Source organism: Hyla sarda, chromosome 4 (assembly GCF_029499605.1).
Source record: "Hyla sarda isolate aHylSar1 chromosome 4, aHylSar1.hap1, whole genome shotgun sequence".
In the NCBI taxonomy this organism is placed as follows: domain Eukaryota; kingdom Metazoa; phylum Chordata; class Amphibia; order Anura; family Hylidae; genus Hyla; species Hyla sarda.
The window spans coordinates 293,850,954-294,427,669 of record NC_079192.1 but is presented as its reverse complement, the minus strand read 5'-3'; the positions used below and the strand labels follow the sequence as shown (position 1 = coordinate 294,427,669).

The window sequence follows — 576,716 nt, the reverse complement described above, 5'->3', positions numbered from 1 at the left end:
AGGAGGGGGGGTTATAGTAGTGATGAGGAGAGGTATAGGAGGGTTATAGTAGTGATGAGGAGAGGTGCGGGGGGGGGGGGTTATAGTAGTGATGAGGAGAGGTGCGGGGGGGTTATAGTAGTGATGAGGAGAGGTGCGGGGGGGGGGGGGGGTTATAGTAGTGATGAGGAGAGGTGCGGGGGGTTATAGTAGCGATGAGGAGAGGTGCGGGGGGGTTATAGTAGTGATGAGGAGAGGTGCGGGGGGGTTATAGTAGTGATGAGGAGAGGTGCGGGGGGGGGGTTATAGTAGTGATGAGGAGAGGTGTGGAGGGTTATAGTAGTGATGAGGAGAGGTGCGGGGGGTTATAGTAGTGATGAGGAGAGGTTCGGGGGGGTTATAGTAGTGATGAGGAGAGGTGTGGGGGGTTATAGTAGTGATGAGGAGAGGTGCGAGGGGGTTATAGTAGTGATGAGGAGAGGTGTGGGGAGTTATAGTAGTGATGAGGAGAGGTGCAGGGGGGGTTATAGTAGTGATGAGGAGAGGTGTGGGGGATTATAGTAGTGATGAGGAGAGGTGCAGGGGGTTATAGTAGTGATGAGGAGAGGTGCGGGGGGTTTTAGTTGTGATGAGGAGAGGTGTGGGGGGTTATAGTAGTGATGAGGAGAGGTGCGGGGGGTTATAGTAGTGGTGAGGAGAGGTGCGGGGGGTTATAGTAGTGATGAGGAGAGGTGTGGGGGTTATAGTAGTGATGAGGAGAGGTGCGGGGTGGTTATAGTAGTGATGAGGAGAGGTGCGGGGGTTATAGTAGTGATGAGGAGAGGTGCGGGGGGGTTATAGAAGTGATGAGGAGAGGTTCGGAGGGGTTATAGTAGTGATGAGGAGAGGTATGGGGGTTATAGTAGTGATGAGGAGAGGTGTGGGGGGTTATAGTAGTGATGAGGAGAGGTGTGGGGGGGGTTATAGTAGTGATGAGGAGAGGTGCAGGGGGTTATAGTAGCAATGAGGAGAGATGCAGGGATTGTAGTGATGAGGAGAGGTGCGGGGGGTTATAGTAGTGATGAGGAGAGGTTTGGCAGGGGTTATAGTAGTGATGAGGAGAGGTGCGGGGGGTTATAGTAACGATGAGGAGAGGTGCGGGGGGTTGTAGTGATGAGGAGAGGTGCAGGGGGGTTATAGTAGTGATGAGGAGAGGTTTGGCGGGGGTTATGGGGGTGATGAGGAATGATGAGGACACAGAGGATAAGAGGTATTATATTTAGTGGGTATAGTGTGTGGCAGGATTATATTTGGTGGGTACAGTGTATAGCAGTATTATATTCAGGGTACAGTGTATAGCAGTATTATATTCAGGGTACGTGTGTGGCAGGATTATATTTAGTGGGCACAGTGTATAGCAGTATTATATTCAGGGTACAGTGTATAGCAGTATTATATTCAGGGTACAGTGTGTGGCAGTATTATATTCAGGGTACAGTGTGTGGCAGTATTATATTCAGGTTACAGGTGTGGCAGGATTATATTTAGTGGATACAGTGTATAGCAGTATTATATTTAGTGGGTAAAGTGTATAGCAGTATTATATTCAGGCTACAGTGTGTGGCAGGATTATATTTGGTGGATACAGTGTATAGCAGTATTACATTTAATGGGTACAGTGTACAGCAGTATTATATTCAAGTTACAGTGTCTGGTAGTATTATATTTAGGGTACAGTGTGGGGCAGTATTTTATTTAGGGTACAGTGTGTGGCAGTATTTTATTTAGGGTACAGTGTGGGGCAGTATTATATTTAGTGGGTACAGTGAATAGCAGTATTATATTTAGTGGGTACAGTGTATGGCAGTATTCTATTCATTGTACAGTGTGTGGCAGTATTATATTCAGGGTACAGTGTATAGCAGTATCATATTCAGGGTACAGTGTGTGGCAGTATTATATTCAGGGTACAGTGTGGGGCAGTATTTTATTTAGGGTACAGTGTGTGGCAGTATTATATTCAGGGTACAGTGTGGGGCAGTATTTTATTTAGGGTACACTTTCTGGCAAGGTTATAATGATTACTGTCTTCATGCAGAGGATAAGGATCTGCTGACAAAGTGAGGAGCCAATGATGTCTGGATGTAAGACTCTGCAGAGAAGATGGAGCTGGAGGAAGACCTGGTCTCTGGACCAGATGAAGAAGAGAAGATAACAGAGAAGATATCAAGTCAGAAGACGTCACTCAGGTCACTGATATAATTGTGTGTTCTCCTGACTGTCCCATCAGAGCTGTAGTCACTTATAAGTTCTGCAGTGATGATGGTTAAAACTATGTCCAATCTGTGTCTCTCCAGCTGTTTTAAAAACTACAACTCCCATTGCCAGAGGCTCTTCAGACATGATGTGAGTTTTAGCTTTCCAACCGCTGGAGAACCCCTTCAACCGAGGTGATCGGTGGGGGTCTCAGGCCTTGAGTTGTGTAAGGGGCCCTGAAATTTCTGATGGCAGCCCTGCCAGTGCACATATGACAGGGAAACCAGTCTTGCCCAGTCACTAAACTGCTACTTACATCTGCCCATGGGGACTTCCTGGCTGAGGTGCGTGCGGTGAGTGACGTCATTGTAAGCACCTGGACGCCGACATCCAGCGCAGAGCGTGCGATGACGTCACTTATAGCGCGCACCTCTGCCAGGAAGTCCTCTCAGGTAGATGTAAGTAGTGCAGGCCAGGTAAGAGTGTGTGAGTGAGTTTGTTTGTTGGGGTGGGGTTATGCTACACTACCTAATGTGGGGAATCTATGCTACCTAATGTGGGGAATATATGCTATGCTACCTAATGTGGGGAATCTATGCTACACTACCTAATGTGGGGAATATATGCTACGCTACCTAATGTGAGCAATCTATGCCATGCTACCTAATGTAGGGAATATATGCTATGCTACCTAATGTGGGGCTACGCTACCTACTGTAGGGAATCTATGCTACGCTACCTAATGTGGGGAATATTTTTTACGCTACCTAATGTGGGGAATATATGCTACGCTACCTAATGTGGGGAAATTATGCTACGCTACCTAATGTGGGGAATATATGCTATGCTACCTAATGTGGGGAAATTATGCTACGCTACCTAATGTGGGGAAACTATGCAATGCTACCTAATGTGGGGAATTTATGCTACATAATGTGGGGAACCTATGCTACCTAATGTGGGGAATCTATGCTACCTAATGTGGGGGAACTGCTGCCTACCTAATGCCGATTAATGTGAGTTGCAGTGCAATTTTATGGCATAGTACTTTTTTGGGGGAGAGGGGGGGGCAGGCACATTCTTTGCACAGGGGCCCACTGTTGTCTGTGTCCACCCCTGGCGGAGCCAATGGGCAGGGTCAATAGGCAGCAAAATTAACTTTCGCCTAGGGTGGCACCAGCCCTAATTGTACATTTGGCCTATGTAAAGAATTAGACCAAGCTCTCCTGGAGACTGGACCAATATCATAATATACCAAGTAGTGTTGCTCGCGAATACTCGCAATGCGAATTTTATTCGCGAATATCGCATATTCACGAATTCGCAAATATTCGCGAATATAGCACTATATATTCGTAATTACGAATATTCTTTTTTTTTTTTTTTTCACAGTACACATCACAGTGATCATCCCTCTCTGCTTCCAGCTTGTGTGGTGTAAAGAAGGCTCTAATACTACTGTGTGAGACTGGCGTGCAAATTTTCGCATATGCGAAAATGTGCATATGCTCATTTTCGCATATGCGAATTTTCGCTTATGCAAATTTTTGTATATGCTAATTTTCGTATGTGCTAATTTTCGCGTCCGCAAATTTTCGCATATGCAAAAATAAAACGCGAATATTACGAATTTGCGAATTTAGCGAATATATGACGAATATTCGTCCATATATTCGTGAAATATCGCGAATTCGAATATGGCCGATGCCGCTCAACACTAATACCAAGTTTCAGAATGGCTATTATGTATTGAAACAGGATTTATGGACAGAAAATTGACTTTCTAAGTAACTTAATAACATGTCTTAAATGGGCTGTCCACCTTGGGGAAAGAAAATGTATGTGGTATGTCCCCCTAATCTCTGGAGTACCTGACCACTGAATACACATGTAGTATGCCAGAAGCATTTCACGTTACCAATTGAAACAAATTAACAGAGGATGTAAGAGGGAGAAACCCTAATAAGCACTTGCCGAAATGCCAGCTTTGGGGTGGTGTTGCTCTAGGCGTCTTGTGACTCGTGGTAATGTCTTGACTCGTGGTAATGGGGTGTCCCGGTACCGTATTGCATACCGTACCTTTTGTAGTGGTCCCCAAAGTCAGAGTTCCTACGCTCATGTAGGTTCCCCCAGGTGGGACAGATCCTCGTCGCCTCTCCTCTTTTCGAATTCTGTGATGTTTATATGTACATGTTTAATAATAATGTGTATTTAATATAATGTATAGTATACTTACCTTGTTAGCGTTGCAGGACCTTCGGTCATGTGACCATGTTAATTCCTCTATGGTATGTTAGAGGACCTTTAGAGGTCCCTGGGTCACATGTTTACCCATAATTCTACATGAAGGTGATTGACATCAGTATTGGACCAATTAGCTCTAGTCCAGCCCCTGCCCATATAAGGGAGCTGCAGCCAATTATCGCTCTCTTGGGTTGCTGCTCTCATGGATACCAGACTAGCAGGATGGATCTGCGCAACTTTCAATGACAAGCTAGGCCAGAAGCCTGTCGGCCTCAGCCTCAACTATACCGTGAGTTCTAAACTAACCCCCGCTAAAGCTAGAGCGACTACTGGACCCCAACTAATTCCCCTAAATCCAGTGGAATAGCACATATCAGTCTAAGGACTCTAAATTGCTTAAGGTCCCAACCACTGTCAATCTCCGAGAGACTTTGCATGTACAGAGACTGTTCTTGTTATGAAGCTTGCATAAAATCTTCAGTAAAAGTTCCAACTGTTTTCAGCAAACTCTCCGGTTGTGGACATTCAATTATCCTATACCTCCCTATCGCTCTTGGGAAGGGTGGCGGTAGGACAAGCATTACAGAGGAGCCCCCACCCTGGCGTCACGAATAGTAAGGGTTAACCAGACACCCTTTGGTAACCGCACAGCTACACTGCCTACACCCAACTCTCCCAGGCTATCACATATATTATTTACATGCTGTATATCAACTATTGCTTGTGATTCTTATGTAACTATAGGTTTTATTTATACCATGTAGGGCAATTATTATGCATATACTAATAACAATTAGTGACACCTTTATGTCTTCCCCCTCCTGGGTGGAATCTCTCCTGTTTTTTAATTATAATATTTAATAAAGATTTATTTGTATTTGAAATATATATTCTTGAATGACTCCATTTTTTTCTCTAGTTGTTGTGTGTATGTATGGGAGGACATATAGCACTACAAATCAGTGGGGCATCTATAGGCATTAATCCTAAACTTGATAGTATTATACTTAAACCCTGTTGTTTAAAATACGTTCATTCATAATAGTATATGACTTCACTAGTCATAGTCCTAAGTCTTCATAGGTCTTATAAGGTGTTTGGTTGTGGGGGGTCATGTGCCTTGGGTGCAGGATACATGCGGCATGCATGCCTTTATCTACAGAACTAGGGCACTAAGCTGAATCCTTACCTAGGAGAAAGAAAACCTAGCAATTAGAGATGAGCGAACTTACAGTAAATTCGATTCGTCACCAACTTCTCGGCTCGGCGGTTGCTGACTTTTCCTGCATAAATTAGTTCAGCTTTCAGGTGCTCCCGTGGGCTGGAAAAGGTGGATACAGTCCTAGGAGACTCTTTCCTAGGACTGTATCCACCTTTTCCAGCCCACCGAAGCACCGGAAAGCTGAACTAATTTATGCAGGAAAAGTCATCAACTGCCGAGCTGAGAAGTTCGTGACGAATCGAATTTACTGTAAGTTCGCTCATCTCTACTAGCAATGATTCCCTCTGGGGCATATGGAAAGAGTCTCTCCTTGGCTGGACACACCTGCCGTACCATTAGGGTGCATTAATATGAGCATATTACTTTTCAAACTCGGAGCGTATTTTCCACTGCAAGATTAAAAGGGGGCAGGCTCTCCTTAGGATGTCCGCAGCAGATTTTCTGTTGTGGATTTGCTCTGTTGAGAAGACACCGCAGATCCTATTGACTTCAAAATGTTCCATGGACAGCTGGCTGAGAGCCTGCCCCCTTTCAAACTCGCAGCAGGCCACATGCTGCGAGTTTGAAAGGAAATACGCTCATGTGAACAAGTTCTTAGGGTATGTTCTACTGTACTTTATATGCTGTGGATCTCTTGCAGCAGACTGTCTTCTGCAGATTTTCTACTGCAAATTTTACATTGACTTACTGGCAGAAAATCTGCAGCATGTATAGTATGTGTAAACATACCCTTAGGGCCCATGCACACTGCAGAATTTTCATCACAGGAGATTTTGGAGGGAATTATGCTTGTAGCAGCCTCCCATTGTTGTTAAATGGATTCTGCAGCTCTGTGCACACTGATTCCAGGAAGCGCACTCTGCGAAAGAATAAGACTGGGTTCACATTATGGAATATCTGAATGGAATTCTGATTGAAGATTCTGTTTGAAAATTCCAGTGCAGCAGAATCCCATTGTTCACACTACGCAATTTCAGTGGCGGATATTCCTTCACTGAAATTCAGACGCCAAATCATTCTTTAGGCAGAATCCGTGTGAAAGACATTGCCGTCTATGAGGACGGCAATGTCTGCACAGTCGCACTTGGAATCTCCGGATAAAAATTCCTCAGCGTAAACCTAGCCTAAACATGTTCATTCTTTTTTGCCCTCATTGACGGACTGCATTGACGTCAATGGGGGATATGCATAAAGTGCACATGGACCAATTTTGCAGGTGCCTGATGCATGTAGAAATTCCATAGTGTGCATGGGCTCCTAGGGTATGTTCACACGTCTGCAGCAGAATTTCTGCTTGTAAGTCAGTAAGAGCAGCAAAAAATCACACATACTATATACAGTATGATGTGGAATTTATGCTGCAAATATTATGCTGCAAATTTGATGCTGAGGATTTTATGCTGCAGATTTTTAACTAATTTACCAGTAAAAAATCTGCAGCATGAAATCCTTAATATATACAGTGCATTTGAACAGACCCACAGGCTAGATATTGGTAGGATAATCAGAAAGTTGCCCATACAAGCCAATAAATAAATTAAAAAAAAAGAATCTCTTTATGTATTCCAAATAATTCGATTAAGGGAGTGTTCCATTGTGAACTAGTGGAGATCAGGGAGACCCAATACTGTTCTGGAGCTGGACCTGCATGCCGTGTGCGTTGGGTAGTAACTTTACACGTCTTGAGCAATTCACACTTGTATTATTCATTCTGAATGCTCTGCCGTATGCAAATCAATATCCCGGTGACCTTTCCTTCTACAAACATTTTTATGTTAAAACTTGCGCGCTTCAGTTTTATTTTTATCCTCGATACACCCAAGTGCAATCTGTGCAAGACCAATAAAAGAAAAGAATGAAACACGAAGGGGGACGACATGTGAGCAATGTATAGGCCCACAGCACTGTATGGGGATAACATTTCCATATTAAAGCCCTCGCCTCTGTATAGAAATGGCGCAAAGATTTGCATAGACTATAATAATGTAGGTTTCTTGTACTTTTCTGTTGGGCTATCTGGTGGCACAGCCTTGCCTAATGTAGACTTTGTTGCCACCCACTGCATCTCTTCTCCTGTAGCTGAGGTGTTTCTATACAAACTACAGCGTCCAGTTGTCATATTAATTATTACACAGGGTAATGACTGAAATAGTCAAAATAAGGAGGGGGTGGGGGGACTCAAGAGAGTCCTTTCTTGGTGCTCAAAGATTTAGAAAAGGAAGGCTTGCAACAAAGCATTAATTGGTCTGCAGAAATAGTCTGACAAGGCATGGAAGATAGGTTTCATACAGCCAGGCAATTGTGAAAGGGGAAGAGGCCAGTGAATAGACCCCACGCTTCTTTTCTAAACTCTCTTGCTGAGCAAAAAATGGACTGCATCTTGAATACAGGCCTGATCTTGAATGCTATACCCAGCAGAGAAAGAAAAAAATGCACCATTTATTGGAAGTTTCTTCCAGCTATTCATGTGTTGTGTGGAGAAAATCAGCTGGATTTGTTTACCGTGAAAGAGTCTTATTTTATTTTCTCTCCTCGTAGTAAAAAGACTCTGTCCTAGAACTCCGGCCGGTTCTACTGTAACAAAATGATGTGTAACAAATGTACAGACGTTCCTAATGGATTGTAGTTGTGTACAGATGAATGACTTTATTCTGCTACTTTAAGAAAAGGTATTTAATGTAAATGGCTCTTTAAGAAAGGAGGGGAAAAAAAACACACAGCTTATCCGTCTATATGAGACATCAAAAGGACTACAGAGAGTGGCTGCTAAGGGGGGTTCTAAGCTAATAAAATGGTGACAATTCAGGATTAAAAAGGAAAAAAGAAATCGAAAAAAAAGGATTACCCTGGTTGGTAAAATGAGGTACACTTATTGCCGTCAGTCGTACCCAACTCCTAATTTTAGAGGTCCAAAAAACAAGAATAACCATTGTGCTGCACATATTGTTCCGCTGGGAATTAAAAAAAAAAAAAAGGAACTAAAATAAAAAAATAAATAAAAAAAAGCTTACAGTAACTGAATGGAAAAAAAAAACTATAAAACTATTGCCATAATACCATTTAGTCTTTTTAAAACAGAATACACTATTTAAAAAAAAAAAATTTTTTATTCATTTACTAGTTCAGAATTAACAGAGCTTTCCGAAATAAGTTATGGCATATTACTAGGATAAGGTACTGATCTATCAGAACCCGCCACCTGGGACCCCTACTGATCACTAGAAGAAATTGGTCCAAGTAATTTACAGCCATCATGGAAGATTTCCTTCCTGTACAGCTTCCATCCCATGACATGTGCCTTTAGTGCTGGATGCCAGGGAGTGTGCCAACAAACCAGTTTGGCTTGGCAAGGCTGTTTAGAGAGGGCTAGAGCAACAAACTAAATTTTGGTCCCAGGTGAAAGAAAGCAAAGCTGCAATACTAAGGTAAACTCAATATAAGTATCATCAGAGTACCTTCTCATAAACTGGAAATAAAAATGAATGAAGCCAGCAGAGTGCCAGCCTATACACCAGTGCTTTCCACTGTCCACTCATGCTGGGATTTGTAGTTCTGCAACAGCAGGGACACACTGGTTGGAAAACACCACTATAAACAGTGCAAGCAGAGAGCCCTCCCATAAACAGTGGGGATAAACTGTAATACCAGACAAGGCCTGTGGACATGAATGGTATTATTTCTGGTTTAAAAAAATGTTACTAGACCAGACCAATATCATTGCTCACAACCCGCATGAGCCGCTCACCTCCAGCCCCCAAACTGTATTAAAGTTTAAGAATTTCTGCCATCACCACTTTAAAACCCCCCACTACTGCTTTAAGAGCCAAAGTAGTGGCTGCCGGGAGCAGATGTGCTGCGTGGAATTATGTCGCTATGATCTGTCCCTCCCTCTTCCTGCCTGAGCAGGGGAGGAAGAGAATGCACTACTGTGCCTGTGGAGCACAGGTGGTAACTAATGGGTGGTAACTACTGCTATGTAAGGCCCAACTGTTGTATAGGGGCATTATCGTAGGCTTACTGTTATATAGGGTGCCTACCGATATATGGAGGCAGCATAGGGATGTGGACCTACTGCTGCTATATGGGGCTGTATTGGAGTTTGGGCTTACTGCTATATGGGTTTTTTATGGTGGGCTTACTACTATATGGGGAATGTAATGGGATGAGGGTCAATTGTTATGTGGAGGCTGTATGGGGGTGGGGCCTACTGCTATATCGGGGTGAATGTTGTATTGGGGTGACAGTATCTGGGAGCCAACTGCTATATGGGAGCAGTACGGAAACGTGGACCTACTGCTATATGGGGGCAGTATGGGCATGTGAACCTACAGCTATATGGGGGTTTGGGCCTACTGCTTTATGGAGGCTGTATGCAGATTAGGGCCAACTAATATATTATGGCTGTATGGAGGCCTACTAATCTATGGAACAGTATTGGGGGAGGACTACTACTATATAGGGGCTGTATTGGGGTGAGTGCCTATTGCTCTATGAGGGTTGCATGAGGTTGGAGTCCTACAGCTATATAGCAGCATTATGGGCAGCTTACTGCAATACGGGGGCCTATTGCTGGGATTTATATTTTTTTCTTTGTATGTATATTTTATTATGCTTTTGCATACTACATATGAATAAATACTACTGCCTGTCTTGCTGCTCTAGGTCTTATGTTCAGAAAGTTTTTCCACCCCGATCTAGACATTTCCTTTAAATTCTAAAACTCTGATTGTCTGCAGCAGCTACAAGGGAGAACTTACTACCTAGACAGTTATACAACTGGATGAAGTGAATGGGAACAGTATAGGGCATAGAAAGAGCCAAAAACTATGCATTCAAGTTATTTGACCTCGTTACATTTTGGATTAAATGGTTGCTCCCATCACAGGCATTAAGGGCATATTCACAGACTATGCCATACATGTCTGAAAATAATTGTGTCACATTTATATCAACAGATGTTCAAATTATTAATTACCCTATAGTTTAATAGCAATCTGAGACTAGATGTCCTATGGTCACCAAAACTATACACACCAACAAAAAGACCATAATGAACCAATGAATGTGCAAATAAAAGTATACGTTTTATTGAAATACAAATACCGTATATTAAAAACATGTAAAACACATATAATAAGGTAAGAGAATACTCAGACAGATAGGAGGAGGAAGGAGGTACAAATGTGCATTAAACAGTCATGAGAAACACAAAATAGGGGGCATGCAACAAATTGTATGTAGGCACTTAAGTCCTGGAATTAATCCTGGGGTACGGAACATAAATGTGTGCCAGACATATAATTTATTTATTTATTTATATAGCGCCTACAGATACTGCAGCGCTTACAATTATGGGGTACAAACAAAGACAAGTATCAGACATAAAATTACACAATAACTATTCAAACAAGAGGTGTGGGGATATATTGAGGATATGTTGGGGATTTGTTGAGGATATGTTGAGGATATGTTGGGGATATGTTGAGGATATGTTGGGGATATGTTGAGGATATGTTGAGGATATGTTGAGGATATGTTGGGGATATGTTGAGGATATGTTGAGGCCAATTAGAGACTGATGTAGGCCTGTCTGAAGAGATGTGTTTTTGAAACTATGGATGTTGTTGTTGAGTCTGAGGGATTGAGGGATAGCATTCCAGAGAACCGGTGCAGCACGAGTGAAGTCCTGGAGACGGGAGTGAGAAGTTCGGATTATAGAAGATGTTAGTGTGAGATCATTAGCAGATTGGAGAGAACGTGTAGGATGGTAGACAGAGATGAGAGAGGAGATGTAGGGAGGTGCAGCATTGTGGAGAGCTTTGTGTGTGAGACTGAGGATTTTGTACTGGACTGAATTGGTAACCAGTGTAGTGACTGGCACAGGGAGGAGGCGTCGGTGTAGCGGCTGGAGAGGAAGATGAGTCTGGCTGCGGCATTAAGGATGGACTGGAGAGGAGAGAGTTTGGAGAAAGGAAGGCCTATTAGTAAAGAGTTACAGTAGTCAAGGCGGGAGTGAATCAAAGCAATAATGAGAGTTTTAGCAGTTTCAGTAGAGAGAAACGGGTGACAAGAACGTTAAAGGGACTGAATATGGGGAGTGAAAGACAGATCAGAGTCAAGTATAACTCCAAGACAGCGAGCCTGCTGCCTGGGAGTTATGGTAGTACCACATACCGAGATGGAAATGTCAGGGTTAGGTACAGTATCAGTTGATGGAGAAAAGACAAGAAGTTCTGTTTTAGAAAGATTTAGTTTCAGATATAAAGAGGACATGATGTCTGAGATGGCAGAGAGACAGTCACTGGTATTCTGTAGGAGTGCAGGGGTGATGTTGGCGGAGGAGGTATAGAGTTGGGTGTCATCAGCGTAGAGGTGGTACTGGAAACCAAATTTACTGATTGTTTTTCCAATGGGGGATGTGTAGAGTGAAAAGAGTAGAGGACCCAGGACTGATCCCTGGGGAACCCCGACAGCAAGGGGAAGAGGAGAAGAAGTAGAGCCAGAAAACGAGATGCTAAAGAAGCGGCCAGAGAGATAGGAGGAAAACCAGGTGAGAGCAGAGTCCTTGAGACCGATGGAGCGGAGACTACTGAGGAGGAGTTGGTGATCCACAGTGTCAAAAGCCGCAGACAGGTCCAAGAGAATCAGTAAAGAGAAATTGGCATTTGATTTGGCCGTCAGAAGATCGTTAGTGACTTTGGTTAGGGCCGTTTCTGTGGAGTGAAGGGAGCGGAAACCAGACTGTAAGGGGTCAAGGAGAGAGTTCTCGGAGAGATAGCGGATAAGGCGGGAGTAGACCAAGCGTTCCAGGAGTTTGGAATAGTTAATCCCTCAATTGTATAATATTGAAATAGGGTTGCCACATGTAAATGATAAATCATGTGGATAGCAAAATCACAGGCCAAAAGCAGCACCAAACAAGTTCAAAAGGAAAAGCAGAGTTGCTGGAAATCATGCACCCTAAAGGACAATATCTCTTACCTCCTACCCCAAACACGTTTTCGCAGTAAAGCTCCGTCAGGGGGCTGACACTTCTCAAATGTGACTATATTATACAAAACCTTATTGGCTATGTTAGTATTGACTGTGTTAAGTGTTAACCTTAAAAGATTGCACCAGTCATGGGTAGCATACAGTTATGACCCCTACCAAATCGGCATCAAAGTTAGTAAAACGCAGTGTCATGTGCCACCAAGTATTTCATCAAATATATAGTATTTTAGGAAAGATGATTTGTAAGCAATATACAGCCAGATCTGTACTAACACAAATATTTAATACCATGGGTGACATAGACCTATAGAACAATATATACAGTGCATTTGAATAAGTTTTCAGACTCTTTCACTTTGAAGCCTTTTGCTAAAATTTAAAAAAAATTTAGTTTTACCCCATCATTCTGCATTCAATACCCCATAATTACAAAGTGAAAACAGAATGTGAGAAATCTTTGCTTATTTATTGAAAAAAGGAAAAACTGAAATATTGCATTGACATAAGTATTCAGGCCCTTTACTCAGTACTTAGTTGAAGCATCTTTTGGCAGCGATCAGGGGCGGACTGACAACACTCGGGGCCCCCGGATCAAAAAAAGGCAAGGGCCCCTGCTAGGCTCTGTGGCTCTGCGCCCCTATTCCACCCAAATCCCACACAGAATAAACTAAAATTTATATATGTAAGAAACACTTTAACGTAGGTAAATTTCCATGACCATTAATACTGGTATACAAGGAGTAACAATATACCACCACACAATAACTGGATAATACCACCATACTGTACTGAATAAAACCCCTATACACAGAGTATACTACAAAGGATCTGTATACAATATAAGTGATTATATACAGGACCATATGGCGGTAGATAACAGCTGTACACAGGATCTGTATACCATATAAGTGATTACAGTTATATTTTGGGACTCACAATTACGTCTTTTCTGATCAGCGGCTTCCTCTTTCCTTCTCTTCTCCATCTAGATAAGACCGCCAAGTGGATCTCTTAACATCTGCAGGACAAACATGTCAGACTTTACATTTTTCCAGTGCCCTCCCCTCCTCTACACAATATTTCCTATAGATTCACAAACTGTAATAATGTCCTCCTTGGTGTCCTACACAGTAAAAGGGCAGGTAGGTAGGAAGACAGGTAAATAGGTAACTAGGTAGGTAGATCAGGAAGCCAGATATGTAGGTAGGGGACAAGCCAGGTAGGTAGGGGGCTAGCTAGGTAGATAGGCAGCCAGGTATGTACATAGTTAGGTAGCTTGGTGTGTAGGTAGTTAGATAGCCTGGTATGTAGGTAAGTAGTTAGGCATCCAGGTATAAAGTTAGGTAACCCCCTCTTCCCTGTAGGCATAGGCAGCAGAGTTAACCCCCCTTCCCTGTAGGTATAGACAGCAGAGTTAACCTCTTCCCTGTAGGTATAGGCAGCAGAGTTATCCCCCCTCCCCAAAGGTATAGGCAGCAGAGTTAGCCCCCCACCCTTCCCCATAGGAATAGGCAGCAGACTTAACACCCCTTCCCTATAGGTATAGGCAGCAGAGTTAAACCCCTTCTCAATAGGTATAGGAACAGAGTTAACCCCCCTTTCTCCTTAGGTATAGGCAGCAGAGTTCCCCCACCCCCTTTTCCCATAGGTATAGGCAGAGTTAAACCTTCCATTCCCCATAGGTATAGGCAGAGTTAAACCCCCTTTCCCCATAGGTATAGGCAGAGTTACCCTCCCCCCCCTTACCCATAGGTATAGGCAGAGTTACCCCCCACACACACTTTCCCCATAGGTGAAGGCAGAGTTTCCCCCCTTTCCCCATAGGTATAGGCAGAGTTACCCCCCTCTTCCCCATTGGTATAGGCAGAGTCACCCCCCTCTTCCCTATAGGTATAGCCAGAGTTACACCCAACCCTTTCCTCCCCTTTCCCCATAGGCAGAGTTACCCCCCCTCTTTCCCCATAGATATATGCAGAGTTACCCCCCCCCCTTTTTCACATAGATATATGCAGTTATCCCTCCCCTCTTTCCCATAGGTATATGCAGAGTTACACCCCCCCTCTTTCCCATAGGTATATGCAGAGTTACACCCCCCTCTTTCCCATAGGTATATGCAGAGTTACACCCCCCTCTTTCCCATAGGTATATGCAGAGTTACACCGCCCTCTTTCCCATAGGTATATGCAGAGTTACCACCCCCTCTTTCCCATAGGTATATGCAGAGTTACCCCCCTCCTTCCCATAGGTATATGCAGAGTTGCACCCCCCTCTTCCCCATAGGTATGTGCAGAGTAAAAAAAAATGATGCTCATCTGATGTCCCTGCAATCTCCTGATGGCACAGCGATCTCCTCAGCAGCAGGGCCAGCGTCTTCTCCACTCCACAGTACGGGGCACCGATGAGTGGCGTCCTTGGTGCCTGTACTGCGTGCTGCGTGGGGGAGAAGGTCCCTGTATGTGCATGTATTGCACATACCGGAGAAGGCAGCGCTGTCTGCTGGGGATCTGGGACGAGTGTCCCGGTCAGTCCGCCCCTGGCAGCGATTACATCCTCCAGTCTTCTTGGGTATGATGTCATATAAGGTTTACACACCTGGATTCTGCCATTCTTCTCTACACATCCTCTTAAGCTCTGTCAGGTTAGATGGGGACTATTTGTGGAAGTCATTTTCAGGTCTCTCCAGGGAGGTTTGATTGGGTTCAAGTCAGGGCTCTGGCTGGGCCACTCAAGGATATTCAGAGTTGTCCCTAAGCCACTTACGTGTTGTCTTGGCTGTGTGCATAGGGTCATTGTTTAGTTGGAAGGGGAACCTTCTGGCCCAGTTTGATCCACTTGGGTCAGGTTTTTGTTAATAATATGTCTGTACTTTGCTTAATTCAGTTTTCCCTTTACCTTAAGTTAACCTCTTCCCTGTAGGTATAGGCAGCAGAGTTATCCCCCCTCCCCAAAGGTATAGGCAGCAGAGTTAGCCCCCCACCCTTCCCCATAGGAATAGGCAGCAGACTTAACACCCCTTCCCTATAGGTATAGGCAGCAGAGTTAAACCCCTTCTCAATAGGTATAGGAACAGAGTTAACCCCCCTTTCTCCTTAGGTATAGGCAGCAGAGATCCCCCACCCCCTTTTCCCATAGGTATAGGCAGAGTTAAACCCCCCATTCCCCATAGGTATAGGCAGAGTTAAACCCCCTTTTCCCCATAGGTATAGGCAGAGTTACCCTCCCCCCCCTTACCCATAGGTATAGGCAGAGTTACCCCCCCACACACACTTTCCCCATAGGTGAAGGCAGAGTTTCCCCCCTTTCCCCATAGGTATAGGCAGAGTTACCCCCCTCTTCCCCATTGGTATAGGCAGAGTCACCCCCCTCTTCCCTATAGGTATAGCCAGAGTTACACCCAACCCTTTCCTCCCCTTTCCCCATAGGCAGAGTTACCCCCCCTCTTTCCCCATAGATATATGCAGAGTTACCCCCCCCCTTTTTCACATAGATATATGCAGTTATCCCTCCCCTCTTTCCCATAGGTATATGCAGAGTTACACCCCCCCTCTTTCCCATTGGTATATGCAGAGTTACACCCCCCTCTTTCCCATAGGTATATGCAGAGTTACACCCCCCTCTTTCCCATAGGTATATGCAGAGTTACACCGCCCTCTTTCCCATAGGTATATGCAGAGTTACCACCCCCTCTTTCCCATAGGTATATGCAGAGTTACCCCCCTCCTTCCCATAGGTATATGCAGAGTTGCACCCCCCTCTTCCCCATAGGTATGTGCAGAGTAAAAAAAAAATGATGCTCAACTGATGTCCCTGCAATCTCCTGATGGCACAGCGATCTCCTCAGCAGCAGGGCCCGCGTCTTCTCCACTCCACAGTACGGGGCACCGATGAGTGACGTCCTTGGTGCCTGTACTGCGTGCTGGTGGGGGAGAAGGTCCCTGTATGTGCATGTATTGCACATACCGGAGAAGGCAGCGCTGTCTGCTGGGGATCTGGGACGAGTGTCCCGGTCAGTCCGCCCCTGGCAGCGATTACATCCTCCAGTCTTCTTGGGTATGATGTCATATAAGGTTTACACACCTGGATTCTGCCATTCTTCTCTACACATCCTCTTAAGCTCTGTCAGGTTAGATGGGGACTATTTGTGGAAGTCATTTTCAGGTCTCTCCAGGGAGGTTTGATTGGGTTCAAGTCAGGGCTCTGGCTGGGCCACTCAAGGATATTCAGAGTTGTCCCTAAGCCACTTACGTGTTGTCTTGGCTGTGTGCATAGGGTCATTGTTTAGTTGGAAGGGGAACCTTCTGGCCCAGTTTGATCCACTTGGGTCAGGTTTTTGTTAATAATATGTCTGTACTTTGCTTAATTCAGTTTTCCCTTTACCTTGACCAGTCTCCGTGTCCCAATCACTAAAGCACACCCCAACATGCCACCAATGTTGTTTTGTTTATTTAAGCACAACATAACAAAATGCAAAAAATGTGAAAGGGTCTGAAAACTTTTTAAATGCATTGTATATATAGTAAATGTATGCCACATGGCATTATATAGTAAAGGTAGGGCTTAAGTCCAGGAACGCATGGGAACTGAGCTCCTGCACTTTTTTCACAGCAGGAACATCGTTCCCATTAGCAGGACCAGCCCTTAATTGGAAATCTTGGGTGAGTTCCCACAGTTTTTCTTTTCCCCAGGACTTGACCCCTGAGTAAAGGGTATTATAATTATGCAATATACATGACCAAACTTTAGCCATGGACCCGCCATTGCCTATAACAATGCTTGAAACAGTCAGAGGCAGCTTTAACCAGTATTTTTATTTTATTGATGTCCAAAGTTCACTTTGTTTCAAGTGATTTGCAAATTATCTTTACCTAGAGGTAAGAGGACAACTGCAGGCTTACTTTCTAAAGGATATTTTCAGTGAAATTACTGCCCTCAGACACAGACCTTTCCTTTGATAGTTTAACGATGTCCCAAGGGGAAAATATGTGATTAATAGAATGTTTACTATCTGCATACAGCAAAAGATAACTACAAACAAATCATCAAGTGCTGATCCATGTGCTGCAGCTACCTGGCATTGATAACTAGGAGATAAAATCAATTAAGTAGCCACGTGTAGCTCCAGTTGTATTGAATCAATCATCAATGGATTCTCTTACTCCAATGGAGTATAGTAACACGGTGCAACTATTGACATTAAGGCGGGGTTAACACTACAGTATTTCCAAGCAGAATTCTGTTTTGAAATTCCGCTCAAAAATTCTAGTTTCATTGCTGTCAATGGGATAACGCTGCACAATGCACAAGATGAAATTTCCGTGGCTGAGCTTTCAGCTCATAAATTCATAAAATTCATAAAAGAATGATCTATGATGTCTGTGTGGTTCTGAATCAGTAAGAGCTGTCCGCTCTCGGAATCTCCAGCTGGAATATTGCTGGCTGAAGATTGCATAATATGAATATAGCCCAACTCTTTAAGTTTTTATTGACAAAGGAAAAGAAATCTACAGCATTAAAACACAGACTAATAAAAAACTAATACACTGCTCAAAAAAAATAAAGGGAACACCAAGATAACACATCCTAGATCTGAATGAATGAACTAATTATATGAAATACTGGAATACATAGTTGAATGTGCTGACAACAAAATCCACAAAAATTATCAATGGAAATCAAATGTATCAACCCATGGAGGTCTGGATATGGAGTCACACTCAAAACCAAAGTGGAAAACCACACTACAGGCTGATCCAACGTTATGTAATGTCCTTAAAACAAGTCAAAATGAGGCTCAGTAGTGTGTTCTCCAATGTGCTCAGCATGAACCTGCTTTAATCTGTGAAGAGCACAGAGCGCCAGTGGCGAATTTGCTAATCTTGGTGTTCTCTGTCAAATGCCAAACGTCCTGCACAATGTTGGGCTGTAAGCACAACCCCCACCTGTGGACGTCGGGACCTCAACCACCCTCATGGAGTCTGTTTCTGACTGTTTGAGTGGACACATGCACATTTGTGGCCTGCTGGAGGTCATTTTGCAGGGCTACGACATGTTCCTCCTGCTCCTCCTTGCACAAAGGTGGAGGTAGCGTTCCTGCTGCTGGGTTGTTGCCCTCCTACGGCCTCCTTCACGTCTCCTGATGTACTGGCCTGTCTCCTGGTAGCACCTCCATGCTCTGGACACTATGCTGACAGACACAGAAAGCCTTCTTTCCACAGCTCGCATTGATGTGTCATCCTGGGTGAGATGCACTACCTGAGCCACTTGTGTGGGTTGTGGACTCTGTCTCATGCTACCACTAGAGTAAAAGCACCTCCAGTATTCAAAAGTGACCAAAACATCAGCCAGGAAGCATAGGAACTGAGAAGTGGTCTGTGGTCACCACCTGCAGAACCACTCTTTTACTGGGGGTGTCTTGCTAATTGCTAGGGATGTCCCGATACCAATACTGGTATCGGTATCGGGGCCGATACTAGCCATTTGCATGGTATCGGGGACTCGTTTAATGTCCCCGATACCATGCCCGATACCTGGTGCTGCTCTGCTGCCCCGTTCTTCCATCCTCCCGTCCGCATCATAGTCTTCCATGGAGGAGCATGTGACACACACGTCACTCCGCCTCCTCCCCTGCGCCCAGCGTAACGCTACGCAGGAAGCAGAGTGACGTGTTTGTCACATGTTCCTCCATAGGATGACACGATGCGGACCGGAGGACAGGAGAACGGGGCAGCAGAGCGGCAGCACCAGCACCCGACCCGAGGAGGTGAGCTGCCTGCAAGGAGGGGGCTGCTACTAATGTCTAAGCGGGGGGCCCTGCTGCTGTCTAAGCAGGGGGGGGGCTGCTACTAATGTCTAAGCGGGGGGGCCCTGCTGCTGTCTAAGCGGGGGGCCCTGCTGCTGTCTAAATGGGGGGGCCCTGCTGCTGTCTAAACGGGGGGGGCTGCTGCTGTCTAAGTGGGGGGCCCTGCTGTCTAAACGGGGGGGGGGGCTGCTGCTGTCTAAACGGGGGGGGGGATAGGACGGGATAGGAAGTTCATGACGAATCGAATTTACTGTAAGTTCGCTCATCTCTACCTGGTACACATATTACGGGTCGGGATAGGAGGTAAGGATACGAGGACGGGATACGAGGACGGGATACGAGGACGGCATATGAGGACGGGATATGAGGACGGGATATGAGGACGGGATAGGAGGACAGGATAGGAGGTCATGATAGGAGGTCGTGATAGGAGGTTGAGATATAAGGACGAGATATGAGCACGGGATAGGAGGTCGGGATAGGAGGTTGAGATATAAGGACGAGATAGGAGGATGGGATAGGAGGTCGAGATAGGAGGTCAGGATAGGAGGTCGAGATAGGAGGATGGGATAGGAAGTCGAGATATGAGCACGGGATAGGAGGTCGTAATAGGAGGTCGAGATAGGAGGTCGGGATAGATGGACTGGATAGGAAGACGGGATAGGAGGTCGCGATAGGAGGTCGAGATAGGAGGACGGGATAGGAGGTCGAGATAGGAGGATGGGATAGGAGGTCGAGATAGGAGGTCGAGATAGGAGGTCGAGATAGGAGGTCGAGATAGGAGGACGGGATAGGAGGTCGGGATAGGAGGTCGGGATAGGAGGTCGGGATAGGAGGTCAGGATAGGAGGAAGGGATAGGAGGTCGGAATAGGAGGTCGGGATAGATGGGATGGATAGGAGGACAGGATAGGAGGTCGGGATAGGAGGTCGAGATAGGAGGTCGAGATAGGAGGTCGAGATAGGAGGATGGGATAGGAGGACGGGATAGGATGTCGAGATAGGAGGTCGAGATAGGAGATCGAGATAAGAGGTCGAGATAGGAGGACGGGATAGGAGGTCGGGATAGGAGGACGGGATAGGAGAATGGGCTATGAGGATGGGATAAGAGGTCGGGATAGGAGGTCGGGATAGAAGGACAAGATGTGAGGATGGCATATGAGGTCGAGAAAGGATGACGGGATAGGAGGTCAGGATAGGAGGTCGGGATAAGGGGTTGGGATATGACAACAATATGAAGGACGGGATGTGAAGTCAAAAGCTTCCTCCTTTGTTTATTTTCCTCCCCAACAAGGAATAGGAAGGAAAAACCGGGCAACGCCGGGTACTGAGGTAGTCTATATATATAAATTTCAACGTGTGTATGTATGTATGTATGTGTGTATGTTCCACAAAAACTCCCAAACGGCTAAAGATATTAACATGAAACTTGGCACACATGTTACTTATATGTCAACAACAAACATAGGATAGGTGATTTGACCCTTACTCACCCCCATTTGCCTGGGGCGGAGTTTATGTTTAAAGTCCTATACAAGTCAATGGGAAATATATGTTACTGCATAACTTCCGTACGGCTGGAGATATTTCCATAATACTTGGTCACATGTTACTTATATGTCCACTTAAAATATAGGATAATTAATTTAACCCTTAACTACCCCCATTTGTGAGGGTCGGGGTTTTGATTTAAAGTCCCATGCAAATCAATGGGAAATGTATGTTCCCACATAACTTCTGTACGGCTGGAGATATTTCAATACCTGGTCACATATTACAGGTCAGGATATGAGGACGGGATGGGAGGTTGGGATAGGAGGTCGGGATAGGAGGTCGAGATAGGAGGACGGGATAGGAGGTCGGGATAGGAGGTCGGGATAGGAGGACGGGATAGGAGGATGGGATAGGAGGTGGAGATAGGAGGACGGGATAAGAGGTTGAGATAGGAGGGCGGGATAGGAGGTCGGGATAGGAGGACGGGATAGGGGGTCGGGATAAGAGGGCGGGATAGGAGGTCGGGATAGGAGGATGGCATAGGAGGACGGGATAGGAGGTCGGGATAGGATGTCGAGATAGGAGGTTGAGATAGGAGGTCGAGATAGGAGGTCGAGATATACTCAGCTAGTATATATATATATATATATATATATATATATATATATATATATAAAACTCAACGTGTGTGTGTATGTATGTGTGTATGTTCCAGCATCACGTCCAAACGGCTAAAGATATTAACATGAAACTTGGCACACATGTTATTTATATGTCTACAACCAACACAGGATAGGTGATTTAACCCTTACTCCCCCCCATTTGCAAGGGGCGGGTTTATGTTTAAAGTCCCATACAAGTCAATGGGAAATACATGTTACAGCATAACTTCCAAACAGCTGGAGATATTTTGATAATACTTGGTCACATGTTACTTATATGTCCACTTAAAATATAGGATAGTTAATTTAACCCTTAACTACCCCCATTTGTGAGGGTAGGGGTTTTTGTTTAAAGTCCCATGCAAATCAATGGGAAATGTATGTTCCCACATAACTTCCGTACGGCTGGAGATATTTCAATATCTGGTACACATATTACAGGTCAGGATAGGAGGTCGGGATAGGAGGTCATGATAGGAGGTCGTGATAGGAGGTCGAGATAGGAGGTCGAGATAGGAGGTCGGGATAGGAGGATGGGATAGGAGGACGGGATAGGGGGTCGGGATAGGAGATCGAGATAGGATGACGGGATATGGGGTTGGGATATGACAACAATATATGAGGACGGGATATGAAGTCAAAAGCTTCCTCCTTTGTTTATTTTCCTCCCCAACAAGGATTAGGAAGGAAAAACCGGGCAACGCCGGGCACTCAGCTAGTCTATCTATAAATGTGTGCCTGTCTGTCTTTCTAGCTTATCTATCCTATCTCAAAACTATTTATCTATCTATCTTACTCATATCTATATATCTTTTTATCTCATATCTATCTATCTATCTATCTATCTAAAACTTGACAAAAGCAGCAGCACACCGGAATAGGATGAATATGTGTCAGGCTTTATTCATCAGATGCCACGACGTTTCAACCGCCTACCGCGGTCTTTGTCAAGCAATTCCATTGTGCAAGTGTATACAATTTATAGGGGTGGTACATGTGCAAATTATGCATAATTAATACAATTACCATATCATAATAATATACAATGGCAGTGATCATAAAATTCTACAGCAATCCTGTGTATAAAAACCACTCTAAGACGCCATAAGGGCGATAAAATATACAGTGCCAATGTGACATATATAAAGTGCAATGCGTACAGTGCATATTAAAACATAATTACAATTCAGAGGGAGGAGCTGAGGGAGGTCTTGTTGCTGCCGACTCACCAATTCATGATTCATGCTGTAAACAAATCCCACGAGGGACGCCATGGTTGCTTCCATTCCTCTGCATAGAGACGCTGGAAGAAGTATTCCGGTCATGTGATCATCACGTGCACTCTGCAATTGCATAGGTGCGTTCTGAACATGCGCAGCCATATGCTTGAATTCAGTGCGCAAGCGCACCGTACCTCAAAGTGAGGTCAGGGCAGTCCGTAATTGGCGCATGCGTGTCACAAATACGTTCATCCACCAGCGCCATTTTTAATTGTGGAAGATTGCATGGGCTTGCACATACGTGTGCGTAAGTTCATTGCGTATCAGGGCAGTTCATAGCTGGCGCATGCATGTCACAAGTGCGATCATCCACCAGCGCCATTTTTAAATGTGGTAAATCGCATGTTTTTGCCCAAAAGGTCCAACATTCATGCAAGAAAGCCATTCACGGGCACAGCAATCTCCTTAGTCCCCAGCACAGCCGGCAGTGTTCTGGCTCCAGGAAAACTGGTTGCCAAATCACCTCTGGACATACTCAGGTATATTGTGTGGCTCCCGGACGGGAGCCGAACACATATGTCCCGAAGTGCCATGTTGGGGATCGGCCAATCGCACCTATTAGGAGAAGTGCCACCATGCATACTACTCACATACAAGCACCTGTAGTTCCAAGGAAATAATGTTGTCAATCTAGTATATGTCTCATGCAGAGAAAGTTCAGCCTCCATGTGGTGTCAGGAATTTTTCATTTTTCTTATTATTTTGGTGAGGGGGCCACCTTCCTCTCTCTGTCCATCTGGAAAAAATGAAAATACATACAAAAATTACATAATTGACAGACACAAAAATTATACTGCACATACACTGTAGTTTTGCGGACTAGTAGCCTATGTATTACATATCTTGTGAGTTATTTTGAAATCGACATTGAGTCCCTTAGGTCTCAATTAGAGATGAGCGAACTTACAGTAAATTCGATTCGTCACGAACTTCTCAGCTGGGCGGTTGCTGACTTTTCCTGCATAAATTAGTTCAGCTTTCCGGTGTTCCGGTGGGCTGGAAAAGGTGGATACATTCCTGGGAAAGAGTCTCCTAGGACTGTATCCACCTTTTCCAGCCCACGGGAGCACCTGAAAGCTGAACTAATTTATGCAGGAAAAGTCATCAACTGCCGAGCCAAGAAGTTTGTGACGAATCGAATTTACTGTAAGTTCGCTCATCTCTAGTCTCAATGTCTGCAGTTCAAAAATCCATTTGAGTTCCAGTCTCTTCAAAAGACTTATTCTATCACCTCCCCGTTACGGGTAAGGAACATAGTCTAACAGCATATATTTTAAATCCCTCTCAGTATGGTTTGCCTCAGTAAAATGTTTGGCAACAGGTAAGTCAAGCTTCTTCTTCCTGATACTATACCTGTGCTGATTGTACCTGGTTTTGAATGTACATGTAGTCTCTCCTACATATAGTAGTCCACACGGGCCTCCAAAGTATGTAGACTACATATTCCGAGGTGCAAGTCAAGTAGAATTTTAAGGGATATTCCTTTCCCGTCGTGGGGTCCCTTTTTGTGTACTATCTATCTATTTATGTGTCTGTCTAGCTTATCTATCCTATCTATCTATCTATCTAAACAGTAGAAGGTGTAGGAGAGGCGCTAGACAGTTAAAAGTCAATAAATCCTGAGCTAGCCAGATAGTCAATAGAGATGAGTGAATTTTTAAAAAATTTGATTCGGCTGATTCGCAGAATTTTCTGAAAAAATTAGGTTTGGTCCGAATTTCTGGCCTACAGAGAGCCTCAATAGGGGTGTAGAGCACTTTGCCTTGCTGTAACATGCATAGGGTGTGTGTTGGGTTAGTGAAATTATACTGTTATTCAGTATGACATGCAGATTAGAGGCGTCACTTTTTAGAATCACTGTCACAGAGTGTCACAATGACAGAGCCTGGAGGTGGCATCAGTATGAGGAGACCAAATAGTGGCTGAATGACACAGCGTGAAGGTGGCGGCAGTATAAAGAAGCCATATAGTGGCTGAATGACACAGCGTGGAAGTGGTGGCAGCATGAGGAGACCATATAGTTCCTGAATGACACAGCGTGGAGGTGGCAACAGCCTGATGAGACCAGAGGGCCTCAAAATTGAAATTATTAAAGATATTTTTTTAACATTTAAATTGAAGATTTCAAATACATGAACCTAAAAAGTTTTATTTAATGTGCCAGCAGCATGAGGAGACCACATTGTGGTACAGTGATACAGCCTGGAGGTGGCAGAAGCATGAGGAGATCATATAGTGGCTGAATGACACAGCCTGGTGGTGGCGGAAGCATGAGTAGACCATATAGTGGCTGAATGGCACAGCCTGGAGTTGGCGGCAGCAAGAGGAGACCATATAGTGGCAGAATGACACAGCATGGAGTTGGCAGCAGTACAGGGAGACCATATAGTGGCTGAATGACAAAGCCTGGAGTTGGTGGCAGCATGAGGAGACCATATAGTGGCTGAATGACACAGCCTGGAGGTGGCGGAAGTATGAGGAGAACATATAGTGGCAGAATGAGACAGCCTGCAACCCTCTTCTCCTGATGATGATGAAACCCCTTCTACACCTGGCTCCCAAGTGCGATCGGCTTCATCATCATCGAATTGTGTCTGCACATCACTGATGTCCTCCTCAGTTTTCTCAACAGTGTCTGCTTCAGGAGCCTGTACACTAGCAACACCACATCCCACGCCACTCTCCTCATCACTACTTGCCCGCCTAGTGGAAGAAGCGGCCGATGTCTCCTCCACTTCTTGGCTGGGCAATAGCTGCTGACTGTCCTCTAGTGGCTGATCGGCTTAATCATCATCAAGTTGTGTCTGCACATCACTGATGTCCTCCTCAGGTTCCTTACAGTGTTTGCCTTAGGAGCCTGAATGCTCGCAACACCACCTCCCACACCACTCTCCTCATCACTACTTGCCCGCCTAGCGGTGGAAGCAGCGGATGTCTCCTCCACTTCTTGGCTGGGTAGTAGCTGCTGACTGTCCTCTAGTAGATCATCCTCACTAAATAGTGGAGCTTAACCCACAGCATAAGATACTTCTTTGGGGGAGAGAACAGTATAGGACAGAGGCAATGGGATGACAAGGACTGCTCCTGAGCCATGCCAACTGAGGGTTGAGGAACCCACGACTGTTGACTAGGGGTGTCAGATGTCACTTGTGATGAAGGGGATGACCGTGTTAACCAATCGATGACGGCAGATGGGTTGCTGGTCGAGACACGACCGCTAGCTGATACTGGGAGCTCAGGCCTCTTGCTGCGACTACTGTAGCCACTCACCCCTAGTCTGCTGCGAACTCTGCCTGATGAATTTAGGCCTCTGCCACTCCCCTGGCACTTCTCTGCCTGACATACTTAGTGCGTATATGAGGGGAGTACAATACACTTCACTACACTTAAAACAGTATTTGTCTCCAACACCAGCAGGTGTGTACTTTTGCCTGGCCTTTCACAGTATCTAGGCCCTTAAGACTTTAACAGGAACAAAATGGTACACCACTTAGATGTGCGTACATGGTATGCACTTATGAGGGGAGGACAATGTGCTCCAGTATGCTTAAAACAGAATTTGTCTACAACACCAGCAGTTGTGTACTTTTGGCTGGCCTTTCACAGTAACTAGCCCTAAGGACTTTAACAGGAACAAAATGGTACACAACATAGATGTACGTATGTGGTATGAGGGGAGTACAATGCGCTCCACTACGCTTAATACAGTATTTGTCTACAACACCAGCAGGTGTGTACTTTTGTCTGTCCTTTCACAGTAACTAGGACTTTAAGACTTTAACAGGAACAAAATGTTACACCACTTAGATGTACATATGTGGTATGCACTCATGAGGGGAGTACAATGCGCTCCACTATGCTTAAAACAGTATTTGTCTAGAACATCAGCAGGTGTGTACTTTTGGCTGGCCTTTCACAGTAAGTAGGCCCTTAAGATTTTAACAAGAACAAAATGATACGCCTCCTATGTACGCACAGGTTACACTTAATAGAGGACAATATGCTCTGCTACTCAACCAGTATTAGGCACTTATAGCAGGTGATTTTGGCATTTAGTGCCCTGATCACCCTAACTGGCTGGCTACTATTAGCTTTTCAGTTGTTATACACTGCACTTATCTCTCAATCTCTCCCCCTTCCCTATCAGTACTTCCTCTCCCTATCAGTGCTTCCAGGCTGGATTTGGGCTTGAGGTGAATCACTGCTGTAATACTCTAACAATTGCACTTTCTCTCTCAATCTTTCTCCTTTCCCTTTCAATGCTTCTAGGCTGGATTTGGGCTTGAGGTGAATCGCTGCTGTAATGCACCAACAATTGCACTTTCTCTCTCAAGCTCTCTCCCTTCCCTATCAGTGCTTCTAGGCTGGATTTGGGATTGAGGTGAATCGCTGCTGTAAAAATGCTTTTCTGTGCAACACACTGCTCTCTGTCCCTCTTTCTCTGCAATAGAACAGTGATCTGAGTGGCCGCAAGAAGGCTGCCGATTATTAAAGGATAGCTCCCACCATCACTTTTTTTCTTTTTTCTGTCCCTGCCTATTACCCATCTATCCCTAACTCCCTCCCTGCCTTTAATTTTTTTTTTTTACATATTAAAAATGCCTTTTTGTCTGCCTGGTAGTGTGCTCACTACCAGGCAGACTTCCCCAGCAGGCACGACGTCACTGATGCCTGCTGGGGCCGACACTTCTGCCCGTAGTTCACCTATACAGGGCGCCTCCAGCTGTTTCCCCACTGCAACTCCTAGCTTGCCCTGACATCTATTGGCTTTCAGGGCATGCTGGGAGTTGTAGTGGGGAAACAACTGGAGGCACCCTGTATAGGTGAACACTGGATCTGTGATGGCCGCACATACCGCTCCCCGCCGCGCAGCCCACAACCCCCCCGGCCTCGCTGCGCTGCTCAACTCACTCCCCCTTAGTTCACCCATTCAGAGTACCCCCTCCCCGCCGCACAGCCCGCAACCCCCGGCCCTGCCGCTCCGCTCAACACACTCCCCCTCCCCACCCCCTTTAGTTCACCTATTCAGTGTCCCTCCAGCTGTTTCCCCACTTCAACTCCCAGCTTGCCCTGACATCTATTGGCTGTCAGGGCATGCTGGGAGTTGTAGTGGGGAAACTGGAGGCATACTGTATAGGCTGCATGCTGCATGTGATTCAGGGTCATCCCGCCTACCCTTGTTCCCACCTTCCCAGCATTTGTTGCCCCGTGTCCTTCATGAAATTCATAACAAATTCGGATTTGTCAGATTCGATTTGTTCATCCCTAATAGTCACCTATTAGGGTTGAGCAACAAATAATACTAAGAATTCTATTGCTCTGGGTCACGGATAACTGAGGCACACTGTGAACTGGTTTAGTTATAAATATAAGGATCATTTATTATATTAAAATAGTGAGACACTGGATGACTGGCGGGTTGCAGAGCCCTTGCTTGCCGCTTTAGTCAAACCAATAAACAGTTACAATATACGTAAAAATGAAGATTGATACATAATTAGTAAAACAAAAAAATTTTTCAAAATAATAAAACAATGGTATTAAAAATAAGGTGCTTAGGCTGTGTTCAGATTAAATGCAGTACTTCCATAGATAGCATGAGTGTGGAATTGGGAGAGATGTAGTAATAATACAGTGACCCCCCGACCTACGATGGCCCCGACATATGATGAAATCGACATACGATGGCCTCTCAGAGGCCATCGCATGTTGATGTCAGCATCGACATACGATGCTTTTTTATGTCGGGGCCATCGCATTAAGTGCTATATGGCAGCGCCAAATGCTTAAGCTGCTGCAGGATAGCAGCTTAATGTTCCCCGTGTGGTGCGGTAAGTATTACTTACCCCTCCACGATGCTCCGAGGTGCCCTCCGGGTCCAGCGCTGGTCTTTCGGTGTCTTCTCGGCCCTCTCCGATGACGTCAATACGCTGCTGCGCACGTCATCCAATAGGAATGGCGTACGCAGCGGCGTAATGACGTCGCTACGCAGGCCCAGTAAGACAGCAGAGGACCGAAGAAGACAGCGGAGAGCCCAGCGGAGGCCGGGGTCACCATCGGGAGCGGCGGGGACACCATCTCGAGCGGCGGGGACAGGTGAGTACAGCTTCCTATACTTTACATTGCACGAATACCTCAACATACGATGGATTCGACAAACGATGGCTCGTTTGGAACGAATTACCATCGTATGTTGAGGGACCACTGTACTCTCCTGTATGACCCAAGTAGAGTCAATAATGTTAAAATGCACTAACAAGTAGTGTAACGATCTGTTGCTATAGGCAACCACCTGTAGATAAGATACAGTCTTAGCAGATGATCCTGTAAGCAAAAATGTAAATTCACAAACCACTTATGGGTTATTGGTAGAGTGCACCGGAATGTAAGTATATCCTGCATTTAAAGGGGTACTCCGCTGTTCCGAATGCTGGAACCGGCGCTGGGAGCTTGTGACATCATAGCCCCGCCCCCTCATGACATCACATCCCGCCCCCTCAATGCAAGTCTATGGGAGGGGGTGTGGTGGCTGTCCCGCCCCCTCCCACAGACTTGCATTTAGGGAGCAGGGTGTGATGTCATGAGGGAGCAGGGCTATTGTGTCACGAGCTCCTGGCACCGACTCCAGCATTCAGAACAGTTTGTTCCAAATCCTGAGCAGCGGAGTACCCCTTTAAGTGCAACAAGGTCCGGGGTGACACCTTTTATTTACTGCTTAAGAAGAGACTAATGGTCTTGAAATGCGTTCAGTCTTTTCTATTAAACCTGTGTTCAAACCTACTTCCACAGATCCGCATCACATGCTTTTCCATTTCGGACTCATCATTGCAGATCCTTCAAACTTGAAAACCGCGCCTTAAATCTGCAAGGCTGCGGCATCCACATAGTGGAAACATTCCATTTGCCAGCGCCCGATCTAATCTAGCTGCTACTTCTTGCATGCTTCACCGTCAGGCAAGCGCACAGACTCTGTGACAGCTATATGCACGCCCAACTGCCCTGACCGGACTTTAGCAAAAAACAGCGAATCAGGCGGCATTCATCCTAAGCAAGCACATCTCTGGCAGACATGGCCTATTCCTAGCTCCAGCACACTGCGACCCAGTACTCACCCTACACCCAGCCAAACCAGAGCCAGGTGACTAGTGTATAGCACTGTACCCAGCCTCATGGAGGACACCAGGACAGGGGACTCCACATCTCCAGGTGAGTGGTGCGTTACACCAAACCTTTCATATAAGGAATATAAACTTTCCATAAACAAGACCGGGACCCCTGGACATTGTTGCACTTAAGTGCAGGATATACTTACATTCCAGAGCACTCTACCAATAACCCATAAGTGGTTTGTGAATTTACATTTTCACTTAGAGACTTAAAGGATCATCTGCTAAGACTGTATCTTATCTACAGGTGGTTGCCCATAGCAACAGATCGTTAAACTACTTGTTAGTGCATTTTGACATTATTGACTCTACTTGGGTCATACAGGAGAGTATTATTACTACATCTCTCCCAATTCCACCCTCATGTTATCTATGGAAGTACTGCGTTTAATCTGACCACAGCCTAAGCAACTTATTTTTAATAACAGTGTTTTATTATTTTGACATTTTTGTTTTACTAATCATGTATCAATCTTCATTTTTACATATGTTGTAACTGTTTATTGGTTTGACTTAAGCGGAGAGCAAGGGCCCTGAACCCGCCAGTCATCCAGTGTCTCATTATTTGAATATAATAAATTACCCTTTTATTTATAACGAAACCAGTTCACAGTGCGTATCAGTTATCCATGACCCAGAGCGCCAGAAATCTTAGTACTATCTATCTATCTATCTATCTATCTATTTATCTATCTATTTATCTACCTATCTATCTCATTTCTATCTATCTATTTACCTAGCAAAGTAGAAGCAGTGGCACTCCAAGTAAGTGAAAAAGTGGTGTCTTTATTCACTCCATAGTGAGCTACGTTTCGGCAGCCTCACGCTGCCATTGTCAAGCAACAAAATGGTGGAAGAGGAGGGTATTTAAGGTCACGCAGGACCACCCACAAATTAACATGACTTACATGTAAACAAACCAGTTTTACAGATATAAACAGTGGTCGGAGATGTTACAAGTTACAGAGTGTTAGCAAAAAGATATTTGCAGCAGCATAGTGCACAGTACATTTGCAAATAGGCAGTGAATCAATGTGATTGTGTAATCGTGTGATCTTTGTCACCCATTTGGAGGAGGAGGCAGTCTATGTATCTCCCCACTTCGAACATGTTTTGAAGTGGTGGAGATATATAGACGATGTCTTCCTTGATCTGGACTGGTACAGAACTCAAACTCACCAGTTTCCACATGTTTTTGAACCAAATATTTCCAGGCCTTGAATTCACACTCACATCATCCAAATCTACTTTACATTATCTGGATACTCAAATCACCATAGTCGAAAATCCCCTTGAATCTGACAACTTTATAAAACCTACAGACTGCATTTCCATGTTACGTTTTGACAGCTACCACCCACGAAGCATGATTCATTCCCTATGGATAGACCTTAAAAGACCTTAAAAGAGCAGTGCGTGACAGACAGCCCAGAAATCTCAAAGAACTGGAAGACTTTTGTAAGGATGAATGGGCAAAGATACCTCAAACAAGAATTGAAAGACTCTTGGTTGGCTACAAAAAGTGTTTACAAGCTATGATACTTGCCAAAGGGGGCAGTACAAGATATTAACTCTGCAGGGTGCCCAAACTTTTGCAGACGCCATTTTTTTGTTTTCTGTTATTTTGAAAGTATAAATGATAGAAATAAAATCTAACTTTTGTTGACATATAAGAATGTCTATTCTGTAATTTGATGCCTTTTGGAGATTTTTCCATCTTTCCTTGGCTTCTTTATGCACATTAATACAATTTTTTACCTGGGGTGCCCAAACTTTTGATCCCCACTGTATTGTATATGTAATATACAGTACATATACAGTATATCACATGAGTTCACACCCCACTTTTTGTAAATATTTTATATTTGTATGTGACAACACTGAAGAAATGACACTCTCCTACAATGTAAAGTAGTGAATGCACAGCCTGTATAACAGTGTTTAATGTTGTGTCCTCTCAAAATATTCAAACATGAATTTGGTGTTATTGCTCTAACACTCTCTAATACTGGTCACTGGAAGTTTAACATGGCACCTCATGACAAAGAATTCTCTGAGGATCTGAAGAAAAAAAAACATAATTACTGCTCTATAAAAGGATATAAAAAGTTTGTCAAGACCATAAAATTGAGCTGCAGCACCATGGGCAAGACCATACAGCACTTTCATTGGGCGGATTTCACTCAGAACAGGCCTCACCATGTTCGACCAAAGACGTTCAGTGCTGCCAACATTGCTGCAGAGGTTGAAGGAGTGGGGGTTCAGCATGTCATTGTTCAGACCATACGCCGCACATTGCATCAAATTGGTCTGCATGGCTGTTGTCCCACAAGGAAGCCGTATCTGAAGATGATGCACAAAAAAGGCTGCAAACTGTTTTCTAAAACAAAATATATTAAGGATTACTGGAACCATGTCCTGTGGTCCGATGAGACCAAGATACATTTATTTGGTTCAGATGATGACATGTAGGATAACAACCAGGTGAGGAGGACAAAGACTAGTGTGTCTTCCTAAAGTCAAGCATGGTGGTGGGAGTGTCATGGTCTGGGATTGCATGGGAGTGGAAGAGGACTCTAGTGGCAACCGGTGCACCTCTGATGAACTCCATGCCCAAGAGGCTTAAGGCAGTGCTGAAGAATAATGGTGGCCACACAAAATATTGACACTTTGGGCCAAATTTGGATATTTCCACTTAGGGGTGTACTCATTTTTGTTGCCAAGGCTTGGACATTAATGGCTGTGTGTTGAGTTATTTTGAGGGGACTCAACATTAAACACTGTTATACAGGATGTGCACTCACTACTTTACATTATATAATTTCTTAAGTGTTGTCACATGCAAAGATATTCTAAAATATTTACAAAAATGTGAGGGGTATACTGACTTATGTGACATACTGTATGTGTGGGTATGAGTGCGTGAATGTGTACTATATGTCTTTAGAAAAATCATAAGTAGATTATAAATAATTTGATTGACTGATTGATTGGCAGTATATAGGAGATATTTCATTTGATGGAAAGATAGATAAATAAATAGATATACACTAGACAGATAGATAGATAGATAGATAGATAGATAGAAGAAAGAATCTCTCCGCAGAACTCCAAAATCCAAGCAAAATTCCATAAAGAGTGTCTCACACAAAAGCGATGTTTCGACCAGCTCCTCCTAATCTTTCTCAAGCTGGGTACATGCAAGTGATTTCTACACATTTTTATATGGGTATCCATTAGATACCAAAGTGCTTCATAATGAATCAATCAAATACAAAATCACAAAATACTTACAAAAAATCCATAAGTGTTTTATAAAATTACAGTGCATACCATAATAAAGTACATTATACAAGATTATGTAAACATTAATGTGAAAAAAGTGCTTCAGTGTACAATACAAGCATAAAACCAGTTCGATGAATCTATCATGATCACCTGTGTATACTAAAAACAAGTTAAACAGCCATAAGAGAAGACCGCCCACTCACCAGATCTTTAAGGTATTAAGAAACTCCATAACCACGCCAGCGTGGTGTACATCTGTAGTGCACATGTGCTCTTCACTTCTGGAGGGCCAGGAGGAGCGGACCAAATATACATGATGGTGGCGTCTAGAGCTCACCACAGTGACCATTGTGTCTGCACACAATGGCCACTATAGTGAGCTCCAGACGCCGCTATCATGTGTATCCGGTCCGCTCCTAGATTAATGAAACTGGTTTTATGCTTGTATTGTACACTGAAGCACTTTTTTCACATTAATGTTTACATGATCTTGTATAATGCACTTTATTATGGTATGCACTGTAACACAGTAACATAGTTCATAAAGTTGAAAAAAAAAACAGAGTCCATCAAGTTCAGCCTATAATCCTAATGAGTCCCTACTGAGTTTATCCAGAGAGAGGCCAAAAAAAATCCTCAAAAATTCCTTCCCGACTCCAAATATGGCAGTAAGAATATATCCCTGGATCAACCATCTGCCCCTATAAATCTAGTATACATAACCAGCGAAGTTATTATTCTCCAAAAATGCATCCAGACCCCTTTTAAATTATTTTACAGAGTTCACCACGACCACCTCCTCAGGCAGAGAATTCCACAGTCTCACTGCTCTTACAGTAAAGAACCCCTGTTTGTGCTGGAGTAGAAACCTTCTTTCCTCTAAACGTAGATGATGCCCCCTTGCTATTGATACAGTCCTTGATATAAATAGGTCATGGGAGAGATCTCTGTACTGTCCCCTGATATATTTATACATAGTTATTAGGTCGCCCCTAAGTCCTCTTTTTTCTAAACTAAATAACCCTTATTCTGATAATCTTTCTGGGTACTGTAGTCCTCCCATTCCCCATATTACCCTGGTTGCCCGTCTTTGAACCCTCTCCAGCTCCACTATATCTTTCTTGTACACTGGTGCCCAGTACTGAACATAGTATTCTATGTGTAGTCTGACTAGTGATTTGTACAGCGGTAGAATTATTTCCTTGTCGTGGGCATCTATGCACCTATTGATGCACCCCATGATTCTATTTGCCTTGTCAGGAGCTGCACTACAGCTAAATTTACTGTTAACTAAGACTCCTAAGTCCTTTTCCACATCAGTTGTCCCAAGTGTTCTCCCATTTAATACATAATCCCAGCCTGGATGTTTCCTCCCCATGTGCATAACCTTACATTTATCAGTGTCGAACCTCATCTGCCACTTCCCAGCCCAAACCTCCAACCTATCCAGATCCATTTGTAGTAGTGACCTGTCCTCTATTGTGTTTACCGATTTACAGAGTTTAGTATCCTCTGCAAAGATTGCTACTTTACTATTCATCCCCTCTACAAAGTCATTAATGAATGTATTAAATAAAACAGGACCCAAGACTGACCCCTGTGGTACCCCACTAGTAACAGTCACCCAATCAGAATAGGTACCATTAATAACCACCCTCTGTTTCCTATCTCTTAGCCAGTTACTTACCCACTTACACACATGTAATTTTATATAACACTTATGGATTTTTTGTAAGTATTTTATGATTTTGTATTTGATTGATTAATCATGAGGCACTTTGGTATCTAACGGATACCCCTATAAAAATGTGTGGAAAACAATAGTACGTACACAGCTTGAGGAAAACCAGGAGGAGCTGGTCGAAACGTTGCTTTTGTGTGAGACACTGTTGATGGAATAAAGTTTACTTTGCTTGGATTTTGGAGTGCTGCGTAGGGATTCTTTCTTCTCTATTAAATTGGAGCCCCTAACCAAGGCTTGGGATTCTGCATGCACCAAATACATTGGACTTCTCTAAATGGGTAGTGTTTTTTTTCTTCTTTTGGCTTTAGATTGATAGATAGATGATATATAAATAGATATGTTATGCCCTGCGCTCCGGGACGCGTCCGCATGCGAATCCCAGCCCGTCACTCACCTCCGCTCTCTGCAGTCCCTTCCATCCCCTCGCAGCGCCGGCGTTCATGCCCCCGCCTCCTAGGGTGCGCTCGCCGGAGCTCTCAGATTTAAAAGGCCAGTGCGCCCGTTATTATGACATACACCATCTTTGTTTGCCTCAGTGCCCTAGAGAAAGTGTTTATAGTCTTGCATTGCCTTGCCGTGTTCCTGACCCCATTGTTCCATGACCTGACCTTGCTCCTGTGCCGCCTGCCTATTGACCTCCTGCTACGTTCCTGACTGCACTTGTGCCGCCTGCCCTGACCTTCTGCTATCCTTACTACGAGTTGCCGTATCCCTCCTATGCCTTGAATCTCCTCAGCCGCCTGTGTGGTCGAGTCGTGCCAGGGTTTGCGACCTGGGTGCCGTCTGCCGCAGCAAGTCCATCCCGCTTTGCTGCGGGCTCTGGTGAAAACCAGCAGCACCTTAGACTCTGCTCCCTGGCACGGTTTACGTCATCTAGCACATAGGTTCAGCGGATCCACTACTACCCTGAGGGCTACTGCCTACTGCCGTGAGTCTTACAAGATAGAATTATAGATAGATAGATAGATAGATAGATAAATATGAGATAGATAGATTAGATACTGTAGATAGATAATAGATAGATATGTGATAGATAGATAGATATGAGATAGATAGATGGATAGATAGATATGAGATAGAAGATAGATGATAGATAGATAGATAGATAATGTGATTGCTAGATAGATAGATATGAGATAGATAGATGATGTGATTGATAGTGTTGCTCGCGAATATTCGCAAAGCGAATTTTATTCGCGAATATCGCGAATTCGCGAATATAGCACTATATATTCGTAATTACGAATATTCATTTTTTTTTTCACAGTACACATCACAGTGATCATCCCTCTCTCCTCCTAGCTTGTGTGGTGTAAAGAAGGCTGTAATAGTACTGTGTGAAACTGGCGTGCGAATGTTCGCATATGCGAATTTTCGTTTATGTAAATTTCTATGCAGATTTTCGCATACGCGATTTTTTCGCGTATGCGAAAATAAAACGGGGATATTACGAATATGTGAATATTCGCGAATATATGACGAATATTCGTCCATATATTCGCGAATATTTGCGAATTCGAATATGGCCTATGCTGCTCAACACTAGTGATTGATAGATAGATATGAGATAGATAGATAGATGGATAGATAGATAGATAGATATGAGATAGAAGATAGATGATAGATATATAGATAGATGATAGATAGATAGATAGATAGATAGATAGATACAACCAAAGAATAAGTCCTGTATTCTCCTGTTGCTAGATAGATAGATAGATAGATAGATAGATAGATAGATAGGAGATAGATAGATAGATAGATAGATATGCGATAGATAGATAGATAGATAGATAGATAGATAGATAGATAACAAGATAGATAGATATGAGATAGATAGAAGCTAGATAGAAGATAGATGATAGATAGATAGATAGATAGATAGATAGATATTTGAAGGAAGTGCATTAAGCACAGGTGAGTGAAACATGTCCACTGAATGAGATACAGGCAGTGCAGGAGTTAACCCATAAAAAGCTGCTGTTGTATACCATGCAGCAGGGAGGGTAAGAACCCAGCTGTGACAAATCACCCATCATCACTGACAGCTCATATATATATATATATATATATATATATATATATATATATATGTCTGTTTCCCTATCAATATCTATATACATACTGCATGAAAGTTGCCTTCACATTATTAATAAATATATTATGTTAGCTAAAAACACAGAAAAATAGATGTATTTATACAAATGTACATATTACAGCAGATATCCAAAATCCTAAATTGATTGTGGATAATTTGATTGATTGACAGGGGAGATATTATCTAGATAGGGAGAGAGTATGATGTATGGATGTCCATTTAGTGCACATCAGTAAATAGACTTCATTTAGATCCTTGTCCTCTTAATGAAGTGCAGGCAGTGCAGGGGTTAACCCATCAAAGCCTCTGCTGTGTACCATGCAGCAGGGAGGGGGGACCCAGCTGTGACGTCACCCATCAGACTGACAGCTCACGGTCAGGCACGGGGTGATCTCCTGATAAGTCAGCTCCTATCTTGATGTGTTGCTCAGACTGGCGGCGCTGCCAGGGCTCGGCTCTGATCACAGATCGCTGTGTGACTAATGGGCCGGCAGCGCTTTCTACTGCCCCCTATCATCTATCTGGGCACTGTGACAGGTGCATAGGGCACCAAGTCATGTTACCTGTGCTGACCTGAGAGTATATCAACCCAAGCTAGGGACCCGGGGCTGTTTACTGCAGGAGATCACAGGGCAGTTGTGCTGGAATTTGTAGTACTACAGCGCAGTGCAATGATGAGATGTATGATGAGATGTATGATGAGATGTATGATGAGATGCATGATGAGATGCATGATGAGATGCATGATGAGATGTATGATGAGATGTATGATGAGATGCATGATGAGATGTATGATGAGATGTATGATGAGATGCATGATGAGATGCATGATGAGATGCATGATGAGATGTATGATGAGATGTATGATGAGATGTATGATGAGATGCATGATGAGATGCATGATGAGATGCATGATGAGATGTATGATGAAATGTATGATGAGATGTATGATGAGATACATGATGAGATGCATGATGAGATGCATGATGAGATGTATGATGAGATGCATAATGAGATGCATGATTAGATGTATGATGAGATGTATGATGAGATGCATGATGAGATGCATGATGAGATGTATGATGAGATGCATGATGAGATGCATGATGAGATGTATGATGAGATGTATGATGAGATGTATGATGAGATGCATGATGAGATGCATGATGAGATGTATGATGAGATGCATGATGAGATGCATGATGAGATGTATGATGAGATGCATGACGAGATGTATGATGAGATGTATGATGAGATGTATGATGAGATGCATGATGAGATACATGATGAGATGCATGATGAGATGCATGATGAGATGCATGATGAGATGCATGATGAGATGCATGATGAGATGTATGATGAGATGCATGATGAGATGCATGATGAGATGCATGATGAGATGCATGATGAGATGTATGATGAGATGCATGATGAGATGCATGATGAGATGTATGATGAGATGCATGATGAGATGCATGATGAGATGCATGATGAGATGCATGATGAGATGCATGATGAGATGCATGATGAGATGCATGATGAGATGTATGATGAGATGTATCATGAGATGCATGATGAGATGCATGATGAGATGTATCATGAGATGTATCATGAGATGCATGATGAGATGCATGATGAGATGTATGATGAGATGTATGATGAGATGTATGATGAGATGCATGATGAGATGTATGATGAGATGCATGATGAGATGCATGATGAGATGTATGATGAGATGCATGATGAGATGTATGATGAGATGCATGATGAGATGTATGATGAGATGCATGATGAGATGTATGATGAGATGCATGATGAGATGTATGATGAGATGTATGATGAGATGCATGATGAGATGTATGATGAGATGCATGATGAGATGTATGATGAGATGCATGATGAGATGTATGATGAGATGCATGATGAGATGTATGATGAGATGTATGATGAGATGCATGATGAGATGTATGATGAGATGTATGATGAGATGTATGATGAGATGCATGATGAGATGTATGATGAGATGCATGATGAGATGTATGATGAGATGTATGATGAGATGCATGATGAGATGTATGATGAGATGCATGATGAGATGTATGATGAGATGTATGATCAGGTGGATCGCAGACTCGGTGTTCTCCAGAGCTTCATTCACTACAGATGGACCATAAAATAGTTATCCCATTACCTATGTCCGTGTTTCCCAACCAGGGTGCCTCCAGCTGTGCAAAACGACAACTCCCACTACAACTACAACTCAAAGCTGAAGGCTCTCCGGACATGCTGGGAGTTGTAGTTTTGCAACAGCTGGGGGCACTCTGGTTGGGAAACCCGGACCTATGTAATACTCCTACATGCCTCCATGTGTTACTGTGTATACACTGACTATGCCTATCACACACTGGCAGCTGCTGGCAAATAGCTGGGCAAAGCAAAGTTGGAAAAGTTGGTTTTCAATTTGGTCATAAAGCTGGCACATTGCTGAGATAACATCCCTGAAGAGATCAGTAATGTCTATCAGGAAATAAGAACACTCTGACCCTTACACTAAGTGGTACTGGGCACACAGATGGGCATCACACTTGGTGTAGTTACTGGTGTTGGCAGATTAACAGCCACTAACTAATTTTTTTATGAAGAGAATGGGTGGCTGGTATTTATAGTGCACTATATACACGCTATCATGAATAAACGATATATGGCCAGGGTGAGAGGTTGGAATGACTATAGAAACGTCTGCCTGCACTCTTACATCTATGACAAGGAATGTGTGGCATGGTTTGGCACTAGTATGGCACCCATAGGTTGCTCTGCCTGGTGTGGCCATGATGATAGAGAGAGGTTGCAGCACATAGTAGGAGCACGGTACTGACAAGATGCAGTGCCTGGCACAGGAATTGTAAGGACAAGTGACTGGGCATAGTAATGTGGCATGTTGCATTCCCGGTATGTATATGGTAATATGACTGGGCATAGTAATGTGGCATGTTGCACTTGGTTGGTTGGTGACACTACAGGATGAGGACAGCTCGGTGCCCTGGCTGCAGTGAGTGGTACAGCTGGCAGTGTCGGCAGGTTATTGGGGTTCAGGTTGGTGACATTGCAGGATGAGGACAGCTCGGTGCCCTGGCTGCAGTGAGTGGTACAGCTGGCAGTGTCGGCAGGTTATTGGGGTTCAGGTTGGTGGTGACAGTGCAGGATGAGGACAGCTCGGTGCCCTGGCTGCAGTGAGTGGTACAGCTGGCAGTGTCGGCAGGTTATTGGGGTTGAGGTTGGTGGTGACAGTGCAGGATGAGGACAGCTCGGTGCCCTGGCTGCAGTGAGTGGTACAGCTGGCAGTGTCGGCAGGTTATTGGGGTTCAGGTTGGTGACACTGCAGGATGAGGACAGCTCGGTGCCCTGGCTGCAGTGAGTGGTACAGCTGGCAGTGTCGGCAGGTTATTGGGGTTCAGGTTGGTGACAGTATAGGATGAGGACAGCTCGGTGCCCTGGCTGCAGTGAGTGGTACAGCTGGCAGTGTCGGCAGGTTATTGGGGTTGAGGTTGGTGGTGACAGTGCAGGATGAGGACAGCTCGGTGCCCTGGCTGCAGTGAGTGGTACAGCTGGCAGTGTCGGCAGGTTATTGGGGTTCAGGTTGGTGGTGACAGTGCAGGATGAGGACAGCTCGGTGCCCTGGCTGCAGTGAGTGGTACAGCTGGCAGTGTCGGCAGGTTATTGGGGTTCAGGTTGGTGACACTGCAGGATGAGGACAGCTCGGTGCCCTGGCTGCAGTGAGTGGTACAGCTGGCAGTGTCGGCAGGTTATTGGGGTTCAGGTTGGTGACAGTATAGGATGAGGACAGCTCGGTGCCCTGGCTGCAGTGAGTGGTACAGCTGGCAGTGTCGGCAGGTTATTGGGGTTCAGGTTGGTGGTGACAGTGCAGGATGAGGACAGCTCGGTGCCCTGGCTGCAGTGAGTGGTACAGCTGGCAGTGTGAGCAGGTTATTGGGGTTCAGGTTGGTGGTGACAGTGCAGGATGAGGACAGCTCGGTGCCCTGGCTGCAGTGAGTGGTACAGCTGGCAGTGTCGGCAGGTTATTGGGGTTCAGGTTGGTGGTGACAGTGCAGGATGAGGACAGCTCGGTGCCCTGGCTGCAGTGAGTGGTACAGCTGGCAGTGTCGGCAGGTTATTGGGGTTCAGGTTGGTGGTGACAGTGCAGGATGAGGACAGCTCGATGCCCTGGCTGCAGTGAGTGGTACAGCTGGCAGTGTCGGCAGGTTATTGGGGTTCAGGTTTGTGGTGACAGTGCAGGATGAGGACAGCTCGGTGCCCTGGCTGCAGTGAGTGGTACAGCTGGCAGTGTCGGCAGGTTATTGGGGTTCAGGTTGGTGACAGTATAGGATGAGGACAGCTCGGTGCCCTGGCTGCAGTGAGTGGTACAGCTGGCAGTGTCGGCAGGTTATTGGGGTTCAGGTTGGTGGTGACAGTGCAGGATGAGGACAGCTCGATGCCCTGGCTGCAGTGAGTGGTACAGCTGGCAGTGTGAGCAGGTTATTGGGGTTCAGGTTGGTGGTGACAGTGCAGGATGAGGACAGCTCGGTGCCCTGGCTGCAGTGAGTGGTACAGCTGGCAGTGTCGGCAGGTTATTGGGGTTCAGGTTGGTGGTGACAGTGCAGGATGAGGACAGCTCGGTGCCCTGGCTGCAGTGAGTGGTACAGCTGGCAGTGTCGGCAGGTTATTGGGGTTCAGGTTGGTGGTGACAGTGCAGGATGAGGACAGCTCGGTGCCCTGGCTGCAGTGAGTGGTACAGCTGGCAGTGTCGGCAGGTTATTGGGGTTCAGGTTGGTGGTGACAGTGCAGGATGAGGACAGCTCGGTGCCCTGGCTGCAGTGAGTGGTACAGCTGGCAGTGTCGGCAGGTTATTGGGGTTCAGGTTGGTGGTGACAGTGCAGGATGAGGACAGCTCGGTGCCCTGGCTGCAGTGAGTGGTACAGCTGGCAGTGTCGGCAGGTTATTGGGGTTCAGGTTGGTGGTGACAGTGCAGGATGAGGACAGCTCGGTGCCCTGGCTGCAGTGAGTGGTACAGCTGGCAGTGTCGGCAGGTTATTGGGGTTCAGGTTGGTGGTGACAGTGCAGGATGAGGACAGCTCGGTGCCCTGGCTGCAGTGAGTGGTACAACTGGCAGTGTCGGCAGGTTATTGGGGTTCAGGTTGGTGGTGACAGTGCAGGATGAGGACAGCTCGGTGCCCTGGCTGCAGTGAGTGGTACAGCTGGCAGTGTCGGCAGGTTATTGGGGTTCAGGTTGGTGGTGACAGTGCAGGATGAGGACAGCTCGGTGCCCTGGCTGCAGTGAGTGGTACAGCTGGCAGTGTCGGCAGGTTATTGGGGTTCAGGTTGGTGGTGACAGTGCAGGATGAGGACAGCTCGGTGCCCTGGCTGCAGTGAGTGGTACAACTGGCAGTGTCGGCAGGTTATTGGGGTTCAGGTTGGTGGTGACAGTGCAGGATGAGGACAGCTCGGTGCCCTGGCTGCAGTGAGTGGTACAGCTGGCAGTGTCGGCAGGTTATTGGGGTTCAGGTTGGTGGTGACAGTGCAGGATGAGGACAGCTCGGTGCCCTGGCTGCAGTGAGTGGTACAGCTGGCAGTGTCGGCAGGTTATTGGGGTTCAGGTTGGTGGTGACAGTGCAGGATGAGGACAGCTCGGTGCCCTGGCTGCAGTGAGTGGTACAGCTGGCAGTGTCGGCAGGTTATTGGGGTTCAGGTTGGTGGTGACAGTGCAGGATGAGGACAGCTCGGTGCCCTGGCTGCAGTGAGTGGTACAGCTGGCAGTGTCGGCAGGTTATTGGGGTTCCGGTTGGTGGTGACAGTGCAGGATGAGGACAGCTCGGTGCCCTGGCTGCAGTGAGTGGTACAACTGGCAGTGTCGGCAGGTTATTGGGGTTCAGGTTGGTGGTGACAGTGCAGGATGAGGACAGCTCGGTGCCCTGGCTGCAGTGAGTGGTACAGCTGGCAGTGTCGGCAGGTTATTGGGGTTCAGGTTGGTGGTGACAGTGCAGGATGAGGACAGCTCGGTGCCCTGGCTGCAGTGAGTGGTACAGCTGGCAGTGTCGGCAGGTTATTGGGGTTCAGGTTGGTGGTGACAGTGCAGGATGAGGACAGCTCGGTGCCCTGGCTGCAGTGAGTGGTACAGCTGGCAGTGTCGGCAGGTTATTGGGGTTCAGGTTGGTGGTGACAGTGCAGGATGAGGACAGCTCGGTGCCCTGGCTGCAGTGAGTGGTACAGCTGGCAGTGTCGGCAGGTTATTGGGGTTCAGGTTGGTGGTGACAGTGCAGGATGAGGACAGCTCGGTGCCCTGGCTGCAGTGAGTGGTACAGCTGGCAGCGGCCGCCCCGTCCTCAGTGTCAGCGAGCTGTTATTCAGCACTCGGAGCGGCACGCGTCAGGCGCACGCACTGGAACAACAGAGCGCCGAGAATGGAGCCCGGGGAGAGGGGCGGGGCCAGCGCGCACGTCCAGCTTGTGCCCATTGAAAAGGCGGCGGCGTCCGGGCGACCCCAGCACTGAGCGCTGATCCAGGGAACGTGCGGCACGGAGCTGCCCGACACACACGCGAGTGACACGAGTCTCCCCCGCTGCCCGGACACTCACTGCCAGCCACATGGATGCCACTGCCAAGGCAGAGAGCGGCTCTAGCCAGCCCTTCCTGCAGCCAGCCTGCTACTATGCCCAGAGCTTGCCGCTCAGCCCGGGAGACATAGGGCAACCCAACTCCAAGTCACTGCCAAAGCAGGTGAAGAGACAACGCTCGTCCTCCCCGGAGCTTATGAGGTGTAAGAGGAGGCTGAACTTCACCGGCTTTGGCTACAGCCTGCCCCAACAGCAGCCAGCCGCCGTAGCCCGGAGGAACGAGCGGGAGAGGAATAGAGTCAAGCTGGTCAACCTGGGCTTTGCCACCCTACGGGAGCATGTGCCCAACGGCGCTGCCAACAAGAAGATGAGCAAAGTGGAGACCCTGCGCTCGGCGGTGGAGTACATCCGGGCGCTGCAGCAGCTGCTGGACGAACATGACGCTGTCAGCGCTGCCTTTCAGTCCGGGGTGCTGTCACCCACCATCTCACCCAACTATGGGCATGACATGAACTCTATGGCAGGGTCTCCTGTCTCTTCTTACTCCTCCGATGAAGGGTCCTATGATCCATTGAGTCCAGAGGAACAAGACCTGCTAGACTTCACTACCTGGTTCTGAGCTTTAAGGAGCAGGTGAGTTGTCTTTTCCTTTATTCCACTCCTTGCCCTTGGGTGCCCAGTGCATGCTGTGGGTTGTGTGTACTAGTAGGTCTTCACTTGGCACCACCATCACCTCTTCTAGTGTAACTTGTCCTACTCTTCCACAAGTGTCATGGTAGACTATGTCATCTTCATCTATGTCTTCTCCAAGTGTCATGGTAGACTATGTCATCTTCATCTATGTCTTCTCCAAGTGTCATGGTAGACTATGTCATCTTCATCTATGTCTTCTCCAAGTGTCATGGTAGACTATGTCATCTTCATCTATGTCTTCTCCAAGTGTCAGGGTAGACTGTGTCATCTTCATCTATGTCTTCTCCAAGTGTCATGGTAGACTATGTCATCTTCATCTATGTCTTCTCCAAGTGTCATGGTAGACTATGTCATCTTCATCTATGTCTTCTCCAAGTGTCAGGGTAGACTATGTCATCTTCATCTATGTCTTCTGCAAGTGTCAGGGTAGACACCGCCGGTGACAATAAAGGCATTAATGTGTAACCAATGCTTTGATCTTCTGTCTTGCCCTTGTCTGAATGAGTAACTGATCTCCTTCTTTGTATTTCAGGACTGTTGCTCAGATCACAAGTTAAGCTTTCTGCTCAGAAAGAGAAAGTGAAGCACATGGGAGCTTACCAGCCCTTCCAAGAACACTGAAGCACTACATTGCACTCCAGCCGGGTCTACAGGATGAACAGGGACTCAGACCCGCGGTGGGACATGGATGGTGGAGCCTACACCATCCTAACTCACACAACCAAGAGACTTTCTGGCCTGAATGATCCTAAGAACAAGCCAGGGGCTTCCCCAAAAATCAAAACTTTAAGCCCTTTAAGAGACAAACCAAGTCCTAAGTTCAAGGATGATCTTAGTTCCAGGATCTTGAATTGTGGAGTTTATTGCATACAACCTATGCTGATCTTCAAAGAACCTTTTGAGAACCTTCTACTACTATTTTTATACCACTTTCACCTGAAATGCTTCCAATCTTTTTGTGATTTTTTTTTTAATTATAAAAATCTATTTCTATGTATCCCAGATGTTTGGGGTTGTATTAAGCTATTTTTGTATATAAGAGAGAGATTTATAGAAGTTTTGTACAAATGTTATACAAATGTGTATATCTTGAAACATTATTATGTATTGCTTATTACCTCTGCATATTTAGACTTGTAGTCTATATATTTCAGTGATAGTCACCCTGTGGAGCCCTGGCCGCTGGTGAACTACATCACCACCACACGGAGTATGTAGTTCAGCATACGCTGGGGGTGCCAAGGCTGCCCGTCCCTGCTATTATTACCTTGCAACCGCCATTTTGTATGTGGTTTTGTGAAAGGACACTCCTTTAAGGTGGGGTTGGAATTCCTCCAGATGTACTTTAGCACCGATGTGTCTTACTTTATAGAAACTTTTGATAATGTATTAATTGTATTATTAAACAATGTTCACAGTGAACAAAGTTTATGCAGCTATTGTCCAAACAAGCAAAATAGTGGTCCATTGTTTCGATGCTGCCTTTTGGAACCTTACACCACTGCCTTTTCTTACTGTTTTATTATAAACTTACAAAGGTCCTGCATAACAAATGTGTTTTTTTACACAATAGTTTCATAATAAAATATTTTATACGAAAACAAAATAATCTGCCTTATGTTTTATTCTGTCCTCCAGCCCTTTGTAAAGATTCGGGATGCTTCTTAGGGATGGATGGCTAGGTTCAGGCTGATGTATCTATTTAAGACAGACACAATAAAGATGGGGAGCAATTGTTTGCCATCCCATACGTGAAAAGGCCGCTGTGCAAAAGGATTGATTAATGGGTCTATTGTCCTTAAACCAGCATCCGAGAAAGAATGACTAAATAAAGAAGGGCTGTAGAGAGGGCGCTCTATACTAACTGGTGAAAACTCAGGGCAACCCCCCTTTAAGACCCAACCGCATAATAGATAAATAAGGCTAAGTTCACATCTGTGTCGGAGCTCCGTTTGGGGTTCTCTGTCGCGGAATCCATTTTCACAGCAGGACCGGAGCGATTACAAAAAGTTGCAAGTAGTATTTTTTTGTCTTTTCAAGGCCTGCTAAATAAAAAGACCCCATTAAAGTCAGTGGGATCTGTTGGTGTTCTGTTCGTGGCGCAACAAAGTGTGTTTTTTTTTATTTTTTTTTGCAGCGAACAGACTCCAAATGGAGCCTCTGATGCAAATGTGAATAAGACCTCATCCAAACTGTGTGTGGTGGATATAATGTGCCTTAAAACTATTTAATAAAAACCTTTACTCTTAGTCTAAACTTGACCTCAATAACTTAAATGTATTATAGATATTCCCCCTTAAATAAAGGAAACTTAACTAAATCTCCTCGTGCTGTTTTCAAGAAATAGACAGCTTAAAAGGGAGGAGGAGGCAGCTAGATCAGAGACACTGATCTATAAGCATGTCATTCTATCCAAAAAGCGTGATCTGCCTGTAAAAGTGCCCAATTACTAAGATTCAAAAAGAAATTGGTGCGTTTTTTTTTTTTGTTGGCAGGGTAGCTTGTTGTCAGTTAGCAAGGACGTGACTAGAATGATAGTCCTATTCTCTTTGCCTGGATACTCACCCTCTTCATAAATTACTTGCAAATTCAGTTTGCGTGCACCAAGCCAAGCGGAAAGCAAAGCGCAAAATGCAGCTTAGAAAACCCAACAAAGGACACAGAGGCAGCATGCCCTACACAGCTCCAAATCTGTCCTGGCTCTGTTTGTACATCCATTCCTCTTATTTACATACATTTTACAGAGGCCCTCATGCATTTAGGAAGCAGGGAAGTCCACACATACACATCTAGAGACTTTAGTGTTTTCTTAAGTTTACAAATTATTAATCAGATCCGATGAGGAAGATTATTTTTTTTCTCGACTACAGACACATGTTTTTATTTATTTATTTTTATTTTTTTTATTATTATTTATTTATTTCTGAGTGTTCTATTTGGTTTGGTCCCTGTCACATCATAATGTTATTTTTTCTGGAGGGAATTTAACTTTTTCCTTTTGTCACTGTGTGTAGCGAGCAGGCAAAGAAAGTGTAACAAGTCATTTATGCCTATGAATATAACATTAGGATAATGTTTCATCCCCCACAAAAAGAAGGGGAGGGGGGGGGGTGTGGTGAGGGTTCTTCCTTGTGTAGACAGGTGTTCCCCTATTGCTGCCTCTTGAATAGTAAATATCCAGACTCATTAAACTAAAGGCAAAGTTAAGCTGTTGTTTGCAACATTGTGTAAGACACACTGAGAAATTCACAAAAACACACAATTTTACTTAAAAAAAGGAAAAGGCAAAGCAGGATTGGGGTAAATCTCATTATATCTGCTCTAATCGCTAAGCAACACAAAGCTCTTTCTTCTAGTAGCAGGGAAAGCTATTGAGGCAGCCCCTGACAGTGTGCAGTTAACATTTGTAAACTCCATAAATCAGGGGCTTCTCCTATGTGCGGTGGTGTACACTTCAACTGCTGCCGCTATTCTTCATGTGGAATATTTCTATCTCTATGCAAGACGTTTCTTAGAAACTACTTATGCACTGTAAATCTTTATTAAACATTTTTTCTCTTTTTTTCTTCCTCCCTTTCTTAGAGAAAGCTAAAGAATTACAGCACAGAGATAGAAGAGTTGTTAATAATAATAATAATAATAATAATAATAATAATTGTGTATTCTTTTTGAAGTAATGATTATAATTAGGAAAGACTAGAAACCCAGTTTATTTTAACTGCTTTATTAAGGGGAAGAAAAATAGATAATCATGGATGTTACCTGGTTATAACATTTTTGAGGGGATGTCCCGAAATCAACTCTTATTGCCCATCCATGTCAGTCCCATGGAGAATGAATAAATGGAGCAGCAGCAGCACATATTAAAAAAAAAAAAAAAAAAAAAGTTAAGATCCAGCACATTTGTTCAGGTAAAATCACTTATTTTTTATATCCTGTAATTTATTTTATATTCCATTTTATTTAAAAAAAATTAAGAGCCAGCAAAATTCCAGGAGATAAGGGAAAGGGGTACACTGGTGGAAAACAATTTATTTTAAATTAACTGGTGCCAGAAAGTTAAACAGATTTGTAAATTATTTAGAAATCTTAATCCTTCCAGTACTTATCAGCTGCTGTATGCTCCAGAGGAATTTCTTTTCTGTCTGACCACAGTGCTCCCTGCTGACACCCTCTGTCCATGTCAGGAACTGTCCAGAGCAGGAGAAAATCCCCATAGCAAACATATGCTGCTCTGGACAGTGTCTAAAATGGACAGAGGTGTCAGCAGAGAGCACTGTGGTCGTGACAGAAAAGAAATCCAAAAAGAATAGAATTTCCTGTGTAGTATACAACCGCTAATAAGTACTGGAAGGATTAAGATTATTTAATAGAAGTAATTTACAAATCTGTTTAATTTTCTGGCACCAGTTGATTTAAAAGAAAAAAAAAGTTTTTCACTGGAGTGCCCCTTTATGTCCTTTAAAAACGTAGCCATTTTTTGCAAATCTGACCACTATCATTTGAAGCATTAATAACTCTGGGATGCTTAAAAGGGTACCTCTCATCAAAAATTTTTTTGATGTATTATAGATTAATCTATGCAGAATAACTTTACAATTGCATGTTATTAAAAAATATGCTTCTTTCTATTTAATTTTCCACTTTGAAGAAATGACCACTAGGGGTCTTCCTACCAGTCCTGGCAGCAAGCATTTCAGACTCATGCTGGAGTCCTAAACACCACGAGCTGCCAGTCTGCTTTGTTCACAAAGGAGAACACTCAGAGCTGCCAGCCTGCTTTGTTCACAGCCTGTTGGGCTGTGAACAAAGCAGGCTGGCAGCTCTGAGTGTTTAGGACTCCAGCATGAGTCAGAAATGCTTTCTGACAGGACTGATCGGGAAAAATACAATAGAAAGAAGCATATTTTTCATTAACATGCTATTGGAAAGTTTATCAACATTCATTAATCTAAAATATATCAAAAGTTTATTTGATGAGAGGTACCCTTTAACTTATGAATTTGATTCTGAGATGGTTTTTTCGTGACATGTTCTACTTTATGTTAGTGGTAAATTTTTGTCGATACTTGCATAATTTCTTAGTGAAAAATTCAAAAATGTCATGAAAAATTTGAAAATTTTGCATTTTTTCAAACTTTGAAACTCTCTGCTTGTAAGGAAAGTGGACATTCCAAAAAATGTATATATTGATTCACAAATACAATATGTCTACTTTATGTTTGCATCATAAAGTTGATATGTTCTTACTTTTTGAACCCATTAAAGGGACTTCAAAGTATAGAAGCAATTTTCAAAATTTTCACGAAAAATTCAGTTAAGTTTGAAGTGGATTTGAGGGGCCTTACTGAGAGACATCCCCCATAAATGACCCCATTATAGAAACTGCACCCCTTAAAGTATTCAAAATGACATTCAGAAAGTTTGTTAACCCTTTAGCTGTTTCACAGGAATAGCAGCAAAATGGATTCTAAAATTCAAAATCTTATTTTTTTACACTAACATGTTCTTGTAGACCCATATTTTTTTTACAAGGGGTAAAAGGAGAAATAGCCCACAAAAATTTGTAATCTAATTTGTAATCTAAGTAAGGAAATACTTCATATGTGGATGTAAAGTGCTTTGTGGGTGCACTAGAGGGCTCAGAAGAGAAGGAGCGACAATGGGATTTTGAAGAGCAAATTATGCTGAAATGGTTTTTGGGGGGCATGTTGCTTTTAAGAAGCCCCCTTGGTGCCAGAACAGCAAAAAACACCCACATGACATACTATTTGGGAAACTACACCCCTAAAGGAATGTAACAATGGGTACAGTGAGCCTTAACACTCCACAGGGGATTGACGAACTTTCGTTAAAGTGGGACGTGAAAATGAAAACATTTATTTTTTTCACTAAAATGCAGATGTTACCCCAAATCTTTCATTTTCACAAGGGGTAATAGGTGAAAATGTCCCCCAAAATTTGTAACCACATTTCTCTCGAGTAAGGAAATATCTCATATGTGGATGTAAAGTTCTCTGCAGGTGCACTAGAGGGCTCAGAAGGGAAGGAGCGACATTGGGCTTTGGGAAAGAGAATTTTGCTGAAGTGGTTTTTGGGGGGCACGTCTCATTTAGGAAGCCCCAATGGTGCCAAAACAGAAAAAAAAAATGTAAATGTTCACTGCACCCCTTGTTACATTCCATGAGTTGTGTAGTTTCCAAAATGGGGTCACGTGGGGGGGGGGGGGGTTCCACTGTTCTGGTAGTATGCGAGCTTTGTAAATGCACATGGCCTTCAATTCTAGCCAAATTCTCTCTCCTAAAGCCCAATGGCGCTCATTCTCTTCTTAGCATTGTAGTTCGCCCGTAGTGCACTTTACATCCACATTTGGGGTATTTCCATACTCAGAAGAAATGGGGTTACAAATTTTTGGGGGCTTTTTTCCTATTACCCCTTGTGAAAATTAAAACTTTGGGGTAACACCAGCATTTTAGTGAAAAAAAAAAATCACCAGTTTAGGCCTGAAATGTACATGGTGCGCTCTCACTCCTGAGCCCTGTTGTGTGCCTGCAGAGAACTTTACATCCACATATGGGGTTTTTCCATGCTCAGGAGAAATTGCTTTACAAATTTTTGGGGGTCTTTTTTTCCTTTTACCTCTTATGAAAATGAAAAATATGGGGCAACACCATCATGTTAGTGTAAAAAATGTAATTTTTTTACACTTACATGCTGGTGTAGACCCCAACTTTACCTTTTCATGAGGGGTAAAAGGAGAAAAAGCCCCCAAAATTTGTAGCACAATTTCTCCCAACTACGGAAATACACCATATGTGGCCCTAAACTATTGCCTTGAAATATGACAGGGCACCGGAGTGAGAGAGCGCCATGCACATCTGAGGCCTAAATTAGGGATTTTCATAGGGGTTGACCCGGATGCAAGCATGGCACTTGCCTTCAACAAAAATACCCTATGGCAGTGTTCCCCAAACAGGGTGCCCCCAGCTGTTGCAAACCTCCCAACATGCCTGGACAGTCAATGGCTGTCTGGCAATACTGGGAGTTGATATTTTGCAATAGCTGGAGGATCCGTTTTGGAAACAGTGTTGTACGAGACGTTTTTAAAATGTTATTGGGGGTGGGACGCAACAGTGTAAGGGTGTGTATATGTAGTGTTTTACTCTTTATTTTGTGCTAGTGTAGTGTAGTGTTTTTAGGGTACATTCACATGGGCGGGGGTTCACAGGAAGTTTTTTCAAACTTAAAGCGGGAAACTTGCCCTGTACATTCACATGGGGGGGGGGGGGGTAACCTTCAACTGTTGCAAGACTACAACTCCCAGCACTCACTGACAGACTGTGCATGCTGGTAGTTATAGTTATGCAACAGCTGGAGGCACCCTGGTTGGGAAACATTGAGTTAGGTATCAGACTACCGCAGTGATTCTGCATGAGTGTACCTCCAGCTGTTGCAAAACTACAACTCCCAGCATACCCGGACAGCTGAAGGGCATGCTGGGAGTTGTAGTTAAGCAACAACTGGAGGAGAACTGTTTGGAGACCATTGTGTGGTGGTGTCCAAACTGTGGCCTTCCAGATATTGCAAAACTTCAACTGCAAGCATGCCGACACTGCCCAGGCATGCTGGGAGTTGTAGTTTGGCAACATCTGAAGGGCCAGATGTTGCAGAACTACAACACTCAGCATGTCTGACTGTCTAGGCATGCTTTGAATTGTAGTTTTACAACACCTGGAGGGTTACAATTTGGACACCACTGTATACTGGTCTCCCAACTGTGCCCTTCCAGATGTTGCAAAACTACAACTAGTTTTGCCACATCTGGAAGGACACAGTTTGGAGACCATTGCACAGTGGTCTCCCCATTGTTGCCCTCCAGATGTTGCAAAACTACAACTCTCAGCATGCCCAGACATTGTAGTTTTGCAACCCCTAGCATACTCACCAGCGATCGCCGCTTGACAGGAGCCGCCGCACAGGAGCCCTCTCCCGGCAGCCGCACAGGAGCCGTGATCGCCACCTGGTAACTGCCGCCTGGTAACTGCCGCCTGCTGCCCGGTAACCACCACCAGCCGATCGCCGCCCACTGCCCGCAAATCCCTACACTCTGCCCACCTTTGGTAGTTCGTGCAGAGCGGGGGATTAACTGTTAACCCCCCCCCCCATCTGCCAATGGCAGGGGATGGGAGGAGGTGGCACCCCTGCCACCTCACTTCTATCCTTCAGGGTGATTGGCACTGTCTTGGACAGCGCCAATCACCCTGATTTTCCAGGCCATTTGGTCACCAGAGACCATCATGGGCAATATGCCGGGATGGCTGCTGGCCGCGGTGATCACGGAAGGCAGTGCCGTAAATGTATGGCGCTGTGCGGTAAGTGTCGCTTAGCAGCGCCGTACATTTACGATGCTCGTCCTTAAGGGGTTAAAACTGCAAAGAAAACATACTTGATTTTACATTTAAGTACAGGATGCTGAAATCCTGTTATCGTGATAAGTGGAAGACCCCCAGAAACACAACAGTTATTACCTATTCTGTGGAATGAATAAGTAAAGGTTTTTAATATTAATTGGGATGGGGACCAAGCATGTCAATGTAATGCCACATTTTACCAGTTGTGGTGCTGCAGGCCTCCTAAAATATTGTATCTGATTCAATGTAGCCAGCAGTGGTACCTTAGGCATATTGTCAAGGGATTCTTCTAACGCCAACATTGCCTCTAACTGAATCCCATAATTTAGCTGCAGGATTGATCCAAAAGTAAAGTAGCGAGGGATGCGACTGTGCCTTATATTCCCTAACATTTGATGGCCATATGTATACAGTGTGTTCTGAAAGTTTTTAGATTCTTTGACTTTTAAACTTTTTGTTACTTTGTGGCCTTATGCTAGCGTTAAAAAAAAGCCACTCACTGGCATGGGATTCGTACGCTTAACTCCAAAAGGGCGTTGAGGGAACTGAAGTGGGGAGACTGCTCTGTGCAGACGCTGCCATGTGACTAGAACGTGACTTGAGTTCTTGCTGGGGATCAGGCTTGCAGCAGCACTGAGTAGAAAAGGAGAGGCATGGCGGTGCATGGTGAGAGAGTCACTGTAAGAGATTGACAGCAGCTCCGGGCTGAGCCTGGTACTGCAGGGAGCTTCTACTTTAACCCCTCCATATGTGCCCTGCTGTAACCTGCATATATGCCCTGCTGTAGTCCACCATATATGCTTTGCATTACTCCTCCATGTGTTCCCGGTTGTACCCCTCCATATGTTCCCTGCTGCACCCCGTTGCACCTCTCCATATGTGACCTGGTGTACCCCTCCAAATGTGCCCTGCTGTAGTCCACCATATATGCTTTGCATTACTCCTCCATATATTCCTGGTTGTACCCCTCCATATGTTCCCTGCTGTACCCCGCTGCACCTCTCCATATGTGACCTGGTGTACCCCTCCAAATGTGTCCTGCCGTAGTCCACCATATATGCTTTGCATTACTCCTCCATATATTCCTGGTTGTACCCCTCCATATGTTCCCTGCTGTACCCCGCTGCACCTCTCCATATGTGACCTGGTGTACCCCTCCAAATGTGTCCTGCCGTAGTCCACCATATATGCTTTGCATTACTCCTCCATATATTCATGGTTGTACCCCTCCATATGTTTCCTGCTGTACCCCATTGCACCTCTCCATATGTGACCTGGTGTACCCCTCCAAATGTGCCCTGCTGTAGTCCACCATATATGCTTTGCATTACTCCTCCATGTGTTCCCGGTTGTACCCCTCCATATGTTCCCTGCTGCACCCCGTTGCACCTCTCCATATGTGACCTGGTGTACCCCTTCAAATGTGTCCTGCCGTAGTCCACCATATATGCTTTGCATTACTCCTCCATATATTCCTGGTTGTACCCCTCCATATGTTCCCTGCTGTACCCCGCTGCACCTCTCCATATGTGACCTGGTGTACCCCTCCAAATGTGTCCTGCCGTAGTCCACCATATATGCTTTGCATTACTCCTCCATATATTCCTGGTTGTACCCCTCCATATGTTTCCTGCTGTACCCCATTGCACCTCTCCATATGTGACCTGGTGTACCCCTCCAAATGTGCCCTGCTGTAGTCCACCATATATGCTTTGCATTACTCCTCCATGTGTTCCCGGTTGTACCCCTCCATATGTTCCCTGCTGCACCCCGTTGCACCTCTCCATATGTGACCTGGTGTACCCCTCCAAATGTGTCCTGCCGTAGTCCACCATATATGCTTTGCATTACTCCTCCATATATTCCTGGTTGTACCCCTCCATATGTTCCCTGCTGTACCCCGCTGCACCTCTCCATATGTGACCCGTGTACCCCTCCATATGTGCCCTGCTGTAACCTGCATATATGCCCTACTGTAGTCCACCATATATGCTTTGCATTACTCCTCCATGTGTTCCCGGTTGTACCCCTCCATATGTTCCCTGCTGTACCCTGTTGCACCTCTCCATATGTGACCAGTGTACCCCTCCATATGTGCCCTGTTATGGCCCATAGCAATATACAGTATATGCTACAAGCCTAGAGGTGCCCATAGCATTATACTAGCATCCATGAGGTACCCACAGCAATATTTAGTACCTACTATCCTATTTTAGGTACCTATAGCAATATACTACCATCTTAGAGGTGTCCATAGTGATATACAGTCTAGAAGCTTGTACTGCATGCCTACTGTTATAAGAAATAAACATCTTCCTTGACAATTTTGTTATATGTTATCTGGAAGATTTCAATAAACAATGTTCAAAAATAAATATGAGAAGATTTTGACTCCAAGTAAAAAAATGGCCATCGCTTAGTAAATCGAGCAGTAGTTAGGTTTCTATATTATTAGGTTGTCACTTTTGAATTTGCTTCTCAGGCTCAGTGTCCGTCTGATCAATGTCCCGTTCTCAGCATGTCCTATCAATGGCAAAGGGAAAGTTTGATGTCAGTTGCTGAGATGCCAATTCAAAAGTGACAGCTAAATCGAAATTCCACTTTGACTACATAACTAGGGTTTGGGTTCAGCAAATAAACCTTATTTTATAGTATAAAGAAACGCATATGAGTTTCTAGCAGACTTTCTTCATAGCGTGGACACATATAGTTCCTAGGATGGACACATAGGTGCATGGCTGCTTACAAGATCTCTGTGTTTAGCATATGAGAAGGACAGATATGTATCCACTGGAACATAAAATTGAAGGTTCCCTTTGAACGACAGCAAACAGATATCGCAACTGTGAGGAGCTGACACAAACAGTGTATTGGGCAATTCTGAAAGTTTTTATTATAGAAAGATTCTTTAAAGGGGAACTCAAGTGAAAAACAAATGTTTTCAAATCAACTGGTGCCAGAAAGTTAAACAGATTTGTAAATTACTTCTATTTTAAAATCTTAATCCGTCCAGTACTTCAGCTGCTATATGCTCCAGAGAAAATTGTGAAGTTCTTTCCAGTCTGACCACAGTGCTCTCTGCTGACACCTCTGTCCATGTCAGGAACTGTGAAGAGCAGGAAAGGTTTTCTATGGGGATTTGCTCCTACTCTGGACAGTTCCTGACATGGACAGAGGTGTCAGCAGAGAGTACTGTGGTCAGACTGGAAAGAATTTTACAAATTTCTGTGTAGTATACAGCAGCTGATAAGTACTGGAAAGGTGAAGATTTTTTTAAAAAAAAGTCATTTACAAATCTGTTTAACTTTCTGGAACCAGTTGATTTGACATTTTTTTTAAGGCTGAGACTTGTGTCCCCCTAGCAATTGCACCTATAGTAATTTTTGGATTAACAATAGAGATTAAAAAACAGTTCATAGTCTGTTTCAAAGTACAATACTGGCCTCTGCAAGAGCTTTCTGGCTTAAAAAGTGTCAACTATTCCTGCAGCAAGCTGTGGTGCACAGAGATGCTCCTTTTAATTAATCTGGATCAAATTACTTCAGCATTGATTAAATTAAGACTGGTATTCAGTAAATCTGCCCCAAAATGTTAAATGACCTGTGAGCAGAAAAGAAAAAGTTAACTTATGCTTCTGAAACTTTAAAAGGTAAATTTACTTGCCAAAACTCCTGGATTGTCTGGGACCCCCTTAAAGAAAATCCCTTAACGTCATGTTATTAAAATATACCTCCTATTTCCTGTACTCCTTTTCTACACACCCCAGGCTTGACCCTGCCTTTCTAGAGAACACAGAACCCCCAACCATAAACACCAGATGCTCAGATACTCACCTGTCCCTTCTTATTCACATCTCTTCACTCTGGGGCACCTCCACTACAAACAGCATCCTGATTGGCCCACCAGACAGTGCAAACTTAGATGGACAGACTTTAAATGCGCCAGATTCATTAAGGTGTCTTAGACTGATTGATGAATCTGGTGAATCTGAAGACTGTCAAGTGTAAGTTTACACCAACTATTTGTTTGCTTAAAAATTTACCAGAGTGTAAACTACACTGCTCATAAAAAATAAAGGGAACACTTAAACAACACAATGTAACTCCAGGTCAATCACACTTCTGTGAAATCACACTGTCCACTCAGGAAGCAACACTGATTGACAATCAATTTAACATGCTATTGTGCAAATGGAACAGACAACAGGTAGAAATTATAGGCAATTAGTAAAACATCCCCAATAAATGAGTGGTTCTGCAGTTCTCAGTTCCTATGCTTCCTGGCATATTTTGGTCACTTTTGAATGCTGGCTGTGCTTTCACTCTAGTGGTAGCATGAGATGGAGTCTACAACCCACACAAGTGGCTCAGGTAGTGCAGCTCATCCAGGATGGCACATCAGTGCGAGCTGTGGCAAGAAGGTTTGCTGTGTCTGTCAGCGTAGTGTCCAGAGCATGGAGGCTCTACCAGATGACAGGCCTGTACATCAGGAGACATGGAGGAGGCCGTAGGAGGCCAACAACCCAGCAACAGGACCGCTACCCCCGCCTTTGTGCAAGGAGGAGTGTCACGATGCCGGCTGGCAGGTAGTGGATCCTCTGTGCCAGAGAGGGATTGGCGTGGACCGTGCTAGTGGACCGGTTCTAAGCCACTACTGGTTTTCACCAGAGCCCGCCGCAAAGCGGGATGGTCTTGCTGCGGCGGTAGTGACCAGGTCGTATCCACTAGCAACGGCTCACCTCTCTGGCTGCTGAAGATAGGCGCGGTACAAGGGAGTAGGCAGAAGCAAGGTCGGACGTAGCAGAAGGTCGGGGCAGGCAGCAAGGATCGTAGTCAGGGGCAACGGCAGAAGGTCTGGAAACACAGGCAAGGAACACACAAGGAACGCTTTCACTGGCACAAAGGCAACAAGATCCGGCAAGGGAGTGCAGGGGAAGTGAGGTGATATAGGGAAGTGCACAGGTGAACACACTAATTGGAACCACTGCGCCAATCAGCGGCGCAGTGGCCCTTTAAATCGCAGAGACCCGGCGCGCGCGCGCCCTAGGGAGCGGGGCCGCGCGCGCCGGGACAGAACAGACGGAGAGCGAGTCAGGTAGGGGAGCCGGGGTGCGCATCGCGAGCGGGCGCTACCCGCATCGCGAATCGCACCCCGGCTGGCAGCGGAATCGCAGCGCCCCGGGTCAGAGGACGTGACCGGAGCGCTGCAGCGGGGAGAGTGAAGCGAGCGCTCCGGGGAGGAGCGGGGACCCGGAGCGCTCGGCGTAACAGTACCCCCCCCCTTGGGTCTCCCCCTCTTCTTAGAGCCTGAGAACCTGAGGAGCAGACTTTTGTCTAGGATGTTGTCCTCAGGTTCCCAGGATCTCTCTTCAGGACCACAACCCTCCCAGTCCACTAAAAAAAAATTTTTCCCTCTGACCTTTTTGGCAGCTAAAATTTCTTTGACCGAGAAGATGTCCGAGGAGCCGGAAACAGGAGTGGGAGGAACAGATTTGGGAGAAAAACGGTTGAGGATGAGTGGTTTGAGAAGAGAGACGTGAAAGGCATTAGGGATACGAAGAGAAGGAGGAAGAAGAAGTTTATAAGAGACAGGATTAATTTGACACAAAATTTTGAAAGGACCAAGATAGCGTGGTCCCAACTTGTAGCTAGGGACACGGAAGCGGACATATTTAGCGGAGAGCCATACCTTGTCTCCAGGGGAAAAAACGGGGGGAGCTCTTCTTTTCTTATCCGCGAACTTCTTCATGCGTGAAGAAGCCTGTAAGAGAGAATTTTGGGTCTCTCTCCATATGATGGAAAGGTCACGAGAAATTTCATCCACAGCGGGCAGACCAGAGGGCAAGGGAGTAGGGAGGGGGGGAAGAGGGTGACGGCCGTACACCACGAAAAATGGGGATTTGGAGGAAGACTCAGAGACCCTGAAGTTATACGAGAATTCGGCCCATGGGAGGAGATCTGCCCAGTCATCCTGGCGGGAGGAAACAAAATGTCGCAAATAATCACCCAAGATCTGGTTAATTCTTTCTACTTGTCCATTGGACTGGGGATGATATGCAGAAGAAAAATTTAATTTAATCTTGAGTTGTTTACAGAGAGCCCTCCAGAATTTAGACACGAATTGGACGCCTCTATCTGAGACAATCTGCGTAGGCAACCCGTGAAGACGAAAAATGTGTACAAAAAATTGTTTAGCCAACTGAGGCGCAGAAGGAAGACCAGGAAGAGGGATGAAATGTGCCATTTTGGAGAATCGATCAACGACCACCCAAATAACAGTGTTGCCACGGGAAGGGGGTAAATCAGTAATAAAATCCATACCAATCAGAGACCAAGGCTGTTCGGGGACAGGCAGAGGATGAAGAAAACCAGCGGGCTTCTGGCGAGGAGTCTTATCCCGGGCACAGATAGTGCAGGCTCGCACAAAGTCCACAACATCCGTCTCCAGAGTCGGCCACCAATAGAAGCGGGAGATGAGTTGCACAGATTTCTTGATACCCGCATGACCTGCGAGATGGGAGGAGTGACCCCATTTGAGGATTCCGAGGCGTTGGCGAGGAGAAACAAAGGTCTTTCCTGGAGGAGTCTGCCTGATGGAGGCAGGAGAAGTGGAGATCAGGCAGTCAGGTGGAATGATGTGTTGCGGAGAGAGTTCAACTTCTGAGGCATCCGAGGAACGAGAGAGAGCATCGGCCCTAATGTTCTTATCGGCAGGACGAAAGTGAATCTCAAAATTAAATCGGGCAAAGAACAGAGACCACCGGGCCTGGCGAGGATTCAGCCGTTGGGCAGACTGGAGGTAGGAGAGGTTCTTGTGGTCGGTGTAGATAATAACAGGAGAACTTGATCCCTCCAGCAGATGCCTCCATTCCTCAAGTGCTAATTTAATGGCTAGAAGCTCTCGATCCCCGATGGAGTAGTTCCTCTCCGCTGGAGAGAAGGTCCTAGAGAAAAAACCACAAGTGACAGCATGCCCGGAAGAATTTTTTTGTAGAAGAACAGCTCCAGCTCCCACTGAGGAGGCATCAACCTCCAATAGGAAGGGTTTGGAAGGGTCAGGTCTGGAGAGGACGGGAGCCGAAGAAAAGGCAGACTTGAGTCGTTTAAAGGCGTCTTCTGCTTGAGGAGGCCAGGACTTGGGATCAGCATTTTTTTTGGTTAAAGCCACGATAGGAGCCACAATGGTAGAAAAATGTGGAATAAATTGCCTGTAATAATTGGCGAACCCCAAAAAGCGTTGGATAGCACGGAGTCCGGAGGGGCGTGGCCAATCTAAGACGGCAGAGAGTTTGTCTGGATCCATCTGTAGTCCCTGGCCAGAGACCAAATATCCTAGAAAAGGAAGAGATTGGCATTCAAACAGACATTTCTCAATTTTGGCATAGAGTTGGTTGTCACGAAGTCTCTGAAGAACCATACGGACATGCTGGCGGTGTTCTTCTAGATTGGCAGAAAAAATTAGGATATCGTCCAGATATACAACAACACAGGAGTATAACAGATCACGAAAAATTTCATTGACAAAGTCTTGGAAGACGGCAGGGGCGTTGCACAGTCCAAAGGGCATGACCAGATACTCAAAGTGTCCATCTCTGGTGTTAAATGCCGTTTTCCACTCGTCCCCCTCTCTGATGCGGATGAGGTTATAGGCGCCTCTTAAGTCCAATTTAGTGAAGATGTGGGCACCTTGGAGGCGATCAAAGAGTTCAGAGATGAGGGGTAAGGGGTAGCGGTTCTTAACCGTGATTTTATTAAGACCGCGGTAGTCAATGCAAGGACGTAGGGAGCCATCTTTTTTGGACACAAAGAAAAATCCGGCTCCGGCAGGAGAGGAGGATTTACGGATAAAGCCCTTTTTTAGATTCTCCTGGACGTATTCGGACATGGCAAGAGTCTCTGGGGCAGAGAGAGGATAAATTCTGCCCCGGGGTGGAGTAGTGCCCGGGAGGAGGTCGATAGGGCAATCATAAGGCCTGTGAGGAGGTAGAGTCTCAGCTTGTTTTTTGCAGAAAACATCCGCGAAGTCCATATAGGCCTTAGGGAGACCGGTTACTGGAGGAACCACAGAGTTACGGCAAGGGTTACTGGGAACCGGTTTTAGACAGTTCTTGGAACAAGAGGACCCCCAACTCTTGATCTCCCCAGTGGACCAATCCAGGGTTGGGGAATGAAGTTGAAGCCAGGGAAGTCCAAGGAGAATTTCCGAGGTGCAATTGGGGAGGACCAAAAGTTCAATCCTCTCATGATGAGATCCGATGCTCATAAGAAGGGGCTCCGTGCGGAAACGTATGGTACAGTCCAATCTTTCATTATTTACACAATTGATGTAGAGGGGTCTGGCGAGACTGGTCACTGGGATGTTGAACCTGTTGACTAGAGAGGCCAAAATAAAATTTCCTGCAGATCCAGAGTCCAAGAAGGCCACAGCAGGGAAGGAGAAGGCAGAGGCAGACATCCGCACAGGCACTGTAAGACGTGGAGAAGCAGAGTAGACATCAAGGACAGTCTCACCTTTGTGCGGAGTCAGCGTACGTTTTTCCAGGCGGGGAGGACGGATAGGACAATCCCTCAGGAAGTGTTCGGTACTAGCACAGTACAGGCAGAGGTTCTCCATACGGCGTCGTGTCCTCTCTTGAGGTGTCAGGCGAGACCGGTCGACCTGCATAGCCTCCACGGCGGAAGGCACAGAAACAGATTGCAGGGGACCAGAGGAGAGAGGAGCCGAGGAGAAGAAACGCCTCGTGCGAACAGAGTCCATATCTTGGCGGAGTTCCTGACGCCTTTCGGAAAAACGCATGTCAATGCGAGTGGCAAGGTGAATAAGTTCATGTAGATTAGCAGGAATTTCTCGTGCGGCCAGAACATCTTTAATGTTGCTGGATAGGCCTTTTTTAAAGGTCGCGCAGAGGGCCTCATTATTCCAGGATAATTCTGAAGCAAGAGTACGGAATTGTACGGCATACTCGCCAACGGAAGAATTACCCTGGACCAGGTTCAACAGGGCAGTCTCAGCAGAAGAGGCTCGGGCAGGTTCCTCAAAGACACTTCGAATTTCCGAGAAGAAGGAGTGTACAGAGGCAGTGACGGGGTCATTGCGGTCCCAGAGCGGTGTGGCCCAAGACAGGGCTTTTCCGGACAGAAGGCTGACTACGAAAGCCACCTTAGACCTTTCAGTGGGAAACAGGTCCGACATCATCTCCAGATGCAGGGAACATTGGGAAAGAAAGCCACGGCAAAACTTAGAGTCCCCATCAAATTTATCCGGCAAGGATAGGCGTAGCCCAGGAGCGGCCACTCGCTGCGGAGGAGGTGCAGGAGCTGGCGGAGGAGATGACTGCTGTAGCTGTGGTAGTAACTGTTGTAGCATAACGGTCAGTTGAGACAGCTGTTGGCCTTGTTGCGCTATCTGTTGTGACTGCTGGGCGACCACCGTGGTGAGGTCAGCGACAACTGGCAGAGGAACTTCAGCGGGATCCATGGCCGGATCTACTGTCACGATGCCGGCTGGCAGGTAGTGGATCCTCTGTGCCAGAGAGGGATTGGCGTGGACCGTGCTAGTGGACCGGTTCTAAGCCACTACTGGTTTTCACCAGAGCCCGCCGCAAAGCGGGATGGTCTTGCTGCGGCGGTAGTGACCAGGTCGTATCCACTAGCAACGGCTCACCTCTCTGGCTGCTGAAGATAGGCGCGGTACAAGGGAGTAGGCAGAAGCAAGGTCGGACGTAGCAGAAGGTCGGGGCAGGCAGCAAGGATCGTAGTCAGGGGCAACGGCAGAAGGTCTGGAAACACAGGCAAGGAACACACAAGGAACGCTTTCACTGGCACAAAGGCAACAAGATCCGGCAAGGGAGTGCAGGGGAAGTGAGGTGATATAGGGAAGTGCACAGGTGAACACACTAATTGGAACCACTGCGCCAATCAGCGGCGCAGTGGCCCTTTAAATCGCAGAGACCCGGCGCGCGCGCGCCCTAGGGAGCGGGGCCGCGCGTGCCGGGACAGAACAGACGGAGAGCGAGTCAGGTAGGGGAGCCGGGGTGCGCATCGCGAGCGGGCGCTACCCGCATCGCGAATCGCACCCCGGCTGGCAGCGGAATCGCAGCGCCCCGGGTCAGAGGACGTGACCGGAGCGCTGCAGCGGGGAGAGTGAAGCGAGCGCTCCGGGGAGGAGCGGGGACCCGGAGCGCTCGGCGTAACAAGGAGCACTGCCAGAGCCCTGCAAAATGACCTCCAGTAGGCCACAAATGTGGCCACTCAAACAGTTAGAAACAGACTCCATGAGGGTGGTATGAGGGCTCGACATCCACAGGTGGAGGTTGTGCTTACAGCCCAACACCATGCAGGACGTTTGGCATATGCCAGAGAACACCAAGATTGGCAAATTCGCAACTGGCACCTTGTGCTCTTCACATATGAAAACAGGTTCACACTGAGCACATATGACAGAGTCTGGAGACGCCGTGGAGAACATTCTGCTGCCTGCAACATCCTCCAGCATGACCAGTTTGGCGGTGGGTCAGTAGTGGTGTGGGGTGGCATTTCTTTGGGGGGCCGCACAGCCCTCCATGTGCTTGCCTGAGGTATCCTGACTGCCATTAGGTACCGAGATGGGATCCTTAGACCCCTTGTGAGACCATATGCTGATGCAGTTGGCCCTGGGTTCCTCCTAATGCAAGACAATGCTAGATCTCATGTGGCTGGAGTGTGTCAGCAGGTCCTGCAAGGTTTCTCATCTGATGCAGGACCTAACCACTAACCTTTTTTGGCTGGCCAGATGCACAGAACCTGGAACCAGATATACAGCAGCCTAAGGTCCAACTTGTAGACTGCTCCCCAGTCGCCTCCAGTGTGAACTCAGCACACATACAATGGGAGGGGGGAGACAGTTTACAAGCCCCACCCTTGCTGGTCTAGATATAGCAGGCCTCACAGCGTGAAACCCCCAACGCTACCCAATAAGATAAAAGGGTGCATTGGTATAAGCCTTAAAAGACGCTTGCCGGCTTATATTTGCATGGACATGGCTATAGCAGGAATCGCCACCCCAAGTGCAATTGTGCACATATACAGAGGGTTTAGTATAGAGGCTATATTAATATGTGTTTGCCCATATACAGAGGGTTTAGTCTAGAGGCTATATTAATAGGTGTATGGCCATTGGTCTTTTTAAATAGAGATCTCGACAAATGGTCCATTCTGTGTTGTGTATACATATTATAATGTGAGTTGTACTGACAGATTTTTATGTCTGTCTTTTGAATTTTGTTGATTTTCTCCATTTCAACCAGTTGGCAAGTATGTCATAAATATATCTGATCAGATCACATTCTGATTTTTAGAGTCAAAGGCCTCTGTAGAAATCCTCGTACTTTAACTTTAAGCTTTAAACCCATGCTGGAATATTAGGACTTGTCATATAAGGCCATATCATATATCATATGGCTTATAGAGGCCATAATCTTAGGGGTAAAACACTTGTTTGAGGAACTGTGTAAGGGAGAGGCAGTTGTTGTGAGGAAAGCAAGTAACATTAGGAAGAAAGACCATGGCCTGTTATTCTCATCGGCTGTCATTTTCTTAAGCAATCAGGAGGTTCTTTTTACACTGAAATTAAGTGCAGGGATGTCACAAGTCAAAACAATAAACACAACTGTATATATGGTCAGGGAAACTAGGTCAGAAAGTGAAGGGTTAACAGGCAAAAGACTAAAGGAAAAAAGAGAGACAGGAAATGCACAAACCAAACATAAAATTAGATCTTTACCAGAGAGAGCAACACAGTACCAATACAGAAGACAGGAGAATGGTCATGAGACAATTGCCTCAGGTCAAATATACACTGTATAGCAAATCAGAAGCAAGACAAAAGCGAAGTGCTGAAATAGATAAACAAACATGAACAAAAAATCGCAGGCTGACTGAAAATGTATATGCACCTGAGAAGGGTGTGGACGCAGAGAATGGATGTAATAGGTTCTAAGTCCAAGTCCCCTGATAGGACCGGGCGTTGACACAGCTATGCATGATGCCAAGCCACACAGCAGAAAAGTTCAAGGGGTACTTGGAAAAAAAAAAAAAATATCAGCAGTTATCAGCACTGAAGAGAGCATGTCTCATCAGTGCAGGGCAAAAACCACACTGTCCGTGTCTCTCAGGAGGCTGGGGGCTGCTTTCAGAGCGGGATTTAAACAGACAGAGTGATTGAGTGGCTGGATGATGTAATTCCCTCACTTCATGCATGTAAGTGACAACCAAAGAGGGAAACTGCTCTATATAGCTAATGAATGATATGTAGACAATTACATAGGTTGATGAGAAGGAAAGGATGGGCTATGTGTTTAGTTCCCCAGAGTACCCCTTTAACACTTTGGGCAAAACCAGGCCCTACTTATTACAGGTTGGGGTTTAAAAAAATAAAATAATACCTTCACACCAAGGTGACAGACCGTCATGAAGACTTCTGCCAGATTAGCATTTTTTAGCTCTGCACTTTTCCAGCACATTCCCCACCTTTTCTTACCCTCAGTACCCCAAATAATGCCTCCCTATGAGCCCTGCATAGTATGCGTGAGTAGATAAGTAGGTTGCTGGGGATTTCATTCCATTAGGTAGATTTCCCTACTTGGTAGATGATTTCAACTCCGATTAGGTAAATGCCCCCAATAGGTAGATAATTTACCTGTTAGTTAGAAGCCCCCAGTAGGTAGATGCCCCCAGTGAGTAGGAAATGTCCCCATTAGGCAGAAGCCCCAAATAGGTAGATATTACCCCCCAGCAGGAAGATCATTTGCCCCAATTAGTTAGATGCCACCAGTAGTTAGTTGATGCCCCAACCAGTAGGTAGGAGCTCCTATTAGGTAGATCAAGTCCCCCATTAGGTAGATACTCCAACTATGTAGATAATCTCCCCTTCCCCATAAGGTAGATACCCCCAATAGTAAGATAGTTCCCCAACCATTAGGGAGAAGCCATCCGTAGGAAGGTAATTCCCACCTATTAGGGGGGATATAGACAGCCTCCAGATTCCATGTTGAATTAATCTGACATTTCTACATGTACACTATGATGTTGTGCTCGCAGTGTAACATCACAAGGTGATCATACATACCACTTTTTACCTATACATTATCTAATACCCAATTAAGGGAACTTCGAGCATCTACCTGTTCCAACTTTTTCGTTTGCATAAACTTATGCATGCCAGAACATTTGCATACCCAGGGATAAATTCTCCCCATAATGTCTTCTGCTAGTATATACTGTAATAAAAAAAAGTACTTAGATATGTATGATGAAGTTCTTAAAACTCATATTCACTTGTCTTTTGTTTTTGGCAGTGTGTTTACGATCTTCCTATAATCTGGATGTTCTGGGTTAATCCCTCGCCTGCCTGGGGCGTAGTCAGATCTTCCTCCTGTAGTTCAGGGCTTTTTATGACATATGTTGTGCCTCCTCTATCGCCCTCACTAACGCTCTCATTGCCTTTCCCACCCCCACCCTACTACCCCTTTTCTTTTCTCTTTTACCATATGATTTGTTCAGCATTGTTTTAACTTGATGTTCATGTTGAGTCCTTTTTGGGCCTCCCAAGGCTACTGGACCTTTATCTGTTTACTTATTTTATTGCACACCTTGTATGTGTACTGTTCTTCTTTTGTCTTTCAATAAAACTCTTTTTGAATTTGAAAAAAAAATAACTCATATTCATTTGCAAGACTGTGGAGATCTGTGATATGTCATCCAATGGCCGCCTCTTCTGGTACTGTTGAAAGGCTCAAACATTTTTGTTACTGCAATAGTGCTGCTTATTTAGTTACACGTAATGGTTTTTTAAATTAGTAATTACAAATTACTCGTTTGTTTTTGTCACCTTTTCTGTAAACTGACCATATTCCTTGGTTCACTGAATGCCTATACCTATAAAGTATTATAGCTAGGCAAATGATGCATAGCAATAGGACTTTAATTCAGTGGATTTGGGGGGCACTCAAGTGGATATCCCTGCATTAGCCAAATAATCTATGATATGGGGGTGAAATCTGGAATGAATTCCCATCAATATTCGTACATAATATATTTGGCTATGGATTCATAGCTGATTTGCCACATGTAGACTTATCCCTAATAGTTATTTGCATTCCATGGCTACAGCCCTTGTTGCTAAGCATACTTGGTAGAGATTTGAGCCAGCTCCTCCTTCTCCTTTCAAATTGCTTCCAACCTAATTTAGGGGCCATAATCATTATATGACCATTTTAATGGCCATTTAGTAGTTGTTGTTTCCCTGTTCAAGGGATTAACAACATAATGGTGACTATTCCACTACAAATTGTGTAAGATGTCTTGAATCCAATGTTTAAGTGCATTTCAAGCACAACTTGGCAGTGGACATTTGTTAGGACACATATAAATATTGTTTATTTGTATTTAAAAAGAATGACCAGAAATGTGGACAGAATTGGTCATTACTTTTCATGACAGCCCATCTTTCAGATCCTGTCTATTTATGTACAGGAAAGTTAAATTCCTTAAATCATTTAACCATTTAGTTAAACTAGAAAGTTTAAAATTCAATAATCTGGCACATTATCATGTGACGTTTTAGCTCACATCTAGAAGCAAAGATAACGGAAAATATTAATTTGTTTTAAAAGGGACCCTGTCATTAAATATTTGGTCCCCAAACTGCAGCTATAGAATTGTACAGGATGGTAACAGCTTTCTAAAGACTCTCTCAAATGGGCCATGCAGAATAACAGTAAATACCTGTAAGATGTCATAGAGAAGTTTATTTCTTGTATTTAAAAAATGGCTTGTATTTCCCCACAAAACAATATTGAAAGCAGCTGTAACTCCTATGGTCCAAACTTAGCTTTTATGCCAAAATTGCATTGATCATAGGAGTTGCATATGCTTTAATATTGTTGTTTTGTGGAGTCATAGAGAAGGTCACGTTTTTCTCCAGAATTTTACAGTCCTGCATTACAAGTCAGTTCCAGCAACATTAAACAGTGCCATACGTGTCCACAGGTTGTGTATGGTATTACATCTTAGTCCTATACATTTACAGTCAAGCTGCAGTATCAAACAAAACCCATGGCCAGAACTGATTGTGGGAAAAACAGCCAAGTTTTTCTAATTACTGTACAATGTTTTTAAAATGTTTCCCATTATTTTACCATTTTTGGTTGTGGCAACCAAGCGAGACTTACCCTATGTATAAAGCAAAGGGCTTGAGTTGAGCCCTAGTCACTAAGAGTAAATATGCCTAAATGGGGAAAAAAATCAGCATATAGGATAGTTAACCATATACATCCTTTACCTCAAGCATGAACCCTCATTATTTATGTTACAAGACTCTAAAAACTAAAGACATACTCCTGTGTAGATTTGAGAGGCGGTAGGAGAACTGTCCGGATCTGCCGGGACCAGAGCATGCCATGATGCTACTGCCGTGCAACTGTGTGAAGCTGGTACCCAGGCAGATCTCATGTAACACTTGTTCCTACGTTCCAGTAAATGCAGCCTAGAGTGCTGAGGGGTGTGTGTCCAGCTTTATCCAATCATAGCTCATCTCACACTACACTACACACAGGCAGTTGGTAGCAGAGAGAGGGAGGAAGTTCTCCCCTGTATGGCTTCAGATGATGTCACACCTGCTGGGTAACGCCCCTTCTCAGTCTGTGAACCTGAACCAGAGGCTAAGCAGAAAATATAGAGCAATATCAAGGTAAAAAACAATATTCGAATAGCGATTTTTTTTGCGAATATCAGCACTTTGTGATTTCGCAACTATTTAGAATATTGCAAATTATATTCGTTATGATGAATATTTGTTTTTTTTTCTTAGTACACAACACAATGATGTGTACAGTGTAAATAAAAAGTGATCATCCCTTCCTGCTTCCAGCTTGTGGTCCAAAGAAGGCAAATGCGAATTTTATGCAAAAATTATGCGAATATCGGCACTTCCAGAGGACACTGATCCCTCCCTTCTTTTAGCTTGTGGGCCAATGAGAAGGATGCAAATACAGTTGTAAGAGGTTAGCAACATCCCTAGCACACAATAGAAAAGAAGTTAGTTGAAAGATATAATCGCGCATGCGCATTTTGAGAATTTAATTACAAACTTCATATGGAAAAAAAGTGAACGAATATGCAAAATTTGCGAATATAGGACAAATATTCGTCCAAATATTTGCTAAATATCACGAATTGGAATATGGCCTATGCCATGATGGGGCAGTGAACTGGGAGGATTATAACATTTATCCAGTTAATGAGAGGTACTCTTTAAGCGAAGTCCCATAAGTTCAAGAAAGGACAGTTGTCCCTCCCACAAATATAGACTAATGAATTAGCCTTACCATTTGTACTGTTTTGTTGTTTTATTCGCTATAATTTTCCATGCCTAATGGTAAAGAATAAACTAGGTTCCAAACTATGTCACAGTAATGTAAAAGTTATACTACTAAGTCATACGTGTATATTACATGTACATTATGGGTTGTGTGGGGAAAGTTGGCACATATTCATGAGCTAAGCCGCTTCATGTGTGGAGAGTATCAGCAGCTATCTGAAGCTGACATCCTCTGTTGATGACTAGCATTAGAGATCAGTATGATTCTGTCTATTTAATGCCGAGATGCACATCAGTTATATGACAGGTGCCCCACCTGTTAAGTTTCCAATCGGCACCTGGTAAGATTTGCTAGCATAGCCTGCCAATTCAGTGCAATGCAATGGCATTTTATTGAATTATGTAAGTCAAATAAAATGTAAAAAAAAAAAGAAAAAAGCCAAATTGCCTCCCTTTTCAAGTTTTTTTTTTAACTAAATGAACATATTTGTTAGCTATCTTTGTGTACAAAAATGTCGAAACTATTATGATATATCATTAAAAGATTTAAATGAAAAAATACAAGAAGGAATAAATGAAGGAAAAAAAAAAAATGCCAGAATTGCTGTTTCTTTCATCATAACACATACTAGAAAAAATTGTATGAAAAGCTATCAATAAATGTCAAATCTACTCCAAAATAGTTCAAAAAATGAGCCCTTACACAGCTCCATAGACAAAAAGGAGAAAGTTATGGGGATTACAATATGGCAATGCACAAAGATTTTTTCCCCACAATTTTTATATATTTATTTCTATACAGTATGCAGTCAAATAAAACAAAAGAATGCAGATTTAGTATTGTAATCATACTGACCAAAAGAATACAGCTAACATGTCAGTTTTACCATACAGGGAACTCATAAAAACATGATTGCTCCACAAAATTGTAAAATGTTGTTTTTTCAATTTTACCCAAAAATTATTTTTTCCTGATTTCAAAATAGATTATATAGTAATATAAAAAATGCCAATAAATACAAAAGTTGTCCCCCAAAAAACATATGCCCCATACAATTCTATTGAAAGAAAAACAGAAATCTTTTTGGGTCCTAGAAGGTGAGGAGGTAAAATATATTAGCAAAACCTCAAAAATTGTAAGGTCCATTTTAAAGGGGTACTCTGCTGCCCCGGCATTTTGTTCCAAACGTCTGGAGTGGGTGGCGGTGTCATGATGTTATGGACACGCCCCTTGTGATGTCATGTCCACGTCGCCACACCCCCTCCCATGTGACGTCAAAACACCGCCAATGCACCCAGCGTTCTAAATGAATGCTGGGTGCTGCACAGAGATCGCGGGGTCTCAGCAGCGGGACCTCCGCGATCAGACATCTTATCTCCTATCCTTTGGATAGGGGATGAGATGTCTAGGGGCAGAGTACACATTTAAAGTGGCTCATGACCTATTAAAGGTTGGGGACCTCGGATTTAAATAAAAGTAAAGGCTACACTCGAAAATGATGTGGCTTATTGAAAAAAAAAATTTTGTCTAAACATTGGATGTTGATGGAATTTTTTTAAATATATTATATAGAACACTTTGGTTAGAAACAAGAAGACTGGACATCATGCTGCTCAATATTGAGGGAAATGCAAGACAAATACTTCATGGGGTCCAAATCAAATTAAACATTTATCCTTTTTTTAGTGGTCGCTTGTCACCTCACCAACCAACATATCTATGAAGACTTGAGCTTAAGTCATTGATGTAGACTCCTTATATAACCCTAAATCAATGCCAAGGATCATTCCAACTGTGCACAATATAGTTTCTCCAGCCATTATATCACATTACTTGTCAGGATTCCTCAAATGGTAGCGACTTCACCTTAGATCAGATTAGTGTAGATTTAGGGCAAGCTGTATCTGCTCGTCTCGACTCCTAAGCTCCATGCTTAATAAGATTTCCATTAGATAGAAGGGAAGGGAATAACCGATATATCTTTGTAGTAGTCTAGATGTCTACATATCTCCTTTCTCAGTGGGAGCCTTGTATATACATCATTTTGATGTGATCCAAGAGATGATCCACAGTAGATGAAAGCAGGTATGCATTGCATGATGTACACTAAAGGTTATTGCTGAACTAAAAAGGCCTATTCCCTGTGTGCTATGGTGGTCTTGATTATATAGGACCCAACAAAAGGAAAAAGGAGGAAGAAGGCTTCTGAGATGGAATTGTTGAACAAATTGCTAAGAAAATATGCAATATAGTGGATAGTGGTGGTCGAGTTGAGCCTGACTTAGGAGAAGAGCTTGATGCATCATGCATATTCAGTGTGTCATGCATCTTTCGAAAAAATTTGGTTTGGTCTGAATTTATTTGCGGCGAATCTCTATTAAAAACGACTATTTCTGGCTTACAGAGAGCCTCAATAGGGGTGTAAAACACTTTGCCTTGCTGTAACTAGTGTTGCTCGCGAATATTCGCAATTCGAATATTATTCGCGAATATCGCATATTCGCGCATTTGCGAATTTCGCGAATATAGCGCTATATATTCGTAATTACGAATATTCGTTTTTTTTTTTTTTTTTCTTCACAGTACACATCACAGTGATCATCCCTCTCTGCTTCCAGCTTGTGTGGTGTAAAGAAGGCTGTAATACTACTGTGTGAGACTGGCGTGCGAAAATTCGCATATACGAAAATTAGCATATGCTAATTTTCGCACATGCGAATTTTCACATATGTTAATTTTCGCATACGCGAATTTTCACATATGCGAAAATAAAACGAGAATATAACGAATATGCGAATATTCGCGAATATATGACGAATATTCGTCCATATATTCGCGAATATTCGCGAATTCGAATATGGCCTATGCCGCTCAACACTAGCTGTAACACACATAGGGTGTGTGCTGGGTTAGTGAAATAATACTGTTATTCAGTATGACATGCAGATCAGAGGCGTCACTATTAGAATCACTGTCACAGAGTGGCACAATGACAGAGCCTGGAGGTGGCATCAGTATGAGGAGACCAAATAGTGGCTGAATGGCACAACGTGGAGGTGGCGGAAGCATGAGGAGAACAAATAGTGGCTGAATGACACATGGTGGAGGTGGCGGAAGCATGAGGAGACCATGTAGCCTCAATAGGGGTGTAAAACACTTAGCCTTGTCCTAACATGTGTCACGGCGAGCGCTCCGGTCCTGCACCCCGACTGTGAGCGCCTGCCGTCTCCCACTCCCGCTGGGACCTCAATTCGCATCGTGGCATCTTACCTCATGCTGCCCGGCTCTCTGCTTCCCCGCGCGCACACCCCTGCCACCTAGGGCGCGTCGGTGGCACCTTCTCTAGATTTAAAGGGCCAGCGCATCACTAATTGGTGTCTGATCCATCCCATATGTTATTTAAGCCAGCTCCTCCCCCACTTCCCTGCCGAATCTTCAAAGCCACTAGCCTGAGATTAAGTGTTCCTTTTGCCTGTTTGCCTTTTTCTATGTATTCAGACCTTCCTGCTACATTATTTGACTACACACCTTTGCCACCTGCCCTGACCTCCTTCTAAGTTTGACTGTGCTTCTGCCTCATCCTCTGGTACTTCATCTTGCCCAGCTACCTGTGTGGCCGAGCCGTGTCGGGGGTAGTGACCTGGGTGTCAGCTGCCGCAGCAAGCCCATCCTGTTCCAGCCCCTGCCTCTCAGCGCCCCCCTGACTGTGAAAGTGCGAATGTTTCATTTAACCAGTTATAGTTCATTGTTATCGCTCTATCGATTTTTTTTTTATTTGAATTGAAATAGAAATTTAAGATTTAATAATAAAATGTGTGGTTACAAAAGACCAATTCAAACAAGGAGTTACATGTCACATGGCGGCACAATGACAGAGCCTAGAGGCGGCAGCAGCATGAGGAGACCATAATCTGGCAGAATGACACAGCCTGGAGTTGGCGGCAGAATGAGGAGACCATAGGGCCTCACAATACCTAAGATATAGAGATTCATTTTTATCTTTAAATTGAAGATTTATGGTAGCTAGTGCTACCATAAAAATGTTTAGGTAATGTCCCAGCAGCATGAGATATTGCAGGAGATTGACTTGGAGTTTTCAACTGCAGCATTTGTGTTTTTGCTGACCGCTGCTTGAGAACAGGTAAGGAATTTGTTCAGGTGATTGGTATTGTGTGTTTGCTAATATGCCTAGCTCATTAAGGTGTAGGCTGGAGGTGGATACAATCTAAAAAAGGTAAGATTTGTTTGTTTAACATTTTTCTCCTCTTTAACCTCTTCAGGATGCAGGGCGCATGCACTTGCCCTGCATCCTGAGTCCTTAAGGATGCAGGGCGTACAGGTACACCCGTGGTAATTTCTGTCCCCACCGCTATCCGGTCGGAGATCGGACTGGGATGCCTGCTGAAATCATTCAGCAGGCATCCCGACACATCGCCGAGAATGCCTGCTTTCGGCGATCGACAGAAATCACCGGTCAATTCAGACCAGCGATTTTTGGCGATTCCGGTTCAGCAGGCATCCTGGCTCATCACCGGAGGAGGTCCTGAGCCCCCGTCATATCGGCGATCACTGCAGACCAGCGATTTGTGGCGATTCCGGGTCATCTGGGTCACGTGTGACCCTATGACCCAGATAAGGATGATGATCAGTGATGTAATATATACCACCAATCATCATCCGTACTGTACTGGGAGGTCCCAGTACAGCTGGGATTGGGTGGCCGTAGTGACCACATCAAGCACAGCAGTATGGGGAGGGGGGAGGTGGGTGAAGGAGCATGTTGCTCTGTTCTGCCCACAACCGGACGGAGTCCCATATTGCCATCTCCCCCCTCACAGTAAAAAAAGTGCCCCCTTTCTGTGGCCCCTTGGCACAGAAAGCAATCAGGGACAGCGGTCTGCCGCCAGCATTTTTCTTAATTTTTTTTGGCGCAGACCTTTTTTTTTTGCTAAACGTGTGTCCGGGCCCTCTTAGCTATAAAAGAGCAGTCCGCCACCATTGGCTAAAGCCCACCTGCCGCTGATCAGTCCCGTAGTACTGATCAGCATTTTTATTTTTGTGGTGCAGGTGCTTTTTCAGGTTATAGCGGCTTTTTTTTTTTTTTTGCACCCATAGGCGGTCCGTGCCACCAGTAGCAGGCCTGTGCTGTGTGGACGGACCGTATCTCTGTGTGTGGCCTGCCCCACCGCTGTCAGTGATTTATCACTGATCAGCATTTTTTGGGGGGGGGTTAATTTTTTGGGTGTTTTGTGTGGGGGTCTGTGTACGTGCCACCAGCCACTGTTTTGGGCTGAGTGACCGGACTCCCCACTGACTTCTGCATCTCCTGCCACCACCAAGCGCTAATCAGTGGTCACACCACTGATTAGGTAAAAGCTTTTTTTTTGGCGCAGGACTTTTTTTGCACAAGAAGCCCAGGAATCAAGATTGACATCGCAGGGTTCGCTGAAATAGACTTTTTTTAGTTATTATTTCAGTGACGACTTTATCAATCTGATGGTTGAACAGACGAATCTGTACGCCTATCAGTTCGTCGCCGCAAACCCAGACTCACTTTTGACTAGGCTCGGTTGCTGGTTCCCAGTCGATGCAGCCAAAATGAAGACATTTTGGGGCCTCGTGCTGCAAATGGGCCTAGTCAAAACACCAACTGTCAGGCAATATTGGAGTGGGGATGTCCTTTACCAGACCCCTCTCTACAATATGGCATGGCACATCCCCGGTTCGAGGCCATTCGGAAATGTTTGCATTATGCTGATAATGCGGCTATGGTACAAAAAGTTGCGGTCTACATGGTACAGGTTGCCATGTATAACTCTTTTGTACTGTCCCAGTATGCTGGCAACACAGGGACATACCTGCAGTTCCAAGAGGAAGTTCTAAAGGCCCTCATCTTTGGTGACCGCCAAAGAGCAGGCCAGAGCACCTCTGGAACTGTGGGCCCCTGGATAGTCCCCGGCCAATACTTTCCAGATGAGGTCCTCCACACTGGAAAGAAGGGACGATCCCAGATAAAATGCAGAGTGTATCGCAAGAGGGGGATTCGGAAGGACACGACCAATCAGAGCGACACTTGCCCCGATCAACCGGGCCTCTGCATTAAGGATAGCTTCAGGGAGTATCACACTTCCATGGAGTTCTAAGTTTTTAATCCTTTCACCTGATTTCCATTCCCCAGAATTCGACTCCAATGTACCAGTCCAGAGCACATTGTCTTCCAAATTTAAAACCAAACCCCCCCCCCAAAAAAATAACTCTTTCCCAATACCCCGCGATATCTTTTTTTCCCCCAAAAAAATGGGTCATGGGACACAGAGTTAACAGCATTGGGGGTTTGCAGTTACTTCAAATGCGCAGCACTCTCTCCCCACCTGAGCGGTGTGCGCATTTGAGGTAACAGAATAGGGACGGCCACACACACATCACATTCCCAGAATGATAATTCAGAGCATAGGGTTTGGGACGGGCATCATTTTTACTTTCGGCTATACTCTGGGTCATCATTCTGGGAAAATAATTGGCATATCAGTATTAAAATTGCAATTTTCTTCCCCCCATAGTAGACTTCATCCATTCCTGGAAAATAAATTTAGGGAACACCCGTCTGTTCTAAATGTCCACTTCACCCCTATACACCTTCCCTAGGGGGTGTACTGTTTGTAATAGGCTCACATGTGGGTGTTCCTTTCTTTTATTTTCCTCTGAATGTATGTAACTGTTTGGTCTGTAAGAAACATCGGCCTCAAATGCGGAGAGTTCTCCCTCATGAGCTTTCTTGCATTTCCAAATGACAATTCGGAGTCACATGTTAGTTGTTCCCAGAAAGATGAAGCAGAGCATAGGTGGAAAATAGCAATTTTCAAAAGCTACCCTTCATCCATTCCTGGAAAATAAATTTAGGAAACACCTGCACATTCAAAATGTCCTCTTTAACCCTATACCCATTCCTCAGGGTGGATACTTTCTGTAATGGTGTCACATGTGGGTGTTTCATTTTAGTATTTTCCTCTGAATGTTTGTAACCGTCAGCTACGGATATGCCATGGGCCACAAATGCAAACCGACCTCTATGACTTCTGAGCCTTGTTGTGCACCCGCCCAGCAAATTACCCCATATGTGGATGTGTTTCCATAGTCAGGAGAAAAAGCCCTCCAAAATTTGTAGCCCATTTCTCCCATTACTCCTTGTGAAAATGTAAAAAATTGGGTAACCCTAGCATCTTAGTGTAAAAAAAAAAAATGTTCAGTTTATAGCCCACTTTTCAAAAAAAAAACTGTGAGGTGTAAGTATTCACTGTACCCCTTTTTACCTTCCTTGAGGGGTGTAGTTTTAAAATTATGGTCACTTGCTGGGGTTTCCTTTTTAGATTTTATGTCAGAACCTCAACCATTGCAGTGCAAAGCACCACTTTAGGCCTCAAATCTCATCAGTGCTTTCTCACTCCTAAGCCCTTTTTTGCATCCGCATAGTGCATTACCGCCTTATATGGGGTATTTCCTTATTCTGGACAAACTGGGCTACAAAGTTTGTGGAGCTTTTTTTTTCTCTTACTACTTGTGAAACTAAAAAGAAATTTGGTTAATACCAGCAATTCAGTGTTAAAAATCAATCCTTTCACTTTTACGGTCCACTATTCAAAAAACATGTGAGGTGTAAGTACTCACTATAACCCTTGTTACGTTCCTTGAGGGGAGTAGTTTCTAATGTGTCGTAGAAAAAGGAAATGTCCAGGATCCAGCAATTCCGTAGAACATCCAAGTTTATTTGAAATCCAAAAACATTAAAATCTTGCAAACAAGCACTTAGTGCACACCACCTAACCAGTGATACACTGAAAATGGATGCATTTCGAGCGCACGCGCGCTCTTGATCACCATGGTGAGGCCAGGGTGAGGATCTGTGCTAAACCAGTGGGAGGTGAGCTGAAAATGTCTTTCTCAATTTCAATGCACTTAGTTTCTAATGTGGTGTCACATGTGGGGTTACTGCTGTTCTTGCACAATGGGGGCTTTGTAAACGCACATGGCCCCCAACTTCAATTCCAACAAACTTTTCACTCCAAAAGCCCAATGACGTTCCTTCTATTCTGAGCATTGCAGTGCACCCGCAGAGCACTTTACATCCACATATGATATTGCATTACAAATTTTGGGGGCCTTTTGCCCTTTTACCCCATGTTAAAATGAAACATTTGGGGTAACATTATCAATTTAGTGTGAAAAATCCCATTTCTCAATTTTACGGCCCACTGTTCAAAAAACCTGTGAGGTGTGATTAATCACTGTAACCCTTGTTACGTTCCTGAAGGGATGTAGTTTCCTAAATGGTGTCACATGTGGGGGGTTTCTGCTGTTCTGACTCCATGGGAAGTTTATAAATGCACATGGCCCCGACTTCAATTCCAGCAAAATTCTCTCTCCAAAAGTCCAATGGCGCTCCTTCTGTTCTGAGGCCTATAGTGCACCAGCAGAGCACTTAATTTCCACATATGGAGCGTTTTCTTAATGGGGAGAAATTGGGCTTCAAATTTTGGGGTCAATTTTCTCCTTTTACACGATGTAAAAATGAAAAATTTGGATTTACACCATCGTTTTAGTGTTAAAAATCTAATTTTTCATTTTTACGGCCCACTGTTCAAAAACCCGTGAGGTGTAAGTACTCACTGTAACCCTTGTTATGTTCCTAGAGGGGTGTAGTTTCCAAAATGGTGTCACATGTGGGGGGGGGGGGTTCTGCTGTTCTGGCCCCATGGGAGGTTTGTAAATGCACATGGCCCCTGACAATTTAAGCAAAATTCTCTCTCCAAAAGTCCAATGGCGCTCCTTCTGTTCTGAGACCTGTAGTGCGCCAGCAGAGCACTTAACATCCACACATGGGGCATTTTCTTAATCGGGAGAAATTGTGCTTCAAATTTTGGGGTCCATTTTATCCTATTACCCCTTGTGAAAAAGGAAAATTTGAGGTAACACCATCATTTTAGTGTAAAAAATCTAATTTTTAATTTTCACTTCCAAATTCAACGCAAAGTTGTCAAACACCTGTGAGGTGCTATTGTTCACTATACCCCTTGTTATGTTCCATGAGGAGTGTTTTTTTTTTTTGCTGTTCTGGCACCCTGGGGACTTGCTAAAGGCAACATGCCCCCCAAAACCCATTTCTGCAAAATTCTCTTTCAAAAAGCCAAATTTAGCTCCTTCTCTTCTGAGCATTGTAGTGCACCAGCAGAGCACTTAATATCCACATATGGGGCATTTTCTTAATCGGGAGAAATTGGGATTTAAATTTTGGGGTCCATTTTCTCCAATTACCCCTTGTAAAAAAGAAAAATTTGGGGTTACACAAGCATTTTAGTGTTGAAATTTAAATTTTCCATTTTCACGTCAAACTTCAACGCAAAGTCGTCAAACACTTGTGAGGTGTTAAGGCTCAATATACCCCTTGTTACATTGCTTGAGGGGTGTAGGTTCCAAAATAGTATGCCATGTGTTTTTTTTTTTTTTTTTTGCTGTTCTGGCACCACGGGGCCTCCTAAATGAAAAAAAAAAAAAATAAAAGTTATTATAAAACAACCCAGAGCAATAAAGATAGGGAAATCAACAAGACTGGGCAGAAAGAGGTCAAGCAAGTTATAAGAACTTCTAAAGCGCAGGCAGAAGAAAAACTATCTGTGAAAAAGCGGGATAAGACATTCTTCAGATATATAAATGAAAAAAGGAAATTAAAACAAGGAATAACTAAATTAAAAACAAAGGAAGGAAGGTATGTAGAAGAAAATAAAGGGCTAGCCGACTGCCTTAAAGGGGTATTCCAAGATTTTTTTATTTTATTTGACTATGCTACAGGGGCTGTAAAGTTAGTATAGTTCATAAAATAGTGTCTGTACCTGTGTGTGACGGTTTTCTCACAATTCTTCTGTGATTTTCACCCCACTATTTATTTTTAACAGCATACAAAATGACTGTTGTCTCGGATTTTTCCCAGCTTACAATGCGGCCGAGACCTGACTCACTAGTCAGCTGATGACAGGGAGCCTGTCTGCTTCAATGGGTGGAGGGATCAATCTGCAACTAATGCAACAGCTGTAGGCACCCTGATTGAAAACCAAAGGTCTTTTGTTTCAATGGGTGGGGGGGGGGGTTGATGTGTGAGAGGGAGGAAAATGGCATTGTGGGATTTGGAGTAAATAGTAAAAAAAAAAACATAAGTCAAACAGGAAATACAAGTTCACAAAAACCTACCCACAGTGTTATGATAAACAGAAGAGAACGTCCAGCACTCGATGTCCGTAGCAATAGTGTTTATTGGCATAAAAACAGATACGTGAACAGGACAGAGCGTAAGCCTACGCGTTTCAGGTAACAAGACCCTTAGTCATGGCATAAAACAAACCCAAAGGTAAAACTATTTATAGTATAACAATTAGTCATGTGACTGCCTCAGCAGATAGGAGTAAAACATGGAACTGGATTACAAATATTTATAAATTTTACATATATGGAGGCAAAGAAGTAGACATGGTGACAATATCTTTTCAAAACTAGTTACAACATTCGGTTACCACAGGAGATTCCACACCCAAATCCATTTTGAGAAACAGGTCTGGGTCTCGTAAACGTAATAAGAAAAACCGCAACACAAAACGGCGGGTCAGTTTCTCGGATGTGGACAGTGCACAGGATCATACCTCTTCTAATGAGAGCTTGGCTCTTGGAGCCACGGCTTCAAGTACGACTCCGGTAAGCCAACAAACCGGATTGGGGTTTCATCGCCGCAACGACCTAGGAGAAGAGCGGGGCGCAAGCACCGGAGACATAGGCTACGTGCTGAGACCCCGGCAGCCAAACAAGTGAGTGACTCTATCATTAATTTGACTCCATTCATCCTGTCCACTCCACAAATCACTGCACTATGTCGTGGACTTAATTTTGTGCCCTCATGTGACTTTAATTTGTTCTCCACTATCTTGGATGTGAATAGGTGGGCACGAAAATTGACACTCAAGAGACACTTTGCCCTGATTGATATTTCCACTGGGGAGCAGGATGCATGTTCTCCCCCCGTACAGGTTCCATCTCTACCTGGGCATCCTCCCACACCCTCAAACCCTGATATACAATTGAGTTCTACTGTATCTGTGGATTTTGCAGACCAAATCAATTTGATAAATCTAAACGCATTGTCTAATGAGTCTGTGTCCCTTTGTGATGAAGGTATTCCCTTTCGTTCTGCCAATCCTGATTTCTACCCTGTGGCCTCCCATCCGGGGGCCCTGGATAGATTTCAGGAATTGGTAGAAGGAGATTTGGTCAGATTAAAAAGTACAACACAAAATGTATTTAAACATTACAATATGACTAAAGAGGAAATGGAGGGCATTGAAAGTTTACATAAAAACAAAAATTTGATAATCCGAAATTCGGACAAGGGAGGTACTATAGTAGTGATGTATTCGGATCTGTATGAGCATCTGAACATGTGTATGCTCAACGATCCGAATACATACAAGAGGTTGTCAGGAGATCCTACCTCCACCAGCCAAAGAGATTTAGGTCGATTACTGGATGATGGAGTACAACGGGGTGTCATCAGTACTAAAATGAGAGATTATTTATTCGTTCAGCACCCTGTCATCCCAGTCTTCCACTCTCTCCCCAAGGTCCACAAGGGGGTGTTTCCCCCTCCCCTACGCCCTATTGTGGCTGGCATTGGATCCTTGGGAGAGAGACTGGGAGAGTGGGTTGACAGTTTTTTACAGCCTCTTGTTTCCATCACTCCGTCGTATATACGGGATACCAAGCATATCTTACATATCATGGATGGAGTGCAGTGGCAGGAGAATTTCTCCTGGGCAACGTGCGATGTCACTGCACTCTACCCATCCATCCCGTGGGGTGAGGGCTTACGGGCTCTGTCCAGGCACATGGATTTGTACAGCAGATACTCCCCTGATCTGAAGCTTTTTATTTTGGAAGCCACCGGATTTTTGTTAAAGAACAATTTTTTTATGTTCAATGGCTGCTTTTTTCTTCAGATCAGTGGAGCATCTATGGGCGCTAAATACTCGCCTTCATTTGCGAATATTTATATGTCCCAGTGGGAAGAAACACACATTTTCTCTACATCTAACCCTTTTTACAACTCCATAAAATGGATGGGAAGGTATATTGATGATCTCATCGTGATATGGAGGGATACCGAGTTAAGATTTTGGGAATTTGTGAGTTATATAAATGAGAATCAACTGAATCTCAAATTTACTGCATCTTTCTCACGATTGAATATTCCATTTCTAGATGTCAGATTTTCCACAGATGGACAGCATGTTGTTTCCTCTCCATTTCGTAAAGATATTGCAGGTAACACTATTCTGCAGGCAACATCTTGCCATCCCCATCATGTTACGGCTAATATACCGTATGGGGAGTGGTGTAGATTGCGGCGAAACTGCACTAGGAATGATACATACGAGGTGGAGTCTGAACAACTACATAACAGACTGAGAGACAGGGGCTATGATGACAAAACACTTAAGCTAGCCAAGAATAGGGCAGACAGACTAAGTAGAGAGTCACTTATCATACACACAGACAAACGTAAGGAGACACATAAAAGTGGGGAATCTGTTCCATTTTTCATTACCCAGTATAGTAGACAGTATAAACAAATAGGACGGATTATGAAGAAATATCTTCCTATTTTGTATCAGGATCCGATCCTGGGAAAAATTACGTCTTCAGGGTTTAAAATGGTCTCTAAACGAGGCCCCTCTCTGGGTAACAGATTGTCACCTAGTATGTTTGGTACTAGGGTTACCCCTAGCAATCCAACCTGGCTCCACAGTCCAGGCAACTGGAAATGCGGCCACAACACGTGTGTCACCTGCAGACACATGCATGTATCGAGGGATTTCAGGTCATACAGTAATAACCAACAATATAGTATTAAAGAATACATTAACTGTAATTCGAAATATGTGGTATATTTGGCCTCCTGTGAGACATGCATGTGCCAATACGTAGGCTGTACATCCACACCATTGAAAGTAAGAATTAGACGACATCTGTCTGACTGCTCAAATTTACAATTTAATATCTCAGCATTATCTAAACATTTCAGGGATATACATCAGGGCAATACAGAGTCCTTTAGAGTGGTAGGAATAGAACGTGTTAAGAGGATGTCACGAGGTGGTGATTTGAGGAGATCTCTCCTGAACCGGGAGTCCTATTGGATTTTTTTACTGGGCACCCGGCAACCAGCTGGACTTAATTTAAGACATGATCTTATTCTTACGTATTGATATGCCCTTTCTTTTCCTTTTTTCTACGCTGTGCGTCCATGACATGGGACTCCGATACCAATTGCAACATTATTTAGCATAGCCATCATATTGTTGCATTGGGTTTAATAATCTGGGGCTCCATGACATGGTTGCACAAGGTGAACCACAGCATATGGAGATAACATTTTATAAGTCACTTTCAATACCAGATTATCTATCCATTTATGTTGTAACTAGTTTTGAAAAGATATTGTCACCATGTCTACTTCTTTGCCTCCATATATGTAAAATTTATAAATATTTGTAATCCAGTTCCATGTTTTACTCCTATCTGCTGAGGCAGTCACATGACTAATTGTTATACTATAAATAGTTTTACCTTTGGGTTTGTTTTATGCCATGACTAAGGGTCTTGTTACCTGAAACGCGTAGGCTTAAGCTCTGTCCTGTTCACGTATCTGTTTTTATGCCAATAAACACTATTGCTACGGACATCGAGTGCTGGACGTTCTCTTCTGTTTGCTGTATTGGGCGGTTGCGCTTCCGCCAGTCCGTGCACACCTGTGTCCAGTGGGAGGTGAGAGCTGTCTACTTACCGGCCACAGTGTTATGATAATCTCATGACAAAGCCATTTAGCCCCAAGACAAGCGCAGATCCTTCCTAAGCATGTCCATTACTGCCTGAAAGGTACGTACTAAAATCACCTTATGGTGGATAACCCCTTTAATGAATACTTCTGTTCAGTTTTTACAGAAGAAAAAGAACGAAAAGGACCTCAATTAGGGAGGAAGACTAATGAATCGTTTGAGGTATGTGTCTTTACAGAAGAAAAGGTTCTACGTTTGCTGTCTAAAGTGAAGACAAATAAGTCACAGGGGCCTGATGGGATACACCCAAAATTATTAAAAGAGCTTAGCGGTGAGCTAGCAAAACCGTTAACAGTTTTATTTAACCAATCACTGGTAACATGAGTCTTCCCGGAAGATTGGAAATTAGCAAATGTCGTGCCCATTCACAAGAAAGGTAGTAGGGAGGAATCAAGGAACTATAGGCCAATAAGTCTGACATCAATAGGGAGGAAATTAATGGAAACCCTACTAAAGGATAAGTTGGTGGAACATCTCAAATCCCATGGATTGCAAGATGAAAAACAACATGGGTTTACTTCAGGGAGATCATGTCAAACAAATGTTATAGATGGTAGAGTGGCAGTAGACATCGCATATCTAGTTTTTAGTAAGGCTTTTGACACTGTTCCACATAGAAGACTTATCAATAAACTGCAGCCATTGAGCTTGGACTTCCATATTGTTTAGTGGATTAGGTAGTGGCTGAGTGACAGACAACAGAGGGTTGTGGCCAATGGAGAATATTCAGAGCAAGGTCTTGATACCAGTGGGGTACCTCATGGATCTGTCCTGGGACCAATATCTTCATTAGTGATATTGCAATAGGTCTCGATGGTAAGGTATGTCTTTTTGCTGATGACACAAAGATATGTTACAGGGTTAATGTTCCTGGAGGGATACACCAAACGGAAAAGGATTAACCAAACTAGAAGAATGGTCAGAACTCTGGCAACTGAAATTTAATGTGGATAAGTGCAAGATAATGCACATGGGGTGTAAAAACTCAAGGGCAGAATATAGAATAATTGACACAGTCCTGACCTCAGTATCTGAGGAAATGGATTTAGGAGTAATTATTTCAGAAGACTTAAAGGTGGGAAGACAAAGTAATAGAGCAGGAAACGCTAGCAGAATGATTGGATGTATAGGGAGAGGTATAAGCAGTAGAAATAGAAGTGCTCATGCTGCTGTACAGAACACCGAAGGATATAGATACTCTAGAGAGAGTTCAGCGAAGTGCTACTAAACTAGTACATGAATTGCAGGATAATACTTACCAGGAAAGGTTAAAGGACCTTAACATGTATAGCTTGGAAAAAAGAAGAAATAGAGGTGATATGATAGAGACTTTTAAATACATAAACGGAATCAACACGGTAAAGGAGGAGAGCATATTTAAAAGAAGAAGAACTACCACAAGAGGACATAGTTTTAAATTAGAGGGGTAAAGGTTTATGCAGTAATATCAGGAAGTATTACTTTACTGAGAGAGTAGTGGATGCATGGAATAGCCTTCCTGCAGAAGTGGTCGCTGCAAATACAGTGAAAGAGTTTAAACATGCATGGGATAAGCATAAGGCTATCCTCCATATAATATAGGGCCAGGGACTATTGATATGATTCAAATTCTTGGGCAGACTAGATGGGCCAAATGGTTCTTATTTGCCGACACAGTCTATCTTTCTATGTTTTTATAAGGAGACCATATAGTGGCTGAATGACACTGCCTGGAGTTGGCAACAGCATGAGGAGACAATAGGGCTTCACAATCCCGAAGATTAAAAGATACATTTTCTAATTTAAATTGAAGATTTATGGTAGCTAGTGCTACCATAAAAATGTTTAGGTAATGTCCCAGCAGCATGAGGAGACCATATAGTGGCTGAATGACACAGCTTGGAGATGGCAGAAGCATGAGCAGACCATAGGGCCTCACAATCCCTAAAATAAAAAGATGAATTTTCAAATTTAAATTGAAGATTTATGGTAGCTAGTGCTACCTTAAAAATGTTTACGTAATGTACAAGCAGCATGAGGAGACCATATAGTGGCTGAATCACACAGCCTGGAGGTGGCGACAGCATGAGTAGACAATAGGGCTTCACAATCCCTAAGATTAAAAGATGAATTTTCAAATTTAAATTGAAGATTTATGGTAGCCAGTGCTATCTTAAAATGTTTTAACTAATGTACAAGCAGCATGAGGAGACCATATAATGGCTGAATGACACAGCCTGGAGGTGGTGGCAGCATGAGGAGAGCATATGGTGGCTGAATGACACAGCCTGGGGTTTGAAGCAGCATGAGGAGACCACATAGTGTCTGAATGACACAGCCTGGAGTTTGCGGCAGCATGAGGAGAACATATGGTGGCTGAATGACACAGCCTGGAGTTTGCGGCAGCATGAGGAGTCTATATGGTGGCTGAATGACACAGCCTGGAGTTTGCGGCAGCATGGGGAGAACATATAGTGGCTGAATTACACAGCCTGGAGTTTGCGGCAGCATAAGGAGAACATATGGTGGCTGAATGACACAGCCTGGAGTTGTCGGCAGCATGAGGAGAACATATGGTGGCAGAATGAGACAGCCTGGAGGTGGCAGCAGCAGCATCAGGAGTCCTGAAAGGGACCCAGTGACAGAGTGGTGCGGTGGTGGCAATACCAGTTCACGGTGAAGAAGGTGGGTGCAAAAAGGTCTGATGCGGAGGAATGTTTGTAACTGTGGAGCAGCGCCTTATATCTGTTTTGCACTATCCATATTTCTGAAGTGTTGGTGCGGCACCATGGTCAATCTACTCTGATGCATCAGGCATTGGTGGTTGGAAATCCTGGCTGATGAATGCCTGATTCATCTTCACAAAGGTCAGTCTCTCCACTGACTGACAGACGAGTTCGCCTTGGGGTTACTATGGTCCACCGCCGCACTAAACACCTGCTCTGATGGCACACTACTGGCCAGACAGGAAAGCTTTTCCAGGGCAAACTCTGTTAGTTGCGGCCACAAATCAAGTTTGGTGGCCCAGAAGTCCAGCGGATCTTCAAGGTGTGTTGGCATGGGCATGTCAAGGTATGCCACCACCTGCTGGTTCAGGTCCTGCTCCAGGTCTACCTGCTGCTGATGAGTTGCTTCACTATGCGGGTGAAGAAATGTACTCATCAGCGACTGTAGACTCAGGCTGCTGCTGATGGAGCTGGTACTGCTCCTGCCACCCCACACCTCAAAATAGTACAGTTGTTGGGATATTACTAGGTGACTGTAATTTCATTAAGGGAACACGATACATAGATACAGGCCCGTCGCAAGAAGACAGGCAAACCAAGCAATTGCTTGGGGCCCCGAAGCAGAGCCGGTGTTTGCCTGTCCTCCTGTGTTATCCCATTCGGCAGGCAGCTCGCTCTGTCGGCCTGCCGGGCCAGCAGTGCGAGAGCCTGCCTGGAACAGGAGGCAGAGACTGAAGTCGCTGCTTCCAGCTCCTTTTTGTGCCCCACTCCAGCTCACCTTCGGTCCGGACTTCGTATGTTCGCGCGTCACATGACGCTGAGTCCCAGGGCGTCCTAACACCAGCCCTAGAGTGTGACATGACGTGTCACATGACTGTGTGCGGTGCGTGGCGTAGTTACATCTCAGTGACTCTGACAGTGAGTACCCCTAACTACTTGCCTACTGGGTCTGGGGGAGGGAAGGGGTTTAATCTGGGGTACTACCTGCCTACTGGGGGGAGGGGGTTAATCTGGGCCCCCCAATAGTCAGGTAGCACCCCCAGATTAACCCCCTCCCCCCAGTAGGAAGGTAGCACCCCCAGATGAACCCCCTCCTGGGGTACAGGGGGTACTACCTGCCTACTGGGGGGGTTAATCTGGGGATACTACCTGCCTACTGGGGGGAGGAGGTTAATCTTGGGTACTACCTTTCTACTGGGGTGGGGAGGAGGGGGTTAGTCTGGGGGTACTAACTGCCTATTGGGGGGAGGAGGGGGTTAATCTGGAGGTACTACCTGCCTACTGGGGGGGAGGGGGTTAATCTGGGCCCCCCATTAGTCAGGTAGTACCCCCAGATTAACCCCCTTCCCCAGTAGGAAGGAAGCACCCCCAGATGAAACCCCTCCTGGGGTACAATGGGTACTACCTGCCTACTGGGGGAGGGGTTAATCTGGGAGTACTACCTACCTACTGGGGGGAGGGGGTTAATCTGGGGTACTACCTGCCTACTGGGGGTTAATCTGGGGCCCCCCAGTAGGTAGGTAGTACCCCCAGGTTAACCCCCTCCCCACCAGTAAGAAGGTAGTACCCCCAGATTAGCCCCCTCTTAGCCCCAGTAGGAAGGTAGCACCCTCAGATGAACCCCCTCCTGGGGTACAGGGGGTACTACCTACCTACTGGGGGGGGGGTTAATCTTGGGGTACTACATGCCTGCTGGGGGGAGGGGGTTAATCTAGGGGTACTACCTGCCTACTGGGGGGAGGGGGTTAATGTGGGGGTGCTACATGCCTACTGGGGGAAGGGGTTAATCTGGGGGTACTACATTGTATCCAATATACATTAAACATTTGCAAAAAAAAACACCACTGTACCATACAATGTGTATGGTACAGTGGTGTTTTTTGCAAATGTTCATTTGTTGAAAATGTTCAAATTTCATGCACATTAAATGCAACAGCAGTATTTGCACAGTGCAAATACTGCTGATGCATTTAATGTGCATGAAAATTGCAATGTAAACCTCCTTTTTTATTTATATAAATTGTGGGTAAACTTAAACTGTATGGCTATGCTGTGGTTCCTGTAGGCTTTGCGTGGGGTCTCCATGTCTATTTTGCTTGGGGCCCTCAAATTCCTTCAAAAGGCCCTGCATAGATAGATAGATAGGTAGATATAGCCATGAAATGATGTCAGATCTCTGCTATAACTAATTTGAAAATTATGTTTAACCTAAATTCTAAATTTCTGTAATTGCCATTGCTTTTTCCAACGCAAATAACAAATATAAGGGATAAAGCTTTAATGCTATATTATTTCTTATTATTTCTTATTGGTGATAAGTTTAGACACCTTGACTTATCATGCATTGTGGTATTCATTTACAAGTAATTTTTCTAATGAAAAAGAGCAACATATTTATAATACACTTCGTCAGTGTAATGCTGGCATTTGAGTTACATTTATTTATATAGTTCTGTAATTTTTATAGGCCATACACCTAAAATGTAAATAATGTTGTATGTCTTTTTTGGAAAGGTCAGTCTGCTCTTGGGCAGAAATGTATTAAAAAAAGGGATGAAAACGTAAGCTGAGTTTCATAGTGGCCATACCAGCTCCAAGTGATGGAAAAGATAGGCAAAAGACACACACAGCACATGTAGTCAGTGCCTAAGGGGGTTTCCTCCTTTTATGTATGTCACCAAAAATAAAATGAGGAAATAAATAAATTAATAAATAAATGTTGTACTAAGCACAGATGTAAAATGTAACATATCTAAAATATCATCCATATTTAGAGGATTGTTCTTCACTGGTGCTGGGTCACGATTTCCAAAATGTAAAAAAGGTTTATAATATCAAAGGCTTCCAGTGACATCTTGCCCAGTGTTGTTGGTGAACCATGGTATTTACACATGTATTGACATATTGCTTTTTTCCTAATTAAAATGTATTGTGATTGTCATGACAGCTGGATATTACAATGTTATGTAGAATTTTAAGTTTTTTTTTAAATATGCCTTTTTTACATGCAGTAATGGTACCATATTATCTTTTAAGCGTAAAAAGCTCCCAAAAACTTTCAGAGCAAATAAATAATAAATAAATTGAGTGTCACTTTGGTCAAGCCTGACTGCATTCAGACAAGTGTATATTCTCTCCTCATTTTATTCATATTCAAGCCTTTTGTCTAGAAACTTATATAACCTAGATAAAACAAAGCAGAACTTCCTTTTTTTTAATGAGGGGATGCTGGGCTTGGTTGAGGACGATAGATTCAAGTCATTTCAGAGTTGAACTTGAATAAAAGAGCCATGCTGTGTCCTGCTTTGGATTAGACAAAGTATTTCATGTCCAATTCATCCCCTCATTTTGATGCAGATGGTAAGAAGAGGTTCAGAGCTAGACTGGCTGCCCAATGACAGATCATTTATTTGCACGCATTCCGGTTTTACTAAACAACACTGCGTACTATATCCCAATTCTACTTGGTGAACTCTGCCATCTCTTCAGATCTTGCTGAGATTATCGAGGAACAAAAGAAAAAAAGCGAATTGATCAACTTAGGTTTGGACTTTGTAATGGAGGTTATACAGTAGTTGCAGTGTTTAAAGGGGGTACTCCCGTGGAAAACGTTTTTTTTTGCACTTTTGTCCTTGTGTCACACATTTTTTGCCTGCCATGGAATTTTAACTTTGGCTACCAATAAAGGAAACTGCTTTTACTCAGTGCTGGCTCCACCCTTCTTCTGCATTTGCTTAATTCACAAATCTGTTTAACTTTCTGGCACCAGTTGATAAAAAAAAAAAAAAAAAAAAACGTTTTCCAAGGGAGTACCCCTTTAAGGAAAATATTCCTTGCTATTATATAGGAGCCAGAAAAAGTAAGTGGTAACTGTAAAATTACACATAATCTACATTTATTTATGTTACTGTTTACCAATGGACTACAATGAACGATAACAAATACAGATTTCTGCTTTAGGACAATAAGTGGTGCATCAGAGAACCATTTAAAGGGAAACTGCAACAGGACAGTTCTCTTTAAATGGGTAGTCCAGTATTTATGTTTATTTTTTTTAATCAACTGGTGGCAGAAAGTTAAAGAGATTTGTAAATTACTTCTATTTAAAAATCTTAATCTTAATCTCAGACGCTGTATGCTCCAGAGGATGTATACATAATTATTGATTCCCTAGTTTACATGGGACTCTCCTCTTACCATTTGCCTCATAAGGGAGATTTCACCTTAGTGTCACTAGGAAACACTTCTAAATTACATATGATGTTTAGAGATTAGCGAATTTTCAAAAAATTCGATTCAGACGATTCGCAGAATTTTCCCCCAAAATTTGGTTCAGTACACATTTATTCACGGAGAATCGCTATTAAAAACGGCTATTTCTGAGCTACAGAGAGCCTCAATAAGGATGTAGAACACTTTGCCTTGTTGTAACTCGCATAGGGAGTGTGCTGTGTTAGTGAAATAATACTGTTATTCAATATGACATGCAGATTACAGATATCGCTATTAGAATCACTGCCGCAGAGCGTCTTGATGTGGCAGCAGGGTCCAGGGAGATCATATGGCATCACAATTGAAGAGATTAAAGAGATTTTTTAATTAAATTTTTATTTAATCTAATACATTTTTATTTAATTTATTTTAATTTTTTAAAAACCTTTTCTGGTGAGCATCGAGCTGGCAGTCTGCCACGAGGTAAGCTACCGCCTGTCCCAGCCCCTGCCTCTCAGGGCACCCCCATGCTCTGAGTGTCCACTTGAAAAGGGAGGGACTACAGCACCAGCAACTTGGACAGGAGCACATTCAGCTTCTGCGACGTTGGATAAGTGGGCGCATACTGCTAGAATCTGCTGCAGTGAAAAAGCTCGTACTTGTATCTTAAAATCGAGCTGGCCGTCCTCCACGAGGCAAGCTACCACCTGTTCCAGCCACTGCCTCTCAGCTCCCCCCCCCCAACTGTTAAAGTGCGAATGTGTAATTTAATTAGTTATGGTTCATTGCTATCGCTCCAACCTGTTTCATTGGATTCTTGTGATAATTCCACAGGTAATATATGATGATGACCATGAATTGAAATTGAAAAGAAAAAAAAAACCACAATTGAAAAGATTTTGAAAAATTTAAATTGAAGATTTTGATTAGATTCAAAAGTTTAACCTCTTAAGGATGGCGGGTGTATCCATACGCCCCCGTTTTAAAGGCCTTAAGGACTGAGGGCGTAAGTATATGCCCGTGAGAATTCCGTCCCCAGCCGCTCGCCGGGCTGGGACCGGACCGGGATGCCTGCTGATATCGTACAGCAGGCATCTCGGCATATCGCCCAGGGGGGTCCTGAGACCCCCCCCCATGTCGGGGATCACGGCAAATCCTTAAAGCGCTCAGTCCTTAACCCCTTAAGGACCAAGGACGTACCGGTACGTCCTTGGTCCTGCTCTTCTGATATACCGCGGGGTTACACAGTAACCCCGCGTCATATCATGGCGGGCCCGGCGTCATAGTGAAGCCGGGACCCGCCTCTAATAGCGCGCAGCGCCGATCGCGGCGCCGCGCGCTATTAACCCTTTAGCCGCGCGCTCAGAGCTGAGCCGCGCGGCTAAAAGTGAAAGTGAAAGTTCCCGACTAGCTCAGTCGAGCTGTTCGGGATAGCCGCGGCTAATCGCGGCATCCCGAACAGCTGACAGGACAGCGGGAGGGCCCCTTCCTGCCTCCTCGCTGTCCGATCGCCGAATGACTGCTCAGTGCCTGAGATCCAGGCATGAGCAGTCATGCGGCAGAATCGTTGATCACTGGTTTCTTATGAGAAACCAGTGATCAACATAGAAGATCAGTGTGTGCAGTGTTATAGGTCCCTATGGGACCTATAACACTGCAAAAAAAAAGTTAAAAAAAAAAGTGAATAAAGATCATTTAACTCCTCCCCTATTAAAAGTTTGAATCACCCCCCTTTTCCAATAAAAAAAAAAACACAGTGTAAATAAAAATAAAAATAAACATATGTGGTATCACCGCGTGCGGAAATGTCCTAATTATAAAAATATATCATTAATTAAACCGCTCGGTCAATGGCGTGCGCGCAAAAAAATTCCAAAGTCCAAAATAGTGCATTTTTGGTCACTTTTTATATCATTTAAAAATGAATAAAAAGTGATCAATAAGTCCTATCAATGCAAAAATGGTACCGTTAAAAACTTCAGATCACTGCGCAAAAAATGAGCCCTCATACCGCCCCATAGACGGAAAAATAAAAAAGTTATAGGGGTCAGAAGATGACAATTTTAAACATATTAATTTTCCTGCATGTAGTTATGATTTTTTCCAGAAGTCCGACAAAATCAAACCTATATAAGTAGGGTATCATTTTAATCGTATGGACCTACAGAATACATATCAGGTGTCATTTTTACCGAAAAATGTACTACGTAGAAACGGAAGCCCCCAAAAGTTACAAAACAGCGTTTTTTTTTTCAATTTTGTCGCACAATGTTTTTTTTTCCCGCTTCACCATAGATTTTTGGGCAAAATGACTGACGTCATTACAAAGTAGAATTGGTGGCGCAAAAAATAAGCCATCATATGGATTTTTAGGTGTAAATTTGAAAGAGTTATGATTTTTTAAAGGCAAGGAGCAAAAAACGAAAATGCAAAAACGGAAAAACCTCCGGTCCTTAAGGGGTTAAAGGGTTAATGTCCCGGGTGCCCGAAGTGTTTACTTTGAACTAATACTGTATGACTAGTGTTGAGCGGCATAGGCCATATTCGAATTCGCGAATATTCGCGAATATATGGACGAATATTCGCATATTGGTAATATTCTCGTTTTATTTTCGCATATGTGAAAATTCGCGAATACGAAAAAAAATTAACGTATGCGAAAATTAGCATATACAAAATTAGCATAAGGGAAATTCGCATATGTGAAAATTTGCATATGCAACTTTTCGCATATGCGAAAATTCGCACACCAGTCTCACACAGTAGTATTAGAGCCTTCTTTACACCACACAAGCTGGAAGCAGAGAGGGATGATCACTGTGATGTGTACTGTGAAAAAAAAAAAAAAGAATATTCGTAATTACGAATATATAGTGCTATATTCGCGAATATTCGCGAATTCGCGAATATGCGATATTCACGAATAAAATTCGCATTGCGAATATTCGCGAGCAACACTATGTATGACCATAAAACCCAATATAACAAGGAGTCCCATTGCAGCACAATGACAGAGCCTAGAGGTGGCAGCAGCCTGATGAGTCCATAGGGCCCCACAATTGAAAAAATTTAAGATATTTTGTAAAATTTAAATTGAAGATTTTATATAGATAAAAATTTTAAAAGATTAATTTAACGTGCCAACAGCATGAGGAGACCATATGGTGGCATAATGACGCAGCCCCTGGAGGTGGCAGCAGCATGAGGAGACCATAATGTGGCAGAATGACCCAGCTTAGAGGTGGCAACAGCCTGACGAGACCATAGGGCCTCACAACTGAAAAGATTAAAGACATTTTTTTTATTTAAATTGAAGTGTTACGCTATGCGCTCCGGCCTCACACGCTGGCTGTGAGCGCACGGTCCCCTTACCTTCTGCTGCCGACGGGGCTGGGACTCGCACTGCGGGACACATCCGCATGCGAGCCCCAGTCCGTCACTCTCCGGGTGTTTCCCCTGCCTCTGCTTCCACCTCTCTGCTCCTGCACACGTCTTTCCATCCCTTAGGGTGTGCGCGCGCCGGAGCTTTAAGATTTAAAGGGCCAGTATGCTCATTAGTGTAACCACCTGTGTTTTGTTGATAAATTCCTCCACCCTCCTCAGTTCTCTGCCGGATCTTTGTTGCCTTGTGCCCTAGAGAAAGCGTTCCTTTGTATTGACCTGCCGTGTACCAGATCTCCTGCTCTTGTGACCTTGACCTTGCTTCTCTGCCGCCTGCCTACTGAACTTCTGCTACGTCCCGACTACGCTACTGTGCTGCCTGCCCTGACCTACAGCTATCCGGACTACGAGTTGTCTCATCCCTTCTGTGCTTCGCATCTCCTCAGCCGCCTGTGTGGTCGAGCCGTTGCCGGGGGTTACGACCTGGGTGTCGCCTTCAGCAGCAAGCCCATCCTGCTTTGCGGCGGGCTCTGGTGAAGACCAGCGGTACCTTAGACTCCGTTCCCTGGCAGGGTCTGAGTCATCTGCCACACAGGTCCAGCGGATCCACATACACCGGAGTTCCTGTCTTCAGAGTGTTACAGTAAGATCCAGCCATGGATGCCGCTGAGGAACCCCTGCCTGAAGTTGCGGATCTTTCCTCCAATGTGATACGTCACTCACAGCAGTTGTCCCGACAGGCGCAGCAATTTTCTCAACTTGCAGCCATGATGCAACAGCTTTTGGCCTTGCAACAGCAGCAGGTACCACAATCTGGCCAACTCCCTCCTCCAGCTCCTGCAGTCTCTCCTGGCTCCCAGCTGTACCTGCCTTTGCCTTCCAAGTATGATGGGGATTCCAAGTCATGCAGAGGCTTTGTTACACCTGTGGAGCTCATGTCTGAACTGTTTCCGACTGAACGTAGTAAGGTGGCCTTTGTCATTAGTCTACTTTCTGGAAAAGCCCTGGCTTGGGCTACACCCCTTTGGGACCGTGGTGATCCAGTATCCTTCAATTTGTCGGCATTCTTGGCCAAATTTCGCAGTGTCTTTGAGGAACCCGCACGTGCCTCTTCAGCTGAGATGGCGTTGGTGAATCTATGTCAAGGAGATTCTACCGTTGGTGACTACGCGGTTCAGTTCCGCAAATTCCGCATTCTAGCCTCTGAACTTGCCTGGAATGAAGAGGCCTTGTCACATTTAAAAAAGGACTGTCAAGCAGGATTAAAGATGCCCTAGCAGCACGAGATCCTCCATCTTCTTTGTCTGAACTTATCCACTTGGCCACATGCATTGATATGCGTTTTGCCGAAAGACAGGAGGAATTGCGCTTTGAGAGGGAATCTGCCCGCCTGACACCTGTATCCCAACGTTCTCCTCTTCTGTCTCTTGCGCCTCTTGCCAAAGAGGTTATACAAGGAGATCGTCCTCGTCTTACGCAGCAGGAGAGGTCACGACGACGCAACGAGAATTTGTGTTTGTACTGTGCTAGCCCGGAGCACTTTCTCAACGACTGTACTGTTCGTCCGCACCTAGGGTATGTGGGAGAGGCATCCATGGGTGTGAATACTACCATCTCCATGCTTAACTATTCCTGTACAAGTCTTCGCTTCAGCCAAGTCTTCCTTCAGCACTACAGCATTTTTGGACTCCGGATCTGCAGGTGACTTTATTGATGCGGCTTTAGTCCACAAGTATCATCTTCCTCTTACTCGGCTTATGTAAAAAACCACAGAGAAGCAGCGTGTAAAGATAAACAATTAATAAAGTTTTATTGAGACAAAAATTCATAAAACGTACATATTGCAAATGAACACCATGGTTCACCAAATATGGAAGGCATAAAAGGAGACACAGACAGGACACTGAAAATATGGAGGTGGGCGCTCACTCAACTGTATTGTATTGGTATAACAATACATAAATAATAAAGTGCATAGCAAAAGTATGAATGATTAAGGTGCTGCTATGTTGCAAATAGTACAACAAATAAACAACATGAAATCAGAACAAAGTGTATTTCATAATTACCAAGTGGTACAGAGGACATGACAACCAGGTTTTCTTTAGCATTCTCGATTAATACTTACCTTTCAAGCAAGGGGTGACTCCGATAGGAGGCTCAGTCTACGACCACGCCCCCGGGGTGGTTACTATTTCCCCTCCCGTATTTTGGCCGCTGAGTTACAGAGGCCTACGTGGTGCCGGGTTCTCTGTCCCTGCACCACGTGGGTTTTGTTTACATCAGCCTCCATACACGTGGAACGCCGATACCACGTGGTTATACTCATGACCATTGATTGGGGGGTTTTCTGATTGGCCTTACCACCTTAGAATTGAGTCCGCTCTTTTGTTAATTTGCAGGCTCACACGTTGCGCCTACTAATGGATATGCGATGTGTGAGTCCGACATGAGGGTGTACCTTTAATACGCCCATTATTGGTCAGCCCTGCTGTGCTCCTCCTACTGGGCGTACCCAGGGCCTCCGCAGATGCACGTTTCCATGAGTCTCTATAAGACTTCCGGTATACACATATCATCTATCAGTGACGCTGCAGTCACAAGGTAAATGGCTTGGGTTATCATTGGATCGCAATGTATATTTAAGATGGGATGGACTATCACTGACCACACCCCGGAAGAAGCCTCCGTGGCGAAACGTCGGGTTTTGGCGGTGTGGTTTTGCTCCTCTGTACCACTTGATAATCATGAAATGCACTTTGTTCTGATTTCATGTTGTTTATTTGTTGTACTATTTGCAACATAGCAGCACCTTAATCATTCATACTTTTGCTATGCACTTTATTATTTATGTATTGTTATACCAATACAATACAGTTGAGTGAGCACCCACCTCCATATTTTCAGTGTCCTGTCTGTGTCTCCTTTTATGTCTTCCATATTTGGTGAACCATGGTGTTCATTTGCAATATGTATGTTTTATGAATTTTTGTCTCAATAAAACTTTATTAATTGTTTATCTTTACACGCTGCTTCTCTGTGGTTTTTTACATTTGTCTTATGCGTGGGATTTTTCACATTATTTGGGGACCCCTGTGGTTTATTGTACTCTTACTCGGCTTGACAAGCCCTTGTTCATCTCCTCTGTAAATGGACAAAATCTGGACTGTAAGGTTCACTTCCGTACTGAATCTCTTGGGAGTATCGCATAAAGAGAAGATTGAATTCTATGTTCTGCCACACTGTACTTCTGAGATTCTTCTTGTTCATCCTTGGCTGCAACGCCATTCCCCGCAACTGGATTGGAGAACTCGAGAAATAATTAGCTCCAATCTCCTCTGCGTAAAGTTGTTTCTCGTCCTCCACCTTTACCTGGCCTGCCACCACCTTACCAAGATTTCTCGGGTGTCTTCTGCAGGAAACAGGCTGAGTCTCTGCCTCGACATCGTCCTTACGACTGCCCTATTGGTCTTCGGCCTGGTACCACTCCTCCATGTGGGAGGATATATCCTTTTCAGTTCCTGAGACCAAAGCCATGGCTGAGTATATCCAGGAGAACCTCCAAAAGGGATTTATCCGTAAGTCCTCTTCTCCTGCAGGAGCAGGTTTCTACTTTGTAGGGAAGAAGGATGGCTCACTTTGTCCATGCACTGACTACAGGGGACTTAACAAAATCACGGTCAAGAATCGTTACCCTTTACCTCTTATCTCAGAACTTTTTGACCGTTTACATGGTGCCAAGGTCTTCTCCAAGCTGGACTTACGCGGTGCGTATAATCTCATTCGTATCCGCAAGGGAGATGAATGGAAAACGGCCTTCAATACTCGTGATGGACATTTTGAGCACCTTGTTATGCCATTTGGTCTGCGCAATGCTCCAGCCGTTTTCCAGGAATTTGTTAATGATATCTTCCGTGATCTTCTTTACACCTGTGTTGTCATATACCTTGATGACATCCTGATCTTCTCTTCCAACTTAGTGGAGCATAGTGCTCATGTTCGTCTGGTTCTTCAGAGACTACGGAAGAATCATCTCTACGCCAAATTGGAGAAATGCCTGTTCGAAAAGTCTAGTCTTCCGTTTCTTGGCTACATTGTCTCTCATCAGGGCCTGCAGATGGATCCAGATAAGTTATCTGCAGTTTTGGATTGGCCTCGTCCCTCTGGACTACGTGCAATTCAACACTTTCTGGGATTCGCTAACTATTATCGTCAGTTTATCCCACATTTTTCATCCTTGGTTGCTCCTATTGTAGCTCTCACTAAAAAAGCATCCAATCCTAAGTCTTGGCCTTGAGAGTCTGAAGAGGCCTTCTCCCGTTTAAAGTCTGTGTTTGCCTCTGCTCCCGTGCTTACAAGACCTGATCCAGAGAGGCCCTTTGCGTTGGAGGTTGATGCCTCATCTATTGTAAGTGCTGAGGAATCTGTAGGCGCTATATAAATAAAATTATTATTATTATCATTGGAGCGGGAGCCGTCCTCACACAGAAAAACGCCAAGGGCAAGAGTGTAACTTGTGGGTTTTTCTCCAAGACTTTCTCCTGCTGAGAGGAATTACTCCATTGGAGATTGTGAACTCCTCGCTATTAAGCTAGCTTTGGAGGAATGGCGACATTTATTGGAAGGTTCTTCTCATCCGGTCAGCATCTACTCCGATCATAAGAATCTTCTATACCTTCAATCTGCTCAGCGTTTGAACCCCCGCCAGGCAAGATGGTCACTGTTCTTTTCCCGTTTCAACTTCTTCATTCACTTCCATCCTGCAGACAAGAACATCAGGGCTGATGCACTCTCCAGGTCCTCTGACGTCATTGGTTTGGACTCCATGCCTAGGCACATTATTCCTCCTGACCGTTTGATTCCTGCCGCTCCTGCCAAGATTCAGCAAATTCCTCTGGGAAAATCCTTTGTGCCCACCAGATTGAGACGCAAGGTCTTGAAATGGGGTAATTCTTCCTTGACAGCAGGACATCCTGGAATACGCAAGATCCTTCTTCTTATTTCCCGGCACTACTGGTAGCCACATCTTGAACGTGATGTTTCTGATTTTGTTCGGTCCTTGTAACTTGTGCCCGTGACAAAACTCCTCGGCAAAGACCTGCAGGCCTCTTACAGCCTTTACCCATTCCAGAGACTCCCTGGTCCCATATCGCCATGGATTTCATCACCGATCTGCCACCTTCTCATAATAACACTGTTATCTGGGTCGGGTTTCCAAGATGGCTCACTTCATTCCTCTACCAGGTCTTCCTTCTCCTCCACAGCTGGCGAAGTACTTCTTGTCGCATGTCTTTCATTTACATGGTCTTCCACAACATATCGTTTCGGATCGAGGTGTGCAGTTTGTCTCTAAGTTCTGGCGAGCCCTTTGTAACCATCTGGACATCAATCTGGACTTTTCCTCGGCCTAACACCCTCAGTCCTACGGTCAGGTGGAAAGGGTCAATCAAATCCTTGAGACTTATCTTCGGCATTTTGTTTCAGCTCGCCAAGATGATTGGGTCAACCTTCTCCCCTGGGCTGAATTCTCATATAATTTTATGGATTCCAAGTCCACGAGGTCGTCTCCCTTTTTTGTTGTATACTGACTCCATCTCCATCCTCCTCTTCCTCTCCCAGTCTCCTCCGGTGTGCCTGCTGTTGATGAGCTGGTCCGTGACTTCTCCACCATCTGGCAACAGACCCGACAGTCATCGTCCCAGGCTTCTTCAAGCATGAAGGCGCAAGCGGATAAAGGTAGAAGACCTCCTCCGTCCTTCTCTCCTGGTGACATGGTGTGGCTTTCATCCAAATACATTCGCTTCAAGATCCCCTGTTATAAGCTCGGCTACCTTGGTCCCTTCCAGATTCTACAAAAGATCAATCCTGTTTCCTACAAACTCTGTCTACCTGCTACATTACGTATTCCCAATTCATTCCACGTCTCTCTCCTCAAGCCTCTTGTTGTAAACCGGTTTTCTCAGAAGAATCCTCCCCCAACACCTGTCTCTGGCTCATCAGATGTCTACAAAGTTAAGCAGATCCTTTCTGCAAAAACTGTGAGAGGTAAACAATTTTTTTTGGTCGACTGGGAGGGTTACGGTCCTGAGGAGAGATCAGTCCATCCCTCTCCGGGTGTTTCCCCTGCCTCTGCTTCCACCTCTCTGCTCCGTCCCTTAGGGCGTGCGCGCTGGAGCTTTAAGATTTAAAGGGTCAGTACACTCATTAGTGTAACCACCTGTGTTTTGTTGATAAATTCCTCCACCCTCCTCAGTTCTCTGCTGGATCTTTGTTGCCCTGTGCCCTAGAGAAAGCGTTCCTTTGTATTGCCCTGCCGTGTACCAGATCTCCTGCTCTTGTGACCTTGACCTTGCTTCTCGGCCGCCTGCCTACTGAACTTCTGCTTCATCCCCACTACGCTACTGTGCTGCCTGCCCTGACCTACAGCTATCCTGACTACGAGTTGTCTCATCCCTTCTGTGCTTCGCATCTCCTCAGCCACCTGTGTGGTCGAGCCGTTGCCGGGGGTTACGACCTGGGTGTCGCCTGCAGCAGCAAGCCCATCCTGCTTTGGGGTGGGCTCTGGTGAAGACCAGCGGCACCTTAGACTCCATTTTCTGGCACGGTCCGAGTCATATGCCACACAGGTCCAGCGGATCCACATACACCGGAGTTCCTGTCTTCAAAAACGTGAGTGTAACATGAAGATTTCAAATAGATGAACCTAAAAAGTTTAATTTAATGTGCCAGCAGCATGAGGACACCACATGGCGGCACAATGACCCAGCCTGGAGGTGGCAACAGCCTGACGAGACCATAGGGCCTCACAATTAAAAAGATAATTTTTTTTTGTTATTTAAATTGAAGATTTAAAATATATTAATATAAAAAGTTTCATTTAATGTGCCAGCAGCATGAGGAGACAGCATGGCCACGGTGTGTCTGGGTCCTCTGTCTTGTCTTCCTCATTACCATGTAGCTCCACAGCCTGCTCCTGCTCCTCCTCTCCTGTCAGATGACTATGAAAACCCATTTTACAAAACCTATCCTGTGCTCCACTGTCCCCCTCCTCCTCCAGTTCAGCCCCCAGAGAGCTCATGTGGCCGTGAGATATAGACGCCACGTCTCCAGTGTCCTGACCAGTGCCCCCTATCCGATTGGATCATCAAGAAATCGGTGATGGCTTTTCTCTGTTCGTACAGTCAGTCCAACATATGGAGGGTAGAATTCCAACGTGTGGAAACGTTGCAAATCAGACTATGTTGGGGGATACCGTTCTGACTATGCAGCTCAAGGAGGGTGTGCTTTGCTGTGTACTAGTGGCTGAAGTGCATGCAAAGTTTCCTTCCCATTGTTAGGATGTCTTGCAGATGGGGGGGAACACTTCAGGAACCGCTTGACAACCAGATTGAACATGTGTGCCATGCAGGGCGCATGGCTCAGGCTATTTTTTTTTTTTATTTAAATTGAATATTTAAAATAGATTAATATAAAAAGTTTAATTTAATGTGCCAGTAGCATGAGGAGACCACATTGCCTCGGTGTGTCTGGGTCCTCTGTCTCATCTTCCTCATCACCCTGTAGCTCCACAGCCTGCTCCTGCTCCTCCTTTCCTGTCAGATGACTATAAAAACCACCCATTTCACTAAACCTTGCCTGTGCTCCACTGTACCCCTCCCCCTCTTCCTCCAGTTCAGCCCCCAGAGACCTCATGTGGACGTGAGATATGGGCGCCACGTCTCCAGTGCCCTGACCAGCCATCGTTTTCAACACATGTTGTAGGAAATGAAGCAATGGAATGACGTTGTTCATCCCGTAATCCTGGCGACTGACTAATAATGTGGCTTCCTCAAAGGGCCTGAGCAATTGGCAGGTGTCACATATGAGCTTCCAGTGGTGGACATTGAAGTTACACAGGGGAGTCCCCCTTTCCGCTTGGATCATCAAGAAATTGGTGATGGCTTTTCTCTGCTCATATAGTCAGTCCAACATATGGAGGGTGGAATTCCAATGTGTGGAAACGTTGCAAATCAGACAATGTTGGGGGATGCCGTTCTGACGCTGCAGCTCAAGGAGGGTGTGCTTTGCAGTGTACGTGTGGCTGAAGTGCATGCAAAGTTTACTTCCCATTGTTAGGATATCTTGCAGATGGGGGAAACACTTTAGGAAGCGCTTGACAACCAGATTAAACATGTGTGCCATGCAGGGCGCATGGCTCAGGCTTCCTTGACGCAGCACAGACAAGAAGTTCTTCCTGTTGTCTGTCACCATGGTTCCCATTTCCAGTTTTTGTGGAGTAAGCCATGACTCGATTTCTTGATGAATGATTTTTAACAGTTCTTCCTCTGTGTGACTCTGTTCCCCAAGGCAAAACATGTGAAGAATAGCGTGACACCGCCGTGCCCTGCACACATGGTATGCTGGAGGGGCACTGAGACTTTTCCGTGAAGTGGAGGCTGAGGACACGGTGGAGTATGAGGAGGCGGAGTCGCACACTGTTGCAGGAACAACGGTGGAAGAGTATGGAAGCCGAAGCAGCGTGACTTGTCCAAGTTGCTGTTTTGACTGTGCAGGAACCACATTCACCCAATGGGCAATAAAGGACATTTATTGTCCCTGACCATAGTTACAGCTCCACATGTCGGCGCTGCCATTCACTTGGTAGACTTTGACAGAGTGGGGTGGTGGGTGTTAATACCTGCACCCTGTGACGAAGGTGGGTGAAAGAAGGAGAACTTGGGATCAGATGTGTGGCATCAGGTGGGTGGCAGGATAAGAATAGTAGCTGAGGCAGGTAGGCAGAAGAAAACGGTCTCTTTTGTCCAAGTGTTGGTGTGCACAAGAAAGTATTGAGGATATCCATTACGTAAAACGTAACTTTTAATATTATTCTTAGGATAAAATATATGGACCCCAAATTTTTTTTTTTTTTTTTTAAATCTAACAAAAGGAAAGGTGTGCAAAAAACACCACTTGCCACCTACACCACCAAGTATTGATGTGATGCAAAGACCTCTGAAAGGTGGAAGGGAACAATGTATGGTCCATTGTAACAGGTGGGGGTAAAAACTTCCCCTGTAAGGCCCTACTCTCGCACTATTAATTCCGTTATTGGCAAGTGTTACTAGCCCTAAAAAGGGCGGCCCCACACAGGAACCTCTCCCTATTTCCACCTAAAATCACTGCCATTTCCCAGGGTTTTTAGTTGGAAATAGGGAGAGGCTCCTGTGTGGGGCCGTCCTTTTTAGGGCGAGTAACACTTTCCTCAAAAAGATGGAAGGGAACAATGTATTGTCCATTGTAGCAGGTGGGGGCAAAAACTTCCCCTGTAAGGCCCTACTCTCACCCTATTAATTCCCTTTTTGGCAAGTGTTACTGATCCTAAAAAGGGGGCACCACACAGTAACCTCTCCCTATATCCACCTTAAAACACTGCCATTTCCAAGGGTTTTTAGTTGGAAATAGGGAGAGGCTCCCATGTGGGGCCACCCTTTTTAGGGCGAGTAACACTTGCCAAGAAGGGAATTAATAGTGCCAGAGTAGGGCCTTACAGGGGAAGTTTTTACCCCCCCCCCCCCCCGTTACAATGGACCGTACATTGTTTCCTCCCACCTTTTAGAGGTCTTTGCATCGCATCAATACTTGGTTGTGTAGGCGGCACATGGTGTTTTTTGCACACCTTTCCTTTTGTTAGATTTCGGGTCCATATATTTTATCCTAAGGAAAGTTAAGTTTTAGGCAATGCATATCCTCAATACTTACTTGTGGGCTAATGCGGAGGAATTTATGTTACTGGGGACAAGCACCTTAATTATGTTTTGCAGTATCCATGGCAGCACAATGAGAAAGTCTGGAGGTGGTAGCATCAGCATGAGAAGACCATATGGCTGCAGAATGACAGAGCCTTGAGGTGGCAGCATCAGCATGAGGAGACCATATGGTGGCACAATGAGAGAGGCTGGAGGTGGCAGCATCAGCATGATAAGATCATATGGCGGCACAATAAGAGAGCCTGGAGGTGGCAACATCAGCATTAGGAGACCATATGGTGGCACAATGACAGAGTCTGGAGGTGGCAGGATCAGCATGAGGGCCATGCCAACTGAGGGATGAGTCTGAGGAACCCACCGACTGTTGACTGGGGGTGTTGGATGCCACTTGGGATGAAGTGGATGACAGAGTGAACCAATCAATTATGGCTGCTGGGTTGCTGGTCGAGACACGACTGCTAGCGGACACCGGGAGCTCAGATCTTTTGCTGCGACTCCTGCTGCCACACGCCCCTAGTCTGCTGTGACCTCTGCCTGTGCCTGATAAAATTAGGCCTCTGCCACTCCTCTGTGCACATCCTGGCACTTCTCTGCCTGACATACTTATATACCAGCTGAGTGCGTATATGTTACACTTATGAGAGGAGGTCAATGCACTCTACCACACTTAAAACTTGATTAGACTACAGAAACAAGTCTGACCTTTCACAGTAACTAGTCCCAAGTTAATTTAACAGGAAAATATATAAAGGACACCACGTAGGTGTACGTAAAGTTTACACTTATGAGAGGAGGACTATGCGCTCCACCACAAACTGTATAAGGCTACAAAAACAAGTGTGTAGCTTTGGCTGGCCTTTCACAGTAACTAGGCCCAAATTAGTTTTTCAGGGGGAAAAAAAAGTACACAACGTAGGTGTAGAGATGCGAGTGCTGTATAGATCTCTGCAATATTATGGACGATTGCATCGGGTGTCAGGTTGTACAGGTACTAATACTCCCATCATGGAACAGTCTTTTCCATGGTGGGAGTAGTAGAACTACCTAAAAAATAAAAAAAAAATAGAAAAAAGTGAAACACACACACTTTATTAAAAATTTATTAAAATTTTGTTATAAAAAATATCATTTTATTTTTATATTTTTTGCACCCAACAAGTTTTGGGTACCAAAAAAAATAAAAAAAATACGCCAAAGGGGCCAATAAGTGCAATTTCCACTCAAATGCACAATATGCCAGGAAAAAAACGCAAGAAAAAACGCCACAAAAATAAAAAAAACAAGTAGAAACTTAGACTGAACACAATCGGCAAACAGTTACATGGGTCAATTGTCAGAAGCCAGGAGAACACACCTTAACACTTAATAAGGGAGCTAAAAGTTTACAAGTATCATGGATGCCTGTTTTAAATATGGTGACAAGCACCAGGATTAAATGCTAAGCAGAGCCTCTTAGGTCACTGATAGGCTGACCAGCCCTCTTCACACTATGCCTGGTGGCCATAGCAGTCCAGTAATACTAACTCTCAGTATAGCAACAGCCGCCCAACGAGATCAGCACCACGTGAACCTGGACAGGTCCATCTCTTATGGCCAGCTATAGAAAAAAATACATACCGTATATTTAATTGACTTTTGCAAATTCTTCAAAATCTTCTTCAAAATCTTTCTGAGCTGTACTTGTAAAGATACCAATGTGTAGTTTTTAGAGCACATATACACTATCATTCCATGAAATAACAGTAATATTTGGTTGTACTTATATTAGTAAAATGTTTACAAACTAGCAGGAAAGAAGGCACATTATCAAGCAACTTATGTGTGCAGCACAGATTTTCCATATTTGCCTGAAGGTTTTCAAATTAAGCAGCATAAGCTCTCTTAAAAATTTGTGTAACAGGTGCCCAATAAGAGCCATAGCCACAGATGCCCATGTAAGTGCTTCAGCCTTAGATGCCCCTATAATCAAAGCTGCAAGAGCTGTTCCATAGTGCCTCAGCCAAGATGCCTACATAAGAATTAACTACACATGGTCCCATAAAAGACTAGCCTGCACTTAAAGGGGTACTCCGGTGAAAACCTTTTTTTTTTTTAAATCAACTGGTGCCAGAAAGTTAAACAGATTTGTAAATTACTTCTATTAAAAAATCTTAATCCTTCCTGTACTTATTAGCTGCTGAATACTACAGCGGAAATTCTTTTCTTTTTGAAACACAAAACTGTCTGCTGACATCATGACCACAGTGCTCTCTGCTGACATCTCTGTCCATTTTATGAACTGTCCAGAACAGCATATGTTTGCTATGGGGATTTCCTTTTACCCTGGACAGTTCCTAAAAATGGACAGAGATGTCAGCAGAGAGCACTGTGCTCATGATGTCAGCAGACAGCTCTGTGTTTCTAACGGAAAATAATTTCCACAGTAGTATTCAGCAGCTAATAAGTACAGGAAGGATTAAGATTTTTTAATAGAAGTAATTTACAAATCTGTTTACCTTTCTGGCACCAGTTGATAAAAAAAAAAAAAAAAAGTTTTCCACCGGAGTACCCCTTAAACCTCTTCAGGACATAGGGCGTATGGATACACCCTGCATTCCGAGTCCTTAAAGGAGTAGTCCAGTGGTGACTCAGTGGTGAGCAACTTATCCCCTATCCTAAGGATAGGGGATAAGTTGCAGATCGCAGGGGGTCCGACCGCTGGGGCCCCCTGCGATCTCCTGTACAGAGCCCCGACAGCCCGCGGGAAGGGGGCGTGTCGACCTCCGCACGAGGCGGCGGCCAACACGCCCCCTCAATACAACTCTATGGCAGAGCCGAAGCGCTGCCTTCGGCAATCTCCGGCTCTGCCATAGAGATGTATTGAGGGGGCGTGTCAGCCGCCGCCTCGTGCGGGGGTCGACACCCGCTATCTCGGCGGAGAGCCGGGGGCCCTGTACAGAGAGATCGCAGGGGGCCCCAGCGGTCGGACCCCCGCGATCTCAAACTTATCCCCTATCCTTAGGATAGGGGATAAGTTTTTCACCACTGGACTACCCCTTTAAGGACCGAGGGCGTATCCATACGCCCGTGGGAATTCCGGTCCCAACCGCTAGCCGGTTGGGGACCGGAGCCGGATGCCTGCTGAAATCGTTCAGCAGGCATCGCAGCATATCGCCCAGGGGGGTCATTATGTCCCCCCATGTCGGCGATGGCCGCAGATCACTGGACAATTCAGTCCAGCGATCTGCGGCAATTCCGGGTCAATCGGGTCTCCGGTGACCCGGTGACCCGGAATTACTGGCTGATCAGGGCAGTCAGAGACGGCCCCGAACAGCCATAGCCTGCAGGGGTGAAGTGACACTGGTGCCACCTCACGATCGCCCTGATTCGTCGGCCGGTTTACCGGCCGACCAATCAGGCCTTCTGCTGCGGGTGTCACTCCCGCAACCTGCTCCGCCCCTCTTCAGGAGGACGTGAGCGGGTGCGGGACGTGGACCCCGGGAGCTGGGGACCCCGATCCGTCAATGTTGGGATCGGGGCCCCAGGAGCGGCGGCGGCGAGGGACTGACCTGTGTCCCAGAGCAGCAGCAGGAGGTGAGTGACAGCCTCCTGCTGTTGCTTAGCAACAGCTCCCAGCATGCAAAAAGGGCATCCTGGTAGCTGTAGTTATGCAACAGCAGGAGGCAGACCACCACAACTCCCAGCATTCCCTTATGGGCATGCTGGGACTTATAGTTTTGCAACAGCTGGAGGCACATTTTTCTATGGAAAAGTGTACCTTCAGCTGTTGTATAACTACAACTCCCAGCTTGCACAAACAGCTGAAGTGCATGCTGGGAGTTGTAGTGGTGCATCTGCTGGTTGCATAACTACAACTCCCAGCATGCCCGTTGGCTGTTGGTGACTGCTGAGAGCTGTAGTTTTTTTTACCTAACTCAGTGTTTCACGACCGGTGTGCCTCTAGCTGTTGCAAACTACAACTCTCAGAAGTCACCGTACACCATGCGCCTTACATGCTGTCAGTTGTAGTTTTGCAACAGCTGGATGTCCCCCCCCCCCCCCCCCCAATGTGAATGTACAGGGTACAATCACATGGGCGGAGGTTTACAGTAAGTATCCGGCTGCAAGTTTGAGCTGCGGCAAATTTTCTGCCACAGCTCAAACTGCCAGCGAGAAACTACTGTGAACCCCCGCCCGTGCGACTGTACCCTAAAAACACTACACTACACTAACACGCAATAAAATAAACAACACTACATATACACATACCCCTACACAGCCCCCCTCCCCAATAAAAATGACAAACGTCTGGTACGCCAATGTTTCCGAAACGGAGCCTCCAGCTGTTGCAAAACAACTACTCCCAGTATTGCCGGACAGCCGTTGACTGTCCAGGCATGCTGGGAGTTTTGCAACAGCTGGAGGCACCCTGTTTGGGAATCACTGGCATAGAATAACCCTATGTCCACCCCTATGCAAGTCCCTAATTTAGGCCTCAAATGCGCATGGCGCTCTCACTTTGGAGCCCTGTCGTATTTCAAGGCAACAATTAAGGGCCACATATGGGGTATCGCCGTACTCGGGAGAAATTGTGTTACAAATTTTGTGGGGTATTTTCTGCTTTTACCCTTTTTAAAAATGTAAAATTTTTGGGAAAAGAAGCATTTTAGGTAAAAATTATTATTATTATTTTTTTTACATATGCAATAGTCGTGAAACGCCTGTGGGGTATTAAGGTTCACTTAACCCCTTGTTACATTCCCCGAGGGTTCTAGTTTCCAAAATGGTATGCCATGAGTTTTTTTTTTTTGCTGTCCTGGCACCATAGGGGCTTCCTAAATGCGGCATGCCCCCAGAGCAAAATTTCCTTCAAAAAAGCCAAATGTGACTCCTTCTCTTCTGAGACCTGTAGTGTGCCAGCAGAGCACTTTTCACCCCCATATGGGGTGTTTTCTGAATTGGGGGAAATTGGGCTTCAAATTATGGGGGGTATTTTCTGCTATTACCCTTTTTAAAAATGTAAAACTTTTGGGAAACCAAGCATTTTAGGTAAAAAATTTTTTTTTTTTTTACATATGCAAAAGTCGTGAATCACCTGTGGGGTATTAAGGTTCACATTACCCCTTGTTACGTTCCCCGAGGGGTCTAGTTTCCAAAATGGTATACCATGTGTTTTTTTTTGCTGTTCTGGCACCATAGGGGCTTCCTAGAGTTGATATGCCCCCCAAAAACCATTTGACGCTCCTTCCCTTCTGAGCCCTCTACTGCGCCCGCCGAACAATTAACATAGACATATGAGGTATGTGCTTACTCGAGAGAAATTGTGTTTCAAATACAAGTAAAAATTTTCTCCTTTTTACCCCTTGCAAAAATTAAAAAATTGGGTCTACAAGAACATGCGAGTGTAAAAAATGAAGATTGTGAATTTTTGCTGCTATTCCTGTGAAAGGGTTAAAACGCTTACTGAATGTCATTTTGAATACTTTGGGGGGTGCAGTTTTTATAATGGGGTCATTTATGGGGTATTTCTAATATGAAGACCGTTCAAATCCACTTCAAACCTGAACTGGTCCCTGAAAAAAAGCGAGTTTAAAAATTTTGTGAAAAATTGGAAAATTGCTGCGGAACTTTGAAGCCCTCTGGTGTCTTCCAAAAGTAAAAACACGTCAATTTTATGATGCAAACATAAAGTAGACATATTGTATATGTGAATAAAAATTTTTTGGGGGGGAATATCCATTTTGCTTACAAGCAGAGAGCTTCAAAGTTAGAAAAATGCAAAATTTTCAAATTTTTCATCAAATTTTGGGATTTTTCACCAAGAAAGGATGCAAGTTACCCAAAAATTTTACCACTAAGTTAAAGTAGAATATGTCACGAAAGAACAATCTCGGAATCAGAATGATAACTAAAAGCATTCCAGAGTTATTAATGTTTAAAGTGACAGTGGTCAGATTTGCAAAAAATGGCCGAGTCCTTAAGGTGAAAAAGGGCTCAGTCCTTAAGGGGTTAAACATCTATTTTCTGTATTATAAAAAAAAACTAAGAAAAAAATGTATAATAACGGATGAAATAACGGATGCAAACGGCTGAATAATGTACATCAAAATAACATATTCATCTGTTAAGACCCATTATAACATCCGTCATGTGCCGTTATTTTATGGCAGTTTTAAAGGGGTATTCCAGGCAAAAACTTTTTTTTATATATCAACTGGCTCCGGAAAGTTAAACAGATTTGAAAATCACTTATATTAAAAAATCTTAATCTTTCCAATAGTTATTAGCTTCTGAAGTTGAGTTGTTGTTTTCTGTCTAACTGCTTTCTGATGACTCACGTCCCGGGAGCTGTCCAGCTCCTATGGGGATATTCTCCCATCATGCACAGCTCCCGGGACGTGACATCATCATTGAGCAGTTAGACAGAAAACTTCAGAAGCTAATAACTATTGGAAGGATTAAGATTTTTTAACAGAAGTAATTTACAAATCTGTTTAACTTTCCGGAGCCAGTTGATATATAAAAAAGAAAAGTTTTTGCCTGGAATACCTCTTTAACACCTCTTCCTACAGACTCCCGCAGCCGGGTCTACTACTACTCCCATTATGGAACATACTTGTTTCCATGATGGGGGTTGTAGTGCATGGGCTGAGGGATTGATCGTACTGGTTCTCACTTCTGAGACCCAATGCGATCAGAAGTTATTAAACAGGGGAGCGGGCGTCATGTACGTTGTATTTTTACTTTCACTTTTAAATTACCCGCCGGGAGCCCTGAATGGCTGCCACCGAGGAGCCATTCAGGGCTCCCGGTCGGGTTTTTAAACTACTAATTTGACCCCCAAATGTATGCCCCACATGCATATTAATAATAACTCATTGGCCACAGTGTGTTTATAATAATTAATTTGCCTCGATGTGTTTAATATAATTCTTTGGCCCCAGTGGTTTATATATTAATTCATTGGCCCCAGTGATTTATCATTCATAGGCCCATAATGATTTCACAATGGCACTATTGGAATATGATCATGTGCGGCAGAATCATTACTGCTACGTGTTTGAATGGTACTGTTATAGAGCACCTTGTAGCTGGCACTGTTTATAGGAACACAACAATAACTGCTATTGGGGCACTCTAGCAATTAAAACGAAACAAAATTGTACCTAGTAGGATCATGGGTTAGTTTACAACTTCCAATTCACAAGTATCCAGGTACAAGGGATTACTATAAACCTCTTAAGCCTCTGCTCTAGTAGTCATCGTTGGGTTTGCATGACCATAATTTGAGGTCTGTTGGGGTTCTGTTTTTCTGCCATTGCAACAAACTCATTTATCCCTTTTCCAACTTCCTATGTACATTTACTTCATGTATGTTATGTTGGCAGGAAATATAGAGCGGGCTTAAGTGCTGACCCACAACATATACAGCTAGTGATGGCTGTGTATTACAGTTAACACCTATTGACTAGGATTAAAGATAACTCACATCCTAGCCATCCAACCCCTTGGATGTCACAGTCAATAGCAACTGCAGTATCTAACTGACCACCACTGAATACAGGGCACCAAGCACTTAAAAAATGGCAGCTGAGGGCTTAGTGAACACCCCTAGGCCGGACATCTTGGTATCCTAGTTCTCCCCTGGAAAACATTTTTTTTAAATCAACTGGTGCCAGAAAGTTAAACAGATCTGTAAATTACTTCTATTTAAAAATCTTAACTCTTCCAGTACTTATCAGCTGCTGTATACAGAGGAAGTTCTTTTGTTTTTTAATTTCCTTTCTGTCTGACCACAGTGCTCTCTGCTGACACCTCTGTCCATGTCAGGAACTGCAGAGGTATAAGAGAAAAAAGCTGCGATGGCGCTCCCAAAGAATTAACCCGAAGTCGTGGGTATTGGTGAAAAATAAATAATTTATTTTTGCAGCATAAGAAATCAAAGAAAATAATAAATATAAAGCAAGACGCGTTTGACCACCTGCAATTGAAAAAGGGAGCTGTGACTCCCGAAACATGTGTTTCTTTATATTTATTATTTTCTTTGATTTCTTATGCTGCAAAAATAAATTATTTATTTTTCACCAATAGCCACGACTTCGGGTTAATTCTTTGGGAGCGCCATCGCAGCTTTTTTCTCTTATACCTCTGCATTTCTTTACGGACTCTCCTCTGGGCTCCGTCCCCACGCTGCTGGCCTGCATACCAAGCTACCATCACCGGCAAGGAATACGCTACCCCCACCTGGGTACCCACCTACACCGGCTAAAGACCTACACTGCACCCTGCGCTACCTCTGCTTTTTTCCTCCATTTATTGCATGTCAGGAACTGTCCAGAGTAGGAGCAAATTCCCATAGCAAACCTATACTGCTCTGGACAGTTCCTGACATGGTGGTCAGACAGAAAGGAAATTCAAAAAGAACTTCATCTGCAGTATACAGCAGCTAATAAGTACTTGAAGGATTACGATTTTTAAATAGAAGTCATTTACAAATCTGTTTAACTTTCTGGCACCAGTTGATTTAAAAAATTTTTTTTCCAGTGGAGTACCCATCTAATACTCCTCCCCCCCCCCCCCAATCCAGGTTCAGTCATTGCTCCTACATTGCTCTTCTGAGTACAATAGGGGCATATAGATGAATTATATATTTTGCAGGGGAGGTGTCTATAGCAGGTTTCATAGTATAGAGAGTGCTGGCTCAATGAGTCCACTTCGCTGCTTTTGTACATAGAGTGTGCTGTATGCCCAGCATTTGTTTGTAAGCCAGCAGAAGAGGTCTTGGAGAATCTATGAGAGTCCATTACCTGGACGCCTTTCAGATGTGCTGCTCTACCTTGCCTCTACTTAACAATTGGTCTTGGAGCCTGCACTAGACCCTTTATACCAACTGGGGTTGCTCACCCCGAATCCAAGCTGGATATCTACCTTGTTGCATAAGGTTATATACCATCATTACCTCATATGTATGCGTACACTGAGAGTGTTATCAACAGGACATCTACGCTGTGGAAGGGGATGCCTCCTCTCCACATGCACCCCCCACTCTGGTTTTACAAAGGCATATACATCTGCGACAAAGAGATTGCTATCTCTGAAGGTATACCTAACCACTCTAGTGAGTATCATGAATTTCTATGATACCTTCAGGCATGAGGGTGTACCCATAGGGCTATGCACATGAAGGTGGTATGGACCTTCGCATGAGATTTGAGTGCACGGCGTACAAATTTGCTCAGAACTTGATCATCTTCAACATTGAGTCTCTCCAATAGGACATTTTATTCAGGAGTGAGAAAATGTATTCTTTGCTCATTAAGGACTATATTTGGACTTTATAGTGTCACCGGGTATATATGCTCTCTCCAGATGAAATCCTGTTGATTCACTATTTGTTATGTTGACCATGTACTGTACATATATTTATGTTTTCTTTCTCCTTCATCCGGATATGGAGCAGGGGCGTGGATCAATTTTCACTCACATCACAGGGATGCATAGCCAACCAACTACACAGCATTATATGGTTCTGAGACCTTCATCATTTCTAATATATTTTTTATTCATTCTTCTTTAACTTTATCACTAATTATCATCATTTTCTATTTATGATTTTTTTTCTTTTTTAACATTCTCTCACACACCACTTCAGACATCTATGTACACATCATCTTCACTTATTCATACATCGCTTTTTTTTTTTTTTTGGGATGTATCACTACATGATTATGTATCACTTTTACTCTACACATGTGTTTTTCTTTTTCTCTGGTTTATATACAATTTTCTAACATTTTCTTTCCACTCTCCACTGCATCTCTCCACTCTTTACTATATATTCATATACCTCACAACATTTATATATTGCATTTGACACACCCATTGCACCTCTTTTAGGCTGGGTCCACACTACGTTTTGTCCCATACGGGAGCGCATACGGCAGGAGGGAGCTAAAAGCTCGCGCTCCCGTATGTGACCGTATGCGCTCCCGTATGTCATTCACTTCAATGAGCCGACCGGAGTGAAACGTTCGGTCCGGTCGGCTCATTTTTGCGCCGTATGCACTTTTAAACCGGACCTAAAACTGTGGTCAACCACGGTTTTAGGTCCGGTTGTAAAAGCGCATACGGCGCAAAAATGAGCCGACCGGACCGAACGTTTCACTCCGGTCGGCTCATTGAAGTGAATGGCATACGGGAACGCATACGGTCACATACGGGAGCGCGAGCTTTTAGCTCCCTCCTGCCGTATGCGCTCCCGTATGGGACAAAACGTAGTGTGGACCCAGCCTTATTCAGATAGAGCGATTTGCACTTAGCTCTACATATAGACACTTTCTATGAATGCATTCAGATGGTGCGATTTGCACATACAGACATTGTTTATGCATGTATTCAGATACATACATATATTTCATAACAGGACTACGGAAGCACAGTGAGTGTGCGCAGACCTGGATCTGATTTTGGTCTCTTGGTTACCATGATGCGCAAATTTGATAGGCCACATCATATTTTTTATGTTTAAGAGGCAGTGAGCGTTTGTATACAACCTGTCACAGATGCGCTGCCGTGATCACTTACACATGTGGTGAGTGTTTTTTGATCTAACCCCTCCTCTGCCATTGTCTTTAATTCTCTTGTAGATCCGTATTTTATCATGATTATATTTTCACTATGATCGGTTTGGTAACATGTAAATGTAAAAACACATTGTATTTCATTGCACGTATACATTCATATATGTTTTTTTACACTGGATCACTGTTTCTTTAACTTTTTCACCTTGATTTGTTATAATTACCCTGTAATTGATTTTGTGCTTTTCACCTTATATTGGAGTGCTGTGGGCCATTTTCTACTTGTGTTTTAAATATCCGTTACAATGATTCGTTAGCAAAACCATTAAAAACAGATGTTTTTACATTACCCGTTTTAACCCGTCATAGCCGTCATAGCCCGTTATATAATAACAGATGTTCCGTACTTTCTCCCCTCACAAAATAACGTTTGTTATTAATAACGGGCTATGACGGGTTAAAACGGATAATGTAAAAATCCCATAGACTATAATGGAATTTTGTAACGGCTGTTTAACGCCCGTTTTAAATGGTTTTGTTAACGGATCATTATAATGGATCTTTAAAACGGATGAATTTATAGTGTGAAAAGAGCCTAAATTGACCAATAAAATAAAATAAATAAAAAATATATCAATACATAGAATATGGGTTTCAAGAGGTGTACCCCCTCTTTAACAAGTCATTACAATATAGGAGCAGAAGCACGTTTAAACGCGCAGTCTATGTGTTAATAGACTTTTTTTCACATTGGTTCGGAAACAGTTAATTGCATATACCGGTTAGCAATGTATAACACATTCTCAGCGATCTCTTCTGCAGGCTTACAATTTTTGCACCACTCCACCACAGGACTTCAATTTTGGAAAAAGACGCTCCTGGGTTGGATATATGTATATATGGCAGGTGCAAACAGGAAGTCATCACCAGACACTGCAACTCACAACAAAAAAGTTACCCACCGACCAACAACAGCATCGTAGATTCCAAGAGGGGTGCTTAAACCTTCACAAGCAGTAAGTATGTAATACTTCAAAAGCCAGACAACGTAAGGGAGGATAAAGGTAGCACGCACCTGATGTTAGATCAAACAATGTTTGGCTTTATTTTTGCATTAAAGCATACAGATGGGATGAAAATCCTGTTCAGGGAAAAGCAGCTGGACATCCAAGGTGTGGGGACGTACCATTAGCGACACCAAGTTGTTTCAAGTCACCAGACGCTTCTTCCAGCCTTGATGCCGCTAGTAGTAAGCCCCCGCACCTCAGGTGTCCAGGGCCCACTCCCCACATGGGATCTTCATCCAATCCTTATGCTTTAGTGCAAAAATAAAGCCAAACATTGTTTGATCCAACAACGTCAGGTCAGTTAGTATGATTAAGGGACTGGCAATACCTGAAACGCGTTCACTACCTGTGTTGTTCATTATGACTTTTAAAGCACAATAAACAGGATTTTGAACTGCACTTGATAAGCACTGAATCTGCTCTTCTTTCTGATTTGAACATTGGGTCAGTGCTACCATTATCCTTCCTTACATTGTCTGTATATATATATATATATATATATATATATATATACACAGTGATCCCTCAACTTTCGAATAGTTTCAAATAGTTTCAACAATAGTCTTTTCTGGACCATTGTAACTTGAAACCAGACAACATACAATGCTACGGACAATTCAGATCTGTTAAACATGTCAATGGCTGGAAGATCTGACCAATCAGAATGGGCATTCACTGGTAAAACACCTGTATTACTGAATTGAATGCACTGACTGGTTGTCTGGTAGCGCCCCTTACAGTACAGGGAGGTATTACATGTTCTATACTACTCTTTACTTGTGCCACAGTTAGCTGCCTCTTTGGACACCAAGTAAAGGCGGCTCCATTATACCTTTTTAGGACATTGTGTGTACTATACAGGACCCTGAAGAAGCTCCTGTCCTCGACATAGACAGTGATTTACAGCTCCCAGCAGCTCTTTCTTACTTTTATATGTATGGACTTGCTTTATCTGTATTAGTTATCTACTTAATTTTTTTTATTCTTCACTTTTTCCTATTTTTGGATGACATTTCGGGGCTTCAGAACCAATTACCAGGTTTCCATAGAGTTATGATCTCAACATACAATGGTCTCTACATACAATGGTCGTCCTGAAACCAATTAATATTGTAACTTGGGTTATTTTCTATATATGGTATTTGCAGCGGGGACACAATAGATTGTTGTATAGCTGAGGTGGTGGCTGAGCTTTACGCAGCTCTGACTGCCCAACGCGTGTCAGGCTTAATGATTTCCTGAGGTTCTGTCACTGATTGGTTACAGGCATGCGCCTCCTGTCAGCCAGCCACCCCAACCCCACGACTCCCATTAAGATAAAGGTGGTGGAAGGGTCGCATAGGTATTGCTGTGACTGAGTCACTGATAAGAAAGTGCTTGCAGATGGCAGAATTAGAGGAAGGAGGGGCTGAACAGCCCTGGCTTTGCTTCCTTTGAATCCTCCTTGGCTTCTTCTTATCAGAGCTCTGTCAACAGTGCAGATCGCTCATCAAACTCAGCCCAGTTGTAAATGTTCACTTGAAAGTGCAGGGTTTGTGTGTCAGATTGTTCTCTAATCCCAAGAAAAGTTCAATAGGACAAAAGAGCTGCACCTGCCAAATACAGGAATAAAACCTCTCTTCTGACTACAGTGGTGTGCCTCCATAGATAACTATTAATAGGATCTGACCAGGAACATGAAATCCTAGCGATAATTAAATGCTATAATGGTCTGATCTGTACAATAGTCTTCTCGTAACTATGATCAGAATGGAAACCTCACAATTACTAATAGAAACACTTGCTAGCTAGGGCAGGAATTGTTTTTCCTTTTTTAGTCAAAGTGAAATAAATCTGTAAATTGCAGGTATGAAACCTACATTCCAATATAAAGGGATTCTTCTACTACTGATATTTACATGATATTAACTGGGGATGTCAAACCAGTCTGGTGTAGGTCCAACTGCTGTGATTTCCACGGAGCATGAAAACAGAGGTGGTTCATGTTCTTAAAGGGGTATGTGGTGAGCCACGGGGTGTGAAGGTGAGGTATATGGGGCAGGTGTTATTAACCCCTAAATGTTCGTAACGCCAAGGTGTGGTTTCCCTAAGTAACCACCCTAAGGTAGCTCCGCTATCCCTAGGTTAGGCAGGGTAATAATAGTCCAAGACCAGGTTAGGGTTAACGGTAGCGTTACTGAGGTAGACAGATGGTAACAGTCTTTACAGCTAGGCCAGGATCCCAGAGAGGTGGCCAGTAACACGAAGGGGACCTTGCAGCTTGCTGGAACTTGCAGTGACTTGACAGACTTTAGGACAGCCATGCTGACTATAATAGACTTGACTTGACAGCAGACAGAGATTACTTGACTTTCTGGCATGTGGCTGTAGGTTAGGCTTGAGGCCTCCAGGTGTGCTGGACACTGGCTCTGAAATGTCTGGACCTAACTTGACCTCTGCAGAGAATGTGTGGTAAGAGAGTGATTATAGTACCTCCCCTCTTATAAAGGGGGGCTGAGCAAGGAGCCCATAGGTAAAGCTGCAGGTCACCTGGTTAGCTGGTGCTCTCTAGGTAACAAACATGTGACCATATAATCATGTTGTAACACTCACGTTTCTGAAGACAGGAACTCTGGTATATGTGGATCCGCTGGACCTGTGTGGCAGATGACTCGGACCGCGCCAGGGAGTGGAATCTAAGGTGCCGCTGGTCTTCACCAGAGCCTGCCGCAAAGCAGGATGGGCTTGCTGCTGCAGGCGACACCCAGGTCGCAACCCCCAGCAATGGCTCGGCCACACAGGCAGCTGAGGAGATGCAAAGCACAGAAGGGATGAGACAACTCATAGTCAGGATATCTGTAGTTCAGGGCAGGTGGCACAGTAGCATAGTCGGGACGTAGCAGAAGTTCAGTAGGCAGGCGGCAGAGAAGCAAGGTCAAGGTCACAAGAGCAGGAGATCTGGTACACAGCAAGGCAATACAAAGGAACGCTTTCTCTATGGCACACGCCCTTTCTTTGTGAATTTACTCTATGGCACAAGGCAACAAAGATCCGGCAGAGAACTGAGGAGGGTGGAGGAATTTATCAACAAGACACAGGTGGTTACACTAATAAGCGTACTGGCCCTTTAAATCTTAAAGCTCCAGCGTGCGCACGCCCTAAGGGACGGGGACACTCGCGCCGGAGCAGAGAGGCGGAAGCAGAGGCAGGGGAAACACCCGGAGAGTGACGGACTGGGGCTCACATGCGGGTGCGTCCCGCAATGCGAGTCCCAGCCCCATCGGCAGCAGAAGGTAAGGGGACTATGCGCTTCTAAGAAGGGGACTATGCGCTTCTAATTCTTCTAAGAAAACCGGTTTACAACAATAGGCTTGAGGAGAGAGACGTGGAAGGAATTGGGAATACGTAACATAGAAGGTAGACGGAGTTTGCAGGAGACAGGATTGATCTTTTGTAGAATCTGGAAGGAACCAAGGTAGCGGGAACCGAGCTTGCAACAGGGGATCTTGAAGCGGATGTATTTGGATGAAAGCCACACCATGTCACCTGGAGAGAAGGACGGAGGAGGTTTTCTACCTTTATCTGCTTGCGCCTTCATGCGTGAAGAAGCCTGGGACAATGATTGTCGGGTCTGTTGCCAGATGGTGGAGAAGTCACGGACCAGCTCATCAATAGTAGGCCCACCGGAGGAGACTGGGAGAGGAAGAGGAGGCCTGAGATGGAGTCTGTAGACAATAAAAAAGGGGGACGACCTTGTGGACTTGGAATCCTTAAGATTATGTGAGAATTCAGCCCAGGGGAGAAGGTCGACCCAATTATCTTGGCGAGCTGAAATAAAATGCTGAAGATAAGTCTCAAGGATTTGATTGACCCTTTCCACCTCACCGTTGGACTGAGGGTGGTAGGCCAAGGAAAAGTCCAGATTGATGTCCAGACGGTTACAAAGGGCTTGCCAGAACTTAGAAACAAACTGCACACCTCGATCCGAAACGATATGCTGTGGAAGACCATGTAAACGAAAGACATGCAACAAGAAGTACTTCGCCAGCTGTGGAGCAGAAGGAAGACCTGGTAGAGGAATGAAGTGAGCCATCTTGGAAAACCCATCTACCACGACCCAGATGATGGTGTTATTATGAGAAGGTGGCAGATCGGTGATGAAATCCATGGCGATATGGGACCAGGGAGTCTCTGGAATGGGTAAAGGCTGTAAAAGGCCTGCAAGTCTTTGCCGAGGAGTTTTGTCACGGGCACAAGTTACACAGGACCGAACAAAATCAGAAGCATCACGTTCAAGATGGGGCCACCAGTAGTGCCGGGAAATAAGAAGAAGGGTCTTGCGTATTCCAGGATGTCCTGCTGTCAAGGAAGAATTACCCCATTTCAAGACCTTGCGTCTCAATCTGGTGGGCACAAAGGATTTTCCCGGAGGAATTTGCTGAATCTCGGCAGGAGCGGCAGGAATCAAACAGTCAGGAGGAATAATGTGCCTAGGTGTGGAGTCCAAACCAATGACGTCAGAGGACCTGGAGAGTGCATCAGCCCTGATGTTCTTGTCTGCAGGACGGAAGTAAATGAAGAAGTTTAAACGGGAAAAGAACAGTGACCATTTTGCCTGGCGGGAGTTCAAACGCTGAGCAGACTGAAGGTATAGAAGATTCTTATGATCGGAGTAGATGCTGACCGGATGAGAAGAACCTTCCAGTAAATGTCGCCATTCCTCCAAAGCTAGCTTAATAGCGAGGTGTTCACAATCTCCAATGGAGTAATTCCTCTCAGCAGAAGAAAAAATCTTGGAGAAGAACCCACAAGTTACACTCTTGCCCTTGGCATTTTTCTGTGTGAGGACGGCACACGCTCCAATAGATGAGGCATCAACCTTCAACACAAAGGGCCTCTCTGAATCAGGTCTTGTAAGCACAGGAGCAGAGGCAAATGCAGACTTTAAACGGGAGAAGGCCTCTTCAACCTCTCGAGGCCAAGACTTAGGATTGGATGCTTTTTTAGTGAGAGCTACAATAGGAGCAACCAAGGATGAAAAATGTGGGATAAACTGACGATAATAGTTAGCGAATCCCAGAAAGCGTTGAATTGCACGTAGGCCGAGGGACGAGGCCAATCCAAAACTGCAGATAACTTATCTGGATCCATCTGCAGGCCCTGATGAGAGACAATGTAGCCAAGAAATGGAAGACTAGACTTTTAGAACAGGCATTTCTCCAATTTGGCGTAGAGAGGATTCTTCTGTAGTCTCTGAAGAATCAGACGAACATGATCACGATGCTCCTCCAAGTTGGAAGAGAAGATCAGGATGTCATCAAGGTATACGACAACAAAGGTGTAAAGAAGATCACGGAAGATATCATTAACAAACTCCTGGAAAACGGCTGGAGCATTGCAGAGACCAAAAGGCATAACAAGATACTCAAAATGTACGTCACGAGTATTGAAGGCCGTCTTCCATTCATCTCCCGTGCAGATACGAATGAGGTTATACATAAGTCCAGCTTGGAGAAGACCTTGGCACCACGTAAACGGTCAAAAAGTTCCCTGTAGTCAATGCATGGACAAAGTGAGCCATCCTTCTTCCCTACACAGAAGAAACCTGCTCCAGCAGGAGAAGAGGACTTACGGATAAATCCTTTTTGGAGATTCTCCTGGATATACTCAGGAACTGAAAGAAGATCAATAGGGCAGTCGAAGACATCCGAGAAATCTTGGCAAGGTGGCGGCAGGCCAGGTAAAGGTGGAAGACAAGAAACAACTTTACGCAGAACAGGTTGGAGGCAAAAATTTTGACAGGATTGTCCCCTTTAAATATTAACCCCTTAAGGACACATGACGTTCTCATACGTCTCCATGTCCGTGACACATGACGTATGAGAACTTCATGCGCTTTCCCGGCCCCCCGCAGCCATCTGGAGCGGAGCCGGTGCCCGATGCCTGCTGAAATCGATAACAGGCATTGCGGCATATCGCCCAGGGGGATCATGATGACCCCCCATGTCGGCGATCGCAGGGCACCGCTCGTCAATTCAGACGAGCGATGCGCTGCGATTCCGTTCCCCGCCGCTCACCGGGCGAGGATTGGAGCCGGATGTCTGCTGATTTCAATCAGCAGACATCCCAGCAGTGTGCCGGAGGAGGTCCGGCAATCATTGCAGGGCGCCGGTAACTACTTTCCGGCGTTCTGCAGCGGTTCTGCTTCATCAGGGTCACGTGTGACCCTGTGACCCGGATATAGATGGTGACTGGTGGTGTAATATACACCACCAATCACCATCCGTGCTGTACTGGTTGCCACCCTCCTCAGTACAGTTGTGATTGGGTGGCCAAAGTGGCCACACCAATCACAGTGTAATGGAAGGGGATGGTGGGGCTAGGAGCATGTTGCTCCGTTCTGCCCGCCATTCCACAGAGATCTGGCGAGCATGACGGAGCCCCGTGCTGCCCACCATCCCCTCAGTTAAAAAGAAAAATGCCCCTTGCCCCCTTTCTGTGGCCCCTTGGTACAGAAATCCCCCAGGGTTAGCTTTAGATTAGGTAGGGACATGTTAGGGTTTAAAAAAAAAAAGTTTTTTTTGTTTTTTTTAGGCGTACCTCAGTGGGTGTCCGTGGGTCCGTAGCACCTTTAGCTGCGTGGGTCCGTAGCACCTGCTGGGTCGCTGCGGTCTGCCGCCAGCCTTTTTTTTTTGGCGCAGATCTTTTTTTTTTTCCTAAGCGTGTGTGCGAACCCTCTTAGTCATAAAAGAGCGGTCTGCCACCGTTTGTTAAAGCCCACCCACCGCTGATCAGTCCCGTAGTACTGATCAGCATTTTTTTTTGTGGTGCCAGCGCTTTTTTTCGCGTTTTCTAGCGCTTTTTTGCACCCATAGGCGGTCCGTGCCACCAGTAGCAGGCGTGTACTGTGTGGCCAGACCGTACCTGTGTGTGCGGCGTGCCTCACCGCTGTCAGTGATTTATCACTGATTAGCTTTTTTTGTGGTAAAGGCACTTTTTTAGGTTAACGCGTTTTTTTTTTTTGCACCCATAGGCGGTCCGTGACACCAGTAGCAGGCGTGTACTGTGTGGACGGACCGTACCTGTGTGTGCAGCCTGTCCCACCGCTGTCAGTGAATTTTTCACTGATCAGCGTTTTATTTTTTTGGTTCAGGCGGGTGCATTTTTTTTCGGGGTAAAGCGTTTTTTTAATTACATTTTTCGTTTTTTTTTTTTTGTGTGGGGGTCTGTGTACAAGCCACCAGCCACTGTTCTGGGCTGAGTGGCCGGACCCCCTACTGACTTCTGCGTCCCCTGCCGCCACAAGCGCTAATCAGTGCGCACACCACTGATTAGATAAACGCTTTTTTTCGGCGCAGGGTTTTATTTGCGCTAGAAGTCCCCATTTAAAAAAAAAAAAGTCCCTTTTTATTTTATTTTTTTTTCTGTTAGGGCGGGTTAGTTTAGTTAGGTTAGGGCGGGTTAGGCAGGTAGTCTCGCACCACACCACACACAGCACATACACCAATAAAGTTTTCCCCCACACACACACACACACCCGTATCCCCATTAGAGTAGGGAAATGGCCCGCAGAGTGTTTTTGGCGGAGGAGGCATATGACATAATTGCCTACGACTCTGAAAGCATCTCAGAGGACGATGAAGACCCCACCTTCCTTATTTCATCATTCTCCTCATCATCTAGTTCAGATGATGAGCCACCAAGGGGGCGAACTCACCGCCGTGCGGTGCCGCAAACCTCCTCTGCCCTTGACCCTGTGCACCATGCTAGTATGAGTCCCCCTGGCGCTCATACTAGTGAAGCCCCCCTGCCAAGGTCACTGGTACCTCGTACCGGAAAACTTGACTGGGCTGAGCCAGCGGACCACGAGCCCGTGATTCCTGAGTTTGTTGGCGACTCAGGAATCAAAATTAACATCGCCGGGTTCACTGAAAAGGACTTTTTCGGTCATTTTTTCAGTAACGACTTTGTTAATTTGATGGTTACACAGACAAATCTGTATGCCCAACAGTTCGTCGCCGCTAACCTGGGCTCACTTTTCGCAAGACCCGGCGGCTGGACTCCAGTCGATGCAGCCGAAATGAGGACCTTTTGGGGCCTAGCGCTGCATATGGGTATAGTTAAAAAACCCAGTGACAGGCAATATTGGAGTGGGGATGTCTTTTACCAGATACCCCTCTACAGTATGGCCATGGCATGTTCCCAGTTCGAGGCCATTCGGAGATGTTTGCATTATGCTGATAATGCGGCATGTCCCCCCGAACTGATTCTGCGTATGACCGCCTGTATAAAATCAGGCCGGTCATCAATCACTTCGGGGCCAGATTTTGGGAGGCCTATGTCCCTGGGTGGGAGGTCTCTATTGATGAGTCTCTCATCAGCTTTAAGGGGAGACTCAGATTCCGGCAATACATCCCTACCAAGCGAGCGCGGTATGGCGTGAAGATGTATAAACTTTGCGAGAGTACCTCCGGGTACACTTGCAAGTTTATAGTGTATGAGGGACGAGATTCCCATTTTGAACCCCCAGAATGTCCCCCCACTCTGGGTGTTAGCGGGAAAATCATTTGGGGCCTTTTGCACCCATTGCTAGATAAAGGTTACCACCTTTACGTGGATAACTTTTATACTAGTATCCCTCTCTTCACATCCCTCTCCTCCAGATCCACGGTCGCTTGTGGGACAGTCCGGAAGAATCAAAGAGGCCTTCCGCCCCATCATTCCCTACATGCTCCTATCCCCCGGGGTGAGTCTCGTGCCTTTTCCCATGAGAACCTGTTGTTGGTCCGGTATAAGGACAAGAGGGATGTCCTTATGCTCACCACTATTCATGGGAATGGCAGCACCCCTGTCCCTGTGCGAGGTACTGCGGGACCGGTCCTCAAGCCCGATTGTATTCTGGACTACAATCGGTATATGGAGGGAGTTGATCTTTCTGATCAAGTCCTCAAACCATATAATGCCATGCGGAAAACATGTGTATGGTATAAAAAGGTTGCGGTCTACATGGTACAAGTTGCCATGTACAACTCTTTTATACTGTACAAGTACGCTGGCAACACAGGGACATACCTGCAGTTCCAAGAGGTAATTCTAAAGGCCCTCATCTATAGGGACCGCCAAAGAGCGGGTCAGAGCACCTCTGGAACTTTAGGTCCCCGGATCGTCCCCGGATCGTCCCCGGCCAACACTTTTCAGGTGTGATCCCCAACACTGGAAGGTCGGGACGAACCCAGAAAAGATGCAGAGTGTGTCACAGGAAGGGGAGACGGAGGGACACTACCATTCAGTGTGACACTTGCCCCGATCATCCGGGCCTCTGCATAGGCTGCTTCAGGGAGTATCACACTTCCATGGAGTACAACATTTCCCATCCTTTGCCCTAAATTTCATTCCCCAGAATTCGGCTCCAATGTACCAGTCCAGGGTACATTGTCTTCCAAATTTTATACCAAAACACCCCTCCCCCCCAAAAAAAAAATCAAACACAAAACCTCTTTCCCAATGCCCCTCATAATATCTTTGTCCCCCAAAAAATGGGTCATGGGACACAGAGTCAACAGCATTGGAGGTTTGCAGTTGCCGCAAATGCGCAACGCTCTCTCCCCACCTGAGCGGGTTGCGCATTCGAGGTAACAGAATAGGGACGGCCCCACACATCCCCTTCCCAGAATGATGATTCAGAGTATGGGTTTGGGGCGGGCATCATTTTTACTTTTGGCTGTACTCTGGGTCATCATTCTGGGAAAATAATTGGCATATCAGTAAAATTGCAATTTTCTTCCCCCCCCCATAGTACACTTCATCCATTCCTGGAAAATAAATGAAAGGAACACCCGTCTGTTCCAAATCTGCACTTCACCCTATACACCTTCCCTAGGGGGTGTACTGTTTGTAGTATTCTCACATGTGGGTGCTCCTTTCTTGTATTTTCCTCTGAATGTATGAAACTGTTAGGTCCGTAACAAACATCCGCCTCAAATGCAAAGAGTTCTTGCTGAGCTCTGTCTTATTTCCAAGCGACAATTCGGAGTCACATGTTAGTTGTTCCCAGAAAAATGAAGCAGAGTATAGGTTGAAAATTGCAATTTTCAAAAGCTACCCTTCATCCATTCCCGGAAAATAAATTTAGGAAACACCTGTGTGTTAAAAATTTCCTCTTTACCCCTATACCCATTCCTCAGGGTGGGTACTTTCTGTAATGGTGTCACATGTGGGTCACATGTGGGTGTTCATTTGTCAGCTGATATGCCATAGGCCACAAATACAAAGTGACCTCTATGACTTCTGAGCCTTGTTGTGCACCCGCCCAGCACGTTACCCCCTATGTGGATGTATTTTTATAGTCAGGGGGAAAAGCTCTCCAAAATTTGTAACCCAATTCCTCATATTACCCCTTGTGAAAATGTAAAAAAATTGTGTAACCCCAGCATTTTACTGTAAAAAAATCTAATTTTTCAATTCATGGCCCACTTTTCAAAAAAACCTGTGAGGTGTTATTTCCCACTGTACCCCTTGTTACGTTCATTGAGGGGTGTAGTTTCTAAAATGGTGTCACATGTGGGTTTTTCTTTACTATTATTGCACAATGGGGGCTTTATAAATGCACATGACCCCCGACTTCAATTACAACAAAATTTTCACTCCTTCTATTCTGAGCATTGCAGTGCGTCCACAGAGCAATTTACATCCACATATGGGGTATTTTTTTTCTCAGACAAAATAGTTCCACAAATTTTGGGGGCCTTTTGCCCTATTACCCAATGTGAAAATAAAACATTTGGGGTAACACTATCAATATAGTGCAAAAAAATCAAATTTTTCACTTTTACGGCCCACTGTTCAAAAAACCTGTGAGGTGTAAGTACTCAATGTAACACTGTTACGTTCCCCGAGGGGTCTAGTTTCCAAAATGGTATGCCATGTGTTTTTTTTTTTTTACTGTCCTGGCACTATAGGGGCTTCCTAAATGCAGCATGCCCCCAGAGCAAAATTTGTGACTCTTTCTCTTCTGAGACGTGTAGTGCGCCAGCAGAGCACTTTTCACCCTCATATGGGGTGTTTTCTGAATTGGGAGAAATTGTGCTTCATATTTTGGGGGGTATTTTCTGCTTTTACCCTTTGTAAAAATGTAAAACATTTTCGGTAAAATTATTATTATTTTTTTACATATGCAAAAGTCGTGAAACCCCTGTGGGGTATTAAGGTTCACTTTACCCCTTGTTACGTTCCCCAAGGGGTCTAGTTTCCAAAATATAATGCCATGTGTTTTTTTTTTTTTTTGCTGTTTCGGCACCCTAGGGGCTTCCTAAAGGTGACATGCCCCTCCAAAATCCCCTTGTCACTCCTTCCATTCTGAGCCCTCTACTGCACCCACTGAACACTTTACATAGACATATGAAGTATGTGCTTACTCGAGAGAAATTGGGCTACAAATGGAAGTAAAAATTTTCCCCTTTTACCACTTGCAAAAATTCAAAAATTGGGTCTACAAGAACATGCGAGTGTAAAAAATGAAGATTTTGAATTTTCTCCTTCACTTTGCTGCTATTCCTGTGAAACACCTAAAGAGTTAAAACACTTACTGAATGTCATTTTGAATACTTTGAGGGGTGTAGTTTTTATAATGGGGTAATTTATTGGGGTATTTCTAATATGAAGACCCTTCAAATCGACTTCAAAACTGAACTGCTCACTGAAAAATAGTGAGTTTGAAAATTTTGTGAAAAATTTGAAAATTGCTGCTGAAGCCCTCTGATGTCTTCCAAAAGTAAAAACACGTCAATTTTATGATGCAAACATAAAGTAGACATATTGTATATGTGATCCCCAAAAAAATTATTTTGAATGTCCATTTTCCTTAGAAGCAGAGAGCTTCAAGGTTAGAAAAATGCTAAATTTTCATTTTTTTCATCAAATTTTGGGATTTTTCACCATGAAAGGATGCAAGTTACCACAAAATTTTACCACTATGTTAAAGTAGAAAATGTCACGAAAAAACAATCTCGGAATCAGAATGATAACTAAAAGCATTCCAGAGTTATTAATGTTTAAAGTGACAGTGGTCAGATGTTCAAAAAACGCTCTGGTCCTAAGGTGTAAAATGGCCTGGTCCTTAACCCCTTAAGGATTCAGCCCATTTTGGCCTTAAGGACTCAGACAATTTAATTTTTACGTTTTCATTTTTTCCTCCTCGCCTTCTAAAAATCATAACTCTTTTATATTTTCATCCACAGACTAGTATGAGGGCTTGTTTTTTGCACGACCAGTTGTCCTTTGTACTGAAATAACTCATTATATCATAAAATGTATGGCGCAACCAAAAAACACTATTTTTGTGGGGAAATTAAAACGAAAAACGCAATTTTGCTAATTTTGGAAGGTTTTGTTTTCACGCCGTACAATTTATGGTAAAAATTACATGTGTTCTTTATTCTGAGGGTCAATACGATTAAAATGATACCAATTATTACATACTTTTCTATTATTGTTGCGCTTAAAAAAAATCACAAACTTTTTAACCAAATTAGTACGTTTATAATCCCTTTATTTTGACGACCTCTAACTTTTTTATTTTTCCGTATAAGCGGCGGTATGGGGGCTCATTTTTTGCGCCATGATCTGTACTTTTTTTTGATACCATATTTGCATATAAAAAACTTTTAATAACTTTTTAATAATTTTTTTTTAATAAAATGTATTTAAAAAGTAGGAATTTTGGACTTCTTTATTTTTTTCGTTCACGCCGTTCACCATACAGGATCATTAACATTTTATTTTAATAGTTCGGACATTTCGGCGATACCAAATATGTCTATAAAAAAAAAAATTACGCTTTTTGGGGGTAAAATAGGAAAAAACGGACGTTTTACTTTTTTATTGGGGGAGGGGATTTTTCACTTTTTTTTACTTTTACATTTTTTTACATTTTTTTTTACACTTGAATAGTCCCCATAGGGGACTATTCATAGCAATACCATGATTGCTATTACTGATCTGTTCTATGTATAGGACATAGAACAGATCAGTGTTATCGGCGATCTTCTGCTCTGGTCTGCTCGATCTCAGACCAGAGCAGGAGATGCCGGGAGCCGGACGGAGGAAGGAGAGGGGACCTCCGTGCGGCGTTCTGAATGATCGGATCCCCGCAGCAGCGCTGTGGGCGATCCGATCATTCATTCAAATCGCGCACTGCCGCAGATGCCGGGATCTGTATTGATCCCGGCACCTGAGGGGTTAATGGCAGACGCCTGCGAGATCGCGGGCGTCGGCCATTGCCGGCGGGTCCCTGGCTGCGATCAGCAGCCGGGATCAGCCGCGCATGACACGGGCATCGCTCCGATGTCCGCGGTTATGCACAGGACGTAAATGTACGTCCTGGTGCGTTAAGTACCACCGCACCAGGACGTACATTTACGTCCTGCGTCCTTAAGGGGTTAAGGGGTTAAAGCTCCGTGCATGCCCTAAGGGATGGGGACACTCGCACCGGAGCAGAGAGGTGGAAGCAGAGGCAGGAGAAACACCCGGAGAGTGACGGACTGGGGCTTGCATGCGGGTTAGTCCCGCAATGCGAGTCCCAGCCCCGTCGGCAGCAGAAGGTAAGGGGACCATGCGCTCACGGCCAGCGTGTGAAGCAGGAGCGCATAGCGTAACACATGTGACTAACTCAAAGGTCCTAAAAGGTCCTTTATAAATAATACATACATTCATGAACGTAAATGTTGGCACCACCAAAATTTTTTAAGAAAATGAAATATTTCACACAGAAAAGGATTGCAGTAACACATGTTTTGCTATACACATATGTATTCCATTTGTGTGTATTGGAACTAAACCGAAAAAGGCAGGAAAAAAAGCAAATTGGACATAATGTCACACCAAACTCCAAAAATGGTCTGGACAAAATTATTGGCACCCTTTTAAAATTGTAAAAAAATAAGATTGTTTTAAGCATGTGATGCTCCTTTAAACTCACCTGGGGCAAGTAACAGGACTCAGTCCTGGACTCAATTACTCGGATAGCTAGTCTCTTAAAAGCACTAAATTACATATTAGTATTTTGGACTGCTAACATTCTCAGTTGGGCCTTGTTCCACTTATTATGGGCTCCATCAATACATTTGTCCATTAACACTTTGTTGCCCTGCTCGGGGGTTATATCATCTAACTTCTGGACAGTCTCTAGGGCATTCTGTAGGGCTACAGCATACGCTTTCATGGTCTCACCTGGCTTTTGTCACCTTTCATACAGCTGGAGACGTACCTCTGATGGAGAATGTGACTCATATACCTGGTACAGCCCTTTAAAGATCTGCTCCACCGTTGCCTTCTCAGATGTTGGCCAGGTGCAGACTTCCTCTAGTGCCGGTCCCTGTAGTTGTCCTGTTAGCAGTTGCACCTGTTGATGCTTGCTGGAGGCAGGGGGGCAGGACCCTGGCTTTTTGAGCAGGTGATGACCTTGCCGCCAGAGATGAAGGGGCGCTGGTGCCCGGGTGATCTGGGGTGCTGGGTTCAGACATACAGTTGATTTTTGAGTGTGCTATCACTTTAAGAAGAATGAGGTAAGTTCCCCTTTAAGAGAACTGATGAAGTGCTGCGGCGGCTCCGGTTTGAATTATGGGGGTACTACAAAGGGCACTCCCCCTCTATTTTGCAGGTACCCTGTGACGAACAATCTTGCGACCAGACTTGCAGACAGAAACGTGACAGTAATGACATATTCAGGCACCGGAGACTTGATACTGATGATCAGTGGTGGTTGCAGAGCCTGTGATGCAGCCCGGCTTTGCGGGTGGCTGCTGGAGATGGGCGCAGCAGCCAGAACCTCAAAGATGGATGCGCCCAGGGAACTTCCTGTCTAGTTCCGGTCAGCAAAATCTTCCCCTGTGCAACACAGGGAAGCTCTTTGGTTCCTACTCACTTGATTGAAGAGGCGTCACCTCTGGGGACTGATGTGGGCAGAGCTGTGACCGCTCATGCACGCGGGAACCACAGGACCAGATTAACTCTTTCAGCTGCAGACTCTATACAGTTCACAATGGCTGCTAACAGTCTTTTCTTCACCTCCCCCTCTATTTCACAAGCGCCTCGGAATAAACACTTTTCACTGATAAAGTCCCATACACTTCCTGGCGCAATTTTTGTTCGCATCTGCGTGCAAATTTTCTGCAACACTGGACACAGTTCAGACTGGGGGGGGGGGGGGGTACTTTTTGCATAAGGTGCACACCTGTATCCTGTTCGTAGGACGCCAAAAGTTGTGGTGAGGGTGTGATGAGGGCAGATGGAATTACCCTAAGGGCAGGTGGCATTAACCTCTTGTAATCATCCCTGGGTCCTGGGCTAGGCACGGGGGCAAATAATGACTCCGACGCCAACTTAAGGAACAACGGAAGATTTACTGAGTCACAGTCTCAGTAAAGATGTAACAGTCTATACAGCTTGGCTAGGCCCAAGGAGGTGACCAGTGACTTCAGAGACCACAGGGCTTGCTGGGACTGGTAGTGGACGTGCACAATTTGATGCAGGGCCAAGCTGACTTGATACAGAACACTTGACTGACTTTACACGTTTGTAGTTTATCAGGTTTTGACTTGAACCTGAGGGGTAGTGGACTTGTGGATCCGTGGTGCGTGGTAGACATTAGGCCTCTTTAGGACACCAGACACTCTCTCCAGACTTGACCTCACTGTAACTCAGCACTAAAGAGACTGAGGAAGCTCCACCCAGGGCTTATATGGGGGGAAACTCAGGGGGGGTCCCATAGGTCACCCTGTAGGTCACATGTCGCTGGTACCTTCCTTGGTTACAATTAGAGATGAGCGAATCGAATCAGACAAATACGAATTCATTTCGAATTTCAGGAAAAATTTGATTCTGACCGAATCCAAATTTCCACTCAATTTGAAATAACGAATTTCTTCATTCATTCCATTTTATTATTACTTTAAGGCTAAGATTCCACCGAGTTTTTGCAGTAAAAAAAAAATGTATTTAACGAAATTTCTATTTTCTATAACAAAATTTTTATAAATTTTTAAACAGGGACCAATTTATGTGGGAGGCAGGGACCTAAAAATGTAGCCAACAATAATAAAAATGTAGAAAGGGGCCATTTAAATGTAAAAATAATATATTTTTTAGAATTAATTTTGTTAAACTGTTTATTAGTAGTGTATTTTAATAATGTGTTTAATAAAGTATGTGTTTTAACTTTTTCATTTTTTTCTTTATTTTCAACATTTTTAAGGTAGTACTACTACTCCCAGCATGGAGCAGACTGTTCCATGATGGGAATAGTAGTACCAGTATTAACAGACAGATCGCCCCGGGATCTGACACCCATTGCGATCCTCCTATATAATGTATAAATGCGGGCGGTCATCCGCTCTTCTGCGCGATCCTGCCTTATGTTCTGCGATGTAAAGTTCTTCACATCACAGATTCATATTTCCCGCAGAGAGCTGTGATTGGCCAAATGGTTCCAGCCAATCACAACTCTCTGCGGGAAATATGAATAATAGGTGTATATATATATATATATATATATATATATATATACGGCAGTGCAGGGGCCAGAGAAGAGCGGCCGTGCAGAGCTGAGTGTGCTCCATGTTGGGAGCAGTAGTACCTGCAGTTAAAGTGCAACTGTAACGGATTTTAACCCCCCATAAACTAGCCCCAGGATGACAAAGTTGTTAGAAAATACAGCATACCTTCTGCTGCTTTCTAGCAGCTTTAATCGGGCTAATGATTTTTATGGATGTCAGCAACAGTTCGATATATATATATATATATATATATATATATATATATGCGGTCATGGCCGTAAATGTTGGCACCCCTGAGATTGAAAAGAAATGAAGTATTTCTCACAGAAAAGGATTGCAGTAACACATATTTTGCTATACACATGTTTATTCCCTTTGTGTGTATTGGAACTAAACCAAAATAGGGAGGAAAAAAAGCTAATTGGACATAATGTCACACCAAACTCCAAAAATGGGCTGGACAAATGTGGTAAGCTTGTGGGGGTATAGGTCCTGCAGACACCATACAGATCAACACATTACACTAATTATATACATGTAGGTAACACATAAAATTAAAGAATGGAGAGGTGACTAGGGATTATATCAGCAAGCGGACCCCAACGGTACCAAGGAACTCTGACTTTGGGGAACTCTGACTATTAGTTCAAAAATGCTGATCTTTGGTCCCATCACATCCCAAAAAAATTCATAAAAATTGATTAAAAAAAGTCACATATATATGCAAAAGCAGAACCAATTAAAACTATAGATCAAAGCACAAAAAAATTAGGGGGAGAGCTAGTTCAGTAATAGCTGCAAGAAACTTACACTTAAAATGTAAACAAAAAAAACTGTAAATAAAATGATGATAATTTTGCCCTTAAGAAAGCATGGGGGCGGGTTGTGGCAAGTTTGGGGTTGCCATTGCGGCCGTGACAGCTGCCTCAAATGCAGAGCAGCACTTTTTTTGGAAGGCAGCCTTAAAAAACGTAAATAAAGGGAATAGTGAGATCTGCCTAAGGGTCTATTCACAAGGCGAAATTTCCGCTTGCGGAATTCTGCCTCGAATGAAAGCCCATAGACTTCAATGGGATTCCACACCCCCATTCAACCGCAAGCCGAATTTCAGAAGGTTGAATGGCAGTGCGGAATCCCATAGAAGTCTATAGGCTTTAATTTGAGGGTGAAATTCCGCCATGTGAATAGACCCTTAGGATCTGTAACAAGATCAGCATCGCCACCAGCTCAGGATCATAGATTGAGAAGAGTCTCTGTCAGCATCAGCCAATGCTATCTAATGCTGTCAGAGGTTGTGTCTGCCTCTTCATTAGATGATGCTGGCAGCAATGCTCAGCTTGTTACCGATCCATCCTATATATGAGGGTGAGGCAGCTCTGTCTTGTGGTAAAAATACCAGTGAATAAATAATCTTATACCAATTTGCATTTTCAAAGTTTATTTATGCATAAGAAGCCAGGAAAAAAATATTTTTTTTTCAGCTAAAGAAAACTAACATCAAAATGTCTCTTCAAAATCATGTACAGTATTTCCTCAAAACTTGGCATGGGATAGTTCATAAATCCAATAATTCAGTAAATTCTTTATAGCTCCTATAGCCCCTTTGGGCGGTATACACTATATACAGCTATCTATAGATAGCTGTATATAGTGTATACAGAAGAGGAGACACACTTACCTCCCTCCCTCCCTGTCGGGTCAGTGTAGCTCCGCCCCATAGTGATGATGGGGGCGGAACTACAGATGGAAGGCTGAGTGGTAAGTATGAGGCTCTGTTCACTTTGTCCATTTTGTATAATGTGAACAGACCCTTCTGCTAGTGTCTTCCCGGACAGGGAGACTCCAGCTGTTGCTAAACTACAACTTCCAGCATGCCCAGATAGCCAAAGGCTGTTTGGGCATGCTGGGAGTTGTAGTTTTGCAACAATTGGAGGCTCTCTGTTTGGGAAGACATTGCACTATGGGCGCTCTCCCCAGCGTACAGTGCAAAATATGTCCTAACCCATTTTTTTGTGTTTTTTTTTTCTTCTCGTTTCAGATCCGTGTATGCAGAGGATTGTGGATGCAGAGGATTTGTTGGATTACGACAATGAACTAGATTTTTATTCTTTGAATAAAATGGTTAACGGGGGCTGTGGGGGAGTGTTTTTTAAAATAAAGTAATTTTTCCAATGTGTTGTGTTTTTTTATTTATTGAATTTTCAGGCTTGGTAGTGGAAGCCGTCTTACTGACGGAATCCATTACTAAGCCGGGGCTGAGCGTTAGCCCTAAAACCAGCTAGCGCTAACCTCTAATTATTACCCAGGGAAGAGCCAGTACCAACAGGCCCAGAGGGTCAGAAATGGTGCTCCTGGGCTTAGGCGGTAACAGGCTGGCTTGTAGTACCTGTACTAATAGACAGATCGCAGCTGGTGTCATTTCTGACACCAGTTGCAATCTGTCTATTAATGCAGGTACTACAGCTCCCAGCATGGAACAGAGTGGGCTCCATGTTGGTAGCAGTAGTACCTGCTGTGATAGTACAGATCACAGCGGATGTCACTCCTCCTGACACCCGCTGTCATCCTCCTGTATAATGTATAGATGCGGGCGGCCGCTCTTCTATGGTCCCCTGCACTGCCGTATATATACACCTATTCATATTTCCCGCAGAGAGTTGTGATTGGCTGGAACGATCTGGCCAATCACAGCTCTCTGCGGGAAATATGAATCTGTGATGTGAAGAACTCCAAATTGCAGAACATAGTGCAGGATCGCGCAATGGTACCCTCTGAAATTTTATAGAAAAAGCTATTGCCATCACTTTTTTGGATCGCCTGCAAAAACGCCAAAGTTAAAACCCACATGGCCTTTTTCTTGATTTTTTTTCACTCCCATAGACTTCTTTGGGAGGAAAACGGCAAGATTTCCCTTTAAAATAACGCCAAAGTCTCAACAAGAGGTCGTTTTTTAAAAACTGCCAAGGAGCCAAAAATAGCTGAAAAACGCCAAGTGGATATGGCAGTTTGCAGTTCCCTATTTACTTGCAGCTAACATCTGACCGCAGCGTTTTTTCACAAACAAAACCGCCATGCGGCAGAATGGACGTTTATATTGGCATTTTTGCCACACAAAAAAAAGTGGAAACCTAACCTTAAGGAAGAAAATAAGTTCACCATAATCCCAATGGTCATATCAGTATATACCCCTCTCTCATGCAGTTCCAGAAAAGGCTGTCTGGTGGTAAGGCTAGGCCTATCCTGAAGAAGTACTGCCTTACACACAGCAGCTGTCATAGTCGTCCAAAGTTGGTGGCAGCAGCAAAAGATTTAAAAAAAAAGACAGATAATCCTGTCCCCAGCCACCATTCCCTGATAAAATGCCGTGAACAAACCCTTAATGTTTCAGAAGTTTTACTACCATAATAATAATTGTTGTGAATGCTTCCATTGTTAAGATTGTTCACCATAAATCATCTTTATGATATTTCTTTATGCCTGCACTTGCCTACCTACACAAATAGTGTTAATTGTAAACAAAACCTATATTATCTACCCCGAGCGTACAGGCAGTATCCTTCTATAGGAGAATGCAATCTCCAGCATGTAACCGTTTCATCTTCTTCCTGAAAAATTACATACATGTATATGAGAAGCTGAAATAAATCCGAGATTGTTGGATATTTATTTATTTATTTATTGTATTAAAAAGGTCTTCATTGTCTCCCTCCTGAAATCTCCCAATTTCTCTGTTCAGTTTCCTAGTGATAATCTCTGGAAAGTGACTAGAATAAAGAAATGTAAGAAAGAGGTGGAAAAACAGAAAGAGAAATTATTTCTGTGCGGCTGGAGATTAATTTCAGCATGTACAACCCAAAGGCAGTTATCTCTTTAACAGCGAAAACAGTTTGGCTCCATTGTCTGCCTGCCAGAGCCGCCTTTAGAGAAAGGGAGACTGGCCAGTCTTGTGATCCAACTCAAAGGTTAGTTAAAAGACAAAAAGAGCTGGAAATCTTCATGAATAATACTGTCCCCTTTAGCTCTATGCAGTGCGGGCGCCCATTTCAATAGTGCAGCACTTTGTTTTTCTGCTCGCCTAAGTTGGGATTTCACAGAATTAAAAAAAAAAAGCCAAAGAGAAGATTCAACAATTAGAGGTCGCCTGTCAGAAAACATTAACGCATTCCTTACCCAGGCTGTCAAACAGTCTGAAAATAAAAAATTACCATGGAAAATTGCACATACGCCCTCTTTTTTGCCCTGGGAGGGATAAGGAGGTGCTGGACAGAAAGATCACCTTTATTCCTGTTCAGTGACATCCCACTAGTAGAATAGTCAACTTTTTTGTTGTGTGTTTCTCTAGGCATTGCCATTAGAATCCATAGGACCCATAATGAATCTTTCTTCTTTCAAAGTACTTTTGAAGCCATTGTGAGAGGCCCACCTAAAAAAAAAAAAAAAAAGCTATAGATGCAGTGTTGCGTCTCCAAAACAGGTTTACACACTTTTCTACCCTGTATATCTTGCTCTGTATGACAGTAGTAGTGGGGTGTAAACTGGGATACCATTTAAAGTGTGTAGGGAGAGTAAAGCCTTTATAGACATTATGATAGCTATCATTAAAACGGGAGAACACGGTTACCCGGAAATACAATATTTAAAGACTTCAGTTAGGACAGCAATTCACAGCTCTACATACCCAGGTCTTGTTTCTTTCTTTAAGGGGTAATGCTATTTCATTATGATTCACTAGACATAAAATAATATACACATTACAGTGTAATGGTCTTTTGCCATAACCCACGTAGAGAAGTTGCTGCATCTGATATAGTGTGAAGGAAAAATACTAGCGATGCTGTAGTTGAAAGCTTTATTTTGTTCCCTATACAGAGTAGGAAACCATAAACATGTAATGACTGATTAAGTCTATAGACCATAAAAGTAGGTGTAGCTTGCAGCTTAACCAAAATTTAGATCATTCGTGTAATACAACCTGTTTGTAAGTCTTACAGCAATAACACATCCTGGCATGGAAAAAGGGATACATTTTTAACCATTGAGAAAGTTATTGGCAGCAATATATGTTGGGTAAAATGTATTAAATAGGGCTAATGCGATCATAAATTTGTCACAACCATTAATGTAAATAAATAAATAAAACTAGCTTCCATTCAAGTGCTATGCACATAGGAGCAATTTTGGACAAGCCTAACAATTTTGGCAGGAAAAATGAACTTATCTTATGGTGGTGTATGAGAGTGTACAGACTCTCCCCACGAAGATGATGTCAGAAGAAAGAAAGATCGCAGGTTTTAGGTTTTAATATTCCCAATTGTTTGGGAGAGAATACTTCTAACCGCATATAGAAAACATGCATACTAAGCCAAGTAAAGCCTAACTGTATATTTTAAAGTTGAGAAGAATAGCTGTCGACTGACAGCTATTAAAGATTTATAGCCACCTTAATACAATGGCTAAAATGATGCCACTTTTAATAAACATTTTTAATTAACATTATTACCCAGGAGGGGCCAAATAAGATAAGTTTAACCTGTATACACTTTCTTAGTATGGATTGTAGGTATCGCTGGTCAAGGTTTACTGTCCTCATTGTATCCTTTTTGCATCCTTTGAACTACTGAGTTGTCCTCCTATTTAGATGGTCATTGTTATTGGGCTCTGAAGCGTGTTATGGTTTAGCATAATGCTTCTACAGTAACTATTACATCTCTAGTTGGACTGTGACTGTCTAGTTGTTTTTTGCTCCTCCTCTTTACTTGTCTCTTTCAAAAGGGTCATGTAGCACGCTACTGGCCTTTTGTTTTTATGGTCAGGGGTCAGTTTTAGTGCCAGTGTTTGTGCTTATGTTGGTCAACCCATGTGTTGTACATGTCTCCTTACAAGATAGTTGACTATGGAGCATATGACTTAAATAAAAGAGAATTTCCTAGTAAAAATAAGAACATTTGTTATTGACTAAGCATTTTGCAATTCTTTTTGGGAAAACTGGGTGACAACTGGTTGAGCACTTTAATAGCTGCCAAACAGCGTCACACCTGTCCTCAAGTTGTGTGTGATATTACAGTTTAGTACAATTGAAGTAATAGGAGCCAAGTTGCAATACCAAACACAACCTGAGGACAGGTGTAATGCAATTTTTGGACTAAATTTGTTATGCTTTTCTATAACCTAAGGTTTTATAGTATTTGTGTGTTTCCCATTCTGTGTGGACATTCTTTGATAAGTGAAGAATATATACTTATAGGCTTCCCACTGACTATTATTGATCTGTGTTATGTAAATTCATACTATAGCAGCTATATAAGTCTATGTTTCTCTGACAGCTCTAGCGCATGGCTTATATCTCTAAGAACAAAGGGATCGGGTAGTAAAAAACCTAAATGCCATACCCTTCTCTCAACTAACATCATCCATTGCTGGATAATTGAGAGTGTTGGCTGATACCAGCGGTGGCGAAAAATGATCCAGAGTGTATTTAGTGCCAATGTCCTTGATTCGTGAGCAACATATAAAATATTGTATTTATTATATTTTATTACATTTTCATACATTATTTCAGCATGCTACTTTGATGCTTACCTGTGTATTTATTTTTTTTCAATGTTTTTTAAACATAGATACCTCTATATAATGTGTCTCAGAAAATACTAAAATACTGACTTATAAGTGGCAAGCCTATAAAAAAAGGAAAATACTGTTCTCTTTCTAATACTTTAGTGTTAGACAGAGAATAAGAAGAAGTCTTTGCCAATTTCAGCATCTTTTTACTTTACGTTATAAATATTTTATACCGTCTGTCACATCCAATAAAATCGAAGAGATGAGACTCTATATTTGAAAAAGTTTAGCAACTGCACAATGTGTTGGTAGACACAGTAAGTGATGACTTAAAAAAGAAACTTTAAATTAGATTATAGGCCCTTCCCGGCATCACCAGGGGATGGATTAAAGAGCCATTTTAATTTCCACTTGGACATCTGTATTATTTCAGAGAAAGGACTAAAGAGGCGCATATTGGTAAAGTGTGAAATGCAGTTTTGATTGAAAGAGGAAGCTATTTCAACTGGATTATACCGTGACAGTATAGATTAAACACTACCATATGGTCGAGATAGACTTCTATTTCATCCAGGTAACAATGCATTGTTAATTAAGTGGTGATGAAAATTCTAAATGAAAAATAAGGCCACCTGTATGGGTCAGAAAGAAAGTCAAGAAAGACAAGATGGTTCAGGCCTTAGTAACACAGGGGCTGTAATCCTGTTTGATCCCTGGCGTCTGCTTTTAGGCAGATATTTGTTTCTGAACTGTGCTTGTTGTAGAAAAAAAAAAAAGAATGTTAAAATGTTAACATCCATGCACCATGCATACAACTGAAGGGTTGGGCCAAATCCTTGTAGAATGATCACTAACTAATACCGATAATTTTTTTTTTTTATCTTAGAGAAATTTTTCTTAATATTACTATTATTAATCACTTTTTGTGGTGCATAATATTCCTCAATATAGAAAAAACAGAATAACATTTTAAAAGTTGAATAAAATGTAAGATTTTAATAAAAATATCACATATTACTTTGGAAATGATCATCTAATATGTATGGAGGTCTCCTAATTCGCCTCAACAGATGATAGAGGGAAGAATTGAGCATGTTGAATTTGTTTTGTCCTCAGCATAATAAGCCCCCACCATAGCTGTCTTGCAGTGGCTCAACCAAACCGCACCCCCCAAACACACACACATACATTCAGAATATGAGCATTTAGTCAAGATTTAGGGTGTATGGGCACCTTATGTGGGCACTGTCACTTGGAAATAGTTTTGACATGTCTAAGCGACACGTCAAAAGTTTTGATTGGTGGGAATCTGAGTGTTCAGACCTCTGCCAATCAGGAGAACGAGCCGGGAGAAGTCACACCTCAGCACGCTCTCCACCAGATCTGTGTCACATGATTGAGAAACTCTTAATGTTAGTCTATGAAGTGTGTCTCTATCATGTGACATAGAGTAGGGAGAGGAGCACGCGGCCAGACATTTTTCTCCCGGCTCACTCTCCTGATCAACCCCCGCCTGTTAATACTTTAAGTGACAGGTACACTTTAAGGCTATGTTCACACAGCAAAAACAAGGTAGCTAGGCAACCCAGTTTTTCAACCCTTACCCTAAAATTGGCCATGTAAATGTAGATCTTCTCATTCAAATATTAAACAACCCTATGAGTTTAAGGATATGTTTACATTTTACTGTCTGAATTTAACTGGGTTTCACTATTCTAGAGCTTGCTTATGTGACCACATCAGGCTTGCCTACGACATTTGTTCACAGTCCTTCTTTCTCATTCTGCGTAGGGAAAAAATGTTGGTATAACATTTAGACATTATTCGCTCTCTTTATTTGCTAACATGCAAAGATCGTGGACTTCTGTGCATTTTGAATATATCTAAGAAGAAGGGGATGTCCCAAATTTTTACTAGATTTCATTTCAGCTCTATGCCTTTATACACAATGGTATAATGAAAAATGGGTGTAAAGTAAAGTGTAAAGTGTACTAGTGTAAAGTAAAGTAAAAAAAAAAAATAAAAAAAACTTATAAGCCTACTAGGATCACTTAAGTTCTTGAGTACTTATTCGGTTCTGTAGCTTCTTCTGAATTAATTGTTCTCTGCATTAGGAATAAGAAAATTAGGAGCTTGTTGCCTTTTCACTGGGCATACAAGAAATGTCTAGTATATGGGGGTCCCTCCTCTCAGTAGTATGAAAAACTTCCTAATCCTTATTCCAATAGTCAAGGTTGTCTACAAATTTTCAAATGCTACTGATATTGGTATATTCTATTTCTTTATACTTAATATTACAAAAAGAAAATAGTTGGGCTTACACAAATTAGAATTATTATTATAGAATTATTAAAATATAAATACATTTAAGATGAAAATAATTCTAATGTTAGCGCAACATTTAATCATGCATGTATTTGCAAACTTTAGTGCGGGTTGGACGGTAATTCCTAAGCAAACAGGAATTTCATAGTGTAGAAAGGTTCCACATAGGATCAACCTTTTTCTAGGATATACATTTGAATCTAACACTGCCATAAAAATGCCTGCACCATACAGATAAGAACCAACACACCACATATTGTTTCTTTCAGAGACAAATTAACCATTGCTGAGGTTTCCCAGCCAGAGGTGGTGTTGGTCATTTTGTAAAACCTTTAGTTACATATTCAGTGTTTAGTAACGAGATTACCTAAAATCATCACCAGCAACACGTCTTTTACTTTACATACAGTAAGTACGTTATTGTATTATCTTTATGTAAATGTTATGGGAAGTAGGTCAAGTAGGTCAGCAATTATGAAATATTGAACATGATGACTCTTAAAAAAATTAATTTCATTTGTTGCACCCTGACTATTTGGGTTATAAAGTCAGTGGCCTAAAGCCTATGGTCAAAGCGATCCTGACCATAGGCTTTAGGCCACTGACTTTATAACAACAGGACATTTTTCAGTAAGGACATTATGGAATGTGTCAACAGAAAATGGCTAAGTGTTAACATTTTTGGTGATGCTATTTTTCCATTTTACTGTATTATAAAATAAACCTGAAATATTGCCATTGTTATTCTAATCTTTATGTTTTTATCTCTAAATGATGTTAAAAAGAGGTCAGGCAAAATATCTGCCCCCATGACAATATATTACAAATGAAATATAAAAAAAAAAAATTACATAAAGGGGGAGATTTATCAAAACCGGTGCAGGGGAAAAGCTGACCAGTTGCCCAAAGAAACTAATCAGATCGCTTCTTTCATCTTTCAGAGGACTTGTCAAAAATTAAAGAAACAATCTGATTGGTTGCTATGGACAACTGGTCAACTTTTCCTCTGAACAGGTTTTGATAAATCTCCCCCAAAACTAATAGAAAGAAAAAAGAAAGAAAAAAAAAAACATGTCATAAAACCTTTAAAAAACATTTTAAATTCTAAATCACATATGACATGGTTATAGTAAATGTTAGAGGAGGCCGGGATATAAATTAATGTGAAAAATGTTTTTCCTGCTCACCGTTTCCTGCTGACCGTTTCCTGGTCCCCTTTTCGACATGTATGTTGTACCAGCAAGCAGTGAGCACTGGGTACCAGGTGGGGATCAACAGCAGTGGTGGGGATCAGGCCTTAAACCTTCTCAGTTAGCCCCCAATAAAACATATTATTTAGTTACCCATGTAAAAATGTTCTATGTAGTTTAGGCCTAAAACTAGCATGCCTGAGAATGTTTCTTCTGTATTTCACTGTTTAAGGTTTTCAGCTGAACATTTTAGGGGTTCAAAGAGAACCTGTAGAGGTTTCTGTATGGACACATGTAAACAAAACCACTAGTACTTGTTCCTAACATGGCAGGACATGATATAATGTGATTTTTATATTTGAAATTCACCTTACATATGTTTATATTTGAAATTCACCTTACATAAAATAAATAAGTTCATCTATTTTTTGGTCTATTCCGTGAACAATCTTTAGTATAAAAAAATTTGCTTGATTTCTAGAAACCACATAATCTCCCATCAGATTAAAGTTGTATATTGTTATCCTATAGATAGCAAGACTGTTTTGTGATTGTATAGCTGTTGGCAATAAAAATAATAGACTGAAGCAACAGCAAAATGCTTCATGTAAATAATTCAAACATCCGTAGACACCTTCTCATTATCCGTGGGGTAATAAAGCCACACATAAAGAATGGTCCATAAAGTATAAGCCTCTAGAGTCAACACTGTGAATCCCATATGCATATATCATCCTATACCATTGTCCTCTTTTCTCCTTCCTGATCATATTTTTTTTCTTAGGGCTGCACAGTCATTTATTTAATCTTGGTTTTTATTTCAACTCAATGTGTGTGTAGGTTTTGGGTGGGCTGTGGAAATTGATTTACGAGTCAACCACTTTCCTCTATTCTTACCATCTCTCGCTTGAGTGGTTACCAGGCCTAGGCCTTTTCTTTTACTCAAGGAGAATAAGGTTGTCTATGGAAGGGGTCAGCGTTTCAAATTGCTGGAGTTCAACTGCACAAATGACACAAAACTGACAAGAATAGACAGGGGATTGGAGGTCAGAGACTGCTGAGGTCCTGGTTATTTTTTTCCCCTGCTTTGTGATAGGACTCCGTACAAAAATGAATTAAATAACAGGCTTAAGGACCATTGAGGGAGGGCTGAATGCAAATCAAAGATAAGTAGAAGTTTTCTTTCTTAAAAGAGGAATTTTTTTTTTTTTTTACCTTCTCCAGCCCCCCTTTTCATATCTGCACAGGCAATGACTGCATGTTAAACATGATTTAGCAGGCATTATTCTTCGGCCTTTTCATCAGGTTTCTGCAGTGATTGCCTATCTTGGTCTATGATTAATGAGCTGCTGTGCAATTTGGAGGCCATAATGACTCAACAATCCACACACAAACTATATAGTCACATTCCTTTTTCAGATTTGCCAAGCGGTTACCAAGGGGCCCATGGCTGCAGGATTGTTAGAGAGATAACTAAGTATTGCTGAAAATGCCATTCAGCCCTTATCTTTCTCAACAAAATGCTTTGGGCCGGCGTCTCCTTTTCAGATTCGTATGCCAGATTTTTTAGGGCACTTCTTTATGTGTTTATCCAAAGTAGCCATAAAAGAGGAGGGGTTAGCATGTAAAAGATCCTTTCTGTGCAGAGGATCTTCTGCTGATTATACTGAGAAAATCTTTTCTTTGTCAGACGTGAATCTGATTAATTGAGGCCCTCATGCTTCTAATGTAATGTGACAGAGGAAAGTTAATCTTTAGAAAACCTTTGGCTCATACAAAATCACATGAGCAACGGGGACTTATTAAAATAAAGAAAAATAAATTTACATCTCAAGCCTAAATTAGTTTAAATATTCCACAGACCCAGTAGGTGTCTTCTCCTTCCCTTCTGGATTGCATTGGACAGAATGCTTTATGGAACATGAGTTCAAAATAATATATATATATATATATATATATATATATATATATATATATAAATATATATATATATATATATATATATATATATATATATATATGTGTGTGTGTGTGTATATATACAGTACAGACCAAAAGTTTGGACACACCTTCTCATTCAAAGAGTTTTCTTTATTTTCATGAATATGAAAATTGTAGATTCACACTGAAGGCATCAAAACTATGAAGTAACACATGTGGAATTATATACATAACAAAAAAGTGTGAAACAATTGAAAATATATCATATTCTAGGTTCTTCAAAGTAGCCACCTTTTACTTTGATTACTGCTTTTCACACTCTTGGCATTCTCTTGATGAGCTTCAAGAGGTAGTCACCTGAAATGGTCTTCCAACAGTCTTGAAGGAGTTCCCAGAGATGCTTAGCACTTGTTGGCCCTTTTGCCTTTACTGGGTTCAGGTCTGGTGACTATAGAGGCCAGGTCATCTGTTGCAGCACCCCATCACTCTCCTTCTTGGTCAAATAGCCCTTACACAGCCTGGAGGTGTGTTTGGGGTCATTGTCCTGTTGAAAATAAATGATTGTCCAACTTAACGCAAACCGGATGGAATAGCATGCCGCTGCAAGATGCTGTGGTAACCATGCTGGTTCAGTATGCCTTCAATTTTGAATAAATCCCCAAAAGTGTAACCAGCAAAGCACCCCCCACACCATCACACCTTCTTCTCCATGTTTCATGGTGGGAACCAGGCATGTAGAGTCCATCCGTTCACCTTTTCTGCATCACACAAAGACACGGTGGTTGGAACCAATGATCTCAAATTTGGACTCATCAGACCAAAGCACAGATTTCCACTGGTCTAATGTCCATTTCTTGTGTTCTTCAGCCCAAACATGTCTCTTCTGCTTGTTGCCTGTCCTTAGCAGTGGTTTCCTAGCAGATATTCTACCATGAAGGCCTGATTCACACAGTCTCCTCTTAACAGTTGTTCTAGAGATGTGTCTGCTGCTAGAACTCTGTGTGGCATTGACCTGGTCTTTAATCTGAGCTGCTGTTAACCTGCGATTTCTGAGGCTGGTGATTCGGATGAACTTATCCTCCACAGCAGAGGTGACTCTTGGTCCTCCATTCCTCGGGCGGTCCGCATGTGAGCCAGTTTCTTTGTAGCTCTTGATGGTTTTTGTGACTGCACTTGGGGACACTTTCCACCTAGAATATTACATATTTTCCGTTGTTTCACACTTTTTTGTTATGTCTATAATTCGACATGTGTTAATTCATAGTTGTGATGCCTTCAGTGTGAATCTACAATTTCCATAGTCATGAAAATAAAAAAAACTCTGAATGAGAAGGTGTGTCCAAACTTTTGGTCTGTACTGTGTATATATATATATATATATATATATATATATATATATATATATATATAATGTAGATTTATGAAACAGTTTAATCAGTTAAGCCACATGAGAATGGCAAACAGGTAGTATGCAACCCCTTGTGAATGCTCTATGTGTATCCACTGTAATGTGTCGCCACCATATAAAACTGGGACATGGAGTATTTGGACAATTACACAATTTCATCATTTATCCACTGTATGCCACCACAATGGATCTAAAGCCATCAATATGTGATTATAACTTCCAGCTTCTTTTTAAGGCCTCTAGAGCCTGGGCCGATGTGCAATGTAAATGAGTCGCACACTTGTTGATCGGTGGTCATTTACTGAGCCTATTACAAGGCTTGACCATGGAGCGGGGAGGGTTGCATGAATGATCACTAGATCGTTCGTGCGGCCCTTTGCTGCCATCATTCATCAGCCATACATTCCCTATTACACAGGAAGATTTATGACAAACAAAAGATGATTTTCAAGCAGGTCTGTGGTGTTCTGTGTGTTCATCAGGTTGATCACTGGCCCTATTACACAAAGCGATATCAGCCTGTTGGGGCAGTAATCACTCTGTGTAATGGGGTCCTTAGCGATTTTTAAATACTTTCTTTTTTACATAGATCATGCTTTTATTATGATTTCTTCTTTAAAGAATAGGCATATAGTTCTTATTGTCTATAACTTTAACTGATCAACGCTTCTCACTGATCAAATAACTAGAGTATAATATATGGAGAGCCTGGGTTTCCACTTAAGGGACTGTGAATGTTATGAATTCATGGTGAGTATGCAGGCAGGATGACCAGACATCCTGGTTTTACTACAGTGGGACACAGGGATGTCCTGTTTTTTCTACCATGGGCATGTGACCACTTGAAATAAGCATGTTCTCAGACAGGAGGAGCAAAGCAACCCAGCAGGAGGACACATAGGATAGGCCGGGATGGTAACTTACCAGCACACCACCTTGTCAGTTTTAGTGCTCGAACCACCGCTCCTCTGCTGTAGTACACAGACATACTGCCTTCAGCCATATACTGTACATGGCTGGAGGCAGAATGTCTGTGGGGGCACAGCCTCAGACAGAGGGAGCCTACAACTGTATGGGAGTACAAAGGGAGCCTACTGTTATACATGGAGCTACAGAGAGGACCTGCAACTATATATGCGGACACAGAGGGGCCTTAAACTATATGTGGGGGCACAGGGGGGCCTACAGCTATACATTGGGGCACAGATGGGACCTACAACTATATATTGGGGCACAGAGGGGCCTACAACTATATGACAGCACCGAATGGGCATCCAACTATATGGGGGAGGCACAGAGGGAGCATATAACTATATATTGGGCACAAAGTGGGCACTATTGCTATGTGGGGGCAATACACATGGGGATTTTGTAAGGCTATTACTGTGTGGGGCAATACACATGATAATGTGGACATTGTGCTGGAAAAAGGAGTCTAAAAGGTTTGTCTTGGCTCAGTTGTTCAAACATAGGTCGATCAGTTGGTAGATCAGTCTGACAATGTTGCTATGATCCCACAATATTACATGTAGGTGATAACATGAAATCACATGCTGCTTTGTGCAGTTGAAGAACTTTAACCGCATGAAACAGTGTGTACCAGAACTTCCTTCTCTTCCCACTTTCTAGGAAGAGAATATTGTGCTTGGAAATACTATGACAGTGAAACACTAGCTTCAAGATAATATTTTCATTATATATATATATATATATATATATATATATCTTCCAAGCATCTACAAACTGAGACATAGGATGCCACTAAACTCATTATTATTTTTTTTTAAAGTACTTGTTCTTTGTTTCTAGTTTTAAATGTTTCTTCTACATCTCTTTTGTTTTGCACACCATCTTATTTTGCAATAATTGGAACTTTACTATTTTGCTTTGCTCTTTAGGCTCTTTTATTGTATACTCCTTAATAAAATAATACGTCCATTGCAGCTTTTCAGAGGCTAGATAATTGCAACTCCTACATCCATATTGTTCTAGTCTGCAGGGCATTACAATGGCCCCAGTCTGATTCTGTCTGATGCACACTTCTGCTGCCCTTTAAGCTACAAAGAAGCAGTTCCTCTGTAACAGTGGCCGTCTATTGGTATGCAGACAGTGTTCATGGACATTACGGATCACTTATTGTCATCTTTCAATTGCCTCACTAATGTGTTTAAGCTCCCTGTGTTTAGGTAGATAAATCTTTATGTGCAGACAACATATTATTTCCTTGTATTGATGCTGGTTTTTAGTACATAAGGTTGCATTAATATTTACACACATATCTAGTACATACACACCATTATTTACATTGCCGGTTTTTAGAATAAAGTTTTCCACTACAGCATTTCCCTCTTTTCTAGATGCCTAGGTTTATTACTTAGTTGAAATAAAACCAGATTTATGGGATTTTTTTCTTGTGTTTGAAGAGTATACTCTTGTAGAATTGACAAGCACGTGTTGTGGAGACTATTGAATAGCTGCTTGCATAAATAAAGCAGTCCGCTTGCCCTTAGCGTTGCTAAGAAATACCTGGCAACCAGTAACAATACTTCTCAAAAAAGAAGCCTGCAGGGCAAACATTGGCCATGATAATGGAGCAGGTTTGAGAGAGGCGCTCTCGTTCAGCTACAAAAAAAAATAAAAATTTCCATCCACTCACATATAGCTGTGTGTTCCGGAAATTTTGACCACAATACCAGATTTCAATGGAAGGAGGTGCAAATCGTGTGCATTTTTTTTATTTTTGAATGAGGGAGGTATAGCTCGCTTTCTTGCCAAAAAAGAGTGTTTTTCCCCCTATGTCTAAGAGCCAAAGGCACAGAAAGTGCTAAGTTTGTAAAAGAAGCTGAAAGGACTCAAAAAAGAGGACAAAGAGTAGGAAAAACGCCCCTTGAATTTTTAACAGAGAACCAAAAAGAGCCCTAAAAAGCAATTAGTGATGCTGCTTGTAAATGAGGTGTTTTTTTAAGAAGGGCGGTTAATCCTGTAAAGAAATAAGATGCATGTGTGAGACTGCAGAGCAGAAAGGCCTCCGAATGAGTATTCACAGGATGCTTTCACTACACCAGTTCAGTCTTCAAGAGAACTTACATTTTTCTTCATTAAACTAAAAGCTCCAATACTTTATAAATACATCTTTAAAGAAACTTTAACTTTTTTTGTAGTATATATTATGTATAAATCTACCCAATGATCGAGAAAGTAGATAAAACCGTGGAGAATGATTTCTCTATTTGTGAATGGTGTCAGGTTATATTTACTCTTAGTAGCATAAATGCCTTTTGCCTAGTGACTTTTAGGGTGCTCAGTGAGCTCTGTGTAATGAATTATATTGAACCCGGCAAGGCAGACCTGCTGAGCCTTAGCAGACCTGGCAGTGACTCCTATCACCACAGGGGGCTGTTTCCCCTGCAACGGGGTGGGGTGGGGGCTCTTATGGATGCTGCATTTATACTGAATACTACCTAATAAAAAAAAAGTGTGAATGTCCCGCAGTGTTATTTTATGACCTCCTGGGGGACATTTTATGTAAACAAAATACTGTATACACAACAATATAAAATAAATTACAAATAAAAATAAACTACATAAGAAAGAAAGCCTAATCTATTCTAAGGGCATGTTCACGTAGTGTAAATTTCTTTTTTTTATGCATGCGTTTTTAGCTGATTACAGCCATACGTGAAATAAAATGTCAGCAAATTTTACTTGAATGTAGCCAAACCCTGTCTTTTAGTGTGAATTTGCAAAATAATTATACTATTAGCACAATTTAACTCAGGAAATAAATCATTGGTAGCACTACTCCCAACCAAAAAAAAAAAAAAAGGAAAATAATAATAATAATAATAATAATAAGGCTTAAATTATTACATATGCAAAACCACTAAAACTGCCTCGTTATTTAGAAATAACATTTTTGGTAATTATCCCCCTCCTGACTTATGATTTACATTGATGACATATGTCAGGTATGAATGTAGGGAACAGGCTCATTAGCTAAGTCCACTCCATGAACACTTAGGCCATGTTCACATGACAGAATTTCCATGCCGGATTCTGCATTGGATTCTACTGAATGTCCCCTTCACCCCTTCCCTGCAGTCCTCCTCAATCAGACTGACCTAATGCACAGCCCTACAAGAGTGAATGGGTCTGACTGCATAAAAAATATTCTTTAACCCCTTAATGACCACGGACGTAAATGTACATCCTGGTTTGGCGGGACTTACCGCACCAGGACGTACATTTACGTCCTGAGTATGACCGCGAGCATCGGAAGGGTGCTCGCGTCATACACGGCAGGTTCCGGCTGCTAGCAGCAGCCTGGGACCCACCCGTAATGGCCGACATCCGCGATCATGCGGATGTCCCCATTAACCCCTCTGATGCCGTGATCAATACAGATCACGGCATCTGCGGCATTGCGGTACTTTGATTGGATGATCGGATCCCCCGCAGCGCTGCCACGGCGATCATTTCATCCAGCATGGCGGCCGGAGGTCCCCTCACCTGGCTCCGGCCTTCTCCCGGGGTCTTCTGCTCTGGTCTGAGATCGAGCAGACCAGAGCAAAAGATCACCGATAATACTGAGCAGTGCTGTGTCCTATGCATAGCACTGCACAGTATTAGCAATCAAAGGATTGCTATTGATAGTCCCCTATGGGGACATAAAAAGTGTTAAAAAAAAAAGTTGAAAAATGTAAAAGTAAAAAGTAAAAAAAAAAGTGAAAAATCCCCTCCCCCAATAAAAATGAAAATTGTCAGTTTTTCCCATTTTACCCCCAAAAAGCATAAACATTTTTTTTTATAAACATATTTGATATTGCCGCATGCGTAAATGTCCGAACTATCAAAATATAATGTTAATGATCCCGTACGGTGAATGGCGTAAACGTAAAAAATAAAAAAAAGTCCAAAAATGCAGCTTTTTTGTCACATTTTATTTTTAAAAAATTAATAAAAAATTATCTAAAAGTTTTATATATGCAAATGTGGTATCTAAAAAAAGTACAGATGACGGTGCAAAAAATTAGCCCTCATACTGCCCTATATATGGAAAAATGAAAAAGTTATAGGTGGTCAAAATAGGGCGATTTTAGATTACTGATTTTGTACAAAAAGTTTTAGATTTTTTTTAAGCGGTACAAAAATATAAAAGTATCTAGCCATGGGTATCATTTTAATTGTATTGACCCACATAATAAAGAAAATATGTCATTTTTACCATAAAGTGTATAGTGTGAAAACAAAACCCTCCAAAATGTGCAAAATTTGGGTTCTCATTTAAATTTCCTCCCTAAAAATGTATTTTTTCGGTTCATCGTACATTTTATGGTAAAATGAGAGGTTTCATTACAAAGTACAATTGGTCATGCAAAAAAGAAGCCCTTATATGGGTCTGTAGATGGAAATATAAAAGAGTTATGGATTTTAGAAGGCGAGGAGGAAAAAACGAAAACGCTAAAATAAAATTGGCCTGGTTCTTAAGGTGAAAATGGGCTTGGTCATTAAGGGGTTAAAAAGCTTCTGTCACCTGCAATATGCTTACCAAACTGCCACCAGTGCCACACAGGTCTTAATGAAAGGAAATTAATAAAATCTTTACTTTTTTTCTTTGTGCCTTTAGTCTGGTGAAAAACACACCTTTTATGCTTCATTAAAGTGTCAAAGAGGTGGGGCCTGGGGTCTTCGGTGTCCTTGGGCTGCAACGTCTCTTCCTTCAGATTCCTTCCCCCTCTGTGTATCGCAGTCCACAACCACAATGCATATGCAGGACTTCAACAGGACTGTCTATCAAACAGGGAGAGGGAAAAAAATCAGACCATAGAGGCATTGCAGCTAGAGGGTACTACAGACCCCAGGCCATGCCATGACACCATCCAACTGCCAGTATAAGGCTGGGTTCACATTTTTCAGTTGTCCGGCATCTTTTTATTTAAATGGGACAGTTCAAAATCATCCAGCGGCACAATTTTGACGCCAGATGGTTGGACACACCTAACAGCACTGAACAGGGCAATGCAGCTTGCTGAATTCTCCTGTCCAGGGCCAGAAACAATGGACGCTGGATGCTGTATAACTGATGCACGTTGGCATCAGTTGCGGCAAGATGTAGGCTGAGTTCACCTATGCCGGATGCTGTTTTTTACAGCTTCAGCCGCTGAGTGTTACAGTGTTGTTCATCTACCTTAGGACCAGACTGTGAGTAGTGGAATTTCAGGCTCTTTCGTTTCTAGTTTTTAATACATCACAGAAATTTATAATGTTGTCATGTCAACAGGCTTCCAAATTATAACATGTAAAATTATATTAATGCTAGGGGCAGGGTCTGGGTCCAAGGAGCTCATTGCTAAAAGAGCAAAATAAATAGCTACACATCAACTTCAGGCACCAGATAACCCAATCATTGCCTCACCCACTTCCCCCATTCCAAAATGCCACTCAAATAAAAGATTAATGTAGAGACCTTCAGATGTTTAAAAAATGTCATGCACCACAGCCCTAGTCCTTCTCAAATGAGCTCACCTGTTAGCTCCCAAGTGGCCAAGCTTCAAATTGAAAGATGCCACCTACTTGGGAATGTAGAATAAAATCTAACTGCTGCTCACAATCTATTACAGTACAGCCACGATCCCTAAACATTTTTGGTCCGCTAGTTGTACCAGCCAACAGTCCTGTTACTGAAAGAGGAGAGGTTTATATAAATCAGGTGGCATTCCCAGGAGCAGAGACGTGCACACATAGACTCATAAGGAGGCTTGAGCCCGTGCCCTTTTAATGCACCTGCTCTATAATGCCCTTACTGATTAGGACCCGCATCACCCCACGGAGGTCCCAATCAGCTGACATGACTCATGGAGGTCCCTTACCTCAGGAATTGTGTTGTGTTAACATATGTATAGGGTTTTTACAAAAATGTTTTAATTAGAAGTGCCTTTTTTTTTTTATTACTTGAGCCCCTGCCTCCCAAAATGTCTGTGCACATCACTGCCCTGGGGAAACAGGGTTGTGACTTAAAATGTGCCACTGTTTGGGAGATCAAATACTGGAATAAAAAAAAATGTGAACGGAATGTCCAGAATTCCGCGAGTGGAGTTTCCATCGGGCCACCGTTGAAATTCTTCTGCGATAGGACTGCACAGCACTGCGCCGTCACCATTGATGGCTTTGCAGTGCTCAAGGACTTCCGCGCAAAGAGTGAACATGTTCTCCGGGGAATTGTATTTGAGAAAAGCATTACTTCAGGAAAAATAAATATAGTCCCTCCCGGATTATTATACTACACAAATTTTTACCATAGACAGCACACATTTTTATATAGGAATGTTTGCTGTAACCACTCCTATAATCTGTCATTTTCGATTGCTAATAAGTAAAAATACTTTTAGCTTAAAGGCCCTGCCATATAAAAAAAAAAAGACACCAGTATTACAAATGGCAAAATGGGACGCAGCAATGGGGCTCAGAAATTTCAAGTTACACCTCTGCTAGTAACCTATAATGTTACTCGTGTATTGAATAATTTGCAGCTCTTGTTCCAGGGTAAAGGAGAGAATTCAGTACCATAGACAGCACACATGTTTATGCTTAGCTAAAAAAAATATAATCTTCCCTTAAGGGGCTTCATAATAAATTCCAAATTCAAACACAATTTAAACGCTACAGTTTATGGGGGATTAGTAGAGCATCATAGAGAGAAATGATTCCTTGGCCTTCTAATGGCCTAAATCCTAATTCATTGGTAAAGGCATAGGGGGGTATTTATCAATTTTGCCTGTTGACAGTTTCTTTTTACCCTTTTTTTTCACTTTGGTTTTTGTGGACATGCACCCAATTTATCATTTGGTGCAAGTTGTTAGTAATTTTGGCTCAAATGTTGAAATCAGCTGTTCGCAGCGCCTTTTACACAGAACTTACCGCTACAGAGGACAGCGTATTTTACCCTGTAGAGCAGCCATTTCGGAGTCCCTCCTGCAGTATATCAGCAAGCGACGTGAGTTATTTTCTTTTGTGGGGTTTATAGCCACCATGTGAAATGGATTTTATTCTCAACTTGGGTGTTTTTTTTTTTTTTTGGTTACTTTAGGGCTGAACCTGTGTGGCCATGTCCAATGCTGGCTCAACGGATGGTGAGCTATGTCACAGGATAGTATTGCGCCGCCCCGGAGGCGTCGCTGCTTTAACAAATAAATTTTTTAATGTATTTTGATGCCTTTACATTTTCTGACATTGCTATGTGTGTTTTCCATGTACAAAATGTATTGGCGGTGAATTGCGCCCCAAAAAAACTTAAAGGCGCAAAATTGCGCCAAAGATCGATTGGCGCAAATTATGAATTACTGGCTAAAGTTAAAATCACACACAGGACCGTGTGAATTTGAGAAAGTTGTAAAAATGACAGTGAAGAAAATGCGCCAAACTTTGGGGCAAAAAGACACTGCGCCAAAGTATTGCGCCAAAGTTACGTGACAAAAGACACATAAATCCTTTGATAAATACCCCCCATATTGTTTACATGGAATTGTACATAGATGAAAATACCTGGTGTTAGATTCAAGTGTGTTCCATGTAAATATAAGGCATAGTCAAAACTGTGTATACATTGTACAGCTGGAGTAAACAGTAAAAGTTTGTATTCTTCAAATTATATATTTAAATATACAATGTATTTTAATTGTTTCCATATTTAAAAGAAACCGGTCAGGTTGAATATGCGGTCTAAGTCTTATCTGCCAGCAGCATGTGACAGAGCGAAGGAGCTGAGAACAATATTATATAATTTAGTGGGAACATATTCATTTATACTTCTGCTCAATCTGGCCTTAGTCCAAAGGGTGGTCATATATAGTGATTGACAGTTATCTCTGTATGCTGACACGTACAAGAAAGGCTGTCAGTCATTCCCCGAAGCCACCCCCTGGACTCCTAAGGCCAAAATGACATGTGTAAATTGAACAGAATTTCTATAGTGACAGGTTAACTCAACTTAACCTGTCAGTTTCAAACCACAGGCAGCATGAAACAGGAACAAGATTGGTAATAAAAATTGTGACATAAAAATTTAAAGGACACAAAGGGGGGATTATTTTTCAGTACTGGGAACAATGGTGGGCACTTTGACTTTGTGGGGGACACAAAAGATGCATTATTACTATGTAGAAGGGAGGCACAAAAGTGGGTACTATTTCTGTGTATAGGTACTTTATGGGCCACAAAGGGGGCACTTTTGCTGTGTGGAATACAAAAGCACTCTTATGTGCTCTACTATAACTATCTGGGATACAACCAGTCCAGTAAACAATATGGGGTAGTCATATGCCACTATGAATTTGGGGGGATACTATCTGGCACAATTGTTTCCAGTGGCATTGTATTATTATGTATATATTATTAATAGGCGCAAAAGGGGCAGCAGGAGCCATATAACTGGGAAGTAAGCAAAAGGTAGGAAGGATACTAGAGACGTGAAGAGCCAAAGGAGTCTGAACATCAAGCTCTTCAGACTTGCAGTCATGGATGAAAAAAAGTCTTCATGGCAGTATGGGCCAGATGGAGAGGATATGAATAAATGTAAGCAGTTAGTCATTGAATTCACCACTATCTGCAGGGCACAAATTAAAATCCAATCCAGCAAGGTTGATACATTAAAACAGATCTTTATTTGGACAAACAATTGACTCCTATTATAATTCATCAACCTCACTGGACTGGATTTTCATTTGAGCAAGTATACTACGGCTGGAGTCAAAGCTCAGTGTCAGTGCTGGAGGTAAAAACAGGATCCAATAGTGGTTAGTGCTGATACACCTGTGCCTTCTATATACTAGCTATACATTCAAAGCATGTACTAACTTATGAGCTCTGGACGGTTGATCCGTTTAGTTGTTGGGTTCTTTTTGCTGACATATCCAGCAGCCAATTATACCAATATAATGAAGTGAAATTAGGTAACAAGAGCAACCTGAGAGCATGTAAACTTTCAGTACTCTACATTACTAAAGATCATACTGTTATCCCTATACATCTAAACATCATATGGTGTGAAGAGTATAAATTGACTGATTTTTGCTAAAAAAAAAACTAATTGATAACAGTGGTATGTACACACCCCAGTGTAAGTTAGGATTATTTGTATACTGTATACTGTATATATTTGAATCAAATATTTATGTTAGGGCATATGTTTTGGGCATACGGCTGCCGGAAATTTATATACCGGCCACTGCCATATCCTCGCCGTACCTGCCCCACATCCCATTCAATTAAATGAGATGGCTGGAGTTGTGACTCCGGTCAGCTCATTTTTGAACCGTATCAGTTTTATTGCCGGACTAAAGACTGCGGCAGACCACCGTTTTCAGTCTAGCAACAAAACCGGATACAGTGCAAAAATGAGTTGTCTGGTGTCGCAGTCTGACTACGGCCGGCTCATTTAAATGAATTGGATGCAGCTTGGGTCAGGCGGGCATACGGCAGTGGCCATTTTTGAGAGTGGATTCACACATGGCTGAGAATTATTTCTAATTTTCTGAATGGGGTTGTCTCAAAGGCAAGCTTAAGGATTTCTGCAAATTCTGCCCAGATCGGAACAGTTGCAAAAAAATTCTTTAACAAAATCTACTGCATGTGAATCCACTCTAAGTAATGTGTTTGTCAACAAGCTTGTAACTGCTTCCAATAATGGCCAACTATATTGTGTGCAACTGTGTGCTGCTTTGCTGTCTCAGTGTCACTACAGGGCAATGGTGATTTGCAAGATAAGTAATAAACTATTTAAAGAGCTGCACTTAACTAAACCGTACTGAAGCAGAAGGGACAATTCCGCATACAGTACTGATAGAACAAACCTTTATGGATAAATCACATGATCTGCACAAAATCTTTTTAAACAGGAATCATATATTTTTTTATTTTGTAGCGGGTTATTTATTTATTTATTTTGTAACCAAAAATATTAGAGGATACAAAATTAGGAGCTGTATCAGTCTTTCCTTTACACTCTTCCCCAACTCAGCCTAGCCTGGTTGGGGCAGCCAGCGGTAGCCAGGAAATAAGTCTTACTTAACCGGATAACCTTTTCAATGACAAAATTTGCAATATGTGAGCAAACATTTTAAATTTTTACACCAGATGCACCAATTTAAAAAAAAAAGTGTGTGGGGCTTAATGTGAAGAGGGTGTGGTCTCCTGCGCTTATTGGCTTTATTAGGCTGGGTTCACATATATCAAGTGTCTGGCATAGAACTGCTAGATGATAGAACTGATCATATTCTTATGAATGGGATAGTTCACATTCATCCAGTGTCTCAAGTTTGACGCCAGATGGTTGGACACGCCGGAGGGCACCAGACCAGCTTGCTGCATTCCCCTGTCCGCCGTGCAGAAACAATGGACGCCGGATGCCATACAACTGATGACAACTTTTTATCAGTTGTGGCATCAGTTGCGTTGAGATCTAGGCTGAGTTCACCTATGCTGGATGCTGGACATATGTGGACCCAGCCTTACAACCTCCACCAGAGAACTGATGTAAGTTGTAACTAAACTCTAGACCAACTTTCAACTGGCATAGATTTCAGTGAAGTGCACTGAACAGCCATAAATGTGACTGGATTTATTGAAATGTTTGCACCTCTACATAAATCCAGTTTGATCAAACACTGGCAAGGTTCTACTTAAGACGGGTGTATAAAGGACAGTAAATCCCCCGTTTTCATTATGTGTGTGTTCACACCTTCATGCTTTTAATTAGGGGTTTTCTATATAAGTTTCTTTCATTTGTGATCTGTTCCTGGCTTTGTAGTCAATAATTGCAATTAAAAACCTAAATGTGTAAATGCAGCCTTATGTTCCCACTTCTAATCCTCATTCCAGTTTTGCCTGGTGACATAGCCAGCAGTAACCACATACAGTATGTAATCAAATGGATAAGTGAAGTTACAGGAAGAGTTGGCAGAATGGCTCTACTTGCTTCCAAGAGATGGGTGTCTAGAGGTGTTAGACATTATGGTAAATCCTTTATACGTAATATCTGTGTAAAATAGGAAAACCCATTTAAGGAGTCAAAATGTGTTTTGAAGAAATACGCAAAATAAGAAGTAAAGTCTTACAGGCTTCCTCCAAAGTTCGTCAACTTTTCAGAAAGTCTTCAAAATAGGTTTATTGACGAGCATTTAACATATCATGTTTAAGCCATTTTGCGATTCCTAATTTATTACTGTTGGCCACATGTACAATGTAGAATTGTATTACTGCTGATCCAGGCAGAACAAGTTCATAGTCGGTTTTTCATTCATTATTACAGATGAGGCTTTTTTGGATTCATATTTTCAGAATAAAAACATTGAATGATAATTAGTGGTTCAGAAATTGCTCATTACTCTGAAATATAAGGCTCTTTGTTCATTAATGAATCTGCTTTCCAGGCAACTGTTCACTGGGCATTCTGAATGGGTCACAATATCGGATTAGGACAGCTATCCTTCTTGGTTAACAGGGAAAAATGCTGCTTCAGACAAGCTGCCAGTTCCTTTTTCTAAGAAAGAAGCATTTATATTTCATTCAGATGTATGGAAAGTTCACAGGACAACGGAAGTAGCTGTTGCCAAAGCCATCCAGTCAAACAGCTAAATATACATATACAGTATATACATTTGCAGCAAATATAAAGGTCACAATGGCATGAATGAAACATTGCCAGCTTGTGTTGGGATTAGGCTGCATTCCTTGTGCTCCATTTGTGTGTGCTGCAGTGATCTTTTCCATTTGTGTGTATATGTGGTATCCCGGTATAGGACCTTGTCCTGTTCCTGTCTTAAGTCCCCTCAGGAAGAGTCCCTGCAGTCCATAGGGCTCTCCTGCAGGGCTTCACCCCTTGCTCATCAGTTACTGCTTATATCAATGCATTGTAAATGTATTGTGCATATTGTTCATTATGTATAAAGGTTGTACATCTGTATAAAATGTATAGGACCTTCCTGGGTCATGTGATACTGTCATGTGATGTACCCAGAGTTCCCTGGGTACAGGACCTCCAGGCTTGGCAACCAATGGGATTAGTTCAGCCCCCCTAGTATATAAGGGACTGTAGTCTATAAATTCTCTCTCTTGTTCCTGGCACTCAAGCAAGCACAATCTCAGCGTATACTAAATTCATCTCATCTAGGCCAAAGCCTAAGGAATCTGCAGCCACTAAAAACCAAGCCCTATCTACAATTCCTAGTGACTACTATTCAACTCAAGCTTATAATTAGTAGCACAGTGGCCTACATACATCTCAATACTACAAGTCCCAGCAAGCCTGTGAGGTATCCTGCATCCCGTTTGCCTCTAGAAAAACTGCATAATTGTAAAGACTGTTCTATAAGAAGTTTAAGTAAAAGTTCCAGTTATTTGCATAATTCCTGCTGTGGACATTCCATTATTTCCTGTCGTTTTTGGGTTGGTTGTCGGCAGGGCCTTCTACAGATAACAACCACATCCTGGCGTCACGACAAATCAGGGGTTAATAACACCTTAGCCCAAAGGGTTAATACCCCCAGACCCTGCTACACTGTTGCAACACCCCGGCACCACATATATGTGCGTGTGTGTGTATATATATATATATATATATATATATATATATATATATACATACACACACATACATACCCTTTTGTGTAATGCACCCCAAGTTTGCATAAAGTATAAATAAAGAGACTTTAAAGTGATTTCTTTGCAGGTGTTTCTAGCCTCTTCAGTGTGATATAAATGTCTAACATGATTAGGGCAGGTGCAATGTATGATTACCAAAATCATCCGTTACAGGACTCGAAAGTCGAACCAAGCCACCTGCTCCAGAGGCTGCAAGATAACACAGTCTACAGGTAGTCTTGGTCTTAATGAACAAATGGGTACAGTGTGATAAATGTTACCGGATGACTTGCCAAGTCCTTGTACATTTTCTGAAAGTTAATCAATACTTCTGCCTTGAAACTAGTCTATTCCAGTTTCTTTTGAGATGAAGGTCCACTCTGAGTCGTGTAGGACAGCATTATCTAAGTAACCCAGACTTTGATTTCTTTACCCTTCTAAATCACATCAAAATGGCATACAGCAGAAATAGTATCTCGTATATATAAAAAGTATGTAAGGACTATGAATACTACTGAATGTATGGAAAATAAATAAGACAATAAGATAAGTTAATCATTTTCCTACCTTCCGCCATGACAATCAGCTGATTATTGGAAGTCCAGATGCAGAAACCCCCAGCTATCAGCGGATATCGCTTTGTTACTTTGACATGTACCACCTACTGTACCTTAGAGTTGTTGCAGACCAAACACACTTTTTATCATTCAATAGTATTATTTGTGTAGTGAGTCCTGGATGAGATGCAGGCTAGCTGAGAATTCTCATCAGTTCTCTATCTCAGATGTCATGTTGCCGGGTGATGTAGTTAACCCAGTGTTCCCTGGACCCAACCAAAGTATTTTGTCAAGCAAGCTGTTCCCATATCCAAAGTGCAGGAATAAGACCCTCTGGACACTAGGATTCCATGAAACAACTTTACTAAAACTTCTTGTACAATTTCAACAAAATACAGTTGTTTGCCAGTGTGGAAAATGCAGAGTCCCGTTTATGGAATAAAGGTCAAACAACACAAGAGTGTGAACACAATGACGTGTTGCCGCCCTTAGTCGTACAACACTAGATTGAATTTCTCTAGCTTAAAGGGATACTCCACTGGCCAGCATTCGGAACATTTTGATCGGAACGTTGTGTGCGCGCGCCCTCCCATAGACTTGCATTGAGGAGGCGAGTGGATTACCCTTTTAAGTAGGGAAATGAACTGGGGAAGATAATGTACACCTGCGCCAGGTCATTTTTCCCTTCACATACTTAGCAATACCGTAGTATACAATATAATATAATAAAAAGAGAAAGACATATCATAACACTGTTTAACCCCTTAAGGACTCAGCCAATTTGGGCCTTAAGGACTTAAGGACAATTAAATTTTTACGTTTTCGTTTTTTCCTCCTCACCTTCAAAAAATCATAACTCTTTTATATTTTCATCCACAGACTAGTATGAGGGCTTGTTTTTTGCATGACCAGTTGTCCGTTGTAATGCCCTCACTCACTTTACCATAAAATGTATGGCGCAACCAAAAAAATACTATATGTATGGGGAAAGAAATTATATATAGCAAATTTTGGAAGGTTTTGCTTTCACGCTATAAAATTTACGGTAAAATTGACATGTGTTCTTTATTCTTTGGATCAATACAATTAAAATGATACATATGATAACATACTTTTCTATTACTGTTGCACTTAAAAAAAATTGCAAACTTTTTAACCAAATTAGTGTGTTTAAAATCCCCCTATTTTGCAGACTTATAACTTTTGGATTTTTCCATATAAGCGGCGGTATGAGGGCTAATTTTTTGCACCGTGATCTGTACTTTTTATTGATACCATATTTGCTTATATAAAACTTTTAATACATTTTTTATAATTTTTTTGGGAATAAAATGTTATAAAAAAGCAGCTATTTTGGCCTTTTTTTTACGTTCACGCCATTCACCGTACGGTATCATTAACATTTTATTTTAATAGTTTGGATATTTAGGCACGCGGCGATACCAAATATGTATATAAAATATTTGAAGGTGAAATAGGGAAAATTGGAGAATTTACGTTTTTATTGGGGGGAGCATTTTTTTACTTTTTTTTTAAAACTTTTTTTTTTACACTTTAATAGTCCCCATAGGACCCCATCATTCGATTGCTAATACTGTTCAGTGCAATGTATAGGACACAGCACTGATCAGCGTTATCAGCTATCTTCTGCTCTGGTCTGCTTGATCACAGGAGACCCGTGGAAGGCAGCGGAGCCAGGTGAGGGGACCTCCGTCTGCCGTTCTGGATGATCGGATTGCCGCGGCAGCCCTGCGGGTGATCCGGTCATCAATTTTAGTGTCTGCAATGCTGCAGATGCCGTGATCTGTATTGATCACGGCATCTGAGGGGTTAATGGCGGACATCCATGCGATCGCGGACGTCCGTCATTACCGGTGGGTCCCTGGCTGCTATCAGCAGTCGGGACCTGCCGAGCATGACCAGAGCATCGCTCCAATGCTCGCGGCTATGCATAAGACGTAAATGTGCGTCCGGTGTTGTTAAGGCGTTAAAATATCATATGGAAAAGTTACCATCCTATATAAATCCAAACGTAAATCAGGAAAAGAACAACAGTGGTATATGAATGAGCTGATGGGTACATAATGGTGAGAAACATGAGAAAAATTATTGCTATTGCTATATACTATAAATATCTACACAAAATAAGTATTATAATTCAAATGGATAATCTAACCCTCACAAAAAATAGAAAAGATATTTAGTAAAGTCCATGGGACTTGTGTTGCAAGGGTCATGATCCAAAAAATCTCACGTGACAGTACCTTTTGTCTGAAGTCTCCACCCCTCTGAGGAAGTGGGACTCGTTCAATTCCCTGTACTTGTAGTGAAGCTATACTACTTGAGTAATATTGTGCACACTGAGTGGACACTGCTGAAATGTGTCGGGTATTAAAGTGAGGAATATCCGACAAATGTTTTCTGATCCTCATATTGTAATCTACAGTCAGTACATGAAATAAGGTAAATAATGTGGATAGTATTGCAGTTTATGTATTGTTTAAAGGGGTACTCCGGCGCTTAGACATCGGATAGGGGATAAAATGTCTAAGTGCCAGAGTACCCCTTTAATGTTGTGGATTTTTCCTGTAGCATATGACGTGACGGTTTTATCCGTCTTCATGACAGAGCAACAAGTGCAGATGCAGTGTCTGCATTTAAATGAACCTACATGACATAACCATGTAGGAACATGCTCAGGTGAACTAGAGAATAAACTAGGTGATAGTAACTGATGCAATGTTGGTGCACGTCTTGCCACACATTTATACCCTCCAGTTAAAGCCTGAGGAAATGCAGGATTGGCAGAGATGAGTGGCATAAATTTATGCATCATTTTGCAAATGTCACCAAAAATTGCACTGTATTGGGTAGAAAACATTACAGGTTTTATTGAAACAGAATCAGGTAGTGAATTTTGTCTAGGGGATCGCAGTTTGATAAAGTCAGTTCTGTTTTTTCTAGATACAATTTTAGAGGCCTGTTTAAAGGGGTACTCCGCCCCTGGCATCTTATCCCCTATCCAAAGGATAGGGGATAAGATGTTCGATCACCGCGGTCCCACTGCTGGGGACCCCGGGGATCGCCGCTGCGGCACCCCGCCATCATTACTGCACAGAGCGAGTTCGCTCTGTGCGTAATGACGGGCGATACAGAGGCCGGAGCAGCGTGACGTCATGGCTCCGCCCCTCATGACATCACGACCCGTCCACTTAATGCAAGTCTATGGCAGGGGGCGTGACGACCACCACGCCCCCTCCCATAGACTTGTATTGACGGGGCGGGCCGTGACTTCACGAGGGGCGGAGCCATGACGTAACGATGCTCCGGCACCTGTATTGCCTGTCATTACGTGCAGAGCGATCTCGCTCTGGCAGTAATGATAGCGGGGTGCTGCAGCAGCGATCCTCGGGCTCCCCAGCAGCGGGACCCCGGCGATCTGACATCTTATACCCTATCCCTTGGATAGAGGATAAGATGTCTAGGGGCGGAGTACCCCTTTAAGGCTCCAGTCTGGATAACCGCGTTTTTTTAAAGCGAATACTGATGTCATTCATTTCATGCATAAAGTCTGGAGATTCGGAACAGTTAGACCAGGCCCAAATGGCCTCCCCAATAGGTAAATTTTTTTATGACATGAAACGGATGACATGAGGTGGCATGTAAAGTAGAGTTAACTGTGGTTTCTTTCCTTTACGTAGTAGATATCTCTGGTCCACGGGAGGTGTCACCCTTGAGATTAAGATCAAGAAATGAACTGTATCAGCATGTGAGATGACAGTAAAGGATAAATCATGAGGATTGGAATTAAGGTATGATGATAGGGATTGTACCTCATGTTGGTTAGATGCCCACACAAACAGCAAGTCATCTATATATCGACCATACAGACTGTGCTGCCTGTGGGGATTACTGTCCGAAAAAGGAAACCACATTTCCCCCCAACTCATGTAGATATTAGCTAGGGACGGGAAAAATGTTGCTCCCATGGCAACCCTGGTGATTTGCAGGTAGTACATCCCAAACAACATGAAAAAAATGTGAGTGAGGAGATAATCAATAACCTGAAGGATGTATTCCTGGAAATCACCAGGGTAGGATGAGTAAACAGCCAAAAACCATTTAAGCACAACATGTGGTATTACTGAATATAAGGATGAGACATTAGCTAAAATCCACGATAGAGAGTCATGCAATGTTATAGACTCAGGTACATAAAGTAAGTGTTTAGTATCCTGGATAAAGCTTAGAACAGTTGGAATAAGGGGTTGTAGAAGGCTATTAACCCATGCAGCAGACATACCAATACTGACGACTATTGGTCCTATCGGGGAAGGGAAAATAGACTTATGCACTTTTGTAAATTAATAGAAAATGACTGTAGTAGGATAAGAAACTAAAATAGCTTGGAATTTTTGGGTATTAGTTCCTGTTCCTTTAAATGTTTCTTTCATAACAGATATACTAAATGTAGTAATCTCTTGGCACATGTACATGTAATTACTAATGCAGATGCAAATGTTCACTGGTTTCAAGTTCTCTGTTTAAAATTACTGGAACTTCTAATGAGGCTCTTCACACGTCTGCTTACTGTGGTGCAATATGTAGACTTTTCTTTACTCTCACAACTCTAGTTCTGTGACCTGATACCTAGAATAAAGTAGAAAAGAAAAAAATGCTCCGGTGTGGCGCTATCCAATGAAGGTCCAAGGTAAAAGGCTATTTCATCAATAAAAGCTTATTTATTGAATAAAAGTTACAACATAAAACAAGATAAAACAAGACGGATGTTATATTACCCTTTTTCAATTGCAGATAGGTGACACCTATATACAATCATTAAGATGCAATACACATTACACATTAAAATACATTTGCAATAAACATACAGTACTTCATACACATTTATGTATTATGCAAAACCTTTGACTTTCAGCCACACAACAACTTTTTTTTAGAATAGTAGCTGGACCATTGGTACTGGGACAGTCCAATTGTGTTCAAATATTTCGAGAGTCATCGAGAGGATTGGATATAACAGAATTATGAATAAGAACAAAAAGAGGCAAATATGTCAGAAAGTCAAGGATATCCAGCTTCTTAATGTGACTTAATTCCAATTGTGCAGCCTCCTCATGCTCCCGGCTAATCCCACCAGCCTTCAGTTCCACCAGGAGCTGTTCCACACTGATGCTCTTGCTTTCAGCATCAATATTGCACAGAAAGAGTTGCTGAAATACAACATAACAGTGTACATAAATTGGTAACAGAAAATTTGGGTAAGCTAGTTAGCCTTGAAGTGCTTAACTTTTTATACATATTGATAAAGCATGAGCTAACCATTGAAGGGGTACTCGACCCCTAGACATCTTATCCCCTATCCAAAGGGATACGCCGCTGGGGACCCCCACAATATAGCACGCAGCACCCACCTGTTACTGTTCCGTCACGCCCCCTCCCATAGACTTGCATTGAGGGGGTGGGGCATGATGTCACAAGGGGGCGGAGTCATGACGTCCCGATCTTCCGTTCCCGTGGTCAGGAGCCAGAACCTCCAGCGCTTCTGGAGCAGTAACAGGTGGGTGCTGCGTGCTTTATTGTGGGGGTCCACAGGAGCGGGACCCCCGCGATCAGACATCTTATCCCCTATCCTTTGGATAGGGGATAAGATGTCTAGGGGTGAAGTACCCCTTTAAAGGACAACTGCAGCGCAATATACACTTATCCCCTATCTACAAGATATGGGATAAGTGTTTGATCGCGGGGAGTCCGACCGCTGGGACCCCCACGATCTCCTGTATGGGGCCGCTGCTGTGCCGTGGCTCTCCCGTGCAGGGGGCGTGCCTGCTGCCGCATGACGCTGCGGCCGGCACGCCTCCTCCATGCATCTCTATGGGAGAGGTGGGGAGGCAGTGTTCGTGCCTCCCCGGCTCCCCCATTGAACTGTATGGGGACGGGGAGGAGACAAGGCGTCACTGTCGACCTCTAGGTCGACGCTACGCGCCTTAGCACTCACTATGAGCGCTAATGGCGGTGCCCCGTTAGGGAGATCTAGGGGGTCCCAGCGGTCGGACCCCCCTCGATCAAACACTTATCCCCTATCTTGTAGATAGGGGATAAGTGTATATTACGCTGCAGTTGTCCTTTAAATGCAGATTCACACAGCATAATTGTTTTGCATAAAATTCTGTCCCTGTCCTATTTATTTGAATGAAATTTGCCTAAATCAATGTGCTTGCCGCCATAATAACACCATTCAGAGGAAATTCGGCAACATCTGCCACGGTCTAAACCACCTTATGGGTAAATTCAGAAATCAAAGATTGAGAATTCTGCTATCAGTTCCATTAATCTAATGTTGCTTGTTTGGCGGCACTTGATATATTTATCCATAATATTATCCACTTGATATATGATATATTTACTGTCAAGCTTAATGCAAAAGAAAGACAGTAAAAGAAATATTTGACCTGCCACATGTGAATTTACATTACAGCTGGGGTCCCCCCCCAGGTACCATTTTTCTACTAGGCACAGACATGAACATCTCGAAAAAATTATCAGATAAAGATGGGCAAACATTTTGTACAATATATTATATTATTTATCTGATTATCAAACAGGTTAAATAAGGATTGTAAAATAATTGGGTGTCAATAGAAGTCATGACACCAGATTCAGTTCTCTCCTTTATGGATTGGAAAGGGTAATGAAGCAGCCTGGTTCATTTGCAACATTTTAGCTGAGGTTAGGTCAGGGGACTGACTGGGCAACCAAGAAACTTGTACTTTGTTAATGTCTATCCACTTTGCTGGTACTTCAGAGGATTATCCACTTGATATATCAATCCCCAAACTACACTTATACTCCTTTCTTTGGTGATAAGACATTATAGTCTCCTGTAAGATTTTATAGAATGTAACAGTACCACTAGGCGAACAGAAGCTGCTCTATCATCAAAACTACTTTTCATTGTTAAAAATACACAGTTGTGGCCGTAAATGTTGGCACCCCTGACATTTTTCAAGGAAATGAAGTATTTCTCACAGAAAAGGATTGCAGTAACACATGTTTTGCTATACACATGTTTATTTCCTTTGTGTGTATTGGAACTAAACCAAAAAAGGGAGGAAAAAAAGCAAATTGGACATAATGTCACACCAAACTCAAAACTGGGCTGGATAAAATTATTGGCACCCTTAACTTAATATTTGGTTGCACACCCCTTGGAAAAAATAACTGAAATCAGTCGCTTCCTATAACCATCAATAAGCTTCTTACACCTCTCAGCCGGAATGTTGGACCACTCTTCCTTTGCAAACTGCTCCTGGTCTCTCTTATTGGAAGAGTGCCTTTTCCCAACAGCAATTTTAAGATCTCTCCACAGGTGTTCAATGGGATTTAGATCTAGACTCTCTCTGGGTGCCTTTTTGTCATATGTTGGGTGTCATTGTCCTGCTGGATGACCCAAGATCTCAAACACAAGCCCAGCTTTCTGACACTGGGCTGTACAGTGCGACCCAATATCCATTGGTAATCCTCAGATTTCATGATGCCTTGCACACATTCAAGGCACCCAGTGCCAGAGGCAGCAAAACAACCCCAAAACATAATTGAACCTCCACCATATTTCACTGTAGGTACTGTGCTCTTTTCTTTGTAGGCCTTATTCCATTTTCGGTAAACAGTAGAATGATGTGCTTTACCAAAAAGCTGTATCTTGGTCTCCTCTGTCCTCAAGACACTTTCCGAAAAAGAAGGATTTTGGATACTCAAGTTCATTTTGGCAAAATGTAGTCTTGCTTTTTTATGTCTGTGTCAGCAGTGGGGTCCTCCTGGGTCTCCTGCCATAAGGTTTAATTTCATTTAAATGTCGCCGAATAGTTCGCGCTGACACTGATGCTCCCTGACCCCGCAGTACAGCTTGAATAATCTTATTTCTCTTCCATCCACGCCCAGGGAGATTAGCTACAGTGCCATGGGTTGCCAACTTCTTGATGATGTTGCGCACTGTGGACAAAGGCAAATCTAGATATCTGGAGATGGACTTGTAACCTTGAGATTGTTGATATTTTTCCACAATTTTGTTCTCAAGTCCTCAGACACTTCTCTTCTCCTCTTTCTGTTGTCCATGCTTAGTGTGGCACACAAAGATGCACAATGCAAAGACTAAGTGAACTTCTCTCCTTTTTATCTGCTTTCAGGTGTGATTTTTATATTGCCCACAACTGTTACTTGCCCCCGGTGAGTTTAAAGGAGCATCACATGCTTGAAATATTTTTCCCCAATTTTGAAAGGGTGACAATAATTTTGTCCACCCCCTTTTTTGGAGTTTGGTGTGACATTATGTCCAATTTGATTTCTTTCCTCCCTTTTTTGTTTTAGTTCCAATACACACAAAGGGAATAGACATATGTATAGCAAAACATGTTACTGCAATCCTTTTCTGTGAGAAATACTTCATTTTCTTGAAGAATTTATGGGGTATCAACCTTTACAGCCAACAGTATATACAGTAACCCCCCGACATGCGATGGCCCCGACATATGATAAAATCGACATACGATGGCCTCTCAGAGGCCATCGCATGTCGATGTCAGCATCGACATACGATGCTTTTATATGTCGGGGCCATCGCATTAACTGCTATCCAACAGCGCAAAATGCTTAAGCTGCTGTCGGATGGCAGTTTAAGCATCCCGGGCAGGTTCGCTTACCTATTCCGCTGCTCCGGGTCCACTTCGCGATCCTCCGGCGTCTTCTGCATCTTCTCCGGGGTCCGGGCCTCGCTTTCCGGTGTCGTTATTACATCACTACGCACGCCGTGCCAGCAGCATAATAACGTCACCAGAAAGCGAGGCCCGGACCCTGCAGAAGATGCGGAAGAAGCCGGAGGATCGCAAAGAAGACACCGGAGCAGCCGGACAGCATCGGGAGCCCCTGGGACAGCATCGGGAGTGGTGAGGACCTGGTCCGGAGCGGCGGGGACAGGTGAGTACAGCTTCCTATACTTTACATTGCACGGATCCCTCAACATACAATGGATTCGACAAACGATGGGTCGTTTGGAACGAATTACCATCGTATGTTGAGGGACCACTGTGTGTATATATATATATATGTATATTTATATTTATATATATATATATATATATATATATATACATATATGTATATATATATTTGTTAAAGGGGTTATCCAGTGGGAGTTTTTTTTTTTTTACTATGCCCATTGTGCGTAATATAAAACAAAAACATGAACCTGTACTTCCCTCCAGCACTCCCTCCAAGTCTCCAATGTCCTGCTCCGGTCCCCTGATGTAATCCTTTTCCTGAGCTGTAGCATGACCCAGTGTGTTATACTGCTGCTCAGTGAACTGTAGCTGTAGCAATGTGGCAGAAGAAAATGCCCACTCAACCAATCATTGGCAGAGGGCGATCAATGCTGTGTTTAGTGATTGGCTGGTCTGGCATTAACTGTATGTAGAGATGGGGATCAGGAAGTGGACATCAATAGCTGTAGGCTGTTATAAATCTGTATTTTGTGAGCATCCACAATTATAAAGATAACATGTAATTGAATTGCAAATTGATAAAGTTATTATTTAAAGGGGTTTTCCCACATTTAGTTCGGAATGCTGTGTGCGTGCTGTGGGGGTCGACCCTGCTCCCTCTTGATGTCATGCCTCACCCCCTTCAATGTAAGCCTATGGAAGGGGGCATGACGGCCGACTCACCCATCCCAAAGACTTGCATTGAGGGGGCGAGGCAGGACGTCATGAGGGGGTGTGGCCGACTAAAAGCAGCATGCACACAGCATTCAGAATTAAATGTTCCAAACGCTGGCCAGTGGAGTGCCCCTAACTTGTTCATGATGTGAAGTTCCATTGTAGGGCACTGAAAGAAATACATGCACAATTATATATAATACTATCATATATATGACATTATAATTTCTATGATGTCACCGCCTCTTGATGTCATCACATTTACTATGCTCTGAATGGAATACAACAGAACATGCCCCAATGCAGTGATGTCCCAAGGAGGTTGGGATGCCCGCCTTCAGAATGGGGGTCTGAAGTGCACCTGTTTAAATGAAGCCGTGGTTGAGCATGCACACTGCTGCTTAATTTAAAGGGGTACTCCGGTGCTTAGACATCTTATCCCCTATCCAAACGATGCTGCTGGGACCCCTGTGATCTTGCACGCGGCACCCCGTTTGTAATCAGTCCCTGGAGCGTGTTCGCTCCGGATCTGATTACCGGCGACCACAGGGCTGACGGCGTGTGACATCACGCCTCTGCCCCCGTGTGACGTCACGCTCCGCCCCTCAATGCAAGCCTACAAGGAGGGGGGACTCCCACGATCAGGCATCTTATCCCCTATCCTTTGGATAGGGGATAAGATGTCTAAGCACCGGAGTACCCCTTTAAACTTTATGGGACTGCCGGCAATTAACCATCTCTCCATTCAAACAGAGGTACTCTATTCTTCCATTTTCATGATAGGTGGGGGTCCAAGCAGTCAGACCCTCACTGATCACCTATTCTGTGCATTGATAAGTTGCAATGCTGAGATAACCCATTTAAAGGAGATGCAACATCGCGACCATAATGGGCCAACCTACTTTCCTATGTACAACTGCTGAGGCTGTCTACCACTTTCAAAATCCAATGCTCTATGTATAGATCCAACATTCCTCGTGACATTACTGCCATTACACATTAGCTGTGATGTAGACATCCTTTCTGGTCTTTAAAAGAGACAATGGCCACTATTGTATGTTCTTCCCTATTTGGATTTTAACTGACTGTGTTTTAACCAGATTTACTAATATGGCTCATGTTTGGAAAAATTGTGGCACACTGGTGAAAAGTGGTGCATTGGGCTCTAACTAGGTTTAAACAAACCATTAGCACAAATATTCTAATACAAAGAGAACTCCACAGTAATTTTTGCAATGTTTCTACACAGTTGCATTCACAAATCTGTTGGATTGTTCTGACCACTTTAAGATTTGTTAAATAAAAAAAATAAAAATGAAGTGGTTGTTTCATTTTTTTCTTGTACCTTTGCTATTTACAATATGCTAAAATATTGACACACTAAAAATTGTGTTACAAAAGCTGACATTAAACTGTTGGGATGGTGATAGTAAATCTGGGCCAATGTCAGGCAGTGTCAGGGACATTATTTATTATGACACCCTCAACCTCCGTTGTTCCCCCTGTACCTCATGGAAACTAGCTGGCGTTTTTAGTAGTTTGAGGCAGGTAACCACCTAAAGCACCAATTAGTGCTGGGTGGTATACCGGTTCATACCGAATACCGAAATTTTTGTGCTGCACGATATGAATTTTAACCCATACCGCAATACCGGTTTGGCCCCTCCCCCTCGGGAATGAATGAATCAGCCCAGCGCTGCGCTGTCCCCACATCGGAGAACTAATCATATGTGACCTGCGAGCGCTGTTCTGCACCCCACCCCCCAATTAATTATCAGCCCAGCGCTGTCCCCATCAGGGTACTACTCACATGTCACCCGCATGCGCTGCCCTCCTAGTCCTGTTTGTTGCGGCCGCCAGCGCTGACACTCTATACCAGTGGTCTCCAACCTGCGGACCTCCAGATGTTGGCCGTTGGCTGTCCGGGCATGCTGGGAGTTTTGCGACATCATAGTTTTGCAACATCTGGAGGTCTGCAGGTTGAAGACCACTGCTCTATACTGTGTGGTACCCCTATGCCCGGGCTGCAAAAAATAAACAAAATAAACTTTAACTCACCTCCCGTTGGTCCGGTACCGGTCTCACTTATTTCCTGGGGACGGGAACGTCGGACAGCCGTCAGCCTATCACCGGCCGCAGCGATGTTCTGCCTCGGCCGGTGATAGGCTGAGCCCACTGTCATGTAAGAAGCCGGCTTCTTACATGACAGTGGGCTCAGCCTATCACCGGCCGAGGCGGGACATCGCTATGGCTGGTGATAGGCTGACGGCTGTCCGACGTTCCCATCCCCAGTGTAAGGCAGACGTAGGTGCGTTAAAGTTTATTTTGTTTACCTTTTGCAGCCCGGGCATAGGAATACCGCACAGTATAGAGTGCCAGAGCCAGCAGCCGCAACAAACAGGACGAGGAGGGCAGCACATGCGGGTGATATGTGAGTATTTACCCCGATGGGGTTGTTGACTGATAATTAATATGGGGGGGGGGTGCTTATAAGAAATACCGTTATATACCGCGGAACCGCCAAAAGTTTAAAAAATACCGTGATACACACATTTGGTCATACCGCCCAGCCCTAGCACTAATGTTCTAAAAGCCTCAGAGACGATCTGACGTTGTTTACACTAGCGTAGGTTTTTGTGAAAACAACTGATCTTGACTGATCCGGATCATTTAGGTGGCAAGCTGCTTCTAAAGGGCATCAATTTGCAGAAACAAAAGAATGCTGCAAAAGAACCCCCATGTGCCCGTAAAGTCTCGGGAACGGTTTTCCTTCTTTCTGTGCAATGGCAGTAACTCTAATAAGAAGTAGAGGACATGAAAGGAACACTCAATATGAAAGGGGCAGATCTGACATATATGTGCGCAGAGGTCCGCGTCCTCCCTACTAAAGCTTCACTCTAATTGTATGCGTTCGGTTGGTAATATAAGCATGCTTCTCATTTAAAGAAGCCTTTAATTTTACTGTGGTTAAAACTAATAGTCCTTTGCTTTCATTCTTCTACTTTTTAGCCTTCATTTTCTTTTTGTGCCTGCACCTGTTTGCACCACTTTCACAGTCAATCTAAAAATGATGGGTAATCTTCTGGCATTAACCTTGGTGTGTGATAATATGCTGCCCGGCCTGAGGAATAATTACCAAGACCAGATCAACAGAGAACTCCACATTCTCAATGAGCTTTATGTTCACTTTCTCCACTGTACAGAAAGAAGTTTTCTTCATATTTAGGTTACAAACAATTGTTGATGGGTCATTCATTGGCTGGTGAGATAAGAAACCCTGTTCTGTGAAAGAAAGAGGAATGTTCCCAGTAGATAATAAATAGATTCTAGATAAATAAATAAACATAGATATACTATAGATAGATGCAAGGTTGATCGATAAATATATATGAGATAGATAGATAGATAGATATGCAATAGATTAGATAGATAGATATGGCTCAACATAGATGGATAGATAGATATGTATGAAATTGATAGGGCAGACAGACAATAGATAGATCTGTTATAGATATGATATAGATAGATATGTTATAGATAGATAGATAGATAGATAGATAGATAGATATGAGATAGATAGATAGATATGATATAGATAGATATAATATAGATAGATATGAGATAGATAGATATGTGATAGATATGATATAGATATGATATAGATATGTGATAGATAGATAGATAGATAGAGAGATATTAGATAGATAGATAGATAGATAGATGGATATGAGATAGATAGATATAATATAGATAGATAGATAGATATGAGATAGATAGATAGATAGATAGATATGAGATAGATAGATAGATATAATATAGATAGATATGAGATAGATAGATAGATATGTTCTAGATATTATATAGATATGATATAGATATGTTGTAGATAGATAGATATGAGATAGATAGATATGATATAGATGGATTGATAGATAAGATAGATAGATAGATAAGATAGATAGATAGATAGATAAGATAGATCGATAGATAAGATAGATCGATAGATAGATATATAGATAGATATGAGATAGATAAATATGAGATATATAGATAGATGGATGGATATTTTGCACTATATGCTACCTGGGTGTGCTGCGACTTTTTTGGAGTATAGATAGATGGATAGATATAAGAGATAGATAGATAGATAGATATAAGATAGATAGATAGAGAGATAGATATGAGATAAATATAGAATAGATAGATATGGGATAGATAGATAGATAGATAGATAGGAGAGATAGATAGATATATATGAGATAGATAGGAGATAGATAATAGATAGACAGATATGATATATATATATATATATATATATATATATATATATATATATATATATATATATATATATACTCGAGTATAAGCCGACCCGAGTATAAGCCGAGACCCCTAATTTCAACCCAAAATCCCAGGAAAAGTTATTGACTCGAGTATAAGCCTAGGGTGGGAAATACATCATCCCCCCCTGTCATCATCCAGACCCCCGTCATTAACATCCTCATCATCATCACCGCCTGTCATCATCCAGACCCTCATCATCATCACCTGTCATCATCCCACACATCCCCCCTTCATCATCCCCTTGTCATCATCCCCTTGTCATCATCCCCACCCCCCTTCATCATCCCCTTGTAATCATCCCACACACCCCCCTTCATCATCCCCTTGTCATCATCCCCACCCCCCTTTATCATCCCACACCCCCCTTCATCATCCTCTTGTCATCATCCCACCCCCCCCCCTTCATCATCCTCTTCTCATCATCCGCCCTCAGTGGTCTTCAACCTGCGGACCTCCAGAGGTTTCAAAACTACAATTCTCAGCAAGCCCGGGCAGCCATTGGCTGTCCGGGCTTGCTGGGAGTTGTAGTTTTGAAACCACCGGAGGTCCGCAGGTTGAAGACCACTGCGGCCTTCGACATCATCCAGCCCCCTCTCACCCCCCTTTAGTTCTGTACAGTACTCACCGGAGAGGAGGTGGTCCGGTGGGATAGTGGTTCCGGGCTGCTATCTTCACTGGGGGCGCCTCTTCTCCGCGCTGCGGGCCCGGAATAGAGGCGTTGCCTTGAAAATGACGCAGAAGTACGTTGGCAATGAACGTACCTCTGCGTCGTTGTCAAGGCAACGTGACTATTCTGGGGCCGGGCCCGAAGCGCTTAGAAGAGGCCTCCCCGGTGAAGATAGCAGCCCGGAACCACTATCCCACCGGACCACCTCCTCTCCGGACAGTCCTGCAGCACCGGACCAGCGCCGAGCGGAGGTGAGTACTGTACAGAACTAAAGGGGGGTGAGAGGGGGCTGGATGATGTCAAAGGCCGCAGTGGTCTTCAACCTGCGGACCTCTGGAGGTTTCAAAACTACAACTCCCAGCAAGCCCGGACAGCCGATGGCTGCTCGGGCTTGCTGGGAGTTGTAGTTTTGAAACCTCTGGAGGTCCGCAGGTTGAAGACCACTGCGGGTGGGGGAGTTCACTCGAGTATAAGCCGAGGGGGGTGTTTTCAGCACGAAAAATCGTGCTGAAAAACTCGGCTTATACTCGAGTATCTACGGTAGATGATGGATGGATAGATAGATAGATAGATAGATTGATTGATAGATAGATAGATAGATAGATAGATAGATAAATAGATAGATAATTAGAGAGATACTGTAGATAGATAAAGACAAGGTAGCTCTACCAGTTTAGTTCATTTGAGATAAAGTTAGGATCATTTATTACAATACATACAACTAATACTGGATTACTAGATTCAGGGTGTTAGTTGAATCCATATTTGCCTCGCTACATAAGACAACTTTCCAATTACATAAAGATTCCCGCTTCACAAATACATCCAAAGACTCCCAGATACGCAGTCAGTGTTTTGTTGACAGAACTAGTAAATCCAATGTGAATAAAAGCCATAAAATAGGTCCCAGTGCCCCCACAGCCCCAAAGCACTCCCAAGTATGGACTGCTGCTGTGCCCTATTTTAGGTGACAAATGTAGACCATATGTAATGAGTGTTAGGTTGTCAATGGGCAGTGGTAAAATATATTAACAGAAAGGTAGCACATTAGCTAAAAATATGTTCATTTTTCATGAAGTGGCTCTAGTGTTAAATTATATCATTTTATGTGGATTCAGCAGAAGGAGAAAATGTAATTTAGGGCGATAGTGAATGTCCATCTATATACAAGTCCTGGAAAGATCAGCTGCATTTCTGGAATAGCTATTTCAGGAGTCCCCATAGATTGCTGATGCAGCATTACAAATGATAATGTTTAATAAAACTCCTAGCATTGCATCATTCTCCTACTTGTGAGGCACCTAAAGATAACGTTCTTCATTCAAGTTCATGATGGATATCATTCCTACCTTTGCTGGCTCCCCTGATCAAGCTTTGTGGTCCTATGACATTTGGTCACCCCATTGATAAGTAACCCTCCTGAAAGCCAATGGTTTATTCACTGTGGCCAGATTTATTATCTCCATGCATGTGATATACTGTAATCCCCAAATACACTGCAGTTATTCCCTATGTTGTCCCTTGTGAACCATGTGACCCTGCCGTACCATTTCTGGAGACAGCCTAGTAATCCTAACACAGTTTTCCAGCAGTTCTGGCCAGTACTATTCTTATCGGGCCCCCAGTACTATTCTTATCGGGCCCTCAGTACTATTCTTATCGGGCCCCCAGTACTATTCTTATCGGGCCCCCAGTACTATTCTTATCGGGCCCCCAGTACTATTCTTATCGGGCCCCCAGTACTATTCTTATCGGGCCCCCAGTACTATTCTTATCGGGCCCCCAGTACTATTCTTATCGGGCCCCCAGTACTATTCTTATCGGGCCCCCAGTACTATTCTTATCGGGCCCCCAGTACTATTCGTATCGGGCCCCCAGTACTATTCTTATCGGGCCCCACTTAGACTAGGTTGACACATAGGGGGGATTCTCAAAAACGACTGTAATTTCAGTTCCAGCGATATTATTCACACCTTTTTTTTTTATCCTCACATTTTCAAAGGCCTCTTGTGCTGATTTGAAAATTTGGAAATAGGTGAAAATTCATTTTTGCACCACTTTTTTGCGCCAAAATAGTTATTTTGGAGCTATTGTGGATTTTTTTGTGCCAAAATTGCCGAGAAAATTCTGTCGGAAACATCTCACGGAATATTCCATAGCTACTAGTGCCCAGACAAGCGATAACTGTATAAATAAAACATTTCTGAGCTTAACTGCGAGTGCAGGTGCAGTGACAAAGAAAAAAAATTTAAATAATTAACATTTTTTATAACATTTTTCAATAATAATAATAATTTATTTTTTTAAATAATTCCTTAAATAACAACTTTTCTCAAAAAACTAGGAAAACAAAAACAATAAAACTGCAGCCATTTCTGTGATTTCTACACTATCAAAAAGCTGATGTGATATTTTTAATATAAACTTGACTCTCGCCCCTTTGAAATAGACAATATTCGTGGACACTCCCACTTTTACAAAACTGACGCGAACAGTGTAAACCGCGACACAAAGCTCTGTGGTTGACACTTTTCGTGCCAAAATTTTGGCGCACAATTAATTTTTTGGGGCGCAAAATTCTTTGAGAATCTCCCCTATAGTATTTTTCGACAGTGTTTGTTCAGTAATTGTTCATTTTTTTAAAATCCAAAATCAAGAGATAAACCAATACAGAGAAAAACTATAATGGTAAGATTTGCACCTTTTTCTGTGTTTTGGACCCACTCTCTGGATTTGGTTACAAATACTGATCAACATACAAAAATGCTATATGAATCGGGTCCTTAAAGGGGTACTCCCCTGGAAAACTTTTTTTTTTTAAATCAACTGGTGCCAGAAAGTTAAACAGATTTGTAAATTAATTCTATATAAAAATCTTAACCTTTCCAGTACTTATCAGCTGCTATATTTTGCAGAGGAAGTTCTTTTCTTTTTGAATTTCCTTTCTGTCTGACCACAGTGCTATCTGCTGACACCTCTGTCCATTTTAGGAACTGTCCAGAGTAGGAGAAAATCCCCGTAGGAAATCTATCCTGCTCTGTTTAACTTTCTGGCACCAGTTAATAAAAAATAAAATAAAAAATTCTAGGGCAGTACCCCTTTAAAGTTTCAGTTCCACATGCTTTTCACAGTTCAGTTCACACTGGAAGGTTGGGTTGCTGAATGAATGCCCACGAATTTCATGCATCATAAGGAAACTATGTTTTTTGCAGTGATATTTTACTATGACATATACTCAGCGGTAAGGCTCTTTGTTTGACAGATACATTTAATGTACAGATTTGTTTTACAGTACCTATTAAGTTGGCTATATAAGAAAAATATACACCCAAAGGATTCTTCCAGAACTTTTTGACTGATGACCTATTAACAGGCTAACATTCACTTTAATGGGAGCTGAGCTGCAGTTACATGGCACCACCACTTTAGAAGAGCAGCGCAGACCTTCTGGCCATGTTCACTATATAGTGCACAAAACAGAACAGCTGATTGGATGGGCGTACTTGGAAAAAATACCATCTACTTTTCTGTTTTTGTTTTATTATTTAATGATTAGAGCCAGATATTTTTTTATTATATTTACAGTAGGGTAAAAAAAGTATTTAGTCAGCCACCAATTGTGCAAGTTGTGCAAGTTCTCCCACTTAAAAAGATGAGAGAGGCCTGTAATTTTCATCATAGGTATACCTCAACTATGAGAGACATGATGAGAAAAAAAAATCCATTAAATCACATTGTCTTACTTTTTATGAATTTTTTTGCAAATTATGATGGAAAATAAGTATTTGGTCACCTACTAACAAGCAAGATTTCTGGCTCTCACAGACCTGTAACAACTTCTTTAAGAGTCTCCTCTGTCCTCCACTGGTTACCTGTATTAATGGCTCCTGTTTGAACTTGTTATCAGTATAAAAGACCTATTGCCAAGACCAAAGAGCTGTCGAAGGACACCAGAAACAAAATTGTAGACCTGCACCAGGCTGGGAAGACTAAACAATTAATCCCTTCCTGTCAGATTTCAATAGTTAAGGCTGGTGGAGATGGCATAGTTGTGTGAGTTTTTTTGTTTTTGTTACACCCTGAGTCCTCTGGTACCTGTGAGTGGACCTCTAGACAGTATGGCTTATCTAAACATTGTGGCCGACCAAGTTCATCCTTTCATAGCAGCTGTTTATTCTATGTGAGAAAGTCACTTTCAGCAGCACAATGTACAATGTCACAAGGGTTGTGTAGTTATAGTTTGCCGTAAAAACATGACAGCAAGTTTTCCTTGCTTCCATGGTGCTCATAGGGGAAATTTATCATTGGTTTTACCCTGCTTTTGTGGAGTTGATTTGTTGCTCAATTTGTCTCAGTTGCTACTTAGAGAATTTCCATTGCAAATTTTGCTTTAGAAGCTTTTTCTAAAATTGTTGAGCTATGCAATAGTCTGGTTAACTTTTTGAAGCAGACATTAAAGGGGTACTCCGGTGAAAACATTTTTTCTTTTAAATCAACTGGTGGCAGAAAGTTAAAAATATTTGTAAATTACTTCTATAAAAAAATCTTAATCCTTCCAGTACTTATTAGCTGCTGAATGCTACAGAGGAAATTCCTTTCTTTTTGGAACACTGATGACATCACGAGCACAGTGCTCTCTGCTGACATCTCTGTCCATTTTAGCAAACATGCATAGCAGATGTATGCTAAGGGCAGCATGGTGGCTCAGTGGTTAGCACAGCTGACTTGCAGTGCTGGGGACTTGGGTTCAAGTCCCCAGCACTGCAAGGACAACAATAAATAAAGCGTTATTATTATTATAATAACGTCAGCAGAGAGAACTGTGCTCGTGATGTCATCAGAGAGAATTCCAAAAAGAAAAGAATTTCCTCTGTAGTATTCAGCAGCTAATAAGTACAGGAAGAATTAAGATTTTTTAATAGAAGTAATTTACAAATATGTTTAACTTTCTGCCACCAGTTGATTTAAAAGAAAAAAGGTTTTCACCGGAGTACCCCTTTTAATTTATCCTGTGCAGTTTATTACACAATTTGTTGCAAAGCCCTATTTTGTAGCAAATTTGCACCAGCCCAGACCTGGCTTACAAAACAGCATTTGTAAGATTTCGCACATTGTAGCACAGGAGCCATACAAAGTCGTGTACTGAAGTCTAATTTCTTAAAAATGTGTACTAGTATCATATTTATCATATCCCATGCAACCATTTCATAGATTTGGTGCCCGTACACATTACCTCCACACAAATTGAAGGTTTACACAAATTGTTCACCTACACCATATTTGATAAATTCCCCACATATAGGGACATTTATCAATGTTTGCTTATGTATTCTTTTTTTTTTTAGTAATTTTTTCCTTACTTTTTTTTTGCTTATGTGTGACTTATTTATCAACTGGTTTCAGCCTGTTGATAATTTTCTTTCACATAAGCAATTTTTCCTTTTTTACTTTGGTAGTAGCTTTTTCTGCTCCATGTTTGAGCTGGAGTAAATTTAGTCAATTTTTTACCTTGTTGCGACTTTTTTTTGCGCAGTTGCGACTGTCGCAGTTAATAAATACCTGACTACCCGTAGTCCATTTTAAAATTATTACTTCGTAGTTAAGTTTTTGAAAACTTTCTTTTCTCGCTTTCTAGTCAAAATGTCGCACGAAAAATCGCGTAGTCGCAGGTGCGACATTTTTGCGAAATTTTTAGTAAAGAAAAATTAACTAAATCGCTTGATAAATGCCTGTCATAGTCCCCAGATCTAAATCCTATAGGGGACCTTTTGGACAAAGTAGAATTGCTGTTCAATGCATGCCAGTACCTCCATCTAATGTAGGCGACAACATCTATTGGAATCTACGCCACATTAAATTGCTGTGGTTCTGAAAGTGAAATGTGGTGCAGGAAGAGTACAGAAGACGGCAAGTTTTACTGCACTTCCTGCTTGTTTCTGCATACTGAAGGAGGGAAAACAGTGCAGGACAGGTAATATATAAAGTATATTACACTACTATCTGAAAATGTATATTTTTGCTATCCAGAATGCCCCTGGAATTTGGCCTGATTATGCCCAAAGAACAAAGTAAGAGCAAACTAATGGTAACAAATTAGAATGCAAACATAACATCAGAAGAGGTCTGTTTCCCAAGAGTTATATTAACTTTATATTTAGGACTGGCCATAAAACTTACCAGAGGCTAACAGTAGCTACACCAGTGAAATCTTAATAGTTACAAAAAGTTACTTGTTGGCTGACATTCTTCTGGTGTGGTTGGGCAGCTGAATAAGTCTACGGCTCAAGGAAACATGAATCGATGAGCTGTAATTATTGCAATTCAGCAACATAAAAGAACAAAACAAAGGGTGAAAATTGTAGTACATTGATGTGGTCCTGCCAGTTAAATTGAGATCCTTACACCCCATTGAGTTATCAGTGTGTCTATTACAGTCTTATTAAAATGGTAATGATTGTATACAAGACTTAGGCAGCACCTGTCTGTATTATGCTCTTTAAGTTCACTTCCGTGCCCCCCGCTCTCCCCTCAAGCTGCACAACAGTTGTTTTTAGTGCAGCACAAATCGTTGTAGACACATAACTATCTGACATGTCGGTTTTCTAGTCAATGTTTAATACATGAGAAGCGTAGTCTACACTACAAGATACACAAGGGTGAGTCATGATGTACAGTACTTTATTCTTCCTAGATTGTAAGTAGCGGTCGTGACCTTCAAAGTGGTATACTAATAAAAATCCTTTTTTGTTTGAGAGAAGTTGAAAATAGAAGAGGGATATTTGGAAATTTGGTTTTCTGATCTAGAGATTGGAGTGGCAGGGATGATATCTATACTCTGTGTGATGTGCAATCTTCCAGAAATATTACATTTTGGAAGCACAGTTTTAATATACACACATGTTATGATGCTGTGAGATATTATCTAAATGGGGGAATTGCTAGTACCATGAATTGTAGCAGCAGATAAACATTAAAGGGATACTCCTTTTCCAAAGGATAGGGGATAAGATGTCTGATCACTGGGGTTTGTCCACTGGGACCCCCTGCGATCTCTGGCCCAGCACCCCGTGGTTCTGAACATTTTTGTTGAGAATACCGGCTATGCTAGGCTTCGGGTGGCTGTGGTTGTCACGCCGCCTCCATTAATGCCTATGTAAAGTATAGAGGGGGCGTGATGGCTGCGGTCGCTTGTAATCCAGAACGGAGCGGAGTTCACTCCATGCATGTGGATTACTGGGGTGCCGGGCAAGAGATTGTGGGGGTCCCACGGACTCCTCACAATCAGACATCTTTTCCCCTATGCTTTGGATAGGGGATAAGATGTCTGGGGGGGGTACCCCTTTAAGGCTAAAAGATGTTGAAGGTTTAAAGATCACAGCATCACTTTCTGGCTTCTGCAGCTAATTCTACAGAGGAAATCTGATGTACAAGTTGCCACAATCTTAACCCAAAAGTCACCAGAAATACAGCAGGTTTGCCTTTCTCATGACTTTTGGGTGGCAGCAACTTGATTTAGATTTTTGCAGCAATCTGAGTCACAGCCAAAGACAACATCTACTATTAGTCTTACAAAAGTTACCTCAAGTTCCCCTTCACTGTACAGGACAGACTCGCTACGATAAATATAGTGGACTGGATATATAAATGTATTCAGCCATACATGGGGCAAAAAAGTATTTAGTCAGCCACCAATTGTGCAAGTTCTCCCACTTAAAAAGATGAGCGAGGCCTGTAATTTTCATCATAGGTATACCTCAACTATGAGAGACAGAATGAGAAAAAAAAATCCATAAAATCACATTGTCTGATTTTTAAAGAATTTATTTGCAAATTATGGTGGAAAATAAGTATTTGGTCACCTACGAACAGGCAAGATTTCTGGCTCTCACAGACCTGTAACTTCTTTAAGAGTCTCCTCTGTTCTCCACTGGTTACCTGTATTAATGGCACCTGTTTTAACTTGTTATGAGTATAAAAGACATTTGTCCACAACCTCAAACAGTCACACTCCAAACTCCACTATGGCCAAGACCAAAGAGCTGTTGAAGGACGCCAGAAACAAAATTGTAGACCTGCACCAGGCTGGGAAGGCTTAATCTGCTTAATCTGTCTCTCATAGTTGAGGTATACCTATGATGAAAATTACAGGCCTCTCTCATCTTTTTAAGTGGGAGAACTTGCACAGTTTGTGGCTGACTAAATCCTTTTTTTTTTTGCCCCACTGTATATACATTCAATTCCAAGTCTGAAGTAAATAAAAAAAATAAAGAAACAAAAGGGCAAGGGGGGGGGGGGGGGGTTGCAAGAGAGACCATCACACAATGAGTTCAATTAAGCAAAATGGTTCATATGGCTTGACAAACTTGGAAAAAGTAGTTTGCAATGGTAAATGTGTTTATGTTTTGTACCACAAATGGTTCATCTATGGTAAAACTGGCACTTTACAATTCTGTTTAATAGCCGTAGCATCCATATGGGGGCTTGTTTTTTGCAGGACCAATTGTACTTTGGAAGGTCTTGCTTCATTTTTCCATAACATATGCTCAGAAACAAAACAAAAAAAAAAACATTTGTGAGGTGAAATTGAAAAAAAATACATCTTTGCAAATTGGGGGGCTCTTATTTATTCCAGCAACTGTGTGGTCAAACTAACATGTTCATTTGACTCTTTAGGTTGGTATAATTACAACAATATCCATTTTTTTATAGTTTCCATCATGTTTTACAATTTTTAAAAAATTCTAAACTTTTTAGAATTATTTTTTAAATAGATTTTTAATTTTACGACCCCTACAACCTTTTAATTTTTCTGTATATATGGGGCTGTAAACATTTTTGCACAGTGATCCCTTATATAATAGTTGACAATAAAGCTTGCCAAGCATCCTTCTCTTTGTGACATGCAGCATGAATCCAGGACAAAAAACATATGCTACTGAACAGCATGGATAATATTAGACAGCATTGCTCGCTGCCCTCATCAGCCTCATGCCACGGTCTTACAACCACTAGAAATGCAGAACAGAAGCTATACTTGTTACTATTGAATGTTCAGCAAATTGGTCAGGCTGGGGCATTATTATCAAAGGCTTATGTAAAATATATATTGACACCAACAAGCATTTAAATGTCCCTTTAGATGCAGCTTTAACAGTATTTGTATTAGTATTAGTAGCTGCCCGTGGTGATCAGCTATTAGTGGCAGCCCCATCCACTGAAATAATCTGTGGGCTACCGGGTATGGCACAGGCTCAAGTCATGAGCTCGCACCATACTTCTTTAACGGCACCATGACATGTATGCATTATGGGTCTTTAAAGGGGTACTCCCATGGAAAACTTTTTTTTTTAAATCAACTGGTGCCAGAAAGTTAAACAGATTTGTAAATCACTTCTATTAAAACATCTTAATCCTTCCAGTACTTTTTAGGGGCTGTATACTAAAGAGAAATCCAAAAAAGAAATGCATTTTCTCTGATGTAATGACCGCAGTGCTCTCTGCTGACTTTTGCTGTCCATTTGAGGAACTGTCCAGAGCAGCATATGTTTGCTATGGGGATTTTCTCCTGCACTTGACAGTTCCTGAAATGGACAGCAGGGGTCAGCAGAGAGCACTGTGGTCATGACATCAGAGGAAATGCATTTCTTTTTCGGATTTCTCTTTAGTATACAGCCCCTAAAAAGTACTGGAAGGATTAAGATTTTTTAATAGAAGTGATTTACAAATCTGTTTAACTTTCTGCCACCAGTTGATTTAAAAAAAAAAAAAAAAAAAAAACCTTTTCCACGGGAGTACCCCTTTAAGGGGTTAAATTGAAACACACTTTTCTAAGCACACATGCTGTAAATGTTTACATGTCCTGGAGTTTTAAGGCCATGTTCACACACAGTTTTTTTTTTATCTCGGAAAAAGATGGCAGATTTCTGTCCATCCTTTGTACCTCATAAAACACTGAAAAAACAATGTGTGAACATAGCCCTAGAATGCTATTAACCATTTGCTTTCCTGCTTAGATCAAGCATCCCAACAATATTGCACTTTTGTAAAATGAGATCTATACAGTAGATGAATATCTAGCCATCACAAAATAAAAGGATTCAACACATAGCGCCTACGGACTACAAGGCTATTCCAATTCCCTCCGGGGTTATTATTTAATATGTCCCAACTGTAAAAAGAGCAATAGTGATAATGCCATATCAGACAATTGCTCATAATGCAATTCCCTTATATAATAGTTAAAGCTGCTCTAAGCCAGCTATTTACTTTACACAGAAAATGAATTCAAGCATTTCTATGTTCATATTATGTGTTTGCTATATCTGGTATATATTGCTGGAATAATTTTAGAGGTTTTTATTCACTGCACTCTCAGATGGGACGCCTGTAGAAGTAAACTGGAAAGTCTAAATAAGCCCCAGAGTTCATACAACAGTAAAGTAAAGCAAAACTAATATACTTCAGGAATAAAACAAGATAAAGATTTTAGACAGGGCCCCAAATCTAATTTAAACAATCAAATTTGCCTTTCAAAAACTCCCTAAGGAAATCAGTTTAAATGCTGTCTTTGTCTACTCTCCCCATCCCCGAACCCTTCCCCCAACAAAGTACACATACGCACACAAAAAAAAGCTGTTTAAAGACTGCCAAGCATCCTTCTCTTTGTGACATGCAGCATGAATCCAGGACAAAAAACATATGCTAGTGAACAGCATGCATAATATTAGACAGCATTGCTCGCTGCCCTCATCAGCCTCATGCCACGGTCTTACAACCACTAGAAATGCAGAACAGAAGCTATACTTGTTACTGTTGCTTGTTCAGTACATTCATTGTACATTGGTTAGGCTGGGGCATTATCATCGAATTAAACTTAAAGTCCCTATCATGGGTATGTGAGCATTGGAACAGGACCGCAGAGAAATAGAGTGAGGCGGCCTGGTATCACATTATCTTCTTCATCATGAAGACTACTGGGTGTGAGTTCATCAGTAAGGCTCCTTTCATACTTTACCGTTTCTCCATTTTAAGGATCCGTTACAATGTCCCGTTAAGAAAACCCTTAAAAATGGGCGTTAAAAAATCCCATTCAAATCTATGGGATTTTTGATTATCCAATATCACCCGTTATAGCCTGTTATGACTAACGGACGTAATTTGTGACGGGAGAAAAATTTGTGCATGTAAAAATGTTTTCTCCTGTCACAAATAACGTCCGTTATTCATAAAGGGTGATAACGGATAATCAAAAAATCCCATAGACTTCAATGGGATTTTTTAACGGCCGTTTTTAAGGGCTTTCTTAACGGGACATTGTAACGGGTCTTTAAAACGGAGTATAGTGTGAAAGGAGCCTTAACTGGGGAAGAGATGGCACCAGGATGCATTATAGAAAAAGGCTGGCAAAGGCAATCTGCTGCTCTAGGAAACTATGGCATTCATGTAGAATAGTATTGACATGTATCACCTACCTACAGACCGAGTCCAGCCACAGGAAAATGGCCAGGCTACACTGCAGAAATCGTTCAGGAATGGTTTGAGCCAGAAGGCATAACTTGTAAATTCTAAGCCCCATTGCAAAATCTGCAACAGTGCCCCATGTGCAAATTATAATACTGGTCTCTTATGGGGCAGATGTGCTTTGGGACCAACCTTAGGCACCAGGGCCCCATTGCAACTGCAATCACTACACCCCCTAAAGGTACGTCCCAAGTTTGAGGAAGGAATATGACAAAGAGTTCAAGATGTTTACTTAGCCTCCAAATTCCTCAAATCTCAATCCAAATAAGCATCTTTTAGAATTGCTGGAAAAAGAAGTCTGATCCATGGTGGCCTGCAACTTACAGGACTTAAAATATACGTTTTTAATGTCTTGGTACCAGATACCACAGGACACCTTCAGAGTTCTTGAACAATCAATGCCGCAATGGCCCAGATTTATTAGTCTGTCTGAGTCAAAAATGATTTGCCCATAGAAACCAATCACAGCTCAGCTTTCATTTTACCAGAATTCATTAAAGGGGATATCCCGAATTGTAACAACATAGTTGCTTTTTCTAAAAACAGCACCACTCTTGTCCTCAGTTAGTGTGCGGTATTGCCATTTAGTTCCATTGAAGTAAATGGAGCTGAGTTGTAAGGCCATGTTCACATGTACGGGATTTCCATGCATTCAATGGGATTCTGCTGCGCTGCGCACCAGATGTTTCTGGCCCAGAAATTCCAATTTAGGTGTCCGCAGAAAGAATGAACCTGTCTATTATTTCTGAGGAATCCACATGGAATACATTGCCTTCTATGAGATGGAATATCGCCTTGCAGTCCTATCACCGGCATGTTATGCATGCGCCCGCAGTCTGCGGAATGTCCGAACAGAGATTTTCTGTGCGGACATTCCAGACATGTGAACATAGCCCATTCCACCACAACTTGAGGACAGGTGTGGCACTGTTTGTGGAAAAAAGCAACTATGTTCATCTAATTGTGGATATCCCATTAAAGAAATGAAAGCTGAACTGTGATTGGTTGCTATGGGTAAATAACTCTAGTTTTTGTCTCAGACAGATTGATAAATCTGGTCCAGTGAGTCAGAGCTGTTTTAGCAACACTAGGGCAGGGTATATTGGGCAGGCGGTTCCATTGCCAGTGCCACTTATAGGCAAGGTAGGCACTGGCCTAGAGTGCCCAGGGGATGAGATCACCGCTGAGGGATCCAAGACTCACATCCTGGACGCCCCGAGCTAGCACCCCTTTACACTTTGTGTGTGCCTTTAAGACGCACAGAGTTCAAAGTATGCTGCGGCGGCTGTAACAGGATGGAGACGTGCGTCTCCATCCTGCCATGGCCGACTGAGCTTTCTGTGTGTGCAGCGTGGGTGTGACGCTGCACACACAGAAAGAATAGGAGCCACGGAAAGAGGAGCATATAAGACGACTTTTAAACCCAGTAACATTTTCTCAAAAGTCGGGGGTCGTCTTATACGCTGGGTGCTGCAGTCAGCCAGGGCATCCCGGCCAAGATTAATTTCCCCCTGTGTCCACAAAAGATCTTTTCGGGACACAAGGATGTCTCAGTTACCTTTCTGCGGCCCCGCGTTAACTTTAAAAATGCAGGGGCCGCAGGTAGGTAGTGCACGCAGGGACATCACTGACGTTCCGTGCGTGTGCTTATAGAAACGGCAGAGTGGAGCAGAGCAGCGAGGACGTGCAAATGGTAAGTTACCAGCGGCACGTTATCTTCGGTGCTCCAACCACCGGTCCTCCGGTCCCGGGAGGAGCGGTGGTCAGAGAACTGAGGTGAGGCAGTACACAGGATACAGCCTCCAGCCATATACTGTGTATGGCTGAAGGCTGTATGTCTGTTGGGGGCCACTGCCTACCTAATCTGGGGGAACTACAACCTAATGTGGGGGGGGGGAACTATACTGCCAACCTAATGTGGGGGAACTACAACCTAATGTGGGGGAACTACTGGATACTGTCAACCTAATGTTGGGGAACTGTACTGCCAACCTAATGTGGGGGAACTACAACCAAATGTGGGGGAATTATACTGCCAAACCAATGTGGGGGAACTATGCTGATAACCTAATGTGGAGGAACTATACTGCCTACCTAATGTGGGGGAACTATGCTGATAACTTAATGTGGGGGAACTATGCTGACAACCTAATGTAGGGGGAACTATGCTGACAACCTAATGTGGGGGGAACAATACTGCAAACCTAATGTGGGGGAACTATGCTGACAACCTAATGTGGGGGAACTATGCTGACAACCTAATGTAGGAGGAACTATGCTGACAACCTAAGGTAGGGGGAACTATGCTGCCTACCTAGTGTGGGGGAACAATGGTAAGGTACCGTACATCATGGTAGAGGGGTAGTCTTATACGGCGAGTATATCCCAATATATTTTAATTGTAAAAGTTGGGGGTCGTTTTATATTCCCAGTCGTCTTATACGCTGGAAAATATGGTATATGTGGAATATGGAGACACTATATATAAGGAATATGGGGACAATATAAATATATATATGGAATATGGGGGCAATATATATATGAGGAATATGGGGGCTATGTATATGTGGAATATGGGGCAATAGAGTCATGGCCCTAAATGTTGGCACCCCTGAATTTTTTCTAGAAAATGAAGTATTTCTCACAGAAAAGGATTGGAGTAACACCTGTTTTGCTATACACATGTTTATTCCCTTTGTGTGTATTGGAACTAAACCAAAAAAGGGAGGAAAAAAAAGCAAATTGGACATAATGTCACACCAAACTCCAAAAATGGGCTGGACAAAATTATTGGCACCCTTAACTTAATATTTGGTTGCACACCCTTTGGAAAAAATTACTGAAATCAGTCGCTTCAACCATCAATAAGCTTCTTACACCTCTCAGCCGGAATGTTGGACCACTCTTCCTTAGCAAACTGCTCCAGGTCTCTCTTATTGGAAGGGCGCCTTTTCCCAACAGCAATTTTAAGATCTCTCCACCGGTGTTCAATGGGCTTTAGATCTGGACTCATTGCTGGCCACTTCAGAACTCTCCAGCGCTTTGTTGCCATCCATTTCTGGGTGCTTTTTGACGTATGTTGGGGGTAATTGTCCTGCTGGAAGACCCAAGATCTCGGACACAAACCCAGCTTTCTGACACTGGGCTGTACAGTGCGACCCAATATCCATTGGTAATCCTCAGATATCATGATGCCTTGCACACATTCAAGGCACCCAGTGCCAGAGGCAGCAAAAAACCCCAAAACATCATTGCATCTCCACCATATTTCACTGTAGGTACTGTTTTCTTTTCTTTGTAGGCCTCATTCTATTTTTGGTAAACAGTAGAATGATGTGATTTACCAAAAAGCTCTATCTTGGTCTAATCTGTCCTCAATACGCTTTCCCAGAAGGATTTTGGCTTACTCAAGTTCACTTTGGCAAAATGTAGTCTTGCTTTTTATGTCTCTGTGTCAGCAGGGGGGTCCTCCTGGGTCTCTTGCCATAGCATTTCATTTCATTTAAATGTCGACGCATAGTTCGTGCTGACACTGATGTTCCCTGAGCCTGCAGGACAGCTGGAATATCTTTGGAACTTGTTTGGGGCTGCTTATCCACCATACGGACTATCCTGCGTTGACACCTTTCATAAATTTTTCTCTTATGTCCACGCCCAGGGAGATTAGCTACAGTGCCATGGGTTGCAAACTTCTTGATAATGTTGCGCACTGTGGACAAAGGCAAATCTAGATCTCTGGAGATGGACTTGTAACCTTGAGATTGTTGATATTTTTCCACAATTTTGGTTCTCAAGTCTTCAGACAGTTCTCTTCTTCGCTTTCTGTTGTCCATGCTTAGTGTGGCACACATAGAAACACAATGCAAAGACTAAGTGAACTTCTCTCCTTTTTATCTGCTTTCAGGTGGTATTTTTATAATGCCCACACCTGTTACTTGCCTCAGGTAAGTTCAAAGGAGCATCACATGCTTGAAATCATCTTATTTTTCCATTATTTTGAAAGAGTGCCAATAATTTTGTCCAGCCCATTTTTGGAGTTTGGTGTGACATTATGTCCGATTTGCATTTTTCCTCCCTTTTTTGGTTTAATTCCAATACTCACAAAAGGAATAAACATGTGTATAGAAAAACATGTGTTACTGCTATCCATTTCTATGAGAAATACTTCATTTTCTAGAAAAATTTCAGGGGTGCCAACATTTACAGCCATGACTGTACATATGAGGAATATGGGGCAAAATATATGAGGAATATGGGGGCAAAGTATATAAGGAATATGGGGGCAATTTATATAAGGAATCTGGGGGCAATGTATTTGAGGAATCTGGGGGTTATTTATAAGAGGAATCTGGGGGAAATATTTATGAGGAATATGGGGGCTATGTATATGAGGAATATGTGGGCTATGTATATGAGGAATATGGGGGCTATGTATATGAGGAATATGGGGGCTATGTATATGAGGAATATGGGGGCTATGTATATGAGGAATCTGGGGGCTATGTATATGAGGAATCTGGGGGCTATGTATATGAGGAATATGGGGGCTATGTATATGAGGAATCTGGGGGTTATTTATAACAGGAATCTGGGGGAAATATATGAGGAATATACGGGCTATGTATATGAGCAATCTGGGGGCTATGTATATGAGGAATCTGGGGGTTATTTACATGAGGAATCTGGGGGCTATGTATATGAGGAATCTGGGGGCTATGTATATGAGGAATCTGGGGGCTATGTATATGAGGAATCTGGGGGCTATGTATATGAGGAATCTGGGGGCTATGTATATGAAGAATATGGGGGCTATGTATATGAGGAATATGGAGGCTATGTATATGAGGAATCTGGGGGCTATGTATATGAGGAATCTGGGGGCAATTTACATGAGGAATCTGGGGGCTATGTATATGAGGAATCTGGGGGCTATGTATATGAGGAATCTGGGGGCTATGTATATGAGGAATCTGGGGGCTATGTATATGAGGAATCTGGGGGCTATGTATATGAGGAATCTGGGGGCTATGTATATGAGGAATCTGGGGGCTATGTATATGAGGAATCTGGGGGCTATATATATGAGGAATCTGGGGGCTATGTATATGAGGAATCTGGGGGCTATGTATATGAGGAATCTGGGGGCTATGTATATGAGGAATCTGGGGGCTATGTATATGAGGAATCTGGGTGCTATGTATATGAGGAATCTGGGGGCTATGTATATGAGGAATCTGGGGGCTATGTATATGAGGAATCTGGGGGTTATTTATAAGAGGAATCTGGGGGAAATATATATGAGGAATCTGGGGGCTATGTATATGAGGAATCTGGGGGCTATGTATATGAGGAATCTGGGGGCTATGTATATGAGGAATCTGGGGGCTATGTATATGAGGAATCTGGGGGCTATGTATATGAGGAATCTGGGGGCTATGTATATGAGGAATATGGGAGCTATGTATATGAGGAATCTGGGGGCTATATATATGAGGAATCTGGGGGCTATGTATATGAGGAATATGGGGGCAATTTACATGAGGAATCTGGGGGTAATGTATATGAGGAATATGGGGGTAATGTATGTGTGGGGGCAATGTGAGGAATATGGAAACAAAATATGAAAGAATCCTGTTATATATGGGGGCAATATGAGGGGACACAAAGTGGGCACTATTACTGTGTGAAGCAATACACAGATAGTTTGTATAGAGGGGGGACTGTGGTGGAAGAAGTCTAAAATGTTTGTCCTTCAGATTCTGCAAAGACGAGTCGATGCTGAAGAATTAATGATTGTCCAGGCCAGATGGTCACTGTATGTGTGAATATTGATCTTTGTATAGTAAGGAGTGCTACCAAAGGGTGGGGCCAAAGGGGCGTCAAAACTAGGTTTTGCCTATGGTGAAAATAATCCTTCCGCCAGCCTGGGTGGTTCTAATTTTATCGCTGATCATTGTGTATATTATAATTAATAATCAATTTATATACATGGTATCAACATTGATTACAATGCCAGTGAAAAGCTTGTGATGCTGAGGCTTTGTTGGAAACAAGGTTACTATGGGCTGTATTATACCCTCAGCTGAACAGGCAAGTCTACCCTTCTATCCTTCACAATGCTGCTTTTAAAGGAGAATTTATTTTTAAGCCGACCATGTACACTATATCAAAACTAAACTAGGAATTATGGGGAAAGCCTGTCAGTCCTCTAATAGCAGATATAGGAGAAAATAGTGAATTTTACTTGTTGATTTGCTTTAACCTTCCTTTTAGTGACAGATAAACTTATTTTCCTCTCCCAATATATATGTATATATGTATACAGTATATATATATATATATATATATATATATATATCATGAAGAAGAAAGGGGATTGTCCAGCGCAGGGTATCAAGCAATGCGGTTTTTATTCAGCAGTAACAGTGAGTGATGACAAGGTGACGCGTTTCAGCCGCGCTCAGCGGCCTTAGTCATATATAGTCATAATATATATATATATATATATATATATATATATATATATATATATGAAATTTTGTTCTAAACAGGAACTGATGACCTATATTACAGAGCTGCATTTCTTGACCCCCTGCACCAGCTAGGTTGACTCCCAGGAGTCTGAGACTGAAAGCACCAGTGTTAGCCTAGGTTTTTCTGACCTTTTTTTTTTTTTTTTTTTTTTAAACTGTCACTGCAGCTTTTGAGCCAAAGTCAAAAGTGGATCCAGTAGGACAAATTATAAGTCCTTCCTTTATATTTCCAATTCCTTTTGAATGCACTTCTGGCTTTGGCTCGAAATCTGCAGCGGCAGTTTTCCCAAAAATGCCAGAAAAAACCTGCGTGTAAACCTAGCCTTAGCCTAGTTCACTTGGCAAAATTTTTGTGGAATGTCCTGTTGGAAAATTTCTGGAGAACTTTTCTCAGACAGACGGACTGCTTGGAAATGTTCCTTCTCCACAGACGGTAATGCATTTCCGAACAGATTAGACATGTCAATTCTTTCTGTGGTTTTAAAGAATTAAAAGAATTCCAGTGCAGCAGAATCCCATAAAAACAATGGGACTCTACTGCAACGTTATTTCTGAGCTGAATTTTTCTGCTGGATTTTGTTCGGAAACTTTGCAGTGTAAACAAGGCCTAAGGTTACATTCATACTACGGAAACTCTGCCTGGAGATATTCCAGGCAGAGTTTACGTACGCAGCCGCACACATATAATCCATCGACGCTAGGACCGCGTGAACTTGCGCTGTCAACACTTACTGCAATGCAGTCCACACAGAATTCTCCAGTGGGAATGGTGCAGAAAATTCCATTGAGAAAATAGGTGGCTCCACAATGGTTCTCGGTCCGGAAATTCAGTAGTGTGAATGTACCCAGATAGCTAGTGTGAATGTACCCAGATAGCTCAGTGACTGAACTATAACAATTACTTGTGCAGGATCAGCAGTAAAATTGGTTTAGTGGATTCTTACCTTAGCCTTATACATTTTCAGCTCTAGGGCCTTGAAGTCCATATGATCAATTAAAGATCTCATGAAAGAACTGAAAAACAGTGAATAAAAACATATACTTAGTATACCCATTGTACCACATACAGAAAATAAGCGCATGCGACATGTTCATATTTCAAAGTAAAATTGGAGTAGGTAGCTGTAGTGATTTGTGCCAAACCTATCAAAAGGTATTCACCTCTTAACAGGGTACATTTGGGCAAAAATTATCAAAATCTGTGTAGCGGAAGAGTGGTACATTTGCCCAAGGCAACCAATAAGATCACTTGTTTCATTTTTAAAGAGGCCTCTGAAAAATGAAAGAAGCGAGCTGATTGGTTGCTATGGTCAACTGCACCACTCTTCCTCTGCACAGGTTTTGATAAATCTCCCTCATTGTGATTTTCACAGTGAGAAAGTCAAAGGCTGCTTTGTGCTAGAAACTGCTGTAATTTCCCAGTACAGGTACAGGGCCCTATACTACCTTTAGGCCCTGTCAGGTTGAGTCCCTCAGTGACCTGGGGGCTCCCCTGCAGGGTCTCCCCCTGTTGTCTCCCTGTTGTTTTATATGGTGTGAATGTCATTTCTAGATAGTATAGAGGACCTGTGGGAGGTCTCAAGGACCTGTGAGTAAGCCTGTCACATGTTATGTTATGCAGTCACATGATCTGTTGTCACATGTACTCCCAGAGAGCACCAGTTTAAACTATGACCCACAGCTTGACCAATGGGCTTTAGTCCAGCCCCCCACTATATAAAAGGGTGGCCATTAGCAATTCTCACTCTTGGGTATTACCAACTAATCTGAGAACAAGTCTTTGCTGAGGCAGCAAGCACCAGAGGCCTATCAGCATCGGGAGTACCCCAAATGTCTATGTCTGCTGTCACTACAAATAGTCAAGTCCTACACATAGTCAAGTCAAGTCCTGCACATAGTCAAGTCAAGTTTAGTATTGGTCCAGCAAGCTGCGAGGTCCTCTGGGTCCTGGCCACCTCTCTGGAAAATCTGGCCTTAGCTGCGAAGAGAATACCACCTGTCTTCTACTCAGTAAAGTCTCCGTTTAACCTGGCTGGTTGTGGACTCTTTATTCACTGCTAGCCCGTGGGATATCGGAGAATCCGGGCGTGTGGTGTTCCAGAACCCAGAAACCACACTGGCATCACAAACACATAGGGGTTAATACCATCCGACCTCCGGAGTTAATAACAGCTGATCCCACCACTCATACCACAACACCCGTGTTCCCACCATTCACCGCAGTGGCTCACCACACTGCATAAATTTGCTCCATTTTCACTTTACTACACCTCCTTGGCAGCATTTTTATGTCCACTCTGGACCAGTCAATTTAACGTATTCTGTGACGGAGCTCCAATGCTAATGTGAACTTTAACCATTTAATTCTCCTAGAACTAGCATCATATATGCATGCTGGTATTATTAGTGGATTGACCAGATGTAACACAGGTCTTCAATTTGTACTTATGGCTTTTGAAGACCTAAATAGAGACTTAGGGCCTAATTCCACCTTAAATTAAAACCCAATAGACTTCCAGGGGATTCCACACTTCTGAATTTCCGCATGTGGAATTTCCGCATGAATTCCGCAGCAATTCCATACAAAATCCTCACAAGCCAGAAACCACCCATGGAAGCAGAATTGGTGCGGAAATTCTGCCCTTGTGAATAGACCCTGAGGGTCTATCCACACTGAAGAGTTTCCGCTTGCGGAATTCCACCTCAAATTAAAACCCATAGACTTTTATGGGATTCCGCACTCCCATTCACACTGCAGAATCCCATAGAAGTCTATGGGCTTTAATTTGAGGCGGAATTCCGCAAGCGGAAATTCTGCCTTGTGAATAGACCCTTATGCTGTTTCAAAGCACTAACCATAGTCAATTAAAAAAATATGTTTTCATCCATGTTCTGCATTCACACAATGTATCAGCCATATGTTTGCTCCATTACAAGTTCATGGATTTTAGAACCAAGACTGTTCTTGTAATATATGTTTGCACTAATCGGTGAGAGGACTGTGAAACTTTTTATTTAACATATATTATACAGTGACCCCTCGACCTACGATGGCCCCGACATACGATAATTTCAACATGCGATGGCCTCTCAGAGGACATCGCATGTTGAAGGCAGCATCAACATACGATGCTTTTGTATGTCGAGACATCGCATAAACGTCTATCCGGCAGCGTGGACTGCTTCAGCTGCCACCGGATAGCCGTTTACGGTGCCCCGTGAGCTCCGGTGATGGTCGCTTACATGTACTCGGGGCTTGGGCGCGTCCTCTTCTGGATACCCTGCATCGCCGGTGCTCTCCATCGACGTCATCACATCGCTGCACACGCCGTCCCGTCATCCAATAGGAGCGTCGTGCGTAGCGACGTGATGGCGGTGACGGAGAGCCCGGTTGCCGGGGAAGCAGAGCCTTGCCGGAGCTTTGGGGACACCTCGGGGACATGCCAAAAAAACGTATACGACCGTATCCGAAACCGCATGCATAGAGAATGCATTGCAAACCGTATTCCAAATGTTGTGTACGGTTGCATCCGTTTTGCCTCGGATACGGTTTTGCCGATTTTTCAACCGTAGGCAAAAACGCTGTCGACCACGTTTTTGCCTCCGGTTGGAAAACCGTATGCGAACCGTAAGCGGTTCTTTTAACATTGTTGTCTATGAGAACCGTACACAGAATTTCAGAATACGGTTGCACACGGTTTTTCGAATCCGTTTTTGGAGTTGGCACATGCGCAGATTGGAATTTCAATAGAACAATAGTAACTTTATTAAATTGCTGGAAAACTAATTCCAACAAAATAGCAAAACCGTTGGCAAAAACTGATGCAAACGGATAGAACCGTACGGGGAAAAACCGTATACGTTTTAATTTGGAGTCATACGGTTGTATACGGTTGCATATGGTTTTTGCCATATGTTTTTTAGCGGAAAACCGTATTTGAAAAACGTGCTGTGACCCCAGCCTTACTGACAGAACACATCAGTTTATTGCTGTCAGTGGAATACCCTGTGATCAGCTAATGTCAGGGGACCCTTCTAACTATAAGAAAAGTGTCCAAATATGAGTAACATAAGTGTTCTGGTTTATCACATGACATCACATAACATACTACCCATATAGAAATATTATATCATTATTAAATATTTATGATACTAGATTTTTCAGCCTTACTATATAATTGAGACTGACCAGACACAGAAAGCTATAAAAAACAACTATGACCATGACAGCCTGTGGCATCGGTGACAAATGATTGTTATCTGGTTTCTACATTTGATGGCAGCTTTGATCTACATGCGTGTCGCTTGCTGTCTGCTCTGTACAATAAGAAGATAAATTATACTAACTGTAAGGAACATTCTTGTAATGTGGAGAAAATAATTAGAAGATGGAAGAAAGAGGGCCTGGGTCAGATATCTGGTCTCTTCTCGCTACTTGAAGACCCGGTCATGTGATCAGAAACTTCCTCTTATTCATCTGTACAACAGAATGTACATTCTAAAATCTAGTTACATCAGGGCTGGTGCAAGGATTTTTGCCACCGTAGGCGAAAGCTAATTTTCCCGCCCCCTTATCCCTACCTATTGTCTCTGCCCTTTGACACACCCCACCTTACTACTGTGGTGACACACTGTAACAAACCCCCTCCTCATGTAATTACCTTACTACTGGGGTGACACACTGTAACAAACCCCCTCCTCATGTAATTACCTTACTACTGGGGTGACACACTGTAACAAACCCCCTCCTCATGTAATTACCTTACTACTGGGGTGACACACTGTAACAAACCTCCTCCTCATGTAATTACCTTACTACTGTGGTGACACACTGTAACAAACCCCTCCTCATGTAATTACCTTACTACTGGGGTGACACACTGTAACAAACCTCCTCCTCATGTAATTACCTTACTACTGTGGTGACACACTGTAACAAACCCCTCCTCATGTAATTACCTTACTACTGGGGTGACACACTGTAACAAACCCTCTCCTCATGTAATCTCCTTACTACTGGGGTGACACACTGTAACAAACCCCCTCCTCATGAAATCTCCTTACTACTGTGGTGACACACTGTAACAAACCTCCTCCTCGCATAATCACCTTACTATTGGGGTGGCACACTGTAACAAACCCCTTCCTCATGTAATCACCTTACTATTGGGGTGGCACACTGTAACAAACCCCTTCCTCATGTAATCTCCTTAATACTGGGGTGAAACACTGTAAAAAAAAACCTCCCTCATGTAATCTCCTTACTACTGGGGTGACACGCTGTAACAAACCTCCTCCTCATGTAATCTCCTTACTACTGGGGTGACACGCTGTAACAAACCTCCTCCTCATGTAATCTCCTTACTACTGGGGTGACACACTGTAACAAACCCCTTCCTCATGTAATCTCCTTTCTACTGGGGTGAAACACTGTAAAAAAAAAAAACTCCCTCATGTAATCTCCTTACTACTGGGGTGACACGCTGTAACAAACCCCTTCCTCATGTAATCTTACTACTGGGGTGACAGACTGTAACAAACCCCTTCCTCATGTAATCATCTTACTACTGGGGTGACACACTGTAACAAACCCCTTCCTCATGTAATCTCCTTTCTACTGGGGTGACACACTGTAACAAACCCCCTCCTCATGTAATCGCCTTACTACTGGGGTGACACACTGTAACAAACCCCCTCCTCATGTAATCTCCTTACTACTGGGGTGACACACTGTAACAAACCTTCTCCTCATATAATCACCTTACTATTGGGGTGGCACACTGAAACAAACCCCTTCCTCATGTAATCACCTTACTACTGGGGTGAAACACTGTAACAAACCCATTCCTCATGTAATTACCTTACTACTGGGGTGAAACGCTGTAACAAACCCCTTCCTCATGTAATCTTACTACTGGGGTGACACACTGTAATAAACCCCTTCCTCATGTAATCTCCTTACTACTGGGGTGACACACTGTAACAAACCCCCTCCTCATGTAATCACCTTACTACTGGGGTGACACACTGTAACAAACCTTCTCCTCATATAATCACCTTACTATTGGGGTGGCACACTGTAACAAACCCCTTCCTCATGTAATCACCTTACTACTGGGGTGAAACACTGTAACAAACCCATTCCTCATGTAATCTCCTTACTACTGGGGTGAAACGCTGTAACAAACCCCATCCTCATGTAATCTTACTACTGGGGTGACACACTGTAACAAACCCCTTCCTCATGTAATCTCCTTACTACTGGGGTGACACACTGTAACAAACCTCCTCCTCATGTATTTTCCTTACTACTGGGGTGACACACTGTAATAAACCTCCTCCACATGTAATCTCCTTACTACTGTGGTGACACACTGTAACAAACCTCCTCCTCATGTAATCTCCTTACTACTGTGGTGACACACTGTAACAAACCTCCTCCTCATGTAATCACCTTACTACTGGGGTGAAACACTGTAACAAACCCATTCCTCATGTAATCTCCTTACTACTGGGGTGAAACGCTGTAACAAACCCCATCCTCATGTAATCTTACTACTGGGGTGACACACTGTAACAAACCCCTTCCTCATGTAATCTCCTTACTACTGGGGTGACACACTGTAACAAACCTCCTCCTCATGTATTTTCCTTACTACTGGGGTGACACACTGTAATAAACCTCCTCCACATGTAATCTCCTTACTACTGTGGTGACACACTGTAACAAACCTCCTCCTCATGTAATCTCCTTACTACTGTGGTGACACACTGTAACAAACCTCCTCCTCATGTAATCTCCTTACTACTGGGGTGACACACTGTAACAAACCTCCTCCTCATGTATTTTCCTTACTACTTGGGTGACACACTGGGGGGTGGGAGGGGGGGGGGCGAGATGGATGTTATGAGATGCACACGCTCTCAGGATGCCTGACAGACCTCAGAAAGAAGCACTGCACTGCTAATTTTGCCGCCCCCTTGACCCTACCTATTGTCTCTGCCCTTTGACACACCCCACCTTACTACTGGGGTGACACACTGTAACAAACCCGCTCCTCATGTAATCACCTTACTAATGGGGTGAAACACTGTAACAAACCCCCTCCTCATGTAATCTCCTTACTACTGTGGTGACACACTGTAACAAACCCCCTTCTCATGTAATCTCCTTACTACTGGGGTGAAACACTAACAAACCTCCTCCTCATGTAATCTCCTTACTACTGTGGTGACACACTGTAACAAACCTCCTCCTCATGTAATCTCCTTACTACTGTGGTGACACACTGTAACAAACCCGCTCCTCATGTAATCACCTAACTACTGGGGTGAAACACTGTAACAAACCTCCTCCTCATATAAACACCTTACTATTAGGGTGGCACACTGTAACAAACCCCTTCCTAATTAAATCACCTTAATACTGGGGTGACACACTGTAACAAACCCCTTCCTCATGTAATCTCCTTACTACTGGGGTGACACACTGTAACAAAGCCTTCCTCATGTAATCTCCTTACTACTGGGGTGACACACTGATACAAACCCCTTCCTCATGTAATCTCCTTACTACTGGGGTGACACACTGTAACAAACCCGCTCCTCATGTAATCACCTTACTACTGGGGTGAAACACTGTAACAAACCTCCTCCTCATATAAACACCTTACTATTATGGTGGCACACTGTAACAAACCCCTTCCTCATTAAATCACCTTAATACTGGGGTGACACACTGTAACAAACCACCTCCTCATGTAATCTCCTTACTACTGGGGTGACACACTGTAACAAACCCCTTCCTCGTGTAATCTCCTTACTACTGGGGAGACACACTGTAACAAACCACCTCCTCATGTAATCTCCTTACTACTGAGGTGACACACTGGGGGGTGGGGGGTGGAGAGATGGATGTTATGAGATGCACACCTGTCAGGATGCCTGACAAACCTCAGAAAGAAGCACTTCATGCAGAATGTACATTCTAAAATCTAGTTACATCAGGGCTGGTGCAAGAATTTTTGCCACCCTCAGAAAGAAGCACTGCACGCAGCGGTGCTGTGCGCCTCTTGCAGACTGAAGAATGCAAATTTCTCTGCACGCACTGTCAGGGTACTGGACAAACCTGACCTGGGTGATCGCACCTCTGCGTCTCAGAGAGGAGGAGTGCTGCGTGCAGCGGTACAGCGCTCCTCTGACAGGCAGAAGAATGCTAATTATTATGGTGGCGGGGGAAGTGGTGCTGACTGTGAGTGTATGGTTCTGCAGTGCGGCTGAGACATTACATCACTAGTCAGGTGTTTAAAGGGAGCCTGTCTGCTTCAATGGGTGGAGCGACCGGCTGGGTGGGAGAGAGATAATTTTTTCCACAGGGCTGCAGGCAATTGTAGTTTCCTGAACAGCAAACATATCTCAGCTGTACTGCAAAGAAAGGGGTGACTGATGTGTGGGAGGGAGAAAAGTGACCTGGCGCAAACAAGGGATCCTGGACTTGTAGTTGAAAACAGGGAACTCCAACGTTATGGTAGACTCACAACACAGCCATTTATCCCCAAAAGAAGCACGGATCCTTCCTAAGCATGTCCATTACTGTCTGGCAGGTAAGTACTAAAGTCACCTTATGGTGGATAACCTCTTTAAGAGGCTGTGGTCACTAAATGGATCAAGCATTGCTGCAGCTTTCCCACATGTCGCACTTTGAAATCTACACCAGCTCCAAAATGGTGTTTATTTCAGCTACAAAGTAGATGTGAGATAGTGTATATTATAATAAACTAGATGTGCAGTTAGTTCATGCCCACTTTTACATCAGGCCACACATTTTTTTAAATGGTCCCAGCTGGCGTAAAAGAGTTTAAAGTCACACCGTTTGTGTGCAACTTTTCTATGCTTAAAAAACAGGCGTAGAAGCCTAAAAAAATTACTCCCATTAATTACCGGTCTGGATGCACAAGTAAAAAAAAAACATTACCAAAAATTGTTGAAAAATATGGCTAACATAAAAACTTAAATTACCAAGTCATATTCTGAAGACACATTTCATTTAAAGGGGTACTCTGGTGGAAAACATTTTTTTTTAATCAGCTGGTGTCAGAAAGTTAAACAGATTTGTAAATGACTTCTATATAAAAATGTTAACCCTTTCAGTACTTATCAGCTGCTGTATAATACAGAGGAAGTTCTTTTCTTTTTGAGTTTCTTTTCTGTCTGACCACAGTGCTCTCTGCTGACACCTCTGTTCATGTCAGGAACTTCCCATAGCAGGAACAAATCCCCATAGCAAACCTCTCCTGCTCTGGACAGTTCCTGACATGGACAGAGGTGTCAGCAGAGAGCACCATGGACAGACAGAAAAGAAATTCAAAAAGAAAAGAACTTCCTCTGTATTATACAGCAGCTGATACGTACTGGAAAGGTTAAGATTTTTAAATAGAAGTCATTTAAAAATTTGTTTAACTTTCAGACACCAGTTGATTTAAAAAAAAATAAAAGTTTTCCACCAGAGTACCCCTTTAATAACTGCCTAAAAAGGTGTATGGGTCATAAGTAAGGGATTATTTAACAAACCAACATTACACCATTCAATCCCCCCGCCCCCCCATCCCACCACCCACCGAGAGGAAAAAAAATATTCTGTTGTTTCAGAAACCATCCAATACATCTCTGTTTCATTAAGAGATCCACAAAACCTTATCAAAGAAATTTATATTGAAAAGGAAAATTGCAAGTATGGTGGTAAAAATCTACCTAAACCTATATTTTTCCCCCCGAGTAGATAAATCTGCTTAGTTTTTCCATTCATACTTTATTCTTTTATTGTTTGAAAAGACCAAGTGTCTACCTTAATCCCTTGGAAGGAATAGAACAATGGTTAAATGTAGTTATAAACCACAGTGAATGCAATAAATGACATTAAGAGTCTGAAAGGATATGGAATTTAGTTTGGCCATTTCAAGTCCCCTGCTGTTCACAAACTGAATGTATGGCAGGAGTATATTATTTGGGACAGTTCTTGAATTACAGCACAAGTCTGCTCCTGTCAATCACAACACAGTAAAACCAATAGGATTGGAGTGGCAATTATGCCATTATATACCCAACTGACTGCAATCTGCTCCTCAATGGGATATACTGCTAAAAAAGGCAGTCTAATATCTCCTCGGGCCCACCCTCCTTTGTACAGAACATGTGCACCTACACTTTTATTTGTACTGTAAACTTAGAAGTTATTGTATGTTTTATCAAAAGGTCTGTGGGGTTATTTGCCAACCCATAAATAGATCGTAAAGGTAAGTGACTGGCAGTAATCTCACAACCAAATTGGTTGTCATCCGTTGGACCTTTAGGGCCCATTGTTGCCTCAATGCTTCAATGGCGATTCTTGTGGTTATCTGGTGTGTCAAATTGGCCATGAACATATGTATATCCTGTTAAAGATGTTCCTCAGGATGTGGTATTAAAGCCCAAGCTTAAATGTGTTAATACAATTGTCTTCATAGCTGGTCCCTCTATAGCCTAAAATATTTTACAGGTTAGAATATTTTTTATTACATGGACAACAGGGTGTATATAGACTGTGGGTTTTACTACACAGTTTCTTAGCCAGTAATTAGCATAAACACTAAAGCTGCTGTTGGGATCAGTCTAACATCTATGATGACTTTATTTTAACCTGTTAGGTTAGGTTTACACTATAGAATGGCTGTTTTGACTTTTTGAAATTTTGGCTTGAAATTCTGGTACAGCAAAATCCCATTGCTGTTAATTGCTGTTGCTGCAGCACAGTGCACACAACAAACCTTCAGCACGGAAAGAATCATCTTGCTTAGGATGTCCGGCATAGGTGAACTCAGCCTAGATCTCCACGCAACTGATGACAATGTGCATCAGTTGTATGGCATCCATGGTTTCTGGTACTGGCAGGTCCAACCATCCAGCGTCAAAATTAAGACACTGGATGATTGTGAACTGTCCCATTCAAATGAATGGGATCAGTTCTATCATCAGTTTCCCTCCAGAGCACGCCGGAGGGAAACTGCCAGATAACTGTTATATGTGAACCCAGCCTTATTCTTTTGCTGACTGTTCCTAGCCAACTTAATATTACTGGCCGGATATTCCTCAATGTGAACCCTGCCTTAAACACCAGGGGAGGGATTTATCAAAACCTGTGCAGAGGAAAGGTTGACCAGTTTCCCATAGCAACCAATCAGGCCGCTTCTTTCATTTGTACAAAGGCCTCTGAAAAATTGGTTTCTACTCTGGCCAAGAGATGAGGATCCAAACTGACTACCCTCCCTTTTAACTCAAAATTCCCTTACAGGATGTATGACTGTTACAATGCTAACAGCTCACTAGACTACACATGCAAGCTTCACCTTTAGCAGCCACCTTTCCTGAGCCCTACCTAAATATTTCTCCCAGTACTTATACACCCCCAGGACTTCTGGTGGGGAAGAATAGTCGATCCAATCAACAGCCACACAGAAAATTCATACAAGCTTGTGTCTAATGTAAGAAGCAAAAGCAAGTGACAACTCACAAATTAGATATCACTGGCCGATTTAAGTAGTAGTCTTAAAAGGAATAGTAGTTTTGAAGAATGCCCGAGACGACATGAGAACAACAAACACACTAGTGGAACACAGAGTTATGAAAATATCGAGCAGCAGGGGCAGAAAACTGCACAGGTACCACTCCGCAATACTCCAGAAAAACTTCCAAAACAAGGGCTAGAACCCACATGAGACAGACTGAAGAAGACATAGCACATGGAAGCAGAGCACTAACAATATCAATAACACCAGCAGGAGACAGACATACAGTATACAACACAAGACAACTATGCAAACAAAACAATATCAATACATATAAAACAACATATCTATATTTAGACGAGGCGGCGCAACCAAGACATTGTAAAGTTCATAGTAGCAAACAATAAATCAGGCAGTATGATAGCCCTGAAAACCAGCAAGTGGATGCATTATATAGACTGGCGAATCACCACAAGCAAAACACAACAAAAAGCCATCATGGACCCATTACTCGCGCAAAATCTGCTGCCAACAAATGAATAAAAATGAAATGAGAAAAAAAGATAACCTGAAGAATTTCTGTCATGCATAACAATGACACTGGATTTAACAAACTGGACATCCCCCTTTTAACAATTGCAAGTAATATATATTTTCCAGTTTTTGTAAAGTACTAAAAAGGAGTAGTGCAGTGAAATACAACTTATAATTACATTATACATATCTACTATTATATATAATAATATCCAATGCTGCATGATATCATGAAAAAAAGGAATTTCTCGGAATGCTTCTTTAACTTAATGGATACAATGGGTAGAATGTCCAGCTTCAGCACTGAGCATTTACACATGATGTCTTGTGGCTTTCCAGTAGCAAATAGAACCAGGCACCTCCTTTCAACCATATTGTTTGTTATTGGTTATAGTCAATGCCTCTCAATGCAAGGCAAGTTTAGCTAACCAAATACAAGCAACCTGTGTGACAAGACTGTTAAATGACACATGTGATGACACAAGGATCATCCGAAGACAACCACTACGTAATGTTCAAACAATCCTGAAATTAGAACAATACTGGATAATCTGCTAAATGGGATTAAAGGCTTGTTCATCAATGTATAATATATGGGGCACAATGTTATGGGGTCAAAATAAAGACAAGAAAAACACCCAAGGAGCAAAAAATGGGAGCTCCTGCCCCTCCAAGCCCTAGCTATTTGCCCTGCTTTGTAAGCAAACTCATCATAGTGGAATAATGATGTAACATAATGATATGTAGAGCATGGCTACAATCTATGCAGAAGGGTGGACTCCTTTTTTTGGCGGGTAATGTTATTGGGTAAAATGGTGAGCTGATGATGAGTCGCTGTGAAGCCTTTGTGATTGCTCAGGATACATTGTTGGCCAAACAAAGAATGAGGACACAAGTTTGGCTCAGGACAGCAACGGATAAAACTGCTCGGACGAATGGCGGGCTCCTGCCGACATGACTACTTGTTGACACTGAAAGGATTTCACAACAAGTGAGCAGAAACAGAAACGATTCTGTTCTCTGAGGCTATTAGCTGCGAAGTGTGGCACTGCAGCGGTCAGTGCTGATGTCTTTCCTTCCTAATGAGTTCTGAATGCCCCATTAAACTGGGATACTATAGGACCAGAGCCACTAGGACAATAGTATGCATGAATGAATCCCCCTGCTCCGATTGGACGGCCAAATGAATGAAGCAACTGGTAACACTCAGACTTAAGCAGAGTTGACAGTCCAGTTAAATGATCCTTTATTAGGATCTCATAGAGATAACATTTCAGCCCATCAGCCCATAATGCCAAGAGGATAACCTAAATTCCACTCATGTATCTGCTGCTTCATATTTCTTTAACTGTATGAGGCTTTTCTTTACTTTATATCATTTTTATATTTACTACAGTAATATTATAAGCATTGATAATATAACAGGAGCATGCTAAAATGGTCTTAAATGGACTTAATACCAAGAATAACAGCATCATACTGAGATTTAATGTAACTTCAAGCAAAGGCAATTGATAGTTTAATATATTTACAGAAAAATGTGCTGTCAATATGTTTACAATTATTTAAATTACATTATAATGTATGGTATTGTATTATAATTTATATATAGAATATACATTTATACTGACTTTATCTCTCCTATTATATCTTCTCCCTTAATTTACAATGTTATCCCATCTTTTTAAAACCTCTCAATTCAACATCTGTTTTCACACATCATGTTTGATTTTTGTGTTATTTTCCGATGCTCCTCATTGGCTGGAAGAGGCGTTTGTAGGGCTGCAAAAGACCGGGGTCTAGAGCCCATAGCCCAAGCCACACTCCCTAACAACACCCAAGTCATGCCCCTAAACATGCCCTCATTCACACCCAATCGTACACAGTATACCAGGAGAAATAATATCACCATACATATCACTGCCATACTGTTAGTGACCATATCTAATCAAAACTAAGACCAATATTACCAATAATACCTGTACAAAAATCTAAAATGGTCACCATCTCCAAACAAAACACGTGCACAGGTGCACACTGCTAGTTTTGTGTGTTACCAGTAGGAACAAATATTACCGCCATACAATGACCACCACCTCCAATACCACTAACTAATAACACTATATTTGTTACTGAATAAAATAAACTATGCAAAAGACCATATTTCCAAATACATTCACCATACAGAGGTAGATATCAGCTGTATACAGGGTTTGTATACCATGTAAGTGATTATAAACAGGATCATATAGAGATATATAACACCTGTACACAGGCTCTGTATACCATATAAGTGATTATATACAGGACCATATAGTGGTATATACTAGCTGTACATGGGCTCTGTATACCATATAAGTGATTATATACAGAACCATATAGAGGTGTATACCAGCTTTACACAGTACAGAAAGACAAAGAAAGTAACAGCACAACTTCAAGGTTTCGGTGTTCAAATCAAGGCTGAAGATTTATTGCACCATAAAATAAAGCACTTTATGTTATGGGGTGCAATAAATCTTCAGCCTTGATATGAACACCAAAACCTTGGAGTTGGACTCCATAAGTGATTAAGGGAACTTTCACACCTGCGTCTTTTCTGCTGGAGATATGCTGTAGCAGATTTTGCTACCGCTTAAAGTCAGTGGGCAGTAAAATCTACGAAAGCAAATCTGCAGCAGTAAAATTGCATCTAGGGACTCACAGATGGCGTCTTTTCTAATCAGTGGCATCCTCTTTCCTTTTCTTCTCCATTCGGATCAGACCAACATGACTGCTTCTTCCAGCCAAAACTTCCTCTCTTCGGCATGTCCCGGACAAACATCTTAGACAAAGCATTTTTCCAGTGCCCTCCTCTACACAATCTCCACATCTATAGGCCTCTATACTATAAAAAAAATGCCCCCTTGGTGTCCTGCTCAGTAAAAAATAGTCAGGTATGTAGGTAGGAAACTAGCCAGGTAGTTAGGTAGGCAGTCAGGTATGTAGCTAGGCAGTTAGGTAGGCACGTATGTAGCCTTTGGCTGTCTAGACATGCTAGGAGTTGTAGTTTTGCAACACCTGGAGGCACCCTGGTTGTGATACACTGCCTTGGAAGGCTTCTAAGGCAGCGTTCCCCAACTAATGTACCTGAAGATGTTGCAAAACTGCAACTCTGTTTGCTCAAACAGCCTTTGGCTGTCTGGGCATGCTGGGAGTTGTAGTTTTGCAACACCTGGAGGCACCCTAGTTGTGGAACACTGTCTTGGAAGCCTTTCAATGCAGTATTTTTTTTTACAACCAAGATGCCTCTAGATGTTGCAAAGCTACAACTCCCAGCAACTCCCAGCAATCCTGCCCACCCCCACCCCACCACCAAAAGATTGCCAAAAAATTGCACTGCATATTCAAGAGCTCCACAGCAATGCAGCTCACTTTAATCTGCAGCATTAGGTAAGCAGACGTTCCCCCACTTTAGATAGGCAGCATAGTTTCCCCACATTAGATAGGCAGCATAGTTCCCCCAGATTAAGTCACAGTTTCCCCACATTAGGTAGCATAGTTTACCCCACATTAGGTAGCATAGTTTCCTCACATTAGGCAATATACTTTTCCCACATTAGGTTGCAGTTTCCCCACATTAGGTTGCAGTTTCCCCACAATAGGTCTCAGTTTACCTGCATTAGGTAGCATAGTTTTCCCACATTAGGTTGCAGTTTTCCCACATTAGATAGCAGTTTTCCCACATTAGGTAGCAGTTTTCCCACATTAGGTAGCAGTTTCCCCACATTAGGTAGCATATTCCCCCCCCCCCCCCCCCCGACACAGACACACACACAGACAGACACACACACTAAGACACACTCACTTGGCTTATCTCCGGCGGTGGCCTGACGAGTGGCGTCATTGCGGAGGAACTTCACTTGTACGACCTCCCCCATCAGACCCGGGCTGGCAAGCAGGCTAACTGTTTCAAAGTGCCTGCTGCTCTATAGCACCACGGCCACTTTAAAACAGTGAGCAGCCGCGGCGCAGCAGCAGGGCAGGCCTAGGTGTCCCAAGAAAATAAAAGTATTTGGCCCTGTGAGAGTCCCGGGGCTGTTAACATTACACCCGGGGCTATAACTGCACCCCTCAAAGTATTCAAAATGACATTCAAAAAGTTTATTAACCCTTTAGGTGTTTCACAGGAATAGCAGCAAAATGGAGGAGAAAATTCAAAATCTCAATTTTTTTACACTAAAATGTTATTGTAGCACCATTTTTTTCATTTTTACAAGGGGTAAAAGGTAAAAAGGCCCCCCAAAACTTGTAATTCATTTTCTCTCGAGTAAGGAAATACCTCATATTTGGATGTAAAGTGCTCTGTGGGCAGAATTTTGCTGAAATGGTTTTTGGGGGTAATGTCCCATTTAGGAAGCCCCCATGATGCCAGAACAGTAGAAAAAACCTGCATGGCATACAATTTTGGAAACTACACCCCTCAAGGAACATAGCAAGGGGTAAAGTGAGCCTTAACACGCCACATGTGATTGACAAACTTTCGTTAAAGTGGGACGTGAAAATGAAAAATTAGGTTTTTAACACTAAAATGCTGGTGTTACCCAAACTTTTCATTTTCACAAGGAGTAATAGGAGAAAATGTCCCACAAAATTTGTAACCCTATTTTTCTAGAGTAAGGGAGTGAGGAAATACCTCATATGTGGATGTAAAGTGCTCTGTGGGTGCACTAGAGGGCTTTTGGAGAGTGAATTTTTTTTTTTTTTGGGGGGGGGCATGTCACATTTAGGACATGGGGGCATGTCCCCACCCCCTAACTTTTCATCCTAACTGGCAGATCTGTCATTGCTTACACCATGGAATTCAAAGAGGTTGGGAAACAGTGATCATAGAGAAACAATGGCACTTCAGTGGCAGGGCAACACCCCCAGGACACTTCCCTGACCTTCCGACTTATATGCATATTCAGACAAACTGGCATGTTATATCTATAGAGGGGGAAACTGCCAGACATCTTTAGTGTCAAAAAATTGATTGGACAGATAAAGTCTCAACCTGTTTAGTCTCTAATTTCTAATCAGGATTGCAGCTCACAAACATCTTTTATCTAAGGTTCTTATACAACTCTTGTATGGTTATATATATTTTTTAATAACCACAAACCTTTAAACCAACATATCCCAAGAATGATTTTTATTGTGTTCTCCTAGATTTTAGCATATATCTATTATGTTATGTCATAGCATTCATCCCAGGGCAGGAGTATCAGGGCATCCCAGGGCATTAAAGGAATACTTCGGTGGAAAACTTTTTTTTTTTTTTTTATCAACTGGTGCCAGAAAGTTAAACAGATTTGTAAATTACGTCTAGAAAAAAAATCTTAATCCTTCCAGTACTTATTAGCTGCTGAATACTACAGAGGAAATTATTGTCTTTTTGGAACACAGTGCTCTCTGCTGACATCTCTGTCCATTTTAGGAACTGTCGAGAGCAACATTGGTTTTCTATGGGGATTTTCTCCTACTCTGGACAGTTCTTAAAATGGACAGAGGTGTCAGCAGAGAGCTCTACGTTCCAAAAAGAAAATAATTTTCTCTGTAGTATTCAGCAGCTAATAAGTACTGGAAGGATTAAGATTTTTTAATAGAAGTAATTTACAAATCTGTTTAACTTACTGGCACCAGTTGATTAAAAAAAAAAAGTTTTCCACCGGAGTACCCCTTTAAGTGTACATTTAATATAACTATATATATATATATATATATATATATATATATATATATATATATTATTATTATTATTTTAAAATAAAATACTATTTTAATAAAAATATAGTCTAACGTGTAACAGTACTGCCCTGCTAGAATGTCACCTTTATTTCCCATGGCATAACACACTTGTACTGTCATTGTAAGTCAATGTTTCGCAACCAGGGAGTCTCCAGCTGTTGCAAAACTACAACGCCCAACATGCCCGGACAGCCTTTGACTGTCCGGGCATGCTGGGAGTTGTAGTTTTGCAACAGCTGGGGCACTCTTGCTGGTAAACACTGCTGTAACTGGTATACAAGCATAGTGGTTACAGCCCGTAAAAGAGGTACACAGCTTCTTCTCAGGGGAGATTCTTAACCCCGGGCACAGTTTCTTGAATAGTAGGAAACAATTACACATAACTTGTTCACAGATGATATGGAGAATAAGATTGGGGCAGTCAAGAATCATCTGTCCATTTTTCTCCCAACCTATATGCCACAATCATGTCATTGGACTACCCTTGTAATAGGGGGAATGCAATCTGACAAAATAAACTGCAGTTTATTGTATACTTATCACATGGTAAGTCCCCAAAGGAGAATAGAAAACACAAAACATACCTGGTATAATGCATTCTTAGGCTGTGTTCACACAGCATTTTGTTCCTGCCGTTATATTCCTGGTATAAAACTTTGAGTTTTTATTTGTGTTCATATTTTTTCCTTAGGCTAGGTTCACACAGTATATTTTTTGATGTATTTCATAGTAAGAAATGTGTTGGTAAAATTGTGAAAATTTTGCATAAAAATTTAGGTGAGTTTTTTGTCAAAATGATGCCCCCTGGTCAATTAGCAACCCCCTCATCATTATAAAATCAAGGCCCTAAACATTCCAGCATCATGTGCTTTTGTCAACAATTCCTTAAAGGGGTACTCCGCCCCTAGACATCTTATCCCCTATCCAAAAGGATAGGGGATAAGATGCCTGATTGTAGGAGTCCTGCCGCTGGGGACCCCCACAATCTCTCCTGCTGCACCCAGTGTTCATTTAGAGCGTTGGGTGCAGGTAAACCCGACCTGTCTTGTTGGGTTGTGCGACAGAATTTGTCGCTTTGCGCATCCATTTATGCCTGCGCCAGAATTTGTGACAGAAAATGTAAAAACCCGACCGACTCTCCATTTTACTCAGGAACCCCAAAAAGGTGGCGTGGCCACCAGGAAAGGGGGCGTGGTCACCTTTTTTTTTTTTTTTTTTTTAAATCCCAACATATTTACTAAGGTTTCCACAGAAAATGTGGTGGATTTGAGCTGAGGAAAACCATACAGATCAGAGCAGGTGTAAAAAAGCAAAATGTAGGGAAAATTGCAAAACATAGGGAAACCTTAGTAAGAAAATTACACTCCACTCTTCGTAAATCAGGGCCAATATGTTGAATGCACATAAGCACTATGGGGGAGATCTATCATTGCTTTTAAAGCATTTTTTTGTTGTCTATGTTTTGGCGCAGTTCAGGCGCAAGCAGCCTATTTAGCGACTTTTATGCGTCTTTTAATATAGACAGTTTCACTCTTTTTGCCTACCTGTAGAACTTTATCTTTTTGACCATGCAGTGGTCACGTATTTATCATTTGCGACTTTTGTCAAAAGTCGCTATTTTGTGGTACTTTTTTAGGCGCAAAGCTACACCCCCTACCAGTAGGCGTGAGAATCACTTCTACCTTCCACAATTCAACCTTTAACCTTTTGTGGACAACAGCGTCCCACTCCCCTTCTATGACACCCCCTCAGGAGCTGAGCGTGGGTAATAGCTGGGTGGTCCTGGTCGCTATCTGCCACCAGGACCCATCTCTAATGGCAGACATCACCGATCACGGTGATTCCCGGCTTTAACCCCTTAGACACCGCAATCAAATTTAATTGTAGCGTCTAAAATGCAAGTAAAAATGTCCCGTAAAAGTAAAAACACCTAACCTGCTAAATTCAGGACCCGGGAAAGTGTCTACTTCCCTCCCTCACAAGCGTCTAGAAAAAGTGAATGTGTAGAGCTTTTCCACCACAGCAGAGCTGCGCAAAATTCATCATCCTGCTGTACCTTCTTGATAAATAAGATGCACACTAGTCAAACCCACCACCCAAATAAATGTGGGAAAATAGCTCTACCGTAGACATTCTTTGATAAATCTGGGCCTTTGTTTTTTTTTTTTGCAGTGATCACAAATACATGAAGTGTGAATGTCACATGCAGACACAAAAAAGTCGCAAAGAATTGTACATATAGGCACCTCCTGCCAGGTCAGAACTGACCTACAAAACTGTATTTTGGCAGCACTTTTAAAAAGTCTCACAAGATGATCCATACTGTCATGTTATCTTGCTATATGAAGATGTCAACTTCTTATTGTTCAAATGCCTTATACTGCAGTTATCTATGCAGCTTTTCTTTCTTAGATGTATTTTATGTCTGTTAACCCAAAAACCTCTTCTAAATAAACAATTATTAAAAAAAAAAAAAAAAAAGTCTCCCAAGTTTTGGGCAGAAAAGTTGCAAATGAGAGAAAGAATCATACAAAATGGTGTTCTGAGGTGATTTATAGCTTTTTGCTGATGTTTTATCAACCCTTTTGATAGTATAATAATTGTGTCGCACATAAGCAAAACCAAAGCAAATAAAAAGGACTTCAAAACTTACTTTCCAAAGACAACAGTGATAAATGTCCCCCGATATAAGTGACACACACTGAGTACAGTGGTCCCTCAACATACGATGGTAATCCGTTCCAAATAGACCATCGTTTTGTGAAACCATCGTATGTTGAGGGATCTGTGCAATGTAAAGTATAGGACACTGGTCTACAACCTGCGGACCTCCAGATGTTGCAAAACTACAACACCCAGCATGCCCGGACAGCCGTTGGCTGTCCGGGCATTCTGGGAGTTGTAGTTTTGCAACATCTGGAGGTCCGCAGTTTGAAGACCACTGGTATAAAAGGTTGTACTCACGTGTCCCCGCCGCTCCGGACCGTCACCGCTCGTCACCGCTGCCCTGGATGTCGCCGTCCATCACTGTCGCCGCGTCCCCGAGGTGTCTCCGACGCTCCGGCAAGGCCTCTGCTTCCCCGGCATCCTCGCTCTCCGTTGCCGCCATCACGTCGCTATGCACACCGCTCCTATTGGATGACGGGACGGCGTGCACAGCGACGTGATGATGACGATGGAGAGCGCCGACGGTTCAGGGATCCCGAAGAGGACGCGCCGGAGCCCCGAGGACAGGTAAATGATAGTCAGCGGACCACACGGGGCACCGTAAACGGCTATCCGGCGGCAGCTGAAGCCGGATAGCCGTTTATGTGATGGCCCCGACATACAAAAGCATCGTATGTTGATGCTGCCTTCAACATGCGATGGCCTCTGAGAGGCCATCGTATGTTTAAATGATCGTATGTCAGGGACATCGTAGGTCGGGGTGGGGGGGTCACTGTAATTCTTTCTGTGGGGCCTGTCTCACCCATCAGCATACTCCATCCTCACACGGTAGCTTCACCAACTAAACTTCCCCTCAGACACCTGTCCCCCCTCACAGCAGGTCCACTGTCACTCTTGTGCTTGCTGCACACAGAGCTCAGGAACGTGTGGGAACTGAGTTCCTGCACTTTTTCACAGCAGGAACATCGTTCCCATTAGCAGGAGTCCTGCAGGACCGGCTATTGGGTGGAAGAGTTCCCGCACTATTTTTCCTGGGACTTGACCCCTGCTGCACACATACTTTCCCCTGAGGCACCAAAGACACACAGGGGGACATCATCTCTAGTGCCATCAACTTAGACAGGAAGGGTGACACCAATGAAAAAATGATTTGCCAAATCCCACTCTACATGGCAGGAGGTGCCTATATGTACAATATCATAAACATTTAATACATTGAACACAACATAGCATTGCAGTGCAGCAATGGGGTGAATGAAGTGTTTGACGATCACCCCCTTATATATGCACTCTGTATAATGTGCTGATGCAATGAATAAAGCACTCATCATATATAGATTATAAAATGTATATATGATAGCATTCTTTAAGTTATGCTACACCGGAAAACCTATAGGAATTACAGTCACTTTAGATTTCACAGCAAAGGAGCCCTGTAGGCACGGAGTGAATGCATTAGTTACTTCTAAGACGTGTGAAGACAGGTCACCAGGGAGCTCCTGTTAATGTTGGCCAATTGGGTCATAAGCACAATACAGAAATTCTCCTTTCTGCCTGTTGTGTGGCTCAGCCCATCTGCTCTTTTCTAACCATATGGTATACAATAAGCGGAGACTGGAGAAATGCTGCTTTCATGTATCTGAATGTTGTGTAGTGCATTGAAGGCTTAAATGAATACAATTCCTTTGAAGTATTTGCAGTTTGTAGCTATAAGCAAGGAATATTAATTTCTACTGTCATACTTTAGTCTAATGCAGTTATGTGTAATTGAGTTTTATCATGTTTTATAGTTAGAGATTATTCTCCAAAACTAAATTTATGTCTATAAAAGAGTAAATCTCTTCATTTTGGCTAGAATTCCACTGAGATTTTTGCCCTGCGATTTTTTTGGCTTAAAAACACCAGAAAAAACGGCAGAAAAACTGCCACAATTTTTCCCTGCGTTTTGGCGTTTTTACCTTTGTGTGGAATTTGCTTTTTTGGCCCCTTTGGCATTTTTTTTTTTACAAAATAGTTGGGTACCAAAAAAAGGGTGCAGTAGGGATGTAAAAATGTATTTAACTAAATGTTTATTTTTTATAACAAAATTTTAAAACATTTATTTATAAAGTGTGTGTGTGTTTAACTTTTTTTTCTTTTTTTTATCTTTTATGTAGTACTACTACTCCCAGCATGGAACACACTGTTCCATGATGGGAGAAGTAGTACCTGTACTATAGACATATCGCTCCGGGTGTCAGTCCTGACACCCGATGCGATTGTCCATTATATATTAGAGATGTGGAGCGGCTCTACACATCGCTCGCATCTCTGCACTATACTCCGGCCAGTGATGTGAATAGAACATCATTTATATTTTCTGCCCAGGCCTGTGATTGGCCGGATGGTTGCAGCCAATCACAGCTCTAAGGAAAATATGAATGAGTGAAGAGTATAGTGCAGAGCAGGGATGCGAGCGATGTATACAGCCGCTCCATCTCTGCTATAGATAGGACGATCGCAGTGGGTGTCAGTAGTGACGCCCGCTGTGATCTGTTCTTACCTGCAAGTACTACTACTCCCAACATGGAGTACACTCTGCTCCATGCTAGGAGCTGTAGTACCTGCATTAATAGACAGATCGCAGCGAGTGTAATTTCTGACACATGATGCGATCTGTCTATAAATGCAGGTACTACAGCTCCCAGCATGGAGCAGAGTGTACTCCATGTTGGGAGTAGTAGTACTTGTAGTTAAGGAAAGATCACAGCGGTTATCACTCCTGACACCCGCTGTGATCCTCCTGTATAATGTATGGATGCAGCGGCCGCTCTCCTATGGTCCCCTGCACGGCCGTATATATACACATATTCCTATTTCTCACAGAGTTGTGATTGGCTGGAACCATCTGGCCAATCACAGCTCTCTGTGGGAAATATTAATATGTGTATATATACATCAGGGCAGGGGACCATAGAAGAGCGGCTGGACACATCTATACATTATACAGAAGGATCGCAACAGGCGATCTGTCAATTAGTACAGGTACTACTACTCCCATCATGGAACAGTGTGTTCCATGCTGGGAGTAGTAGTACTACCTAAAAAAAAATAAAAAAGTGAAAAACAGACACACACTACATTTTTACATTTTTATTATTGTCGGCTACATTCTTAGTGCTTTACCCGTCCACATAAATTGATCCCTGTTTAAAAATGAATAAACATTTCGTAAGAAAAAAGATAAATTTCGTTAGGTACAATTTTTTCCATCACTACTGTATCTTTTTTATAATTTTTTTTAATGGTACCCTACGAAATTTTAATAAAGAAAAGGTATCTCCATCACTTTTTTGGATTGCTAAAGTCCATAAAAGAATAAAAACCAACATGACGTTTTTCTTTGTGTTTTTGCTCTCCCATAGACTTCTATGGGATGAAAACGCCACGATTTCAGGGCAAAAAACCCCAGACTAGGTTTTGTCGGGCATTTTGATAATCCAGCCTCTGAGCCCGAAATTGCTGAAAAACGCCAAAAGGATAAAAAAAAAAAAGGCCAAACTGAAAAACGCTAAGTGAATCTGGCATTTTGCAGTTTACTATTGACTTGCAGCTAACATCTGGATGCTGCATTTTTTCACTGAAAAAAAGCAGTGCGGGAAAATTGGCGTTTTTGACGGCGTTTTTGCAAAAAAAAAAAAACTTTTATACAACCTATTAGGGTGAGCAGGGATTTTCTTTCTATTGTTTTAGTACACATTTAACCCCTTAAGGACACAGCCCTTTTTCACCTTAAGGACTGAGCCATTTTTCGCAATTCTGACCACCGTCACTTTACAAATTAATAACGCGAAAATGCTTTTACCGAATATTCTGATTCTGAGATTGTTTTTTCGTGACATATTCTACTTTATTTTGGTGGTAAATTTTCGGCGCTACTTGCATCCTTTTTTGGTGAAAAATCCCAAAATTTCATGAAAATTTTGAAAATGTTGCATTTTTCTAACTTTGAAGCTCTCTAATTGTAAGGAAAATGGATATTCCAAATAAATGTTATTTTTATTCACAAATACAATATGTCTCCTTTATGTTGGCATCATAAAATGGACATATTTTTGCTTTTTGAAAAAATTAGAGAGCTTCAAAGTAGAGCAGCAATTTTCAAAAATGTCATGAAAATTGCTAAATCTGAAGGGACAGATGTTACAGAACTACAACTCCCAGCATGCCTGGGCAGTCGAGGCATGCTGAGAGTTGTAGTTTGGCAACATCTGGAGGGCTACTGTTTGGGCACCCCTGTAACAGTGGTCTCCAAACTGTGACCCTCCAGATGTTGCAAAACTACAACTCCCAGCATGCCCAGACAGCCTTTGGCTCTCTGGGCATGCTGGGAGTTGCAGTTTGGCCCCCCTAGTGGTTGCCACAGTAAAGATCGATTTACTTTCACTTTCAATCCCCCCCCCCCCCCCCCCCACTGTGGATTCCCTACCTGATCAGGATCCTGCAGGCTCCAGCGAAGATCCCAGGTCCCCAGGCATCTTCTCCTGCAGGTACGGCCTCCATCTTCTTTCCAGAGCCCCTTGACATCCAGGGGCGGGCAGAACGGGGGGTTGCCATGGCAACCCCCTGTCCTGCGCTGCCATTGGTCAGAACTCCGTTCTGAGTAATGGCAGGGGATAGGAGTAGATCGCAGCTTTGCGATCTCACTCCAATCCTTTGGGTTGATCGGGGTTGTTGCTGACAACTCCGATCAGCCCTATTTTCCGGGTGATCGGGTCACCAGAGACCCGATCAGCCCGGAATTGGAGAAAATCGCATGTCTGAATTGACATGCGATTTTCTCCGATCGCCGACATGGGGGGGTCTCAGGACCCCCCTGGGCGATGTGCCGGGGTGCCTGCTGAATGATTTCAGCAGGCATCCGGCTCCGGTCCCCAACCGGCTAGCGGTGGGGACCGGATTTCCCACGGGCGTATGGATACGCCCTGCGTCCTTAAGGACTCGGAATGCAGGGCGTATCCATACGCCCTGCGTCCTTAAGAGGTTAATGGATGATGATGTTTATTATTACTATTATTATTTCTTATAAAGCAGTAGCCAAACTTTACGATAAACCCTTAAGCATATGGCAATATTATGGCCCTGCATATTCTTTGTGTTAAATTGGACTATATTTGGGCTCTCTTTGTCTTTAATGGAGACCTACTGTACCTTCTCCTTTCTCCAGTTTCATTTAGAGACACAGAATTTTTTAATTTTGTATGCAATGTGTAAATTTCCCAGAAAAAAATGGGCCACATGTCAACAGTTTCCATATTGCAGATTTATCTTCAACATATGGTGCCCGACAGAGCAGTATAGTATAATGTTCCTGTGTCTACCATGCGCATAAAGGTTACTATGTTTCCTTTGCTTGGATGATGATTTATTTTTCTATTTAGTGCCTTTTTTTTAATTTTTTTTATTAACTCTTCCGTTTTAATAATAAGCTGTATAAATATTCACATAAAATAAAAGGTACAGAAGGAAAAACATCCTTGGTATCCACAAACTGACCCTTACTATTTGATAGAGAAATGTTTACTGTATAAGCACATGAGCAAACAACCCCAGCATTACTATATTACCATAAGTAATGTTAGTCCTGTACTTATTATTCATCAACTGGATAACTTTTTATTTGTGTTCATAACTATATTTAAAAAGTATTTATTTTCTTAAAGGGGTACTTTTTAAATCAACTGGTGCCAGAAAGTTAAACAGATTAGTAAATTACTTCTATTAAAAAATCTTAATCCTTCCAGTACTTATTAGCTGCTGAATACTACAGAGGAAATTATTTTCTTTTTGGAACACAGAGCTCTCTGCTGACATCATGACCACAGTTCTCTCTGCTGACATCTCTGTCCATTTTAGGAACTGTCCAGAGCAGCATATGTTTGCTATGGGGATTTTCTTCTACTCTGGACAGTTCTTAAAATGGACAGAGATGTCAGCAGAGAGCACTGTGCTCATGATTCAGCAGAGAGCTCTGTGTTCCAAAAAGAAAATAATTTCCTCTTTAGTATTCAGCAGCTAATTAGTACTGGAAGGATCAAGATTTTGTAATAGAAGTAATTTACAAATCTGATTAAAAGGAAAATTAAGGTTCAGGATCTTGAATACTGGATAGACATTTGTTAATTAATTGTTTAAAATATGTAATGTGCTCCGTGATGCACAGGGCCCTTGTAGGTCAGCGGGGACACAAAATACAATTTTATGAATTATAAAATTACATAGATAGCATAGAATATATTATAATATAAAAATATGTAATAAAATACAATCAATATCAAAGCCACATGTCTGTGGATATTCCAGCCTGTGAGAATAAAATAGTGGTGCATGTGTCTTTTGAATAGAAACGAATATGTAAAGTGCTAAATTGTACTGTTCAATGCGCTGTTTGTAGAATTAGTGGTATCCGTTGGCAACAATGTAACAATTATTGCATGGTAACGATGTAGCAATGTCTGGTATACTAGCAGTGTTTATGAGCAAACAGTAGCAATGTTAAGTATACTCGCGGTACTGAAGAGCTGAAGGATAGATCGTGCTTAGAGACTCGGCCGTCTCATATGGATAGCGGTGATAGCAGGCATCAATGATGGGGACTGCAGCGCTTCAATGAGCCGTGAATTTTTCCAAATCGCGTAGAATGTGCGGAGAGAATGTTCAAATTCACGGTCCTATTATGTGTGGCATATGCTGAAAGAAACTCAGCCGTCTCAGAAGTTACAGCAATAATGAAAGATCCAGTTTTTTGGGGGCTGTACAGGTCATCCCCGATGCGGTCAGAGGGTATGTGGCGTCCTCGTGGCCGTGGCAATGCGCACAAGTACCTGGGGCTTAACGGATGCCATATAAGCGCAATAGCTGTATTCCAAAATAGAGGCTGGATATATGTGGCGTTAGTAGTGGAGCTGGGCGCGTTTCAAGTCCTCCATAGGACTTTTCTTCAGCAGCTTCTTAAAGCCTATAGCCATTCTTATTAAATGGCTATAGGGGTGTAATGTAACTGATGTGATGATGTCACTGCCTTGGTTATGTCACTGCTAATAAGATCAGAGGGGGGATTTATCAGCAACGTGGGTGAGTTGTTAAGTCCTCTGTGGGGCACCAGGTCATATGATGACATCAAAGGAGTGGTGAGTTTACATGGGTAAAATGCAGTATTAGTCAGTTATATTTGGGCTTTATAGCAGTGGGGTCTTCACAACATGCAATGACAAGACCCCGAACAGTTAGGTATAGTCCTAAAAATGGATGACATTAAATCACTTACCCACACACATTGCTCATGAGGGGAGGGTGCACCCGGGGAGATGAGTGTCCATGTTGGATGAATGGCACCTTCCCAGAAGACAAAATAGCAGGTAATGTAACCATGAAGGGGACATCATGGTCACCAAAGCAAGGAACGCCGACTAGTAGGTTCCCTTAGGGGCATTGATTTATATGATGACACATTACAGAATTGGTGGTATATCATAGGGATAGTGATGTCATGATTAGCTTAGGATCTGCAATGATAGTGGGTGAAAGCCTCATGTGCTGTCTTACAGCCAGACCCAAGACTGTAAGGAGGATGGGGGAAGGGAATTGCTGATCTAAAGACATATACTATAAAGAAAAATCTTTCAGATATTTCTCACAATTTTTTATATAAAAATAAGACTGCATACAATGTTTACTCAATGTTTTGTATTGCTTTAACAAATATACAAACTTAATCACACAAACAAACTAGTAACAATAAATCTAGTGTACTCTAGTCCTGAAGTTGGACTGATAAAGGCGCCTAAAGCAATAATATCTTTAACACAACTCAGGATAAGATAAGAAGCAGTGTGTGTCTGGCACGTGTTGATGTCACGAGCATATCTTGTATGTCAGCAAATGAATGATATCGACTAACAAATACTATATTACCGGTTATTTCTCTTATACTTATTTTCCCAATTTCCCTCTTTGACCATGTTTTACTGTTATTATTTACCATTTCTGAATGAATACCCAAATACAGTTACATTTTTATAGGAATTATCACACTCCATGACTTCTAGTGCTAAGTTTCAGCCTTCATAACTGTTGACTAAGCCATGTTGGTTTCGGATTAGTGGGACAGTACTAATGTACGGTAATACCATTCAATGCAAGTTCATCTAAGCAAAGTCTAAACTGGTTACAATGAAAAAATTGACCATCCCTGTCAAAGGTTTCCTGGATAACTCAACTTTAAATGCTTCTTTTGTACTTATGATATTCTAGGTCTGTCTCTAAAAGATTACTTACTATTTTTACTGTTCTGGACCACTCGTGCTGTTTTTGATGTGCACTGTATCCAGGGGTCAAGTCCTGGGGAAAAAAGTGTGGGAACTCACCCATGATTTCCACTCAAGGGCTAGTCCTGCAGGACTCCTGCTAATGGGAACAGTGTTTCTGCTCTGGAAAAAAGTGCAGGAACTCCGTTCCTGTGCATTCCTGCAGGACTTGAGCCCTGGTCCCATGTATATACCACTACTCCACTCTCCTACATACAGTCCAATGTAAATAACACAACCCCTCCACTATACAGTTGAATGTAAATAACACCACCCCTTCTCTTCAACATACAGTCTTATGAAAATTACACTACTTTCCTCTCTCCAACATGCATTCCCATGTAAATAACACTGCTCCCATCTATCCAATAAACAGTCCAATGCAAATAACACCACCCCCCTCCAACATACAGTCCCATGTAAATACCACCACCTCTCTCTCTCTCTCTCTCTCTCTCTCTCAAACATGCAGTCCTGTGTAAATAACACTTCCCTCTCTTCAACACACAGTCTTATGTAAATTACACTACTCCCATCTCTCTAATAGTCCCATGTAAATAACACCACCTCCTCTCTAAACCACAGTCCAATGTAAATAATATCACTGCCCCTTAACACACACTTACCACTTGCTTCCTGTACGCTGTAGTACTATATAATAGTGCAGCCCAGGAGGCCACGCCCCTAACATGATGCCATACTTACCAGAAGCTACGGACCTAATCGTGGTGAGTGATCTTCCTCCTAAACTGCTCCATGTAACTGTGGGCCTCTTCCCCTGCACAGTGCACTGGCAGTACTACCCAGCTGTGCAGGGGAAGACGAGGAAGAGCAGCCACAGTCCAGCCCAGCAGCCAAAAGATTCGGGCACAGGGTTGGTCCTGCAGGTCAACTGCTAAAGGAAAGGTGTTCCTGCTGTGAAAAAAGTGCAGGGATGCCGTTCTATTTGTGTGTGTGTGTATATGTGGGGGGGGGGGGGGGAGGAAGGGGGCTGCATCTCATGCAGTGGCTGCACTTTGGCCACTTAAGAGCTTAATCTATGGTCAAATCAACTATGGTAGTGGCACTCACACCCCAGAGGTGGTATTTTTAAATCCCTGCTCAGCCTCCAGCCTTTGCCTGTGAATGTAGCTCACATCTCTGTTACCAGTGTTTGTTTCTGCCTGTTTGTATTGTCTATCTAACTTCTGCTAACACGTGACTATTCTTTAGCCTGCTGTTCTTTACCTTGCCCGGTATGGCCCTTGCCTGCCTTTGACTACTCTATTGCACTTAGATTTAATACTGCTCCACTCTCTCTGTTACCGACTTGGTTTGCAAGACCCTGATTATAAATTTGTTCGCCCATTCCCTGTTTGTGTTTCTATTGCTGCCCTTTTTTTCTGACCTTTTCCCTGACATCCATTCAGTGATCTTTGTTACTTTGACTTTGTACGCCCTGCACCTTTGAAGCGTATGGACCAACACCGTGGTTGGGCACCCCAAAAGGTATGGACAGAGGGTGTCTGTAAAGTATTTCTTATCTCTGCCCAGACATGGCACTCTAATTTGGTCATGTAATTACTAGTATGATTCACAGAAAGGTACATGGCTTATTGTTTGAAAAGGAAGTCAGTCCTGGGTCAGCTGACTTCCTGTCAACTATGGGATGATATAATCACCCATTAAATCACTCTTGCTTGCTCACAGATTGCACTGCTCCCTGCTTTATCTGTATACTACTGCGGTTATCTCTACAATATCTGGATATATAGTAGATATACACCTATCCTGAGGCTGTGTTCACACACTGCACTTTTCTTTTTCTACATCTTTTTCTGTGCTGTTTTACCACAATTGTACAAAACACTGTAAAAATGTATAATTTTTACAGTGATTCTGGAAAATCTCAGCAGAAACGTTTGCCTCATGGCAATATTTCCCTAAAAAAAAACATACATTAAATAAGAAAACACATCAAAACTGTACATAATGTGAACTTATCTCAACCCAATTATGAATCTAATGAGTTCACCTGGGTAAACTCTAGCATCAACAACCTGATTGGATGAACAGGTGCAGTGATCAAATGCCAATCTCTCTGCAAAGCCAAAGGATTAATGGGAAATGTAAGCATCATTACACAACCATTTTTATGATGGATTTACATCCAAAATAGAGCCACAATAGAACTCACTCTCACCCAAAGGCATAACTTTTGATCAGCCAGGTTTGCATGTGTATAGCGGAGACACAGCTTCCAGTAAAATGTTCGACCAACATCTATCTTACATATATGGCCAGCATAAGCCACGGTGGATCTACCTAAAAATGGGAAAACTCTGTTTTCCCTCACTATTATGAAAGGTTACAAATCATTGCCCATGCGTTGGATAGGCTTGTCAACTTTTAAACCCCCTCAGCTATTGTCTGGGACTGAGCCAACTTGGATTTTCAGTAGGAAATATCTCTCCAGATGGAAGGACATTCACATCATTTACTTTATATTGTATTTTCAATTGAGCAGTCTGTGTGCAGCTTGTGAAGAGGAATGGCTAGCTTTGCTTCACCCCATTCCCTCCTTTCTTTACTAGCCAGGAATCTCACATCCCACACTAGCATACATTTTTAAGTAGACCAAGTCTTGAATACAATGCCCGTAACCTTTCTTGGCTAGCTGCATTCTGAAATTATACTATCGGGAACAATTTTTGATCTTGTCATAAGGCCCTAGACTAGCTACATACATAACAATAAATACAAAAAGTTAAAATGTGGTTAAAAATGAAAAAAACTAAATTCCTTGTGATATCAATGTGAACAATTCAAGGGATGAGGCATGAAGAAATTGACAACATAAAAGAAACCGTGAGATAAGATTAAATGTTTTAATCCTTCCTTTTTCATGTGTAGTGCCGCCATGTCTAAGTGTCATAAAAGCTAATGTTTAATATAATGAATCAATTGCAGATAATTACGAATTGATAGGACACTATAAAACCTTAGCAAACATGGTAATAGCAAACCAAGGTAATAACGTGCGCCCTTAGAAAGGAGTTTTGGAATCTGTTCAATATCTATATTAAATAGTGTCATTGTTGTTAACTGGAAAACACCATGGGGGAGACTTACTGAGCAAAATGCGACAGATTTCAGGTCGAAATTATACTTTAAAAATGGAGCAAATGTTATGCGTTAAGTTTATTATTTGTTTAAGATATATTTAGCATTTTCCATAATAATTTTGAAAAATGTATTCAAAAAGGGGCTGGGATAGGAGTTGTGAAACAGGTCAAATTTATCGATAGCATATGACTTTCTCTGGCAGAAAATAATAGTGTTAAATATGTCAGCCATGAGGTGAGATAAGGAAATTCTATAACATGTCTGCTAAGTTTTGACAAGTTTCTCAGTCTCCGTTATTGCATAAAATGTTATAAAATTATCAATTTACAGCATTTCCCCTTATGTCTCTAGACCTGTACAAAAATGGCACAATAGATTCAAAATGATGTCTATAAATATTTACTAATGCTTCACACCAGAAAACTGTCATAATAAGTTGCAAAATTTAGCACAAAGCACTAAAATAAGCATACAGAAATTAGGCTTGTGCAAATATTTGGGGCTTTTTAGTTTTCTGGAGTCAAGCACTGATACATTCCCCCATATAAATGTATTTATGTATTATTATGATCAGTAGTATGATACAACATGCAACAGCATCAATAACTGGCACCATCTTTGTCCTGGCCTTCTTCTTTATTCTTTAATGAAGTTATTCTTTTGTTACTAAGCAGGATTATAAATGAAGGTTCAATGAAAGCCTAGTTTGATTAATCTTGCATTAAGAGACAGCTTTTCTTAGTGGAAAGAGACACTCAGCGCTGGAGAGCTATCCAAGTCTTTTAATTACACTTTTTAGTGATGAAGCAGTTTGCACCCTGTTTAATTCCTTTGTAAGCAATGAGTTAAAATTCATGAGCGTCCATGCCTTTGAATACTTACTCTAGTGCTGCTATTTTCTGCGCCAAGCTAGCCATCACAGCGAAGAGTCGCAGGTCTGTTAGGCCATCTGTTACATAATAGTCCACAATCTCTAGAATCTGGAAGAGAAGAGATGGGTAGAGCGGAGATGATGAAGGACTGAACATGAGCAGATTGCTGCTGAGCTTGGATGGAGAGATAATGAGCTGTGATTGTCACAAACACAAGCTACATTAGCATAGTAAACAAAACAAGCCTTAACATTAAATCATCTAAGTAGTGGCAATCATGAAAATAAATGACATGTGCGCATCGTAAGCAAGGCACCTGAAGCTGTAAGCAGTAGATGGAGTCTTTTAATATGATTATAACCCTATAAATTACCCATATAAATCACCCGCACTGCTTTACTATGTCCATTGCTCAGTGAAGGGGCAAGCTGTACGTTTCATGGGGTGGAGGTTTGGCATACTTTATGTGCATCTCTGATGACACTGTATAGACAAAATTATTAGGACAAGCATCTCACTCAATAAATTCAGGTGTCTCAGTCCCATTGGGTCCAATGGGGTAAGGTTTCTCTAAGAGGGGATAGCTTTATACATCTGTCCCATTATCACAGATGTATAAAATCAAGCACCTACCATTGCAGTCTGCCTTTACAAACATTTTCGAATGTTGCCAATGATGGATCAACATCTGCCATGTCAATTTCTCCTGTGTTTGGATTGTTGTGTTGCTGGAAGCAGCCTTGGGATTTTTGCCAGGGAAACTGATCCATGGCAGCTTTTAGTTGTTATACGGCTTGAGTCCTCTAAGCTTATTTAAGGAACCTGCTGCACCTTTGCCATTCAGTGTCTGAGACCTGCTCTGTTTGGTGGGGTAGGCAGCACCTAGTTTGTTACTCTTGGTCTCACACAGTAGGCCAACACAAAGTGAGTAGTCACTCATTATTTCTGACTTAATACAAACTTGTATGTATTTTCTGGTGCAAGTACGTCCTATTCTGCTCTCCTAAAAATAAATGGGACAAATTGAGTATATGAAGCCATTATGAGGCCCCTTAGTTTTCCAGCCTAGTGACCTGTTGGTATTGATAAGGAATGGGTCATTTTAAAAAGGTCACTGAATTCCAGCATGATAGTATAGTAGGAGGCCATGTTGTAACAAATTAGTTCCTAAAATTTCTTCCCACCTAGATCTTCCACAATCAACTATGAGTGGTATTATTGTAAAGTAGAAATGCGTCTAGGAATCATAGCAAATGGGCCACAAAGTGTAGACTGCGATAAGTTACAGAACAGGGTCAAAGAGGGCTAAGGCCCATAGGGGCATGAGTATCCATGACAAAGCAGTTGCATACAAGCAACTTTTTGGTCATGGCAATCACCAGGAGAACATTACCTTCATTACTGATTAGTGGCAGCTGTTTGGTGGATAAGGGATAATGTTTTATTTTTCAAAGGTTGGTCTAGGTTGGACTTGGGCGCATCTCCCTGCCGATCCTATGTTTCGTAGGGACATTCTGAGGGACAGCCCTTCTGTCAAAAGAGCGGCCACAGGAGGAGGAGTTAATCCTGGGGTTGCACTTTTGTGCCCGGCTCACCTGTAGTTGCCGGGAACTCAGGATGTCTCCGCGCCAAGTTAAGTTCAGTACAGCTACACGCATCGGCCTCGTATTGACGTTCACTCATGTCATGCTTCCAGAATTTAAGGGCCGTGTTAGTACGTCCTGACACCTGCCCTAGGTATTCCGAGAGCGTGACATGCGCGAACATCATTACCGTGCGTTATCTGGGGACTGGGGAAGGTTCTGTGCTGAATTCCCGGCAACTGCAGCAGCAGGGGTACCAGCCGGGGGGGGATCTAATCTAGGGGTACAACCTGCCTACTGGGGGGAGGGGGTTAATATGGGGGTGCTTCCTTCCTAATGGGGTGTGGGGGTTAATTTAGGGCCCCCAGATTAACCCCTCTCCCCCAGTAGGCAGGTAGTACCCCCAGATTAACCCCCTCCCCCCGTAGGCAGGTAGTTCCCCCAGATTAACCCCCTCCTGGGATACTACCTGCTTACTGGGGGGGAGGGGGTTAATCTGGGGATACTACTCGCCTACTGGGGGGGAGGGGATTAATTTGGGGGTACTACATAACATGCCTACTGAGGGGGCAGGGGGTTAATCTGGGGGTACTACCTGCCTACTGGGGGGAGTGGGTTAATCTCGGGGTACTACCTGTATACTGGGGGGTCTAATCTGTGGATACTACCTGCCTACTGGGGGGAGGGGGTATATAACTCTATATGGTCCTGTATAGGTAAGGTGGGGAGGGGGGCCTCCATGTCTATTTTGCTTGGGGCCCCAGAATTCCTTCAAACGGCCCTGGTGGGCACATACTGTTGTCTCTTGGACATGGCTTCGCCAATGGATTGCTGGCGGAATAACTGACTCAAAGTAGGAGGAGTAGGAGCATCTAGGAGAGATAGAAGGAGGGTATGACACACAGCTGCCTCCGGCTGAGGTGGTGGAGCCTTGGCTGGCTGAAAAAGGGAGCAGCGTACCACTAGGTGATGCAGCAGGCTGGACCACCACATAGGAGCCATGGTTCTCCCAGGCCGCTTTATGTTGATGCAGGGCCGTAGTGCCAACATTGGGACCCTGGCCATGCTTCACCTTCTGCCGATACATCTTGCACGTTGCTATGTTAACCTCCTCCAGATGCTTGATGAAAAACTGCCACACCGCCGAGAAGCTGATTTTCCTACCAACAGTATGCACTAACTGACTGCTACTGCCGCTGTCTCCAGGAACCTCTGTTCCACTACCTCAGGGAAGGTAGGCTATCGTGAAGCAGGTGGTCTCCCCCGGGCACGTTTGGCTCCAGAATTTCCACTTCTGCCACCATGCTAACTGCCAACCCTGAAACCACCATGCTGGCTCAGCTGCTTCCTCACGGGCAACCTGCAACCCTCTTCTCCTGATGAAGATGAAGCCCCTTCTGCACCCAGGTCCCAATTGCGATCGGCTTCATCATCATCAAAAAGTGTCTGCACGTCACTGATGTCCTCCTCAGGTTCCTCAACAGTGTCTGCCTCAGTACCCTTAACGCTGCCAACACCACCTCCCTCGTCACTCTCCTCATCACTACTTGTCTGCCTAGCGGAGGAAGCGGCGGATGTCTCCTCCACTTCTTGGCTGGGCATTAGCTGCTGACTGTCCTCTATTAGATCGTCCTCACTGAATAGTGGAGATGAACCCACAGCAGAAGATACTTCTGTAGGGGAGGGAACAGCATAGGACAGAGGCAACGGGAGGACAGGGACTGCTCCCAGGCCATGCCAACTGAGGGTTGTGTCTGAGGAACCCACTAACTGTTGACTGGGGGTATCAGATGTCACTTGTGATAAAGTGGATGACCGTGTTAACCAATTGATGACGGCAGATGGGTTGCTGGTCGAGACACGACTGGTAGTTGATACCGGGAGCTCATGCCTCTCGCTGCGACTCCTGCTGCCACTCGCCCCTAGTTTGCTGCGACCTCTGCCTCTGATGAATTTATGCCTCTGCCACTCCTCTGTGCACGTCCTGGCACTTCTCTGCCTGGCATACTTAGTGCGTATATGAGGGAGTACGATATGCTTCACTGTGCTTAAAACAGTATTTGTCTACAACAGCAGCAGGTGTGTACTTTTGGCTGTCCTTTCACAGTATCTAGGCCCTTGAGACTTTATCAGGAACAAAATGGTACAACACTTAGATGTACGTATGTGGTGTGCACTTATGAGGGCAGAAAAATGCGCTACAGTAGGCTTAAAAAGTTTTTGTGCACAACACCAGCAGTAGACACCAGTGCTGCAGCACACAGTCGCTGTGTACTACAGCCACAATTGCACTCTCAATCTCACTCCCTTCCCTATCAGTGCTTCTAGGCAGGATTTGTGCTTGAGCTGAATCGCTGCTGTTCTTCTGTGCAACACACTGCTCTCTGATCCTCTCTATAATAGAACGCTGTAGACAGTGACTGGGAGGTGGATCGCTGCAGTAAAAATGCTTTTCTGTGACAAACAAACTGCTCTCTGTCCAACAGAAAGCTGACTTGACTAGGTGGTGAATTGCTGCTGGAAAAAGCTTTTCTGTGCAACAAACAGTGCTGTCTGTCCTAATCTATCTCTCTGCAGTGAAAAGCTGATGTGACTGGCAGCAATATGGCTGCCGATTATATAGGGCTGTGACATCACAGGGGTGACTGGCTGCTGATAGGCTGCATCCTGCATGTGATTCAGGATCATCCCGCCTACCCTTGTTCCCGCCTTTCCAAGATTCCTTGCCCCATGTCCTCACATGTGGATCCACCATTTTAGATGCCCTGGAGCCTGGACCACACTAACTTGAGTTAAATGAAGCGATTCGCGCTATAGAATCGCGGCGATATTCTCATTCGTTACGAATCAAATTTTTCCTGAAATTCCTAATAATTTCAGATTCGTCAGATTCGTTTAGCTTATCTCTAATTGCACTACATTAAACATTTTTTACTTTCTGTTAACAAAATTCATAAGAATAAAATGTCCATGCAATGTTTTCACATAACTTTCTCTATTGTAAAGGGGTAATCTCATAAAACAATCCCTCTTCATATATCCTATTAGGGCATAAATCCTAGAGGCCGGGGACCCCCACTATAAGCCAGAGCAGATTGCCATTGAGAAAGTGCAGCCCATGTTCTCATGAAGTCACCCATCCAGGTACTGTAGTTCATAGGCAGCTATTCAGGTTTGTGTAAATTATACAATGCATTTATTAACTATATTGTACTGTAGCATTAATAGTGAAAAAAAATTGGAATGAAAAACTACACCATCAAGATCCTGACTATCCTGAACTCAATAAGTGGGCAGAACTTTACATTACCAGCAGTTTTACTTTTACAAAAAGATACATGACAAGCTTAAACATGCACCTAATAACAGAATATGCTCAATGTTTTCAATTCCATCAGAAATGAAGGGGTTGGTACCACTTGAGTCTTTTATGTATGCTTTTACCACTGTCAGAAATAAGCTGAAAAACCTAAGACCTTACCTTAATCTCCCACCTCCTCACTTTCCCCTCTGTCCCAGCTTTCATTACAGTCAATTGTTTTCTTGCATGAAAGTCTAGTAGGAACTTTCACGTCAACTTTGTTCAAGGTACTTTTAAAATACTAATAGGGAGTATTATGTTAAGTTTAATTATAGGGCCTTTCATATTCCTTGCTCTGAATGGATCCATTCTATGGAAAACCCTATGGTTGTGACCTACAAAGCTTTGTTTCGCAAACAAAACTTTTTTTTTCTAGCCAATTGCCTTTGTGTTTCAAGTATTGAGAACAAACCCACAGAATTCTGGTTCCCCCTCTTCAAGCTTTCATAACAACAAAGTGTTCCTTAAAAACTCCATTATACTCAGGTGATGTCTATGTAGATAGATATGTGTACTCTACCCCGGGTACCTCGCTCTTTCTCTACCTTCTCTTTGAAAACTTTGTTTAACTTGTTTTTTTCATGTCCTAAACAAAACATGGAATCGGTGAATAAAAGGGATGTTTATTGGAGGCACACGTACAAGCTGTATAAAATGCTGTGTTACCTTTGTGGTTTTACATTTCATAAGAAAAGAAACCACAGACAAAGCAAACACATAATAAAGCGAGCAATAAAGGACTTCACTGATTCATTATTATTATTTTACAGAAAGGACATGTATGCGATAAGGTCAAAGCCTATAAGGTAATACATTCTCTTTTAGTCTGATTGCAGGATGGAATACAATAATGTTGACAGATGGACAAAATGGCTCTGATAGAGTCAATGAAATTAACCAACAATAGCAGGCATTACTGAATTGATGTTTTATAATAGGAGTACGAATGCTGGCCCATAACACACATAGTTGGTCCAATGCTGTACTGTGATTACCTCCCAACTGGTTTAGCTTATATCTTAACAAACTCAAATTAAACCAACTTATGGTAATATGATATCTGTTTGATGTCTGAATAGTATTCAGCCTTTGTCATTACAGGATAATTAAGAATTAAGATACCAGAAGGATTGCTTTACATGCCCATTATAACACACATTGGGTGCTCTTGGCTTTTTGCCACCATGTACCTTAGAAGAGGAGAGAAATAGAAAGACTGCATGTAAGAAAGCTCCAGAAGTGTCTATCAACTTATGAATATGCAACCCACGTGTAAATTATAAACAGTCTTATTGTAAGGCTAGGAAATAATATTATAATAAATCTGATATACCACCCCTTCTAGAACCTAATGGAATACTGAAGACAAAACATTGTGTTGTGCCTAGTTGCTTCTCAACAAACACATGATACATTTTTTCTTCCCAAATGTGAGTTTTCACTAGCATCACCCTCAGTTTCTATACACAGTATCATATTTACAATTTAAATCCTACTAGCAAAGTACCTGGCGTTGCCTAGTTTTCCTACCTAGCAACAATGACACTCTTGTGCCATTGTCCTCATGTCCCTTTCTCATATCCCCCCCTCATATCCCAACCCTTGGGACCCATTGCAATCTCCAGTATGGGGCCCAGTATCTCCCTATGAATGGAGCGGTGTGTCAGCAATCGATCCATGCACTATCTATGGGAGAACCAAAGATACACAAGCACTGTACTCATGTATCTCCATCCCCCCCCCCCCCCCCCCCCCCCATAGAAAATGCATGGAGCGTGTGCAGATTCTTGCACAAGGAGAAATGGGGAACCATTCTATAGTCCCAGTGGTCGGACCACCCTCCCCCCGATCAGATTCTTATCCTGTATCCTATGGATAGGGGAGAAGATTTAAGAACTAGAGTACACTTATAATCATAGCGTATGGTGATTTTAGTCTTATGTGTGGCTGGTCAACCATGGAAACCCATTTCACAAAGCTCCTTTCATAAAATGATTTTGGTGATGTCATTTCTAGCAGCAGTTTAAAATCCTGTAGTAAGTGATGCAAATCTAGTAGCTATCTGGCAGTACCAGTAGGCAGGTTTCTTGTCGATGGGCTGGACAGTGGTAAAATAATGAGTATCTGCAGCAACAGTAAAGCATAGTGGAGGTTCCTTGCAATTTTGGGGCTGCATTTCAGCAAATGGAGTTAAGCAATGGAGAGATAAGCAAGTCGAGCTTTGCAAATCTGGTATTGCTCAGAACTTTAGCACTGATTCAACTTGCAGAACTTTCGAACTTTGTAAGGCTCAGCTCGTGCAAGCCTGGCATTGTCAATATTATTAGCAGAAAGGATGAGGAACACATGGCTTTTTGGCACCTGAATGAATGGGGGAAGGACAAGGAACACTTAGATGACAGCAGGGTAGCCCATCATGGCTTGCAGATGGAAGCATAGAATGATCCCAGGTTATCCAATCATTGCTTGCATTATGTGACATACAGTTCCCTGGCTAATGATGCAACAGGTTTAGGCTGCATTCACACCTCGGCTCATTAAAGTAAATGGAGTCACGGGCTGATCCGGCTGGGGTACGGGAGCGCCCAGTTTGCCCCTCCCCCAGCCGGATCCGGCACCCGTATGTAAAAAAACGAGGTGTGAATGCAGCCTTAACGGGGTACTCCGGTGGAAAACGATTCTTTTCTAATCAACTGGTACCAGAAATGCATACAGATTTGTAAATCACTTCTATTTAAAAATCTTTATCCTTCCAGTACTTATCAGCTGCTATCTACTCCAGAGGAAGTTGTGTAATTCTTTTCTGTCTGACCACAGTGCTCTCTGTTGACACCTCTGTACATGTCAGGAACTTCTAAAATTCATAACACTTTCAATTTTGCACCTACAGACCCATATGAGGACTTTTTTTTCACCAATTGTACTTTATAATGACATCAGTCATTTCACTGCAAAATCTACGGTGAAACAAAAAAACAATTTTTGTGGGGTGAAATTTAAAAGCAAATGCCATTTTGTAACTTTAGGGGGTTCTGTTTCTACGCAGTGCACTTTTTGGTAAAAATTACACCTTAACTTTATTCTGTAGGTGCATACGGTTACAGGGATACCAGATTTGTGTAGGTTTTATTTTATTTTACGGCTTAAAAAAAAATTATAACTACATGCACCAAAATTAGTATGTTTAACCCCTTAAGGACCGGGCCCATTTTGGCCTTAAGGACCAGACCAAATTTATTTTTGCATTTTCGTTTTTTCTCCTCGCCTTCTAAAAATCATAACTCTTTTATATTCCCATGCACAGACCCATATGAGGGCGTTTTTTGCGTCACCAATTGTACTTTGTAATTAAATCACTTATTTTACCATAAAATGTACGACGCAACCAAACAAATATTACATTTACGCCGTTCACCGTACGGGATAATTAACAATATATTTTAATAGTTCAGACTTTTACGCACGCAGCGATACCAAATATGTTTTTGAGGGGTAAAATGGGAAAAACGGACGTTTTGCTTTTCATTGGGGGAGGGGATTTTTCACATTTTTTTTAAACTTTTTTATTTAAAATTTTTTAACACTTTAATAGTCCCCATAGGGGACTATGTATAGCAATCATTTGATTGCTAATACTGTTCAGTGCTATGCATAGAGCATAGCACTGATCAGTGTTATCGGTGATCTTCTGCTCTGGTCTGCTCGAACTCAGACCAAAGCAGAAGACCCCGGGAGACAGACGGAGGAAGGTAAGGGGGACCTCCGGCTGCCATGCTGGATGATCGTATCACCGCAGCGCTGCGGGCGATCCGATCATTCATTCAAGGTTAATGGTGGACATTGGCGTGATCACGGATGTCTGCCATTACTGGGGGTCCCTGGCTGCTGATAGCAGCTGGGACCTGCCATGCATGACGTGAGCACCGATCCGGCGTCATGGTGCGTTAAGTAGCATGGCACCATGACGTACATTTACGTCCATTGTTTTTAAGGGGTTAAAATTGTCTGACCTCTGTAAGTTTTTTATTTTCCGCATATGGGACTATGTAAGGGTCATTTTTTGTGCCGTGGCCTGCAGTTTTTATCGGTGCCATTTCTGTTTTGATGGGACTTTTTGATCGCTTTTTATTCATTTGTTATGGTAAATGAAGTGACCGAAAATGCACAATTTTGGACTTTTGTTTTAAGTGTATGCGAACGACTGTGCGGTTTAACTAACTTTATATTTTTAATAGTTTGGACATTTACACACGCGGTGATACCACATATGATTAAGTTTATTTACAAATGGGAAAAGGGAGGTGATTTAAACTTTTGTAAGGGAAGGGTTAAATTCCCTTTTATTAACTCTGTTGTGTTTTTTTTAATTAATTATTTTTTCTACACATTTTAATTTTTTTTTTTTTTCCCATAGGGGGCTATAACATGCAATCTTTTGTATGCATACACTGTTCAATGTTGAGCTTTGCCTCAGCATCGATCAGTGTTATCAGTGCTCTGCTGCTCTAGCCTGCCATGGCTGGCCAGAGCTTCAGAGCATCTATTGGATGGCGAGGAGGCAGGTAAGTGCCCTCCTGCTGTCCACTCAGCTGACTGATGTTGTTTTGAAGACAAAGAGGTGTTAATGTTGATTGTTTTTCCTCTTCTGTTCATTTACTTTGCATTTTCTTTTGAAATCATTCTTAATTTTGCAGCATTTTTTCCACCCCTTCTCATAGTTCACATATATCCGGTGTCCAGCTCAGTGAACCAAAACTCACTGCAACTGATGCCAGAAGTGATGACCAAAGTGCATCAGTTGTCATCAGTTTTTTGGCATTCGGCAGACACTTTTTCTTAATGCAGGACTGGGCATTTCTTCCACAGTACTTCATTCTTACCTTATTCCTTTAACTCCCTTATTTTTTTCTTTCTTTCTGGCCTTTACATCTTTCCTTACATCTGAACTTCCTACTTCCTTCATTTGTTTACCTTCCTTCCTTTTCCTATTTTCATTTTTTTTTCCCCTTCATTCCTTCACCAATTTCTTCTCTCTTTCCCTCCAACTAATCCCTACATTTTTTCACTCATCCTCCCTTTGTTACTGGCTTCCTTTCTCCCTTTTTTAATTTTATTTATGTATTTATTTATTTTTTAATCTTACCCGGTACACATAGAACTCTTCAGCGTCACTTAGGGAATTTCCTGGCACTATTTCCTTTAAAGCCATAAGGACTTGTAGACAATCCAAGTATCCGTCCTCATCAGTATCCACCTTGAATAAAAGGATGACCATATGTAAATACTTAAATTATTACTGGGTGTAAATAATAGCCAAAGAAATTGATTCAACATCATGTAAAAATATACAGGAAAAAAGATGCACCAATTTTAGGTAAACTTGCTCCATTGAATGTTACCAGTTAAAAATTACATACATTGTAAGACAAGAAGTTCATGAGAGACCAAATGTTTGGTCCTTTCAGGTATGGGAAACAAATAATTAACTAAAGTGGTCTAGTGGATTCATTCATGACATTATTTTACTGATGATATCATTGAAAAAAAATTATATGTTCTGCATGAAAAGCTATGTATTATTTCTAATAAAACACAAGTCTGAACTTAGGCAGTTATTCTGATGCAGAGTAAAGTGCACCGTAATCCTTGTTGTTCCTTTTTGTAACCTTATCTCCCCTTTCAAAAAAAGATGTGGTTTTCAATCAGTACAGGTGCAGTATCTCATAGGCACCTATAGTGCACCTAGCTCTGTGCAGTCTACTGTAACAAACAGAAATCTAATCAATCCATGAGTAAGTAGCTGCTCAAATAGGGAAAACAAAAAAATAAGTGCAATAAATGTATAAATGATTTAAGTGTAGCAGTATAGGTAAGAGCCATATTTTGATGAAATTGCAGCAAAGTAGTGTTTTTGTTTAGGAACATCTGGGCTCTAGTGCTTCAGAAGGATTTTTGGTTGTGGTTCATTGGTGAGATGGGGCTGGAGGAGATTTTGGTTTGCATCTGGCACAATGTAAGCAAGATAGTGCATCCCTTTCATTGATTAACTGTTCACCTGACCAATTCCACCCCACAAACACCCCCCCCCCTTCTCTAACTTATTGGCCTATAGGGCTTATCTCTGTAAGCCAAAAAATTAGAGCAGCGGTTTGGGAACCTGGGTCTGTCTACTGTTGCGGAGGTGCCATTGGGGTCCGTGTACTGGCACAATTGAGCTGAAAAGGCTGAAAAGCCATTTGGATATTTGTGTGTGTTTTTTTTTCTGACTTGTGTATTTTAGTAGTGGAAGTAGTTTGATAGACAGCATCCATTACTAAGTCAGGGATTAGCTTTAGTCCGTAAAACGGTTAAAGGGGTATTCCAGGAAAAAACGTTTTTATATATACGGTATCAACTGGCTCCAGATATGTAAATTACTTCTATTAAAAAATATTAATCCTTTCAGTACTTATGAGCTTCTGAATTTAAGGTTGTTCTTTTCTGTCTAAATCCTCTCTGATGACACGTGTCTCGGGAAACGCCCAGTTTAGAAGAGGTTTGCTATGGGGATTTGCTTCTAAACTGGGCGTTTCCCAAGACAGGTGTCATCAGAGAGGATTTAGACAGAAAAGAACAACCTTAACTTCAGAAGCTCATAAGTACTGAAAGGATTAAGATTTTTTAATAGAAGTAATTTACAAATATGTTTAACTTTCTGGAGCCAGTTGATATATATAAAAAAAGTTTTTTTCCTGGAATACCCCTTTAATACTAGCCCCTCCTTCTTACCCCAATACCCTCAGGCAGTGGGAATATTATGAAGAGCCTGGTAATGGCAGGCCAAAACCATTAAAAATGATACTCAGACAGCATTTTTAGGCTGGGAGGGCCAAAATAAATGGCCCTTTCAACCCTGGCTGCTACTGTTTGGTTTGTATCTAGCTGGGTTTGGAAATTTATGAGAACCCTACATATTTTTGATAAAAAAATAAGAAAACAAATGAATTTGGACCCATTTCCCTTATTTCTCAAACCAGCCAGGTACAAACCAAGCAGTATCAGCCTGGCACCACCAGGCTGGGAAAGGACAGAAGCAGGAGGAAAAAACTACTTTCTGCCTAGGAAATCCCATGGCAATTGGCAGCAACCAACCCTGTGTACAGCAGCATTGGCCTTGTATAGTGAGGGAAGTGCCTGGCCCTGATAGTAAGCTGTGGAGGCATTAAGCATTCCTAGCATATGGTTCCTGCTGTAGTTTCCACTGTACACTACACTAATAGTGTAAGGTATCATGGCAACTACTCCTTGCAAAGCATTCTACATTAATAGTGTAAAGCATTTCATGTGATATGTGGTATTATTATACAGAAGTAACTCACACCACCTTTAAAGTTGGGACGGGCTACATCTGTGTAATTCTAAATAGTTAGCTTTAGACAGTCCTGCCTGATGTTACCGGGTTACTTGTGGCACTGCGGCTTTTCCAAGAATACATTGCATTCCTAGTCACAATGAGCGAGATCTCACAAATAAAATAGTACTATTGAAATTATTTTGCCCGGCCCTGGAACAAATGATTCTGCGGGCCTTATATGGCTGCAGACCACACGTTCCCCACTCTAAGTTAGACAGGCATGCTACTTTTCTATCAGTGCCATGACTGGGATTTTTTTTTTTTTTTTTTGGGGGGGGGGGGGGGGGGCTAGTTACTGAGTGCTATTGTACTGCCTGCAGGCCATAACAATAAAGTTATCTATAGATAGATGGATAGATAGATAATAAAGGTATAGTCACATGCAGCGGACTGGTTGCAGACTTTTTTTTTTCAACAGTCCTTTTCATCTGAATGGGCATGGCAAAGATGCACATCAAATTTAATTCAAGTCGGTCATCTGACTTGAGTTGTTTCTGCATTAAGTCCCAGAAATTTCTGCAAACAGTCAGCTGTTTGTGAATACACCTTAGTACTTTATACCAAAGTATAGTAAATTTATTACCATAATTTAATTGTAGATGGTATTTACGGAGCGGTTAAACCTACCCTTCTTTTGCAGCCCAGCTATTGTGTATTAAAGTCAGACTAATGAAATTGCAGATTCCGAGAGTACTGTATTAGTCGTCCCCACTCCTTTTAATTTGTTTAATGGCCTCTTCTTTTTTGTGTGTGTGTTCTAAATGGATGTGCATCGCTCAGGCTCACGACATGTAAATAAAGAATGGATTGGGGAACAGTTGTACAAAAAGAATAAAGTGTGCCTCCATTCTAAAGTTACATTTGATGTTCGGGTAATTCATGGGACGTGTACCACAAGCAGCAGTGCTTATTATTTCTGCTTAACTGTCTACAGACATAGGAGGAGTGAAGGGGGAGGGGAGAGAAAAGGGAAAGAAAAGGAGACTGAATTTACACTTACCGCTTCAAAAGCCCTTTTATACTCAGCCAACTTCTCCTGGCTGAAGATGCAGTATTTTGCCAAAAAGTCGACTAAAAAAAGAGGACAAAAACGATGCAATAATCAATGAAGGAAGCCTTTTTTCACTTGTATTTTGTTTTACATAAAGACATCCTTTTGCATTACAGAGTTCATTATGAGGACAGCAATTCAGACTGCAATAGGGAATTACTGCCCCTTTTGGGCATCGTTTTTATTAAGGTTGGTAAGGAAACCTTTTCACCTGGCGGAGGGCACCAAGTCAATTCAGCTAAAAAGATGCTTAGCATGTAAGACTCATAAAAAGCCTTCTGAGATGCAGGAAAACTGATTAATTTTCTTCTTCCCTGCCTACTGTGTTAATGTTATATAAAATGTAAACTGTTAGAGTAGATTCTATTACATATAAGCGTTTGGGTGACAATTCTTTATTACTTTTTAGTAAGAACAAGGAAGCTGGTCAGTAGTTAACCCCTTCATGACGCAGCCAATTTTCATTTTTGCGCTTACATTTTATTCCTATTTGCCTTAATATTCCATTTACAGGACTTGTTTTATGCGGGATCAATTGCGATTTGTAATGACATCACTCATTTTTATCATAGAATCTACAGTAAAAACAAAAATGTATATTTGTGGGGTGAAATAAAAAAAAAACAATTGTGCAACACTTGGGGGGTTTCATAACTTGCACAGTGCACTAACTCTTTGCATTGTGATCTATAGTTTTTATTGGTTCCATTTTTGTTTAGATGGGACTTTGTTTTATCACTTTTTGTAAAAAAAAAATTCTGATATATAATGTAACCAAAAATTAGCAATTTTTAATTTTTTTTTTTTCTGTTTACACCATTCACTGCGCAGGATCATGAATTTTATATTTTAATCAGTCTATTCAACATGTGGTGATACCAAATATGTTTATTTCCTTTTTTGTTTACATTTTTTGAAGCATAGTGACTATTATAAGCAATCATTAGTTTGCTAATACTGATCAATACTATGTAATTGCATTGCATTGATCAGTTAAATTGGCATTCTGTCTGAGGCAGGCTGTGTAAGCAGAGCTAAAAGGGGTACTCCGCTGCTCAGCGTTTGGAACAAACTGTTCCGAACGCCGGAGCCGGTGACGGCTCCCGCGTTCGGTACAGTTTGTTCCAAACGCTGAGCAGCAGATTACCCCTTTAAATGGCTGGCATGGAAGCTTTCAGAAGGCCTCTGCTCTCCATAATAACTGATTGGCACCTCATGATTGCATTGCTGGGGAAAGCCATCAATCACTTGAAACCCCTGGCAGCAGTCATTTGTACTTTTAAATGCCATGATCACTATTCATTGCTGCATTTAAAGGGTTAAATGTCCAACATCAAACTATTAAGACTTGTTCACACTAAAAATCTGTTCTGATTTAGACTGATAAAATATACTTATTTCCATGTCCATATAAATGTCTTTTGTGCATGAAATCCATCTACCACTGAGTTCAATAGGAAAAGCTTTCACTGACCACACAGTGATATTTCAGCGCTGAAAATAAGACAACCATGTCCCTTATCTGCTTGTTTCAGTATAGAATCAATGCTTTTTCCATTGTAAATCTGGAGCAACAACTGATTTCACACACAGGTTTTGGGGCTGAAATTTTAGCTTAAAGGGGTACTCCGCCCCTAGACATCTTATCCCCTATCCAAAGGATAGGGGATAAGATGTCAGATCGCCGCGGTGCCGCTGCTGGGGAGTCCAGGGATCGCTGCTGCAGCACCCTGCTATCATTACTGTGCAGAGCGAGATCGCTCTGTGCGTAATGACGGGCGACACAGGGGCCGGAGCGGCGTGATGTCATGGCTCCGCCCCTCGTGACATCACAGCCCGTCCCCTTAATGCAAGTCTATGGCAGGGGGCGTGACGACCACCGCGCCGCCTCCCATAGACTTGTATTGAAAGGAGCGGATTGTGACATCACGAGGGGCGGAGCCATGACGTAACGATGCTCCGGCCCCTGTATTGCGCGTCATTACGTGCAGAGCGAACTCGCTCTGTGCTGTAATGATAGCGCAGTGCCGCAGCGTGGATCCCGGGGCTCCCCAGCAGCAGCACCGCGGCGATCTGACATCTTATCCCCTATCCTTTGGGAGTAAACCTTTAATTTTGTTGTGTGAACAAGCCTTAAAATATCATTTACACTGCACACTGAACAGCTCAAATAAAACCCCAACCTCAGAAATGCTGTTTGTAGGTCACTTCACCTTCCCATAAACAAAACTAAACACTGTACTCATAGATGTAAACACTTCATAGATGTAAAAATATTATACATTTCAGAATATGGTGACATATTTTTTCAGGACTGGACTACTACTTTAATGGCTTAGATGCTAAGGAAGCTATGAATTTATATGTCCTGGATTTGACCTATCTCCAATAGTGCCCACTGTCAAAGAGGATACCAGGTGTAGTATACAGCTGGTACCCACCATGTACGGTGCAAGTTTAACTCCTGAGCTTGCTCCCTTCCTGACATCTTGACGACATACAATAGCATGTCAGGGAGGGGTTAAAAAGCAACAGCAAACATTTGCAATTCCCATTTTTCACAAGGAAATCAAAGCACAAAAACAATGTGGATTATAAAATATAATTTGCACAAATTCACCAGAAGACCCTCTTACACGTATCTCCTCTGTTTAGCTGCAAGGGCACAGATACACTACTGCAAATGTGACAGAATTTTGGCCTAATTTGCCCCAAAAAATTGGCTTACATGATGCCACATTTTGTATGTGTTTTAGGCACTTGTTTGATACTCTTAAAGTGGTTATCCAGCATAAGGTGATTTTAGTATGTACCTGGCAGACAGTAATGGACATGCTTAGGAAGGATCTGCGCTTGTCTTGGGGCTAAATGGCTATGTTGTGAGATTACCATAACACTGTGGCTAGCTTTTTGTGAACTGGTATTTCCTGTTTGAGTTTTCTTCTTTGCCTAAAAATCCCATAATTCCATTTTCCTCCCTCCCACACATCAGCCACCCCACCCATCGAAAAATAAATGAGCTGCATCCATTCAAAAGACCTGTGGTTTTCAATCAGGGTTCCTACAACTGCTGCATTAGTTGCACACTGATCTCTCTCCCACCAAGCAATCGTTCCACCCATTGAAGCAGACAGGCTCCCTGTCCTCAGCTGACTAGTGAATCAGGTCTCGGACACATTGCAACCTGGGAAAAATCTGAGTCAACAGTCAGTTTGTATGCTGTTAAAAATAAATATTGGGGTGAAAATCTTGTGAGAAAACAGTCAAACACAGGTACAGACACTATATTATGAACTACACTAACTTTACAGCCCTGTCAAATAAAAAAAATTCCAGGAATACCTACCCCTTTAATGTATACATCATATAAAGCAATATAATATTTGATGAAAACATAATATGCATTAAAAGCTCTTCCAGTTCCTCAATGAGAAAAAGTGAACAGCAGTTCAACAGACACCTATTTAAAGTGTTAGGCTAGGTTCACACTACAGAATTTCCGAGCGGAATTCCAAATTTGAAACTCCGCTCAGAAATTGTGGTGATATCCCACTGAGGTCAATGGAATTCCACTACCACAAGAACAATCTCAGGGCTGGTTCACATCAAGTTTTCCGCAATACAGGATTTTCCCCCCGTATGCACTTTTACAACCGTTCCTAAAACTGTGGTCAACCACGGTTTTAGGTACGGTTGTAAAAGTGCATACGGTGGAAAAATGGGCTGACCGGACCGAACGTTTCACTCCGGCCGGCTCATTGAAATGAATTACATACGGGACCGCATACAGCTCAATACGGGAGCGCTAGTTTTTAGCTCTCCCCTGCCGTATGTGATTGCGGAAAACGTGATATGAACCAGCCCTTAGTTATTCTTTAGAAGGAATCCGTGCAGAAGACAATTTCCTAGCACCGACTGACTTAGTCCATGTTGGGCACACTCAGAAAATTTCTTAATGCGGACCTAGCCTTATTATAATTTCGAAAAACTTTCAACATGTCATAAAGACATGTCTCCCAATGTGTTCTAGTGATCGGTAGGAGTCTGAACATCCAGACCATGACAATTTATTTTATATTTTTTAAATTATAGAGACGCTTTAAAGGGAGTCTTTAAATCTGGTTAAAATATACCTCTTTGGATGGTCACTCTACTTGCATGACAACACTACAAGCCTGAGGAAAGCTAGTCATCCTGCTCATGCTACAATTCTAGTGCCATCTGGGCAGTCCTTTCCAGTTCAGTGTCCCAGGCTCTATGCACCAAATGTTCTCCAACATCTAACCACTTCTCTATTCCTCTAGCGTTCTTGTGGGTGGATGATAGTAGTGCTGGGCTAAAGAGGGTGATTTTTTTGGTAGAAAAAACTAAAATATATAAAGATTTCTGCACCCCCCGCCCCATAAAAAAATTATAATAATAATTAAGGGGAGATTTAACTTTTTTGGACAACAACAAAACCAATCAAATCTTCAATTTTGTGAGCTTTGTGAATCTACAAGTTCTCCACTATTCTCAGAATTTCTCGTAATCCTTTTAAATGATTATATCCCTGGCAGGATGACTAAATACAGGTTACTTGAAATGCTCCATCTAATGCATATGATCTAAAGCATGAATCACAGCCTTTGCCAAAATCTGAAGTTTATCATTTGCCAGCTCTCTAACATTGATACTCATGTTTCTTAAGCTTCATCACAGCCACGGGTTAGTCGGTAGCTGTGAACGCCAAAATACAAATACTTAACGTGAAGAAAATACCTCTGGGTGCCAAGTAAATTAGCTGCTAAGAAGCAGGTGCCTCAGAAACTTGGTAAGATTGTTTTAGATGTCAAAATGTATGCAGGGTAACATGAGCAAGCAGCTTGCAGGTGCTGAGTTCATATTAGACATAGAAATACTGGAAGAATACAGCACAAAAGATAGGTGACCACAAAGCTTTTTTATAAACTACAATAAAGTAAAAAAAAAAAAGAAAAGAAAAAAAAAGTTAAAAATTATGTTTAAAAAAATAAATAAAAAAGGAAAACAGTGTAATGTATATGAGCAAAATGCTAAGCCTGAAAAGGCGGTGTAAAATCCGATCCTGATGAAACGTTCAAAGAAGTGTTGTCCGAAGAATAAAAAAAATAGGACAGTAATGGATGTGCGGTGACCTAAAAGGTTTTATATGAAGTGGGGCAAAAAGTATTTAGTCAGCCACCAATTGTGCAAGTTCTCCCACTTAAAAAGATGAGAGGGGCCTGTAATTTTCATCATAGGTATACCTCAACTATGAGAGACATAATGAGAAAAAAAATCCATAAACTCACATTGTCTGATTTTTAAAGAATTTATTTGCAAATTATGGTGGAAAATAAGTATTTGATCAATAACAAAAGTTCATCTCAATACTTTGTTATATACCCTTTGTTGGCAATGACAGAAGTCAAACGTTTTCTGTAAGTCTTCACAAGGTTTTCAGACACTGTTGCTGGTATTTTGGCCCATTCCTCCATGCAGATCTCCTCTAGAGCAGTGATGTTTTGGGGCTGTCGCTGGGCAACACAGACTTTCAGTTCCCTCCGAAGGTTTTCTATGTAGTTGAGATCTGGAGACTGGCTAGGCCACTCCAGGACCTTGAAATGCTTCTTACTATGCCACTCCTTTGTTGCCCAGGCGGTGTGTTTGGGATCATTGTCATGCTGAAAGACCCAGACACGTTTCATCTTCATTGCCCTTCAATGCTGATGGAAGGAGGTATTCACTCAAAATCTCATGATACGTGGTCCCATTTATTCTTTCCTTTACACGGATCAGTCTTCCTGGTCCCTTAGCAGAAAAAACAGCCACAAAGCATGATGTTTCCACCTCCATGCTTCACAGTAGGTATGGCATTTTTTGGATGCAACTAACCATTCTTTCTCCTACAAAGTTGAGTTTTTACCAAAAAGTTCTACTTTGGTTTTATCTGACCATATGACATTCTCCCAATCCTCTTCTGGATCATCCAAATGCTCTCTAGCAAACTTCAGACGGGCCCGGACATGTACTGGCTTAAGCAGGTGGACACGTCTGGCACTGCATGATTTGAGTCCATGGGGGCATAGTTTGTTACTGATGGTAGCCCTTGTTAATTTGGTCCCAGCTTTCTGAAGGTCATTCACTAGGTCCCCCCATGTGGTTCTGGGATTTTTGCTCACCGTTCTTGTGATCATTTTGACTCCACTGGGTGAGATCTTGCGTAGAGCACCAAATCGAGGGAGATTATCAGTGGTCTTATATGTGTTCCATTTTCTAATAATTGCTCCCACAGTTGATTTCTTCCCACCAAGCTGCTTGCCTATTGCAGATTTAGTCTTCCCAGCCTGTTGCAGGTCTACAATTTTGTTTCTTGTGTCCTTCGACAGCTCTTTGGTCTTGGCCATAGTGGAGTTTAGAGTGTGACTGTCTGAGGCTGTGGACAGGTGTCTTTTATACTGATAAGTTCAAACAGGTGCCATTAATACAGGTAAGGAGTGGAGGACAGAGGAGACTCTTAAAGAAGAAGTTACAGGTCTGTGAGAGCCAAAAATCTTGCTTGTTTGTAGGTGACCAAATACGTATTTTCCACCATAATTTGCAAATAAATTCTTAAAAAATCAGACAATGTGATTTTATGGATTTTTTCCCTAATTTTGTCTCTCATAGTTGAGGGATACATATGATGAAAATGACAGGCCTCTCATCTTTTTAAGTTGGAGCACAATTGGTGGCTGACTAAATACGTTTTTGCCCCACTGTAAGCCTTGTTTACATGTAGGTTTTGATGCGATTTTGTTTTTAATTGTGGGTTTTTTGTAACTGAAGATAGAAGTAAATCCTACAGAAGATTAAACGTTATTGGCATTAATATAAACTTTTGCCTCGTCCCACAAACACATCAAAGGTTTGGATTAGTTGAGGTCTCACTTCTGAGACCCCATCCAATCGTCAGATATAACCAGGTGAATTGATAGTCAGAGTGCTTCACTCCCCAGCAGGCCACTCAGTCTGACTGACTGCAGGTGACAAGCTCCATAGACTTAAAATGAAGCCCATCTTCTACAATCAGATTGCACAGCAAGCTTCACCCGGCTATATGTAACAATCAGAGAGGGTATCAGCACTAATACCCCGACCAATATAAACTTTTAACATGTCTATGCGGCATGTCAAAAGTTTATTTAAATAATAGCGATGGTTTAAAGGGGTATTCCAGTGGAAAACTTTTTTTTTTTTTTAAATGAGCTGGTGCTCTGGACAATTCCTAATACGGGCATCAGGTGCCAGCAGAGAGCACTGTGGACAACACAAAAAAGAAATTCAAAAAAATAAAGATTTTTGTAGCATATAGCTGCTAAAAAGTACTGAAAGGATTAAGATTTTTTAATAGAAGTAATTTACAAATCTGTTTAACTTTCTGGCACCAGTTCATAAAAAAAAAAAAAAAAGTTTTCTTTCGGAGTACCCCTTTAACCTGTTAAGGACCAAGGGCGTACCTGTACCGGACCAGGGTTACTGCTGATATCTATCAGCAGGCACCCCGCTCAAATGCCCAGGGGGGTCATCATACCCCCCCATGTCGGCGATCGGCGCAAATCGCAAGTGAATTCACACTTGCGATTTGCGCGATTCCGGGTCATTACGGGTCTATGGTGACCCAGAAAATAAGGGGGATCGCTGGTGTCCAAGACACCCCTCCTTCCTATCCCTGCTATTGGTGGTCTAGATGCGACCACCAATGGCAGATCGGGGGTGGGGGGGGGGTTAACTTTAGTTTTCCCCATTCTGCCCACCCACAATAGGCGGGGCAGGACGGGGAACGAAGGGGGCCGGCGCCGAAGATCCACTTACCTTGCGGGCGTGGCTGCGGGCGACGATCGGTGTCGGAGATCGGCGCGGGTGGCATGTCGTGCGGCAGAAGAGGACGGCTCCCTGGATTCGACGGAAACCGGTAAGTTGCTTAGCAACATCTAGGGGACTACAGTTTGAGACCATTATACAGTGGTCTCTACACTGTTGCCCTCTAGATGTTGCAAAACTACAACTCCCAGCATGCCCAGACAGCTGTCATGCTGGGATTTGTAGTTTTGCAACAGCTGGAGGGTCACAGTTTGGAGATCACTGTGCTGTGAACTGTGGCCCTCTAGATCTTGCAAAACTACAACTCCCAGCATGCCCACATAGCAGTTTGCTGTCTGGGCATGCTGGCATTTGTAGTTTTGCAACATCTGGAGGTCCACAATTTGGAAATCACTGTGCAGTGGTCTCTAAACTGTAGACCTCCAGATGTTGCAAAACTGCAAATCCCAGCATGCCCAAACAGCAAACAGCTGTCTCAGCATGCTGGGAGTTGTAGTTGCGTACCTCTAGCTGTTGCATAACTACATCTCCCAGCATGCACTTCGACGATCAGTACATGCTGGGAGTTGTAGTTTTGCAACAGCTGGAGGCACACTGGTTGGAAAATACTTAGTTAGGTAACAGAACCTAACTGAAGGTTTTCCAACCAGTGTGCCTCCAGCTGTTGCAAAAGTACAACTCCCAGCATGCACGGTCTGTCAGTGCATGTTGGGAGTTGTATTTTTGAAACAGCTGGAGCTTTGCCCCCCCATGTTTACGTACAGGGTACATTCACACAGGCGGGTTTACAGTAAGTATCCTGCTTCAAGTATGAGCTGCGGCAAATTTTTTGCCGCAGCGCAAACTCCTAGCGGTAAGCTCACTGTAAACCTCTGCCAGTGCGAATGTACCCTAAAAACACTACACTAACACATAGTAAAGTATAAAACACTACATATACACCCCTTACACTGTCCCCCCCCCCCAATAAAAATGAAAAACGTATTGTTCAGCAGTATTTCCAAAACGGTGCCTCCAGATGTTGCAAAACAACAACTCCCATCATTTCCGGACAGCCACTGACTGTCCAGGCATGTTAGAAGTTTTGCAACAGCTGGAGGCACCCTGTCTGGGAATCACTGACGTAGAATACCCCTATGTCCACCCCTATGCCATCCCTAATTTAGTCCTCAAATGCGCATGTCGCTCTCTCACTTCGGAGCCCTATCGTATTTCAAGGAAACAGTTTAGGGCCACATATGGGGTATTTCCGTAATCGGGAGAAATTGCACTCCAAATTTTGGGGGGGCTTTTTCTCCTTTTACCCCTTATGAAAAGGAAAAGTTGGGGTCTACACCAGCCTGTTAGTGTAAAAAAAAATGTTTACACTAACATGCTGGTGTTGCCCTTTACTTTTTATTTTCACAAGAGGTAAAAGGAAAAAAAGATCCCCAAAATTTGTAACACAATTTCTCCTGAGTACGGAAATACCCCATATGCGGGCGTAAAATGCTCTGCGGGCGCACAACAAGGCTCAGAAGTGAGAGCGCACTATATACATTTGAGGCCTAAATTGGTGATTTGCACAGGGGTGGCTGATTTTACAGCGGTTCTGACATAAACGCAAAAAAATAAATACCCACATGTGACCCCATTTTGGAAACTACACCCCTCACGGAATGTAACAAGGGGAATAGTGAGCCTTAACACCCCACAGGTGTTTGACGAATTTTCATTAAAGTTGGATGGGAAAATAAAAAAAATAAAAAAATTTCACTACATTTTTAATTTTCACAAGGGAAAATAGGAAAAAAGCCCCCCCACAATTTGTAACCCAATTTCTTCTGAGTATATAAATAACCCATATGTGGATGTCAAGTGCTCTGAGGGCAAACTACAATGCTCAGAAGAGAAGGAGCGCCATTGAGATTTTGAAGAGAAAATTTGTCCGGAATTGAAGGCTACGTGTGTTTACAAAGCCCCCATAGCCTTTATAAAAATGGTAAATTTGGGGGGAAAAACTTCATTTTAGTGAAAAAATATTTTTTTTCATTTACAAATCCGATTTTAACAAAAAGTCATCAAACACCTGTGGGGTGTTAAGGCTCACTGGACCCCTTGTTACATGCCTTGAGGAGTGTAGTTTCCAAAATGGTATGCCAGGTTTTCTGCTGTTCTGGTACCATAAGGGCTTCCTAAATGCGACATGCCCCCCAAAAATCATTTCAGAAAAACTCACTCTCCAAAATCTCATTGTTACTCCTTCCCTTCTGAGCCCTCTACTGCGCCCTCCGAACACTGGACATAGACATATGAGGTATTTCCTTACTCGAGAGAAATTGGGTTACACATTTTGAGAGGATTTGTCCCCTTTTACCTGTTGTAAAAATTCAAAAACTGGGTCTACAAGAACATGCGAGTGTAAAAAATGAAGATTATGAATTTTCTCCTTTATTTTGCTGTTATTCCTGTGAAACACCTAAAGGGTTAACACACTTACTGAATGTCATTTTGAATACTTTGAGGGGTGCAATTTTTATAATGGGGTCATTTGTGGGGTATTTCTAATAGGAAGACCCTTCAAATCCACTTCAAACCTGAACTGGTCCATGAAAAATTCCGATTTTGAAAATTTTGTGAAAAACTGGAAAATTGCTGCTGAACTTTGAAGCCCTCTGATGTCTTCCAAAAGTAAAAACATGTCAACTTTATGATGCAAACATAAAGTAGGCATATTGTATTTGTGAATCAAAATATAATTTATTTGGAATATCTATTTTCCTTACAAGCTTCAAAGTTATGCAAAATTTGCAATTTTTCATCAAATTTTGGAATTTTTCACCAAGAAATGATGTATCGACAAAAATTTTACCACTAAAATAAAGTAGAATATGTCACAAAAAAACAATCTCGGAATCAGAATGAAAGGTAAAAGCATCCCAGAGTTATTAATGCTTAAAGTGACAGTGGTCAGATGTGCAAAAAACTCCCTGGTCCTACAGTGAAAATTGGCCTGGTCCTTAAGGGGTTAAGGCCAGGTTGGACATGTTATTTTGGTAATTTAAATGTTTTACCTTTTTTGGATACAGCCCCATAAACGATATCAAAACTTCAATGTGTGTGTAGGTAAGAGGGTGCAGTGCAATAGTGTACTTTGCACTCTGTATCATATATGATTATGGTTATTGTCATACTGTGTTCTGTTAAAAGTTTATTGTTTGAATAGTCCTGTTGGTTTGGTTGCATGTTTACGATTGTACCATTGGTGGCTGTGGGCCATTTTGGAGGAGGTGGTGCTGGCCTGATATTTGGTAATGGTGTTCTTGTTGGCCATTCTCTTCAAGTTCTCTACTGGGGATAGAGACAGTAATTCTGAGAGACCTGTTTGTACATCATAGTAGACCACATTATCATTAGGTAAAGTCACATATGCCCACATATGGCCCTCTTTGGCACCCTTTCATAACATTATAGTGAAATGCATTTGGCAGTAGTATCCTTCAGTCATCCTTAGGGATTAAGTCTGTGGTGAGGGCCAAGAGATTAACTGAAGTTACAGACAATACCACAAGTAGCTCTGTGCCACTTAAGCAGATACTGGAACCAGTCAGGGTTAGGGAACCAGCCCAAATTACTATTTGATGCATGCATAGACAGCACTTCCTACTTATTCTGCCCTGTCTGTTGAGTCCTTTTGCAGCAATTTCCTCAGAGAGTTGCTAAAGAGAAAAAAGCCCAGAAATAAAAGAAATATGAGTATTCTATAAAATAAGTGGGATTTATCATAAATGAGAGCAAAACAATTCATATCAGCTGAATGTTAACTGGAAGTATTATATGGGTGGTGGCTTTCCTTAAAGGGGTAGTCTTTTCTTTTTTCAATTTCTTTTCTGTCTGACCACAGTGCTCTCTGCTGACACCTCTGTCCATGTCAGTAACTGTCCAGAGCAGGAGAGGTTTGCTATGGGGATTTGCTCCTCCTCTGGACAGTTCCTGACATGGACAGGGGAGTCAGCAGAGAGTACTGTGGTCAGAAAGAAAAGAACTTCAAAAAGAAAAGAACTTCCTGTGGAGCATACTGCAGCTGATAAGTACTGGAAGGATTAAGATTTTAAAATAGAAGTAATTTACAAATATGTTTAACTTTCTAGCACCAGTTGATTTTAAAATAAATGTTTTCCACCGGAGTACCCCTTTAAAGGAGATTTGTAGTGTCTGATCATGGAGGGTCCGAACGCTGGGAACCCCCGCAATCTCCTGTATGGGGCCCACACCCCCTCCATGTATCTCTATGGGAGAGGCAGAGATGCAGCATTTGTGCATCCCCACCTTTCCCATAGAGCTGTAGGAAGGTGGGTGTCATCAACCTTAGTGAGCATTAGCCACGCAGAGCTGCGGCAATGCCAGGTCCCCTTACGGGAGATCGCGGGGGTCCCAGCGGTTGGACCCCTCCCGCGATCAGACACTGCAGATCTCCTGTAACTTCTTAAAGGAATAATCTGATAGAACTGATAGAAAAAAAAACATATCCCCTATCCCATAGTGATATACAGAGGGGGTGTGGCAGCCCCCGCTTCAGACAGGGGTCGTGATGCGCCGCTCCAGGGGAGAGCAAAGGGCCTGTGCAGAAGATGCGTTCAGAGCTCCCACGATCAAAAACTTATCCCCTATTCTGCAGATAGGGGATACGTTTTTTTTTGCATGAGTTATCTCCTTTAAAGGGGTATTGCAGGTTTTGTTTTTGACTATGCTACAGGGGCTATAAAGTTAGTGTAGTTCATAACATAGGCCCAGATTTATCAAATAATGTCTACGGTATTTTCCCACGTTTATTTGGGTGGTGGGTTTGACTAGCGTGCATCTTATTTATCAAGAAGGTACAGCAGGATGATGAATTTTGCGCAGGTCTGCTGTGGTGGGAAAAGCTCTACCGCATACACTTTTTCTAGACACTTGTGAAGAAGGGAAGTAGACACTTTACCGGGTCCTGAATTTGGCAGGTTAGGTGTTTTTACTTTCACAGAGCTGCCGTGACATTTTTACTTGCATTTTAGACGCTACAATCAAATTTGATTGCAGAGTCTAAGGGGTTAAAGCCGGGCATCACTGTGATCGGTGATGTCTGGCATTAGAGATGGGTCCTGGTGGCAGATAGCCGCCAGGACCACCCAACTATGACCTGCGCTCAGCTCCTGAGCACGTGCCATAGAAGGGGAGTGGGACACTGTTGTCCACAAGAGGTTAAAGGTTGAATTGTGGAAGGTAGAAATTATTCTACTAAAAGGGGTTAAAGGTTGAATTGTGGAAGGTAGAAATTATTCTACTACTGGTAGGTGGTGTAGCTTTGTGCTTAAAAAAAAGTACATTTGCGCACAAAATAGCGACTTTTGACAAAAGGCGCAAATGATAAATACGTGACCACTGCATGGTCAAAAAGAAAAAGTTCTACGGGTAGGCAGAAAGAGTGAAACTGTCTATATCAAAAGACGCATAGAAGTCGCTAAATATGCTGCTTGTGCCTGAACTGCGCCAAAACATAGACAAAAAAAATGCTCTAAAAGCAATGATAAATCTCCCCCATAGTGTCTGCACCTGTGTGTGATTAAAATGTATGTTTAAAATTGTCCTCTTCTGACTCTGTATACGGGGCTATATGAGGGCTCATTTTTTGCACCATGATCTGTAGTATTTTTCGGTACCATTTTTGCTTTGATGGGACTTTTTTATACATTTTTATGGCATATGAAGTGAACAAAAATACGCAATTCTGGACTTTGCTATTTTTTTGTGTAAACCCCATCAACCATGCGGTTTAATTAACATTATATTCTTAAAGTTGAGGTGTTGTTACTACTATTGTCATTCTCACATGCTTTTCTGGTGTTTTTTTCAGCCTTTAGAGGTCTATGGGAGAAAAAAAAAGCCACAAAATCTGGGGGTTTACATAAAAATAGCATTTATGATTCTAGTCATATAGTTTTTTCTTCACTTAACCCCTAAATGTATACACCTCCTTGGACATTGTATGGCATGGCACGGGCTCCCGAATTGGGCCCGCATCATACCGGCCGATCCTCAGCTGATCCTTGTAGAGGTGGGCCGGCGTTAATAGCCAACATGCGGCGATCACCACGCGTGGTTATTAACCCTTTAGATTGCCGCTGTCAAAGCTGACTGCGATGTCTAAAGGAACATGTAAAAGCTTCCTGGGGGTCTAGTGGGGTGGATCGCCCCCCTGCAGCATCCCTGCAGCATCCACTGCTGAGGTAGCCGGAGGGCTTACCTCTCCTTCCATGCTGGCTGCGGCGCTAAGAATGATAAAGCCTGGCAGGACCAGGCTTTATCAATCGAGCGCAGAGCACACAGATCAATGTGGCACATTGATCTGTATGAGGAATCTAATAATTCCTCTTAAAAGTCCTCTAAAGGTGTAAAAAAAAAAGATATGAAAAATATAAAAACATAAAAATAAACATATAAATGTCCAAACTATAAATATATAACGTTAACTAAACCGCACAGTAAATGGTGTATATGTAAAAAATACCAAAGTTACATTATTTTTGGTCAAAACGTCCCATAAAAACTAAAATGGTACCGATGAAAACTTCAGATCATGGTGCAAAAAATAAACTCTCATACCGCCCTGTATGCAGAAAAATAAAAAAGTTATAGGGGTCAGAAGAGGAAACGTTAAGCCTACTAATTTTTGTGCATAAAGTTATCATTTTTGAACAGAAGTAAAATAAAATCAAACCTATATAAGTTGGGTATTATTTTATTTGTATGGACGTACAGAATAAAGTTAAGGTATCATTTTTACCGAAAAGTGTACTGTGTAGAAAAGAAAGCCCCCAATAAGTTACAGATGCATTTTTATTTTTTTTTTTGCTTTTTTTTTTTTTCAATTTAGCCCTACAAATATTTTTTTTTTTTCTGGTTTTGACTTTCTGGTAAAACTATTGATGTCATTACAAAGTAAAATTGTTGGCGCAAAAAAACAAGTCCTCATATGAGTTTGGAGGCGGAAGATTGAAAGTGTTATGAGTTTTAGAAGGTGAGGAGGAAAAAACTAAAGTGCAAAAATGAAAAACCTTGTGGTCCTTAAGGGGTTAAACATGTATAACAAGGGCTTAATAAAATATTTCACATAAATGTATACAATTAGCATATAAAGCTATATAAAGAAGTAAGACAACATTTAGATTGCCTGAGGGATGCATGAATGTAAGCTTTGAAGAATGTGACGCCTAAGTGCATTAGGGTACATGATAAAGAGGCACATTTCTACCCCGAGACCAGTTAATAAAAACGTCTCAGAGGACATTACATTCATCTTGATTATTTGGACTCCAGCTGGCTAAAACTTGGGTCACACTTAAAATCAATTGATGGGAGGTGACACCTGACAATATAATGGAAGGAAGCTTTTGTTTCTGAGGAACCAGACCTTATCAACTCACTTGGACAGCCCAAAATTTCCAGCTAACGCGCAAATCCTCACAGATTTATTGCAGATGTATCAAGCCTGCTGGAAATAATAGCTCAAGCCAAGAGACTAGTCATCTATCGACTTCAAGCTCTGGATAATACCAATGGGAAATTATACGCACAAAGGGTGCACTGGGGTGACAAATGAAGATAGAGATTTGTCCTAGGAGCCTGACAAAGCTAACACACTGCTACCAAACAAGTAGCTTTATCTGATTACATTCTTACATTTGAGGACTGCTGCTATCCACCAACACAAAGATCTGAATTCTGCCCCAACATTATAGGTGCATGTAAGTGTTTTGGACATATATATATATATATATATATATATACCCCAATCCATTAAAACCCCTAATCATAAAATTGTAGGCCCCCATCATGTCACCAAAACCAGCCTGATCATAGCAGAATCCAGTAGATCAATGTACGATGCACCAAGTATGCTATTTTGCTACAATGCTGTTGATTTTATATAGATCTGCAATAAACATTAAAGGGTACCTCTCATCAAATAAACTTTTGATATATTTTAGATTAATGAATGTTGAATAACTTTCCAATAGCATGTTAATGAAAAATATGCTTCTTTCTATTGTATTTTTCCCAATCAGTCCTGTCAGCAAGCATTTCTGACTCATGCTGGAGTCCTAAACACTCAGAGCTGCCAGCCTGCTTTGTTCACAGCCAAACAGGCTGTGAACAAAAGCAGGCTGGCAGCACTGAGTGTTCTCCTTTGTGAACAAAGCAGACTGGCAGCTCGTAGTGTTTAGGACTCCAGCATGAGTCTGAAATGCTTGCTGCCAGGACTGGTAGGGAGACCCCTAGTGGTCATTTCTTCAAAGTGGAAAGTGGAAAGTTTTTTAATAACATGCAATTGTAAAGTTATTCTGCATACATTAATCTATAATATATCAAAAGTTTTTTTGATGAGAGGTACCCTTTAAGGCTAAGTTTCCACTTGGTTTTTTCTGGCAGTTTTTGGAATACTGCCACTGCAGTTTTTAAGCCAAAGTCAGAAGTAGATCCATAAGGGAGGAGAAGTGTAAGTCCTTCCTTTATATGCCCTATTCCTTTTGAATACACTTCTGGCTTTGGCTCAAAAACTGCAGTGGCAGATATCCAAAAACTGCCACAAAAAAACAAGTGGAAAGTGGAAAGTTTTTTAATAACATGCAATTGTAAAGTTATTCTGCATACATTAATCTATAATATATCAAAAGTTTTTTTGATGAGAGGTACCCTTTAAGGCTAAGTTTCCACTTGGTTTTTTTCTGGCAGTTTTTGGAATACTGCCACTGCAGTTTTTAAGCCAAAGTCAGAAGTAGATCCATAAGGGAGGAGAAGTGTAAGTCCTTCCTTTATATGCCCTATTCCTTTTGAATACACTTCTGGCTTTGGCTCAAAAACTGCAGTGGCAGATATCCAAAAACTGCCACAAAAAAACAAGTGGAAACCTAGCCTAAAGGGGTTATCCGGCCAAAGAGCAGCACCTGCTTTCTATGCGGGGCTGTGTCTCCAGTCTTGGAAGACTCTTTGTTTCCAGGACTGGGGACGTAATGTAATGCCAGGCCCCCTCCATTCATGTCTATGGGAGAAGGGGTGATGGCTGTCATGCCCCCTCCCATAGATATGAAGGGAGGCGCGTGGCGTGACGTCACGAGGGGGCGTGGTGCTACATCACACCCCCAGTCCCGGAAACAAAGAGCTTTCTGAGACCGGAGACGCAGCCCCCCATAAAATTAGGGTGCTGCACGGAGATTGTGGGGGGTCCTAGCGGCAGGCCCCCCCATGATCAGACATCTTATCCCCTATCCTTTGCAAAGGGGATAAGATGTCTTTGGCCGGATAACCCCTTTAAGTGTTACCTTACCTGGGGCCTTTGATTTTGATCTACTGGCACAAGGGCCTTAGCAGCAGATCTATTAACCCCTTAAGGACATAGCGTTTTTCCGTTCTTGCACTTTCATTTTTTTCCTCCTCACCTTTTAAAAATCATAACCCTTTCAATTTTGCACCTAAAATCCATATGATGACTTTTTTTTTGCGCCACCAATTTTACTTTATAATGACATCAGTCATTTTACTCAAAAATCTACGGCGAAAACAAAAAAGAAAATCATTGTGCGACAAAATTGAAGAAAATATGTAACTTTGGGGGCTTCCATTTCTACGCAGTGCATTTTTCAGTAAAAATGCTACCTTACATTTATTCTGTAGGTCCATACGGTTAAAATGATACCCTACTAATATAGGTTTGATTTTGTCGTACTTCTGGAAAAATTATAACTACATGCAGGAAAATTTATACATTCAAAATTGTCATCTTCTGACCCCTATAACTTTTTTATTTTTTGGGGGGGCTCATTTATTGCATTGTGATCTGAAGTTTTTATTGGTACCAATTTTGTTTTGATCGGACTTTTTGATTGCACTTTATAAATTTTTTATGGAATAAAAAGTGACCAAAAATACGTTATTTTGGACTTTGGAATTTTTTGGGTCGTACGCCATTGACCGTGAGGTTTCATTAATGATATATGTTTATAATTCGTCCATTTACGCACGCGGCAATACCACATATGTTTATTTTTATTTACACAGTTTTTACAGTTTTTTGTTTTTTTATTGGAAAAGGGGGGTGATTCACACTTTTATCAGGGGAGGGGTTAAATCATCTTTATTAACTTTTTTATTTTTCACTTTTTTTTTGCAATGTTATAGCCCCCATAGGGGACTATAACATGCATTATACAGATTGCAGGCACTGATCAATGCATTGCCATAGCATAGCATTGATCAGTGTTATTGCCGCTTGACTGCTCCTGCCTTGATCTCAGGCACGGAGCAGTCTTTCGGCGATCGTACGCAGAGGAGGCAGGTAAGGCACCCTCTTTGTGCATCCTAGCTGATCGGGACACCGCAGTTTCGCTGCGTTGGTCCCGATAGCAGCCGGGACCATGCGGGTATGATGCAAGCTCAGCTTCTGAGCTTGCTTCATAACCCTGCCATGCTGCTGCACCGTTAATAAATGGTGTTTTGCGGCAAGGGGTTAAAGAGATGCATTAACATGTCAAAAGTTTAGATTGGTCGGGGTCTTGGTGCTGAGACCCCTTCAGACTGTTATAGCTCTCGTTGGGTAAAGCGTATAGTAAGATAATTAATGGTAATCACTTTACCTGTCTTAATATTAATGTTACCACTCCTTCATGTATCTACACTTTTATTAATAAATATATGTACCCAGAATCACTGCAAACCAATAAGCCAGTGTGATATCCCCAGGATTCTCTTCATGTATAAAAAAAAAAAAATTCAACAGCTAGGCATGATGTATTAAATACAAGTTTGTTATGAAAACTATTTACATAAAAAAAATTTGTGCCAAATGTGAATGTTCCCATGAAGTATAACAATAACAACAATGCATATAAAACAATATATTTGTGCCATCGAGTGCTAGTTTGCATCCAGATCCTTTAAATAGGCTTCTGTCAGAGGCTGATAACTGGGATTCTGAATGTAAGAGCAGATTAAGTTATTGGTGTTTCAACCCCAAGCTAAAGTGATCAATGCCGACTGCCAATTAGAGATGTTGCGAATTGTTTGCCGGCGAACAGTTCCCGGCGAATTTAGCATGTTCGAACATGTTCCCAGTTGAACATATGTGAAGTTCAATCTGCCTCCTATACTTTAACATTGCAGTAAACTTTGACCCTGTGAGTCAGAGTCAGCAGACACATTACAGCCAATCAGCATCAGTCCTTCCCTTCCAGACCCTCCTATCTCTTGCACGGACGCCATTTTAGCCTCATTAAGAAGTGGAGGGTTAGAGAAGCTGCTCCTGCTGTATAGGGAAAGCTATAGCTAGGTTGCTGCTAGGTGGTGTATTCAGGGTCCAGTCTACTCCTAAAGCACTAGTGTAACATCTGCTTTAAGGAAAGCACCCAAAAAAGCCCTTTTTAGGGCTGAAAGATATCAGTCCTCGTTGGGAGGGAACCACTGCTTAAAAGGGGTATGCCGGAATCAAACTTAAGTTCCTTCAAGCAACTGACTACTACAGTATTCAAAGGGCTGAAAGATATCAGTCAGTTAGTCTTGCAACAGCTGGAGGCACCCTGGTTGGGAGGGAACCGCTGGTTAAAAGGGGTACTCCAGAATCAAACTTAAGTTCCTTCAAGCAACTGACTACTACATTATTCAAAGGGCTGAAAGATATCAGTCCATGTGTTTTACAAAAGCTGTAGGCACCCTGGTTGGGGACCACTACTTAAAAGGGGAACTCTGCTGGCAAGCTTTTTTTCTTTAAAGCAACTAACTACTACAGGATTCAAAGGACTGAAAGATATCAGTCCGTTAGTCTTGCAACAGCTGGAGGCACCCTGGTTGGGGACCACTGCATAAAAGGGGAACTCCGCTGGCAAGTTTTTTTGCTCATTGTCACACTAGTGCAAATCACATTAGGTGTGACAGTTGTGCAAATTAAAAAAATTACCTTTTTTGGCTGTTAAATAAAATCAGCCGACACTGTTAGTTCACGTCACAGTTGCCATTTTTCCTGCCTGCAGGGCAAATTGTGTCACCCTAGTGCAAATCACATTAGGTGTGACACTTGTGCAAATTTAACCAAAAAAATGACAGGAAGAGGAAGGCCACCCCACAGGGGCCGTCGTGGTGCTGGGATTCCCTTTGGCCCTAGAAAGGCCAGTGTTCAGAGGCCACGTACCCTGAACCCCCAAAGTTCTGAGGACTTAATTGACTGGCTATCACAAGACACCCAATCTACTACTAAAGCTTCCGCTCAGAACATTGACGCACTGTCCTTTTCCTCCTTTAGCTTAGCTTCGGGCACCTCTCATGCTACCACTTGCCCGCCTGCCGCCGCCACCACCAACACTAGCACCACAGCAGCTTTACTTGATCCGTCAGAGGAGTTATTTACACATCAGTTTGAAGACATGAGTGATGCACAACCATTATTGCCAGAGGATGTAGTTAACAGGGATATGTCTCAGTCAGGCAGCATTACACACATGGACATACGGTGTGATGATGATGTTGTACCTGCTGCTGCTTCCTTTCTTAAGGTGTCAGATAGCGGTGAAGGTGTTAATGATGACGATGTGTCCGTGGATGCCACGTGGGTGCCCGCTAGAGGAGAAGAAGAGGGGGAAAGTTCAGATGGGGAGACAGAGAGGAGGAGGAGACGAGTTGGGAGCAGGGGGAGGTTGTCGCAAGGAGCTAGTGGCACAGTCAGACAGCATGCATCGGCACCCGGGGTCAGCCAGACGGGACGCCAATCAACGCATACTGTTGCCACCACCAGAATGCCGTCATCCCAGAGCTCAGCAGTGTGGCATTTTTTTGTATGTCTGCCTCTGACAACAGCGAGGCCATTTGCAACCTGTGCCAGAAGAAACTGAGTTGTGGGAAGTCCAACACCCACCTAGGCACAACTGCTTTGCGAAGGCACATGATGTCACATCACAAAAGCATATGGGATCAACACGTCAGTACAAGCAGCACACAAAGTCAAAGCCGCCATCCTCCTCCTGGTCCAGCATCTTCAGCCAGGTCAACCACTGCTGCCCTCCTTGCCCCCTCTCAATCATCGCCTTGAGCAGTTCCTGCTCATCTGCCCACAGTCAGGTGTCTGTCAAGGAGATGTTTGAGAGCAAGAAGACAATGTCTCAAAGTCACCCCCTAGCCCGGCGTCTGACAGCTGGCTTGTCGGAACTGCTAGCCCGCCAGCTTTTACCATACAAGCTGGTGGAGTCTGAGGCCTTTAAAAAATTTGTAGCCATTGGGACACCGCAGTGGAAGGTACCCGGATGAATTTTTTTTGCACAAAAAGCAATCCCCAACCTTTACTCCATTGTGCAAAAGGAAATTATGGCATGTCTGGCACACAGTGTAGGGGCAAGGGTCCATCTGACCACTGATACCTGGTCTGCAAAGCATGGTCAGGGCAGGTATATCACCTACACTGCTCATTGGGTAAACCTGGTGAAGGCTGCCAAGCATGGAATGCGTGGCTCTGCAGAGGAGTTGGTGACACCGCCACGACTTGCAGGCAGGCCTGCTGCCACCTCCTCTACTCCTCCTACTCCATCCTCTTCCATAACATCCTAGGCCGAGTCCTCTTCCACTGCTGCGTCTTGCTCCACATCACCGGCACCCCCCCAGCTCCCCAGGTGCTATTCCACATCCCGGATACGGCAGTGTCACGCCATCTTGGAGTTGACGTGCCTCAAAGCGGCGAGTCACACCGCACCAATGCTCCTGTCGGCCCTGAACGCACAGGTGGACCAGTTGCTGACTCCGCACCAACTGGAGATCGGCAAGGTGGTTTTTGACAACAGAACAAATTTGTTGGCGGCATTGAGGTTGGGCAAGTTGACACATGTGCCGTGCATGGCACATGTGTGTAATCTGATTGTACAACGCTTTGTGCTCAAGTACCCAGGCTTACAGGATGTCCTGAAGCAGTCCAGGAAGGTGTGTGGCCATTTCAGGCATTCCTACACGGCCATGGCGCACTTGTCAGATATCCAGCGGCGAAACAACATGCCAGTGAGGCGCTTGATTTGCGACAGCCCGACACGTTGGAATTCAACACTCCTAATGTTCGACCACCTGCTCCAACAAGAAAAAGCTGTCAACGAATATTTGTATGACCGGGGTGCTAGGACATCATCTGCGGAGCTGGGAATTTTTTTGCCACGTTACTGGAGGCTCATGCGGAATACCTGTAGGCTCATGCGTCCTTTTGAGGAGGTGACAAACCTGGTCAGTCGAACCGAAGGCACCATCAGCGACATCATACCGTTTGTTTTCTTCCTGGAGCGTGCCCTGCGAAGAGTGGTGGATCAGGCAGTAGATGAGCATGAAGAGGAAGAGTTGTGGACACCATCACCACCAAAAACAGCCTTATCAGCATCGCTTGCTTGACCTGCGGCAACGCTGGAAGAGGATTGTGAGGAACAGGAGTCAGAGGAGGAATGTGGCTTTGAAGAGGAGGAGGAAGACCAACCACAGCAGGCATCCCAGGGTGCTCTTTGTCACCTATCTGGTTCCCGTGGTGTTGTACGTGGCTGGGGGGAAGAAGATTATACCTTCCCTGACATCACTGAGGACGAGGAACGGGACATGAGTAGCTCGGCATCCGTCCTTGTGCAAATGGGGTCTTTCATGCTGTCGTGCCTGTTGAAGGACCCTCGTATAAAAAGGATTAAGGAGAACGACCTCTACTGGGTGTCCACGCTACTAGACCCCCGGTATAAACATAAAGTGCCTGACATGTTACCGCATTACAGCAAGGCGGAAAGCATTCAGCAGGTCCAAAATAAATTAAGAAGTATGCTGTACACAGCGTATAAGGGTCATGTCACAGCACAACAGGGATCTAACAGGGGAAGAGGTGAAAGTAATCCTCCTCCTCCTCCCACGAACACGCCGGCAAAGACAGGAAGCTGTACAGACATGCTGTTGATGGAGGACATGCAGAGCTTTTTAAGTCCTATGCATCGCCACAGCCTTTCGGGGTCCACCCTCAGAGAACGACTTGACCAACAGGTATCAGACTACCTGGCTTTAACCGCAGACATCGACACTCTGAGGAGCGATTAACCCCTTGACTACTGGGTGTGCCGGCTTGACTTGTGGCCTGAGCTATCCCAATTTGCGCTTGAACTTCTGGCCAGTCCCGCTTCAAGTGTCCTGTCAGAAAGGACCTTCAGTGCAGCAGGAGGTATTGTCACTGAGAAGAGTCGCCGCCTTGGTCAAAAAAGTCTGGATTACCTCACCTTTCTTAAGATGAATGAGGGATGGATCCCGAAGGGACTGACACTGGGCGATACATTTGACTGAACAAGGCCTGATCAGATGAGCTGCCTTGGCCTAAAAATGGTCCACACGCTGCTGTATTTGAACTCTGAATGCCGGATGACTTGCGTGACTTATCCACCACCAACTGGGGTTCAAGACGCAATGTTTTAGGGCACTTCCTGCCTGGCAAAACAAACAGAAATTGTTCAGGCCGCTGCCACAGCAGCGACAATACCAAATTTTCCAGCCAGGTGTACATGCCTCATTTTTCTGGCCTCTGCTGCTGCAATTGTTATGGTGCTACAATTTTTATGGCCGCTGCTACAGAAGCGGCTGCAACAATACCAAATTTTTCAGGCATGTGTACATGCCTAATTTTTCAGGTACTCTCTGCTGACATCGCTGTCCATTTTTGCAACCGTGGATATTAGATGTATGCTAAGGGTAGCATGGTGGCTCAGAGGTTAGCACTGCTGCCTTGCAGCGCTGGGGCCTTGTGTTCAAATCCCACGATGTGCTGCCTCAAGGGGGGCTCTAAATATGTGCTGCCTAATATGGGGGAATCTTATGTGCTGCCTAATGGGGAGCTCTAAATATGTGCTGCCTAACATGGGGGAATCTATGTGATGCCTAAAGGGGGGATCTAACTATGTGCTGCCTAAAGGGAGGCTCTAACTATGTGCTGCCTAATATGGGGGAATCTATGTGCTGGCTAAAGGGGGGAATCTAACTATGTGCTGCCTAAAGGGGGCTAAAGCACGTTTATGGATTAAAACCAGACTCTGCATCAACTATGTCATTTTCCATGGGAGTTTTGCCATGGATCCCACTCCGGCACGCCACAGTCCAGGTGTTAGTCCCCTTGAAACAACTTTTAAATCACTATTGTGGCCAGAAAGAGTCCCAGTAGGTTTTAAAATTCGCCTGCCCATTGAAGTCAATGGCGGTTCGCCCGGTTTGCGAACTTTTGCGGAAAATTTTATGTCCGCGACATCACTACTGCCAATACAGGATAATAGCCAAACAATGTGAGGGCCACCCACATCCAAAATCTTTTCTGAGCAAACCAGATACATTTCTTTATTTAAATGAACACAAATCAATAGTGGCCTCTAGTTACCATACAAATACTTTATACTCCAATACTTCACTTTAGGTGTAGTTATAACCTGCAAGTTCTCTTGTCTATTAATGTAATTATCTTATTTAAATAAAAACAAAGGAAACAAAAACTTACTACAAGGCATTTCCTCTCTGCCAAATATCAATGATAGAAATTAAGACAGCGCTCTAATTGTATTCACCCTTGTAACATTTCAGCCTTTCTGTGTTTTACTGATATCAAGAGACCAGGGCTGGTTCTGCCTATAGGCAAAATAGGCAGCCGCCTAGAGTGCCCTTTTGATGGGGGTGCCGCTCTGCATGCTGCAAAAAAGTTAGCAGCTGAAGCACCCACCCCAGCCAGCACCACAGTGGCACCCCAGTAGTAAGGTAATTACATGAGGAGCAAGGTTATTACAGAGTGTCACCCCAGTAGTAAGGTAATTACATGAGGAGCAAGGTTATTACAGAGTGTCCCCCCAGTAGTAAGCTAATTACATGAGGAGCAAGGTTATTACAGAGTGTCACCCCAGTAGTAAGAGGATAACATGAGAGGGAGATTTGTTACAGTGTGTTACCCTGGTAAGGGGATTACATGATGAGGAGATTTGATACAATGTGTCACTCCAGTAGTAAGGTGGGGCATGTCAAAGGGCGGAGCCACCTAGCAGGGTCGAGGGGTGGAAAAATTAGCTTTCACCTAGGGTAGCAAAAATCCTTGAACCAGCCCAAGAGACTGAGGATCAAGTCTTTGAAGGCATGCACGATGTAATATCACCGCTATTCAATCAAGCAGAGAGAGGTGTGCATTAACCCCTTAACCTATTGGGGACCATGGGCGTATGGATACTCCCTTGTGTCCTGGTACTTAAGGACCAAGGGCGTACCTGTACACCTGTGGGAATTTCGATCCCCGCCGCTAGCCGGACGGGGTTCTGAACGGGATGCCTGCTGAAATCATTCAGCAGGCATCCCGTGCAAATGCCTGGGGGGCCCCTGACAACATTTGGGGGGCTTTTACCCCTTATGAAAAGGTAAAGTTAAAGTCTACACCAGCCTGTTAGTGTAAAAAATTTAATTACTTTTCAGGTAAAAAGAAAAAAAGACCCACAAAATTTGTAACACAATTTCTCCCAAGTATGAAAATACCCCATATGTGGGCGTAAAATGCTCTGCGGGCGCACAACAAGGCTCAGGAGTGAGAGCGCACTAAGTAGATTTGAGGCCTAAACTGGTGATTTGCACAGGGGTGGCTGCTGACATAAACGCAAAAAAATAAATACCCACATGTGACCCCATTTTGGAAACTACACCCCTCACAGAACATAACAAGGGGTATAGTGAGCCATTCCACCCCACAGGTGACAGAGGTTTTTGAAACAGTGGTCCGTGAAAACGAAAATTTAAATTTTTCATTTGCACAGCCCACTGTTACAAAGATCTGTCAAACACCAGTGGGGTGTCAAGGCTCACTGTACCCCTTGTTATGTTCCTTGAGGGGTGTAGTTTCCCAAATAGTGTGCCATGTGGGGTGTTTTTCGCTGTTCTCTCACCATGGGTGCTTCTTAAATGAGACATGCCCCACAAAAACAATTTCAGCAAAATTCGCTTTCCAAAAGCCCAATGTCGCTCCCTCCCTTTTGAGCCCTCTAGTGCACCCGCAGAACACTTTACATCCACATATGAGGTATTTCCTTACTCAAGAGAAATGGGGTTTAAAATTTTGGGGGACATTTTCACCTATTACCCCTTTTGAAAATGACAAATTTGGGGTAACATCAGCATTTTAGTAAAAAAATAAAAATTTTAATTTTCACGTCCAACTTCAACGCAAAGTCGTCAAACACCTGTGGTGTGTTAAAGCTCATTGTACCACTTGTTACATTCCTTGAGGGGTGTTGTTTCCCAAATAGTATACCATGTGGGGTGTTTTTCGCTGTTCTGACACAATAGGGGCTTCCTAAATGCGACATGCCCCCTTAAAAACCTTTCAGCAACATTCGCTCTCCAAAATCCCATTGTTGCTCCTTCTCTTCTGAGCCCTCTGGTGCGCCCACAAAGCACTTTACGTCCACATATGAGGTTTTTCCTTACTCGAGAGAAATTGGGTTAAATATTTTAGGGGGCTTTTTCTCGTTTTACCCCTTGTAAAAATAAAAAATATGGGTCTATATGAACATGTTAGTGTAAAAAATGAAGATTTTGAATTTTCGCCTCCACTTTGTTGCTATTCCTGTGAATACTTAAGGGGTAACAAACTTTCTGAATGTCATTTTTAATACGTTGAGGGGTGCAGTTTTCATAATGGAGTCCATTATGGGGTATTTGTAACATAAAGACCCTCAAATTCCCTTCAAATTCACTGGTACCTGAAAAATTCAGATTTAGAAATTTACTTAAAAAATTGGAAAGTTGCTGCTATACTTTAAAGCCCTCTGATGTCTTCAAAAAGTAAAAACATGTCAACTTTATGATGCCAACATAAAGTAGACATATTGTATATGTAAATCAATATATAATTTATTTGGTATGTCTATTTTCCTTACAAGCAGAGAGCTTCAAAGTTATAAAAATGCAAAATTTTTAAATTTTTCATGAAATTTTGGAATTTTTCACCAAGAAATGATGCAAGTATCAATGAAAATGTACCACTTACATAAAGTTGAATATGTCACACAAAAAACTGTCTCTGAATCAAATTCACAAGTACAAGCATCCCAGAGTTATTAATGCTTAAAGTGACAGTGGTCAGAATTGCAAAAAATGCTTTGGTCCTTAGGGTCAAAATGGGCTTGGTTCCCAATTTTATTTTAGCATTTTTGTTTTTTCCTCCTCGCCTTCTAAAAATCATAACTCTTTTATATTTCCATCCACAGACCCATATGAGGGCTTGTATTTTGTGTCACCATTTTACTTTGTAATTACATCACTTATTTTACCATGAAATGTACGGCACAACCCAAAAAATATTATTTATGTGGGAAAATTGAAAAGAAAACCGCAATTTAGCAAATTTTTGAAGGTTTTGTTGTCACACTGTACACTTTATGGTAAAAATAACATGTTTTCTTTATTCTGTGGATTAATACGATTAAAATGATACCCATGTTATATGCTTTTCTATAATTGTAACGTTTAAAAAAATATATCAAAATATTTTACCAAATTTAGTATATTTGAAATTGCCCTATTTTGACCACCTATAACAGTGGTTCTTAACCTGGGTGCGATCGAACCCCAGGGGCTCGGTGAGTCAGTCCCAGGGGTTTCGGCAGGTGAGGTTGCAACAGGACAGGCAAACCAAGCAATTGCTTGGGGCCCCGAGCTGGCCCAGGGCCCCGAGCAGAGCGGTGTTTGCCCGTCCTGTAGCAACGGTGCAATTCCCCCATCACTATTAACTCCCTGCGGTCCCGCGTTAAGTTTAAAAACGCAGGGCCACCGGGACATAGCGCACACCAGGACGTCACTGACGTCCCGTGCGTGCGCCCATGGAAACGAAGGCGCCGAGGACCAGAGGATAGAGAAGGAGGAAGACGCGCGCTGGCCAGCTTGGTAAGTGACCAGCGGCACGTCATCTTCGGTGCTCCGACCACCGGTCCCGAGACCTACTGCTACAGCCGGAGCGGTGGTCAGAGCACTGAAGTGGGCAGTACACAGGCATACAGCCTCCAGCCATACACTGTATATGGCTGGAGGCTGTATGTCTGTGGGGGAACACTGCCTACATCAGTGGTCTTCAACCTGTGGACCTCCAGATGTTGCAAAACTACAACTCCCAGCATGCCCGGACAGCCGTTGGCTGTCTGGGCATGCTGGGAGTTGTAGTTTTGCAACATCTGGAGGTCCGCACGTTGAAGACCTCTGGCCTACATAATGTGGGGGAACACTGCCTGCCTAATGTGGGGGAACACTGCCTGCCTAATGTGGGGGGAACACTGTCTGCCTAATGTGGGGGGAACACTGTCTGCCTAATGTGGGGGGAACACTGTCTGCCTAATGTGGGGGGAACACTGCCTGCCTAATGTGGGGGAACACTGCCTGCCTAATGTGGGGGAACACTGCCTGCCTAATGTGGGGGAACACTGCCTACCTAATGTGGGGGAACACTGCCTACCTAATGTGGGGGGACACTGCCATTGTTGCGAAAATGACATGAGAATGGCACTTGCCAAGGTAAAGCCGCGCATTTCTGAACTGGTCTCTGAAAGACAACAGCAGAAGTCACACTGATTTGCAGTAAATATTCACTATTATGGACATTTATCAACGGGTTTAGTCAGGTTTTCTTTACTATAATTGTCGCAACTGCGACTACGCGATTTTTCGTGCGACATTTTAACTGGAAAGCGAGAAAAGCAAGTTTTCCAAAAATTAACTATGTAGTGACAATTTTTAAAATGGACTATAGGTAGTCAGGTATTTATTAACTGCGACAGTCGCAACTGTGCAAAAAAAAGTCGCAACATGGTTAAAAATTTACTAAATTTACTCCAGCTCAAACATGGAGCAGAAAAAGCTACTATCAAAGTAAAAAAGGAAACATTGCTTACGTGAAAGAAAATTATCAACAGGCTGAAACCAGGTGATAAATAAGTCACACATAAGCAAAAAAAAGTAAGGAAAAAATTACTAAAAAAAAAGAATACATAAGCAAACATTGATAAATGTCCCTCTATGTTTTTGTGTGAAAATCATGTTTTCACGGTTTTGTTCTTTGTTCTTAATGGTTTTGTTCATTTTGTGCACCTATGTATAAATATATACTTAAATATATACCTCCTATGTTTTGAATTGAAAAATCATATTTTATTTTTCCAATTAAGAGGGGTTCGGTGAATGCGCATATGAAACTGGTGGTTTTCAGTACCTCCAACAAGGTTAAGAACCACTGACCTATAACTTTCAAATTTTTCCTTATACGGGGCAGTATGGGGTTAATTTTTTGCGCCATGATCTGTAGTTTTTATCAGTACCACTTTTGCTTAGATTTTACTTTTTACATTTTTATAAAAAATTTTGGGAATAAAATGTGACAAAAATGCAAAAAAATTTTGACTTTTAAATTTTTTTATGTTTACGCCGTTCACCGTACAGGATAACTAACGATATATTTTGATAGTTCAGACTTTTACGTACGCGGCGATACAAATATGTTTATTAATTATTTTTTTACGCTTTTTGGAGGGTAAAATGGGAAAAACGGATGACTTACATTTTTATTGGGGGGAGGGGATTTTTCAAATTTTTTTACTTTTTATTTTTTAATTTTTTTTTTACACTTTAATAGTCCTCATAAGGGACTATTTATAGCAATCATTTGATTGCTAATACTGTTCAGTGCTATGCATCGCACTGATCAGTGTTATCGGTGATCTTCTGCTCTGGTCTGCTCGATCTCAGACCAGAGCAGAAGACCCCTGGAGCCAGACGGAGGCAGATGAGGGGACCTCCATCCACCATTATGGATAATCGGATCCCCGCGGCAGCGCTGCGGGCAATCCGATCATTCATTTAAAGTACCGCACTGCTGCAGATGCCATGATTTGTATTGACCACGGCATCTGAGGGGTTAATGGTGGACATTCGCGTGATCGCAGATGTACTTCATTACCGGCAGGCCCCTGGCTGCTGATAGCAGCCGGGACCTGCTGCGCATGACACGAACAACGGTCCGTAAATGTACGCCATGTTGCGTTAAGTACCACGGCACCATGCCGTACATTTACGTCCATTGTCGTTAAGCATTGGGTTAAGCACTTTATCACTAGTGTTGCTCACGAATATTCACAATGCGAATTTTATTCGCGAATATCGCATATTCGCGAATTCGCGAATATAGCACTATATATTCGTAATTACGAATCTTTGTTTTTTTTTCACAGTACACATCACAGTGATCATCCCTCTCTGCTTCCAGCTTGTGTGGTGTAAAGAAGGCTCTAATACTACTGTGCGAATTTTCGCGAATGCGAAAATTAGCATATGCTAATTTTCGCATATGGGAATTTTCACTTATGCTAATTTTGTATATGCAAATTTTCACATATGCAAATTTTCGTATTCGCAAATTTTTCGCTTATTCGAAAATAAAACGCGAATATTCGCGAATATATATGACGAATATTCGTCCATATATTCGCGAATATTCACGAATTCGAATATGGCCTATGCCGCTCAACACTATTTAGCACCTGGCTCTATATCACATGACCAAGAAGGTCACATAATGTAAGTCTCTAAGACTGCCACAGTCCCACAGACAGAGAGAAGGGAGAGAAGCAATCAGCCACATGCTTCTTTCTTCGCTTGTTCTAGGGATCTAGGTTTTTTCAATGGGTTGTCCATATAATTTATAGGCAAGTCAGGTACTGCAAAGGGAGAGGCACTATTGAAGCTATAGCAGCTACCCTCCAATATGGTATGAAGCTACTGAATGAATGAAGCTACTCAATTTCCCTGCTAGGGATCGACCGATTATCGGTTTGGCCGATATTATCGTCCGATATTCACGATTTTGGACGTTATCGGTATCGGCAATTACATTGCCGATTATCCGATAATGCCCCACATACAAATGTTTGTGTATATATAAAAAAATATATATGTATATATATATATATATATATATATATATAACTTATTGTTGGTGGGGAGGGATTTTTTAGTCAAATAAAACTTTCTTAAAGGGGTACTTTGCTGCTCAGTGTTTGGAACAAACTGTTCCAAACTCTAGAGCCGACGCCGGGAGCTCGTGATGTCATAGCCCCACCCTTCATGATGTCACACCCTGCCCCCCCAATGCAATTCTATGGGAGGAGGCGTGAAGGATGTCCAAACGCTGAGCAGTGGAGTACCCCCCTTTAAGGTATTTTTTTGTCCCACTATGGTACTGGTTGGATCTGATTGCTATTTTAATACTTTGTATGCATAGAATTCAAAAGCATTGCTGTCTGTCAGTGTTACACTGACAGACAGCCTATTGGGATGTGCCTTTGGTATGGCCTAATTGGCAGAAGTCAGTGGCAGACCTGGTTTTCAATGTCAGACTCATGGCATGTCAACCACCTGCACCCTTTGACTGCCTTGCAAGGTGCTGATGGCAAGACAGATGGAACTCCCTCTTGACGTTTACTTTGATTCCGGCAGTTGCGGTAATAGCCTGGCTGTGAATGACAGTTGAGCTCTTACCACAAAGATATATATACCCACCCACAGATATATCCATCATTGGGCATTATTGAGTTAAAGGGAATCTGCCACGTTAATTTTGTTGCAGGAAAATTGAAAAATTTTAAGGAGTTATCCAGGATTAGAAAAACATTTTACACCTTTTTTAAGATTCACATGTGCATATAATTACATTTAAATACTTGTGTCATATTGCTCTCAAGACCCCATAATGTTTATTCATTAATCCAATAATCCTAAAAAAAAAAATTTCATGCCATTGAAGTGGTTTAAATGGGTACTCTGGATGGAAAAAGGGTACTCAAATCAACTTGTGCCAGACAGATTTGTATATAACTTATATTTAAAAATCTTATCAGCTGCTGTATGCTCCAGAGAAAGTTGTGTAGTTTTTCCAGTCTGATCACAGTGCTCTCTGCTGACACCTCTGTCTGGGTCAGGAACTGTCCAGAGCATAACCAAATCTCTATAGCAAACCTCTCCTGCTTCGGACCTTTCCTGACAGAGGTGGCAGCAGAGAGCACTGTGGTCAGATGGGAAAGAACTACACAACTTCCTCTGGAGCATACAGCTGCTGATAAGTACTGGAAGGCTTACATTTTTTTAAATAGTAGTAATTTATAAATTTGTATAATGTACTGGCCACAGCTAATTTAAAAAAAAATCCTCCGGAGTACCCCTTTAAGGACAGTTTCACACACAATGTTTTAATGCTTTTAAAATACCAAAAGTTTTTTGATGCAGTTTTGTAATGTTAGTTTTTTTTTGCCATGGAATTATATTACTGAGGAATGTAAAGTATAACCTAGAGTTCTCAGGTACAGTTTAAAATATTTTTGGTAAGCACAATAATGCAACCACAGTAAAATAAGATTAGTGTACAACTTACAGTCTTCAAATCTAGATATCCTCATTGACTGTGTTGTGCGAATAGCTGGCAGTCGAGAGCTTTGTAATCTTGAATACATTTTCACGACTTGAGCTCTCTTTTCTTCGGCTAGCCTCTGTCTCTCCATTTCTCGTCTTATGCTGTAGTCTAGTTTTATTGCTTTCCTGCCAAGTGGTTGACGTTGGGAGACTACACTGTAGTTCACATTGTCATCCTCCTTGTGATCTTTATCATATTTTATGCCTAGAGAAATTAAAAAACACATTGCATCTCTTTCAGAATTACTTTATTAAAGCCAAATACAAATTGAAATGTACTCTTTTGGGGAATATGTATTTTTTGTATTACAGTGTATTCTCGTGCAAATTCCATGGTACACCTGGTCCATTGGCTTGGGGTGGTGGTGCGTCTAGGGTGACATTAGCAGATATGTTTTATGTTTGGCAAGCTTAGGATGGGGTAGAAAGGGGCCTCTGTGCTGTCCAAGGTTCACATACACCAGGAGCCATCTCAATCTATTACAAATACAAAGGTTTGCATACACCAGGCGCCAATACTATTTGATCCATTAAAATATTTAGAGTTTTGCTCCATTTAAAGGAGATCTGCGGTGTATAAAATGTATCCCCTATCCGTAGGATAGAGGATAAGTGTCTGATCACGGGGGGTCAGAACGCTGGGACCCCCCCTGAGATCTTCCATATGGGGCCCCAGCTCTGCCCTCTATGGGAGAGCTGTATGAGGTGGGGGGCATATTGTCGACTACACATGCACTAGCCACGGCAATGCTTAGACCCCGTACAGGAGATTGCAGAGAGTCTCAGCGTTCAGACCCCGCGCGGTCAGACACTTAGGGGATAAATGTTATACACTGCAGATCTCCTTTAAAATTATGACCAAACAAAGCTTTGCTCTTACTAATAAAATCCTATTTACATTGCCAGCGTGGACCATTGTAACTAAGAAAGAGTTGACAAATAATAGGGGAAATTTTACTATCTGTGTGTTTTTGGTTTGATATTATGCAATTCTATTGCACACTTTTCAGTGTTTAGTAGAATTTACAATGAGTGATACAACTTGTAGTAAATTTCAGCCAATTATAAATTGCAACATTCTGTTGCTTTTTTGTCACACAAAACTGCACAGTTGGTGTACATGCTAGACTTTACAAGCAGAGTGTTCTAGCGGAAAAATGAGCACATTTGGCAAATTATATTCTCTGTTTTAGGCAAGTGATAAAGTGGAGTTGGCACTGAAGCCTACAGACATGTTACCAAATTCCCATGAACCCGAATGAATCTTCCTTTTAACCCAATTTTAGGCTGTATTCACACAGAGTGTAGTATTAGCGGGACCACCACTAATTACCATCTCAATTTTACTGCTATTTTCCAAAATCATTGTACTAATTGTGCTACTCCAGAAAACAGGACTAAAATTGTGGTGGTTAATAGCATGAACACAGCTTTGGAAAGGGGATGACTCCTTAAAAGTAAAGTCTAAGACATATGGACCATTCAGTGAATGGTAAAGTTGCAAATGAAACCTAAAATTGCAGACGGATACAATAATAAATGGTAGATAACGTTGCACAAAAAGTCACATATTCTCTTTAGGGTTGTTGCTAATGTAGGCTCCAGTATATTCACAAAAAAACTATTTAGTAAACCCTCCAGAAGTGGGCCTGAACAGTCGGGCTCCGGGGTCTGCTATGCTTCAGGGCCGCAGTGCCTCTCTCTGACTATGTCGCACCCGCTCATTGTGCAGTCTCAATAAAGAGGAGGAGTGGGCTTGACATAGAGAGAGGTGTTGCTGCCTCAGAGCTTAGCGGACCAAGGCCCCGCCTCTCTAACTGTTCAGGCCAACTCCTGGAGGGATAAAATATGTGTCATTTTGTGAATATGAGCCTGCCAAAAATTACATAATACACTGCTCAAAAAAAATAAAGGGAACACTAAGATAACACATCCTAGATCTGAATGAATGAACTAATCGTATGAAATACTTTCGTCTTTACATAGTTGAATGTGCTGACAACAAAATCGTACAAAAATTATCAATGGAAATCAAATTTATGAACACATGGAGGTCTGGATATGGAGTCACACTCAAAATTAAAGTGCAAATCCACACTACAGGCTGATCCAACTTAAATGTAATATCCTTAATAAAAAGTCAAAATGAGGCTCAGTAGTGTGTGTGTGTGCCCTCCATGTGCCTGTATGACCTCCCTAAAATGCCTGGGCATGCTCCTGATGAGGTGGCGGATGGTCTCCTGAGGGATGTCCTCCCAGACCTGGACTAAAGCATCTGCCAACTCCTGGACAGGCTGTGGTGCAACGTGGTGTTGGTGGATGGAGCGAGACATGATGTCCCAGATGTGCTCAATCGGATTCAGGTCTGGGGAACGAGCAGGCCAGTACATAGCATCAATGCCTTCCTCTTGCAGGAACTGCTGACACACTCCAGCCACATGAGGTCTAGCATTGTCTTGCATTAGGAGGAACCCAGGGCCAACCGCACCAGCATATGGTCTCACAAGGGGACTGAGGATCTCATCTCGGTACCTAATGGCAGTCAGGCTACTTCTGGCGAGCACATGGAGGGCTGTGTGGCACCCCCAAAGATATGCCACCCCACACCATTAATGACCCACCACCAACCCAGTCATGTTGGAGGATGTTGCAGGCAGCAGAACATTCTCCACAGCCTCTCCAGACTCTGTCACGTCTGACTCCGTCTTGTGCTACCTCTAGAGTGAAAGCACAGCCAGCATTCAAAAGTGACCAAAACATCAGCCAGGAAGCATAGGAACTGAGAAGTGGTCTGTGGTCACCACCTGCAGAACCAATCCTTCATTAGGGGTATCTTGCTAATTGCCTATAATTTCCACCTGTTGTCTGTTCCATTTGCACAACAGCATGTGAAATCGATTGTCAATCAGTGTTGCTTCCTGAGTGGACAGTGTGATTTCACAGAAGTGTCATTGACTTGGAGTTACATTGTGTTGTTTAAGTGTTCCCTTTATTTTTTTGAGCAGTGTAAAGGCTGTAAATGCAGATTCTTGGTCTACATTGCCAATTTGTACTATGTTTACAGGCTTAAATGCTTTAGTACGGGGGTACTCAACTACTTTTAGTAGGGGTCCATTTTTCTAGGTCTGCCATCCGGTGAAGGTCTGGGCTAAACGCTAAGACCTGGTTCACACCTAAGTGCCATGCCAGAAATAGGCACTGCATGTTGTAGAACATAATTAGTATTTAATAAGTCATAATCATTCTCCATCTGCCACATACTGTGCCCCTGGTATAATACTGCCACACACTGTGCCCCTGAATATATAACCGCCACATACTGTGCCCCTGGTATAATACTGCCACACACTGTGCCCCTGAATATATAACTGCCACATACTGTGCCCCTGGTATAATACTGCCACACACTGTGCACTGAATATATAACTGCCACATACTGTGCCCCTGGTATAATACTGCCACACACTGTGCCTCTGGTATAATACTGCCACATACTGTGCCCTTGGTATAATTACTGTCTCACACTGTGCCCCTGAACATAATACTGCCACATGCTGTATACCTAAGTAGAATGCTGTCAAACACTATGCCCCTGATATAATACTGCCAGACACCGTGCCCCTGAGTATAAGACTGCCACAAACTGTGCCCTGATTATAATGCTTCCTCACACTGTGCCCCTGAGTATAATATATATAACTATCACATACAGCCCCCCCAAATATTATATTGCCACTGTGGCCTGAAACGAATCATACCTCTGTGTCCCTTAAAACAATGAATGAGGTGCCTCCCACATGAACTCTCCAGTTGTTGTAAAACTACAACTCCCATGATGCAGACAGAAGAGCATGATAGGAGTTGTAGTTTTGAAATAACTGTAGATATAAAGGTTGGAAAATTCCTGTAATACACATACTTCCAGGGCTGGACTGGAAGTAAACATAGGCCCAGGAATATTAGACTATGCAGACCTTTTTTTTTTTTTTACAGTGGGTGTCGCAGTAGACTCCCATTTAAATAAAATAGGCTGCATACTCTAAAATCACTTTGGTTTAAGTGGCTCTCCAGCTGTTGCAAAGCCTCAGGCATTATGGGAGTTGTAGTTTTGTAACAGTTGGAGAGCCATAGATTGGGGTACAGTGTCACCCATCATCACTGCAGAAATGACAAGTGACTCCAGCTCTGATGGGACACCGATAGGCAGCATACACAATTGTATAATGGCTCACAGGAGATGTCTTCTCTGTTGTCTTTACTTTTCTTCTTCCTCTGGTCCTTGTCTTCTTTCAGCTCCATCTCCTCTGCAGAGTCTGATGCCTGCATATCATTGGCTACTTTGTTAGCAAAGCTTCATCCTCTGTATGACAACATTATAACCCTGCCAGACATGACCCCTAAAATAATACTGCCAAAAACTGTTTCCTATGTTTGTCAAAATCCCACCCCTGTACTTCCCCCAGACCCAATTTCCCCTCCTCCTTCAGACCCTTAAGGGCTTCTCCACACTGTGGACATTTAGTCGGTGGAATGTCCACGTGCTGCAGGCACCACCGAAGCCATTGGACTGCACGGATGTGCGCCATCTCTATAGATGACAATGCAGTCCAGTGGAATTCCACCAGCAGAATGGACATCCACCCAAAGAACGAACATGTTTGTTCTTAAGGTTTATATCCATGACTCTGCTGCAAGGAGATTTCCACCAGCAGAATGTCCTCAATGTGGATGGGCCTTAAGTCCCCCCAGACCCCTAAGTCCTCTTCCAGACCCATCTTTCCCATCCTTCTTCAGGTCCCCCCAGACTCCTCTGTCTCCTCATCCTCATCCAGACTCCTCTCCCTCCCCCCCCTGACCTGTAAGTCCTCCTCTACCCCCTAAGACCCCTGCATCACTTTTGTTTACACTTTTCTGTCCCCCCCCCAGACCCCTCTGTCCCCTTCTGCCCTAACACTCCCCACCCAAGACCCCTTCATCATGCTTCTTTAAACTTTTCTGCCCCCTCAGACCCCTCTGTCCCTTCTACCCTAATATCCCCACCCCCAAGACCCCTGCATCATTCTTATTTTCACTTTTATGCCCCCAGACCCCTTTATCCCCTCTAACCTTAAGATCACCACCCACTGCCCCCCAAGTCCCCTGCATCATTCTTATTTTCACTTTTATGCCCCCCAGACCCCTCTATCCCCTTCTAACCCTAACACCACCTCCCTCCGCCCCCCCCCCAAAGACTCCTGCATCATTATTATTTTCACTTTTATGCCCCCCAGACCCCTTTATCCCCTTCTAACCCTAACACCACCACCCTCGGCCCCCCAAGTCCCCTGCATCATTCTTATTTTCAATTTTATGCCCCCCAGACCCCTTTATCCCCTTCTAACCCTAACCCCCCACCCACCAAATCCCCTGCAGGAAATCCGCAGATATGAGCGGACACACACAGAGCTATGGCAGCAGCAGGGAGATTGCTCTGCCGTAACTCTGTACGTGCCGGCAGCGCATCCGCAGTGTCAAATACACTGCAGATGTGCCCCCATGTTAATATACCCTTAGAGTATGAACATACTATGGAATCTTCATGCAGAGTTTCTGTTGCACTAATTGACTTTGGAATTTCAGCATCTGAAAAATTCTGCAACGGAAAGAACTAACATGTTCATTATTTTCGCGGAATTACAGCATTGTCGTTAAAGGGGAATTCAATTAACTTTTTTTATTTGACTACGCTACAGGGGCTGTAAAGTTAGTGTAGTTCATAATATAATGTCTGTACCTGTGTGTGACGGTTTTCTCACAATTCTTATGTGATTTTCACCCCAATATTTATTTTTGATAGCATACAAAATGGCTGTTGTCGCAGATTTTTCCCAGCTTGCAATGCGGCCGAGACCTGACTCACTAGTCAGCTGATGACAGGGAGCCTGTCTGCTACAATGGGTGGAGGGATCGCTTGGTGGGAGAGGGATCAATCTGCAACTAATGCAACAGCTGTAGGCACCCTGATAGAAAAACACAGGTCGTTTGAATGGATGCAGCTAATTTATGTTTCAATGGGTGAGGTGGCTGATGTGTGGGTGGGAGAAAAATGGAATTATGGGATTTCTTGGCAAAAAAGAAAACTCATACAGGAAATACCAGTTCACAAAAAGCTAGCCCCAGTGTTATGGTAATCTCACAACATAGCCATTTAGCCCAAAGACAAGCGCAGATCCTTCCTAAGTATGTCCACTACTGTCTGCCAGGTATGCACTAAAATCATCTTATGGTGGATAATCCCTTTAATGGTGATGGTGCAGGTCAGCACAGTCCTAGCACCAAAGGACCTAGCACCTAGAGTCTCCCTGGGCAGAGATTCTGCAGTATGAACACATCCTAACAAAAAGTAAGTTGCAACACTTATTTTCCACATCTACTTTTATTTTGAGTCTTGCTCATTGGTTATCTGATCCCCTTAGGAATGCAAATACCCCTTCTTGGGATTTTCAGTGGAGTTTAAAACCATTTAAAATAACTTTAAAGTAAAGTTAAGGGCATAACTAAAGAGGATACAGACAGAGGCCATTTAGTAATGTAAGCAAATATCAGTGTTTTTAATTACTTTACGGTGGCATTCCTGTGTTCTGTATTTTTGTGTGCTATATTATCTATGACCACTGTGGTCCTAAGTCTTTCACTGTGACATCACTTTGCTTATCATACCAGTCCATCACAGTATTGTTCAGTGATTTTGTTATGCTCACTATACTCGCATACCATATCTAGTGACATCACTGTGTACAATTACCCTTTTTTTTATTTTTATAACATTACAGCGTCTGTGGACTGTGATGTCACTGTGTGCATCACCCCTGTACGATGAGCTAACTGTGACTTTTCTTACTGTTCTGTTTTATAAAATTGGCTATTATAGTTGTTTTATTATCCTTACAAAGAAAGATCACTGTTTGTTATCTGCGTATTGTGACATCACTGTATTTATCATTGCATAGGACAAGCATTTTTTACGGTGGTCATAAAGGGGCCTTATTCTACAGTGTTGTGTTTTTATGGTACTGTAGAATAAATGCCAAGTGGGTGACCCATTGTACTGGTTTGTATCTGTTTCAAAAGGATACATGGTCACTGCAAAGAAGAGACAGCCCACACAGTCTGGCCACTTTCTGATAAGAGTGGGACCATCCGTAGTCAGGATCTTGGGTGGAGGTTTGGTTTTCTTAATTGTATCAAAAAAGTGTTTGAGCCTCCCTCAAAGTGTACACCATACAGGTAAGGCTACTTTAACACTGCCGTTATGACACAGCAGTGCAGGGGCAGACTGACAACACTCCGGGCCCCCGTACCCCCAAAAATGCAAGGGCCGCTGCTAGGCTCTGCAGCTCGTCAATCTTCTGCCACTCCCCTATTCCACCTAAATCCCACACACAATAAACTAAAATTTATATATGTAAGAATAACTTTAACGTCGGTAAATCTCCATGACCAATAATACTGGTATACAAGGAGTAAATATATACCACCACACAATAACTGAATAATACCGCCATACTGTACTGAATAAAACCACTATACACAGACCAGTATACTATAAAGGATCTGTATACAATATAAGTGATTATATACAGGACTATATGGCAGTAGATATCAGCTGTACACAGGATGTATATACCATATAAGTGATTGCAGTAACATTTTGGGACTCACAATTATGTCTTTTCTGATCAGTGGCGTCCTCTTTCCTTTTCTTCTCCATCCGGATAAGACGTCCATGTGGATCTCTTAACTTCTGCAGGACAAACATGTCAGACTCTGCATTTGTCCAGTGCCCTCCTCTACACAATCTTTCCATCTATAGGCCCACAAACTGTAATATTGCCCTCCTTGGTGTCCTGCACAGTAAAAGGGAAGGTAGGTAGGTAGCCAGGTAAATAGGTAAGTAGATCAGGAAGCCAGATATGTAGGTAGGTGACAAGCCAGGTAGGTAGGGGGTTAGCTAGGTAGTTAGGCAGCAATGTATGAAGGCCAAGTATGAACATAGTTAGGTAGCTGGGTATGTAGGTAGTTAGATAGCCTGGTATGTAGAAGTAGTTAGGGTAGTTAGGAATCCAGGTATAATGTTACCCCCCCCCCCCCTTCTTCCCCATAGGTATAGGCAGAGTTACCCCCCCCCTCTTCCCCATAGGTATAGGCAGTTACCCCCCTCTTCCCCATAGGTATAGGCAGAGTTACCGACCCTCTTCCCCATAGGTATAGGCAGCGTTACCCCCCCCTCGTGTGCCCCATAGGTATAGGCACAGTTACCCCCCTCTTCCCCATAGGTATAGGAAGAGTTTCCCCCCCTCTTCCCCATAGGTATAGGCAGAGTTACCCCCCTCCCCTCTTCCCCATAGGTATAGGCAGAGTTACCCCCCCTCCCCCTTTTCCCCATAGGTATAGGCAGAGTTACCCCCCCCCCCCGCTCTGCCCCAGATGGTATAGGCAGAGTTACTCCCCCTCTGCCCCATAGGTATAGGCAGAGTTACCCCCCTCTTCCCCATAGGTATAGGCAGAGTTACCCCCCCTCTTCCCCATAGGTATAGGCAGAGTTACCCCCCCTCTTCCCCATAGGTATAGGCAGAGTTACCCCCCCCCCCCGTTCCCCATACGTATAGGCAGAGTTCCCCCTCCCCCTCTTCCCCATAGGTATGGCCAGAGTTACCCCCCCTCTTCCCCATAGGTATGGCCAGAGTTACCCCCCCTCTTCCCCATAGGTATAGGCAGTTACCCCCCCCCCCTCTTCCCCATAGGTATAGGCAGAGTTACCCCCCCCTTCCCCATAGGTATAGGCAGAGTTAACCCCCCCCTCTTCCCCATAGGTATAGGCAGAGTTACCCCCCCCCCTCGTCTGCCCCAGAGGTATAGGCAGAGTTACCCCCCTCCCCCTCTTCCCCATAGGTATAGGCAGAGTTACCCCCCTCCCCCTCTTCCCCATAGGTTTAGGCAGAGTTACCCCCCCCCCCTCTTCCCCATAGGTATAGGCAGAGTCACCCCCCCCCCTCTGCCCCATAGGTATAGGCAGAGTTACCCCCCCTCTTCCCCATAGGTATAGGCAGAGTTACCCCCTTTTTCCCCATACGTATAGGCAGAGTTACCTACCCCTCTTCCCCATAGGTATAGGCAGAGTTACCACCCCCTCTTCCCCATAGGTATAGGCAGAGTTACCCCCTTTTTCCCCATAGGTATAGGCAGAGTTACCCCCCTCTTCCTCATAGATATAGTCAGAGTAACCCCACCTCTTCCCCATAGGTATAGGCAGTTACCCACCCACCCTCTTCCCCATAGGTATAGGCAGTTACCCACCCCCCCTCTTCCCCATAGGTATAGGCAGAGTTACCATCCCCCTCTTCCCCACAGGTATAGGCAGAGTTACCCCACCCCCTCTGCCCCATAGGTATAGGCAGAGTCACCCCTCCCCTCTTCCCCATAGGTATAGGCAGAGTTACCCCCCCCCTTCCCCATAGGGATAGGCAGAGTTACCCCCCTCTTCCCCATAGGTATAGGCAGAGTTACCCCCTCCCCCTTTTCCCCTTAGGTATAGGCAGAGTTACTCCCCGCCCCCTCTTCCCCATAGGTATAGGCAGAGTTACCCCCCCCTGCCCCATAGATATAGGCAGAGTTACCCCCGCCCCACAAGTATAGGCAGAGTTACCATCCCCCTCTTCCCCATAGGTATAGGCAGAGTTACCATCCCCCTCTTCCCCATAGGTATAGGCAGAGTTACCCCCTCCCCTCTGCCCCATAGGAATAGGCAGAGTTACCCCTCCCCTCTTCCCCATAGGTATAGGAAGAGTTACCCCCTCTTCCCCATAGGTATAGGCAGAGTTACCCCCTCCCCCTCTTCCCCATAGGTATAGGCAGAGTTACCCTCCCTCTTTCCCATAGGTATAGGCAGAGTTATCCCCCTCCCCATCTTCCCCATAGGTATAGGCAGAGTTACCCCCCTACCCTCTTCCCCATAGGTATAGGCAGAGTTACCCCCCCTACCCTCTTCCCCATAGGTATAGGCAGAGTTACCCCCCTACCCTCTTCCCCATAGGTATAGGCAGAGTTACCCCCCTCCCACTATTCCCCATAGGTATAAGCAGAGTTACCCCCCTCTTCCCCATAGGTATAGGCATAGTTACCCCCCTCCTCTTTCCACATAGGTATAGGCAGAGTTACCCCCTCCCCTCTGCCCCATAGGTATAGGCAGAGTTACCCCTCCCCTCTTCCCCATAGGTATGGGAAGAGTTACCCCCCCCTTCCCCATAGGTATAGGCAGAGTTACCCCCTCCCCCTCTTCCCCATAGGTATAGGCAGAGTTACCCCCTCTTCCCCATAGGTATAGGCAGAGTTACCTCCCTCTTCCCCATAGGTATTGACAGAGTTACCCCCCCTCTTGCCCATAGGTATAGGCAGAGTTACCCCCCCCCTCTTTCCCATAGGTATAGGCAGAGTTACCCCCCTCCCACTCTTCCCCATAGGTATAAGCAGAGTTACCCCCCTCTTCCCCATAGATATAGGCAGAGTTACCCCCCTCCTCTTTCCCCATAGGTATAGGCAGAGTTACCCCCCCCCTTCCCCATAGGTATAGGCAGAGTTACCCTCCCTCTTTCCCATAGGTATAGGCAGAGTTATCCCCCTCCCCATCTTCCCCATAGGTATAGGCAGAGTTACCCCCCTACCCTCTTCCCCATAGGTATAGGCAGAGTTACCCCCCTACCCTCTTCCCCATAGGTATAGGCAGAGTTACCCCCCTCCCACTCTTCCCCATAGGTATAAGCAGAGTTACCCCCCTCCCACTCTTCCCCATAGGTATAAGCAGAGTTACCCCCCTCTTCCCCATAGGTATAGGCATAGTTACCCCCCTCCTCTTTCCACATAGGTATAGGCAGAGTTACCCACTCCCCTCTGCCCCATAGGTATAGGCAGAGTTACCCCTCCCCTCTTCCCCATAGGTATGGGAAGAGTTACCCCCCCCTTCCCCATAGGTATAGGCAGAGTTACCCCCTCCCCCTCTTCCCCATAGGTATAGGCAGAGTTACCCCCCCCCCTCTTCATCATAGGTATAGGCAGAGTTACCTCCCTCTTCCCCATAGGTATTGACAGAGTTACCCCCCCTCTTGCCCATAGGTATAGGCAGAGTTACCCCCCCTCTTTCCCATAGGTATAGGCAGAGTTACCCCCCCTCTTTCCCATAGGTATAGGCAGAGTTACCCCCCTCCCACTCTTCCCCATAGGTATAAGCAGAGTTACCCCCCTCTTCCCCATAGGTATAGGCAGAGTTACCCTCCTACTCTTTCCCCATTGGTATAGGCAGAGTTACCCCCCCCCCCCTTCCCCATAGGTATAGGCAGAGTAAAAAAAAATGATGCTCACCTGATGTCCCACACAGCGATCTCCTCAGCAGCAGGGCCCGCGTCTTCTCCCCTCCACAGTACAGGCGCCGATGGGTGACGTCATCAGCGCCTGTACTGTGTGCTGCATGAGGGCGGAGGTCACGTCTCCTCTGTGTAAGCTGCAGATGTGGCTCAGACACAGGGGATGCCTTCTCCTGTATGTGCGTGTATCGTACATACCGGAGAAGGCAGTGCTGTCTGCTGGGGATCAGTAGCGTTGGCGGGCCTTTAACCCGGCCAGGCCCTCGGACAACGTTAGATCGGACCCGCTAGTCAGCCCGCCCCTGTGGCAGTGTGATGGGCGTCAGGGAAGCCGGGGAGAATAGCAGGAGAAAAATAACTGCAAGAGCCGTCTTTTTCTCCTGCTATTCCCGTCAAAAAACAACGTGTCCTGACGGCCCCCATAATAGAAAATGGAAGCTGCTGGGACCCATTCTTGCACATTGCTCCCCATCACGAGAACACCCATTAAAGTCACGAAAAAAAAGAGAGACTTTAATGGCCGTTCTCGACGGGGAGCAATGGCTGTGTAAAAGGGGTCTTAGACTATAGAGAATTGTTTTCCTAGACTCTTTTCAACTAGCGAAATTATTACCTGTGCCAATAACACCAGTCCTAAAGGGTTCAATAATGCCCACTGAACAGTGCCCATTCTTCACTGGAGCTGTCAAAAACACCCATTATGTGTAATACAGAGTACTTCTCTCTTCTGACTGGCCAACTGGCATTACAGCACCCTAGCCGCAAATATGTTTTCTGATCACAAAAAAATGCCAGGGGGCAAGAATTGCGAGGGGATATAAGGAAAACTTACACTTACCGGGGGACATGTATCATTTCCAGTGTATAATAGAAGTTTTTTACCCCTCTGCCTGTTGTCTAAATTTGGTGCAGCTGCGTTAAATTTATCATTCTTGTGCATCTACTTCCCTGAATTGCGTTTAAATTTAGAATTCTCCTCAGAGCATAAATTTACACCGCAGCTCTATTTAGTAGGAGCTTTGTCTGCAGCGTATCTGCACCTAAACAGTAAGTGTGTCCTCGTTATTAGTTTTAGAAATTTTTTTTTCTTCATTATGTAGAGTTTTAATCTCACAATAATACCACATCTCCCAATTATAACACATCAATTATACCAATGTCCTTATTCTTCATTTAACATCTGTGACACCCCTGTGCAAATCACCTCAAATGTACATGGTGCACTCTACCTTATGGGCCTTGTTGTGCGCCTGCAGAGCACTTTGCGCCCACATATGTGGTATCTCCGTACTCTGGCTAAATTGTGTCCCAAAAAATGGGGATCTTTTTTCCCATTTACTTCTTGTGAAAATGTAAAGTATGCGGCAACACCAGCATGTCAGTGTAAATAATTTTATTTTTATACACTAACATACTGGTGTAGACTCCAACTGTTCCTTTTCATAATGGGTAAAAGGAGAAAAAGCCCCCCAAAATCTGTAAGGCAATTTCTCCCGAGTATGGCGATACCCCATATGTGACCCTAAAATGTTGCCTTGAAATAAGACAGGGCTCCAAAGTGAGAGCGCCATGCGCATTGAGGCCTAAATTAGGGTTTTGCATAGGGGTGGACATAGGGGTATTCTATGCCAGTGTTTCCCAAACAGGGTGCCTCCAGCTGTTGCAAAACTCCCAACATGCCTGGACAGTCAATGGCTGTCCGGCAATACTGGGAGTTATTGTTTTGCAACAGCTGGAGGCTCCATTTTGGAAACAGTAGGCACACGGGTTGGGAAAAAGAGTTAGGAAGCGAACAATGTTTCCCAACTAGTGTGCCTCCAGCTGTTGCAAAACTATAATTCCCAGCATGGCCAGACATGCTGGAAGTTGTATTTCGGCAATATCTGAAGGGTCAGATGTTGAAGAACTACAAATCCCAGCATGCTTGGGCAGTCTGGGCATGCTGGGAGTTGTAGTTTTGCAACAGCTGGAGGTCCACAGTTTGTAGACCACTGTATAACGGTCTCCAATCTGTTGTCTTCCAGATGTTACAGAACTACAACTCCCAGCATGCCTCGACAGAGTGGGCATGCTGAGATTTGTAATTTTGGAACATCTGGAAGAGCACAGATTGGAGACCATTATACAGTGGTCTCCAAACTGTGGCCCTCCAGATGTTGCAAAACTACAACTCCCAGCATGCCCAGAAAGCCATAGGCTGTCTGGGCATGCTGGGAGTTGCAGTTTTGAAACTCCTAGAGGCAGCAGTGAGATCGCTTTACGGCGATCTCACTGCTGCCAATGAAGATGCCGCCCTGCTGCAAACTCACCGCGGGGACGCACCACCCCCGGGACCGCCTGGAGGACGCCGCTCGCACCGGGACTGCTCAGGACATCGCATGGCCGGGTAAGTGATGCTGGGGGACGGGTAAGGGACATCTAGCAGAGCGGTGTGTGTCCCGATCCCCGTGATCCGGACTCACACACCGCACTGCTAAGTATTCTCATAGCGAAACGCTGCTATCAGCTAGTCAGATTTGACTAGCTGATAGCAGCGATCGGTGGGGGGGGGGGGGGGGGGGGGAGACGGTGAAACCCCCCATGGTCACATGGTAAGATGGCTGGCTATCAGTGATAGCCACCATCTTACCGGACGCTGGGGAAAAGTATAACGGAAAGCAGTAAATTGTAAAAATAAAAGGAGAATGATCTACAGTGTTAAGTGGATTACAAAGCTATTTTAATGTGACGGATCTTGTTCAGTGATAAGTAAGATATCAAACATTTCCTATGTAAATGTATTAAATTGTTGGATCATAAAATAACAATATACAAGTGATCTAATGAATAACTGAACTGTAAACAAATATTCTATATGCAAATTATTTTAAAAGTGCTTTGGAATAACCAAGGAGTAAAAAGCAATATAAAGCAAACTAAATGAGGAATTGAGATAGGAAAGTTAAAACATTCTGGTGGTTCCTTAGTAGAACTTTCCTTCAGAAATAGAAAGGATCGCTACGTGCAGTTAAAGTTGGCTTATATTTATGGGGAAAAAGATGCACTTGCGTCAAAATTTTTGGTGGAAAGGAAAAGAACGCAGGTAATAAATCCATGTGTACTATAGATGTCACTCCAAGGTACCCTGATTCAGCCACATCTGGAGGACATGCTCTACCAAAACGTGCGCAAAAAAATGCGCAAAAAAAGGGCTTGCGCAAAATTTTGCGCAAAAAAATACACACAAAACAGGGGTAAAATCTTTGATACATGTCCCTCACCCCTTCTAGTCAAGTGCTGTCACTGTTCAAGGGGGTCCAGCAAAAGTAAAATCACTCTGCATAACAAACTGCAGCCAATCCTTGACCTCAATAATCAAGTGTATTCTTGCATGTGACTGCGGATTACTGTGCTTTGCTGCAGTGGTCCTGTGCAGAGTGTACAGAACGTTATAGGGACACTTCCATCGTGGACTCAGGAGCAGCATAAAACTGAAGTGGGAGCAACAGGATAAAAAGTATTTTTATTATTTCCACCTAAATGTTTTTTTAGAATGTGATCACTGCCTGTGAGCCGAGAGGGTATTCTGTTTTACATTCTTTACATACTTCATTATTGAGAATTCACTGGGCCATAAGTAATATTCCATCTAAATATTTCACTCTGTTTGACACCCTCCAGTAAATGCTTTACTGTGCAATGTTTCTAATTATTGCACACTCCCTATTTAACATATCACAAAATAATAGAATTAAAGGAGTACTCCGCTGGAAAACACTTGTTTTTTAAATCAAATGGCTCCAGAAAGATAAACAGATTTGTAAATTATATTGTATCAAGAATAGAAAAAATGGGGGTATGTGCAGCTCACAAAATAAATTAGTCGAGACTGTATGGAAAGTATTTACACCAAAAAATACAGATATAAAGTAATTTATAGAGAAAAAAAAGGTAGCAAAAGCCTCTAGACTAATACCATAAATGGTACATGATGATAAAATTACAAAGGAATAGAATCGGACTGTGCTTCACTTTAAATGATGAACAATATTTAATATAAAATAATTACAAATAAGACATTAGTGTAAAAATAATATAAATAATATAAATCAAATATGTAAATTAATACCTCCTTCCACAGGGCCCTTGTGGGGAGGTGACAGTATATAGTAATAAAATGATTTAATAATTTAAAATCCGCTTGTATGGTATATTCTTCCGCTAATCCATTATTGTGTAAACCAGCATAGTTCACTTTTTATAAAGTGCACTCCGTGATCGTAGAATTTGAGACAGCTCATGTAGTAATATAGTTACCAACTCCCATGGATGATGTAATTGTATGGCTGGACGTCCGAGAGGCAGATGGCAAGTGCTGTGGAAGCTGTGTCCAGCGCTGGCATGCGCTTGCGGCGACGGGCCCGGTTGCCACAGGCCTAAGAGAAGTCGCCGGTCACGGAGTTAGATGGATTACTCCGGAGATGGAAGCACACTCGGAGACAGATGGATCTACTCCGGGGACAAAGCAAAGCCTCATGGAGGATCTCTCGGCGTCTGGTGGTAAAGCAGGTAAAATACAGCCAGGTGTAGAAGCAGCGTATAACGGAGCTTGGCGTGAGTGGTATCGGAGGTAGGAAAATGCGGTTAGTGGATTGCGGTAGTCATGCGGTAAAAGTCTCTTTCTCTAGACGCGTTTCAGGGTACTTTGTAAGGAAAGGGTAGTTTACAAAGTACCCTGAAACGCGTCTAGAGAAAGAGACTTTTACCGCATGACTACCGCAATCCACTAACCGCATTTTCCTACCTCCGATACCACTCACGCCAAGCTCCGTTATACGCTGCTTCTACACCTGGCTGTATTTTACCTGCTTTACCACCAGACGCCGAGAGATCCTCCATGAGGCTTTGCTTTGTCCCCGGAGTAGATCCATCTGTCTCCGAGTGTGCTTCCATCTCCGGAGTAATCCATCTAACTCCGTGACCGGCGACTTCTCTTAGGCCTGAGGCAACCGGGCCCGTCGCCGCAAGCGCATGCCAGCGCTGGACACAGCTTCCACAGCACTTGCTATCTGCCTCTCGGACGTCCAGCCATACAATTACATCATCCATGGGAGTTGGTAACTATATTACTACATGAGCTGTCTCAAATTCTACGATCACGGAGTGCACTTTATAAAAAGTGAACTATGCTGGTTTACACAATATTGGATTAGCGGAAGAATATACCATACAAGCGGATTTTAAATTATTAAATCATTTTATTACTATATACTATCACCTCCCCACAAGGGCCCTGTGGAAGGAGGTATTAATTTACGTATTTTATTTATATTATTTTTACACTAATGTCTTATTTGTAATTATTTTATATTAAATATTGTTCATCATTTAAAGTGAAGCACAGTCCGACTGTATTCCTTTGTAATTTTATCATCATGTACCATTTATGGTATTAGTCTAGAGGCTTCTGGTACCCTTTTTTCTCTATAGATTAGTAAATTACTTCAATTTAAAAATCCTAATCCTTCCAGTACTTATCAGCTGCTGTATGCTCCAGAGGAAATTGTATAGTTCTTTGCTGTCTGACCACAGTGCTCTCTGCTGACACCTCTGTCCATGTCAGGAACTGTCCAGAGCAGAATAGGTTTGCTAATGGGATTTGCTTCTACTCTAAACAGTTCCTGACATGGACAGAGGTGTCAGCAGAGAGCACTGTGGTCAGACAGAAAAGAAAATCTAATACCTTTTTGCAGTACTGTACTTAAATCAGAATCTAAATGTAATATAGGAAGATGTTTAAGAATAATATTCCTGACCTTTTTAAACTGAGGACTATACGTAGTTACAAACGAAAGAGGGTCACCAACCTGTTTATGTTCTTTAGCTTTTAAGAGATCCGGTCTGTGTAAGGGGTCTACCCGCTTGCGGGCTTTTTCCAAAATCCAATTCGGATAGCCACGCTGTCTAAAGCATGTGCAAATCGAATTGGCTTCCTCCTGGTAAGTGGACTCTTCAGTACTGTTCCGTTTAACACGGATCAGCTCACCATTTGGAACACCCTTGATGGTGTGCTTCGAATGGCAGGAATTAGCTCTAAGTAATTTACAAATTTGTTTAACTTTCTGGCACCAGTTGATTTAAAAAAAAAAATGTTTTCCAGAGCATAGCCGTGGTTGAAATATTATAAGCCATGTCAAAGTTAGCAAGGAGTGGGTAAAGAAGCGCAAGACCACCCAACAACCCAATGCAACTGATGGCCAGGGCTGCAGCCTCCAGAGTATATACCGCAGACTCTATTCACACCATGTTTATGGACTAAAGGATACAACGAGTTAGCAAAAACATGTATTCAAATGTATCCAGTGACATTCAGACAAATATGACAATGGGAGTAATGAAAATGTTAACAGTTTGGATTATTAGAGAGTTTTTTGCAATGAAAATAAATAACTAATATGAAAGTTTAAACATTTTACACAAATTTTGATCTTTTTGTTGTTAAATAAATGGAGGTACATCCTTGTGTGTACGTGAGGTTGAAATGCACTATTTTGCTTTTTTTGCTCACAAGTAAATTGATGGACCTACAAAGATATACATGAGCTAATAATATGTTATAATTCCGAAAAGCAAATCCTGTGCATTTTTCTAAACCATCAAATAAATACAACTTGCAAAAAATAAAAAATGATAATACTAAAGCTAAACTAGAAGAATGACTATGGATGGTACACTGTGACAATCTTTGTATTTTAATAGTGGACCTTATAAAATATGACCTTAATGTTTAAAAACGTTCCAACTTAAAAACACAGCATTTTCAATGAATAATCTGATACATGTATCTTTCTGCTGCAGTGTCTTCACTATTTTCAGTATCTTTTTCAGTAGTTAAACAAACAGTGCCCAAGCGATTAAGGCCTTCAAACAACTTCCCATTGAAATAAACTGATTAGACAAATCACAAAGAGAAAGAGTCCCCCTCCCCTTTCCTTCTGGAGCTTTAGATACCATTGCCTTCTTGCCTGGTACCTTTGTCTCTATCAAGCCTGACAAGTGCCAATCAAATGTTTCCAAGGATTTTACAGAGAAATAAAAAGGAAGCACAAAACATTATAACAATTACAGAAGGAAGATCCGCTATCAGTGTGGTCTAGAGAAAACATGGCCATTCTTTCTCATTTCTAATCTCCACCCCACTGCTAACATCTTTGTATTAAATTTAATCTCTCTATTGCGTCTACAAATCTTAGACAAATTGCAGGTCAACTGGGATTAAAGCATTTTTGTTCTCAGGGATGAATTAGCCCAAATGTGAGTTAAGATTTGTAAACTAACTCTATCCGCTATTCTATTACAAGAAGGACGCTACTATTTACAACTTTAATATATTCAAGCTAAATTCATTGTTGGTGAAGATGGAAATGTTCTGTAAAGCTCTAAATGAGGTTAAAAAGCTCAGTACTATGTAAAATATTTATTCTTAACTGGTCCTAAACTTTTATTGAATACAATTACTATTATCAGCCCACTCAACAGAAATGCAGAAAGCAAACCATGTGTTAACAAAGAATACAGAGCCACCTTATAAATTATGTACACACCTACAATAAGGTATAAAAATATGTCTTTTAAAGATTTTATGGAGTGCCTACTCATCATTTACTTGTGCTCCGATGTATCCAGTCAACCCTTCTGCTTGTGAAACTGTAACGCATGCCCACTACAAATACTCCCACAAAGGGATTGCCATTTTTTCTATGTAAACAATTATAGCAAAGCAATATAGCATTTCTGCGTGTTAAAAAAAACTCTTTACACCATTATTTTTTTGTTGCATGATACTGCACAAATGTGTTACAACCTGTGCTTCTTTGCGCAGTTTGTGTATTTTCGCAGTCACTACAAAATATTGAGAAAAAAACTGCAAAAATGCAACATGTGAATACAGCCCTAGGAGAAATGTATAACTACTATATATTGTTATACCTTAGAGATAGCAGTAGTATACAGACAGAGCTTGGGGGGGGGGAGAGGAGGGGCCTGGGAGCTGCTAGGAGAGTGTGGTAGCTGATGATTTCATACTATAGTTCACCGATCAGCTGACTCAGGACAGAGCTCTTCTTCTGACACATTAAACATATGACCTAGTTAATAAAATTAATAAAAGTGCATGGATGCAGCTGTGCAGGAATGAAACAAATGGCGCTGCAGGACTAGCAATGGTTAGATATGGACAAAAATACCTGTAGTTCTTCTGTAAGGGCCCATTTAGACAGGCTGACCAATCATTAATGGATGTTTTAGACAGTCCAATATTGTCAATGCAGTACTGGAGTGGTGACTGGATCTCTCATGCAACACTTCACTTACATTATAGTCGGCTGCACGTCACCTGTATACATGTGGATATGTGCAGTCGATTAATGATAAATTTTAGAGCCACATGATCCCAATGATTGGTAACAAACAACTGCTTTAAATGGGGAAATAAAAGGCCTTTAATGGTTTCTGTCCATATGCTGCTATGTAGACATGGTGCATGTGTGTAGAGCTCATGTGCCATACAAACAGGCCACAATCTTGTAGATTCACTAGTATAAAAAGCCTATTACAAGGTTAAACTACTGGATGGGGAAGGCCACATGAACAATTGTTGGATCATTCATGCAGCCCTTTACTTTATTTCTTTGTTGCCCACACATCCCATAATACACGAGGAGATGTGAAGCCAACGAACAACGATTTTTGTGCAGGACAAAACATAACGATCCGCCAATGGACTAGCATTTGCTCACTCTAAGGCTGATTGCTGGCCCTAGTGATAGCAGCCTATTTGGCCAATTATCACCTTATTTAATAGGGCCCTAATAAGTAAAATGCTTCAATATATATCTGTATATATATATCTGTATATATATATATATATATAAAACTCTATGTGTGTATGTATGTATGTGTGTATGTTCCAGCTTCACGTTCAAACGGCTAAAGATATTAACATGAAACTTGGCACACATGTTACTAATATGTCAACAACAAACATAGGATAGGTGATTTAACCCTTCCTCACCCCCATTTGCCAGGGGCGGGGTTTATGTTTAAAGTCCCATTCAAGTCAATGGGAAATATATGTTACTGCATAACTTCCAAACGGCCGGAGATATTTTGATAATACTTGGTCACATGTTACTTATATGTCCACCTTAAATATAGGATAGTTAATTTAACCCTTAATTACCCCCATTTGTGAGGGTCTGGGTTTTTGTTTGAAGTCCGATGCAAATCAATGAGAAATGTATGTTCCCACATAACTTCCGAATGGCTGGAGATATTTCAATAACTGGTACACATATTATGGGTTGGTATAGGAGGTCAAGATAGGAGGATGGGATAGGAGGACTGGGATAGGAGGACCAGGATAGGAGGTCAAGATAGGAGGTCGGGATAGGAGGATGGGATAGGAGATCAGGATAGGAGGTTGAGATAGTAGGTCGAGATAGGAGGACGGGATATGAGGATGGGATAGGAGGTCGCGATAGGTTTATCGGGATAGGAGGACTGGATAGGAGGTCGAGATAGGAGGTTGGGATAGATGGACTGGATAAGAGGTCGGGATAAGTGGACGGGATAGGAGGTCGGGATAGGAGGTCGAGATAGGAGGTCTGGATAGGAGGTCGAGATAGGAGGTCGAGATATGAGGACGACATAGGAGGACGGGATAGGAGGTCAGGATAGGAGAACGGGATAGGAGGTCGGGATAGGAGGACTGGGATAGGAGGTCAAGATAGGAGGTCGGGATAGGAGGACCGGGATAGGAGGTCAAGATAGGAGGTCGGGATAGGAGGATGGGATAGGAGGTCAGGATAGGAGGTTCGAGATAGTAGGTCGAGATAGGAGGACGGGATATGAGGATGAGATAGGAGGTCACGATAGGTTTATCGGGATAGGAGGACGGGATAGGAGGTCACGATAGGTTTATCGGGATAGAAGGACGGGATAGGAGGTCAAGATAGGAGGTTGGGATAGATGGACTGGATAGGAGGTTGGGATAAGAGGACGGGATAGGTGGTCGGGATAGGAGGTCGAGATATGAGGTCGAGATAGGAGGACGGGATAGGAGGTCAGGATAGGAGGTCGGGATAGGAGGATGGGATATGAGGTCGAGATATGATGACGGGATAGGAGGTCAGGATAGGAGGTCGGGATATGAGGACGGGATATGGGGTTGGGATATAACAACAATATATGAGGACGGGATATGAAGTCAAAAGCTTCCTCCTTTGTTTATTTTCCTCCCCATCAAGGATAAGAAAGGAAAAACTGGGCAACACCGGGTATTCAGCTAGTATATATATAAAATGTGTCAACAAACACCAGCAGAAGCCCCCCCCCCCCCCCCCCTACATACACACACACTATTAGGGAAAATCTAAAGGTTAATTAACTACACTTGTTTTTCAGTGGCTAAGAGTCTGGGCTGAGGAAATGCATGAGACTGGTCTGGGTCGAGGAAAAGCATGAAGCAAGAATACAGATATGATCCTGAATGAATGAAAACCTGATCCAGAGTGCTCTCAACCTCAGACTGGACCGAAAGTTCAAGACAATGGCCCAAAGCACACAGCCAACACAGGAGGGACTTAGGAACAATTATGTGGATGTCCTTGAGTGGCCTAGCCAAAACCCTGACTTGAAACCAATTGAACATCTCTAAAGTCTGAAGGGATCTGAAAATGGCTTCTTCCAATAGTCCCCATCCAACCTGACAGAGCTTGAAAGGATCTGCAGAGAAGAATGGCAGAAAATTCCCAAATCCAGAAGAGCAAACCTTGTGGTATCATACCCAAGAATACCGGAGGCTGTAATCCCTAATAAGTACTGAGTAGAGAGTCTGAATACTTATGTCCATGTAATATTTTAGTTTTTTCCTTTTCAATAATTCAGCAAAGATTACTGTTCTCGCTTTGTCATTATGGGACAAACTTGCTTTTGGTTTTTATTTTGCACAAGGCCACAAACAACATAAGATGTCATTAAAATGAAAAGGTCTGAAAACTTTCCAAATGCTTTGTAGAGATGATAAATTGTGAGCCCCAGAGCTGGCAGAAACGGATGCAAAAATGTGTGTACAGTGTTCAAGTTTTGTATTCAATTCATTCTTTACAGAGCTGTTCATTACTAAGGAAGAACATTCTGCTAGAACTGAATTGCAGTCTCTAACCAAGCTGGTGAAGACTGAAGACTACAACACAGGGCCATCTGCTGGTGAGTAGGATGAAAAACTGGTAAGACGGCTTATGTCCAACATTGATCTTAGCAAGAAGTGGCTTTTTTCGCTGCATTCTTATTGTATTTGGCCAAAATTCTGGTCCCAGATGTTCGTATGAAGTCTTTAGAGAAATATGACAAACAAGCAAATCAGTTTGGTTTTTGCCACTTTTCTAGCAGTTTTGGTTTTAAATTTTCTTCATAGGCAAATAACACCAACAACATATAAATAAACACCCCCAAAAAAAATTTGAAAGCCATAGCGTTTATTACATGTGCTATAATGCACAGAGAAGAAGTGTGGGCCAAAAAAGCCTTATAGGCTAAAAATGAACTGCCCAGTATAGAGTATGTTCCTTGTATTCCTCCACAATATAGGAATAAATATAATACACTGTACTAGCAACAATAGTCAGGTGACTTGCTGTCATTATGGAGATGGAAGTAGCAAAATACAGGTGAAGTGGGGACAAAGGCCGGCCAAGCAGCCATGACATTAAAACTGGTGAAGTGAATAACATTGATTATATTCCATAACTACTCCTAACACCCCTCCTGCCCTTAAAAAAATTTCTGAGCTTTAAAAAGCTGTGTATCATATCTTTCCCCTTGCAGGAGAAAGTGGGCATTGCCCAGCAGGTGCGAAGTCACTGAAGCCTGCAAGAGCTGTGCCTCGCCGTGCCCCACACGCACTTCCAGAGTTTGGTCTCCTGCCAGGTTGGGAGGAGACCAAACTAACTCTGACTTGTGCAGGGAACAGAACAGAGCCACCTAGTGGTTGTTTTTTTTCTATCAAATTAAAAACATTTAAAGGTTGAGAATTTTAACAGCAAGTAAATAGCAAAGTGTCTTATAATTACATCTATTAAAAGTTTAGTTTGGTGAAAGGTACTCTTTAACAAACAAAGGAAAACTAACACAAAGATGATATAATACTTATACGTTTTAGAAAATGGATTTACAAAACAATATACAGAATTTTTGGCATATTTCTCTTTCATAGGATTTCACAAAAATAGGTTCTGCAAACAATAGCGAACACTAGGAAAGAAAACGGTTCATTCCTCAGAGATTTCTACTTGTAAACAAATAATACCTCAAGGGACCCAAAAGACTACATAAAGTCTAGCACAGAAAGGCACACAGGATTTGGACTCCCAATGAGATAAATTGAAATATCATGTCTCCTGTATATAGATGATCATTTGTTTCTGCTGCTTTTCCCTATAGAGATAATTAACCATATTTTTACATGACTACAAAGGAAAACACCCAACGAGCTTCCATTCCATAGGACTGGTTAATGACAGTGAGGAATAAGCCAGAGGCCCGCCATACATCAAGTCATTTACAATTTATTATGTTGTCTATTATCTAGAATCAGGGAGGAAATGAATAAGTAGATAGATGTACATGTAATGGATCGTCTACCGTGGAGGACAGAAAACAAGACTACAATATGTAGAACATATGAAAAGTCACCGCACTATATAGTAAATTCTATTGTTATATGTGGAATGTATAATGCACATCTTTACAACAATGTTCAGCTTTATGTTCCTCTATATCCTATGTTTACTATGAAGATAATATTTTATTGTTTTTGTAAATTTTATCCCCTGCAGTTCACTATAATAGATTACGCGACAGAGGAGACCTTAGGTTTACATCCTGCACTCTGTCTTGAAACCTTAGTTGCTAGGGATCAAATTCTAATAGGGATGGGCAGAGGACCTCAGCTTTATAGGAAGGGAGCCTCCTAGTGGCCTTAAGTATAGGACGCTATTTCTCACAGCAAAAAAAAAAAAATAATAATAATAATAAATAAATAAATAAAAATAAATGAATAAAAAATAAAATTAATGTATTATAGATATTCATTAACTCAAATGCCTAGTTGATTTATATTTAAAAAAAAAGGGTAAAACAAAATGACAGAGGTTTATCAAAACCTGTCCAGAGGAAAAGTTGCTAAATTGCTCATAGCAACCAATCAGATTGCTTCTTTCATTTTTCACAGGTCTTTTCAAAAATGACAGAAGAGATTTGATTGGTTGCTATGGGCAACTCAGCAACATTTGTTTTGGGTCTGAAATTTCAATGCAAAGTGTCTACATGAGCAGGGACTCGGGTCAAAAACAGGAGTCCTACTCCTGTACAGTAACTAAGCGGCTGGGCCAGATCCAGTGCACCCAGCCTAGAAATGTAATGAGTGGAAGCTGCAATTTATACAGCATCGCCACTTACCTCTGGGCCACTCGGAGTACAGAAGTAGTGATGTAGCAAATGAATCACAAAATGTCTACATTCTAATGATTTCTAATGACATAAGGTGAAGAAAATCACATATTCAAGTTGTAAAACTGAAGCTTTTACCTGTAAGTCATTCAACAACTACAACAGAACATATTTGTTATGTATGTTGGGTCAATGTGCTAACTTAAAGAGGTACTCCACCCTTAGACATATTATCCCCTATCCAAAGGATAGGGGATAAGATGTCTGATCGCGGGGATCCTGCCGCTGGGAACCCCGGCGATCTCTGCTGTGGCACCGCAGTCATCCGGTTCACAGAGCGAACTTCGCTCCATGCCTAATGACTAGTGATGCAGCGCTGACGCTCATGACGTTACGCCCTCCCTCTCAATGCAAGTCTATGTGAGGGGGCGTACTGGCCGCCACACCCACTCCCATAGACTTGCATTGAGGGGATGTGGCTGTGACGTCACGAGGGGGCATGACCGCCATGTCATGAGCCTCCGGTACCACAGCTGGTATTCTAAAAGAACACTGGGTGCTGCAGGGAGATTGTGGGCGGTCCTAGCAGCAGGACCCCCGCGATCAAACATTTCCAAAGGATAGGGGATAAGATGTCTAGGAGTGGAGTACCCCTTTAACACTTTTATGGCATCTAGAACGTGCATTCAGTCCCAGACTTTATAATCTGACCCATTTTTGTCTCAGACAGATTGATGACACACATAGTGTTGCTCACGAATATTCGCAATTCGAATATTATTCGCGAATATCGCATATTCGCGAATTCGCGAATTTCGCGAATATAGCGCTATATATTCGTAATTACGAATATTTGTTTTTTTTTTTGTTTTTTTTTCTTCACAGTACACATCACAGTGATCATCCCTCTCTGCTTCCAGCTTGTGTGGTGTAAAGAAGGCTGTAATACTACTGTGTGAGACTGGCGTGCGAAAATTCTCATATGCGAAAATTAGCATATGCTAATTTTCGCATATGCGAATTTGCGCGTATGCTAACTTTGTATGTGCTAATATTCACATATGTTAATTTTCGCATACGCGAATATTCGCATATGCGAAAATATAACGAGAATATAACGAATATGCGAATATTCGCGAATATATGACGAATATTCGTCCATATATTCGCGAATATTCGCGAATTCGAATATGGCCTATGCCGCTCAACACTAGACACACATTATTGATAGATAGCAACCAATCACAACTTTTGAGAAGCTCATTTTTGTCTCAGGTTGTTAACAGCACGCCTGGTGACAGAAGCACTACAAAGAAACTGGGTTATATTTTGCTTGCTAAGAGAACAAACTGCACAGAGAATATTTTTTTCAAGAACGTCTATGACCTCTATAGAAATATGTGCAAATACAAAGAATGAAAATACAAAATAACAAGCCAACTATAAAGTACCTGGATAATAGTGAACGCTAAATTATGAAGGTAAGTCTCTTATCTATGCTGAGTGGCAAGAACCATAAAACATTAAAGAGGAAACTCTCATGTCATATAAACAAAGGTATTTCTTTCATCTTTCTGCAGGGCTGATGGAACACAGCACATTTAATCTTATCAATGCCAGGTAACCAAGTACTGTTCAATAAACAAGCTTCATGTTTAATTATGGCTTACTCTTATCTAATTTCCTAAGGAAATTTAGTAGGAATTCAGAATAACTTAGGCATAAACCAAACTAAAAGAATTAATATATAACTTTTGGAAAATAAAACTGTGGTAAATTTGAATAAAATAATAAACTATAAAAATAAACAGTTAAAAATAAGCTTTAACCCACAAATGTCTGCACGCTGTAATGTAACGTGCTCCGAACATAGAAATGGTCTGTAAATCTATTACAACAAATTCTATATGGAGCAACAATTCAGGGCAGAAGACAGTTTTACTGCCTACTGCTTCTTCTTTCTTAGTTGTTGTATACAGTATACAGGAGTCCTGCCGCCTGTATATAGTTTCTTAAACTGTAGCATCTGGTAATCCAAAGGAACCCCAGACTCTCAGATTATGAAGGATAGGTTGCTTTCAAGTCCTGGCCCACGTGTATATATACTTCACACTTTATAGTATTTAGTTTTAAAGGAGAACTCTGGGATATAACAATTTATCCCCTATCCTGAGGATAGGGGATAAGTGTCAGATCGTGGGGGGGTCCGACCGCTGAGGCCCTCCGCACGGAGGCCTGGCTCTCTGCATGAAAAAAGCCTTTTCGACCACAGCACGAAGCTACAGCCAACATGCCCCCTCCATGCAGTTCTATGGCAGAGCTGGAGATTGCTGAAAGCAGAGATCCGGCTCTCCCATAGAGCTGCATGGAGGGGGCGTGTCGGCCGCCGCTTTGTGTGGTCGATAGAGATGAGCGAACTTTTCAAAAGTTCGGTTCGGCCGATTCGCTGAATTTTCCGAAAAAGTTTGTTTTGATCCAAATTTTTATATATATAGTGGCTGAATGACACAGTGTGGAGGTGTTGGCAGCATGAGGAGACCATATTGTGGCTGAATGGCACAGTGTGGAGGTGTTGGCAGCATGAGGACACCATATAGTGGCTGAATGACACAGCATGGACATGTTGTCAGCATGAGGAGACCATATAGTGGCTGAATGACACATAATGGAGGTGTTGGCAGCATGAGGACACCATATAGTGGCTGAATGGCACAGTGTGGAGGTGTTGGCAGCATGAGGACACCATATAGTGGCTGAATGACACAGCATGGACATGTTGTCAGCAAGAGGAGACCATATAGTGGCTAAATGACACAACATGGAGGTGTTGGCAGCATGAGGAGACCATATAGTGGATGAATGGCACAGCCCGGAGTTGCCAGCAGATAAAGTAGGCACTAGGCCTTCACAATCCCTAAGATTAAAAGATGAATTAAGAAATTTAAACTGAAGATTTTGGATAGTCGGTGCTACCTATGAGAAAATTTGACATTACCAGACCTAGGCCCCACAGCGGCATCAGTAACCCATATATTGCCTGAATGACACAGCCTGGAGTTGGCTGATGCACGAGTTCACACCAGGGCTTCACAATCCCCCCCGAAAAACACCACAATTTTAGACATTTTTGAAAAAGATTTTGGATAGCGGGTGCTACCTATGAGAAAATGTGAAATTACCAGACCCAGGCCCCACAGCGGCATCAGTAACCCATATATTGCCTGAATGACACAGCCTGGAGTTGGCTGATGCACGAGTACACACCAGGGCTTCACAATCCCCCCGCCCCCCCCCAAAAAAAACAATTTTAGAAATTTTTGAAAAAGATTTTGGATAGCGGGTGCTACCTATGAGAAAATTTGAAATTACCAGACCCAGGCCCCACAGCGGCATGAGTATCCCATATATTGCCTGAATGACACAGCCTGGAGTTGGCTGATGCACGAGTACACACCAGGGCATCACAATCCCCCCCCCCCCCAAAAAAAACACCACAATTTTAGAAATTTTTGAAAAAGATTTTGGATAGCGGGTGCTACCTATGAGAAATATGAAATTACCAGACCCAGGCCCCACAGCGGCATCAGTAACCCATATATTGCCTGAATGACACAGCCTGGAGTTAGCTGATGCACGAGTTCACACCAGGGCTTCACAATCCCCCCCAAAAAACACCACAATTTTAGAAATTTTGGAAAAAGATTTTGGATAGCGGGTGCTACCCATGAGAAAATTTGAAATTCCCAGGGCCAGCAGCGCCATCATTTTTTGATTTGAAATTTAAAACATCCTTTGCATGTCCCGGACCCCAGCGCGTGGGTACGAAGGACCAAATCCAACAAGCCCCCACAGGGCTCATGTGGCCGTGAGATTTAGGCAAAACGTCTCCATTGCCCTGACCGGCCATTGTTTCCAAGACTTCTCGCCAAGGCAAACCATGTGAAGAACAGCGTGACACCGCCGTGACCTGCACACATGGTATGCTGAAGGGCCACTGAGACATGTCCGGGCAGTGGAGGCTTAAGACACAGTGGAGGATGTGGAGGCGGAGTAGCACACTGTCGCAGGAACAACAGGCTGACAGAGTGTAGCAGGAAGCAGCATTGAGTACACACCAGGGCTTCAGAATCTCAAAGAAAAAACAACCATTTTTAAAATAATTTTAAGAATATTTAGGACAGCGGGTGCTACCTATATGTTGCATGAATGACACACCTTGGAGTTGGCTGATGCATGAGTACACACTAGGGCTTCACAATCAATCCAAAAAAACACAAGAATTGTAGAAATTTATGAAGAAGACTTTTGGATAGCGGGTGCTACCTATGAGAAAATTTGAAATTCCCAGACCCAGGCCCAGCAGCGCCATCAGTAAACCATATATTGCCTGAATGACACAGGCTGGAGTTGGCTGATGCATGAGTACGCACCAAAGCTTCACAATCCCTTATAAAAAAAAGACAAACATTTTTGAGGAAAAATTGTAACGAAAATTTAGGACAGCGAGTGCTCTCTATATATTACCAGAATGACGCAGCCTGGAGTTTGCTGCAGCATGAGGAGACCATTGAAATGTGTGATTTTTTTATTTGAAATTTAAATCAAAATTTGTGTCCCGGACCCCGCCGTGTGGGTACAAAGGACCTAATCTCACAAGCACCCACAGGGCTCATGTGGCTGTAAGATGTAGGCGCAACGTCTCCATAGCCCTGACTGGCCATTTTTGGTTTTTGTACCTTTGTTTAAGAACAAGTGCATATCCAAGAGTCCAGAAGACTCTATAATGCAGGATGGTGGACCACCAAAAGACATTCTTATGGAAAAAAAAATTTTATGAAAAAAAACATTTTTTGAAAATTTTACTTAAAAAATCACACGCAACAATCGTTCAATGGTGTAATGGTTATTAATAAATTCAAGTTTATTACTGTGATAATTATCAGAAAATTTGAAAAAAAACACTACCCAAGAGTGTTTAATAACCCCATACATTGCACCATAAATGTTGAAATTTAAATTAAGCATGTATGTATGCATTTCAAAAATCCTAAAATTAAAGCCCCAAGCACAGAAGCATCATGAAGTCAAGTAGTTCCTGAAAGACACAGGAGCAGTCAGGAGTAGGCATCAGCAGTACCCAAGAGGCTTTAATAACCCCTTACATTGCATGATCACTCGCGAGATCGAGCAATAACAGGTGTGTTATGCCCTCAGATGTTCCGGGCTGCACGCGCGCTACACTAAACGGACCAGCGTGTGTCTATCTTTCACCGACAGTAGCGGGTAACCCGCTGAACCCCCTTCGCGATAGGGATCAGGGACTGGAATTATTTGCCAAGAAAGAAGAATCACAACTAAGCGCCGGTCATAAGCTCGGGTTCATTAACCCCTTAAGGACCAAGGACGTACCGGTACGTCCTTGGTCCTGCTCTTCTGATATAACGCGGGGTTACACAGTAACCCCGCGTCATATCATGGCGGGCCCGGCGTCATAGTGAAGCCGGGACCCGCCTCTAATAGCGCGCAGCGCCGATCGCGGCGCCGCGCGCTATTAACCCTTTAGCCGCGCGCTCAAAGCTGAGCCGCGCGGCTAAAAGTGAAAGTGAAAGTTCCCGGCTAGCTCAGTCGGGCTGTTCGGGATAGCCGCGGCTAATCGCGGCATCCCGAACAGCTGACAGGACAGCGGGAGGGCCCCTTCCTGCCTCCTCGCTGTCCGATCGCCGAATGACTGCTCAGTGCCTGAGATCCAGGCATGAGCAGTCATCCGGCAGAATTGTTGATCACTGGTTTCTTATGAGAAACCAGTGATCAACATAGAAGATCAGTGTGTGCAGTGTTATAGGTCCCTATGGGACCTATAACACTGCATAAAAAAAGTGAAAAAAAAAAGTGAATAAAGATCATTTAACTCCTCCCCTATTAAAAGTTTGAATCACCCCCCTTTTCCAATAAAAAAAAAACACAGTGTAAATAAAAATAAAAATAAACATATGTGGTATCACCGCGTGCGGAAATGTCCGAATTATAAAAATATATCATTAATTAAACCGCTCGCTCAATGGCGTGCACGCAAAAAAATTCCAAAGTCCAAAATAGTGCATTTTTGGTCACTTTTTATATCATTTAAAAATGAATAAAAAGTGATCAATAAGCCCTATCAATGCAAAAATGGTACCGTTAAAAACTTCAGATCACGGCGCAAAAAATGAGCCCTCATACCGCCCCATACACGGAAAAATAAAAAAGTTATAGGGGTCAGAAGATGACAATTTTAAACGTATTAATTTTCCTGCATGTAGTTATGATTTTTTCCAGAAGTCCGACAAAATCAAACCTATATAAGTAGGGTATCATTTTAATCGTATGGACCTACAGAATACAAATGAGGTGTCATTTTTACCGAAAAATGTACTACGTAGAAACGGAAGCCCCCAAAAGTTACAAAACAGCGTTTTTTTTTTCAATTTTGTCGCACAATGATTTTTTTTCCCGCTTCACCGTAGATTTTTGGGCAAAATGACTGACGTCATTACAAAGTAGAATTGGTGGCGTAAAAAATAAGCCATCATATGGATTTTTAGGTGTAAATTTGAAAGAGTTATGATTTTTTAAAGGCAAGGAGCAAAAAACGAAAATGCAAAAACGGAAAAACCTCCGGTCCTTAAGGGGTTAAGTCCCTGCCCTTTGTACACACCGCATGTCTCTACTACCGATTGGATGGTTTAGTGAGGTCCTCGGATCGGCCCCGGCGGGGTAGGAGAAGGCCCTAGAAGAGCGCCGAGAATTTAAAGATCAATGCTGAAAATAGCATTAAGCATGTATTAGCTACTGCTAAACTTCCAAAAATGTAAGGCCTGAGGCATCAGGGAGGCAATTATTTCCTAAAAGACACAGAATGAGTCAGGAGCAGTCAGGAGCAGTAACCGAGAGGGTTTCATAACCCATCCCTTACATTTAAAGATCAATGTTGAAATTTGCATTAAGCATGTATTTAGCTACTGCTAAACATCCAAAAATTGAAGGCCCAAGGCCTGAGGGCAGGGAGGCAAGTAGTTCCTGAAAGACACAGAATGAGTATGGAGCAGGCATTCGCAGTACCCAAGAGGGTTTCATAACCCCTTACATTTAAAGATCAATGTTGACATTTGCATTAAGCATATATTTAGCTACTGCTAAACATCCATAAATTAAGGGCCCAAGGCCAGAAGCATCAGTGAGGCAAGTAGTTCCTGAAAGACACAGGATGAGCCAGGAGCAGGCAATCGCAGTACCCAAGAGGGTTTCATAACCAACCCCTTACATTTAAAGATGAATGTTGAAATTTGCATTAAGCATGTATTTAGCTACTGCTAAACATCCAAAAATGTAAGGCCCAAGGCCTGAGGGCAGGGAGGCAAGTAGTTCCTGAAAGACACAGAATGAGTATGGAGCAGGCATTCGCAGTACCCAAGAGGGTTTCATAACCCCTTACATTTAAAGATCAATGTTGACATTTGCATTAAGCATATATTTAGCTACTGCTAAACATCCAAAAATGAAGGGCCCAAGGCCAGAAGCATCAGTGAGGCAAGTAGTTCCTGAAAGACACAGGATGAGCCAGGAGCAGGCAATCGCAGTACCCAAGAGGGTTTCATAACCAACCCCTTACATTTAACCCCTTAAGGACCGGAGGTTTTTCCGTTTTTGCATTTTCGTTTTTTGCTCCTTGCCTTTAAAAAATCATAACTCTTTCAAATTTACACCTAAAAATCCATATGATGGCTTATTTTTTGCGCCACCAATTCTACTTTGTAATGACGTCAGTCATTTTGCCCAAAAATCTATGGTGAAGCGGGAAAAAAAATAATTGTGCGACAAAATTGAAAAAAAAAAACGCTGTTTTGTAACTTTTGGGGGCTTCCGTTTCTACGTAGTACATTTTTCGGTAAAAATGACACCTGATATGTATTCTGTAGGTCCATACGATTAAAATGATACCCTACTTATATAGGTTTGATTTTGTCGGACTTCTGGAAAAAATCATAACTACATGCAGGAAAATTAATACGTTTAAAATTGTCATCTTCTGACCCCTATAACTTTTTTATTTTTCCGTGTATGGGGCGGTATGAGGGCTCATTTTTTGCGCCATGATCTGAAGTTTTTAACGGTACCATTTTTGCATTGATAGGACTTATTGATCACTTTTTATTCATTTTTAAATGATATAAAAAGTGACCAAAAATGCACTATTTTGGACTTTGGAATTTTTTTGCGCGCACGCCATTGACCGAGCGGTTTAATTAATGATATATTTTTATAATTAGGACATTTCCGCACGCGGTGATACCACATATGTTTATTTTTATTTTTATTTACACTGTGTTTTTTTTTTTTATTGGAAAAGGGGGGTGATTTAAACTTTTAATAGGGGAGGAGTTAAATGATCTTTATTCACTTTTTTTCTTCACTTTTTTTTTTTGCAGTGTTATAGGTCCCATAGGGACCTATAACACTGCACACACTGATCTTCTATGTTGATCACTGGTTTCTCATAAGAAACCAGTGATCAACGATTCTGCCGCATGACTGCTCATGCCTGGATCTCAGGCACTGAGCAGTCATTCGGCGATCAGACAGCGAGGAGGCAGGAAGGGGCCCTCCCGCTGTCCTGTCAGCTGTTCGGGATGCCGCGATTAGCCGCGGCTATCCCGAACAGCCCGACTGAGCTAGTCGGGAACTTTCACTTTCACTTTTAGCCGCGCGGCTCAGCTTTGAGCGCGCGGCTAAAGGGTTAATAGCGCGCGGCGCCGCGATCGGCGCTGCGCGCTATTAGAGGCGGGTCCCGGCTTCACTATGACGCCGGGCCCGCCATGATATGACGCGGGGTTACTGTGTAACCCCGCGTTATATCAGAAGAGCAGGACCAAGGACGTACCGGTACGTCCTTGGTCCTTAAGGGGTTAAAGATGAATGTTGAAATTTGCATTAAGCATGTATTTAGCTACTGCTAAACATCCAAAAATGTAAGGCCCAAGGCCTGAGGGCAGGGAGGCAAGTAGTTCCTGAAAGACACAGAATGAGTATGGAGCAGGCATTCGCACTACCCAAGAGGGTTTCATAACCCCTTACATTTAAAGATCAATGTTGACATTTGCATTAAGCATATATTTAACTACTGCTAAACATCCAAAAATTAAAGTCCCAAGGCCAGAAGCATCAGTGAGGCAAGTAGTTCCTGAAAGACACAGGATGAGCCAGGAGCAGGCAATCACAGTACCCAAGAGGGTTTCATAACCAACCCCTTACATTTAAAGATGAATGTTGAAATTTGCATTAAGCATGTATTTAGCTACTGCTAAACATCCACAAATTGAAGGCCCAAGGCCTGAGGGCAGGGAGGCAAGTAGTTCCTCAAAGACACAGAAGGAGTATGGAGCAGGCATTCGCAGTTCCCAAGAGGGTTTCATAACCCCTTACATTTAAAGATCAATGTTGACATTTGCATTAAGCATTTATTTAGCTACTGCTAAACATCCAAAAATTAAAGGCCCAAGGCCAGAAGCATCAGTGAGGCAAGTAGTTCCTGAAAGATACAGGATGAGCCAGGAGCAGGCAATCGCAGTACCAAAGAGGGTTTCATAACCCTAATTGATAACCCAAGAGGGTTTCATAACCAACTATGATTGGGAAATGTTGGTGTAGCAGCATGGTTAATCTACTCTGAGGCATCTGGCATTGGTGGCTGGAAATCTTGGCTGATCCATCCCTGATTCATCTTGACAAACATCAGTCTCTCCACATTTTTGTGGACAGACGAGTTCGCCTTGGGGTGACTATGGCCCCGGCCGCACTAAACACCCGCTCTGATGGCACACTACTGGCCGGGCAGGACAGCTTTTCAAGGGACAACTCTGCTAGTTGTGGCCATAAATCAAGTTTGGCGGCCCAGAAGTCCAGCGGATCTTCAATGGTTGTTGTCATGGCCATGTCAAGGTATGCCACCACCTGCTGGTTCAGTTCCTGCTCCATGTCTACCTGCTGCTGATGAGTTGCTTCACTATGCGGGTGAAGAAAGCTACTCATCAGCGACTGTAGACTCAGGCTGCTGCTGATTGAGCTGGTACTGCTCCTCCCACCCCTCCCCAGCAGCCATGGCAGTGGAAGGTGAGCGCAGAGGGCCCCCCGAGTCAGACCTGCGAGTGGATGGACCATGTGGCCGATAGGCATCAGCCAACTGACTACGTAGAATCTCTCTGTAGTAGGTCAGTTTGTCCTCCCTCTCAGTGGGTGTAAAAAAGGCCCACATTTTGGGACGGTAGCGAGGGTCTAATAAGGTGGAGATCTAGAAATCATCCCGCTGACGAATTTTGACAATTCGGGGGTCACTACGCAAGCAACTTAGCATGCATCGTGCCATTTGCGCCAGTGACTCGGAGGGACTACCTGCCTCCATCTCCACTGCATACTGCCACGGTGTGTCTGGGTCCTCTGTCTCAACTTCCTCATAACCCTCCAGCTCCTCTGGCTGCTCCTGCTCCTCCTCTCCTGTCTGAAGACTAGAAACACCGGCCATCTCATCCAACCTAAACTGTGCTGTGCTCTGCCCCTCATCATCCTCCTCCTCCAGTTCAGCCCCCACAGGGCTCATGTAGCCTTGAGATGTAGGCGCAACGTCTCCATTGCCGTGACCAGCCATGGTTTCAATCATTTGTTGTAGGAAATGTAGGAGTGGAATTACGTCGTTCATGGCGTAATCCAGGCGACTCACAAATAATGTGGCTTCCTCAAAGGGCCTCAGCAAACGGCAGGTGTCACGTATGAGCTGCCACTGGTTCACATTGAAGTTACACAGGGGAGTACTCCTGTCTGCTTGGATCATCAAGAAATCGGTGATGGCTTTTCTTTGTTCGTATAGTCTGTCCAACATATGGAGGGTGGAATTCCAACGTGAGGCAACGTCACAAATAAGACTATGTTGTGGGATACCATTCTGATGCTGCAGCTCAAGGAAGGTGTGCTTGGCGGTGTACGAGTGGCTGAAGTGCATGCACAGTTTCCTTGCCATTTTCAGGATGTTTTGCAAATGGGGTGAAGACTTGAGGAAGTGCTTGACAACTAGATTCAACATGTGTGCCATGCAGGGCGCATGTTTCACACTTCCTTGTCGCAGCGCGGACGCGATGTTCTTCCCGTTGTTGGTTACCATGGTTCCCATTTCCAGATTTCGTGGAGTAAGCCATACTCGGATTTCTTTACGAATGAAGTTTAGCAGTTCCTCCCCTGTGTGACTCAGTTCGCCAAGGCAAACCATGTGAAGAACAGCTTGACACCGCCGTGCCCTACACACAGAGTACGATGAAGGGCCACCAAGATTTGGACATGCAGTGGAGGCTGAGGACACGGTGGAGGATAAGTAGGCGGCGTCGCACGCTGTAACAGGACCAACTGCCTGGGAGCGAGAGCATGGAGGAGGAAGCGGTGTGACCTGCCCAAGTTGCTGTTGTGGCTGTGCAAGAACCACATTTCCCCAGTGGGCCGTAAAGACAAGTATTGTCCCTGCCCATAGTTACAGCTCCACATGTCGGCGCTGCCGTGCACTTTTGAACACACCGACAGGCTCAAGGACTTGCCCACCTTCTCTTGTACAAATTTATGCAGGGCTGGTACTGCCTTCTTTGCAAAAAAAAGGACGGCTCGGCACAAGCCATCAATTCTCTGAAAGGTGCAGAGTCCACCACTTGAAAAGGGAAGGACTGCAACACCAGCAACTTGGACAGGAGCACATTCAACTTCTGCGCCGTTGGAAGAGTGGGCGCATGCTGTTGTCTCTTGGACATGGCTTCGCCGATGGATTGTCGGCGGAATGGCTGACTAAAATCGGGAGAAGTAGGAGCGACAGAAGGAGGGTTTGACACACAGCTCCCTTCGGCTGAGGTGGAGGAGCCTTGGCTGGATGAAGCAGGGAGCGGATGGCCACTGGGTGATGCAGCAGGCTGGACCACTACATCGGAGCCATGGTTCTCCCAGGCCGCTTTATGGTGGCGAAGCATGTGTTGACGCAGGGCCGTGGTGCCGACATTGGGACCCTGGCCACGCTTCACCTTCTGCCGACAGATCTTGCATGTGGCTACGTGAACCTCCTCCGGATGCCTTATGAAAAACTTCCATACCACCGAGTAGCTGATTTTCCCACCCGCAGTCCGCACTAATTGACTGCTACTGGCGCCGTCTCCAGGAACCCCTGTTCCACTACCTCCCGGAAAGGTAGGCTGCCGCGAAGCAGGTGGTCTCCCCAGGGCACGTTTGGCTCCTGAATTTCCACTACTGCCACCACGCTGACTGACAACCGTGCTAGCGCCTTGCTGCCTCAAGGGCAACCTGCAACTCTCTTCTCCTGATGATGATGAAGCCCCTTCTGCACCTGGCTCCCAATTGCGATCGGCTTCATCACCATAAACAGCATAAGATACTTCTTTAGGAGAGGGAACAGCATAGGACAAAGGCAATGGGAGGACACGGACTGCTCCCGGGCCATGCCAACTGAGGGTTGTGTCTGAGGAACCCACCGACTGTTGACTGGGGGTGTCAGATGTCACTTGTGATGATGTGGATGAGCGTGTTAACCAATCGACGAAGGCAGATGGGTTGCTGGTGGAGACACGACCGCTGGCCGATAACGGGAGCTCAGGCCTCTCGCTGCGACTCCTGCTGCCACTCGCCCCAAGTCTGCTGCCAACTCTGCCTGAAGGATTTAGGCCTCTGCCACTCCTCTGTGCACGTCCTGGCACTTCTCTGCCTGACATACTTAGTGCGTTTATGAGGGTATTACAGCAGCAGAACAGCAGCAGGTGATTACTTACGGCTGTCCTTGAACAGTATGTAGGCCCTTCATTCCCGCCGCTGTTTCCCGCCCTCCCATAATCCCCTGCCCCATGTACTCACATGTGGATCCACCATCTTAGATCTCCAATAGCCTGGAACGCTGTAAAATGGAGTTTAATGAAGCGATTTGCGCGATAGAATTGCGGCGATATTCATATTCGTTGCCAATCAAATTTTTCATGAAATTCGTAACGAATTCGGGTTCGTCAACTTCGATTCGCTCATCTCTAGTGGTCGACATGCTCCATTTATGCTGAGAACCGGTGCCTTTCGGGAGATCGGGGGTGGCCCCGACGGTCTGACCCCCTGTGATCTGGCACTTATCCCCTATCCTTAGTATAGGGGATAAGTTGCTAAATCCCATAGATCTCCTTTAAAGAAAACTGTCAGCAGAGTCACCCGCACTAACCAATGGTACTTGCTGGTAACGTGGGTGCCGCTGATTAAAATGGCCATCTTGGATCATCAGCACATGCACAGTAGGAGATGTTTGAGCAGGCCGAGCACTGAAAGAACAGTGCTAACGTTACAGTGCCCGAGGCTGCCATTGTTTTTCTTTAACCCATTGGGACCCCCAATCAGTACTCACCACAGCATCTATGGAGTTAAAACTGGTGAGACCAGCTCAGTCTCGGGGGTTGAGACAGGATTCTGGCTGTGACTGACAGCTGGCTCCCACCACCGATCTCCTTCAGCTTGTCCTGCAAAGCTGGGAATAGGGAGGACATATGGCCTGTCACAGGAACGTAACCGCTGCAAGAACACACTGGGGTGGAGAGGGGCAGTAAAAATTAAGTTTTAGGGTGGGATAGTGAGTAGGGTTTTTTTTGGGGCCCTTTTAGCCTTTTTTGTATTTGTATTTGCTACTAGCTACTGTAGGTCAAGAGTAAACTGAGGGGGAAAAAAAGCCTGGTACTTCATTTTACAACTGTAAAATTAAACAGTTTTTTAACATTGAATTCAATAGAACCCAATGTGAAAATACGACCATATTTTTTTATATTATTTTTCATTCTATGGGGTGTGGGCCTGTGAGGGCTCATTTTTTGCAAAGTGAGATGTAGTTTATATTGGTTCCATTTGGGGTAGATAGGACTTTTTGATCACTTCTTAATCCATGTTACCGAGGATGCGAGGTGACCAAAAAACAAAAATTCTGGCATTGGGTATTTTTTTTGGTCCCCTCCATGCGGGGTAAATTATATAACATGGATAACATAAAATTTCATGAATTTGAATATTTCCGGACATGTTGATACCAATTATGTGTTATGATAGGGGATTTAAATAGTTAATATAGAGGACTTTAGCATGTGTTCACTTGATCGCTCGTACTGCATTAGTGAGAACTATCAAGCTGGTGATCTGCTATTATATTGGCTATTTCAGACTAAAAAAGGACTCCTATCATGGCACCTGCAAAGGCCCCTGGTTGCCATGAAAACCAATTGGCACCATGTGATTGACTCGAGGATCAGGTTTTTTTTTTTTTTTATACAGCATGTGGCTTCTAACCACCTAAATGCTAGTGTCGCCATTAACTGTGCCATCTAGTGTGTTGAATATAAGTGGCTGTGAGCTGCAGGGTATGAAGCGGGTGACTTCCTGAACCTGTTCCATACTCCCCCAACACACTGTAGCCATATGTGTATAGTGGAATGCAATAAGGAATTAAAAGGGGCAAATTCAGGGTTAGTGTCTAGAGCTGTACCTAGGGCCCTGAGGAGAGACTGCATCATAACACAGAGCTAAAGACCAATGTAAGCCATCCTTAGTAAAATAAAGACACATTATATTATAAAACCACCAAAATATCCCCTCCTCTGTGTGGCTATACAGAGACGTGGAACACACAAACTGAAGTGGTAACAAGAAGAAAAGAGATGTGGGAAATTACGTTTTCTAAGAATGGCCATAGAATAGCTATTACTTTTATATAAGCTGTTAGAAAACGACATTGCCCACAACATATAATTTTTGTATAGTATTTTTATAGTAAATACCTTTTATATCATGTGCATCATTTATATCCAGAGAACTTTGGCAATGCTTGTTACTGGAAATATTTAAATAACTTTCCATTTCTTGGCACAGCTCTTCTTGGATTTTAAACTCCATGTCTTCATCACTTGTAAGCTACAAAAGGAGGCAAACAAAACAAAGTATTTAACATAGTATGACCATTGGTTTTTAACTTAAATGGGCACTGTCATTAAAAATACATTTTTTGCACTCCATATGGTAAATAAAAAATCTTTCAAATGTTTTTTTCTTTAAAAAAAAATGAAGTTTTCTATGTTTTATTTGTGTTCAATAAAGCTGCCACTAGGTGTCTCCCTACTTGTCCAGACCACTCCCCCCCCCCATATCTTGCACAGTCTTTGGACTCCTGCTGGCCTGGCAGAAGTCCAAAATCAGGAAATGCAGTCTGAAGTGCTGAGGGGGAGGGGGGGCTGTGCAGCTTTAGCCAATCGTAGCTCATCTCACACTGAACTGCTCTGGGCTGTGTGTAGCAGAGTGAGGGAGGAAGTTCTCCCCTGTATGGTTTCAGATGATGTCATGTCATGTCTTCCCAGTCTGTGAATCTTAGACTGAGCACAAAATACAGAGCAAGAGTTAGAAAACTAAAAACTAATAAAAAATAAAGGCAGAGGGGTGGTTTATCATGATGGGGGCAGTGAACTGGGAGAATTATAACATTTTACAAGATCATGAAATGTAATCTTTAAACAACAGATCCCAGGCCAATGGGGTCTGCCAGTTGCAGGTTGTGTCATGGTTTTATGGAAACCATTGACAGTGGTGTGAATGACCCTAACTTATTTTGAACAGGCTGTATATAAACAAATACATGGGTTTAAGAGGCTTTACAGTAAAAAGAGGTAGGGTGTTTATGGGCACACACTTTTATTATAGTTTACTCCTGTGAACTAAAGTGGAAATCTATGCTAGCTCAGTGTTAGCATAGATCTCTACATGTGGTGCATGAGCAGCAGCTGTATGAATTGCCAAACCCAACAGGAGCGGGAGTTTACAAGACAGGTATGTGAAACACTATTCTTAGTATATCTCCCCTAAATGTTTTATAAATTAAGATTTTTTTTTTACGTATGCATTCTAAACTGTAGTAACAAGTGGCTGTATCTGTAGATCTGCCTCTTTCTCCCGATCAGCTGTGGATACCACACATCATCATTATTTAAAATAACTTAAAGTGTGCCGGTCATAATCTCACAGTTATAGTAAAATATAGTTTTATTGCACAGTTCTGTAAACCGCCTGTAGTAAATTTATGCTTTATATAGTATTATTACCCACATGACCTCACAACATACAGTTCTATATAGCAATTCCAGAAAATGCTTCAGCTTCAAGGTCGAACAAACGTAGAGCCATATTTACAGCTGGTGCCACCATGGGTAGACGTGTCTAAATATATTATTATTTAGCAACATTTTCAATATTTAGAATGTTTATGGAGAAATAATTGTCTGGTAGAAGCCAGTTACAGAAAAATATAAATAAAATGAGAAATAAACGTTATATAATAAAAATATATAATAATCTACATAAAGAGGACATGTGGCAAACTCCAAAATATTTAGGTTTTACTGACATTAAATAGCTTAGGGTGCCCTGATCACATACATTCTTACAGTTTCTAGATCTGTCCTCCTATTCCTGAGCTATGAGGGTTTGTCTTTTATCTAACAAATTAGGGAATCAGTCAAATGGATTTGAACTTAATATTAATAATATCACTAATATTAAAGGGGTACTCCGGTGAAAAAACTTTTTTTTATTTTTTAAATGAATTGGTGCCAGAAAGTTAAACCTATTTGTAAATTACTTCTATTTAAAAATCTTAATCCTTTCAGTACTTATTAGCAACTGTATACTAAAGAGAAAATTATTATTTTCTTTTTTAATTTCTTTTTTGTCTTGTCCACTGTGCTCTCTGCTGACACCTCTGTCCATGACAGGAACTGTCCAGAGCAGCATAGGTTTGCTATGGGGATTTTCTCCTGCTCTGGGCAGTTCCTGATACGGCATCAGGTGTCAGGAGAGCACTGTGGACAAGACAAAAAAGAAATTCAAAAAGAAAATAATTTCCTCTGTAGCATACAGCTGCTAATAAGTACTGGAAGGGTAAAGATTTTTTTAATAGAAGTAATTTACAAATCTGTTTAACTTCCCAGTTGATAAAAAAAAAATTCCACTGGTGTACCCCTTTAATATATGAGTGAATATGAGGTCATGGTGGGGTTATACAGTCAGGAACTGTGAATGTTGTACATTTAGTTGCATGTATGCCTAATAAACACCCCTGACTGTATAATCCCACCCATTACCTGATACTTTGGTCATTTTGATCAGACCCGCTGTGACCTGCAGCATTATGCTTTGCTTCCTTGCTGGCCGAGAGATCCATCCATTTCTCTGCATTGAAGTCTATGGAGAGAAATGTATGGATCTCTCCACCAGCCGCTTCCCCAGCTAATAACTCACGATCGCAACAGGTCTCACAACTGAGACTTGGTGCGATCAATAACTTTTCACATATCTGATCGACATGTTAAAAGTTAATGACAGTAATACTTTAAACATTAAGGCATATACTGCATTTTTTGCTGTATAAGATGCACTTTTTCTTCCCCAAAACTGGGCGGGAAAAGTTGGTGCGTCATATACGGTGAATACACACCTATCGCGGCGGGCCGGGACCCGCGGCTAATACAGGACATCACCGATCGCAGTGATGCCCTGTATTAACCCTTCAGACGCGGCGATCAAAGCTGACCACCGCCTCTGAAGCGAAAGTGACACTAACCCGGCTGCACCGGGAGGGACCTTACCTGCCTCCTCGGTGTCTGCTCCATGCCGGGATCCCCTGCATGGCCGGCGCTCTCATTCGTCGTCATCACGTCGTCGCACACACCGCCCCCGTCATCCAATAGGAGCGGCGTGCGTAGCTGCGTGTGTAGCGACGTGATGGCAGCGACGGAGAGCGAGGATACAGGGCAGCAGAGACGTTCCAGAGCTACGGGGACACCCAGGGGACGTGGCGAGAGCAATGGAGGGCGACATTCAGGGCAGCGGTGACAGGACCGGAGCAGTGGGGACACGTGAGTATTACCTCCTATACCAGTGGTCTTCAACCTGTGGACCTCCAGATGTTGCAAAACTACAACTCCTGGCATGCCTGGACAGCCGACGGCTGTCAGGGAATGCTGGGAGTTGTAGTTTTGCAACATCTGGAGGTCTGCTGGTTGAAGATCACTGTGACCTATACTTTACATTGTATTCTAGATTTTCCTCATTTAAAATTGGGTGCGTCTTATATGCCGGAGCATCCTATAGGGTGAAAAATACGGTACACGGTACATGCTTACTGCTTTATTTTTTTTCACTTTTTTTGTGCGCACTGCCCAAAAGATCATTTTAGATATACATCCAAATGAACTTGTCTATTTTGTTTATCCCATACATACAAGAAGACAATTCAAAAATTCAATAGAATACAGTATATATGGTCTGAAGTTACTCATATGAGACAACATGATCCTAAAGGTTTTTTACACCATGCAAATACAATAGTAAACATCCCTTCCCTAAAACAGTGAAGTATTTATTGCTGTTTCTTTTCTATAGGAAATGAGGTAGTTGTCATTCCTGACAATGGGAAAGAAGCATTGGGGAAAGCAAGGAGTGTGTATACTTTTAGCTCCTGTTTGTCCACACCCACTGTGTGTGTATTCCAGACAGAGGAACACATGCTTTCACTCACAATATGGAAAGATGGGCTGACTGAGATGTCACATTGTAAAAAATAAGGGGGGAATGGGGGCGGCAATGCAATAAGACTGGCTGTTTTGTTACAGACCTCATTCTATGGTGGCGCAGTTCTTGACCTTTCAATGACATGGACATAGCTTGAGGTTAAAGAGGCATAGCTGGAGGCACATACTATTTTTATGACTGGACTAGTAAAGGGATTCTTTTATTTAAATTGCATCAATCTTATAAATGTCTAACTATGTCATCTACTTCATATCAGCTTGGTTATAATAGGTTATGAAAACTAGAACCGGTTACAATACAAAGGTACAATACAAAGTGTAAAAAAGTCAAAAATATTTGTGCAGCATTTTTATTTTTTGCACAAAGCACAGGGTAAAAAAAAGGCAGATTTTTTGCTCAAATGTTTGAAACACTTTTTTGCCAAAAACTATTGACAAATTCCCCCAAAAGTCTTCTTTGTATCCCCCACAGCACATGTTAAAAGCCTAATTGGCTGCATTTGTGGGAGTGGGGTGGGGTATAAAACCACCCCTCTCCCACAGGTAGGGGCGTATGTATCATTGGCGGTAGTGCTCTAGTAGTCTACCGTATTAGGTCATATGTTCCCGGAGTGAGTAGTCGTTGTTGGTGGTTCCTATCCCCCGTCCTCTGTGAGGTGTCCCAGGTAAGGGCCGGCTCCCGGCTCCATGTGTGTCTCCTCCTTCTCCATTTGCTCCCTCTTGTGCCTGTTTCTGTGCCCCTTCCCTGCACTCCCGGAGCATCCCACCGGCCTTGCCGCCGCCACTGGGAGTCCGGGTTCCCCAGGGCAACCGCGGGGCTCCGCTCCCCTTACCTTTTTCTGCTCCCCTGCATGCGCTCGCCTGCCCGGGGTGAAGTGTCCTCGTGCCGGGCCCGTTCCTCCGTCCCTCACTCAGCTTGCTGGCTACGCTTGGCTGCATGGCGGTGGGGGCGGGGTTTTGCGGCCCCGGCGGATGACGTCACTCCCCCAGCGCCGCCTCATGTCACTTGCCGTGGGGGAGGTCGGTCCGGGCACAGGCGCCGTTCATTCGTCCTCCCGCCGGGCCTTGCACTCTCCCCCCTCTCAGGTCTCCCGGCATGTCTCCCCCGACTCTCTCGCCGGCCCTCCCTGCCGCCACACACCGTACGGGCGGAGAGGGAGTCAGCGGAACAGTCCGGTTGGGGAACTTGGCGGCGGGGAAACGCCTCGCCGCCAGGCCCAGGCCGAAAAAAAAAAAAGTGTATGTGTTATAAATAAAACATATGAGTGTGGCAGACAATGACAGTCAGGTGTCTGCCAGCACTTCATGGGGGCACAGTTCCCTCCTGCCCACTGAGTTCACTCCTGCCCCCTGCGTTGGGCCTCAGTGGGGGCTACAAGCACAGGGGCGGGGGTTCCAGGGGGTGGAGGATCCTCATACAGGGTCTACACCTTCCTCTACTAAACCTCCCGAGCCCCGGGGGGGAGGGGATGGAGGGGTCTCCGCACCGCCAAACCCCACACAGAGTGCACCCCCGTTACAGTCTCCTTGGCAGCAGGCCAATAATGCATGCACACTGCATTTCCAGGTTGTTGCTGGGAGTCCGTGGTTACCAAAGCCCCTACAAGTGGTTTCCCTTTCAACTTCCAGCTTTAGGTATCAAAAAAAAAAATGATGAAATGTTTATATATCACTACCAACAAAATAGAACCAGATCATGTAAAATGACTTTTATTAACACATATGCAAAAAATACATACAATAAAAATAAGAAGAGAATAAAATAAGGCACTACAATGGCAGTCACAGAAGATGGGAGCAGGCAAGTGGTGTGGCCCTACATGGAGTACAGGGAATAGCTGGTGTACCATAGAAAATGCAAATGTAAACATGGAAGAGGTCACTGGATATTATTACAAGATGGCTATAAACATATAGGTAACAATTAATGTAACAGTGACACATCAAAGAATGTCCTAAATGGGAAAGAATACAATAAATAGAGAGAAACCTCCGATCATGTGACTGCCCAGTGATGATGCGGGATCAAATGACCGGTCTCTGGTCATGTGACCAGGAAGTCTTTGAGCTCATCCAGTGCAGTACTTCTCCAATTGCGGCGCGCAGTGATGATGCGCTAGTCGCATCTCATTACACAGCACCATACTAGGAGGTGAGAGAGACAGGTGTGACTTATTACTGGCGATCAGATAGAGAGGTAGGGCCAGTGGTATGAGGGGCAATGAAGGCCTCCTATTGGATTAGACAGCTATCAATCATCTAGAGGAGGGACACCATTGGTGGAGTGATGATATATATACCCACCTGGCAGGAGGTTTAGACACGCCCCCTGACGAAGCACAGGCGAAACGTACGTTGGGGTAGGAGGAGGTAGGTGTGTGGCTGCATGGCAGGAGGACTTTATGGTGTCTCATTCATTTCTCCCTTGGTTACTCTCTGTTTATTGTACTCTTTCCCATTTAGGACATTCTTTGATGTGTCACTGTTACATTAATTGTTAGCTATATGTTTATAGCCATCTTGTAATAATATCCAGTGACCTCTTCCATGTTTACATTTGCATTTTCTATGGCACACCAGCTATTCCCTGTACTCCATGTAGGGCCACACCACTTGCCTGCTCCCATGTTCTGTGACTGCCATTGTAGTGCCTTATTTTATTCTCTTCTTATTTTTATTGTATGTATTTTTTGCATATGTGTTAATAAAAGTCATTTTACATGATCTGGTTCTATTTTGTTGGTAGTGTTATGTTGTAGCGGACCAGCCGTGGTTTCTTTACTTAGTTGCTGTGTATGTATGAATTATATATATATATATATATATACTGTACCGCCCGTATTTACCACACGGTGCAAGGTAGCTACTGGAGACCTCATTGCCCGCTATGCTTCCAAATAAATCTAAAACTCAACTGTCGGGTCAGTCGATTCGGCAGTTCAATGTTATTCCATGTTTTGGTTTCAGGTTGTCTAGTTGGTTGTTGGTGTTAGAGTTTCCCTTCAAACGATTTTCCTCTCAGCTTTCAGCTCGAGGTATACAAAAAAAATAAAAAATACTGCACCCCCATAACCCACTCATGCCTTCCGTATTTCACGTTCACACATCCACGGGTATACACCCCGATGTCACTCATGACGCTGCTCCTGACATGCTTCAGTGCCACGTGCGTCCTCTCACACTCACCATCCAGACTCCGGTCTGACTCCACATCAGTCGGGGCATGGTGTACATATTGTACCTGACTCATTCAGCGCAATATGACATAACTTTAGGCAGAGGATCACCTTATCTGACACGTCTTCAGCGGGGTCCTCTGCCTATGCCGTTCTGACTCTTCTTCAGCACAACGGCGTACACATAGTCTCAGCTATTACGACATTCCTCCGTCTCCCACACCCTCTAGTTTATCGCACTCATGTATTACGCTAATTGTCTCATATAATATCCACAGCTTAAAAGTCAGGCCGTGCCGTCAAGGCTCCCGTGCGTCATAACAGCTCAGGATATCCAGCAGGTTTGTGTCAACTTAGTAGCTAGGCACGGTGGTTCAGTTTGCATAAGTCACATTAGTCATCTGTTCCTTTCCCCCACCAGCACCCTTCACTGGCCCGGTTAGGTTCGGCTAGAGGCATGTCTCACCCCTCCAATACAGAGGATGCCCTCTCTGTCCCGGAAACCCCTGCCAGGGCTTCCGACCGAGGTAGCGTACCGTCATTCCGGGCTTGGACCATCCCCAGGCTGATGGAGGAGCTGAGGAGAAGGGGCATCCCCTTTCCAGCCTCGGCCAGGAAGGGCGAGTTGTTCAGCATGCTTAACGTGGATCAAGCGCCCAGGGGTAGACAGGAAGCGTCTCAGGCCCAGGCGTCAAGCGCCCCCTATCACAGCTCCACACAATGATGGCGGACATCCTAGCGTCAGTGTCAGGCTTCCAGGCCAGACTGGACCTCATGGAGCTTTCCAAAAGTGGCGAAGCAGCCCCAGTTGTATCACCACCCACGGCTTCTACCTCTCAGGCTACGCCTTCAGGTACACCACAACCTCCACCCAACATCACACCCACGCACTTCATACCAGCGCCCATCAAAAAAGACATTCTTGAGGGCAAGGATATTAACCTTGCTTCCCTGCTCATTGCCACAACTGACATCAAAGATACCAAAACTGTCGCCTGTGGTGAGCTAGCAGTCACCTTCAAAAGCAAGGACGCTAGGCTCAGCAGGTCATTGAACGTCACCGAGTTCACACTGGCTTTCGGACTCTTCAGGGATGTCGTCTGCTCCGTCAGCCCTGGCGGCTTGGAGGAGTTAGACCTGTACCTCCATAGAGTAATGCAGATGGCTCACAAATACCGGGGAACCACGTTCTATGAATACCGCAAGGCATTCTCGGCTAAAGCAGCAGCAGCCTACAAACAATTCAATTATGTGACCAACTGGGGGGCCATAGACACGGAGTTGTATTGTGAACATTTCGCAGGCATGAAAGCTCCCTCCTGCACTTTGTGTGGGGGTCACCACCCACCCGTCCAACTGGTGTCCCCGGAGCAGCGACCTAGGGGAACCTGGCTCCAGCAGGGGCTCCGGTCCCTACACATCGCCGGTTCAGAGAAACACACCCGCCCTGCACAGGCTGGGCCAGGGGCGTACCTAGAGCATTTGGCACCTGGGGCGGACCCTTTGTTTGGCACCCCCCCCCCCCCACACACACACACACACACACGCACCCCCCTTAATTACACCCCCTCCCTCCCCTCCCCCCAGGAGCGGACTGACAAAACTCGGGGCCCCGGACCAAAAAGAAAGCAAGGGCCCCTGCAGCTCGTTAATCTTCTGCCACACTCCTATTCCACCCAAATCCCACACACAATAAGCTAAAATTTATATATGTAAGAAACACTTTAACGTAGGTAAATTTCTATAACCAATAATACTGGTATATAAGGAGTAAATATATACCACCACACAATAACTGGATAATACCGCCATACTGTATAAAACCACTATATACAGACCAGTATACTATACAGGATCTGTATACAATATAAGTGATTATATACAGGACCATATGGCGGTAGATATCAGCTGTACACAGGATGTGTATACCATATAAGTGATTATATACAGGACCATATGGCGGTAGATATCAGCTGTACACAGGATCTGTATACCATATAAGCGATTACAGTTACATTTTGGGACTCACAATTACTTATTTTCTGATCAGCGGCGTCCTCTTTCCTTTTCTTCTCCGTCCGGATAAGACCGCCATGTGGATCTCTTAACATCTGCAGGAAAAACATGTCAGACTCTGCATATTTTCAGTGCCCTCCTCTACACAATCTTCCCATCTATAGGCCCACAAACTGTAATAATGCCCTCCTTGGTGTCCTGCACAGTAAAAGGGCAGGTAGGTAGATAGCCAGGTAACCCCCTCAGAGTTACACCCCCCCTCTTTCCCATAGGTATATGCAGAGCTAAACCCCCCACCCCCTCTTCCCCATAGGTATATGTAGAGCTACACCCCCCCCCTCTTTCCCATAGGTATATGCAGAGCTACACCCCCCCCCCCCCCCTCTTTCCCATAGGTATATCTAGGGCTGGGCGGTATACCGGTTCATACCGAATACCACATTTTTTGGGCTGCACAATATGGATTTTCCCCCATACTGCAATACCGGTTGGGCCCCTCCCCCCGGGAATGTATTATCAGCCTAGCACAGCGCTGTCCCCACATCGGGGATCTAATCCTATGTTATCCGCCAGCACTGTTCTGCTCCCCCCAATTAATGATCAGCCCAGCTGGGTACTACTCACATATGTCAAGCACTGCCCTCCTCTTTGTGGGGGGCTGCCGGGCGCTGGAACTCTATACTGTACGCCAGTGGTCTCCAACCTGCAGACCTCCAGATGATGCAAAACTACAACTCCCAGCATGCCCGAACAGCCGGCGATGGAACTCTCTGTACGCCAGTGGTCTCCACCCTGCGGACCTCCAGTTGTTGCAAAACTACAACTCCCAGCATGCCCGGACAGCCAACGGCTGTCCGGGCATACTGGGAGTTGTAGTTTTGCAACAGCTGGAGGTCCGCAGGTTTGAGACCACTGTACGCTGTATACCTATGCCCGGGCTGCAAAAGATACAGAAAATAAACTTTTAACTCACCCACGTCGCTGGGGACGGGAACGCCGGACAGCCGTCAGCCTATCACCGGCCAGAGCGATGCCCCGCACCTGCCAGTGATAGGCTGAGCCCACTGTCATATATGAAGCCGTATACAGCGTACAGTAGTGGTCTCCAACCTGCGGACCTCCAGCTGTTGCAAAACTACAACTCCCAGCATGTGCGGGCATGCTGGGAGTTGTAGTTTTGCAACAACTGGAGGTCCGCAGGTTGGAGACCACTGGCGTACAGTGAGTTCCATCGCCGGCGGGCCCCCAACAAAGAGGAGGAGGGCAGTGCTTGACATATGTGAGTAGTACCCTGCTGGGCTGATCATTAATTGGGGCGAGCAGAACAGTGCTGGCGGGTAACATGATTTTGGGGGGGGGGGGGGTGGAGAAGCAGCGCTGACGGGTCAATTGATTTTGGGGGGGGGGGGAAATATCGTTATATACCGTGGAACCACCGTAAGTTAAAAAAATACCATGATACACATATATGGTCATACCGCCCAGCCCTAGGTATATGCAGAGCAACCCCCCCTCTCCTCCCCTTCCCTAGAGGTATATGCAGAGCACCCCCTCCCCCTTCCCTATATGTAAATAAGAGCACCCCCCCCTTTCCCCCATCTTCCCTATAGGTAAATGCAGAGCACCCCCTCTCTCCCCCCCTTCCCTATAGGTAAATGCAGAGCACCCCCCCTTCCCTATAGGTAAATGCAGAGCACCCCCCCCCCCTTCCCTATAGGTAAATGCAGAGCAACCCCCTTGCCCATAGGTAAATGTAGAGCAAAAAAAAAAGGATGCTCACCTGATATCCCACTCAGCGATCTCCTCATCTGCAGGGCCCGCGTCTTCTCCCCTCCACAGTACAGGCGCTGCTGAGTGACGTCACCGGCGCCTGTACTGCGTGCTGCGTGGGGGCGGAGGTCACGTCTCCTCTGTGTAGCTGCAGATACGGCTCACACAGAGGGGACGCCTTCTCCTCTATGTGCGTGTATCGCGCATGCAGGAGAAGGCACCGCTGTCTGCTGGGGATCTGGGACAAGTGTCCCGGACCTCAGCAGCGGCGGCGGCGGGTCAGTCCGCCCCTGGCACGCCCCTTGAGAGTGGCACCCGGGGCGGGCCGCACCACTCCCCCCCCCCCTTGGTACGCCACTGGGCTGGGCAGACCTGTGAGGTATCTGGGAAAAACCCAGATCTGCAACAACTTTAATCTCTCCACCTGCCAGTTCAGTAGTTGCAGATTGCTTCATATATGCTTCATATGCTACAGGGCTCATCCCAGCTCAATCTGCTCCCAAAAGGGCTCTCGTGCATGACTAGGCGTGGTCTGGGTCCAGGTCCTCGCCAGGGTCCTCGCCAGTCACCCCGATCCCAACTGGGTCAATTGGTTGGTGGCAGGTTTCTGTGACGGCTTCCACACGGGCTTGGTCGCCCTTCCTCAATGCACATATGAGTGCCCCAACCTGATGTTAGCCCTTGCAGAGCCCGAGGTCGTCTCCGGTTTGAACAAGTCTGAGCTGACCAAAGGCTTCATGATTGGTCCATTTGATGTGTCCCCCTTTTCTGCCTGGAGAGTCAGCCCGCTGGGGCTGGCTACTGGTAAATTCTCTAATAAAAAGAGATTAATCTATGATCTCTCAGCTCCTTCCTCTTCTATTATACCCAGCATTAACGCCCTAATTCCGTCAGACGAATACTAAATGAAATATTCATCCATTGACCAAGCAATACAGGTCATCCTGCAGCTAGGGAGGGACACTTGGCTGTCAAAAGCTGACATAACTGATGCTTTTAAATTACTCCCCATCAGGCCAGACCTCTGGCAGTGGCACGGGGTCAAATGGCAAGATAAATATTATTTTGCCGTCAAACTGACTTTCGGGGCCAAACGTAGCCCATGGCTCTTTGATCAGTTAGCCTCAGCCTTACACTGGGCACTGCAGAACACTGCCAACTGCCAAAACACAATACATTACTTGGATGATTTCCTACTGCTTGAACATCCTAAACACCCACCCAACAACCTTTCCTCATTTCTGTCTCTATTCAAAGACATTGGGGTCCCCATCGCACCTCACAAGACTGAGGGCCCAACCAGACAGCTTGTTTTCCTGGGCATCATCCTGGACACCATAAACATGCAGGCTAGTCTGCCTCAGGACAAACTGACTAGAATTTGAGAACTAATACATAGGCTATCCAGATGCCGCACGGTGTCCAGGGTCGAGCTACAGAGCCTCCTGGGCATGATGGCTTTCGCCATGAGGATCATACCTCGGGGAGAGCCTTCATTCCCAGACTCTTGGACCTGGGAATGAGGCTATGGCCGACCTACTTATGTGGGATCACTTCCTACAAAACTGGAACGTGGTCTCTTTCTTCACACCCTCAGTTACAGAATTGTCCCCCACAGTTGTGTCCGATGCCTCAGCTTTCGGTTTCGAGGCCATACATGGCAACCACTGGCTGGCGGGGCCTTGGCCCCCAGAAATTCTCAGCATCCCCAATTTCAGGGAAACCTCGGCCTTATTTGAGACATACCCCATTGTAGCGGCCGCCACGGTCTGGGGGCATTCTTGGTCTAACAAAGGGGGCTCCAAATCTCCTCAGATTATGCGTTTTGTTAGAAGGTTCATCTCATTGTCTCTCCAACACAACTTTCACTTTTCCATTGAATACATTGAGGGTAGGTTGAATCTAGCAGCCGATGCACTTTCACGGGCTAAACTAAATGTGTTCTTCCAGGTACAACCAGAAGCAGATCGAGCCGGAGTCACGGTCCCCCCGCTCCAGCAGCTAATGATGGATTAGGCACTTACATATCCATAGCCAACACCTTAATTAGAAATTCACTAGCACCCAGCACAATTCGGGCCTACGATGCAGCTCTGGCATCCTTCACCTCTTTCATGCACAACTTAGGTCTCCCTGTCACAATTTCCATGCACTCCTCCCTAGCTTTTGTCGGTTTTTGCCATTCCTCTCTACATCTGTCTCACAACACTATCAAGCTGCACTTAACGGCTCTTCAGCACCACAGGTCTTTGTCGCATCCTAACGCACCTTCACTGCTTTCTGCTCATCCCATCAAGGCAGCTCTCAGAGGATTGTCACATCTGTCACATCCCAGGTCCCTTTCTCGCGCACCTGTCACTGGGGACCTTTTTCGGGCTATGTCTTCTCTTCTGGACACTCACCCTTTCGGTTTCCAGCTCAGCACGATCATCAAAGCCGCCAACCACCTCGCTTTCTACGGCTTTCTCAGACCAGGGGAATTCACGCGTCTCGGTCACAGATCACCAGGCCTGACCCTGGGCCAGTTGTCACCCGACGGCCCAGGTTTCACTCTCACGCTACTTGCCACCAAAACCTGTAGATGGGGAGCGTCTATTCGTTACTTCCCTGCGTCACATCAATGGTGTCCGGTCTCTTCTCTCTCAGCCCTACTCTCCATGCTTGCAGAGCAAGCGGCGGGCAGTCCCCTTCTCCCAGTTGGTGGTCAGGCTTTATCCACATCACAATTCATAAGGCACGTAAGGTCACTAGTCACGATGTTGGGTCTAGATCCCTCAGGCATTACAGGGCATTCATTCAGGATTGGGTCAGCCTTAGCAGCCTCTAAACACAACGTTCCGGCTCACATCATCAAGAAGCTAGGCCGTTGGAATTCCAGCTGCTTCGATCGCTACGTGCCTGACCCATCTACAGAAATGGCTAATGTATTTAAAATATTGGCTTTGTGACTCTAAATAAAATTGAGTTGCACCCTACTTTTGACTATTTTGCCCTCTATATAGGCGTGCCCACGGTCGCAGTATTTGGGCAAACCTCAACTGCTATTTTTCTGTTGTCACGATTTTATCCTAGGTCCCCTGATGGTTCAAGGTTCGGGTCGGTAAGTACAATCAAATATGTTTTCTTCCCTAGGTCATTCACTTACGGCTCTTCGAGCCACGACTACAAGTTGAAAGCCTAACTGGCTGCATTTGTGGGAATGGTGTGGGGTATAAAACCACCCCTCTCCCACAGGTAGGGGTGTATGTATCGTTGGCGTCACCCACCCTGCCTGCCCTTTCTTTCCAAAAGGTCTTACAAATCACAAATATCTAATCTCATATCAGGGCATGCCCTCTATATAGGCGTGCCCACGGTCGCAGTATTTGGGCACACCTCAACCGCTATTTTTCTGTTGTCACGATTTTATCCTAGGTCCCCTGATGGTTCAAGGTTCGGGTCGGTAAGTACAATCAAATATGTTTTCTTCCCTAGGTCATTCACTTACGGCTCTTCGAGCCACGACTACAAATCATGAAAATGATGAACAGGCCAATAAGCGCATAACTGATAGTAAAGCACCTTTATAGATAATTACATCACATAATCCAATAAACTGACACTTAATGAAAATTCACTCATCTGTCCCCGCTGACCTGAAGCCATCTGCTAACATTAGTTATTCATCCCCCATCCCTGCAGAGAGACCTCTAGATTTACTTTTTAATAATTATTCTCTGGCCCCTGTGACAAGCGCAGCTTATAAAGAGAACTGGATAGTTAAAGCAATCTCTGACAGTCCAGCTACTAATAAAAGGGCAATGGTAATAGGATGCTGCTCGCCCGTGAGGATGATAAAAAAAAATCACCGTCAATGTGACATCACCGGAGCTTCTCCAGTATCAGATGCCATACAGTGGCATCCTTCACCAATACGCACCTACAGTATCTGTTAAAGAGGTAGTCCGCCCCTAGACATCTTATCCCCTATAGAAGGGACCCCCACAATCTCAGCTGCGGCACCCCAGACATCTGATGCACGGAGCGAACTTCACGCCGGATGACTGACGATGCAAGGAGGAGGCTCGTGATGTAATGGCCGCGCACAGCTTGTGACATCACAGCCATGCCCCCTCAATGCAAGTCTATGGGAGGGGGCGTGGCGGTGTCACGCCCCCTCCCATAGACTTGCATTGAGGGGGCGTGGTTGTGATGTCACGAGCAGGGCGTGGCCATGATGTCATGAAACTCTGTCGCTGCACCTGACGCTATATACGAACACCGGGTGCAGCAGAGAGATCATGGGGGTCCCCAGTGTCGGAACCCCTGCGATCAGACATCTTATCCCCTATCCGTTGGATAGGGGACAAGATGTCTAGAGGCGGAGTTCCCCTTTAAGGCCTACAGTTTTTGTACAGGGTTAGGTTGGGATAAATAGCATATTTTATTATGCTATTCCATCCTTTATTTTTGTGGTCACTTTGGCCTCTGTCTGAAGGGCCATGAACTTGTTTAGCACAAACATATAGCCAAATGTCAAAAATGCTAAAATGCCATACTATAAATCAACAATATTTCATCAGACATTTCAGATCTTAAAAAAAAAGGCAAAAACGTTGCTTGCTCATGATGTACTAACCCCATTAAGATCGTTGTGTAGATTATCTTCTCCTTTATTTAAATAAGTATCCTGTGTATTGGGTACATTTAGACATCCAGCTGCAGGGGAAAGCTGGTGACCTGATAAGGAAGATGAGGACGGGTTTAGTGCATTACCTTAGTGATACTACAAAGAGATTACATAAAATGATATAAAAGAGGATTTGCATTAATCTTCCAAAGAGCTTATATAATACAATCAATATCAATATGTGGATTTCCGCCAGTAAATAATGTCTTTATAATAAATACGGAGGTGTTGTTCCAATGTATAAACAATTGGTGCAAAAAAAAAAAAAAACTTATGTGAATTTCTGGGTCATTATCCAGCCAAGGCCTCAAACACTTGACAGATTTGTTTTTCAAGGAGCCTTTGCTGCAGCATATAAGTTTCCCTATTCATGCAGCCTGTGTGTGCTGCCATACCATGCTCAGTTGGCTGCCATTTTCATGGAGATATTTTTTACTTGAAGCAGAAATCTGATAGGATAAGCTAATGTCCCCCCAAAATGTAGTGCAGCAGAAAGTATTGCGCTATATAAGCTCATGGTGTCTGTCTGTTGAGACATAAGAATTGACAAATCTTTGGGCTATATAAAATAAAGTAATTCAGGATAGAAAGATTGTATAAAGCATAAGCTCTACAAAAATTTTGTGGATGTTATATATAAATATGGAAATTAAATAGGCTTTCAGAAACATGATGCTTGAGTGTAAAGGGAACCTGTCATTATGTTCATGCTGCCCGAGTCATCCCATGGTCCTCAGCAGCTTTAACCCCACTCCTCAACCTTCCAGCCTTAACTAACAGATCTGACCCTGCTTGGGTATAGGGAGAGCTCTATCAATTAAAGGGACACTCCGCCCCTAGACATCTTAAAATGTCTGATCACGGGGACCCCCACGATCTCAGCTGCAGCACACCAGACACCTGGTGCAAGGGGGGAATGATGGCTGGTGAGGCGGAGGCTTGTGACGTCACAGTCACGCCCCCTTAATGCAAGTGTATGGGAGTGTATAGATTTGCATTGAGGGGCGTGGCTGTGACTTCACGAGCAGGGTGTGACTGTGACGTCACGAGCCTCCAATGCTGCACCCAACGCCCTAAATGAAGGCTGGGTGCAGCAGGGAGATTGTGGGGGTCCTTTGGATAGGGGATAAGATGTCTAGGGGCGGAGTACCCCTTCAACTAATAGATCTGTCCCTGCTTTGGTATAGGGAGAGATCTATCAATTTAGAGTACAGTGCCACTTACCTCTTATACAGCGTATATTTCATGTTGCACAAAATTTGCTGCTGCAGCGGGTAATATGCTGCGTAACCTCCGATCACCATACACACAGGGCTTTCCAGCGGCAGCCCTATGTGTCCAATGAGAAACTCAATGTACACATTGGGCGGTCGCCAAAAAGCCATGTGTGTATGGTGATCAGGGGTTACGCAACGTGTTTCCCGCTGCAGCAGATTAATGCGCAGTGGGAAAAACACTGCGTAAGCGGTAAGTGGGACCGTACCCGAAGGCTGGTGGGGCAGGAAGAAACTACTGGGGACCACACTGATGACTTGTGGTTCAGGCAGCATGAAAGTAAGGACAGGTTCCCTTTAAGAAACATTATCGGGCCAATGTTTGGCGGATATTGGACAGATCAGTATGTACACTCTTCAACTTTATGACATTTCAACTAAATTCAGGCTTCATTAATTCTGGTACAAACACATTAAATGTTCAATGAAGGCACTCGGAATAATTACCATAATGTATCATTGTGTCTATGACTGTATTACATCTAGGGCAGGGCATATTCTTGGTTACTGCAGTGGGTTGTTTTCCAGCTTGTTATAGACTTCTCATAAATCATAAGTTACATTGATAGAACATCTTGCAGTTACATATTTCATCTTTTGTTTGCTGTCCTAGTCTCTAAGCACTATACATCAAGACATGAAAATGGGAAGTCACGATACCTTGCTCAGGAAAAGCCATGAATTCATTACTTTTGCCATCTTCTATGGAGTTATTTTCCTCTCCGCAACCCAAGTGATCTAAGAGGGAAAGTCGTACTTCTGCAAGTGACCCTTCTGGATTGGAAAACCCAGATGTAAGAGATGCAGTATGTTTGCATGCTCCTGAAAACAATACATTAAAGCACATTAAAATACATAAGAAATTATTTATGTATGCCATTCCCTGATAAAACATTTATTAAACTGTCAATCCCTTATAAGCCAGAATGCTAGGTATACAAGATTATTATTTTTTGTTGTTGTTATTGATACACATTCCTTTGTATTATTATTGTATTGTTAATAATAATATTTAAAAAATTCCACATTTTAACTCTACTATAGTGTATAGTGACAGAGGCATATTCACAGTGTAGGGTCCGTCCCAATGAGGCCACCTTATCGCGGTGGGACGGTCCAAGCTATTTGACCGCCGGCGGAGACAAATTTGCGAGCTAAGTGCCTCACTATTTCATAGTTTCACATTTGCATCTATTACACCATAGCTGTATAGCTCTCCATGTTTTAACTGCATATTCATGTTTCACCTATATCCTTGTGCTGGCAGTGTGCTGCTGCATTCTTCTGTTGCTGTATATTTAGCCTAGTAGCGTGCACCTGTAGGCCAGGTCCATATAATAGTTTGATATCAACTAAAGTGCTGGCTGACTTATTCTTTGTCTGTATTGCACATACGGGGGAGTGGCTTCCTCCATGTTGGCCTTGCACCCCACCCACCTCTATCAGGTGTGCATATAAGGTGTCTTGGATGTTACAGACCCTGCCATGCTTACTGAATTGTTCACACAGAGGCATATTCACAGTGTAGGGTCCGTCCCAATGAGGCCACCTTATCGCGGTGGGACGGTCCAAGCTATTTGACCGCCGGCGGAGACAAATTTGCGAGCTAAGTGCCTCACTATTTCATAGTTTCACATTTGCATCTATTACAACATAGCTGTATAGCTCTCCATGTTTTAACTGCATATTCATGTTTCACCTATATCCTTGTGCTGGCAGTGTGCTGCTGCATTCTTCTGTTGTAGATATATATATATATATATATATATATATATATATGTATGTATGTATTGTAGTTAGCAGCCAATAAAAGGCAAGCACTATATGATGTAAGGCACCTTCAGCAGGACATAATGAGGGTGCTTTATTGTCTGCATTATAGCTTCAACACCCGAGCCTCTAATGTTTTGACTGGGCCAAACATGGATCACCACAGGATCGCAGAACCATAAGAAGAATAGAAATTATAATATAAAATATTCATCATATGCCAACTAAAAGCTAAAGTATAAAGTAATACGTACACATCTAAATGCATTCTCTTTACTTTATATAGATAAACCTATTAAGAAATGCTCCGGTGACATCTGTAGGGCAACAGTGGTTTTGATTTGTTTTTGGCAATGTCTATATATCCGTATTGCATTCATGAAACACTTCATTCTATTTTCTTTACATAATTGTGGTAGTAGAAATTTTGACTGAGTTGCTATTCTGAGATATAAACAGCAGTTAAAGAGAACTGTGATGTCCAAAAGTCACTATGGAAGGGAAAGAGGAGCAATGAGCAACTGAGCTGTCCCCTATCACCTATTGTCAGTGGTGGAGCCTGTGTTATCTGCCTCCACCTTTATAATAGAAGTGTGTTATCTTTCATTGTAAAGCTTCCTGCAATAATAATGAGATTACGGCAAAGAAGTAATCTCTGCAAACAAGAAAGCGTTTAGGCCCTTTTACACGTTTTTAAGTATTAAAGGGGTACTACCGTGCTGACAACGTATCCCCTATCTAAAGGATAGGGGATAAGTTGCTTGATCGTGTGGGGACCCAGCGCTGGGGACACCCACGATCTTGCACGCAGCACCCCACTCTCATCAGGCCCCGGAGCGAACATTGCGATCACGGGGCAGAGTATCGTGATGTCACGGCTCCGCCCCCATGTGACGTCATGCTCCGCCCCTCAATGTAAGTCTATGGCAGGGGGCGAGACAGCTGTCTCGCCCCCTGCCATAGACTTGCATTGAGGGGCGGAGCGTGACGTCACACGGGGGCAGAGCTGTGACGTCACGATCACTGGCCCCGTCATCAGACCCGGAGCAGATGTTCACTCCGGGGCCTGATGAGAGCGGGGTGCTGCGTGCGAGATCGCGGGGGTCCCCAGTGGTGGGACCCTGCGCGATCAGGCAACTTATCCCTTATCCTTTAGATAGGGGATAAGTTGTCAGCACGGTAGTACCACTTTAATGTCTTTTTCACATTCGTAGGAATGTTTGTTCTCGATAATCGGCCTGTGAAAAAGGGCCAGCAATACACCAGCGCACAAAAAAGTGGGCATTCATTGGCTGATCACATCTTTTGTATGGCCAATAAAATGATAATTTTTGGCTGCACATCGTGCTGTGTGAACAGGTGATGTGTGACCAATAATGATACATTTAAATGGTCACCTACTGGTTAACTGCAAAATACCCCTAGAGTGCACTGGTTCTTTTGCATTTTGACTTCTTCCTATACATTTTTTTTAGGCCAAGGTGAGTCTTTTAAAGTCTAGGGTCCCATCTGAATGAGGTAGTCTTGAGGGGGTTCTTTGAATTAGCCATGCACTAATACATTTATTACAAGAAATTACAAAGAAACCACAGACATTTATTTTCATTTGCTTAAAACCATCACCTAACACAAGGAGAGCATCCAGGGCCATTATGTTACATGACAGATTTTGAGAAAATGAAATGCCTTACATTGTATACTATACATCAGAGTCTAGATTTCTACAGTATCTTTTCTTTATTTTTATAGCTTCATGTTTGGTTTTCTGCAATGTAACGATTGTATGACTACTACCTATTTCTAACAATATTATGTTGTTATGCTACAAATGTCAAAGGCTTTTGTCACCACAGTTACTGGATGTTAGTGCACACATCAGTAAAAAGAATTATATAAAAGTATCATTCTTTATGAAGCCAGCTCTATCAATCCTGAGGACATGCTTATTCATTTGACTATGATAATAAAGATATCAAACAATAGACATCATGGACAGTCCAGTGAATGGAAGGGGATATTAAAAATGTCCAAAGGGCTTTATTTATTCCCTGACTTATAGATAAAAAGATCTATTATATGTAATTTGTTTAGCAAATATTATTAAGTCATTTGTTTAAGTTGAATTGGTGACACAGTTTTATCAGCACCTCCTCTACATGACATTGAAAGTAATATATTTTTTTAAACAAAGCATTAGCATGAGAAAAAATACATCTTCAGATGCCCAACAACAGAACAGATTTCATTGTGTCATTATTTATTTAAGTAAAAAGAAGCAAAAATGGAAAAGCCATGTGTAAAATGTTAAGTACACGTCATAAATCAATTAGCTTCTAGAACCAACTTTAGCAGCAATAATGCGGTGAAATGTTTTTTGTTTTTTTTTGCATGACTTTATTAATAGTCTCTCACATTGCTCTGGAAAAACTTTGGCCCACTCTTCTTTACAACATTCCCTTAGTTCCTTGAAGTTTGTGGGGATTCATTTATGAACAGCTCTCTTAAAAGGGGAACTCCAGTACCTAACTGCTTATTCCCTATCCAGAGGATAGGGGATAAGTGTCTGACTGCTGGCGATCCTGATGAAGCAATCTTGATGAAGCTGTGCATGCGCAGCGAAACGCGTTGCATGCTGGAACAATAAAGATACTCACCTGAAGGCTCTGTTGTCCTGCTCCTCTTGTTCCGATCATCGCCGGGAGATCCTGACTTTTTATGAAGTCCTCTTTGCTATATATCGATTCCGACAGGACGGCTGCAAATGGAACTTGTTTGATATGCGCTTTACATTGTTGTGTATATTACACAACCAATTTTGGTAAGAGGCTGTATTCCTCTTTCCCCCTCCCTGTGGGATTGCTTGGATTCCTGCACATGAGAGCGCCTTCTCCCCTTTCCCTCTTTTCAAAAAGAAGCAATCTAATTGGTTGCTATAGGCAACTCAGCAACTTTTCCTCCGGACAGGTTTTGATAAATCTCTCCCAATGTGTTTAGTTTCCATCTAACCTTGCTGTTTGCATTGGTCTCATCTGGTTAACCCGTCCAGGACACAGGGCGTACTGAGTTTGTTGGCGACTCAGGAATCCAGATTGACAGTCAGATACACTGAAATAGACATTTTTTTTTAGTTATTATTTCAGTGATGACTTCCCAACAGATGCCCAACACCCAGATTAGTTTTTGGCTAGGCCCAGTGGTTGGCACGCTTTCGATGCAGCCGAAATGAAGACATTTTGTGGCATTGTGCTGTATATGGGCCTAGTCAAAAAACCCAGTGTCAGGCATCCTCTACCAGACCCCACACTACAGTATGGCCATGACACAAGGACGGGTAGAGGCCATACGGAAATACCTGCATTACACTGATAATGCAACATGTCCCACCCAAGGTGATCTCACCAATGACCGGCTTTACAAAGTAAGGCCGGTCATAGATCACTTTAGGGCCAAATTTTGGGAGGCCGATGTACCCTTAAGGGAGCTCTCTGTAGAGGAGTCTCTTATCAGTTTTAAGGGGAGACTCATCTTCCGCCAGTACATTTCCACGAAGTGGGCGTGAAACTCTACAAACTTTGCGAGAGTACCTCATGATCTACTTGCAAGTTTAGAGTAAATGAGGGACGGGATTCCCGTATTGAACCCCCAGAATGTCCCCCTACTCTGGTGGTTAGCAGGAAACTCGTGTGGGACCTTGTGTACCCACTGCTGGATAAGGGTTACCACGTGTTCGTGGACAACTTTTATACCAGTATCCCTCTGTTCACATCCCTTGCCACCAAATTCACATCCGCTTGTGGGACCGTGCAGAAAAACAAGAGAGGCCTCCCTCTAAATTTTATTCAGACACCTATGCCCAAGGGTGAGTCCTGTGCCCTTACCCATGAAAACCTGTTGCTGGTCAGGTATAAGGATAAGAGGGATGTCCTTATGCTAAATAACCTACAAAATTAGCCCAAAGATATAGTCAAAAATATAATTCTTTATTACATATACAAAAATAGGTAGAAAAACACCCATAAAATAACCCACCCTTAAAAAAAACCCCCCAACACAAAGCTAAGCAGGATATCACCAGGATATATATAGTGATCAGTAATGCCAATTGAATTCTAGTAGTATTAAGTCTAGTCAGCACATGATTATAATGACTCAAATCAATACAATACCTAATTGTGACATGCTGACGGCTTCCCAGTGATGATCCTGCACCTCGACACGTGTTTCGGATGATTCCTTTCTCAAGAGGCGCTACAAGAGGTAGGAACTACCGGCTATTTATATGGTCGCCCTCCAATGGCGCATGTAGCGGAACCGGATGCCGGCCGACTTCCGGGTGGCGTCACCGACGGATGCGCGTCATAACTTGAAGCACATCCGCCCGTACTGACTGCCCTCCGAAAGACGGCATAGCGCCACGGATCCGCGCATGCGCTCCGAGCGTAACCATTCTCAGATATCCACTAGGGGAGCCGCATCGCATATCACAACAAGGGAAGGTACATAAGATTATAAATTATTTGTACTGTATTGAAAACATGATGATCACATATAAAACATCAAAAAGCTGGATTACCATACCATTCAATCCTAAATATGATCACCCTTTATAACATCATTATCTATCAAAACAATTATAAATTATTACAATACAAGTAGATACCCTCATTGTCCATCAAAGCAAGAAACATAAGGGCATACGGCCCATATCATTATCCATATTAATCATATAATCACTTAATACCTCTTATAATTATGTATCCTTATCTTTAGGGAGCCCCCTATATATGACAAGAATCCCACAGACTATACCTGATATCCCACATCCATATATTCTACCCAGCCCTTCATTTACACTTGTCATGAAAAAAATATATATAATGATTGAAAAAAATATATAATAATAATATTGTGTGAAATGTAATCCACCTCTATATATATGAAAGAAAACAGGGTTTTAGTTATACATGGATATGTGTGAAGTGAATGCACATGCACAAGCACACACACACACTCCCCTGTGTGTGTGTGCATGCATGTGCACACACCCACACACATGCCCATGCATGCACAACCAACACCACAATGCCAAAAAATAAAATGATATGTCATACATTTGTGCAATTGTATTATTCCCATAAGAGAGCAAAAACTCAATAAAACACCTAGTGATAATACCCTATTATGTGTACTAGTGATCATTGTATGTGTTAGTGAACATAATGTGAAAATATGAATAGCTTAAATTAATTATAGTGCAATATAATTGTGATTAATTAGTTCATTAGTTCGTGTAATGATGACGACAACCTACCCATCCCCCCCCCCCCCCCCAACCCCCCCATATAAACCCATCCCCCCTATCCCATGCATCACACACACATGTCAATCAATCCCCCCCCCCCCCCCCCCCCTTTCCCACACTCCAACAGTGCCAAACACACACACATGCACCCCTACACCCCGTGCTATGTGATAATACACTGTGTCCCAACACCTACACACCCATACCACATTCACAACACAGCCTACACATACGCCACTGGCCACATGCAACTGGGCACAAATATACAATATACATTAGACCCAATTGGTCCTCTGGATAAAGGGATTCCTATCCATTATTGTTATCGATCAGTCCCATGTTTTGAGAGTCCAATTTCTTTACTGTCGGATAAGCGTATGGGTCCACATATTTCAATTATTACAGACCTGGGCTTCACAGTTGATATATTTATTTGATGAAGGTAGTACCCAAATTCAAGATGTGGATACGAAGGTGAGAGAGACTCAGACCCAACTAAAATTCTTGTTGAAAAAACGTATGAAGGTGTGGTGGAATAAGGCGACCCTAGAGAATTACCTACAAAAAAATATCATACCCAGAGGGTTACGGGTGCAAATCTTTCCCTCATTTCCAGTAGAGGATTTGAATGTGAGATCCAGGTGGGAAGAGTCCTGTCGAGTGTGTTCAAGGACTTTCTTGGAGCTATTAATTGGCATTGATAAGAAAACCCTGGAACAATTGGAAGTTGAAATTGATAAGTTCAAGGAGGTCTTGAGTAAGGAGTTGACCGCTGAGCGCCTAGCTATCTTTGAAGCTGATTTGAATACAGAATTTAAAAAGTGGGAGAGTGAGATACAGGCTTCCAAGATCAGTAAATTTAAAAGAGATCAAGCCGACTACTCCAATAATACCATATACAAATGGCAAAGGCCAGGAAATGGGCGGTCACTATCCAGATCTTCCTCCTTCTCGTCTGTTCGGAGCAATGGGGGCGAGCGTTTTTTAGACAAACGCATGCCCAGCGAGGGCGAGGAGGAAGGTACAAGGGATATGCCAGCTACAACACGGAATCTGAGAGAGAGACAACGCCAAGTGGTTCCTCAGCATCAAAGGAACAGACGGAGGCGTTAAAGGTAATAAATTTATCAAGACATGCACTGACAGACGAACAGGTGAAGGTGTTATCAAAAGGACTTACCTTTTCCCCGAGCGTTGACTTTGACTACTTTGAGGCGATCAAGGACCTTCATCTCTTTGCTAGGAAAATTATGCTACGTAGGTACCATGGTAGCGGAGAGATGACGTCCTTGATCCCGGATGACTCACAGGTTCTGGCCATGTTGGAAGATTTATGGAGTGAGGCCCAAGGTGAGAGTAATGACCCAATACCAGGGGGCATACAGAAAAAGTCCACGACCTTTCCACCCTTTGCGCTTTGTCCGCAGGTTGAAGTATTTGTCAAGTTGGTCTCTGAGGACCTTAAGATGCTACAGGGCCAACGTTGGGATAACCTCACTGGTAATGAACGTAGAGCACTTAAACAACTGAGGAGTATTAAAGATGTTATCTATAAACCTGCGGACAAAGGTGGCAACGTGGTGGTTTGGCCGTGTGACATGTATGAGAAGGAGGCCAGACGCCAGTTAAATGATGTTAGAGTGTATCGCCAATTATCCAGCAACCCTATGACAGTATTTCAGGGCAAATTATGTAGAATTTTGGACAGGGCTGTGGATGAAGGTATTATACCAAGAAAGGTCCGGGATGGCTTGGTTGTGACTCATCCGAAGGTATCAACCCTATATCTCCTGCCTAAAGTCCATAAGAGTTTAACTTGCCCCCCGGGACGTCCCATAATATCTGGGATAGGGAGTTTGACGGAGGTGGTATGTCAGTTTTTGGATTTTTATTTGAAGCCACTTGTCGAGTCCCTGCCATCATACTTACGCGACTCCACTGATGTCCTTAAATGTTTTGAGGAGATTAGATTGGAGGAGGATATGGTAATTGTGACAAGCGATGTGGAGTCACTATATACCTCCATCGCACATGATGACGGACTGCGCGCATGCAAATTCTTTCTTAGTACCAGTAATCTTTCATCACAACTTATTGATTTGCTGTTAGAATTGTTGGAATTTGTTTTGAGACATAATTTTTTCATTTTTTGTGACAAATTTTATTTACAGATCAGTGGGACCGCTATGGGGGCGCCTTGTGCGCCCCCATATGCAAATTTATTTATGGGATACAGGGAGAGAGCAATGATCCAGGATGGTGAGCATGCATGCGCACAGTCCGTCATCATGTGGCGTCGTTATATTGATGACATCATCTTTGTATGGCAGGGACCGACAGGTGACTTGGAAAGATTTTTAGTTTATTTACAGGACAATTCCATGAATGTCAGGTTGACCAGTAAGTGGAGTAGGTCCAATATGGACTTTTTGGATATCAAGTTAATAGTTGAAATGGATGGGTCAATATCGACTGACATTCATAGGAAAGAGACATCCGTCAACTCCTATCTATTGGCTAGTTCATTTCACCCTCCCCATGTTATTGGGGGAATACCCCGGGGGCAACTTATACGGGCTAAACGTATATGCTCTAATGATACCTTGTTTGGTAGACAAGCGGACGATATGGTTAATCGATTTTCTAGCAGGGGATACCCACGTGATAAGGTAGTGCAGGAGTGGTTACAAGTTAAACAAATACCGAGGAAAACACTTATGAACAAGAAAGAGAAGAAGGAGGATGAGGGAGTTGGACATATGAGATTTATATCCCAATTTAACAAACAATGGTCAGGGATGCGGAGGATTTTGACGCGCCATTGGCACGTCCTACACAGTGATGCCAAGTTAAGACATCTACTACCGGATAGGCCTCTTATGACACCCAGGAGAGCACCCAACTTGAGGGACTTATTGGTGACCAGCCATTATGTCCCTCCCAGGTCAGGTCAATATTTGTTTGGATCAAGGGGACCGCCCTGGGGCAACTATCCTTGTGGTAGATGTGGAGCCTGTTCTGTTATAGAAAGGACCCAGAATTTTGCCAATTCTGATAGGACGAGGGAATACAAGATTGTCCACACCATTAATTGTGGTGTCTCTGGTGTGGTCTATCACGCGCGCTGCCCATGTAATAAAATCTATGTAGGCATGACCACACGGGAATTGAGAGCGCGCGTGATGGAGCACATCAGGGACATCAAAAATTCTGCACGCGATGATTGGATAGATGAGGGTGGATCACGTGGGAAACCTCTAGCTAGACACTTTAAGATCATGCACCAATCCAATTGGAGATTATTGAAGGTCAAGGGCATTGATAGGATTTATATGGGGAATAGAGGAGGCGATGCCACAAGGGCCCTCCTACGTAAGGAGACTAAATGGATTGTGACATTGGATACCATGGCCCCTAAAGGGCTAAATGAATATGTGAGTTTCTCTCCCTTCCTATAATTTGGGACTTGTTTTTAATGATTGTTTCTTTTATTGAGGTACTACTGTGCTCTTTATGATGAGATGACGTACATGACCTAAGGAGGAGTGAGTCGATTGGCACCATTGCAAGAATCATCTCTTCACCCACATGGAGGGATAATAATTGAAATATGTGGACCCATACGCTTATCCGACAGTAAAGAAATTGGACTCTCAAAACATGGGACTGATCGATAACAATAATGGATAGGAATCCCTTTATCCAGAGGACCAATTGGGTCTAATGTATATTGTATATTTGTGCCCAGTTGCATGTGGCCAGTGGCGTATGTGTAGGCTGTGTTGTGAATGTGGTATGGGTGTGTAGGTGTTGGGACACAGTGTATTATCACATAGCACGGGGTGTAGGGGTGCATGTGTGTGTGTTTGGCACTGTTGGAGTGTGGGAAAGGGGGGGGGGGGGGGGGATTGATTGACATGTGTGTGTGATGCATGGGATAGGGGGGATGGGTTTATATGGGGGGGTTGGGGGGGGGGGGGATGGGTAGGTTGTCGTCATCATTACACGAACTAATGAACTAATTAATCACAATTATATTGCACTATAATTAATTTAAGCTATTCATATTTTCACATTATGTTCACTAACACATACAATGATCACTAGTACACATAATAGGGTATTATCACTAGGTGTTTTATTGAGTTTTTGCTCTCTTATGGGAATAATACAATTGCACAAATGTATGACATATCATTTTATTTTTTGGCATTGTGGTGTTGGTTGTGCATGCATGGGCATGTGTGTGGGTGTGTGCACATGCATGCACACACACACAGGGGAGTGTGTGTGTGTGCTTGTGCATGTGCATTCACTTCACACATATCCATGTATAACTAAAACCCTGTTTTCTTTCATATATATAGAGGTGGATTACATTTCACACAATATTATTATTATATATTTTTTTCAATCATTATATATATTTTTTTCATGACAAGTGTAAATGAAGGGCTGGGTAGAATATATGGATGTGGGATATCAGGTATAGTCTGTGGGATTCTTGTCATATATAGGGGGCTCCCTAAAGATAAGGATACATAATTATGAGAGGTATTAAGTGATTATATGATTAATATGGATAATGATATGGGCCGTATGCCCTTATGTTTCTTGCTTTGATGGACAATGAGGGTATCTACTTGTATTGTAATAATTTATAATTGTTTTGATAGATAATGATGTTATAAAGGGTGATCATATTTAGGATTGAATGGTATGGTAATCCAGCTTTTTGATGTTTTATATGTGATCATCATGTTTTCAATACAGTACAAATAATTTATAATCTTATGTACCTTCCCTTGTTGTGATATGCGATGCGGCTCCCCTAGTGGATATCTGAGAATGGTTACGCTCGGAGCGCATGCGCGGATCCGTGGCGCTATGCCGTCTTTCGGAGGGCAGTCAGTACGGGCGGATGTGCTTCAAGTTATGACGCGCATCCGTCGGTGACGCCACCCGGAAGTCGGCCGGCATCCGGTTCCGCTACATGCGCCATTGGAGGGCGACCATATAAATAGCCGGTAGTTCCTACCTCTTGTAGCGCCTCTTGAGAAAGGAATCATCCGAAACACGTGTCGAGGTGCAGGATCATCACTGGGAAGCCGTCAGCATGTCACAATTAGGTATTGTATTGATTTGAGTCATTATAATCATGTGCTGACTAGACTTAATACTACTAGAATTCAATTGGCATTACTGATCACTATATATATCCTGGTGATATCCTGCTTAGCTTTGTGTTGGGGGTTTTTTTTAAGGGTGGGTTATTTTATGGGTGTTTTTCTACCTATTTTTGTATATGTAATAAAGAATTATATTTTTGACTATATCTTTGGGCTAATTTTGTAGGTTATTGATTAAATTATTAGCCGCGTTGGGCTTGTAGGTAATAGATGTCCTTATGCTGACCACAATTCATGGTAACGACAGCTCACCGGTCCCTGTGCGGGGTACCACAACACCGGTCCTCAAGCCCGATTGTATTCTGTACTACAATCGGTATATGGAGGAGTTGATCTCTCTGATCAAGTCCTCAAGCCATACATGGCCACGTGGAAAACCAAGGCATGGTACAAAAAAGTTGCAGTCTACATGATACAGGTTGCCATGTGCAACTCTTTTGTACTGTCCCAGTATGTTGGCAACACAGGGACATTCCTCTAGTCCCAAGAAGAAGTCTTTAAGGCCCTGATCTTTGGCAACCAGGAAAGAGCAGGACGGAGTTCCCAAGAAACTGGAAATACAGATGCCAGGATCGTCCCAGGCCAGCACTTTCCAGGTGAGGTCCCGAACACTGGAAAGAATGGACAATCCCAGAAAAAACGCAGAGTGTGTCACAGGCGGGGGATACGGAAGGACACCACCACTCAATGTGACACTTGCCCAGATCATCCGGGCTTCTGCATTAAGGATTGCTTCAGGGAGTATCACACTTCCATGGAGTACTACATTTTCCCTTTTCATTTTAATTTCCCATAATTTGACCCCAATGTACCAAGTCCAGAGTACATTCCAAATTTTTATTCCATAAACCACTAAATTGCTCAAAAAACCCTTTCATAAAAAATAAATAAATAAATAAATAAAAACCTGATAAGACCTCTGCGGGTATTTTTTCAAAAATGGGTCATGGGTCACTGAGTCACTAGCATCGGGATCTTTTTTATGTTGCCTAAAATGTGCAGCGCTCTCTCTCCACCTGAGCAGGGTGAGCATTTGTTAGGGATGGCCACACACATCACATTCCCAGAATGGGTGGGCATATTTTTTACTTTTGGCTATGCTCTGGGTCATCATTCTGGGTACATAATTGGCATATCAGTAGTAAAATTGTAATTTTCCCCAAAGTACACTTCATCCATTCCCTAAATTTTGTGAACATCCGTCTGTTCCAAATGTGCAGTCCCCCCTATACACCTTCCCTAGTGGGTGTACTGTCTGTAATCGGGTCACATGTGGGTGTTCCTTTCTTTTATTTTCCTCTGTATGTAACCATCAGCTACTGAAATGCCATAGGCCCCAAATGTAAACATAGCTCTATGACTCTTGAGCCCTGTTATGTGCCCTCACAGCATTCTACATCCACATATTTGGTATTTCCATACTCAGAAGCAATGGGGTTACAAATTTCGTATTACCCCTTGTGCAAATGAAAAATTTGGGGTAACACCGGCATTTTTGTGGAAAAAAAAAATACTATTTTGTCATTTTACTGCCCACTGTTCAAAACACCTGTGAGGTGTAAATACTCACTGTACCCCTTGTTATGTTCCTTGAGGGGGTGTAGTTTCCAAAATAATGGCACTTGAGGGGGGTCCTGCTGTTCTGGCACCAAGGTAGCTCTGTAAACGCTCAAGGCCCCTGACTTTGATTCCAGCAAAATTCTCCAAAAGCCAAATGGTGCTCCTGCTCTTCTGAGACCTGGTGTGCACCCTCAGAGCAGTTTACATCCAAATACGAGGTATGTTCTTACTCCAAAGAAATGTATTTACAAATTGTGGGGAACATTTTCTCCTGTTATCACTTGTGAAAATGAAAAATTTGGGGTAACCCCAGAATTTTTATGTAAAAAATCTAATTTTTCCTTTTCACATAACACTTTAATGAACATTTATCAAACAACTGTGGGGGTGTTAAGGCTTACTGTACTGCTACAGTACAGTATGTATACCATGTGTTTTTGTTTTTTTTTGCTGTTCTGACACCATAAGGGCTTCCTAAATGCGACATGCCCCCCAAAAACCATTTCAGCAAAATTTGCTTTCCAAAAGCCTAATGTGGCTCTTCCTCTTCTGAGCATTGTTGTGTGCCCGCAGTGCACTTGACGTCCACACAAGGGATATTTCCATACTCAAAAGATATGGGGTTACAAATTTTCATTACCAATTACCATAAAAAGGGTAAATTTGGGGGAAAAACTGCATTTTAGTGAAAAAAAATGTTTCATTTACACATCTGACTTTACTGAAAAGTAGATTTTGAATTTCCACCTTTACTGTTACTGCTACACCTAAAGGGTTAACAAACTTTTTGAATGTCACTTTGAATACTTTAAGGGGTGCAGTTTTTATAATGGGGTCATTTATGGGATATTTCTAATATGAAGGCCCTCAAATACAATTCAAGACTTAACTGGTCCCTGAAAAATTAAGATTTTGAAAATGTTTTGAAAAAATTGGAAAATTGCTGCTGAGTATACATATTGTATATGTGAATCAAAATACAGTATAATTTATTTGGAATGTCAATTTTCCTCCATAATTTTTCATTAAATTTTGGAATTTTTCACCAAGAAATGATGCAAGTATCACCAAAAATTTACCACTATGTTAAAGTAGAATATGTCACGAAAAAAAAAATCTCTGCATCAGAATGATTAGGAAAAGCATTCCAGAGTTATTAAGGCTTAAAGTGACAGTGGTCAGATGTGCAAAAAAATACTCTGGTCCTTAAGGTCATAATGGGCTGTGTCCTTAAGGGGTTAAAGAACAAGTGAGGAGATTTATCAAAACCTTTGTAGAAAAAAAGTTGACCAGTTGCCCATAGCAACCAATCAGATCTCTTAATTTAAACAAAAAGCCTGATTGGTTGCTTTTGGCAACTGGTCAACTTTTCCTCTGCACAGGTTTTGATATACAGTGACCCCCTGACCTACGATGGCCCCGACATACGATAATTTCAACATGCGATGGCCTCTCAGAGGGCGCTGACTGCTTCAGCTGCTGCCGGATAGCCATTTACGGTGCCCCGTGTGCTCCGGTGATGGTCTCTTACCTGTCCTCGGGGCTCCGGAGCGTCATCTTCGGGATCCCCTCCATCGCCGGCACTCTCCATCGTCGTCATCACGTTGCCACGCACGCCATCCCATCATCCAATAGGAGCGGCGTGCATAGTGACGTGATGACGGCGACATTAGAGCGGGGGGACGTGGCGACAGCGATGGAGGGCGACATCCAGGGCAGCAGTGACGAGTGGTGACGGTCCGAAGCGGTGGGGACAGGTGAGTACAACTTCCTATTCTTTTACATTGCACGGATCCCTCAACATACGATGGTTTCAACAAACGATGGTTCATTTGGAACAGATTATCATCGTATGTTGAGGGGCCACTGTATCTCCCCAATTGTTCCTGAAGTTTTGTGGCTTGTTCAGTTGCCACTTTGCAAAACCTAAGTCATGCTTCCATGTTCTGCTTCCAGGCCTGTAAAGTCTAAAATGTAGCTTTTAGGTTTGTTGCCATTTCTCTGAGCATTGCATGGTCTGGCCTTGGGGTAAACTTGCTGGTATGTCCCCTCTCAGGAAGATTGTCATCAATGTTTTCACTTGTGCATTATGTTTCTCACTGTAATGGACTTCAAATTGTTTGGAAAAGGCCTCCTAAATATTTTCAGATTGATAGCAACAATAAAGATAAACAATAAATAAAGATGCTGTGTAATGAGCAATGTTTTGTTATGACCATGACTGTGTATATAAATATATATATATATATATATTTGTACTGAAGGGCTACATGTATTGATATCTTCATTAGAATTAGTTGAAATTATTTTTTAGTTTATTGCAACCGACCACATAGGACACTCTAAGTTTCAAATGTTTTGTTTATTTTTATAAATTTTTATACTGCTGTTTGTGCACGGGAGTGATTCTATAACTCATTGCTGTTTTGTATTGTTGTGCAGTCCATACTCCACTGACTTTTATTTATAAAAGGTAAACATAGATTTGAGAGACATATGCTGTTCCAAATGTTTTTCTACTGCGAGGTCAGTGGAGTACAGATTGAAATCTGTTGTAAAAAAAATACAAATGCATGAGTTTTCCATGGCCCCACTGCAGGTCCTATGAGCACATGCTTATAGATTATTCATGTTTATTAATACTTGATGTTAGTGCAGAGAGAACATTTACCCATTGCTATTAATAAGAAGTTTAGGGATCGGGCTGCTTCTGCATTATATATACAGTATGTTTCACATTTAGATATTATGAATTAGAATAAGTGCATCTGGGTGCATCATCAACTTAAAGGATCACATTTCTTGTTGGTGCTATATATCACTTTATAGAATTCTTCACTGATGAAAAAGAAAGCGGAGAAAAAAAAAAGAATGTAATGTTCTTCGTGACATTCACTAATAATTGCTGCACAAGTGTGCACAATGGAGCCGCAAGACAAGATTCACAGACTGGTCATTAAAGGGCATGGCACGGGTCATAAAATGTGGGAGAAAGAAAAGCATTCTTGTAAAATGCCTACAAACCAATCCTCGCTGATAGATCTCAGAACTGCTTTGTTTATTTTAAGCAGTTGGAATAAGAAGCCTATAAGTTACTATAGAAAAGCTACATACCTCCTGGGTCTCATCATAAACATTTCACTAGGATATGCCACCAATGTCTTCCACACTAATTTTACACCAAGTGTTAAGCTTTATGACTGCAGGAACATTTTATATAACTTATTATAAGGCAGATATTTATGGCATTCAACCATTGGATGGGAGGTATAACACTGGAAAAAAGGTGCATATTTGTATGGACTGTCCAGGACTTTTAGAAGACTGGCAACCTTGGCAGCCATGAGAGGGTAGCTTTCACCATTGTGTAACAACCATATCTTGGAGGGAACATAGCAAATAGTTATTCCATTTTAAATAGCTAAATGGTTTCCTTGAGATCAACTAGTTTAAGAAGGCTGATGGACACCTTTAGACATTGCTAAATATTGCTTCTATTTTTTTATTCAAAGGAAAGTTGTCAAAAGTGCTAGAATGGACTGTATATGTGCCAAAATGTCAACCCCCTCTCCCGTTCCCACCCCAGTGGGAAAGTTGCAATTTAAGACCAAAGATTGGTGCCTTGTTGGGTATTACACAAGCAGCAATTATCCAGTGTACAAAGAAGAGTCAGTACTCGGACCTTCAGCCCTTCTGCAAGTGTCCAACCAGCGTGACAATGCTGAACTCAATTGTTATTGGCACTGGCACACAAGCAGCAATTATATAGATTAGGTGATATCTAATTTAAAAATGAGCATTTTTAGTGCCACTATTACTGCCAGAAATGTAATACCACAAAAAAAGCTATTTAGGTCACCCATGGCAAGATCATGTTCATATACTTTAAAAAAAAATCTGAAAAATTTTAAGCAAAAAAATTAATATAAAATAACCATTTTCCCACAACTGGCTGAAAAAGCAGCCATAAATAAAATGCAGCCATTCTTATTACAGCGTGTGAACATGGCCTAAGATAGTCAAATAGAAAGTGGCATGTCTTTCTTATAGTCATACTCCTGTTCTCCTAGGATGGGCTAAAATATTATTTTCACTTGCACTTTTTAATGCATACAGAGGAACAAGAAGGGTGAAGCTTGGTGAGGAGCGGAGGCATCCTAGAACTGTCAGGGATTTCATAGGTGACAATGTTATCCTGTAATTCTCAGAAAATCCTACAGGAGACACTGACCTGTCTACACATGCATGTTCTGAACTGGTGGTCTGTGTGGAGATCAGGCCCGGCACAGCCCATGGGCCAATAAGGCGGCTTCCTACAACGCACCCTTGTGAGGGCACAACCTGCAGCCACAGTTTTTTTGGGCAGCCCTAAAACAGGTGGCAGCACTGCGCTCTGGCTATCGGCTGTCAGGAGTACAGCACTGTCACATTACCCCCTTCCTCTGCCTTCTCCGCAGCCAGCTTTCTATATGCTGGTGGTATAGGACCTGTGATGATGTCGCCATCATGTGACCAGTGATATGTTGGGGGTGAAGCTGAGCCATGCAGGATAGAAGAAATGATGGATGAAGGACCTGTGTGATGCTGTGGAGGAGGCGGTGCTGAGCTGAGCTGGAGTGGAGATCGCATGTCACTGCAGTAGTAAGGAGATTACATGAGGAGGGGGTTTGTTACAGTGTGTCACTCCAGTAGTAAGGAGATTACATGAGGAGGAGGTTTGTTACAGTGTGTCACCCAAATTCTAAGGTAATTACATGGAAGGAGATTTGTTACAGTGTGTAACACCAGTAATAAGGAAATCACATGAGGAGGGGGTTTTATTATAGCTTGTCACCCCATTAGGAGATTACATGAGGAGGTTTGTTACAGTGTGTCACCCCAGTACTAAGATAATGGCATGAGGAGGAGGTTAATTATCGTGTGTCACCCAATAGTAAGGAGATTACATGAGGAGGGGGTTTGATACAGTTTGTTATGCCTGTAATAAGGTGATTACATAAGGAGAGGGTTTATTGCACTGTGTAACTCCAGAAGTAAGGTAATTACATGAAGAGGGGGTTTGTTACAGTGTGTCACCTCAGTAGTTAGGTGACTACATGAGGAAGGGGGTTGTTACAGTGTGTCATCCCAGTAATAAGGGGATTACATAAGGAGGGGGTTTGTTACAGTGTGCGACTCAAGTAGTAAGGTAATTACATGAAGAGGAGGTTTGTTCTAGTGTGTCACCCCAGTAGTAAGTTAATTACATGAGGAGGGGGGTTGTTACAGTGTGTCATCCTAGTAGTAAGGAAATTACATGAGGAGGGGGTTTGTTGCAGTGTGTCATCCCAGTAATAAGGTGATTACATAAGAAGGGGGTTTCTTACAGTGTGTCACCACAGTAGTAAGGAGATTACATGAGGAGGAGGTTTGCTACAGTATGTAACCCTGGTAAGGTGATTACTAGAGATGAGTGAATCGAAGCTGACGAACCCAAATTTGTTATGAATTTAAGGAAATATTCGATTTGTAACGAATGTGAATAGTGCCGCGATTCTATCACGCAAATCGCTTCATTAAACTCCATTTACTGCGGTCCAGGCACCAGGGCCTCTAAAAAGGCGGAACCACATGTCAGTACATGTGGGAAGGAACGCTGGGAAGGAAAGGCAGGAAAGGAAGTAGGCGGGATGACCCTGAATCACATGCAGGATGCAGCCTATCAGCAGCCAGTCACCCGTGATGTCACAGCCCTATATATTCGGCAGCCATTTTGCGGCTCGTCATATTATTCATTACACTGCATAGACTGCACAAACATCGCTGTGTGTGTTACACAGAAAAGCTCATTTCAGCAGTGTTTCACCTCCTAGTCACCTCAGCGTTCTGGTGGACAGAGAGCAGTGTTTTTTTTCACTGAAAAGGATTTTTACTGCAGTCATAAAGCTCCCATTCACTTTCTTAAGCATTGTAATACAGAGAGGGGCAGAAAGCTGTGTGTTGCCTCATACATTTCAAAAAGCTGCCTCAACTTCATAAACCTTAGAGGAGGCAGGAATTATTTTTCAGCGCAATTCTGTCTCTTTGTTCCACAAAAAAATCATCTGCTGGTTATACTAGTCAGTAGATGGTAAAATACCCAGCAGTCCATTCCTAATAGTCTTTGACAGAGTGCAATTTTGTGTTTAGTACACAGCTTTTTGTGCAGCAGCACTGATGTGTACTGCTGGTGTTGTGCAAAAATATGTTTTTTTTAAGCGTACGGTTTTGTACCTGGTAATCTCTCAAGGGCTTACATACTGTGGAAGGACAGCCAAAAGTAATCACCGGCTGGTATTTTACTCCAATACGTTTATTAGGCATACTGTAGCGCATTTTTCTGCCCTCATATCTGCATACAACATACCTACATCTAAGTAGTGTACTATTTTGTACCTGTTAATCTGTCAAGGGGCTAGATACTGTGAAAGGACAGTATCCTGCTGCTGTTTTAGACAAATGCTGTTTTAAGCGTAGTGAAGCGTATTGTACTCCCCTCATATACGCACTAAGTATGTCAGGCAGAGAAGTGCCAGGACATGCACAGAGGAGTGGCAGAGGCCTAAATTCATCAGGCAGAGGTCACAGCAGACTAGGGGCGAGTGACAGCAGGAGTCGCAGCGAGAGGCTTGAGCTCCCGGTATCAGCTAGCGGTTGTGTCTCGACAAGCAACCCATCTGCAGTCATCAATTGGTTAACACAGTCATCCACTTCATCACAAGTGACATCTGATACCCCCAGTCAACAGTCTGTGGGTTCCTCAGACACAACCCTTAGTTGGCATGGACCGGGAGCAGTCCTTGTCCTCCCATTGCCTTTGTCCTATGCTGTTCCTTCCCCTAAATAAGTATATTCTGCTGTGGGTTCAGCTCCACTATTACGTGAGGACGATCTAATAGAGGACAGTCAGCAGCTACTGCCCAGCCAAGAAGACATCTGCCACTTCCCCCACTAGGCGGGCAAGTAGTGATGAGGAGAGTGACGTGGGAGGCGGTGTTGCCAGGGTTTAAGGTCCTGAAGCAAACACTGTTGAGGAACCTGAGGAGGACATCAGTGACATGCAGACACTGGTTGATGATGATGAAGCTGACCGCAATTGGGAGTGGAACAGGGGTTCCTGGAGATGGCAGCAGTAGCAGTCAATTAGTGCGGACTGTAGGTGGGAAAATCAGCTACTTGGCGGTTTGGCAGTTTGTCATCAAGCATCAGGAGGTTCACATAGCCACATGCATGATATGTCGGCAGAAGGTGAAGCGTGGCCAGGGTCCCAATGTTGGCACCATGGCCCTGCGTCAACATATGCTTCACCACCATAAAGGGCCTGGGAGAACCGTGGCTCCGATGTAATGGTCCACCCTGCTGCATCACACAGTGGCACGCCGCTTCCTCTTTCAGCCAGCCAAGGCTCCACCACCTTAGCCGAAGGGAGCTGTGAGTCATACCCTCCTTCTTTTGCTCCAGAGGCTCCTGCTCCTCCTACTTTTAGTCAGCCATTCCGCCAACTATCCATCAGCGAAGCCATGTCCGAGAGACAACAGTATGCGCCCACTCATCCAATGGCGCAGAAGCTGAATGTGCTCCTGTCCAAGTTGCTGGTGCTGCAGTACCTCCCTTTTCAAGTGGTGGACTCTGCACCTTTCAGAGAACTGATGGCTTGTGCCAAGCCGAGATGGAGAGTGCAAAGCCATCATTTCTTTGCGAAGAAGGCAGTACCAGCCCTGCACAATTTTGTGGAAGAGAAGGTGGGCCAGTCCTTAAGCCTGTTGGTGTGTACCAAAGTGCACGGCAGTGCCGACGTCTGGAGCTGTAACTATGGTCAGGGACAATACATGTTCTTTACGGCTCACTGGGTGAATCTGGTCCCTGCACAGCCACAACACCAACTTGGACATGTCATGCCCTCAGGCCGTTGGTCCTGTGACAGTGTGCGACTCCGCCTCCTCATCCTCCCCCATGTCTCAGCCTCCACTGCCCAGACAAGTCTCAGTGGCCCTTCAGCATACCATGTGTCGGTGTCACGCTGTTCTTCACATGATTTGCTTTGGCAAACAGATTCACACAGGGAAGAACCGGTAATAGTAATTCGTAAAGAAATCGAAGCATGACTTACTCCACGAAAACTGAAAATGGGAACCATGGTGACTGACAACGGGAAGGACATCTTGCATGCGATGCAACTGGGAAGGCTGAGCCATGCGCCCTGCATGGCACACGTGTTCAATCTGGTTGTAAAGCAGTTCCTGAAGTGTTCCCCCCATTTGCAAGACATCCTAACAATGGGAAGCAAACTTTGCATGCACTTCAGCTACTTGTACACCACAAAGCATACCCTCTTTGAGCTGCAGTGTCAGAACGGAATCCTCCAACATAGTCTAATTTGTATCATTTCCATACGTTGGAATTCCACCCCCCCCATATGTTGGACCAACTGTACAAACAGAGAAAAGCCATCATGGATTTCTTGATGATCCAAGCGGATAGGGGTACTCCCTTGTGTAACTTCAATGTGAACCAGTGGTAGCTCATACATGACACCTGCCGTTTGCTCAGGCCCTATGAGGAAGCCACAATATTAGTAAATCACCAGGATTAGGGGATGAATGACGTAATTCCACTGCTTCATTTCTTACAACACATATTGGAAACGATGGCTGGCACAACGAAAGCTGGCACGTGGCACCTACATCTCATGGCCACATGAGCCCTGTGGGGGCTGAACTGGAGGAGGGGGAGGGGCACAGTGAAGCACAGTTTAGGTTTTGCAATTGGGCAGGTTTTTTTTTTGTAATCTGACAGGAGAGGAGCAGGAGAAGCCAGAGGAGCTATAGGGTTATTAGGAAGGGGAGACAGAGGACCCAGATACACCATGGCAGTATGCAGTGGAGATGGAGGCAGGGAGTCCCACCGAGTCACTTGCACAAATGGCAGGATGCATGCTCACATGCTTGCGTAATGACAGCCGAATTGTCACCATTCGGTAGCGGGATGACTTCTGGATCTCCACCTTATTGGACCCTCGCTAACGCCACAAAATAGGGGCCATTTTTACACCCACTGAGAGGGAGGAGAAAGTGACCTACTACAGAGGTATCCTATGTATTCAGTTGGCTGATGCCTATCTGCGCCATTGTCCATCCTCTCACAGGTCTGAATCGGGGGGGCCCCTGCACTCACCTTCCACTGCCATGGCTGCTGGGGAGGGGTGGGGTGGCAGCAGCAATACTAGCTCCATCAGCAGCAGCCTGAGTCTACAGTTGCTGATGAGTGAAGAAACTCATCAGCAGCAGGTAAACCTGGAGCAGGACCTGAACCAACAGGTGGTGGTATACCTTGACATGTTCATGCCAACAAACCTTGAAGATATAGTGATGAGTGGCATTGGCCATATTCGAATATTCGAAGGAGGGGGGGGGGGGGTTACAGTGTGTAACTCCAGTAGTAAGGTAATTACATGAGGAGGGGGTTTGTTACAGTGTGTCACCCCAGTAGTAAGATAATGACATGAGAAGGTGGTTTGACACAGTGTGTCATCCCAGTAATAAGGTGATTACATGTGGTAAAGTAATTACATAAGGAGGGGGTTTGTTACAGTGTGTAACTCCAGTAGTAAGTTAATTACATGAGGGGGGGGGGGGGTGTTACAGTGTGTCATCCCAGTAATGAGGTGGGGGTTTGTTACAGTGTGCAACTCCAGTTGTAAGGTAATTACATGAGGAGGGGGTTTGTTACAGTGTGTAACTCCAGTAGTAAGGTAATTACATGAGGAGGAGGTTTGTTACAGTGTGTCACCCCAGTGGTAAAGGAATTACATGAGGAGGTGTTCATTTCAGTGCATCACCCCAGTAGTTAGGTAATTACGTGAAGAGGAGGTTTGTTACAGTGCATCACCCCAGTAGTAAGGAGATTACATGAGGAGGAGGTTTGTTACAGTGCATCACCCCAATAGTAAGGAGATTACATGAGGAGGAGGTTTGTTACAGCCACAGTAGTAAGGTGAGGAGTGTCAAAGGGTGGAGCCAGTAGGAGGAGTCAAGGAGGCAGCAAAATTAGCTTTTGCCTAAAAATCCTTGTACCAACCCTAGTGGGGATCACATGACCCTGCTGCAATAATGAAAGGGCTAAATATGTATAGATGCTACTGAGCTGAGAAGAATTAGTTAAAATAGCAAACTACACTGAAAAGATCTTACAATGAAAAATCATAAATAAATACCGGGATATATATATATATATATATATATATATATATATATATATATATATATATCTATGTGTGTGTGTGTGTGTCCCTGGTGGATTGTTATGTCATAGGAAACAGCTAGATTAGGGCTTCATACATGACCTCCTACACAAAATGTATAATCAAAAATAACTTCATTGACTATAGTTAAAATAACAATTTTATTGTATCCACTAAAAACAAGGTAAGACATGGAAAACACACGGGAAGAAACTCCCACGGGTTAAACTGGAACAAAAGGGCGTCACTACCTGCTGTCACATGTAATCATAGTACATCATGTGCAAATGAGGGGCAGTGGACATTAGTCTTTAAACATATAAAAGAGCAAGCATAAAATACAAACCCAATGAAAAAGTTTCAAAAATGTGAGAAATACAAGAAAGTGGAGCATGAGTGACTTTTTCATTAGGTTTGTATTTTATGCTTGCTCTTTTATATGTCTAGAGACTAGTATCCGTTTACTTACATGCAATGCATATTTCTGCCACTGATTTGTACATGGTGTACTATGATTACATGTGACCGCAGGTAGAGATGCCCTTTTGTTCCAGTTCCCCCCTGTGGGAGTTTCTTCCCATATGTTTTCCATGTCTTACCTTGTTTTTAATGGATACAATAAAATTGTTATTTTTAACTATAGTAAATTACTCCAAAAGTTCTTTTTTGATTATACGTATGAGCCAAGATGAAGCAAATTGCACTGAACTAACAGGTGGTAGGATAACTTTGCATGTTTAAAATTGTCAGTGTTTCTTAAAAACTTTGCTATAATTGGAAATAAACTAATCAGATAACATACCTGAAACTGATGAAAAACTTGTAAATGAGGCATTCTGAGGACTTCCTGATGTCCAGGACATCCCAGTGGGTGTAGCTATCATGTCCAGTTCATCAAAGGCCTTCTGGATACCATTACAAAATTCTGAGGTTTGGGATCTTGTATCAATGTCACCCACACTGCTAGACTCTGGAAAGGATAGATGGAAAAATGATATTAAATTAAGTATAGAAACCAGCTAATGGCTAAATAATAAACCGGTAGATAGACAGCTCTCACCTCCCACTGGACACAGGTGTGCACGGGACTGGCAGAAGCGCAACCGCCCAATGCAGCAAACAAGGTAGGACGTCCAGCACACAGTATCCCTTGCAATGTGGTTTATTGGCATAAAAACAGATACATGAACAGAACAGAGCGTAATCCTACGCGTTTCGGGTGACAAGACCCTTAGTCATGGCATAATGATCCGAATACATACAAGAGATTGTCAGGAGACCCTACCCTCGCCTGCCAAAAAGATTTAGGCCGCTTACTAGATGATGGAGTACAACGGGGAGTCAGAGTCAAAATGAGAGATTATCTATTTTTCCAGCACCCTGTCACCCCAGTCTTCCACTCTCTCCCCAAGGTCCATAAAGGGGTTTTTCCTCCTCCCCTACGCCCCATTGTGGCCGGCATTGGATCCTTAGGAGAGAGACTGGGAGAGTGGGTACACAGTTTTTTACAACCTCTTGTTTCCATCTCCCCCACATATATTCGGGATACTAAACACACCTTACAAATTATGGATGGATTGCAGTGGCAGGATAATTTCTCCTGGGCAACGTGCGATGTCACTGCATTTTACCCATCTATCCCTTGGGGTGAGGGCTTACAGGCACTTTCCAGGCATATGGACTTATACAGCAGATACTCCCCTGATCTGAAGCTTTTTATTTTGGAGGCCACTGAATTTTTGTTGAAGAATAATTTTTTCATGTTTAATGGCTGTTTTTTTCTTCAGATTAGGGGAGCGTCTATGGGCGCAAAATATTCTTTTGCAAATATTTATATGTCCCAGTGGGAAGAAACGCACATTTTCTCCATATCTAACCCCTTTTATAATTCCATAAAATGGATAGGAAGGTATATTGATGACCTCATTGCAATATGGAGGGACACTGAGCCAAGATTTTGGGAATTTGTGCATTATATCAATGAGAACCATTTAAATCTCAAATTCACTGCATCTTTTTCACGACTGAGTATTCCATTTCTAGATGTCAGATTATCCTCAGAAGGACTGCATGTTGTTTCTTCTCCATTTCGCAAAGAAATTGCAGGCAACACTATTCTGCAGGCAACATCTTGCCATCCCCATCATGTTACAGCCAATATTCTGTACGGGGAGTGGTGTCAGTTGCGCCGGAACTGCACTAAGAATGACACATACGAAGTGGAGTCTGAACAACTGCATAACAGACTGAGGGGCTATGATGACAAATTACTTAAAATAGCCAAAGACAGGGCGGATAAGTTAAATAGAGAGTCACTCATTGTACACACAGACAAACGCAAGGAGACACAAAAAAGTGGTGAGTCTGCTCCTTTTTTCATCACCCAGTACAGCAGACAGTATAATCAGATGGGACGGATCATGAGGAAATATCTTCCAATATTGTATCAGGATCCGATCCTAGGTAAGATTGCATCTGCAGGTTTCAAAATGGTCTCAAAACGAGGCCCTTCTTTGGGAAATAAACTGTCACCCAGTATGTTTGGCACTAGTGCACCTTCTAGTAATCCAACCTCGCTACACAGTCCAAGTAACTGGAAATGCGGTCATAACACGTGTGTCACCTGTAAACACATGCATGCATCGAGGGAGTTCAGGTCATATAGTAACAACCAACAATATTGTATTAAAGAATACATTAATTGTAATTCGAAATACGTGGTATATTTGACCTCCTGCGAGACATGCATGTGTCAATATGTAGGATGTACGTCCACACCATTGAAAGTGAGAATCAGACGACATTTGTCTGACTGTACAGATTTACAGTTTAACATCTCAGCACTATCCAAACATTTTAGGGATGTACATCAGGGCAATACAGAGTCCTTCAGAGTGGTAGGAATAGAACGTGTCAAAAAAATGTCACGGGGTGGTGATTTAAGGAGATCTCTCTTAAACCGGGAGTCCTATTAGATTTTTCTACTGGGCACCCGGCAACCAGCTGGCCTTAACTTAAGACATGATCTTATCCTTACATATTAATATACCATGTCCTTTACCACGCTGTGCGCCCATGACATAGTGCTCCAATGCCAACTGCAACATTATTTAGCATAGTCATTATATGGGTTGCATTGGGTTTATTATATTGGAGTTCTGTGCCCCGGATGCACAGTGTGAATCAGATCATACACGTAGAAATTTTTATGGGTAAACCTCATTATGACATTATTCATCCATTTATGACATAACTCATTTGGAAAAGATAGTATTTATGTCCTGCCATGTTAATTTTCATCTTTGCCTTTATGAATGTAATTTAAAATATTTGTAATCCAGTGCCATGTTTTACTTCCATCTGCGGAGGAAGTCACATGACCAATTGCTATACTATAAATTGTTTTACTACATGGTGTGTTTTATGCCATGACTAAGGGTCTTGTCACCCAAAACGTGTAGGCTTACGCTCTGTTCTGTTCATGTATCTGTTTTTATGCCAATAAACCACATTGCAACGGATACTGTGTGCTGGACATCCTACCTTAATGGCTAAATAATAAACTGTCTATCATTGCACAAACCCAACCTTCCACATTACTTTCTATTAGTATACTGTATACAATTCTATTAATATATTATTTAAATCAGTGTGTGTATGTATGTGTGTGTTCTTTCATCAATGAACACCTGATTTCAACCACTATTTTGTCCACTGATGTTTTTGTTGTTTATATGTTTTCATGTATTATATTTAACATTCTGGGGTCTTCCCACCACAGTCCACTTGAAGTATTTCATTCAAAGTTGTATCACTGGAGGATTGTTCCCATCCTTACAAAATAAATCCCCTTCTCTCAATCATAGGACTTTTGTTTTCATTGGACTATTTCCAAGTCGAATATAGCCCCCCCCCCCCCCCCCCCCAAAAAAAAAAAAAGTAGACTAATAAATAAACATTATGTTGTGCTTCTTAAACCACTTAAAGATGTTATTCACCATAAAGTGACTGTCGTACATACCTGCCAGACAGCAATGGACAGGCTTAGGAAGGATCAGTGCTGGTCTTGGAGCTGAATGGCTAAGTTATGAGATTTCCATAATGCTGAGGCTAGCTTTTTGAGTAACTGCTATTTCCTGTTGGAGTTCCTTCCCTCCAACTACAAGTATTATTCCTTGTTTGTAAGTGTGAGGTCACTTTTCTCCCTCCCACACATCAGCCACCCTACCAAATCAAACTCACCTGTGCTGCCTTCCGTGCAATAGACCAGTGTTTTCTGACCTGGGTGCCTCCAGCTGTTGCAAAGCTACAATTCTTGCAGAATGATCTCCCTCCCACCCAGTGGTTGCTCCACCCATTGAAGCAAAGACAGGCTACCTTTCATCAGTGGTAGCATGATTGGCAGTCAGCATGGTGGCAGAAGTGGAAAATCTAGAGCCAAACAAGCCCAGGGAAGACCACCTGTTCACGGCAGCCTACCTTCCCCGGAGGTAGTGGAACAGGGGTTTCTGGAGATGGCTGCATTAGCAGTCAATTAGTGCAGACTGTTGGTGGGAAAATCATCTACTCGGCGGTGTGACAATTTTTCATTAAGCATCCGGAGGAGGTTCACATAGCCACATGCAAGATATGTTGACAGAAGGTAAAGCGTGGCCAGGGTCCCAATGTTGGCACCACGGCGCTGCGTCAACATATGCTTCGCCACCATAAAGTGGCCTGGGAGAACCATGGTTCCGATGTAGTAATCAAGCCTGCTGCATCACACAGTGGCACGCCGCTCCCTCTTTCAGCCCGCCAAGGCTCCACCACCTTAGCCGAAGGGAGTTGTGAGTCATATCCTCCTCCTGTTGCTCCAGATGCTCCTGCTCTCATACTTTTAGTCAGCCATCCCGTCAACAATCCATCGGCGAAGCCATATCCAAGAGACAACAGTATGCGCCCAATCAGCCAATGGCCCAGAAGCTGAAAGTGCTCCTGTCCAAGTTGCTGGTGTGCAGTCCCTCCATTTTCAAGTGGTGGATTCTGCACCTTTCAGAGAACTGATGGCTTGTGCCGTGGCGAAGTGGAGAGTGCCAAGCAGTCATTTCTTTGCGAAGGAGGCAGTACCAGCCCTGCACAATTTTGTGGAAGAGAAGGTGAGCCCAGTCCTTGAGCCTGCCAGTGTGTACCAAAGTGCATGCCAGCGCCGATGTCTGGAGCTATAACTATGGTCAGGGACAATACATATCCTTAACAGCTCATTAGGTGAATGTGGTTCCTGCACAGCCGCAACACCAACTTGGACAGGTCACGCCGCTTCCTCCTCCACGCTCTCACACTGTTGGTCCTGTGACAGTGTGTGACTTTGCCTCCTCATCCTCCACCGTGTCCTTAGCCTCCACTGCCCAGACATGTCTCAGTGGCCCTTCAGCATACCATGTGTGCAGGGCACGGTGGTGTCACGCTGTTCTTCACATGGTTTGCCTTGGCGAATGGAGTCACACAATGGAGGAACTCGTAAAAGTCATTCGTAAAGAAATCGGAGCATGGCTTACTCCACGAAAACTGGAAATGGGAACCATGGTGACTGACAACAGGAAGAACATCTTGCATGCGCTGCGACTGGGAAGGCTGAGACATGTGCCCTGCATGGCACACGTGTTCAATCTGGTTGTGAAGCAGTTCCTGAAGTGTTCCAACCATTTGCAAGACATCCTAACAATGGGAAGGAAACTTTGCACGCACTTCAGCCACTCGTATACCGCAAAGCACACCCTCCTTGAGCTGCAGCGTCAGAACGGTATCCCCCAACATAGTCTGATTTGTGACGTTGCTACACGTTTGAATTCCACCCTCCATATGTTGGAAACGATGGCTGGTCAGGGCACTGGAGACGAGGCACCTACATCTCACGGCCACATGAGCCCTGTGGGGGCTTAACTGGAGGAGGAGGAGAGGGAGGGGCACAGTATATCACAGTTTAGGTTTTACCAAATGGACGGTTTTCCTAGTAATCTGATAGAAGAGGAGGAGCAGGAGCAGCCAGAGGAACTAGAGGGTTATGAGGAAGGTGAGACAGAGGACCCAGACACACCATGGCAATATGCATTGGAGATGGAGTCCCTCTTGCACAAATGGCACGATGCATGTTCACATGCTTGCGTAGTGGCAGCCAAATTGTCACCATTCGGCAGCAGGATGACTTTTGGATTTCCACCTTTTTGGACCCTCGCTACCGCCACAAAATAGGGGCCTTTTTTAAACCCACTGAGAGGGAGGACAAAGGGACCTACTACAGAGGCATCCTATGTAGTCAGTTGGCCGATGCCGATCGGCGTCATCGTCCATTCTCTCGCAGGTCTGAATCAGGAGGCCCCATGCACTCACCTTCCACTGCCATAGCTGCTGGGGAGGGGTGGGGTGGCAGCAGCAGTACCAGCTCCATCAGCAGAAGCCTGAGTCTACAGTCACTGATGAGTAGCTTTCTTCACCCGCATAGTGAAGCAACGCATCAGCTTCATGTCATCAGTGGTGGCATACCTTGACATGCCCATGCCAACACACCTTGAAGATCTGCTGGACATTTGGGCAGCCAAACTTGAATTGTGGCCGCAACTAGTAGAGTTTGCCCTGGAAAAGCTGTCCTGTCTGGCCAGTGTTGTGCCATCAGAGCGGCTGTTTAGTGCGGCGGTGGCCATAGTCACCCCAAGAACTCGTCTGTCCACGAAAAATTTGGAGAGACTGACCCTTGTGAAGATGAATCAGGCATGGATCAGCCAGGATTTCCAACCACCAATGCCTGATGCATCAGAGTAGATTGACCATGGTGCCACACCAACACTTCACAAATATGGATAGTGCCAAACAGATTCAAGGCGCTGCTCCCCAGTTACAAACATTGCTCCGCATCAGACCTGGGCCTAAAACATTGTTATGGTAGCACTAGCTACCATAACTCTTCACTTTAAATTTCAAACTTCATCTTTTAATCTTAGGGATTGTGAAGCTCTAGTGTCTACTCATGCTGCTGCCAGCTCCAGGCTGTGTCATTCAGCAACTATATGATCTCCTCATGCTGCCAACACCTCCACGTAGTGACATTTAGCCACTATATGGTCTCCTCATGCTTCAGCCACCTCCAGGCTGTGCCATTCAAACACTCTATGGTCTCCTCATGCTGCAGCCAACTCCAGGCTGTGCCATTCAGCCACTATATGGTCACCTCATGCTGCCAACACCTCCACGCTGTGTCATTCAGCCACTATATGGTCTCCTCATGCTTCAGCCACATCTAAGCTGTGTCATTCAGCCACTATATGGTCTCCTCATGCTGCCAACACCTCCATGCTGTGTCATTCAGCCACTATATGGTCTCCTCATACTGATGCCACCTCCAGGCTCTGTCATTGTGCGACTCTGCGGCAGTGATTCTAATAGCGATACCTGTAATCTGCATGTCATAATGAATAACAGTATTTTTTCACTACCCCAGCACACTCCATATACGTGTTAGAACAAAGCAAAGTGTTCTACACCCCTATTGAGGCTTTCTGTAGGCCAGAAATAGCAGTTTTTAATATAGATTTGCCGCAAATAAATTCGACCAGAAAAAAAGAATTCAGAAAATTCGGTGAATCAGGCTAATTGAATTTTTCTAAAGTTCGCTCATCTCTAAAAGCAATTGAAAAACATATTGTTTTTGCATGCTTTGTAACATATCAAAAGTTATTGTATCTGAAAGTGCCCATTTAATAGGCTATTTGAGAATACATTTTGTTTGTGAACTCATATGGCAAAACCTAGAATTAACCTTTGCCTTGGGTACTTGCTTCAACCCAGATCCTTCCTGACCCTAATTTCTTTGGAATATAAAAGTTATCTGTCCATTATTAGCCGGACATGTGCAGCTTTACTTGATATACAGGAAGATATATATCATCTTTCACTTAGTGTTCTTCATTCAACCAGTCATAACTGCTAAATGGGATTTCACAATTACAGTAAATAGTAAATGAGTTTGGAATATTAGTTAGAACTCTTAGAACTGGTTAGAAGTATTAAATGTGTCATAGTCGTAAGCATAAAGTATGAACCAAGATTCTTCATTTGTCAGTTTCCAGTCTTGTGTGAGCAGAATTAAAGATGATGTGAAGGAGGGCATTACCAAACGTAATGAAAAGCAAACATTATGCGCAGCAGTATCCCGAAGAGATGTGCCACTCTGCTGGGAAAATTCAAGACAAAAGCACGAAGTGGCAAGACAGTTCAAAGCATATTGCACCTGTCAAAAAGTCTGTCATCTTCTATAGAAGTGTATCATTCTATGAATCAATAGGAAACTCAGTCAAAGTCACTCAAAACACACACTACTTTGTTTCCTGCCTCTAGTCAACTCCCCCATGTGAACGCCATTTAACACCATGTAAAAGATGGCCAAAAAGAGCCAGACAAAAAGAAGGTCTCCCTCATTGTCAAGGACAGTTACACTTTAAAGGTGATGCTGAAAAAAGGTTAAAATGGGTCAACAAGCAACTATGGAACATGGGTGTTTCACCAAAAAAGCGCAAAAAAGTAAAACAATGAAGTCTGAATTCATTAAGAGGTAAATAAATAAGGAATAAATACATACATATAAAGCCTCTGCAAAGTGGTGCTTTTGTTTTGGAGGACTGTTGTCATATGTGTAATACCCAAATACTCGTATAACACTTCACATCCCAAATATTATTTACTGGGAACCTGCACACTACAAATGGATTGTAAAAAGAAGATTTTAGCAACCATGCAACCCTAAAAGACAGCATGTGTTATGTATGTTTTTTTTTTGCTTTATCATGCATTATTATTACTGTATATGAACTTTGGAAAAATGAAGAGTTGTCTGCATTTAAGAGACTTAAAAGTTGAGTATTTGTAGCTGTAAGACCAACATGGATAAAATTTAAATCTTGTTCACATATTAGTAATAATAGGAAAGACAAAGGGTAAAACAATTGTCTGTATGGAACACTTACACATAGATATCTAGGAATAAAATTTCTTTAAATATTAAATATTCCTACTGCCTATGGGCTAAGTAAATCATTGTTTCCCATTTGTTAACAGAAGTTTCAACTTTATACTAATTTATATATTTGTGCTGGGGCAGGCTTTATCCATGACCACAGGCAGCTCTGGAGAAAAACACCGGTTAAAAGGAAACATTTTTAGGCAGCTCTGGAGAAAAACATTGGTTAAAGGAAAATTTTACCCATAAATAATTTGTACCATGCACATTCATATGTAAATACTATGTACATGTGTATGTTACTTAGGTACATTTAGCACTGACTGAGAGAAGGACATCCAGGTAGGGACAATAGAGAAACTCCAGAAGGGGTAGGTGTTGTGTAGAGAAGTTTACCTGAATGTCCGGTTTTGTAAGAGCAGATACATATTTTAAAGGGAATCTGTCAGCTCTAGGTCATGCTCCAAGACCAAGAGTCAAAGAGGATGTCCTGAGCTGCAGCATGCATGCTCTTTCCCTCCCCCACCCCTCTTTGCCTTAAAGGGGTATTCCAGGATTTATTTTTATTTGACTATGCTACAGGGACTGTAAAGTTAGTGTAGTTCATAACATAGTGTCTGTACCTGTGTGTGATGGTTTTCTCACAATTCTTATGTGATTTTCACCCCAATATTTATTTTTAAGAGCATACAAAATGACTGTTGTCTCAGATTTTTCACAGGTTGCAAAGTGGCCGAGACCTGACTCACTAGTCAGCTGATGACAGGGAGCCTGCCTGTCTGCTTCAATGGGTGGAGGGATCGCTTGGTGGGAGAGAGATCGATCTGCAACTATTGCAACAGCTGTAGGCACCCTGATTGAAAACCACAGGTCTTTTGGATGGATGCAGCTCATTTATGTTTCAATGGGTGGGGTGGCTGATGTGTGGGAGGGAAATGGAATTATGGGATTTGAAGTCAAAAAAAGAAAACTGAAACAGGAAATACAGTTCAAAAAAAGCTATCCACAGTGTTATGGTAATCTCACAACATAGCCATTTAGCCCCAAGACAAGTGCAGATCCTTCCTAAGCATGTCAATTACTGCCTGCCAGGTACGTACTAAAATAACCCCTTTAACTGATTGCCATTCATGGCTTGGCTTTCAGCACTGAGCTGTGCACTTCAATCAGACAATAAAGCGATTGGGGAATGGAGGAGTTGTGTATCCTGTGGCTCAGCACAGCTTCTTTGACAGTTGGGCTCTGAGCATGATCTAGAACTGACAGATGAGGTAATAAATTATCTTATTTGACTATATAACAATCCAATCAGTGCTTGCTTAAAGGGGGAGTCCGGGGAACTAGAACTTATCAGACACTAATAACCTATCCACAGGATAAGGGAAAAGTGTCTGATCGAGGGGGTCCCACCTCTGGGTCTCCAGTACAGGGCACCCTCCACTTACCGGTCCTCAACTCCTTCCTGGATGAGCACAAGTGATGGCCTGTTCAGCCAATCACCAGCTATGGTGGGACATACCTTTGGCTGGTGATTAGCTGATTGAGCCATCACTTGCACTCTTTTAGAAAGGTAGGGGTCGGAGCACGCTGAGGATGGGTAGGTGGACAGGGCCCTCTGCAGGAGAGCATGGGAGGGTCCCAGTGATCCTACAAACCCCCTCCCTTGCGATCAGACATTTATAATTGTCTGATATGTTCAGTACACTAGAATCTAAACATATCTTATCTCCTACCCACACCTCACCCCAAAAAAGTTTGCATTATGTTTGGGCAGAACAGCTGACAAATAGGTTTTTGCCTGTCTGTCAACATTGGAAATATGTTTAAACAGGGCAGTAACTATACAAACCATCGCTCCTGATCATCGACGTGTGAAAATGGGCTTTTCCATAAAGGCGTACTGCAGCCGAAATGAACTTATCTTCATCCCCCCTCAATCTCTGGGAAAGGACCAAGTCTCGCTCAGTTGGAAGCATGCGTTGTCTACCGCTAGATGGCACGTACTCCACACTCAGAGCCGGGGCTCGTTTCGGAGATCACAGGGCGGTCAGATCCCCTGCGATCAGCTACATATCCCCTATCCTGTGGATGGGAGTAAGTTCATTTCGGCTGCAGTACCCCTTTAATGGACATATGTAAATTAATTACTTGTTACTCCACCGGCTGTCCGGGCATGCTGGGGGTTGTAGTTTTGTAACCGATAGAAGTCTATCTGAGAGATCAAGGATCTAGAAGAAAGAAAGTTTCTACACCAATATAGACGGAGGTTCTTTACTGTAAGAGCAGTGAGACGATGGAACTCTCTGCCAGGGGAAGTGGTCATGGTTAACGTGGGAAACATTTCTGGAGTGTAATATTATAGGATATAGACACTAGATTCTAGTCACTAGATTTAAAGTTGGGAAAAAAAATATTTTCTCCCTTAGATAAGAAAAATTGGCTTCTACTTCATGGGTTGTTTTGGACCAACATTGCAGGATAATAGGCTAACCTGGATGAAAATGTGTCCTTTTTTCATTCACATTTGGACCCTATGGTCTGAGCAGACTCAAAAGGTCTCTTTGAATATTATAAATAGGGAAAAGGAAGGAGGAAACTCCAGCCAGCTCACCCTGACCGGACCAGATGGAGCACGGATCCAGGTGCTGGACACCACTGAGCAATGTAGAAGAACAAAGGAGGTAGGATCCAGCTCTTGATGCAAATAAAATCCGTTTATTGTAGGCAAACAGGAACAAGAGGGTAGTTACCCGTTTCAAGCGTCAAACGCTCTTCGTCATATGCGTAACTACCCTCTTGTTCCTGTTTGTCTACAATAAACTGATTTTATTTGCATCAAGAGCTGGATCCTACTTCCTTTGTTCTTCTCCAATATAATAAAAGTTCACATGGTAGGCTGGGGGACCCTATACTAGATTTTCTACATGGGTCCAGGAGCGTCAGGCTTATAGGTTAAATAATTGAAGGCATTTAGATATTCTTGGCTGAAATATTTATAATACCTGCTTTTTAAAATATTTTTCCTAAAGAAAGAGGCTCTGCGTGTTAACATACATTCAAGGGAATAGCAAATTAATGTTTTAAGCTATCAAGCATTTTTAGACGCATCCTAAAAGTGCACATCCTGGCAATCCCTGACCACAGTTGTACTTTGTGAAAACTGCAATGCAGCAGTGTATGATCAGCACTTTCTAGACAGAAATTTAGAACACTTGCAAAGTGACACATTTTCATGGTTTTAAATAAGCTGCTCTGGAGTTGCTGACTGCTGGGAAAATTCACATAGGGAAATACTGCTGTTTTAAGAAAGGTCAAGAGCGAATCATAATGATCTTATTTGCTGTTTCATGGGCAGAATAATTAAGATTTTATTGCAAACAGTTTATTTTAAACCACTGAGCCTGTGTTCTTTATGTTCTTGATATATTGTATATCTTAAAAGAAACCTCCACGGCTGAACAACAAGGGTTTAAAGCTACATAACAAAATTACTGTATTTATTCATCTTGCTCTGATGTTCAGCTAAATTATGGGTTTTTTTTTGTCTTGCTTTTATTTTCTAATTTGTTATTCACTCGTTCAGTATCCTGTACATATATGATGTAGCTTTTATCCTGCAGGTTTCAATGTAAACAAAATGACTGAACACAGCATCAAACCTGCAGCTTCAAATCCTGCGCATCAAGTATGTGCAGGATACTTTACGTGTGAACAGACCCTTAGGGTACGTTCACGTGTACAGGATCTGCTGTATACTTTGGCTGCATATTTTCTGCAGCTGATTTTACTACCCATTGAAGTGTGCAGCAGATCCTGTACGTGTGAACGTAACCTAAAACAACATTTGTGGGAACTACATTATAAAAGGGTATGGGTCACATACAACTAATGTCTGTTTCCAAGGGCAACTGGGAGTTATGTATAACAAACAACCTAAAATTAGGACAGAACTAGTAAATCAAAGTATCTGCAAGGGTATGCATTTCTTTTTGGTGATCTAAACTGTAAAATGTTTCTGAAAGTGGTGTGGAACTGAACTGTGTTCACACTACCAACTAACTCTGTTCAGAGCCTCCATTAGTATTTCAGTCAGGAAGAATAGTGCGGCAAACAGGCCTATCATTCCAGTCAAATCGATGGATACTACAAGGGAACCTGGTTCATTGCATACAGTAAAAGCTATGTCTTCTTCATGCTATCTAAAAGTCTGGCAAAACAGAGTGTACACTTGGGGAACTACATCCATCAACATCCACAGTGCAGTCCCCTTGTGGAAGCCTTTAAGCCATTGTGACCAAATCTACAGGGTGGGCCATTTACATGGATACACCTTAATAAAATGGGAATGGTTGGTGATATTAACTTCCTGTCTGTGGCACATTATTATATGTGAGGGGGGAAACTTTTCAAGATGGGTGGTGACCATGGTGGCCATTTTGAAGTTGGCCATTTTGAATCCAACTTTTGTTTTTTCAATAGGAAGAGGGTCATGGGACACATCAAACTTATTGGGAATTTCACAAGAAAAACAATGATGTGCTTGGTTTTAATATAACTTTATTCTTTCATGAGTTATTTACAAGTTTCTGACCACTTATAAAATGTGTTCAATGTGCTGCCCATTGTGTTGGATTGTCAATGCAACCCTCTTCTCCCACTCTTCACACACTGATAGCAACACCGCAGGAGAAATGCTAGCACAGGCTTCCAGTATCCGTAGTTTCAGGTGCTGCAGAATGGGCAAAACAAAAATTGGAACAGGACCCTCAGTTTACGCAGAAGATTTTGTTTAGTAATGAGGCAAACGTTTGTGAATGGTGAAGTTAACAAACAAAACCACCGCTATTGGTCTGACACTAACCCACATTGGATAGATCCCTCCAAGACTGTTGGAACACAAAAATTGATGATATGGTGTGGTATATGGGGTACAAAGATAGTGGGGCCATTCTTCATCAATGGAAACCTCAAGGCCACTGGATATGTGAAATTGCTACATGATGATGTGTTTCCCTCTTTATGCACTGAAGCTGGCACGTTCCCTGAGTTTTTCCAGCAAGATGGTGCCCCACCACATTATGGGTGTCAGGTCCGAGCATTCCGAGATGAACAGTTTCCTGGAAAGTGGATTGGTCGTGGTCCAGTTGAATGGCCCCCAAGGTCTCCCGATCTGACCCCCTTAGACTTTTATCTTTGGGGTCATCTGAGGGAAATTGTCTATGCTGTGAAGATACGAGATGTGCAGCACATGAAACTATGGATACTGGAAGCCTGTGCTAGCATTTCTCCTGCGGTGTTGCTATCAGTGTGTGAAGAGTGGGAGAAGAGGGTTGCATTGACAATCCAACACAATGGGCAGCACATTGAACACATTTTATAAGTGGTCAGAAACTTGTAAATAACTCGTGAAAGAATAAAGTTACGTTAAAACCAAGCACATAATTGTTTTTCTTGTGAAATTCCCAATAAGTTTGATGTGTCACATGACCCTCTTCCTATTGAATAAACAAAAGTTAGATTCAAAATGACCGACTTCAAAATGGCCACCATGGTCACCACCCATCTTGAAAAGTTTCCCTCTTCACATATACTAATGTGCCACAAACAGGAAGTTAATATCACCAACCATTCCCATTTTATTAAGGTGTATCCATATAAATGGCCCACCCTGTACATAAACCTTGCAATACAAGTACAAGGACCAATATGGGACCACAAGGTGCAAAATAGATTAATAGATTTGGTAAAAAAAAAAAAAAAATGCATTTCGAAAGGAGGACACAAATTGGGTGAGATTTATCAAAACCTGTGCAGAGGAAGAGTGGTGCAGTTGCCCATAGCAACCAATCAGATTGCTTCTTTTGTTTTTAAAGGGGTTATCCAGGAAAAAACTTTTTTTTATATATCAACTGGCTCCAGAAAGTTAAACAGATTTGTAAATTACTTCTATTAAAAAATCTTAATCCTTTCAGTACTTATGAGCTTCTGAAGTTAAGATTGTTCTTTTCTGTCTAAGTGGTCTCTGATGACACATGTCTCGGGAACTGCCCAGTTTAGAAGCAAATCAATATAGAAAACCTCTTCTCAACTGGGCGGTTCCCGAGACACGTGTCATCAGAGAGCACTTAGACAGAAAAGAACAACCTTAACTTCAGAAGCTCATAAGTACGGAAAGGATTAAGATTTTTTTATAGAAGTAATTTACAAATCTGTTTAACTTTCTGGAGGCAGTTGAGATATAAAAAAAAAAGTTTTTTCCTGGATAACCCCTTTAAAGAGGCCTGTGAAAAATGAAAGAAGCAATTAATTGCTATGTTCAACTGCACCCTTCTTCCTATACACAGGTTTTTATAGATCTCCCTCATTGTTCTTTTACCAAATAAATCAGTTTGTTATTTAGCACCTTGTAGTACGATATGAGTCTTTCTACATATCGGTGTGTGCCCCTGAAGCAAGCCTGTTTTAACAAGGAATCTGCCAGGATCCTTTTTCTTGTATACTAACCAATCTTTCCTTCGGAAGGACAGTTTGGGGCACAGGCAGCAACCGCTGTTACTTCTAATATGTTCATGCCAACTAAGGCCATGTTCACACGTCAGAATTTCCGTGCAGAATTCCACTTGGAATGTCTGCACGGAAGTTCTGCTGCAGCAGAGTCCCATTGAATTCAATGGAATTCTACTGAGCTATGCACACAGCGAAATTTCCGTGCCAGATGTTTCCGGCACGGAAATTCTGTTTTCCGTGTTCGCAGAAAGAATAAACCTGTTTATTCTTTCTGCAGCCACCACATGGAATGAATCGCCATCTATGACACGGCGCAATCCTGTACAGTCCTAGAGATTTTACATGCAGACATTGCGTAGTGTGAACATAGCCTAAGGTTTTGTCTATGCATCTGGGATGTGGTAATTGAGGTTTGACACCAAAACATGTAAGGATATGAATAAATATAACAAAGGTCAATACAGAGATGTCTACTATGATCTATTTATACTCAGAAATGTATTAAAGGGGTACTCTGGTGAAAACCTTTTTTCTTTTAAATCAACTGGTGGCAGAAAGTTAAACATATTTGTAAATTACTTCTATTAAAAAATCTTAATCCTTCCAGTACTTATTACCTGCTGAATGCTACAGAGGAAATTCCTTTCTTTTTGGAACATTGATGACATCACGAGCACAGTGCTCTCTGCTGACATCTCTGTCCATTTTAGCAACCATGCATAGCAGATGTATGCTAAGGGCAGCATGGTGGCTCAGTGGTTAGCACTGCTGCCTTGCAGCGCTGGGGACTTGGGTTCAAATCCCACTATGGACAACAATAAATAAAGTGTTATTATTATTATAATAACGTCAGCAGAGAGAACTGTGCTTGTGATGTCAAAAGAAAAGAATTTCCCGCTGTAGTATTCAGCAGCTAATAAGTACAGGAAGGATTAAAAAATTTTAATAGAAGTAATTTACAAATATGTTTAACTTTCTGCCACCAGTTGATTTAAAAGAAAAAAGGTTTTCACCGGAGTACCCTTTTAATGCAAAAGGGAGGGGGGAAGGCTTTTACACCAGTACAGACTGGTTTAGAGCAGTGAGCAGCACTACTAAAATAGTTTCAGAGGGGCCTAGATACATTTTTGGAACATAATAATATTATTTATAGATACTAGATTTTTGCAGAAGGGTGGAAGGAAATTTGTTTCCCAAGGGAAGGAAAAATTGGTAGTCAGGTGAATGTTCGGCATACATCTATTGAAGGTGTATGGCCAACTATATTGTCCTAGACGTGTAAAATCAAATGGCATAATAGGAGGTCTTTTCCAATATTTGCTATGTATGGTACAAAGGAACAAAGGAACCTGGGGCACAGTAATCTTCACATTTATGTTATTTAAAATATACCGTATATACTTGAGTATAAGCCGAGTTTTTCAGCACGATTTTTCGTGCTGAAAACGTCCACCTCGGCTTATAATCGGTGAACTCTCCGCCTGTCAATCCCTTCATCAGTGGTCTTCAACCTGCGGACCTCCAGATGTTGCAAAACTACAACTGCTAGCATGCCCGGAGAGCCATCGGCTGTCCGTGCATGCTGGGTGTTGTAGTTTTTAAACCTCTGGAGGTCCGCAGGTTGAAGACCACTGCGGCCTTCGTCATCATCCAGCCCCCCCCACCTTTTGTTTTGTACACACCTCCCCTCGGCGGGAACTTAGGGTGAGCTGGTCTGGGCCATCTATGCTGCAGGGACCGTCCGGTGGGGATGGTTAGTTGTTGCGGGCGTCCATTTTCACCGGGGGGCCTCTTCTCCGCGTCCAGCCCCGGAGTAGTGACATTGCCTTGACAACGCAACGTCCCTGTGCGTCATCATCAAGGCAACGTCACTACTCCGGCCCGAAGCGTGGAGAAGAGGTCCCCCTGGTGAAAATGGACAGCCTGCAACGACTAACCATCCCCACCGGACGGTCCCTGCAGCATAGATGGCCCGGACCAACTCACCCTAACTTCCCGCCGAGGGGAGGTGAGTACAAAACAAAAGGTGGGGGCTGGATGATGAGGAAGGCCGCAGTGGTCTTCAACCTGCGGACCTCCAGAGGTTTCAAGACTACAACACCCAGCATGCCCGGACAGCCGATGGCTGTCCGGGCATGCTGGGAGTTGTAGTTTTGCAACATCTGGAGGTCCGCAGGTTGAAGACCACTGATGAAGGGATTGACAGGCGGTGATGACGGGGGTCTGGATGATTACATGGGGGGATGATGTATTTCCCACCCTAGGCTTATAGTCGAGTCAATAACTTTTACCGGGTTTCTGGGGTAAAATTAGGGGCCTCGGCTTATACTCGAGTATATACGGTATGTAAAATTGAGGAAGAAATAAGGGAAACAGCAAACTAACCATTCTTTTTGCTGTATGGTCACTTTTATAGCCAAAACATATGAATAAATGTCTATTATTCAGTTAGTGATTGTTAGGAAATAAGTTAAATTGAATTTACTTAGAACAAAATACTTGCTGAGTCAAGATCATGACAAAAGCAGCACAATACCCCGTGTGGCACGCGATACAGCACATTCCTATTGTGCCGCACAAATTCTTTGCAACACTGGGAGACATGACAGAACAAAAATACTATTAGAAATGTATGAAAAGGAACATTTTTGGCCATGATAGAGGCTTTTGACATTATTTATTAGGTTCAAAAATGCCTGACAAAAGCTTAACAATGGACCTGTGGAAACCACTACATCTGAGGCACTTTCTGTTGTTACATGCAGCCATTGATTTGAGGATGGCCGGCATTAGGGGAACAATTCCCTCACAGCAGTCTAGGCGAGCGAGCATTCAAACACACACAAGCAGAAGCCTGTGAACAAGCCCATATGGAATCAGAAAGAGAAAAAAAATAAACATTTATTAACCTCTTTGTGGCGAGATTGGTGGAAGGACTGGCCAGTGATGAAGAAAACGGTCATGCCACATTTCGTCAAAAGAAGATGCAAAGTCTGAGGCCTGCAAGCTTTTTCCCATTGAATGTGAGGAGGCCTGCTGAAGGTTTGGGTTACCAAGGTAACTATGACTGTGTATCCCGGGACTCTGGATGGTATTGTAGTGTTCACTTGCTGATAGAAAAGATTTCTCCTCCAGTTTAGTCACTCTCCCCGAGCTATTCTTGATCATTGCCTCGGATCTGGAGGTATAGACTGTGTTTATAGATAAGGAGGATGAAGAAGACAGCAGCTGGGAAAATGGCGTACTGAAAGACCTGTAGAGGCTGCTGCAACTGGAAGCTCTCCCAGACAGATCTAGAAGATGAAAAATGTAAACATTCCAAAGTTAGACTGGGAAAAAGAACATTGCAAAGTTAGACTGGAAAAAAAAAACATATTCCAAAGTTAGACTCTGACTGCAGGGGCTTGACCGCCGGGACCCCCTTAATTTAGATAACAGGGACTCAAGTCTCCTCAGAATGGAGTGGCGGGATGTGTCTGCACTTCTTCACTCTATTTATTCTCTATGGAAGCTACCAGAGATAGCCAAACAGACTTGGGTCCCGAACTGGCGCCAGAAAGTTAAACAGATTTGTAAATTACTTCTATTTAAAAATCTGAATCCTTCCAGTACTTATCAGCTGCTGTATTCTACAGAGGAAGTTTTATTTATTTATTTTTTTGTCTGACTACAGTGCTCTCTGCTGACACCTCTGTCCGTGACAGGAACTGTTCAGAGCATGATAGGTTTGCTATGGGGATTTGCTCCTGCTCTGGACAGTTCCTGACATGGACAGAGGTGTCAGCAGAGAGAACTGTGTGTCAGACAGAAAATAAATTCAAAAAGAAAAGAACTTCCTGTGGAGCATACAGCAGCTTAAGCTGATAAGTACTGGAAGGATTAATATTTTTAAATATAAGTAATTTACAAATCTGTTTAACTTTCTAGTACCAGTTAATTAAACAAAAAAAAATTCCACCAGAGTACCCCTTTAAGCCTCTTATGGTGCATCTTTTCACCGTCCATGCGACAGACTTAAAGATCTATAAAAGCTATGAGCTAGATTTCCAACATATATTACGCCAATTTCTGGTGTATGTTATGGTAACTCTGCTGGGCTGCGGGAGGGTATGTCCACTCCTGCTAAGCCTTGCCTACTTTTCAGAAGAGTGGCAAAGCTGGCCTAAAAGGATACATAGTTGCAAATGGTTGTGCCAAAGGGCGTTTGTGCAAAAACCTGTGATTCGTATACTTCACCTTGTGTGCTCCACATTTTAGACCATGCGTTATAGGAGCACTAAGCCACCCCAACAGTATCCAAAGAATGGATCCCAGTTGAATTATTTGCTAACACATATGGTCAGACATCTACTAAGCAAATTGTGCAGAAAATGTAGTATATAGTCATCTATGATTTTCAATACAGTGGAATAAAAGGTATGTTGATATAAAAGACACTCTTGCCACATACATTAGACCCCTTATGTATATGGACACAAAGTATATGGCACAAAGTATACGCATTCATATGAAGAGATAAGTAAGGTGGCACTATCCCAATAAACTTCAGAACAGTGCATAATTAATTTATAAAAAGCATAAAAAGCAGATGAGAACAGTCCATGCTGGCTACAGCTGTTTTGCGCTTTATCAGACCACACCTGCAGTGGAAATACACACCCTCCCCAAAGGGGTCAGATAACACAGAAAAAAACATTGTAACAATTGGAATACAACTTTAAATATTTCTTTAAAAAAAAAAACACATCTATTCTCTCATTCAGTCCACAAGTACTGTGCGCCTCTGTTTTTGAGATCCATCAGTCCTCAGCCTGCAGTAAAGCTTTTTGTCTGTCCGTACCTCTTCTATAGTTAATCCTTTTCACTCCTGCAAATCTCTGGACATTTGGATCACCATTATGTGGCTATTGTATGTTGTATTAGAAGGGGGATTGGGGAACACCATGTTTAGTTTTGATAAAATGAACATGATCTGTAAACCTCCATAGTTTCGTTCAATTAGATATTTATCTTTCAAAATAGTTGCTTTTAGGCTCGGTTTCCACTAGGCAGTTTTTCTTGGTAAACTGACACAGTTTTTATGCCATAGCCAGAAGTGTAATTAAAAGGAATGGGAAACATAAAGGAATGACCAAAATCTGCTGATAAAGCATGCATGTAGCATGAAACAGCTGTAACCAGCATGGGCTATCTACGTCTACTTCTTATACCCTGTTATTCTCTGATGAATGAATAAACTATGCACTGTTTTGAAGTTTACTAGGTAAGTGCCCCCTCCCATAGACATGAATTGAGGGGGCGTGGCGTGACATCACGACCCCAGTCCCAGAAACTCGGAGGTTTCCGAAACTGGAGATTCAGCACCCACATAGAATGCGGGTGCTGCAGGGAGATCGCCCGGGGCCCGCTGCTGAGACCCCCCGCGATCTCCCTTCAGCACCCGCATTCTATGCGGGTGCTGAATCTCCAGTTTCGTTTGGATAGGGGATAAGATGTTTTTGCCCGGAATACCCCTTTAAAGCTGTGTTGCTGACACTTTACCTAAGTTACCTGCATGTGTCCTGCCCATATGGTATAGTTCCGCAACAAGCCAAGAGTAAAAAGTTCAAGTTATTTCATCACAGTAAGCCAACAAATGTAGGCCTTTCTCCGTAGGCAACAGCATTGTCACATTCAATCAGTTCAGCAAAATAAAACAAATAGGATTCCCACCGTGGCCGCCTCCTCCCATCTCTTTCATTACTGTAGACTACTGTGATAAAAATGTATAAGTACTTTACATTTCAAGCATAGTAAATATACTAAAGCGATAATGCAATTACCAATTATGCAAATATTCAGTCTTTACTTATGTTTTAGCACTTAAGTTCTAAAAAGAAGACCTGTATTTTAATGCATTTTCACTATTTCTTACTACTTCATACCTTATATATTCTTCAGTATACCTGCTTTTATACCATCTTTACCTGAGTCTTCCTTGTCTTCATACATGCTGCCCACTTCATGGAATGATGTTTTTGGTTGCTCCACATTATTTATTGCATGAACCGTACTACACAATATTTCTTGGGTGGAAACATTCCTAGTTTCACAAAACTTTGAAAAACTTGCTATTTCTAGAGGCAGAGTCAGCTGGGTTGAGTTGTTCTTTTCTTCTTCATCCTGTGATGTGTGGATCGCAGCATCATCAGGTGTTATTATTGCTGAAACATCCGCTGTTCCATCCGGCTCGCCATCACTAGAAGCAGTACTTGGTAAAGGTTGCTTGGCAACATTCTGTAGAACACATCTAGGTAAAGTCACCTCTGATGCCCGCATCTGTCTTGCCTTCATGTAAGCTGGAAGAGGCGACAATATGTAAATATGTGTAAATCAATGTACTTTTTGTATACAAAAAAATAGAATAGTTATTAGTATTTTTTATACACTTCTGACATATTTACAATGTATTCGGAAAGTCTTCAGCCTTTTTATTTTATTTTTTTTTACATTTTGTTATGTAACGGCCTTGGGCTAATGTAGAAAAAGGAAAGATCGCCCAGCACTCAGGATGCAGTTAAAAGTAGCTTTTCTTTATTTGAAAATCTTCAGACAATGGTCACAACAGAGTAAAGCGTCTGACGTGTTTCGCACTTCCGTGCTTAATCGTAGATTAAGAGCGGAAGTGCGAAACGCGTCAGACGCTTTACTCTGTTGTGACCATTGTCTGAAGATTTTCAAATAAAGAAAAGCTACTTTTAACTGCATCCCGAGTGCTGGGCGATCTTTCCTTTTTCCACACTAGTACCTGGCCGAGGGTGGGACTGGCACGTCCGTGCACAGGTGGTGCAGCTACTCTGAGAGGGTGTGAGCGGTGTACGAATCTACTCAGGCCTTGGGCTAATATTTAAAAAAAAAATACATGTTTTCCCCCATCATTCTGCACTCAATACCCCATAATGACAAAGTGATAACAGAATGTTACAAATCTTGGCTAATTTAATGAAAAACTAAAATATTGTATTAATATATGTATTTAGACCCTTTACTCAGTAGTTAGTTGAAGCCCCTTTAGCAATGATTACAGCCTCCTGTCTTCTTGGGTATGATGCCAAACGGTTTACACAGCTGGATTTGGGTTTATTCTGCCATATCATCTCTGTAGATCCTCTCAAGATCTGTCAGGTTGCATGAGGACCGTTGGTGGACAGTCATTTTCAGGTCTCTCCTGAGATGTTCGACTGGGTTAATGTCGGAGCTTTGGTTGGGCCACTTCTGGACATTCACTGATGGTCCCTAAGCCACTCCTGTGGTGTCTTGGCTGTGTGTTTAGTGGTGGTATCCCATTGTTTTGTTGGAAGGTGAACCTTCGGCCCAGTCGGAGGTCCAGTCTAGTTTTTATTAAGAATATCTTTGTACTTTATTCATCTTTCCCTCTATTCATCTTTCCCTCAACCTTGACCAGTCTCCCTCCTGCTGCTAAAAACACTTTAGTGATGATATTCAGCAAGTGATGGGCAGTGCCTGGTTGCCTTTGGACATGATGTTTAGAAATTAGGCAAAGAAAGTTCAATGTTTGTTTGGTCAGACAAGATAATCTTCAGAACTTTCATTTGTCTTTTACTGAGGAGACACTTCTTCAACATAAAGCCCAGATTGCTGGAGTGCTGCAATGGTTGCCCTTCTGGGAATTTTTCCTATCTGCACACAGGATTTTTGAAGCTCATCCAGACTGACCAGTAAGTTCTTGGTCTCCTCTCTTGTCAAGGCTCTTCTCCTTCAATTACTTAGTTTGGTGTGGCAGCCAGCTCCAGGAAGAGATCGCAACATTCAGTCGAATTTTTTTTTCACCCTTCTCCAGATTTGTGCCACCCTGTTTTTCCCCCTCATTACTTGTTTTTTTCTCTGATATGCATTGTCAGCTGTGAGACCTTATATAGACAGGGGTGTGTCTTTTCAAATCCTGTCCAATCATCTGAATTTACCACAGGTGACTTCAATCAAGGGGTAGAAACATCTCAGAGATAACAAAGAAAAATGGGAGGAGACAGAACTTTCTAGTGTTGTTATAGCAAAGGGTCTGAATACTTATGTCCATGTGAAATTTTTGTTTTTACTAATTTCTAAAATTGTAATGTTTTCACAATCTTATTATGTTGTATTGAAATAAAAAGCGGAATTTTATCTTTATTTTAGCCCTATATTTTAGGCAAAATGTGAAAAGTAAAGGGTCTAAAGACTCATATTCATTTGTATGTAAAATTGAAACAGTTTATATCCACTAACCTAGAAGACTGGAATAACAAGTAGTACCGTATTTTTCGCTGTATAAGACGCACTTTTTCTTACCCAAAACTGGGGGGGGAAAAGTTGGTGCTTCTTATACGGCAAATACACACACCTATCGCGGCGGTCCCTGCGGCCATCAGCGGCCGGGACCTGCGGTGATGCCCTGTATTAACCCTTCAGACGCGGCGATCAAAGCTGACTGCCGCGTTTGAAAGGAAAGTGACACTAACCCAACTGTTCAGTTGGGCTGTTCAAGAACGCTGCGGTGAAATCGCAGCGTCCTGAACAGCTTACAGGACACCGGGAGGGACCTTACCTGCCTCCTCGGTGTCTGCTCCGTGCCGGGGTCCCCTGCATGGCGGCGCTCTCCTTCAACGTCATCACGTCGTCGCGCACGCCACCCCGTCATCCAATAGGAGCGGCGTGCGTAGCGACGTGATGACGGCGACGTGATGACGACGACGGAGAGCGTGGATCCTGGGGAAGAAGACGTCCGGAGCGTCGGGGACCCCACAGGAACAGCGACAGCGGCGACAGCGATGGAGCGACATCCAGGGCAGCGGTGACGGATCCGGAACGGCGGGGACACATGAGTATTACCTCCTATACCAGTGGTCTTCAACCTGTGGACCTCCAGATGTATCAAAACTACAACTCCCAGCATGCTGGGAGTTGTAGTTTTGCAACATCTGGAGGTCTGCAGGTTGAAGATCACTGTTGGGTTCAGAATCTTTTTTTTCTAGATTTTGCTCCTTTAAAATTGGGTGAGTCTTATATGCCGGTGCGTCCTATAGGGCGAAAAATACGGTAGATTACAGCAGTGAGTATGTTACAGCAAATCTTTGCATACCAGTGTCATGGGCCAGAAAAAAACCTTCAGCAATACACACTTGATCTGACTTGCTATACTATATGCTTTGTAAATAAGGTGCGTGCCAACAACATTTTTCATCCCAGTTACAAACTTGTCAGCTAAGAGTGATGACCGTACGAAGCATAAGAAGTATGTATAGATGCAGCCATGGTTATTGTGCACATGTTAACCCAACACACAAATGTGTTGTGCTAGGATATCCTAATGCACCAGAGATCATTATTTTTTATTATTATAAATATTATTTATTTTTATAGCGTCCTTGGTTTTAATAGACACATTAGGCCTTGGTACGTTTCCTGACAATCACGTTACAGCTCAGAAAGAGGATCGCTGCGGGGGACCGGAGCAGGACACCAGAGGCATTGCTGGAGCACAGGAGGTAAGTAAAGGTTTGTTTTGTTATATACTACAGAACACCATACGTTTGAAAATAAAAAACCCAGCCCACTGGATAACTTTTTCCCAAGAAAGTTACTGATCAAATCTCTATAGCAAGTGCTATTTTGTACTTTTCACATTTGTTTAGGTGGTGATGTTGGTATAACAGACTTTTTAGAAACACTGTATCCATTGTAATATATGCAGACAGAATACTATAGCATTCTAACAATTGGAGGCTCACAGAGATTATCAAGAAGGGCAGACCTGGTTGGGAGAAGATGTGTCTGAGAGCTGATACAAGGGATTTCATAGGTGGAGAAGATATAATCCTGTAGTTTAAAGAAATTCACCCACACAGGAGAGACTGACATCCTGTAAGCTCATTACAGAATTTGATTCTATGGTTGTCAGATTGGGGATCACATGGCCTAGCTGCAGCAATGAAATGTATTAACACAGCTGAGCTGCAATGAAACAGATGACACAGCAGGAATGCTATGGATGAGTTAGCATTGTATAGGCAAAAAACCCTGGAGAAAAAAATGGCAATTAACCACTTAGGGACCAAGGGCGTACAGGTATGCCTTCACTCCCTAACATTTAAGGACCAAGGGCGTACCTGTATATCTATCAGTAGGCACCCTGTGCAAATGCCCAGGGGGTTCTGAGAGACCAACCCCCACCCCATGTCGGCAATCAAAACAAATGCCCGGTGAATTCATACCGGCAATTTACAGCGATTCTGGGTCATACGGGTATCCAATGACCTGGTGACCCGGAAAATAAGGTGGATTAGGGTTGTCCAAGACACCCACGATCCCCCCTGAAGGGATAGGAGTGAGGTGGCAGGGGTGCCACCCCTCCTATCCGTGCTATTGGTAGTTCAGAAGAGACGACCAATAGCAGATCGGGGGCATTGTCCGGGCAGAACGGGGGAACCAACAGGGACCGGGGGCAAAGGTCCACTCAACCATCGTCGGCGGCAGCGGGCGGCGGTCGATGGCAGCAGAGGACGGCGATGCGGCTACCTAGATCCTACGGAAGCCGGTGAATTGCCTAGCAACATCTGGAGGGCTACAGTTTGGAGACCACTATACAGTGGTCTCTAAATTGTAGCCCTCCAGATGTTGCAAAACTACAACTCCCAGCATGCCCAGACAGCTGTTTGCTGTCTGGGCATGCTGGGATTTGCAGTTTTGCAACAGCTGGAGGGCTACAGTTTGGAGATCACTGTGCAGTGGTCTCTAAACTGTGGCCCTCTAGATCTTGCAATACTACATGTCCTAGCATGCCCGCACAGCAGTTTGCTATCTGGGCATGCTGGGATTTGTAGTTTTGCAACATCTGGAGGGCCACAGTTTGGAGATCACTGTGCAGTGGTCTCTAAACTGTAGCCCTCCAGATGTTGCAAAACTGCAAATCCCAGCATGCCCAAACAACAAACAGCCGTCTCGGCATGCTGGGAGTTATAGTTGCGCACCTCCAGCTGTTGCATAACTACATATTCCAGCATGCCCTTCGGCGATCAGTACATGCTGGGAGTTGTAGTTTTGCAACAGCTGGAGGCACACTGGTTGGAAAATACTGAGTTAACAGAACCTAACTGAAGGTTTTCCAACCAGTGTGCCTCCAGCTGTTGCAAAAGTATAACTCCCAGCATTCACGGTCTGTCAGTACAGGCTGGGAGTTGTAGTTTTCAAACAGCCCGAGGTATTTCCGTACTCGGGAGAAATTGCACTACAAATTTTGGGGGGCTTTTTCTCCTTTTACCCCTATTACCCCTTTATCCAACTTTAACAAAAAGTTGTCAAAAACCTGTGAGGTGTTAAGGCTCACTGTACAACTTGTTACGTTCCTTGAGGGGTGCAGTTTCCAAAATAGTATGCCATGTGTTTATTTTTTTATATTTTTTTCTGTTCTGGCTCCATAGGGGCTTCCTAAATGCAACATGCCCCCCAAAAACCATTTCAGCTAAATTTGCTTTCCAAAAGCCAAATGTGACTCCTTCTCTTCTGAGCATTGTAGTTCGCCTCCAGAGCATTTTACGGCCTAATATGGCGTATTTCCATTCTCAGAAGAGATGGGGTTACAAATTTTGGGGGGCATTTTCTCCCATTACCCCTTGTAAAAATGGTAAATTTGGGGAAAAACTGCACTTTAGTGAAATTTTTTTTTTCATTTACACATCCGACTTTAACGAAAAGTAGTCAAACACCTGTGGGGTGTTAAGGCTCACTGTACCCCTTGTTATGTGCCTTGAGGGGTGTAGTTTCCAAAATGGTATGCCATGTGGGGGTTTCTGTTGTTCTGGCACCATAGGGGCTTCCTAAATGTGACATGCCCCCCAAAAACCATTTTAGCAAAATTCACTCTCCAAAATCCCATTGTTGCTCCATCCCTTCTGAGCCCTCTACAGCGCCCGCCGCACACTTGACATGCACATATGAGGTATTTCCTTACTCGAGAGAAATTGGGTTACAAATTTTGGGGGCTTTTTCTCCTATTACCCCTTGCAAAAATTCAAAAACTGGGTCTAAAAGAACATGCGAGTGTAAAAAATGAAGATTTTGAATTTTCTCTTTCACTTTGCTGCTATTCCTGTGAAACACCTAAAGGGTTAACACACTTACTGAATGTCATTTTGAATACCTTGAGGGGTGCAGTTTTACTAATAGGGTAATTTATGGGGTATTTCTAATATGAAGGCCCCTCAAATCCACTTCAAAACTGAACAATTTCAATTTTGGTGAATTGCTGCTGAACTTTGAAGCCCTCTAATGTCTTCCAAAAGTAAAAACATGTCAATTTTATGATGCAAACATAAAGTAGACATATTGTTTATGTGAATCAATATACAGTATAATTTATTTGGAATGTCTATTTTCCTTACAAGCAGAGAGCTTCAAAGTTATAAAAATGCTACATTTTCAAATTTTTCATGAAATTTTTTTCACCAAGAAATGATGCAAGTATCGACAAAAATTTACCACTATGTTAAAGTAGAATATGTCACGAAAAAACAATCTCAGAATCAGAATGAAAAGTAAAAGCATCCCAGAGTTATTAATGCATAAAGTGACAGTGGTCAGATGTGCAAAAAAGCTCTGGTCCTTAAGGTGAAAACAGGCTTGGTACTTAAGGGGTTAAATCCAAAATTAAACAGCTCAACAAATAAAGCGATGGGTAATATATATAAAGTGGGGGTACACTTTCCTCAAGTCTGGGCTTGATTGTCACCAATAAATGGTTGTATATAAAATATATGTAAAAAATGATGTAGGTCCTGTGAATTAATTTAAAACCATTTATTATTATAATGATAGTGCTTGTGGTGTCCTTTGTAGGGCCCTTACATCGGACTCACCACGATAAGCAAGGTAGTGAATGTATAAAATATTCATACAATGAAATAAAATAAAATATACATATAATATACAGGGTACAAAAGTGCTGGTATCCCAGTGTGGCAAATAGTCTTTAGCGCTTATAGATGTATGCACGGAGATTGTGCCTTGTATGGTTGATTACAAATAGTCTGAGTAGCGATGTCTCTGTATAGCTCATATCTGGTCAGGATACTGCATGCAGCAGCTTGTTGGTAAGGGGTTAACATCAATGCGCTCTGCGGCGCTGGGGTTTCCTTGAGTGTATCCCACTCTACCCTGGCGGCACAGGGATAGAGATTGGTGAGTGGGATATAGATAGTCTCTTAATTGTAATCCTGTGGGTGCATGAGGCTGCGCTCTGCAGCGCTGCAGGCCCCTCAAATGTGGACCACTCTACCCTGCGGCACAGGGAAAGTTTTGAGTGGAATTGGGGATTTGTCACACTGTGCCTCTTACCTGCAATGTCCTGGAGCCTGGTTGCCGGAAAAAGGTTTTTCGCCGGGGAGACGTCCGCTGGCAGGTGGGATGAGTACAACCCCAGAAGCATGCTCCGGTAAATTTCTTGCGATCCAGTGAATGATGGTAAAGATCATCTGGTTTGCCAATACTGGGGTACAGGTGATAGAGGCTACTTTTTTGATTGGTAATATATAACTACACTGGCAAAACCAAATTGTTGTAAATACAAATGGCATGCATATCAAATACGCTATGATAAATATTCATTATTAACAATAAAAAAATGACACTCTCAATTATATGATAACAGGATAAACTGAAAGCAAGTATACAAGCTTAACCCCTTAAGGACTAAGCACATTTTCACCTTAAGGGCCAGGCCATTTTTTCGTTTTTGCTATTTCATTTTTTTTTCTACCTCATCTTCTAAAAATCATAACGCTTTAAATTTTGCACCTACAGACCCATATAAGGGCTTGTTTTTTGCGCCACAAATTGTACTTTGTAATGCCATCAATCATTTAATAACAAAATTTACCGCAAAACCAAAAAAATATATATTTATGGGGTCAAATTGAAAAAAAAACGCCAATTTGTTACTTTTGGGGGTTTCTGTTTCTACACAGTGCAATTTCCATTAAAAATGACATCTGATCTTCTGAACTGTAGGTTCATATGGTCATAGGATACCCAATATATGTAGGTTTTATTTTATTTTACTACTTAAAAAAAAATCCTAACTACATTCACCAAAACTAGTATGTTTAAAATTGTGATCTTCTGACACCTATAACTTTTTATTTTTCGCCTACGAGGCTATATGAGGGCTAATTTTTTGCGCCGTAGTTTGTAGTTTTTATCGGTACCATATTTGTTTTGATGGGACTTTTTCATCACTTTTTATTAATATTTTTATGGTATATGAAGTGACCAATAATGCTCAATTTTGGATGTATGCCATCGACCGTGCGGTTTAGCCAAAGTTATATTTTATTAGTTCAGACATTTACACACGTGGCTGTACCACATATGATTATTTTTTATTACATTATTTTATTTTAAAAATGGGAAAAGGGGGGTCATTTGAACTTTTATAAGGGAAGGAGTTAATTCCCTTTTATAAAAAAAAAATTCTGCCATAGCAAAGCACTGATTAGTGTAACCGGCGATCTGCTTCTCAGGACCCTCTCGTTGTCCGTTAAGCTGATCAGGACATCGTGATTATGTCACGATAGTCCCAATAAGCTCCGCTGAGCTGCTGGGACACCTTCACTTTCTTTTTAGAAAGGGTTAATGTCGGGCATCAGCCCGATCGATGGTGCCCGGCATTGCTCGTAGCAACTGGTACCCACAGGGTTTATCCTATTCTCCGCTGGTGAGAATGGTTTAAACTGTTAAGGACCCAGGGCGTAAACTTACGCCCTGAGTCCCGGGCCTGCGATATAACGCGGGGTCACACGGTGAACCCACATCATATCGCGGCGGGCCCGGCGTCATAGTGAAGCCTGGACCCGCCGCTAATTATTAACCCTTTAGCCGTGCGCTCAAAGCTGAGCCGCGCGGCTAAAAACTAAAGTAAAAGTGCCCGGCTAGCTCAGGGAGCTGTTCGGGATCGCCACGGTATAATCGCGGCATCCCAAACAGCTGTAGCACAGGATGAGGTCTTCTTACCCTCTCCTGCGCTGTCCGATCGCCGAATGAATGTTTCAAGCCTGAGATCCAGGCTTGAGCATTCAATCACCGAAAACACTGATTGATCCATTCCTATGGAGATGGATCAATCAGTGTAAAAGATCAGTTAATGCAATGTTATAGCCCCTTATGGGAGCTATAATATTGCACAAGAAAAGTGTAAAAAAAATCATTAACCCTTTCAATTATCCCTTCCCCTAATAAAAGTTTGAATCACCCGGCATTTCCAAGAATTAAAAAAACACAGTGTAAATAAAAATAAACATATTGCGGAAATGTCCAAATTATAAAAATATACCGCTTTTTAAACCGCACATTCAATGGCGTATGCGCAAAAAAAATTCCAAATTCCAAAATAGCGCATTTTTGATCACTTTTTATACCACAAAAATAGAATAAGAAGTGATCAAAAAGTTTGATCAGAACAAAAATGGTACCACTAAAAACTTCAGATCACGGCTCAAAAAATGAGCCCTCATAGCGCCCTGAACACAGAAAAATAAAAAAGTTATAGGGCTCAGAAAATGACAATTTTAAACGTATAAATTTTCATGCATTTATTCATGATTTTTTTCTGAAGTGATACAAAATCAAACCTATATATGTAGGATATCATTTTAACCGTATGGCCCTACAGAATAAAGATAAGGTGTCATTTTTGACGAAAAATGTACTGCGTAAAAACGGAAGCCCCCGTGTTTTTTCATCAATTTTGTCGCACATTGATTTTTTTTCCCGTTTTACCGTAGATTTTTGGATAAAATGACTAACGTCATTACAAAGTAGAATTAGTGATGCAAATAATAAGCCATCATACAGAATTTTAGGTGAAAATTTTAAAGAGTTATGATTTTTTAAAGTTAAGGAGGAAAAATTGAAAATGAAAAAACAGAAAAAGCCCGGGTCCTTAAAGGGTTAAACCCAGTTAACGGGACCAGGACGTACATGTACATCCTCGTTCCTTAAGTACCGGGGCATCAGGGCGTACCTGTACGCCCTATGTACTTAACAAGATAAAGGGGTATTTTCATCTTTGTGGATATGCCATAAAGGCCTGATAAATGCAGGCCCCCAACTCTGGGATGTGCCCCTATTTCTAGATGGGCATGGTTATGGTGACCAGAGGTGACAAGGATTACAAAGATTAGCCAAGTGGGCTGTTTTATGCTGTGATTTTGGAGAAGAAATGTAGCACTATGCTATATTAGTAACTCCCATTAAATGTGTCTGCAACCTGGCTCAAAAGTGCTGTGGGTCTCATATTCAGAAAATAGGTGCAGGTAGCAATTGCAGTTTGTAGTACCTAAACTGCACTAGAAAAAATTTAAAAAAATTACTTTTTTTTTCTATATGGGTTCTTTTCTTTCTATATGAAAATTAAATCTGTACATGCAGATGTTTCGGGAAGCAAATATTAAAGAGTACCTCTCATGATCTTGTTAAATTTTATAATCCTCCCAGTTCATCTTTATTTTAATTATTTTTTTTTGTTTTCTACCTTGATATTGCTCAGTATTTTCTGCTCAGTCTCAGTCAGATTCACAGAATAGGAAGGGACGTTACCCAGCAGGCGTGACATCATCTGATATAGGTACAGAGGAGAACTTTCTCACTTACTCAGCCCAGAGCAGTTCAGTGTGAGGTGAGCTATGTTTGGATAAGGCTGCACACACCCCCCTCAGCTTTTTCTGATTCTGGACTAAAACCAGGCCAGCAGGACTTTAACCCCTTAAGGACCACAGGTTTTTTTCATTTTTTCACTTTCGTTTTTTTTCCTTCTCACCTTCAAAAAATCATAACACTTGACATTTTCCACCTACAGACCCATATTAGGGCTTCTTTTTTGCACCACCAATATTACTTTGTAAAGACATCAATCATTTTACCACAAAATCTACAGCGAAACCAGAGATAAAATATTTGGGGGGCGAAATTGAAAAAAAAAATGGCATTTTGTAACTTTTTGGGGGCATACGATTCTAAGCAGAGCACTTTTTTTTTGTAAAAATTACACCTCCTAATTCTGTAGGTATATATGAATACAATTATACCCAATTTACATAGGTTTGATTTTGTTTTACTTCTGTTAAACAATTATAACTTAATGCACAAAAATTAGTAAATTTAAAAATTTCCTTTTCTGACCCCTATAACATTTTTATTTTTTCATGTATGGGGATGTGTGAGGGCCTATTTTTTGTTTTTGTGCCATAATCTGAAATTTATATCCGTACCAATTTTGTTTTGATGGGACTTTTTATACATATTTTTAGGGTATGAAAAGTGACCAAAAATACGCCGGCCGGTGGGCTCGAGTCGGGAGCCCACACAATACACGGTTAACGACACAAAGACGTGTATACACGTCCTTTGTCGTTAACCTGTTAAAGTCTGTGCAAAAGTAAGGAAAATGTGCTCTGGACTAATAAGGAGACACCTAGTGGCAGCTTTTTTAAACACATAAAACACACAGCCTGGAATTGGCAACAGCATGAGAAAACCATATAGTGCCTGAATGACACAGCGTGGAGGTGTTGGCAGCATGAGCAGACCATATAGTGGCTAAATGACACAGCGTGGAGGTGTTGGCAGCATGAGGAGACCATATAGTGGCTAAATGACACAGCGTGGAGGTGGCGGCAGCATGAGGAGACCATATAGTGGCTGAATGACAGCGTGGAGGTGTCGGCAGCATGAGGAGACCATATAGTGGCTGAATGACACAGCATGGAGGTGGCGGCAGCAGGAGGAGAACATACAGTGGCTGAATGACACAGCCTTGAGTTGGCCGCAGCATGAGGAGACCACATAGTGGCTGAATGACACAGCCTGGGGTTGACTGCAGCATATAGTTGCTGAAAGACACAGCCTGGAGTTTGTGGCAGCATGAGGAGACCATATAGTGCCTGAATGACACAGCGTGGAGGTGGCAGCAGCATGAGGAGACCATATAATGCCTGAATGACACGGCGTGGAGGTGGCGGCAGCATGATGAGACCATATAGTGGCTGAATGACAGCGTGGAGGTAGCGGCAGCAGGAGGAGAACATATAGTGGCTGAATGACACAGCCTGGAGTTGGTGGCAGCATATAGTGTCTGAATGACACAGCCTGGAGTTGGTGGCAGCATGAGGAGAACATATAGTGGCTGAATGGCACAGCCTGGACATGGCGGAAACATGAGGAGACCATATAGTGCCTAAATGACACAGCGTGGAGTTGGCATAGCATATAGTGGCTGAATGACACAGCCTGGAGGTGGTAGCAGCAAGAGGAGAACATATGGTGGCAGTATGAGACAGCTTGGAGCTGGCATCAGCATGATGAGAACATATGGTGGCGGAATGAGACAGCCTAGAGCTGGCATCAGCATGAGGAAAACATATGGAGGCAGAATGAGACAGCCTGGAGGTGGCAGCAGCAGTATTAGGAGTCCTGAAAATGACCTGGTGACAGAGTGGTGTGGTAGGTGGCAATACCAGTACCTGGTAACGAAGGTGGGTGAAAAAAGGAGAACTTGGCATCAGATGTGTGGCATCAGGCGAGTGGCTGGATCAGAATAGTAGCTGAGGCAGGCAGAAGAAAACGGTCTCTTTTGTAAAAGTGTTAGTGTGCACAAGTAAGTATTGAGGATATGCATTATGTAAAACTTAACTTTTAATAATATGCTTAAGATAAAATATATGGACCCAATTATTATTTTTTTAAATCAAACAAAAGGAAAGGTGTGCAAAAAAACAAACCTCTAAAATGTGGAAGGGAACAATGTATGGTCCATTGCAAATGGTGGGGGTAAAAACTTCCCCTGTAAGGCCCTACTCTTGCCCTATCAATTCCCTTCTTGGCAAGTGTTACTCACCCTAAAAAGGGCGGCCCCACACAGGAAACTCTCTATTTCCACCTAAAAACCCTGAGAAATGGCAGTGTTTGGAGGGAGAAATAGGGAGTGTGTGTGGGGCCACCCTTTTTAGGACGAGTAACACTTGCCAAGAAGGGTATCAATAATGCAGGAGTAGGGCCTTACAGGGGAAGTTTTTACCCCCACCGGTTACAATGGACCATATGTTGTTCCCTTCTACCTTTTAGAGGTCTTTGCATCACATCAATACTTGGTGGTGTAGGTGGCACATGGTGTTTTTTGCACACCTTTCCTTTTGTTTGATATAAAAAAAAATTGGGTACATATATTTTATCCTATGAATATTAGTTTAACCATAAAAGTTAAGCTTTACGTAATGCATATCCTCAATACTTACTTGTGGTCTGATGCGGAGCAATGTCTGTAACTGGGGAGCAGAGCCTTAAATATGTTTAGCACTATCCATATTTGTGAAGTGTTGGTGTGGCACCATGGTCAATCTACTCTGATGCATGAGGTATTGGTGGGTGGAAATCCTGGCCAATCCATGCCTGATTCATCTTCACAAAGGTCAGTCCCTCCACATTTTTTGTGGACAGACGAGTTTTCCTTGGAGTTACTATGTCCCCCGCTACACTAAACACCTGCCCTGATGGCACATTACTGGCCGGGCAGGACAGCTTTTCCAGGGCAAACTCTGCTAGTTGCAGCCACAATCAAGTTTGGCTGGCCAGAAGTCCAGCGGATCTTCAAGGTGTGTTGGCATGGTCATGTCAAGGTATGCCACCACCTGCTGGTCCAGGTCCTGCTCCAGGTCTACCTGCTGCAGATGAGTTGCTTCACTATGCGGGTGAAGAAAGCTACTCATCAGTGACTGTAGACTCAGGCTGCTGCTGCTATAGCTGGTACTGCTCCTGTCACCCCACCCCTCCAGCCATGGCAGTGGAAGGTAAGCGCAGGGTCCCCCCCTTTTAGACCTGTGAGAGGATGGATGATGGTGCAGATAAGCATTGGCCAACTGACTACGTAGGATGTCTCTGTAGGTCAATTTGTCCTCCCTCTCAGTGGGTGTAAAAAAGGCCCCCCATTTTGTGTCCGTAGCGAGGGTCCAATAAGGTGTGGTGCCAGAAGTCATCCCGCTGCCGAATGGTGAAAATTCAGCGGTTACTATGCAAGCGAGCATGCATCGTGCCATTTGTGCAAGTGACTCAGAGTGACTGCCTGCCTCCATCTCCACTGCAAACTGCCACGGTGTGTCTGGGTCCTCTGTCTCACCTTCCTCATAACCCTCTAGCTCATCTGGCTGCTTCTGCTCCTCCTCTCCTGTCAGATGACTAGAAAAACCGCCCATCTCGTGAAACATAAACTGTGCTCCACTGTGCCCCTCCTCCTCCAATTCATGTGTGACCTTTCCAAGTTGCTGTTGTGGCTGTGCAGGATCCACATTTACCCAGTGGGCCGTAAAGGACATGTATTGTCCCTCACCGTAGTTACAGCTCCACACGTCGGTGCTGCCTTGCACTTTGGTACACACCGACAGGCTCAAGGACTTGCCCACCTTCTGTTCCACAAAATTATGCAGGGCTGGTACTGACTTCTTCGCAAAGAAATGACAGCTTGGGACTCTCCATCTCGGCATGGCACAAGCAATCAATTCTCTGAAAGGTGCAGAGTCCACCACTTGAAAAGGGAGGGACTGTAGCACCAGCAACTTGGACAGGAGCACATTCAGCTTCTGCACCATTGGATGAATGGGCACATACTGTTGTCTCTTGGACATGGCTTCACCAATGGATTGCTGACTCAAAGTAGAAGCAGGAGCATCTGGAGCGGCAGAAGGTGGGTAACACACAGCTCCCTTAGGCTGAGGTGGTGGAGCCTTGGTTGGCTGAACCAGGGAGCGGTGTGCCACTGGGTGATGCAGCAGGCTGGACCACCACATCGGAGCCATGGTTCTCCCAGGCCACTTTATGGTGATGCTGCATATGTTGACGCAGGGCCGTGGTGCCAACATTGGGACCCTGGCCACACTACACCTTCTGCTGACACATCTTGCATGTGGCCAGGTTAACATCGGATGCTTGATGAAAAACTGCCACACTGAAGAGTAGCCGATTTTCCCACAAACAGTCTCCACTAATTGACTGCTACTGCCACTGACTCCAGGAACCCCTGTCCCACTACTTCCCAGGAAGGTAGGCTGTCGTGAAGCAGGTGGTCTACCCTAGGGCACATTTGGCTACAGACTTTTTACTTCTGCCACCATGCTGACTGTCAACCATGCTACCACTTTGCTGGCTCAGCTGCTGCCTCACGGGCAACCTGCAACCCTCTTCTCCTGATGATGATGAAGCCCCTTCTGCACCAGGCTTCCAATTGCGATCGGCTTCATCATCATCGAGTTGTGTCTGCACGTCACTGATGTCCTCCTCAGGTTCCCCAACAGTGTCTGCTTCAGGAGCCTGAACACTCGCAACACCACCTCCCACGTCACTCTCCTCATCACTACTTGCCCGCCAAGTGGAGGAAGCAGTGAATGCCTCCTCCACTTCTTGGCTGGGCAGTAGCTGCTGACTGTCCTCTAGTATATCGCTCTCACTAAATAGTGGAGCTGAACCCTCAGCATAAGATACTTCTGTGGGGGAGTGAACAGCAAGGACAGAGGCAATGGGGGGGGGGGACAGGAACTGTTCCCGGGCCATGCCAACTGAGGGTTGTGTCTGAGGAACCCACCGACTGTTGACTGTGGGTGTCAGAGGTCACTTGTGATGAAGTGGATGACAGTGTTAACCAATCGATGATTGCAGATAGGTTGCTGGTCAAGACACGACTGCTAGCTGATACCAGCAGCTCAGGCCTCTCGCTGTGACTCCTGCTTCCACTCGCCCCTAGTCTTCTGCGACCTCTGCCTGATTAATTTAGGCCTCTGCCATTTCCTCTGTGCACGTCCTGGCACTTCTCTGCCTGACATAGTGCGTATATGAGGGGAGTACAATACGCTCCACTATGCTTAAAACAGTATTTGCCTACAACACCAGCAGGTGTGCACTTTCGCCTGGCCTTTCACAGTATCTAGGCCTTTAAGACTTTAACAGGAACAAAATGGTACACCACTTGTACAGATTTACACACAGGTTACACTTAATAGTAGTGTTGAGCGGCATAGGCCATATTCGAATTCGCGAATATTCGCGAATATATGGACGAATATTCGCGAATATTCGCATATTTGTAATAATCTCCTTTTATTTTCGCATATGCGAATATTCGCGTGTGCGAAAATTTACCTATACGAAAATGTACATATTAAAAAAATTAGCATAAGCGAAAATTCGCATGTGCGAAAATTAGCATATGTAAATGTTCGCATATGCGAAAATTCGCACACCGGTCTCACACAGTCAGTCTCTCAGTCTCTCTCAGTCTCTCTCAGTCTCTCTCTCTCTCTCTCTCTCTCTCTCTTCCCTTCCCTTCCCTTTCCCTATCAGTGCTTCTAGGCTGGATTTGGTCTTGAGGTGAATCATTGCTATAAAAAGCTTTTCTGTGCAACACACTGCTCTATGTCCCCCTCTCTGCAATAGAACGCTGATGTGACAGGCCAAAAGATGGCTGCCGATTATATAGGGCTGTGACATCACAGGGGTGACTGGCTGCTGATAGACTGCATGCTGCATTTGATTCAGGGTCATCCAGCCTACCCTTGTTCCCGCCTTCCCAGGATTCCTTGCCCCATGTGTTCATATGTGGATCCGCCATTTTAGATGCCCTGGAGCCTGAACTGCACTAAATGGATTTAAATTTAGTGATTTTTTTCCTGAAATTCGTACGAATTCGAATTGGTCAGATTCGATTCGCTCATCCCTATTGCTAGTCTCTGCATAATCGACAACTGTGTAACGTTCAGGTGTCCACAAATTCTGCCAAAGGGCAACACAGAACACAGGGGTGAGGATTCGATTGCGTGGAATATTGCTTTATCAATAATTTAGGGGATGGAACTTTATGAGAAGCCATATAAATACTGCAAACTAATGGTATGTTGCCTACATTTTAGGACTGTATTTCCCATGTAATAAATAATTTCTCATTTAACATTTATTTATTTATTGATATTTATTTATTTATTTTTGTGCATTTGCTGTTTTTGTTGTTGTTTTTTTTTTTGTATGTGTGTGGGTATACAGAACATATCACCTTAAAGGGCGACATATTAAAAATCCAGGATTTTAATCTTGTGAGACATGGCTGAAATATATAGTGAGTTCATCTTTGCCCCACATTAGTTTTAAAGGCAGGCAGGCAGTCTACTACTAGTCATATACAATCTCATAAAGTACGTTGAGATTTGTATAAGCAGCTGCTTTTTGCAAATAATCTTCTACAGGATTACAGATAAAATGAAAGTGTGCCACCAGATAAGCAACACGCAGTCAAGTGCTGAGTGAAGATATTCAAATGATGGGCGGGTATGTACACCTTGTCAATAAGATTTGTAGAGTAGCTGGTCAGTAGAATATCTATGTGCACATATTGGGGGGGGGGGGGGTAGCAAGGGCCGTGTAGGTGAACAATTTGTCTGGTGGATTTCTGAAATAGTTGCATGGCATGTGATAAATATGGTGCTAGTACACACTTTTGCTTCCTCACCTACATTTGCACCAATATGTGGGACTTTTTAACCAATGCTGTCCACAGCCAGTTTGGTAACCCAGGGTAGGGCCAAATTGAGGAAATTTTCTTATATTATTGTCTTCTAATGCTTTTTTTTATGATCTCAGCACTGCGCACAAAACTCCAAGAGATCTCACTTGGAGTTTTGTGCGCAGTACTGGAGACGGTATCTTCAGGAGGATATAGATACTCTAGAGAGAGTTCAGAGAAGAGCTACTAAACTAGTAAATGGGTTGAAGAATAAAACTTACCAGGAAAGGGTAAAGGACCTTAACATGTATAGCTTGAAACCAGGGCCGGCCGGTCTGATCGGACATTGTCCGAGGGCCCGGCCGGGAACAGGGCTCGCTGCTGCCGCAGCTTCTGAGGTACAGGCACATACAGGAGAAGGAGTTCACTCTGTGACAGTGGCATCTGCCCCTACACAGAGGAGACGTGACCTCTGCCCCCACACAGCACAGACACCGATGACGTCACTCATCATCGCCTGCACTGTGGAGAAAAGAAGACGTGGGCCCCGTGGGGGGGGGGGGGGGGTTGGACTCTAACTCTGCTGCCTACACCTACTGGGGGTGGGACTCTTATTCTGCTGTCTACACCTACTAGGGTGGGGGGGGGAGACTCCAACTCTGCTGGCTATACCTACTAGGGAGGAACTCTAGCTCTGCTGCCTACACCTACTGGGGGGAATAATTCTGCTGTCTACACCTACTGGGGGAGGGGAAACTCTGCTGTCTACACCTACTGTGGAGGGAATCCTGCTGCCTACACCTACTGTGGGGTGGACCCTGCTGCCTACACCTACTGGCGGGGGACCCCTGCTGCTTACACCCACAGTGGGGGAACTCTGCTGCCTACACCCACTGTGGGGGAACTTTGCTGCCTACACCCACTATGGGGGAACTCTGCTGCCTAAACCTACTATGGGGGAACTCTGCTTCCTACACCTAATGTGAGGTAACTTTGCTTCCTACACCTAATGTGAGGTAACTTTGCTTCCTACACCTAATGTAAGGGAACTTTTCTCCCTACACCTAATGTGAGGTAATTTTGCTGCCTACACCTAATGTGAGGGAACTTTGCTGCCTACACCTAATGTAAGGGACTATCTACTATGTTCCTGCCTAGCTAATATGGGGAAAAACTACGAAACTAATAGGAGGGCTAACTACTACCTGCATAGGGGTTTTTCATAGTGCCCCTCCCAAAACTAGACTGTGGATCTGCCACTGGGTGGAGGGGGTGCTTGCTAACTATTTGACTAACTACCTAACTTTCTACCTGGATGACTAACTACTTACCTACTTACCTGGCTATCTAACTACCTACATACCTGGCTGCCTAACTACCTACCTACAGATCTTGCTACCTACCTAACTATGTACATACCTGGCCTTCATACATTGCTGCCTAACTCCCTAGCTAGAAACCTACCTACCTGGCTAGTCACCTACCTACATATCTGCCTTCGTGATCTACCTACTTAACTACCTACCTACCTACCTGCCCTTTTACTGTGCAGGACACCAAGGAGGGCATTATTACAGTTTGTGGGCTTATAGATCGAAAGATTGTGTAAAGGAGGGGACAGCACTGGAAAAATGTCTAACATGTTTTTCCTGCAGATGGTAAGAGATCGACATGGCAGTCTGATCCGGACGGAGAAGAAAGGAAAGAGGACGCCGCCGATCATAAAAGACGCAATTGTGAGTCCCTTGCTGTAACTGTAATCACTTATGTGGTATACACATCCTGTGTACAGCTGATATCTACCGCCATATGGTCCTGTATATAATCATTTATACAGATCCTGTGTACAGCTGATATCTACCGCCATATGGTCCTGTATATAATCACATATTATATACAGATATCTGTACAGCTGGTATCTACTGCTATATGGTACTGTATATGATCATATATTGTATATAGATCTCTGTACAGCTGGTTTCTACCGCCATATAGTCCTGTATATAATCAATTATATTGTATACAGAGCCTGTATAGTGTACTGGTCTGTGTATAGTGGTTTTATTCAGTACAGTATGGTGGTATTATCCAGTTATTGTGTGGTGGTATATCTTTATTCCTTGCATACTGGTATTATTGGTCATGGAAAATTATTTTACCTACCTCAAAGTGTTTCTTATATATAAAATTTAGTTTATTTTGTGTGTAGGGCTGGTGGAGGGATATGGGTAGAATTGGGGCAGAAGTTTGACCAGCAGCAGAGCATCGCAGGGGGGCCTTGCTTTTTTTTTTGTCTGGGGGCCCTAAGTGTTGTCAGTCCACCCCTGCTTGGAAGAAGGACGTGACAGAGGGGATATGAAATAAACTTTTAAATAAAGAGAATCAGCACGGTAAAGGAGGAGAAGATATTTAAAAGAAGAAAAACTACCACAAGAGGACATAGTTTTAAATTAGAAGGGGCAAAGGTTTATGCAGTAATATCAGGAAGTATTACTTTACTGAGAGAGTAGTGGATGCATGGAATAGCCTTCCTGCAGAAGTGGTCGCTGTGAATACAGTGAAGGAGTTTAAGCATGCATGGGATAATCCTTCATATAAGATAGGGCCAGGCACTATTGATAGGATTCAGTTTATTGGGCAGACTAGATGGGCCAAATGGTTCTTATCTGCCGACACATTTTATGTTTCAGTCATTTATGAGTTTTCTTTATTTCTATAAGATATTGAAACCATGTTGAAAAAGTTGTGATGAGTGAAACATTTAAAGGGGTACTCTGGTGGAAAACTTTTTTTCTTTTTAAATCAGCTGGTGCCAGAAAGTTAAACAGATTTGTAAAGTATTTCTATAAAAAAAAATCGTAATCCTTCCAGTACTTATTAGCTGCTGAATACTACAGAAAAAATGCTTTTCTTTTTGGAACACAGAGCCCTCTGCTGACAACTCTGTCCATTTTAAGAACTGTCCAGAGCAGCATATGTTTGCTATGGGGATTTTCTCCTACTCTGGATATTTCTTAAAATGGACAGAGATGTCAGCAGAGAGCACTGTGCTCATGATGTCAGCAGAGAGCTCTGTGTTCCAAAATGAAAAGAATTTCCTCTGCAGTATTCAGCAGCTTATAAGTACTGGAAGGATTAAGATTTTTTAATAGAAGTAATTAACAAATCAGTTTAACTTTCTGGCACCAGTTCATAAATAAATAAAAAAAAAAAAAAAAAAAAAAAAGCTGGTATCACAATTTTGAATCACTTCCATTAACTGTGGATATGTTTCATTGTTGTCCAATACTAATATATGTGGAGCCGCATACAGAGTGATACTATGTTTTTCCATTAATAAACAGTAGTGTTGCTCGCGAATATTCGCAATGCAAATTTTATTCGCGAATATCGCATATTCGCGAATTCGCGAATATAGCACTATATATTCGTAATTACGAGTATTCGTTTTTTTTTTTTTTTCACAGTACACATCACAGTGATCATCCCTTTCTGCTTCCAGCTTGTGTGGTGTAAAGAAGGCTCTAATACTACTGTGTGAGATCGGTGTGCGAATTTTCGCATATATTCGCGAATTCGAATATGGCCTATGCCGCTCAACACTAATAAACAGACTATCTTGGAGAATCTTTGCGAGATGTTGACTTTTTACATTTACATTTAACCTCTTCAGGACGCCAGGCGTATGTATACGCCCTGCTTCCCGAGTCCTTAAGGACGTGGGGCGTATGCATACGCCCGTGGGAATTCCGGTCCCCGCAGCTAGCCGGTTGGGGACCCCCCCCTGAGACCCCCCCATGTCGGCGATCGCAGAAAATCGCATGTCAATTCAGACATGCAACTTTTTTTCTTTTTAAATCACCTGGTGCCAGAAAGTTAAACAGATTTGTAAAGCACTTCTATTAAAAAATCGTAAGCCTTCCAGTACTTATTAGCTGCTGAACACTACAGAGAAAATGCTTTTCTTTTTGGAACACAGAGCCCTCTGCTGACATCATGACCACAGTGCTCTCTGCTGACAACTCTGTCCATTTTAAGAACTGTCCAGAGCAGCATATCAGCATAGGATTTTCCTAGACTGCCCAGGCATGCTGGGAGTTGTAGTTCTGTAACATCTGTCCCTTCAGATTTAGCAATTTTCATGAAATTTTTGAAAATTGCTGCTCTACTTTGAAGCCCTCTAATTTTTTCAAAAAGCAAAAAGTATGTCCATTTTATGATGCCAACATAAAGTGGACATATTGTATTTGTGAATTTATTGTGAATATCCATTTTCCTTACAAGTAGAGAGCTTCAAAGTTAGAAAAATGCAAAATTTGGGGATTTTTCACCAAAAAAGAATGCAAGTAACGCTGAAAATTTACCACCAAAATAAAGTAGAATATGTCACGAAAAAACTATGTTACCGAATATTCGGTAAAAACGTTTTTGAGTTATTAATTCGTAAAGTGACGGTGGTCAGAATTGCGAAAAAGGGCTCAGTCTTTAAGGTGAAAAAGGGCTACATCCTTAAGGGGTTAAAAGGGTTATCCATGTTTAATAAAAATAAAAATTAAACATTTTTAAAAGATCCCACATGCAGTAAAATAAACTGTTATTTACTTCCCCTCTCCAATCCTGCAATGGTCCCTTGTTCAGCCTCCATTTGACACTCCGGTGTTACTGCAGGAACCAATGTCACATGACCGCCACACACAATCAGAGGCCTCGGTGTGCATGCTCTGTACTTCTGTCATCACCGATTAGTAATGGAAGCCATGATGTCAGGCGTATAGAGCGTGACCGCTAAGGTCGCTCATTGGCTGCACTGGTCATGTGACCTCCACTTCTGCAGTAACACTAGGGCACCAAAAGGAGTCTTATAAGTGGACCAGCGTGGGATCGGAGGGGACGGTAAGTAATTGTTTGTTATTTTACTGCATTTACAAAAAAAAAAATTATAATAATAAAACACAGATATCCCCTTTAAAGGAGTACTCCACCCCTAGACATCTTATCCCCTATCCAAAGGATAGGGGATAAGATGTCTGATCGTGGGGGTCCCGCCGCTGGGGACCCCCACAATATAGCAAGCGGCACCCCCCTGTTTCTGCTCCGGAAGCGCTGGAAGGTCTGGGTCCCGACCATGGGAACGTAAGTTTGTGGAGTCACAACTCCGCCCCCATGTGATGTCATGCCCCGCCCCCTCAATGCAAGTCTATGGGAGGAGGCGTGATGGCTGTCATGCCCCCTCCCATAGACTTGCACACCCTAAAGGAGCAGATTGCATGGTAAGAAATTAAGACTATATCGACACTGTCTACCAGGGACGTGCACACATAAGCTTCAAAGGGGGCTCTAGCCCCTGCCCTTTTTTGCATCTGCCCCTTTAATGCCCTTTTTTTTTCTTTTTTCTTTTTTTATAAACATCTACAGCACTGCCCAAGTCAGGGCAGCGCAACCTCCACAGGTTCTCAGCAGAACTCTTGATTCACATAACATAATTACAAACCCCGACAAGCCCCCCTCCTTCTCTTTCCCCTCCCCCTCCGGTCTGCTCGCTCTCTATCTCAAGTCTGGCCAGTACCTGAACTATCCCAAGGCCTCCTGGAGTCCTCTTCTTAATTAGCCAGATCCTTACATTAGAGCGCAGGGGCTGCCTGGGTAAAAGACATGCGCACGTCTGCCAGGTCACGTAACCCCCGCAGCATTACAGCAGAGGAGTCTGCATTCCTGAAGTGTGTCTGGTGCTCTCCTCTGCCCTCTGCCCTGCCTACCACGGTAATAGTTTTAATTTAGTGGGTTTTTTTTTTGTGTGTAATTTTCAGTATGCAAAGGAACAAAACACTACAACAATTGTAGTGCCTTGTCCCTTTGTATATTGGGGGTTGTTGTGCTTTGTCATTATACATGCTGGGGATTGTAGTGCCTTGTCCCTTTGCATATTGGGGGTTGTAGTGCTTTGCTGGGGATTGTAGTGCTTTGTCACTTTACATATTGAAGTTTGAAGTACAGACTCTAATATGCAAAAGGTTAAAGCACTACAACCCCCAGCATGTAAAGTGACAATGCACTACAACCACCAGCATGTAAAGTGACAATGCACTACAACTCCCAGTATGTAAAACTACAGTGCATTACAAGCTCATAACCTCCAGCACACAAAATAAGAAGGCACTACACAGTCTGTAGTGCCGTCTTGCCTTGTGTGCTGGAGGTTGTGAGCTTGTAATGCACCGTCACTTGGGAGTTGTAGTGCATTGTTGCCCCAAATACTAGAGGTGGTAATACAAAATAGTAAATAAAATATTTTAAAAAAAAGTGTTAATAAATGTGAATAAGCCCCTTCCCTAATAAAAGTTTATATCACCCCCCACTTTTCCCATTTTTCAAATTAAATAATGTAATACAAAATAAACAACAAAAATAAACATGTGGTATCGCCACGTGTGGAAAGCTATTGAAATCTATTGAAATATAATATTAAACCGCACAGTCAATAGCATAAAAGTTAAAAAAACTGAAGTCCAGAATTGCACATTTTTGATAACTTTGTGTATGAACAAAAAATGTATAAACAGTGAATACAAATTCCAATAAAAAACTATGTATCACAGCCTAAAAATGAGCCCTCATACGGATAAGTAAACATTAACAGAAAAAAGGCGCGTTTTTCCTTTTTTGCACTTATGTATTTTCCTCCTCATTTTCTAAAAATCGTAACTGTTTTCCACCAACAGACCTATATGAGAACTTTTTTATGTGCTACCAATAGTACTTTGTATTGACATCAGTCATTTCACCACAAAATCTACAAAAATTATTTGTAGGACAAATTTAAATTTTTCATTTTTTTTGCGGCTTCCGTTTCTACACAGTGCACTTTTTGGTAAAAATTACACCTTCATCTATTCTGTAGGTTCATACGTTTACAAGGATACCCAATTTATGTAGGTTTTATTTTATTATATAAATGTAAAGAAGACTGATCGCACTCCACTGCCGTAGACGAAAACAGTTTTATTTATCCAACAAAGTGCAAGGTGCTCAATACAGACAAGGACATGGCTCGAACGAAGGGGTGACAGCCAATGCACGTGCGCATAGGCATGCTTTCTCAGACCCTCATTTTATTATATTACTTTAAAAAGTTATAACTACATGCACCAAAATTAGTATGTTTAAAATTGTCATCTTCTGACCCCTATTATGCATGCGGCGATACCATGTATGTTTATGTTTATTTTTGTTTAAATACTTTTTTTTATGTAAAAAGGGGGGGGATTCTCATTTTTATTAGGGAAGGGGTTAAATCACATTTATTAACTTAATTTTTTTACTATTTTTACACCATTTTTTTGTCTCCATAGGGAATTATTACATGCAATATTCTGATTGTATACACTGATCAATGCTATGTCATAGCATAGCATTGATCAGTGTTATCTGCGCTCTGCTGCTCCAGCCTGTTGAGCCAGCATGGAACAGCAGATCACTGATCAGACTGAGATGGCTGCAGGTAAGGACCCTCATATACAGGGAGAGAGCCTGCTGTCCTAGTGCAGCTGCAGCAGACATTTGGAGGTATCATTCATGACAGTGTAATCTGTCAAATGTGAAGTAATAGTATTACAGTTTTCAGTCTGTATTTGAAATTCAATTTATATAGTTCATTTTTATTATCGCATATAGTTTTTGAACACCTAGAGGATGCTAAAAGACTTTGAAGTGAGATCTGGAGCTGAATTTGCTTCAGTGCCGGTAAGTAATGGCTGTTATCAGCAGCCAGAATGCAGTTAATGCCAGACCTCGGCGATCACAGCAATATCCGGCACGAACACTTTAGATGCTGTGATCAAACTTGATTGCGGCATCTAAAAGTGCAAACTACTGGTGCCAATGGGTTTTAGGGGGGCTGATCGGGACCTACGTGGGGTGATGCATTGTCCTATTTAGCTGACATGACAACGGAGGCCCCTACCTCAGGAATTGTGTTCTGTTATAGGGGAACTCTGATACAGTACATCTTATCCCCTATCCACAGAGTCCGACCGCTGTGACCCCCCTCCCCCACTCTCTCCTTCCCAGCACCCCGGCTCTTCTCATGTATTGAACGATCTAAGCACCGTGCATGGATTATTGTCGACCACTGCACGAAGAGGTGGCCGACATGTCCCTCTATGTATCTTTATGGGGGAGCCAGAGATACATGGGGGAGCCAGAGATACACGGAGGGGTGTGTTTGCCAATGCTTTGTGCAGTGGTCGACAGGAATCCATGCACGGTGCTTAGATCGCTCCATACATGAGAAGAGTCGGGGTGCTGGGCAGGAGATAGAAGGGGGTCCCAGTGGTCGGATCCCCTATAATCAGATACTTATCCTCTGAGTAGGAGAGAGTAAGATGTTCTGTACTAGAGTTCCCTTTAAACATATGTAATGCTTTTACTAACATTTTTTTTTTATAATGAAAAGTGCCCTTTATTTTATTTGAGCCCCTGCCCTCCAAAATGTCTGTGCACGTCCCTGCTGTCTACACATAATCAAGTAGAATTGGACAGTTTTAGTATATTCCCTGTATCCCTCAATTTATCCACTATACTTCTTCTAAGGATACCCATACACTTAAGAAAGCTACATGTAAATAACAATTTGCAACAATTGAAGGCAGATTATTGCTTGACAAAAATGTGATCTGTAAGGGTGCATTCACACATACATGATCTGTGGATTTGATGCTGTTAAATCAATACAAATTAATAGTTAATAAATACAAATAAAGATAACAAAACATCAAATCTGCAGCATTTTTAGAGCATTAAATCTGCAACAGATATGCAGATCCACAGCATCCGATTTATAGTGGATACAGTAGGTGGGAATGTACTATTTAGGCTGGATTTTTTTATTATCTTCCTGATATGCCAGAGTTTAGACTGGCATATTGCTTGTGTGATCATTGGTACAAACAGGCCAAAGGCTTATTTTACAGCCGTATTCTAGCCGATCTTACTCTTATGTGTCTATCCAGCTTTACTTACTTGCTATCACACAATGGGCTGCAGCAAGAGGGGCACAGGACAGATTACACAATCCGCAATGCTTGTCGATGGAATGGCGTTCTTTTTATCACATTACAAATATGTGTAAAATCCGATGTCACCAATTCTGCACCTGTTTAATGGTCACTTATCCAAATCTGACATCCCCATTGTAACATTAAAATGATGCAGTATGTAAAGATATAAAATAACCATCTATGCATGATTAATTGAGTTTGTAAGTATTGTTGCTAAACTGGCCAATATTTCTAAAGATTTCAATAGTTCAAAGATTGCCCTATGGCTGTCTGGCCAATACATCTTCCAGCGCACTCCATTTACAAGCATTTTTCTTCTCAATATGTTGTCTTTGGTTGGTGCGACATTGTTTGAGTACAGGTCTGTTTGGGTCACTGTGATTTTCTTTACATCTCAGCAGTGATTCCGAGCGCAGCACTTTGACCATACATCTTCCATGTCAGTGCTATCAAAGGCACAAGGATGTGTCCTGGTGACCAATCGGGAACAGCCCTGCATCTTCACAAAGGGACATATTGGCAAACCAAGTCTTATTTAATGACAGTCATTGTTCAATGTGAACAAAAGAAAATCCTGAATATTTACATGTCGCCTTGTATATGGGTCATCTATATGGCACATTCATCATATCTAGAATCAGAAGAAAACACTGCATACATTTTGTCAAAATCTGCCATTGTCATATGCACACGGATGTCTGCTGACACCGAAATAGAACAAAAGTTTTGATTAATCACTTTCGCTCCGTATTCCAGCGCAATTCCATAATCCCGATAATAAGTAGCCCTTTCAGCTTTAGAATCTTAAGAAGCCATGTACCAGACTATTCCATTGTCTACTATCTGTGTGATCATAAGAAGTATTTACTTTAATCGCAGGATCAACACAAGCAGTTTGAACTAGAATTTTAATAAATTTACCAACATTCTTAAACCCAAGCAGACACAGCGAAAAGTCAACAAAGCTGTGGGACATGACGTGGGGTTGGGTAAGAAATGGATCGGTGATATTAGCAATCCTGCACCTCTGAAGCTTATCGGAGGCTGCTATTTCCATGCAGATAACAGTGTTTGATGAAGAGATTTTTGCATATGTTCATTTATCAATCAGATATTAATTAAAGTACAAACCTCTTGTGTAAATACAGAGTCTTATCTGTGTACAGACTCAGCCCCTATCACTTATATATGCAAATGCATGCTGTTCGGGCCAGCACTTTGCATGAAAGGATGTTTGATAAGAAACTAATGTCAAGTAACACAAAGAACACATCCATCAGTAAATCATCCACAAGGTATGGCCAGAAAAAATAACGAAAAACTTTCTAATAATATTGTTTAACTGCTTCCAGGCCTATAGACCCTCTTGCTGACTAGAAATATTTTCTTTTTTTTTATTACACATGGATTTCATTTTATTAGCTTTTTTATACAATGGCCTTTATTTCTATGACACCTTTATTTTGTTAAATTTTTTTTTTTTTGTGACATCATTGTGGTAAAAAGTAAGAAACAAAATGAAAATAAGTGTCAGTTTTTAATTATAGTTTTTTCATTAATAGCACAAAGTGCTTCTAAAATATTTCATTTATCTATATTGTGGACTTCCCACTACGGCCATTTTTTTTCATCTTGGATAAAAATATAAATATATATAAATATATATATATATATATACACACACGGAGAGATCGCTACAGCTGGAGCTGAGCGGTGACAGCTACGAGCTCGTTTCGCGGTTAAAACTGCTTCTTCGGGCCTCCCGGAGGCCCGAAGAAGCGGTTTTAACCGCGAAACGAGCTCGTAGCTGTCACCGCTCAGCTCCGGCTGTAGCAATCTCTCCGAATCCTCTCCCGTACAGCGGCTGGCCGTACATGGACTAACTCAGTGACACAGTGAAGCAGCGCAAGAAGGGTGAGTGCAAAAGCAATCTTTTTCTCCTTTTGCTATATTAATTTATACATTGTGCCTTCCATAAAAGACCTTTGGGGGGGTATCTTCACACTGTAATAGATTTTTTTTTTAATTGAGAAGTTCACAAGCTGAGCCCTTCTGCTCCACGAGAGGTTTCTGTCCTCCCTGAGCTCGCCTTAGGACACCTGCGTTACGGTTTGACAGGTGTACCGCCCCAGAATACAGCCTTCTGACATTATTTGCAGGGCTGAATTTGCAACCTGATCCTGTAAATCCTGGAGCTACCTGCCAGCCGGCGATCACATGATCGCCAGGACAGGAAGCAAGACGTCTTATTGCTTCTGCTGGCTCATTGAACACCCTGTATACAACAATCCGGAAGGCATGGACAGTAATACACTATTAGGGTATGTTCACATGGGTGGATCACCCACAAGATTACCTCTAGAGATTTGAGCCACAGTGGGTGTTCCACAGTGGATTTTTCTCTATGGGGTCTGCTGCAATAAATCTGACGCAGAACACTCACTGCGGCTCAAACCTGCAGCAAAAAAAATTGCAGGTAATCCGCCTTTGTGAACGTTCCCTTACTGTCTATTTTCTGGTGAGCACGGCTATCACTGACAGTTGGCTCTCCTCTCTTGCAGTGGCACAATCTCTGTGCCATTGAAAAACTCTTCAAGGACATTTGGAAATGTCCTTGTGGAGTTCCCTGCTGACCGCCTGAACATTTATATGCAACGAGTGGTCAGCAACTGTTTAAAACATGGCATTCGAAAAATATGAAAACCAAATAAGTCTGGTATGGGAGATAAAATGTATTGAAGACATTACTGCTGCTCAAGTTGCCCCACAATTGTGGTAAAGTAGCCTTGTATCAGATGGGATCCTTACATTTTGCACTCAATCTTACTTTGATAAGGACAACATTTTGTGGAACCTTTGTGGTTCGTTTTTTTTCTCCTACAACCTAAAATGTGTTTATTCAATATAAGAATGCACCTGTTTTTGTGCAGAGACCAGGGGCATGACTATCAGGGTTTCAGAGGTATCTATCACACCTGGGCATTAAAGGAGTACTCCGTGGAAAAAACATTTTTTAATCAACCCGTACCAAAAAGTTAAACAGAGTTGTAAATTACTTCTATTTTAAAATCTTTAGCCTTCAAGTAATCAGCAGCTGTATACTCCAGAGGAAGTTTTTTTTTTTTTTATTTCTTTTCTGTCTGACCACAGTGCTCTCTACTGACACATCTGTCCATGTCAGGAACTGTCCAGAGCAGGAGCAAATCCCCATACAAAACCTCTCCTGCTCTGGACAGTTCCGGGAATAGACAGGTGTCAGCAGAGAGCACTGTGGTCAGACTGGAAAGAACTACACAACTTCATCTGTAGTTTACAGCAGCTGATAAGTACTGAAAGGATTAAGGTTTTTAAATAGAAGTAATTTACAAATCCGTTTAACTTAACTGGCACTAGTTGTGTTTTCGACCAGAGTACCCCTTTAATGTTGGAGGGGTATTAAAGACCTGGCTGCCATATCATTAAACACCAGTCCTGTAAATAACAGGTGGGGGCCCTTTTATAGCCTTTCCATGGGGGATTAAGAGCCTTAAATTATGAACAATCAGAGGGTAAGGAGATAAAACTTGTGCAATAGACTGGTTTGGTGATGTATAGCTAGGCAATAAATACAAATTACACACTATATATATATATATATATATATATATATATATATATATAGTCGTAGTAATATGCAGCACACCAAAATCCAGTGCAAGGTGCTTTTATTATTCCATGAAGTACAAAGCGACGTTTCGCCGGCCTCACGCCAGCATTCTCAAGTGAGAATGCTGGCGTGAGGCCGGCGAAACGTCGCTTTGTACTTCATGGAATAATAAAAGCACCTTGCACTGGATTTTGGTGTGCTGCATATTACTACGACTATTATTAAGGAACCAGTGGACCGCGGCTCCAGCATGCGTGCACCCTACCTACATATCTTCTATTACCTTGATGTGCTGCTTATTTTGGGATTTTTTATATATATATATATATATATATATATATATATATATATATATAAAAGAAAGGGAAGACCGCAGCACTCGGATATGGTATCAAAAGAAAATAGTGATTTTTATTCCATGAACAGGCAGTGCGACGTTTCGGTGTCCTCACAAAACCATTTTCAAGCCAACTCTTAGTGATCACAACACAGTATAAATAGCATGTGGTACATCACAATCAATTACATACAAATCAAACAATTATTGTAAAAATAAAGTGCAAGTGCAATCAGTGCATATTATAAATATATAGGGGATGTACATAAGTCATCCAAATACAAGTGAGTGAAGGTTAAAAACATATTCATGTACATCACAGTACATAAAAAGATAAAAAAGATAAATGGCATTTATATATATCAGGTGAAAGATACGAATCATAGGGGGGCAGGGCAGATGTGTGGCTTGACTCACCGGCATAGCAGATCCCAAGCGTGCATGAGTAATGGCGACGAACGCCAACTGTATACAACTACGGAAGAATGGACCAATCAGCATGCACAATTCCTTATCATGTGATTGTGATGTGATGTACATGAATATGTTTTTAACCTTCACTCACTTGTATTTGGATGACTTATGTACATCCCCTATATATTTATAATATGCACTGATTGCACTTGCACTTTATTTTTACAATAATTGTTTGATTTGTATGTAATTGATTGTGATGTACCACATGCTATTTATACTGTGTTGTGATCACTAAGAGTTGGCTTGAAAATGGTTTTGTGAGGACACCGAAACGTCGCACTGCCTGTTCATGGAATAAAAATCACTATTTTCTTTTGATACCATATCCGAGTGCTGCGGTCTTCCCTTTCTTTTATATATATATATATATATATATATATATATATATATATATATAGTGTGTAATTTGTATTTATTGCCTAGCTATACATCACCAAACCAGTCTATTGCACAAGTTTAATCTCCTTACCCTCTGATTGTTCATAATTTAAGGCTCTTAATCCCTCATGGAAAGGCTATAAAGGGGCCCCCACCTGTTATTTACAGGACTGGTGTTTAATGATATGGCAGCCAGGTCTTTAATACCCCTCCAACATTAAAGGGGTACTCTGGTCGAAAACACAATATGTGCTGCTCAAAGAACATTGTTGCTATATATATATATATATATATATATATATATATATATATATATATACACACACACACACATATACCATTAATGTTTACAATGGTTTAAACAATATTTATCAGTTTCCCACCATTAATTGTGATTAAGGTAATATTAATTGCAGAAAATGTTGTTTTGTTAAATAATACTATTTCTGTATTGTGAAATATACAGTATCCTTTCAATGCTTTTTAAAAAGTTTTAAGGCTCTAAAAAGCATGAATCATGTTAAAGTAAGGAACGTGATTTGGAAATGCATATGTCTAATTATAGTTTACGCCTATTTCTAGTAAAGAAAGCCACCGATTTAAGGCTTTTTATGTTTGAATACTTGAAATCCTAGTATTTTCCCCTTTTGATGCGCATAGGGAAAATTTACAACTGAAAAGGCAAGAAAATGAGTTTAAGTTTTAATTTGGAGACGGGCTATATTGTTATCCGTCAAACTGCCAACTAACTTCTCCCTCCTTACAATGAAAAGAGTGTCATTGGCAGAGAACAGCCTGCACTACAATCAAGTAATCTCTTTCATCCACAGCCCTGATCCTTTTAATAAACAAAATACGAAAAAGGCAGTCAAAATTACGTCTAGCCAGTTTGAAAAGCTAGGAAATCCTGAGAGTACAATTCCCCACTTGTTATGTTCTTGGACCATGTGACTTAAAGTCATTCTGTGGAATAAAAGGCCCAAGCTGGTATCAGGGTTCTGCCATGCTTTTCCCTTAGTTCCCAGTCTTAGCCCATCTGTTGTTCAGAAAGCGAATAAATGGCATGTGTCAAGAGAGTCATCACTGAGCAAACTGCCCAAAGAAATCAGCTCGGGGACTTCCTTTTTTTCCTCTTACACAATTGTTGTGGAGGCAGCGACCATATGGTGAATAATTAGTTTTTGACCCTTCTCCAGTAAAATGTTCATGTCTCTGCCAAGTTCTCCCAATATGTGTATCAATGAGTGGGCCCGGAGAATGCCTTTGCATTAACAAACATTTTGATACCTATTGTGCAGGTTTTTTTTTTTTAAAGAAATAGTTGCACACATAATATGTATTCCCCCACACATCACACAAGGTATTGCTTGTCTTTGACTCCTTAAGTGCATTTCCTGTTACTTGTTCCAGTTCTTGTAGAAACGAGCAGCTGCCAATTCTATTCTTAGATTCAGTGCCCCTTGTATTTCCCATATTAATATAATACTATTGTATAGCTTTTATGCAGTTCTTCCATTTACTATACAGAGCTTTACTTTAATGCATTGTTTTGCTTATGCATCACACTATTATAGGATGAAATGTACTATACTTGCTTTCTGGAATTCCTTCTTATATTTCCAGATGCCGAGAATTCATGTGGTGTTTGTTCTAGTGCTTTATTAGAAATGACGGGTTGTTCCATCAGTTATTAGAAAACTGTCAACATTTATGCAGCTCTTACTATTAGGAATAGCCTACATACAGTACATCTTTTCAGCAGAGATCACAATGGGAGATGTACAGAAGAGATAGTTTAAAATGCAACGGTCATGAAATTGTTCCCCATAAACTAATCCCAGGATGACACAGCTGTTTACAATTACAATTTTGGCATACCTATTGCTGCTTTTTAGAAGCCTTAATCAGGCTAAAAAATGCTTTATTCAGAGGTCAGCAACAGTCGGATAGGCGTGGCTATGCCCCGCGGCCACCACACCTATCCCCTGTATGTCAGCACTGGGACTGATGTGTGATTGACAGACATGTGCTAAAGAATGCGCACCTTATCATTCCTACGTGCGGGTGGCAAACTTTCAGAGCAAGCGCTTGCTCTCTCAGTGGCCATTCTGCTTTCTTCTTACAGTGGCATGCTGCAATAACTGGAGGTAGAGAGCTCGCTCACTCTCTGCCTATAGCATTACGTAAGTCCACTGGGGCCATCGGGAACAAGAGCTTGTTTTAAAAACTTGCCGCCTGCACGTAAAAATGATAAGGGGCACATGCGCTGGACCTGTGCTTCAATCACACAGTGGTCCCAGTGCTGACATACAGGGGATAAGCGTGGCATAGCCACACCTAATTGACTGTTGCTGACCATGGTATAAAGCATTTTTTAGCCTGATCAAGGCTGCTAAAGGGTATGCCTAAATTGCAATTGTAAACAACTATGTCACCCTAGGATTAGTTTATAGGGGACAATTTCATGACAGTTGTACTTTAAAGGGGTACTCCAGTGGGGAAAAAAACTTAAAATCAACTGGTGCCAACAAGGTAAACAGATTTGTAGATTACTTTTATTTAAAAATTTTCATCCTTCCAGTACTTATCTGCTGTATGCTCCAGTGGAAGTTGTATAGTTCTTTTCTGTCTGACCACAGTGCTCTTTGCTGACACCTCTGTCCGTGTCAGGAACTGTCCAGAGCATGAACAAATCCCCATAGCAAACCTAACATGCTCTGGACAGTTCCTGACATGGACAGAGGTGTCAGCAGAGAGCACTGTGGTCAGACAGAAAATAAATATACATCTTTCTCTGCAGCATTCAACCGCTGAAAAGTACTGGAGGGATTAAGATTTTTAAATAATTTACAAATCTGTTTAACTTTCTGGCACCAGTTGAGTAGAAATTTTTTTTTTTCCATTGAAGTACCCCTTTAACTTTCTTTGCCCTAATGGCAACTCCAAGAAAGAACCCTAATATTTACCTACAGAACAACTTTTTCCAATGACTTAAGTTTTATTTTATTAACCTGCTAAGAAAGGACTTTGATGGAATATAGTTTTCTGGGAGTGGATTCTCTAATATATTTGGGGGAAGAAAAGCAGAGTGAGAAATGTGATTTTGGTCAGACAGGCTGGGCTGGAAATGGATGAGTAAGAATATGGGGGAAAAAACTGAGAAACAATGGAGGTGCTTATAGTGTAGCTTGGAAAGTTATTTACTGATATGTGGCAGAAGACAGAATTTAGAGACCTCAGCCCAACTTCCTGATACTGCTTGGCAAAAACCTATAGTCTTCTTTACAAGGTTTGGTGAAGTCTTCTTTACAAGATTGGCCCACATTTATCATTGTCTTTAGACTGTTTTTTGTGTCTAAAAAAGGGGCAAAAAAAGGCGCAGGCAGGTTTTTTTGCGCCTTTTTTTGCCCCTTTTCGTTTACACATTTCTGCTGATTTTGAGTTGCAATCTACTGATTTTGAGTTGCAATCCACTGATTTTGAGTTGCAATCCACTGATTTTGGCAATAGACATGATATGGAAGGGATTTATCATTGCGCCTTTTTGTAAAAAGGAGCAAAAAAGGCGCAAAGCCACTGAAAAGTCTCTAAAACTACACCAGCCCAGACATGGTGTAGTTTTTTGGTGTATGTGTAGACAGAAATTTCAGAAAATGTGACCTGCACAAAATTTATCAAAGCTCTTTTACCTTTTAATAAATTTGGTGCTCCTACACATTACCAGCACACAAAAAAAAGGTGTAAAAAAATGCTTCACTTGCAACTACAATGATAAATGTGGGCCATTGACTCCAAAATAAACTACTTTTCCATACTAGCCCCTATAACCAACTTCAGCCTGTTCCATGTCCCCACAAAAGACTAGTAAACCACCAGAAGAGTCAAAAGAGACCACAACCAAACTGACAGATCCGATGTACACAATCATTCCCTATAAGTAAAGTTTGCCTTTAATAAAAACAACAAGTTACCTGGGGTGCTAGATGACAGTTTTCCATGCAGGTTTCTTTGATTCCTAGGATATCCAGCAGATCTGTTACCAGCCATCTTGGAGTAGTGTTGCTCATCTGGCGGTGTTGCCATGTGAGCAATGAAACGGGGGCATGGTGAAGTATCTCTTGTATTTTGATGCTTGTGCTGTAAAATATAAAAATAAGAAAACATTATTGTTAGATCTATAACTGCCTATATTTAAAAAAAACAAATAAAAAAAAAAACAAAGCTATGTCAGTGCATTCCATAAGCCAAGAATTGTATGACAGATTTGGGGCGATATCAACTCATCCAAATAATGTACCCTTAGTATGGTCAAAATGTATTGCACAACTGAACCACAGTTTTTAGATGCAGTTTTTACACACATAATATTAAAAGCATGCATGAACTAGAAACAAAAACCCAGTTATTTCAATATTTTACAGAAAAACAGTTCTTCTGTCTGGTTTCTGACCAAATTGTAAACTACAGATTTGTTTGAATACACCCGTAGGACAGTTTTACACATAGCATTTTGAGATCCTGTCGGTGTCAGCTTTTAAAGGGGCATTCCAGGAAAAAACTTATATATATATATATATATCAACTGGCTCCAGAAAGTTAAACAGATTTGTAAATTACTTCTATTAAAAAATCTTAATCCTTTCAATAATTATCAACTGCTGAAGTTGAGTTGTTGTTTTCTGTCTGGCAACAGTGCTCTCTGCTTGTCTCGGGAACTGCACAGAGTAGAAGAGGTTTGCTATGGGGATTTGCTTCTAAACTGGGCGGTTCCCGAGACACGTGTCATCAGAGAGCACTTATACAGAAAAGAACAATGCAACTTCATCAGCTCATAAGTACTGAAAGGATTAAGATTTTTTTAATGGAAGTAATTTACAAATCTGTTTAACTTTCTGGAGCCAGTTGAGATTATATATAAAGTTTTTTCCTGGATAACCCCTTTAATGGCAGTTTTTTTTTTTTTTGCATGGCTAGATGTTAAAGTCTATACTGAAATATTAGAATGGCTAGATATATAGGAGGAGATTTATCAAAATTTGTGCAAGGAAAAGTTGACCAGTTGCCCATAGTAACCAATCAGATTGCTTCTTTAATTTTTCACAGGCCTCTTTAAAAATGAAAAAGGAGTAATCTGGTTGCTATGGGCAACGGCACCACCCTTCCTCTACACAGGTTTTTCTAAATCTCCCCCATAGTGTTTTGTTCCTAAATGTGTTTCTCACATGTCACAGTGACCCCCCCCCCCCCCCCCCAAACAGTAGTTAGAACAAGCGAGGAGAAGTGCTTCTTTCCCCATCTTTCTCATCTTTGCAGGAGAGGGGTACTATAGAAGTCTATAAAGCCCGTCTGCTGCAGTGAGAAGAATAGGATGGAAATAAATGCTCAGCTGGGTACTTCTCCTCACTCTTTCTAGTGATTGAGGTGGGTCTCAGCTCTAAGACCCCACCAATCACAACTTTTGACATGTCTCTATCACTTTTTTCTTTTTACAGAGCCCCAAAACTGGTTTCATACTAGAGTAACACAAGACCATATTTATGCCCATATTATGGCTATAAGCCCCTGTCCTTTTATCTTCCTTAAATATAAAATGTTTTGCCTCCTTGGTTTCTTTGAATAAACTAAAATAAAAGTTGTCCATATATGCACCACTGTATGTCCCTGTACTAACCTTACTAATGTTGGATTTTGGGGGAAAGGGGGGAGGGAAGGGGGGGGCTCTGTTCTGATCATATTGATGCTATCTTTTGTCTGTGATCAATAAAAGTTTCATTGTTTGACTCTTAAAATAAAATAAAAGTATACCAATGATCAATTCTCTAGAGATTTATAGCTATTTCATTTGAACCTTCATTGATCTCCTCAACCGTGCTTCAAAAGTGCTACGGTAACACAACTGAGGCTTCACAACAGCTTTTCACCTTTTAGTGAACTTAACATAAGGTTCTATATTATGCTATGGAATTGTATCTATTAGCAATATGTTCCCTATGTTTTCTCAATGCGTAGATTAAATATTAATTGCGACATAAAAGGTCAAATCCAGCAAGTAGTTTGTATTTGTCTCAAATGATCATAAGTCTTTCAAAGCGAACAATGTATTAGATATTCAAGAACATTCGTAGACAACTAGATACATGTAAGATGCTGTACCAGTACTAAGACAGACAACGGCTTGCATTGCTAAGCAGATGAATTATGATTTTGATCATTTGTTTGAGGATGACAGCATCACAAAGGTGAACCTTCAAAGTTAATAGGCCCTTTCACAGAAGTTGATATGAACAAAGGTCTATGTTATGTTTGTACAGAGTAAAATCAGCTGTTTTTATTATTTGTATATTACCTTTTAAGTGTGTATTTTGTCATTAAACATGACAACATGTGTAATCTACAACCTGATGTCCAGTACCAATGCAACTTTCCCAGGATGCTTCAGTAAATTTAGTAGATGCACATGATCTGCAGGGTGGGCCATTTATATGGATACACCTTAATAAAATGGGAATGGTTGGTGATATTAACTTCCTGTTTGTGGCACATTAGTATATGTGAGGGGGGAAACTTTTCAAGATGGGTGGTGACCATGGCGGCAATTTTGAAGTCGGCCATTTTGAATCTAACTTTTGTTTATTCAATAGGAAGAGGGTCATGTGGGAATTTCACAAGAAAAACAATGATGTGCTTGGTTTTAACATAACTTTATTCTTTCATGAGTTATTTACAAGTTTCTGACCACATTAGTATATGTGAGGGGGGAAACTTTTCAAGATGGGTGGTGACCATGGCGGCAATTTTGAAGTCGGCCATATTGAATCTAACTTTTGTTTTTTCAATACGAAGAGGGTCATGTGACACATCAAATTTATTGGGAATTTCACAAGAAAAACAATGATGTGCTTGGTTTTAATGTTACTTTATTCTTTCATGAGTTATTTACAAGTTTCTGACCACTTATAAAATGTGTTCAATATGCTGCCCATTGTGTTGGATTGTTAATGCAACCCTCTTCTCCCACTCTTCACACACTGATGGCAAAACCGCAGGAGAAATGCTAGCACAAGCTTCCAGTATCCGTAGTTTCAGGTGCTGCACATCTCGTATCTTCACAGCATAGACAATTGCCTTCAGTTGACCCCAAAGATAAAAGTCTAAGGGGGTCAGATCGGGAGACCTTGGGGGCCATTCAACTGGCACACGACGACCAATCCACTTTCCAGGAAAGTGTTCATCCAGGAATGCTCAGACCTGACACCCATAATGTGGTGGCACACCATCTTGCTGGAAAAACTCAGGGAATGTGCCAGCTTCAGTTAATAAAGAGGGAAACACATCATCATGTAGCAATTTCGCATATCTAGTGGCCTACATGATGATGTGTTTCCCTCTTTATGCACTGAAGCTGGCACATTCCCTGAGTTTTTCCAGCAAGATGGTACACCACCACATTATGGGTGTCAGGTCCGAGCATTCCTAGATGAACAGTTTCCTGGAAAGTGGATTGGTCGTCGTGGGTCAGTTGAATGGCCCCCAAGGTCTCCCGATCTGACCCCCTTAGACTTTTATCTTTGGGGTCATCTGAAGGCAATTGTCTATGCTGTGAAGAAACGAGATGTGCAGCACCTGAAACTACGGATACTGGAAGCCTGTGCTAGCATTTCTCCTGTGGTGTTGCTATCAGTGTGTGAAGAGTGGGAGAAGAGGGTTGCATTGACAATCCAACACAATGGGCAGCACATTGAAAACATTTTATAAGTGGTCAGAAACTTGTAATCAACTCATGAAAGAATAAAGTTATGTTAATCCAAGCACATAATTGTTTTTATTGTGAAGTTCCCAATAAGTTTGATGTGTCACATGACCCTCCTCCTATTGAAAAAACTAAAGTTGGATTCAAAATGGCCAACTTCAAAATGGCCATCATGGTCACCACCCATCTTAAAAAGTTTCCCCCCTCACATATACTTATGTGCCACAAACAGGAAGTTAATATCACCAATCATTCCCATTTTATTAAATTGCATCCATATAAATGGCCCACCCTGCACAATGAACCTCTTTGAGACAACCATGCAGATTTGAATTAAAAATCTTTAGGGATCTAGCACACTTTCTTACAAGTAGCAAAACGACTAATACCATCAGGACTGGGTCCCCTCCGAGGGCTCAATAGCAGCCACATGGTCTTGCTCTGGGGTCTGTATGCTCCTGATATGCATATTATAGGGTAGAACTTAAAATCTCACAGAAATCTGGACTGGATAAAGGGGCTGTGCTCTCAAAGAGATGGTATATAACATCAGTGAGCAATAATTTATACAGTACATGTTTTTTTCATTTAATCTGTGGGGATATTTACCATAGTGGTAACACAAGTCACTGCTATAGGGACCTTAAGCTGGGCATTCATTTTAGATAAGTTTTGGCTCATTGGACCCACTAGAGGAAATCATACTAAAGGTCCCAACTCTATATATAACAGTCACCTTTGGGCAGTTTTCACATTGGCCTATCACAGGTGCTTTATTGTGTCCATATTACAGTGATAAGTTTGAGTCTGACCATGTTTTTGATAACCTGGGCTGACCGCTGTCAGTTAGGGTCATGAGACACATGGTCAGGCCAGGACTTGCTACAGTAATACGAACAAATAAAATTCACCCATGTGAAGCTGGCCTTACTCATACATTGTTGTTAATATTACATGATCAATAATGTAATTATTTTAGTACATGATCAATAATTGTCTTATTTGTTTATTGTGAATAACTCAAGAAAGAAAAAGATGGTGGTAACAGCTGGTAAAGTCATATTGAAGTGGGGTTGAATTATCCTTTATAGTTGAGACCCATTAATGTGTCAGAGCTTGGGCCTAATAGAGGGTATTTTTGTACCCTGTTTGCGATGACATAAAAACACTGAAATATGGTGACATGTGACATACAGAGCGCGGCTGTATGAAAGAGAACCAGAGGAGACTCCCTTTAGGGTTTTTTTTAATGTAAATCTAACAACTGGCAAATTATTAAAAGGAGAAGTCCCATAGTGAAAAATGTATCCCCTATCCGCAGAATAGGGGGATGAGTTTTAGATTGTGGGGGTCCAACCACTGGGACCCCCCACAATCTTCTGCAAGGCTATCTGCTATAAAGATATATGGAAGGGGCATGGGCATGGCGGCCCCCATTTTGTGGGAAGGTCCTGATGCGCCACTCCCAGGGAGAGCCGAGGCCCCGTACAGGAGATTGCTGGGGGTCCCAGCAGTTGGACCCCCATGATCTAAAACCTATCTCCTATTCTGCAGATAGAGGATACGTTTTTCACTATGACATGTCTCCTTTAAGGAATACATTTAAAAAAAATTGCATTTATTGTCCTTATTATATTACAAACACATTTTATACATTTCATTCATATAGACTATTAAACAACTCATGCTCCACACTAACATTGGCCACTAATAGGCATACATATGTTACCGTTGTCTCTATATATATCATGTTTCTCAATAAAACTGTCTTTGAGTAGCATAATGTTATCTCTGTTCTCAGTAAAGTTTCCCCAGAGTTAAGTGTTTGTTTCATAGCAATAAGAACTAACATCCTGCATGCAAGACCCACTTCAGAAATGATTGAGTAAACCAGTAAGAGGCTGACATATCATACAGTACACAGTCCAATTTACAAGCAAGGTGAATGTACGCCACAAAGATACCGGTACAGCAAATATTGATTTTCTTGATTGATAGTATACCGTATGCCATGCAGTCCACTCAAGCATCTGCCTGTTACCACAAGCCAACCCTTTTGTCCGGAAATAATACAAAGTGGAGCTCTGTTCTGTGGGTTGAGAGTTGCAAATATTTAAAAGGTAATAAATTTCTCAGACAGAAAGGTAACTACTTTCATTTAAAAAAAAAAAAAAAGAAAGAAAAAAAACACAAAAGCTGCTGGTGTTTGCTTTGAGTCTTAGCACACTCCTAGCACCTGTACTTTTCAATTGTGTATATGCCAAATTTTTTGTGGTTTTACAGAAAGCCCTTTGTGTCTGTTTATAATTACAGTAGCAACTAAAGTTTTTTCTTTCTTTTGTGCTTAAGTACGCCAAAATAAAAAACACGTGAGCGCAGTGACACCTACAACAAAACACAAAACCATCTTAAAAATATATGAGAATCTTTGATCCGCTTCAGGATTTTAAGTTGTTAGACACAGAAAATTAAAGTTGTCTGGTGTAAAAATTTTATTTTTCAAAATGCTGGGTATGTGGTAATATAACATTCAATAACCCCTGTTGTAGTAATGTTTAGTCATTATCCTTAAGAAAGGGATTTCACCTTATTGTCTGTGAGCTTTCAATTTTAGGCTCCCTTCTAGGAGGTAAAAGGAAATTAAAGGGGTGCTCCACTGGAAAAAAAAAATAACTGGTGTCATGAAGTTACAGATTTGTAAATTACTTCTATTTAAAAATGTTAATCCTTCCAGTACTTAGCTGCTGTATGCTAAAAAGGAAGCTCTTTTCTTTTTGAATTTTCTTTCTGTCTGACCACAGTGCTCTCTGCTGACACCTCTGTCCATTTTAGGAACTGTAGGAGTAGGAGAAAATTCCCATAGCAAACCTCTCCTGCAGTTCCTGACATGGACAGAGGTGTCAGCAGAGAGCACTGTGGTCAGACAGAATAGAACTCCAGAAAGAAATACAACTTGTGCCAAGGGACTGGCGCAAGGCGAATGTGGTGCCAATCTTCAAAAAGGGCTCTAGGTCTTCCCCGGGAAACTATAGACCGGTAAGTTTAACGTGCATTGTGGGTAAATTGTTTGAAGGATTTATACGGGATTACATACAGGAATACATAGAGGATAATTGTATTATAAGTGATAACCAGCATGGGTTTACTAAGGATAGAAGTTGTCAAACCAATCTAATTTGCTTTTATGAAGAGGTGAGTAGAAGCCTTGACAGAGGAATGGCTGTGGATATAGTGTTTCTGAATTTTGATAAATCGTTTGATACTGTCCCTCATAGTCGTCTGACAGGTAAGTTAAGGTCTTTGGGTTTGGAAACTTTAGTTTGTAACTGGATTGAACACTGGCTCATGGATCGTACCCAGAGAGTGGTGGTCAATGATTCGTTCTCTGATTGGTGCCCGGTTATTAGTGGTGTACCCCAAGGTTCAGTACTGGGCCCGCTGTTGTTTAATTTATTTATCAATGATATAGAGGATGGTATTAACAGCTCTGTTTCTATCTTTGCAGATGACACCAAGCTTTGTAGCACGGTACAGTCTATAGAGGATGTGCATAAATTACAAGATGACTTGGATAGACTAAGTGTCTGGGCATGCACTTGGCAAATGAGGTTCAATGTGGATAAATGTAAAGTTATGCATCTGGGTACTAATAACCTGCATGTGTTGTATGTCTTAGGGGGGATTAAACTGTCAGAGTCACTGGTAGAGAAGGATCTGGGTGTACTTGTAGATCATAGACTTCAGAATAGCATGCAATGTCAGGCTGCTGCTTCCAAGGCCGGCAGGATATTGTCATATATCAAAAGAGGCATGGATTTGAGGGACAGGGACATAATACTCCCCCTTTATAAAGCATTGGTACAGCCTCATCTGGAATATGCTGTTCAGTTTTGGGCACCAGTCCATAAAAGGGACACTGTGGAGCTGGAAAGGGTGCAGAGACGCGCGACTAAACTAATAAGGGGCATGGAACATCTTAGCTATGAGGAGCGATTAAAGGAGTTACAATTGTTTAGTCTTGAGAAGAGACGTTTAAGGGGGGATATAAGTATATTAATGGCCCATACAAAAAATATGGAGAAAAACTGTTCCAGGTTAAACCCCCCCAAAGGACCAGGGGGCACTCCCTCCGTCTGGAGAAGAAAAGGTTTAGTCTCAAGGGGCAACACGCCTTCTTTACCATAAGAACTGTGAACTTATGGAACAGTCTACCTCAGGAACTGGTCACAGCAGGAAAATTTAACAGCTTTAAAACAGGGTTATATACATTCCTGGAACAAAATAACATTAATGATTATGAAGAAATATAAAATCCCATCCCTTCCCCAATATCGCGCCACACCCCAACCCTTCAATTCCCTGGTTGAACTTGATGGACGTATGTCTTTTTTCAACCGTACTAACTATGTAACTATGTAACTTCCTCTGTAGTATACAGCAGCTGATAAGTACTGTAATCATTCATATTTTTAAATGTTTTCCAGTGGAATACCCCTTTAATTCTGGTCAGGAAGACAACATACTGCTCTTTGGTATGTCTAAGATCCTCTTTAGCCAAGCCAATAACCTTTCTGCAGATAGCTATTCCAAGGTACCTTGTAAGTACTGAGTAAGAGTCTGACTTGCCTGAATTCATGCATGTTAGCCAGAACTTAATACCTGTGTATTTATTAGCAGAAATATATTTGTATATATATATGTATAAACAATAACAAATTTGTTTAAAATGAGTGACATATATACTTGCTTCTGCCATGGTTGTACATAATATAATGAATTGTATGTAATAATGAACAGTATACTATTTACATGTTCATAACTAACAGATGTACTACTATATTATACTTAAAAGCTGATGTTAAAGGGTTAAATAACTTACAGAGGACAGCAGAGCCTTCTTATATACACTGCTTGTATTTGTTAGAATGTGTTGTCCAAATGTATTTTACAATTTGGGAAAAAAAAAAAAGGTTTGGATTTTGTGGTGCAGCTTTCACTACAGCATAAAGCCTGGCGCATTTGTAACAAAGTTAAACCCTCGAACCACTGACCAGAGAAACCAGATTTTGGAATAATTCAGATTTGTGTTTCTGTTCTATCTCATTAAGGGTAATATCGGGAAGCGCAGACAGTGAGGAGCATTGTTTAAGGATCATGGTTTTAAACATGAAAATCTGATTATCAGTTCATGTCAGAAGCCAAGCGATAATGCAGCTTAGCATTTGTTTGGGCTTTTTCTTTAGCCAAAAGATAATTACTGTTCGTTAGTCCTTACGTAAGTGTATCTGTGGTCCTGCAACGTCTGAATAGCGAGCGCTTACAATAGTTGAATGAGCATTGCTTATTTACAATGGCCATTGCTTGTTCCAATGAGATAATTTCATTACCCAAGAAAATGGAACTACCCAGGTAAAAAGTTCATTTTCCAAGTCAGGCAACTTCCAAGTCAGCCATGCTGAATGAACCCTCCGTTTCATGGTAATTTATTCTAATTGATGTGTCTGTGATGTACTTCTAAATATATAATGCGACACAAAACATGTGAAGCAAATCTTAGATAACTAGCAGCAGAAATATGTAAATGGCCAGAAAGGGAGGAAATAATAATGTAGTACAAAAAAAAAAAAAAAAAAAGCCATGTAAATTGGCTGCATATTGATTTAATTTGATTAAATAAAGATATTTTGTTAGTCCTCTTGCTGCTTTACAAATCTGCTTATTCAGTCCACAGACAGCTTGTTTATGGCTGTACACAGGATTATATGGCTGAGATCTCCCTGCAATTTAAAAAATATAATATTTAGTTGATTCTATTCAATAACAGCTGCCTCGTGCCTATCAACCTGCTGAATAGAAAAAGCCAACAATTTTAAAAATAAACAATAAATAAAAAGAAAGATATCTTTCAATAAAAAAATTGTCATATTGGCATAATATGGTCATATGTTACAGGATGTCTTGGTGAAGAGAGTTTTTTTTTTTAAATATGGCTGAACACAGGATTCTATGGTTGAGGTCTCCCTGCGTTTTGAACAGTCTTATATTTTGTTGATTCTATTCAATTACAGCTGTTTCGTGCATTTCAACCTGTTAAATAGAAAAAGCCACCGATTTTTAAAATAAACAATAACAAATAAGATATATTTAAAAACAAACTGTCATATTGGTTTAATACATTCATATTTTGCGGGATGTCATGGTAAAGCTAGTGTGTGTTTTTTTAATAAATAAAAAAATATATATTTTTTGTAAATAAAAGCCCAATTAACTCCTCTCTACACCACACCATACATTTCTGAGGGCATGTACTGTTGTTCCCACACATCATCATAGATGTACAGTGCAGTATCGGAAGCTGTGTCCCACACATCAAAAGTAGCTGAAAGCTATAAGTGCTGTTATCTGCAACTGTCCTGATTTGAGTTAACTCTTTAATCTCTTAGATTAATCTCTTAGTTGCAGCTATCAAAAGCAAGCATGGCATCTAAGTGATTTTACAGACAGAAGCGGCTATGCTTGCTGATGGGTTGCTACTTACTGGTGGCAATTCTACAAACTGGGGGCAATTCTATGTACCCGGGCCACCCTCTTCTTACTGGGGGCAACCCTCTACTTACTGATTGGCACCGGTCTACCCACTGGGGGAACTTACCTACCTGCACGGAGCATGTACATAACAAGGGGAGTATTATTACTATTTGGGACACACTGGGCTGGGCAAAGGTGAGGATGGTGTTGGAAAAGTAAGGAACCTAAGATATTTGACCGATAAATTCTGCAAAGACGACTTGCAATTGGAAGAAATCCTCATGAATACCTGGGCCAGATGTAGAAGGTACAGAGAATGGTTCCACTCAAAGAAGATGTCCCCTGTGAGTACCTGAATGTTACCTCATTGTTATCACTAGTTTGTCACTATATTGGGGTTGTGTTGGTTTGTGTATAGTGGTTTTTATTCTGGAAGAGTATGGTGTTGTTATTCAGTCGTTAGGGTTAATATGTGTCCAGGATGTTGCTGTATTATTTGTCCTTTGTATACTGTTTTGTTGGCAATATTGGTATGCAGAAACAGTATGGTCATATCATTCAGCCAAAATGTGGTGGTAATTTGTGATCATGGTGTTGCAGTATTATTTGCCCCTTGTATAGTGTTTAGATTGGTAATATTAGCATCATTAGCATTAGTATCATGAGCATCTGAACAATTAGCCCCCAGACAGATCAAAACTTTTGATATTCTCTGTGAAGTAAAAAGTTTTCTTTTTCCTAATGACTTGGACACTTAAAAGGATATGCACACCTTTTCACTCTTTTTTGTTTTCTACTTTTAATGTACTTTCTAAAGTAAGCAATTGTTTTTCAAAAACACAGATTCTTGGAATGCTGCCTTTTCTCTCTCTTTTACTCCTCTCAAAGTAACACCAACTTAGAGTACAGTATCATATAGCAGCGTATAATCTGCATATTTTACGTTGCCAGAAAAAAGCAGCATGGACAGTGGAAAATATGCAGCATATTTTGCTACAAGCAGACAAAAAAGGGATTTCCTACGACAGCCCTGGGTGCGTAGTAATGTTCGGAATCAGGCCTGCGCATCACAGTCATGCCAGTGTGCTAGGACCACTCATCACAGTCATGTCGGCCTGCTAGGCCCACTCATCACAGTCAAGCCAGCGCACTGGGCCTGCTTCCAAACCTTACTGTGCACATAGGGCTGCAGTGGGAAAGCCCTTTGAGTCTGCTCGTAGCAAAATATGCTGCATATTTCCCGCTGTCTGGTGAAATACGCAGCATATATGCTACATGTGACCCAACCCTAAACACAAAATTGTGAAACCACTAATGAAAAGACCCTCATGGCTGCTCTTTCTTGCAAATAAACAACCATAAAAAATTTGAAAACTAGTATGACGACATGGTCTTTGGCCATTGTATGGGACCATACGTAAAGACCAGGACCACCATCAGAAATATCAGGTGGAGGTTAGGCTTTGTGGGAGGGGAAGGCGTTAAAACAATAAAAATCAAGCAGGAAGAACAGTGGGAAAAATCACCTGGCACGAGTACTATGGAAAGTCAGCAATCTAACAAATGTCTGTTTTCACTAGGGGAGTTGCAGACGCTCACTCTGTGCAAAGCTCAGGCTAATAGGAAGTCTACAAGAGGGACATCCTAATTGCCTATATGGTAAACGGATGTCCTGATAGAACACCCCCTTCAAAAGAAAAGAAACCCATGCACTTCCTCAGTAAATAGTGAAATACCTTATTGTTACGATGATTAGAACATCTTTAGCATTCTCACTTCAGCACTTATAAGTATCTTATACAAAAGTCTGAAGGCTCTTACCTATATACTTCCTCTGAATAGGTATTTTCAGTTGTGTTATTTTACAATACTTTCACATAATAGTAGTATTTTTCTACAACTGCATATATTATCTGAAAAGGTAGAATGCGCTTTCAGTAAAGAAACTAGACAATTGCCAGTGGGGCTTTTGAAAGCTGAGCAATCTATACATAAAGGTGGGAACCAACCTTATGCTGAACAGACACTTCAGCCTGGGATTCCACTTGGCAGTGGTTTTTTGTTTTAGTTTGTTTGTTTGTTTGTTTTTTGGAAAGCTGTCCTTGCAGTTTTTGAGCCAAAGCCAGAAGTGGATCCAACAGGGAGCAGAAGTATAAGTCCTTCCTTTTTAATAAAAATGTTATTTTATTGAATACACTTCTGGCTGTGGCTGGCTCAAAACCCGCAGCAGCAGTTCTCCCAAAAAAAATTGGGAAAAGTGGAATCCCAGCCAATAATTTAAGGGTCATCAGAAGTTGCAGCATCAACCTTCATTGACAGAACAATGAAAATTAGGTTTATTGCTTATTTTTAGAGATGAGAGAACATTTCAAAAATTCGATTCGGCCGATTAGCCAAATTTTCCAAAAAGTTTGTTTCGATATGAATTTTTTTGCGGCGAATCTATATTAAAAAAGGCTATTTCAAGCCTACATACAGCCTCTATAGGGGTATAGAACACTTTGCTGTGTTCTAAAACACATATGGAGTGTGCTGGGTTAGTGAAATAATACTGTTATTCAGAATAACATGCAGATTACCGGCATCGCTTTTAGAATCACTGCCGCACAGCAGCACAATTACAGAGCCTGGTGGTGACATCAGTGTCAGGAGACGATATAGTGACTGAATGACATAGCGTGGAGGTGTTGGCAGCATGAGGAGACCATTTAGTGGCTGAATGGCACAGTGTGGAGGTGTTGGCAGCATGAGAAAACCATATAATGGCTGAATGACACAGCTTGGATGAGGCTGAAGCATGAGGAGACCATATAGTGGCTGAATGACACAGCCTGGAGTTGACTGATGCACGAGTACACAGCAGGGCTTCACAATCCCCCCAAAAAACACCACAATTTTAGAATTTTTTTTTAAAGATTTTGGATAGTGGGTGCTACCTATGAGAAAATGTGAAATTCCCAGACCCAGGCCCCACAGCGGCATCAGTAACCCATATAATGCCTGAATGACACAGCCTGGAGTTGGCTGATGCACGAGTACACAGCAGGGCTTCAAAATCCCCCCCAAAAAACACCACAATTTTAGAAATTTTTTAAAAAGATTTTGGATAGCGAGTGCTACCTATGAGAAAATGTGAAATTCCCAGACCCAGGTCCCACAGCGGCATCAGTAACCCATATAATGCCTGAATGACACAGCCTGGAGTTGGCTGATGCACGAGTACACAGCAGGGCTTCACAATCCCCCCAAAAAACACCACAATTTTAGAAATTTTTGAAAAAGATTTTGGATAGCGGGTGCTACCTATGAGAAAATTTGAAATTCCCAGACCCAGGCCCCACAGCGGTATCAGTAACCCATATATTGCCTGAATGACACAGCCTGGAGTTGGCTGATGCACGAGTATACACCAGGGCTTCACAATCCCCCCCCCAAAAAACACACAATTTTTTTAATTTTTGAAAAAGATTTTGGATAGCGGGTGCTACCTATGAGAAAATTTGAAATTACCAGACCCAGGCCCAGCAGCGCCATCATTTTTTTTTTTTTGAAAATTAAAACAAACTTTGAGTGTCCCGGACCCCATTGTGTGGGTACGAAGGACCAAATCCAACAAGCCCCCACAGGAACATCAGTAAAGCATATATTGCCTGAATGACACAGCCTGGCGTTGGCTGATTCACGAGTACACAGCAGGGCTTCACAATTGCCCCCCAAAAAACACCACAATTTTAGAAATTTTTTGAAAAAAATTTTGGATAGCGGGTGCTACCAATGAGAAAAATTGAAATTCCCAGACCCAGGCACAGCAGCACCATAATTTTTTGATTTGAAATTTAAAACAACCTTTACGTGTCCCGGACCCCAGCGTGTGGCTACGAAGGACCAAATCCAACAAGCCCCCCACAGGGCTCATGTGGCCGTGAGATTTAGGCGCAACGTCTTCATTGCCCTGACCGGCCATTGTTTCCAAGACTTCTCGCCAAGGCAAACCATGTGAAGCAGCGTGACACAGCCGTGACCTGCACACATGGTATGCTGAAGGGCCACTGAGACTTGTCCGGGCAGTGGAGGCTTAAGACACAGTGGAGGATGTATAGGCGGAGTAGCACACTGTCACAGGACCAACAGGCTGACAGAGTGTAGCAGGAAGCAGCATTGAGTACACACCAGGGCTTCAGAATCCCAAAGAAAAAAACAACCATTTAAAAAAAAAATGTAAGAATATTTAGGACAGCGGGTGCTACCTATATATTGTCTGAATGACACAGCCTGGAGTTGGCTGATGCATGAGTACACACTAGGGCTTCACAGTCCCTCCAAAAAATCACAACAATTGTAGAAATTTATGAAGAAGACTTTTGGATAGCGGGTGCTACCTATGAGAAATTTTTTAATTCCCAGACCCAGGCCCAGCAGTGCCATCAGTAAGGCTGGAGTTGGCTGATGCATGAGTACACACCAAAGCTTCACAATCCCTAATAAAAAAGACAAACATTTTTGACGAAAAATGGTAACGAAAATTTAGGACAGCGAGTGCTCTCTATATATTACCAAAATGACGCAGCCTGGAGTTGGCCGCAGCATGAGGAGACCATTGAAATGTGTGATTTTTTTTATTTGAAATTTAAATAAAAATTTGTGTCCCGGACCCCGCCGTGTGGGTACAAAGGACCTAATCTCACAAGCACCCACAGGGCTCATGTGGCCGTAAGATGTAGGCGCAAGGTCTCCATAGCCCTGACCGGCCATTTTTGTTTTTTGTACCTTTGTTTAAGAACAAGCGCATATCCAAGAGTCCAGAAGACTCTATAATGCAGGATGGTGGACCACCAAAAGACATTCTTCTATAAAATAATTTTTATGAAATAAAGAAGCAGAGTTCATCCCTCTGCATATTTTGTTTTGAAAATTTTACTTAAAAAAATCACATGCAACAATCGTTCAATGGTGTAATGGTTATTATTGTGGAAAATTCTAGTTTATTACTGTGATAATTATCAGAAAATTTTGAAAAAAAACACTACCCAAGAGTGTTTAATAACCCCAAACATTGCACCATAAATGTTGAAATTTTAATTAAGCATGTATGTATGTATTTCAAAAATCCTAAAATTAAAGGCCCAAGCACAGAAGCATCATGAAGTCAAGTAGTTCCTGAAAGACACATCAGCAGTACCCAAGAGGCTTCAATAACCCCTTACATTGCACGATCACTCGCAAGATCGAGCAATAACAGGTGTGTTATGCCCTCAGATGTCAGGGGCTGCATGCGCGCTACACTGAACGGACCAGCGTGTGTCTATCTTTCACCAACAGGTGTGGGTAACCCGCAGAACCCCGTTCGCGATAGGGATCAGGGATTGCAATTATTTGCCAGGAAAGAAGAATCACAACTAAGCGCGGGTCATAAGCTCGGGTTTATTAAGTCCCTGCCCTTTGTACACACCGCATGTCTCTACTACCGATTGGATGGTTTAGTGAGGTCCTCGGATCAGCCCCGGCGGGGTAGGAGAAGGCCCAGGCAAAGTGCCGAGAATTTAAAGATCATTGTTGAAATTTGCATTAAGCATGTATTAGCTACTGCTAAACTTCCAAAAATTGAAGGCCCAAGGCCTGAGGCCTCAGGGAGGCAATTATTTCCTGATAGACACAGAATGAGTCAGGAGCAGTCATTTGCAGTACCCAAGAGGGTTTCATAACCAACCCCTTACATTTAAAGATCAATGTTGAAATTTGCATTAAGCATGTATTTAGCTACTGCTAGACATCCAAAAATTGAAGGCCCAAGGTCTGAGGCATCAGGGAGGCAAGCAGTTCCTGAAAGACACAGAATGAGTGAGGAGCAGGCATTCGCAGTACCCAAGAGGGTTTCATAACCCCTTACATTTAAAGATCAATGTTGACATTTGCATTAAGCATATATTTAGCTACTGCTAAACATCCAAAAATTAAAGGCCCAAGGCCAGAAGCATCAGTGAGGCAAGTAGTTCCTGAAAGACACAGGATGAGCCAGGAGCAGACAATCGCAGTACCAAAAAGGGTTTCATAACCCTAATTCATAACCCAAGAGGGTTTCATAACCAACCATAATTGGGAAATATTGGTGTAGCAGCATGGTCAATCTACTCTGAGGCATCTGGCATTGGTGGCTGGAAATCCTGGCTGATCCATCCCTGATTCATCTTCACAAACGTCAGTCTCTCCACATTTTTAGTGGGGCAGACGAGTTCGCCTTTGGGTGACTATGGCCCCGGCCGCACTAAACACCCGCTCTGATGGCACACTACTGGTCGGGCAGGACAGCTTTTGCAGGGTAAACGCTGCTAGTTGTGGCGATAAATCAAGTTTGGCTGCGCAGAAGTCCAGCGGATCTTCAATGGTATGCCACCACCTGCTTGGTTCAGGTCCTGCTCCATGTCTACCTGCTGCTGATGAGTTGCTTCACTATGCGGGTGAAGAAAGCTACTCATCAGCGACTGTAGACTCAGGCTGCTGCTGATTGAGCTGGTACTGCTCCTGCCACCCCTCCCCTCCCCAGCAGACATGCAGTGGAAGGTGAGCGCAGAGGGCCCCCCCGAATCAGACCTGCGAGTGGATGGACCATGTGGCCGATAGACATCAGCCAACTGACTACGTAGAATCCTCCCTCTCAGTGGGTGTAAAAAAGGCCCCCATTTTGGGACGGTAGCGAGGGTCTAATAAGGTGGAGATCCAGAAGTCATCCCGCTGATGAATTTTGACAATTCGGGGGTCACTACGCAAGCAACTGAGCATGCATCATGCCATTTGCGCCAGTGACTCGGAGGGACTACCTGCCTCCATCTCCACTGCATACTGCCATGGTGTGTCTGGGTCCTCTGTCTCAACTTCCTCATAACCCTCCAGCTCCTCTGGCTGCTCCTACTCCTCCTCTCCTGTCCAATGACTAGAAACACCGGCCATCTCATCCAACCTAAACTGTGCTCCACTCTGCCCCTCGTCATCCTCCTCCTCCAGTTCAGCCCCCACAGGGCTCATGTAGCCTTGAGTTGTAGGTGCAACGTCTCCATTGCCGTGACCAGCCATGGTTTCAATCATTTGTTGTAGGAAATGTAGGAGTGGAATTACGTCGTTCATGGCATAATCCAGGCGACTCACAAATAATGTGGCTTCCTCAAAGGGCCTCAGCAAACGGCAGGTGTCACGTATGAGCTGCCACTGGTTCACATTGAAGTTACACAGGGGAGTACTCCTATCTGCTTGGATCATCAAGAAATTGGTGATGGCTTTTCTTTGTTCATACAGTCTGTCCAACATATGGACAGGGCGCATGTTTCACACTTCCTTGTCGCAGCGCGGTCACGATGTTCTTCCAGTTGTCAGTCACCATGGTTCCCATTTCCAGATGATTTCGTGGAGTAAGCTATACTCGGATTTCTTTACGAATGAACTTTAGTAGTTCCTCCCCTGTGTGACTCCGTTCGCCAAGGCAAACCATGTGAAGAACAGCTTGACACCGCCATGCCCTACACACATGGTACGATGAAGGGCCACCAAGATTTGGACGTGCAGTGGAGGCCGAGGACTCGGTGGAGGGTGAGGAGGTGGCGTCGCACACTGTAACAGGACCAACTGCCTGGAGTGAGAGCATGGAGGAGGAAGCGGTGTGACCTGTCCAAGTTGCTGTTGTGGCTGTGCAGGAACCACATTTACCCAGTGGGCCGTAAAAGACAAGTATTGTCCCTGCCCGTAGTTACAGCTCCACACGTTGGCGCTGCCGTGCACTTTTGAACACACCGACAGGCTCAAGGACTGGCCCACCTTCTCTTGTACAAACTTATGCAGGGCTGGTACTGCCTTCTTCGCAAAGAAATGATGGCTTGGGACTCTCCACCTCGGCTCGGCACAAGCCATCAATTCTCTGAAAGGTGCAGAGTCCACCACTTGAAAAGGGAGGGACTGCAACACCAGCAACTTGGACAGGAGCACATTCAACTTTTGCGCCATTTGATGAGTGGGCGCATACTGTTGTCTTTTGGATATGGATTCGCCAATGGATTGTTGGCGGAATGGCTGACTAAAAGCGGGAGAAGCAGGAGCGACAGAAGGAGGGTTTGACACACAGCTCCCTTCGGCTGAGGTGGTGGAGCCTTGGCTGGATGAAGGAGGGAGTGGATGGCCACTGGGTGATGTAGCAGGCTGGACCACTACATTGGAGCCACGGTTCTCCCAGGCCGCTTTATGGTGGTGAAACATGTGTTGACGAAGGGCCATGGTGCCGACATTGGGACCCTGGCCACGCTTCACCTTCTGCCGACAGATCTTGCATGTGGCTACGTGAACCTCCTCCGGATGCCTTATGGATAAACTTCCACACAGCCGAGTAGCTGATTTTCCCACCCGCAGTCCGCACTAATTGACTGCTACTGGCACCGTCTCCAGGAACCCCTGTTCCACTACCTCCCGGAAAGGTTGGCTGCCGCGAAGCAGGTGGTCTCCATCGGGCATGTTTGGCTCCTGAATTTCCACTACTGCCACCATGCTGACTGCCAACCGTGCTATCGCCTTGCTGCCTCAAGGGCAACCTGCAACACTCTTCTCCTGATGATGATGAAGCCCCTTCTACACCCGGCTCCCAATTGCGATCAGCTTCATCATCATCCACAGGTGTGTGCACATCACTGATGTCCTCCTCAGGTTCCCCAACAGTGTCTGTTTCAGGACCCTGAACCATTGCAACACCGCCACCCACGTCACTCTCCACATCACTACTTGGCCGCCTAGCGGAGCAAGTGGCGCATGTCTCCTCCCCTTCTTGGCTGTCCAGTAGCTGCTGACTGTCCTCTATTAGATCGTCCTCAGTAAATAGTGGAGCTGAACCCACAGCATAAGATACTTCTTTAGGAGAGGGAACAGCATAGGACAAAGGCAATGGGAGGAAAGGGACTGCTCCCGTGCCATGCCAACTGAGGGTTGTGTCTGAGGAACCCACCGACTGTTGACTGGGGGTGTCAGATGTCACTTGTGATGATGTGGATGAGCGTGTTAACCAATCCACGAGGGCAGATGGGTTGCTGGTGGAGACATGACCGCTGGCTGATAACGGGAGCTCAGGCCTCTCGCTGCGACTCCTGCTGCCACTCGCCCCAAGTCTACTGCCAACTCTGCCTGAAGTATTTAGGCCTCTGCCACTCCTCTGTGCATGTCCTGGCACTTCTCTGCCTGACATACTTAGTGCGTTTATGAGGGTATTACAATACGCTACACTACTCTTTAAACAGTGTTTGTCTACAACAGCAGCAGGTGATTACTTTTGGCTGTCCTTTCACAGTATGTAGGCCCTTGATAGATTAACAAGTACTAAATGGTACAATACTTGGATGTACCTATGCGGTATGCACTGATGAGGGCAGTAATGTGCCTAACTATACGCAGAAAAAAAATCTGTATTTTTGTAAAACACCAGCCGGTGGATACTATTGTTTGGACTTTGACGGTATGGAGCACCTTGACAGCTTAACAGGTACTAAATGGTACAATACTTGGATGTACGTATGCGGTATGCACTGAGGGCAGTAATATGCATAACTATACGCAGAAAAAACTATTTAAAAAAAAAAAAAACAGCCGGTGAATACTATTGTTTGGACTTGCACAGTATGTAGCCAGCCCCTTGACAGATTAACAGGTACAAAATGGTACAAATGCACTACAGTCCACTGAACAATCACGTATTTCTGAACAGCAGCAGGACCCAACAGTGCAGCGCCACAAAAAAAAATCCAGGGGTTAAACCCTAAATTGCACTCTGTCACACAATTCTGAGCAGCAGAAGATTTGTGGAGCAAAAAAAATAAACTCAATTGGGCTGAAAAATGAGGAGATAAGATGCTTCAGAAAGTTCAGGCAGCTTGGAGATCTGTATGAGGCAGCTGACAGCTATCTGCCCCTCTCTGCTGCAATGCTCAATAACATGAATAGGAGGTTTAGCTATCAATGATCCTTCTCAGTGTAACAGCACAGCACTCTGCACTCCTGCCTTTCCCTAATGCTGATGTGACCAGCAGTTGCAGTGTAATGCTGTGGTATGAGCTGTTCACACACACGCAGTCCTGTCCTCTCTATCTGAGTGCATAGATGAAATGAAGAGAGGCAAGATGGCCGCCGATTACATAGGGGCTGTGACATCACAGGGGTCAGTGAACACTGATAGGATGCATCTCACATGTGATTCAGGGTCAGCCCGCCTACCTTCATTCCCGCCGCTGTTTGCCGCCCTCCCATAATCCCCTGCCCCTTGTACTCACATGTGGATCTGCCATCTTAGGTCTCCAATAGCCTGGAACGCTGTAAAATGGAGTTTAATTAAGCGATTTGCGCGATAGAATTGCAGCGATATTCGTATTCGTTGCAAATCAAATTTTTCATGAAATTCGTAATGAATTCGGGTTCGTCAACTTCAATTCGCTCATCTCTACTTATTTTCATTAAATCATTTTAAAAGAAACCTGTCACCAACTGTGTGCTTCCCTATCTAGGAGCAGCATGCAGTTATTAATGAATATACTTTAATTTTGTCAATCAAAAAATGTATTTTTGGTACAGCATGATGCTGAGATTGACCTCATATTCAGGAGTAGAGATGAGAGAACTTTTGAAAAATTTGGTTCGGCCAATTCGCTGAATTTTCCGAAAAAAATTGTTTCGGGTCGAATTTATTTGCGGTGAATCTATATTAAAAACAGCTATTTCTGGCCTACAGAGAGCCTCAATAGGGGTGTAGAACAGTTTGATGTGTTCTAACATGCATTGAAAGTGTGCTGTGTTAGTGAAATAATACTGTTATTCAGTCTGACATGCAGATTACAGGCATTGCTATTAGAATCACTGCTGCAGAGTGTCGATGTGGCAGCAGGGAGACCATATGGTGTCAAAATTGAAGAGGATAAAGATTTTTTCATGTCATTTTTATTTAATTTAATTAGAATGTATTAAAAACTTTTGAGAACCCATACTGGTGAGAATTGACCTGGAGGTCCTCCGCCAGGCGAGAAACCACCTGTTCCAGCCCCTGCCTCTCAGCGCCCCCCTGACTATGAAAGTGCAAATGTTTCATTTAATCAGTTATGGTTCATTGTTATCGCTCCAAGCTGTTTCATTGGATTCTTGTGATATTTCCACAGGTAATATGATGTCGAGGACCATAGGGCCTCAGTCTTGAAAAGATTACATCGATTTTTTTAAATTAAAATTTAAGATTTATATTGAATTCAAAACTTTAATCTCCAAGTGTTTACTTTTAACTAATACTGTATGACTACAAAACCCAATCTAACAAGTAGTCACATGGCGGCACAATGACAGAGCCTAAAGGTGGCAGCAGCATGAGGAGACCGTAATCTGGCAGAATGACACAGCCTGGAATTGGAATTTAAGGTAATGTCCCAGCCCCAGCAGCATCACTAAACCATATACCGTATTTATCGGGGTATACCACGCACCGGCCTATAACACGCACCCTCATTTTACCAAGGATATTTGGGTAAAAAAAGTTTTTTACCCAAATATCCATGGTAAAATGAGGGTGCGTGTGTGTGCGTGTATACCCCGATACATCCCCAGGAAAGGCAGGGGGAGAGAGGCCGCTTCTCTCCCCCTGCCTTTCCTGGGGTCTAGAGTGCTGCTGCCGGCCCTTCTCTCCCCCTGGCTATCGGTGCCGCTGCCCGTTCTGTCCCCCTGACTATCGGTGCTGGCGCCCCATTGCCGGCGCCGATAGCCAGGGGGAGAGAAGCGGCAGCGGCACCGATAGCCGATAGCCACCGATGCGTCGTTGCTATGCACGGCATGGCGCGGCGCACTGAAGTCATGCGCCGCGCCGTGCAGCGCATAGCAACGACGAAGGGGACGCACACCGGAGGCCTGGAGCAGCGCGGACCCGTCCCAGGTAATTATGCCACCGGGGATGGGGGGAGGCAACGGGGCAGCGGCGCCGGCAATGGGTGCCGCTGCCCCTTCTCTCCCCCTGGCTATCGGCGCCGGTACCGATAGTCAGGGGGACAGAACGGGCAGCGGCGCCGATAGCCAGGGGGGTGAGAAGGGCCGGCAGCACGGCTCTAGACCCCAGGGAAGGCAGGGGAGAGGAGCGGGCAGCGACGGCCTCTCTCCCCCTGCCTTTCCTGGGGGTGTATCGGCGTATAACACGCACATAGACTTTAGGCTAAAAATTTTAGCCTAAAAAGTGCGTGTTATACGCCGATAAATACGGTAGTTGCTGAATGACACAGCTTGGAGCAGGCGGCAGCATGAGTAGACACTAGGGCTTCACAATCCCTAAGATTAAAAGATTAATTTTAAAATTGAAGTTGAAGAATTATGTTAGCTAGTGCTACCATAAAATATTTGTAGGTAATGTCCCTGGCCAAGCAGCATCAGTAAACCATATATTGGCTGAATGACACAGCCTAAAGGTGGCAAAAGCATGAGGAGGCCATATAGTGTCTAAATGGCACAGCATGGAGTTGGCTGAAGCATGAGGAGACAATTGACATTTAAGATTTTGAAATTTAAAATTTTGAAATTAAAATTTAGGATTTTGAAATTGAAATTTTAGCTAACACTCCCAAGTTCTAGTGTCCCGGGCCCCAGCGTGTGGGTACAAAGGACCAAATCTAACAAGGAGTCACATGTCGGCAAAATGACAGAGCCTAGAGGTGGCATCACCATATAGTGGCTGAATGGCACAGCCTGGAGGTGGCGGAAGCATGACGAGACCATATAGTGTCTGAAGGCATAGCCTGGAGGTGGCTGAAGCATGAGGAGACCATATAGTGGCTGAATGGCACAGGCTGGAGGTGGCTGAAGCATGACGAGACCATATAGTGTCTGAATGGCACAGCCTGGAAGTGGCTGAAGCATGAGGAGACCATACAGTGGCTGAATGGCAGAGCCTGGAGTTTGTGGCAGCAGCAGGAGTCCTGAAAGTGACCCGTGATAGAGTGGTGTGGTGGGTGGCAATACCAGTACCCAGGTGGGTGAAAAAAGGTCTGATGCAGAGGAATGTTTGTAACTGAGGAGCAGCACCTTAAATCTGTTTGGCACTATTCATAATTGTGAAGTGATGGTGTGGCACCATGTTCAATCTACTCTGATGCATCAGGCATTGGTGGGTGGAAATCCTGGCTGATCCATGCCTGATTCATCTGCACAAATTGTCAGTCTCTCCACATTTTTTGTGGACAGACGAGTTCTCCTCGCCACACTAAAAACCTGCTCTGATGGCACACTACTGGCCAGGCAGGAAAGCTTTTCCAGGGCAAACTCTGCTAGTTGCGGCCAAAAATCTAGTTTGGCTGCCCAGAAGTCCAACGGATCTTCAAGGTGTGTTGGCATAGGCATGTGAAGGTATGCCACCACCTGCTGGTTCAGGTCCTGCTCCAGGTCTACCTGCTGCTGATTAGTTGCTTCACTATGCGTGTGTAGTAAGCTACTCATCAGCAACTGTAGACTCAGGCTGCTGCTGATGGAGCTGGTACTGCTCCTGCCACCCTACTCCTCCCCAGAAGCCATGGCAGTGGAGGGCGAGCGCTGGGATCCCCCCGATTCAGACCTGCGCCGATAGGCATTGGCCAACTGACTACTTAGGATGCCTCTGTAGTAGGTAAGTTTGTCCTCCCTCTCAGTGGGTGTAAAAAAGGCCCCTATTTTGTGGCGGTAGCGAGGGTCCAATAAGGTGGAGAGCAAAAGTAATCCCGCTAATGAATGGTGACAATTCGGCTGTCACTACGCAAGCGAGCATGCATCGTGCCATTTGTGCAAGTGACTCAGAGGGACTCCCTGCCTCCATCTCCACTGCATACTGCCACTGTGTGTCTGGGTTCTCTGTCTCGCCTTCCTCACAACCCTCTAGCTCCTCTGGCTGCTCCTGCTCCTTCTCTAGTGTCAAATTACTAGAAAAACCGCCCATTTGGTGAAACCTAAACTGTGCTCCACTGTGCCCCTCCCCCTCCTCCACCAGTTCAGCCCCCACAGGGCTCATGTGGCCGTGAGTTGTAGGCGCCACGTCTCCAGTGCCCTGACCAGCCATCGTTTCCAACACGTGTTGTAAGAAATGAAGCAGTGGAATGACGTCGTTCATCCCGTAATCCTGGCGACTTACTAATAATGTGATTTCCTCAATGGGCCTGAGCAAATGGCAGGTGTCACGTATGAGCTGCCACTGGTTCACATTGAAGCTACACAAAGGGAGTACCCCTATCCTCTTAGCTCATCAAGAAATTGGTGATGGCTTTTCTCTGTTCATACAGTAGGTCAAACATATGGAGGGTGGAATTCCAACGTGTGGCAACGTCACAAATCAGACTATGTTGGGGGATAAGAAGGGTGTGATTCACGGTGTACGACTGGCTGAAGTGCATGCAAAGTTTCCTTCCCATTGTTAGGATGTCTTGCAAATGGGGGAGACACTTCAGGAACTGCTTGACAACCAGATTGAACACGTGTACCATGCAGGGCGCATGGCTCAGCCTTCCGAGGCGCAGCACGTGAAAGATGTTCTTCCCGTTGTCAGTCACCATGCTTCCCATTTCCCTTTTTCGTGGAGTAAGCCCTGCTCAGATTTCTTTATGAATTACTTTTAGCAGTTCCTCCACTGTGTGACTTCGTTCGTCAAGGCAAACCATGTGAAGAACAGCGTGACATCACCGTGCCCTGCACACATGGTATGCTGAAGGCAGTGGAGGCAGAGGACACGGTGGAAGATGAGGATGCGGAGTTGCACACTGTCACAGGACCAACGGCCTGAGAGCATGGAGGAGAAAGCGGCATGACCTGTCCAAGTTGGTGTTGTGGCTGTGCAGGAACTACATTCACCCAGTGAGCCATAAAGGACATGTATTGTCCCTGACCATAGTCACAGCTCCAGACGTCGGCTCTGCCGTGCACTTTGGTACACACCGACAGGCTCAAGGACTGGCCCACCTTCTCTTCCACAAAATTGTGCACGGCTTGTACTGCCTTCTTCACAAAGAAATGATGGCTTGGCACTCTCCAGTACGGCGCGGCACAAGCCATCAGTTCTCTGAAAGGTGCAGAGTCCACCACTTGAAAAGGGAGGGCAACAGCAACAGCAACTTAGACAGGAACACATTCACCTTCGTTGGATGAGTGGACGCATACTGTTGTCTCTGGGACATGGCTTTGCCGATGGATTGTTGGCGGAATGACTGACTAAAAGTAGGAGGAGCATCTGGAGCGACAGAAGGAGGGTATGACACACACAGCTCCCTTCGGCTGAGGTGGTGGAGCCTTGGCTGGCTGAAAGAGGGAGTGGCGTGCCACTGGGTGATGCAGCAGGCTTGACCACTACATGGGAGCCATGGTTCTCCCAGGCCACTTTATGGTGGCGTAGCATATGTTAACGTAGGGTCATGGTGCCAACATTGGGATCCTGGCCACGCTTCACCTTCTGCCGACATATCTTGCATGTGGCTATGTGAACCTCCTCCAGATACTTGAGGAAAAACTGCCAAACCGCAGAGTAGCTCATTTTCCCACCAACAGTCCGCACTAATTGACTGCTACTGCCGCCGTCTCCAGGAACCCCTGTTCCACTACCTCCCGGGAAGATAGCCTGCCACGAAGCAGGTGGTCTCCCCCGGGTACGTTTTGCTCCAGAATTTCCACTTCTGCCACCATGCTACCACCTTGTTGGCTCAGCTGCTGCCTCACGGGCAACCTGCAACTCTCTTCTCCTGATGATGATGATGATGAAGCCCCTTCTGCACCTGGCTCCCAATTGCTATTGGCTTCATCACCATCAAGTGTCTGCACGTCACTGATGTCCTCCTCAGGTTCCTCAGTGTCTGCTTCAGGACCCTGAACGCTGGCAACACCACCTCCCACGTCACTCTCCTCATCACTACTTGCCTGCCTAGTGGGGGAAGCGGCGGATGCTCCTCCACTTCTTGGCTGGGCAGTAGCTGCTGACTGTCCTCGCTGCAACTCCTGCTGCCACTCTCGCCCCCAGTCTGCTGCGACCTCTGCCTGATGAATTAAGGCCTCTGCCACTCCTCTGTGCACATCCTGGCACTTCTCTGCCTGTGCGTATATGAGGGGAGTACAATATGCTTCACTACACTTGAAACAGTATTTGTCTAGAACAGTAGCAGGTGTGTACTTTTGGCTGTCCTTTCACAGTATCTAGATTAACAGGTACAAAATAGTAGACTACTTAGATGTACGTATGTAGTATGTAATTATGAGGGCAGGAAAATGTGCTAAAGTATACTTAAAAAAGTAAGTACAACAGCTGTTGAGTACTTTTGCCTGGACATTCACAGTATCTAGGCCCTTGACAGATTAACAGGTCCAAAAAAGTACACCACTTAGATGTAGGTATGTGGTATGCACTTATGAGGGCAGAAAAAGGCGCTACAGTACGCTTAAAAATAAATCTTTTTGCACAACACCAGCAGTACACAGTCGCTGTGTGCTAAACCTAAAATTGCACTCTCTCACAGACTAGTAGGAATGGACTGCTGGGTATTATACCGTCTACGGTGGTGGAACAAAGAATTGCGGTGAAAAATTAATTCTGCCTCCTCTGCTAAGGTTTATGAAGTTGAGGCAGCTTGTTGAAATGTATGAGGCAACACACAGCTATCTGCCCCTCTCTGTAATACAATGCTGTAGAAAGTGACTGGGAGGTTACTGGCGGCAGTAAAATTCCTTTTCAGTGAAAAAAAAAGCACTGCTCTCTGTCCACCAGAACGCTGATGTGACTAGGAGGTGAAACACTGCTGTAATAAGCTTTTCTGTGTAACACACACACACAGGCTGTTTGCCCTATCTGTCTGCAGTGTAATGAATGAAGTGACAAGCCGCAATATGGCTGCCGATTATATAGGGCTGTGACATCACAGGGGTTACTGGCTGCTGATAGGTTGCATCCTGCATGTGATTTAGGGTCATCCAGCCTACCTGCCTTCCCAGCGTTTTTTGACTCATGTACTGACATGTGGATCCGCCAATTTAGATGCTCTGGAGCATGGACCGCACTAAATGGAGTTTAATTAAGCGATTCGCGCGATAGAATCACGGCGATATTCGCATTCTTTGCAAATCGAATTTTTCATGAAATTCGTAACAAATTCAGGTTTACCAGCTTTGATTCACTCATCTCTATTTATGAATTCATACACAAGAGGACACACGCGTTATTGGATCAAAATATAGAAGACTTTTTTTTTTTACACAATTTATACAAAAAAAAGAAATTTTTAATCATTAAAATTACATCACAAAATATAGAGATAATGTTCCAAGTGGACAAGAACTAACAGTGGTGGCTTAATGAATCAACACAGGGTATGGTAGGGAATGAGAGCATGTAGTGATCCCCCAATTTGGCTTAAAGTTACTGACCACAGGTAACATTCGTTAAAGGGGTACTACGGTGGAAAACTTTTATTTTATTTTTTTTTAAATCATCTGGTGCCAGAAAGTTAAACAAATTTGTAAATTACTTCTATTAAAAAATCTTAATCCTTCCAGTACTTATTAGCTGCTGAATGTTCCAAAAAGAAAATAATTTCCTTTGTAGTACAGAGCTCTCTGCTGACATCTCTGTCCATTTTAAGAACTGTCCAGAGAAGGAGAAAATCCCCATAGCAAACGTATACTGCTCCGGAGAGTTCCTAAAGTGAACAGAGATGTCAGCAGAGAGCACTGTGCTTGTGATGTCAGCAGATAACACTGTGTTCCAAAAAGAAAAAAAAATTCTCTGTAGTATTCAGCAGCTAATAAGTACTGGAAGGATTAAGATTTTTTTAATAGAAGTAATTCACAAATCTTTAACTTTCTGGCACCAGTTGATTTAAAAAAAAAAAAAGAAAAGTTTTACACTGGAGTACCCCTTTAAGACAATATGAGTAAAAAGCAAATAAGAACCTGTGGATAAATTCACAAGGGGTGCAAAAGCACATACATAGTGCAACAATATAATTACCACAGTGGATGAAGTAACTTACTCAGCCACACTCTACCCAATGTTTTGTACCCCAGGCTTCTTCGGGGGTGTGATCTTAGGGACAGTTTTTAGTCCAGTCACAAAACCGAATACGGGGCAAAAATGAGCCGACCAGAGTCACTATCTGACTCCGGTCGGCTCATTCAAATTAATGAGATGTTGGCTGGGCCCGGCTGGGGTATGGTAACGCCCAATTTTTACATCTCAAAGCCGGATCCAGTCAACGTATGAAAGTATCGTGGTGTGGATTAAAACTTTATTCAGGGCCACAGTATGTATCACTATTATATTTTGGGCCACAGAATGTAGCATTTTAACATTCAGGGGCGCACACGTTTGTTATTATTAAATTTAGGTAGCACAATGTTTGGTATTTTATACTTAGGGGCAACAGCATGTCTGTATGTGTGTGCCTGTGTGTGTACTGAAGGCAAGTCCTTATGGTGGATAGGAAAAAAGGAAGCAGAACAACTCCATTTACAGAAGAGCCACATATGAGTCACTGAATGTCATTGTTTATTTTCTCTCTGACCGCATTTCATCAGTATGTGATTTATTTTTATATTGGTAAAACAAAAATTCCCATTAAACTTTTCCATCAAACATGCTATACTGAAAATTGTAGTTTCCCTTTGTAGAAACTTATACACCAGCGATTAACCTTTCCAATTAATTATTGCACTGAGGATGGTTCTAGTACTGTATGTATGTACTGACCTTAGTTCTGGTTCTGTACACACACATACATATATAATACTGTGCTATGTTCTTTTACTTTATTTTTGTACTGAGCCTGGTTTTGGCATTATTTGGTATGTATGAATTATGCATTTACTATATATATGTTATGGGCTTGGACCTGATAACTGCATTTATGTAGTGAACTTGGCTATAGCATAGCATGTACTGGTTGTGTATATAAATGATAACCTTATTTCTGCCACTCTATGTTATGAGCTTGGTTAAGGCACTGTGTTAATGTTAATAGGGTGTATAAAAGGCTGGAGATTTTATTGTGGTTACAGTACGTCTTCCTCCTTATCTCAGTGCACAGTTTAAGTAAATGGGCTATGCACAGCTATAATTCATATATGAGAGGATGAAAAGATTTTCTGCATTGTGGTACTCCATGGACATCCTCAATGCCAAGTATGTGACCTTTTGCTTAACCCCCTAAGGACGCAGCTCATTTTCACCTTAAGGACGCAGGGCTTTTTTGCAAATCTGAACACTGTCACATTAAGCATTAATAACTCTGGGATGCTGTTACTTTTCATTCTGATTCCAAGGTTGTTTTTTCGAGACATATTCTACTTTATGTTAGTGGTAAGATTTCGTTGATACTTGCATCCTTTCTTGGTGAAAAATTTGATGAAAAATTAGAAAATTTTGCATTTTTTTAACTTTGAAACTCTCTGCTTATAAGGAAAATGGACATCTGAAATAAATTATATATTGATTCACATATACAATATGTCTACTTTATGTTGGCATCATAAAGTTGACATGTTTTTACTTTTGGAAGACATCAGAGGGTTTCAAAGTATAGCAGCAATTTTCCAATTTTTCACAAAATTTTCAAAATCAGAATTTTTCAGGGACCAGTTCAGTTTTGAAGGGCCTTTATATTAGAAATACCCCACAAATGACCCCATTATAAAAACTGCACCCCTCAAAGTATTCAAAATGACATTCAGTAAGTGTGTTAACCCTTCAAGCGTTTCACAGGAATAGCAGCAAAGTGAAGGAGAAAATTCAAAATCTTCATTTTGTACACTCACATGTTCTTGTAGACCCAGTTTATGAATTTTTACAAGGGGTAAAATGAGAAAAATCTTCCTAAAATGTGTAACCCAATTTCTCTTGAGTAAGGAAATACCTCATATGTGTATGTGAAGTGTTCTGTGGGTGCACTAGAGGGCTCAGAAGGGAAGGAGCGACAATGGGATTTTGGAGAGTGAGTTTTTCTGAAATGGTTTTTGGGGGGCATGTCACATTTAGGAAGCACCAACAGCAAGAAAATTGGAATTCTTTTTTTTGAAACTACACCCCTCAGGGAACGTAACAAGGGGTACAGTGAGCCTTAACACCCCAGAGGTGTTTTGACGACTTTTCGTTAAAGTTGAATGTGTAAATTAATTTTTATTTCACTAAAATGCAGTTTTTTCCCCAAATTTTAAATTTTTACAAGGAGTAATAGGAGAAATGTCCCCAAAATTTGTAACCCCATCCCTTCTGAGTATGGAAATACCCCATGTGTGGACGTCAAGTGCACTGCGGGCGCACTACAATGCTCAGAAGAGAAGGAGTCACATTTGGCTTTTGGAAAGCAAATTTTGCTGAAATGGTTTCTGGGGGCATGTCACATTTAGGAAGCCCCTATGGTGCCAGAACATCAAAAAACAGCATTGTTCTGGCACTATGGGGGCTTTGTAAACACACGTGGCCTTCAATTCCGGGCAAATTTTCTCTTCAAAATCCCAATGGCGCTCCTTCTCTTCTGAGCATTGTAGTTCGCCCGCAGAGCACTTTACATCCACATATGGGGTATTTCCATACTCAGAAGAAGTGGGGTTACAAATTTTTGGGGGCTATTTTCCCTTGTGAAAATGAAAAATTTAGGGTAACAAGCATTTTAGTAAAAAAAATAAATAAATGTTTTTCTTCATTTTCCCATCCAAATTTTAAGAAAATTTGTCAAACACCTGTGGGGTGTTAAAGCTCACTATACCCCTTGTTAAGTTCCGTGAGGGGTGTAGTTTGCAAAATGGGGTAACATGTGGGTATTTTTTTTTGCGTTTATGTCAGAACCGCTGTAAAATCAGCCACCCCTGTGCAAATCACCAATTTAGGCCTCCAATGTACATAGTGCGCTCTCACTCCTGAGCCTTGTTGTGCGCCCGCAGAGCATTTTACGCCCACAAATGGGGTATTTCCGCACTCAGGAGAAATTGCGTTACAAATTTTGGGGGTCTTTTTTTCCTTTTACCTCTTGTGAAAATAAAAAGTATGGGGCAACCATGTATAAAAAAATTTTTTTCCCACTAACCATCTGATGTAGACCCCAACTTTTCCTTTTCATAAGGGGTAAAAGGAGATAAAGCCCCCCAAAGTTTGTAGTGCATTTTCTCCCGAGTACAGAAATACCCCATATGTGGCCCTAAACTGTTTCTTTGAAATACGACAGGGCTTCGAAGTGAGAGTGTGCCATGCACATTTGAGGACTAAAATAGGGATTGCATAGGGGTGGACATAGGGGTATTCTACGCCAGTGATTCCCAAACAGGGTGCCTCCAGCTGTTGCTAAACTCCCAACATGCCTGGACAGTCAGTGGCTGTCCATAAATGCTGGGAGTTGTTGTTTTGCAACAGCTGGAGGCTCCATTTTGGAAACACTGCTGTACAATGTTTTTTATTTTTATTGGGGGGGGGGGGGGACAGTGTAAGGGGGTGTATATGTAGTGTTTTACCCTTTCATATGTGTTAGTGTAGTGTTTTTTATGGTACATTCGCACCAGCGCAGGTTTACAGTGAGTTTCCCGCTAGGAGTTTGCACTGCGGCAGAAAATTGCACTGCCGCAGCTCAAACCCGAAGCAGGAAACTTACTGTAAGCCTGCCTGTGTGAATGTACCCTTTACATTCACATGGGGGGGGGGGGACCTCCAGCTGTTGCAAAACTTCTTTTGCAACAGCTGGAGGCACACTGGTTGGAAAACCTTCAGTTAGGTTCTGTTACCTAACTCAGTATTTTCCAACCAGGGTGCCACAAGCTGTTGCAAAACTACAACTCCCACCATGTACTGATCACCGAAGTGCGTGCTGGGAGATGTAGGTATGCAACAGTTGGAGGTCCGCAACTACAACTCCTAGCATGGAGAGACAGCTGTTTGCTGTTTGGGCATGCTGGGATTTGCAGTTTTGCAACATCTGGAGGGCTACAGTTTAGAGACCAATGCAGAGTGATCTCAGAACTGTGGCCCTCCAGATGTTGCAAAACTACAAATCACAGCATGCCCAGACAGCAAACTGCTGTGTGGGCATGCTGGGAGTTGTAGTTTTGCAAGATCTGGAGGACTACAATTTATAGATCACTGCAAAGTCATCTCCAAACTGCAACCCTCTAAATCTTGCAAAACTACAAATCCTAGCATGCCCAAACGGCTGTCTGGGCATGCTGGGAGTTGTAGTTTTGAAACATCTGGGGGAGGGGCTACAGTTTAGAGAGCACTGTATAGTGGTCTCCAAAGTTTAGCCCCCCCCCCCCCCCCAGATATTGCTAGGCAACTACTCACCGGCTTCCGTAGTCACCAGGGAACCACACGTCATCGCCACCCACCGCAGCCGATCAGGTAAGGGACCTCCACCGCCGCCGGTCAAGCTACAGTTCCCCCGTTCGGCCTGGAGTATCGTCGGTGGGCAGGACAGGAGAACTGAACTTTAACCCCCCCGCCCCCGATCTGCTATTGGTCGTCGCTTCTTGACGACCAATAGCAGGGATAGGAGGGGTGGCACCCCTGCCACCTAACTCCTATTCCTTCAGGGGGACCGCAGGTCTTGGACACCCCCGATCCCCCTGATTTTCCGGGTCAGCTAGCGGCGGGGACCGGAATTCCCACGGGCATATCCATATGCCCTACGTCCTTAAGGACTCAGAATGCAGGGCGTATGCATACACCCATCGTCCTGAAGAGGTTAAAATGTAAATGGATATAGGAATAGATCAATAAAAATGTAGATAGACAGAATAAAGTAAAGTAAAATATTCACGTAATTGGTAAGAGCTTTGCTTAAAAAGTTACATGTAGTTAACATTTGTTATGGGACCCATCAGATAGAAGGCCCCAGGTGCATACCCTATAGCTACTGAACTAGTGTAAACATAATACACAACATAAAGCAATATAGAACACTTATTACACCAATATATAGTAGAATCTTCATGTAGGTAAAGGCCATAGAGATTCCACATCTTTTACGACTTTCATTTGGAAAACAAAAAGTTGATTTCCTCACCTATCAGTATGAGTGCCTAACTGAGTCATTATAGAAATGTCATGTGTGCATAGGGAAATGTCATAAGAATAGGCCTCATATAAAACACCTGATAAACTACATTAATAAGTTGTGGGTGTAGATCACTATGTACACAAAGAATGAATGCACCCTTCCACTCATTCTGTTTTACCTGCTTTCAAAAACGTCTATAAAAGTGCAGCTACCCCCCTTAGATGTGCTGATCCTGGTCTTGGGAGTTCTTGCTGCTGACTGTTCTCTGATCATTGGTCGGCTGCACCATTACAACAATATAAGGAGGCACATCAACATCAGTTTAAAACAATATGGGGGGAATATATGTGTGTATGGTTTACTCCGTACCTATTTTTTCCCATGAATTTCATCAAGTTGAGGGAACTTTATTCAAAGTTTTCACAATGTGTGGGGAATTTTGTGCAAGTACACCAAAGAAGGCTGTGAGATTAAAAATACATAAGGAAGACTGTTTTTAGAGCTTTGCTTGGGGTGGTGTACATTTTCAGATTTTTCTGTGATTTCATGTATATTTGCGAAAATTCGCACTTATTGCACAACTAGTAAAAATGTTTATCAATCGGTTTTAAAATTCTTTGAGATACATTACAGGGATAATTAAAATTTTGCAAAATTTTGGCAGCACCTGTGATAAATACACACCAAAATTTGATTTTATTGATAAATTAATGATAGTTTTCCCCCTATTTATTTTGCCAATTCTAAAGCAGAATATGAGAGAAAAATGAGACTTGAGATAGAAAGAAAAGTAGGAAGGTTAAAACAGCACCATGGCGATTTTTTAGGATGTAAAGTGATCTCCAGGTAAGTTCTGATCTTGGGCAGTTGTTCCTTTACAGTGTAGTTTTCCCTAAACCAATAAAAAAATAATAATAATAATAATAAAAATAATAAATATGCAGAGACATGTTAAAGGGAATCTGACAGGAGCATCACCCAGACTTACTTAAATATACTGGTTAATGGTGCAGGTTAGGCTAATTTAAATGAATTTATCTGGAAAAAAAAAAAATCTGATCAGCCGTTCTGAGCATTCTGTGTTTTCCCTTCTATGCAAATTTCATTTTCTAAAAAAATGGCTAAGCAATGCTTCTCCCGCCCTCTCTGGTCCGATATTCCCTCCCCCTTCATAAATATTCATCCCATCTTCACTCACACATCTGGCATGATGCATATTTATGGAATGGTAGGTGAAATGGGGCTGGAGGTGGCGGGAGAAGCATTGCTTAAATGGCTGGAGAATGTCACCATTGCTCAGAAAATTATATTTGCATAAAGGGAAAAATACAGACGGCTTGAGATTGACTAAACATATTTTTTCCAAGTAAGGCCTTTTTCACATTGCTGTCAGGCTCCTCTAAATGGAGCTCTGTTGGCAATTCTGTCAAAACAATGGGAGATTAACGGAACTCCTCTTAACTCCAGTAAAGTACCAGATCCACAACAGACCCATTCACGTGAATAGGGTCTGTCAGGACCTGACCTGTTTCAGGGTTTGCTCTGTGCAAGATAAAAAAAAAAAAAAACGGACCCTGAATGGGGAGGATGCGAATGGCAATTTGAACTTAGCCTGAAGTGCATTAAAATGTGCATTACCTGCACTATTAATCTGCATATGCTGGTCAGTGTGGGTGACGCTGCTATCAGTTTCCCTTTAACCTAAGGACCCAGGACGTACTAGAACGTCCTGGCACCCTGGGCTTTAAGGACCCAGGACGTACTAGTACGTCCTGGTGTTTCTCCGGTCTCTGCCGCGCCCCGGGCAGAGATCGGAACGGATGGCCGGCTGAAATCTTTCAGCAGGCTTGCCGTGCATATGCCGAGGGGGGTCCCGGGACCCCCGGATGTCGGCAATCGCCGGAGATCGCTTGCGAATTCATGCAAGCGATCTTCGGCGATTCGGGTCATTCGGGTCACTTGTGACCCGATGTCCGTGAAATACAGGGTGATCAGGGGTGTACCATACACCACCAATCACCTGCCGTTGCTGGGGAGCGGTGACAATACTGTCACTGCCCCAGCAACGCTACTATTGGCCAGCGATCGTCTGGTCAATAGTAGCGCGGCAGAGGAGGGGTTAACGGTCCTTCCTGCCGCTGTACCCGCTCGCTGCGTTCAGTCAGCAGGTACAGCAGCGCAGAGAGGACCGTGGATCCCCCCTCAGAGCTCCGGAGCCACCTCAGGAGCCGTTAGAATAGGGATAGTCTCTTGCAGGGACAGGTAGGTGAAAAAGTGTCAATAAAAGTTATTAAAAGTGAAAAAAAAAGAAAAAAAAAGTAACCACCTCCCCCCCTGACCGCCTAATAGGTCCCCAAGGGTCCTATTAGGGTCTGATCCCTGACCTCGGGCTCTATTAGGGGTTCAGGTAGCTGCGTGCGCCATCAGTTTTTTTTTTTAATTAAAAAAAATCCCCCCAGACCCCCTAATAGGTCCCCCAGGGTCCTATTAGGATCTGATCCCTTACCCCGGGTCCTATTAGGGGTTCAGGGAGCTGCGCTTGCCACCCCTTTTTTTTTTTGCCCGCAGCTTTTTTTTGTTTCTAATAACGGTGTGTGGTTGTAAATCACACACTGTTATTTTATAAAGTTTACACCAAGCACCACATACACACTTCCCCGCCCCCCCCCCCCCTCCACTGTAGAAAAAAGGCGATGGCCCGCCGGGCATTTTCGGTAGCGGAGGCTTACGCTTTTTTAGCCTCCGACTCCGAATCTGCCAGTGAGGACAATGAAGATCCAACATTTTTGTGTTCTTCATCGCCCTCCTCATCATCTAGTAGTGATGATGAGCCCCCTGCACGGCGGCGGAGATGCCGCCAGGCGAGGCCACGCACCCTTCATGAGAGTGACCCAGTGGCCGACACTAGTACGAGTGGCAATGCCGCTCGTAATAGGAGTCCGGCCCCCCAGACAAGTGCACCGGAGCCCCCTTCCGATGACCCTGTCTGGAGCCCCCCAGAGGGTTATCAGCCACGGATTCCTGAGTTTGTTGGCAACTCAGGAATCCGGATTGACACGGCTGGGTTCACTGATCTGGACTTTTTTAAGTTTTTTTTTCAGTGACAGCCTGGTCAATCTAATGGTGGAGCAAACGAACGTGTACGCCCAGCAGTTCATTGCCCACCACCCCGATTGCTTTTTGGCCAGGTCCAATGAATGGCGCGCCATTGATGCAGCGGAAATGAGGACATTTTGGGGCCTCTCGCTGCATATGGGCCTGGTCAAAAAACCAAGTGCTCGTCATTACTGGAGCGGGGACGTCCTCTATCAGACCCCGCTTTACAGTATGGGGATGACACGGAAGCGGTACGAGGCGATTCGGAAATGCCTACATTACAAAGTGAGGCCGGTTATCGATCACTTTGGGGCCAAATTTTTGGAGGCCTAAGTACCGCTCAGGGACCTCTCGGTAGATGAGTCTCATCAGTTTTAAGGGGAGACTCAACTTCCGCCAGTATATTCCCTCAAAGCGGGCGCGGTATGGCGTGAAGCTCTATAAACTCTGCGAGAGTACCTCCGGGTACACTTGCAGGTTTAGAGTATATGAGGGACGAGATTCCCGTATTGAACCCCCAAATTGTTCCCCCACTCAGGGTATTAGCGGGAAAATCATTTGGGACCTTATGCACCCATTGCTGGATAAGGGTTACCACGTATATGTGGATAACTTTTATACCAGCATCCCTCTCTTCACATCCCTTTCCGCCAGATCCACGTCCACTTGTGGGACCATGCGGAAGAACCAGAGAGGCCTCCCTCTTAATTTGGTCCAGACGCCTATCCCCAAGGGTGAGTCCCGTGCCCTGACCCATGATAACCTGTTGTTGGTGAAGTATAAGGATAAGAGGGATGTCCTTATACTCACCACAATTCATGGGAATGGCAGCACCTCTGTCCCTGTGCGAGGTACCGTGGGACCGGTCCTCAAGCCCGATTGTATTCTGGACTACAATCGGTATATGGGGGGAGTTGATCTCTCAGATCAAGTCCTCAAGCCATACAACGCCATGCGGAAAACACGGGCATGGTACAAAAAAGTTGCGGTCTACATGGTACAGGTTGCCATGTACAACGCTTTTGTACTATCCCAGTACGCTGGCAACACAGGGACATTCCTCCAGTACCAAGAAGAAGTCCTAAGGTTCCTGATCTTTGCTGACCGGGAAAGATCAGGCCGGACTTCCCAAGGGTCTGGAGTTATTGGCGCCAGGATCATCCCAGGCCAGCACTTTCCAGGTGTGATCCCCAACACTGGAAGGACGGGACGATCCCAGAAAAAATGCAGAGTGTGTCACAGGAAGGGGAGACGGAAGGACACCACGTATCAATGTGACACTTGCCCAGATAATCCGGGCCTCTGCATAGGCTGCTTCAGGGAGTATCACACTTCCACGGAGCCCTAAATTTTCCCTTTTCATTAGAATTTTCCATAATTTGTCCAATGTACCAAGTCCAGAGTACATTCCAAAATTTAACCCCCATAAATCACTAAATTGCCCCAAAAAACCTGAGAAAAAAAAAAACCTGATAAGACCTCTGGGGGTGTTTTTTTCAGAAATGGGTCATAGGTCACTGAGTCACTATCATCGGGGACTTTTTATGTTGCCTGAAATGCGCAGCGCTCTCTCTCCACCTGAGCGGGTGCGCATTTAAGGCAACAGATTAGGGACGGCCACACACATTACATTCCCAGAATGATGATTCAGAGCATGGGGTTTGGGGCGGGCATATTTTTTTTTAGTTTTGGCTATGCTCTGGGTCATCATTCTGGGAATATATCCTTTTTTTAAATTATGATTTATAATTTTCTGGCCCACTGTACCCCATATTACGGGCCTCTGTACCCCACCTGTCTACCCCAGTTACGGCCCATTGTCCCCCATAGTGTTCCCCTATTTTAGGGCTCAGTGCTCCCCCCCCCCATTAATGCTCTTTGAGGGGGGTCCCACATCCTGGCTCCATATCAAGCTCAAGGTCCCTGACTGCGCTCCCACTCAAGCAAGACCTGCTGTGCACCCGCCATGCCAAATTCATCAAAAAATAAGGTATGTCCATACTCCAAATAAATGTATTTACAAATTATGGGGGGTCTTATCTGCTATTAACCCTTGTAAAAATGTAAAATTTTGGGGAAAACCTACATTTTAGTGAAACGACAAAAACATTTTTTGACATATGCAAAAGTCTTGAAACCCCTGTGGGGTATTAAGGCTCACTTAATTCCTTGTTACGTTCCTCAAGGGGTATAGTTTCCAAAATAGTATGCCATGTGGTTTTTTTTTTGCTGTCCTGGCACCATAGGGGCTTCCTAAATGTGATATGCCCCCCTAGCAAAATTTGCTCTCAAAAAGCCAAATATTACTCCTTCTCTTCTGAGCATTGTAGTTCGCCCATAGTGCACTTCAGGTCAACTTATGGGGTACCGCCATACTCAGAAGAGATGGGGTTACAAATTTTGGGGGGTCTTTTCTGCTATTAACCCTTGCAAAAATGTGAAATTTGAGGGGAAACACATTTTAGTGAAATGTTAAAAAAAATTTTTTTACATATGCAGAAGTCGTGAAACACCTGTGGGGTATTATGGCTCACTTAATTCCTTGTTACGTTCCTCAAGGGGTCTAGTTTCCAAAATGGTATGCCATGTGGGGTTTTTTTTTTTGCTGTCCTGGCACCATAGGGGCTTCCTAAATGCAACATGCCCCCCTAGCAAAATTTGCTCTCAAAAAGGCAAATATTACTCCTTCTCTTCTGAGCATTGTAGTTTGCCCGTAGTGCACTTCAGGTCAACTTATGGGGTACCGCCATACTCAGAAGAGATGGGGTTACAAATTTTGGGGGGTCTTTTCTGCTATTAACCCTTGCAAAAATGTGAAATTTGAGGGGAAACACACATTTTAGTGAAATTTTTTTTATTTTTTTTTACATATGCAGAAGTCGTGAAACACCTGTGGGGTATTAAGGCTCACTTAATTCCTTGTTACGTTCCTCAAGGGGTCTAGTTTCCAAAATGGTATGGCATGTGTTTTTTTTTTGCTGTTCTGGCACCATAGGGGCTTCCTAAATGCAACATGCCCCCCAAAAACCATTTTAGAAAAACGTACTCTACAAAATCCCCTTGTCGCTCCTTTGGTTCTGAGCCCTCTACTGTGCCCGCCGAACACTTCACATAGACATATGAGGTATGTGCTTACTCGAGAGAAATTGGGCTACAAATATAAGTATAAATCTCCTTTACCCCTTGTAAAAATAAAAAAATTGGATCTACAAGAACATGCCAGTGTGAAACATGAAGATTGTGAATTTTCTCCTTCACTTTGCTGCTATTCCTGTGAAACACCTAAAGGGTTAAAATGGTGACTGAATGTCATTTTGAATACTTTGGGGGGTGCAGTTTTTATAATGGGGTCATTTGTGGGATATTTCTAATATGAAGACCCTTCAAATCCACTTCAAACCTGAACTGGTCCCTGAAAAATAGTGAGTTTGAAAATTTTGTGAAAAATTTGAAAATTGCTGTTGAACTTTGAAGCCCTCTGGTGTCTTCCAAAAGTAAAAACACGTCAATTTTATGATGTAAACATAAAGTAGACATATTGTATATGTGAATAAAAAAAAAATATTTTGAATATCCATTTTCCTTACAAGCAGAGAGCTTCAAAGTTAGAAAAATGCTAATTTTTCAAATTTTTCATCAAATTTTGGGATTTTTCACCAAAAAAGGATGCAAGTTACCACAAAATTTTACCACTATGTTAAAGTAGAATATGTCACGAAAAAACAATCTCTGAATCAGAATGATAACTAAAAGCATTCCAGAGTTATTAATGTTTAAAGTGACAGTGTTCAGATGTGCAAAAAATAGCCGGGTCCTAAGGTGTAAAATGGCTGGGTCCTTAAGGGGTTAAGAAAACAAAAAATTGAAATAAAATATCATATCCTGAGATTCCGCATTATTTTCCAGATCATTAATGCCAATGCACCTTAATATCAAACTAACTTATCTTCAAAACAAGTTTTTATCTCAGTGGAGCACTGCATGGCCTATACGACTCTACAGGCCAATTTGGTGCTGTCCTCATTAATATTACTTCAGTTTTCCTATTTGGATATAGGCATATTTAAATTGTTACTATATACTGAAATGGAAAAGGAATACATAGACTAAATAGTTACAGCACCCTTTCTTTGTAAAAGAAAAACATACCCGTATTTTTCGCTCCATAAGACACTTTTTCTCCCCCAAAAGTGGGAAGGAAATATCTGTGCGTCTTATGGAGTGAATGTGTGTGTGAATGAGTGTGCGAATGAAGTGTGTGTGCGAATGAAGTGTGTGCGCGAATGAAGTACAGGGGAGGCTGTTAAGCTTACCTGCTCCTGGGTCTGTGCGGCAAAATGCTCTGTAGCCCCACTGCCTCTGATTGCTGCCGCTGCCCCGTTCTTCCATCCTCTTTATTGCCGCTGTCCCGTTCTCCTGTCCGCATAATGGAGTCTTATGGAGGAGCATGTGACACACACGTCACTCCCCTGCGTCCAGCGTAACGCTACGGAGGAAGCAGAGTGACGTGTGTGTCACATGCTCCTCATTAGACTCCATTATGCGGACGGCAGAACAGGGCAGCAGTAGTGATATACCGGTAAGCAACTATGAGTGGGGTCCTGCTGGCCACAAGAGGGGTTCCTGATGGCTACAAGGGGGTTCTGCTGGCTACCAGGGGGGTCCTGCTGGTCACAAGTGGGGTTCTTCTGGCTACAAGGGGGGTCCTGCTGGCCACAAGGGGGGTCCTGCTGGCCACAAGGGGGGTCCTGCTGGCCACAAGAGGGGTCCTGCTGGCCACAAGGGGGGTCCTGCTGGCCACAAGGTGGGATCCTGTTGGCCACAAGGTGGGATCCTGCTGGCCACAATGGGGGTTTGGTTCAGAATATTTTTTTCTTGTTCTCCTCCTCTAAAACCTAGGTGCGTCTTATGGTCAGGTGCGTCTTATGGAGCGAAAAATACGGTGTCTTTCTCTCCATGTGGTCATAGGATTTTTAGAGATCTTGAACACTTTTTGCCACAATACATATCATCATGCTTTCTCTCCGCTATTTCTTGCCCCCAATTTCACTGCAGATTTGACATTCTATTATTAAACTGGTGGGATAAGCCACTGAGAAATTAAATAAAAATTAGGATTTAAATAGCAAGATAAATATTTGTATTAACTTTATCATTAACACGCAATACTGTAACTGCTTACTATGTGGACTTCCTGGAGTGGGTCAAAGGAATACCCCAAGCAGTTAGATAAAAGGTTTCCATTGGTTTTCCCTCAAGTTCTTTCCACAATTTCAGGTTGAAATACCAAGAGGCCACAAACCAGTACTGGGACATGGCGCGCTCTTTCTGTCCTTGACACTGGGCTATGTATACAATCTACCAACTGTTGAATTAAATGTGATAAGGTCATTAATAAATAATTACAATGGGAACTTGTTGCTCATTGTCCCTTAAACAAGTGACGTACATCACATATGATATTTTTCCTATACTGTATCTATGGGGACACTATGGAGCAGGCCAGAACATATTCCTACCTTCTTTCTTCCCTCCACAAATAAATAGGACAACAACAATGTGCAATGTTTGGATCCATGGAGACAGTGCTTCTGTAGGCAGCAGGTTGAAATGTCCCCTTTTCCAATTCCTTACAATGTCACTGAAGCAGGCAAACATGAACCTTTCCAAACACACGCAAATGCTATTTTCTGAGAGCAGTTTGCTTGTGTTTTTCCAGCCACATTAACCCCACAGGTGTCTTTTCCAAGCAAACAATATGTCGCTTTATGTCATTCTGAGTCATAAAGAATAAATGGAGGAACAAACAGGTAAATTAGCACAAATAAATACTATTTCTCCTGTGACATCTATTAATGGACAAATTGTTCAGTGCTTCGCAAATAAACCAAACAATGATACATAGTTTTCTTAAGGAAAAAAATGATAATATAGCATAATTTACATTCAGGCATCTTCTAAAGCAGCAATATGTTAGACAGTGACATGTGAGACATTCTAATATTATCCCCAGGTAGTCTGCTCTGCTCACCAACAAGGATTGTCAAGGGTGTAGGTACCATAGAGCTAATACTCCATTCATGATCATGTGCTATTTACTTACTGCACAATAGTGTTAACAAGGGGAATACATTTACTTGGGGAAGTGCAGTTTACAATGTCATTTTTAGCTGGCACAGAATCACTATGGAAAATTTATAACAACACTTTAATCTAATATACATATATTTAACTATGATGATGCTATGATGTAGCTTTTGACTATTTTTTGTAAGTATGTAACATCAATAAAAATATATTTCTCAATAATATTGTAGCTAGAGATGAGCAAACTTTTGAAAAATTCGATTTGGCCGATTTGCTTAGGATCGAATTTATTTGCAGCGAATCTATATTAAAAACTGCTATTTCTGGACTACAGAGAGCCTAAATAGGGGTGTAGAACACTTTGCTTTGCTTTGTTCTAACACGCATATGGAGTGTGCTGGGGTAGTGAAATAATACGGGTATTCAGTATGACATTCAGATTACAGGCAGCGCTATTAGAATCACTGCCACAGGCACAATGACAGAGCCTGGAGGTAGCATCAGTATAAGGAGACCATATAGTGGCTGAATGACACAGCGTGGAGGTGTTGGCAGCATGAGGAGACCGTATAATGGCTGAATGACACAGCGTGGAGGTGTTGGCAGCATGAGGAGACCATATAGTGGCTGAATGACACAGACTGGAAGTGTTGGCAGCATGAGAAGACAATATAGTGGCTGAATGACACAGCGTGGAGGTGCTGGCAGCATGAGGAGACCATATAGTCGCTGAATGACACAGCGTGGATGTGGCTGAAGCCTGAGGAGACCATATAGTGTCTGAATGGCACAGACTGGAGTTGGCAGAAGCATGAAGAAACAATTGAAATTTAAGATTTTTAAATTTTAACTCCCAAGTTTTAGTGTCCCGGGCCCCAGCGTGTGGGTACAAAGGACCAAATCTAACAAGGAGTCACATGTCACATGGCAGCACAGTGACAGATCCTGGAGGTGGCATCAGTATGAGGAGACCATATAGTGGCTCAATGACTGCCTGGAGTTTGTGGCAGCATGGGGAGACCATATAGTGTCTGAATGGCACAGCCGGGAGTTGGCTGAAGCATGAAGAGAGACCATAAAGTGTCTGAATGGCACTGCCTGGAGGCGGCTGAGGTACGAGGAGACCATATAGTGGCTGAATGAGACAGCCTGGAGGTGGCAGCAGCAGGAGTCCTTAACTCCTTAAGGACACATGACGTACCGCTACGTCATGTGTCCCGATCCTGCGATATAACGCGGGGTTACACGGTGACCCTGCATCATATCGCGGCGGGCCCGGCGTCATAGTGAAGCTGGGACCCACTGCTAATAGCGCGCAGAACTGATTGCGGTGCCGCGCGCTATTAACCCTTTAGCCGCGCACTCAAAGCTGAGCCGCGCGGCTAAAAACGAAAGTGAAAGTGCCCGGCTAGCTCAGGGAGCTGTTCGGGATCGCCGCGGTATAATCGCGGCATCCCGAACAGCTGTACTACAGGAGGAAGGTCTCTTACCTTCCTTCCTGCAGTCTGATCGCTGATTGAATGCTTCAAGCCTGAGATCCAGGCTTGAGCAATCAATCACCGATTTCACTGATTTTTGCCATGCAACGGCAAGGCAGCAGTCTGTGAATTAAATCAGCCATTGCAAGCTGATAAGTCTCTATGGCTCCAATCAGCTTGCAAAAAAAAAAAAGTGTAAAAAAAAAAAAGTTAACCCTTTCAGGTATTCCCTTCTGAATTAAAAGTTTGAATCACCCAGCATTTTCTAGTAACAAAATAAAACAGTGTAAATAAAAATAAAAATACACATGTGGTATCAGCGCATGCGGAAATGTCCAAATTATAAAAATATACCACTTTTTAAACCGCACGTTCAATGGCGTACGCGCAAAAAAATTCAAAAGTCCAAAATATTGCATTTTTGATCACTTTTTATACCACTAAAAAGTGAATAAAAAGTGATCAAAAAGTCTGATTACAACAAAAATTGCACCGCTAATAATGTCAGATCACGGCGCAAAAAATGAGCCCTCATAGCGCCCTGAACACAGAAAAATAAATAAATAATACCTACTTGTATAGGTAAAAAATACCTATACAAGTAGGGTATCATTTTAACCGTATGGACCTACAGAATAAAGATAAGGTGTCATTTTTGCCGAGAAATGTACTGCGTAAAAACAGAAGCCCCCAAAACTTACAAAATAGTGTTTTTTCATCAATTTTGTCGCACATTGATTTTTTTTCCATTTCGCCGTAGATTTTTGGGTAAAATGACTAATGTCACTACAAAGTAGAATTAGTGATGCAAAAAATAAGTCATCATAGAGAATTTTTGGTGAAAATTTTAAAGAGTTATGATTTTTTAAAGTTAAGGAGGAAAAATTGAAAATGAAAAAACGGAAAAAGCCCCGGTCCTTAAGGGGTTAAAGTGACCCGGTGACAGAGTGGTGCGGTGGGTGGCAATACCAGTACCCGGTGACATAGATGGGTTGAAAAAAGGTCTGATGCGGAGGAATGTTTGTAACTGGGGAGCAGCACCTTAAATCTGTTTGGCACTATACATATTTTGAAGTGTTGGTGTGGCACCATAGTCAATCTACTCTCATGCATCAGGCATTGGTGGGTGGAAATCCTGGCTGATGCATGCCTGATTCATCTTCACAATGGTCAGTCTCTCCACATTTTTTGTGGACAGACGAGTTCTCCTCGGGGTGACTATGGCCCCCGCCACACTAAACACCTGCTCTGATGGCACACTACTGGCTGGGCAGGACAGCTTTTCCAGGGCAAACTCTGCTAGTTGCGGTCACAAATCAAGTTTGGCTGCCCAGAAGTCCAGTGGATCTTCAAGGTGTATTGGCATGGGCATGTCAAGGTATGCCCCCACCTGCTGGTTCAGGTCCTGCTCCAGGTCTACCTGTTGCTGATGAGTTGCTTCACTATGCGGGTGAAGAAAAGTATTCATCAGCGACTGTAGACTGCTGCTGATTGAGCTGGCACTGCTCTTGCCACCCCACCCCTCCCCAGCAGCCATGGCAGTGGAAAGTGAGTGCAGGTTCTCCCTGATTCAGACCTGCGAGAGGATGGACGATGGCACCGATAGGCATCGGCCAACTGACTACATAGGATGCCTCTGTAGTAGGTCAGTTTGTCTTCCCTTTCAGTGGGTGTAAAAAAGGCCCTTATTTTGTGGTGGTAGCGAGGGTCCAATAAGGTGGAGATCCAGAAGTCATCCTACTGCCGAATGGTGACAATTTAGCTGTCACTACGCAAGCGAGCATGCATCGTGCCATTTGTGCAAGTGACTCGGAAGGACTCCCTGCCTCCATCTCCACTGCATACTGCCACGGTGTGTCTGGGTCCTCTGTCTCGTTTTTCTCATAACCCTCTGGGTGCTCCTGCGCCTACTCTTGTGTCAGATTACTAGAAAAACTGCCCACCTGGCAAAACAAACTGTGCTCCACTGTGCCTCTCCCCCTACTCATCCAGTTAAAGGGGTATTCCAGGCAAAAACTTTTTTTTATATATCAACTGGCTCCGGAAAGTTAAACAGATTTGTAAATTATTTCTATTAAAAAAAATCTTAATCCTTCCAATATTTATTAGTTTCTGAAGTTTTCTGTCTAACTGCTCAATGATGATGTCACGTCCCGGGAGCTGTGCATGATGGGAGAATATCCCCATAGGAACTGCACAGCTCCCGGGACGTGACATCATCATTGAGCAGTTAGACAGAAAACAACAACTCAACTTCAGAAGCTAATAACTATTGGAAGGATTAAGATTTTTTAATAGATGTAATTTACAAATCTGTTTAACTTTCCGGAGCCAGTTGATATATAAAAAAAAGTTTTGGCCTGGAATACCCCTTTAAGCCCCCACAGGGCTCATGTGGCCGTGAGATGTAGGTGCCACGTCTCCAGAGCCCTGACCAGCCATCTTTCCAACATGTGTTGTAAGAAATAAAACCGTGGAATGACATAGTTCATCCCATAATCCTGGCGACTTACTAATAATGTTGCTTCCTCAAAGGGCCTGAGCAAATGGCAGGTGTCACGTATGAACTGCCACTGGTTCACATTGAAGTTACACAGGAGTGTACCCATATCCGCTTGGTTCATCAAGAAATCGGTGATGGCTTTTCTCTGTTCGTACAGTCGGTCCAACATATGGAGGGTGGAATTCCAAAGCGTGGCAACGTTACAAATCAGACTATGTTGGGGGATACCGTTCTGATGCTGCAGCTCAAGGAGGGTGTGCTTTGTGGTATACGAGTGGCTGAAGTGCATGCAAAGTTTCCTTCCCATTCTTAGCATGTCTTGCATATGGGGGGGGGACACTTCAGGAACCGCTTGACAACCAGATTGAACACGTGCAGGGCACATGGCTCAGCTTTCCCAGTCGCAGCGCATGCAAGATGTTGTTCCCATTGTCAGTCACCATGGTTCCCATTTCCAGTATTCGTGGAGTAAGCCATGCTCCGATCTCTTTACAAATTACTTTTAGCAGTTCCTCCCCTGCGTGACTCTGTTCGCCGAGGCAAGCCATGTGAAGAACAGCGTGACACCGCTGTGCCCTGCACACATGGTATGCTGTAGGGCCACTGGGACTTGTCTGGGCAGTGGAGGATGAGGAGGCGGAGTCACACACTGTCACAGGACCAACGGCCTGAAAGCGTGGAGGAGGAAGCGGCGTGACCTGTCCAAGTTGGTGTTGTGGCTGTGCAGGAACCACATTCATCCAGTGAGCTGTAAAGAACATGTATTGTCCCTGACCATAGTTACAGCTCCAGACGTCAGCACTGCTGTGCTCTTTGGTACACACCGACAAGCTCAAGGAATGGCCTACATCTCTTCCACAAAACTGTGCAGGGCTGGAAATGCCTTCTTTGCAAAGAAATGACGGCTTGGCACTCTCCACCTTGGCTTGGCACAAGCCATCAGTTCTCTGAAAGGTGCAGAGTTCATCACTTGAAAAGGGAGGGACTGCAGCACCAGCAACAGGAGCACAATCAGCTACTGTGCCGTTGGATGAGTAGGCGCATACTGTTGTCCCTTGGACATGGCTTCACCGATGGATTATTGGCGGAATGGCTAACTAAAAGTAGGAGTAGCAGGAGCGACAGAAGGAGAGTATCACACACAGCTCCCTTCGGCTGAGGTGGTGGAGCCTTGGCTGGCTGAAAGAGGGAGCGGCGAGTCACTGGGTGATGCAGCAGGCTGGACGACTACATCGGAGCCACGGTTCTCCCAGGTCGCTTTATGGTGGCGAAGCATATGTTGACGCAGGGTTGTGTTGCCAACATTGGGACCCTGGCCACACTTCACCTTCTGCTGACATATCTTGCATGTGGCTATGTGAACCTCCTCCCAATGCTTGATGAAAAACTGCCACACCGCCGAGTAGCTGATTTTCCCACCAACTGTCTGCACTAATTGACTGCTATTGCCACCGTCTCCAGGAACCCCTGTTCCACTACCTCCCGGGAAGGTGGGCTGCCACGAAGCAGGTGGTCTCCTCCGGGCATGTTTGGCTTCAGAATTTCCACTTCTGCCACCATGCTGCCAACCATGCTACCACCTTGCTGGCTCAGCTGCTGCCTCACGGGCAACCTGCAACTCTCTTCTCCTGATGATGATGAAGCCCCTTCTACACCCGGCTCCCACTTGCGATCGGCTTCATCATCATCAACAAGTGTCTGAACATCACTCATGTCCTCCTCAGGTTCCTCAACAGTGTCTGCTTCAGGACCCCGAACCCTGGCAACAACGCCTCCCATGTCACTCTCCTCATAACGACTTGCCCGCCTAGCACAGGAAGCGTTGGATGTCTCCTCCACTTCTTGGCTGGGCAGTAGCTGCTGTCTGTCCTCTATTAGATCGTCCTCACTAAATAGTGGAGCTGAACACACAGCATAAGATACTTCTTTAGGGGAGGGAACAGAATAGGACAGAGGCAATGGGAGGACATGGAATGCTCCCGGGCCATACCAACTATGGGTTATGTCTGAGGAACCCACCGACTGTTGACTGGGAGGGTATCAGATGTCACTTGTAATGAAGTGGATGACCGTGTTGTTAACCAATCGATGACGGCAGATGGGTTGCTGGTAGAGACACGACCACTAGCTGATACCGGGAGCTCAAGCCTCTCGCTGCGACTCCTGCTGCCACTAGCCCCTAGTCTGCTGCGACCTCTGCCTGAAGTATTCAGGCCTCTGCCACTCCTCTGTGCACGTCCTGGCACTTCTCTGCCTGACATACTTAGTGAGTATATGAGGGGAGTACAATACGCTTCACTACGCTTAAAACAGTATTTGTCTAGAACAGCAGCAGGTGTGTACTTTTGACGGTCTTTTTACAGTATCTAGCCCCTTGACAGATAAACAGGTACAAAATAGTACACCACGTAGATGTAGGTATGTGGTATGCACTTATGAGGGTAGAAAAATGCGCTACAGTACGCAAAAAAAAAATTTGCTCGCAACACCAGCAGTACACAGCAATGCTGCAGCACACAGTCACTGTGTACTAAATCCAAAATTGCAAAAAGACTCTCAAATACTATTAGGAATGGACTGCTGGGTATGGATTATACAGTCTACAGACTAGTATAACCTGCAGACCAGTTGTTGTGGAACAAAGACGCAGATTTGCCCCAAAAAATTATTTCTCCCTCCTCTGAAAACTTTTCTGCAGCTGAGGCAACACACAACTCTCTGCCCCTCTCTGTAATACAATGCTGTTCACATGGACTGAAGGGTTATTCGCTGCAGTAAGAATTAATTTCTGTGCAAAAACGCTGTGGTCTGTGTCCAACAGAAGGCTGAGGTGACTAGGAGGTGAAACGCTGCTGCAAAAAACTTTTCTGTGTAACACACACACAGGGATGTCCATCCCATCTCTCTGCAGTGTAATGAATAAAATAACGAGCCTGAAAATGGTTGCCTAATATATAGGGCTGTGACATCACAGGGGTGACTGGCTGCTGATAGGCTGCATCCTGCATGTGATTCAGGGTCATCCTGCCTACTTCCCTTCCCTCCTTGCCTTCCCAGTGTTCCTTGCCCCATGTACTGACATGCGGATCCACCATTTAAGATGCCCTGGAGCCTGGACTGCAATAAATGGAGTTTAATGAAGTGATTCGTGCGATAGAATCGCGGTGATATTCGCATTTGTTGCAAATCGAATTTTTCATGAAATTCGTAATGAATTTGGGTTCGTCAGCTTCAATTCGCTCATCTCTAATTGTAGCATTTATGTGTAAATGGGATCACTGGCATGTAGTTTTATGAGAAGGTTAGTGCAACATGTTATGTGTCTATAATGTAAACTATACTGGACATTGTGATCTTGAGAACGCTTTTTTTTACCCTGTTTCTACTCGTCTATACTATGCACTGTTGGGCAAAATTTATCATACGTGTGCACACAGTACCTCAACAAAGTCAATCATCTGACACATTATTGCATGTTCTCATTGATGGTGTAGGGTTGCACAAAATTATGCTGCCATGAGCGAAATTAGTGCTCGACTTATGAAAAGGCACACATAATAAGTTGCTATTCACTGCAAAAAAGTATCCACCGGTGCCCTGAAGAAGCCCATACGCGAAACGTGCATTGGGCTTGAAGGTGTGTGGTATCCACTAGGGTACATGGCAGGTATATTGCAGAGGTCTAACTTCTTTTGAATTACAATTTTTCTATTATGCAAATTCCCTAAGTGCCTAATTGTTTGCTGCTATTTTTATAAGCTGCTATTTACTTATCTGGGTAGTGCAATAACATATTCTATTCCCTCTGTATCACTGCATTTCTATGAGTACCCATGGGATACCTCCATCTTACTCTCTGTATTTTTCAGCCTACATGTTTCTGCATTTTATAGCATTTTAAATGTGTATTCATGTTTGATTATAATCTGTTACACTGGTACCACCTTCTTTTGGTATTTTACCATTTGCCAAATCAGTAGACAACCCTTGTGATATTACAACCCTTGTGATTAGTCAGTTATGCCCACCACTGGATTGACACATCAGGGATCACTGTTTTTATATCTTCAGTAGTGCTTAGACCCCCGTTGGCTTGTAGGGAGCAGTAAAAGAAACCCAAGTGGTTGAACACTTTTCCCATTCAAATATAATTGCAGAATGTTGTTAAAATCTTCACAAAAGCCATATAAAAGGTCATGGTCACACCATGCTGAGGATGCTACTTTGAATTCTTTGATAATTCCCAGCATGCCTTTACCATTTTTCATCTCCTTGTGGAAGCTATAGTTGTGCATGGTATTAACCGCTATAGAAGACAGAATGCCATTTTTATATTTAGTTATCAGTAGGAACAATTTTTGATGGCACACTACACCGCAGACATCCCTTACACCCAGCAGGGAACCTGATGTTTTTGTTTAGCATGCTTGGTGAGTCAAGAAGTATATTTGCATATATATATATATATATATATATATATATATATATATATATATATATATACATACATATACATACACACACAGCAGCAGCTGATAAGTACTGGAAGGATTAAGATTTTTTAATAGAAGTAATTTACAAATCTGTTTAACTTTCTGGAGCCAGTTGATAAGAAAAAAAAATTCCAGAGTACTCCTTTAAGATTTTTTTTTTACCACCTTTTTTTGGTATTTTTTGTCGGTACCATTTTTGCATTGATCTGACTTTTTGATCGCTTTTTATTCATCTTTTCATGATATAAATAGAAGTAATTTACAAATCTGTAACTTTTTGGCACCAGTTGATTTAAAAAAAAATTGTTTTCCACCAGAGTACCCCTGCCTGACAATATGATGAACAATAAGGACTAGAATCTTACTATGTTTATGCCTTATCTTACTATGTTTATGCCTTTCTATTTCAACTACCGTATTTATCGGCGTATAACACGCATTTTTTAGGCTAAAATTTTTGGCCTAAAGTCTATGTACGTGTTATACGCCGATAAGCCGCTGCAGTTCAATGATTTTTAAATCAATGAACTGCAGCAGCTTTTGCAGGTGCAGAGACCTGCCGTCGCTGCCGGCTTCTCTCCCCCTGCTATCGGCGCCGCTGCCACTTCTCCCCCCTGGCTATCGGTGCCGCTGCCCCTTCCCTCCCCCTGGCTATCCGTGCCGCTGCCCCATTGTCGGCGCCGACAGACAGGGGGAGAGAAGGGGCAGCGGCACCCATTGCCGGCGCCACTGCCCCGTTGCCTCCCCCATCCCCGGTTGTATAATTACCTGTTGCCGGGGTTGGGTCCGCGCTACTTCAGGCCTCCGGTGTGCATCCCCTGCGTCGTTGCTATGCGCTGCGAGATGCAATAGCCAGGGAGAGAGAAAAGGCAGCAGCACCGATAGCCAGGGGGGGAGAAGCGGCTGCAGCAGGGCTCTAGACCCCAGGAAAGGCAGGGGGAGAGAAGCGGGCAGTGACGGCCTCTCTCCCCCTGCCTTTCCTGGGGGCTTCTGTGGGGTCAGAAACAGTGTATCGGGGTATACACATGCACACACACGCGCCCTCATTTTACCAAGGATATTTGGGTAAAAAACTTTTTTTACCCAAATATCCTTGGTAAAATGAGGGTGTGTGTTATAGGCCGGTGCGTGGTATACCCCGATAAATACGGTAATGTAGTTAAACGTGTAGGGCAAATAATTTCATTTACTAAACTTGCCTTCTTCTCCTTATATTTCTGCTCTCTTACTCCCCAGAAGCAGTGGTCGGGCTCACCACAAATATATATGTGTGTGTGTGTACCAGTCCATCTTACCATCACTTCTAGAGTGTAACGGTGGTCTGTAACCTAGGCAACAAGCTGTCTACAAGGGGACAAATGAAGCAGGACTTTGTATTTGCAAAAATATTTATCTCTATGTGTCCAAAAATTAATTAAGTTATCCGGGATCAGAATACCCCATTTAAAAGTAAAAATATGACACTATCTAAAACTGTTCTAGATTCTTTATTTTGAATCTTTGCAGCATTGTATACAGCTTCATGACGTATAGGACTTCTAAGAAGTGTTTAAACACCTGCCTACATGTTATCATCAATTCTTCATTAGTTTGCAAGACAAGAGTTACACGTACTGTTACATAATAAATGAATAGTGCTAGCTTTTACATTGTGGCTAGTCTATTATTGATACAGTCAGTTAAGCAGAATCTGTTGACAGAAGACAAATACTTCAATAGACAATCATGTAAACATAAAGTACATAGTACACATGCTGCTCAGTTTACCTTTAAGTATGGTAGTTAATGTTATTGGATACATGTGCAGAAAACTAAAGCCCATTCATTGTCTTCCATAAACAAGTTCTGTCACAGTTATTACAGCTATTTCTCCTCGATTTAATATATTTTACAGCGCTGTGCTAAAGTGTTAGGCAGATGTGGAAAACAAACCTGCCAAATAAGAATACTTTAAAAAATAGAAATGTTAAAAGTTTATTTTTTATCAATTAAGAAAATAAGTGAATAAACAGAAGAACCATTTGCCTTTAACCCCTTAAGGACCGGGCGTTTTTCGGTTTTTGCTCTATCGTTTTTTCCTCCTTACTTTAAAAAAATCATAACTCTTAAAATTTTGCACCTAAAAATCTGTATTATGGCTTATTTCTTGCGCCACTAATTCTACTTTGTAATGATATCAGTCATTTTACCCAAAAATCTACGGCAAAATGGTAAAAAAAATCATTGTGCGACAAAATTTAAAAAATACAGCCATTTTGTAACTTTTGGGAGCTTCCGTTTCTACGTAGTAAATTTTTCGGTAAAAATGACACATTTTTATTCTCTAGGTCCATACGGTTAAAATGATACCCTACTTGTATAGGTTTGATTTTGTATTGCTTCAGAAAAAAAATCATAACTACATGCAGGAAAATGTATACGTTTAACCCCTTAAGGACTGAGCCCTTTTTCACCTTAAGGACTCTTTTTGCCATTTTTTGCAAATCTGACCAATGTCACTTTAAACATTAATAACTCTGGAATGCTTTTAGTTATCATTCTGATTCCGAGATTGTTTTTTCGTGACATATTCTACTTTAACGTAGTGGTAAAATTTTTTGGTAACTTGCATCCTTTCTTGGTGAAAAATCCCCAAATTTGATGAAAAATTTGAAAATTTTGCATTTTTCTAACTTTGAAGCTCTCTGCTTGTAAGGAAAATGGATATTCCCAAAAAAAAATTTTTTTATTCACATATACAATATGTCCACTTTATGTTTGCATCATAAAATTGATGAGTTTTTACTTTTGGAAGACACCAGAGGGCTTCAAAGTTCAGCAGCAATTTTCCAATTTTTCACAAAATTTTGAAACTCGCTTTTTTTCAGGGACCAGTTCAGGTTTGAAGTGGATTTGAAGGGTCTTCATATTAGAAATACCTCATAAATGACCCCATTATAAAAACTACACCCCCGAAAGTATTCAAAATGACATTCAGTAAGCGTTTTAACCCTTTACGGGTTTCACAGGAATAGCAGCAAAGTGAAGGAGAAAATTCACAATCTTCATTTTTTACACTCGCATGTTCTTGTAGACCCAATTTTTGAATTTTTGCAAGGGGTAAAAAGGAGAAAATTTTTAGTTGTATTTGAAACCCAATTTCTCTCGAATAAGCACATACCTCATATGTCTATGTAAAGTGTTCGGCGGGCGCAGTAGAGGGCTCAGAAGGGAAAGAGCGACAAATGGTTTTTGGGGGGCATGTCACCTTTAGGAAGCCCCTATGGTGCCAGAACAGCAAAAAACCCCACATGGCATACCATTTTGGAAACTAGACCCCTTGGGGAACATAACAAGGGGTAATGTGAACCTTAATACCCCACAGGTGATTCACGACTTTTGCATATGTAAAAAAAAATAATAATTTTTTACCTAAAATGTTTGGTTTCCCAAAAGTTTTACATTTTTAAAAAGGGTAATAGCAGAAAATACCCCCCAAAATTTGAAGCCCAATTTCTACCGATTCAGAAAACACCCCATATGGGGGTGAAAAGTGCTCTGCTGGTGCACTACAGGTCTCAAGAGAAGGAGTCACATTTGGCTTTTTTGAAGGAAATTTTGCTCTGGGGGCATGCCGCATTTAGGAAGCCCCTATGGTGCCAGGACAGCAAAAAAAAAACACATGGCATACCATTTTGGAAACTAGACCCCTCGGGGAACGTAACAAGGGGTAAAGTGAACCTTAATACCCTACAGGTGTTTCACGACTATTGCATATGTAAAATAAAAATAAAAAAATTTACCTAAAATGCTTGGTTTCCCAAAAAATTGACATTTATACAAAGGGTTAAAGCAGAAAATACCCCCCAAAATTTGAAGCCCAATTTCTCCCGATTCAGAAAACACCCCATATGGGGGTGAAAAGTGCTCTGTTGGCGCACTACAGGTCTCAGAAGAGAAGGAGTCACATTTGGCTTTTTGAAAGCAAATTTTGCTCTGGGGGCATGCCGCATTTAGGAAGCCCCTATGGTGCCAGGACCGCAAAAAAAAAAACACATGGCATACCATTTTGGAAACTAGTGCCCTCGGGGAATGTAACAAGGGGTTAAGTGAACCTTAATACCCCACAGGCGTTTCACGACTATTGCATATGTAAAAAAAAAAAAAAAAATTTTTTTACCTAAAATGCTTCTTTTCCCAAAAACTTTACATTTTTAAAAAGGGTAAAAGCAGAAAATACCCCCCAAAATTTTAAGCCCAATTTCTCCCGAGTACGGCGATACCCCATATGTGACCCTTAACCGTTGCCTTGAAATACGACAGGGCTCCAAAGTGAGAGCGCCATGCGCATTTGAGGCCTAAATTAGGGATTGCATAGGGGTGGACATAGGGGTATTCTATGCCAGTGATTCCCAAACAGGGTGCCTCCAGCTGTTTCAAAACTCCCAGCATGCCTAGTCAGTCAATGGCTGTCCGACAATACTGGGAGTTGTTGTTTTGCAACAGCTGGAGGCTCCGTTTTGGAAACCGTGGCGTACCAGACGTTTTTCATTTTTATTGGGGAGGGGAGGGGGGCTGTGTAGGGGTATGTGTATATGTAGTGTTTTTTACTTTTTATTTTATTTTTTGTGTTCGTGTAGTGTAGTGTTTTTAGGGTACAGTCGCACGGGCGGGGGTTCACAGTAGTTTCTCGCTGGCAGTTTGAGTTGTTGCAGAAAATTTGCTGCAGCTCAAACTTGAAGCCCGATACTTACTGTAATCCTCCGCCCATGTGAGTGTACCCTGTACATTCACATTGGGGGGGGACATCCAGCTGTTGCAAAACTACAACTCCCAGCATGCGCTGACAGACTGTACATGCTGAGAGTTTTAGTTTTGCAACAGCTGTAGGCACACTGGTTATGTATCACGGAGTTTGTGACCTTACTCAGTGTTTCAAAACCAGTGTGCCTCCAGCTGTTGCAAAACTACAACTCTCAGCAGTCACCGACAGCCAACGGGCATGCTGGGAGTTGTAGTTATGCAACCAGCAGATGCACCACTACAACTCCCAGCATGCACTTTAGCTGTTTGTGCAAGCTGGGAGTTGTAGCTATACAACAGCTGAAGGTACACTTTTCCATAGAAAAAATGTGCCTCCAGCTGTTGCAAAACCATAAGTCCCAGCATGCCCATAAGGGAATGCTGGGAGTTGTGGTGGTCTGCCTCCTGCTGTTGCATAACTACAGCTCCCAGCATGCCCTTTTTGCATGCTGGGAGCTGTTGCTAAGCAACAGCAGGAGGCTGTAACTCACCTCCTGCTGCTGCTCCATCGCAGGCTGTCCCTCGCCGCCGCCGCTGCTCCTGGGGCCCCGATTCCAACATTGACGCCGGGGATCGGGGTCCCCAGCACCCGGGGTCGTCTTCCCGCACCCGCTCACGTCCTCCGGAAGAGGGGCGGAGCGGGTGCGGGAGTGACACCCGCAGCAGGCGCCCTGATTGGTCGGCCGGTAATCCGGCCGATGAATCAGGGCGATCGTGAGGTGGCACCAGTGCCACCTCACCCCTGCAGGCTCTGGCTGTTCGGGGCCGTCAGAGACGGCCCCGAACAGCCAGTAATTCCGGGTCATCGGGTCACTGGAGACCCGATTGACCCAGAATCGCCGCAGATCGCTGGACTGAATTGTCCAGCGATCTGCGGCGATCGCCGACATGGGGGCGCATAATGACCCCCCTGGGCGATATGCCGGGATGCCTGCTGAACGATTTCAGCAGGCATCCGGCTCCGGTCCCCAACCGGCTAGCGGTGGGGACCGGAATTCCCACGGGCGTATGGATACGCCCTGCGTCCTTAAGGACTCGGGATGCAGGGCGTATCCATACGCCCTGCGTCCTTAAGAGGTTAAAATTGTCATCTTCTGACCCCTATAACCTTTTTATTTTTCCGTGTTCAGGGCGCTATGAGGGTTCATTTTTTGCGCCGTGATCTGAAGTTTTTGTTGGTACCATTTTTGCATTGATCTGACTTTTTGATCGCTTTTTATTCATCTTTTCATGATATAAAAAGTGACCAAAAATACGCTATTTTGGACTTTGGAATTTTTTTGCGCGTACGCCATTGACCAAGTGGTTTAATTAGAAGTATATTTTTTTAAATCGGACATTTCCGCATGCGGCAATACCACATATGTTTATTTTTGTTTTTATTTACACAGTTTTTTTTTTATTATTGGAAATGCCGGGTGATTCAAACTTTTATTAGGGGGAAGGGATAATTCAAAGGGTTAATGATTTTTTTACACTTTTCTTTTGCAATATTATAGCCCCCATAGGGGGCTATAACATTGCATTTACTGATCTTTAACTGTGTTCAATGCATCTCCATAGGGATGCATTGATCAGGGTTTTCGGCGATTGAATGCTCAAGCCTGGATCTCAGGCTTGAAGCATTCAATCGGCGATCGGACTGCAGGAAGGAAGGTAAGAGACCTTCCTCCTGTAGTACAGCTGTTCGGGATGCCGCGACTATACCGTGGCGATCCCGAACAGCTCCCTGAGCTAGCCGGGCACGTTTACTTTCACTTTTAGCCGCATGGCTCCGCTTTGAGCGCGCGGCTAAAGGGTTAATAGCGCGCGGCATCGCGATCAGTGCCGAGCGCTATTAGAGGCGGGTCCTGGCTTTACTATGATGCCGGGTCCGCCGTGATATGATGCGGGGTCACCATGGGACCCCGCGTTATATCATGGGAGCGAGACCAAGGACGTACTCATACGTCCTTGGTTCTTAAGGGGTTAAAAAATCATCAATTCTTCTAGGTACACTTGAACATAGTTTAGGAAGGAACTTGGCAGGGAGGTTGCTCATAAGATCTTTGAGAACTAACCACAGATCTTTTGTGGATGTAGTTTTGCTCAAATCCTCCTTTCTCTTCATGTAATTTCAGACAGACTCGATAAGGTTGAGATCAGGGCTCTGTGGAGGTGGGGGGTATATCATTACTTCCAAAATTCCTTGTTTTTCTTTACACTGAAGATAGGCTACGTTAGACTTGATTAAGAGAGCACTAGCTCTGGAAACACGTTGTCATTTTTACAATTTTATTTAATAAACACGTTTTTTATTTAATTGGCATACGCACTCACTCCGGGTCATCAATACGTCTGAAACCAACCTACTAATGTTTGGCCTATTAACACATGAGGAGGTATAGAAACCTAATAATTAGTTAACCCAAAGGGTTAAGGAAAACCTCCAAAGTACATGTGTTAAAAAATAAAACTTAACTTTTTTTATAATATACTAAAGAAAGGTGAGAAACGCATTTAAAAGCACAATTCCAATTGTCTCAATGTTTGTCTTGGAGAGTATCACTACTGGGTACCTACGAGAATCTTCCTACCAGAATCGGGGTACGTTCACCCCAATATATGATTTATCCCTTGGAGTGGATATATCTCTGAGTTATTTTCATGGGGAACAATGCCACCTACATAGTAATCAGGTCCAGATTGTCATGGACTCTTGATTATAAAAAAAAACAATTCTAGCTGATTGAACAATCCACTACAGTACTACTTATGTATGTGGTTACTCAATTATTTACATATGTATTCTGTTTATCTGTAGGATCGTTCCATACAAGATCAATAGATCCAGTCACCCTGCTGTGTACCCCAGGTGCGGGTTAGTCATCTGGCAAACTAGCCATAATCGGTACAATGTCTCAACTGTGATTACTAATTATTATATCAATACAATGGAATTGCTATTTAAAATGTAAACTGTCACACCCCGACATGTTTCGCCACCAACGTGGCTTTATCAAGTAGAATGACTGTAAAAGACCCCTGTTTCTCCTCTTCTCCGCTCCTGCATGTTCTGTGATTGGAAACTCCTGCATCGCTGATCCCTCCTCTCGACAGGTACAGGCCAGAGACAGCCATGTATTATATTCAAAGTGCAAAAAGGTGTTGGGCTCTAAGTTCAACACCATCAGGTGAGCAAGTTTCTGTTGAGACCTTCTCTTTCTACTATTGGTTACCCCTGGTAATGGTACTAGGCAGCGCCTTCCATTTTTGTTCGTTTTTTTTGTCTTTACATTCCATTAAAAGGTGTTTGGCCATCTTTAGCAGACCTAAATAACTTAAAGGGGTACTCCGCCCCTAGACATCTTATCCCCTATCCAAAGGATAGGGGATAAGATGTTAGATCGCCGCGGTCCCGCTGCTGGGGACCCCGGGGATCGCTGCTGCAGCACCTAGCTATCATTACTGCGCAGAGCGAGATCGCAATACAGCCCGCCCCCCATCAGTACAAGGGAGGGGGCGTGGCGGTCGTCACGCCCACTGCCATAGACTTGCATTAAGGGGACGGGCCGTGATGTCATGAGGGGCGGAGCCATGACCTCACGCTGCTCCGGCCCATGTATCACCCGTGATTACACACAGAGCGAACTCGCTCTGTGCAGTAATGATAGCGGGGTGCCGCAGCGGCGATCACCAGGGTCCCCAGCAGCGGGCCTGCGGCGATCTAACATCTTATCCCCTATCCTTTGGATAGGGGATAAGATGCCAGGGGTGGAGTACCCCTTTAAGTATTAAGTATCAGGTATCAGTAAGGCTGGGTTCACATATATCAGGCGTCTGGCAAAGTTTCCCTCTGTCATGCACTGGAGGGAAACTGAAGCTAGAACTGATCTCATTCATTTGAATGGGACAGTTCACAATTGTCCAGTGTCTAAATTCTGACACCAGATGGTTGGATACACCGGAGGGCACCGGACAGGGGAACACAGCTTGCTTGCTTTCTCCAGTCCGCTATGCAAAACAATGGATGCCAAATGCAATACAACTGATGACAACTTATCATCAGTTGCGTCTAGATTTAGGCTGAGTTCACTTATGCCGGATACCAGACATATGTGAACCCAGCCTTACAGAGGAAATCAGCAATAAAAAAAACAAGATTGCACTTGGAACACAATATGTAAAATGAAAAAAAAAAAGAAATCAGTAAAGTGAAAAAATATAAAACTAAAATATAAAAAGCACATAAAATCTACATATTTAGGCTATTAAAAATATATTTATTTCCTTCCACAAACATTGTAAAAATAAATGACCAATATAGAAAAAAAAAAAAGAGTCTTATCTTTTACAGAAAAGATACACAAAAATGATTTGACTAACTGAACAAAAAGGAAACACTCCTCGCTCCCCATGTTCAATGGGGGACATTTATCATTGTTTGCTTTGGTAAGCAAGTTCTGAAGCCATTTTTTTGTTTTAGTTTTGCTTATGTTCTACATATTTATCTTACTAAACACATGGGGTTGATAAATATGGAGCACATAAGCAAAACAAAAAGTTGCAGCTGAGACTTTTGTGAGACTTTTTTGCAACTTTTTAAATTTGCTCACGTACGGGAGTTTTGTACTCCAGGACAGACCTGGAGCAGACTTGCAACTTTTTGTAAGGGGTTGGTGACTTTTATGCCTACGTGCGACTTTTGCACATCATAAATACCTGACCAGTGCAAAGTGAAAACTGAAAATTGCTTTTTGCTTACTCACAAAAGTCACACAAAAAAGTGCTTAGGCGCATGTGCGACTTTTGTACGCAAAAAAAAAAAGGATCTTAATACCTTGATAAATGTCCCCCAATTTGGTCATGAAGGGGAAAAACTGGATGGTCTGGAACTGATTGAAAAAGAGTTTCAAAATTCAGCAAAAGATGAACGCATGCAACATACATATATAGCATCCAACATGTTCTATATTATCTTGATTGTATCAGTGTTTACACAGTTATATAGATACCAACTATGTATATTTTTACTTTAATTCAAAAAAATATATAGAAATGGTTATTCTAGATCTTTTTTAAGATTTCTTTTTAATTTCATTACATGCATTTATAGTTTCATTAAAGGGCTTTACTCTTAACTTTAGCATACCAGCATATTTCTGATAATATACACAGGTAGCTGTTATAGGCCAATAGACATTGTTATAGGACAGCCTTGAGGCTTTTTATAAAGCCTGGGGCTTTCTTTTTTAAAACAGGAACTTTCACAAAAGCAGAGTTCAGAGGAGGAAAACAAAGGGAGTCTGATCCGGCTGTTACTGTGGGAGCGTGGCTGTCAAACCAGTTGTGCTCTTACTGGTGATCTCGCAGGCAAAACTGTTAGATCCAAATTATTTTGTATATTAAGATGCATTACTATTGTATATTTAAAAAAAATATATACTTTTTTATCTTCCATGTAACCTTGAAACCTAAAAATATTAATGTAATAAGAGATATAAAGTACAATCTAAAGTCAGTATAATTTGACATACCGGTAAATGAATGGTGATGAAAATAAAATGCGAATTTAAAAGTGACACAGCCTATAGTAGGCAGAACACTGGGACTCATGCTATTGATGTGCCATGAAACACTTCTATGCAACTTATTCAACAATGGCAAAGATGGATGGATATAATAAGATCAGAGGACAGATCATTTTAATGCTTATTATGCAGGACAGAAAATTGTATTCTTGCCTCTGGGCCCAGATCAAGTGCAGTATTATTAGTTGCTTTAGGGGATTATCGATCAGAAAAGTTTTTGTTTTGTTTTTTCTCTCTGACAGAATGAATGGGAACAATATACTAAGCAACATAGAAAATATCTTCTAGCTAAGACTTCTACATTATAATCTGTCTCTGTCTAATAGCTCGTTATCACTATTCACTGGTAGGATTGGAAGGTCCCTGGTGTAGGGCTGTTAAAACCAAATAATGTGACAGATAAATTATGTGGTATTATAAAATTTCCTTTTAAAAAGGTATTAAATATAGAAAATCATGTACTTAGAAACATACAGGCCAAAAATACCAATGTACGAATAAAACACTAAAAAATATTAAGAAAAATGTTTACATCACCAGGAGTATTTTTATACTATTCTTCTCATCCTTTACATAGTGCTCTCAGCAGTTTAAAGTGTACCTCTCACTTAAAAAAAAAAACTCTTTACATATCCTAGAGACATGTCAAAAGTTTTGATCGGTCAGGGTCTGTGTGTTCAGATCCCCACCGATTATTAGAATGGGCAAGTAGAGAAGCGTGCTCTGATCGAGACAATTCCATAGACTTACATTGTAAGTTTGTCTAGTTGTAAAAGTGATATCATTTCTTTTCTTTTTTTTCTTTTTAGCAGTTTTTTCTTTCAGCGCTTTTTTATTTTTATTTAACTTCACATTTTTTTTTTGTGACCATACCCCACGGTCAATGAGAGACAAAAAATGCACGTTTTGGCACAGTTTTTGCCAAATGTGTGATGGCACACCTTCTAAAAGTGACGCACACAAAACCAAAGACACATACGGTTCCATTGTACCAGACTAAGCTCACCATGGCATTAGTTTGGTAGAACTAAAGGGGGTGTGGGTCATGCCATCTGAAACCATCCTTACTATGAGAGACAATAAGGGGTTATAAAATGTGAAGACTATGGGTGAATTTATATTTGTTTTTACCCTTTTTTTTGGTGGTAAATGTTTTTTTCGGCTGTCCAGGCAGGCTGGGAGTTGTACTTTTGCAACATCCGGAGGCACCCTGGTTAGGAAACACTGCCCTAAGGTAACTTATAAATAGTACTTGTAATGAGCTACTTGACATGTTTACTTGTAACTTCTATTCTAATATAATGCATATCAACACATTCAACTACATAGCTGAACTTCACTTCCAGTTCTCTTCCTCCCTGTACCCTATAGATAAAGCATTGCTTTGAGTTGGGCATTGCAACATAAATAGCTTTATTTTGACTTTTTGATGAATTGTGCAAACAAAATAATGTCCAGTTTTATAATCTATTTGGCCCTATTATAACAGATACACTGAGTTGAGCATACAAAGACAGATTAGTCAATTGAATAACCTACTTAACAAAGTGCAAACACATGCATCAGTGTCACTGGCGCAGTATGGTAATTACGTCTAGCCCCATCGGTGGCAGTGAAGCTGCACTAAACACCTGTGAGGTGGACATCTAGGTCAAGCCACAGGAATGTTTCTGCTGTGGTACATCTTGTCAAGCCCATCAGCAGACCACAGCAATAACTATGCCATAAAAATGTATATATATAATACTGTATTTCAGTGTGAGAACTAATGAGGATCTCTAGGTCTCAATGCAGCAAATACATTTCTCCTTTAACTTTCTGGTTTGCATTTCATTTCAGTGCCAGATCACTGATGGCTGACATTGGCCCAGATTTACTAGGGCTAAGTTTGGCTTCCAATGCACTAGAATTGTGGCACACAACAAATAAGGAACATTTACCAGGCAAAGAGCAATACAAAGAACCCAAACTGTGTCTCATTCAGCAAACGGGCATGGCTTATTGGAAAATGTGCATCGTATTGGCGGATATGGGCATGGGTTTATTGGAAAATGTGCATCATATGGGTGGAAAGGGGCATGGTTTATTGGAAAACATGCATCATATGGGCAGAAAGGGGCATGGCTTACTTTGTCATTCATTGTGCAACAAAGCTGTCAAAAATATGGCACACATTTTTGGCCTAAAGCAAGCCAAAAAGAATTGGTCTGAACTAAATATAAACTAAACGTAGATTAGATCTTAGTCTCTAAGTGCACCATACTGAGACATCCACTGGTATGTACCTGCAAAATTGCGTGCAGAGTGTGTTTTCACTTTGCACATTGACTTACGCCAAAATAATCAACTATTTTTATGTTGTCTACGCTGTTTTCATCAATTTTCTTGTGTGCTTCCAGGGGGCGTGATTGGTTGGGCCTCTGAGTGCACATGTACTCCAATGGCCAGCTGGTGTGGGAATGTGTATAAGCTTTACATCCTGTTTTGCACTAGCCAAGGACTTCTTGTTATTTCTACAAATGTATGAAGTGACCTGCGGAGCGTAATACATTTTGCACAGAATATAGAAAAACCACACGTTGGCAGAAGGTTTCGTATTGTGCAAATGATAAGTGTGCACTGTCCTAGATTTAGACAGTATTAGTAAATTGCTCCCATTTTGTCTACAAGGAAAGTGCTGATTGGTTACACATACTCATTTAAATAGGCTGCTCTATGGACAACTAGCCTTAAAAAAATATCTATTTACCTACTAGACTTACCTCACTATGTTTTTTGTAGCGTACTTTATCCTATGTCATTTAATTGGTGCAAATTTTAAGCAAAATTGTAAACCATACTAATGGTAACCCTTTCCACTGCACTATACAAGTTTTATTATGCACATTTTACACAATTACAACTAGGAACCCCTATTAAGAGTTCCAAAAAAATCCTCCAGTATCATATGTCTATAATAGAATAAAATGTAACTTTTATTATGATATTTAAAATGTAAGAAAAATTATTGTGATCAGGGGAGTAGAAAAACAAAAGATTAAAACTACAGTCTCAATTGGTCTCTTATTTTTGTTCCTGGTCTAGTTCAGTAGAAGAGCAAGTTGTTTTTGTCCACAATACACTTAAAAAGTACCTGTCACCAAACAAACTGTTCTGAACTACCTCAGGTTATGTTCCCTAACTAATCCTAACACCCTTCCTGCCCTTAAAAACAATTTCTGAGCTTTAAAAAGCGGTGTATCTTACCTTTCTTCTTGCTCACATAGTGCACAATAAGCAGCCATGACATCACTGAAGGACCACTTCCGCTCTCACATGGTTGCAGCACCAGTGAATCGAAGGCCTGAGGCTCTGTGCATGTTTCAGTCTGTGTTGCTATCAGTGAGGCTCTTCAGCTGTCAGTCTGAGTGGCTTTCTGTGAGAATCTGTGGAGCTTTCACTTTCTGTGCAGCTGTCAATCAAGCTCAGTGCAGAGAAACACTTCCTGAGTTTGGACTTCTGCCAGGCTGGGAGGAGACCAAACTCACAGTATTAATTGTGGCAGGGAACAGAACACAGCCACCAAGTGGCCGTTTTTTATATAAAATTTTAAACATTTATGTTGATCATTTTAAAACCAAGTGAATGGGAAAGTGCTAATTACACAAGGAACACTATATTAAAGGTTTTATTTGGTGACAGGTACTTTTTAATGTACACCACTATTCATATCATCCACTAATGAAGGAATTATGACCAATATAAGCCACTTAATGTTTATTACTGATACTATCCTCAACACAACTTTTTAATCCCAGGAGCTTTTTGCATAAACCGGGGACATGGTTTATTCAACTGTTTGTATCCTCCTCACAAGGAGATAAATGTGGATATTATGTACAGTGTTTGGTTATATGCACATGGTTAAATGTTAATGAACACTAATAATAGAACCACAGTTCTGTGGTGCACCACAGGTTGTTGCTCTACCATGGCCAAAGCCACACACTTGCTCCCCTATCCACTGTCTAGTGATCCTTATAGAGACCTGGAGACTGGAATCCCTTCATGTTTCACCACTATAGCATGGCTTTATCAAGGAGGCAACTGACACATTTTACACAGACATGCTTGAAAATGCACAATGGAAGAAACAGGTAAAGAATTTTCCTCAACATGTTGCATTTCTCTGCTAAGTTTATTGTATGTACTTACAGTATAATGGTAGACGCCTCTGTCCCATAATGTAGCACTGCTTACAAACTTAAAATACAGAGGGGGTGGGTTCTGCAAATAAAGCAATTGTATAATTTTAGATTTGCAAAAATATAATTAAAAAAACATTGATGAATGTGCCGTACAGAGCCATAAATAGTTGCTCATATTTAATATCAAGAACATTGCGGCCTTCATTATACGTATCTGAAAACATTGGGTCTCATTTATCAAAACTAAGAGAAAGACTGTATTTCTTACCCATAGAAGCTAATCACAAAACAGAATTTGTTTCTACTAAGAAATATAACTTCTGTAACATATGACTTTTGTCCAGATGTCTCATCTTACCCTCAAGTAGCAGAAGACCCTCTACAGCTTGTGTTTTGGTATACTCTTCTTTATATATATATATATATATATATATATATATATATACACTGATTTATGCATTTTTTTGTCTCTTTAAATGTTTTCTAATAAACCTTAAAACTTTAAAATGTTTGGTCCTTGTAGGCTCTAAAGCCAGTACACCGAACATGATGCTTGTGGGCCAAATGTAAAGGTGCTCTTGCTCTAACAAGGCGCTCTAAGGCTATGTTTACACTGCAGGATTTCTGCATGGAATTCTGCATGAATTCATAGCCAATTTCCTTCAATTGAATTCAGAAATTCTGCAGTGCGAATGGGACAGCAGAATCCCATTGAAGTGTATTGTCTATAAATTCATGCAGAATTCCATGCAGAAATTCTGGCATGTGAACATAGCCTAAGAAACACTCTGCACTGAGCACCACAGAGAGTCTCAGCTTCGCAGACATGATTGTGTAGCTCCGCCCACCTACGTAGCATGACCGCGGTCCTTCATAAGGATGTCTCATGCAGGATAGGGGGCACAGGTCAAGCAGGCTATATATGATCTGATGTCACGTGCATGTCTCTGACCTGCACAGCGCTCCCAAGAGGCTAAGGCAGGCTGAGTCAGTACACAGTGACAGTGTAAATCCAGACCTCTATGATGCTATTTTGAAGATTTATTGAAATGTGTGGGATGCTCTGGACTCCAAACAGAGGTTCCTCTCTCTTCTGCAATATCAAATGTAGAGGTTGTTTGGGGTCACATGTAGGATCATGCATTTATAGCATCTTCTCTATGGGGGTAGTTATCAATTTTGCCTGTTGACAGTTTCTTTTTACCCTTTTTTTTAACCTTGGCTTTAGTGGACATGCACCAAATTTATCATTTGGTGCAAGTTGTTAGTAATTTTGGCGCCAATGTTGAATTCAGCTGTTCACAGCGCCTTTACACAGAACTTACCGCCACAGAGGACAGCGTATTTTACCCTGTAGAGCAGCCATTTCGGAGTCCCTCCTGCAGTATATCAGCAAGCGACGTGTTATTTTCTTTTGTGGGGTTTATAGCCACCATGTGAAATGGATTTTATTTTCAACTTGAGTATTATTATTTTTTTGGGTTACTTTAGTGCAGTGGTCTTCAACCTGCGGACCTCCAGATGTTGCAAAACTACAATTCCCAGCATGCCCGGACAGCCGTTGGCTGTCTGGGCATGCTGGGAGTTGTAGTTTTGCAACATCTGGAGGTCCGCAGGTTGGAGACCACTGCTTATCTTTCCTGAACCTGTGTGGCCATGTCCAATGCTGGCTCAACGGAGGGTGAAGGTTCCTCAGAGACAACTATGTCGCAAGATAGTATTGAGCAGCCCTGGAGGCGTCGCTGCTTTCACAAAAAATTTTTTTTATGTATTTTGACACTGTCAGGCCCAAGGCCTGATTATTAAAATCCTATATGTGTATTATAGTTATAACTGTGTGATGTATTATCCAAGCCATGGGTGAGAGGTCATTCAGACTGTGGGTTTGTGTATTGCATTTTATTGGGGGTCTGGCTGTTTGTTTACATCTCCTTTGAAGTCAAAGGCTTTGTTGAAGTTATGCACTCTGGTCCCATTTTATAATCAAACAGATCAGGGGCCAGGAAGAGAGAAGACCCCCTGGTGGGATCAGAGGGGAGGGGGGAATGGAGTCTCCCTCCCAAGAAAGCAGATATGATATTTAAAACAATGCTAGACTCAGGTTGTTCAAGGCTGTGCCCAAAGCTGACAAGACCATCCTAAGAACAGCTGGACTCTCACTCTCATGGACTGATACCATCATGCTGTAAGAACTTCATCTTTTGTTTCCGAACTTGTCTTGCAAAACGCTTTTATATATTTTTGTAACTGTATGTCATTTGTTTTCTGCATTTTTATATAGTCAGCACTGTGATAACTGTTATCAGATTAAATGTTTAATTAATCAGCTCTGGTCTTTGATCTCTAAATATATGAGCTCACCTTTCTGAAGGCAGCTCTGGTGGAAACACGTTTATCTAAGGGTTAATTTGGTGACTTGCTGGAACTAGTAATGGATACCCAGAGGTCTGGCAGCTTTAACCCTTGCACCATCACACTCTCTCTAGCGTTGTAGCTGGACCGATAGGGTGTGATCGTGACAGATACCTATACATTTTCTGACATTGCTAAGTGTGTTTTCCATGTGCAAAATTTCTTGGCGGTGATTTGCGCCAAAAAAAACCACAAAATTGCGCCAAAGATCGATTGGCGCAAATGATTAATTACTGACTAAAGTTAAAATCACACACAGGACTGTGTGATTTTGAGAAAGTTGTAAAAATGACAGTGGAGAAGATGCAAAGTATTGTGCCAATGTTAAGTGGAAAAAAAACATAAATCCTTTGATAAATATACCCCTATGTCCACAGCTTCAGCCAAGACCACAATAGAATAAAAAGTCCAAAAATTCTACACTACTCTCACCCTATACTCTTGACATCATAAAACTCAGATCTTCAGAATCTACATGTATCTCATATGACTGCTAAGATGGGATAAACTCATCACTATCATTCCGCTGTTTGCTTTTCTTCTGCTGGTATTATCATTCACAACATATATATAACACCTGATATCATGTGCAACACTGGTCACTAAATATACAACTGAACAGAAATATATTCTGCGTTAACCCAACAGAGGATTGTCAGCATGTCTACATTTCATTTATAAGAAGATGGTTCAGCAACAAAGGACGGCATTGTTTATTCCATAGCACAGCTCACTAGCGTCATGTTTCTGAAAAGCATGTAAGTAAACTTCGGCCAACTTTGTCCTAGGCCCGCCTCTAAAACAGTCAAAATATATGAAGAAAGCGGAGCTGTAAAGACTGACCAGAATACAGGTGGGATCACTTCATCTCTGAAAAGCTATTGTAAACATCAAGAGAAAACATACTTCAAAGTAAGAAGGAGCTCAGATATTCATTGCAAGCAAGTCATTAACTTGATTTTCCAATGAATCGGGCATTAGGCTTTCATTAACAACTGTTCACATTTAGCAGAATAATGCAGGTTTATCAATGGGAGCAAATTAAACAAGAGAATTTTGGAAGCTTCTAAATGCAATTAACTTGTTTGGCAGTAATTGCATATTGAAAGCTTAATCGAGTACCCCTGGAAATTCACAAGGGGCTACATGTGGTCTGAAGGTACACAGTTCTACCAAAATGCAGACGCACTGACCTCTTTTCATAAGAAAGAAGAGGCAGCGCTAAGTGTGGTGTTAATGACAAATACCGCTAAGCCCGACTAGGGACAAAACGAGGCAGCTTGCATGCTAAAAAAACAAGAGTGGCTTTAATGAATTGGAGCACAATGCTTTTTAGTCATGGATGTCTTGGTTAACATGCAAGTGCAGACAGGTGATGCAATACAGGGTTAATGCTTTTTGTTTCTTATACGCAAACACACGCTTTTGAGTGTATTCCGATAAATGAATGGAGCCACCTACTGAATCAGGTGTACGAAGAAAAGCTGCTCCTGCTCCTTATATCTTCCAGCTACTTCTGTTCCCTCTAATGAGTTTGAAACTGGATACCCCAAGCTGAAAAGGTCAGGATCAGAGCGTATCTGCCTGCCTGCAAGATTAGAAAGAAATTACATGAGGACATGTACGGTAGCCGGGGTCTTATTTTTAATGTAAACAGGGGAATAGGATGCTGCCTCTAATTGAATTGGCTGCACAGAATGCATCTCAATGATGTGTGCTCTGCAACTGCCTGAGATGTTATCAGCAAGCCATGAACTGCTTGGCTCTGAAGAGGTAGGAGACACAGAACATTGCAGATCAAGAGGTCTTAGGTAATACAATATGAATGTATTTCTGTATCCCAAGCCTCCAATCTAACCTGAAAATTATTTACTACCCAAGGCTGAAATTGTTTTGGTTTCTCTAAGGACAGAATATAATGCGGTATTAAGAGACTATAATATTTTGTGTTGTAAGGTCTACAATACAATTACAAAAATGTTTTTTCTTATATCTGTACCTACACCCATTGCCTACAAAACCCCCAAAGGTGGACATAAGATTACATGCACAGTATCTTTAAAGGGAACCTGTAATCAATGAACCATGAGTCATTGGGGTGGTCCCTGGTGGCTTTTCCCTACTCCACCAACTTTAATTGCTAAATTAGTCCACATTCCGGTATATGGATGAATCTATCAATCAAGACCAGCAAGGAAAATGCAAAGCTCCAGTGGCGCAATCGGTCAGCCCGCGGTACTTATGAAGACCAGCAGGGAAAGAAGAAGCCTTTAGGGATCACCCAATGACTATTGGTTCAAGCAGCATGAATGTGATGACAGGTTCCCTTTAACTACTTAAAGGGGCACTCCACCCCTAGACATCTTATCAAGGATACGATGTCTGATCGCAGAGGTCCTGCCGCTGGGGACCCCCACAATCTCTCCTGCAGCCCCTAGTCATCTGCAGCACAGAGCCAAAGTTTACTCCGTGCCTGATGACTCATGATACAGGGGCCAGCGATTCGTGATGTCACGGCCCTGCCCTGTCGTGACATCATGCCCCACACCTTAATGCAAGTCTCTGGGAGGGGGAGGCATTATGAACCATTGGCCCCTGTATCCAAGTCATCAGGCACGGAGCAAACTTTGGCTCTGTGCTGCAGATAACTAGGGGCTGTAGGAGAGATTGTGGGGGTCCCCAGCGGCAGGACCTCTGCGATCAGACATAGTATCCTTGGATAGGGGATAAGATGTCTAGGGGAGGCGTACCCCTTTAATGACCACCAATATAGCTTTTTACAATACTCGACAGTCATTAAATATATAACAAGCTCAGGAGCTTAGCTAGCTCTACATGCAGTGGGTGTCGGCTTTATCATACAGCCGACACCTGCCTGCAACTGCCGGCACTGGACTAGTCAAATTCCTGCACGTTACCCATCTCCATACAGTGCTCAGCAATGATCGTGCCATGCAGAGTGTAAACTGACAGGTAGGACAGCAGTCAGGGGGCCAATAGGCACAAAGGCGTCCCCACAACACAATCACAAGGTGCTGATCAGTTACCAGAACAGTCTTTTGAAAGCCTCCATGCCTGTCATTGCATATCTGCTTGTATCATCTGCCTCTGGCTGATTGTACTAATAAATATTTATTTTAAAAAGTCCATTTGGGAGACTAAAATGTGTAAATAAAAATTATTATAATTTTTTTAATTAAAATGTAAAAAAATAAAATAAAACTACCCTATTTTTCAAATAACAGGGTCTAAACAAAAAACCCAAACATATTTGGTATGGTCATGTGCAAAAAATGTCCCAACTATCAAAATATAATGTTAATGATCTCACATTAGTGGTGTTAACGAAAAAAAAAATACCAAATGCAGGAATCACAAATTTGGTCACATCCTAGAAAGAGTGTTAGAAAAAAGTGATCAAATAGCCCTATCAACACCAAAATAGTACTGATGAAAATAACAGGTCAAAGCACAAAAATTTACCATGATACAGCTCTGAAGACAAAAAAGTTAAAAAAAAATTATTAAAAAGCAGTAAAAATTAACAAAAATGATATACCTAGATAAATTAGGTATCATTGGAATCAAACTGATCTGCAGCATAAAGAAAATGGGGGAAATTTATAAAATACCTCTCCAGGGGAAAAGTTGCTGAGTTGCCCATAGCAACCACTCAGATCACTTCTTTCAGTTTTGAAAAGGCCTCTGAAAAATGAAATAAGTGATCTGATTGGTTGCTTTGGGCAACTCAGCAACTTTTCCCCTGGACAGGTTTTGATAAATCTCCCCCAATGTCTTTATTCTGCAAAGTTAAAGGGGTACTCCACTTCTATTTAAGAATCTTAATCCTTCCAGTACTATCAGCTGTTTCATACTACAGAGGAATTTCTTTTCTTTTTGAATTTCCTTTCTCTCTGACCACAGTGCTCTCTGCTGACACCTCTCCATTTTAGGAACTGTCCAGGGTAGGAGCAAATTCTCATAGCAAACCTATCCTGCTCTGGACAGTTCCTGACATGGACAAAAGGTGCCAGCAGAGAGCACTGTGGTCAGACAGAAAGGAAATTTAAAAAGAAAAGAACTTCCTGTGAAGCATACTACAGCTGATAAGTACTGGAAGGATTAGGCTTTTTAAATAGAAGTAATTTACAAATCTGTTTCACTTTCTGGCACCTGTTCATTAAAAAAAAAAAATGTTTTCCAGCGGAGTACCCCTTAAAAGGTGTAAAAACAATTTTTTTCAATTTCAGCCTACACAATCTTTTTTCCCAGTACATTTTATGGTAAAAAAAAGAAAAAAGGGCATCTTGACAAAGTACAATTGGTTCCTGAAAATAACTCTTTATGTGGTTCTGTATGTGGAAAAATAAAAGAGTTACGGCTCTTAGAAGATGAGATGACAAAATTCGCTAGGGGAGGGGAAGAAGGCAAAGATTAAAATAAAATCGCTGGGGAAGGGATTATTATTGACCAAGCCAAAAAAGTTTGTCAATAGATTTCGTATGTTAACACTGGCACCCCAACCAATCCCGAGGACTGGGGTTCTTGCTGCTCCATGCCTATGTCAAAGATATGTGTGTACAGCCTATAGTCCCAAAGCAAGTGAATAGAACAGTGGTCGAGTATGCACATTGTTGCTCCACTTACTGGTGTCCCAGTGGTCAGACCCCAATAATTCAGATATTTATCGCCTAACCTGCAGATAGGTGATCAGATTTAATCTTCCTTTTACAGAGAAGAAGTAAACATACAAAACCTATTTTAGGTTTTTAGGTGTTAAGGATTGGTGCTTATGCTGTTTTTCACTTCTACGCAGTTATATGACTTTGCATGTAATTCAATTGTCCTTTGAGGCTTAACATACATCCAACAAAGCAAGATGCCTGAGTGACAAATCCTTAACTAACATATGTTAACTTCTGTGCATAAAATTCAGGGCTTTGTCTTTGTACAACCTCCATCGCTGAGCAATGAAAATAAAGCCTTTTCATTTACCAAGGCAAAAAGTTAAATTCAATTGTATTTAATTGAGTTCTTAAAAGGAATTTGGACATCAAGGTTATCCAGGGTCAGATGGTTGCACTGACTTTCTGACTCCTCAGATGCCAAAGAAAAGGTAGCCAGTGTCCCTGCTGGTAAGGCCGCCTGTCACATTTGTTTTTCCTCTTTTCTACTTTAATTTAATAGCAATCAGCACAATATGGTTGTGTTTGTGTGAACAAAGGATTGGGCAGAAGCTACATTTATAGCCTACTATAGTGTTACAACTACAATAGAGCTGTTACACTTTGATACTGCGTAATAGCTTGCAAACCTACTCTCAGAGTATTGTTGCTAAGCTTGGGCAGATGTGCATTTACTATTCAGTTATTATTACCTCCTGGCCATAAATACCATAAACTCTGTGTATCTGACACAACTTAATATGCAAAGTCAATGAGGAAGCTATTTGCTTCAGTTGTCATATCAATGCAAACAGTGGGTGTCAATGTCTCCCATCACATTTTTATAGGTACTCATCCATTAATATATGAGGGATGTAATACACATATTATTATTGTATTGTCATTATCATCATCACATTTATATTAAAGTTATGGCACATACATGCACAAAATGTGGCCTCTTAGCCATAAAGCACCTATTATTCTCTTTCGAACACGTAATAAGGTACAGTGCACATATTTTGCTGCTATAGTGGAAATATTAATGGTTTGTCACATTGCCTTTATGGTGGATTTCATACTGTGCACTACCGCTGGGGATTCACCAGACAGCACATATGGGACTAAGTATACCGGACAGCACGTAACATCACAGAAGGGACAACATATGGGACCACAGCAGCACGGCAGCAGCAGTTGGTAACGTATTGGTTGCACCCACTGCTGGATAACCTACAGGTACCAGTTGCAGCAAACATCTTGTTTGAGGAGCAGTGAATGGTTAATGGGACTATATGTTAATCACTGGCCGCTGTCATTTTGTTTTTTCAGAGTGAGCACTAATGTTCTGCAGAGCAGCTATATGATTTAGAGATTGCCTCTCTGGCGAAATAGACTGACTGGCGGTATTTCTCTTCAGGTATTTGATCACTGTACCTCATTTTAAATTATGTAGTTGTGCAGTCATTCTTATACACCTACTATATAACCTTTTAAATTCTGTTTAGTTATACAGATCAATCAGCTAGCTAATCATCTACTTCAATCTAATTTCTCCAACCTCCTCTTTTGATAAGACCTTCACTGTTCCAGTATCAGGTATGCACAAATAATCCACTGTATCATTACTCATTATAAGTCCCTACCAGTGCTTACTGTTGTTTCTGCATATACCATTATCACTCGTGCTATATTATAGCACAATATACAGGGAAGTGTGCTTATAGTACAGCAGCAGATAGGGCATTTCAGCATAGCAGATACAGCGCTTGTGTTATAACCATATATTAGTAGGCTTACTTTACACCAGAACTGTATGCCAACATTTTGGGGCTTTTAGGGGCATTAACTGAAGCCACACCTCTTTCTGATAAGCCAAGCCCTTTTTCCAGACAGAGCAAAAATTATCTAAAAAGGAGTCTAAAACACTTAAAGCTGTTTCCCACCAGGAATTGTGTGTCACACGAAAGTCACTTTTTCTATGCAAGTCTATAATCGTCTCCTAGAGTTACATAGACAAAGTGACTTCCGGACCACACACAAACCTAACTGTGGAACGGCTAGTCATGAGACAGCGCACCAGGACCAGAGCCGGTTGAATAGCAGGGGACCAAAGCTACATGGCAAGACAGGAAACAGGGCAGCTTTTTAGCCTTACCCTGTTAATGCCCCTAATGGAATAACATTTTCAGCTGGAGGGTCCCTTTAAGAAGGACTTAACTGTTCTCCAGATTTTAGAAGCTGGGGAGCTGGTGGCACATTGAAGACTTACTACTACAACATCAAGGATTCCACCTTGGAATTTTTCCTTTCTTCAGAATAAATAAATACAATGGATGAATACAAAATAAACATGTACATAAAAACATAGATTATAGATGTAGCTGTACCAACTGGCTGAGAATTGTAGCACAGTGGTCATTATGTGAGCCTGTTTAACAACACTGCTTAGAATAAAGCTGGGCTCAAGTCACAATTTCAGGGTCCGTTTAACATATATATCTTAAAAATGTAGACAAATTTATGGTTTTCTTTTCCACATGTATACTTTAAAAATGTATCATTAAATGTATAGTAATATTTTTGTATACTATTATGATGCTAGGCTTTAAATTTTCATACTTGTTCCATTGACTGCAATGTTAAAAAATACAAAGAGTAATACTCAGATATATAATTTTCAAGGACAGATAATCATGGGCCACATAAACATTTACAGAAATAAAGAAGGCAAAACATAGTAAAAAAAATTTTTTTATAAGTGTATGGATACATCAAAGCATTTTTTTTCATGCATTAAAATGTATACTCTCAACCTTCACATTTTAAAAAACATCTGTCAGAAATAATACAAGTGAACAACCAGCAAGTAAGATGTTGAAAATGGGCTTAAGATATGGCAGATAACCTTTCAGACATATCCAAAGAGCTTCTGCCTTCACTTGCAGCCAAATTTAAGAGACAAGTGGAATCATGATGCGCTTTATCCTTAGCAACACCCTGGGAGACCGAATATATATAGGCAGATCATATTGTGCTTGCCTCCATTTTTGTCCCCCACAGGAAAGTATCACATCTGGATTTGTTGTCAAGGGTGACAATAAGCCTGTCTCTGGCACAATCCATGCCTATTCTAGACTTTGCCGTTGTCCTAATGTCTCAATAGAAATGCAAATCTCACAGGTTGCAGTATACTAGATAACTTTTCAATATCTTCAAATTTTTTAATATATTTGGTTTGAGGTAAGAAATATTGAAAAAAGTGTGTGTATTAAAACATATGTACAGTTCTGGTATGTTGCATACGCTTATTTAAAAATATGCTCCCCTGCCTCAGTCTATGTGTACATTGTATGTAATTTCCCACAGGATAGAGGTCACTGAAATTTACAAATTTACAAAAGTATGAATCCTCCAGAATATTCACTAAAATGAGACCTAGAGATATTTCATCCAAATGGTAACCAATGTACCCCAATTAAGTAATAATGGGGTCCTTATGGGTCTTGACAAAGCTTCTGGTAATGTCAATATTTAGATCCACATGTTTACCGGAAGCATTTCGGCAATATATTCCTTCCTCGGCTGTCTAAGCGTGGCAAAGCTTCTGACATTTGGACAGTAAAGCATTGCATACTGTCCTATTCTAGCCATTAAAAGTGATAGAAGCATGGCAAAAGTTTCAGGCAACTATGTGAATAGAACATGATTTAGTTATATCAATGGCAATACTGGATATCATCAAGCTTAGAAGCTGATGAACACAGTATAAACCAAATATTCCATGATAATGTTTCACTACTTGAGAAACATATCCTTCTGCTGACTTACCTTTGGTGAACGAAGCAATGCCCCATAGGGAATCCAAGAAGTAGTATTGGAAAGTTTGTTTAGTCCACACCTTGAAATCAGTCTTTGATTCTTCTCTTGTGCACTCCCTAGCATGAAGTTATATGGCGGGGGAGGCTTATACATCTCAGAGTTCAGCATGTTGGTGCTCTCATTTTGTTTGGTATGATATGCTCTTTTTATTTGCAACTCCCAACCCTAGCAGCAGCTGTCAAGGCAACAGCTGATGATTCAGTAAAACATACTACCTTTAACGTCCAATACCACCAAGTAGTTAGTTATGCTTCAAAACCTTACAGTTCACTGGTTTGGAAACAGGAGAGCTGTGTGAGCAACAATCCTCAAAATGTCCTGTATATGCAACAGGAATAAAGATTAGGTAAATGATTCACGACGGTAAAAGTTTAAAAGATATTGTTTTAAGACCAACATGTCCATGATGACAGCTGAAGTCATACAGTTACATAGACATAGGCTGAAGTCATTGAAACTCTGTTTTTTTAAATACACAGATTCCAGGGCAACATATTCTAGTTCTAGAAGATCTTTATACAATTCTTCCAAAAAAATGTATACCAACAGAGCAGCTCATTCATAGCTCACTATATCAAAGTTCCAGTGGGTCAGAGGTATACAAATATCAAGTTGACTGTGTCTTTAAACGGGCACTGTCAGATGAAAAAAACTTTTTATATGTTGTACTTTGGACTTGCCACATTCAAGCAGGTGGACCTCCACTGATCCGCAAGCGGATAAGGAATAATTTGCTCAAGTGAGAATACACCATTAAGGACAATCCTATTCCTACAAGTGTATAGGTAAAACTAAAATAAAGTGTATATGAGCAATGCCTACAAACTTGACTCAGTAGCATTAGTTTTAAAGGTGTTCCCTTTGTCCTAAGGCGAATGCAACAGAGGAAACACATAGTATTATGGCCCACATTAATCTGTTTTAGCTTGGCTGCCTTTGGTTTCCCCCCCTTTTTTTTCTCCCCATTTTGTTTAGTGGTAATTACCAATCCTAGATCTCCTGTAATCTTTCTAGACGTCTACAAGGTTAAACACACAGCTTGCCCAAAAGTTTCTCATAGGATGGAGAATCCTTGCAAAGGTAAGATAAGTGCCTTAAATAGCTCTCCATCAAGTCAAGAGTAGGAAGGTATTGGTGGGCAAAATCTTTAAATCTGATGTGGTTATTTTATTTTGTTTTTACGATGCTTAAAGCAGAATCCTGATGAGTATTTTTGTGTAACGGTGCTCAAGCAGGTGGTAAAAAAAAAAATGTTATACTTCCTTGCTCCCCAGCTTACCAACTATTATCATGAAGCTCTGTTCTTGCTGCACAGCACTTCCAAGGTTGGGGGGGGGGGGGGGGGGGGTCAGCATTTTTTATTGTTTTAAGCACCTGCCTCAGAACAATTATTTAAAAAAATGTTCTCCAGAATACCCCTTCAGATTGTTATTATTTGTTATTTACGCTAAAATAGTAAACTTTTATTAAACATTACAGCCAATTATTCCCCACTATTCTGTTTCTTGTCTGTTTATTGTGGCTTAAATGACCGATAAGGTTTAATTATTTCCATTCCTCCAGGGGATAACTTTGCAAGCTGGAAATACCCTTTTAACCCTTCAGAGTGGTGACATGCGGATTTTAGTGCTCTCACTCCTACAATTCACCTTCATAGTGCATAGTTTTCTTCAATCTGTTCATTTCAGAGGGCGATACCAGAGCTGTAGTTTGCCAGCAATACTCACACCTCTACTTCCTTTTTCTTACTTGTCTGTCCAGTGATAGAGGAGCACTTACTCACTGTTATGTCATTACATAGTGCTTTAGAAATGCACTAGACTGAAATGGGTGGCACTGTGTTGGGTGATTAGTTACAGTACACTGCTATAGATGGCATGGGGGGGGGGGGGCTTTCTTGGTACCCTAACTTTGCAAGGTACTATGTAAGCAGAAAGATAAACAACATGATTACTGCAAGGCAAAGGTTACACCACAAAAGCAACACTGGTCTAAGCAATGAGCTACACAAGCTACAGCTTCCTACAACTTTACAGGTTTTCACAGATGAGAGGCAAGTCTTGACTTACTTTTTAGGGACACTATGGCCCTTCTGGAGGAGACATACTGGCTCAGATTGTATGTGCACAGTCCAAGCTCTTTCTTGCACCTAACACTATCTAAGCCCTGCCCCAACTTCTAGTGTCCCTTCCCCATCTTTCTGTTACTAGAAACAAACTGAACCTAACAAGCAGTGGACAGCAGTTTGCAGAAAATTGAGATGCCTAGTAGCCAAGACTTAAGAGGTTTTGAAATAAGGTGTCATTTTGGTAATTTAGGTATTTTATAAATACGTTCAAAAATTACATAGCCATCAAATGAATTAGAAGTTGAAACAACAGTGACTATTTGAGACAAAGTTTGTATTCCAAGTTTTCCATTACATACGAAAATAAATAGTATAAGTTAAACTAGACTAATGTCCTAGGGATGCAAGTATGTACACTATAAAAGGCATATAATCAATTGTTTAGCATGAAAACGATTAAGTTAATGTGAAAATAAACTTGATGTCATTTTACATAAAAGTATCCTTTAACTAAACAGCCCACTGGCACATAAAAGTAGAGTTGGTCTATGTAGCAGTTATGTGATTTATAAATATATATTGTCTTAACGAGATTCTAAAGAGCGTCTTTGAGATGAATTGTTAGAGGATTAACATAAATTACCAGGAGCTAAGTGTCATAATGGCTCTGACTCTTTGTGTGTCCATCATTCACTGATAATCTTGGTAGAGTAAGCCATTATTAAAACATACATTCAATAAGCATAGCCATTTCTTAAGATTTGAGATAAAAACATAGTACTTTTAAGTCATAGTTTATAATATCAAGTGAAAAGTTTGAAAGAACAAATAAAAAAATAAAAAATAAGTATATAAAAACATATTTCAAATTAGGAAAGGGGTTTAATATAGTGAAAGTTTACATTTCCCAGGTATATGTCTTTTTAAAAGTATTTTAGGTTAAATTATATTAAAGTCTGTAGCAAAGGAAAAGTCTACATACCTAGTTCAGTTCAATGACTGCCTTTGCTGGAAGCTTTTGTTTCTTTGGCCATTTTTGGTCGATAAAAAAGTCAGTTTTATGTCTTACAAGGATCAAAAAAATTGCTATGTTTTCACATTTACTTCCTTTTCTGAAAACTTTTGACATGTCACAGAGACATATCAAAAGTTTTGATCGGTCAGGGTCGAGTGAAAAGAAGAGCTCTATAGCACACTTCACTCCCCAGCTCGCAGTGCTTTACGTCCTGCAGCCCCATTATAAGTCCATGGAGCTGTCCTGTGAAGCAGAACCAGTTCTCTGAGAGTTTGGAAGCGAAGCACGTTACCATGCCCTTCTCCCTGTTTGTTCTACTGATTGGTGGGGGTCTCAGCACTGAGATATGGAAAAAGCTTTTTGAAATGACAGGAGCACTTTAAAAATAAACTTAGTTCTCACTTATATTAGTTTTATGTTCTTATTTGTTGAATGATGTTAAATTAAGTGCCAAGGGACTCATTTTAGGCCAGTTACTTGCCGAAACTGTTTATATTTTGGCACGTTTTGAGATGTAAAAATATGCCAAAGAAAATGTCCCATTTACAAACCATGTTTTAAGCTATAGCTTTTGCTGTCACAGTCAAAAAAATAAAATAAAAAAGGTAAAAAAAAAAAAGGACTGAAAATCACCAAAAACATTACAGACCTTTTTTGCACACAAATAAGCAATCGATTAAATGGAAAGGGTATACTAGAACAATTAAAACAAGACTATGGGGGGGGGGGGGGTGATTTATAAAAAGTAGTCCCCTGCCGGCGCTAGCTTCATGAAGAGGCAAGCAGGGATGACCATTCACTCTTCCGGGGAAGCCACACCCTCTCCAATGTAAGTTACACTCATTCAGGCAGGAAAAAAACAGCAAAAATTTAACCCATAACATAATAAATGCTCCTCCAATAACATGCTGCAGTTTGGACTGCATTTTTAACATGATGCGCATGATTTGAAGCTACAGATTTTATGCTTCAGATTTCAATGTAAACTAACACAGAACACAGCTTCAAATTTGCAGGATACTGTACATATCAATACACCCTAACCCACTTAGGATTGGAGGGACCCCCCATTTAATCCACCCACACACACCTTATTTTCTTTTAGTGGTTCTTTTAAGTTATTTGATATGTTCCGTTCCTTCTGCTCTCCCTTCTTCCCCTTTTTTGTCCCCTCAGGTGGTTTTACCCTTTCCAGAAGTGTCTGTGTCCAGACAGATTTCACCTGACATCAGCTGATTGGTACCTAGAAAGTGCGGGAAACCGTATTCAAATAAATAGCAGCTGTTCCTGATCCCTGCTGTCAGTAAGCACTGGTTTGATAATGAAGAAGCACCCACCTCCCCTGTGGTTTTTTTCTTTTCGCCATGGTCTTTAATAGTGGGGATTTAGTCTCCCAGCGTATGCTGGGAGGACATGGTCGTTTTACAGTTGGTCATTCTGCTTTTAATAAATGGTCGGTATGGATGGTGATGATTCATTATTTATTACTAACTGTTGTATTTATGTGTAACCCATAATAAAGACATCGTGGCCTTTTCATCCACTTATACTTTGTTGGTCTCTTTATTTATGGGGTGGGTGGGGCGCTGCACTTCCGTGATCTGGTCATTGATAGGTTTTGTTTTGTGATGATCAAAAGCAAATACTACATTATTAAAAAGTGTCAGGAAAATAAGAGGTCAATGAAGTGGAGAGTTAAGTTCAAACATACTATTTTGTCAGTATTTTTCTCAGTATATTTAGGCAAAACATGAAGTGGAACCAATACAGAAAAAAATGCAAATCCTCCCATTATATAGTTCTTCTCTGTTTTGGTTTCACTTTTGTTTTTGGTTAAAAATACTGAGAAAAATACTGACCAAAACACTGTGTGAACATAGCCATAGGATGTAATGACATTTTGTGAACATAGACTGTTGCATGCTATAAAAAAAACTAAACTTCCAAATTAAAAACTGCAAGGAAGAGCATGAGATGAAGACAATTGGAAGGCAGATGTGGCTTTGATATAGAAAAAGTTTACAGAGGGTGCAGGCATGGTCTCCTGTCTAATAATTCTCATTTATATTGCGTTTTGAATTTTTGTCTGAGCTTACATATTTTTAAGACTACAGCAGGGAGAAAAAAGCCATGTGTTCAACTAAAAAGAGGAAGAGAAGAAGAAAAGAGGACAGGCTGATTTATGTTCCTCTTGCACCCTAGGCCTAGGTCAGCAGCATGCTATCAGTTGTCAGTCTGTCATAAATCTTCACGGCTCATCACACACTGTAGTAAAGGTTCTGCCGCCTCAGCTTCAATGTTTGATGCATTGGAAATAGGAGATTGAAAAAAAGAGGTTGAGTGGACAATTGACTTCTTCTACCACTTATCACTAGCCCAGCACAGACAAACATGCTTAAGGTTAGTTTACATGGATGGAGTTCATAGGTCCATTGCTCTCCTTGGTTACTATGCCTACTGCAAATGTTATTGTTGTATGTACAAACAATATTATTTACTACCTGATAGTTCCATCATATTCAACAACTATGTACAAAGAATTATACTATTCACAACAATTCCTGTCCCCTAGTTGGTCTAATGCAAATATCACTAGCTCTTGCTCTCTAAAGGATGAACTGATATATATTTTTGACTTCGGGAGATAGTAAAAATGTCCTCCCCTACCAAATTAACATCATATTTCAGTATTAGCACTGTGGCCAACAAAATAAATCACGTTGTAGAAAACAAATAAGCATACCTGTTGCTTCAGTTAACTTTTCAGGATAAGCTGACAGGTACATGAGAAGTACAGGGTGGGCCATTTATATGGATACACCTTAATAAAATTGGAACTGTTGGTGATATTAACTTCCTGTTTGTGGCACATTAGTATATGTGAGAGGGGAAACTTTTCAAAATGGGTGGTGACCATGGTGGCCATTTTGAAGTCGGCCATTTTGAATCCAACTTTAGTTTTTTCTATAGGAAGAGGGTCATGTGACACATTAAACTTATTGGGAATTTCACAAGAAAAACAATGATGTGCCTGGTTTTAACATAACTTTATTCTGTCATGAGTTATTTACGAGTTTCTGACCACTTATAAAATGTGTTCAATGTGCTGCCCATAGTGTTGGATTGTCCATGCAACCCTCTTCTCCCAATCTTCACACACTGATAGCAACACCGCAGGAGAAATGCTAGCACAGGCTTCCAGTATCCATAGTATCAGGTGCTGCAGAATGGGCAAAACTAAAATTGGAACAGGACCCTCAGTTTACACAGAAGATTATGATCAGTGATGAGGCAAACTTTTATGTGAATGGTGAAGTTAACAAACAAAACTACCACTATTGGTCTGACACTAACCCACATTGGATAGATCCCTCCAAGACTGTTGGAACACAAAAATTGATGGTATGGTGTGGTATATGGGGTACAAAGACAGTGGGGCCATTCTTCATCAATGGAAACTTCAAGGCCACTGGATATGCAAAATTGCTACATGATGATGTGTTTCCCTCTTTATGCACTGAGTTTTTCCAGCAAGATGGTGCACCACCACATCATGGGTGTCAGGTCCGAGCATTTCTAAATGAACAGTTTCCTGGAAAGTGGATTGGTCATCGTGGGCCAGTTGAATGGTGCCCAAGGTCTCCCAATCTGACCCCCTTAGACTTATCTTTGGGGTCATCTGAAGGGAATTGTCTATGCTGTGAAGATATGAGATGTGCAGCACCTAAAACTACGGATACTGGAAGCCTGTGCTAGCATTTCTCCTGCGGTGTTGCTATGAGTGTGTGAAGAGTGGGAGAAGAGCGTTGCATTGACAATCCAACACAATGGGCAGCACATTGAACACATTTTATAAGTGGTCAGAAACTTGTAAATAACTCATGAAAGAATAAAGTTACGCTAAAACCAAGCACATCATTGTTTTTCTTGTGAAATTCCCAATAAGTTTGATGTGTCACATGACCCTCTTCCTATTGAAAAAACTAAAGTTCGATTCAAAATGGCCAACTTCAAAATGGCCACCATGGTCACCACTCATCTTGAAAAGTTTCCCCCCTCACATATACTAATGTGCCACAAACAGGAAGTTAAAGGGGTACTCTGGTGCTTAAACATCTTATCCCCTATCCAAAGGATAGGGGATAAGATGCCTGATCGCGGGAGTCCCGTCGCTGGGGACCCCCGTGATCATGCACGCGGCACCCTGTTTGTAATCAGTGCCCGGAGCGTGTTCGCTCCGGGTCTGATTATGGTCGATCGCAGGGCGGGCGGCGTGTGACGTCACGACTCCGCATCAGTGTGACGTCACGCTCCGCCCCTCAATGCAAGCCTACGGGAGGGGGCGTGATATGCCCCCTCCCGTTGGCTTGCATTGAGGGGCGGAGGCGTGACGTCACACGCCGCCGGTAATCAGTCCCGGAGCGAACACGCTGCGTGGACTGATTACAAAGGGGGTGCCGCGTGCATGATCCCGGGGGTCCCAAGCTGCGGGACTCCCGCGATCAGGCATCTTATCCCCTATCCTTTGGATAGGGGATAAGCGGTTTAAGCACCGGAGTACCCCTTTAATATCACCAACCATTCCCATTTTATTAAGGTGTATCCATATAAATGGCCCAACCTGTATATGGTATCTTTCACCAGACTTCTGCTGTGCAGACTTCATCTATGATTTTCAATTGTTTCTGGGCTCATGGGTGGAGCCCAACATCTATGATGTTTACCATATACTGTACAAAAACATAGGAGATCCTGCACTTCTATAGTCTCAATACACAATCTTAAAAGCAGCAGCATGGAAGACATTATAGTGCAGGACTGAACACTAAGTTGTTAATCAAGCCCTGGGGTGAAATTGAGTACTCACATTTAAATTGTGCACTCTCTTTGTAGTCTTCGTTTGCTTCTGACTCAATTTCCCTCCCATCTCCCTCTTCGCCCCACTTCTTTATAGACTTATATGGGCAGCATGTAATCTGATCCTTCAGTTACTTGCCAATCATGAATGATGAGTTGGTGGGGGAAAGGGGGGGGGGGCAGGAAATGAGCCTTATGCAAAGTTCAATAAAGTTAAGTTTTATTAAAACCAATTTTTGATCTTGGCTGGAAATAACCTTGATTTTTAAATTAATCCATTGTGTAGTACTGCAGCATCTCCAAGATCATGGGTCATTGTTAGAAGTTTACTGCAGTTTATCATTCCCTTTGAAAGATTTTAAAATAAGTTTAAAATTTAAAAATAAGATGAAAAAAGTATCATTACACCTGACATTGCAGTATAAATAAGTTACATATGTACATAGACAGACGTGTGTGTGTGTGTGTGTGTTATCAACATTTAACTTTAATGTTTTACTGGGGTTTTTTGTTTGTTGCAAAAACTATAGAAACTGCATGCACGAAATTCCAAAACACATTTTTTGCATAGGTCTAAAGTAATTACAATGGATATTTTATAATTATACAGAAATTTATAACAAAGTATAGAGAAATTACAACAATGTTACTAAAATATAATGAGTACAACTTGTTTACATGGCCACAGAACATCCCTGAAGCAATAGAGCTGTATGTATGTGTAAAGTTTGAAAGGGGAGCCCCCGTGGTGTATTATTTTTTGTGGCAGATCCACAAACAATAGACATAATTTTCTTCAATTCGCTGATTATGAATAATCCCATAATATTCTTAATTACTGCAATTTGACCCAATTAGAACACAGAATGTTTTTATTATTCTGTTTAACGCATAATGAATATTAATTCAGATTGAAAGGGTTTGCATAGCTTCACATGGATGCTTTGTGCAGCAAGCTATATAATAGCAATTATCAAGATAAATGTAAAAACATAATAAATCCTACTCCTAAACCTTGCTGAATGCATAGATAGAAGCACCAATGACTGGCAATAATCTCTGACAATGAAGCTTTGTCTATTTGTTAAAATCTCATGCACCTCTCCTTTAGTTTCCATATTGTCTCTGCTGTTCCGGCAGATTTGATCTACTCATCACATGTTTGTATTTCACATGAGAAAGTTCTTTTCTTTGCATGGTGTAAAAGTGTAACAAATAAAAATAAGGAATGTGACCATTACACAAATACCCTCAAAGCTCAAGGGGTAAACTGGGCAGGTTGAGGGGTCATACTTCTAATCATTGATACGCTTGCTCTGTCAGACCTGGGTCTTTTGAATCAAGGTCAATGCCAAGACCTCTGCTGAGTGTCCTCACTCTGAAATTAACAAGTGTGACAATTTGTGGTCCCCATCACAAAGACCTCTAGTCCTGCCAGTTTTTCAATGCAGTAAATAAAGACATCTGGATGGAAGCTTTTCAGGGCAGTAATTGAAAATGAGCATGGATCAAGTTCTGTCGTGTTGTATTCATAAAATCTTAATTACATTAAAGACCGGGCGCTATGGAAACAGCAGACTCTTAGCAATGTTGTGATCATAAACCTTTAAGAGAAGCTCTTCGTTTCATCTTGTAATAACAGATAAACATGTATTGGTGTGGACTATAATGCACATTTAGAGGAGTGTAAAACAGACACAAAACATTATGAATATATTGAGCTTTATGGATAATTCTAGCATGCTGACCCCGTGAATCTGTTAGGTGACAGGCCAATGATACCACACATACCTTTGTTAGTGCTGATGGGTTTGCAACAACTTAAAAAATGCTGATTTTCTTCCTGGGTTGAAGTGTCAAGGAGGGGTGGGCCCTTTTTGGCTAATATACAAGGTCCAGCTTGTAGCTGAATCCCGTGCTATGATGTGTCACATAAAAGGAGTTATCTAGTTTAGAAAAAAAAACTTATTGTGTATCTCCAGCTTTCCCATAGAGATGCATGAAGGGGGACCCCATGCAATCTGACACTTATCCACAACTCTGCAGAGTTGGTATATGTTTTTTATATACTGGACTACTCTTTTAAGCAGCTCAGCCCCACCTCCCTGACATTTGAGCACAAGAAGAAAATAAGTTGCGGCAAACAACACTAACCCATCAACACTAACAACGGTATGTTTGATATTGTCATCTTGTCACCAATCTGATGGTGTCTGAAGCTCATATCCTAAATGTGTGCACACCTGATCTGAGGAAGAGGGGAGTCACCCTCGAAACGCGTAATCTGTATGTTGTTTATTATTTTTTAATAAACTTTCATGTATACAATATTCCAAGGTATACATTGCATCATTTTGTGCACCTGATGACCTAACCGGCAGCGCCTGGATGAATGAGGTCCTTTTCCATTTTACAATGACATCAGTCATTTTACCCAAAAATCTACGGTGAAACGGAAAAAAAAATCATTGTGCGACAAAATTGAAGACAAAACACCATTTTGTAAATTTTGGGGCCTTCCGTTTCTACGCAATACATTTTTTGGTAAAAATTACACTATATTCTAGAGGTCCATACATGTAAAATGATATCCTACTTATATAGGTTTGATTTTGTCGTACTTCTGGAAAAAAAATCATAACTACATGTACAAAAATGTATACGTTTAAAATTGTCATCTTCTGACCCCTGTAACTTTTTTATTTTTCCACGGACAGGGCGATATGAGTGATCATTTTTTGCGACATGATCTGTAGTTTTTATTGGTACCATTTTTGTTTTGATCACTTTTTATTCGAGCCTGCTGGGAGGTGATCGGGCGGTGATTGGACAAGTCGGGGTCCCTTACCTGTCCATCGGGGCAGGCGGGGGTCTTTTTTTCTATGATGGGGTGTCAAGTTGTTGCATAACTGCAACAACCAGCATGCACAAACAGCCAAAGGGCATGCTGGGCAATGTAGTAGTGTGACTCCAGCTGTTTCATAACTACAGCTCCCAGCATGCCCTTCGGCTGTCAATGCATGCTGAGAGTTTTAGTTTTGCAACAGATGATGGCACACTGGTTGCGAAACAGATATTGTTATCTAACTCAGTGTTTCGCAATCAGTATGCCTATCTGTTGCAAACTACAACTCCCAGCATGCAATGACAGACCAAACATGCTGGGAGTTGTAGTTTTGCGACAGCTGTAGGCACACTGGTTGCGAAACACTGAGTTAACCAACTCCCAGCATGCACGGCCAGCCAAAGGGCATGCTGAGAGTTGTACTTTTGCAACAGCTGGAGGTTTGCCCCCCCCCCCCCTATGTGAATGTACAGGGTACATTCACACAGGCGGGGGTTTACAATGAGTTTTCCGCTGCAAGTTTGATCTGTGGCAAATTTTCCGCCGCAGCTCAAACTCCCAGCAGAAAACTCGCTGTAAATCCCCACCCATGTGAATATACCCTAAAAATACTACACCTACACAAAATAAAAAGTAAAACATTACATTATGCACATAATCCTACACAGTTACCCCCCCCCCCAAAAAAAATATAAAAAATAAAAAGTCTCGTATGTCTCGTACGTTTCCAAAAGGGAGTCTCATACTGTTGAAAATTAACAACTATGACAGAAGCTGACAGATTTTTGGAACAGTGGTCCGTGAAAATGAAAAATAACATTTTTCATTTGCACAGAACACTGTTCCAAAGATCTGTCAAACACCAGTGGGGTGTAAATGCTCACTGCACCCCTTATTAAATTCTGTGAGGGGTGTAGTTTCCAAAATGGGGTCACATGTGGGGGGGGGGGTCCACTGTTCTGGCACCACGGGGGGCTTTGTAAATGCACATGGCCCCCGACTACCATTCCAACCAAATTCTCTCTCCAAAAGCTCAATGGCGCTCCTTTTGGCGCCCCATTCTAGTGCGCCAGCAGATCACTTTACATCCACATATGGGGTACTTCCTTACTCAGAAGAAATGGTGTCAAAAATTTTGGGGGTCCTTTTCTCCTATTACCCCTTGTGAAAAATGAAAAATTTGGGGTAACACCAGTATTTTAGTGAAAGTCAAATTTTTTCAGAACTTTAGCGGAAATTTGTCAAACACCTGTGGGGTGTAAATGCTCACTGTACCCCTTTGTTACATGCCTTGAGGGGTGTAGTTTCCAGAATTAGCTATTTTTTTTTTTTTTTTTTGCTGTTCTGGCACCACAGGGGCTTCCTAAATGCGACATGCCCCCCAAAGCCAGATGTGACTCACTCTCTTCTGAGCATTGTAATGCGCCCGCAGTGCACTTGAGGTCCACACATGGGGTATTTCCATACTCAGAAGAGATGGGGTTACAAATTTGGGGGGAATTTTCTCTTATTACCCCTTGTAAAAATATAACATTTGGGGGGAAAAACAGCATTTTAGTGAAAAATTAAATTCATTTACACATCCAAATTTAACGAAAAGTTGTCCAACACCTGTGGGGCAAAAAGGCTCACTGTACCACTTGTTACGTTCCTTGAGGGGTATAGTTTCCAATGTGTTTTTTTTTATTTTTTTTTTATTATTATTATTTTTTGCTGTTCTGGCATCATAGGGGCTTCCTAAATGTGACATGCCCCCCAAAAACCATTTTAGAAAAACTCACTCTCCAAAATCCCATTGTCGCTCCTTCAATTCTGAGCCCTCTAGTGCACCCACAGAGCACTTAACATCCACATATTCGGTATTTCCTTACTCGTGAGAAATTGGGTTACAAGTTTAAAGATGATTTTTATCCTTTTACCCCTTGTAAAAAAAAAAATGGGTCTACAAGAACATGCGAGTGTAAAAAATGAAGATTTAGAATTTTCTCCTTCACTTTACTTATATTCCTGTGAAATACCTAAAGGGTTAACACACTTACTGAATGTCATTTTTAATACTTTGAGGGGCGCAGTTTGTATAATGGGGTAATGTATGGGGTATTTCTAATATGAAGGTCCTTCAAATCCACTTCAAAACTGAACTTGTCCCTGAAAAATTCCGATTTTGAAAATTGTGAAAAAATGGAAAATTGCTGCTGAACTTTGAAGCCCTCTGATGTCTTCCAAAAGTAAAAACATGTCAACTTTATGATGCAAACATAAAGTAGACATATTATATATGTCCATTTTCCTTATAAGCAGAGAGTTTCAAAGTTAAAAAAAATGCAAAATTTTCAGCAAATTTTTTAATTTTTTACCAACGAAAATGTAGCACTAACATAAAGTAGAATGTCAAGAAAAAATCTCCGAATCAGAAGGAAAAGTAAAAGCATCCCAGAGTTATTAATGCTTAAAGTGACAGTGGTCAGATGTGCAAAAAATGCTCGGGTACTCCGGTGGAAATTTTATTTCATTTTTTTAAATGAACTCGTGTCATAAAGTTAAACAGATTTGTAAATTACTTCTATTAAAAATCTTTACCCTTCCAATACTTATTAGCATCTATATGCTATATAGCAAATTCTATTCTTTTTAAATTTCTTTTTTGTGTTGTCCACAGTGCTCTCTGCTGACACCTCTGTCCATGTCAGGAACTATCCAGAGCAGCATAGGCTTGCTATGGGGATTTTCTCCTGCTCTACAGTTCCTGATACGACGTACCCCTTTAACCTGTTGGGGACGAAGGACGTACAGGTACACCCTTGATCCCTGGTACTTAAGGACTTAGGGCGTACCTGTACTCTTGTGACCCGATAGCCTAAAAAATAGGGATGATCGGAGCTGTCAGAGACAACCCCGATCATCCTGAAGGATAGGCGCAAGGTGGCAGGGGTGCCACCTCATCCTATCCCCTGCGATTGGCTGATCAGGACTGACCAGCGAATCGCAGGGCCGGAGGTTACAGTTGAGATCTGAAGCTAGGACAGAGCAGGGAAAGATGGCGGCAGGTACCTTGACCATGCAGGAAGCGGCAGCAGGTACCTTGGGCACGTGGGGACTGGCGAGTGGAGCAGGGGAGGACCGGCAGGCAAGCGGATGCAGCCGCAGCCTCAGAGGCAGCAGTGAAGATCGCTGCAGCTTCTAGGAGTTTCAAAACTACAACTCACAGCATGCCCAGACAGCCTTTGGCTGTCTGGGTATGCTGGAAGTTGTAGTTTTGCAACATCTGGAAGGGCACTGTTTGGAGACCACTATACAGTGGTGTCCAAACTAGCCCTCCAGATGTCAATTCAAAGCATGCCGAGACTTCCAGGCATGCTGGACGCTGTAGTTCGGCAACATCTGGCCCTTCAAATGTTGCCGAACTACAACTCCCAGCATGCCTGGGCAGTCTGGGCATGCTTGGAGTTAAAGTTTTGCAACATCTGGAGGGCTACAGTTTGGAGACCACGACACTGTGGTCTCCAAACTATTCTCCTTCAGTTGTTGCATAACTACAACTGCCAACATGCCCTTCGGCTGTCTGGGCATGCTGGGAGTTGTAGTTTTGCAACAACAACAACAACAACTGGAGGCACACTGGTGGGGAAACAATGTCTGTTTCCTCAGTGTTTCCCAACCTGTGTGCCTCCTGCTGTTGCAAAAGTATAACTCCCAGCATGCACTGACAGACCATGCATGCTGGGAGTTGTAGTTTTGCAACAGCTGGAGGCACATGGGTTGGGAAACACAGTTAGGAAACAGACAGTGGTGCGGAAACACTGCAGTAGTCTGTTACCCAACTCCGTGTTTCCCAATGTGAATGTACAGGGTACATTCACATGGGCGGGGGTTTACAGCAAGTTTCCCGCTTCAAGTTTGAGATGCAGCAAATTTTCCGCTGCAGCGGGAAACTCACTGTGAACCCACACCCGTGTGAATGTTCCCTAAAAACACTACACTAACCCTAAATAAAGAGTATAACACTACATATACACTACACTCTTAAACTGTCGCCCCCCCCCCCCCCAAATAAAAATGAAAAACTTCTTATACGTCAGTTTTTCTAAAACGGAGCCTCCAGCTGTTGCAAAATAACTCCCAGTATTGCTGGATAGCCATTGACTGTCCAGGCATTTGGGGAGTTTTCCATCAGCTGGAGGCACCCTGTTTGGGGAAAACTGACGTACAGTATTTTTGGTGGAGGAGGCAAGTGTAATGCTTGCATCCGGGTACACCCCTATGAAAACCCCTAATTTAGGCCTCAAATGTGCATGGCGCTCTCACTTCGGAGCCCTGTCGTATTTCAAGGCAACAGTTTAGAGTCACATATGGGGTATCTCCAAACTCGGGAGAAATTGCACTAAAAATTTTTGGTGGATTTTTCTCCTTTTACCCCTTATGAAAAAGTAAAGTTGGGGTCTACACCAGCATGTTAGCGTAAAAAAGTAAAAAATTTTACACTAACATGCTGGTATTGCCGCATCCTTTTTTTTTTTTTTTTTTTTTTTTTAAACATATTTTTATTCAAAATTTTCAAATTTTACAAACATGCACACAGGGCATTCCTGTGAAATAATGTGTAGTATAGATATATTAACCATATCAACAAGACATATCACGATGCAGCATTATCAAATCAATCGAGCAACCCGCACCCCTCCCCCATCCCATCCTAAGCCATAATCAGAACGCCAACCGGCGGAAGTCATTCAGGAGAACATCATGATACTATAGGTGAGACCCCTCGCATCGGATACCCAGAAGCCAATAAAGAAATATGGATCAACATCAAACAGGAACTCGAAGCCGGCCCAACGAGCCGGATATGGATCTAGTAAGATACCAGGTCGTGTCTGTAAATGGTTGCATCAAAGAAATCAATTCCTCATTCGAATAAAAGGCCAGCATGAACATTTTCCATTTCTTAAAAACCATTTAGCCGATTTCTCTCTTGTCCTTAAAATTTCAAGGCGATCTAGCATCAGATATTTTTTCACTTGCGCTATAACATCCATAGGCGAGGGCATGTGAGCCGACAACCAATGAGTAATGTCAGAGAGACATCATCTGGCGGTATGTGTAGGACTATAAGTAAAGGAGTCAAAGGTAATGCGACTTTTAGTTTCCTATCTAACAGCGTGAAGAGAGCGGTCCAGAAGTCCTGAGTCTTAGGGCAGGTAACTAATCCGTGCAATAAATCAGTAAAGGGGGCATTACAGTTAGGGCAGTCAGTCAGTCTGTCAGGTCTGTCAGGTGTCCGGGGTATGGTGAATCCGTAGGTAGCATGGTGTAATATTTTAAATTGTGTTTCCCTCCAATTTTCGTTAATTACCGCCTTGCGTACCTTAGCCCATCCTTCCAGAATTGACACAGAAGAGTCAGAGATCCCAAGTGTGGTTTCCCAATATCTGAAGAGAGAGGCCGAGGCAATCCCACTCCCTTTTCTGGTCAGATGGCGGTACAGTGTAGAGAGAGAGTGAGAAGGAATGGCTGAGGTCACCAGACTGTCAAAAGAGGTAGTTGAGCTTAAACGAGAAAGGTCAGTCAATCTCGGTGTTAGAAAGGACAGAACCTGTCAGTATGACAGATGCTGTCCTGGACCAAGACCATATTGGGCACTCACTTCGGCAAACGAGAGATATCTACGTTCGGTAGGGTGCAGTAGTTGGCCAACAGATTGAAGGCCAGCTGATCTCCACAGGGCAAATAAACTATTCTCCGAACCCTGTGGGAATTCAGGGTGGGACCATAGGGGCATGTACTTAGACAGGGAAAAGGGCAGGAGCATAAGGTCCCTGCCTATTTTCCACGTGGCAATTGTGTCCCTTATAATAATGCTATTTTTTATGTGGGCTGGCAAGTTCTGGAGCTTGGAGTGAAGAATTCCAGCAAAGGACCATGGTGCGACCATGGCTGACTCCAGTGCAATGTTAGAGTATGTCGATTCACCCCTAAGCCAATCTATGCAATGCCTATATATACATGCCACATTATAGTGCCTCACATCCGGGAACCCCCCCCCCCCCCCTTTTTCTTTAGGAAGCATCAACTTTGATAAGGCAATACGGGGTCTCTTATTGGCCCAAATAAATTTAGTAAATGCTGAATGAAGTGACTGGATATCGACCCTCTTAAGGAGGAGTGGAATCATTTGAATGGGATAAAGCATCTTCGAAAAGCTAAGCATCTTCAGTAGGTGGCATCTGGCTAGCAAGGAAAGTGGTAGAGACATCCACCTCTGCAACTCTCCCATTATTTTGCGGAACAACGGGGTAAAGTTAAGAGAGTAAATTGAAGAGGGGGACCTCCCCACCAATATTCCCAAGTACTTAAAGGAGGATCTGGTAACTAGGATCGGGAATGGCATTGATGCAGAACTGCGAGACAGGGGAATAGGTGAAATGTCCAGTAGGACGCTTTTTTCTACATTAACTCGGAACCCCGATACCTCCCCAAAATCAGAGAGGATGTTAAACACCCTCGGTACAGTCCTTACCGGATCAGATAAGAAAAAGAGAATGTCATCCGCAAATAAAGTATGGGAAATCGTTTGAGAGCCCATCTGTATACCCAGTGATCCCCTCTCCCTCTCAATGAGGAGAGATAACAGTTCAATGGCCAGATCGAAAAGAAGAGGGGATAGGGGACATCCCTGCCTAGTCCCCCTCTCAGGAGTGAAGAGATCAGATAAGAAGCCCATGGTGTGGAGACGTGCTCTAGGTGAGGCATAAAGGGAACGTAAGTAACCGAGAAAGGGCCCTCCGAACCCCATTGCCGATAGTACTTCCCACAGCCATTCCCAGCGAACGCAGTCAAAGGCCTTTTCGGCGTCTATCGATAACAGTGCCGCTGTGGGATGTCTGTGGGGCCGTAGATTTACCTCATCCAGTACTGAGAGCACCGCTCTAATATGTGAAACCGAGGAGCGTCCATTGACAAAGCCAACCTGGGCCGGGGATATTAATCTTGGTAAAACAGTTGCCAGTCTGTCAGACAAAATTTTGGAGACTAACTTTAAGTCTACATTGATTAAAGAGATAGGTCTATAACTCCCTGGTAATAAAGGATCCTTCCCCGGCTTAGGCAAGACCCTGATTTGCGCCACATTAGAGGACGGTGGGATCGGGTTACCAGAAAGGTAAGAGTTATACAGGACCAGCAGGGAGGGAGCTACCTCATTTGCCAAGATCTTGAAGAAATCCCCGGAGAAGCCATCAGGACCAGGGGCTTTATTAAGTTTGAGATGTTTAAGGGCCCGATCTAGCTCCTCCGAGGAGATCTCTGCCCCTAACATTTCCCTTTCCTCCGATGTCAATGAGGGAAGAGATGAGTGTGAGAGCCATTGTGTGGAGTCTGCCATGGGGACAGTTGGTGCTGTGTAGATGTCTGCGAAATAGCTAGCTAAGATACCATTAATTATTTTGGGATCCCTGTGGGTAACACCTCTAGTATCCTTCAGGGCAGATATGTTACTCACTGGGAGGGCACCCTTAGCAAAGCGTGCCAATAGACGACCCGGTTTGTTGCCGAACCGAAAGAGAGAAGCTTCAAAATGAGATCTTTTGAGGTCGTCTCGCCGCTCTAACCAGCCATCATAAGATGCCTTGGCTGACATCCAGAGTTTTCTCGTGTTCTCAGTCGGCACGGCAACAAAGTCGGTATAGGCCCTCTGGAGAGCAGAACCGAGAGATTTAAGCTGTGAAGCTATTTTACGTTTAAGGGAGGTAGTGTATGCCAGGATTCTCCCGCGTAAAACTGCCTTAGCAGCATCCCAAAACAATTGGGGACTAGTCACATGTGCAGCGTTATCCGCAGCGTATTCCCCCCACCAACCTTTCAGGAGTGAATGAAAGTGCTCATCTCTTTCCAAGCTGGAAGGGAAGCGCCATAGGAAGTCAGATCCACGAGGGACCGAATCCTGTAACTGCAATAATAAGGGAGAGTGGTCAGAGATCACCATGTCAGTCAGTGAAATGTCCTCGGTCTTTAGTACAAGAGAGTCCGTTAAGAAACAGTAATCAATTCTCGACCAAGAGTCATGAGAATGAGAGTAATGGGAATAGTCTCGTCCGTCGGGATTCCTCGCTCTCCAAATGTCCGTCAGTCCTAAACTCAAGGTCCACGGGTCCAGGAAGCCGTCTGCTCGCCTAGGAACCGGTCCTAAGGTCCTATTGGAACGTCTGTCTTCCGTCCCATGCATTACCATGTTAAAGTCGCCCATTATCACTCGTTGAGAAGGAGAAAGAGGAGCTAGTCGCCCTGTTACGTCAGTCAAGAACTGGTCCTGTCCATCATTGGGACCATAAATATTAACCAAGGAGAATTCGTCAGAGGCCGTCTTTACGTGAACAGAGCAAAAACGTCCCTTGTCATCAGAAACTACATTAAGAATGTCACAGGTAAAGTTCCTATTGAATAGTATTAAGACTCCGGCTTTTCTCGCTACAGCCGCCGAACCCTCAACCCTCCCTACCCACCATTTTTTCATGCGGCTAAATAAAGGTGGGTTTCTTGGAGCAATGCTATATCAGGTGACAGTTTTTTAAGATGTCTCAAGACTAGGCTTCTCTTGCGAGGGGATCTCAACCCTTTCACATTCCATGACACCAACCTCATAGAAAGGACTTACTAAGAAATAAACCAAGGATATGAGTTGTGTATACCTCTAGATGAAACTAAAGAGGAATTTCCAAACACTCTTTAGGAATGAAACACAATCCCTCCCCCACTCCGAGCTGGATATCCCTACCTCGGGGACCACTTATCCAAAGCTCTAGGGACTTCCCTTTACCACTACCTAAGGATATGCCAAACCACCAAGGGAGCCCCCCCCCCCCCCCTAAGTGACTAGGTAAAAATGTGAGTATATCCGCCAAGTTTACAATAAAGAGCCCAGTGGCCCCCAAGTGAAAATAACAAATAAAACAAATATCCCAATGCCCAAAGGTGAACCAATAAGCAGCTAACTGAATAGCGAGGTATCTGAGGAGACTCGAGACCGGATCCTAGTAGGAGGGCTAAAAACGGGTAGCAGGGAAAGATGGGTACACTATGACCAATCCACCCCCCCTTCCTAAGTGTTCCCCCTTTAACCTAAATTAAAGAAAAACTTCAACATTACTGAACTACTTTATTTATTTATTAGAAGCTTCCTCCGGAGAACTGTAGATCGCAGAATGGCCGTCGGGAAAGAAAACTCGTAGGACAGCCGGGTATTGAAGAGTGAATCTGATGCCCCGCCGATGCAGGGACGAGCAAAGAGGGGAGTATAATTTCCGCTTGCGGCTAACTTCTGCAGAGAAGTCGCCAAATATAAGAAGCTTTGCTCCGTCCAGGGTCAAGTCAGTGCGTCTTCTCTTAAACGCCCGTAGAACTGCGGTCTTATCCTGGAAATCCAGATACCTAGTGATGACTTGGCGCGGTCTAATACGCTGTTGCGTCCCCGGGTGCCGTCCAGAGTCCCGGCCTTCTCGTAGATCCGGGCCCAAACGGTGTGCCCGCTCAACCTTGCATGGTCGGGGCAGGCCCAGTAATTTCGGCAACATAAATTCGCATACATGGATGAGATCGACAGCCGGTACTGATTCAGGTATCCCCACTATTTGCACGTTATTTCTGCGGGATCTGTTTTCTAGGTCTTCTACCTTATCCCCCAGATGCTTGCATTCAGCTTCCAGCGTAGAGAGTCGTGTGTGAGAGGCAGCCTCAGTGGTCTCGAATGCCTGCACACGGTCTTCCACCGCCGCCATACGTGCGCCATGTTGTGACACAGTATTTTGCAGGTCTAAGAGGGTAGTCTGTATTGCGGCCACTATCGATTCCTTAACCTTGGGCACAATCTTCTCGGCCACCGCAGCAGCCAGGGTCTCATAGTCGATCCCTGCAAGCTCTACACGATCATCCCCATTAAGCACACTAGACGTGGAGAGCGAGGGAGAGGGCGCTCTGCTGGATGCAGGGGAGGAGGCCATGCTTGACCTTCCGCACCGACTCCCCGAGCGCGGCTCACCTTTATTTTTGGACTGTTTCTTGTCTTTATGGTTGCCCATCGGGACCAAGTGTCTGTCCATAGACCTCGGGCAGACACTGGTGTTCAGCGTTAGAATGAGGCAGGTGAAATTTGCGGGTATAGTAGAAGGTAGAGGAGCGGGCTCCCTGCACGTCCTTACAGCATGGCGCCGGAACCGGAAGTCCTCCGCATACTTTTTATTTTCATTAGATGTAAAAGGGAAAAAAAAGACCCCCAAAATATGTAACACAATTTCTCCCAAGTACGGAAATACCCCATATTTGGGCATAAAATGCTCTGTGGTTGCACAACAAGGCTCAGGAGTGAAAGCGCACTATGTACATTTGAGGCCTAAACTGGTGTGGCACAGAGGTGGCTGCTGGTTAAAGCGGTTCTGACAAACGCAAAAAAATACCCACATGTGACCCCATTTTGGAAACTACACCCCTCATGGAATGTAATAAGGGGTACAGTGAGCATTTACGCCCCATAGGTGCCTGACAGATTTTTGAAACAATTGTCCGTGAAAATGAAAAATGTAATTCTTCATTTGCACAGCCCACTGTTCCAAAGATCTGTCCAACGCCAGTGCGGTGTAAATGCTCACTATACCCCTTGTTACGTTCCGTTAGGGGTGTACTTTCCGTAATGGGGTCACATGTGGGGGGAGTCCCCTGTTCTGGCACCACAGGAGCTTTGTAAACACACACGGCCCCAGACTTCTATTCCAACCAAGTACTCTCTCCAAAATTCCATTGTCGCTCCTTCCCTTCTGAGCATTGTAGTGCACCCACAGAGCACTTTACATCCACATATGAGGTATTTCCTTACTCGAGAGAAATGAGGGTTCAAATTTTGGCAAACATTTTCACCTATTACCCCTTGTGAAAATGAAAGTAATTAGGTAACCAGCATTTTAGTGAAAAAAAAAAATTCATTTTCACGTCCAACTTTATTGAAAATTTGTCAAGCACCTGTGAGGTGTTAAGGCTCACTGTACCACTTGTTATGTTCCTTGAGGGGTGCAGTTTCCCAAATATTATGCCATGTGGGGTGTTTTTTGCTGTTCTGGCACCATGGGGGCTTCCTAAATGTGACATGCCCCGCAAAAATCATTTCAACAAAATTCGCTCTCCAAAATCCCATTGTCACTACTTCTCTTCTGAGTCCTCTAGTGCATCCACAGAGCACTTAACATCCACATATTAAAGTATTTCCTTAGGCCCCTTTGACACTACATAATTACTCCGTTTTCAAGGTCCAGTCAGAAAATCAGCAGTTACAAAATCCTATAAGGCCATTAGAAAATCCCATTATAGTCTATGGGATTTTTCTAATAGCCGTTTTAACCCGTTATAGCCCGTTGTTAATAACGGCCGTTATTTTGTGACGGAAGATGGTAACAGGAGAAATAGTTAATGAACGATTTCTCCCGTTACTATCTTCCGTCACAAAATAACGGCCATTATTAATAACGGGGTATAACGGGTTAAAACGGCTATTAGAAAAATCCCATAGACTATAATGGGATTTTCTAACGGCTGTATAGGATTTTGTAACTGACGTTTTACTGCCAATTTTCTGATGGAACTTTGAAAACGGAGTAATTATGTAGTGTGAAAGGGACCTTACTCGAGAGAAATTGGGTTACAAATTTTGGGGGCTTTTTCTCCTTTTACCCTTGTAAAAATAAAAAAATATGGGTCTAAAAGAACATGCTAGTGTAAAAAACTATTCCTGTGAAACACCTAAAGGGTTAAACTTGAGGGGTGCAGTTTTCAAAATGGGGTCCATTAAGGGGTATTTCTAAAAAAGACCCTCAAATTCACATCAAAACTGAACTGGTCCCTGAAAAATTCAGATTTTGAAATTTACTTTAAAAAGCCCTCTGATGTCTTCAAAAAGTTAAAACATGTCAACTTTATGATATCAACATAAAGTAGACATATTGTATATGTGAATAAATATTAAATGTATTTGGTATGTCTATTTTCCTTACAAGCAGAGAGATTCAAATTTATAAAAACGTTAAATTTTCGAATTTTTCATGAAATTTAGGAATTTTTCACCAAGAAATTATGCAATTGTGCAATCTCTGCATGTGTTTACACTGTACAAGGATTGGGACCATTTGCTTGATGTAACAATATTTGCCCCATGTGAAAGGCCCTTTACTCCATTGTGCGCTCCACTGTGCTGCAGAATTTCAAAGCAGAAAAATAAAAAACTCCACCCACATACCACAAGGGAAACTGGCACTGAACTGAAAAGCATGCTGCAGATTTTCTGTCCTGCATAGCTTTCAGAATATTACCAAGGAGATAACAATTTTCAATGCACAGGGTAAAATATGCATTCAATAAGGGTATGCTTATATCTGTGTAGGGCTATACAAGTAATAAATTTGATGGGCACCACAAAATATTTGTGTTGACATTTCGGCACTAGGCAGCTTGGAAATGCGCCTTCTCATAGACGGCAATGCATTTCCGAGCTGACTGTACATGACTTTTCTTTCTGCGTACACTGGAATCATAAACATCTGGTGTGGAAATTTTGCCATGTAAACAGTAAAGCAGAATCCAATTGAAATCAATGGGGCTCTGTTGCTGTGGAATGTCTGTGCGGAATTCTGTGGAGTTCCACACATAAATTCCATCGAGTGAACATAGCCTTAGAGTGTGTGGAGTTTCATTGGTTAACCCCATATACTATTTATGTATACCTTCTGTTCCTAGGTCTTTGTTGCTTTTCTTTATCTACTTACCCTCATTGCATTATCTGTATGCTAGCAGTTTCTAACCAGACAGACCCTTAGATACATTTATCTTGAGCCTTGAAACACTTAAATAAACCACTCACAGACATTGCTAAATTATACTAAGTAACATAGGGATAGAATTTACCCTTGCAGGAGTACTGGTAAATCCAATCAGGTTACATTTATTCTGCATCCATATGTAGAGTGTTACTTATGCGTTCATTTGTTCCAATCCTTAAAAGGGGTACTCCGGTGAAAAACTTAATTTAATTTTTTTTAAATCAACTGGTGCCAGAAAGTTAAACAGATTTGTAAATGACTTCTATTAAATCTTAATCCTTCCTGTACTTATTAGCTGCTGAATACTACAGGGGAAATTCTTTACTTTTTGAAACACAGTGCTCTCTGCTGACATCTCTGTCCATTTTAGGAACTGACCAGAACAGCATATGTTTGCTATGGGGATTTCCTTTTACTCTGGCAGTTCCTAAAATGGACAGAGATGTCAGCAGAGAGCACTGTGCTCATGATGTCAGCAGACAGCTCTGTGTTTCAAACGGAAAATAATTTCCACTGTAGTATTCAGCAGCTAATAAGTACAGGAAGGATTAAGATTTTTTAATAGAAGTAATTTACAAATCTGTTTAACTTTCTGGCACCATTTGATTTAAAAAATAAAAAAAAGTTTTTCACCGGAGTACCCCTTTAACAGAGTCCAAGAGCAGGCCATTCACTTACTTGTGCTTCTGTTACTTAGTAGTGAATGCACATAGCACTTAACTAGAAGGTAACTACTTCTATATTAAAACAAGAAGGACCGTGAATTCCAAGCCAGTGTAAATTACACACAACTGCATTCTGCCTTTTTTTCAGCATGCATAATGTGTGAATCTTAAGGAAAGGGGCCAAAAAATATTATGAATTGGGCCTTTCAGGGTAGATGTGTGAGTCACGTGATTAGGGTATTCTTATGGAAATGACAGATTGCCCTTGAATCACTAGATAATTCTGGCCAAATCCTGTCTAAAAGCTCTTTGCACAAATTAGTCTTGCTTCATGTTAGCCTTACATGCACTCTTTCACACAACTTTTACATTTATTCACACCTCTGTCTGGATCAAAAACTCGCTAAACCTTTAACCCAGCTCACATTTCCATAGGATAGGCACTAGTGAGCACAGCTCATAAAGAATAGGATACTATTAGAAAATACAGAATTCAATTTAAAGCTGGAATTACAGAGATCATGGACCATAGTTTGTAACTAAATATATAAATGACACCAGTAAGGTTAAAATTATTATAAAAGGGTCTAAAAGTTTTAAATACTATGTACAATTCTATGTTTTTAGAGTATTTTTTTAATATAAAGACTTCAATTCAAAAACCCTTAAAGCATAGCTTTTATTAAATAACAATTAAAATAGTATACACTATTATCTACAACCTAGTTAACCATAGCAATCGGTGTAGATGAGTACCTTCCAAAAATGTCAATATACCGTATATTAAATAATGTGCACATAAACCCACTAGTAACAATACATATATCCCTAACATCCCTAACCTACTAAATGATATTAGTAGGCAGTCAAAAAAACATGCAAGGGATAAAAACTATTTGCTAATTTTTTATATAAATATTATAATAATGTTTAACTAAATATATATATATATATATATATATATATATATATATATATTTTTTTTTTTTTCCAGAAAATTCCACAGGGACAGGATACAAATGTGAAATATTTATTAAAATAAAGGCTCTGCTCACACTGGCACACCCCTTTGACTTTAATGGTGTCCTTCAAGGTACTGTTATTTTGGAGCATGCATAGTGCTGTAGACCTTTATTTGCGGCACCATGCTGCCCATGTAGCATTGTTAACACCAGACTGTGCTTTATGCTTGCCCATCCTGGTTGGCATACCAGTAAAGCAGCCCAACCTTTTCCCATGATATGTCTTGTATAGACAACTGGAAGGAATGTGTTGGGACAAATTTGATTTGTTTTGAATCTAGAAGCCAGACAACAAATTAGGAGCCAGGATTTTGACCCATATAATTTTTTTCTTTCCACCTATGAAGCTGTGTGAATGCTTTTTTTCATCCTTATCACCTTAGCATAGTATTGACTATTGATCACTTTTTTTTATTCAGTTTTTGTCTGAGATGTCATGTGACAAAAAAAACTTTTTTTTTTTTGCATTAATGCCATTGACCTTGCAGGATTAAGAACATGATAATTTAATATTTCAGACAATTCTGCACGCAGCCATACCCAATTTTTATATCTTTTTATTTATTTATTTTTAATCTGGAAAAGGGGATGATTTCAATTTTTACTGGAGGGATTTTTTAAAATGTTTTTTTTACTTTGTTCCCTTACACTTTTTGGGCCTCCTATACGCAATTATTCAAATGCTTATGTACATCAATGCACTGCTTATTGATGATCTATGTTATTAGAGATATCACAGTTTAAAATTATAAGCAAATTAGGATCGGTCACTATATTACAGGGGAGATGCAGGGATTACAGTACAGTCGAGTGATTGTCAATCGGGGGGGGGGGGGTGTAAAGGAGGTGATGAGTGCACAGAGGGGAGTGGCTAACTGGTTAAGGGGCCAAACTATACTGGGCTCTAGCATCCAAGGGTCCAATGTCCAGTTGACTCCATAGCCTAATTTTCATTTTTACACTCATTAACTTACTAAGTTACTGACTAAACTTACTTACTATTAACTTACTGATAACCTGTTGTCCAATGATTAGAGGCAAATTTTAAGTCCTCATATCCTACTATACATATTGGCAGAAGCAACAGACCAGTAGTGTATCCATAAAGGGTTAATAAGGGGTACAAGAAGACGGAGATAAAGTACTTTTTTCATCTTTATGAACTGAACTGATTAGTTGATGATAAGTTGTGTCTTGTCTGGGTCACTAGTTCACTAGCAGCATGGTGTCTCTGTTCAAGGCATTTATCCTGCATATTTGAGTAGACCTTTTTCACTGCCCTTTGTATTAAGATTTTATATGTTTTTCAAAAAAAACATCTGATGAGAGTTCACTGTGTCTTTACTATTTTTCACTGATCTCTTGAACTGGGTAAAAGGGATGTTTTGGGCCATCATGTTCGAGATAGCTATTTGCAACAACGCGCTTAAAGGGAGTGCTTAAATTGTCATGCCCATTACAAGATGCAAAAATTCTACACGGTTTGTGAGGTTAAACCAAATAGATTTATATTAAGTAAATCCAAAAGCTTTTGGCCTAAAAATCATTCTACTGCCAAAGAATAATTAATCTATTTAGCTTTGGTACATATGAATGTTGTTATTAAAAGAATAGTCCAGAGTAACTAAAGCAAATTCGTAGACTGATATTTATAATTTGTGGCATTTATGACGTAATTTGTATATCCTACAATGCCTGTATTTGGATTGCTTACGTGCAACAGACTTACATGCAAGTTGTTTAATAAATTTGTCACAACTATGCATGTGTGTCTAAACTAGAAAACACATGTGACAGATTAAGCCTGCTTTGGACTGGAGTCAACATGCACAAAAACATATGCATGTTTTCTTTTTCTTAAGTTGCATTTTATATATCTTGCATGTATAAAGTTCTGTAAAAAGCATTTGTGAGAAACCTACCGTATATACTCGAGTATAAGCCGAGTTTTTCAGCACGATTTTTCGTGCTGAAAACACCCCCCTCGGCTTATACTCGAGTGAACTCTCCACCCGCAGTGGTCTTCAACCTGCGGACCTCCAGAGGTTTCAAAACTACAATTCCCAGCAAGCCCGGACAGCTGCCCAGGCTTGCTGGGAGTTGTAGTTTTGAAACCTCTGGAGGTCCGCAGGTTGAAGACCACTGAGGACGGATAGTTCACAAGAGGATGATGACAAGGGGATGATGAAGGGGGGTGGGGATGATGACAAGGGGATGATGAAGGGGGGTGGGGATGATGAAGGTGGGAGGGGATGATGACAAGGGGATGATGACAAGGGCATACTGAAGGGGGGGTGTGGGATGATGACGGGGGGGGGGGTGTGGGATGATGACAGGGTGATGCTGATGAGGGTCTGGATGATGACAGGGGGGGGGGGATGATGTATTTCCCACCCTAGGCTTATACTCGAGTCAATAACTTTTTCCTGGGATTTTGGGGTGAAATTAGGGGCCTCGGCTTATATTCGGGTCGGCTTATACTCGAGTATATACGGTATGTTTTTTTTTTTTTTTTTTTTTTTACAAACCAAGAGTCATGTCTGACCTTGATCATACAGGGTTAATAAATTTCCCCCATAAATTAGACCATTAAGGAATGCTCCAGATTTATCACAGTGGCTTAAGCTGTTTGATAAATCTGTTACATTCTTAGGCTACATTCACACTGCCGGATGTCTCCTGGCACCTTTGTATGCTGTGAGCTGAGCAACAATACATATTAGTACTACCCGAATCACTGCTCACTCAATACATTTTGCACGGCCTGGTATATTTGATATCAGGAGATGTATAAGAGTACTGTATGCATTATCACTCCTTACCTATGGAAGCAAGACAAGAGTCCCTGCTACTATACGTACTTTTCATGCTGGACTACTAAAAGGGGGAAATAGTTTAAAAATAGAGGGGCAAAGGTTTAAAAGTAATATCCGGAAGTATTGGATGCATGGAATAATCTTTCAGTAGTAGTGGCCGTGGCAAGGAGTTTAAGAATGCATGGTATAGGCATAAGGTTATCCTTCAATTAAGATGGTATAAGATAGAGGAAGGTATACGGCTATCCTTCATATAAGATAGAGGTAGGCATAAAGCTAGCCTTCATATAAGATAAAGTTAGGTATAAGGCTATCCTTCATATAAGATAGAGGTAGGCATAAGGCTATCCTTCATATAAGATAGAGATAGGTATAAGGCTATCCTTCATATAAGATAGAGGTAGGTATAAGGCTATCCTTCATATAAGATAGAGATAGGTATAAGGCTATCCTTCATATAAGATAGAGGTAGGTATAAGGCTATCCTTCATATAAGATAGAGGTAGGTATAAGGCTATCCTTCATATAAGATAGAGGTAGGTATAAGGCTATCCTTCATATAAGATAGGGCTAGGGACTAATCATAGTATTTAGAATATTGTCTAGATGAGAAGGGCCGAATTGTTCTTATATGTCGACACATTCTATGGCTACGCAGATGCTAATGAGTTTTTTCTTCTCCTCATCCTCTAAGAGCAGTAACAATTTTATAGTTTAGTCATATGAGCGTGTTTAGTTCACCATGCGGTTTAACAAAAGCACCATAATTAAAATGTTAACTCTTCTGGTCAATACAATTAAGAGTGATGTCAAATATACTGTATTCTGTAAATTGTTAAAAAAAAAAAAAAATCCTTTTTTCAAAGTCCCTTTGCATCACAATATTTTAAATAGAATTATAATTTAATATTGGTTTACAGAGATGTGTGGTGGGTAATTTTTTTTACTTTTTTTTTTACAGTAAGCTATTTTTTAATTTGTAATATTTTAAGATACATTAAAAAGTTCCATCTATTATTGCAGGATATGAGATGACACAAAGAAATGCAGTCCTGGCATTGGGTATTTTTTTTATTTTTTATTTTTTTTAACACGTTGACGGCTTTCTTAGTTCAGACACTACCGCATGCAGATTTACTGTTATGACGTTCTGTTATGTCATGTTATGTTATGACGTTCCGTGCAGAGGAGAGTCATTGTAAGCAGTGTTTAATCCCTTAACGACCAAGGACGTAAATTTACATCCTGGTGCTGTGAATTTACGCGTACGTAATCATGGTCCTGGCTGCTGATCGTAGCCAGGGACCCGCCGGTAATGGCCGACATCCGCGATAGCGCAGATGTCTGCCATTAACCCCTGAGATGCCGTGATCAATACAGATCACAGCATCTGCGGCAGTGCGGTCAGAAATATGGAAGATCAATAAAAATTTTAAATGTCCTTTTTTCCCATTTTACCCCCATAAAGTGTAAAAAAAAAAAAAAACATACATATTTGGTATCGCTGTGTGCGTAAATGTCCGAACTATTAAAATATAAATGTTATTGATCCCTTATGGTGAAAGGCGTGAACATAAAAAAGCGCCAAATTGCTGCTTTTTTGTCACATTTTATTAAAAAAATTATTATAAAAAAATTAATAAAAAGTTTTATATACACAAAGGTGGTATCAATAAAAATAACATGATGGTGCAAAAAATTAGCCCTCATACCGCCGCTTATACGGAAAAGTGAATAGTTTGCGATTTTTTTAAGCGCAACAATAATAGAAAAGTATGTAATCATGGGTATCATTTTAATTGTATTGGCTCACAAAATAAAGAACATGTCATTTTTACCATAAATTGTTCAGCGTGAAAACCTTCCAAAATTTGAAAATTGCGGGTTTTCTTTTTAATTTCCCCACACAAATAGTATTTTTTTTTGGTTGCGCCATACATTTTATGGTAAAATGAGTAGTGTCATTATGCAGGACAACTGGTCGCGCAAAAAACAAGCCCTCATACTAGTCTGTGGATGAAAATATAAGAGTTACGATTTTTTTTTTATAAGACTAAGAGGAAAAAAATACGAAAATGCAAAAATAAAATAGGCCTGGTCCTTAAGGTCAAAATGGGCTTGGTCCGGGTACTACCATGGAAAACTTTTTTTTTTTTTATTTTTTTTTTTTAATCAACTGGTGCCAGAAAGTTAAACAGATTTGTAAATTACTTCTATTAAAAAATCGTAATCATTCCAGTACTTATTAGCTGCTGAATACTACAGAGGAAATGGTTTTCTTTTTAAAACGCAGAGCTCTCTGCTGACATCTTTGTCCACTTTAGGAACTGTCCAGAGCAGTATATGTTTGCTATGGGGATTTTCTCCTACTCTGGACAGTTCTTAAAATGGACAGAGATGTCAGCAGAGAGCACTGTGGTCATGATGTCAGCAGAGAGCTCTGTGTTCCAAAAAGAAAATCATTGCCTCTGTAGTATTCAGCAGCTAATAATTACTGGAAGTGTTAAGATTTTTTAATAGAAGTAATTTACAAATCTGTTTAACTTTCTGGCACCAGTTAAAAAAAAAAAAAAATAAAAAAAAAAAAGTTTTCCAAGGGAGTACCCCTTTAACCCCTTAACGACTGAGCCCTTTTTCACCTTTTGCAAATCTGACCACTGTCACTTTAAACATTAATAACTCTGGAATGCTTTTAGTTATCATTCTGATTCCGAGATTGTTTTTTCGTGACATATTCTACTTTAACGTAGTGGTAAAATTTTTTGGTAACTTGCATCCTTTCTTGGTGAAAAATCCCAAAATTTGATGAAAAATTTGAAAATTTAGCATTTTTCTAACTTTGAAGCTCTCTGCTTGTAAGGAAAATGGATATTCCAAATAAATTTTTTTTATTCACATATACAATGTCTCTACTTTATGTTTGCATCATAAAATTGACATGTTTTTACTTTTGGAAGACACCAGAGGGCTTCAAAGTTCCGCAGCAATTTTCCAATTTTTCACAAAATTTTGAAACTCGCTTTTTTTCAGGGACCAGTTCAGGTTTGAAGTGGATTTGAAGGGTCTTCATATTAGAAATACCCCATAAATGACCCCATTATAAAAACTGCACCCCCGAAAGTATTCAAAATGACATTCAGTCAGCGTTTTAACCCTTTACGGCTTTCACAGGAATAGCAGCAAAGTGAAGGAGAAAATTCACAATCTTCATTTTTTACACTCGCATGTTCTTGTTGACCCAATTTTTGAATTTTTGCAAGGGGTAAAAAGGAGAAAATTTTTACTTGTATTTGAAACCCAATTTCTCTCGAGTAAGGACATACCTCATATGTCCATGTAAAGTGTTCGGCGGGCGCAGTAGAGGGCTCAGAAGGGAAGGAGCGTCAAATGGTTTTTGGGGGGCATGTCACCTTTAGGAAGCCCCTATGGTGCCAGAACAGCAAAAAAAACCACATGGCATACCATTTTGGAAACTAGACCCCTCGGGGAACGTAACAAGGGGTAATGTGAACCTTAATACCCCACAGGTGATTCACGACTTTTGCATATGTAAAAAAAAAAAAATGCTTGGTTTCCCTAAAGTTTTACATTTATACAAAGGGTAATAGCAGAAAATACCCCCCAAAATTTGAAGCCCAATTTCTCCCGATTCAGAAAACACCCCATATGGGGGTGAAAAGTGCTCTGCTGGCGCACTACAGGTCTCAGAAGAGAAGGAGTCACATTTGGCTTTTTGAAAGCAAATTTTGCTGTGGGGGCATGCCGCATTTAGGAAGCCCCTATGGTGCCAGGACCGCAAAATAACCCCACATGGCATACTATTTTGGAAACTAGAGCCCTCGGGGAATGTAACAAGGGGTTAAGTGAACCTTAATACCCTACAGGCGTTTCACGACTATTGTATATGTAAAAAAAATAAAAATATTTTTACCTAAAATGCTTCTTTTCCCAAAAACTTTACATTTTAAAAAAGGGTAAAAGCAGAAAATACCCCCCAAAATTTGAAGCCCAATTTCTCCCGAGTACGGCGATACCTCATATGTGGCCCTTAACTGTTGCCTTGAAATACGACAGGGCTCCAAAGTGAGAGCGCCATGCGCATTTGAGGCCTAAATTAGGGATTGCATAGGGGTGGACATAGGGGTATTCTACGCCAGTGATTCCCAAACAGGGTGCCTCCAGCTGTTGCAAAACTCCCAGCATGCCTGGACAGTCAACGGCTGTCCGACAATACTGGGAGTTGTTGTTTTGCAACAGCTGGAGGCTCCGTTTTGGAAACCGTGGCGTACCAGACGTTTTTCATTTTTATTGGGGAGGGGAGCTGTGTAGGGGTATGTGTATATGTAGTGTTTTTTACTTTTTATTTTATTTTTTGTGTTAGTGTAGTGTTTTTAGGGTACAGTCGCACGGGCGGGGGTTCACAGTAGTTTCTCGCTGGCAGTTTGAGCTGTTGCAGAAAATTAGCTGCAGCTCAAACTTGCAGCCCGATACTTACTGTAAGCCTCCGCCCATGTGAGTGTACCCTGTACATTCACATTGGGGGGGACATCCAGCTGTTACAAAACTACAACTCCCAGCATGCGCTGACAGACTGTACATGCTGAGAGTTTTAGTTTTGTAACAGCTGTAGGCACACTGGTTATGTATCACGGAGTTTGTGACCTTACTCAGTGTTTCAAAACCAGTGTGCCTCCAGCTGTTGCAAAACTACAACTCCCAGCATGTACGGTGCATGGTGTAAGGTGACTGCTGGGAGTTGTAGTTTGCAACAGCTGGAGGCACACCGGTCGTGAAACACTGAGTTAGGTAAAAAAAAAAACTCTAAGTTTCACAACCAGTGTGCCTTCAGCTGTTGCAAAACTACAACTCTCAGCAGTCACCGACAGCCAACAGGCATGCTGGGAGTTGTAGTTATGCAACCAGCAGATGCACCACTACAACTCCCAGCATGCACTTTAGCTGTTTGTGCGAGCTGGGAGTTGTAGTTATACAACAGCTGAAGGTACACTTTTCCATAGAAAAAATGTGCCTCCAGCTGTTGCAAAACTATAAGTCCCAGCATGCCCATAAGGGAATGCTGGGAGTTGTGGTTGTCTGCCTCCTGCTGTTGCATAACTACAGCTCCCAGCATGCCCTTTTTGCATGCTGGGAGCTGTTGCTAAGCAACAGCAGGAGGCTGTAACTCACCTCCTGCTGCTGCTCCATCGCAGGCTGTCCCTCGCCGCCGCCGTCGCTCCTGGGGCCCCGATCCCAACATGGACGCCGGGGATCGGGGTCTCCAGCACCCGGGGTCGTCTTCCCGCACCCGCTCACGCCCTCCGGAAGAGGGGCGGAGCGGGTGCGGGAGTGACGCCCGCAGCAGGCGCCCTGATTGGTCGGCCGGTAATCCGGCCGACGAATCAGGGCGATCGTGAGGTGGCACCAGTGCCACCTCACCCCTGCAGGCTCTGGCTGTTCGGGGCCGTCAGAGACGGCCCCGAACAGCCAGTAATTCCGGCTCACCGGGTCACTGGAGACCCGATTGACCCGGAATCGCCGCAGATCGCTGGACTGAATTGTCCAGCGATCTGCGGCGATCGCCGACATGGGGGGGCACAATGACCCCCCTGGGCGATATGCCGGGATGCCTGCTGAACGATTTCAGCAGGCATCCGGCTCCGGTCCCCAACCGGCTAGCGGTGGGGACCGGAATTCCCACGGGCGTATGGATACGCCCTGCGTCCTTAAGGACTCGGGATGCAGGGCGTATCCATACGCCCTGCGTCCTTAAGAGGTTAAAGACCCAGCCTATTTTCACTGTAGGACCCGGCCATTTTTTGCACATCTGACCACTGTCACTTTAAGAATTAATAACTCTGGGATGCTTTTTTCCTTTCATTCTGATTCCAAGAAAGTTTTTCCTGACATATTCTACTTTATGTTAGTGGTAACATTTTGTCAATACTTGCATCATTTCTTGGTGAAAAATTCCAAAATGTGCTGAAAAAATAGATTTTTTCTTTGAAGCTCTCTGCTAATAAGGAAAATGAATATTCCAAATAAATTATATATTGATTCACATATACAATATGTCTACTTTATGCTGGCCTCATAAAGTTGACATGTTTTTACTTTTGGAAGACATCAGAGGGCTTCAAAGTTCAGCAGCAATTTTCCAATTTTTCACAAAATTTTCCAGGGAACAGTTCAGTTTCGAAGGGCTTTCATATTAGAAATACCCCATAAATGACCCCATTATAAAAACTGCACCCCTCAAAGTATTCAAAATAACATTCAAAAAGGTTTGTTAACCCTTTAGGTGTTTCACAGGAATAGCAGCAAATTGAAGGAGAAAATTCAAAATCTTAATTTTTTACACTGGCATGTTCTTGTAGACCCAGTTATTGAATTTTTACAAGGGGTAAAAGGAGAGAAATCTTCCTAAAAAGCGTAACCCAATTTCTCTTGAGTAAGGAAATACCTCATATGTGTATGTCAAGTGTTCGTCGGGTGCAGTAGAGGGCTCAGAAGGGAAGGAGCGACAATGGGATTTTGGAGAGTTTTTCTGAAATGGTCACATTTAGGAAGCCCCTATGGTGGCAGAACAGCAAAAAAAAAAAAAAAAAACACCACATGGCATACTATTTTGGAATCGACACCCCTTAAGGCACATAACTAGGGGTCCAGTGAGCCTTAACACCCCACAGGTGTTTGACGACTTTTCGTTAAAGTTGGATGTGTAAATGATTTTTTTTTTCACTAAAATGCTGGTTTTCCCTCATACTTAAAATTTTTACAAGGGATAATAGGACAAAATACCCCCCAAAATTTGTAACCCCATCTCTTCTGAGAATGGAAATACCCCATGTGTGGACGTCAAGTGCTCTGCTGGTGCACTACAATGCTCAGAAGAGAAGGAGTCACATTTGGCTTTTGAAAAGCGAATTTTGCTGAAATGGTTTTTGGAGGGCATGTTGCATTTAGGAAGCCCCTATGCTGCCAGAACAGCTAACAAAAAAACACATGGCATACTATTTTGGAAACTACACCCCTCAAGAAACGTAACAAGGGGTACAGTGAGCCTTAACACCTCACAGGTGTTTGACGACTTCTTTGTTAAAGTCGGATGTGTAAATGAAAAAAAAAAAATAGTTTTTCACTAAAATGCTGTTTTTCCCCCCAAATTTTACATTTTTACAAGGGGAACAGGAGAAAATTACCCCCAAAAATTTGTAACCCCATTTCTTCTGAGTATGGAAATACCCAATGTGTGGACGTCAAGTGCTCTGCGGACGAATTACAATGCTCAGAAGAGGAGGAGCGCCATTGAGCTTTTGGAGACAGAATTTGGTTGGAATAGAAGTCGGGGTCCATGTGTGTTTACAAAGCCCCCCATGGTGCCAGAATAGTGGACCCCCCCCACATGTGACCCCATTTTGGAAACTACACGCCTCACAGAATTTAATAAGGGGTGCAGTGAGTATTTACACCCCACTGGTGTTTGACAGATCTTTGGAACAGTGTGCTGTGCAAATGAAAAATTAGTTTTCATTTTCACAGACCACTGTTCCAAAAATCTATCAGACACCTGTGGGGCGTAAATGCTCACTGTACCCCTTATTACATTACATGCAGGGTGTAGTTTCCAAAATTGGGTCACATGTGGCGGGGGGGGGGGGGGGTCCATTGTTCTGGCACTATGGGGGTTTTGTAAACACACGTAGCCTTCAATTCCGGACAAATTTTCTCTTCAAAATCCCAATGGCGCTCCTTCTCTTCTGAGCATTGTAGTGCGCCAGCAGAGCACTTTACATCCACATATGGGGTATGTTCTTACTCAGGAAAAAAGCCCCTCAAAATTTGTAACCCCATTTCTTCTATTTTCCCTTGTGAAAATGAAAAATTTAGGGTAACACCAGCATTTTAGTAAAAAAATAAATAAAAAATGTTCCCATCCAACTTAGAAGAATTTTCATTAAACACCTGTGGGGTGTTAAGGCTCACTATACCCCTTGTTACGTTTCATGAGGGGTGTAGTTTCCAAAATGGGGTCACATGTGGGTATTTATTTTTTTGCGTTTATGTCAGAACCGCTGTAAAATCAGCCACCCCTGTGCAAAGCACCAATTTAGGCCTCAAATGTACATAGTGCGCTCTCACTCCTGAGCCTTGTTGTGCGCCCGCAGAGCATTTTACGCCCACATATGGGGTATTTCCGTACTCAGGAGAAATTGCGTTACAAATTTTGGGGGTCTTTTTTTCCTTTTAACACTTGTGAAAATAAAAAGTATGGGGCAACACCAGCATGTTAGTATAACATTTTTTTTTTTTTTCCTCCTCACTCCTATCCCTTCAGGGGGATCGTAGGTGTCATGGACAACTGCGATCCCCCTTCTATTCCAGGTCACCATAGACCCGGAATAGGCGCAAATCGCAGGTGTGAATTCACTTGCGATTTGCGCCGAACGCCGACATGGAGGGGGTCTGATGACCCCCCCTGGGCATTTGCGCGGGGTGCCTGCTGATCAATATCAGCAGTCACCCCGTTCCCCACCCGGCACGCGGCGGGGACCGGAATTCCCACGGGCGTACAGGTACACCCTGGATCCTTAAGACCCAGGTACAGAAGACGTATCTATACGCCCTGGGTCCTGTACGGGCTAAAGGAAAACGGTCAGCTTTCTCCCCCCGCACTAACCATCTGTACTGGCTGGTAGTGCGAGGGACGCTGATCGGTTTGATTCTTACCGTGCCTGGATCCGGCACGCCATTCGGCCCTAATCTTCTATTTTTGGAATATGCTAATGAGGAGCTAACTGGCACCAGCCGGGCTAACTGGCACTCTAACGTCAGAGCTGCTGGACACAGCGCCGCCCAGCTCATCAATATTCCTCCCCTCTCTCCATTACAGAGCGAGGAGAAGAGGGAGAGGCGAGGGAGGGGAGGAATATTGATGAGCTGGTGCAGCACTGCGTTCGGCAGCTCTGATGTCAGAGTGTCATTAGCATATCCCGAAAATAGAAGTTTAGGGTTGAACTGTGCGGCGGATCCGGGCACGGTAAGCATCAAACTGATCAGTGTCCCCCGCACTACCAGCCAGTACCACTGGTTAGTGCGGGGAGAGAAAGCTGACAGTTTTCCTTTAAGTGGTTAAAGGGATATTCCTCCCCTAGGCATCTTATCCCCTATCCAAAGGCTGTTCTAGGCTTCTGGCGGCCGTGGAGTTCACTCCATGCATGCCAATTACTGGGGTACCGGGCAGTGCCCCAGCAGCCAGACCCGCCCCCCCCCCCCCCCCCCCCCCCACAATCAGGCATCTTATCCCATATCCTTTGGATAGGGGATAAGATGTCTAAGGGCAGAGTACCCCTTTAAAGTTTTTGGACAATAGTTGGATGATAGACTTTTCATTCAAGAAAAATCTTGTCTACAAACAGTATGTCTGGAAAGTATACTCTAGGAATCTTCCCATAAAGATTGTTCATCTTTTGCCTGCTGTCATTGATCAAGTAAGGCCTGGACTAATACATCAGCCAGCATGGGCTACTGTTCCTTCAGTCGTTTAACCACCTTTAGAACAATATCACACATGGAAGAAGTTGTCACACATTATCATGGCACAATCCACATATACTTTGTAGGTTTACCAAGGTTATGATATAAAATTCTTCTGAAACTAATTCTACAGCACCGCAAAGCAAAAACATAAAAAAATAGAATTTAAAGTATTGTTTTTGCATATTTATTAAAAATGAAAAGTATTCAGAGCCTTAACTATGAAACTTTCAATTTAGCTCTGGGGGCCTCCCCTTTCTCTTGATCATCTTTGAGATGAGCTTTATGGTAGAGTGGTCCGAAGAAAGCTTCTCCTCAGTAAGGGTGCATGCACACCACGTTTTTCCTGTACGCTGTTTCACGTTAAAAACCGTACGAAATGCATTGACTTAACATTGTAAACCATATGTCAAACACCTCATCCGGTTTGGTCCGTTATGCATCTTATATGGTTTTGTCTGCTGTTTTTCTACCCATACCCAAAACCGTAGTCTACCACATTTTTTGGTCCAGGTGAAAAACCGTATTAAACTGTATACTTTATTTTTTTTATTTATTTTTTTAACATGGGAGTCAATGGGAACCGTAATTGCGTACGGTTCCATCTGGTTTGCACCATACGGATTTTGACTTTGCACAGTTTATTTTTCTTGGAATTTCAATCAAACAAGTGAAACTTGACTCAAAATGGAGTGAAAAGTTAAAAACATATACTTTTTTTCTTAAATGGATGCAACCGGACATTTTTCAAATTGTATATGTTTTTTTACCATATACGGGTTGAAATCTGTACACATGTTTTGATAAAGTTAAGTCTTAGGTTTTGAGGTATCCGTTTTTCATCAAAAATCTGATACAGGAACTGTATTGCAAAAACGTGGTGTGAATGCACTCTAAAAGATAAGAAAAAGTTTGCAGAAAAGCACTTCAGGACATGTTCACACTTCAGAATTTCTGTGCCAAACTCTACACTGGAATACTGCACGAAGATTCCGGAGCAACAGATTCTGCTACACCACGAACATGGCGGAATTTCTGTGTCCGCAGAAAGAATAAACCCGTTCCTTCTTTCTGCGGACTCCACACGGAATGCCTAGCCACCTGTGAGACGGCGCATTCCCGTGCGCCTTTCAGTGCAGACATTCTGAAGCCTGAGAGTTCTAAGTTTCTCAATTCTAAACATCATTTCTGGAGAAAACAGAAAGCAGGTGGGACAGGGAGAATGGTCAGGGTCGAGGGAAAGCTGAATAAGGCAAACTAGAGATATTCTTAATGAAAACATGATCAAAAATGCTCTGGACTTCAGACTGGGTCAAAGATTCACCCAACAAGACAATGACCCTAAGCACACAGCCAATACAATATAGGAAAGGTGTAGGGACTACTCTGTTAATGCCCTCAAGTGTCCCAGCCAAAGCCCTGACTTGAACATCTCTGCAGAAATCTGAAAACGGCTGTCCACCGATGGACCCCAGAGAGAGGATCTACAGAGAAGAACGACAGAATGCCCAAATCAAGGTCATACCCAAGAAGACTGGAGGCTGTAATTTCTGCCAAAGGGGCTTCAATTAAGTACTGAGTAAAGGGTCTGAATACTTATGTATTTTAGTTTTTCCTTTTCAAAGATTTCTAACATTCTGTTTTCACCGTGTCATTATGGAATATTGGGGGGAAAGTCATCAAGACCTGTGCTGAGGAAAGTTGACCAGTTGCCCATAGCAACTAGATTGCTTCTATGAGTTTTCAGAGGCCTTTTAAAATGAAAGAAGTGATATGATTGGTTGCTGTGAGCAACTGGTCGACTTTTCCTCTCCATAGGTATTGATGAATCTCCCCCATTGAGTGCAGAATGATTGGGAAACTTTATTTATAGCACAAGTCTTTAATAAACTGGGAACAAACTTTCAGAACATACTGCATATTTACTTCTAATAGTAATATGACTAAAATAGGAGAAGGAAAGGAAAAGGAGGGAATTAAAGGAGGAATTGCTGGAATGCTTAGAGTTTCTTTACAAGGTTGCTTCCTAGCTGTGTCAGTTAAAGGCTATGTTCACATGAGACGGTTTTTACCATCCAGATGGCACATCAAGATTCCAGAGAAATATATAGTGCAGTGCAATAAAATGGGGGCTTCAAAATCCCATTCAGATATTGTATAAGGGTCAGTTCACACGTGTATTTTTGCTGCAGATTTTGCTGACCATTGACTTTAAAGAGGTTATCCAGGAATAGAAAAACACAGCTAATTTTTTTCAAAAACTGCTCCATCGCTGTCCCCAGGTTGGGTGAGGTTTTACAACTTGGCTCCATTCACTTCAATGGAACTGAGCTGCAGAACCAGAGACAGACAGGAAGTGGTTTTTGAAAGAAAGTAGCAATATAGCTATTCCTGGATAACCTCTTTAATGGGTAGCAAGATCTGCTGTAGCAAATCTGCAGCAGAAAATATGCATGTGTGAACTAATGCATGCGTGAGCAGATTTGCTTTCACAGATTTTGCTACCCATTGAAGTCAATGGGCAACAAAATCTGCAACCAAAATACGCACGTGTGAACGCACCCTAAGCAGATTTGGTTCAGCGGGCTTTGCTGCCCTTTGAAGTCAATGGGCAGCAAAATCTGCAGCAAACTGTCATCAGTTTCACCTGCACTAAACCGTTGGCATAGGTGTGTAGTGTCGGTGACACTGATGAAACATTACATGCCCATCCCGATCTGTGGCCCTGTTATCTTAGTTCGAGCAACCGGTGTGGGGGCAGAGCTCCAGGAGAATGCTGATGTCACCTCTGCTGCTTCTTCACTGGGTCTGGCCATGAGCAGGCCTGGGAAGGGAGTCATCGTGATCCTTAAGCTCCGCCCGCACAAGAAATGAAAGTGGCACTCACCAGCTGACAGCTGTTTCGCACTCGGCAGTACTTCGATAGCGTCCCCATTGAAGCACTGCATATTGAAAAATCAGCTGTCACCTGATGTGGCAGGACGATTTGTATCTACACTTTGAAAAAAGAAAAAAAAAATGAAGATGGTAAGAGACTGGTGAGTGCCACTTTCATTTCTTACGTTAAGCACCTTGGACTTTTGAATCTGTGAAGTAGAGCACCACTAGTCTACTCAGAAATGAGCAACCCTGTTGGAACGAGTGAAGGGAAGGAAAAATAGGGAGAGGGAGCAGTGCTGGCCAGCTTCTCCTATTGTAGATGTACATTTAAAATATGTACAGATTTTGGGGCTTTGTGTTAGTTTCCAAACCCAAAGCACTCTCTATTTTGCTGTACAGCAGTGATAAATCTTTAGCATTACTAAGGGTAACATAGCTAAAATGTTTCATGTTTGCGAACATAGCTAAAATGTTTCATGTGAATGTAGACAAAGAGGTGGAGATTTTTTAAACCTTGAGCAAAAGAACAGTGGAGCAGTTCCCCATAGCAACCAGATTGCTTAATTCATTTTTCAATAGGCGACTGGAAAATAAAAGCTGAAATCTGATTTGTTGCTATGGGCAACTGCTCCCTTGTTGATTTGCACAAAGTTTGATAAACCTCCCCCAGAATCTGCATTTTATATACATAAGAGGTGACAATGTGCCACCACATTCTACTAAACACTAGGAAAATGCTATCTGGCCATATATGAATCCCCCCAACTACATGGTGCTCACAGCACTTTATGAGACAGCTAATGGAGCTTCTGCTCTAAAGCGCCGATAATTCAGCACCTTATCCAGATAATACATAATAAAAATATACTGCTTTACTTACAGCTAACAATTCTATATAAATATCTCAACATAAATATATCAGAGATTATATAAATAAACAACGGAAATAATTCTGCAGTGCAACAGGTAGTTTTTTTTTTTTTTTTTTTATATACCAAAGAAACTGAGCAGTTGCTACTGAAAAATGTATATAATTTATTAAATATAAATATAAGTAACATAACATACAGGAAACATCAGGAATTTAAAAACAATGCTGGCGGAACTGGATATTCGTGTTATGAATGTACTCACCCATATTGAACCCAGTACCGCTCGTTCCGACGTACGTTTCTTGAGAAAGTCGTCCCAACGAAATGTACTTCGGAACGAGCGATACTGGGTACAATATGGGTGAGTACATTCATAGCTGAACATTTGATGGTGAGACATTGCAGTAGTAGATGGTTGTAGTCTTTAGACTAGCTGGGATATAGTGCATTCCACTTAGGATTCTGACCGCATTGTGCAATATAGGACTTAGAGCAATATGCAAATCTACCTCCTCCCCCGTTCCACCCTGTTGTATTATTATTTATTAAGGATTTATTTATACACTGGTATTAATTGTACTTAACACGAATATCCAGTTTCCGCCAGTATTGTTTTTAAATTCCTGCTGTTTCCTGTATGTTATTTTACTTATATTTATATTAATAAAGAATATACATTTTTCAGTAGCAACTGCTCAGTTTCTTTGGTATAAATTAGCTAGTTTTTGAGCTATACTGAGTCATATTATACTATATAACCCCAGGCTATTATTGAAAAACAATATGTCCTAGATAACATGGGAATTTTGAGATGGTTGGGTATTGTCTGTGTAATATAGTGCAACTGGTAGGGCTGAGCGGTATACCGGTTCATAACGAATACTGAAATTTTTGTCCTGCACGATATGAATTTTTCCCCATACCACAATACAGGTTTGGCCCCTCCCCCTCGGGAATGAATGAATGAATTATCAGCCCAACGTTGTGCTGTCCCCACATCAGGGAACTAATCATATGTGACCCGCGAGCACTGTTCTGCCCCCCCTTCCCCAATTATCAGCCCAGCGCTGTGCTGTCCCCATCCGGGTAAATACTCACATATAAAAGGCTCACTAGAAAAATAACATCTTTGTCTTCACTATTTTATAGTTAAATACAAGGATCACGTGAATAACAATAAAACCTATAAACTGGCAACAAACTCCTTCACTCTGCCACTTAGATGTTCACTAACTGATGGAACGCCTTCAAACTCCTCCCCCACATCTAACACAAGGACTGGAATGTCCCCAATGTGCTGAAAATTGCCACCCGTTGTCTTTTCTATTAGCCAGCGTTCATGTTGATCATGAAGTTTTTTTAGGTAGTCTTGAGTAACAGTTTTTTCTTCCTTCCGCCCCCTCTTCTGGAGTCTCTCAAAGCACTTTTCTGGGGCTGCTCGGAGATAAATAATACCATCCAAGGCAGCTCTCTTGCCAAACTCTTCTAGTAAAAACGAGTGCCACTCCTGGTACATAGCCCACTCAATTCCATTTAAATGGCCAAGCTCAAACAGAGTCTTGGCAAACACAAACCTGTCGCTGTACACCGACCGCTCAAATATCTGTACCTGCTCTCTCTGCTTTAGCACGTGTTCTGGAGGGGTCTCAATCTGAGCTTTGAACCGGCTCATACAGGACAGGGTCTGAAAGGTGTATGACCAACGGGCAGGGTCATCATACAAGAGCTGCAGCAAATTGTCCACATCCTGATGGGAAGAAGAATGGACACACTGCCACTTGCTGAGAGGTTCAGCCACCAAACTCCAATCCCGCTGAGCAGCACATAACAGTCTCAGGAAAGTAGATTTGCCTGCTGCAATATTGCCTTCCACAGATAACTTCTTCACTGTCTTGTCAGGCTTAGTGCTACAATCTGTAGACGGTGGTCTGCAATACGAATGCACGGATTTCTGCAATGTGTCAGCCATCTGCTCACTTCCTTCTTTCCAGGAGGCTGTATGGAAGAGTCTGAAACCTGGCCTCCATAAGTTATATACAAGTTTTCTTGCACCCAAAAATTTTACAATTTTATGACAAAGCATCTGTGGATGAAAAACAGTTGCGGATTTTCAGATATTTAATTTTTTATTTTTAACATTAAAGGACAAGTATCATGGAAAAAACGTATACCCCCTATCTAAAGGATAGGGGATAAGTTTTAGATCGCGGGGGGTCAAAGTGTTAGGGCCCCGGCTCTCCATCACAGCGGCGCATCACGACCCCCTCCATCTAGCTCTATGGGAGAGTCGTTAGGCAATCTTCAGCTCTCCCATAGAGCTATATAGATGGGACATGACGGCCCCCGCTTTGGGCAGAGGTCGTGACGCACCACTGTGAATATGCTGTGGCTCCAAACAGGAGATTGCAGGGGGCCCAAGCTCTCAGACCCCCCGCGATCTAAAACTTATCCCCTATCCAAAGTTTTTTTCCCCATGATACTTGTCCTTTAACCAAACTGGCTATTCATCAGTTACATCAGTTCTATCAGGAACAGATAGAAATGTACTGCCTCCAACTACAAGTTAATAGAACAAGAGAATGTTTTACCAAATGTTTATATAAATTTACTTTTGTATTTTTTTTTTTATGTTTAACTTATTTTTTCACTTGTCACAAAATATTTTAAAAAAAAACAAAAAAAACATAACTTAAATAACTTTGAATGCTGCAAATTTGGCTTTGCCCCTTACTTCTGGTGATCTTACATATCCTTTCTTCATGTGTCTGTGTGCAAAAGGAGTTTTTTTTTGTCAATTCCACTGTGTAGTGCCATTTTGTTGGAGTCTGCTCAGTGGAAAAGTACAGCAGCTACAGACTAGCAGATGTGAATTTTTAAGCTCGAGCAAAAAATCTGCAGCATATTACAGTACAGTACCAGAGAAATGGATGCCATTGTAGCAGATGTCACCCAGAAGCTGCAGAATCATCATTACAAGCAGTTGTCAGCCACGTATAGCCACCCATTACCCAGCCACCATTCATGTAGGCAGTTGGGCATGAATGGGTAATAAGTATGTGAATGGTTTACATTAAACTTCCCCAAGTCATACTCCAGTCACCTCCACACATGAGGAAAGAGTAGAATAGCGAGTACAGCTCTAGAGATGACTGGAGTACAAGGGCTCGTTCACACAACGTACGGAAAATCCGCTGCAATACCTATTGAAGTCAACAGCGGGTGGGTGTCGGAGTGTAGGGCTGGGCGGTATGGCCAAATATGTGTATCGCAGTATTTTTAAAACTTATGGCGGTTCCACAGTATAGAACGGTATCCCTCCCCCACCCCAATTAATTATTAGCCCAGACTCCTCACGTCACCCGCAAGCGCTGCTCTCCTCATCCTCCTGTTTGTTGCGGCCACCGGCGCCGACACTCTATACTGTATCCCTATGCCTGGGCTGCAAAAGGTAAACAAAAAGAAACGTAAATGCATGTGCCTACGTTGGCCTTACGCTCTTCCTGGGGACGTGAACGTCGGAGAGCCGTCAGCCTATCACCAGCCGCAGCGATGTTCCGCCTCGGCCGGTGATAGTCCGGTGATAGTCTGACAGTGCACTCAACCCATCACTGGCCGAGGCAGAACATCGCTGCGGCCGGTGATAGGCTGACGGCTTTCCGACGTTCCATTCCCTAGGAAGCTGGTCCGAACCGACAGGGAAGGCGAGTTAAAGTTTTTGTTTACCTTTTGCAGCCCGGGCATAGGGATCGACCGATTATCGGTATGGCCGATATTATCGGCCGATAATCACGATTTTGGGCATTATCGGTATCGGCAATTACCTTGCCGATAAGCCGATAATGCCCCGCCATCCCTCCCCCGCACCGCCCGATCCCCCCCTCCCCGACCCGCCGCACCGCGACCGCCCCCCGACCCACAGCGTCGCACCCCCCACCGTAGTGCTGGGCGGTATACCAGTATGGATTTTTGCCCATACCGCTATACCGGTCGGGCCCCTCGGTCGGGCCCCTCCCCCACCCTCCGAGACAATTAAAAAAAAAAAAAAACTTACCCGTAATGGGGGTGGTCCGGGCCATCCATCCTTCCTTCCTGTAGTGTCCGGCGGTATTCCGGGTGGAGGGTGCACCGGTCCGGGCTGTCCTTCACCGGGGGTCATCTTCTCCACTCCGGGCAGGCTCCGGCCTAGTAGCGCAGCATAGACGCCGCTGCACAGTGACGCCCGTGCGCAGCGACGCACCTGACGTCACGGCGTAGCGGCGTCTATGCAGCGTACTAGGCCGGAGCCTGCCCGGAGTGGAGAAGAGCACCCCCGGTGAAGGACAGCCCGGACCGGTTCACCCTCCACCCGGAATGCCGCCGGACACTACAGGAAGGAAGGATGGATGGCCCGGACCACCCTGACAGGTAGGGGGAGAGAAGCGGGTGGTGGCGGCGGCCTATGGCACCGCAAAAGCCACTGCAGTGCATTGATTTAAAGCGCCCGCTTTAAATCAATGGACCTGCAGCAGTGTTAAGGGGGGAAAAATAGCCGATAACTTATACCAGAATATCGGTATAAGTTATGGGCTATCGGCCCTAACCTCCACCTATTATCGGCCCTAAAAAACTGATATCGGTCGATCCCTACATACCAGTGGTCTTCAACCTGCGGACCTCAGGATGTTGCAAAACCACAACTCCCAGCATGCCAACGGCTGTCCGGGCATGCTGGGAGTTGAAGTTTTGAAACATCTGGAGGTATACTATAGAGTGTCAGCACCAGCAGACGCAACCAACAGGAGGACAAGGAGGGCAGCACTTGCGGGTGATATGTATTTACCCCAATGAGGACAGCGCAGCGCTGGGCTAATAATTGGGGGGGGGGGGGGTGCAGAACAGCGCTCGCGGGTCACATATGATTAGTTCCCAGACGGGAAGCGCTGGGCTGATAATTCATTCATTCAAACCGGGGCAAAACTGGTATTGCGGTATTAGCGTGCAGCACAAAAATGTGGGTATTCAGTATGAACCGGTATACCGCCCAGCCCTACCAGAGTGTGCTGTGGAGAAGCTATAAAGTCTGCATTAGGTAAGAGGCAGGGTGCCATTCAAATTAGAGAGAGGTTCCAATGGCCAGAAAAAAAATTTAAAAAAATAAAAAGTTAACTCATATGATGCTCTGGCAGCCACATACCTGTTCAACTCACCTGGCAACTTAGTAGCCAGATACCACAGGTTATGGATTTGACTAGAAGTCCTTTGCAAATCTGTATTCTGATGACTGTAATCTCGTGCAAGCATTGGGCTAGGAATCTGCTGAAAAATAACCCGAGTTACGTTTCACCAATCTCCCCAATAAGATAAGTTATGGCCCCACTGCTTACTTATATAATGTATTGTTATGACACTCACATTAAGTGGACTTGCTAAAGCTGATTGGTTTATATTCATACCAGTGTTTCCCAACCAGGGTGCGACAGACTGCTACAAAACTACAACTCCCAGCATGCCCGGACAGCCAAAGGCTGTCCGGGCATGCTGGGAGTTGTAGTTTTGGAACACTGGTTAGGAAAACCCTGACTTAGAATACAGATACCTAACACGTGACACGAACCCTACTTTCCATACACACCAGCAGGCTGCTGTCTCCAGTCACCACACCAGCACCGGCATACTGACACCGTGTTTTCCGGCTCCGACCTACACATGCATGAAGTGCGCCAGTTCCGTGACGTAACGCGGCCCTGATGTGAGGAGGGTCACGTGACCCAAGGCAGGAAGGCCACGAGGAGACGAGCGCTGTTATGTCACGTGAACGTAGAGCAGTCAGCGCAGAAGAGAGAGAGCTGTGCGTGTCAGCCAGCTAAAGGACCTTGATGATGCAATGAGCATGTGATCAGTCACATGACTGGAAGGAGCTAGTGTCAGTTGTAAGAGTTTTCGGAATGTGTCGGGTGTATAGAGCAGCAGTGCTTTGAGTGCGGTCAGTGCATGCAGCAGTGCTGTCTGTGTCTGGTATAGAGGAGCTCAGTACAATGCAGCATGTAGAGACATGGCTGAACTGCTCCTCTATTGCTCCAATGCATCTAAACAATGAGACAAAATTGCAAAAAACAGTGTCCAGCCATGTGTTGTTTACTGCTCATGTGTCAGTGCCTCCAGCTGTTGCAAAACTACAACTCCCAGCAAGCTGTGTATTTTTGTACTTTTGCTTGTCTATTTTTTTAGTATACAGTGATGTGTGAGGGCTCATTTTTATGCCATGATCTGTAGTTTTTATAGGTACCATTTTTGTTTTCATGGCATTTTTTCATTACTTAAAGGGGTACACCGCTGCCCTGCTTCCGGAGCTCCGTTCCCCAGCGTCCGGAAGTTTATTGTTCCGAACGGCTGTGTGCGGGCCCCGTGTTTAGGGCCGTCCCTCGTGATGTCACGCCCGCCCCCACGTGGCGTCACGTCCGCCCCCTCAACGAAAGTCTATGGGAAGGGGGCGGGCGTGACGTCACGAGGGGCGGCCCTGGACACGGAAGCCCGCACACAGCCGTTCGGAACAATAAACTTCCGGACGCTGGGGAACGGAGCTCCGAAAGCAGGGCAGCGGAGTACCCCTTTCATTTTTTCTGGTATGTGAAGGAATCAAAAATATTCAACTCTTATTTTTCACGTTGACGCCATTGACCATGCGGTTTAGTTAACGTTCTATTTTAATAATTCGGACGTTTATGCATGCAGTGTTACAACGTGTATGTTTATTTTACTTTACATTATTTAATTTAAAAAAATGGTAAAAAGGGGGGGGAGGGAAGGGGTTTATTCACATTTATAATTTTTTTTTAATACATTTTATTCATTATTTTATACTTCCCATAGGGACTATTACATGCAATCTTTCAATTGCATACACTGAACAATGCTGTGCTATAGCACGCCATTGATCAGTGTTATCGGCGCTCCATTAGTGTAGGCTGCTGAGGCTGCCACAATATTGGAGCGCTGATCAGACAGGAAGGAGGCAGGTAAGGGACCCTCCACCTACCCACTGAGCTGTTTGGGAGATCTGCTCCCCCTAAGCTAACAATAATGGATTTTAACAGCTCTGCTTGTTTTTTAACCCCTTGAGGACTAGGCCATTTTTCATTTTTGCACTTTAGTTTTTTCCTCCTCCCATTCAGTTTTCTACCTACAGACCCATATGACGGCTTGTTTTTTTGCGCCACCAATTGTACTTTGTAATGACATCAATCATTTGACCACAAAATCTATGGAAAAAAAAAAATTCTTTGTGGGGCAAAATTGAAAAAAAAAATGTTTTTGTAAATTTTGGGGGCTTCCGATTCTATGCTGTGAACTTTTCGGTAATAATGACACGTTATCTTTATTCTGTAGGTCCATACAATTAAAATGATACTCAACTTATATAGGTTTTATTTAGTTGTACTTCTTTTAACTAATTTTTACTTTGTGTAAGATAATCAGCATGTTTAAAAATGTCCTCTTCTGACCCCTATAACTTTTTTATTTTTCCGTATACTGGGCTGTTTGAGGGCTTTTTTTTGTGCCATGATCTTACGTATACTCCATTAACTGTGCAGTTAAAGTAACATTATACTTTTATAGTTTGGATATTTATGCATGCGGTGATACCACATATATGTTTATGTTGTGGCAGGGTGTGTTGTGCAGGGCAGATGTTGTTACCCTAGGGGCAGATGGTATTTATCCCTTGTATTCGTGATGCCAGGGTGTGGTTTAGCCTATAACCACCTGAAGGTATACCTCTGGATCCTGGGCTAGGCTCGGGGGCAATAAAGACTCCGACCCCAAGTTACGGACAACGGTAGCTTTGCTGAGAGTAGACAGTGGGTAAAATCTATACAGTGCAGCTAGGGACCCAAGGAGGTGACCAGCGATGCAGAGACCTTGCAGGCTCGCTGGGACTTGTAGTAGGACTGGGTATTTTCGTGCAGGCCACGTTGACTAGACAGACGACTTGACTTGACTGGCGACTGACAATTATTGCAGGTTTAGCTTACTTGCACTTGACTGTGGCTGCAGACTGGGCTTGAGGCCTCCAATGCTCTGGACACACACACTGAGACAGCTTGACTGCACAGGACCTCAGCAACAAGAGAGAGAAGCTAGCTCCACCCAGGGCTTATATGGGGGAGACTAGCAGGGAGCCCATAGGTCACCTTTGGGGGTCAGCTGGTCACTGAGTAACAATCACATGGTACATTTTATTAAAGGTATAACACATCTTATAATACAAAACATATGTACAAATGGGGAAACAACTACAGGGGGCCCTGGGGACACTGAGGGACACTACCGAACTGGGCAGGAATGGTACTTGGCAACACCATCCCTTACTGGGCCACCACATTTATTTTATTATGTTTATTTTTGTTTACATATTTATTTATTTATTTTTTTAAATAGGAAAAGGGGGTGATTCCAACTTATTAGGGAAAGGGTTCATTCACATTTATTAACTTTTTTTTTTACTTTCTTTTTTTTTGCACAATTTTTTAAGTCCCCATAGGGGACTATAGCATGCAATCATTAGATTGCATATACTGAACAATGTTATTCCATAGCATAGCATTGATCAGTGTTATCCATAAACAGTTGCTCCAGCCTGCCATGGCTGACTGGAGCATCAAGGCACCGAATGGACGGCGAGGAGGCAGACAAGGGCCCTTTCGCCATCCTCTCAACTGATCGGGAAATCACGATTTCACCATGATGATTCTGATCAGCCCGACCGAGCAGCAAAGATAGTTTCTTTTTTTTTTTTTTCAATTTTAGATGCAACAATCAACTTTGAACGCGGTGTCTAAAGGGTTAATGCCGCGTATCACTGAGATTGATGATGTCTGGCTGATAGCTGCCGGGACCATCCCGCTATGATATGCGCTCAGCTCCTGAGTGCGTGTCATAGAAGGGGAGTGAGACAAGGGTGTACATATACGCCCTTTGTCCTAAGATGTTAAAGGGGTTCCCTCATTGGAAAATATTTTGGACCTTAAAGGGGTACTCGGGTGGAAAACATTTATTTTTATTTTTTTATGAACTGGTGCCAGAAAGTTAAACAGATCTGTAAATTACTTCTATTTAAAAATCTTAATCCTTCCAATACTTATTAGCAGCTGTATGCTACAGAGGAAATGATTTTCTTTTTTAACCTCTTCAGGACACAGGGCGTATGGATACGCCCTGCATTCCGAGTCCTAAGGACACAGGGCGTATCGGAGAATCGGAGAAAATCGTATGTCAATTCAGACATGCGATTTTCTCCAATTCCGGGTTGATTTGGTCTCTGGTGACCCGATCACCCGGAAAATAAGGCTGATCGGAGTTGTCAGCAACAGCCCCGATCAGCCTAAGGGATAGGAGTGAGGTCGCAGAGCTGCGATCTCCTCCTATCCCCTGCCATTAGTCAGAACGGAGTTCTGACCAATGGCAGCGCAGGACAGGGGGTTGCCATGGCAACCCCCCGTTCTGCCCGCCCCTGGATGTCAAGGGGATCTCGGAAGAAGATGGAGGTCGGTACCTGCAGGAGAAGATGCCTGGGGACCCGGGATCTTCGCTGGAGCCTGCTGGATCAGGTAGGGAATTGACGGTGGGAGGGGAATTGAAAGTGAAAGTAAAACGATCTTTACTGTGGCAACCACTAGGAAGGCCAAACTGCAACTCCCAGCATGCCCAGACAGCCAAAGGCTGTAGCAAACGGTAGCCCTCCGGATGTTGCCAAACTACAACTCTCAGCATGCCTCTACTGCCCAGGAACGCTGGGAGTTGTAGTTCTGTAACATCTGTCCCTTTTAGATTTAGCAATTTTCATGACATTTTTGAAAATTGCTGCTCTACTTTGAAGCCCTCTAATTTTTTCAAAAAGCAAAAATATGTCAATTTTATGATGCCAACATAAAGTGGACATATTGTATTTGTGAAGAAAAATAAAATGTATTGTGAATATCCATTTTCCTTACAAGCAGAGAGCTTCAAAGTTAGAAAAATGCAAAATGTTCAACATTTTCATGAAATTTTGGGATTTTTCACCAAAAAAGGATGCAAGTAACACCGAAAATTTACCACCAAAATAAAGTAGAATATGTCACGAAAAAACTATCTCAGAATCAGAATATTCGGTAAAAGCATTTTCGCGTTATTAATTCGTAAAATGATGGTGGTCAGAATTGCGAAAAAGGGCTTAGTCCTTAAGGTGAAAAAGGACTGCGTCCTTAAGGGGTTAATTTCTTTTTTGTCCATGTCAGGAACTGTCCAGAGTAGCATAGGTTTGCTATGAGGATTTTCTCCTGCTCTGGACAGTTCCTGATACTGGCATCAGGTGTCAGCAGAGAGCACTGTGGATAAGACAAAAAAGAAATTCAAAAAGAAAATAATTTACTCTGTAGCATACAGCTGCTAATAAGTACTGGAAGGACAAATATTTTTAATAGAAATAATTTACAAATCTGGTTAACTTTCTGCCACCAGTTGATTTAAAAAAAAAAAATATGTTTTGCACCCGAGTACCCCTTTATGGTCTATTCACACGTACAGTATTCTGTGCAGATTTGATGCGCAGGATTTTCTGCTGCAGATTTCAATGTAAACTGAATGACTGAACACAGCTTGAAATCCTGTGCATCAAATCCGCACATCATATCTGCGCAAAATACTGTGCGTGTGAATAAACCCTTATATTAGCTGTATTAACTGGTTAACGACCAAAGATGTGTATACACGTGTCCTGACTCGAGCCCGCGCCATACCGGCTGGCCCCAGTTGATTCTTGTAGCTGAGAGCCGGCGTTAATAGCCTATAAAACGATGATCACCGTGGCCGGCTATTAACCCTTTAGATCGCCGCTGTCAAAGCTGACAGCAGCATCTAAAGGGACATTTAAACAGTCATTGGTGGTCCAGCGTGATCGCGGGGGAGGAGGGGGGGATGCACTTCTGAGGTAGCCAGAGGGCTTACCTCTCCTGCTGAACTGGTCCCAGCTCTCGCATTGATAAAGCCTGGCTAGATTAGGCTTTATCAATCGGGTGCAGAGGACAGAGGTCAATGTAGTTCTATGGAACTACATTGATCTGAATGAGGAATCTAATGATTCTTCCTAAAAGTCTCCTAAGGTAACTAATAAAGTGTAAAAACAAAAAGGTTTTATAACAGTTTTTAAAAAACACCCATTAACTCCTTCCTTATTAACCCCTTAAGGACGCAGCGCATTTTCACCTTATGAACGGAGCCATTTTTTGCAATTCTGACCACAAGCATTAATAACTCTAAGATGCTTTTACCGATTATTCTGATTCTGAGATTGGTTTTTCGTGACATATTCTACTTTATTTTAGTGGTAAATTTTCGTCGTTACTTGCATCATTTCTTTGTGAAAAATCCCCAAATTTCATGAAAATTTTGCATAAGTCACATGGGCCCAGGGAAGCATTGCTGTGCTGCAATGGGTAGGTGGATAGAGTGAAAGGGATTTACTGAGGTAATGTTATTCACCCACCCACTGCTACATAGCCACTCCCATGCATGAAAATAAAAATAACGTTTAGCAGGATATCAACCATTTTGTGTTAGTTGCCGGCATCCTGGGAGTTGTAGTTTTTGCAACAGTTAGAGGCACCCTGGTTGGGAAAACTGTAGTAGACAACCTTTGGCTGTCCAAGCATGCTGGGATTTCTAGTTTTGCAACAACTGTAGCTCCCTAGTTGGGAAACTGACCTAGGGTGTAAGATACTTTAACCTTGTCCACATTTTGTGGCCATGAGTGTGTACGGACAGCGAACAACCACGTAGCTAAACTGCACTTGCTTTACTGCAAATACAGGTGGAACACATTGGGGGAGATATATCAAAACCTGTGGAGAGGCAGCATGGTGCAGTTGCCCATAGCAAGTAATCAGATTGCTTATTTTATTTAAAAAGGCTCTGAATAATGAAAGAAACAATCTGATTGTTGCTATGGGCTACTGCACCACTTTTCCTCTACACAGGTTTTGATAAATCCTCCCCATTGTGTAAACCCGGCCTGTGACTTCCCAGTTTAAACAGGCTGCCACGTATCGTCACTTCACTTTTCTCAATGAAGTCCTTATATGAGCCTCATGAAGAACGGCCATTGTGCCTATTAAAAGCATGCAATGTACCCACTAAACAAATGTCTGCTGTGGATCAATAGACATGGGTGCTGGCAATGTCTTCTTGAGAATCCAAGGTGTTTGGGAGCTCTGTGAATATGAAAGGGTTGATGTGAAAAGCATTCCATCTTAAAGTGCTCGCTTGGGGTCATCTCCATTAATATGAGGAAACAAGATGGTGTAGGCCTGCAGGGCAGATCCATTATGGCGACTGTTGCATTAACTTTGGAAACAGCTGAGCGCCCCCCTTGTTATTGGGGTCTTTCATGAGCTTTTCTTTTATCTACCGATAATAATTGTAAATGGTGGACTTTATTGGCATTTGATTGTCTGGAAGGGAGTTGAAAGACAAGAGTAAATCATTTTGGCCACTTCTACAATGAGAAAGCTGTGTGTAGATACTGTACATAAGACACCTGCAGGAAAAGTCCTCGGTTACATGTCACAAAGATTTATATACATCTTATTCTATGGCCCTTGGAGCCCTGAATTTCTCCATAAATTTATGTGACAGCTATGAAGTTACTATTACTGCAGTGAATAGACTCCTGCAATTTCGAGCTTTGGAAGTCCTTTGCAAACTCTGATTTGCCTCACAGCAATGAATGGCGAGCAGAACGATCCTACCTCCCTTCTTCCTTTTTTTTTTTCAGTACTCTGGGTTTTTGGCCCCTTCGTTCCTAAGTGTGATGAGAAAAGAGAGGGAGGTGTTTCGCAACTCACCCACTCCATCCATGAATAATTGAGCAGCGGGGGCAATGTAGGAGGAGAAGACAGGAGCATGTCAAGATACATTGTATAGAGACACAGGAAAAGAGTTAGGGGAGGATCCAACTAGTGAAAAACTCAAGACTGAAGTACGAGGAGGAGGGGGGGTGTGGAAGGAGCAATATAATCAATATGGTTTCATTGTTTGGCCATGCTTACCTCTGCAGGAGACCATCTGCTCCCTGTCAATGGATCACCTGCTTGTCCCAGACGTCGTTATGACAACCGTTGGGCGGAGGGATTAAGAAGCTTACGTCTGCTTATTTGAGGCAGCTTTAGGGGCAGCCCTATCAGCAGGCAGAGATGTTTGAGAAAGGGGCTGAAAAGTCATCATTTTGCTGGGGTAAAGATAGTGTAGTGGTAGTTTTCCAAATCTATGCGAATAAAGTTTATTCATCGTATATTGAAAAGTAATGCAACTTTTTTTTATGTATTATGGTTTTCAATTCCTTGTAATTTTCTAGAGCTCTGAATGCAAATGTTTATGCTTACATCCAGGAAATAATACTCCATACAGTCCTAAAGGTCATAAAGTTGGCCACATTTCGGTGGTACTGGTTGGATGTGTAATGTATAGGACAGATGATGAGGAAGAGAAGAATTGGGCATGTTGGATTTCAATTGCTTGATCCTTTTGTTCTCAGGGATCGCCGCTGCCTGTCATTAGCCGTAAGTGTGTGGCTACTGATAGTAGCCGACAATCACTGATCTGAAGTGAATGCAGCTCCTGCGCTCGCTTCATAGTCGCCTAATGATTCAGGGCATACAGGTACGTCCTTGGTCCTTAAATGGGCACTGTCATAAAAAAATTTTTTGCTATTGCATTCCTTCTGGTAAATAAAAAATCTTTCTAATGTACTTTGTTTAAAAAAATGAAGTTTTCTATATTTTATTTGTGTTTAAAAAAGCTGCCTAGAGCTAGTCTAGTCTCCCTAGAGCACATTTCTCCCATCTCTCGCACAGACTTTGGACTCCTGCTGGCCTGGCAGAAGTCCACAAACAGGAAATACTGAGGGGGGGGGGCTGCAGCCTTATCCAATCATAGCTCATCTCACACTGAACTTCTCTGGGCTGTGTGTAGCAGAGTGAGGAAGTTCTTCCCTGTATGGCTTCAGATGATCATGCATGCTGGGGAATGCCCCTTCCCAGTCTGTTAATCTGACTGAGCAGAAAATACAGAGCAATATCAAGATAGAAAACTAAAAAATAATAAAAAATAGAGGCAGGGGGTGGTTTATCATGATGGGGGCAGTCAACTGGGAGGATTATAAAATTTAACAAGATAATGGGAGGTACTCTTTAAGTACCAGGACACAATGGCGTACCTGTACGCCTTTGGTCCTTAAAAGGTTAAATGAATGTACCACATGGGTTTTTGGCCGCAACAAAACTGCAAAAGACCCTACCCTTAGAATGCTACCCGTGCATTATGGCCAGATAGAAGTGATAGTCTAAAACTTATAGTAAAATAATAGAACTAGAATATGACAGCTTATACCTGACATTATAGCTAAACTTACTGTCATTTAATAAATTTTTAACAAAAATTGCTTCTATTTATTGTACAAAAGTAGACAGTGACCTGTACCATACAGTCGACATGTTACTTTTTTCTGCGTGTTATACATGGAATCAGCGACCACATGATGCTGTCGCTACTCTCTGTGTGTGATACAATTGCGGCAGAGTAGGTAGGGAACAGAAGAAGATTTAGGTGTGAATAGAGTTTTGATGGGCACTGTAATTAAACATGATTTTTAATATTTGATTCCTTATGCCAAATAAATAACTTTTGTAATTGGCTTCCATTAACCCCTTAAGGACAATGGACGTACTCCTACGCCCCCGTTTCCGAGTCCTTAAGGACCGAGGACGTATGAGTACGTCCTGTCCATTCCTGGGCCCCCCCGCCGCTAGCCGGAGGTGAGCCGGTGCCTGATACCTGCTGATATCGATCAGCAGGCATCGCGGCATATCGCACAGGGGAGGTCATTATGAACAATTCAGCCGAGCGATCTGTGGCGGATTCCGGGTCAATCGGGTCTCCAGTGACCCGGTGACCCGGAATTACTGGCTGATCGGGGCTGTCTCTGAAGGCCCCGAACAGCCATAGCTAGCAGGGGTGAGGTGGCACTGGTGCCACCTCACGATCGCCCTGATTCGTCGGGCGGTTTACCAGCCGACCAATCAGGGCACCTGCTGCCGGTGTCACTCCCGCAACCCGCTCCGCCCCTCTTCTGGAGGACGTGATCGGGTGCGGGAAGAGGACCCCGGCAGACCCCAGGAGCGGCGGCGGCGAGGGACTGACCTGAAGCGGCGTGGATCAGCAGTTGGACGTGAGTGACAGCCTCCTGCTGTTGCTTAGCAACAGCTCCCAGCATGCAAAAAGGGCATGCTGGGAGCTGTAGTTATGCAACAGCAGGAAGCAGACCACCACAACTCCCAGCATTCCCTAATGGGCATGCTGGGACTTATAGTTTTGCAACAGCTGGAGGCACATTTTTTCTATGGAAAAGTGTACCTTCAGCTGTTGTATAACTACAACTCCCAGCTCGCACAATCAGCTAAAGTGCATGCTGGGAGTTGTAGTGGTGCATCTGCTGGTTGCATAACTACAACTCCCAGCATGCCCGTTGGCTGTCGGTGACTGCTGAGAGTTGTAGTTTTGCAACAGCTGAAGGCACACTGGTTGTGAAACACTGAGTTAATTAGCAAACCAGTGTGTCTCCAGCTGTTGCATAACTACAAGTCCCAGCATGCCCTTCCACTGTCCTTACATGCTGGGGGTTGTAGCTTTTGCAACAGCTGAAGGCACACTGGTTGCAAAACACTGAGTTTGTTACCAAACTCGGTGTTTCACAACCAGTGTGCCTCCAGCTGTTGCAAAACTATAACTCCCAGCATGCACTGATAGACCGTACATGCTGGGAGTTGTAGTTTTGCAACAGCTGGATGTTTCTTCCCCCCCCCCCCCCCATGTGAATGTACAGGGTACACTCACATAGGCGGAGGTTTACAGTAAGTATCCGGCTGCAAGTTTGAGCTGCGGCAAATTTTCTGTCACAGCTCAAACTGCCAGCGAGAAACTACTGTGAACCCCCGCCCGTGCGACAGTACTCTAAAAACACTACACTAACACACAATAAAATAATAAGTAAAAAACACTACATATACACATACCCCTACACAGCCCCCCTCCCCAATAAAAATGAAAAACATCTGGTACGCCACTGTTTCCAAAACGGAGCCTCCAGCTGTTGCAAAACAACTACTCCCAGTATTGCCAGATAGCCACTGACTGTCCAGGCATGCTGGGAGTTTTACAACAGCTGGAGGCACCCTGTTTGGGAATCAATGGCGTAGAATACCCCTATGTCCACCCCTATACAAGTCCCTAACTTAGGCCTCAAATGCGCATGGCGCTCTTTCGCTTTCGAGCCCTGTCGTATTTCAAGGCAACAGTTTAGGGTCACATATGGGGTATCGCCGTACTCGGGAGAAATTGTGTTACAAATTTTGGGGGGTATTTTCTGCTATTACCCTTTTTAAAAATGTAACATTTTTGGGAAACCAAGCATTTTAGGTAAAAATATTTTTTTTTTTTTTTTTTTTACATATGCAAAAGTCGTGAAACACCTGTAGGGTATAAATGTTCACATTACCCCTTGTTCCCCAAGGGGTCTAGTTTCCAAAATTGTATGCCATGTGTTTTTTTTTTTTTTTTGCTGTTCTGGCACCATAGGGGCTTCCTAAATGTGGCATGCCCCCAGAGCAAAATTTGCTTTCAAAAAGCCAAATGTGACTCCTTCTCTTCTGAGACCTGTAGTGCGCCAGCAGAGTACTTTTCACCCCCATATGGGGTGTTTTCTGAATCGGGAGAAATTGGGCTTCAAATTTTGGGGGGTATTTTCTGCCATTACCCTTTTTAAAAATGTAAAATTTTGGGGAAGCCAAGCATTTTAGGTAAAAAAAAATTTTTTTCTTTTACATATGCAAAAGTCGTGAATCACCTGTGGGGTATTAAGGTTCACTTTACCCCTTGTTATTGTCACGATGCCGGCTGGCAGGTAGTGGACCCTCTGTGCCAGAGAGGGATTGGCGTGGACCGTGCTAGTGGACCGGTTCTAAGCCACTACTGGTTTTCACCAGAGCCCGCCGCAAAGCGGGATGGTCTTGCTGCGGCGGTAGTGACCAGGTCGTATCCACTAGCAACGGCTCACCTCTCTGGCTGCTGAAGATAGGCGCGGTACAAGGGAGTAGGCAGAAGCAAGGTCGGACGTAGCAGAAGGTCGGGGCAGGCAGCAAGGATCGTAGTCAGGGGCAACGGCAGAAGGTCTGGAAACACTGGCAAGGGACACACAAGGAACGCTTTCACTGGCACTAAGGCAACAAGATCCGGCAAGGGAGTGCAAGGGAAGTGAGGTAATATAGGGAGTGCACAGGTGATAACTCTAATTGGAACCACTGCGCCAATCAGCGGCGCAGTGGCCCTTTAAATCGCAGAGACCCGGCGCGCGCGCGCCCTAGGGAGCGGGGCCGCGCGCGCCGGGACAGAACAGACGGGGAGCGAGTCAGGTAGGAGAGCCGGGGTGCGCATCGCGAGCGGGCGCTACCCGCATCGCGAATCGCATCCCGGCTAGCAGCAGGATCGCAGCGCCCCGGGTCAGAGGACGTGACCGGGGCGCTGCAGCGGAGGAGGTGAAGCGAGCGCTCCGGGGAGGAGCGGGGACCCGGAGCGCTCGGCGTAACAGTACCCCCCCCCTTGGGTCTCCCCCTCTTCTTGGAGCCTGAGAACCTGAGGAGCAGACTTTTGTCAAGGATGTTGTCCTCAGGTTCCCAGGATCTCTCTTCAGGACCACAACCCTCCCAGTCTACTAAAAAAAAATTTTTTCCTCTGACCTTTTTGGCAGCCAAAATCTCCTTGACCGAGAAGACGTCCGAGGAGCCGGAAACAGGAGTGGGAGGAACAAATTTGGGAGAAAAACGGTTGAGGATGAGTGGTTTGAGAAGAGAGACGTGAAAGGCATTAGGGATACGAAGAGAAGGAGGAAGAAGAAGTTTATAAGAGACAGGATTAATTTGACACAGAATTTTGAAAGGACCAAGATAGCGTGGTCCCAACTTGTAGCTAGGGACACGGAAGCGGACATATTTAGCGGAGAGCCATACCTTGTCTCCAGGGGAAAAAACGGGGGGAGCTCTTCTTTTCTTATCCGCGAACCTCTTCATGCGTGAAGAAGCCTGTAAGAGAGAATTTTGGGTCTCTCTCCATATAATGGAAAGGTCACGAGAAATTTCATCCACAGCGGGCAGACCAGAGGGCAAGGGGGTAGGGAGGGGGGGAAGAGGGTGACGGCCGTACACCACGAAAAATGGGGATTTGGAGGAAGATTCAGAGACCCTGAAGTTATACGAGAATTCGGCCCATGGAAGGAGATCTGCCCAGTCATCCTGGCGGGAGGAAACAAAATGTCGCAAATAATCACCCAGGATCTGGTTAATTCTTTCTACTTGTCCATTGGACTGGGGATGATATGCAGAGGAAAAATTTAATTTAATCTTGAGTTGTTTACAGAGAGCTCTCCAGAATTTAGACACGAATTGGACCCCTCTATCCGAGACAATCTGCGTAGGCAACCCGTGAAGACGAAAAATGTGTACAAAAAATTGTTTAGCCAACTGAGGCGCAGAAGGAAGACCAGGAAGAGGAATGAAATGTGCCATTTTGGAGAATCGATCAACGACCACCCAAATAACGGTGTTGCCACGGGAAGGGGGTAAATCAGTAATAAAATCCATACCAATCAGAGACCAAGGCTGTTCGGGGACAGGCAGAGGATGAAGAAAACCAGCGGGCTTCTGGCGAGGAGTCTTATCCCGGGCACAGATAGTGCAGGCTCGCACAAAGTCCCCAACATCCGTCTCCAGAGTTGGCCACCAATAGAAGCGGGAGATGAGTTGCACAGATTTCTTGATGCCCACATGACCTGCGAGATGGGAGGAGTGACCCCATTTGAGGATTCCGAGGCGTTGGCGTGGAGAAACAAAGGTCTTTCCTGGAGGAGTCTGTCTGATGGAGGCAGGAGAAGTGGAGATCAGGCAGTCAGGTGGAATGATGTGTTGCGGAGGGAGATCAACTTCTGAGGCATCCGAGGAACGAGAGAGAGCATCGGCTCTAATGTTCTTATCGGCAGGACGAAAGTGAATCTCAAAATTAAATCGGGCAAAGAACAGAGACCACCGGGCCTGGCGAGGATTCAGCCGTTGGGCCGACTGGAGGTAGGAGAGGTTCTTGTGGTCGGTGTAGATAATAACAGGAAATCTTGATCCCTCCAGCAGATGCCTCCATTCCTCAAGTGCTAATTTAATGGCTAGAAGTTCTCGATCCCCGATGGAGTAGTTCCTCTCCGCTGGAGAGAAGGTCCTAGAGAAAAAACCACAAGTGACAGCATGCCCGGAAGGATTTTTTTGTAGAAGAACAGCTCCAGCTCCTACTGAGGAGGCATCAACCTCCAATAGGAAGGGTTTGGAAGGGTCAGGTCTGGAGAGCACGGGAGCCGAAGAAAAGGCAGACTTGAGTTGTTTAAAGGAGTCTTCTGCTTGAGGAGGCCAGGACTTGGGATCAGCATTTTTCTTGGTTAAAGCCACGATAGGAGCCACAATGGTAGAAAAATGTGGAATAAATTGCCTGTAATAATTGGCGAACCCCAAAAAGCGTTGGATAGCACGGAGTCCGGAGGGGCGTGGCCAATTTAAGACGGCAGAGAGTTTGTCTGGATCCATCTGTAGTCCCTGGCCAGAGACCAAATATCCTAGAAAAGGAAGAGATTGGCATTCAAACAGACATTTCTCAATTTTGGCATAGAGTTGGTTGTCACGAAGTCTCTGAAGAACCATACGGACATGCCGGCGGTGTTCCTCTAGATTGGCAGAAAAAATTAGGATATCGTCCAGATATACCACAACACAGGAGTATAATAGATCACGAAAAATTTCATTGACAAAGTCTTGGAAGACGGCAGGGGCATTGCACAGTCCAAAGGGCATGACCAGATACTCAAAGTGTCCATCTCTGGTGTTAAATGCCGTTTTCCACTCGTCCCCCTCTCTGATGCGGATGAGGTTATAGGCGCCTCTTAAGTCCAATTTAGTGAAGATGTGGGCACCTTGGAGGCGATCAAAGAGTTCAGAGATGAGGGGTAAGGGGTAGCGGTTCTTAACCGTGATTTTATTAAGACCGCGGTAGTCAATGCAAGGACGTAGGGAGCCATCTTTTTTGGAGACAAAGAAAAATCCGGCTCCGGCAGGAGAGGAGGATTTACGGATAAAGCCCCTTTTTAGATTCTCCTGGACGTATTCGGACATGGCAAGAGTCTCTGGGGCAGAGAGAGGATAAATTCTGCCCCGGGGTGGAGTAGTACCCGGGAGGAGGTCGATAGGGCAATCATAAGGCCTGTGAGGAGGTAGAGTCTCAGCTTGTTTTTTGCAGAAAACATCCGCGAAGTCCATATAGGCCTTGGGGAGACCGGTTACTGGAGGAACCACAGAGTTACGGCAAGGGTTACTGGGAACCGGTTTTAGACAGTTCTTGGAACAAGAGGACCCCCAACTCTTGATCTCCCCAGTGGACCAATCCAGGGTTGGGGAATGAAGTTGAAGCCAGGGAAGTCCAAGGAGAATCTCCGAGGTGCAATTGGGGAGGACCAAAAGTTCAATCCTCTCATGATGAGATCCGATGCTCATAAGAAGGGGCTCCGTGCGGAAACGTATGGTACAGTCCAATCTTTCATTATTTACACAATTGATGTAGAGGGGTCTGGCGAGACTGGTCACTGGGATGTTGAACCTGTTGACGAGGGAGGCCAAAATAAAATTTCCTGCAGAACCAGAGTCCAAGAAGGCCACTGTAGAGAAGGAGAAGGCAGAAGCAGACATCCGCACAGGCACAGTAAGACGTGGAGAAGCGGAGTAGACATCAAGGACTGTCTCACCTTTGTGCGGAGTCAGCGTACGTCTTTCCAGGCGGGGAGGACGGATAGGACAATCCCTCAGGAAGTGTTCGGTACTAGCACAGTACAGGCAGAGGTTCTCCATACGGCGTCGTGTCCTCTCTTGAGGTGTCAGGCGAGACCGGTCGACCTGCATAGCCTCCACGGCGGGAGGCACAGGAACAGATTGCAGGGGACCAGAGGAGAGAGGAGCCGAGGAGACGAAACGCCTCGTGCGAACAGAGTCCATATCTTGGCGGAGTTCCTGACGCCTTTCAGAAAAACGCATGTCAATGCGAGTGGCTAGGTGAATAAGTTCATGTAGATTAGCAGGAATTTCTCGTGCGGCCAGAACATCTTTAATGTTGCTGGATAGGCCTTTTTTGAAGGTCGCGCAGAGGGCCTCATTATTCCAGGACAATTCTGAAGCAAGTGTACGGAATTGTACGGCATACTCGCCAACGGAAGAATTACCCTGGACCAGGTTCAACAGGGCAGTCTCAGCAGAAGAGGCTCGGGCAGGTTCCTCAAAGACACTTCGGATTTCCGAGAAGAAGGAGTGTACTGAGGCAGTGACGGGGTCATTGCGGTCCCAGAGCGGTGTGGCCCATGACAGGGCTTTTCCGGACAGAAGACTGACTACGAAAGCCACCTTAGACCTTTCAGTGGGAAACAGGTCCGACATCATCTCCAGATGCAGGGAACATTGGGAAAGGAAGCCACGGCAAAACTTAGAGTCCCCATCAAACTTATCCGGCAAGGATAAGCGTATCCCAGGAGCGGCCACTCGCTGCGGAGGAGGTGCAGGAGCTGGCGGAGGAGATGACTGCTGAAGCTGTGGTAGCAACTGTTGTAGCATAACGGTCAGTTGAGACAGCTGTTGGCCTTGTTGCGCAATCTGTTGTGACTGCTGGGCGACCACCGTGGTGAGGTCAGCGACAACTGGCAGAGGAACTTCAGCGGGATCCATGGCCGGATCTACTGTCACGATGCCGGCTGGCAGGTAGTGGACCCTCTGTGCCAGAGAGGGATTGGCGTGGACCGTGCTAGTGGACCGGTTCTAAGCCACTACTGGTTTTCACCAGAGCCCGCCGCAAAGCGGGATGGTCTTGCTGCGGCGGTAGTGACCAGGTCGTATCCACTAGCAACGGCTCACCTCTCTGGCTGCTGAAGATAGGCGCGGTACAAGGGAGTAGGCAGAAGCAAGGTCGGACGTAGCAGAAGGTCGGGGCAGGCAGCAAGGATCGTAGTCAGGGGCAACGGCAGAAGGTCTGGAAACACTGGCAAGGGACACACAAGGAACGCTTTCACTGGCACTAAGGCAACAAGATCCGGCAAGGGAGTGCAAGGGAAGTGAGGTAATATAGGGAGTGCACAGGTGATAACTCTAATTGGAACCACTGCGCCAATCAGCGGCGCAGTGGCCCTTTAAATCGCAGAGACCCGGCGCGCGCGCGCCCTAGGGAGCGGGGCCGCGCGCGCCGGGACAGAACAGACGGGGAGCGAGTCAGGTAGGAGAGCCGGGGTGCGCATCGCGAGCGGGCGCTACCCGCATCGCGAATCGCATCCCGGCTAGCAGCAGGATCGCAGCGCCCCGGGTCAGAGGACGTGACCGGGGCGCTGCAGCGGAGGAGGTGAAGCGAGCGCTCCGGGGAGGAGCGGGGACCCGGAGCGCTCGGCGTAACAGTTATGTTCCCCGAGGGGTCTAGTTTCCAAAATGGTATGCCATGTGTTTTTTTTGTTGCTGTTCTGGCACCATAGGGGCTTCCTAAAGGTGACATGCCCCCCAAAAACCATTTGTCGCTCCTTCCCTTCTGAGCCCTCTACTGCGCCCGCCGAACAATTAACATAGACATATGAGGTATGTGCTTACTCGAGAGAAATTGGGTTTCAAATACAAGTAAAAATTTTCTCCTTTTTACCCCTTGTAAAAATTCAAAAATTGGGTCTGCAAGAACATGCGAGTGTAAAAAATGAAGATTTTGAATTTTCTCCTTCACTTTGCTGCTATTCCTGTGAAACACCTAAAGGGTTAAAACACTTACTGAATGTCATTTTGAATACTTTGGGGGTTGCAGTTTTTATAATGAAGACCCTTCAAATCCACTTCAAAACTGAACTGGTCACTGAAAAATTGTGAGTTTGAAAATTTTGCGAAAAATGTAAAAATTGCTGCTGAACTTTGAAGCCCCCTAGTGTCTTCCAAAAGTAAAAACTCATAAATGTTATGATGCAAACATAAAGTAGAATTTTTTTTGAATATCCATTTTCCTTACAAGCAGAGAGCTTCAAAGATAGAAAAATGCTAAATTTTCATTTTTTTCATCAAATTTGGGGATTTTTCACCAAGAAAGGATGCAAGTTACCACAAAATTTTACCACTATGTTAAAGTAGAATATGTCACGAAAAAACAATCTTTCAATCAGAATGATAAGTAAAAGCATTCCAGAGTTATTAATGTTTAAAGTGACAGTGGTCAGAATTGCTAAAAACTTTTGGTTAACTTTTGGAGGCTTCCGTTTCTACGTAGTACATTTTTCGGTAAAAATGACACATTACCTTTATTCTGTAGGTTCATACGATTAAAATGATACCCTACTTATATGTTTGACTTTGTCGTACTTCTGGAAAAAATCATAACTTCATAGAGGAAAATTAATATGTTTAAAATTGGCATCTTCTGACCCCTATAACTTTTTTATTTTTCCGCGTATGGGGAGGTATGAGGGCTAATTTTTTGCGCCGTGATCTGAAGTTTTTAACGGTACAATTTTTGCATTGATAGGACTTATTGATCGCTTTTTATTAATTTTTTCATGATATAAAAAGTGAACAAAAATGCACTATTTTGGACGTTGGAATTTTTTTGCCCGTACGCAATTGACCGTGCGGTTTATTTAACAATATATTTTTATAATTCTGACATTTCCGCACGCAGCGATACCATATATGTTTATTTTTATTTACACTGTGTTTTTTTTTTTTGGGAAAAGGGGGGTGATTCAAACTTTTAATAGGGGAGGGGCTAAATGATCTTTATTCACTTTTTTTTCCACTTTTTTTTTGCAGTGTTATAGCTCCCATATAACACTGCACACACTGATCATTGTTATCCCATAGGGACCTATAACACTGCACACACTGATCTTTCACATTGATCACTGGTTTCTCATAGGAAACCAGTGATCGATGATTCTGCCGCTTGACTGCTCATGCCTGGATCTCAGGCACTGAGCAGTCATTCGGCGATCGGACAGCGAGGAGGCAGGTAGGGACCCTCTGGCTGTCCTGTAAGCTGTTCGGGATGCCGTGATTTCGCCGCGGCTATCCCGAACAGCCCACTGAGCTAACCTGCACTTTTTACTTACTTTACTTACACACTTTTAGCCGCGTGGCTCAGCTTTAAGCGTGCGGCTAAAGGGTTAATAGCGCACGGCACCGCGATCAGTGCTTCGCGCTATTAGCGGCGGGTCCCGGCTTCACTATGACGCCGGGCCCGCCGTGATATGATGCGGGGTCACCGTGGGACCCCGCGTTATATCACGGGAGCGGGACCAAGGATGTACTCATACGTCCTTGGTCCTTAAGAGGTTAAGGGGTTAAAAAACCCAAAAAATACATTTTATATTAGCTTTTCTGTTGTATACTTCTGGCCACCAGGGGTCTCCCTTCTTGGCCAGAACACATTCCGTCTGGTCAAAATCTCAGATTTTGGTCTCCTGCTTGTAGCCATTACAAGCAGGAGACCAAAATCTGAGATTTTGACCAGACCAAACTCAGGAAGTATTACTTTACTGAGAGAGTAGTGGATGCATGAAATAGCCTTCCTTCAGAAGTGGTCGCTGCAAATACAGTGAATGAGTTTAAACATGCATGGGATAAGCATAAGGCTGTCCTTCATATAAGATAGGGCCAGGGACTATTCATAGTATTCAGATTATTGGGCAGACTAGATGGGCCAAATGGTTCTTATCTGCCGATACAGTCTATGTTTCTATGTGAATAAATATATAAATTATTTGGGATGTCCATTTTCCTTATAAGCAGAGAGTTTCAAAGTTAAAAAAAATGCAAAATTTTTAATGAAATTTTGCCATTTTTCACCAAGAAATAATGCAAGTATCGACAAAATGTTACCGCTAACATAAAGTAGAATATTTCACAAAAAAACTATCTCGGAATCAGAATGAAAAGTTAAAGCATCCCAGAGTTATTAATGCTTAAAGTGACAGTGGTCAGATGCGCAAAAAATGGCCGGGTCCGTTTTAAAGTGAAAATGGGCTGGGTACTTAAGGGGTTAAGGTCTCAGCCCATTTTCACCTTAAAGGGGTACTCCGGTGAAAACCTTTTTTCTTTTAAATCAACTGGTGGCAGAAAGTTAAACATATTTGTAAATTACTTCTTTTAAATTAAAAAATCTTAATCCTTCCAGTACTTATTAGCTGCTCAATGCTACAGAGAAAATTCCTTTCTTTTTGGAACACTGATGACATCACGAACACAGTGCTCTCTGCTGACATCTCTGTCCATTTTAGCAACCATGCATAGCAGATGTATGCTAAGGGCAGCATGGTGGCTCAGTGGTTAGCACTGCTGCCTTGCAGTGCTGGGGACTTGGGTTCAAATCCCACTAAGGACAACAATAAATAAAGAGTTATTATTATTATAGCGTCAGCAGAGAGAACTGTGTTTGTGATGTCATCAGAGAGCATTCCAAAAAGAAAAGAATTTCCTTTGTAGTATTCAGCAGCTAATAAGTACAGGAAGGATTAAGATTTTTTTAATAGAAGTAATTTACAAATATGTTTAACTTTCTGCCACCAGTTGATTTAAAAGAAAAAAGGTTTTCACCGGAGTACCCCTTTAAGGACTCTGACCACTGTCCATTTATGTATTAATAACTCTGGGATGCTTTTACTTTTCATTCTGATTCCAAGATAGTTTTTTCGTGACATATTCTACTTTAACATAGTGGTAAATTTTTGTCGTTACTTGCATCCTTTCTTGGTGAAAAATCCCAAGATTTCATGAAAATGTAGCATTTTTCAAATTTTGAAACTCTCTGCTTGTAAGGAAAATGGACATTCCAAATAAATTATATTTTGATTCACAAATAAAATATGTCTACTTTATGTTGGCATCATAATGTTTACTTGTTTTTACTTTTTTTAAAACATTAGAGGACTTCAAAGTATACCAGCAATTTTCTAAATTTTCACCAAAAATTCAAAATCAGAATTTTTCAGGGACCAGTTAAGTCTGAAGTGGATTTGAGGGGCCTTTCTGGGAGAAATACACCATAAATTATCCCATTATAGAATCTGTGTTTCACAAGAATAGCAGCAAAGTGGGAAAATCAAAATCTGCATTTTGTACACTAACATGTTCTTGTATCCCCATTTTTTTCATTCTTAAAAGTGGTATAAGCCCCCCAAAATTTGTAGCCCAATTTCTCTCGAGTAGGGAAATACCTCATATGTTGACATAAAGTGCTCTGAGGGCTCACAACATGGCTCAAGAGGGAAAGAGCAACTGTGGGATTTTGGAGAGCGAATTTTGCTGTCATGGTTTTTGGGGACCATGTTGCATTTAGGGAATAGCACACTATTTGGGAAACTACACCCCTCAAGGAACATAACAAGGGGTACAGTGAGCCTTAACACCTCAGGTGTTTGACGACTTTGCGTTGAAGTTGGACACGTGAAAATGAAATTTTTTTATTTTTACCCTAGTGTTACTCTAATTTTTTCTTTTTCACAAGGGGTAATAGGAGAAAATGCCCCCCAAAATTTAAAACCCATTTTCTTCTGAGTATGGAAATACCCCATATGTGGAAGTAAGGGGCTCTGCTGGCACACTACAATGCTCAAAAGAGAAGGAGCAAAATGTGGCTTTTTGAAAGAGTATTTTGCTAAAAGGGTTTTTGGGGGGCATGTGGCATTTAGCTAGTCTCCAGGGTGCCAGGACAGCAAAAACCCCAACAAATTGGACACTATTTTGGAAACTACACCCCTTAAGGAACATAACAAGGGGTATAGTGAACCTTAACACCTCACAGGTGTTTGACGGGTTTGCGTTAAACGGACGAGAAAAAGAAAAATTTGATTTTTCAACACTAAAATGGTGTTACTCCAAATTTTTATTTTCACATGGTGTAATAGGAGAAAATGGACCCCAACATTTGAAGCCCAATTTCTCCCAATTAAGAAAACGCCCCATATGTGGATGTAAAGTGCTCTGCTGACGCACTGCAGGTCTCAGAACAGAAGGAGCGCCATTGGACTTTTGGAGAGCGTTTTGCTGGAATTGAAGTCGGGGCCATGTGCATTTACAAACCTCCACTGGTGACAGAACAGCAGAAACCCCCCACATGTGACACCATTTTGGAAACTACACCCCTCAAGGAACGCAACAAGCATTGCAGTGAGTACTTACACCTCACAGGTTTTTTGTACATTTGGCCGTAAAAGTGAAAAATTTGATTTTTCGCACTATATTGATAGTGTTACCCCAAATGTTTCATTTTCACATGGGGTAATAGGAGAAAAGATCCCTAAAATTTGTAGTGCAATTTTGCCTGAGAAAGAAAATACCCCATATGTGGATGTAAAGTGCTCTCCGGGCTCACTGAAATGTTCAGAATAGGAGCGCCATTGGGCTTTTGGAGTGAAAAGTTTGTTGGAATTGAAGTCGGATGCCATGTGCATTTACAAAGCCCCCATTGTGCAAGAACTGCAGAAACTCCCAACATGTGATACCATTTTTCAAACTAAACCACTCAAGGAATGTAACAAGGGTTATAGTGAGTACTTACACCTCACATGTTTTTTGAACAGTGGGCCGTAAAAGTGAAACATTTTATTTTTAACACTGAATTGCTGCTATTAACCAAACTTTTTATAGTTTCACAAGTAGTAAGAGAAAAAAAGGTCCATAAAATTGGTAGCCCAATTTATCCAGAATAGGGATATACCCCATATATGGCAGTAAAGCACTATGCGGGTGCAAAACAGGGCTTAGGAGTGAGACAGCACCAATGGGATTTGAGGCCTAAAGTCGTGATTTTCACTGCAAAGGCAGAGTATCTGACATAAAATCTAAAAAATAAACGACAAGTGACCACAATTTTGAAACTATACCCCTCAAGGAAGGTAAAAAGGGGTACAGTGAGTACTTACAATTATTTTACACTAAAATGCTGGGGTTACCCAATGTTTTGCATTTTCACAAGAGGTAATGGGAGAAATTGGGTTACAAATTTTGGAGGGCTTATTCTGCTGATTAAGGAAATACATCCACATATGGGGTAACGTGCTAGGTGGGCACACAACAAGGCTCGGAAGTCATAAAGGTCTGTTTGCATTTGAGGCCTATGGCATATCAGTAGCTGACGGTTACATACATTCAGAGGTAAATACAAAAATGAAACACCCACATGTGACACCATTACAGAAAGTACCCACCCTGAGGAATGAGTATAGGGCTAAAGATGACATTTTGAACGCACGGGTGTTTCCTAAATTTACTTTCCAGGAATGGATAAAGGGTAGCTTTTGAAAATTGCTCTGCTTCATCATTCTGTGAATAACTAATATGTGACTCTGAATTGTCTCCTGGAAATACGACAGAGCTCATGACCGAGAACTCTTCGCATTTGAGGCGGATGTTTGTTACAGACCTAACAGTTACATACATTCAGAGAAAAATACAAGAAAGGAACACCCACATGTGAGCCTATTACAAACAGTACACCCCCTAGGGAAGGTGTATAAGGGGAAAGTGGTCATTTGGAACAGATGGGTGTTCCCTAAATTTATTTTCGAGGAATGGATGGAGTAGTGGGGAAAATGAAAATTGCTATTTTACTACTGATATGCCAATTATGTTCCCAGAATCATGACCCAGAGTATAGCCAAAAGTAAAAATTATGCCCGCCCCAAACCCTATGCTCTGAATCATCATTCTGGGAGTGTGTCGCCATCCCTATTCTGTTACCTCAAATGTGCACCCCGCTCAGGTGCGGAGAGAGCACTGCGCATTTGAAGCAACTTGCAAACCACCAATGCTGTTGACTCTGTGTCCCATGACCCATTTTTGTGGTGAAAAAAGATGTTATCTTATGTCTCTCCAGATGCTCCTGCTCTTCCTACTTTGAGTCAGTCATTCGCCAGCAATCCATCGACGAAGCCATGTCCAAGAGACAACAGTATGCGCCCACTCATCCAACCGCGCAGAAGCTGAATTTGCTCCTGTCCAAGTTGCTGGTGCTGCAGTCCCTCCCGTTTAAAGTGGTAGACTCTGCACCTTTCAGAGAACTGATGGCTTGTGCCGAGTCGAGTTGGAGAGTGCCAAGCCATCATTTCTTTGCGAAGAAGGCAGTACCAGCCCTGCACAATTTTGTGGAACAGAAGGTGGGCCAATCATTGAGCCTGTCGATGGGTACAAAAGTGCACGGCAGCGACATGTCCTTTATGGCCCACTTGGTGAATGTGGTTCCTGACCAGCCACAACAGCAACTTGGACAGGTCACGCTGCTTCTGCCTCCATGCTCTCAGGCCGTTGGTCCTGCGACAGTGTGTGACTCCGCCTCCTCATCCTCCACCGTGTACTCAGCCTCCACTGCACGGACAGGTCTCAGTGCCCCTCCAGCATACCATGTGTGCAGAGCACGGCAGTGTAATGCTGTTCTTCACATGGTTTTCCTTGGTGAACAGAGTCGCACGGGAGGAACTGCTAAAAGTCATTCATCAAGAAATCGAATCATGGCTTACTCCACGAAAACTGGAAATGGGAACAATGGAGACCAACAACAGGAAGAACATCTTGTCTGTTCTGCGACAAGGAAGCCTGAGACATGCGTCCTGCATGGCACACATCTTCAATCTGGTTGTAAAGCGGTTCTTGAAGTGTTCCTAACAATGGGAAGGAAACTTTGCATGCACTTCAGCCACTCACACACTGCAGCGTCAGAATGGCATCTCCCAACATAGTCTGATTTGCAACGTTTCCACACGTTGGAATTCCACCCTCTATATGTTGGACCAACTATACAAACAGAGAAAAGCCATCACCGATTTCTTGATGATCCAAGAGGATAGGGGGACTCCCCTGTGTAACTTCAATGTCAACCAGTGACAGCTCATATGTGACACCTGCCATTTGCTCAGGCCCTTTGAGGAAGCCACATTATTATTCAGTCACCAGGATAAACCTGTTCAGGACCCCGGGTGTACAGGTACATCCTGACACCCTGGGTCTTAAGGACGTACATGTATGTCCGTAGGAATTTCGGTCCCCGCAGCACGACGGGCAGGAACCGGACCGGGGTGACTGCTGATATCGATCAGCAGGCACCCCGCGCAAATGCCCAGGGGGGTCATCAGACCCCCCCATGTCGGCAATCGGCGCAAATCGCAAGTGAATTCACACTTGCGATTTGCGCCTATTCCGGGTCATATGGGTCTATGGCGACCCGGAATATAAGGGGGATCGCTGTTGTCCAAGACACCTACGATCCCCCTGAAGGGATAGGAGTGAAGTAGCAGGGGTGCCACCCCTTCTATTCCTGCTATTGGTCGTCAAAAGCGACGACCAATAGGAGATCGGGGGGGGGTTAACTTTCGTTTTCCCGGTTTGGCCCACCCACAATAGGCGGGGGCAGAACGGGGAAACCGAAGGGGACCGGGCACCGAAGATCACTCACCCATCGGTCGAGGCTACGGGACACGATCGACTGCGGTGATCGGCGTGGGCGGCATGTCGTGTGGCTGGCTCCCTGGATCCTATGGCCTAGCAACATCTGGAGGGCTACAGTTTGAGACTACTATACAGTGGTGTCTACTGTAGCCCTCCAGATGTTGCAAAACTACAACTCCCAGCATGCCGAGACAGCTGTTTGGGCATGATGGGATTTGCAGTTTTGCAACAGCTGGAGATCTACAGTTTAGAGACCACTGCACAGTGATCTCTATACTGTGGCCCTCTAAATCTTGCAAAACTACAACTCCTAGCATGCCCACACAGCTTTTTGCTGTCTGGGCATGCTGGGATTTGTAGTTTTGCAACATCTGGAGGTCCACAGATTGGAGATCACTGTGCAGTGGTCTCTAACTGTAGCCCTCCAGATGTTGCAAAACTGCAAATCCAAGCATGCCCCAACAGCAAACAGCTGTCTCGGCATGCTGCGAGTTGTAGTTGCGTACCTCCAGCTGTTTAATAACTACATCTCCCAGCATCAGTACATGCCAGGAGTTGTAGTTTTGCAACAGCTATAGGCACACTGGTTGGAAAATACTGAGTTAGGTAACAGAACCTAACTGAAGGTTTTCCAACCAGTGTACCTCCACCTGTTGCAAAACTACAACTCCCAGCATGCACGGTCTGTCAGTACATGCTGGGAGTTGTAGTTTTGAAACAGCTGGAGGTTTGTCCCCCCATGTGAACTTACAGGGTACATTCACACGGGCAGGTTTACAGTAAGTTTCCTGCTCCAAGTATGAGCTGCGCCAATTTTTCACCGCGGCGCAAATTTCTAGCAGGAAACTCCCTGTAAACCTCTGCCAGTGCGAACATACCCTAAAAACACTATACTACACTACACTAACACATAATAAATGGTAAAACACAACATATACACCCCCTTACACTGTCTCCCCCCCCCCCCCCCCAATAAAAATGAAAAACTTATTGTACGGCAGTGTTTCCAAAATGGAGCCTCCAGCTGTTGCAAAACAACAACTCCCAGCATTTCCGGACAGCCACTGACTGTACAGGCATGCTGGGAGTTTAGATACAAACAGCAATCGCCAATGGCACCGATCACACACTACAAATCATAAACACAGCAAAAAAAAGGCGTATATTGATCAAATTTAACAAAGCTTTATTGAACATAAATGCACACATAAATTTAAAACAACATTAAAATCACAGACATGAACAAAGAAAAAGGGGGGAAATGTATAAATGTCCACTGTAATGGACATATAAGATCCGGGAAAACCAAAGGAAAAGGAGAACAGAGGAGGTCAGAGTGTTGTCCAGCAGCAAATTATAACCAAAGTGCAAAGTCAATGCATATGTAAACAAAGTCTCTGCCCAGTCTTGTGGTCTTACTGGCAAGCGCAAGTAACTTGGAAGGAGGAGAGGTAATTAATTACCCCTCACCTGAGTTTCTACGAATAAAAGCCCTTGCCGTTAGACCCATGACATCACTGAGGAAGAGCGTGCATGCGCTTGAAACGCGTATGACTATGGAGGGAGTCGGTTTTACTGTGTGATGTATGTCTACTTTTTGATACGGAAAATAAAGCTGCAAATTTTCATCTGGTGCCGGACCATAGTTTGTTTGTCTACACTGAATACCAGCACTTTGCCGAGTGCGGATCCGTGCACAGAAGTGGGCTAAGGTGAGCTGTACTGAACATTTATTCTGTCTTTCTGAACTGTTGGCTAGTACGTGCTCCATACCTTGCAGCTGCACCGTAATCACTAGGGGAAATCTGAACACTTGCCTCTGCACACAGTCATATAAATCCGACCCTCCTAGAGACTTATTCACACCGCTCATTGCAACATGGATAGATCACAGAAGGCAGACAACCTTTTTTCTTGGTCTAGTGTGAATAAGCCCAAAAATTACTTACAAAAAATTTGGAAACACTCCAAACTCAGGAAACTAAAATGTGGTGGAATTGCACAACCCTAAACAATTACCTAGAAAAAGAAATCATTCCACGGGGCTTGCGAATGCAAAAAATGCCCACAATGATATACTGTTATGAAATGATGACAGAGTGGAACGAAGCCAAATCAATATGTTCCAAAAGATTTATGGAAATAATAGTGAAATACGAAACGATTAAATTGGAAAATCTAAATGTGGATATTGAGAGAACCAAAAAGGATCTGGATTTATTTTCTAGTATGCCAGAGTGATGAACTTCTGAAAAAAAATTACGAAAAAATAGTGAAATTGGAGGAATACATAATGGAGACAAAAAAAAAAACAAATTGCAAAGAGACATAAAAGATTTTGAATTACAACAGCAATATAATTGGAACAAATGGGAATCAACTGAAACTACTCCCAAATCTATCCTAAAAAAGAAATACAAAAAGAAACGGGGATCACAACAAAAAGACACCTTCAGTTCATCGGAGGTTGATACGGGAGATAGCACAGAATCGGACAACCCATCAACATCTCAACAAGCGAGCGGCTATAAACAACAAAAGGGAAAAAACGCCAAGCGCAAGTGAAAACCCGGAGGGGGGGGGGGGGGGAGAAAACCCCCCCTGTAGAAACAACACCCAGGCTGAGGAGCCAAGTTCGGAGATAAATGAGGTCTTAAATCTTTCCAAAAGACAATTGAGTCCAGATCAAATTACACTGTTAACCAAGGGTTTGAACTTTTCCCCAGTAAATAATTTCGATATATTCGGGACATTATGTGACATCAATAAGTTTGTGAGAAACTTAACAGTGAAAAGGCATTTTTTTTTTACATAAAGGAGGATAGTGCAACTAATATCCCACAGGAAGAATTAAAAGTGTTTAATGAATTCAGAGATTTAATGTTTGATGAACAACTCACTTTGTGTAATTTACAGGAATTGAGTAGGGAAACGAATAGCAGTAGTGAAAAATTAAACAAAAACATATGGCATTAGAGTAAAAATCCCTCCTTTTATCCAGTAGCGTCTAGAACAGAAAGCATGGACAGATTCCAAGAAGCAATAGAAAGTGATCTGGTTGCTATGGGCAACGCCATTTCTCACTCATCCGGAACAAAGGACAATTTGTCCTGGGGAGAGAGAAAAGCATTAAAAGAAATGTCATCTTATGATGAAATAGTAATTAAAATGTCTGATAAAGGTGGGTTGGTCACCGTAATGGATAAAAGTATTTATATGCAACAAATAAAAATAATGCTTTCAGACGAATCCATCTATGCTTTTCTAGACAGAGATCCAACTGAAAAATTTCAAGTGGATCTCATGAAGCTATTGGAGGAGGGTTTAGCTCTTAATGTCATTACACAAAGGGAAAAAGATTACTTGTATGTACAAGATCCAATTATCCCAATTATGTATGCTCTTCCTAAAACACAAAAGGGATTAAATCCCCCACCAATGAGACCTATTGTGTCGAGTGGGTGCTCATTGTTGGAGCATTTATCAACGTGGGTGGATCAGTTATTACAACCCATGGTTCAACGTGTCCCCGGTTATTTGAAGGACTCAGGTGCTATTCTAAATGTATTTGAAAACAAGAGATGGGGTCCGGAACATGCATGGCTATCATGTGATGTGGTTTCCCTTTACACAAACATTCCATGGATGGTAGCCATGCATGCTCTGGACCACAATCTCAGTAATCACTGGGATTACACACAGGAATTATGCGAATTTATAAAAATGTCAGTGTGGTTTCTATTTCTCGAAATAATTTTGTATTCGATCGGAAGTTCTATTTGCAAAAAACTGGGAATCCCAGGCCATTTTTTCAAATGCCAACCCATACTGCAAAAACATACAGTGGTACGGGAGATTTATTGATGATCTCCTTCTCATTTGGGAGGGGGATGAATCTCTTGTACCACTGTTTGTACAGTATATTAATCAAAACCCATATAATTGGAAATTTACTCACCACATAAATAAAATAACATAACATTTTTGGATTTGGAATTAAGTAGTATAGTTGGAGAAATAATTACAGTGGCCACACATCGTAAACCAATTTCAGGCAATACAATTTTGAGGGCCAACAGTAATCATCCAACACATACAAATATTTAATATACAGTCAGAAAATTTGGTGAATAGATTAAAGAAACATGGGTATACAAATAAAACATTAAACAGAGCAAAAAAAGTAGTATCCAAAAAAAACACAGATCTCATTCATGGGGAAAAATAGAAGGGAATTTGAGGATAAGCCCATTGGTATTATGTCATTTGCACATATTAAAACAGGATGAAATAGTATCCAAAATATTGCAAAAGAGTTGTCACATAGTCTTAAAAAAAAGCCCCTAAACTTAAAAATCATTTATCTCCAAGTCTTGTGGAGGAGTCCCGATCGAGTACAAATGGTTGGCTCTCACAAAAGGGATTTTTTAAGTGTGGAAAGAAAATATGCCGCACTTGCAATTATGTGAAGGTAGTGAAGGAATTTGAAAATGCGGAGGGCAGCAAAAAATATGTAATTAAAAACTACATGAATTGCAACAGTAAAAACTTGGTCTATATGATCGAATGTTTGCATTGCAAATTGAAATATATAGGATACACTACCCGCAAATTAAATATTCGTGCTCTAGAACATCTGAATGATGTGGGAGCATTAAACCGAAATAAATCTGCTGCATCTCTCCATTTCCAAACAGTGCATGGTGGAAATATTACTGGATTTCGAATATATGGTATTGAACTTGTAAAAATGGGCATAAGGCAAGGTTGTACTAGGAGTAAGTTGGAACATAGAGAAGCAATTCACTCTTGGCACTCGTGCCCCGTTTGGCATGTATGTGAGACGTGAATTGCTGTTTCATTATTAATGGAAATATATCAGAAATACAGAGTCTATTATATAATGATCGCTTATAACTGTCAAGTAATTGTTGTTATATGTTGCCATGTATATAAGTGTGAATACAGTGTTGTTATCTTTTAATACCTCCTTTTAACTAAAGTGTGTGTTAAAAAACAAAGTCTCTGCCCAGTCTTGTGGTCTTACTGGCAAGCGCAAGTAACTTGGAAGGAGGAGAGGTAATTAATTACCTCTCACCTGACTTTGTACAAATAAAAGCCCTTGCCGTTAGACCCATGACGTCACTGAGGAAGAGCGCGCATGCGCTTGAAACGCGTATGACTATGGAGGGAGTCGATTTTACTGTGTGATGTATGTCTACTTTTTGATACGGAAAATAAAGCTGCAAATATTCATCTGGTGCCGGACCATCATTTGTTTGTCTACATATGTAAACATTCAACTGTAAGGTGCATAGAAAAAGGAAGCAACCTAATAAGATTCCCCTATGCTTTGTAAATGGGAAATAGGAGTATAGCAGCTAGCTGGGACAAGACATACATTAGTATAGTTAATAACTTGCCTAGTAGATAGTGGTAATGGACCTCCTGCACTCAACGTTTCGTTGCCAGACTTTTTCTTTCGTCGCCAGACTTCTTTGTTCATGTCTGTGATTTTAATGTTGTTTTAAGTGTATGTGTGCATTTATGTTATATTTGATCAATATACACCTTTTTTCGCTGTGATTATGCTGGGAGTTTAGCAACAGCTGGAGGCACCCTGTTTGGGAATCACTGGCATAGAATACCCCTATGTCCACCCCTATGAGGGAGAAATTGCACTACAAATTTTGGGGGGCTTTTCTCCTTTTACCCCTTATGAAAAGGAAAAGTTGGGGGCTACACCAGCCTGTTAGTGTAAAAAAATTAAAAAAATTACACTAACATGCTGATGTTGCCCCATACTTTTTATTTTCACAAGTGTAAAAAGGAAAAAAAGACCCCCAAAATTTGTAACGCAATTTCTCCTGAGTACGGAAATACCCAATATGTGGGCGTAAAAGGCTCTGTGGGCGCACAACAAGGCTCAGGAGTGAGAGCGCACTATGTACATTTGAGGCCTAAATTGGTGATTTGCACAGGGGTGGCTGATTTTACAGCGGTTCTGATATAAACAAAAAAAAGAAATACCCACATGTGACCCTATTTTGGAAACTACACCCCTCACGGAACATAACAAGGGGTATAGTGAGCCCGCAGGTGTTTAATGAAAATTCTTCAAAGTTGGATGGAAAAATGAAGAAAAAAATGTTTTTCACTAAAATGCTGGTATTACCCTAAATTTTTCATTTTCACAAGGGAAAATAGGAAAAAAGCCCCCCAGAATTTGTAACCCCATTTCTTCTAAGTAAGAAAAATACCCCATATGTGGGGGTATGCTGGGGCACTACAATGCTCAGAAGAGAAGGAGCACCATTGGGATTTTGAAGAGAAAATTTGTCCGAAATTGAAGGCCACGTATGTTTACAAAGCCCCCATAGTGCCAGAACAATGGACCCCCCCCACATGTGACCCCATTTTGGAAACTACACCCCTCATGTAATGTAATATGGGGTGCAGTGAGCATTTACGCCCCACAGGTGTCTGACAGATTTTTGGAACAGTGGTCCGTGAAAATGAAAAATGTAATTTTTCATTTGCACAGCCCACTGTTCCAAAGATCTGTCAAACGCCAGTGGGGTGTAAATACTCACTGCACCCCTTATTAAATTTTGTGAGGGGCATAGTTTCCAAAATGGGGTCACATGTGGGGGGTCCACTGTTCTGGCACTACAGGGGGCTTTGTAAACGCATATGTCCCCCGACTTCAATTCCAACCAAATTCTGTCTCCAAAAGCTCAATGGCGCTCCTTCTCTTCTGAACAGTGTAGTGCGCCAGCAGAGTACTTGACGTCCACACATGGGGTATTTCCATACTCAGAAGAAATGGGGTTGCAAATTTTGGGGGTCATTTTCTCCTATTACCCCTTGTAAAAATGGAAAATTTGGGGAAAAACCATCATTTTAGTGAAAACATTTTTTTTTTTCATTTACACATCCGATTTTAACAAAAAAGTCATCAAACACCTGTGAGGTGTTAAGGCTCACTGTAACCCTTGTTGCGTTCTTTGAGGGGTGTAGTTTCCAAAATTTTGCTGTTCTGGCAGCATAGGGGCTTCCTAAATACGACATGCCCTCCAAAAACCATTTCAGAAAAACTCACTCTCCAAAATCCCTCTGTCGCTCCTTCCCTTCTGAGCCCTCTACTGCGCACGCCAAACAATTGACATACACATATGAGGTATTTCCTTACTCAAGAGAAATAGGGTTACACATTTTAGGAAAATTTCTCTCCTTTTACCCCTTATAAAAATTCAATAACAGGGTCTACAAGAACATGCCAGTGTAAAAAATGAAGATTTTGAATTTTCTCCTTGAATTTGCTGCTATCCCTGTGAAACACCTAAAGGGTTAACAAACCTTTTGAATATCATTTTGAATACTTTGAGGGGTGGAGTCATTTATGGGGAATTTCTTATATGAAAGCCCTTCAAATCCACTTCAAAACTGAACTGGTCCCTGAAAAATTTTGATTTTGAAAATTTTGTGAAAAATTGGAAAATTGTTGCTATATTTTGAAAACCTCTGATGCCTTCCAAAAGTGAAAACATGTCAACTTTATGATGCAAACATAAAGTAGACATATTGTATATGTGACTCAATATATAATTTATTTGGAATATTCATTTTACTTATTAGCAGAGAGCTTCAAAGTAAAAAAAAAATGCAACATTTAAAATTTTTTCATCAAACTTTGGCATTTTTCACCAAGAAATGATGCAAGTATCGACAAACTTTTACCACTCACATAAAGTAGAATATGTCACGAAAAAATAATCTCGGAATCGGAATCAAAGGTAAAAGCATCCCAGACTTATTAATGCTTAAAGTGACAGTGGTCAGATGTGCAAAAAATGGCCGGGTACTACAGTGAAAATTGGCTGGGTCCTTAAGGGGTTAAGGGATGAACAATGTCATTCCACTGCTTCATGTACTATAACACGTGTTAGAAACAATGGCTGGTCAGGGCACTAGAGACATGGCACCTACATCTCATGGCCACATGAGCCCTGTAGGGGCTGAACTGGAGGAGGAGGTGGAGGGGCACAGTGGAGCACAGTTTAGGTTTCACGAGATGGGTGGTTTTTCTAGTCATCTGACAGGAGAGGAGGAGCAGGAGCAGCCAATGGAACTAGAGGGTTATGAGGAAGGTGAGATAGAGGACCCAGACACACCGTGGCAGTATGCAGTGGAGATGGAAGCAAGGTGTCCCTCCAAGTCACTTGCACAAATGGCACGATGCATGCTCACTTGCTTGTGTAGTGACCGCCGAATTGTCACCATTCGGCAGCGGGATGAATTCTGGCTCTCCACCTTATTTGACCCTCGCTACCGGCACAAAATGGGCTCCTTTTTTACACCCACTGAGAGGGAGGACTAATTCACCTACTACAGAGACATCCTATGTAGTCAGTAGGCCGATGCCTATCTGCACCATTGTCCATTCTCGCAGGTCTGATTCGGGGGGGGGGGGGGGGGGAGGACCTCTGTGCTCACCTTCCACTGCCATGGCTGCTAGGGACCTGGAGCAGGACCTGAACCAGCAGATGATGGCATACCTTGACATGACCATGCCAACACACCTTGAAGATCCACTGGATTCTGGGCAGCTAAACTTGATTTTTGGCCACAACTAGCAGAGTTTTCTCTGGAAAAGCTGTCCTGCCCGGCCAGTAGTGTGCCATAAGAGTGGGTGTTTAGTGTGGCGGGAGCCATAGTAACCCCAAGGAGAAAAATGTGGAGAGACTGACCTTTGTGAAGATGAATCAGGCATGGATCAGCCGGGATTTCCACCCACCGATGCCTGATGCATCAGATTAGATTGACCATGGTGCCACACCAACTCTTCACAAATACTTATAGTGCTAAACTATGGGAGCTCCCTATGAGAGCTATAGCACTGCAAAAAAAAAAAGTGAAAAAAAAAAGTTAACAAAGGCCATTTAACCCATTCCCTAATAAAAGTTTGAATCACCCCCCTTTTCCCATAAAAAAAATGTGTAAATAAAAATAAACATATGTGGTGTCGCCGCGTGCGGAAATGTCCGAGCTATAAAAAATATATCGTTAATTAAATGGCGTATGTGCAAAAAAATTCCAAAGTCCAAAAGAGCGTATTTTTGGTCACTTTTTATATAGTGAAAAAATGAATAAAAAGCGATCAAAAAGTCTGATCAATACAAAAATGGTACTGATAAAAACTTCAGAACACGGTGCAAAAATAGAGTCCTCATACCGGCCCGTACGCGGGAAAAAAAAAGTTATAGGGATTAGAAGATAAGAATTTTGAACATATAAATTTTCCTGCATGTACTTATGATTTTTTTCCCGAAGTTTAACAATATCCAAACAATATAAGTAGGGTATCATTTTAACAGTATGGACCTACTGTCACGATTCGGCTTCCAGGTAGTGGATCCTCTGTGTCAGCGAGGGATTGGCGTGGACCGTGCTAGTGGACCGGTTCTAAGAGGCTACTGGTATTCACCAGAGCCCGCCGCAAAGCGGGATGGTCTTGCTGCGGCAGTAGCAACCAGGTCGTATCCACTAGCAACGGCTCTACCTCGCTGACTGCTGAGAAGGCGTGGGACAGAAGGACTAGGCAGAGGCAAGGTCAGACGTAGCAGAAGGTCGGGGGCAGGCGGCAAGGTTCGTAGTCAGGATGGGTAGCAGAAGTTCAGGTACACAGGCTTTGGACACACTAAACGCTTTCACTGGCACAAGGCAACAAGATCCGGCAAGGGAGTGCATGGGAGGAGGTCAGATAAAGGCAGGGAGCAGGTGGGAGCCAATTAAGCTAATTGGGCCAGGCACCAATCATTGGTGCACTGGCCCTTTAAGTCTCAGAGAGCTGGCGCGCGTGCGCCCTAGAGAGCGGAGCCGCGCGCGCCAGCACATGACAGCAGGGGACCGGGACGGGTAAGTGACCTGGGATGCGACTCGCGAGCGGGCGCGTCCCGCTGTGCGAATCGCATCCCCAACGGCCAAGACAGTGCAGCGCTCCCGGTCAGCGGGACTGACCGGGGCGCTGCAGGGAGAAAGACGCCGTGAGCGCTCCGGGGAGGAGCGGGGACCCGGAGCGCTAGGCGTAACAGTACCCCCCCCCCCTTAGGTCTCCCCTTCTCTTTGTCCGGTAACTGCCTCCCCTGGGATGAGGACACCGGGAAAGAATGGAGGGTTTCCTCAACGGCAGGCAGTACAGCAGGAGTGGGAATGGGGAGGGAGGGCAGAGGGCGAGGCCTGGCACGGGGCAGTGTGACACCAGGACGGGGGCCATGGGGAGGCACAGAGGCTTGCCTGACGGGACTGGGAGGGGGGGAGAGGCACTTCCTGTGGCAGGCAGAGTCCCAGTTCCTGATCTCCCCGGTGGTCCAATCAATGGTGGGGGAATGAAGCCGGAGCCAAGGCAGACCGAGGAGGACCTCAGAGGTACAGTTGGGGAGAATGAAGAACTCAATCCTCTCAAGGTGGGGTCCAATAGACATGAGGAGGGGCTCAGTGCGGTAACGCACGATGCAGTCCAATCTGGCTCCGTTGACCGCGGAAATGTAGAGCGGCTTGACGAGACGGGTCACCGGGATGCTGAATTTATTAACAAACGACTCCAAAATAAAATTTCCAGAGGCACCGGAGTCCAAGCAGGCCACGGCTGAGAGGGAGGAGTTGGCTGAAGAAGAAATCCGCACGGGCACCGTGAGACGTGGAGGAGCAGACTTGGAACCAAGAGACGCCACACCCACGTGAGCTGGGTGCGTGCGTGCGTTTCCCAGGCGTGGAGGACGGATAGGGCAATCCACCAAGAAATGCTCGGTACTGGCACAGTAAAGACAGAGATTTTCTTCCCTACGGCGATTCCTCTCTTCCTGGGTCAGGCAAGACTTATCCACTTGCATGGCCTCCTCGGCGGGAGGCCCAGGCGTAGATTGCAACGGATACTGTGGGAGAGGTGCCCAGAGATCTAAGTCTTTTTCCTGGCGGAGCTCTTGGTGTCGCTCAGAAAAACGCATGTCAATGCGGGTAGCTAGATGGATGAGTTCTTGCAGATTGGCAGGAATCTCTCGTGCGGCCAGCACATCCTTGATGCGACTGGATAGGCCTTTTTTAAAGGTCGCGCAGAGAGCCTCGTTATTCCATGATAACTCGGAGGCAAGAGTACGAAATTGGATGGCGTACTCGCCCACTGAAGAATTACCCTGGACCAGGTTCAACAGGGCAGTCTCGGCAGAAGAAGCTCGGGCTGGCTCCTCGAAGACACTCCGGAGTTCAGCGAAGAAGGCCTGGACTGTGGCTGTGGCAGGATCATTGCGGTCCCAGAGCGGTGTGGCCCAAGACAAGGCCTTTCCTGAAAGAAGGCTTACTACGAACGCCACCTTAGACCGTTCTGAAGGAAACAAGTCCGACAACATCTCCATATGCAGGGAACACTGAGACAAAAATCCACGGCAGAGTTTAGAGTCCCCATCAAATTTGTCCGGCAGGGACAAGCGGAGGTTAGGAGCGGCCACTCGCTGCGGAGGAGGTGCAGGAGCTGGCGGAGGAGATGGTTGCTGCTGTAGCAGAGGCAGAAGTTGCTGTAACATGGCGGTCAACTGCGACAGCTGCTGTCCTTGTTGGGCAATCTGCTGCGATTGCTGAGCGACCACCGTGGGAAGATCAGCGAGACTTGGCAGCGGCACCTCAGCGGGATCCATGGCCGGATCTACTGTCACGATTCGGCTTCCAGGTAGTGGATCCTCTGTGTCAGCGAGGGATTGGCGTGGACCGTGCTAGTGGACCGGTTCTAAGAGGCTACTGGTATTCACCAGAGCCCGCCGCAAAGCGGGATGGTCTTGCTGCGGCAGTAGCAACCAGGTCGTATCCACTAGCAACGGCTCTACCTCGCTGACTGCTGAGAAGGCGTGGGACAGAAGGACTAGGCAGAGGCAAGGTCAGACGTAGCAGAAGGTCGGGGGCAGGCGGCAAGGTTCGTAGTCAGGATGGGTAGCAGAAGTTCAGGTACACAGGCTTTGGACACACTAAACGCTTTCACTGGCACAAGGCAACAAGATCCGGCAAGGGAGTGCATGGGAGGAGGTCAGATAAAGGCAGGGAGCAGGTGGGAGCCAATTAAGCTAATTGGGCCAGGCACCAATCATTGGTGCACTGGCCCTTTAAGTCTCAGAGAGCTGGCGCGCGTGCGCCCTAGAGAGCGGAGCCGCGCGCGCCAGCACATGACAGCAGGGGACCGGGACGGGTAAGTGACCTGGGATGCGACTCGCGAGCGGGCGCGTCCCGCTGTGCGAATCGCATCCCCAACGGCCAAGACAGTGCAGCGCTCCCGGTCAGCGGGACTGACCGGGGCGCTGCAGGGAGAAAGACGCCGTGAGCGCTCCGGGGAGGAGCGGGGACCCGGAGCGCTAGGCGTAACACCTACAGAATAAAGGTAAGGTGTTATTTTTACCGAATAATGCACTGCGTAGTAACGAAACCCCCCAAAAGTTACAAAATGAAATTTTTTCTTCAATTTTGTCGCACAATGAATTTGTCTTCCGTTTCGTCGTGGATTTTTGGGTAAAATTACTAATGTCACTGCAAAGTAGAATTGGTGGTGCAAAAAATAAGCCATCATATGGGATACGCTATTTTGGACTTTGGAATTTTTTTGCGCCTACGCCATTGACCGTGCTGTTTAATTGACAATATATTTTAGTTCAGACATTTACGCACGCGGTGATACCACATATGTTTTGTTTTTTTTACACAGTTTTTTTTTAAATGGGAATAGGGGGGTGATTCAGACTTTTATTAGGGAAGGGGTTAAATCATCTTTCTTAACTTTTTTTTTTTCACTTTTTTTTTTTTGCAAGGTTATAGCCCCCATAGGGGACTATAACATGCAGTACATTGATTCAATACACTGATCGATGCCATTGCACTGCATTGCATTGATAAGTGTGATCGGCGGTCGATTGCTCAAGCCTGGATTTCAGGCTTGGAGCAATTCATAGCTGATCGGACGTGCAGGAGGATGGTAAAGCACCATCCTGATGCATCCTAGCTTATCGGGACATCACATTTTCACCACTATCGTCCCGATCAACCCAACTGAGCTGCCAGGAAGCTTTCACTTTCACTTTAGACGCGCCGATCAACTTTGCAACAGGAGAATACAGCAGCACACTGCTAGCACAAAGATATAGATAAAACATGAGTATATAGATACAACATGAGAAGCTATTCAGCTATGGTGCAGTAATGAAATAGTAAGATACTTAGCTTGCAATTTGGCAGCCAAATTTCTTGTTTGATCAACTTTGATTGCCATGTCTAAAGAGTTAATGCCAGACATGTTGGATTTCAATTGCTTGTTCCTCTTGTTCTCATGGATCGCCGCTGCCTGTCATTAGCCGTAAGTGTCTGGCTACTGATAGGAGCTAACATTCACTGATCTAAAGCGAATGCAGCTCCTGTGCCCGCCCCGAGTGCCACTCTCAAGGGGGGTGCCAGGGGTGGACTGACCCGCCACCGCTGCTGAGGTCCGGGACACTCGTCCCAGATCCCCAGCAGTAAGCGCTACATTCTCCTGTATGCGCGATACACGCACATACAGGAGAAGGCTTCCCCTCTGTGTGAGCCGCATCTGCAGCTACACAGAGGAGACGTGACCTCCGCCCCCACGCAGCACGCAGTACAGGTGCCGGTGACGTCACTCATCCGGCGCCTGTACTGTGGAGGGGAGAAGACGCGGGCCCTGCAGCTGAAGAGATCGCTGCGTGGGATATCAGGTGAGCATCCTTTTTTTTTCCCTCTGCATATACCTACAGGGAAGGGGGGGGGGAGAGGGAGGGGGGGTGCTCTGCATTTACCTATAGGGAAGGGGGGAAGAGGGGGATGCTCTGCATTTACCTATAGGGAAGGGGGGTGGTCTTCATTTACCTATAGTGAAGGGGGAGAGGGGGGGTGCTCTGCATTTACCTATAGGGAAAGGGGGAGGGGGGTGCTCTGCATTTACCTATAGGGAAGGGGGACAGGGGGGTGCTCTGCATTTACCTATAGGGAAGGGGGGAGGAGGGGTGCTCTGCATTTACCTATAGGGAAGGGGGGGAGATGAGGGGTGCTCTGCATTTACCTATAGGGAAGGGGGGAGAGCTCTGCCTTTACCTATAGGGAAGGGGGGAGAGGGGGGGTGCTCTGCATTTACCTATAGGGAAGGGGGGAGGAGGGGTGCTCTGCATTTACCTATAGGGAAGGGGGGAGAGGGGGGTGCTCTGCATTTACCTATAGGGGAGAGGGGGGGTGCTCTGCATTTACCTATAGGGAAGGGGGGGAGGGGGGGTGCTCTGCATATACCTATAGGGAAGGGGGGGAGAGGGGGGGTGCTCTGCATATACCTATAGGGAAGGGGGGTAGGGAGGGTGCTCTGCATTTACCTATAGGGAAGGGGGGAGGGGGGATGCTCTGCATTTACCTATAGGGAAGGGAGGGGGAGAGGGGGGGTGCTCTGCATTTACCTAAAGGGGAGAGGGGGGGTGCTCTGCATTTACCTATTGGGAAGGGGGGGTGCTCTGCATATATCTACAGGGAAGGGGGGAGAGGGGGGATGCTCTGCATATACCTAGGGCTGGGCGGTATGACCATATATGTGTATCACTGTATTTTTTTAACTTACGGCGGTTCCACGGTATATAACGGTATTCCCCCCCCAAAAAAAAAAAAAAATCTTGTGACCCGCCAGCGCTGTTCTGCCCCCCCCCCCCCGCCCCTATCATGTGACCCGCGTGCGGTGTTCGGCTTCCCCCCCCCCAAAATCATGTGACCCGCCAGCACTGTTAGGATTCCCCCAATTAATGATCAGCCCAGCGGGATACTACTCACATATGTCAAGCACTGCCCTCCTCCTCTTTGTTGGGGGCCGCCGGCGATGGAACTCACTGTACGCCAGTGGTCTCCAACCTGCGGACCTCCAGTTGTTGCAAAACTACAACTTCCAGCATGCTGGGAGTTGTAGTTTTGCAACAGCTGGAGGTCCGCAGGTTTGAGGCCACTGCTGTACGCTGTATACCTATGCCCGGGATGCAAAAGATACAGAAAATAAACTTTTAACTCACCCACATCGGCCGCACGCTGGGGATGGGAATGCCGGACAGCCGTCAGCCTATCACCGGCCAGAACGATGCCCCGCCCCTGCCAGTGATATGCTGAGCCCACTGTCATGTAAGAAGCTGGCTTCATACATGACAGAGTGGGCTCAGCCTATCACTAGCCAAGGCGGGGCATCGCTCTGGCCGGTGATAGGCTGACGGCTGTCCGGCGTTCCCGTCCCCAGCGTGCTGCCGACGTGGGTGAGTTAAGTTAATTTTCTGTATGTTTTGCTGCCCGGGCATAGGTATACAGCGTACAGAAGTGGTCTCAAACCTGCGGACCTCCAGCTGTTGCAAAACTACAACTCCCAGCATTCCCGGACAGCCGTTGGCTGTCCGGGCATGCTGGGAGTTGTAGTTTTGCAACAACTGGAGGTCCGCAGGTTGGAGACCACTGGCGTACAGAGAGTTCCATCGCCGGCTGTCCGGGCATGCTGGGAGTTGTAGTTTTGCAACATCTGGAGGTCTGCAGGTTGGAGACCACTGGCGTACAGTATAGAGTTCCAGCGCCCGGCGGCCCCCAACAAAGAGGAGGAGGGCAGTGCTTGACATATGTGAGTAGTACCCAGCTGGGCTGATCATTAATTGGGGGGAGCAGAACCGTGCTGGCGGGTAACATAGGATTAGTTCCCCGATGTGTAGACAGCGCCGTGCTAGGCTGATAATACATTCCCGAGGGGGAGGGGCCCAACCGGTATTGCGGTATGGGGGAAAATTCATATCATGCAGCCCAAAAAATTTGGTATTCGGTATGAACCGGTATACCGCCCAGCCCTAGATATACCTATGGGAAAGAGGGGGGGGGTGTAACTCTGCATATACCTATGGGAAAGAGGGGGAGTGTAGCTCTGCATATACCTATGGGGGAAGAGGGGGGGTGGGGGGGTTTAGCTCTGCATATACCTATGGGAAAGAGGGGGGGTGTAACTCTGCATATACCTATGGGAAAGAGGGGGGTGTAGCGTAGCTCTGCATATACATATGGGAAAGAGGGGGGGTGTAACTCTGCATATACCTATGGGAAAGAGGGGGGTGTAACTCTGCATATACCTATGGGAAAGAGGGGGTTACCTGGCTACCTACCTACCTGCCCTTTTACTGTGCAGGACACCAAGGAGGGCATTATTACAGTTTGTGGGCCTATAGATGGGAAGATTGTGTAGAGGAGGGGGAGGGCACTGAAAAAATGCAGAGTCTGACATGTTTGTCCTGCAGATGTTAAGAGATCCACATGGCGGTCTTATCCGGACGGAGAAGAAAAGGAAAGAGGACGCCGCTGATCAGAAAAGACGTAATTGTGAGTCCCAAAGTGTAACTGTAATCACTTATATGGTATATACATCCTGTGTATAGCTGTTATCTACAGCCATATGGTCCTGTATATAATCACTTATATTGTATACAGATTCTTTATAGTATACTGGTCTGTGTATGGTGGTTTTATACAGTATGGCGGTATTATGCAGTTATTGTGTGGTGGTATATATTTACTCCTTGTATACCAGTGTTATTGGTCATAGAAATTGTTTCTTATATATATAGAAACATAGAAAGTGTTTCTTATATATATACATTTTAGTTTATTGTGTGTGGGATTTGGGTGGAATAGAAGCGTGGCAGAAAATTGACGAGCTGCACAGCCTAGCAGGGGCCCTTGCCTTTTTTTTTTGTCTGGGGTGTTGTCAGTCCACTCCTGGGGGGAGGGGAGGGAGGGGGTGTAATTAAGGGGGGGTGCGTGTGTGTGTGTGTGGGGGGGGGGGGGGTTGCCAAACAAAGGGTCCGTCCCGGGTGCCAAATGCTCTAGGTACGCCCCTGGGTACGTCCTTGGTCCTTCAATGGGCACACTATTTGTGTTTAAAAAAAAAGCTGCCACTTGGTGTCTCCCTACCTGTCGAGAGTACATTTTCCCCTATCTCTTGTACAGACTTTGGACTCCTGCTGGCCTGGAAGAAGTCCAAAATCCGGAAATGCAGTCTGGAGAGCTGGGGGGGGGGGGTGCCTTTCATAGCTCATCTCACACACTGAACTGCTCTGGGCTGTGTGTAGCAGAGTGAGGGAAGAAGTTCTCCCCTGTATGGCTTCAGATGATATCACGCCTGCTGGGTAACACCCCATCCCAGTCTGTGAATCTGACTGAGCAGAACATACAGAGCAATATCAACGTAGAAAACCTAATAAAAATAATAAAAATACAGGCAGGGGGTGGTTTACCATGATGGGGCAGTAAACTGGGAGGATTATAAAATTTTACAAGATCATGAGAGGTACTCCTTTAAAAAGGCATACATAGGACATAAGTGCCCCACCACCCATAAGTGCCACTGTGCAATCTTGACTACAGAAGTTGACACCCACAAATGAAATGGAGGCCTATTTCATGGTATTGGAGATAGTTGGGTAACATGAGAAGTTACCAGCTAACCAGTGGACAGATATAGCGGCACCACTCTTGACTGGAGAGTCACAAAAGGCATACTAGAACCTAAGTGAGCAAGATGCCAGAGACTGCACCATGCTCAGCAGTGAGCTCCTTGCCAGACTAGAGCGATACCCTTCATGTGCATGCAGGCCGAATGCACACCTGGACTTTTACAGAGAGTTTGCCACTAGTGTTGAGCGGCATAGTCGAATAGGCGAATATTCGAATTCGCGATATTTTGCGAATATATGGACGAATATTCGTCATATACTCACTAGATTCGTATATTCGTAATATTCGCAGTTTATTTTCGCATATGTGACGTATGCAAAAATGAGCATATACAAAATTTAGCATGTGCGAAAATTCGCATATGCGAAAATTTGCATATGCTAATTTTCCCACATACGAAAATTCCCACGCCAGTCTCACACAGTAGTATTAGAGCCTTCTTACACCACACAAGCTGGAAGCAGAGAGGGATGATCACTGTGATGTGTACTGTGAAAAAAAAAATTTAAAAATATTCGTAATTACGAATATATAGTGCTATATTCGCGAATAAAATTCTCATTGCGAATATTCGCGAGCAACACTATTTGCCACCCATGCATGACCTTATCCATCTTGTTAAAAAAAATGGCTACGGCCCGAGGAAGTCACCCCAGATCAAATTTCCCCGCACACTGACAAGCAATACAAGGTGCAAAATTATTATTTATATGCTAAATTATTTCTCTATGGTCATTTTATGAACTTATTTCTTGTGTATTTGCACCATATAGGTTCCACATGGCTGCTTTAGGGTTATAAAAAAGCAAAATAAGGCATGCACATTGGACACAAAGCTTTGCATGAGTAATAAATTTTACTGTTTGGCATAAAATGAAGGTTTTTCTTGTGTACTTGTAACATATTAGATTTACATACCTGCATTTGAGTAAAAAAAAAGTACAAAGCTTTGGAAATGTAAAAATCTGTGCAGACCTCATGACAGGGAAGAGGAAGGGGAGGAAAGGAGCTCCTGAAAAAAATGCCCCCTTCCTTTAGGTGAAGTGCAAAAGAGTGAGCACAGTAATATATAGATCAAAAGGTATATTGAATATTAACACATGCATATTATTATGCATACATAAGGGCACATTACGCCACTAACTTAAGCATTTTTTAAATGTTTTTACTAATGACAGTAATGCTTTAAAGGGGTACTCCGGTGGCTAAGTTTTTTGGCTATATTGCATCTTCTTTTAATGTTCATGTTTTTTGCAATTGACATGTATTATATGTTTGTGTAGCATGTGTCTTTTTTTCTTACCTGTTCGTGGGCCAGGAAGTTCTGTAGTTCTGTGTTGGATCTCTTACTGTCATCCACAGCATCGGCCATGTTAGGATTAGACTGTGGACAATGCGTCAGAGCTTTTTTTTTCTCTGTTCTTTCAGAGCCCGGAGGATTCAGGTCTGCATGAGAGAAAGAAGCCACGCCCCCCCCCCCCCCCCCCCCCCCCCGGAGGACGCAGGTCTGCATGAGAGAAAGAAGCCATGCCCCCTCATCTCCCCCTCCCAGAGGACAGAGGTCTGCATGAGAGAAATAAGCCACACCCCCTCATCTCCCCCTCCCGGAGGACGCAGGTCTGCATGAGAGAAAGAAGCCAGAGCAGCCACAGCTCCTCATCTCCCCTCCCCCTGCTCTGTCTTCTGAGGACGCAGGTCTGCACTGAAAGAAGACAGAGAAGATAAGAATGTTCTCTGAAGGAGAGGATAACAAAGTGCACAGACTGCGGATGTATAACTACAACTCCCAGCATGCCCTGATAGCCTTTGGGCATCCTGGGAGTTGTAGTTTTGCAACAGCTGGAGGCACACTGGTTGGGAAACACTGTCCTAGCCTATTCAGCTGACACATCATGTTACACCAGTGTTTCAAAACTTGTGTGCCTCCAGCTGTTGTAAAACTACAACTCCCAGCATGCCCTGACAGCCTTTTGCCACAGCTGGAGGCACACTGGTTGGGAAACACTGTTCTAGCCAATTCAGTATATTGCAAACAAAGTGCATTGTTTCTCAACCAGGGTCTTCAGCTGCATCAAAACTACAACTCCCAGCATGCCCGGACAGCTGTTGGCATGCTGGTAGTAGTAGTTTTGCAACACCTGGATGCACCCTGGTTGGGAAACACAGGTGTATGCCCTATAGAGGTGTGGTGAACTACAACCCCCAGGAGACTACAGAGGCAGCATGCTGGTGTTATACCACAGACTGAAGACTCCTGAATGACACATGCTGGGAGTTGTAGTCCCTTTTGTGTATGTATGCCAGTGTATCCCACCCAGGGCTGCTTATATTAATGTGCTGTGTATAAGGGGGCCGACCTGGGAAAATAGTAGGGTGGGTAAAGGGCGGAACAAAAAAAAAAAAGGAGCCGCCCCAAACCAGCAAGGCTTGTAGCATGCTGGGATTTGTAGTTTTCAGCACAACAAGAAACAGGAAATAGAAGCAAAGATAGGAAAACAAAGTAGGGGATAAAAAGACAACAAAGAATGGAAATAGAGTAGGCTAAACAACAAGAATAGAAATGAAACAAAACAAATAGGGTAAGTCAAAAACGGAATAACACGTTGACCACTGGAGTACCCCTTTAAGCAAGCAAATGAGAGCTGTTTTGGGAACTGTGGGATACTTCGCTGGTTCATACCAAATTTCACTACCATATCAGCTCCCTTTACAGACCTTACTAATTGATATAAATATATTATGATCAAGTAGAAGGTGCATTTCAAAAACTGAAGCTAGTCTTAATCCATATATATTCATTTCATCTAAATATCAC

The 576,716-nt window shown here is 43.1% G+C and overlaps 4 protein-coding genes and 1 long non-coding RNA gene across 15 annotated transcripts; 3 read left to right on the top strand and 2 right to left on the bottom strand.

Annotated features, from left to right (window-relative positions):
• The first annotated feature begins 43,607 nt into the window (after window positions 1-43,607).
• On the top strand, window positions 43,608-46,099 carry ASCL1 (achaete-scute family bHLH transcription factor 1). The gene is made up of 2 exons (XM_056574552.1): window positions 43,608-44,443; window positions 45,036-46,099. Exon 1 carries the CDS (start codon window positions 43,842-43,844, stop codon window positions 44,427-44,429), a length of 588 nt encoding a protein of 195 aa, XP_056430527.1. The 5' UTR covers window positions 43,608-43,841; the 3' UTR covers window positions 44,430-44,443; window positions 45,036-46,099.
• A 117,687-nt stretch (window positions 46,100-163,786) lies between these two features.
• On the bottom strand, window positions 163,787-531,571 carry LOC130369371 (uncharacterized). 10 transcript variants are annotated; one of them, XM_056574542.1, is made up of 18 exons: window positions 531,373-531,571; window positions 530,935-531,053; window positions 488,510-488,662; window positions 477,252-477,378; window positions 473,386-473,457; window positions 407,861-408,026; window positions 372,399-372,770; window positions 369,342-369,725; window positions 351,742-351,909; window positions 327,521-327,682; window positions 325,536-325,636; window positions 310,158-310,290; window positions 270,369-270,611; window positions 237,980-238,050; window positions 234,730-234,840; window positions 224,653-224,750; window positions 192,755-192,824; window positions 163,787-164,249 (listed from the first exon to the last, which is right to left on the bottom strand). In XM_056574542.1, exons 6-18 carry the CDS (start codon window positions 407,970-407,972, stop codon window positions 164,019-164,021), a joined length of 2,256 nt encoding a protein of 751 aa, XP_056430517.1. In that variant the 5' UTR covers window positions 407,973-408,026; window positions 473,386-473,457; window positions 477,252-477,378; window positions 488,510-488,662; window positions 530,935-531,053; window positions 531,373-531,571; the 3' UTR covers window positions 163,787-164,018. The 10 variants fall into 10 exon arrangements, with proteins under 10 accessions (XP_056430517.1, XP_056430520.1, XP_056430518.1 ...); XM_056574545.1 differs by lacking the exon at window positions 477,252-477,378; XM_056574543.1 differs by lacking the exon at window positions 488,510-488,662.
• On the top strand, window positions 481,492-488,686 carry LOC130369373 (uncharacterized). 2 transcript variants are annotated; one of them, XR_008892732.1, is made up of 4 exons: window positions 481,492-481,693; window positions 481,787-481,874; window positions 481,963-482,053; window positions 488,596-488,686. It is a non-coding gene; the product is annotated as an uncharacterized LOC130369373 (long non-coding RNA). The 2 variants fall into 2 exon arrangements; XR_008892731.1 differs by lacking the exon at window positions 488,596-488,686 and adding an exon at window positions 485,351-485,638.
• On the bottom strand, window positions 526,419-531,580 carry LOC130369372 (deoxyguanosine kinase, mitochondrial-like). The gene is made up of 3 exons (XM_056574551.1): window positions 531,445-531,580; window positions 530,948-531,056; window positions 526,419-527,844 (listed from the first exon to the last, which is right to left on the bottom strand). Exons 1-3 carry the CDS (start codon window positions 531,450-531,452, stop codon window positions 526,945-526,947), a joined length of 1,017 nt encoding a protein of 338 aa, XP_056430526.1. The 5' UTR covers window positions 531,453-531,580; the 3' UTR covers window positions 526,419-526,944.
• Window positions 531,581-535,286: 3,706 nt separating this feature from the next.
• LOC130367464 (zinc finger BED domain-containing protein 4-like) lies at window positions 535,287-559,274 on the top strand. Its single transcript, XM_056569884.1, has 3 exons — window positions 535,287-535,348; window positions 554,787-555,188; window positions 559,268-559,274. The coding sequence occupies exons 2-3, from the start codon at window positions 554,845-554,847 to the stop codon at window positions 559,272-559,274; spliced, it is 351 nt and encodes a 116-aa protein (XP_056425859.1). The 5' UTR covers window positions 535,287-535,348; window positions 554,787-554,844.
• The last annotated feature ends 17,442 nt before the right edge of the window (window positions 559,275-576,716 follow it).

Bases quoted from the DNA above. Each gene is read 5' to 3' on its own strand.
- ASCL1 (XM_056574552.1), top strand. From the start codon at position 43,842: ATGGATGCCACTGCCAAGGCAGAGAGCGGCTCTAGCCAGCCCTTCCTG.
- LOC130369372 (XM_056574551.1), bottom strand. The intron at 527,845-530,947 runs GTGAGTTGAACA...TTTCATCCACAG, and splicing joins TCTGGCTACTAAGTTGCCAG to ATGCTTTGTCATAAAATTGT.
- LOC130367464 (XM_056569884.1), top strand. From the start codon at position 554,845: ATGTCCAAGAGACAACAGTATGCGCCCACTCATCCAACCGCGCAGAAG.
- LOC130369371 (XM_056574540.1), bottom strand. From the start codon at position 412,299: ATGAATGCCCAGCTTAAGGTCCCTATAGCAGTGACTTGTGTTACCACT. The intron at 325,637-327,520 runs GTATCGTGACTT...CTTCCTTATCAG, and splicing joins CATGGCTTTTCCTGAGCAAG to GTCACCAGCTTTCCCCTGCA. The intron at 234,841-237,979 runs GTAAGTGTAAAT...CTTTTATTCAAG, and splicing joins ATAAAAGGGCTTTTGAAGCG to GTGGATACTGATGAGGACGG.